This window comes from Anser brachyrhynchus (assembly GCF_964034855.1).
Source record: "Anser brachyrhynchus genome assembly, chromosome: 10".
Lineage (NCBI taxonomy): Eukaryota > Metazoa > Chordata > Aves > Anseriformes > Anatidae > Anser > Anser brachyrhynchus.
In genome coordinates this window covers 20619600-21089466 of record NC_137705.1, presented here as the reverse complement: position 1 = coordinate 21089466, position 469867 = coordinate 20619600, and the positions used below count along the sequence as shown (strand labels likewise).

General features: G+C 40.8%; 7 protein-coding genes and 3 long non-coding RNA genes across 34 annotated transcripts; 3 read left to right on the top strand and 7 right to left on the bottom strand.

The window, feature by feature from the left end:
• Positions 1 to 18673: 18673 nt before the first annotated feature.
• On the bottom strand, positions 18674 to 190042 carry LOC308200247 (uncharacterized protein). 7 transcript variants are annotated; one of them, XR_013955373.1, is made up of 9 exons: positions 136619 to 137840; positions 91441 to 91562; positions 77019 to 77056; positions 74862 to 75059; positions 72898 to 72994; positions 72424 to 72501; positions 63489 to 63552; positions 58692 to 58743; positions 50805 to 57939 (listed from the first exon to the last, which is right to left on the bottom strand). XR_013955373.1 is itself a non-coding variant. In XM_080605622.1 (8 exons), exons 4-8 carry the CDS (start codon positions 183697 to 183699, stop codon positions 155246 to 155248), a joined length of 507 nt encoding a protein of 168 aa, XP_080461748.1. In that variant the 5' UTR covers positions 183700 to 183748; positions 183834 to 183957; positions 184812 to 186078; positions 186698 to 190042; the 3' UTR covers positions 153960 to 155245. The 7 variants fall into 7 exon arrangements, 2 of the variants coding, with proteins under 2 accessions (XP_080461749.1, XP_080461748.1); XR_013955374.1 differs by lacking the exon at positions 136619 to 137840 and adding an exon at positions 115285 to 115374; XR_013955375.1 differs by lacking the exon at positions 136619 to 137840 and adding an exon at positions 99285 to 99904.
• A 134-nt stretch (positions 190043 to 190176) lies between these two features.
• Positions 190177 to 211914, bottom strand: BARX1 (BARX homeobox 1). Of its 2 annotated transcripts, XM_080605613.1 has the most exons (5): positions 211828 to 211914; positions 210178 to 210363; positions 191342 to 191630; positions 191141 to 191225; positions 190177 to 190814 (listed from the first exon to the last, which is right to left on the bottom strand). In XM_080605613.1, the coding sequence occupies exons 2-5, from the start codon at positions 210296 to 210298 to the stop codon at positions 190650 to 190652; spliced, it is 660 nt and encodes a 219-aa protein (XP_080461739.1). In that variant the 5' UTR covers positions 210299 to 210363; positions 211828 to 211914; the 3' UTR covers positions 190177 to 190649. The 2 variants fall into 2 exon arrangements, with proteins under 2 accessions (XP_080461739.1, XP_080461738.1); XM_080605612.1 differs by lacking the exons at positions 210178 to 210363; positions 211828 to 211914 and adding an exon at positions 193273 to 193712.
• PTPDC1 (protein tyrosine phosphatase domain containing 1) lies at positions 208504 to 232866 on the top strand. Of its 5 annotated transcripts, XM_080605605.1 has the most exons (12): positions 208566 to 208580; positions 221904 to 221996; positions 222194 to 222274; positions 223703 to 224122; positions 224664 to 224835; positions 225687 to 225767; positions 225992 to 226110; positions 226881 to 227018; positions 227627 to 228834; positions 229572 to 229757; positions 231166 to 231276; positions 231948 to 232866. In XM_080605605.1, the coding sequence occupies exons 4-12, from the start codon at positions 223909 to 223911 to the stop codon at positions 232062 to 232064; spliced, it is 2346 nt and encodes a 781-aa protein (XP_080461731.1). In that variant the 5' UTR covers positions 208566 to 208580; positions 221904 to 221996; positions 222194 to 222274; positions 223703 to 223908; the 3' UTR covers positions 232065 to 232866. The 5 variants fall into 5 exon arrangements, with proteins under 5 accessions (XP_080461732.1, XP_080461731.1, XP_080461733.1 ...); XM_080605606.1 differs by lacking the exons at positions 222194 to 222274; positions 223703 to 224122 and having other exon boundaries at positions 208504 to 208580; XM_080605607.1 differs by lacking the exons at positions 208566 to 208580; positions 222194 to 222274; positions 223703 to 224122 and adding an exon at positions 212141 to 212324.
• On the bottom strand, positions 212332 to 251668 carry LOC308200249. 13 transcript variants are annotated; one of them, XR_013955380.1, is made up of 11 exons: positions 249502 to 251668; positions 248511 to 248590; positions 237080 to 237169; positions 235026 to 235173; positions 234179 to 234382; positions 226083 to 226196; positions 223922 to 224110; positions 222681 to 222740; positions 222270 to 222380; positions 221414 to 221556; positions 213336 to 219137 (listed from the first exon to the last, which is right to left on the bottom strand). It is a non-coding gene; the product is annotated as an uncharacterized lncRNA (long non-coding RNA). The 13 variants fall into 13 exon arrangements; XR_013955384.1 differs by lacking the exon at positions 237080 to 237169 and having other exon boundaries at positions 249502 to 249553; positions 250451 to 251668; XR_013955386.1 differs by lacking the exon at positions 237080 to 237169 and having other exon boundaries at positions 249502 to 249553; positions 250455 to 251668.
• Positions 237178 to 248501, top strand: LOC308200244 (tripartite motif containing 13-like). Its single transcript, XM_080605611.1, has 3 exons — positions 237178 to 242464; positions 242936 to 243094; positions 246061 to 248501. The coding sequence occupies exons 1-3, from the start codon at positions 242291 to 242293 to the stop codon at positions 246649 to 246651; spliced, it is 924 nt and encodes a 307-aa protein (XP_080461737.1). The 5' UTR covers positions 237178 to 242290; the 3' UTR covers positions 246652 to 248501.
• Positions 251669 to 259774: 8106 nt separating the features above from the next.
• LOC308200490 (uncharacterized protein) lies at positions 259775 to 268328 on the bottom strand (the record flags this gene model as incomplete). Its single annotated transcript, XM_080606354.1, has 4 exons — positions 259775 to 263335; positions 264787 to 264930; positions 267727 to 267789; positions 268320 to 268328. 4 exons carry the CDS (start codon positions 268326 to 268328, stop codon positions 263081 to 263083), a joined length of 471 nt encoding a protein of 156 aa, XP_080462480.1. The 3' UTR covers positions 259775 to 263080.
• Positions 259775 to 311941, bottom strand: LOC308200248 (uncharacterized protein). The gene is made up of 8 exons (XM_080605624.1): positions 311293 to 311941; positions 287538 to 287615; positions 283501 to 283631; positions 280783 to 280927; positions 269120 to 269232; positions 268164 to 268378; positions 264687 to 267836; positions 259775 to 263189 (listed from the first exon to the last, which is right to left on the bottom strand). Exons 1-5 carry the CDS (start codon positions 311297 to 311299, stop codon positions 269144 to 269146), a joined length of 450 nt encoding a protein of 149 aa, XP_080461750.1. The 5' UTR covers positions 311300 to 311941; the 3' UTR covers positions 259775 to 263189; positions 264687 to 267836; positions 268164 to 268378; positions 269120 to 269143.
• LOC308200250 lies at positions 278116 to 280740 on the bottom strand. Its single transcript, XR_013955391.1, has 3 exons — positions 279721 to 280740; positions 278977 to 279198; positions 278116 to 278747 (listed from the first exon to the last, which is right to left on the bottom strand). It is a non-coding gene; the product is annotated as an uncharacterized lncRNA (long non-coding RNA).
• WNT7A (Wnt family member 7A) lies at positions 284031 to 325708 on the top strand. 2 transcript variants are annotated; one of them, XR_013955372.1, is made up of 5 exons: positions 284031 to 285797; positions 286666 to 286892; positions 297524 to 297795; positions 317769 to 319693; positions 321711 to 325708. XR_013955372.1 is itself a non-coding variant. In XM_080605610.1 (4 exons), exons 1-4 carry the CDS (start codon positions 285727 to 285729, stop codon positions 318246 to 318248), a joined length of 1050 nt encoding a protein of 349 aa, XP_080461736.1. In that variant the 5' UTR covers positions 284031 to 285726; the 3' UTR covers positions 318249 to 325708. The 2 variants fall into 2 exon arrangements, 1 of the variants encoding a protein (XP_080461736.1); XM_080605610.1 differs by having other exon boundaries at positions 317769 to 325708.
• Positions 325709 to 393802: 68094 nt separating this feature from the next.
• Positions 393803 to 416602, bottom strand: LOC308200314. Its single transcript, XR_013955469.1, has 3 exons — positions 416454 to 416602; positions 394026 to 394122; positions 393803 to 393948 (listed from the first exon to the last, which is right to left on the bottom strand). It is a non-coding gene; the product is annotated as an uncharacterized lncRNA (long non-coding RNA).
• Positions 416603 to 469867: the final 53265 nt, after the last annotated feature.

Genomic DNA, 469867 nt, shown 5'->3' with positions numbered 1-469867 from the left:
GTTTCTACTGTGTCTGTCTTTAAAATGACAAGGATCACTCAAAAATTGACATCTGGCACAGCCCCACATCAGTCTTGCAGACCCTTCATTTGTCTTTCATCTCGGATCATGGCAGGCTCTAACCACACCACAGCGAGCATGTTTGTTACTTAAAACAGTGGCACGTTGCCATCTTGCAAGACAAATGCTGTTCTTTCCATTAACATCTGACATGGATTTGTAGTACCCACCCAGCAGAATTCACAGCATTTGTGTAAACAGTTTTGAAGTTGTTCTCTGTATATCATGAGAGAAAGTCTGCTTCTCCTCTTCTCTTAGAAGTGTAATAATTATAATTAATTAGATTTCCTTCTGTTTTCAGTCTACTGTGAAGACGTACTTTGAGGCCCATTTTTAGGTCACTGTTCTGTCAAACTTTACATACTTCTTTCCCCCAGCTAACTGTATTTACTAAACATTTAGCTCCATGGCGCACTTCTCTGAGAAAGGCACGTAGCGAACCTATGGCTGCCAGCCACTGCTCGCCTCGTTTCCTTAGTTCGCCCCTTCGTGCACTGGCAGGAGTTTGCAGGCCATGTGCAAAGGGGATCTGCTCCTAAAAAGAAGGCCCTGTGGTCTTTCTCTCACCTTCAACTCCATCAAATTAATAATTAGCCCTCACTTAAGTGACAAGTAGATATATCTTAAAAGGCCTTGTGTTTACACTACTCCTTCATTTACTGTTTAAAAAGCCTTTGTTGGCAGCTGGAGGAAAACATGATGCACCCTTTCTTCCTGAGGTCACTAGGGCATCTCGGTTGAGCTCTGTAGGCCTGCCCACACCACGAGCCTCGCAGGCCTTACCCGGCCGTGCTCATCACTCATGTCTCGCCTTTAGCTGTGAGAGGGCAGCCGGCACTGCAGGCAGACCTCTGCCGGGACCACAGCTCTGCTGCAGGCATTGCCTCATGCTCACACAGAGCCTGCCACCCCTTCATGAAGATCGTGCTTGTGCCTCAGAGCTCTGTGAGGGCCACGCGGGTGCTTACGCCCAGTTGTATCATGAGCCCTTCTTCTCACAACGATATCCCCTGCACCACCGCAGGTCTTCAGGTCGCATGTGTCTCACTCTTGCCTGGCTGTGGTGGCATGTCCTCCCTCAGAGGGATGGTTCAGCAGGAAGGCAGCACAAGGGCTATTTATTTGTTGGTTTTTCTTCACAGTGGTCACACAGATTGTATCACTTTGAATAGGCATGCATCTCCTCCATGTGCTGAGAAGAACAGGCATTTCTTCTACATAACAGGAAGACTTTTAGCATTGGCCATTTGTCTGTTCCCTCCCACACCTTCATTCTTGATCTGCTTTACATTCTTGATCTGCTTTACACTACAGGGACAACTATCTCAGAAATTATTTATTTTTCCCTGAATTTGTGGTATGGAACAAATGGCCTTTTCCAAGAGCTGGAGCAATTTTTAATGTGCTGCTGCTTGCAGGCCTGCTGAGAAATCCCTGACCCCCCAAATTCATTTCCTTCCTTCCCTCTTTGCCCTTTCTCTCTTTCAGTTTTTGTATTACCATGACGTACCTCCAGGCCTAGGCAGACTGATACCACCCCTGTTGCTGTCAAGCTGGACAAGATGCTGCTGTGTAGCAACATTTTGCTGAAAGCAGCAGATACAGCACTGCACTGCACCTAATGGTGAGATACTTCATGTGAGTGGGGTGCACTGCTGCTGCAGGCTGGGCAAATAATGCCTCACACAAGGGAGTCTTTACATGCTCTACCTTTGCTTTGGTGAATAGACGATGATAATTTAATTGCTTTCCTCTAGGATACCACAACATCCTTTCTAACCTAGGTGTGCCACTGGCCATAACATGCTGGGATAATGTCGTCCAGTGATGCATGAGCAGAATGCTCAAGAGGTCCTTAACACAACAATGAGAGATGGTATATCAATGTCACGGGAGCCATTAGATAGATTAAGTGCCTCTCTCTCCCTCTGTGCACATCCAGGGAGGGCTTTCGTCAAATGGTGTCTGATAAGCCCATAGGTAAACCACTCAACACATAGTGGCATCATTTTTCTTACTGTACCTCCAGCTTGCAGCTCTGAGATCTGTAATTACTTTGCTCAGGATACAAACTGTATCCTGAGGAATTACAGCTGGATTAAGAGACTGCTGCCTAACAACAGCACATGGCGAAGGGAACGAGAAACCACTGGATGGAGTAGCTCAGCTTTTACTCAGCGCTGTAGCCTGTGAAGGCTTCAGCCACCCTAGGCTTGCTCGTAACTTCTGGTGTGATTCTGTTATGGTAGGGCCCAATCTGCCCCATCTGTAAGGGTGTACAGCACTACACCTGTGGCTCATACAACTCCTCACCACGGGGCTGAAGGCGCCATCAGCTGGCCCTATCTGGGCTCCCTGCACTTGCTGGTAGCAGCAGCTCTCCTCCAGTGGCCATTTTTTCACCTTCCTTGCTGAACTCAGCAGTTCCAACCACATAGCCACTTTATTTTATTGCTGTCATAAAATATATTTGGTGGGTTGGTTTGGAAAACAAATACCTCCGCAGAATATGAAATATCAGATGCCCCAGTCCAGAGGAGGTAGAAAGGGAAGAAGGGGTGAATGTTTCCTAGCAGCATTTACATATAAATTTATTGGCGCAGACTGTAAAATAGGACATAGAACAAGTTATACAATAAAAAGTGCACTAATACCGTATGTTTTACATGTCCCTCACCCAAAGTTAAAGACTGTAACAGCTCCTTTCAACATACTTTCTTAATTCAAGCTCACCAGCCTCGCTACTTTTCCTCAAAATGTGCAAACCTTTAACTTCTCTCAAGGGATAACTCAAAACTCGCTCAGAGAGTGAAATATTAATTAGAGCAAAGAATCTCACCATACGCTCGTCACTGTGTGGCCTCTAGGAAGCGAGAGGAACCCAGACACGCTCAGACCTAAAGTGCCTCCTTTGTGTGGGGCTTTTGTTTCCCACATTCCACCCGCTCTGCGCTGTCACAGTTGATAAGAGCTCCCAAGTCCACTGAAAGAAAACTGTCATGGCTAAGTATACCTTGGCTGCTTATGGCGAATATAAGCTATTAACGAGCTTGTTATCTTGAGCAGGTCTTACGCAAATTGTTCCCTGTCCGGCATTTGGCATAAGCAGCGATGACAACTTTTCAACAGATGCTAGTGAGAAGAGAATAAAGATGCTGTGGCTTCAAACCATCTGCAGGGATTAAACCTTCATCACATGAGGTGACTTTTCTGCTCTTGAGACAAAGGAAACTTTTCTTTTTCTCTACCTAAATACCTCAGTTTCTCCAAGACACCATTTTATTGCCAGACACTTTCATCATAGCTTGTCTATCACAGCTATTTGAAAACCAGCGTAAATTGATTTTTTCCCCCTCTAACATCCAGACAAATCTGGATGCTCATTAATTCTTTTCCTAATCCATGACTGCAACTTTCTGCTGGATCCTGGGCTGTTTCAGGAAGGTTCTGGTTGCTCCCTAGCCCACCAGTTTCCAGCACTGGCAAAATGAGTTAGCCACAAATTTGCCGAGAAAGTGACCCTGCTCACTGATTTGTTATGTGTGACTTTATGAGTCACAGCTTTTCTTAAGCTTCTGAGCTATGTCCAATGGAAAGAAAAAAATGTAAATCACCAAGAACATTGTGATTCTCCATTACCTGCCTGCACAATGTCACAAATATGATGCGAAGAACAGAAAGGAACATTTGCTATCAAGAAAAAAAGAAGAAGGAAAAGATGATTAATGCTAGAGTTTATTTGCCCAGTGCTTAAAATTGATCAGGAAATAAAATTCATCCAGGCAAAGCAATTAACTTCAATTAAGAAACTCTGCTGTTTGTTTTCAGTCTGCTTTAGCTGGGTACAGTAGCATATGAAGTGGAAACAACATCAGATGGGGCCTGTTTATACGGTGGTTTGTCTCATGAAAATGACTTAGTCCTTGTGTCTGATGCGTCTCAAAACACCATGGCTTACTCCCCCTCATTGCAACCTTATTTCCATTGAATTCCTGATTATCAGCTTGCTTTTTTATCCCTTCCAGAGCCCTACTCAGTATTTTTCAGGCGTTTAGCTGGCTTCCTACAGATTTCAACTGTTTACATAGCAAAGACATGAGGAAGTAGGATCATGTGCTGCTACTGGCCAAAGCAGATGTCCTATTTGTGCCATGGTGGACCAACGCTTACATTCACACTAGTGGATGTTCCCCAAAGTACTCTCCAAACTCTGGTCAAACACTGCATTGCCAGAGTCACAGTTCTGAGGAGGCAGATGAAAGTTTTCTGAGGGGAATTTCGTAAACGTGCCTTATGTCCTACAGAGCTTCCTTTCCCCCCCAGCACTAAAACCCAACTGCTTGCTTTGCCTGTGGAAATTACTGGGGATGCTGGCACACTACAAGGTCTGGTAAAGAGTTTGGTGCCTTCATCAGCTCTTCTGGCAGGCCAGAGCTGTTAAGTGATGAGCTGAGAGACCAAATGGACTGTGGGAAGGATGACATTTGTCCAAATAATCCTTGCATAGCTGAAAATATGGTGCACTCCTCTGAACACACTCTTTGTTATAAAGAATATCAAACCACCTATAACAAAAGCAAATGAGGAAGGAAATCAAAAGCCCTTCTTAATATGGTGCCCACAGTTAAAGGGAGCAGACTCTTTGTTTCTGCAGATTTTGCATTTGCTGTCAAAAGACGTTTACTGTTTGCAGTGTTATTGACACTGGAGGTCTGTACAGTGCTTGCTGCTAAACCTTCCTCCAGACTCTCAGCAATACATTCAGGAGCATTAATAACCAGACTGTTGACAAAGACAACAGCTAATTCCGCCCCCCCCCCCCCCCCCCCCCCCCCCCGCTTTGGCAGGGCTAGATAACCTGTAACTCACCGAACTACGTGGCAAAATGGCTGTACCTTCCCTAAGCCACTCCTGCCCTCCCTCCTCTACCATTTTCATTCAAGAGCAACACCAACTCAATCATTACTCAACAAGAGCCTCATGAAATATTTTTCCTGAGTTTTAACAATCTTGGTTTGCTAAATGAGGAGCAGGGGGAGAAATAAATCTCTAAAACTTGTGCAGCAAGTGGTTTTTTGATTCATGCTTGCCTTGCAGTAGACAAAAAGTCTTGTGAACTGCTAGCAAGGGCAATGTTAGCATGACTCGTTCTGCTCTTGCAAGTGGATATCTTTGGGCTTTGGAGGACTGACTATAAGCCAAAGAGCATCTGGTTTTGTCTCTAAAGATTAGGCATGTTGGGTGTACCTCAATAGCATGTGCTCCTTTGCAGCAGCGCTGGCTGGAAAGAGAGGGGAAAAGGGGGTTCAAGGAAGAAGAACCCCTCATCAGAATCATTTCTTGTTGATTGCTGATTACCCCTGTTTGGCCTGTGAAAAGTGGAGGCCATATTTTCCTACCTTGAACTGTCATGCACCCACTGGCACAAGGCCAGCACAAGGTTTCCACCTGACTTCACATGGAGCCCTTCTGGATGCCTGAGGGTCCTGTGCGTGCAAGGAGGAGCACGACAGACATGGCACTGCATGCACAGGTAAGGGACTGCAGGAGAAGCAGAGCTCCAGCCTGACCCCCCAGGGCCTCGCTCCACATGATCGACATGATGCTTTCAAGAGAATTCACAATGCCATCTGTATCAAATACTGCAAATAAAAAGTGTCCAACCACAACCTCACAGACCTCTGGGAATGGTTCTGTCTTGCAGTGCCACCAGGTCAACAAATTGATCCTGAATCTTGAATTTCTTTTTTTTCTTTTTAATATTTTTTATTTGCCAGCAGTGAGTGCTATGCTCTGTAATACATTGTTCTACATAACCTGATCTCCTTTTAAAATGGAATAACAGAGTTTGAAAGAAAACATGACTTCGAAGATTAAGAGGTAGGATCAGAAGTAAGCCACCTGTCAGACAGCATAAGAACCCAGGATTTTTTTCTTTTGGATTTAAGCAGTCATTTAAAATGTAATAGTCATATGTTTTAATGTTCTCTATATGGTCTAATTTTAGAGTATTTGTACAAAATAAATGTGTGCCTCCCATTTAAAGCCATATTTTCAGCTATTATCTTCCTCATAGTTCTAGCCAATAATGACAAGGAACCAGGCTCTATTATACTCATTTCTTGTCAGCACCAATTTATTTATATGTGGAAGACAAGGGAAATTTCTTTCTCAGAACTGTCTCTGTGCTGGCCCTAAATGCTCAGCAATCACTTGGCCAGGTGAGGCCCTTCCTAGGCACACACCTGCCTCTGGGAAGTCATGCTAATTGTGCTGCATGTGTACTTTATGGCTCTGAGTCCTCAAGTGCTTGTGTTGCTCCCCATTTACAACCCATGCCAAGCAAGACAAACCTTGATCCAGGTCCCTTTTCCAAAGCAGACACAGGGCAGCTGGCTCTACAGCTGCTGCTTATGGGCATCCTGGGCTGGAATCAGAGGCAGGAGATGGACTCCCAACCTCTTTCCTTCTTATTTACCAGCCAGGAGGGAAAGGCAATGTGCTATACCCTGTTACTCCCAAGGAACAAGAGATGAGCAGATGGGTGTATTTCTTTTATATATATATACACGTATGTATTTATAGATATGAAAAACAAACTAACCTTAGACATAACAATAGCTAAAAGCCATACTTCACATTGTTATTCGTTGTTATTGCTATTAAACGGCTGTTATTCATAACACAGCCCTGCAGTACTTTGGATCTTAATCTCCTTTTGTGGTATAAAATGGTCCAAACAGCTGCTAAATGGAACAAAAGTATAATCCATCAGTATTGATTTGAATAAACATAAACATCCCATTTCCTTGCAGACAAACATGGTATAGCTTGAGCAGCTTGCTCTGGCCATCACTCCCTGAGCCTTAACAGCAAGGAAAAGCTGGGTACCACCTGCACCGGGCGTGTGGCACAGCTGATGGGCTTTTTGGGGAGCCTGGGGGATGTGACAGGCTGGAAGGGGGTTGGGTGTCCCATTGCTTCATGTACACACATCCCTGTCTGTGTCTGCACTTTTTAGGGCCAGAGCTTGGGAAAGCCCAGTGTGTGAGAGGCAGGGGGCTGAGCCCAGCAGGCAGAAGGCTGGCAGAGCCGTGGGCTGCAGATGCTGCTGCAGGTAGCTCTCTTTCCCGGCAATAGTGCTGGCTCCCCACTCAGAAGTGCACTTACCAGCTCCCAGATATACAAAACCATGTCTCAGCTGCAATTAGAGCACAAGCCCAGCAGAAATGAGTACTCCTTGCATTCGCTATAGGAGAAATCCCATGAGGCATGGGGTGCCTGGCCTGGCCCCAGCTGATCCCAGGCACCAGGCGCTGCTCAGCCAGGCTCTGGGAGCGGGGAGATACGGCACTGGGGTGTCCCTCCTGCGCACCAGCAGGAAGGATGCCCTTTTAGGTAACAAAAACTAAAATTGGAAGTTATGGGCATGAGGCTGCCCTTCAGACTGCTGAGCATGTCCCAGGCCCTGGCCTCCCTTGCGGCAGCACTCGGTGTTCTCAGATGGCTTGGAAATGCCCATGGCTGGAGGAAGAGGATGATCAGGAAAGCCTGGCTTTAAGAACCACAAATGCTTTCTCTGATTGAATTTGAAACTTATAAACTGGAAACTAATCAGAAAAATGTTTCTCCCTTTGAAATGCAGGGCTGTTTTGAATACATACATACACATTTCTGTTTGTCTTGGTTTCAATGGAAAGCAGGCACTCATCACTCAAGCGCTGCCTGGCCAACAGGTTGGGCTGGGCTGGATGGGGTGACGCCTGTCAGCGCCGCACCTCCTCGATGTGCTGCAGCTCTACACCGAGCCACCGACAGTGATGCTGCAGAAGGCTGAAGAAAAGGAGCATCAAACACTTAGTGTGTAATTTATACTGACAAAACATACATGTGCTGGCAAAAGCAGCGTGCAACACATTCACAGAAGGGACAGAGCCCCAGGTTTGTGGCTAGAGAGGAAAGTCCCAACCAGTTGTCACAGCCTGGATGGCAAGCCAAGGTCTGCTAGAGAAAAGGAAGGCAGGAGTGGAGGAAATAAAAAGCAATACAGCTGGAAAAGAACATGTTGTCCTCGCCCACGGATAACTACTACCGCCATCAGCTGCTTAAAAACACTGCTTAAAACACTGCTTTGCCATCTTCTGCAAGTGCTTAGGTGTGGATGGACATGACTGGCATGTACTATACATGTACTTTCACCAGAGCTCGTGGTTGCTGAAGTGACCACGCAAATGAGAGCAATGCTCCATCCTAGCAAAGGCCTGGCACACCGAGACTTCGCTGGTTACTTGCACTTTGCCCTGAGTTTCAGCTGAGGCAGGAGATGGCTTTGTGTCTGATCTGTCTCCTCTGGAAAGCGCACGTCGGGTCTCAGCGTGCAGTCAGCTGTGTCGCAAGCAAGTGCTGGAGGCATTAGCATCCGTTAATGTAGAGGCAGACCTCTGTGCCATCCAGAAGAAATCACCCGATATACATCAAAGGAAATATTATGGTTTTGAGCCTGGGACTACATGGAAGTCCCTCTTTATCTAAACAAGCGTGCCTCTAAATCTTCCCCTGCAAAAGTAAATTATCAACAACATGGCTTTGCTAATAACTAAAAGATTTTAGCATATCGCAAGTGCGTGCAGAAAGGCCATGTGCTTTTAGCTGCCACCAGTCCAGACTCAGCAGCCCATTTGAATGTGATCTGCTGTATGAAAGTAATTGGAAAAATATGGCTAAATATGTGTGTGTATACATGCGCACAAGAAGACCAGCTTTCATTAAACAGTATTAAACAGGGAAACATATGCCGGGAGATTTAAATCACAAAAATTTCCTCTGATTTGCAATGATGACCGAGCCCTAGGTGTGCAGAGTGCTACCTCGCAGGGCCTGGCCTAATGCAGCACAGGCACCTCCAAGCAAGGAGGCGAAGTTAAAGAGGTTGGTGGCTTGGGGAGTGACAACTGAGCCTCATGGACCTTCGCTGACGGAGTAGGAATCAGGAGCGTCTTGTCTCCAGCAGCACCAGACCCAGAGGCCCAGTGGCTCAGCTCCCAGTTCCCAGGGAAGAGCCGGGGGGGGTAAGTAATGCCGCAGGCCGGGCTAAGGGGAGCACAGCACCTGAACGTGTCCCTCTTTCCTTTCTATCCTGTTCCTTTCCTAGCAGGCATTCATCGAGGACAGGGTTGGGTTCATATTCTCATGGCATTCCCTTTGCCAGTGCATCAGAACATGGGACTCCCCTTCTCTGCCTCCCAAACGCGACGTGGGAACAGCAGCTGTGAGAGCAGAACACACCACAGCAGCAGCTGGACATCGCCAACGGATGGACAGACAGACAGACGGATGGATGGATGGACAGCCTTCCTGAGGTCAGCAGTGATGTGCAAACACTGCAGGGAGCACAGGCAAGTCAGATGCTGTGCAGGCAGCTGTTTCCAAACCCCAGCTCGTGCATGCACCGCTACGATTCTGGCAATCAACTTAACCCCACGTAAGTGATTAAACTGTGTCTAATCCCATCTGTTTGCTTTCAGTGTGCGTACATGCCTTCCCCCCGCCCCAAAGACTGGCCTGCCGAGCTCGATGTACGCTGGAGCAGAGGTGCCATGCCGCTGCTCAGCGCAGCGCATCCTGTTTACAGAACGAGAGAATTAGCCAATCTGCGTGTTTATGCATGATGTTAGCTGGCCTACTGCTGTAATGGGAGTGCAAAGATCATGGTTTTAGTTTGTAATGTGTTTAACGTGTTTGTTTTGAGGCTAAATTACCAGACCTTTCTGTTAGGGAAAAAGAGAATTGTTTTTAAGGGGCCTCTGTAACATGAACCCAAAAGTTAGACATGGCCTTTAAACAGATCAGTGACTGGCCAAGGTACATGCGTGGCACTTGAAAGAGAACTGGTAGTGGCCACCAAAAAGAGAGTTAGCATGACAAAGGAACTTTTAATTCAAAGCTGTTCGCTCATTACATTGCTCGCAAGCATGAGCTCGGCATGCCACGCACCCTGCACATGTACAGCAGGACCCAGCCACACGCTCAGCCCTTAGCGCGGGTGTGCGCGCAGGCTTGGGTTGCATGCTGGCCAGATGACACAGCCCAGGGATACAATCAGGGCAGGCTGCAGCAGTGCCGCACGACCGTGGGCATGCTGAAGCTCGTGTTTCCCCATGAAAGAAGCATATAACGGGAAAAAAAATAATAAAAAAAATTCCTCTGAATGACTTTGGCATCAGCCTCTGTTCTGCAATCACCCATTCCCAAAGCAGACCTCTCCTGCATATCTGAAGGTTTACAGCCTTCATTCCTTTTATTTCCTTTTGTTTTTTTCCACCACCTGTATACTGTACAGTTGTTCCTGCCAGTGGGACCATTGCACTCAGGCAACACCCTCTGCAGCAGGCAGTACAAGAGGTGAGAGTAAAGGTTCCCAGCAATTGCTCTTTGGGCTCGGCAGGAGCAGCACTAGCTCAGCCGTACGTCCTGTGCCTGGGGAACATGCTTCAGAGCCAGTCAGTCCCTTTCAGAGCAGTCTTGGGGACACGCACCCACAGCAACGCTGCAGATGCCCGTGGGAGCCCAGCGGCTTGAGCAGCCTGGTAACTGCTGGGGAAAAGGAGGGAAACATACGGTCCATGGAGGAAGAAAATATGCGTTTCATATAATGGCCCTACAATGCATAATGTTTAGAAACTTGAAACCAAGAGAGCCAGTTTCCTTTTTTTTTTTTTTTTTTTTTAATTGAGAGTGTAGAGTTTTATTATTTAAAAGGTTTTATAAAAGAGTTTTAAATAGACCATGGAATTGCTATGGCAATTTTTTTTCTGTTGGAAATTGCTCAGCCATTTGGTTTCTATTTTTGAAAAAAGCACAGGCTTTTCGAACAATCATTTGATATGCTTGTTGATGCATCACAAAAAGGAGATATGCTTTGAATTCTCCTTAAAAACCCCATGTAAACACAAGGCTTATGTATAATTGCAACAAAATACCATCTCCTTATTGAGCGCTTTCACATGTAATTTCCTCTCTGACTACTGCATGTAAACATACTTATTGTATTTGGGAACCTCCCAAATCTCAGGCACAATCAGGATCGATAGCTCAACAAAGGCAAATTATAGTTTAGGATGTCCATGTTTTGCAATAAGATGCCTAGACGGTAACAGAGGAAGACTGCAAGAAACGTTTTAAAATAGACGGGTGGTTGGATGGCCCCATCCCCTGCTTGCTTGTGTCAGGTTTGCACCGCGCACATCAGCAGCATCCTTCCCATCCTGGCTCCGCTGGCCCATGGGCAGATGGACAAATGTCCAGGCACAGGAGTGGAACTTCAGTCAGATGAGGGCATTTGCCTCTCTGTCCCCCCCATTTTCTATTTTTTTTTTTTTTTTTTCAGGAAAAGACTATCATCATGCCACCCATCGGGCTGTGTTCATTGTTCTCATTTTTCGCTTTTACTAAAGCAGCAGGAGGCTGGAAGTGGCTTGGCCCTCAGTGGTTGCTGCTGCCCAGGGTCTGTGGCTGTGCCGGGCCAGATCCTGCCCCACGGCACTGCCAGCAAAGCCCAGGATATGCTCAGGGAATGGGATCACCAGCAGCCTTGAGACTGGGAACAACATCAAGAAACAAGCAATAACAGCACCAAGACATTTTTCCCTCTCAGCATAATGCTTACATAGATGAGAAGAAATAACAAGTAAAATTCACCATGACACAAGACTGTAAGAGAATGGTTAATTACCACTGAGATGAGTGTCTTGGTTTGCAATTGGGCATTTCCATGCATGTCATCCATCACTGCATACCTTCTTTTTGCTTCCCCACAGAAGCCATCCCAAGTGCCCCATGTGTTCCCCATCTCTAAGCCAGTGTCCCCACGGAGACCCTCAGCTTGTCCCCTGCGCAGCCCTACACGCGTCCCCTCCTCCGAGCCTCCTGCACCACCTGCAGGAAGACTAAATCCAATTGTCTTGCTTACAAAAAAAAAAACCACAAAATCCTCTTAGGAAAGTCTAAGGCACTGTGTGCACCTCCAAGGCCCAACCACATTGGTTTACGCTGGAGGGAAGTTCGATGCCATTTTGCCTCTGATTTTGGTTAAGGAAAAGCCTACAGGTCACACACAGTGGCTCCCTCAGCATCATCCTTGCTGTACAGTGACAGTCAATAAAATCCCATTGCCCGAAAACTGTGTTTACTTGCTTCAAAGTTGTGTTTACTTGCATTTATCTCCACAGCAGCACAGAGACCCCGAAAGCAGCCCATGCCTGCCAGCAGCATGCCGGGGGCTGGCACCACTCCTCCCTGCTGGGAGCACAAACGTGAGCAGAGCCCATGCACCCAGGGCTGCTGTCACTGGGGGCTCTTGCTTAGCTTGGAAAAGATGCCATGCTTAGCTTGGAAAAGACGCCTAATCCTGGCAAATAACCTGTAATTTTTCTCTGTGAAAGTATGTATTAAATTTTTAACCAGGTAACAGCGTTGTTTGTACCTGAAGGCAGCACAGAGCTGGTCTCTGCTTCTTCACAGCCCCGCGCTGCGCTGCATAGCTCAGGGCTGAGCATGACACGGGATTAAGGCAGCTTTGGCTCTGCCAGCACAGCCGTGTGGCCGAGCGGTCACGTCCCTGGCTCCGTCCATGCACAGGCAGTTCCACTGCTGGGCTGCACGATGCTGTCGTCAAGCAAAAGAGCTGCGTAACATGAGTATTCTGTAAAAATGGCATGATTGCAAAGCTGAAATGGTTTTCCTCTCGACTCTATGTATATTTTTTGTTTTCAAATTTGTTTCTGCTATGCCCTGATTTATCAAAGCACTAAAACACATGCTTGACTTTAAATGCCTCACTGCAGCTAAAACTAATTGCATACTTAGTCTTTGATGGCTCAAGGTCATAAAGAAATCACTAGCTTTTCAAAACAAATACTTCAATATGTTAACTGCTAGCAAACCAAATACCACAGCCTCTTCAGCTATGGGTGTAGGTTTGCATGCCTGACTAGAGGGTTAACATGTTTCTGCCTGGGATTTTCCAGCACAAATGCAAGCAGCCAGCAATTACTCGGGGCACAGAAATTCCAAAAGGCTCAGCCTACGTGCCTGCTTATAATCCGGTCAAGCCGTGAGTGCGCCGCACATTTACCTGGGAACCCCTGACCAAACGGATGGAGCAGGACAGCTGCAGGGCACAAAGACACAGCAAAAGCTGTGCTTCCTATGGCCTGCATTTCATGTGCAACAGAGCAATGGGCAAAAAATGCAGCAGTCCTGACCCCCCTGCCAGGCGTCTGGGGCAGTGATGTCTAAGCTGTTGGGGTCACCTGAGCACATCTGTGAAGCCTTCAGCAGCTTGTCAGGAAACGTGTCCCACCCGGCTGACCGTGGGCATGCTATAGCCCTGTCTTGACAGCATAGCTCATGCGATCTGTGCTTTGCCCAAAATTATAAGGGTGTGGAGGCATCACAAAGCCTAAGACTCGTGGAGAGACGATGCTGTATCAGTGCAGGCAGACAGGAGCACGCTGCTCCTTGTGGACACATTGCTCCGTCCCCGAGGGGGCTGCAGTCTGGGCATTGGCACTGTCTGTGCCATCATTTCGGCTCCTTGGCATGTTCTCCTCCTGCTCAAGTGAGGCCGACAAAGACTGACTGTCTCCTCTGAAAATGTGAGTCGGTATTTACTAGTGAAAGCAGGTGGTGAAACAAAGCATATTAAACATCTCATCCCCAAACATTTATACATGTACTGTGTACACACACATATATATATACACATACGTATATGCACGTGTATATAAAAAAGTAGAAGCAGTGCTGCATGAGCAGCATTCCCACGGACAGCAGTGCACACGATGTTTGCTCTGACAGCCTGGGGATATTTCTTCCTTCCCTCCCTCCCTCCTTCTATACTGGCTGCTCTCCCCCTCCAAAACTTTTAGTAGAACAATAATATTTTAACAGTTGCAGCTCTAAAAAGCCTGATTATGACCAATCGTTTCTCCCAGGCAATTGTATATTTAGCAGAAGGGAAAAATTAAACTTCCCAGGAATGAGGTTATTTAGGGCATAAAATTCAAGGAAATAGGTATTTAGGTCATTGTGGGCATGGTTTTTATTTTCCCTAATTTTCAGATTACTTTCGATTAGGTCTGTTCAGAGTAGAAACTTCTTGATGTGAAATAGATACTATCTAAATCATTAGAGCTCATTCATTGCCATGTGCCACCTTTTAGAGCAATTAAACCTGACCCCGGGGTTACCTAGCTGAACACTCACCGACCCAGGGCACTTCCTCTGAATATGAAAAGCTTGTAGTACAAATACAGTCGGAGAGCAGCAGCATCGCTCCTGGCACAGATAATGCCTTTGTTAACTGGAGCTGAGGTTCACGGGCTGTTAGACTATGGAGGCCATTGATTCAGAGCACTCTGTTGGGATCAGTTCCGATTTTTTTCCCTTCTTTTTCCCCCCTCGACATCTGGAGTCTATCCCTTCGCCAACCTCTCAACCCCCCACTCAAAAAGAGAAAGTGAGAGGAACAGACAGATTCACGGACAGAGAGCCCACAGAAAGTTTTGACAAAGCTTAACATGAAAACTCCTAAATTTTTAAGCCTAGAGTCTTTTAGACAATAATTTTGCCAAGCATTTACCAGCTGGACAGCCTCAAAACTACAACCCTGGCTTTCTGAATCGGCTTCTTTGCACTTTGAGGCTTTAGGTAGGTCTTTGTGCAGTCGCACCATGCAGCACCTGCATGCCACATTTTTAGCCCTTTGATTACAGTACATTCACAGGGCAACTGACTTCCAGTATGCACATGAGTGACTGAGCTCCCTGGAAATAGCTGGGAAGCCAAGCTACCCTTCAGACTTATTTCAATGCCTTCTTGCTTTGGCAGAACAAATGTGGAAGCTGCCTCTACTTATATTAAATAGAGAAGGAGATACCAGTAAACAGTTAAGTGGGGTCTTGTTTAGAGAACAAATCTTTTTAATATGCTGCCAAACTATGCTAAACAATAACTGTCAGAATCTGTTAAAATAGCAGAAAAGCAATATTGCTCGGTACAAAACTGATTTTGCTAGCATTTGTTCGCAAACCGCATCACACATTTAGTCCCGTTTCCCCCTGAACTCTCAGCAATCCAAGACAGCTCCAAATGATGTTTCTTTTAGTTTTCATAATGTGTTAAGTAGGGAAGAAAAGCCATATGGCATTCCTTCGCCTGGCAGGGCAGGCAGCTCCTCATTAGGCTGCTGACCTGAAACGTAATCTCCACCATGACCTGCGGAGAAATGCCTGGGACCCACCTGCAAAGTAAAAGCCCTTTTTTGAGAAATAATGCCAGATTCCTGGCTGATGGTGAGCTCGATTCACCTTTAGGAAACTTGGTCGACTTGTGTTTCTTTGCTGTGGTGTCTGAAGGCAATGACAACTAAAGAGCTGATCCTATTTTTGTTCTCCATTTGTCTATCATCTGCTGTATGTAACATGCTGAATTATACATAAGTGACGAGTTTTCTCTTCTACCTGTAGCCCCAGCTTGTGGCCTGACCACCACACCATCTGCATGTACAGTACCTTTCCTGCAAGAATTTGGAGGGCTCGTGTAGATAGACCAAAATTTCACTGAAAACCACTGCTAACCAGTATTTTCCAAGTGTCCTTAACCACTGGTATTACAGTATCCACAGCAGAAATAACCAAGCACTTGTTACAAAGTGTGCTCTGAACCATCCCTGACCTCTCTGATTAGGGACATTTTTTTCTAAACTGCAAAATTCAACACATTAATCGACAGTCAAATGCTTTACCACAAACTAGATACAGTGTGAGATTTCCTTCTCCTGCAGTTATGAAATGCATGTGTCCGCCACACACAACTACAGAAATAAAGATGTATTTTTATAGAGCTGAAGTAGCAGATTTTGTATTAAACATGACTTCATAATCTTAAATCGTCTATAAATAAATAAGCATTATAAAATTTTATATGAAAATAATCATGCCATTAATCCTATTAAATTACTCTGTGCTGGCTCCTACCCAGCTGTTGCATGGATTCAGTGATTGTTGCCTCTCAAAATCCAGCCTACATTGAAATCATCTGCTTGGTCAGGGCAGTGGCATTTTCAATGAGGAGGCAAAATGAAAAACACTTTGAGAGCCAGAGCTAAGGAAATAGCTGGTCTTTTTCTCTTCTAAAGTAAGGGAAAAATTATCACTGGTGCTATTATAATGAAGACAAAATAATCACTATTCCAGATGGAAAGCTCATCACATAATCCAACTGAAATGTTTTTTATTTTATTTATTTATTTATTTTTACAGGTGGGGTGGCTGCTAATTCCTGGGGAATAGCACAGTAATTTGGGAATTCCGCATGCACTGCATTTATGAATGCACAGAGTCAAAATAGGAATTCACCCTTATCTAGAAATTGGAAATTGTTTCAGTACACACTGGGGAATGTCCTGTAGTCCTGGTTTTCAATGAAGCTCTTGCATTTTGCCCGTGGCTTTGATACCAGAACCACCTGTAAATCCTGCGGGATGAGCAGTTGCTGTGGACAACAGAGTCCTCCCCAGATCTACCCTGCCTGAACTGGATCTGCCCCTGCACCATAAGTCATGGCCGTGGTTTTGGGGAGGACCAAAGGTGCAGACTTCCCACCTCGGGTGCCACCCCACTTGCCCAGCACAGATTTGTGTGAGCTGTTTTCTCTGAGTTTCTGTTCTGGCGTGCTCCCTCCGTGGTAAAACAAGGTGTACATCCTAAACAAAGCTCCCCAAGTGCACTTACCTCCAACTGGCAGGCAGCAGGGCCAGGTACCAAGGACTGGGATGGTAACGATGCCAGCTGAGATTTTCTGCTTGAAGCATGCCAATTTTCCAGTACTACCGGAGCAGGATGCTGCTTCCTAGCTCCTCACAAAGCAGTACTGGCAGAAGTAAGGTTCTGTGGTGGCTGGGCAGTTTCAGGGGAAAGCTGTGCTCTGTAACAGGCCAAAGCAGTGCTCCAGGAACATTTTCAGCCTCGTATGTAAATGCAGGATCACACCAGCCACTGCTGCATGCTTGCAAGTGGAGCACTTGAGTTCAAGAGACCAGCACTCCTCCTCCTCTTGAAAGTTTTTCTCACCAAACACTGACAGCCCCTAGGGATCAACTTATTTTCTGTGTAAGCATTTTATTTCAAAATCGTAACATTACTGTGCAATGAGCATAACGAAATGTCACCTGTGTTGGGAAATACAGGCAGGAGACTCACACTACTGTCATCCTTCACAAAGAGCCAGCACAAGTGTTGGGATGTAGGATACAAATGAACATGTAGTTGCTCAGTTAAAGTACTGCAGTTTTATTTGATCAGCTGTTTAACTGATTACAAAATTATACTTCTGTCAGCAAAATAATAATAATTTGAGACACAGATTTGGCAAGCTGGAAAGAAACCCCACCTTGTATGCCAAGCGGCAGGTGAGAATAACAGCAGGAGCAGCAGCAGCAGCAGCAGCAGGAGCAGGAGCAGCAGCAGGAGCAGCAGCAGCGCTGCAAGCACCCCGAGGCCCTGGTGCTGTGCTTGGTCCCACAGTCCTGCATGGGGAGGGCAGGTGGGCTCCCGTGGTGGTTGATGTCCATTTCCCAGAGAGAGCAGGATAAATGTAGTCCTGCTCATCAAGTAGTTAGAAGAAATACAGGCTGCACAGTGTGGGCTCCACGCGCACATGCGGCAGCAGCCAAGGCAGCACTACCACCTTCGCTGTGGCCATTAGTGAGAGCAATTTGTGCACAAACAATCTGGGAAGAGTTTTCTCAGATTACAGTAAAGTTAATGGAGTTGGAAATTCCTCCTCTTTTGGATTAGCTAGCCTTCTTTATGTAACCTTTAGGTATATTGTGGAGCACGAGGGAGGTTTTGATAGCAGCAAAAGCAATTTGGAAGCGCACAACTGATTTGTAATGGGAGGTCTCTGACGAGGGCCTGGTCCAGGAGCTGCTAACTGCTTTCAGTTGTTACGGGTGCGAAAGCACAAGACCTCCCTGTACCAGCGCCTTTGTGAACGGAGAGGAAAATTAAAACACTTGTAGGCTGACTGTGATTTAACTGACTCTTCAAGGGCGGAGGAGAACTGACAAAAACAACAGAACTTTCCCCAGTTACAGCATCACCGCTTCAGTATCAGATTTTCCTGACAGCCAGAGCATTGCAGAACCTCAGAAGCGCACAGAAAGCTATTGAGAGGAGGGAAGAATCGCATAGATGTGCCAATAGAAAACGTGTATTTGAGGTTCATTAAAATGAACTGTCAGTCTGAGCCAAAATCAACTGTGTGACACCAATTAATCAAAACATCATAAATCAGCTCTGTTATCCTGCTCATTGGGAATTTCATCCATATATCTCTGATCACATCACGGATTCTTCATGCCTTTTTTTGCAGTTGCACATTTCCACCTCTTCAGATTTAAGAGCTGTTATTATAGTGTCAAGGTAACTGATAAAAAAAAAGTCATTCATTTATGTCAGGAGGGAATTGAGCAAAAGCTGTGTTTATTCTTCATCCATCTCTAGTACATATGAGATTTGACAAAATAAATTAAACTGGGAGAACTCTGTGAAACCTCTTCCAATCTAGAGAGCAGCAGGATGTATCCACGCACCATAGGTGCTTCTATCAGCACATATCTGTGTTTTTACCCCCAGAGAAGAGCTAGCAGGGAAGCAGTGAACACCTGCTGCAGTCACCTCTACATGCAGAAGAAAGGAAAAAAAGGCCACTGTGTTTTAGTAAAATACTGGAGTAGCTCTTACACTGCATGATCCTGATCCAAACCCCACCGCAGTCACTGCTGCTAACTTGAGTGAGTACAAAAGGCTGTGTTTTCTTCTCCTCCTCATTGCAGCAATCGAGGCAGGGCAGCCTTGCCACAGAACTCATTTTCTTTGAAGCCAAGTGCTGTTGAGCACAGAGGCACCCACAGACATGGGGCAACCATCTTGGGCACAGCCTAGTCATCCAGGGGCTGGGGAGAGCCCATCCACCTTCTTTTAGCTCCTCTTCTCATCTCTTTTTTTTTCTTTTTAAGTGCCATTACACTACTGAAAAATACTTATACTTAATCAGCACTACTTAATCCTGTTCACTTCCATCTGTGCCTTGTTGTAGCCTGACACCTCTCCTGTCCCGGGGCCATGGAAAGCGGAGGGTATTTAGTGCAGGCCCTGCTGCTGGAGGCCTCTGGGGAGCAGCTGTCCCCAATCATCCCGTCCACAGCCCTTTCATTCCCAGATTACATCTTGTACCAACAGTTTGTGTGTGGGAAAAATCAAAGCTGTCAGGGGCTCCTCCCAGGACGTGCACTTTGCGTAAGGTGCCCCATCACGGGGGCTTGGGCGTTTGACCTCTGCGCTCGCAGCGGGTAATGAATTGGGGCCAGGCCGCAGCCGGCAGCGCCGCCACGACGTGCCCCAGCAATGAAAGCTGCCTGTTGTTAACCGCCTGCCTGCCTGGTCCCTGGCCCCGAGACTTCCTGGGGCAGCCTCCTGCTTGCGAGGAGGTTAAAAAAAAAATCTCAACGGGATAAAAGGTGCTTCATCATAGCCTTCCTGCTGCTGGCCAGGACAGTTGACTGAAAAATCCAAGAATTAAATTTCAGGAACCATAGATAATAATGGAAGTTGAATGCCTGAATAAATCCTAATGGAGTAGAAAGATTTGATAATGAAAATAATTTCTTTTGTATCAGTTCTTCATCCATGCTCCTTGCGATGGACCCACTGAATTACTGGCACTTGCTGCCCCAGGAGGGGACATCAGGCTTTAGTTCCAGCCGATCAGAGCAGTTCCTATGGCTTGACATGAAACCATGCTTATAAAGCTGCACTCCTTTGTGGGTGCAGCTCTGACCCGTAATACACAGCAGAGAAGGACCTGTATTTTGGGTGTTGCCCCAACTAGAGCACAGCTGGGGACCTGAGCCCTGCTGCCTGACCGAGCCCTGCAGGGCAGCACGGCTGTGCTGGGACCCAATGCTGCAGGTCCCACAGGACATGAGGAGCCTGCTCCAGTACGGCACTGCCAGCATCCTGCTTCTCCTGGTTGTTTTCAGCTTCAGACGTGGTCCTTTATACCACACCTTCCTAAAATCGTGCCTGGCTCCGACCTTCCCTCCCAGGTACTAGCAGCTCAGTCAGTGTGCAGAAGTGGTTAAATTCCAGGGTGGACAGCACAAGAGTATCCCGCTGAACTGCTATTAATGCTTTAAATAATTACACATCCACCCTCGTATAAAATGCTCCTTTCTGACTGCAGAAACACCATTGCTGAGGATCTCAACGGTACTGCTAGATAAACTTGTCAAACCCGGGTAATATTTTATGAGTGATTTAAGCACTTTTTCCAGCTGTTAAACAAAGGCTTCTCTTACAGCTTGGCTGGTGCAGTGCTACTTAGTACCTGGGTCACGTAAAAAAAAGGCGCTGTTATTTTACGAGCAGAGAGAGATGACGCTATCGTGCTTTCTTCCCCACTCTGACAGCTTCCTGTTGGCGACTTGTTGGCAGGTATTTTACCCTGATGTTATCGGGCCGTGGGGCAGAGTTCGGCATGTCCGGACGGCTCTGAGCGACTGATGGGCCCTGTCCCCTCTCCAGCACCGGGAGAAATAATCTCCATTTTTCATGCCGCAAGCTAGGAGACGTTGTCAGGCCTGCACAAACAACGAAAACAGATATTTTGACAGGGAAATTTAACTTTTCCCTCCATTATTTTGTCTAATATTTCTCATGTTTTGTCTATTGTGTTGTAGATTGGTTAAAATAGAAGCGCACGCGACATTGTGTGGTGCGAGCTGGGCGGGAGCCCCTCTGCACAGCCACCTCCACGTGGATTAGGGATTTTTAGGGTTTGGGGTGCGGGTGAGGAAAATGCCCCTTCTGCATCTCATGAGGGCACCAGGCACCCCGAGCTGCCCCTCGGTTACATGACAGCACTTGGTGTGCCTTGAAAAATGAGGAAATCTGGGGGATGAAATCTCAAGTCTCCACAACCGAGAGGTAAAACCTGCTGTGGTTTCACTGGAGCTTGGCTGTCGCACTGGCTCTTCTGGGCCAGGGCAGATGGGGAACCCCCCTGCCCGGGGCCATGCAAGAAGGCCTCACCAGGCAGGCCTGGGTTAGGGCCTTCAGCAGCAGTACTTCCAGCAGCAGGCCAGCAGCTTGGGCACTGCGAGTCATGAACTTGTTAATTGTCCACAGGTTTTAATGATCATGGAGTGTTAGTGAATACACTGTAGTATAAATGTCTTATTAAACCTAAATTAGATGCAGATTGGGAATGTAAATGTGTTATAGAAATTTATGAGGGATCTCAGCAGAGAACTTTCTTAGACTTTGCTGTGAGAGGTACAGAATATCAGTTTCTGAATCAGCATAAAATACTGTGTGCCAGCTGCCAATTACGAGAAAATGTGTTTGTGGATGTATGTCCCAGAACCTCCATGGATCCCCAAAATTTAATTTGTCAATGGGAATTTCCAGGTCTGTAAAGAGCAAATGAATAATTTCCATGTCAGTACAGAACCGTGCCACCTGAAACAGCTGGGTGCAGGTCCCATCGTCTCCATGTTCACCACGCTCAGGATTTGCAGAAATGGAGCAGGTCTGGTTTTCAGACCTCAGTGAGAACATGTGGACGTGCAATGGGCATCCTAAGGGGTTTCCAGAGAAGAGAAGAGCCACTCTATATTAACTACATGCTTTCTGCAGAGCCAGTCAGTGTTGATGGCTTCCTATCACTTATGAGACCAACACATCTACGATTTCTGTCTCCAGCCCTGCACTTGATTAAAGGACACTCCACATCCAGAGCAGTGTTGTTATATAGAATGCCTGTGTTATCAAATAATAAACCAACTGTCACAATATTGGCTCAAAGTTTAGGAATTTTCTTGCACAGGAAGATTAAGACGATTACAGTTCAAATAAGTACCATTTTTGACTAATTGTTTGCAGATATGGCATAAAAGCGATGGCTTGCTTTGGGAAAGTAGTATGATTTTATGTCACAGATATCTAGCTGAAACATAGCTAGAAAGTAAACGCTCAGAGCCCAAACTTGCTTGAATTTGTACTTTGGCATTGACATGAATGGAAGCTGCACTTACAGAGCTGAAGAGCCGTCCCAGCATGCTTATCTCCCCCTTAAATCTGAAAATAAAAAGGCAATTACTAACTTGATTAAGTTGTCTGGACTTTTTCTTACAACCACATGGGCAGCCTTTCAGCTCCGGCCCAGGCCAGTGGGCAGCACCAAGCCTTCCCTCTCCTGCACCATGCCCTCCCTCTCCTGTACCATGCCCACTGGGACACACATACCGACATTTGCTCTGTAACACCCCTTGAGGCACCCAATGCTTTTTATACCCACTAATATATGGCTTTTTTTTTGCATAGGAACATCACAAACCCACCACACTTACACTGTTCACTTCAGGGCTCCTGCGCTGCCCATCTGCCAGCAGCCACCAGCATTTTTGCACTTCTCATAGAACAAGGGGAAGTGAACATTGTGCCCACATCCCACCTTGGGCTGGCAAGGATCTGTGTTAGGCAGAAGATCTCACAGCAGAGCAGTCATTGCTGCTTCCTGCTCTAAAAGGTACCTTGGGCTGGTGTGCTTTCCTGCTGTTGTGCGACTCGCTGCTGCTGGTGACCTGTCCCAGCCTGGACAGCACATGGAGCAGAAGGCATGCAGGCAGCAAGAGCACGGTTCAAGCCTCTCGCTGAGTCAGGGCTCAGTATGTGACCTTCTGTCACTTGGTCTTCCAACGTCAAAACCAAAACCGAGTTTAAAAATGAGGAATGCACTGGGAACCAGATGCTCTACCGGAGCCAAAACTTTCTGGGTAAATATATTGCAAAGAGCACAAATCATATCATTTCAAACGTTGGGAATCTGTATATATTTAAATATATACAAAATTTGGCTGTTTCTCGACAATAGGTTCATACTCCAGAACAAAAGAAATCCAGCAGACTGAAATTAATAATGCATTAGAACAAACACAAGTGCATTGTTTCCCATTTAAGGAACTGACTGGATATAAATAAACTCTTACTCATATTCTGTGATTTAAATAACAGTCATTCTTAGCCTGAGTAACAATTGCACCTTTCAGAAATATAATAGATAAAAATTATTTTCCAGGAGGAAGCTTAGAGGAGTCTTAAACTTGGACTCACCAATGCTTTTGCTGCTGGTTTACTAAAAATGCAGAACTAGAATTGACTCGATTCAAAACGCTGACCCTGAACATCCCCAAAACCTTAGGAGAGTGCTGAGCTGGATGAGTGAAATGCAAGCTAAGGCCATTTCTACTTGTGATGCTCTGCTGAAAGGTCCCATTTCCTCCACGTGGCCAAATCCCCTTGTCCAGGTTGGCGCTGGCATTACCTCTCACTAACGCCTGATTTTCCTCTTGCCAAGCACAAGCAGCACGCAGGGAATGGAAGCACAGATACAAACATTTCCCCAAGACAACTTAGCTAAAATCAGGAAAAATGAACATGTATTACTGAAACATTTTTCTTCGCTTTCCTTACAGAGCGTGTCTGGTGGCAGCAGGGCACAGCAGTGCTAACATGGGGAGGGCAATAGTGGGAATGTTTCTTTCCTCTTGCATTAAAGCCCATAAGCAGAGCAGCTCGTGACATCCAAGCTCACTGGGCAACACACATGAGCTAATGCACATTTAGACATCTCTGACAATGCCTCAGCAAAACACCCGAGAGAACTCAGGTAAATGTTTAAAAAGAGTCATTTTAAAACCTGAAATGCAAGGAAAGAGTTCAATTTAATAACCAGTTGTACAGCTCCAAAAGTCTCAGTGCTTTACATTCAAACACAGTAAGATCTTTTTTTCTGATAATTTCACTGTGGACAAGTGTGGTTGCAAGGTAGATTACTAGCCACTTCATTTTTATTCTGTTTATGAAATGTATAAGCCAAGACTATTTTACTGTAAAAGCACTGCAGCATACACAGTGTTTGGAATGAACAAGAAAAAAAAAAAGCACATCATAAAGTATTCGTCTTTGCCTATGCTATCAGTTTGTGCAAACAGCTGTCTCATGAGCAAACCTTTTTAAACAAACATATTTTATTAGTGCGCAGTACAGCAAACTGTGGTTATTTCTCACATAACTTTGTTACATGTCAAGCACTGATTTCCTTTTTATGTAAATGAAAGCCTATAAAACGATGCAATTACCCTCCCCACATACATTAGTGTAAATGCTGAGGCGCTACACAAGTCATTTATCTTTTGTACTTTCTGTTAGGCTGCAAGTCAGCGCTGAGCTTTAAATTTTGTTTAAAAGTTCTTGGCTAATTGATCACTTTAGAGATGCTTTAAACACAGGTAAAACACCGACAAAGACTTTTAAAGTAAGCTTTCTTAATGGATGAATTGCAACTATCCATCATCCTGCTTGCTACTTCCCTACCGCCATCCCATTAAACCTAATAAGTTCTATTAAAGCTGTTAACATGTGGCATCTGTTAATGGAAAGTGTATAATGCACAAGGTATGAAGGGGACCCGAGGGCTCGTAGAAGTAAAGTTTGGAGCAGAAAGACAAATCCTAACCATTCACGAAGTGAGTGTAGCTGCGGGTCAGTGTTTCAGGCCTCTCTCGGAGACCATTCCCATTTAAAGCCTTGCCAGCATAAGGCAGCCAGGTTAGGCTCACCGGCGGAGCCGGCCCATGCACATGTTATATTTCAAATCCTTCAGCAGATGAAACGTAGAAGTTGAAGGAAAAAAACATATATATATATTTATTTTTGGCTTGAGAAAACAGTGTGACACATGACAAGCCTGGATCTCTTTTGGAGAGCCTGTGCTCTGTATTACTGAGATTAAGTTTGATCATTCCTGAAGGAACACAGAAATCCCCCAACCTGGATGGCAAGGGCTGTAATAGTTGCTCTTAATGTCTGCTGTTAGCTGATTACTGACATCTTGAAAGCATTGCTCAAGCAGACCTTCTTGCAAGCTTCTGTCATGTGGATGCTCTCTCAGACGGAGAGCATGCATAACAGCAAGTGGTCGACTGGAAGCTTCAAGGACCTGCGTGTAATCAAAAGCTTTGAACTGCTCATAGCTTGGGAGGCTGCTTTACTTGTTACTAGGGGGACTATCAGAACGTATTACAATGACCAAAGCCAGCCCATGTAGTAACAGCTGTGAGTGTAATCCAAAAATTAGCTCATTAATTCACAGGAAAGTATTTTCTCCTCAGCTTTCATTGCAAAAAATGTGTCTGCTTGTTAGTGAAATCTAGAGCTTTTACTGGAACCTTTAAAACATTAGCAATGCACATGTGCCTCTCTGTGCCTTAGTGGGAGATTTATTAAGTTTATTCTCTAATCTCTGTTTACAAGCAGAAATATGATGAACATAAATCACTTGAAATAAGATTTCAAGCTACAAACCCATTTTGCTCCTTTCCAATGCTGTTATGTTATTTCAAACCTGCAATTAATTCTTTTCTTTGTTGGCCTGTTTGTTTTTAAAAACAATTTCACTCCACTTGACCTTTGCATTTCTTGGAAAAAAGTTCAAAGTTGGAAAAAACTCTAGATGTTATCTGTTAGTGCTTATTTACCACAGAGAGCGTGCTAAACTTGAGCTGAAGTTTAGGAGCCCCAGAGAGAGACAAGATGCTGCAGTACTGAGGGGCAAGGCTGGAAGCAGCCCCACGGTTGTGCTGGGGTCGTCACCCAGCCCAGTGTACACTGCAGGCGTGTTTCGTGCTCCAGCTGTAAACACGAGCTTCCACACAGCTTGGTGTGGTAAAACAGCCTGAGCACACGTTCACAAGTGTTTTAATATCTGGCTGCACTTTAAAATCTAGCCTGGTGCAGAGCCTGCCAGGATGCCTATCCTGAAAGAAGCATCTCCCTCAGTTTGGGCATCTGGAAGAAACAGAACCAGGGCACAAGGAGCAGTACCTGGCATCTACCGGCTTAAATAAGAGCCTCCAATGAAGGAAACTACATTTAAAATACTGAGTGGCAGGACTAATCCTCAGTTGCAATTGTGTTTAAAACTCCCGCATCTGGGTCTGCTGAGAGTTAAACACGAAGACATACATCCAGCTGACTTTCAAAAAAATACTACATATTTATTTCCAGATATTTCTTACCTAGTGTTCTTAAAATTGGATAGACACATAGCATAAGCATAGAAAAAAAATTAAAATAAAATTTGCAGTGACAACTATTAAAACAAAACCAAACCAGAAAAGTTAGGGATCACTTGTTTCAACTAATATACAACTAATAGTTTCTCTGCTTTATTACTGTTATTACAAGTAAAAGGTAAACAAGGTATAGCTGGCAAAGGCTGGGGGTAAGAAGTGCTTTTGGATGACGCATTACCAGCTCCTACAGAAAACTCACTACGTTGTTGCTGAAATGCAATGTTTCATATCACAGGAACAAACAGTGCAAGTGAGCAATGACACTGCAAATTAAATGTTTATACAGTAGATGCAAAAACTCCAACCCACTGCAAAAAAATTTCCTTGCAGAACATTCAGGTATCTAGTTTATGCTCTATACAATTAGTACCTTTTCATAACATGCTCCTAGATCTTCTTCATTGTAATGAAGAAAGTCATGAACACAAACAAACAGAAATATAAACAATAAAGTGTTTTTGCACTTTAAACAGGAACCAGACAGTCTTGCCAGCCTGCTCTGGCATTGTTTGCAGGGGAATGAATAATTGCAGACATGAAAAATCCCATGGATGCAGCCCTTGTGCTATGGTCACTTTCTCTCATGTTTACTTACCCCTGTTTTTCACAGTGCAGCAATTGCTTATGTTTCAGACAGCCTATAAAGTTTGCTCTTTGTTGCCCATTTGCTGCAGAGCTCGAACCACAGCGAGCGCCGTGCTGCCCACCCTCTGGCGTGCAGCTCGGCTGGTGGCACAGGGCATGCCTCGCGTGGTCCCACCAGCACCCACCAGGGCAGCCCACGGTGGAGGGGGAGGGAAACCCAGCCCTCCCTGGCCCCAGCCAGCACCCGCTCTGCTGTATGGCAAACACACCAACACCCAAAAGCTGAGGGAGCTTAATTAGCTGCAGGGGGCTTTTAATTGGTCAATAAACTCAAGACGTGCCAAGCCTCTAGCACAGCCTGCTCAGGCCCACACGCTCGTTAGGCAGGACCAACTTTAATTAATATAGCAGCCTGACAAAAACCCAGATGCCTGTGGCAGAGGCTAAAATGCTGCGTGCTGTTCGGATGAGCTACAGGAGCAAGGGAGGTTATGTTACAGCTTCACAGGCCAAAACAACCCAAACCCAACACAATAGTAAACTTTAAACTAGACAATTCAAAAAATGTATATCTTTCTAATCCTATTAGCACTGCACCAGACTGGAAAGCAGGCTGTGGCTCCTTTGGCAGGGCCTGGGCTGGGAGCTCTGCTCAGACCCTTCACTGTGCGATATGTTCTGCTCAGAGACCACGAGACCCCAGGCATCTCCTGAGCCTGGAGGAGGAAGAGGGGCTGAAGGCTTTGGAGCACATCTGCATGTTCCTCTCCCCAGTGCCCGTGGAAAAGGCCGGGACAGTTTGTGGAGTCCTGCAAAGATTCAAGTCCTGGGAATGGGGGTTTGCTCAGGGTCTCCTGAAGGAAGGGCAGACCTTCCCCGAGACATTTCTGCTCTGCAAACGCTTGACACAAGCATTTCTGAAGCTCCAAGCGCACAATCTTGTGTCCACAACACCAACTCAGTACATTGCACATCTGTAACGCAGGACTCCAGACCAGAGGCCAAAGATACTTTCTTTAGTTTACATCTTCCTGAGAAGCAGCTGACTGTCTGCCCTGAAGTAGGAAGACCAAAGGCAGCATGCAGCGACATGAACAAATGTTGTACGCAGGCAGGGACTGATCCGGTAAGGCCAAGGCAGCAAGGTGCTGAAATGCCAGCAAGGAGACCCCACTTACTGCAACAGGTCAAGCTGTCCCAGCTGTTAAACAGAACCAAGAAAAAATCCCAGCTGCCAGAGCATTTTCAGTGAGCTTTTAATTCTTCTTTATAAAAGGGAGAGTAGTATAAGCTGCTGAACAACTAGTTCTGTGGTGGGGTAATTGTGGAAACTCCCTCTTCTCTCCACGTACATCATGAAAAGTGCAGGGCAGGGGCAGAAGGTCCCAGCATAGATGGGGCTGGCGCTGCAGTAAAACACCATCACATCGCATGGTGCTGCTGCTTCCAGCCTGTGATGTTACACACAGGACTGAGTTTTGATTTTTCAGCGATTGGCAGAAAAGCAGCTATTGCAAATCACTGAAGTCTAACTGCATTCTGCTCCCGCCATGGACCCACGTGAATTAATGTGTTTGCAGCACTTTGGAAGGGCTTAAAAACTTTTCCCTCTTAACCCACCCGCCCACCCTCCTGCTCCAAAAGAAGTGCTTTTAAAGCAGTGCTTTTTGACTCTGTTTACACAAACCCAACACCTATGGGCTTTTACCACAACTCAGGGATGAGCAGGGCACCAGCAGGAGCTTGGCATGGCTGTGCTGGTGGAGCTGCAGAAGTGCTGGGCTGTACAGCACCATTAATTAGAGACTTCTTTTTTTTTTTTTTTCAGTTGCAATGCTTGGGGAAAGAGCAAGCACTTTAACATCTCTTTAGAGCTGAGTCCTTCAAGGTGCTGAGCACGTTGGCCGTGACCCAGGAAAGCGATTGAACAGAGTGTAACCCTATGCGCCCACGGCTGCAGGCCCTGACCACGCAAACACTTACTGCTGGAGTGAGTGTGGCTTGGGCACAGGTACGGAGCTGGGCCCAAAGCCCCCAGCTGGAAACAAATGTCATTATGGTACATTGAACAGGAAAAAATGTGCCGCTCACTAACTGCATTACGGCAACTTGATCCCTGCCTCAGGAAGAACTGTACTCTGCAAATGTGGTACTCATGACATAAGAGCAACTTTAGTACTTTCTGCAAGATTCACTTTTAACTTCTTAAGGACGTTTGGTCTGTTTTCAGTGGAAAATATATGACTTAAATTGTCTGTGCTGGTTTTGAGACCTCTGCTGTCAGCTAAATGATCTGCTGGATCATGCTTGCAGAAGTAGCGACCATCTATATTGGATCAGGAACAGGGCAATAGCAGTGCTTTAGAAGCATTAGCTAAACTGTTTTACCTCCACTGTATATAGTCCAGATACACAATCTCTGCTTTTTTGTGCTAGAGAGAGAAAAAAAGTTCAACTCTGGCAACACAAAATAATTCAAAGAAAAAATGTAATACAGAAAGCTGACAATATTTACATTTAACAGATTGTAGCATTTTGGTTTTCAAAAGGCCGAGTCCAAGGTAATTAAAACTTTGGTGGCCTTTCAGTTTTTAAATTGCAAATAAAGGATAACAAAACCAAGAGAGTGAGGTCTTTCTCCAGCACATGTAGCATGAGAAGTCCATGCTGTCACAGTTTGACAGGTGTGTGCTTGTGTGCTGCTAGGACTGCTGTTGCGCTGAGTTACTCATGAAACCTGAGAGTGTTTGTAAACAGTCTGTACTTTCTCAAAAGTGCCCTGGAGATTTGTTACAGGAAGTCAAATTGCTCAAATCTACCTAATTTGGCACGATACGTTGAAAGCATGCTTGAGTGATCATAATTGCACTGGGACTGACTTCATTTAGCAATCTCTAGGCATACCTTTCCAATAACAACTGCAGGCGATATAAATTCAATCTCTTGTTTGTCTCTGAAAGTGATTAGCCTAAAAAATTTGGAATTTAAACACTCATAATTGCAAAGTGTTATTTATATTCAATTTTGATTTATTAAATAAAAAACTCCCCCTTTTCTCCCCAGGAACGACTTGAGTTATTTTGGAAAGTGAAAGGGACAGCTAATAGAAAGGAAAAAGATAATTCTCATAGGTGGTGAGCGCTGTTCTTACAAGGATGCTTTTTCCCACTACAATTTATAATATTGCAAAAAGAGCATAAAAGATTCTGAGGTTTATTTCAAGTGTGACCTCTTTGCTATGAAACATTTATTGTTCACTAGGATGAATATAACTTTTTTTTCAAATCTGTGCAGAAATACCTGCAAAGACAAACCAAATCAATGGTGCTGTAAAACTGAAATGGAAAGGGGACCTGAAAAAGTCCCAGTTTCATTGTGAGTACGATAATTGGTGTTATTCAATATGATGAACAAGGCTGGATGAACGATATTAATTTGGTGTGTCCATTCAATTTTTTAAAACCGATTCATCAAATACATATTTCTGTCCTTATACTGACATTCTCCAGAAACTGTTGGGGTATACCCCATGATGGGCAAGAACTCTTCTAAAAGTGAATGATGGGAAAATATTTTCAGAAAGGAAATACTGAATTCATAAATATAGGCAAATACTCATGAGGCCTTTTCAGCAGGATGCTAACTTAAACAAGCCATATAAAAATAGTACATGACTTCTGTATAAACCCCAAATGTATGAATTCCAATTAAAGAAAAATACAGGGAATGCTTTCTAAACCATGCTGACAAATTATGAGCTGAAAAAAAGTTAAAGGGGAGAGATTTCAAACAGCGAATATGTTGGAAAGACTGATTTCAAAAAGTCATAGAACAGAAGACAAAAACCATTAGAAAACAGTGTCTGCTGAAAACATCTTTCTTAACCCTAATCACAAGCAGACCCACGTATAGCTTCCTAGCTGCAGTTAGAGAAGAAATGAGAGACCGAGCAAGGTAGTAAAAACCTCCACAAAGGCAGAGGTGCCCCAGCCTTACACTGTCAGGAAGGATAGCATTCTCCTTGCAAAAAAACAGGCACTGAATAAGTCTATTTTCCACACCACCTTTTTCATATGTTCTTTTATAAGCATTCTCCTCCTCTGCCACCATGCCTACCCTGAATTGTCATTGAGTTCAGCAATATCCGCGCCCATGGACAGGCAAAACTTTGCGCTGGGCATCAGAAATATTACACCTTGAATCAACAGCCCTGATATATGCAGCACACAGATAAGCCAGAAACACCAGCACTTCCCCAGCAAAGCTGCCATCGCATGGTACATGCCTCAGTCGGAGGCACACATCTCACCTGGCGGTGCTGCCCTGCCCGCAGCTGCCCTCACGGGTGTCGGTACCTGCAGCACACGCTTTGAGCCCTGCTGCCAAGGGCAGTGGCAGCATGGATGGAAGGGCAGTGGCACGTACTGAAAATCAAGTTAAAGTTAAACTGAAAATCAGTTGTGGGATGCCACGTAGCGGGATGGAGCCTGGCTGCGTGGTGCCAGCAGGTGTACACTGCGGGGAACGGGTTGCTTATGTGGCACTGGAAGAGAGAGGAAATTTCTCAGACCGACCGAGCTTTAACTAAAGTTTAGTCTGTTGCTAAAGTAAAAAATTAACCAAAGTGTCCCTAAAATAAAGCCAATCTTCAGGGTGAGTCTGATTTATAAAAGGTCTTTTCCAAACTGGGTGGGACCTTCGCCTACGTAAGCAAATAATTTAGTGCTATAATTTAGCCCATTTCCCCTTCAGCAATACTACTGCTTACCCAAAACATCTCCATTTATTTTTAAACCAAACATATTAGTAATTTGATGGGAGGGAAGAGAACAGAAAAAGCGGCACAAACCTGAACATCCATCATGGTTGTTTGTGCTCCTTGAAGGACACTCTTGAATTATTGCTATAAACATCCCACATTTGGTTAAACGTTGTTGATATAAACAAGAATTTTTCCTCATTAAGGTAATTTGGTGCAGTCTGAGAAGCTGATTTATCAAGAGAATTAATTAAAGGCAGATATGATTTGTAGCTCTTTGTACTTGTAGATGTTTCAGCGTAAACATTCCCATTAAAATTAAATTACTGCTAATCTGATCCTACTAACAATAGTTTTTAAGTACCCTTCACATATGCAGACACGATGCCTGCATTCCTGTTTGGAGCGGTGCAGCAGAGTCCCAGGCTCGCAGCAGTCACAGTGCACAGGTGGAAGAAGGGCTTTGCAGATGCGTGGTGTGCAGTACGGTACCTTCACACGGAGGTTTGAAGATCTGGGGAGAGAGCAGATGAAAAATTTGTTTTCTCCTCCAGTTATTCCTGATCAACATGAGGTATAGATTTAAAAGGACTTTCTTGAGCTGGGGGGAGGTTGTAACTAGACAATTAAAATCAAAGGTCTCTCCCTCTCAGACTGGGACTTTGTGTAGTCCACGGAAGCAGTTCACCAGCCTCAGATCAAGTATTGGTCAAAACACCTTCCTCCAAAGCAAGCAGGATTTGCCTGTAATATCTTAGTTCAAGAGACAGTTCTTCTATACAAGATGTCCTATCTTTCTTCTTTTCAAAAGGCTATAGAAATAGGAGAAAGAAAAGACGGTGTTGGGTGATGCCCTACTCATTGGGCTTGGGTGTTCTGCAGCTGCCGTCCCTTTGGGACAGCTGTTGGTCACCCATGGGTGCAGCTCTTCTTCTCCTCTAGCCCTGACGCAGCCACAGAGCTGCCGTGGGGACACCCAGGCCAGGGGCCCTGTGCCCTACACACTGGGAAAAGCATGACAAGGACTAACCAGAGCTACTGAAGTGTATCCTCCTCCTAGAAAATAAAACTAGCAAATAAACACAGTGCCTGCCCCTGCTTCAAATGCACCCGCATTTGCCCCACAGTTGTTGCAAGTTGAGGGCACCGACCTTGCCTGGATTTAGCATGCACTGCTTCCCAGGTGCTCACACACTGGCTCAAATTCCAGGGTAATCTAAAGGGATCAAATCACAGCAACCTTCTTACCTGCCTGCAATACAGAATATAGCCTGAGAAAGAAAGCAGAGACTTCTGACCTTGACAGAGAAAGAAATCAGGCATGAAAAGGAAGAAGGAAAAAGCAGCAATCCAGCTTAGGTCATGGAGTAAGCATACCTCGTGTCTCTCAGAGATGAAAGAACATGCTGCTCCAAATACAGATGAAAATGCCTGAATTTGCCCACTGCTAAAGGAAACAGACATTCTGTGATTTAGGAGAAGCCACCTTTCTGTTCCCAACCTCATTGATCAATCCTGTAAGATGCTAAGCGCCTCCAAGTCACCCTTAATTGAGTCTGCTAATTACAGCATTCAGGAACTCACAACCCACGTACATCACAGAGCCAGATAGAGTACATATTTACAGAGAGGGCCTTTGGGAAGTCCAGATTAGTCTCAGGACAACTTGAAATGAAAGATAAGGAAGCTTAAGGGGACCCTTCCTCTCCTGCAGCAGACGAATGAATTAGCAGTGAAGGCTCCAGCTCTGGTCAAAGGGAAGGGATAATGTGGTGATGAAGTAGGTCTTAAATCATTCTGATGTATTTAAGTGTCACTGTAAAGAAGATCTAGAGATGTACAGAGAAAACAAAGTATCAGTCAACGTAATCAGGCAAATTTGAGGATGTGTAATTTTTCAGCACAAAAGTTTAATTGCTTTTAAAGGGTCTTTTTTATATTGTTCATTTAAGTGACATAGCTTCTTTAAAAATCAAATTATTTATCTAATTTTATTATTTCATCTCTCTTATAGAAGACCCTCATAAACAGCATTTTGCTTGCCACAGACAGAGCAGGGGGCAGGCGGGACAGGGTCCTGCACTGATCATCCAGGGAGCTGCAGACAGCTGGGGGCACTCAGGGGATCCTGCCACGGGAAGCAACATCTTTCGCCAGTCCCTGCCACAGGCCAGCACTTTACGTGGGCACTCAGCACCAGAACATGCTCCAGTTACGGCAGTAACACTGCACTCAGCGCTGTGGTGGCACCCAAAGTCCCAGCTGAGGCATGGTGGGCCAGCCTCCATCTCTGATTATTGAAATCAAGACAACAAAGAGAATGTATCAATCACATCAATCTCATCTATTTGAGGTTTGGCTTTCACATCCTTGGACATAAATCACAGAGATACAAGACTCAGGAGAGCACAGGGGAAGAAAAATTCCCGTTTGCACATACTTCTTCAGAAGTGAGTACTCCTCAGGTTACATGCACATAGTTGAGGCACAACTGTACAGAAAAACCATTTTGGTTAGAGCTCATTAGCTAGGAATTCATTAGCTTTTTGCCACCATGCAAATATTTATTTCAGGGAAGGGTATTTGCATATACATCAAGTCTGGGAGGGAAGAGGGAGAATGGAGGATTTATCTCATAGGACTGGAGAAGATACAGAAGTTATGTTGTCTCCACACTTCTCATAATAGTTGGCTGTCAACAGCTGCGTTAAGTGGGCTGCACCCATTGCAAGGATGGAAGCTGTCATCAAAATGAATTAGAGGCTTATTTGGACATAGCTGCATTTTATGTTCCTCTGGCAATTCACTGTCTGCTTGGCACCCTAATGAAATGTAGGCTGGGAAAACAAGGCACAAGTGCATAAGAACACAAAGAATGTAGATTATTTTCCCTTTTCATAATGGAATACTGTGGGATTTTGCAGTCATTTAAAGATACTTTTTTCTTTCCTTTTCTTTCTTTCCTTTCCTTTTTTTTTTTTTTTTTTTTAAATAACTTCCACTACTAAAGAGCAGTTGTCATCCTACATCTTAACTAAAGATTATTTGGAAAGCACAAGTAACGACTATGAGATAATTCCATATCCCCAAACTTAGGTAATTAATGAGTAATAAATGATGTAATTGTGAGTGCAAACAAATGTGTCTCCACTTTAAACTTTAATTAAAAACAAAGACATAAACCATAATTCACCTAGAATGCCAATGCATGGCAATAATAAAGTGCAAATGTGAACTGACCTGATTCTTCTCACTCCAGGTCTGGGCAAAGAAAAGACAAGAAATAAATCAGCTGTCCATTTGCCCCCAACCCCTCCATTACCATAGCTGTGAGCTGGCTTACAGTGAGGTCTGGAGAAACACCCATACTCCACGGTTCCTTGGTAAAACACTGTCAAGGGACCTCCTACAGTGCCCACAAGCACAGGAAAACATTGCTGCTCTTCCAGGCCACCAGCAAGGGTGGCACACAACAGCGCCTGCACGTGCTGCTCACTCAGGGACCACCAAGAAGTCATTTTACACAGGTGTATCCAGTTTTCTGGAGTCCAAAAACAGCCTGCACATGTATTTTACTGGGGAAAAAAAAAAAAAAAAAGAGCAATAGTGGTAAGTGGGAGAAGTGAATACATATCTTTTTCCACTTTGGTCCCCAAATGCTAAGCCTCATTGACTCCGTCAGCATGAAACACCACAGCACCCAGCAGTGGCAGAGAGCAGCCCGCGTGCAGCCTGCAGGCTCGGGGGACGAGTATTCACCTTCACAGCCCATTGGCAACTTGCTGCAGGACGGGGATTTCCCAAGGGCAACGTTTTTCCTTCCTGTGAAGGTGCAAAGCCTTTCGTCTTTCATGAGAGCACAAAACACCCGCATACTTCTCTGAATACAACAAGCTGTGTGCTGAAAATGCAAACTCCCTCTCTGGGAAGCAGGGCAGTTCATCCCAATCATTCTGACTGCCCATGCCAAGGTTTAGAGACAGAGCTGCAATGGGGCTTGAACAGAGTATCTCAAATGCTATCACAAAAATAGGCCAACACTGCCCTCCTATTTTTTCTTAGTAACCTGGTCCATCCCTTAGCACAGTGTAGTTGTTTGTTAGTAACTTGTGGCTGGGCTCACTGACACCACCGTATGGAAACAATACCCAGGAGGACAGATATTTTTTCTCTATCAGTCACAGCGCGACAGCCCGTGCCCATCTATTACCCCTAATTCTGTGCGCATAATGAAACGACAAGATCTCTGTGCTTTGCCAGTGCCACCTCATCTTTCATGGAGCTCGGGACAGGTCAGCAGCACACTCTGAATGCTGGAGCGTCGCAGAGAATTGCTGAGGCCTTGCAGCAGTGCTGTGCCGTCTTCAGACCCGTCTGTGGTTCCTGAATGCAATTGCTTTTATGAAATGCAATTTGCAGTTCTGGCCACAAAGCAAATGCAGTCCAGTAGGCCTAACAAATTACCCTATCTAGGAAAACAACACGACATGAAAAACAGAAATTCAACAAAAGTCTATATGTAATAATTATATTTTTATCACGCTAATTGGTGCGGCACACAACCAATAACAACCTGTATACAGAATGCTAAAACATCTCAGCACCTCTAGGCTCCTTCCCATGCAATCCATCCACCCTTCAGAAGCAAGAGCTGCAACAGATGAAGTGGACAACTCCAGGTGAGTCAATAAATCACAAAATCATCCTACTCTGCATTTGTGAATCAACACCCCTGACTCTCCTTCCTTCCGAATTAGGCTCATCAACCCTACAATGAAACAAACCATTTTGCCTTTGAGTTGCTAGGTCCAGAAGCAGCATCCTTTTAGATCGGGTCATTTGTACTTCAGCTAAACCAGTCCAATTGCAAACATGAGCACGAGCTACCCGATTTGGACTCAGAACCACTCTTCCCAAACCCAAGAGCCTCTAGAGGAAAAAAAGGGAGGTGTTGGATTAGCAGGTCACCTCAATGCAGATGAGTTTATTGAAATCACAGTGAAAAGCTACTGTTGTGCAGTAGGTAATTTTCAAGTGTTAATAAAGCAGCCAGCTTTGCCAAGCAGCACCCCTGCTCCCAAGATCGCAGTAAATACTTGAGCATCTTGCCAAACTGCAGTGTAAACAATGAAGCATTTTCTGTTATCAGAGCACAAAAAGCACTCTAACTAGTGAAACTTGCCCCTTAACTTCGTTCAAGGCACTCCCAAAACCATTTTCCCCTGAAAGGGAGGGCTCATTTCAGCAGGCAGCAGCCAGCCCTGGCTGGGAGAGCTGCAGGCCTGACGTTAATAAGGTGCTCTATGCCTGGAAGACCATAAAGGGAAAACGTTAACTAGGTGTTATAACGAGGGGATATGAAGTTGCACAAAGTGCGTAAATGTCACAAGCTCTCTATGAGGCCTCTGTGTTAAAGTCTTCCTCGTCTTAGCCTCTCTGGGTAAAATCTTTTCCTTCTGCTGTTGCTACTTGTAAGCTATTTTGGTAACAAGAGTGAAAATAATCATTTCAGCAACGTGTATGGTGGCAGGTTTGTGGGCACGGTAGCATAGATCACAGCACTGGGGAGAAACGGGGAATACACATACAGCCTGATAACAAAAAGCAAACATGCATTTCTATAAAAAACTGTTTACAGAGTGCCACAAATGTTACAGATACCACATAAACTCTGCTTCCTGCCATGAGCACTTGCAGCCTTGTGCTTATGCACATGCTGAATGCCCAGCACTCGGTCAATCCATGGGACAGACCCTATGGGTTGTGCTGCAGCACTGGGGCCCCAAGTGCCATCAAGCACGTCCTGAACCATCGGCCGAACGGAGCCATTCACCACACCGAGCACTGCAAGAGGCAGGTAGCAACGGATAGAGCCCCGCTACAGAGACATACCGGATTATATTGCGTCACAGAAGGAGTATTTCTGGAAAGAAAAGGGCAGTCTTAAATTGTTGGAGAGAGAATTTGTTAAAGATGATATGATGAGATTGTAGGCACGTACCCAAAAGCTGCAGTCAAAACACACTTAAAATAAAGCCCTAAAACATTGACCCTAGCACTTGCAATGCATGTGCAAAGAATAAAAAAAATAACCATTACTTTGCTAGGGCCAAATATTTTATAGCAGTTCTTATAGACTACTTCAGTTACTAATTCCGAGTACAACCAGAAACTGCAGTTTAAAATCTCTAGACCTCACAGCCCGGGCTGTGGAGGCTGTCCCTGAGCAGGCCCCGGGGAGCAGAAGCCACCACCCGGGTAGCAAGAGCAGTCCCACGGGTGGCAGCAGGAGGCCGGCAGCCAGCTCACACACATTTCAGTCCCAGGCAAGTGCCGCTGAAATATTCCTCTGTTTTACACGCAGTCTTATCTCTGCCGCGGACAGCAATATGAATTGCTTCACATAATGTTTTTTTGTTAATGAAAGGAGAGCTAAAGTGCTGTGCAGAGTACCTCCCCCCAGCTCTGACATTGTCATTGCTGCCTGTGATGAATTAGGGCTGTGCTTGAACCTAAAGACTAGCAAATTAACAGTTAATTAGGAGTTGATAAATAGCAGAGTCGCACAGACCCTCTGATTTAGCTTGTTTTTAGCTGCTGCCCTTCTCCCATATCTTGAAACAGCAAGTGTTTATGTGCTTGTAACAAGTGCCTGAGTGGCCTGCTATGTCTGCAGTTCGTCACTGGCCTGGGCCATGGTCCTGCACCTCCTCCCACTTCACTTCACTTACATGACTCTGCTTGACAGAGCGGCCTTATCAATATTTAGCCCCGGGATAAAGAGATATGACACTGCTTTAAGGAAGAAATTACATCATGTGGCTCGAAGGAGGGAAGTATTTCCTCTACAGTCCCTCAGTAAAGGTTTGCCATGGAGGCTCTCTTGGTCATAGAGTTTCTTCTTAATGTGACTGATACCTCATCTTAATACATCAGACACACTCTTGGCTCTGAAGAAAGATATCTAACTAACCTGAGGGGACTGGAATTCATCCATCCTGTACACAAAGGCAGTTTTGGCCAATTCCTGCAGAAGTCACTGGAAGAACTCTAGTGGGAGCAGCTTCACTCCATGAACCTCAGGTGGAGCACAAGCACTTTAATGAGGTCCTCATGTTTACCTCAAACAGGGTCACTGGGAATATTCAAACGTGTGCTTCAGTTCTCCACATTCACAAATGCTTTGGCATGTAGGATTTTCAGAGCTGAGCTATAACTATTAATCAAGACATCATTGTTATGTTGGGGAATAAATCTCATTTTCCATTTTTCTCCTTTTCCCTGTACACTTCAGGTAGAGCATGATAGCCTCCTACGTGTCTTGATAATGCTGGTGGATTTTTCCCCCTTTTAAATCAGCAGCTGAAGTGTACACATTTTTGTCTGGGAGAAGTAAATATCATTGTCTATGTTTGGATAAAAACATTGTCTATGTCCTTCAAAAATATGTCCACAGTGAAAACTCTATCCAGTCAAACACAACATTACCTGTATTTATAGCTCTGTAACACCGCAAGAAAGGAGAGAAAAGTACTTCTTAGGGAAAGCGGTGCTTCAGGAGGGAAGGAAAGCAGGGTGCACAGGCTAAATTGGTAGGGGCTAATGAGAATAAACCACTCATCCTTAAAGGGTCTGCTCCAGCCAAGTGAAAACACATCACCTCGTCTTTTCACTAGGTCCCATTTTTATCTACCTGGTGGTTTCCTTGCTCTGCAGGGCATGGGGCCCTCAGCAGTTTACATATGCTGCACTGCCAATTACAGGAATTACTAGAATTGGCCAAAAGAGAGAATAGACACAAAACATTACTCTTAATTTGAAGTGGCCATACATTCATGAAGCAGGATCTAAAAGAACCCCTGTTACTAAATACATAAATCAACAAAATCCCTTAAGTGCCTTAAAGGTGATTAAACATACACTCAGATTAAATTAAATTCACCGTAGCTTTTACACATTTCTTTAAGTGATTTGAATAGGTTTGTTTTCCTTTGGAGAAAAGAAAAAAAAAACACAGCAAAAACTGTCACATTCATATGAGAGCATTGCTTCTCTCAATAAAGGCACATTCAATCAAATCCAGAAACCAACATTTAAATAACATTACAGCTGGTCTTAAACCAACAAGCAGAAAAGGTTGCAGCGAGGGAGTGATACGACCTTCCTCCCTAGTCCTGCTTTATGAAGAGAAGGGCACCACTGTTAAATAGAAACAATTTACCAGCTTTCCTTTGGGAGTCTCTGTGGCTTTGCACTGCTAACACTTGGCTCTTAGTGCCATGCGATTGTTTCTTGTATTAGACTCAGATACTTAAAGAAGCGAAAGAGGATGAACAATTACTTCAGAAATTATTAAACAGTTATTGGTCCCTGAAGTAAATTGTCATCTGCAATTATTAATATTCATCTTAATTAATAGTAGCCAGTGGTAAATGGAATATCAGTTATCCTGTTCTCATCACTCATCCTCACTCACAGCGCAACATGTCAGGGGAACTGGCCCATGTCAAATTAATGCCTTTCTAGTGATAGGTTTCATTTACCATCAACACTCAGAAACATAAGAATTAAGGAGCGGAAATAAAATCCAGGTTACTGAAAGAGTCAGCAGGAAATCCTTCTACAGGCTGGGAATGGATTTTGGACCAGGTCCTGTATGAACTGATCAGGGAATTCACAGGCAGCTTTTGTCTCTTATTCCTGTTCATCAATGTCCTGTAATGCTTTTCCTCAGTTTTGCTTGTTCCCCAGTGATCATATTCATGAATCTTTTCCATTTTTCTCCATTTTTTCAAGTAAGAAACTAAGTTCCTCATGTCAACAGCTAGAAAAAAGGTTTTGATCTCACTGCATACAACTGCTCGACCAATTTCTTGAGCATACACATAAATTTAAGCAGAAGTTTTAAACTTATTTGTTCTTAAGATTCTAGGAGATCCCTTTGACTGATGTCTGTGACTTTCCTCAAATTAGATGCCCTCAAGAAAATGCAATCTTTTAAGGCTTACGCTCACAGTAGCAAACTCAATCTTCAGTTATCATATTCTGTATTCTCATAGGATTAACACCATTCTGCAACACAGACCCTAAGTGTGTGGGGGAACAACCGGTGGTTATATTTAACCATGTAATTTGGATTCCCTGTTTAAGTAAAGGAAACAATAATGGTGGCCTTAATTGCAGAAATTACCAGTTACTTTGAGCTTGACATGTGCTTAATGACTAGGCGGATGGAAACACTAAACCTAATGCCACTTGGCAGACAATTGGAACTGATAATCATCTCTATAAAAGCTATTGATGGTAATCTGTTATGAACAGATTTGGCTAATTCCAAGCAGAAGTGGTTTTATTACTTAGCTTTAAGACATAGCCTCCAGTAGATAGACAGTAATGGAGCGAGTATTCGCATACCATATAAAACAGAAACATAGATCCTGTAAAGAAAACCAAGTACTAAGAAGCAATGTTGTTTCTATCACTATTGTTTTTATGGAGGCTGCTTACTTTCAAGTAATAATGCACTACGCATTATTATCTGCCTTATATTGATTACCACGTGTAATGTATTCCATGTGCGATTTGTGCTCCAGTAACACAGACCAGTAATACAATGGTCTAACACTCTTCAAGACATTGTGATGAAGTGTGCTGATAAGATGTGCTGTGCAGTACAAAAACCGGATCTGTCCCCTCAAGCAGGAAAGAACCCACAGCAAAGCTAAGTTACCATTTGGTGAAGTTGCCTTTTGTGGAAGAAAAGCACTAGAAGGGATAATTGTAGGACTGATATTGAACAGATCAGTATCAGTGGATATCCCAGGTGAATTTTCTTATGTGAAAGCATGCAGAAGGGCTTACCCAAGTCTGTCTTGTTTCTTTGATTTCTGTCTCCCCAACAGCTTGGCCAGCATTGTTATTTTTTATTCTTAAAAATTAATTCAGCACAATTCACAATACATAATTTGTATAGACAGCCTTGCTCCTTCCCAATCAAAATATTAATAGGATCCCTTGAACATTTTTCCTAAGCAGAGCCATAGGAGAATGTAATGTTTGGAGGAAATGTGTAATCATTGGTATCATTTTTCCTGATCTGTTCTGTAAAGGAGTTCCTATTCACTTAGGCAAAGTAGCCTATGCAGTACTCTAAGGTTCCAGTTTTACCTTGGGATTAGTTAGAAACCCTTCCTAGGTAAAAACAGAGGTGAACAGAGGTGAAAACAGAGGCGAACAGAGGTGAAAAACTATTACTACACTTATGCAAGGTTCTCTACCCAGATTAACCAGGTGAAGACCAACAAACTCACTGGATTGCATTATTGTCTTGCAGAAATGAGAGTACGTATGAAAGTCTTGGTGTAAAAGATAAAACACTTGCCCTTGAAGGGCAACAGGGTTCTTTAATGTTAAAAATAATTTCCAACTGTTGTGCAAAATACTATTGACAAATCCCATACAGTTTTATGCTGATATTCTGAGCGCTTCTATAAGTTTAGCTATGAAATTACAGCACAGAGACAATATATCAATCCAAAAAGCAAAAAATTTCTTGTGTTTCTTACCCCTTATCTGCTTGAAGTTATTATATTCCTTGCTTGAAGAATTATATTCCTAGATGACTGAAATTTGTTTCAGCTTTGATTCCTTGCTATTTTATCACTTGGAGGACAATAAAGATTTGGAGGTTTCATGCAAAAGACTGGTCTTGTTCCCATGCCTTCATAGTGCAACAATACCCAGGTTTTCCACATAACTTGTTCCAGGCAGATGCAAAGCCCCTCTAAAAGGTCAGTATAATTTACCACTGTAACGGAAAAATAAAGGTAGAGAAAGTGACTTGCTCAAAGGCATTCTGCAGGCCATTGTAAGCTAGCAACTGAACTTTTATTTATTTTAATAGGGTTTCTCACCTATGATTGATTTTAATAGGGTTTCTCACATAGAAATGGGTCACCTGTGAATAGCAGGGGCATATTCTTCCTGGCTGCAACTTGTTATTAATCAGCAATTTCAACAAATTTAGTGGAAGCAGAAGCAGTAGGACAGGCAGCTAAATTGAGGCTCTGACATAACTTCCCCATGTAAAACTTCCAGAAACAGCTATATGACCTAGGTGATTTTGGCATCTAGTCCAGGAAACTCAGTTATACAAGACACAGAACCAACCTTCTTCTGTTTGCTATATCTGAAAGACGTTAACCTGGTAAGTGAAAAAAGCCACATGATAAACCCCAAATTGTTTTGCTAACCAAGCAAAAGGTTGAGGTAACGCTTTGAGGTAAACTAGAGTGCTTTAGACATCCATCATCATTTAAACACCGTATATTAAAGCCAGCAAAAACTTGCGTAAGCCTTTAACAGCTTCTCTGTAGTCAATGGGAAGTCAGGCAGCACACACCAATAAATGATGCACTGTAAATATGTGAAACAAGGCTCTGATGAAATAAACTTGCCATGTTAGCCAAATACTCATGTTAGTGCAGAGAATCATACCTTGCTTGCATCTTATTTCAGTGTCCTTTTCTCTGTGTGTTGCAGCGACACACTGCATGTTATTCATTGGTTTGAATAAGCCAAAGCCAGGATCAGTGGATCTGGACCATCCAATGAAGGGTGCAACATCAGAAAAAAAGCATTAGGTGGTTAAGTGAAACCCCAAAAGGCTACGAATATACATATCTAAGTACCTCTTGGGGCTTTGCTCTGCTACGCAGATGCCATGCACTGAAATCCTCCTCTTGAGTCCATGTTGCATGTTGGAAATAGCATTGTACAAGGTGGTCCTGGCGTAACTTTCTAAAAGCTGGACTTTTACCTCAAAGGGTATGACACTGCAAGGCTGATTGCCAGAGCTGTTGAAATCAATGAGATAACTGCAAACACATCTGGAAGCCCAAACATGAGCAGCTGTGACTAACTCACTGGCCTGAAATGGAAATACATTATATTTGGTATTTAATTCCAGCTTGGAGATGGGAGGACTGTCAACTTCAACGTGCTGAAAAGCAAAGGCCAGAACAAAAGTGGTATTATTCTACAAAGCAGCACTCCAGATAGGAACATTGCTTGTGACATCTACGTGGGGATATATGAGGGATGAAAGAAGAAATCACTTTGTTAAGTAATACCAGATTTAGTTCAGGAAGACAGTGTCGCCAAAATGCTTTCTGTTAAAGTATGCTGCTGAAATAAACACTGGAAAAGGCAAGCAGAAAATGCATTGAGCAGAAAGACAAAAAAAGAAATGTTGTTATTTATTTATTTATTGTTCTGGTAACTCATTACAAACCTTTTGGCCAACTTTTCTGCACTGGTGTAGCTTTAGAAATATAAAGGTTGATTAATAAGAAAGATTTAGAGTCATATTTCTGTCTAGCCCAATATTCTTCACTTGGTACAGCTAACTTTCACTAACATGTAAAGAAAAATGAAAGCTAAAAGAATGACCAGAAGGGGGCCAGAGGAAAATACATATTTTCAGTCACAAACTCAGGATAGAAATAAATGGTGGAATACAAATATGAATATGAATGGAATAAAATAAAAATAAAAAGATTAAATAAAAATAAACAATAAAATTTGCTACTTTGGAGATTTTAATAGGCAGCATATCTACCTAATCATGAAAGGAGAATATTAAAATAATTTTTAAAGGCCATTAAGTAAAGGCATGAATTATATAAACCATTTAATAGAGAAATAGCTTTTGGGAAAAGTAAAATGCTATGATAAAGAAGATAATGCTATGATAAAAAAAAAAAAAGCCTTCACACCTGGGGGCTGCTGTAACAAGCAGCCTGACTCCTTCTTCAGCCTCTCCCACATTCTGCATTGAGAGCAAATACGAAAGTTTTCATCCCAAAGGAGTTACATGTTTGAAGAAAGATGAAGCATGAGAAAAGGGAAGATAATAGTGGAAATCCAAATATAACCTTCCCCAGACATCAGTCATTTGGCAAACTACAAATCTTGACATAACAAAAAAAGCTAGTAATAGAAGCTGAACACCAGGTTCTCGATTTTAAAGGACAAATTTTATAGTTAAAAATCCTATCCATGCAGAGAACAAAAATTTTCACTTTTCTACTTGGAGAACCAAGCCTTGTCACCTGTAGCCCTGCGTTTGTTGCAAACAGGTAAGGCTAGAATCCTCTCCCCTCTGCCCAGCAGCCCACCTGGCTCCCTCAGAAGAAATGCTGCACAGAGCCCTCTGAAGGCACTCCTGAAGCCTTGGCAAGACTGGAAAGGTTCCACCTTTCTCTTGCAGCTCTGCCCTGCCCTGCTGTGGACCTGATCTGGGTGGAGCTCAGCTAGGGAACTAACATTAGTCATATCACCTTTCCAGCCACGAGACCTCTAAAAACAGAGGCAACAACTGTTTCTTTCTTTCATCCTCTCCTGCCTGAAAATCAGTTTCCCCTTATTGCATTATCCCTTTCTGTCCTGCAAAGCTGTCACACGTCCAAGAGCAGAGGCCTTCACTGACATGTGGCAGCCAGCCATGCCATGCTCGGACTGGCATTGCAGCGGGGACTCTCATGCCCACCAGGTACGTCCAGTGGCAGCAATACTACTGCAAAGTGTTTTTCAGGGTTACTTCTTGGCAAGTTCAGCTACGTAAAAGAGGTCAAGCTTGGGCTATTTTTGGCTTTCAGCTGTTAGCAGGTCCCTCTTTGCAGATTCTCAGTAATGCCAAGATAGGCAACTAACTCTCTTCCATTTCAATGCACGTAAACCACGTTAGTCAAAATTAGCTTCGACGACAGTTTGAATTGTTTTACACTAGAGAGAAAAGTCTGCCACAGAAGAAAGGAGAAAGCCAGCAGCCAACAGAGTGGGCTCTTCAGCTGCCTCTCAGCTCTGTATGTGTGTCAGCAAAACAAAACCCCTTACCAGAAAGCCAGCACTTGCACTTACTCATTGGATGGCAGGATGGGTACGAAACTTTAGGCTGGGTCTTAAACAGCCGCACAAATTCATCTACGAAAAATTTCACTTCCAAATATGCTTGAAGTATAACTATCCACTGGGTATTGCTTGGTGCTTTTAAGAGTGAGAACTGCTTTATAAATGCATCCCTGACAGTGCCATAAGTAATGCAGGGGGGAAGTTTGCTGTGAAGGAGGAGTTGAGAATTTGTTGTGAAAGGTAGGAGACAGCCCAGTCACCAAGGAATTAGAAATAATTCCCATACCTCATTCCAGGCAGGAGCCAAACTCTTCATTTTGCCTAAGCTGTAGGCAGTGAGATCCATGGGCAGGGGCAGTCAGCCAGTGTGCTAGAAACCTGTCTGTGACACAACAGCCCCATTGAGAGAGGAACTGGATAAATACACAAGCAAATTCTTTGTTTCCCTTCAAAGCACCCAATTCCAAAATAATCTACCAAGGAAAAATCTAAAAAGTAAGCCAGCAGCAATAGATAATATCAGCAGATATCATCATGAAATTCAACACAGCCCAGCTCCAGCTTTGATCTTACCGATTTTTAGGAATTTGAAAGATTATTATTTTTTTTTTTACACATACATGCTTTCTCAACAGACTAAAAAAAACACCCACGCTACTCTTTAGCTTTTCTAACACGTAGATTTGTTTCTAAATGCAAGTAATTGCTGCTCTAAAATGGGAGCTAAAATTCTATCTACTCCTTTTGTTAAATAATATTAATTTGGGATAGGATACTTTACTGTGTGATGTTGAGGCTATGCCTCAATTATATCCCGCTTCAACATGGTCGGACAGTTCTGCCTCTGTGCTTGCTTCTTACATTACCTGATGCCCAGGTGACAATCCAAGCCCATCTCAGACAGCCTAAATCAGAATTACAGTTTGTAGATATCAGTTAATAATAAATACTGAATATGGCTTTATGATTTAAAGAAAAAAAGTCAATTTTTGGACACATCATTAATGTCTAAATCAGGAAATGTATATGGCCATTAATCAATACTAATAATTTGAGACTGGATGATACCTATGGAGATCACCCCGACCAAACCCTCTGTTTGAACCAGGCTCAAGTACAGCAAGTTTCTTAGGGATGTGTCAAGTCATGTTCTGATTGCCTCCAAGGATCAGACCCCAACACCTCTCTGGGCAGCATGTTCCAGTGACTGGAACTGTAAAAGTATTTTTCTTATGTTTAAGTAGAACGCCCTGCACTTCAGCTTATGCCCATTGCCTCTCATCCTATCACTGGACACCACTGAGAAGAGCCTGACTCCACCTTTGTCATCATCTCCCATCAGGTCTTTACACACACTAAGAATCCCCTGAGCCTTACCTTTGCAAAATTTAGAAGCTGGAGAATGAATTCCCCTGCTTATTTAATAACCATGACTTCATAAATGCATACAGATGGATCTGAGATCTTACCCATGGCAACCTCACCAGCTCCCTAAAAGCTTTCATCAGCTCTAGAGTGTGAAACAGTCTCAAACACGATGCTTTCACTAGAGTCTGCCATTCACTGCAGAAACGTGATAACTTGTGATCGGTACTTCCAGCGTGAAACCATACCCTAGATCACAGGTATTACTGTTTAGAGGAGAACAGTCTAATGTAAACTCCAAGACTATTCCGAAGGTATCTGGACCTTCTCAATACAATCCTTTTTCTCTCACCAGAAAACAAGTTACAAAATACACTGGCAAACAGTATAAAAGCCATGCACTTATAACTGACTTCAAAGGCAAGCGCGTGCTGCATGCGTGCTGTTTGTCTTTGGTTCCCCGAAGATTTACAATGACACCAATTAATTAAGCTCAACACCCGTGCTTAAAAATGCCCAAGTGAAATACTAAAATAATGAAATAAAACATTGTTTGATGGAACTATTTTCCTTGCCTTCTGATTTATGATTCCTAGTATTTACAATATCTAGGCAATTCTTGCGTGCATTGGGCCTAGAGCTTGTTTTGAGGAGATGATTCACGGAATTATTTGCCTGCAGAGTCTTGGTTATTAGACAAATGTGAAATATTAGGAAAAGCATCATAAATCACAAGTGTTAGCTACACTGCCACTCTAAATATCAGGGCAAGGTTTTGTTTTATTCCTGTACATGAGATTCAGGGCTAAACACCACCACAGGTCAGAGATTCTTTGTCCAGAACTATGGGACTATGAACAAAAAAAATTTGGGGATCTAAATAGTCTAAAATTTTGGGTAGACCTGTGCGGTGCCAGGAGTTGGACTTGATGATCCTTATGGGTACCTTCTAACTTGGAATATTATATGAGTCTATGAAAACCACAGATACACGATACTGAAAAAAGCACCATATTTAAATAGTAACTGTGTATTTTTCAGCTGCTGATTTCAAGGCTGTTAATCAAATCAAAATGGGCAGCATTGGTAACAAAAGCCCAGATAAATTCTGCTCTGTGATATCTTTAAAATACCTCCCCATTTGACCAAACATATCCAGAACTGTGCAACTTTTATGTGCATATATAATGTAATATAAAAACAAAAAATCACATCCATATGAACATTATTACTGGAAATAGCCCAGGATAATGCTGGTGGGAGATGAGAGCATAAAAAAAAATCATGGATTACATTCTTCACCTTTTTATTATACACAGAATTCTAGTATCTATAATGTTTTAAAGTACTTATATACACTATAGTCTAATATGATTTATTTGGTTATTGCAATAACATTTTAGTGCCATTTTATCTGAGAGTTCATGGAATGTTTTAAAATCCAAGCCTAATGGAAGCCAATCAATCATCACATTTTCAAAGAACAAATTATTTAAGTTTTTGTACTACACGGAGCTAATCACTGCACAGAGATATCCTATTGTTTTGACTGATGTCATTCATTTTTCTTTAGGCTGACCTGATTGATAGTCTAAGTGCTGAAGTTAACCAGACAAATGGATATGTACTTCTGGGGTATTTCCAGTCCAGCTGCCTTTTTAGCACTAAAAACTGCATATGCCTGATAGCAACGTGCAGCTGCTCCTGCTCATACAATTGAAATTAAAGTCTGGAACTGAAAGTGACAGCCTACACTTTTTCCTCTTACATTAAGGATTTTGTCCATGATGCCTCTAAGCAATCACCAGTTATAAATGAGCTGTATTAAATCCATGTCTATATTTGACTATGTGGTGGCCTGGTTTCCAAGTTCCCACTTTCACATCTTAAAACACTTATTAATAGCACTGCCGAGACACCCAAGTGTCCATTTCTTCCTGTCCTTTGTGAACTGGAATCCAATGCTGTGTCATATTAAGGCTGCTGCTTTCGATAACCAGAAAAATCCTCAACATGCCAAAAACTAGCTAGACTTCATCAGCGGAACTGACTAACTGAAGTCAGTTGGATGATTACATGATTAAGACGAGCAAAATTTGGCTTATTGCATGCAAAATCTTCAGTAATAGGAATGCAAACTTCCCTAAAGCCTGTGAAACCTAACACAAGACATTTCCAGCCCGAAGTACTGATGAGATTCTTTTACTCTAATGTATTATGTTACTTCTTTATTGGCTGACATATACTATAAAAAGTTTTAGGAAAGGTTCACATGAAGAATTAAAGGAAAAGCTTGCATATCCATGATTTTTCGTTTATGCAGTCATTGGACCAAATATATCTCTGGTTCCAAGCATTCACAGTCAAAGCCATTAAAGCACAGATATGTTTGGCCTTTATGCTGTGACAGACAACGTAAGCAAGTTATACAAATTTCTGATTGTTTAATCTAAATTTACATTTTGAAGTCTGTCCCAGCATTTGCTGTGAAGGAAGTATCAGTACTGTTCTTTTTTGCTGCTAATGGGAAAAGTTTTCAGCCTCTGGTACTGCATGAGCAAATCTGCCAGTTTTTTGACAAGAGCTTTTATAATATTGCAAATACAAGCTGCACTTAACTGCTCTGAGGACAAAATGGCAGAGCTGGGAAGAAGAGAGGGGTTTATTACCTGACAGAACGCAAGCATCTCTTTGTGCAGCTGCATTTTTAAACAAACACATGAAACTCCAGAAATACAACTGTTTCGCGCAGACTGATTCTTTGAGCAAGTAAACTAAAACAAACACGTTTATATATATTTATGCACGTACACGACAATGAATAAAACAAAAAACAGCACTTTTCATATCTCCTAGAATAATTTCCACTCATTCATCATCAGTGAGGAAAGAACAGACACTCGCAGAGCAATTCCTAACCAAAACCCCATTCTCTACTGTTTTCGTGAAATGGACAAACTAGATTTAGAAGGAACTCTGTCCCGTGCCCATGGAGCACCTCTCATGTGATGCTTTTAAAGGCTGGCTTCCGCTTTATGAGCATACATTTTTGCTATAAAACCTGGAAGCTGAAAACCAAAATATTCTTTTTATATACAGGCATCTCTTTCTAAGTATCACTGGCAAAGCTACTGCTTTGACTTAATTTGCAATTACATCAAGTACGAACAAGCAATATACTCCAAGTCCCATTGCCTGCAAGAAGCGTGTTTACAGTATAGGGACTGCCAATACTGCATAATAGGGCTTTTGCAAATGGAATTTTAACTGTGCACCACCTGACAGAAGCACTCATATATGGTTTGAACAGTAATTATGTTATTCTTGTAAAAAAATCTGCCCTGTAAGCTGTGACCTAAAGGTCACTGCTGCTGTACAAGAAAAATAACAGTAAAACAAAAGGCAAGTACAAAGAACTACAAAAAACAATTGCAAATATTAGTCCCAGTAAAAATAACACAGCTATAATAAACACTGACACATCATTTAATTTTACCATTACTAACATTTTTTTTTAAATACTATAAATCATTCTGATGCTGCCTGTCATGAGTTTAATGAAATTTTACTGGAAGCTACCTTCATTGGAAGAAAGCACTTCCAATTTCTGCAATGGTTTTTCAGAGACCAAGCCAAATGGCTCACCAACCACAGAAATGTCATGAATACTATAAAGGAAAGCAATGTGAAGAAGGTATTTTCAAACTATGCCTGTTAAAGTAGCAAGTATATCTGTAAGGATAAAATCCTGCTCCCCTTAAAATCAATTAGACAGCTACTGCTTAGCCTAAGATTCTGATGTCACAGGACCTATTTATTTTTGCAGTCATTCTCGTAACCAAGAAATGGCACACTGTACTTCTGTTAAATCACATTTTGCTAAGGCCAAATTACCACAACACAAATATTTTCAAGTGACAAAAATCTATCAATGGAAAAAATGAATTCAGCCCCAACCTGAGGCTGAGTCCACAAATGTTCAGTTGATACCTGACATATGCCTACTGCAGACACTGCCGCAACATTCATTTGGCAAACGGGAAAATACTGGACTAAGCTTCACATTTACTCCAAAATTTCATATCAAAGCACCTGTTCTCATTTAAGGAAAAAAATAAAATAAAAACCACTGGAATCTCTCACAATTTTGTATATAGTTAATAAAACAGCCATATTTAATAAGTACATTATGAAAAGAAAAACTTTTTGCAAGTACATAGCACCTAGGCCTACGAGGTTTCTATGAACGTGAAAGTTTCTATGAAAATTTCTATGAAGCTGAGTGAACATTTAATGCTTTTCCTGCTGTTTTCCCTTCTATCTTTTATCCTTCTATTTATATATATATATATATATTCTGGTTTTGAGATATCTCTAGACTTCACAAAGGTGACAAAATCCCTACAAAATTATTTAAGGTCTTCCTGAAAAACAGTGACTGAAAATTGGATGTATTTCCTCCCCATATGAATGCTTCATAGGGAAGCTTTCTATCATTCCTTTCTGTACAAGTGAGATTACACCGCTCCTCACCTTTGCACAAATCCCGTTATTCCACCCTGGCCTGAGAACCTCGATGAAGCCAGTAGAGTTGAAATACCAACAGAAGGCAGACCATGCAGTGTATTTCTTGTATTTTTCTTGAAGATCCTAAACTGAGACAGCATTACATAGAGCAGAGCTATATACATTAACATATTAGTATTGCTGGCTGTAGCATTTGCCAAGGAGTTGGACAGATTAGACAGAAATCTTGATTAAGGTGGATCAAAATGATTAGGTTTGAAGTGTCCAGCGAGCATTTACTTGATATAGTGCAGTAAGTAGTTATATAGTGGAATTTCAGAGCAAAAATATCACATCAAAAGTCAACCGTCGACTGGAATTTTAAACAGCCGCTGCTTAAAACGTGACAGGCTTTTGCTTAGACTTTTGCTTAGCATGGAGAACAAGAATTTTAAAAACTGTAAAAGCAAGGCCCTGCAAAGCACAGAATACAGATACTCTCAATTCACCAAATAAGTAAAGGACTCGTTTCATAGCTGAGATACATTTAAGGTCAGGATAAGTTATTCCACATGGAATTGGACTTTGGACAAGACACGCCCCGTCTTTGGCTGGCAGCTACTTTATGTCCACAAGGTCTCCTGCCTTCATCACAGCTTTGTCCTGGGGTCTGGTTGTCTTGTCATTCTTGTTCTGCCAACTCATTTATTTAGTTGTGACAAAAGACATTCTGCCACAGGATATGAAACTGCTTTTGATGAGTTCTATCATACTTCTGGCCATGAGTCTCTATTTTACAAACAGCTTATGGTGCACAGATAGCTGTGTGAGAACGTCTTGTTGTACAAGCACCCCTTTATTTTTTTTTTCCAATTTACTAAGGAAAATGCTCATCATAGCATTAATGAAGACAAACTAAAAGGGCACACTTCAGTTCATACAGTGCAGTGGAGGTTCTGATACCCATAAAAACCTGTGTTTTTTCCCTGGTGACTAAGAGTTGAGCTTTCACAGACATTTTGTATTTTGCATTCAAAGAAAAAACGTTCAGATTTTTTTCAAGACTTGGAAATGGATCTGAGAAAGAAAAAAAAGATAATCTTTCATAAAGAAGATCTTTCATAAATGAATTACTCTGAACCTTTCACCCTCTAATTTTTAAATTCAGTCCTATATTATGTCTCCTTTGGTTCCACTGAGAGAGGTTCAGAAGACCTGCTTCTACTAGCTTTATACTTCATTTCTTTCTTTCTTTTCCGCTCTGTAAAACATACAACATCCAGAAATTTGCACTGGGACTTTTGTAAATGTATATATTTCTATATAATTAAGTTCCACTTCTTTGAATGTATACACCGATAAAAGTATTGATTTTAGAGTCCAAGAAGCAGCAAGAAAAAAAAACTTCTACAGAGCCACAAACATTGAAACAAGAAAGGACTTTTACAATGATCTCTCTTGACTTCCTGTAAAACTTATTTCTCATAAAGGACTTCAACACCTGCACAGCCTGAAGCAAATTTATAATTTGTTAAACACCTTTAAGAAAAACAGTTTTTGTGCAAGAATTTCAAATGAAGCTATCACTACATATACACAGGCAATGAGTATTTCCAGTAGTCACTTAGCACAAAACCAAATCTTTGAAAAAAAGGGAAAGAATTGAGCCCCTCACTAAACAAAATGCACAATTTTCCCTTCCCTAGCACAACTTCCTGAGCAGCTTTTTCTCAGCCTACTCTGTTTTCTCATTCGTAATTGTGTTTTATTTGTCATGATGTCTAGGTTAATCTGGTTCCTGTTACAACTTCTCTGAATAAAAAATATCAAGTCACAGTTTATAAATAGATATGGCAAAATGGAAAGCTTTCCTGGGAAGTATGGAATATGAGTACGGAATGATGGCAACTTCTGTTAAGAGTAACTTTTTTCTTTTTATGTCAGTTAAAATTTTAGTTGCTTTTTTTTTTTTCCACCTACAAAACTAACCAAAAAATGCCCCCTGCACCACAACCTGTGATTTTTATCTAGTATCACTAGAAATCACCAGTGTTTGTGTGTTCAGCAGGGCAATGTGAATTTAACGTCTCTTTCTCAAATGCATACCAGATAAGTTTAATGTTGCAATAATCCAAAGCGGCTTCACATGTAAAGCAGAGCATCCATGCTGGGTTTGCAGAGATGGAAAGACGTCCATCCTCATTCCATCCTCTTGTCGCATTCCCACGCAGAAACCTCCCTGCACATTCCCGTGCAGGCAGCGCCTCAGCTGCTCGTGTCAGCTCAGAGGAGCCCAGGCTCACATCCATGTCCACACATGGATGGCACCGCAGAGCTGCGCAGCAATTCCTGGTGATACCCCCAGCAGGGGAATTAGTCCTCGATCTTGCTCTCTGGAGAATGAAATCTCTAAAACATAACTTTCTTATGCACTTGCTCATCAGTAAACATTTTGCTTGAATTATTGCTCAGATTAGCTTGGGATCACGTATCTCAGGGACAGACAAGGAGATAAGCTTTGTCAGATCAGCTAAGTGTTGTTTACACAGTAGCACTGAAAAAGTCTTCGGAAAATTTTGTAGAAATTGTGCTGTTTGGCACAACGAAGGGCATCAAAGCCTGGAGCTCAAAATGTAAACATAGGTGTGATTTAACACCTCCAAGATTTCAGCTAAATAGTTTCAAAGACTTCTGTCAAACGGACATAGCCAGATCCTGCTTTTATAGCATCTGTAGTTTAAACTTGGTTGGGGTGACAGTGAAGGGGAAGCTCATACCTATGAAATGTAGGAAACATAGCACTGTAATTGATACGCTGTCTAACAGGGAACTAATGTAAATCTTTCAGCAAAGGGGAAATATGCTTTGAATGTTTACTTTGAGTGATAAGGCCCCCTGATACATTTTGAACCTGCTCAGCTCTGTAAAGAGTCTTGCCTGGAAAGCCTGTGAGCATTAGTGTAATGAGTGGTCAAAAAAATCTGGACTGCCAGCCCTGTTTGCAAATATAAAATACATAGCTGGGCAATGTGCTAAATGGAGTCTTTAACGTTGAGACTAATATTTCCTAATGTTTATTTAAGAGCCCATAGTGATGGGAATTGCTATGTATAGGTATCATGTTATTCCTATTAATGGGAATGAAGAATAACACAAAAGAAGTTAAGCAATTGTTGAGTTTACTCCAACAGAATCCTATCCAATTTCCATTTTAGCAAGAAGAAATAGAGTTTTGTAATACTCAAACAGATACATTGTTTTTAAAATATAAATGCAGCTTTCTGTATAATTTAAATTTAAAGAAAAATGTAAAATGGAAAGATTTAATTTTCTTTCTTTTTTTTTTTTTCTTTTTTTCTTTCCTTAAAAGATTAAATTAAATATGGATGTTTGAAATATTTTTGTTTGGAGTTGTTTTTTTTTTCTTTCATGAAAAGCACGTAACTTTGCTCAGTTATGGTTGAGAGGAATATTGTTTAAATAAAATGCCTGAAACAAAATCTCTTGAGTCAATGGAAAGACTTTCTCTGGCTCCCTGGGCATTTGATCAAACTTTCATTCAGAAAACATTTTTCTCCACCAACATACTTAAGCTGTTAAAATTAAAATGCAGTTTAAGCAATTACATAAATAAGAGTAACAAATGTTTCTTTTCCTAAGTGCAAGCAGGTGTAGAGCACCATCGAGGTTGTTCTGCAAGAGCCACAATCTCCACTTACATGAGCAGTACCGACAGAGACCAAGACAAAAGTAACAAAACATTGCAAACCTTAAACAAGATTAGCCCAGTTTACATCCTGTTGTGCAAACAGATCTACATCGTCATCTATTTGAACTATGCCAATTGTTATTACAAGCCAATGTTAACACACATATTCATGTTACTTCATGAGCACAACACAGAGAAATACGTAATGTATATACATTTAAATGACGTGGCTGTGATGCTTTGGTTTGCATGATTGATAAGTTAAGCAATTAATTATACTTACAAGAAATCAGAGCTCATCTACCAATTGATTTGCTTTTAAGTACAAATTTCACCATGTACTACTACTATAAAGTATTACTTTCACTGGAATTACACTGAGATTTTTGAAAAAAATCTGATTCAAATATACAAGGAAGTTGCAGAATTTCTTTTAAAGCATTTTACATGACAGATGCTTTCCACTCTTATATTTCCAAAACCTAGCTCAGCCCTTAATGCTCAGATTTCTGCTTTTGCCGATAACACACAGCCCAAATCTAAGCAGAACAATATCCCAATTCTTTATAACATTTCTGGAAATGAAAATTTAAAAAGAGACCCTCAGCAACAGCAGTTCAGCAGCTTAGGTATAATACTTATACTTGAAATGTACTTAACATACAGAAGTTAGAGAATCTATTACCTATTAATGACAACCTCTCTCCATTACTCCAACTGTTGTATTTTTCTTCTGTTAGTCCCCAAATGCTCAGTCAATATTTACTCATGCTGTCAATACAAAAGCTGCAGTGTATTCATTATAAAGGTTTTCTTTAGTTAACCAGAAAGGAAAATCCCCAGCTAGTGCAAAATAGATGCTGAACTACAGTTAAGCATCAGATTATAGAGTTTTGTATAATGTCAATAAAGTATTTTTGTGGTTTCTAATGGTTTCTCTTTGAACCAACTTTTGTATTTTCACTTCCAGTATGTTATTCTGTATGGACATATAAACTTTATTAATAAATGCTTTAAATCTCTTTTTGTACGTATTTTTCCCCTTAATTTTCTCCTGCTTATTGATGAAATAAAACTGAATATAAGATCAAAAGGCCACCAAAAATTAGTGTTCAGTAATATAACTGAAAACTAAATTTGTATTTGCCTCTCTTTATATTTGTTTCTGCCATCAATGTTATTACTACTTTTAAACTTTTTTTTTTTTTTTTTTTTTAAGTCTTATGATGATCTTCCATGAGATTCTTCTATATACACACATTGTGCTATCAGGAATCACTAAAACATGCAGCTGTACAATTTGCTAGTTTATACTGGTTAGGCTGCACATCCTCCCATCTTTGTCTCACATCAATAATCTACAGCAAAATCCTTCTGGAGACAGAAAACAGTATTGACAGGAACAGAGTTAGTGTTTCTTTCTCAAGAACCAGCTGACAAGGTGTGATGCATGCAATATAATGACAGAAAGACATGATGTGAGACAAAGAGGATTTCAACACTTAGTATAAGACAACAAACATTGAAGCATTTGCTTGGCTACTTTAGAACGGCTTGGGAACAGTAGAAAGACAATTGTGCAAAGCTGATTTTCTAAACAAGCCTGCTTTGGAAATATTTTGAATAACCACTGTAGGAATGATTTTTACTGAGCTTAAGAAAATTTGCAATTCAGTGGCTTTTTCTTTCCCACGTATATGTATGCAATAGTTACATATACCCATTAGACTAAATACAGTTTTGTGGGAAATAATTTGGTATAATGACTTTATAAATGACTGAAGGATTTCATTACTGACCTGTATTGAAGGGAATGCTGGAGAGGTTTGAAAAAAAAAAACTTTCCAGATTCCCACGTAATTGGCAGGCAGTATTGCACTTGCCTGATCTCTGATGAATGCCACCCCCTCAGAGCATGCCTATGACTGCTGTTGATTTAACTTCACTTACTGGAGGATATGAAAATTTGGGTACAAAGCAGGTATGGTTGAAATTAAACCGACAGTTCATGGCAATACCAATATAAATACAGGGGAATTTCACTGAGGTTGGTGTGGGTGCTTTGCACTACTATCAGAGGTAGGAAGCAGGATTTGGTCCATGGTCATACAAATATCTGCCAGAAACAGGGGCTATCGCTGTTCCCTTTCTAAGGATCGTTCAGTCAGCACTAATACTGCCTAAATCGGGAGCCATCTGAAAGAACTTTGGCCAAGCGTTATCATCCAGTTCTTGACAATCTTTTATTTGGAAGGCCATCAATCCAACACCCAAAGCCGGCATCCATTATACCTCGCCCTCCACCGCTGAGCTGGGCGGGTCACGTAGGGCAGGCGCGGGGAGCTGGCTCCCCTCACACCCACCCCTGCCTGTCCCCAGCCTCCTTCCCCACGGCACCAGGGCACGGGGCGCGGTGGGGAAGCCTCCCAGGGCAGCCACGGCAGCGAGCAGACCCTTGGGGCTCCCCGGGCGGAAAGTACCGAGGCGCCTGGCCTGCGGTGCCCCGCCAGGTGGCGGTGCGGGGCGGCTCGCAGCGCCGGGCCGGGCCGGGCCGGGCCGCGCCGCCGCGGGCTGGAGGCGGGCGGCGGCTGAGGGGCCGCGTCCTGCGGCGGACCGGGGGGTTACTCACGGGGAGGCAGCCGGGGAGAAGGAGCCGTGAAGTGCCGGCGGCAGAAACTGCTGGCTCGTCGGTACTTTGTGGCCTCTCGAAACGGTTTTTTAAGCAAAACTCGTGCTTTGGTTTCTGTGCGGTTCTGCTGTTATTACGGGAAGCTCTGCTGTCATCTGCAAACAACGGCACTGAAGTCACAGCATCTGTTTCAGAGTTATCAGCTTTCAGAAGCTTTCCGATTTTATCACTGCAGTCTCAGCTGTGAACAACCAATTAATCTACATAGAACGTTTTACAACGAGAGCTGTAAAGGAGAGACTAACAAATTGGTTGCACCGCGTTACACAATTAGCTTTTACAAGTGTTCTGCTTTACAGTTAGAATTGGTAATCAGGTTATTTCTATTTTTGTTTTTATTACTGCTGAAAATTAGCTTGGGATTACAGCTACACATGCAAACATGAAAAATTACATTTTTAGTGGTACTAAACCTACATTTCTAAAGCAATTCAGGGGAACAAAAAGAAGCATGTCACATTTACTCGCTCTTCCCTAAAGGTGATTTTTTTTAAATATACATTTCTATTTGAAGTAACTTTTATTATCTGTCATTTTATACAGATAGTGCCAAGAATCTCTTCCTCAAGGAGTTCTTTAACCGTGCAAGATACTCCGTCAGGGCATGTATCTCACTTCAGTCTTCTGAGCAGTTTTGGTGCTACAATACCAGCAACGGCATTTCAAACCTTCTGAAAGTCCCTTCTTAGGGACTGTAGCTGTGGGACTCTGGCAGCACTTTATGAGGAACATGCACAGCCATGGAGAGGTTTAAGAAGTGGATCTAGAGCACGGGAAGCTAAATGGAAAGACGTATCAATTTCAACAGCCTTCATGATATGTGTGAATTATTATTAAACCCACATACCCAGAAACTGTAATCAGCTGCTGTTTATTTGATTTCCCTTGTTTTCAGCTGTCTGAAAAGAAAAAAAAAAAGATACTTATCTTATACGTATCTTATCATATATATATCATATCATATATATATATATATGGATGTTTTCTGAGAATTAACACTTTTCTACACAACTAGCAAAAATCAGTGATTTTGTACCAGGTAGTACTGTGCTAGTTACAAAGAATTCTGCACATTTAGAAAATAATGGGTAGATATTCCAAGTGCTGACTAGGAATTTGCAGGGCACTCATCCTAAGATTAATGAAAAGCACATATGAAAACTCTGCAAATCACCTGGAAAACATAACCTCAGAAGCAAGCAAATACCTGCTAAGGGATTTACTCTCCTTGCTTTTGCATAGGGAAACACATTGGTATTAAGGGCACGGTTAATCCTAAGGAAGGATAATAAAATCCACCTCTTCTTGTCTCAAATGTGAGAATTTTGAGGACTGTCAAAGCAATTTTTCATTCCCTGAATTTGTTTCTAACATATTATTAGAAGTCTGCAGAAACATTCAGTGCTGGATAAGTCTTCCCAGTGTATTCAAAGTAATATTGGATGCAATATAAAAAGTGGTTTGGCCTTTTAAGAAAACCATCAGTTCAAAGTATTTTCAGCATAATCCAGGACACTAAATCACTAGTTAAATAGAAACATTTACTGACAGCCTGAGTACAAATGTTTTATTGTGAAGAGCAATGAATATAATGACCAGAACTGTAGTCTCTTGGTCTGGCTAAACAAGGTGGTGGCGTTGGTGGGTATATAGGATTAAAATGTCATTGCCAGGGCTAAGCTGGCAAGCTAGAAGGAAAACAGGAGGAGTGCCCAACAGGCCTATTAAAGCATTAGAAGGACTTTAATAATTTCTGTCAGTAAATAGGTCTAACTGAGATAGCCTTATGCACTCCAAAGAAGGCAAAAAGTTCCTTTAAAGTCATTAAAGCTGTTTATAAAGTTTAATAAAATGGAAGACAAGCTGCTCCCAAACTGATAAGCCATCTCAGTGCTGGCTGAACAAACCAGCCCTAAAAGCAAAGGTTTCCATGGGGTAGGTCCACACTGAAATAAATTGTGCAAATCCAAGCTTGCTTTAATCAAGTACCAAATCAGCTTTAATTTTACTCATTCTAGTCAGTGCAGCAGCACACACAACCTAGACATCCACAAACCTGCCTGTGTTTGCAAAGTCCACACTAAACCTTTTGCTCCTGCAGCGACACAACTACCTAGGTTGGGACAGATGAGCTACCAAGCTACACGGTATAAAACTGCATCCTCAGAGCAGATCCACATTGGAGTTATTTCCCTGTTATGCAAATTGCAAATATTTTCATTAGTTACTGCTTCAATCTAAAAAAAGAAAACTACTTCTGGTTTGAGTGCTTCTATTTCTCCTCTTCCATATTCTTTCCATGCTGCAAGCTTATGTTTTCATGTTCCTGTTCTTTTACAATAATGTTTTATTTAATACAAGGTCTCTTTTCAGTATTTCTTACTGAACATCAAAGCTGAACTGGCAAAAAAATCCCATCACTTCCCAAGCCCTGCAGAATTGTTTCACTATTAATTACATGCAATGTAACAATTGGCTTACTGAATATTTGAAGATCGCTGTATCCCAGCATCATGGACAACAGGCTTCAGAAATGTGATGAAACCTTTTTGCAGCCAAAATTCTGGGGGTTACTATGCATGAAAATGCTGTTCAGTGATTTTGTCAGCCAGTTTCCACCTGCCCAATGCTTAAAAAGAACTGTACTATACTACATAGATACCTCAGGAAAAAAAAAACAAAAACAAAAACAAACAACAAAACCCACAAATGAACAAACAAAAAACAACAACAAAAAGAGACAAAAGAAAAACAAACCACAGTTTATGTGTTCAGAGGCTGGGTTCCCAGATTGCAAAATCTTTTGTGAGAATTGTTTAAGAAATGCATTAGTCTTCTGAAGCAGTTAAATGCCTCTTGGTTCTGTGATGCTCTGTATCTGATGCTAGCAGGCTCCTTCTCTGCAAAAAATGCTCAGAACAGGCTCACAGTAACTTGCTCATTCTTTACTCGACAGATAAGACACCAAGTGATATGCTAGCATTGTAATTATAGTCAAAGACTCACAGCAGAAACAAGATACTGTTCCAGTTCAGCTGAATTATGTAGTACTGTGTTCCAAATTCAATAACATAAAAGGTAAAATGCAGTGTTTTTTTTTTCTGCAAACAATCTACTTTTATTACATTTTTATTATTTCAGACATTAACTTTCTCTTTAGCTTTCAAAATGATCAGAGCAATACTATTCACATAATTAAAAGGAAGAATGAGTGGCTACCAGTGCACATAAAAGCCCACTGTTTTTCTTTCACCAGCCCTTAATACTATCAGGGCTAGCATGAAATAGATAGCAAATGCTGTACTTGTAATAGTCAGAAAAGAATGGCAAGGAGAGATTTTGCAGAGAGGAAAGTAAACAAACTCAGGTGGACGAAAAAAAAGATTTGTGTATGCACATATCCTTTTGCAGTTATTCATAAGTACCTTCTATGTATGCCACTATTACGTCTTCAATATAATATGTTCTTACATAAAACACACCTTACTACAGGATATTTGCATGACCTCTTCAATATTGCTAAACTAGGTTTCATTTTAGTGCCATTAATTGACGATGATGAGATATGCATTGCTATTAGATACTTCATTACTCAATTTTTCATGAACCAAAGTTGAGAAGTGGTGCAGAGGGCAAGGCACATTTTATTTTATTCACAGGATTATTCATGCATGCTCTGTGATGAGGGAGTTGCCATGATCGGTTCACCGTTTTGTTGAAAAGAGTAAATTGGTAAGCAAGAAAGTATGCACTGGCTTGTCAGCTTTCACATTAAGGCTGCCTCGGGGTAGCCTTCACTTGCATGCTTTCCTCTATGTCAGAATTTCTTTTTAATCCACATAGTTTGAGCACTGAAGCATAACCCATTTCTTCTTTAACTGATTCTAAGGTTAGAAGTATATTGTTAAAAGAAACTTTAATAGTCCTTTAAGTCTAGGGTTAAATTATATTTCAGTAAATGTTACTTAGGCAAATATGTTAAGCTAGGTACATCGTGCTTCCAGGCTTTATTAAACAAGAGATCATAAACCAGGTCACCCCCACTGAAAATGGGTGATGTTGAAAAGAGTGCAGGAAAAGCCATCACAAATGCTATTTTCTCTCCCAGCTCAAAACTTGCTTTCCAACCTTTTATCAAACACAAAATGTTGCCAGATATTCATTTCTCTGTCTGAATAAAAGGGCGTTAATAGTTAAAAAAGAAACATACTGCAGAATGAAATATTCTGAATTTTTCAGTGTTTTTTACAAATTATATAAATTCTAGAGTAGCAAAGAATATTATTTCAATTTCCAGATGGCAATCATCTTTGCTTAATGCAAGATATGTGCAACTTCTAAGTAGGAATTAAAATTAAGAGTCAACCCTTCAGGTTACCATTGAAACAATATGCACCAACCCTCTATATTAGATTATTTTAATTGAAAGGGAGGTTTTAGAATTTTGACTCAGTTTGAATAGGTCTGATGTCTGCCTACACATACTTCCCAAGAGATATGGAAAACCACCTAGTAAATATTAGAAGTATTTAGGTCAAATCCATTAATAATAAGATCCATTCTGAACCACAAGCATGCTCGTGCTTAGGGTTTGCAAGGATACATCTCTGAGCACTGACAGGCTATGTTTCAGTTCTGCAGACTGAATCTTAAGATCTGAAAGACAAGCATTTCATGAAGATTCTATAAAGAAACCAAAACGTGGAAGAAAACAAACACACTGAATGTGAAGGACTTGTTTCCACAACTTTTGACTGCAAAGATGCATGTCTGACACAGCATTCATTTGCAAAGCCAAAAGCTAGTCAAGGAACAGATGATGTATCTCTACTAACTCAAGTTTACAACCACATTTATTGCCTAAAATTAGTTGCTCTAACAAAAACATTGGTATGATCGTTCCATGGACAAAGTGCTCGCACAATCACAGCTGACTTCCAGTTACTGTCTGAGGCAACTCTCTTCACCTGACCCTTCTGCTACCTGCCCTCCATGGACTCCTTCCCACTCCTTGCTTCCCTGCCCTGAGTACCTCCCCCTGCTCCCGCTATGTTACTCACATTCTCAATCAGCTACAGGTGGCCAGGGTAACTTTTACTTAGTCCTCTTTCAGCACTTTTCTTTGGACCTTTTTTTCCAAGCTGGAAACTCGCACATGCTTTAGTCTAGACATGAATACACTGTCTGTTTTTGCTCCTCAGACAGCATCTTTTCACAGTAACTTCACACATTATAGCTGAAAGTGGAACCTCGATATTTACCATTGGGGGAACAGAGGAAAAAGCAGCACCATTTTGGTATGCCAGCTCTTGGCTTCCCTAGGTACCCAAATTCTGATCGCGAGTAGGGGCCACAGAGACAGCAGAATACACCAGGGAGGAATACCACCATAGGGAAGATGACATCTTACTGCTGTAGAGCAGAGAAATTTCCTTAGCAGCCCCTAGTGAGGAACTGTTATAAATCCCTGATCGGCACCAGAAAATGAGGAGGCTAGAATGCTTTTTCTGAGTTACAGCTCTGTTGATAGCTGCTGTAACATGGTGAAAATCAGAAGCAAGCCTGGAGATGGAAGGGTGCCTCAATGCCACCTTTACACCCTACCCACAGACACTGGTGAAAGACAACTTCAGTTTATACCTACCCTTGTCCTATGTCCTGTGCTTCCCACTGAAATGCAACAGCTGAAAACCAAGGTCTTAGCACACCTGAAAGAAATGAAAAACAATTAGCAAAGATGCTCAGATTTTTTTTTCCACCAGCCTGATTTCTAGGATTTCTCGGTAAGTATATTCTATCACAAACGTACCGTCTCTTAAAGGTTGTGAAATTCCTTCCTCAAGCCCCACTCTGTTCATCTCTCAGTACCCAGCTTGTGCCTCAAGCCCAGGCCACATTACTACTCACGGTTCATGAGCGCTAATACAGATTTTGGTTGAAAAGCCACACGTTAGCAAACCACAGTTATTTGCAAGCCTGGCCCAGGGCTAGTGTCAGACATCAACACATAAGCAACACAGATATTTTATTTAATTAAGTCATGCCATCTGGGCCAACAATGAAGCCACTCATGTACTTTGCCTTTGCTTTCAGCCTGTGTAGTGCTCTCATCCCCTCAAAATTATTCTAAAAGCCAAATCTCCATGGAGTTTAAGGAACAGTTTCAGCTGCTACTTGCATTAGGCTGAATTTCTGCTGCAACATAATAAGGATTTTTCCTATCCTAATAAAGTAAGTGACCAGAGTGCCACAGATTTATGTTCCTTAGTATAGTCTGAATGCTGCATCCACCATGCAGGAAATTACTAATGAGCAACTAAAAGGACTGAGCTATATATAGGACGTGTGCATACTACCACGTAGCCACCAACTTTATTCTGCCAAAGATTATTTGCTATGAAAAACAAAGGTAGGATCAAACAGACAGGTATAAGACGGGGAGAGTTGCTATTCATGCTCTATAGGCTTTCTGCAGCATTACTGCTGCTGCTGCCCACAGACCCTCCCAACAGAGATTTGCTTTCCTACTGAACCAGGGGTTTTCTAACATGGAAACGCACGCACAACCAACAAGAACCAAACCAAGTAATCTGTGACAAATACAAGTTTAGGTCTTTGGAGATGAGAAATGCTTAAATGCTTTAAGTCTTCTGACTCCAAAAGCTGTCTTAGGAAAGACGTGTGTCCAGCTGGCTGGATTCCCACCCCCTGGCAGCCCTGTCCTTGCTGGGGTGTGACTGTGCTGTGGGGACCTGTTAGCACATGGATTCAGGGCTCAGAGAAACACAGCTAAAAAATCCCATGTAAACCCAGCTCCAGCTTTGTGCCACAGCCCTAACCTGGTATCAAAACAAAACGCGCAGCCATGCACCCTTACCATGTGGTTAAATGACTCGACAGCAGAGCCCCATAAGCAGACCAAGCAGTTTAGTAAGATTCTAAAAAGCTGCAGATACCTACAGGGCTCGAGAAACCTGTAGGTGCAGGTACACACCCATAGTGCATGGGCAGAAACTTACAGACTGTCCAAGTTATTCTTAATTGTTCTTAAGCTGGACTGCAGCATGTCTGCCTTGCTTATGGACAACTTAGCAGCTGTTCTCAGTGATGGGTGGTGTGGGTAATGCCAGACCCACCACACATATCCAGTGCTATGGCATGCAGTCACTGTGTGACTGACAAATGTTTGATAACTGTATTAAACAGCATAAGATAGTACTTAGGATATCTATAATATTCAGCTTTTAAATGTTTAGAGAGACTTCACCATGTTTTTGTGAGGTAGGAATGTAGGGAACACAAGCCAAGATCAAAGTACAATTATGCCACCCTAATTGCTGAATTTCCTGTACATAACCCACATCTTTGCACTTCCTAGTTACAACTTACATCTGACTAAATTAAACAATGAATTCTAACACATACATTTTAGCACAAAAAAAATCCCATCACCACACTATTAAAAACAACAACAACAACAAACATATATCCTGGGAAATAGCATCACAGAGCATTTTCAAGGGAAAGGATATTTTTAAATTCCTGTTTTCTAAGTTTCTGTATTTAGCAATGCTGGGCAGAAAGTCAAACATTTTCTTTTACTGCAGCAGATGCGAACTGCTGAAACTTCTCACGCTCTTGCTACCATCTTACATTAAGAGAGTAAAAGCAAGTACTCCTAAGCATTGCTAAAATACCTACACTATAGACATGAACAACAAATGTACACTTCAGTCAAGGACTATTTAGTACCATCACAATAAACAGTCAAGGTTCAAGGACAGCTGCAAATGAATTTCTTCAGTATCAAGCATCTTCTGGGCTACCACAGGCTCCCTATTATTCTATGATTATGGCACTTACTATGCACAGACAGTTTTAATGGATCCGAAAGAATTATAACAGAGGTCATTATGAAGTATTTCACTAATGTACTTGATGCTCTTTTCCTTGCTTCCAAAAATACAATCACACTGTTTTAACATAGCTGGTTTATGTAGTAATGAACTTAGGAATATCCAGCAGTAATGACGATACAGTGCAGAAGAGAAAAACATTCTGCGCAAATTAAAGTACTGGAATGTTCTTTAGCATGTCACTTGATAAACCAAACAGAAAGATCAACACTGTTATTAGTAATTGGTTAAAAAAAAAAAAAAAAGAATAGAAATACTTGTGGCAAAGCATTCAAAAAATGTTCAAAATTAATACATTTCACGAACTGCTAATACTGCTCTAAATATTTCAGAAAATATTTAATATGAATGTTATTACAGACTGTAAAATTCATTTAGGTTTATTAAGAACTCAGAAACCAGCTACCAAATTTATCTACTCAAATTTAACCTGAAAGGATTAGACGAGTGAGTTCGATGTATAAATTAAGCAGCAGTTTTAGTAAATGAAAAATCACACTGCTAAGTAAGCACAAGCTTGGTGAAAAAATGAAGTCAGGAGTATTAGGAAATAGCATATTTGGGTAAAGAGGAACTCTCCATATTTACACATGGCAGGACTGGGAATGAAACCAAAGCAGTCTGTCTCTTGCATATATCACAAAGAATTCATATATATAATACATAACACTCTTATTACAGAAGGCAGTTAGTAGATGTGCAAGGTGATTCACAGTTCTAGCCCCCAGTTTGGAAAAACTATTTTAAAAAACTGAATACAAAGAACAAGTCTCACGATAATGAGACAGGAGACAGAGTTCTATTTTCCCAATTGTAAAATAAATTTTGAAGACCTTAAATGTAGTCAGTACCCTCAAGGCACTGACCGTCTGTGTTGCCTCCCAAATAGCTTACTGATGCAGGAAGGAGCCCTTTTTTCTTCTGCTTGAGTCATGGCCTCAGAAGCTGCTCAGCTGGAAGATTCTCAGTTATAGACACAGAAGATAAAGCAGACAAAGAGCAATGGCCAGAAACCAGAAGGAAATCTTCAGCAACAGCCTAGGAAAACATCTTGAGAAAGGACAACTGGATAGAGAACAGATAGGGAACGAGCCATTATGCTAGCAACACAGGAGTCAGACAGTGAAGTGTCATTATTGACACTGAGAGACATTAGTGAAAAAATCCTGCTAAGATATAAGACTGAAGACTGAGCCATCATACGTCTTTGGTAGAGCTTATAAAATCATGCTTTATAAAGTACAGCTACGTTATAAGGTATACAATCATTAATTTTTGAGGCATAGGGTGCAAAGATAGAATTTTATTCAACTTATAAATGAATTAACAAGGACTAGGAACTACTGACATCAGAATGACAATGTATTCAAAGCATTCAAACTCTGATGAGCTACGTTAGCCATCCAAAATAGACTATGCATAAGCATGTAGGAATTGAAGACAAAGATCAGAGTACAAAGTTATTGCATGCTGAGCTGAAAAACAGACTGGAAGTGGGCATAAAGATGAGGTCACCTCACAAGAATATCATAATTGTTCCTTTGTCCCAGTGCAGTAAAAGGGTATAAGCATATTCTGAAGCCCACACCATTTGAATTAAAAGTATGTTCTTAAGTTTAGTGTGATTTCAAGATGTACGTTAAGTGTTTTACTGATTGGGATTAATCCATTTTACAGTGTAAAAGCAATAGCTTTAACAATGACAAAGGATCTGTCTTTCTGTCAGTCTTCGACTTCTTTGGCACCTGTAACTGCTTGCTTTGGACTACATTATGATACTTACACACATTTTGAGCTTTCTTAGGTTTTATCCATTTCAGTGGGAAGGCACACAAAGGCTAAAGCTTTACAATTCAATCCAGGTCACAATTAACAAGATGCCAACCAAAGATGAAAAATAATTTTTTCACTGCTTAGATCTTGGTAAGGAGTCCTCAATTCTGTGGCCCTTGTCGAAACGGTGCCAAAATGTGGAGTTCCTAGAGCTACTGTTGTATGGGCAATTTCTAGCCACTACCTTTCTGAAACAGACAAAGAATGAAAAGGGAGGGAACTCTGCAAAGGAGTTCAAAAAACTCTGCATTTTTTGTTTATGTCTTTTATGAAAAAAATATATATATATATACACACATATATTTATATACACAAAATTGTAACATTAAAGTTAAGCTGAAAGCTCAACATCAGTTCTTCACCCTCTAGATCCAATATTGAAATGTTACTTGAAAAAATTTCAAGAACACGATAACTGACTCATAGCAATTGCAGATCAACTTATTTTTTCTTTTTGGCCTATAAATTCTCCACTGCTTAAAATATGCTGAGAGTTTCTCTCTTAGCCAAGCTTTTAGGAAGAAGATAAAATGACTCTGTAAACCTAAACTTGTCCATGTTTTTGTTAATTGTGATCTAGTATCAGCTGTTGGTCAAATTTTTAATTTAATTGCTCTTAAATTTCAGAAAGTTATCTGACGTCACTGAGGATATGCTCCTGCATTTGCTTGCTCACATACAGAGCCATACAAATATACATACTTGATTGTATATTTAGATGCTATATCCAAACTATGTACATCTGTATGCATGCATACGCATAGATATTTTAGATATTTACAAACACTGTGCCTCCTCACTCCCTTGAGAGCACGCTAAAACCCTTACTAACATAAACTGATCAAGATTTCAGCCCAATGATTTTTAGACTGGGGCTTCCAAACAGGTGTTAGGATTTGTAGATAAGTCCTATACTGTCATATGGTTCAAACTCAGAATACAGGGTCAAAATATGCCAAAGGTTAAGAATCATTGTTTAATGCTATTTATTTCCAGCAAAATTATGTCAGACTGTCTTTAAAATAGGCTTTTCCTAAATTTTCCTCCTGCTGTTTCACCTGATTGGATTAATCTATTTTCCACTCAATGGTATGAAATAGCTGTGTGACAAAGTGAAAAAGAAATCCCAAACAGAATATAAAATTAAATATAAATTATTTGAAAGTATGTTACAGCAAAGGATAAAAACACATAATTCTATCATCGAAAAGAGTTGACTGTCAAAAATCCAACACACAAAGTACATATGAAATATACAATCTGTTTTTTTTCATGTTTGAAAAATTACATTAATCCTTTTAGTGAATTTTTTTAACGTGTGGAGTACATTAGTCTGGATTAACGGATGGTGTTTATCATACTTTGTATTGTGGTTTCAGGAAATAGTCTGGCAATGCTAGGTTTCTACAAATGGATTTAAAATTAATCAACATCTATTTATGAGAAAGTTTAAACCATTATTAATACACTGTAAATACAGATCTCCTTAGAGCTGACCCCAAGTGTCTACCATCTGCTGAACTGTTGTAATCACATTTTTAAAGAGCATGGTCATACATAATGATTCTTCTCAGGAAAGAGCATCCTTAAGTACATCAGCAACATTTTAAATTCCACTTGTGTAATGCAATAATTTCCTACTGCCCTTTGCTAAGGAAAAAAGCATATGGCGGTGACTAAAAGCCAATCAAGCAATCCTTGATTTCTTTTCAGTGCTGCATGAGTGATGAAGGGTTTTTTATTTATTTTTAGAAAAAGCAACTAAAAAACTATAGCTCTCAGATTATTTTTTTTTCATGAAAAGTAAGTACTAACGCTGGCTTAGCTAAAGCATTTTTGATGTTAATATAGGTATACATAACATTAAGTCCAAATACTAATGGTGTGGTAAATTCAGCTGTATTATACACATGAATTAAATCACAGTTTTAGCAAAGCCAGCTGAATCAAATATAAGCGCACCAAACAACTTAATTTGAAGTACTCCATAAAACCCTTTCTAATCCTGACAACATTGTTCCAAGTTAATGAACAAGGTACGAAGCATCAGTTTACAACTCATCTATTGGAAACAGGGACAACTCATCCTGTACTCACATTATTTACACATCAAGGACAAGCAATGCTATTCATTTAAGACATTTAACATCTTTTTATGGGACAAGTGGGAGAGAGAGGGGAGGGGAATGCACCCACAGATCAGCCTTCTGTTTCCATGACACTTGTCAGCACACAAGCCAGCTACAGGGCACACTGCAATATGTTTTTAAACAATACTGCCACATAGCACCTACTGGCCACACCAACCTTCCTGTCTCCAAAGGAGAAGCTATTTGGGAGCTTCTGCAGGAAAGCAAGTGAAAGAGGCGCTGTTATACTTAAAACCATCTTAGTTCGGTGCTCTTGCAAATCCTTCCCAGCATCAAATCCCTCTAAGCAGTTGAAGCAAGGAAACCCTACTTGTATGTAGACAAATGAAAGACACGTCATTCAGATTTCTAAAACTTAATACATATTTTTCCACTTACTATGCATTCTTTCAGCTAACTGATAGTCAAGATCAGGCTTTATTCCTGAACAACGTAAATCACTGACAACTATACCTACTCACTATTTAACAAGAGCCAACAGCAAGGAAGTTTTCTTTTAATTTCCTATTTTGGTAGTGTTTTCTATAATAGGCTTATGGCGCATAGCCAAGACTCTCACGCACTACGTTAACACAATTAAATAATTTTAATCAGCAGTTTTCCTGTGAAATGAGCAGCAAACGCAACCAGAATATATACTGTCATGTTATTGAAAGGGTTCATCTCCTGTTTCTCAGTGCAACTGCATAATTCATTCATAGATATTTGTTTTTGTGGAACAGATTGTCAGCAAATGTGAACTTCATTGGCTAAATGATATTTCAGTGATTCATCCCAGATGATATGTTGTTTGTCTGGCAGGGAGTGGGGGGGAGAACTGTAACTAACTCTGAAGGAGAATGTTAAAAAATCTGTAGTACTGGGCCGTCATTTTGGAAGTATATTTACAAGACACAAACAGCAGTGCAACTACCCTCTCCTACTTCTGTCTCAAATCCTGTCTATACTTATGTATCTAATTTCTGCCCTCTACAACTGGAAACAACATTTCACGATTTTAGAGGTGGAATTAGGTCACAGAATCTAACACAGAATCACGCGAGCTCTTCCTGGGCTCCAGTTATGATTTTCAGCTGCCTGCAGTGCTCAGACAGCAGGCTGCCAGGCTCCAGAGAACTTCACTGCAATATACTGCTCATTCTGGACTAAGAAAATAAGAATGAACTGTGCACCTCTCCACCCATCCTATGCCATTGTCAATATAATTCCAGCATATAGTCTGCAGTCGCTAGCTCTCCTCTGGAGATTTCTGGAGACTTTTTTTTTCTTTTTTAAATCCAAGATATTGTTGAATTGTCGAGTTGAGCAATTATCATTCCAGCTAAAGTTTGTAACTTCAAAAAATAATTTCATTTTTATATCTCATTTTAGAAATATTTTTTATTGTGAATTAGGCACAAGATTTATTCAATACTGTGACCCACATATAGTAGCCATGTTTCACATGGTATTTTCATTGATATTCACCAATCTTATGGATAAACAGAATGACTACCACTAAATCAATTGAGCAATTACTCCTGATTTTTTTTTTAAACTTTCTTCAAATGCTACTAGAACTAAACACGTCTGTAATTCTTCCAATTAAAACAACAACAGCAAGCAAGCAAACAAAAAACCACCAAAAGCAATCTAGGGGTTTCAATGACTCAAACAATTCATAGTACTGTTCATACACTGTTCATACTGTTCATACTGTTTTTCAGCTTTCAGTCACAAGGTCAAATCTATCAGCAACCACTAGTAACAGAAAAGCATTTTCATAGGATGCTTTTGCAAGTCCAATATGAAATAATTTTATCATCATTACTGCTCTGCAAAGTTTGATGAGCTTGCTTCAAATTGACTTGACAAATCATTTTCTTGAATATGGCAGGCTTGATTTCACTTGTCCAAATGGACTCCTCCATTCCCCCAGAATAGTCCATAATTTCCCAGAGAAGAAATTTCATAGACCATGAAATGGCCTGGTGAGGCTGTCACTACATGGACAACTTCAGAATATACACCTGCAATTACGCAAATCACCAAAGAAACCTAAAAGCTAAATAATTGCTGTAAAATGAACTGGACACGTTGAATGAATGGGATGACATTTACCAATGCACGTTCATTCCACTTACTCAGGTCCTTTATTAGTTTATCATATATTATTTTATGAAGAAAGTGTTAGACAAGCCTGTTCATATAAAATCAACACTATCTACAGTGGCAGGGCTTGTCTTCTGTTTTGTAACTTAGCAATATTTGTTGGAATTCAGCTGGCAGGTTAAAAAAAGATTGGGGTGGACATAACTTGAGTAAAGCCTTCTGAAACACTACCAGCAGGCTACTATTATGCTATTACTGCAACTGATTACTTCACTAAATGGCCAGAGCAGCCTTCACTTCCCAGGTTACTTCCAGAACAGTAATCAAGGCCTCATTTTCAGTCATGAAGGAAATCCAAATGAATTACTCTTTTACAATGGGCATACATTTATGTCTGTGGAATCTGATGAATTTCCAAATGAGAGAATTATTAGTTACAGATATTCTCCTGTCTATTATCATCAGACCAACAGGTAAAGAAAATGTTTCAACAAGACTCAGAAAGCTTCTCTGCAAGTTGTTGTCCTACAAAGAAAGCTGTGGCAATAATTTGCTTAGCCATTTTTTCACAAACTTAACAGAAACTTGCCTGGCACACAGATCCAGATGTCTCCCAGAACTTCTGCAAGGCAAGACTACAGAAACACCGCTTTGGTCACCCAGAAATCTGCCAGACCAGTACAGCAAAACTCACATGAAAGAGCATGCAAGACAGTGACAAAAATAAGACAATGTATGTTGATGCAGCATGTGTGACTGTTGCACAACATTATATTGCATTTCTTTTTTTGTATTTATTAAAATCAAAGCACTAATCTTGACCCACACCTCTATGCAAAAGAAATAGTCTTTCTGTATAGGTATTTCAGAGGAGAAAACACAATATATTTTTCATTTGTCCACTCAAAGGCTAGGTTTGTGGTTCGCAGGTGAATTTGGTAATGTCAGTTATTTACTTACTATGTGTTTTTGCAGTGAAATGAAAACATCTCATGTATGTCTCCATATCAATACAGTCCTATGCTAATTAACAAAATTTGCAAAGGCATAAAATCTCACTTGCCTTCATCTCCATTGTTGTTTTTAGCACTGTACTGAAGCTCTCTGAGGATTTTCAGTCACAGAAGTGCCAGTTTTGCACAAAAATAGCCAAACACGCTCTGCAGAGGGCAACAAATTCTGTTCAAATAAGGGCTCTGACATCTACTACCAACATACAGACAAATTTTCATTCAATGAATACATTCATTTAAAATTCAAGGCTATTGTAATCATTAAACTTATTCATTAATGTAACTAATTACATTGATATATTAATAATTACCAAAATGCATTCATATATTAATAATTAAAGTAACTAATGCACTACTCCATTTAGCATTAAAAAAAATGGAATAGGAACATGCTTTTAAAGACACCCTTATTTATGCTTTCCACTTTTCTTGCAGGATTTTTCCTTTGTTATCTATGGGTATTCTTAAGTGCAAGTTATAAATCACTTTGAAATGTTCAACGTCTTTTCAGGCTTCTGGGATAAACACAGCAGAATGCTAGAATGCTTATTTTGAATAAAACTTACATGAAATACAGGACTGTTAATCAAGACTTAAAATTTAAATCTATTGAAATTTGCAGAAATACCTGCCTTCCTCAACTATTTCTAGGAATACATCACCAGCCCTTACTTAAAACTACATATTACGTGTTTTGGAATAGTCAGATACTTCTTTATTGGTGACTAATGCAAAAGGAATGTACATAATTTGCCTTTTATAAGAAAAATGACCCTTATGAAAGAAATAAGCCTAAAAAAATCTATTTAGGACTTTTACACCTGTGTTTGCTCTTGAATTCCTATTCGTTAGCAGACCTGTGACAAATGCATTCATCCTGTGATAGGTGTTACTGTCTGTCCAAAAGCAATTAACATAACCTCTGTCAGACCAACAAAGCAAAGCAAAGCTCAATGCTTTTGCCGCATTGTCTCTGTCAAAATCACTCTGCTAGCAAGAAAACATTGGAGCCATCTTTCAACGTAGTATTGTCATTTCTTCCTTTGCCTCAATACCCCTGCATGCTTTTACCTTCACAAGGATTTTTCTCATAAGCTCTGTTTTATTCTTCAGCCTTGCAGGATAGCAGGCAGCATTCTACAGCATAATGCACAGTGAGACTGTCAAATGAAAATACTGGGAACGAACTTCAGTGTCCGATTTCTTTAATTTGTTTTATTAGATTAGTTGTTAAACCCACAGTTAAGTTTCCCATGTGCAAGTGTAAAACCTGCTGTTCAAATTTTCAGATTCCCTGGTTCTATTAGTTTTACTTGTCATAATTAAATATACCAATGATATCTGTACTTACTTGATTTTCAAATTATCAGGCAATTTTCAAATTATTCCCCATATATGTATGGAATATTTAGCTATGCTTGTTAAATTTCTCAGAAAATTGAATGCTACAAACATCTGTAATTAAAGGATATTTTATCTGTGGCCAATATACAGACAAAAACCCATATACACATACAGGTCTATCTGCATAACTCTATAACTGCATAAGTTATATGATGTGCAGTAAAGTAGCATTAACAACAAACAATACAACAGCCACTAATTATCAATATTGCTTTATACTCTACAAATCTATTTTAATTATTATCCTTAGTATCATTTAAAATATATGTGCTTTGTTTACAAACTTGATTGGCAGTGACAAGCTGCAAGCCAACCTGACTGGCAATATCTGTGTGTGCTTGATTAATAAGGGACTAGTAGGTGCCAATTGACAGGACAGACAGGCTTGTATTTGTACTTGCTCTGAAAATGAGTGAGGTAAGAGCTATGGCTACATTACTGCATTGCACAGCACCTTTAGCCGGGTACTTTATATTTTAAACGAGAACATTGCGTGCCAATACTGCTTTTTGTCGTCCTTCTGGAAAGGGTTTTATTTAGTGGGACAATGGCTGGCACAGCCTACAGAGCTGCTTACTCTTGACAGTGAAAGGAGTCTTCTCATACTCACATTAAACAACCGGGGAGCAGGACAAGCTGGGAGAAAAGCATGAGGAAGGCTCATAGAAGCCAGGACAACGCAATTCAAACACCAACTAGTCCAAAGCAGCCTTTTTAGCACCAGTGCAGTATGCTGATTTGGTCACAAAGAATGCCAAGTTGGTTTCACGTATGATCTGAAGAAGAAGGGTTTCACGTTCTTTGTATACTGAAAAAAAATAATAAAAAAGAGGGTGAGAGAAGTTAATTTCCTTACCTTTGTAAAAAATATATATTATAGACGGTGGCAGATTTCTTGATTGCACAAAGCCTATCCAAAGACCTCTCAGCTTTCTTTTTGATTAGCAAATTTAAGAAATTAAACCAGCCTTTCCTGCATTGTTACTTGCTGTTGTTCAGAAAAACAGACCTAAAAACTGTTCTTGAAAACTTCAGTATTAATACACCCTTCCACTACACATTTCTCTTTGCTAATACTCACTGAACTGCCCTCAGGAACTTCTCTGATGTTTCACCCTCAGGAGCTTAGGTAGCGAAGCCATTTTGCTCTGGAAAATTCTGGGCTGTGTGTACTCACTGTCAGTACATGACTGAATACTGCAGACCCCAGTAGTGAGCCTTTTTTGAACTGATAGCAAATCTTTTAAATTTCAGCTTATAAATATATATATATATTATATATATATATTTATATTTAGCTTTCTTTGTGTAGTTATGCTCAGGCAATTTTCATCAAAACTGCTTTGCAGTTTGACACAGCATCACGCCAGGGATTCAAAATGTAGTGCTATAACAAGCTTATCAGTGATACCATGATACATTTTTTAGAATCAATGTAATGGAAGATCTGAAAAGAATTACTCATCACTCCTGAAAACTGGAGAGATGGATGGCAAATGTGCTCAGCAGCAGACAGCACTGCCTGGCAGGGTGGAAGTGCCAAGTGCCGTTCTTGCCTCGATGATGCCTACACAGAAGACCTATGGGGAATCAGAAATATATACAAGGCTGAATGGTTAATTGAAAGGGCAGAGAGCAAACACAAGCTTGACTGATAGGTGAAAGAACTTGAGAGCATAATTGATGGGGGTTGAAAGGAGGTGAGAATCTTTTCTGTCGGGAGCTGTTACTTTCTGTCAGATTTGATTTGATAGTAAAGGAGGGCTCTTAGGCAGCATGCTGACACAGGCGCGTTCATGCACAGCTGCTTCAGGATTAAATATTCCCAACTCCACTCTCACTACCAGACAACTACCACCTTCACTTATGTGCTTAATCCCAGCAATGCACAAATTCAGTGCACAGAACAGCTTTGGTGTGAGGACGGGCTGTTGTCCATCCCACCAGCCTGGCAATGCAACTGCTACCCCATCTCATAATGCAATTGTTGCTGCTCTGCTCGCAAAGTCACTTAACCATCACAGGTGTGATACAGATCAAACAGGCACACAGTCACACCAGTTTTCCTAGGTTTCAAACTAATTCATTCCCTTGGACAGCTTTCTGCATGTGATCTTTTCACAGAATATCCATCACGAGCACGGCCAACACCCCCTGCACAGACAATAAATACCCTGGGAGGATGGAGAAAGGCATCGGTACATTTCTCTCCTCCACTTGCTTCATGTCTACTGCTGCAGCTGGCAGTTTCATGAAGCTGCCAGGTGAGGCACAGCACTTGCACAGCTTCTCTGCTGCACCTTGCTACCACAGAGACTTGGAGGAGCACAGCCCTGGCAGGGCGAGTTGCCCCAGGTGCTCCTAGCGAACCAAGGGTACCGCTTGCTAGTTTTATGCCAAAAAGGGTAACAGTGAAGGAAATATTTTCAACACCTCTCTCCTTGCCAGATTAGGCATAATGAGGCATCAGCAAATAAAAATAACAATAATAAAAAATACCACAGTATCTCTAGTGTGCTTAATCCAAAAATTCCCTTTAGGATTTGGCTCCATTTATAACCCAAAACACCCAAAACAGAAGTTTCAGACCAGCTTTTTCTTCCCTCAGCTAAGCTGTGTATACAGATGCACCTTTCACACAACTTCAAGTCTTCATACGCAGCAGACCACTCCTATACCTGTTAGATTTGTCAGCATCCCCTTACAGGATTCTACAATTAACTAACAGCAGCTGAACTGTCCTGCTAATCCCTCTGGAAGAAGGTACCTGCAGTGGTGTCAGATGTGCAGTTACATGGATATAACCTAAAGGGAAAAAAATAACACTGTCAAATTGAAAGCATTGAATAATAACATCTGCCAGCATATTTATTTTTTGTCACATCCAGGAAGGTGTAGATCCCAGTTCAACTTTGAGCCAGCAAGCTCATCACGTAAAGACAGCAGTAACGTCCTCTGTGACGCACAGTTTCAAGCAATGGGCTCATCCCAATGGACAGAAAGGTAATTCCTGCATGCAATGAACACTGAATCACATAAACTACAAGTTAAGATGCATGAACCCATGCAATAGCAAGCATTTTAGATAAATCTAGAATGCCTCTATAGTTCTATTACTTCAAGCAGCAGAGCTGCTTAGAAACAACCATATGACAAAAATAATTGAAATTAAAATACAGGTGCCAACGTTTTGACTGATTCACAGACAAAATTCTAGGATCATGGGAGTGAAAGTGTAAAATTAGGTCCTCAAGAAAGCTTTCCTTTACTTCAACTTTGTTTACCTGGAATTGCATTTAACAGTCATGGAAGACTGAAAATCAATGATGCAGAAAGCACTTGGTAATTTATTTTGTAAAAATCTTTTTAACAGTTTTCAGAAGCCACAGCTGGATATCCAGCAGAAATTAAATGAAATTTTCTTTAAAGGTACCTTTAAAAATTTCTCTGTCACATATTGATTCAGACTTATTTTTCTAAAATACTTTTAAGTGTCATATTCAATACTTCATTATGAAATGCACTCATTCTTAAAATAATTTACTTATTTATCCACAATTTCTTTATTTATATGTATGATTTCTTTATTTATATGTATGATTTATCACGCATTGCAAAGATGAAAGAATTCCACACTCCTTGCCTGTATCAGATATACTTTGTTCCAATAATTACTATTTTGGGATATTTTTCTACATTCATCTTGCTCTAGAATAAATGAATATGAAGAGAATGGTGGAAAATGGAAATCCTGCCTGCTGGAGCAAATATTTATTTATCAAATACATTGTAGAAGGTGCTAACAAATGACAGCAGTTAGTGCATATCACAAGTATGAATTTAGCCTTTTGAAAACAAAATGTACCTGCAGTTTTCATGAGAAATGAAACAATTCCAGAAGCAAAACAAGTGTTAAACTGACATTTCACTACTTTAGTATTTATTACAGCAAAGCGATTTTAAGTACGTATTCAACATAAAAACGTTATCTGGAATACATTATTGCTCGTGGCAGACATGATATTTGCATGTTTATGGCTATTGACACTAAATATTATAGGGACTGAGGGGGTTAATATATTCATTCCTTCTGGAGGCCTGGGTTCAAATTTAGTTCAAGTCACAAGTGAAAATGTGTTTGGTGGTCTCAAAGCAAAACACATTTGTCCATACACTACAAAACCACCACATAATTTGGCACACATCTGCTCAATTGAATGCTTTTGCCCAGAAGACCAGAGCTGAAATAGCTGGAATGTCGCAGGTTAGCACTGAGGTGTGCCGATAGCAGTATGTGGAAAAACATTACTGCTTGCCTGCTCTACGAATAGATCTTGGAGGGGCATTAAACTCATGCACAACATCCGTTTCACCATGAATCTCTGTGCTATTAATTAGCAAGATCATAAATTATCCCTTTATTGGTGAAATGCAGAAGCAGCTTTGCTTTTTGTAAGATTCTGCCTGCTTTCAGATTTTGGAAATGTTTTAGAACCTGAAATGTTCAACTTTTTCAGAATTTAAAAAGATAAATTAAAAAAATAATAAATAATCAAAAGACGAAGCTCTGACTCCACTGTTTTCACTTGGAGGCTTTTCATTTATTTCAATAAGCTTGGGCTTTCACTGGAGTAAATTTCTTTTTTTTTGCCACATTTTCCATGCAGTCTTTATAACTCCTAATTGATACAAGATATAACAATGAAAGAGGGAACAGTCATTTTTCATTAAGAAGTATTTCAAGAAACAGTCATAGAGTATGTATTAAAATATTATTTTTCATAAAAATACTAGATTATATACCTATTGGAAATATATTTTTATATGTATTATATAATATATACTATACATATGTTATATATGTATTACATAAATCTCAGTGCCTAACTTAAATACTGGATAACTGGACAAAATTTTATTTATTTATGTTTTTCCTTATCAGACACTAAATACATTTGAATTATCAGATGGATTTTTCAGAAAGTAATTCCTCCTCTCCTAACTCAGGTACTTAATTAAAATATTAAAAGAAACGATGTAAAAGTGAAGCAAAAGTATGACAACGAACTCTTTTAAAATATTTCATTTTTGAAAATTCTGCTCTTAAACAAGGAGCATGAAGGGACCAACGAGACATCCGTCTTTCCTGCAGAATGAATGCACACAAATTCTCCTGCAGCCTTCTGCTAAGAGACTTCAGGATCTCTACTGGTACATTTACAATAACAAAAAGGCAAATGACCAAAAAGGCAAAATTCCTAAGGCTTTCTCCACCCTTCCCCATTCATCATTCTTTCTCTACAATATCATTTAGAGTGGTTCAAAACCTGGAAAAATAAGTCAAATTATTAAAAGCTCTCCTGTGATTTTTGTCAGTTATTAACACAAACGATGGTAGGATTGCTTATCTTCGGGTAACCAAGAACTGGATAAATATAGCAGGATGCTATCCACTTCAGTTAGATGTTGCCGGCTACCCTCACCTGCCTCCTTTCCCCCTAAATATTTGTTTCTGCAAATATTTGGGTGTTGGAATTTAATTACAAAAAAATAAAAATAAAAAACTTGCAAAAAAGTGAAGCTTTTGGCTGAAATATGTTTGAGCAACTCAATCAGAAACTACCTGCTTGTTTACAGGGACAGAAACTTGACACATATTTTGTTAATATAAAACCGTAACCGGTATGTTCTACATAAGCATTAATGAAATGGTAAATTGTTGTGTCCATGGCTTCAGAATGGGAAGAGAAGCAGTCTTTCACCATTTATTGAGGGGAATTTTGCTCGTTTCAGTAACTGAGTTTTCTTAAGTTGTTTACTGGATCTGGCTCTGAACGAGTGCACTGGACATCATATAATTACCCGTTTGACAGTGCACATGCCACTTGCTAGCTCAATTTAGAACTCAACAAACATTTATTGAGCAGGAGTTGCGTCACATAATGCTGAAAAGCTTATTATAAAATTTTAGATTGTCTACACAGATTAGAAAATAACAGGGGAATTAATATATTAATTAATCTTGGAGCAATTCAAACCTTAATTTAGCTACGTATTTAAAATAAGAATCAGTAAAGTAGTATTTGGCAAATATGAAATAAGTTGTTGCCATGTTGTCTAGTCTACAAAGATCTCAACTACGTTTGCCTGCTTTATCACAGAACAAAATGTTGCCAACCCGTGTGCAGTTTGTGCGCACTGACTTTAGGAGAGCGTGAAAGAGCAGCATCTTTGAGCTCACACGTCAAAAGCCAGTTATGGAATTCTCTGTGGCAGCTGAGATTGCATCTTAGGGTTTCTGAGCATTTAGCATGGAAGCTTATATTTAAATATGCCAGTTTTTAAATAATGAGTTTACTGCAAACAATGTAAAGAAAATACAATAATTAAAAAAAATCACTAAGAAAGAAGTAAAATATTTATCCTTTATTCCAATTCTAATATTTACATTAGCTACTTTGAATCTATCTGAAAGTGTGTTTTCATTAAGGAGTATCTAAAGCAAACAGACAAAAATACTAAACAGTTGTTACTAGCTGAAATGCTTAGGACTTGGAAAACAAGTTTATATCAGATATTAACTGATGTGCACATAAGGTAGCCAGCAAACTCTGATGAGACTTAAAAATAATCTGCAATATATAAAGCAATAAGAAAATCTCTGTGATTTCCTAGTGAGAGACTTGGATGCTGTCTAGTTCTACATGCTATAATTTTTGGGAAAATATTTTTTTGCAAATGATGGGAAGTCAGTAGTTACAGTTACTGCTTACTGTTGACATTAGGTGACTGTTCCTATGCCCAGAATACCACCTACCTCAGCTAAATGGTATCTTTATGAAATTAACAGAATGCGGTTACAACATGGCTATAAGAAAAAATATTAACGTCGAATTTTGGATTATAATTGGAAAACTGACCTTTGGAAAATATGTTACCACTGCAGTCCTGAACTGTACTGTAAAATGACAACTTTAAGATCTAGAAGAATGACTGTATTATGCAGTTTAGAAAATGCAGCAAAATAAAAATAATTATACTCTTTATGCTTCACTAGAACTCTAAATTAGAAAAAACTTGAACCTTCTATAGCCTTCCTCATGTGAAGTAATTCATGTTATTTTCTGTCTTCAAACTGTCAAACACTTTAAAATGCATTCAGTAAACTTGTGGTTTGTGTGTGTGTGTGTGTGATTATATGGGTGATCTTCACTGGCAATTGTGACAGGCATTGTAAATAAAGTTCTTCCTAGAAACACCTCATAGCAATATCATTTAACAGCATACTTTTTTTTCCCACTCTAAATTGCTATACTTGATAGAGAACACTGAAATACAAAAATCCCCAAATGCATATTAACAGAAAATTTTGAGGAGCTTCTACAAGAATCACTTGGATATTATATGGTTTCTCTTACTATGTTACTTTTAAGACTTCTGCCACTCCTAAGTTTTAATTGGTGCTACATGCATTTTTAGTTGTTCTCAGTACATTGCTTTCCTGTCTAGTTGAGTACGTATTAAAGTATGTATTACTATATGCACATATAGCTTTATTAACACTAACTATTAGTCTAGTCTTGTACCATTAAATTGAATAGAATTTTTCCAGTAAGGCCTCAAATCTGAATAGAAAAAAAGTCAGCCTTTCACAATTTTTTTCTTTACGGCCTTACAAGTAAGAGTTGTTTTTCTGAGACAAGAGTGATCAGTTATGGTACTGTTTCTCACTACATACATTAAAATAACACTTCCATACAAAATTCTGGTAAATAAATTAATAAACTTCTACATAGGTAAGTAGTTAGTTCTTGCAATAAACCTAAACACAGAAATGAAAGGGGAACAACATTGCTTTGTACAGACTTAAAGCAATGTGGTCTTAAATGCTCCAGAGATCAAGTTAGTCAAATCAGGAGTCAAAATACCTTTTTAAGGAGAGTTTCTGGATGCAAAGCTGAATGCAGCTCTTTTCTTTCCTTTTCCACCACATTAAAACAACTACTGGAGGAGCATCCTGTTTCCTCCATGTCCAGAGTAGCTTTGAACTTGCCTGGTAAGGACCGAAAGGAGGATATAAAGGCTTGTTTGTCCAGAACTGATAGAGCTGACATATCAGCCAGATTCTTCTGCTAAACATTCACTTGCCTCAACAACTTTGGTAATGTCCTGAATGCACCAAAGGACATCGCACTGCACCACACCTCTGAGACAACCTGCAGTGCTCTCCAAAACAACCTGCTTGGAAGGAAAACGTTAAAAAGCCAGACTGGATAAGGAGAAGGACCACAGCTCTTGCTCCTTGTTGGGTATTTCACTTCTTCACCAGGCACACAGACATAGCTCAGTTTCTTAGGAGGAGGAACCAGGCAACCATCCCAGGGGTAACATACAAAACGCTCAGTCAAAGCATCTGGCTGAGAGCAGGACTGCAGCTGGAGCCAGTGGGAAGACGCCCTGCCTCATCACTACTAATGTCTTGCCATGAACAAGCATCCTGTGAAGTTGCTTGCCTAAAGTCCTATTTATGCAGACTACTGCAAAACCCAGCAACAAGAATACAGCTGTCATAACACCTTGAATGAAACTATCTGAATGAACGTGCTATCTGCAGAAACCAGTTGCGGCAAGAGGAGTTAAGCTTGAGAGCACACATGCATGCCTCTTCCAACTAAGTAGCCTTTTGTACATGTATTTTGCTTACCCAAGTGATGGTTAATTTTAAGCTAAATCTTTCTCAGAAAATAATATTTGATTTAAAACACTGTACAATATACAACTATATTACAATTGTATTTAATCTAGCTGTTTGAAATACTGCTAACGTACGAGCTAATGGAGAATGTAGAACGAGAGGCACTAAGCCTAATATTTATTTCTAAGACGACGTTAAGTTTATTCACAGCATAGAAAAATAGAGACTTATAAATAGCCAATCTATCCCAGTTTATCAGTGACTGATGATTAAAAATTAAATCCAAGGGAATTCTTGCAGGACTGAGAGAATCAAATGAAACAATAGCATTGGTGAAACGCAATTTAAAAAATACCAACACCATTATGGAACACCTTAATGAGGGAATAGCCCCCTGCTTGTGTCAATGGAGTTGGCAGAGACTCCTCTTCCAAAACTTGAACCAGACACAAGAATTGTACAAGGACTAAGCTTGTTTGATCTAAAATTAAAAATAAAAATGTAAACTTAATCTGATTAAACATGTTATTTTTTGTACTAAGCATTCTGGTTTGGTTTAAGTTTTTGTTGCTGGTGCTGGTTTGGTCTGCGTCATTTTTGTTTGTTTTGTTTTTCAATTCAGTGAAAAAACAATTTCATTTTATAGTGACTCAGAATGATTCAATTCAGCCCCACGTTTTGGGGTCTTGTGAGAGAAATTAAAAGAGTAAGGTATTCACACATCTGTATTTTAGATAGAGATGCTGTAAGCTAAAAGATCTGAGTTAAGGCTCACTTGAAGGACGATGATCTTCTGGACAATTCCGTAGCACTTTTTCACCATCTTTTTGAAAACCATGTCATAAAGCATGGAAATTGGTACTTTTTGATTCATGGCATCCATTCATGGCCAAAACCTCTAGGGTTTGCTGTACATAATAAAGGTAATCCACTGAAAAACATTTCTGGGGTCCTCTGAGGGAAAGGTACAAAGACAAAACACTTTTTTTTTTTTTTTTTTTAGTCACAATATTGTGTTAATCATTGTACATTTCAGAATACATCCATTTGCTATCATCCATCCCATCCCCTCAGAGTTCTATATTCCATTCCTCTACAAAACGAACTGCACTCTAGTTACCTGCAGAACAATCTCTCTTCACTTCCCATTTTATTAGAGCAGCTATTTATTTCTATTTCTTCTAATTAAAATCTTCATGTCAGTAGCATATATTAAATCAAGTTCCATTACAAGCCCAACTTTCAAAAGCACATGTTTTTAAGCAGCTCATATTTTGTCAAGACTAATTGCCTTAGTTCTACGCAATATTAGTTGCAGAACAGCCAGTAATAACCTTTAGTCCTGGCAAATTTTCTCTCTACAAGAACTCAATCACATAACATAAACAGTTATAAATGGAGGCTTTTTTAAAGCTTTATTCATAATATGTAGCACATGCATGTGGCAATGTATATCAGATCACAACACTGAATGAAATATGAGATTTATCCATGATGTAAGTTATGCCAACATAATAGTAAGTCAAGAGCATTAATTTGAATTTCGTTATATTAGAAAGGAGAGGGAAAAAAACAACATGCTTCTTCACTAGTGCAGGCTTTCCCAAGTTAACATTAAAAATTGTTTTTTGATTCCCAAGTGTACTTGGCTGTGTACAATGGTTGATGGTGCAACTAAGCACAGAAAAGAAATAACAAGCTGTTAGCAGTAGAGAATCAGGGTCCTCCATATGAAGAAATGCACACTCAGGATTAATGATAAGGGAGAAAAGATTTTACCTTTGCTATGGTAAGGCAGTAAAAAGAAAGCTGTAAGGACTTAAAATCAGAAAAATGAGAATTTAGAATGGCTTCTTGGCCTCACTAGGTTCACACCAAGAAGTAGCTGAGGCACACGTGGCTTGTACCACGCGTTCCTGCATGCTGAGTGCAGGGCTCCTCTCAACCAGCAGTCAGACAATGACAGTGGCCCCATAGCAGGCCCCAAACAGGTTTCAGCAGGACCAGCAACACTGGCTCTGTCAGCCCATACTGCTCCAATTCTCCCCACAACCTATGGTTTTCCATAGGCAGCAGCCCCCGGACCAATGCAGCACAAATGACCACAGGTTGACAGAGCCCCGGCCTCAGACACATACCTGAGAGCATTCTTCAGACCCACAGGCAATGGAAAAGCCACATGTTGGCCATCCCTGACTTACTTTGTAGCCTGGATGTGTATCCCACAGTGCAGTTTGGATTATTCTCAAAAGCCCATATGTAATTTATGGGGTGTATTTACAAAATGTCTTTAGCTTAAGCCACTAAATTTGTTAATCCCCAGAGACGAGGATACAGTCTTCAGTATGGCAAATATACAGCAAGGATTTAGTACCAACTTATTTAACACTTAATCTAGTATATTTTAAGCCAATCTATTAGAGGAATATGCCTCACAGACAGTTTCCAGACCAGTGCAGAACACAGAGTGCCTAACTGGTGGCCAGTAAGAAAGAGAGCCTTCTCAAATCTTCCACTACCATACTATACTCTCCTAAAAGATGGCACAGTAACAGAGGGCATTTTTATCCCATTCTGCCATTTTGCTGCTTTTCATTTTATTCACATGAAAAGTTACAAAAAGGAGGGACCCAGAGCAGAATAATCTGAAATGCCACTGTACACAAGGATATATTTTTGAAAGCCGTAAGGTAAACATGAAGCAAGTCACCTAGTCTGTAAAAGAGAGAAAAGCCTGATAATGACTTACTCTGTGTAGTTCCATAAAATACAACACACCTAATAGTAGCATATTCTAAAGAATCTGAAATGTACGGATAAGAACATTCTTTATGATTTATAAACTTCTCCAAATTAAAAATATATCAGTAATTTCACAAGTGCTAGCTGCAGAGACCTACAGAAAGTGAAAACCTACATCACAAGTTTGAATATGAAAAGGCCAAGATTCTTAAGAAACATAATCTTCCATAGGACCATTACTTATTTCATCAATAAGTTTGCATAGTTCAAGCCAATTTTTTTCTAAAAAGTAATACAATCCTTTTTCAAAGGTTCCAATGTCAAGGGCAATTATTTGTGAGCATTTGAGAAGTTCATAGAAACATTATGCATACAAATTCAATTTGGGAAATTTTAGGAAGTCCAAATTCATTAGGAAAGGTTGATCACAACTGAAAAGCAATTTGTGACTATGTCCAGCCCATTTATGAATGTTTTGCAATCCTTGCAATGAAATGTTTTCTTTAGTAGTCACAAAAACTGATTGGTATTGGGTATCTTATTTTTTCTATAAATACTGTACAATTACTAACATATAAGAAAAATATCATTACACAACTAAAAAAGTTAAGTAATACAGGTTACTTTTGCAATGAAATACAGGTTTGACCTTATATTAAGGTTATTTTTTCTACTTGAAAAAAGTTCAGAGCACTTGATATTTTATGTATGTGTGAAGAAAGCCATAATCAACGAACTTAAGTTTCAGCATGTTAACAATCTTAAAAGCAAGCATCTGCATAAATCTGTGCTGGATAACAGAATTAATTTTACTAAAAATGGATACTATCAATGTTTTATTACAATAATTTTTGTTCTAAACTACAGCAAATCCACAAAGCCTTCCAAGCTAACCTTGAGCTATTTCAATAGATTTTTTAGGTCCTGAACCTAAATATGAAGAGAGGCAGGCACAAGTATCTCCTTGTGGCATAACCACATTCAGTTTAGTAATTTCAAGATTTCTGGCATATGCAAATACAAAAGAGCTACCAAGAAAGCTAATATAACTATCAAACAATTACAGGGCATTTTGTGAAGCACAAGGTACATAAATAACATTTCCAAACAGCATGCCAGGTTTTCATGAATTTACCATATCGAAAAAGTATTTTCAGGCAGAGTCCTGAGTTAACAATAGCTAGGTGAATAGATTCTCCAGTGCAGAGCCCCACTGCTGTCACAGGAGATCTGTGTAGGTGCAGCAGCTCATCCCTGCCAGCTATACTGTATATTCGATAGTTCTCTAAGGATTGTGTGTTATGTAGAATAACCCAGTAATTGCAATAGGTTATTCATAAGAATAGTATTGAAGGAGAATATAAAGACACAAAACAGATATAGAAGAGCTCTTTAAAAATATTTTTTCTTCAAATAAACCTTTCTAAAATACAGATGGTATTCATACTGAACAGTGACATAAAGCACAATGTTTAAAAAAATAAGTAACAAAAGATTTTATTTCTGAAAACCTTCCTAAAGGAGTTTCCACAGAGAATCACAGAACATCCGGGGTTGGAAGGGACCCACTCATCAAGGGTCCAACTCATTCATCGAGTCCAACTCAAGAGGGAGTTCATTAAATTTAATATATCTATCATGAACTTCGTTTGTTTTTCAGCTGTTAGTTTTATTTGTAGTTATTTGCTGTTTCAATTACTGTAAAGAAATTACATATAAAATGTCATTCAAAGATGTATATACAACTGAATATTAATACCATGCTGTTAAAAAAACAACCTTCACTTAAAATAAAATTTTATATTACCTAACTATATTCATTTCCTGAAGAAGAAGTTTAATAGATTTAGGATTACTTTATGTACCAGATAACAGGACCCAACGGAGTTCAAACCTATAAAAAAGAGGTAGCTTTATTTCTGTTATTTACATTCTATACTGCCTTAACCTGTAATTATAGAAAAGTTTTCTTTAGCAGAGATCACAGCAACCAGAAACTGAGTTTTGCCAAGAAAACTGATGCCTTTTCCATTTAATTATTGAATGTGTTTCTCTGACAGAATTTTATCTTTGAGACCAATTTTCACATTAGCAACTTGGCCTTTTTCTAATTCATTGCCTGCATTACCATCCTAATACATGCTCTAAGTACATAAGAGACTAGGACATGCACAAGGGAGGTGAAACAGGAAGTTTTATGATTTCTGACATTCTTAAACCAGCATTACTAACTCCCCTAGGTCCTTCCTCACAAGACCCTAATAAAGGCAACTGGGTGTGATAGACTGGAGACTGAGCAGGGTATTTGCAGAGCTACTGCAGGTTTGGAGTATGATGCTGGCATTAAGCTAGCCACGACTGCTAGAACTTTACAAGTATATTTCTCATTTTTCCATGAATGCTGAGGGTAATATCCACAGTGGTTCAAAAAAGAAGTTTGTAAAATCTCATCGCATTAATTTTCACCTACACACTCACACAATCCTCTTTAAAATTGATGGAAAAAAAATGAGACTGGACCAGCTAACAAAACCCAGGCTTACAAACTGGTCTGGCTCTTCACGGTTCTCAAGGACTGAGAACTCACCTGGACCAAGCACTTTATTACTAAATCCAACATCAACTACATCCACAGCTATCTGTTTTCATGACTCACATATGGCATTTTTGCTGTATTCTAACATAATAAAGGATGTAAAATGTCACAATACACACTTAAAAGTCCAACAAATTATTTCCTCTCCATTCTTTCTCCTCACTAGAGTTTCCACTTCTCAGATTTTTACATTTTTTTCCTCATACTTTCTTTTTTAATTTGATACATTCTTTATTGCACTACTCCATCTGAAAACCAGAAACATTTTGTTTTATCTGTTGTGTGGCTAGAAAGAAAATAAGAGGGGACTGGATCTTGAGAGCCTCCTTCCCTAATTTTCACAATCAAGAGTTTATTGCTGTTAAAATTCCTGAATCTTATAGCAGGAACGTTAAAGATGTCACATTTAGAAGTATTAGAATTTTCTACGTATCATACATAGTAACTCAAAAAACAATTGGCATTACTAATTTGGCTTTCTACAGAAATGACTACAAAGACAAAACTTTTAAACAGAATTTTTTAAAATCCTGTCTCACACTAGAAAACATGTACACTTGTAACATTACAGAAACCAACTGTTTAATCATTTCCTGTAACTATCACTCTAATCCCCCCAACCTTGTCTGTCACCTATTAACAAGGCCCATATGGACCAAGTCCTCTACTTACTAAAAGGGCAAAAATAACTAAGCCAATCCTATCAAGAAAATTACTAAGTAGAATGGTTTTTCTAAAAGACAATACTAGAGAGCATTAAAAATCTCGTTAGTCATCATTACCATACCTGGAAAACAAGAAATTATTACAGCCTGTATGCCACGTGTAGTTCCCCAATTCTTTTCACCAGAAACTGGTAGGAAAAGTTTTAAGTAGCAGTGCAGATTTTCTTGAAAGAATAATCTTATGGGCTGTCTCAGTGCTAAACAGATCAAAGCAAGCTGAAGAGATATGTATTAGTACTGAATATAATAACAGTCACTTTCAAACTAGAAGGGCCCCAATTATGTAAAGAATGAACCAAACCTACCTCAGCTCACAATGTCATTGTTATTTTTGCTATAAAAAATATATATATGCAGATTAAGAATTAATAGAATTAGCAAACAAAATAATTTATCAGTAGATGATTAATAACACCAGGAACTCCTAATCTTACAGAGCTTAGCATATTTTTGTTCACTCCCATCACAAGGCTTTCTGTTAAACCATTTACTCCAGTTGCTCTGGCTTCGTTTATTAAGTGCACCGTAAAACCTGTACTGGTTGCCTCAGCAAGCAGAGGCAGCATTACACAGAACTGAGCAATGAGCCCTAGGGATTGCAAGATCTCATATTATCTGTACCAAACTGTACCAAGTTTTTCAGGAAAAGACATTCAGCTAAGTTACTGTTTATCTCTTTGGAAAACGTCCATGTTCAGCTAGACATGCCTACCAGTTCTAGTCTCTGCTGCCCTATTTCCAGAGCTGTACATGCTCTGCACTTCTGAATGTTAGGCTACTCAATACATGGCCAAGTGCCTAATTTAGACCTCTTAATTTAAAACACTTTTTTCAAGATGCCAGAATAGCAAAGAACAGTTGGAACACACTGATGCTTAAATGACATTTCTAGAACCTGAAGCTGTGATAACAAAGAAGCATACTAAGGAAGAAAAACAAAGTCCAAAGCAATAATAGGTCAAAAAGAAGAAAACTAAGAAACTTCAAATAGCTACATATACACCTGGAAAGCAATAAAAATGTGTTAATGGACACTGAAGAAGCTCCACCAGAGTAAAACTGAATTTCAGATCCAGGTTTGGATGTTATACAGAAGTATATAGAAGTGCATGGATCTTGACACTTATTGCAATACTATTCTTTTCATGATCTATCAGAAAAGGATCATTTATTTTGTATAACCACATGCAATACTATGGGTACACTACAGTAATGTGTAAGAGCATATATAAATCTTATTAACAGCATATAGAATTTAAGCCAATACCAAAGTTCATTGATGCGTTATGGGTGAGATTAGGCATGATTACCAGAACCAAATCCTTTGTTATACTGTTTCTAAAAGTGAGATATAATTTTGAATTAGTTTGCTAAAATCAACAAACTATTTGTATGGACTAAAGTACCAGCCTGCTTCCAAGATCCAAATCTCAACCTGTAAACTCTTAGGCACATGAGCCAGACTCTAAATGCACCTGGACACTACTATGGAAATACAGAAATAAATAGCAGAAGCAGTGGGAAAACCTATCCTGATGGAAGAAAAATGTTACATCCAAAAGGGAATGCAGCTCGCAGATACAATTGCAATAACTACAAGTGAAATGGTTTTGTAAGTAGGTATCACATGGAAAACAAATTAGAGGAACTTGAAAACATCTGGAATAGATATCAACATAAAGCTCAACAATGCATTTGAAAAGCAAACAAAGATATGAGAAGAAATATCATAGAAATAAAAGCAATACTGGAAGCAATAGTTAATACTGAATCATGGAGGCCTCAATTTAGTTAATAACAAAGATGTTATTTTCTTTCATGGTTATTATTACTATGTTACATATATCCTGTCTAGTAAAATAAAGTAATGCATGAAATCAGTTAACACATTAGTACTGAAATATCTATTTAAACATGAAAGACTAAGAAAAAGAAAGATCCTAAATGAGTTTACTTTTACTACATTTTGTCAATATTTTACCTACTATCTAAGTCTATACATGTAATTTTACCATTTGTATAAAAAGGAAAAACAAAACAAAAAAACACAACCATCCCCTTTCCAGAATGAACTGAATTACTGGAAAGATATTAAACCGAAATGTGAAAAACAGTCCACATTTTAAGATACACAAATTGCAGAGTATGGCATTGTTCTATACCAGATGTTTTAAATATGCAAGAAAATAGCCAGTTCAGGGTTAATTCAAGTGTTTTTTGTATATTGATTCATATTTTACATAATGCTATATATTTTCTTAGTATATAAACATCCATGTATTTCTCCAGTTGTGACATTAGGATTTCAGTACCAATTGCATTACGGGGGCTTTGCTCATAGCAGTCTTTTAAATCTATTAACTATTTCAAAAAGCCAGAAAACCCCCTTATATCACTGTAGTTTCCCAGACACATTTCTCAGTAACTTTACCTTTTCCTCCCTTGATTGCTTCAGTTGCTGAAATGTCCATTCCTTCTTCAGTTCCCCACCTCATGGGGACTCTTTCCTTCCGAGTTTGAATGCTGTCAGTGTGTCCTTCTTCACTCAAAATCCTACAAAACGTATCACATATATGCATGCATACCTTGCTCCTCATTTCCCTCTCACTTTACTATTCTTTGTTTAGAAAGCAGTATTCATTTCATAGGAATGTTTAAAACCACAGAAATATTTCTTCTTACTGCCTCTACCATTTCACTATATGAAATTATACAATTTTTCTCCCTCTGATCAAGTAACTTTTATGTGGCTATAAAGAACATGCTTATCTTTAGTGAGCAAGTCCACTTACCTCAAAGAAAACAATGTTGAGTATGAACTGCAAGTTTTGCAGAACTGGGAGCTTGTAGTGATGCTATAAAGATTCTCCTCTGATTCTCACTGTGCAGAGCAGTGAGAGACCATGAAAACAAAACTGTCCACTGCAATCACTCTTATCTATAGGGATTTTCCACCCATATGCATCTATCAGTAATGCCCCCTATTCCACTATCCTACTGCTTCTGAACTTTAGGAAAATTAAACGTACAATGCAACAAAGTAGGTTCTGTTTCATTTACTACAAATGGTAGACTTTTAAAAGTAGACTTTTAAAGTAGACTTTTATATTGGGAAATGCTAACATAAAAGAGGTGCCCTCTAATGAAACAGTTTTGCCACAATTATAAAATTTTGTATTACTCATTGACAGCAACTGACAGAATACTCCATTTCAGCCACCAAAGTATTAACCAAACCTGGAGATAAAAGTCTAATTATTAGTAATTAAAAAAGATACCAGACTGACTTCAAAGTTTTTGAGTCTGCAGACACAGCAATAAGAAGAAAAATGACAAAAGCAATATTGTAGGTGGTCTGCCAACAATTTATGAGGAAAAAAATAAAAGTTATGCTTATCCACCTGTAGCATGCTGTAAATTATAAGCCCATTGATGGATGGTATTACAGAAAGTTAACAAGTATTATAATTATTACCTTGTACTCTGCAAAGATTGATTTGTAGATACCTTAGAAAAAGACTAATCATAAACCTTTATAAATGAGTAATAAATGATAACTTAATGTATAGGTAGGTTATTTATTTATTGGTAAAACAAAGATTTTTGACTAGAAATAAATGACAATGGCCACAGCTTTCCACATTGGCATTGTTACAGTAAAACACCATTCAAGCTATGAAGTAGTTGCTGTTCATGAAACACAGGTGATGAAAAACAACTATTGAAGAATGAAAAAGAGAGTCCAAAACAACTTTAAATTTACTTTACTTTCTTGCCTCATAGATGCTTAGATGATCAACACACCATTCAAATACCTGGATTGCATTTTGAGTTTTTTGGTAATTTCTGCTCTTCTGATGTTTGTGCTACATTAAGTGAGTTTCTATCCTGCAGCATTGAAGCTGCATGATAGTAGTTTGAATCCAAACTCCAGAATTTTTGCAGTAATTTGCTACAGCTACAGAACTTCTTCCAGTATTTTAATTTCTCATTTCTTAGTAATTTCAATTGTTTTCTGCATCACTACTGAATTAGCCCCACAATCTGAAATTACTTGTTCTTCAAAGTATGTCACTCTTTCAATTAACATAAAGTTAATCAGAGGCCTAATATACTTTGCAGCTCTGTGAGACAGCAAAGTGTTTGTAATAGAGCACACAACAAATTACCGGTTTCACAGATGCAGCAAACAAACTGCCATAGCAGAGAACTACTTTCAAGTAGAAGAGATCTTTGTCCAAGCAGGAACCAAGGCCACTCACTATCTCCTATATTTTCCTAACATGAATTAAACTCAGAAAACTAAGGTTATACCACCATGCTTGGTATCAATATATTTTTCAGTAGCTCCAAGCTAATGATCTGTTAACAAATGATATTAAGAAATTGGCTCCAAATAGTCATCACTCCTCATTCAAACTACTGTTTACTTACCAGATTTTTTCATAAGGCACAATTGCGTCTGGCACATAAAGCATTCAGCTAATGTTCTTCAGCTAGAGAAGGCATATGCACTACCGTGTGCTCTAACTGCAAGAGGCTTAGTTTTCATTAAAGTTGTGTTTACTCTAGTTGAGCAACTTCTGCGGAGTGCAGAGATGCATAACAGAGGATGCTACAGACAAGCAGCTAATGGAAGCAATGCCTGCATACAATCTTTGAATTATTCATTGCAAAAAATAGTGTGTCAAATTCTCTGTGCAGCATGTTCCTTACTAAGGAATAGATATTTTAGGGTAAAGAATTATGGCTGAATTCGGATCAGTAAAAATCAACATGCTAATTGCACTTGGCCTCCTTAAGATGTAGGTGCAAGAGAACGGAGTCCAGTTTCTCCACAGAAAATCTTTTACTTCTGTTCCTGCTTTATTTTGGTTTCAAATGACAGACACTACTAATTTAGTGAAGGAGTGACCCTAGACCCTGTTTCTTCTCCCCAGGGGAGCTCCAATCAGTCAGATTTTTCTCTGCCTTCTTTGCTACCAATGTATTTCAACTGGTTTCCCTAAATTTTTCTGCTAATTCCCATTTCCTTCATAATCACAGGCTTTTATGTGACTTGCTGGCCAAGCGATTTTCAGGGGAGCTGTAATTGCCATAGGTCTTAAACATTAACCCTGCCAGGTGTCAGTGCCTGGGCTGCTTGTGCATTTGATTAATGATACCAGAGGAAAAAAAATGTTTTTTAATTGGCTGTCGTGTTTTTCTTCTTGTCCAAGTGCTCCTGAAACAGTCAGATGATCTGGAACAAAGGTTTCTTGGGAAAAAACACCTGAGATGGCATGCTGAAATACAAAAAGTACAAGCTAGCTTAACGGAAAGTAGGTCTCATAAGCCCTAGATGTATTGAGTATTTTAAATGTACATAAATTTCAGCAAGCCTGAACTGTTTGCAGCTTTGTCACCTTAGATGGATGTTCTACCACTGAAAGATTAGATGTATTAGATGTAACTAACAATGTTAAAATATTATCTTTCATAAATAAATATACAAAAATAAAGGTAACCTTGATATTATTAAGGAAGACTATGCTTTTATTCGTTTGGGAAATTTCAAAATTAAGCCTTTGTGGTAATTTGTGCATATTAAGATCAGCATTTTGCTCTAACAATTAGCCAGGCAAACAGAAAGAGTCTGTGCTCTAACAGAAGTTTAATAAACTATCCAAGTGGGTAATGAGAACACAGGCCGCAGCTAGATTGCTCTCTACAACTGCCTGAAAGGAAGGTATGGGGAGCTGGGTGGCGGCCTCTTCTCGCAGGTAACTAGTGATAGGACCAGAGGGAATGGCCTCAAGTTGCACCAGGGGAGGTTCAGGTTGGAAATTCGGAGACATTTCTTCTCAGAAAGGGCAGTCAGGCACTGGGATGGGTTGCCCAGGGACGTGGTGGAGTCACCGTCCCTGGGGGTGTTTAAGGAGAGGTTGGACGTGGTGCTTAGGGACACGGTTTAGTGGGTGACATTGGTAGTAGGGTGATGGTTGGACCAGATAATCTTGAAGGTCTTTTACAACCTTAATGATTCTGTCATTCTAGATCCTGGGGCAGCAAGGTGTACCTGGGTGTACCACAGTACTGCCTAGAGGAGTCACATGAGAGCACCATGCTGAGTCAGTGCTGTACAAACAGCATGGAAGACAATCTCTACCCTCATTAGCTAGTAATCTAATTAGAAAAGTATATTTTTCTAATCCCAAACTGCTGTCCACTTCAGAATATCATCAGTGAAGATGACTATGGAGAAGTAATAGGTATCAAGGTCTGAGTAAGAAATGCAGAAGAATAATTGCAGAAGAATATGCAGCAGATAATTGCACCAGATGACAAGGCCAGAAGTTTAGGGAAAAGCCACACAGCAAGGCTCACTGTTATAGAACGAAAAGGAACTCTTATTTCCCAGTTTGAAATAAGGTCAATTTACATGCTTAGAGTTCAGCACACACATGGTGGTATCTCAAGTTACAGATGTTTTTTAGGAGCCAATAGACAGCAAGATCCATATACCTGTTGTTATTTTTACCACTTTAAGGACCAGAAAATTCATTGTTTCAATTAGCTGTTCTGTATTTCTTTTTCCACTCCTTCCACTGTGGAAGCAGCTGAGGATCCACCAACTATTGGACCACAGCCTTAATAAGTCTTCCTCAAGCCATCAATTGTAGAGAAAATGTAATGTTTAAACACACATCTCTACAAGCTACTGCATGAATTGTATTACTTAACAAAAGTTGTTAGAGATTAATTTAAGTGAATGTGCCAAGCCAATCTCCAGGAAAGGCCAGAAGAAGCCATCATTCAAAAGACAGAATTGTTTAAAATCTATTAAAATATGCTTACAACTTTTTTTTTTTTAATTTTTGTAATTAAATATTTGGAATATTTCCACTGAATTCCACTGCCCTAAGTGAAACAGGAGTGGAGGAAAATATGCATTGACAATTGTACTGTGGCCTTGGAGCACGTGCTTTTTGGTGGCTAACCTCTGTTACGAGCTGAAGCATGCCCCAAACTGAGGTGCTTTCACTAGACACAATACATGTAAGTCAACACAAGTAAGGCTCAGGTTAGATTAAGTGCTTAACAGTATAAAGTGATTTAAATCAGTCGAGGTGATACTCTCTTGAAGTCTCCTATTTGAGTGCAGTAGCCTTCAGATTTTAAGTGTTTTAATGACGTTTTATAAGCCCAATGACTTCAGGAGGCACTGGTCCAGCTCCTGTCTTCATTACTGATACTGCCATCAATTTTTCTCATGGGTTGTTACTGGTATATGTGTGTATATATGTGTTTGTTACTGATATGTGCATTTGTGTATATGTATACACGCATACACACAGAGCTCCAACTGGCTCAGTTTTGCCACTAGGCTATAAACATAGCATAATTCTACACATATTTAAGGTTCTCATTTAGTTGTGCTCACAAAAGTACTTAATCCATGCTTGACTTCCAGCTTTTCAAGAAGTAATTTCTACAAAATACGTTGTATTGCAAAATCGCCCTCCAGGTGAGACAAATCCCATGGGGAGGAGGGAGGAAGCAATTGAAAAAAAAAAAAGTGGGGCTAAAATGGAAGCCAGCACTCTATTTCTTAACAACAGCAAACACTTCAAGTGATCATTCTAATAAGTGTTTGTTTGAGATACAGTTATTATATACTGCCTAAATATTTAAGTTAGCCAAACCTCTGATCAACTGAAACAAAACCTACACAGGCCAAGAAGCTAGAGCTAAACTGTTAGGGGGAATGTGAAGCTGGCATTAGCACTGAAGAAGGAACAGAGGTAGTGTGAGGCACAGAAAACCACAAGAAGTGATCTCATGTCTTTAAACTGTCCAAAGAATCATAATAATAAAGTTCTAGATGAGTGTTGAGGGGACACATGCCATTTCAATGAAAAAAGTAATAATTTTAAATGACATTTTGAAACATTCCATGGAAATGTATTTGAAATGTAATATGGGGACTCCAATAAAGAATATGCTTTTAATACATTACAGATTATATGTGATCATCAGTTTAAGACTTCCCCTCAACAAGCAAGATAATTCAAGTAGACATCTAGTCTGTCTATACAGTTAGTATTGCCATCCTTTCAAATGCAAACTCTGATGTTTCTTCATGGCTGGAGAAATGCAGAGAAGGTATGGTTTTAATTTTTCAAACTCCTTTGCAAATAAGCTTAAACATTTTACAGTTAAAAGGACAAAATTTACATTTGCTGTGTCTGGTCAGTTTTAAAATTGTATCTGTTATGAATCATGTTCACTTTTAAAGTTCATTTAACTTGGCTTATGTTTTACTTTTAAAAAAAGTTATGCGCCATTTGGAGCTGCACTTCTAACCACTATTAGTAATAATAATGGCGTGCAGGTTCCATCTGATGGCCCTTCTATAAACTTGGATTTCCATAGGAGAAAACAAACAGGATCCACACAGTCAGTAATAAATCCCACAGGCTCATGCCATTATCGATGCCAGGAGTTTTAATCAAGGTACAGCTATTACAGATCTTTTTGTTGCCTTAATGTGATGTCTGTGTGGATTTAACTAGGAAAAACAAAACAAAGCCAACAAAAGCTACAACAAAAAAACTGTTAACCAGAAATGGAGATAGGTTTTTCTTTTTTAATGCTAACGAGTAAACATTCCTGCCTGTATGATGAGATGAAGTCATGGAATTACTTCAGTGGGACTTGAGGACTCCCAGTACCTTCAGGTATTGAGTTATTTTAGACCATTCTCAATTTCGCAGCTACTGTGCTATTCACTCAGGTTACCTAAAATGGTCAGGTAAGAGAAGCATGTCCAGCAAGAGAAGAAATGTAATACTGCAATTAATTCAATACAAGCTACACCACGACACAAAACAGGGGTGATTACACATTCAATTCTCACAGATATGCATATGATAAACACATGATAGTCTTTGTTTTGTGAAAGCCTGTGAAAATTACCTTGCTCAGTAACCGTGGATAAGACAAAGTACCTAGGCTGTTTTGCTTGTAAAATGTGATCATATTCAGGTGCTAAAATATTAACTTTTTTTTTCTGAAGTTTTGTAATGGAAAAAGAAGGCAAGTGTTTAGCAAATAAATGCACGTAGACTCCATGAAACAAAAATACTATTCCCCCCCCATAGATAATTTATTTTCAAGGTGGATTAAGCTCCTTCAATTAGAGACAGCTTCACATGGTTGTGTCACCACAACACATTTATTGCTCTTTCACTGAAGGCTTCTCATTGTTATCTAAAACTTAAATGTTTCTCATCAGGTTAAATCACCTATTTACTTATGAGCCCTCTACTTGACTCTACTCAGAACATGCAGAGTTTGTTTGTTTGTTTTGCTTTGTTTTTGTTTGGATTTGCTGACTATGACTAAGGAGCTCAAGAAACCATAACATCAGAGCCTCCAGTACTTCAGTAAACACAAAATGAGCCTCTGCAGAAGCCAGATGTAGAAGGTGAGAGACATGAGGATCCAGAACGCAGACTGAACATGCACCATCAATTTATAGCTCTTTTTTTTTTTTCCCCCTTTACCATTAGGTATTGTAAAGGAAGAAGGAAAAAAAAAGGGTTGTACATGAACACCTTTCATTCAGGGATATTCACTGACATTTTTGACACAAGAAAACTAATTTTTTTAATTACATCCATCGCATAAATACAGTAAGATTTCATTTCAAAAAGCCACCACATGAAATCTAAACATATATGAAATTAGTAACAAAATTCACTCTGAAAGTCACTCTTTAACACCGTAGCTTATAGCCTCAAAGAACAAGCTACTACCTATTAGATTGTCCCACACTCTTCAGCCTCTTCACTAGAAAATTTTCCACTTTAGAGCTCTAGACATGCACATATCCCTGTTACTGAGCAGCTATTCATAACTCTATCCTCCAAATCCAAGAGTCCTTTAAAAAGTTCAGTTAGAAAAGATCACATAAAAATTTCAATGGGAATCACATTACTAACACACTGAGCAGCCATACAACCTCAAGGTCTAGCTCCTAAAGCAGATGAACTTTGAAGTCTTTTAAGACTTCAGGCTCTTCCAAGCCAATATGATTGAACCTGCAATGATCAACCAAGTCTTGGAGCAAAATGAGAAGACACACGTCTATGTTTCCAAGAAGAACACCGGTACTATTTAAGAATCGCAAAAAAGTACCCTGCTCTGGATCTCTATGGTTTGTGACGTAATTGTTAAGCTTTATAGAGATGTAGCACTGAACATTTATGTGACGAAAACCTGAATACTAACCTGCCAGTACCATACTGTTGGGCTTCTGATAGCTGCTGAGAACCAAGACAACTGCTTGCTAAAATGCTGCTATTGGAATTGCAGGCTGAGTTGCCTACACTAATTTGCTAATTGCACTAGTGGTAGTCTTGCAAGACAAAAATAGTCATAATGAAGCTGTTCCAAGAAAAGTTCATCCACAGGTGTTACCTGATTTCATCATCTTCTCCCTCATTTTGTCTTACTAGCTGCCAGGGCAGCAGTATTCTCTCGACATTGACTGCAGCTGTTGCATAATGATGTTGGCTTGTATGAACCATACCAGCTTGAGTCCAACCCCTACCTCCATAACTTCCTAAACACTCTGCCTTTCAGCAGCTGCATTAACAAAAAGCACAGGATATACAAAGCCCAGCTCCACTATATATATCAGCCCAGATAATGCATATTTATTTGGAGAAAAAAAAAAGTATCAAAACAACAAAAAAAACCCACAACCATCAGGGTTGTGCATATGGAGGAGAGTAGATTAAACCCAAACATGCAGCTGTACATATTTCAAGAGTTACCACTCAGCAAGTCTGTGTTCTAAAGCATGATCAACTAAAAAAAAATAATTATAATAATAGATGAAACCTCAAGTCCACAGATGGCCAGTGCTAAAGTGTGAAGTATTTCCCTGGTGCCACAATTGTGTTTAACAGCAGCACAAATGTTTACCTCAATATTGCCCTTAAAACCAAAGGTATTTGCACTCTGCAAAACAAACCAGAGAACAGACAATGCAATTAGCTTCATTTACCATATACAGCAAGGCAGCTTGCCAGGTCTTCCTAAGAAATCCAGAGCTTAAATTGGAATGACCAGCAATTGCCTAATAGAAGTAGGGTAGGTGAGTAATGGCTAATGAATAATCTATTCCATGCATTTAGGACTCCTTTCCATTTCAAAACTGCATATGAACACATCAAATAATTTCTGGAACAGTTGCTTGAAAGCTTTCTCATTTAGATTATGTTAGTCATATGTGCATATTTCTTGGCATCAGGATTCTTGTGCCACGCTAAAAAAAAAACTCAAAATTTTCACAGAAACAAAAAGCTGAAATTTTTTTTTTTAAGTTTTCTGTTTTGCTGAACGTTTTTGCAATAACCCTCATTGGCTGAAATATTCTCAGAAAGCAAGTTGATCAGGAAGGGGTTCCCATAACAAAATCTGTCCTTCTGAATCAACTCTGCTTTGCAGTTTGCCCCACCTAAAAAGAGATTAAACCTGCAGCCATGCTGGATAGGATGCTAAACAAAGCCCTTCTGCCTCTCTTCCTGTGAGGGTGAGAAGAAAACAATGCTTCTGGAGGAGCTCTCACAGCAGCAGGGCTACACTGAGAATAACCAGTCAGTGGTGTATCTGCATCCACCGCCTACTTGGAGCTCAAGTACATGCCTCTTTGGTAAGCCAAAAGGAACGTCACTCTGAGAAGCCTCATCTCTTCAAAAAGAGTGTTTACTTTGGAACAAAGGATGGTGAGCTCACTCAGAAACATAGCAATTCTGTCAGCAATCATGGTGACTACTTTCCCATCCCTTATTCAGAAGGAACGGGTCAGAGATTGAGTACTAGCTCATATGGGCATCAGGTTGGTACTGATTCTGAAGACTCCAGCAGCTCACTCTTAAAGTGCACCTTGGAGAAATATAGAGCAGTAGTCAGATAAAAATAAGAACCTTCTTGATAACGGTCTGCAAAACATCGTTTCAACTGGACAAATAACAACCCCAACACATTTGTAGAGTCTGCTGTATGCTGAAAGTATAGCTGAGTTGAAATGTACAGTACATATTTAACATATCAAATATCAGAAGTAAAGAGGTAAACATTACCTGTGTGCACCTTACATACCATATATGCTTTGGAGATTAAAATGGAGACTTAATGCTCCAACTCCTTATGCATTTTAAACACCCACATTCTAAATTGCAGTTCTTAGCATTTCCAATTCCCTGTTTATGTCAATATAGAAAAGTACATTCAAATCAAAATAAACATTGCAAACTTGAGAGAGCAGAGATATACACACAGAGACAAGCTATTGACATGTAGAGTGCACCACAGATGGACTTCTGGATCTTGCAATCCATTGCCTAAATTGTGACCAAATGCCACAGAACTGGGGCAATCGGCATAGGTGTCATGCCACAGACTTGACAAGCTTTTCCTACTCATTACCCTGTAACACCAATCCACTTCATGGAGAAGATAACTCTGACCATGATCTAAATAAGCAGTTGCCTTCGTGATGAAGCAGTTAAGTTGTTTCATCCCGTAAGTGTTCTTTGTTGTCGACAGAAGAGCTGCCAGTGGCTTTCTAAATGTTTTCATGAATTTAATGAACACAATTTTGCACATGCAAGAGTCTCTACACTTTAAATGCAAGGCAGCTTCACCAGTCTCTCTTTTGGGGTAAAGAACGCATTTGGGTTCCTCACTCTGAAGCACTTGGACAGGTCATTTATATGCACTTGGCCTCAGTCTCCCTTCTTATAAAACAGCATTACTGTTTCCATATCACTCATGTTTATTAGGGCCTTCACAACCCGCAGTGACGGGCATTACGGAATGCCTACAATAACATATAGATTACACAGTTGACTGCCTTGCTGCAGACATAGATTAGATGTTTAATTCCACCTGAGATGCATTCACCTCACTGAACTGGAATCTGAGTAAGGGAAAACTTTCCCATGTCAGTTTAAACCGCATCGTTACCTACATATATATTAAGTAACAAAGATGTGAAATTCCTAATGAGTTATTACTAAAATATTCAAGAAACAGAGCAAATGGCTGAAGAGGAAGATTTTAACTAAGTGATACACATTTGATAGCTAGTCAGTTTTCCAAAATAAAGGTTAAAGAGACTGAGTACACTTAAGGGATATCTACACATTTTCTATTTATTGAAAAATTTCAGGCCTGACTTCAGTTAAACTTACTCTCTTTCTTGGAAATTCTGCATGTATCAGGACGGAAGACTAAACTCATTATTAGTGAGATAAAAGCACTGAATAAATTCACTAATAATGCTTATATTTTGCTATAGTAAAAGACTCATCTGCATTAAAGATTTATAAAGGAAACAAGCAGTTGTTTCACAAACATTGGAAGTAATATCTGTAGATCAGCTCTTTCTTGTCTGGGTTCTCTGTGGCTAACCAGACAGTAAACACATTACAGTCCTTCTTTTAATTGGATTGCTTAATATTATTTCTCTCTTGTATTCTAGCACTTACTGAAGGGGAAAGGAACATATGCATATGAAGATTAAAGTTTTGCTTTATGTGAAACTAGGTAATAGCAGCACTGTAACCATGCATGCTGTATACATGATGTCTGCTGCATGATATTGTTCAGTCGTAATTTTCTCATAATGAATTGTACCAAATGGAACCCTGTCAAAGACAATGAAGTTGCATGAGCAAGTTTTAATATGTCTTTAAAAGATCTCCAAATGTTACATTAGTTTAAAAAAACAAAAAATCATATAGCAAAATATTGCATACTCTATCATCAGTCTTAAGAATAGGATCACCTCTCCTGCATAATTCCTGGAAGATGCCTGTCTAGCTTGCTGTCAAATACCTCCAATGGCAGAGAACCCCAAGCCATTGAAACAATCCTTAGTTCAACAGGAACACTATTTACATAACGCAAACCTTCTTCTCTGTGGCAATATAAGACTGATATAGTTCATTGTATCCATTAAAGACATGGTCAAAAAATGCCTCTTCAGTAGAGACAAAACAAGCAACCAAAACGCGTATCCTATTTGTCAAGATCATTTGCAATTATAAATATGTCCTCCAATATACTTGCATATAATGGCTTGTGAAAATAGTATGTGAAATAATCTCAAAAGCCTTAATAAAGTCAGGATTCATGACATCTGCCATAAGTCCAAAAACTTTCAGTTAAAATTTTCATCTTTGCAGTAAAGACACCAGCTAGGCAAAGACTGAAAACTACTCAACTGAGCTGGTTGTGAAGCTAAATGCAGAAACTGTATTTGGCTTGAGGTTTGCTCTGTCTAGCTCGGATATGAAGTTCCGAGCTTGTGTTCCCCAAAGCTAGTGTATTCTTTTCTCCCCAAAATATAATTTCATTTACTAAAAGATACCACCGCAGCTCCTCTCTATTTGGCACCAGCCTCAGCTCCAGTACAAGGTCCAGAACTCTTGAATCATTCCCATTTTATTTGGCTTGCATTTTTCCTTCTGACCAAGAGAGACTGTGGGACTTTTATGACTCTGTAGCCTATCCCTAGGATCCCACATTGGAGGATAACAGCATTACAACATTCCAAGCCATATTAAATCTAACTCGCACCACTGAGATCATGTTAGTGCATTCTGTTTTGTTCTCAGGTCCCAAAGTCATGCAAAAACAATCATGCGACTCTCCCTTTCCAGACAACGCTTACCTTTGGTAAGAAACTAACACTGCTCTATGCCTTTCCACACTGTTTACTAAACTTACTAATCAAACTGTTGCATAAAACAGAGACCAATTTAGCAGTTCTCTGAATAACATTTCTGCTGAAGTGTGTATAAGGTAAAGTATGTTAGCATTGCAACGAGGAGAGAATTTTTAAAGGAAATCCAAGAGAGGAAAGTTCCATTTTCTTAAAAGGAAGCAGTTAGAAAAGTGGATTATGAGCAATTCAAAGATGAGCCAAAAAAGTACACCACTAGCAATCAAATAGGAAATATAGAAGAAAACCCATATTTTCAGGTTTTCCTTCCAACAGAAGAAAGTGGTTTTATTTTTTTAGTTTATTCACTTTTCTGCTCAACATGCTAGCTAAGATTTAAATATTTTAGTAAAAGTCTCCACTAGAGGACATAAAAAGTTTAAGTCTGTGGATTAAATCCTCAACTTGCAGAAGCTGCTAAATGCAGACTTCTTATGTGTACATATAGGTAAAAATTTAAGGCTTATTTTCTTAAAATAACATTTTATTTTAGAACTTGCCAAAATTGCATATCTCTTTGGAGAAAAATCCCTCAAAACTGGACTATGCATCCACTTTTAGAAAAAGGAGAAACATTTTGCTATGGTACAAACATAATAGGGCTAAAGAGAAATATATTGCTTCCTTATGTATTTGTTGAAATATATTACTTTAGAGTTCATTAGTAAAAGGATGCTATATTTTGTGGTTGGCAAATCACATATTTTGTCATCCAGCTCTTGGCGTTCAGTGATAACCATGAAAGTAAACTCACTGAGAAAAGTTGTTGGTCCCTCAGATTCAAAGTTAAACATTTTCAGAAATCTCAAGCCTCAATTAGCCTCCTTGGTTCCCATCAAAAGTCACGCATCTTCATTTAGGCACTGTAAGAAATCTCTCTATAAAGATACAGAGCCAAATAACCTGTGGAATGTCTCCTCGTCTATCACAGGGTATTACAGTATCAAAAAGACAACATCTACCAAATAATGTTCTGATTTGGCAGCATGATAGTATCAGCCTTCTATAGCACATAGGCAAAAAGGAAAGCTCTCAGAATGCTATTAGAAAGCTGGTTTGCCTTCCACTCCTGTTTTACAGCAGTGCCTCTTCAATGTCCCCAATAAATTTACTCTTGTATTAAAACATACATAGGCGTTTTCAATAATATTTTCTTGGAAATTTTATCCAATAAAAGAAGCATAAAAACTTAAGTCTTTGTTCCTTTTACAGTCCTCCATGGGATATGAATGAATTGTAGTGAAATGCAAATCCCCAAAACACTGAATAATTTGTGTGTTTTGCATACAATGGAAAAGTGTATACAGGCAAGGAAATTTTCGAAAACTTGAAAACAGACCAACTTCTGTATTTATTCAGAGTCTAGTGAAGGATGACAGAAAAGAAATCTAACCACTTGCCTTGCATTTATGCACAGGTCAATGTTCTACTACCATTGGAAAAAATGCAAACAATGAAAAAACAGATACCCTGATGTAAAAAAGAGATGAGAAGTGCTCAAGCTCTTCTGCTAGATCCTAGAAAATATACAAGACCTCAGAGACGTAGCCTTGTTTATTAACCTAAATAAAGAATTGGGAGCAAACTAATCAAAAAGGGTCTAGAAAAGGATAGGGTGAATAAACAGGAAGGCCTTTGGGGTGGTAGTGGCTAAGACTCAGTCCAGAAGTGCTTCTAGAGGTCTCCTAAGAAATTCTCAATGTTTTCTCAGGATGAAAGAAAAGAACTAAAGAGGCTTGTAGCACACGTGGAGGACCTAGTATGGAGGACAGCCTCTGTAGTTTGGATTGCTGCTCATTCAACATTCAGTGTTAGGTCTTGCAACTCTAAATGCAGTGGGATTCAGTCCATTCTATGAGACACCTCACAATGCCAAAAGACTGTGACAACTACTCTTGAAAATGAATTTCTGTTCTTTTCTGGCATGGTTGGCCATGAAGACATCCTTATGTTTTAGTCACCCTTTTCTGTATCAGGGGTAATAATCCACCATTATCTTTGACCACAGAGCAGGACATGACTGCATTCCCCAATACCTAGTAAGCAAAATGAGGTGACACCCTAATACTGTGCATTTGACACTGCAATTGGTACCTCTTCTCATAGGAGCTGGGAAGCTACTTTCAGGTTCAGTTAATCCAGTTTACAACATAAAATTAGTATTTCAATATAAGGAAAGCTCTACTCAGTTACGTAGTGTGGTAGCCAAAATTAAGCAAACTGCCCATGATTCGAACAGTTCCACAGCTCCAGATTTCACAAATGCAGCAGTTAAAAAGAGTAAAATTCCCTGAGCTTCAACTACCATTAAGACACTGTAACAAGACGACTCTTCACAGATAACCAGGTAGACAGGCTCTAAAGAAATTTCTGTGACCCTTTCTACAGCTTTTTCCTCTCCTGCTGTTCTTGTATTACAAACCACTGTAAACCATGGTGAGCTGCAAAGTTCATTTTCATTAGTCAGCTGACGACACTACCATGTCAGGTGTCTATGTGCATACCATGGAACAATTACATTTCTGCTTGCAGAATTCTATGTGAATGGAAAGGAGGACCCTGACTCTCTTCTATTCCCACCAAACACTCTGCTATGTCATTTTGATCCACTGAAATGTGAGCCTATTGTAACCGTAATGCTGAGGTTGCAGCCCAGAAAGGCTGTGATCTTATCTCTGGGTGCACTAACAATTAACAGTGCAAATACTGTACTATTAAACAAAACTGATTTCCACTCTACTGGCAAGGTCCCAAGGGCCCTGGAAAGTAATTTCAGGGTTAGATAACACAATTCAGTCAAAACTAATGTAGTTTTTCATTTATTTATTTCTTCTTATACTATGAATTTGTTCTCTGTGCAAAAACTCTCAGTCCAAGGTAGAGGAAAGAGCTGTAAAGCACAGTTGCTAACAAAGTGATGTGGCTGAAACGTAGTTAATGTGTATTAAAAATGTACATTGATGTTATTTCAGCTTCCATGACTAAAAGATGCCACAGAACTAAATCTTTAAAGTAAAGTCACTATCATAGAAATAATTTGATTTAGTATGGGGTATCTTTGTAACAGGAACTTAAGTGTAGCTGAGCTCTAAACCATCAGTCCCACATACTGTTCTAAAACCAGCTGTGTTACCTGCATAGTAAGGAGAGAGCAGCATAAATACCTCGCTGAACTGGGACGTAAGTTGTTTGTCCAAACATTTCCTCAGCTTTAAAACTTGTTCTACAGAGGAAGCTAAGGTATATTTGCTCTTATATTTGTTTTGGTATACACTTAGAAAATGGAAAGCAGACCCCCAAATGCAGACTGAGAAGTGTCATATGAAACATGTTCTGGATGAAATCTAAATGATGTTTACCCCAGTTGTTTCATTCAATAATGGAGCCATTATATAATGTGAATTCCTACAACAAGCACCAAATGAAAAAAATTCCTTGTTTCGGTTGTCACTGAGATCTGCTGTTAATAAGACATGGTTATATATAAAATCCTTGGAATTATACAGGAATCAAATGGCTTGTTCATATTGGAAATTTTGAAATTTGTGGCATTAAATCTGCACGAAGCAGCTTAACTCAAAATGATGAAAACCCCTTAAAATAAGATTTAAATAAATATACATCTTGGGTTACATAAAGAATTATGAGATTTTGCAATTTGTAATGTGAAAAAATATCATGAAATGCTAAAAACAAAGTACTTGCCCATGCATTTAATCTGTCCAATAACATATAAGCAAATGCATTTCCATTTACTTTAAATTTGCTATTATTTTAAAATAGTGTTGCCCCGTCTCAAGTTGAGAATCAGATACTTTGCTAGCACAGACATTTCCATTGCACTCTGAAAACATGATCATTGCAGAACACCTGTCAACATTAGAGACAATCAAAAACATCGAATGCTATATAAACACAAATATTTCATTATATAGTTGTCCTTATAGTTTGATTGAAATTCTCTGAACTCAAAGTAAGCTTTTCCTTTCATTAAAACAAAGCTTTTGGACAAGATTTCAAACACACTTACCATGCTGCTGTGTTCAGACCACAAATCATTTATAGACTCTTGCTGCAGCATGGCTCCACAGCCCTTTTTTACACAGATTAAAAGGAAATATCATCAAGAACTAAACATGCTCAAGTTTTAATGCTACACGAGGAAATATTTTTTATAATTTGTGTAAGTCATTATATTTCCAGGAAGAAAACCTTACTCCTTGAACTTCACAGACATGAAAAATATAAGATTCTTCAGCATTAACACAAAAATACTATATGCAAAAATAAACAATCTATAATCATTAGCCTGTGCTAGGACAATTTATTCATAGCTTGGCAGAACTTCCTTCCCATCATTCATAAAAATGCATTTCAGCAGTCTCTTCAAATGACTGCCATGTGCTTCTACTGTATTTCCTTTTCTGTCTGCTGGTTCCACCCTATAATTAACCTTCTTAATTCAATATTAGTATTCCAGCAACTTCAACAGAAAATCTGTTGTGCACAGGTGAGATTTCAATGAACAGCTAAGATTCTATGGACTGTTGTATGAGATATAGCAAAATGAGTAGTTGGGTAGGAGTAGCAAATCTATGAGAATGCGCTGGTTTAGACCCAAAATTCTGAACTAGCAGTGACGGGAAGCAAATTCAGATAAAGAACAAAGCACTAAAATTGGGTTTACTAAAATACAACGTTTCTAAGAATTGCCTGAGTATGGCAGCTACTTTTCTAAATTTACAAAAGTGTCACGGATAATTTGTTTGTGGATTTCATATTATTATTTTTTTTTGTCAATCCACAATACAAGCTGTCGAGCTTTAGTCCATCTGCATCTCATATTTTTTAAATATGTGAGCTTACTGCAGTTGCAAGCAAAATATAAATAATTACAAAAAAACCATCAAGCTAAAAATAAGAGAACAGAAAAAAAAATGAAGCTGTGATCATCAGCATCGCTTACTCATAGTTCCCCTCTACTTCACCTGATAATAACTGAAGGATGTTGCACACATCCTTCACACATACACATTCTCCCAGGCATGCAGAGGCTCTCCATCCTTCTTCTGTGATTCGAGAGAATGCACAGTCACACTGGAGGGTGCAACTCTGCTGCACTGGCAATCTGGACAGCACGCTCAGCTAATACTACTAACAAACAGGGCTGTGTTTCATGTGAAGCCACCACATGGGGAGCAGTTTTCCAAAGAAGACAGCACACTCAGACAGCTAAGGATCGGTATCTTTTGCAACAAAGATTGGAGAAACACTGATCGGCTTCAAAAACGTATATATGGAAATTCTGATTTAAGAATGCAAACTGAAGTTCTGCTTTAAAAAGGCTGACTTTACATCAAATATAAGAACAATTTACCCACAGCTATATTCTCTGCTTTTAGAAAAAGGACTGAAAGAGAACCATACTCCTAAGCAATATAATTTATTTTAGAATCTCCTGTTCGGTAGTCACCATGTTCCAAAAGGTCAGGCTCATACTACACAGGATGTTTAAGGTAAACAACAACAACTCTTTTCTGGAACTTGACTATAGTCGAGGTTCAGGAGAGGGAAGTTCTGCCACAGAGAGCTTCTCATGAACAGTGGCATTTGGGTCTTCAGCTGAGAGTCTTCCAATAGCCTACCCACAGGTAATTTCACCAGGCAAAATTTAGATGGAAATTGAGCCCACTGAGTGCTACTGCAAACTGAGCTAGAGTCTGTTCTGCTCCTGGAAAAGTTATTACATACGGCTTGTGCTTACACTTTACACAGAGGTATTCAGATTTACAAACCAGTGAAGCAAGTTAAAAAAAAAAAAAAAGAAAGAAAGAAAGAAGCTGTCAGATTCCCCCTCAAACAAAAAAGGAAAAGGAAAAGGAAAAGGAAAAGGAAAAGGAAAAGGAAAAGGAAAAGGAAAAGGAAAAGGAAAAGGAAAAGGAAAAGGAAAAGGAAAAGGAAAAGGAAAAGGAAAAGGAAAAGGAAAAGGAAAAAGGAAAAGGAAAAGGAAAAGGAAAAGGAAAAGGAAAAGGAAAAGGAAAAGGAAAAGGAAAAGGAAAAGGAAAAGGAAAAAGGAAAAAGGAAAAAGGAAAAAGGAAAAAGGAAAAAGGAAAAAGGAAAAAGGAAAAAAGGAAAAAGGAAAAAGGAAAAAGGAAAAAGGAAAAAGGAAAAAGGAAAAAGGAAAAAGGAAAAAGGAAAAAGGAAAAAAGGAAAAAGGAAAAAGGAAAAAGGAAAAAGGAAAAAGGAAAAAGGAAAAAGGAAAAAGGAAAAAGGAAAAAGGAAAAAGGAAAAAGGAAAAGGAAAAGGAAAAGGAAAAGGAAAAGGAAAAGGAAAAGGAAAAGGAAAAGGAAAAGGAAAAGGAAAAGGAAAAGGAAAAGGAAAAGGAAAAGGAAAAGGAAAAGGAAAAGGAAAAGGAAAAGGAAAAGGAAAAGGAGATTACATTGAAACTACAACAAATAAGAGTTTGTGATGAGAGGATAAAATTACACAATAAATCCATTGTTTCTGAAAAAAAGATAGCTTTCAGAGTCAAGAAGAGTATCTTCGCTAAGTATAATACAAATAAAGCAATCATAGATGTTTTCCTTAAAAACTTGACAAACACACTTAATTCTGTGCTTACAAAAATATCAGCAGGAAACAGCACATGAAAATACCTCTTAAGTTGGATTCTCTTCATTAATACATATTGCGCCATTTTAAAAAGAAAGACATTTTTACCTCTGTTTAAAAGAAATATTCAGTAGTTTTCAACAACAATATCAAAGACTCAAATTAAAAAAAAAATGCTGAAAAACCTGTAAAGAATTCAAAACCAAGATCACGCAGACTAAAGTAAGCAAATGTATGTAGATGGAGAGAGCCAAAAGGTTTGAATTTCTTAATTTCACATCCAAAATCAAGATTACATGGAGTTCAAATCAGTGCAATCTTTATCCCATGCACATTTCAATTCTCATCATTAAAGCAAAGAATGCAATGCTGAGAAGTATTGAAGGGTGAAGAAAGATTCATTTCTATACTAAAAATGCATCAGATTCCCAATTTCTGTCTTCCTTTCCCTTTAGTATTTGCCTTATTTTAAACATGTTGCTCAGTAACCACATATTGATGGATGTCATCTACTGTAGTTTTGTTCAAAACTGTAAGCCAGACTTTTTCTAAGCCATCAATTTACTACTGACTTCAGGAAGATAGGTGAATTTTGCATCAACAAAAAGTAAGGGTTCCTATATGCACTGTGATCTTTATGTGAGCATATATAAATACACAGGCACATAAAAGCTGTCCAAACAATGGTTCCTTAATGACAGGCTCCTAACATAACATTTAGGCAGCTAATTAAGACACCTTATTTACCGAAGCACTCAGAAGCCAGCAGTGTCCAAGGCAGTTGTAAAAGTTGTTTCTGAAGCTCAACTCCACAATCCTATTTTTCATATGAGTTCAGCCACACAATCTGATCGCACTGAGAGGTACAAAATTATTTTTAATGAGAGGGATGGAAGCCTACTGTAATCACAAGCCTTGTGCTAGAGACAAGGATCTACTGTGAAATCCCCAGCAGCAGCCAGGAGACAGAACGATGGCAAGGGAATGGCAGAAGTCCTGAGCTTGTGGAACCTAAACTCCAGTGCCCAGGCATGGCAACACCGCTGCAAGGTGCAGTCTACAGAGGAGCCAGTTCTCCAGCCAAACCCCCACTTCTATTTCACTTCCATGAAAATTCATGTTTGCCCAAGCCCCTGTGCTGAAGTGGAACACATGCAAAGATGTGAACAGTTGCCACAATATCGATATGCCATTTCGGTCCAACACAAAGCACTAACAAAAAGTACCAAGTGCAGACAGAAACTCTCCCCTTGGCACAAATCGAGCTGCAAGGATTTATGGACAGGAATATGTTTTATTTTTTAAATGAATGAAATAAAAAGTCCATATCAGTATGTAGGTAAGTACAAAAAACAACACAACCCAAGGAAATATGTATCTGAAAGCCATCTTGCAACCTGTTAGAATTTATTTCAGGTCTCCTTTGTAACTGGGCCACGAATCCATTTTCTTTTAAACAGTTTTGTTTTTTTGTTTGTTTTTTTTTTACTAATAGCATACAAATTTTCTCTTAAAAGATAAAAACAACAGTAAAACCAAACAAAACCCCCACAATGTACTATTTAGCATCATGTGACAAGAGTCATCTTAAGACCACAGGACCTATTTCCTCCCTGTCAGGAATCTGCGGGCACTGTCTGTCCTGCTCAATGTTACCGAGCATTACACAATCCCAAACATTGTTTTTTTGGATCACTTAATGGATTAAAACCTGTCAGCCCTTAGCCAAAAAGGGAAAGAAAAGAAAAAGAAATGAAAAAAGTGCCAAATGACACATTAGAAGCACTATATTGTTGCTAAGTACTTACAGCAGGTTCACCTTGACAATCTGTCACAATATAATGGGATGTTCTGTCACAGATGAATCACCTAACACCACTCATACAAAGGGCAAGGGCAGAATTTGAAGTAACATGACAAGCCATGATTTGCCTCAATCCTCTAAAACATGCTAAGGTGGAATGCAGAAGAGAAAGCCAAGAAGGAAGAGATGAAAGTTTAAGGCAACAACATAGTGTTTCAAGACAGCACGTGTTTTTCTCTGCTCAAGTTGATGGACATGGCATGACTAAATAGCTAAATATGATGTTAATTAAAAACAAACAGTTCATTTTAAAAATGTGTATTATTGACCAAAAATATTATTTTCTCAGGAGCTTGTTACATGAGCATTATTGACTTGATGGAGCATTATTAGCATGTCAATCACTTCCAGGCTATTTTTATAACCTTGTTCATGTTGTTTTATTGCAACATATACAGATAGAAAAGTAGATATACACAGTAAAAAGTAATGGAATTCATAATCTCCACCAACAATATCTGTTTTTTAGTATCTGGGGCCATGAGAAGGCTATAGGAGGGACTTTGACATTGGAACAAACATGGGAATTCAGTAATCATCTTTCTTAGTGTTGGTTTGTTCCTTTGACTTTCTAAAGCCACGACTATTCAGTCCCCAAGACCAAAGATGGTCTCAGAACATGCTCATTGCCACAGTGGGATGGCCCAATATAAAATTTAGACAAAGGATATAAAACAAAGTGATTGCACGTTATGTATAAGATGTAAAAGGGGTGAAAGGGTTTGCTTAGTTAACTCTGTGAGCACACAAGGATTGGTGTTTACAGTCAGTGCAGGAGCCAAAATTATGTTAAGTTTAGGATTCAGTTTAGCCTTTTGAAGAGTCAGTGAGAGTCCTGATGCCTAGTCTATCCCCACTGAAGAACTCCTGCAGTCTTTAGCTATCCTGTTAGTCACCAGGAGATAAAGAGGTTGATTACTGCCAAGAACAAGACTGAAACCATGTGGTATAAATAAATTTCACTAGGGACCACAGTTATTCCCATTACTACCCACATCAAATACAATGAGTATACTTTCCCCAAAATCACCTGTTTTCTGTGTTCAGTACAAATTAATGTAGATAATGGTGGTGCTGTAAAAAACATACATTTTATTTATTTACTATCCGGAAGGCAAGCAGGTGGCAAATGTCTGCATCTCTCCAGCTGCTTGTGTCCATTCCAACCATCTCCCTGGCCAAACTCCTGCTCAGTTTCCAGGACTGCCTGAATTTTTTCATGTGCAAGCACAATTACAAGAGGTTGTTTTGTCTTATTTTTACCAAAGGAAGTGAACTGTATTTTGTGTTCTTTACTTGGGGCAATCAGAGAAACAGTTTGCAAAATGAGCGGTTCTGTGCTGCTTTTTTCAGGCAAGGCAAGAGAATTACTTCTTACAATTCTCCAGACTAACCCGAGTAAGATGAAGGCATGGAATTATTTATACAAGGCAATGGAGAAAAAAATCAGTTCCAACAGTGGCTTCTAAAGGCCATGCGTTATTTTGCTGACATAGGATAACAGCAGGGTAAGTCTAAGTGGCACAGACACCAACAGGCACCCTTTAGACACAGTGCCTAGGCCAGCATCTCATTCACAATGTGTACATACAGAGACACATGCACGTACACAAAAATATTCTGCGTGGTCTTCCCCCCCCCAAAGCCAGCATTTTCAAGATCAGGTTTTGCCTGAGTACAAGATGGATTCAAAGTCCTGTGAAACACTAAAACACTCAAACGTATAAGGCAACTGAAGACTTTTTTTGTAAAGTGACACTCATCTGTTGTAATGCCCATTGGGCATTCACCGGCTCCAGCAAAAAAAAAAAAAAACAGAGATGCATGTGACATGACTGTTTTCAATTTCAACGTTTCTTTTCTTCCATCTGTCTTGAAAAGAAATAAACTACAGCAAGCTGACAGTTCATTGAAACACAGCGTCATGTGGGATGGTAACTAAAGAAAGAAGGTGAATTATTTCCTTTTATGAAAACGTCTAACCAAGAGGCTTCGTCAAGCTACCACCATGTTTGTGAGGATTTCATTTCCTTTTGGCCCTGGATGAAGTGCAACTGTGCGGTGCAACTCTAGTACTTACTTATGTTGTGAAGCAAAATTTAAGCATTCATTTTATTTAATTCTTTTTCAGAGCTTACTACAAACAAGGTTAGATCTGTATTTCAAAACAAATCTGAAGGAAAAATGGCAAGAGGCTGCTGAGAAGTATACTAAAAAGTGGCATTCTACAAGAAAAAGAAAATAGAAATTGTTACTTGAAACCTTTACTTCAACACATTTAGATCAATAAGCCACCATCGAAACTCTCAGCTAAACTGTCTGGATCAGTCAAAATAAACCTGTAATCCAATTAACTTTCCTATCTGAATTTTTTTCAAAACTTAAGAAACTTTCTACAGATGGCTTCTGGACCAGTGGTCTGCTGGAGGCTACTTCCATCATAAAACTCAGCAAGTCTCACACTATAAACATGTCTGATCTACAGGGTTTGGTGACCATTCTTAAACTTAAAAAAGGAAAAAGCCTGAGGTATTTAAAATACTGGGAGAAAAGGGAGGCCAAATGCAAGTTGTACATCAAATGGAATTTTTACTGAAATAAAATTTAAAAACTTCTTTCTTGTGTTATTCTGCAGCTTGTAACATCACTACATATGAGATCACTACATTCTGTCAGCTCAACAGTTATTACAGGGATGATCAGAAGACAGACAAAAAAAAAGAAAAAAACCCTCCACAATGGTACTCCTAAGATAACAGGCATTAGCAAGCTCAGATCTAGCTTTAGATGTATGCGGATTAATGGAAAGATGTAGGTCTCCTCTTCCTACACACTATATGGCTTTACCTAGTGGCTCATAACCATTTTAAAGATTTTAAAAGTGAAAACTGCTACTTCCTTTTGTCAGTTAGGGGCAACAAAGCCTCTTCAGTGCAAGTCTCTCTTTCACACTCCAGCCTGTAAACAAACAAAAGGAGTAGGAAAAACCAGTACAACAAGTAAAAGAAAGCCTTTACCTTTCCTCAATCCTTGAACGAACCAAGATGAAAACTCTCCTCCATGTGGAACATAGTCAGCAACTACCTTTCAGGAGAGGGAACTTAGGGAACTTATAGTCCTTCTTGCTCTGTCAATGCTAGAAATCAATTATGCCTTCATCAATTAGTAACAGCTGTCTATTGTTTTGCTAAAAAATGGAGCAAGCTTTGATCCCTGGAAACAGACCAATGCCCTACAAATGCTCTGTGATGGTGCTGCATGGGACAGTCGCTCTGCATCTTAAACGTTTTGCACAGGTTCTAATTGATCTTGACCACTGCTGTGCTATCCAGTCTTGTTAAGTTTCATTTGCACAAACAGACATGTTCTACAAGACCAGATGGCTTCCCAGTGAAGTGACAAAAAAAAGTGCAACTTTAGAAAAGAGAAAAACTCTATTTTCAGAAAGCAGTGATAAACTTAATACAGGGCAGCAGCCTTGAACCACAACTTTAAATCCCAAACCCTAGGGGTTACTGCTTGGAGCATGTAAAATTCAGTGTACTATTATTCTGAAAAAGTATAGCGCAGTTCTGTACCTACTGTTATATGCAGAGGCTCTAGAATGGATGGGACTAATCTTTGATCAGGAGAAGAAAACAGTTATTGTTCATACAGCCTATTCATACGTGATACGAATACAAACGTTAACATATGACTAGAGTAACCTGATGCAAGACAAAGCACTGGACAGTCATGTCTATGGACATGCCAAAGGAAATAAGATGAAAAAGAAAAAAAAATCTCTCATTACTTTCACTCAAAATGACATACACTGTGTTACCATAAGGACTCTGCTGGCCATTTTCATGATTTTATATGACAGAGACAATATTTACAGCTTTATTCTTTGCAGCTCTGATTCTAACCTAAGATCATAAAATACTGTACACTGATAAAAACTGCCATGCTTTGAAAGGCTGTCCTGTCATCACAAACATTTGCTGGTTATGGAGACCACCAAGACCACAACTCACTGTGGCTCGAGACATTTTGGTGTCACCAGAATCACAATGAAGTTGTACTACCATTATCCCTTTGAGGCCTAGTGCCAGTTCTCTTTATGCTTTTCTCCCCAGCTATGAGTTTCTGTGCCTTTGTTTGAGAGAACTGTTGTTCACATAGCCATGCTAGGAGCCACATCAGAGAACCAGCATTAGGATCCATACAAGGGAAAAAGTAGAAACTTGTAGCTAGAGAGGAGAAAAGAATAAGAAAGGCCCTTTCACTTTTTTCAGACTGCAATTCCACAATTACTTTTTACAACAAAACCACAGAGCTAAGGCAGACCATATTTTGGGGAGGTGGAATCACAGGAGGACCTCTTTAAAACAGCAGATTCTTACACAAGAAGAAATGTATCCCCTCTTTACAAGAGGTCAGAAAAGCTTTGGCAAGTTTTTCCACGTATTTTTACAGAACTAAACTGACTTTATACGCTCATGATTGAATTTAAGAAATGATATACGGGATCTTTTCTTTCAACCCAAGCCTTTTAGGGGGTTTTCAAAAAGCTAGTCTAATTCCATACCTCCCTGTACAGTTCTTGGAAATACATTCATCCTCACAACAGGGCATGAAGTTACTTACTTGTGCTTCCAGATACCTGAACAATTCACTATAAAAGCACTGGGCTAGAACTGGCTTCCCAACGTGGAGTTTCTCACAAATGTCTTATGCAGACATAAGAAAGTTCTCTGCACTATTTCTTTGCTTACATTTCTCATCCAGAAACAGGAATAAGAACAGCAACACCTCTATACTTCCCAGGCTTGTTGTCAGAGAGATGCACTGAAGAATGTGAAGTACCTGGATATTACCTAACTGTGAATCACAAAAATACCAATGATTGCTAGGCGGAAAGGAATGAAACAGAAAAAGAAGTCAAGGGCCTTCTTTTGACTGACAAACAGACTTCAAAATTTAAACAGTTTCCAGAATACAAGAAGCAGCTGCTCCCATTGCGCTTCAGAAGAAAATCTTTAGACCTCAACAATTCAGTGTTTCTTTACATTGCTGTAAGAGCCATCAATCCAGACACCATGGAGAGCAGATGGCAGACAGCACATCAGCTAGCATCACTTTTTTCCTTATCTCAAAGAAATCCAAAGCAGTTCTGGCAATATTTGACTTGTGACACATTGCTCAGATGCAATGCTTTTTATCTTTATGGTAAATTACGCTTTAACTGTTTTATACTGATTTTTGTTAGAGGTTTTGTCAACAAATGGAATTCAGGTGTTCTTAATGCAATGGCACATAGTTCCTTAAAGGTGAAGCAGAGAGCTCCTAACAAATGCAAACAACTTTCTTCAAACAAATAAATGACAGAACATTGACAAATTTTAAAAGTTTAAGACTGATAATTTCACTGGATTTCATCATCAAAGAACAAGTAAAGAAGAGGGGAAAATCTCATTCTATTTAAGGGAAAATGCCTTTGAAATAGCATTCATAAAGCCCATCTATGTAACTACATATGCAAAACGTCTGTAAATACTATTCAGAGGAAATCTATTTATTTATGCATATATTTTCCTGCTGGGTTTATACAACTGCTGTAACTGAGTGAACAAAATTAATCTGAGGATCAAAACTCTGCCATATTTTAAAATAATAGTAATAATAATAATAAACTGCAGCTCACGGTTGTGCAACCATTTCGAAGGTATCATTTTTTCATCATAAGCTTTTCAACAGCTGTGACTCATATGGTTTCATAAACACTTAGTACTAAGAAATTATAAATGACAGATGATTTATGATGTGTTTGTATCTCTCTCTATAAAAATGTTCTTTCTTTACATATAGGTTCAATATGCTATACACAGAAAATACGCTTCATATATGAAAGGAAATCAGTGATGCAACTGAGACACCTGACTATGAACTTCAGTTGACACTGGCAGGTTCTCTTTAGCATACTAACTGATTTTTTAAATACTGAATTTGAATGATACTGAACTGCTCAAATTTTCTCATGGACAAAGGCTTTGATTTCAGCAGTATACACTTACTTTCTACCATGAGCTGCAACATTTCTAGTTTGTGGCATGTGTCTGATCACATTATATTTAAGAATTGTTTTCTTACTGGAATCTTTTTAAGCTAAAGCATATATTCTCTGTCAACAGTATTCCACATTTCCCCAAAAAACAAAGCAAACCATTTTTAATAGCTTACATCAACATTTCCTGGATCACTTCAGATATTGTTTCCCATCATCACTGTATGATATGCCTATATCCACAGTTTTACAGGCTAGAGAGTGATTGCCTGGTTAAACAACAAACCAACCAACCAACCAACAAAAACACTTAATGACACCTCAACACCTCATGTAGAAGGTGTAGAAATATTGTAGAGAATTGCAATGCACATAATCCTATAGATATAGGTTAGGTAACCCTAAGCAGTATAAGTAATATCCTCTCCAGAAGCATAAAATCTATACAACACTTATAGTAGAACTATATGTGTCTATATGACACAAAGTACATCTTAAGGTAACCAAAATAACAATAACATAAAAGAACCAGACACACCGTCCCATTTATCATATCTAGGAGATTAAATATCACGTACTTTCTGGTTTGGTTCAGCTCTGGCTTTTGTTGTTTTTCCCTTGTTGTGACTTGTTTTCCTCCACACTTCACAACTAATCTGCAAAGCCTGTGAAGGAGTTAAACTTTTTTTTCCTTCAGTGGTACAAGGCTGTTAATTTGGGCCATCTACAGGGATCACTTCACTATAATATAAACAAACACTAAACGTAGTGTGTGTTTCACAGGCAAATGACCATGTGGGAGTAAAAAAATAAAAAAGGCTTTTATATATTGAATAATTTGGTGTAGTTGAAGCACGCACAAGGAAATGATGCATCATATAACGTCATACAAAATTTAAAATTGGATTCTTTTGGGTACTTAAAAGTTGGCCTAAAACACCTGCCATACAAGTGCTTTTGAAAGCCCCCAAATTCCAAGAGGCTACAATTTATCTGCAATAGAAAAATCTCAGATTTGTTGCACACAGTTCAGCATATGCTGCAATATTTTTCTAAAATAGAAGGAACTCAATAAATAAATAAATCTGTTCCTGATAGTTCTTGATTTTTTTTTCCGAGTGTTAAAATAAAATATTCTTTTTTTTTTTTTCTTCCCCAATTTCAAAGGAAAATCCAGCCAAAAATGGGGGGAAATGACTAACTATACTGAGGAAATACAGACTTGGCTGTACATTAAAGTCGAGGGCAAATTAGATAAACTGAAACTTCCACTCCAATCTACATGCTTATTTAATATAAGAATTTTCATTTATAATATCTACGTGTACCAACTGAAGCAGATATGGTTTTTTATACTTTGACAACTACTTAGCAGAAATTCTTCACCAACACTACCTGTCAAACAATGTGAGAATAAATCCTGAAGGAGCAAGTTCTTGACTGCATCCTTCTGATTTACAAACCAAAAAGCTGGATGATTTCATTACCAATTTTTAAAAGGAAAATTGTCACTACAGTATAGAACAACACTTTGAAGAAGCACAGAAGTCCCCACACTGAGGGGGAAAATGACATTTATACTATGTAAAAAAAAAGCATTCACCTACTCTTCTAAATGGCTTTTCAGTTTCAAAAAATATATATATTGGAAATAAGTGCTAGTTTCAATTTGTGACACAGTCCAGTTGATGAAATGGTGGAACCTGAAATCCTGATGAACGTAATGAAAATGGACAATATTTGGACAACATAAAACAGTTGAAGACTTCTCTGTCCCGAATACAGAGAAAGCTTGGAACTTCTTAATGCTCAGATGTGCTTGACTAGTAGGAACTTGCACAGCATGGATAAGTAAAAACTATAGAGAAAATACCTACATTAGGGAGATAAAGGGTCACTGCAAAAGGCTCTTACAAGTAAGCAAAGAAGGTAAAATGTAGTCGCCAGATGAGCGACCAGCAAAGAATACTTTGACTTAAGAGATCAAGAATCACAGGAAGGCAATAAGAATTGCCAAAAGTGAAGTGTGAATGTGCAAGTGATATTAAGAAAAAAGATTTAAATTTCTATCACAAGCGACAGTTACATTGAAAGATAAAACAAAGCCACTTTGTAGTGGACAGAGGACAAGTACTGCAAGCAATCTAAGGAAAACACAGTAAGTACAGGAAACCTTTCTCTCTCCTATCAGTCAGGATAATGATGCTGAACATGAAGCAGGATGCCTAATTGGTATAAGGCTATGAAAAAACAGAACTCCATCAAAGGGATGCAAAGCCCAGAAGCCTAACATATTCAAGCTGGGGGAAACCAAACCATTCCCACCCCAGACTAAAGGAACACCATTCAACATTAGTCTTCTTATTATTTTATTTTCATATTGACAGTGATAACAGATATGCAGCAGATGGCAATGCATTACTGGCTTCAACACTATTCATGATTCCAGAACTAGTTATAGAAGTAAATGGAAAGCAGAACAAAATGCAACATAAACAAAAATTGATCTTGATAAAGGTTTTTTGTTTGTTTGTTTTTTAAGACAAAAAAAATGAGTTACCCATCATCCCTAAGAACACTGCAAGACACAATGATGGCATAGAAACTTAGGAAATCAGAACAGCAAAGTACTATTCCTTAACTCCTGTAGTGGGAAAAAATGCAAGGTATCTATGAAATTAATAAGAAGCAGGTTCAAAACAAACAGAAGGAGGCAGGTCTTTATGTAATTTGCATTAAGTTGCAGAAGAGCTGACCCAGTAAAGATGAATGCTGAAAGCTTGCCTGCATTCAAAATGTCTGTTCAAATTCTTGGAGCAAAAATCCATCAGGGGCTATTAAGCAACAAGAAACCACCTCTGGCTTATAAAATCCCTAGACTGCAAACTGCTGCAGCCTGTGAGTATAATTTCAGGCCTGACAAGTTCCTGTGCTTCTCTTAAACATCTGCTATTGACCACTGTAGAAAAGAAAAAAAAAAGAAAGAAAAAAAGGGGAGGGGGCTAAATATATCAGCCTAGTAGACAAAGTTTGTTCTACCTGCACACAAGGAGAGCTTCTTAAGCAACTTCCTAAGTGAGACTGGAGGACTTACAGAATCTATCAGTTCTCCTGCCTAGGTAAATTTCTAGTTATAGTCCCTCCCAATCACTTCCAGACAATTTACATCCAAAGCAAATGCCAAGGAAGAAAAGTGTAAAGAATAGTATAAAAATGCAGAAGAATAAATGGATAAAAACTGATGATTAATACAGTTAGTTTAAAATTTCAAAAAAATATTTCTAATACCTTCAGTGACTGGAATAAGCTTTCAGCAGAAACAGTGAAACAAATGACTATTTTTAAGATTGAGGTTGATCATAAAAGAAATTACATGCCATAATTTCCCACAAAAGCAGCAGATTGGACACAGCAAGGCAAAAGATTCTTTGAAGTCTTATACTGCTAATGGAGCCCGTGATTTCAACTAGGGCCTTGACAAATTAAGCTCCAGAAGAAGGAATCCAGTCTCTTTGCTTTGTTTCATTCTGCCCAAGGAAGCTGGAGGATCTGAGACACCTATTAGCAAATACAGAACTAAAAACCAGCAGTTCAACAAAATAACAGCTGACAGAATAAGCAGGGGAAATTAAGGCATCAGCTCCTACAATTCAAAATATTAAAGGCAATGTTAAAAAAAATAATAATGGGGGGAATGGGACACAAAGAGACAGATGAGACAGAGGTGAGACAAAAGCAAACAAGGTCCTAGAAACATTCTTCTGTTATAGTATGAATTTGTCTTATTTGTCCAGAGCTAACCTTTCATCTCTTTGATTTGTTGAGAGTAAAAATATTACCTTATGGTCCATGGATGTCTAGACCAAGGGCCAAAGAGGAGAAATTGCTGTGGCACAGAAATTAAAGCAGAGGCAGTGTAATTTTTCTATTTTGAACAAACTTGTTGTAAAATGTTTAGAAAAGGTACAATCATTGCATTTGTTTTCTGTACTTACATCTCTCTTCCATTTGAATATATCTACAACTGCAAAAGTATCATTCTAGCTTGCAGACAGCCAATTTTATAGATCAGAACATTAGCTATAAATAAGTATATCTTTCTTTGGTCTTAAAACCTGAATTCTTTCCAGGAGAAGACTGTAATTAGTATGACATGGGGGCTTTTAGCAGATGTGAAACCGGATAGATTGAGCTCTCGTATGAATAGCCTGAAACAAGGTCTGTCTTGCATGGTTTGTAGTAATGGAGAGGAAATTGAGCATTAAATACAAATCAACAATCATTCATTTCACTGCAGCAGTGGAGCAGCAGAGCTAGTGAAGTCACTCTTTTCAGCACCTTGCATCCTGCTGGACTTTATTTACAGCACTGAAGCTCCCATCTTTGGAAACGGCCACCTACAGGGTAACTCAAACAAAGAGTGATTAAGAGAGAAAGCAATTTAAGGTCCAATTTTTATACACAAACATCAGAGAAGTGACATTTTCTCTGCTTGCAATTTATGGTGGGTCTTTAGATATATTCATTAGGCTATCATTCTACCAATTCAAAGAGAGGTCAGCGTGGCATAGTACTGCAAACCGGAGTAACAGCAGATATTAGCTGGATACTTGTACAATAAGTGAAGTTGGAAGATTTATTAGTTTTCTAAACCAAAGACTGACCTGACTCTCCATTTAAAAGTTGAATAGGAAGTTGAAAATCCCCTCTAATGTTTTTGAGAGGTGTGAGGAGATGAGGAAAGCACCTGCAATGCATCACTCTGTTTAGATTGCAGCACGAAACACTGGATTTGTTGGCTGCAGTGGTCTCTCAGTAGAGGGAACAGACAACAGTAATCAAGGAGCTCACCGCTCATTATGTGTGAAGAGAAAAATGGAATGTTATCCACTGAAACACTGGAATGCTCTCTAGGTCAACAGCTCTAAAAAGTTGCCATCAAAAAAATCTGTCTTAAGCTCTGGATAGCTCAAGTTCATGCTGATGTTTAGATACAATTCTCTGTACAATTTAAAATAAGTTAATATTTGGCTATTTACCTGGCATCTGTGATGTCCAACAAGCAACTACAAGATCCAGTAGAAACAAACAAACAAAAAACCCACTAATGTCTTAACAGTACTTACTTTAATTACTCTTCACAATGTTCTGCAGAGAGAGAAGAATGCCAAAATAAGGCTAGTTTCTTAAAAAATTTCATCCTATTTTTCAAAAGTTGCATTGTTACCAATGACAATATCAATATTCACTGCACTATCAATTGGACTTGGATGCTCTCAGATGCATTTATTAGAACCACAGTCTCCTCTGAAATAACACAAGATGCTAGCTCCCTCTTACATTCGGAGACCCACTGTCCATCCTGACACAGAGGCCTGTCGTGTTGCTTTTGTCTACCTGTGAAGTACTCCAGTGCTGGTATTTCTATAAGTTTTATTATTCAAAGAAACAAAACAGAAGGAATTTCAAACAAAACAATGGTGTACAATTCATCCTGGGAAGATGATTATTCAACTCATTTCCTACTTAGCTAAATAATTTGGGAAAAGAATTTCATTGTTTTCTCAACTTGATCACAAGCGAATTCAGAGCTAACACATCCACAGGCTAATGCTATAAAACCTAAACCATGCAAGCTGATTATCATCACTGTACACAGTGTTTTAGGAAACTGGAGTAAGTGAATTTAAGAGAAACTTCTTTAAACACAACTACCTTAGAAAACAAATACATCAGCATGAGGGCAAATGGAGATATTTCAAATGAAAATTGAATTAAGAATTTGATAACTCTAACTAAGAAGATTTATAACTTGAAAGCACTATGTAAATCCAAGTAATATGATTAGGGTTAGTAATATTTTCTGAGTTAAAATAGTATCCACACTTATTGTACAACTTGTTGATTTGATTTATGAAACACAGGAAAGGAAATTCAATCCATATTTTTGTGTTGTATCCATAAAATATTTAAAACATAGTAACAAAAAAAGTTTATTTTATGATCTCACAATCATTTGCCTTAGAGTTTTAAGCAACTCAGCTGAATTCATAAATATTCTATATGTGATTATAAAGCAAGAGTCAAAGAGATGGCTTAAAGAAATCTGTCTACTGACAATGCAATACAGTTTCAGAATTCTAACATTGTGAGCATTTTCTGTGGATTTTCATCAGATTCAGTGCATTGCAACTGAATTAATCAAGCCTCTTTTTACGCTAAACTGGATCGCTGAGAAAAATCTGGAACTATCAGCAGCTCAATAATTAGATGCATAATTATATGTTTACTTACAGTCCTTGTTGTATATGAATTCTTTTAAATAAAAGTTTAACCACAGAAGCACAATCATAACCTACACATTCAATTTAAAAATATGTATGTCTTTGACAACAGGCCTTTCTTTCAAGAGGAAACAAGAGACAATGGGAAATGGAAGATACCTCATTGTAAGATTTTGGCCAAGATTAGACAAAATTCTGAAGTCCAAGCTTGCCTTTCATTCATTTAAATAGAGCTTGATCATATGTAGGACTGCCTAAGAAATAGCACTTTAATTCACATACTCACTGTGGTTAATAATAGTAACTATTATTAGTCTGCCAATCATTTAGAGAAGTACATTTTTGTGAATCACAGGAGTGTAAGAAAAAATTCTCTCAGCTCTCTTCCCCTGATGAAAACCTGGTGAGCAAAGCAAATCAGTCCCCAGATGAATTGTTTTAATAAAAGGAAATACTTCTTTATTTTTCTTCCCCAGGTAACTGGGTCTGTTCATTCCTTGCTCAGGGAGAGTTCTCAAAAGGAGAAAAGAGTATGATATCCCCTTCCCATTCTGCCCTTCCTGTGCCTCAGTCAATTTACAACACACATGCATACATCCTGTCACGTAATTGTGACTGCGCAGGACCCCACAGAAACCACAGTTAAATCCACACCTGACGATGTATCCTCTATTACCCTAGATAACTCACAGCAAAACCCAGTGTAGCACCTGGACTTACGGCTAAAAAGAACCTAGTACAAAACAAATCTCATTATGATCTCCTCTACTTAGAAAGGGCTCATTTGTAACACTTTTTTTTTTTTTTTTCCTCAGCCAATAATATAACACGCAATTACTTTTGGAGGACACGAAGATTTTTTTTTCCAAACAGTGCACACCCACAAAATATATGCCCAGGATGCCCAAAAGAAAACTCTGACGCTGTTCATGGTTCACAGTGAATTGTGAATCAGTTCATCAGCAAGCTGATAGACAAATTTAGCAAGACAGCCAAAAATATGACATTTTCTTGAGGGAAAAAAAATAAAGCAAAATGCTTGGGCTTCAGCCCCAACACAATAATGCTAGGTTAGCTGGACAGAAGAATTTTAGAGAATATTTACTGGGAAAAAAAAATCACGACCAATCCTAAAGACCCGAATTGCTCGTTTCATTATTAGTACCTTCTCATTATAAACTTCCTCATAATTATGAGGTTCTCTGGTTGTTGAAACCAATGTCATACTCCATAGACCAAAACAAAATGTCTAATGGGAATACAAAATCACAGCAATTAAAAACACTAAAATGAACAAGTTGACAAGCACAGTAAAGTACTCAGCAACTAGAAATAAGCAGGAAAGTAGAAGTTTAAACAGAATCCCAACAGAATGCCAACTTATACATCACTGTTGCTCTGTATGCCTCAAAACAGCATGATTATTCACTAATTCTTACAACACAAGACACATGGGTATTCACATTCTTTGGCCAAAAAAAAAAAGAGATACTTTTTCATACTTTAATTACATGTGTATTCATTGCTGTGGAATGGACTTCACCTTTCTGTAACAGTTAACTAAGATTATGACTGGTGTTCAGGATACAAAGGTTGTTCCCAACCTATCATTTTACACGTTACACAGACATGTGAAAGTCTGCATGAGTTCCAAAAGAGATGAGAGAAGATGGAAGAAAAGCACACCCAGCTCTATCCCTCAGTCATAGACGGCAAAACGTGGCATATCAGGGAAGTTTTGTTGTGTAAGCAACCAATATTAAAATAGATATCTGGGACAGAAAATGGAACACTATGGATACCTGAAACTCAGGCCTATCCCACAGTTTTAAACGACACAAAGAGCCGTACTTTACCAAACTGACTTATTACTGAATACATAAATCATCAAGAAAAATGAGTAATAAACTTAGAAATTCACTAAGCCTTTGCAAGTGCAGCATGTCTACAAAGAAGTTCCCCCACTATCAAACACAGGGTCAATAATCCTGTCCTACATAAATACTGTTTGGAAGCCTTTTGCACTTCTCTATACTTTGGGCTGGCAAGTTCTGATGATACCTGGCTTAATGACGGACAAAGGCAAATGGGCATTACTGACATACAGAGAAGGCTTTGGCCATACATCCTTTTCAGCACGGCCCATTGCATTGGCTGGAGTGTGCTTGAGGAACAAGGCTGAGAGAGGAAGCAGGAAAATTGGTGATGGAAAGGTTGTCAGGAGGATCTGCACGAGCTGCGTGCCAGCTAAAGATCATACCACGAGTTAAAGCCAAATGTTTCTGTCTTAGTGCAGTTTTAACATTGCTGAGAAGAACCAACTAAAATGAAGATTTGTCCCAAAACAGCTGCAAATTACAACCACGGATTGGATACTTCATCAACAAGCTTGCATGTTCCTGATGCTGATGACCATTTGGATACACTGCAAATACTGACCACATCAAAGGAAAACTTACATGAGCACTGATAGAAGATTGCCAAAACATTCAGCTTCCCTACTTTCTTGTACAGAATGACAGCCTGTTTGATTTTGGTAACTGTATCTTAGCAAAATAGCGCAAGGAGGAGCTCTCATACTTTCAGACTTGATCACAGCAGCAAATATTATATAAGCTAAGACAAAATCATAAACTGATGAACCCTGTTAGGTGTTCAGGATGGTACCAGTAAACAGGATTGTTAATCTAAAAGGCATCACACTTAAATAAATAGTTAAAATAATACAATAAATAAAATATAATCAGATTTTTTTTTCCAAGAAAAAAATTGAGGTCCTTTCTTCTAATTTCTTCCTGCAAATTACTTGCATTTTCCACCTCACAAAGCTGTTGTGTTTCTGTTAATGCAGCACTGATGAATCCCAGTCCTAGATCACGCAACTCACAGGCACAGAAGTACAGGTCTCTCTATTAGCATTTATTTAAAAGACAACCCAAAGCCCGAAGGCCTATTTTAGGAAGAAAAAATGAAGGAAGACCAAATGTTTCTAACTTCCACAAGATAATCAGGACTACACAGTTTCTTGTAATCAGCAGCAGAAATTAAAGGGCTGAATCCTCAACTAGCTCTGTACACCACTCTTCAGCACGGTATGATCTCACCTAATAAAATGAAAATCAGAAACACGTAATGGAAGCAACCAGGTTTTCAGACACATGAAAGTCAACAGGAACTGTGTCTGCTTATGCTTAGACTGTCTTTAGTCCATTATGTGAGTTCCACTACTACCAAATAAGAATCCTAGTTATCCAGCATGCGCTCTTGTAAGAAACATAAACATTGCACCATCATGGGATGAAGTCTGACTCTAGACAGTAATACACAGGTATCTGCTGCGCGTTGCGTGGTAGAGCTCAGCTGTTACAAACAACTCATAGAAAAGCAAACCTGATTGCTTTTCTGTGCAATTTTTATGTATAGCACTCATTAGCACAAAACACTACAAGGTAAAAAGATTTCTGGTTCTTCTTTTTCCTAGCCTGATTAGGGAGGTAGAGGGGAAGTAGTGCTCATTTTGGAATGTTAGCAGTAAAGATCATTACACTTAGTACTGACACCCTGTATAATTTGAAAAATGATGTGACTTTTGGGTAAACATGAACATGCCATAAAGAAGGTGTTCTTACATTAATTAAAAAAATCAAGTCTTCTGGCTAGGTAATGAGCCAGAAAAAGGCCTGATTTTTAAAACATGCATTACAAGGCATGAATTATGTCCTTAGCTATTTGAAAGTATTTATTGCCTATATTTTTTTAAACCTATAGAATCAAAGTCTGTCTTCAGAAAGCAAGAAAACACAGAATACATATACTTGACTATATATTTTTAAATGCCATTCATAAATTAGTAAATCAATTTATGCAACAACATAGTATTTAAATTGCCACATTTACACAGTGATTGAAAACTGTTTAGCATACAGAAGTCTTAGCAACGATGGGACCTTTTCTACAGGTTTCAATGAGCCTGACCGATTGATGGGAGTTTTGCTGAGTAAGAATCAAGAAAAAACCTCAGGGCTTGTTTGTCTGATACAGGTGCACTGTACCACTCAGAAATTGCTTTCAGCTGAGCCCTCAATGAAGACCTCGGGAGTTGGCCAAATAAGCGGAAATATCACTTTAAAAAAGTCACTAGAAATACCATGAAATTGGATACCACGCATTACCTTACTCAGAAAGTTGAGAGCCTTTTTGTTTAATTTGGATGAATTTTCAAATAACTGAGAACTAAAGTAATCTATGGTGGGCACAACAGCAGGCAGGAAATACTGAAGCTGTCAGATACCCAGTACTGAAGCTGAAGGTGTCATATACCCTTCTCTGTAGCTGTCAAGGCAGAACTCATAAATGCATCTGAGGGACCTGTGCTAGATGTGCCAAAACACATTTCTTCAGTGAATGTTTTTCAAAGTTTGTGCAAACCCAATAATAAAGTGACAATTTAAAAATTAATTTAGGTTTAAAAATAAATGTATTTTTACTGTACGGGGAGAAGACAAAAATAGAAAGGATATCAAAAAGTGCAATTGGTATTTATTATTAGTCTAAAAATCCAGGCAAGTTTGAGCTCAAGTATAAGACAGATGGATTACAATGCTAAAAATTCTAGTTTTATTTTCCAAATAGAAACTGAAGTCAAGATGTTGGTCATGTTAACAATTCCAGATTATTTATACTTTTCATAATCATCATCTTCTAGCAAAATTCTTAGCCCATCATACATCAAAGTGCTCCTCAGTACCCTCAGATTTCATCAACATGTTCCGCCCCGCCAGTATGAACAGAGCTAAAAAAATTTATATCATGTGAGAATCTGACTCAAGGCTAAGGTAATTCTGAATTATCATACTTCCTTGACTACTGAAAATATACAAATTGTATGTTATAAATATGTTTGAAAGTTCTTTCTCTCTAAGTTACCACAAGGAAGCATATCATCCTGTGGCAATATGAGGTACAGAAACTCCCACACAGAACACAGGGATCAGCTGCCAATTCAGATCACAGCACACCAGGGTCGCTTCCCCGGACATCTTCAGAAACCCAACAGAGCGTTATTACTTTCCAAACATCAGTAGCTCTTCAACAGGCCACTAGGCTATTTGACACATTTTTAGTTTTACTATGGAAGAACATGTCCATAGAGGCATATATGGATAAAAGTAAGCTTAAAAAAATAATAAAAAAATCCATTAAACACTCAACATTGGCACGTGTAGGCTATTTGACAATCATGCTCAATGCACAAATCACCTCCCCCATGTTTGTGGTCACTAGCATTCCTCTACTAATTAAAAACAAACAAACAAACAAAATAAAAACCACAAACAAACAAATAAACAAAACCTTACAAACAAACAAAAATCTCACAAACAAACAAAACACCAGAAACAGGAATGCCACAGTCTTGACTTACACTTTGTTTATTTGTTTCTTCTTTTCTGTAGGATAGATCACCTTACTGCTTTTTGCACTTTATTTAGTTTCCCTTTATGATCTCTGTTCACTTGCCCTCCACTGCAAAACAGAAATTATGGCTGCTGCACGTTATTAGGTAGCTCTCTTCTACTTAGTCAAGGAGCTTTGTCTAAGTGCAATTCTAGAGACACACCAATCTAAAAAAAAAATGTTAGAATTATATTCTTAATAAATAAATAACAACACCAAATGGATACCTAGTTAGCACTGAGCTGCACAAACATGTTTTTGCTGCAAAATGGATCTCATACTTTGATGTGGACCTAGCAGGCAGCCTCCATACCATGTATCAGCCTACAGTATTGCTGTAGGTGAGCAGTAGCATCTGAAAACACAGCTCTCCTAGTTTACAAATCTCCTACATGTTATTATCACGTACAGCATGCCACTTCAGAGATACAGATACAGCCAACAATAGCGTGCTGTTGTCACCTGGCAGTGCACAAACGTAGGCCCAAAGTTAGCGCATACACACTCAAACCAGAAACGCAGCACTTTACTCTGATTTCCTGAAGCACTTGTCTGGATGGAAAGCAACCCCATGACAACGCTAAGCAGTAGGTGCCTGTATGCCCTTTCTACCTTGTGCATGTTTCAGCGGGACCAGGCCTACAGCAGGTACACCAGAACGGACGGTGCCCGCCACAGCTACGGCCTGGAAGCTGAGGTTTGCACTTGCTTTCCTTCACTTGCAAAGGACCTGTCCGTCCCCATTCTGAAGCAGCCTAACTTCTGCCTGAATCATCTCAACTAATCATTGTTTTGAGTATAAACAGAAAAAAAAAAAAAGCAACAAATCATAACAATAAAAGGCAGCCATCTTAAAGAACTAGCTTGTCCTGTTCTTTGAGCGAGAGGCTCAGTTAAACATATGATCTGCAAATTTTCCATTTCATCAAATCCTGCTAATAGAATTCTACAATCTGGTAGTTTAAGCTGCAAGTTAGAAAAAGCCAGGGAAACATTTGCTTTGGCACTGGCAGGTTCTCAGATTTTTCCAGTTGGAACAATGATAAATGACTTAACCCCGATCATTTTTCTGAAACCTGATTTTTTTTGTTTGACATTTATTTACAGTTTCTATAAACACTAACACCTATAAAACATGGTTTACTGTTTGATTGCTTGGCGGACAAGCAAGCCTTAAATACATAAATTATGAGCACCTAGTTAATGAGTGACATGACGGACATGAAGTTTTATTTACCATTGGCATGAGCCTTCATATAAAATTAGTGGCATAAGAAAGCCAGGTTTTGTGAATGCACATAGTCATACCTATTCATTGCCTGACTTTTTTTTCCTTTTTTTTTTTTTTTTTTTTTTTAAAGACTTGACATAAGACTGTGGCCTATGTGTAATTTCATTGCCTGGAGCAAGGTTAGGGGAAAGCCGCTCCATCTGGCAATTTCCCTTTGACTGGCACATAGTTAAACAATGATGCAGTTTGACAAATTTCAAACCCTGCTTATGAAAAAATAACATAAACACAATAGTCACTCTGAGTAGATTGTCCACCTGTGCAAGCGGGCATGAAGTGTTAAGTAAAGGCTGCTGGTAATGAATAAAGATGCAGTGCATAGTTGGATTAGGTCGTTCCAAATGTAAATCACTGTCAGATAAAGCACTTGTGTTTACATGTAGCATTAATATTTTGATCAGTATGTTTAAGAGAATTAGCTTCTTAATGCAGATGTTCTCATTTGGACCTTCACACCCGTAGCTTCAGCCAACTCCTTTACCATCAGTTATGTCAACATGTCATAAATCTTAGCTGCTTTAACTTCTATTTTAAACAAAGCTTTGTTGTAAAATTTGGAGGCGTGTTTCCTTCGGGTTTTATTTTTGGCAAATTTCTTGTTTTTTTGTTGAAAACCTGACACATTAATGTCCAATTAACCATCTTTGAGTATTTTACTGACAAGGATCCCAGCAGCAATCAAATGCCTTTTTATTGTAAGAGCCCCCTGCCTCCCCATTCACCCAGCTGTATCCATTATGTGAACAAGAAGTCTTTATAATCTTGATGCACAAACAATAAAGGCATTACATTTAGCGGAAACAAGACATATGTCTCAACAGCTACACACTCTATGCCCTTTCACATTACATACTGTAAGGGTAAATACACACATGCTCAAAAAATGGGATATACTGAGATTCCAATACAAAATTCACAGGCAGATTTTTTTCATTATTACTATTTTCTTTTTTAAGAAGAAATAACTGTTAACCTATTCAAGTTATTTTAACATTGGTGCCCCTACTAGGGGAGCTGCTAGGGGACAGGACACCTTTGAGAAAACACAGCCCATACCCGTACACAAAATGCTGCGAAATCTCTCTTAGGTCACTGTGACTGTGGCAATGATGGCACTTAAAGAACTTCACAGGTTTGTCTATTATGAAGTGAACGTTACCCATTTCTAATTAGTAATTTTATATTTTCTCAAATTTCACTTTAATTTCTTCTAAGCACTTTTAAATGTTGAGAGAGAAATTGAAATTTTGTATGAAAGCATACAACAATATAGATTATAACAAATTATTTTTTCCTGAAAGACTTATGCGGCAAACAAGATACTCCACTTTTTTTTTTCTTCTGAAATTTTGAAGAAAAAGCAGGAAAGAGAAATATTTTTGTATCTTAGATGCTTTGTGTTTCATGAAAAAATATTTTTCATAGTCCATAACAATTGAGTTCTAAATTTCAATGAAATGTTAGTATTCAATATAGTTTTCTAACAGCAATTTGTAAATGCTAGACAGGCTCCTATCAATATTCTCACACACCACAAACATTGTCAAGAACTAATACAGACTTCTACAGGCATGGTGCTATCTGCAAAGACCATCTTAACCTTTCCAGAGCTTCTTTGTCATGGCAATCAAAGTATTAATGTAAGTTCTTAAGTAATTTCTATCTTTTTAATTAATTACTGTAACAGTTTTTCTGTTTTGCAGTATGAACACAAGCGAAAGAGCTGACACCCAAAGTATCAAAATTTGGCAACAGGGATCTTTAGGTCATACATCAGTCATCACGATAATCATCTGAGAGTTGTGGAATACAGATTAGATTCATTGCAAGAAAACAAATCTCTTTTGAACCTCATTTCAGTGGCTGGAAGACAATCAAATTGTGCGGGCTATTGACAGCCTTTTGGATAAAAGGAGGGTGAACGAAAACAAGTATCACATTAAAGATACTATAAAGGAAATTGGTATGATGGGACAAAAGGGACATCCTCCCTTTACCCCCAAAATGAAAGGAACTTGATTTTGAAAGAAAGACACAGAAAATGATTTGGTGTCTCAGGGTTGTAAATGTCCTTTTAAGTATATAAGAAATAATAAAAAATGTACCTAAAGCTGTGTAAGAAAAGTTGCCATGGAAGGCAACTTTCTTTCCCAGGGAAGAAAGGCTCACACATTGTATAGATCATTTCCTTTGTCTGTAATAGAAGGTGAAACCAAGAAATAATAAAGAGTGGAAATCTGAAAAAAATTGTCATAAGACTAGAGTCTTACTCTGGTTGCAAGCTAGCAAAACATTATGCAGCTACTGAACTGAATTCCTGATTAATTCCACCACCACTTCTGTACCAGCAATACTGCTACTACCTAGGAGATGCTGCTTCAAAGAGATTAAGGAATACGACCTTAGTAGTAGCGTCAATGATTACATCAGAACTTTTCCTCTCACTTTACACTTTGAATATTTCTTTGCCAAACAATATTATTCATCTACGTCTTTGTGTCCACAGATAACCTGGAGCTGTCTCAGGGAGAATGACCTTTTCTGAGTTTAGCAGCTGTTTTCAATGTATTCATTTTTAACAGACCTGAAGTTGGTGAGAGCATGTTCTTCTAAATATCTAAAGCTGTGGGAGAGACACCCTTCTTGGCTAGCTGAACAAAACTCATTTACCCAGTGATAAAACTGGAAGATGAGAACCACCTTCTGCTGGCACCAACTTCCAAATGTACAGTCCTTACACAACTGCTATATTGTAGTCTATCACCTGCAGTGTATCTGTGGAATTAAGTTTCTTGTAGGAAAATAGTTCAATATGTGGATTTAAATTTGGGTCATCACGTCACATAATGATGCCACTGACTGTTCGCAAAGTGTAGATCTCAAATGCACTAAATTCTTCATGGCTGCAATGGAAGACATCCATAGTCAAGAGAGTGGCCACAGGGACGGCTGCAGAAACTGAAAACTTTAAAGAAAGTTGCTGAAAAATTCAAAGGAAGACAAAATAAATGTATGTTTTGATGACTGGCATGTCTCCTCACGTTTAACTTCAGAGTGTCATTTAAAAAAAAAAAAAAAAAAAAACACAATGAAGAACTGACTGATATATTCAGAGACCCTAAAAATTAGGAAAGAAAATCAAATTACTACAAATATGGCAAACAGTAGTCCTCACTCTCTTACTTGAATGCTGGAGGTTTATTATTCAAAAAACATTGGAAACATTAAAATCAGTCTGTTGCTTTGCAATTACAAGCACTGTACACTGCAAGAATTTCATTAATTGTCCACACTTCAGTGAGAAATCAAACTCAGATGTGCTGAAGTCCTAAGTATCAGTATTTTATTTTCCAAAATTATCTTAGCGAACTACAAGACAAAGCTGAATAATGCCTCACTACTCCTTCTGACCCTCCATATGCATACTTCAGATCCTTCCTCAGAGCCATGCTCTTTGATTTTTTCCCTCTCTCTCAACTTTAGCACATCCCCAAACAAATAAACAAGCAAACAAACAAAAACACCAAAGGCTGCTCCCCTGCTCCATCTGCACTACTAGAAAGCTCTAGAATGCTCTCTAGTGTGGTGAGAAAAATCCTAACACTAAAAAGTCTGCATTGTCACTCTTGCAAGAGAAAGAGTGCTCCCTCTAACATGCAGATACTGATTCAAGAGACAGGAAAGGGAATGAAAGCCTTTGAAGCAAATGTCTACATGGAGAGAAATGATTATGGGCTTGTAAAAACAAAACTAAAAAGCCAGGGAAGCTGGTGTCACAGAAAGCATATGTGGGACCCATATATATGGCAACTATACAAACACTGTTCACCCCTATCTTGTAAACCCTAAAGTACAACCTTATCATATCTTGCTCAGTGTGACCTGAAGCTGCACAAGTTGTTCCACATTTGAATCTGTTGTTGATGTGAAACTATCTTTCAGATATAAACAGACACATGACTACTTCTGCTCATAAAAAATCTCTGATATTCCACCATGCTCAATTAGTTCTTACTTCTACCATTTGGCTTTTAGCTCAAGCAAACATAAAATCAAATAGCACCAATTTCAAGTCCAAGGAGACATTTTATTCTCTTCATCTTCTTCACTTCATATATTTGATATTCATGCTTTCATTTTCTGACCTTCCAGTTGCTCTGTGGTCTCTCTCTCATCTTTGAAATGACACCACAACAAACCTTTTTAATTTTATACAACTGCTTTATCACGCTTAACTACTCTGAAATCTATGTTGAGATGTCAATTTGATATACAAAAGATTTGATCCATTTTTACTCCTTGACTGATCTCAGTGCTCCATAAGATAACTGTTGCTCTTCCATTTCTCTGTTTTTTTCAATTAATAAGCCAATGAAAAATGTGATTATTTAAAAAACAAAACAACAACAGAAAAAAGGATGATATACTCTCTTAAAGGTAGCATATCAAAACATCTGAAAGAAAGTATGCCCCATGGACTCATACTCCAAAGGTTTCAAAATTCAGTATCAAATTGATATAAACACAATAGATACATATCTAGACAGTATTGTTTAAAAATATATTTGGGAGAAACAAACTCTTCCACCATATGATGCTCAAAATGCAGATTCCTAAGTCTTCCTACTGCCTGGAATGAAATCAAGTCACTTAACACTTGTTGTTGGTTATGCTAATCCTTTAATATTACTATTTATTCCAGCTAAGAAAAACGGGCTAAGCCAGCTGTTCAAAATATCAGCATTTTAATGTTCCCTATATTGGTGTAATATTTTATCACCTGTTCTTTATGTTCTGTGCCTTGAGTCATACATAAAATTTATACGTCAAAGTTAGTTGTGGGGATAGTTATCAGTTTATACTGATTTAAGACTGCAATAAAAATTGTGTAACAGTCTGAAAATATATAAAATGTTAGTTAAAAGTTTTCTAGTATCCTTCCATTTAACATTATAAGAAAGCCTCCTTAGGAAGCTGTCTGAGGTTGACATAATACATTTTGATTAAGATACAACACAACAAACCATTTTAGGAGAAGATTTTTTCCAAAGACTTTAATAGAAGTAGGTTTACAATCTGATTTTTGTTCAACGCTGGTGTAAGCGAGCAGCTATAGTGGAGTTACCACACAAAATATTCAAAATCAAAATCCAGGTATTTAAATATTTGCACACGTGCATTACAGCCTCAATGATGGTTCACATGAATACAGCAAGTTTCTTCAAAAATCTCAACTTAAATCACAAGAACAAAGTTTTAAAACTCCAAAAGCTGACCTGAGTGCAACCTGGGCCCACAAGGATCAGTTGCTTCACCTGTTCACTCCCCTACCACATTCACCATTTCACTAGCCCTCTGCAACTGGTTTATTTTGTAGCCAAGGTGCAGCTGAGGGGAATGAAGTCTTCTCCCCACCCGTTTCCACAAAACAGCATAAGGTATTCACCCCTGGAAGCAGAACCATGCTGAGAGTAGGGGAGAAAGGAAGAGAACACCAGCAAGCACATGCACTCTCTTAGTCCTCCATATGGCCTTATGAAATGCTGCAGAATCCAATCCACGTAAATTTCCTGGAGCTACCCTAATAGCCTGTAGCATTGTATGAAACATTGTGTTTTAAATATCACTTGCCCATCTTAAAATCCTAAAATATATTCTTGTTATCATAGGGAAATAATTTTACAGCTGAAAACAGTATGGGTGACTCTTCAGAGAAAGGGGGAGATTAGCATTACTGAAAATAAACAACATTTTTGTGGTATTAACTTATTTGGAAGAAAAAAAAAAGAAAACCTCTATTAAGCTTTCAATTTCTTGTTTAATCACACAATAAAGGTAGAGCATAGCTGAATGCGTTGCTTTTCTAGCAGTTCTCTTTGCTCAAGCGTCATGTCAACCCATAAATGAAAAATAATGGATGCACACAGGAAAAAGAATGCAAGATATTACTTAGCCCTCCAAAGAAAATGGAGGAACTGAGTTTGTGAGGAAATAAATGATCCTGATAAGCTCCTACCCAGCCTACTTATTCTTATACAACATAGAATGCATCAAAGTTAACTAATCACTCTGTAGTAGCAAGCCAGTAAGAATATGGGATTTGTGGACTCTGTCTTCACTAGCAGAATTTGCTATGTTTTTAAATAAATTCTTTAATAAATACTTCAATAAAAAGTGATGTGTTGCATTCCATTCACCTATCTAAACACAAGAAACTATCTCTAGTAAGTTATCAAAATCTCCAACTATTATACAAATATTGTGGTTCCAATGAAAAGTCCGCAGAGTACTGCAAGCTATTTGCCTCCATCCCCTGCTAATGACAAAGAATTACTATCAATGCTATTATTTACTTACAGTAACAGACAAAAGATACTGATCAGGACCAGAGCCTGTAGTAAGTGCTCTACAAATATACAAGACAAAAAAACCCACAACTGCTACTTGTTTTATTCCTTCGTGTAAGCACTGATTCATAGGGAAGTCACGTGAGAATGAGAGAGGACTAGCCTTTTAGTACTTCAACAGGTAGAAACCTGTATAGATTGGAAAGCTTGTGTGTTCTGTAAAAATGAAGTTTGCACTTCAGCCAATGGATTTCTAAAATTCCTCTTTTGATCACTTCCAGTAACTTCCTGGGGAAATGCCTAAAGACTTCTACAAATGCTGATGTGAAAGCAGTACTACTGCTATGGATCAACTAAATTTCTTCTCAGGTACCACTTTAACATAGATTTGCACCTCATTGTTGGGTACAGAATCTTGCAAAGTTCCTAACCATGCTTGCTATACTACTTTCTTCTCAATTTTGTACCCATTTGTAAATGTGTTTGCACAAATATTTGGTTGTTATGTTGCACACAAATGAAGACAAATACATTAAGCTACCACCTGAAAAATCAGCTCTTGTCACAACATTTATAGAGTTCTTGAATTAATTTCATAATATCTTGATATAATAACTAATACCTTGTTAAAATTTTCCAATAATAATCAATATTAACAGGAGTTCCAGAATATGTTTCCTGCAAAATCTTTCTACAACAGTAAGACTATTAATAACATAAACAAGATTTACTAGTTACATAGTGTATGACCCTTGCAATTTATTTAACGGTAACAAGAACAATAAGGATATTTTGCTAAAACAGAGGCATTTATGAGCACTTTGATTCCACCTTCAATAAAGATATCACATCTCTCTCAAAATATATAATGCTTTATTTTTCTGACTAAAATCATCCATCATAAATTTTGTGCAATTAGAAAGTGCTAATTTATTTATTTTAATCAAACCTCTTGTTCTATGACCCACGTATGTGAAAAAGAATAGTAGCATTCTACCTCATTGCAGCTCTGTACAGGCTAATAGTTGGTCAGTGATACAGACAGGACAACATTATCCACACATTAGTGAATTGAAAAGCAGATGAAATCTTAGAGGAGCTCAGCGATATACATCAGCATTTAAGCACAGCTAATTACAATCCAATGGTATAGAAGGCAATTTTTTGTGTACAAAATGCAATGTTTCTTCAGATTAACAGTCCCCAAATAACTCTCCATTCAAAGCTTTTCTGGAATCCCATTAGAAACTCGGTCTCCTTAAATGCTCATAATTAAATAAAAATGAATATGAAAAGCTATCTCTTGGTAGGAAATTTAATTCAACATAGAACTTACTTGATCAGGTAATCCTTGCCTAGGCAAAGTTCTGACTGAAGTCGAGAAGTTTTGTCAAAGGACACCAGTGACTCAAAACTGTGCTTAAGCAGGAGGGAGTAGACTTCAGAAAGTCCAAATAAACCAAACACTTCCCAAGGCATGTGAACTCCTCCAAACACAACTCTTGTAGAGTTTTCTATTATTTCATATATTTTGTTACATAACTGCCTGTGAAGGTTTTGGCAGTGATGGGAGTCAAAACCTTCTGCATGAACAGCCAATTTCCATTATTTCAATAGAATTAACAAATATGAATATTGGAAATCTGCAATGTTGTCAACTCAGTGCTGAGAACAGTGCAACAATAAAACACAATCAACTTAAATATACTGTCAATTTGAAACATATTTGCTAACCTTCAGAGGATGAAGTGAAGATTCTTGAAGATTTTTCCAAATGGTACACTGCTTCTTTTGAAAATTCTAGCATTTTTGAACAATCTTATGAGTCCTTCATGGCTAGACAGAAAGCACAGATCAGCTGGGAAAGGAAAAGTATAACTTAATAGTATGATGAAGCAATCCAATAAAGTTGGTTTTTTTTCTTATTTGAAAAACAGACTGTTAAATATACCACACAAAAAAAAAAAGTACACTTAGCATTTTCCTTAACTATGGATTTCACTAAATACTGCTCAGTAGTGACAAATCACATTTGTTCTGTACCTGAAATAATTTCCACTAATTTTATGTTTGATCTTCCCCTCTGAATTTTTTGTAAAGGCCAACATGACTACAGATGCCTCATTACTCTGAAGAAAGACACACAGTATTTCATCACCTGTTATAGTCAACCTTTCCCACATTTACTCTATCAACAGTAACTAGGATTTACCATGTGTCAGTATAGAACTTTACTCTCTTTTGTCATATTCTCTACTCTGACAAAATATTCGTCAACTGACGATTCTTTCTCAGTCCAAATTTATTTTCACTGGTGTAACGAGAGATCAAGATCTATGAGGAGTGGCTGAGGGAGCTGGGATTGTTCAGCCTGGAGAAGAGGAAGCTCAGGGGCAACCTTATCGCACTCTACATGGACATTAAAGGAGGCTGTAGCGAGGTGGGGGTTGATTTATTCTCCCACGTGCCTGGTGACAGGATGAGGGGGAATGGACTAAAGTTGCGCCAGGGGAGGTTTAGGTTGGATATTAGAAAGAACTTCGTTACTGAAAGGTTTATTAGGCATTGGAATGGGCTGCCCAGGGAAGTGGTTCAAGTCACCATCCCTGGAGGTCTTTAAAAGATGTTTAGATGTAGAGCTTAGTGATACGGTTTAGTGGAGGACTTGTTAGTGTTAGGTCAGAGGTTGGACTAGATGATCTTGGAAGTCTCTTCCAACCTAGATGATTCTGTGATTCATACCCATTTCAGTAAGTTCTCAACAAATCCAAAATATGGGATACATCTAGCCTGGCCTTACACATTTCATATCACACCCTTAACCTTAACCATAGTTGCTTGTTGTACACACCATACGAAAACAGTGGTTAGGCAATTTTACACTGACACCTCTTAATTAGAGGCCTATGAACTCAACTGAAAATTTGGTATATTCTTGCAGAATTAAGATATAGAGCAATTACACACAAGAAACTTCAAACAACAGTTTAATGGTACCTATTTATAAGTTTCAGTGTCATGATATGCAAAACCTATCGGGAGAAGCAAGGTTTGTCTTACAGGATATATAAAATCTTGTTTTGTGGGGATGAGGGAGTTGCGACTACCAACAAAGCCTTCCAATTTCCTATAAGGCAGGTAGCTACTTTGCTGGGGAAACAAGAAAAGAACCCAAGACACTCAAGAGGCATCATAAATGCTAGGCATTTTTTCCTGGGGTCTTCTTGTATGAACTGAGCACGTCAATGTCACTCTGCATAAAGAAATGTTTTCATTCACACAGTTGTATTGGTAAGGATATTAGTTTTGCTGATTATCGTTCTAAACAACTAACCATTCATACTCTACTAGCATTCAGTAGTGTGGCAAGGCAGTATAAATGCCTTGTTATCTTAGATAATTTTAACTTTCACAGATTTCTCAGATGAGTATTAAATACAATATTAAATGATCATTAGGAAACACACACCACAGTTATAAGCATGGGCAATTGTTTCCAAATGTTTTGTAATTTATTACCACTTTGGTTTCAAATGTAAAACACATTTAATTATTTACACTTTAAAAAAATTACATTGAGGCACCAAAATGAATGGAAGTAACTTCTCCAAAGGTAGCACATTCCAATATTTATGGTACAGAATATTAAGAGATGGTTTAGAGACTCTTTCACTAGCATATTATTTTATTTTATTTTTGGAGAATCATACTGCTGTCTGATCTTGGTAGTTAGATTATGAATTTCTTGGGGCATGGATTGTCTTTTATTCTATGTCTGTACAATGTCTAGGGCTGTAGGGCCTCATCTCAGCTGGGACCTTAAGGCACTAATGCTATAAAAGTATTACTAACAACAGTAAAGCAGTTCTTTGATCGCACTGAATTTTGAGAACTTAGTGGAGCAATGGTTCAAAAATAAGTAGTGACCTGCCAGAACCTTATTTATCATAGTTCAGCCACAATCTGCCAAAGCAATGCAAAGCATTAAATTCCTCCCTGATGAAACACTACCTGTTTAAATGGGTTACTGGAAGAGTGAATACAGCACCCTGTATAGAAAGATACTCAAGATTAATTTGTAAGTATATAAAGAAACAAAAAAAAAAAAAAAAAAAGATTCTCATCTAGTTATAAACAAACGGTTAGTTCTTTGAACATTCAACAATAAACTGATTGTACATGTAGAATATAGACTGGCTTTTTTCCAGTTCTACAGAGTCCTAATTAGTGGTGTTGAAACTGTGTATTTTTGTAAGTGATTAGATTGTTACAGGGATCCATACACAGTTAAGAAAAAGTGCAGATGATTACTGATTACAGAAATGTTTACTGGATCTAAATGAAGTGACCCACATAGCTCCTTGGTATCCTTTTACCTCAGAGTATTGCAAAACATATCCACACAGCAGCTAATGTCACCATTTGTCTGCCCAAAGGAACTGTTTCTATTTCAGTCAGGTTCCTAAAGCATTTTTAAAGTTTTTTGCGGTTTCTTAGGATTTGTTGCAATAGCAAATTTCCTTACAATCACGGCTGCTTCTATAAACATGTTGTCTTCTTCCTTATGTATTTTGCCTTGCACTTAGAATTCAGATGAGGTTGGGGCAGAGGGTTTGGAGCAGACCACACCACACAACAGCACTGGCCAAAGGTGGTTGGGCACAGAAATGCTGTGGACTCTCCAGTCCAGTCTCTATCTCTCGTTATTACATCAGAAGTGTTGATCCTGTCCCCTTCTAATCCAGCACTCTGCTTACCTTTACAGAAACCTACAGTGTATCTTGAAGAATCTTGTATCTTGAAGATACACTGTGGGACAAGCCTTACTTTTGAACAGTCTGGATTAAAGCTTCCCAGTACATGAACAGGACTGCTCAGGATCTTTGCAATATACTCCTTGGCAGGAAACTATTTAGCTGCTCAAGTTTCTTTAACAATCAGACCTACACATCATTTGCTGTTTTTAAAGAAAGCATACTATGATATTTGCTACTGACTTATGACACTTTTTTGCTATAGCCTGCAGAGTTTCCTAAAAGTCTAAAATCCAGTAAGACTCAATCTAGCTTGGAAGACCTTGTTAACAGGTCTTGAGCAGTGACTGTGTCTAAATATAAAAAACTAGACTGAAGAGGAATTTGGAATCTGACTCAAACTATAAAAAAAACCATCTAAATGTAGTCTTCACCAAAATTTTGAACCACAGGGGTTTACAATTCCTGACTTTTGGTTCTGACCTAGCAGAACCATAAGTCTGACTACAATTTTCAGTGTGGCCAGGAACCTAGGTATTATCCCATCTATCAGCTAATGCACCCCCCAAATGAACAGTAAGAAAAAGTAAATTAAAGTAAAATAGCATCACATGGTACATCTCTGAATAACCTGATCTTTCTCAAGAGTATGTTCATAACATCCCCAAAATACATGTTCCTCAAAATAAAATAATATCGCTCAGACACATTTATAAATGCAAAAATGAACTCTCTGTTTTTTTCCTGTCCACTTTGGAAGGAAAGCATGCTTATTTTGCTACAACTAATTTATCCAAAACCAGAGTTAATTAAAATTATACCAACATATCTAAGTTTAGCAAGAAAAAGGACTGCAGACTTGTGTGCTACAGTATATAGAAACTTTGGAAGAGAGCCAATGTCCCAGAACCACGGCAAATCAGCTGACAATCTGGGAATTATTACCTGAACCACTTTCATTCTCTGCTGCCTTGTGACAAGCTTCCATTGTAAAATCACATTATTAGAAATTGTCTGTTTTACAGAGTGGTTAAAAAGAGAGCGAGAGCGAGAGGGAGAGAGAACACAAGCGTAATTTTTTAGGGCTCACTTAAGCAAACTCAGAATGTAGAGGGCTTTCCCTCTGCCCCCCCTCCAGTAATTGCTATTTAAAGATCATTTGAATGACCTTCTAGTACATCTTAGCCATCTTTTTATTTACTTGTCTGGTAAAACCCAATCCTTCATCAGGCCAAATAGTCAAAGAGATGGAAAATTTAAACCTTTCCAGCTCCTGAAGGAAAGTTTCTCCCAACAGCTGTCTTGCTTTATGAAAGCATGAAGTCAGTACATCCAATCTCATGCTATCAATCACACAGGCTGACATTTCCTGCAAACTGTGTCCACAAGACAAACGGGGAAAGAGAACCTAAAAGGAACAACAAATTGCCAAAAAGCAGATGGAATTATGTGCTCTTGTTTATATTTGGCTGTTCAAATGAGCCTGGTCTAAATGCCTTCCCCTTCAGAATTATAGCACTAAGCAGTCATTTGCATCACTGCTGAAAACACCTGACACTCGTATTAAGAAATATTGGGTTTAATTGCAGTCCATTAAAATGTGGAAATGTCTTCAATGTAGGATTAATGATTTAAGTGAACTGTCGGCTTTTAGAGTATTTTTAGGCCCTCCTCCTGCAGATGCAAACATCCTCTTGCTTCCCCCACCCCTCCCTGAACTTTTGCAAAAAAGGTCTGCCACATGTTTCTCATCTCCTGGCTTTAGGTAAGTAGCATTTAAAATGACTCTGAACATCAAGCATCTATGATTTGTGACTTTCAGAAGAGTGTTTGTGTACACAAAGGGATGTTAAATTGTTGTTTTGACTTTAATCTAAATAATTTTCATTTCCCCTTACAGTGAATATTTTCTACACATACCAAAACAGGATTTTGTTTTTGTCAGTTCTTATACGTGCACAAGTATGAAGTTACACACTGGTTGGAATGCACTGACCGCTAGTACTCGGTTTATGACTTTACTTTCTACACAGTTAGGTTTTGCTCCAGACACAAAACTAGCAGTTGGATTTCAGTTACACTGGCATTTAAGTCCACATGCGTGCACACAGAGCAAAATGAGGGTAACAGCTGTTGTTGTTGACAATTGTAAAATCACAGAAAAAAATACACAATGCACTGAATACTGTAAACACTGTAAATATAGATGCTTTAATTTTTTGCTAAATAAATAAATAAACCTGCTATTTGAGCTGGCGCTCAAGTAAAGTGCATGCAGAAAGGTAGGTTGCAACTGAATTGAAACTTGGCTTAGAGCATGGCTGTCCTTTTGGAAAATATGACCATTCAACATCTTTTAGTATCGTTAAGCCTTTTTCTTCAAGTAAGTGGCAGTGTCACAATTCTACCTCAGTACCCTTAAATAGGGAGCAAAAGAATTTCTGAACATATCTGACCACATTTCTCCTTCACACATTTTGCCATGCTGATTACTGCTGCAAATATCATGCAGCGTTAATGCTAACACCCTTGATCCTGAGCATCCTGACAGCACTGTCTTAGTGCTGTCTGGACTTAGTCCCAACATAACCGACACCAACTTCAGGTTCCTAAATAAAAAGAAATAACGGAAGCTAGAGTGCGCTCCCCAGGTACCCAACAGGACTTGATCCTGTGTGTTGGATGCCTTCAGGGCCATCTTCTTCACCTCTCTGATAGAGGATTATCTCTAATTTCCATCAGTGAGAACATTCTATTTATTTTTTTTAAAGCAGCATGTTCTGTGATAAAATGACTGGAGATAAGGCCAAATTTTAAAATAAATAAATAAATACATGATTTTCCCAAAAGTCATACATTTAGGAGGGGCAAAATTAAGACACAAAACAGTAATAATGTTTTGTTTTAAACAGGAATCCTACCCAAACTCAGTCCCAGCTCCAAGAATCTCTAATAAGAATGAATATCTAGAGAACATTGAAGACTTAGCAAAGTAAGAGAAGTGAAATTTAAGCAGGCAGGGAGGCCATACTTCTTGGAAAGAGAGCCAATAAATCACCATCTCAATGGACTATATTACTGATCAGAGAAAACTTTTACAACAAGAAAAGAAGCAACACAATCCTTTTTAGTTCCCACTGCCCAGTCAACAGGCACTTCACGGACAGAAAGAGGAGAGCACCTCCACAAGACATCTGTGAAGCAACCACCACCATCCTAGCCTTCATCTTTGCAAACAATATGTATAAACACTCAAGCCCTGCAGACAGCCTTTGGCAGAGATGTCTTGCAGACAGCAACCAGTCCTATAGAAAACTACTTTAGCTGCTTTAAGAAAGCTCAGACATCTGGGGTGGTAAAAATCCTATCCTAAAGGAAGACATTTCCTATACATTTCCTATATTTTTACTTCTAAAAGATCCATGCCATCCCAGGGTAATAAAATGCTATATTTTATTAAAATTCTTTACAAAAATACTAAAATGTTCAGGTTGTTTGGCTCTTGTTAGCAGAGAGCAATGCCCACCTACCTTTTCCACGTTTCTGTTTTCAAATATTTCAGCCAAGATCTAGGAGGGGATTAGGGGCTTCCAGATATCCATAGATTTGGAACCAAACCTCAAAGATACTTGAACATGGAAATTTCACTGAAGTCCACTGGCAACCAATTATTACATGTTAACCACTAACTATGCCTGCAAAACCAGGTCTCACGATCTGGGTCTCCATCTGCTGGTGAAGAGAACTACAATCTAAGATCTAGAGCTATTGTATCTCCACAGTTAACAGGCAGTACTCATTTGCATTTATATTTACTAAACATAACAGAGCACTTAACTCTATCCACGAAGATAGGGTAGATGTGATTCCTATTGAATAAAGTTACTTTACAATCCAGGATGTAGTCTGGGCAATGGGTGAAGCCTTACTACCATGAACAGCAACACAAAACTTCAAGTTGCAGGAAGAACAGACTTTTTTTTTTTTTTTTTAAATGAAAGCATCCTACCTCCAGCAGAAGGCATATATTCACAATTCCAATCAGGAAATAATATTTTGACAAAAGATGCTTGATTACCATGCTGCTACCTGACCCATGCACAGGAGTAGCTGGACAGGCTCACCGCACCTCACCCGTGACTTTCACACCGACTCTACCCAGTGTTTTTGTTCTGACCTGCCGTGCTATATGTGCACCTCTCCAGATAAGTCCTGTCCTTAAAGGATATCCAACTGGACAGAAAAGATACAAACTAGGGAAGTCAGATAGGCCCACATACAGAGGGAAGACAAACCCTACAGTTTTGTTTTGTTTGTTTTTAGGATTGTTGATTAAATCTTTACTTTCTAACAATATATTTAAAGAAAAAAAAAAAAGAGTCAATTAAAAAAAAAGAGACTGTTAAACATGCCTGAACACCTAAATTCCCAGATCAGGTCTTGTAAGCTGATATAAAAAATAACAGATCTGTTTTTGCACCGTATTTGTTATTGCTATGTAATGCCAACAAACACTGACATATAAACCTAATTGCTCTCTGGTGATAACTTCTTTTTTTATCATACACGCACACTCCAGAAGTGTATCTTTAATCCAACAGTCCTTGTTCCTGCAGAAGCAACTGAAGCACGTGGAATTAGAAAACAAGAGGATCTGAAGTAAGAAATAGAATTGCATGAGGAGACAGGTAAGGTGAACAAAATAAAAACAGTAACATAATGTAATATAATAATATGGGAAAGAACACATGACAAAGGCAGAAGCAACCTTCAAACAGTATTTAAAAAAAGTAGTAGATGGGGGGAAAGAAGAAACCACAGAAAAAGATGAAAATTTGAAGTGTATGGCACTGCCAGATGAACAGCCGGTTCAGGTAATGAGAAAGAACAATGAAAGGAAAGAGCAAAGAGCAACGAGGTCTTCAGTTCTGCACACACTCCTTTGGTTTTAATTCGTCTGACTTCTGTGGCCGAAAGCAGTCTGCTCAGCTGGAAACATGCAGATCACAGCCAGCTTTCAAGCAGCTCCTTTTCTGGATTTGTTTTTCACCCGGAGTGTGCTACTGGGGAGGGAGTTTGTCAGCAATACCATACAGGTTGGACTATCACTGATGAACTGGCATACAGATGATATAAAACCAATGAATTCATAGTGATATCATTGCAGTATCACAGTCATCATTCAAATCCACCAGCCACAAAAAACAAGAGTTACATTTTCTGCTAACTACAGAAATCAGGAGTACAAGATGCTTAGAAAGGGAGTGTTTCTGACAGGAATATTGGGGCTAATTAATGACATACTGTAATTAAACACCTTTTTACAGTCTGTGGCCTTAATTCAGCAAAACTGAGCTTCTCTGACCAAAACTATTTGTATAAAGCTGATTTAAATTTTGTTAGTCTCTGAAGCCCAAGGCTGCACACAGACTGCACTCAGTGCATGTGCTGAGCAAAAGGGAGTAATTTCATGAAGAAATAAAGGAGTTCACAGCTCCTGATGCACACTTTTACAGATTAATAGGAAATGTACGCTTAATTCAAAAGAACAAACCCTACTAGAAAAAAAATATGGATATTCTGAAACTTTCTTTTCAGGAAGTCCATTCTTATCTGAATAGTCTGGGTTTCAATAATAGGTGAATAACTTTTTTTTTTTTAATTACTTAGGTAAGAATCTACAAACTAGCTTATACCATGAAAAACACAAGTTGTTTATGTAGTAAAAAATGTAACGTGATGCATGTAGACAGTATTAATTATAAAACTACACCTTACAGAAAATAGGAAGCAATTTTCAAGACAGAAATCATTTCACAATCCTATTTGAAACCTTCTAGTCACAGGAAAGTATTATTATCCCCACATTGCCTGTGTGTCATAACAGTTCATTCTCAATTCCAGTGCTCTTAGCAAGTTGTTTAGCAGACTGACATTTCAATGCTACACACGGAAACAAACCCACTTTCCTCTATGTCCGTATCTTTAATTCTTTGGGTTTTAAGGATTTTAAGGAAGAAGTTAAAAGGAGATGCCAATATAACTTGCAAAAACACTATAGCCTATGAGAGTCTGTAGAAATTGCACTAGAATCTTTAACTTCACCAGGATGACTGGAAAAACACATGCAACACTCTGCACATATGCAACTGGTTCAACAGATCGGTATTTAAATGACCTGCTAAAGGTATATTGATTTTATCCACACTAAAAGCTCTTCAGATTTACTCTGATTAACTACTTCTTGTAAGTTTATGACCACTTTTTTTTTTTTTTTAACTGAAAGGTACAATGTACTATAATCCACTTTGTGTCACTGACTTGTGAACACGTTTCATGTTAACCGTACGAGAATGTGCTCCAGATTCTAGCCTTAGTATCTGAACTACACAATATTTAGAGTCCCTGTGCTCTTTCTGGATTAACAAACTATGAGAATTATTAAAAAGCATTAAAGGATAATTTGCTTCATTTTGTTGAGTACAATTATTCAAACAATTATGCAAGCATAGGAAGCAATTGCTCATAACTTATTTTTTCAGAAATAAGACCCCAAATTTTCATAAATACCTTCCAATGTAATTGCTGTGAAATCTGAAGAGTAAGAACAGCCACTCTGTAAATACACAGACTTTACAATTTAAATAAATGGTTATTTTTTCCCTACAAAATAGTGTTACCTGATGCCTGAAAGTTTCAGATGGCATCATAATTAGGCTTCAATTGCACAAAGAAAGTAACTACTTTGTACTGGTAATGGCTAAACACTATAATGATTTGTAAATTAAACTGTGCTGTAATTGCTGTAGAGTTATACAGTAAGTGAGAGTATGGTGATATCAGGCTTATAAAACAGGGTGCCATATTCGGTACGAGGCTACTTTAGAAGTTGCAGCTGCCACAGAATGCAGCGTGCATAGCACCTCTAACCATCACCGCAGTTCTCCACAAACAGCACACATCTCACTGTGCCCCACAGCACTTCATCACCAGCACAATTACCTCTAATCTGCACCAGCACAAAGAAATTCAGAAACCAATAGCCAGAGTGCTGGCAATGAACTTGAGCTCCACAGTGAGAATCCCAGCTACCCTCACTGTTCTGTTCTGCATCCCCATTCCCCAAATAATAGGTGAGGTTCAAGCAGACAGGGAAGTTCCTCGGTTGCCAAGTCTGCAGACTAGGACATGGTTAAAACACACAAAGAAAGGACCTGAATAAACCCTTCTCTTGGCCCACTGCTTCTCCAACTTCCTCTGTCTTTTGTTAACCTTAAGGTTAGCAGTGATACATCCTGCTAGCTGACAATATCTCCTTTCTGTTCCTGCACAACCCAGTTCCAACCCCTTCCCACCGAAAGCCACACAGCCATGCATGTGGTCAAGTCAAAGCTCTCTTCCTCATGTTCCAGATTACACATTTTGCTCAGCATCTTTCTGTTCCTCAGTTTTCTCCCTTTCTTCCGTAGAAAACCGTACTTTACAATTTTCTGATCCACTTTAGGTCCCACTTTGTGTCTCCCTTGTAGCAATATACCAACACCACTTCATTCCACATTTCCGTTACACTCATATGCCAGCATTTTTTAAACTTTCATCCAACAATCTCTCCATCATCGCTATTGTTCTCAAAAGAAAACATGCCCTCTCTCACATCTTACTCTTCTTCTACTTCAGTTCACCACCAGCAAGGGGATGACTGAACTGGTAATTTTTCACACTCTTATCTTCTTACTGCTCCCCAGGACAGGTTACATTTTCAGCTCCTTTTCTACGTTTCTTTATTCAGCCTGTCATGACAGTCAGCTCTTCTTCAGAACATCCAAAACCCATCCATTTTTTTTCTGTCATCATTATCAAATTCCTATTGTCATGCTGCCCCCACAGCACTGCAGTTTCCTCATTTCCCTTTGCTCAGAGTCTTACCTCCTCAGCCTAAGATCCCTTACCTTTAAATACTTCCTACTATAACTACAGGCTGCTGGTTCCTGTCTTTGCTTTTCCAATCTTTCAGTTCTTCCGTTTTGCCTTTGAAATTTCTTCTGGTCCAGTTCCTTACGCATGCTTGTCCAACTTCTCCATTCATATTCCCTGCACAAGTCATGTACCTGGATCTTTTGTCTTCTGTCCATTTTCACAATTCTGTGCCCTGTACAATCGTCCTCCATGCCTGGATCACCTTTCCTCCTCTTTCTAAAGACTCCCTTGTTCTGATTCTGACATCATCAACACTGCAAAACCGTGCATGTTCTCAGGAGTTTGCTCTCTTGGCTATGGCTCTCAGTCCGCATTCCCCCCAACTTAATTTGCTAACTGTTTCTTTCTTGACTGTGCTAGCTTTATGATATTGAGTACAGACTGAACCTTTGTTTTGCTTCATTTCAAAACAAAAACAAGCAAACCTTGGTATTATGAACTCGGTAATGCTAACTATACTTATTTTTATTCTGAGCATGCTGAATAATTGGAAGCAAAGAATAAAGAAGGGATATTAAAAATTAAATTACATAAGGAATCAAGTATATTAAGAAAAAAATGGCTAGCCAGAAAATGATTTAGCTGGAGATGACCTAGAAAACACTGCCACTATTTTGCAAAATTACAGAGGCAGAAGTTCTAATTTACTTAATGGAATACTTGTATTTATCTTTATTAGAATAAGAATCTCTTAGTTGCCTGGTTTTATTCACGAAGTTATTCCACCAAAGCTTATGCATTGTTTAGATTGTCTGGCCTAATCAATGATAATGTCTATAATTAAATCAGAATGCTATCATTCAAACATACTTAATTTGGAATATATTATAGATTTAAAAGTGTAAACAATGACAAGGAAATAGTGAGCTTAATACAGCAATTAGAGAAAGGGTTTCATTAAGGGTCACCCCAGCATATGGATTCCATTTCACAGAAAATATCTGCCAAAGCCACGCAGAAGCCACAGGGGTTATTCTGTTACCACGGAATGTGAGTGCATCTGATCTTACAGTACTACAGGAGAAGGAGAATGTGTAAATACTTGCTCTCTGATGTCAACGGAAAGCTGTCCGCTGAAGCCACCACACATCAGAATAAGAAAGGAGTCATATCACGATGTAAAATTCTTTCAGAAGCGGCAACAGATTCCTCCTGGTTATTGAAAATAGTGCAGTGCATCGGCTGCCTGGCTGTACACCAGTAGTGTCAGGATTACGGGTCAGTACTACTTTTACACTTCCCCAGTTCATATACCCTTTTCCTTCATCTACAGTGCTGGGAAAGCACACATGCTGTTCTCAAGCCACGTACTGTGTGCAATGACAGGGCTGGTTTCTCTGTCATTAGAAGGGACTTCATGACAGTATCTTTCTGTAATTCCACAAATTTTAGATTTCTTTAAATCTAAAAATCCACCAATAAAATGAAGATCGGAGCCAGCTGACACACTATAGGAATGGGCCCTTGGACCTCAGAAATAAAGGAACCTATGAAATTTTTGAAATTCTCTTTTGGGGAGGGATAGTCCACATGTCTGCTAGCAAAACGTTTAGCTTTTTCATTGTTATTGAAACAAACAAACAGGAATAGGGGAGCTATAAAATGACGTAACGTGAGCCTTCTTTATATAGCAACCGATAGCTTTAATGTCAAGACCACTGACCCCAAATCAGCTTTTCTACAATCTCTTCGAGACCGGATTTCAGAATTTGCCTTGTTACAGTGCAAACACCTCCTGCTTAACAGGGAAGAACCCGTTACACGGCGTAGCGATGCCCCGGGCTTTGGGACGAAGCCCTGGCAAACCTCGCTCCCGGCCGCCGCTCTCCAGCGCCCCGCGGTGGGCACGGCGCAGGGCGCGCTCCCGAGCCACCGCCTTGCGGGAGCGCGCCCTGGCCCCCGGGGGTCTGCGGGGACCAGCGAGGCCGAGCCCAGCCCGGACAGTGGCAAGTGGGCGGCCGGAATTAACAGGGGAGGGTGGGATGCATTAAGCAAAACTTGATTTGGTGTTTTAAGTGGAATTGGGATTTGGCCAGTGCTACAATGCTAATGTTTCTTTTCCTTGAAAAAAGACCCTTCTCTCAAGATTGCTAGACCAAAGCTTTGCATTTTATTTGAAAAAGACCCGAGGGTGACTTCACGCTAAGTAATGACATCAGTTCTGTATTCGGCCCCACTCCTGAGAAAAGCCCCGTGCAGGCACAGATTCACCAGCGTCCTGCACCACGGGTACACGCAGCAACACAGGGCTACGGACCCTGTTCCGCCGTGCAGCTCTCACAACTCCCCATGCACAGATTCCCTTGGGTCTGGAACCCCTCATTTCCCACACACGAGGAGCCTAACTGCTGAATTCTCTCTAAGTAGTACTAATATTGGTTTGGAAGAGCACTTAAAATGCGATGATACTAGTTCATTAGAGTTTGTGTTTCCAGGATGTTTTGGGATTAGTGGTTAAAAAAAAAAAAAAGTCTCAGAAACAAGCTAGAGCAACTGCTGTGCATTAAAACAGGATGGAAAAAGTTATTCTATTGATGCCAGCTATGTTAGTCCACTAGCTAAATGATTAATGTTGATAATTCCTCTCCAGCAGACTCATTAAACCTGGACTTATTTTTCTTACAGGCCTTTGACATTTCCTACTTTCTTAATATCAGAGGTAATGACAGTGGCGTGATTATATACTTATTCCTTTCCACCTTCAAGCAGTTTTCTTTGGCAAGAGTTACTTTTCAAGCAGAAAACCTGCACACGAGTATTCATTCTTTCCCAAAAACTGTTACAGCTCCATTAGCAACACTAAATGGCAGTGCCTTAGAGGAATGCACAACAACCCCTCTAAAAATTAAATAGTCAAGGTATTCAGAGCAGTACCATGAGAAAGATATTTTCTACAGAACTGCAATTCATAATGGTAAAGGGGTTTTCCCCCCTCCCCCCACGTTTCTTTCAGATCCTGTTGTCAAAAATGTCCAAGTTAAACAAAGAAGAAATTACAGAATGAATCTGGAGCTTAGCCTTGAAGAATTAGGTTTCACTCTAATTGAGATCATACGCTGCATGTGCAGTTTTGGCACATAAGCCATATTAATCAGAAACTCTTTAATCGTGGATAATTTCTCCTGTGTGTGCCAGATCGGGCATTCTGCTGCTGGCCCAGCTTCTAAGTCTGTTTAAGAGTCCACCTTTGACTTCATAAACACCCGCTTACAAAATTGGGGTCAACTTCCTCCTATAAAGGTATGTTACGCTGGCGCTAAAAAAATTCCCTTAATGATTAAATTGCATCTCATATGGAAATAAAAATGTGCAGATTCCAAAGGAGTGACTATTTCTAGTGACTACAATTTGTGTTGGAAGTAGCCCTCACTCAAACCCGTCTATGAAGTACACAACAGATGAAAACCAGGGAAGATGATCCAATAGCCACAATATGAAATTTGATGACTGCATCGAGCATCATTTAATCGACTGTTATTATACTACTGCAGAGATCCAAGTCCAAAAAGAGTAAACAGAATGCAAAAATGCTTCTTGCATTCAATTTAAGATTTAATGGGCAGAGTGAATAACATGCCAGTATCTACCGGATTTTCATACCTTTGCTATAGGAATGAAGACAGAACTAGCAAAGCAGACAATGAAGTGCCCCACACGCATGGATGAAACCCTATTTCTGCCAGATTAAACTAAATTATGAATTTTGATTCATGCCAGCTTCAATGGAGCCCACAACCTTGGTCCAAACGGTTGGCTGTTTGCAAGAAATCAAAATTAACTGCATTCCTCCTACTGAAAAATACTATCGCACACATCACTCATGCCTTTTATTAGGCTGTCAGTATACTTAAAACTTTAATAGTCACAACGCATACATAGAACCATAAAACCTAGCTTAGATTTGTCCTAATGCATAAGCAACCTTTTATAATAAATAGATCTTTCCATACGTTTCTGCACCTGTAGGTTCAAAATGAGCTTTTGTCCCCAGTGTTACATTTTATATTTAAGCTACTCAACAGTATGACACCCATGAAAGATAAAACTACTATTCCAGAATTGCCCTTATATGAATTTTAAAGTAATAAAGCAAAACCAACTGCAGCACAACATATAAACTTTTAAAAAGAAAAGAAAAAAAATTAGGGGAACCCTCTCTCTACCCAAGCATACCACTTCCATGAAACATCACACACACTGCACTAATGTCCATAATTTATTCTAGTGGTGACTGCTAGACTTTCCATTATAAAATTTCCAGCTTCAGACACCCCTCCTTGTTTCTACAACTTTGTATTAACTAGCTCCAGCCTGCCTCATGCACCTCGTGTCTCTCTACTCCCACACTTCTCTATAGCAAATTTTTGTGTTCCCTTTCCTTCTTCACACATTATTATCCACCTTCCTCTCTGTATTTCATATAAGAAGGCTGTTCCAAATGTTCTCTTTTCACCTAACTCAAGGATTTTTCTAATCCGCCAAAGTTTATCCTTTCCTTCTTTGCCATATAAATTAGAATTTGCTTCCTTTCCCCTCTCAAATTTGTTTTATTACAGGTATATTCTGTTTCTCAAGGAGAAATTGAAGTTCTCCATGTTCTTGGCTGAGAAATCAAGAGCTGCAAGCTACCTGCACAAGAGCAGAAGAACAGATAAAACCAAGAGCTTTAGCTCCCACAGTCTCTCCGGATGCTTTAGTCGTGCCTTTTCTTATTGATGTTTTTCAGAAAGAGATAGTTCTCTGTCTCTTCTGGGTTTGGGATTTTTGTTTCTTTGTTTTTATTTCAACCTTTTCATTGCACAACATTTTCAGCAAGGAGGAAAAATCAATCATAGGAGTACACTGGGAATTCAAAAGTTACCTCTAGACAGAGGAGCTGCCTTCTTTGGAGCCAAGAGACCTGTATCACAGAAAAAGACAAAGAGGGAACAAGAGAAACATAAGGAATTTCTCTAATACTATCCACTTATTTTTGCTAGCTGTTTTCTTGTCTTTATTTAGCTCTAATTTTCAGGTGATTTCCACAGGCATTTAGCACATGCATAGTACTGCTCCTTGTCAGGTTTATTATGCGTTTCAACAAGAGACACAGACCAATGGCACATGCTTATAAAAAATAAGCAAACTTTTGGTATAATGACAGTTGTGGTTTAACCTAGCAGGCAGCTAAAGACCACACAGCCATTCAACTCATTTCCACCTCCCACCCCCACCCCCGAAGGACAGAATTGAAAAGTGCAAGAGCTTGTTGGTTGAGATAAGGACAGTTTAATAAGAAAGAAAAAAGGGAAAGAGAAAAGAAAAAAATAGCAACAACAACAAAAAAGAATAAAAAAAGCAAGTGGTGCACAACTCAATTGCTCACCAGCAGCCGATGGATGCCCATCCCATCCCTAAGCAATGGCAGATCCCCCCCCCTTGCCGACTCCCCACAGTTTTACTGCTCAGCACGATGCCACATGGCATGGAATAGCCCTTTGGCCAGTCTGGGCCAACTGCCCTGGTGCCGTCCCCTTCCAGCTCCTTGTGCACCCCCCAGCCTCCTCACTTGCAGGTGGTATGAGAAGCCAAAAGCCCTCAAATTAGTGTAAGCATTGCTCAGCAACAACCAAAAATCAGTGTGTTATCAACATTTTTCTCATCCTGAATCCCCCAAATAGCACCATACGAGCTACTACGAAGAAAATTAACTCTATTCCAGCCAAAACCAGGACAATGATTTATGAAAACTCCAAATACATATTACATTCTAAAAGGATTTCCAATGATCACATCTTTCTTCCAATTTATATCGCGTTACCTTAAAAGAAATGCAGCAAAATTAAACTCTCACAAGCACCATGAGATGGATAAAACCCACCTCAGGTATTTCAGTCATTCTCCCACACCGTCTCCTGAGAAAGCAAAACATAACAACACAAATAGGAAAATGCTTCTTTTTATAAACGTGGAATACTGTAAACTTTTGAGAAAAAATCCAGTGGTATGGAAAAATGGGAATTAAAGCTTCAATTTTACCATGAGACTTCCTATTAAAACTAAGTCTCTGTCAGACTTTTTCTGGAGACCACTCTCTCAGGAAGCTGATTTTCCTCCAAGATAACAAAAACAAAAACAAAGAGACTACTAGGGCTGCTACCAGCGAGTTTCAGTCAGTCACGAGTGATAAAGCAGTAACAATTCTTGCATTTTATGAACACAGCTACATTTTCTTAAATCTACTCTTTTTTTTAAAACTAATTGCATTTCTGTCTGAAGCAAAATTCTTATGATGGCTACATGGAGAAACAAGGAGAATTAGAACTCCTACATACTAAGGAGATTACCACAAAAAATAAAAATAAAAATAAGAAAAAATCTCTAAACATCTGAAAGTTTCAACATCTTCCAGTGGAAGACAGGCTGTGAAGCAACTACCAGAGGCTTTTGTGGTCCTTGCTTGGAATGCAAGAAATTCTGAGTAAAGAGTGCAGGGTTTTCATGCTCTCTTAATGCATTTCTTGATGGCAGCAGCCTCCAACTGGAAATAAGTAAGTCTGCTGTTCCAGACAGTTCAAATGTTTCCACAAGGAAATGTGAAAGGAATGAAAATGAAAAAAAAAAAAAAAACCAACAACAACAAAAAAACCTTAAGGATGGCAGAGGTTAGAGGGAGAACCGCCACAGAATCTGCTCAGCCAGGTAACCTGAAAAGAGTGCCTTCACGTTCTGCATGGTCCAATTGCCAACAACTGAGAACGCTCTCACAGGTAATCGCTGAGTAGTAATACCATGGCATATAGAGCTGGAGCAGAAAATATATTCGGTTACTCTTAAAAGCAAAGTCAGGACTCAAAATTAAAACTAAATTACCTCATCTTCGTAAGTTCCTGCCCGTCAGCCAACTCATGGAATCTGTCTATACACACACGCACTCTCGGCCTGCAGGAAAGGTAAGGCAACTGAACACAAAATCTGAATTAGAGAGTTAGTTCTCTGAATAGCATCAGGTTTTGCTATGGGCCAAGAACATGAAGACTGATGAATACCATAGATCATCTGAAACTTAATTTGTTAAGTCACAGTAATTTTATTACAAGTTGCAAACATGAAACTTCTGTGCCTTTGTGCAGCCTGGTTGGTTTGGTTGCTGTTGGTTTGAGGTTTTTTGTTTTGTTTTCTAGAGCCAAGAAAAGAGATTCTACGTACCTTTGACAGATGCATAATTTAGTTTTTAAGTCAGGCCAAGAATCAGGTAGGACTTTAACCACTATCTTTAATAAAATAAACTGCATTCAGACCAGCTTAATGCTGTAGTGAAGTTCAGGCTTCATTAAAAAGCTTGGGAATGGGTTAGGGAGATATCTGACTATGAACAGAGAAGTTTCATAACTGTTGGGAACTGCTGTAGAGTACAAGCTTACGTTATGACTATTGAAGTCTATTTTGCATATTCACAAACTCAGTTTCTGCTTTTTTTCTTCACTTTCAAGCTTTATATCTCATTTATTCCAGAATAGTTTCACCATGACACTGCCCCTTGTTAAAGTCTATTGTAAACATGATGCTTTTTTTGAATTTGTAGAAATTCAGTGTGTAAATAACAACAAAATTCAGTCCATAAACTATCTTATCTAGGGAAAAATGTCTTCTTGCATTGGATCAGCTAATGAGAAAGGGTAACACAAACTGCTTTTTTGTTTTTGAATGGGAAGCAGAGAATTGGAAACTATGGGCCACCTCACCAGATACAACCCATGGAAAATTTGCTCTTTAGATCTGCCTTTCAAACTATCATGGCTTTTTCTTATCTGTATATCTAAGTGTAATAGGAAAAGCGTGTAACATCACTGATTTATGGTAAAATTGACTGTGTGTCAGTACTAGTTATCTTACTATCTCTTTTAGTAACACTTAGCAAAAATGATAATGTAAACCTCCAAAGCATAACAGCACGCCAACTATTGGCCATCAAACTTTAGAGTCGTATTTCAAAGCTCATCATTTGGAGTCAAAGAGAAACTAGTTGCAGACAGCTGTGCTCATTAGTGATTTCTGAATATTTAATACAAGTAAAAGATAAAGGCTGAAATCTTTGACTTATTGAAGTCCGGGGAAGTTCTACCACTAATTTCAGCAGGGCCGAGGTATCACTGAAGGCATTAGGGAAGTCTCTATCAATAGATGTAAACCAGTGAAAATGTGTCCTCTGAAAGAATGTTAGCTTCCAAGTCTCCTGTCAGATAATGGCACCATTCACCAGCAAGAATGACATGTTTAATCTGATGGATTGAACATCCTTTAATCCTTCCAGCTATCCATTAAATTGTTTATTCTCAGTGTAAATTGTTCCAGCCATAAATTTACACCAGCTAAAGTGCCTATCATTCTGGTTTATGCTCAGCCACAACCACAACCACAATTTTTGTATTTTCTAACACACATCTACAGATTTTCAAAGTAAGCTCGTACTGTCTAAACTTTAAATCCTAAGGCAAGCCAAATTAAAGCTGCATTTTCCAATGAGAGTATTCCAACGTTTAGGAAATACAATCTGTTTTTAAAAGGCACACTTCTTATATTGCACCCCAAATGCTTGTGTCCTGGAGTCTCCAGATTGGAGGAGCAGCCAAAAATCTCTTTATAAATGCTTGTATTTTTATTGCTCTGGGCTCATGCTAGCGTTCACTAAAGTTAGCATTGATTCTTGACCAAATTATTTGGGGAGGATTTACAATGCAGCCACCTTAATAGTGTCTGTTATAAGGTGAGAGAAAGGAAAACATATTTCCATAGCACAAACTACTGGAGAGTTTTGTGGAGCAGTTGAAGGACTGGGCATGTTCTTCTTAACTTCCTCCATCCAATCACAGTTAACCTTTTTCTTTTGAGAGTATGGAATTTTTGTATGCCCCATAAAACACAAATTTTACTGGGGAGTGAGGGGCAGGGGGTTACATACCCCTACTAAAGTCAGGGCATTAGCTCTCCCTACTGGCATCAAGATTTCAGCTCTGTTATTCTGAGTGGTACACAATAACAATTTTATATCAAATTTCTACATATCTATTACTCCATGTACTTCTCAGAAATTTCAGTGTGTTTGTGTTGCTGACTAGAAGTAAAGCAAACTGGAGCGTTAATAGCAAACCACATCACCTTCCTTTTCTCTGAGATAAAACACGCATAAGAAACAGCAGTGACAAGCACCCTAAATTCACCACACATTTTGAGGCCAGTCTCTGATGCCTCAAGTCCTCTGTCACAGTTTGCCAAAGGACATGACGTTTCTTCAGTGGCAGACTCAAAAGCACAGTAAGCTTGCTGATCAGTTCACATACGCAATCCACCACTTGGTGCATTATATCCTTGCATGATAACTATACCACAGACAGCATGAGCCAACTACAGTTACCAACTCGGACAGCAACTCTATCCCAACTATAGACTAAACTTTTATGGCACAAATCCCAGATTCAGCTCCTGGCAGCTGATAATGGCAGAAGATCTGTGCAAAACCTGGGCAGCAGAAAGCCCAAGTGTCCTTTAAGTTCTGCTCCTTATTTGCTTTTCTTCTTGTGCCTCACTCACCCAGCACCTTGTTTCCCGGTTTCCCGTCACCAAACAGCCTGTAAGATTTACAGTGTCTACCAGGCAGAGCACTACTGTGTCTAAAGTTTTTTTTGTTAAAGGCAGCAATGCTTTGCAATCTTGACTGTCTGGAAGGTACTGGGGTTACAGCAGCCGTAAGAGGAAACAGAACTTTGTGGGTTAATGATGATTATCACTAAAATATTCAGCACAGTAGCTGCAAAATGCTCATCCCAGTGCCAGCTCTTTGTATTAAAGCATACTTTTGTCAGTAAATTTGTTTTGCAAGTGTGCCGGCACTTCTCAGCTCAAAACTACACTAATGAAAGGTAGAGGTGTATTTTGTTATAACTCAAAATGTGAGTTAGATTTTAAATTTATGTGGAAATGAAGCTATTACTTCATATGGAGGCTTACTTCATGGATTTTCTTTTTTTTTCATACAGAGTTCTGATTTTTAGTCCTTTTATTTCCAATATTGACACAAAGTGAGGATTAGGAATTAAATTAGGAAAAGAATTGTGTTACATCACTTTATACCATTCCAGGATTAGCTGCATTTCAGATTTTTTTTTCCTTTTTATGAAATGGTTCTTTCTTTGGGAACATGTTTTGACAGAGCAACAGGAATCACACCTTCCTTACTATTTATAATTTCTACTAATGTGCAGCCTAGCAATCCAGTTAAGGCCAATTTATTTTCCTACCACACTTCCATTATTTGATAGAGAAGTAATTTTTTTTGTTTAATAAAGACTTGATTATTTTCTGGTTTTGGGATATGTCTTTTTAAAATATACTGACACATTATGCAAGGCTTTGGAAAGAAAACATTACTCTGAGACACAGTTTTAGCAAACCCTGTAATTTTCTATATCCCTTTTCCCTCAATTCTCTTTAAAAAAGCAGTGAAGATGTTTACATTTAAATTTGATCTTCCTTTAGGATTTTTCCAACTCCACCTTTATTAACTCCTTCCTAAAAGTAGGATACCTCTATCTGTAAGATATCACACAGCTCTTTTTTTGCAAGAGAACCACAGAGCTAGGAAAGTAAATTTGACTTTAAAATTTTCAGTTTTCAAACAAACACCAAGAGGAGCAAAATAAAAGTGGCACCTTAAAGTTGAAACTAGTCTAAAACATCATCTGCTGTTTAAAATTCTGATTCTGCAAATGGACATGCATGTGCTTAACAATGAGACCGTTACCATTTTCGGAGACAACAAAAATTCTCAAACTCCTACTGACTTAAAAAAAAAAAAAAAAAGCCTAATCCAAATAATTTAAATGCTCAAAGTGGTGACACTAATGGCACAATAGTACTGCCTTATTTCAATTTATGCATTTGAAACAAATGAAAACATTAGTCCTTACAGATCAAGGTTCAGTACATGCCAGAGCATTTGGTGTAATTCAAATATAGCTATTAACACCTCTGTAGAACAAGTATTCATATTCAAAAATAATCGCCTACTAGACTCATTTCCCACTGTATTAAATAACCACAACTACACTGTGTCTTTAACACATAAAAAAAAAAAAACCTTAATCCCTAATTTTTATTATCTCATCATTGTGGCCTTCTGGCATGTTATCAAATGACAGAGATATCCTGGTTAATGCAGTGGATTGCTTCTAACCAGATGTAGCTTTCATGTCACATGCACACAACAAAAAGCTTCCAAAAATATTTGATTTAAATAAATTTGCAAAATTGACATAAATTATACAACTTTTTTTTTTTAAACATCTCTTTTGAGTAGTAAAAGCAGTTCAAATGAATTTGGGGAGTGAACACATATTTTAAAGCACAGTGTTCCAAGTTTCTGTTTTATCACTGGCTATGCAAGAGTTCACCTGGAACACATACAGCCATTTTGACATACAACACTAATCTTTTGGGCTATAGAGCAAGCAAAAGTAGACAGTAAATTAGGAAGTGTCTTTCCCATCCTATTTTTTCTTTCAGATATTGCATATTTTTGCTGTCAAAGTTATCAAATTGCTTTTCTGATACTGACATGATTATAAATAGCAATGTACAGTGTAGATATATATAAGAATAACATATATAATATACATTAAGTATACATATTAACATATATAATACACATTAAGTATACATATAGTAATTCTATAGTAGAATTACCAATGTACTCATGTGACAAGCTGCATATTTTATCTGAAGAACTTTTAAAGACAAACTGGGAGAAACATTAGGCATTAGGATTAGCAATAAAGATGGCAACAGCTGCTAAAATCCCCAACAAGGACTATCTGCATAAGAAAACAGGATGCTAGAAGAAAAGCCTATTACTGGATCTACTCACTTCAATGTTTTCTGGTGGTTTTTGTTTGCTTGTTCAACTCATTTTATACATAATGTTCATTCTTTTTATTAGCCCAGCCAATGATGCACAGAAATGATGTCTAGAAATGTTTCAGAATGTCTCATTCAGGTTGGCACCCGTGGAAGTCCTGGCCTTGAGGAAACTCAAAAATGCAAAATGAATTGTAGTCAGACCTGCTAATTTGTCCAGTCAGGGGACAGAAACATGACAAACCAGGAACCATCAGATCTTTTTCCCTCCACAATCTGAAATCCAAAAATTAATTAGTGCTCCAGCAAATCTGGAGCCTGAATTGACGAAGAGTTTGGACATTTCATTGGACTCACACTAGGTTTCCAGTGCATGTTCACATCAGTTGTTGCACATAGCCATACTGAGAAAGAAATGTCACTGTAGTGAAACCAGATCTTTTTACAGTAGTATGATCTTACAGTTCTGGGCAGACTTCCAAGGCTTCGGAGTACTGATTTGGTTGGGAAATGTTTCCAAAAATCAGAAGCTTATCCAAAACTCACCCAGGTCACTGTATGACTGGGACAGACATGTTTGCCATTACAACCACAGCTCTTGGGCCTCTGGTACCTGGTGCCATGGTGCAATAACAGCAGTGCTCCACCTGACCGTGTATTTGCAGTTCCAGACATTCAAAACAACATTAACACGAGGAAGTTTACCACAAAGTTGATAGCATCTGTGAATTATCCTTTCTGCAAAGTCTTTTCCACAAGGCTAGATCATGAATTACAAGCACATAGTGCTAGACCACTGTATGTCACAAAAGGGGCTGGATGGGGAGCTCACATTTCTGAGTAACTTCATATAGTGGACAGTTTTAAGATTCACATGGTGCTTACTTGTGCAGATGTCTGTGATTCTATACAGAGAGAGACGCACAATACTAACAGATTATACCTCACTGCTGACCCCTCTAAGGGTAAATACAAATATCAGCCAAGAGCAAGGACCTCCAGAACTCTAGCCACCCTCTGTGGTTTTTTGGTTTCAGATCTCTGCTTTCTATTTAGAATCATAGAATATCCCGAGTTGGAAGGGACCCATAAAGATCATCAAGTCCAACTCCTGGCACCGCACAGGTCTACCGAAAATTTTAGACCATGTGACTCAGTGCACAGTCCAAATGCTTCTTAAATTCAGACAGGCTTGGTGCAGTGACTACTTCACTGGGGAGCCTGTTCCAGTGTGCGACCACCCTCTCAGTGAAGAACCTCTTCCTGATGTCCAGCCTAAACCTCCCCTGCCTCAGCCTGACATCATTGCCACGGGTCCTATCACTGGTGATTATTTCTCCCCAGGTCACAGTCCCCCCTGCATAGTACAGGTCAGCTGAACTACTACCCTACCTCTGAAAACACAGAAGAAACAAAGCTGCTAATCATCAGTTAAAATACAGCACAAAAGTCACAGGTTAAACAACAAAGCGTATCCCAAGTGGACGGTAGTACACAATGAAAAGGATAGTGGCACACATGTATCCTCACTGGATATGTTTCAGCTAGTAGAGAAATAAAACCTGAGCCTAAGACTTGTAAGTTCAGACATGCTTGCTAGCAGGGCTTTGCATGTTTTCGAGACTACTTCAAGAGTCTGCTTACGGACGAAAACAAAATATTTATTACTGCGCAGTGAAGCTCACATCCAGAAGATGAACAAATATTTCATCCAAAGCGTTTATTAGTTTAGTAGATAGTTCTGCAAACACACCAAGAAGTCCTGCATGCAGATCCCCCCCCTTTTTTTTTTTAAGACTTTTTTTCACTCTTTCCTGTGTATAACACCTCAGATAAATCCACATACCAAGCTAAATTGGAGATGGACCTAGAATAAATCTACATAACTGTTGGAAACAATCAACTCCTGACTATAACTGCCAAAGCATTCAAGAGCTCTACTAAGTAGTTCTGGGTGTTACTGAACTTTTGTAGAAAACATTTTGATGCATCCAGATTGCTTAGCTCACTCTAGATAAATTCAGAGCTGCACAATTTTGCCAGTGCACTGCTTTTACTTCAGTGGGACACACTGGCATACCCACTAACTAATTCAAATTCTAAAGTGACATTGGCTCCTTTGAACAAAGCAAAAGGATTATTTGTATTTCAGATGCTTTCCATATTTCAATGAAGCAATACCCCACAGCAAAAAATATATCTCAGCATGAGCATGAGAAGTGAGGAGAGAGCATTGTTGTACACTAAGCTACGCTGAGCACTGCTTTATGGTTGTTAGCTAAGCACGCGTCAACTGATTTTTAAAACACTGATATTTTACAAAAAATATATATATTTGTAAAGAAATACTATCTGCCTACCTATTACAAACTTCTGTGTAGGATATCATACAGTTATTTCAGGAACCCTTATTGCAGTGACTGCTGTTTATCTATACCACCTCTTTGGGGCAGATTCAGCAGCTGGCCCAATTGAGAGGATGGACCGCTGTGGCCCCTTGGCTGCTGGAGCAGGGTGTCTATCCATTTCTTCTCTATTTTCCATTTATCTATTTGTTCTATTTATCTTCATACTTCATTAAGCTATAATTGCATTTTAGCTTATATGTATGTTTATAGCAGGTGTTGGGTTCATTGTGGCTGGCATGTGAAAAGGACAGAGCTCAATTTTAGCATTGGAAGAAAGATTTTAGCACTGGAAGAAAAGAAATGAAAGCGTATGATTCAGATACAATTGAGTTTTATTTTTTTCTTAAAGCAGTCCATGGTTCAGCTGAGGTTATAAGCAGTATAGCCTCATACTGTGTAAGAATTAAGCCTAAATGCAACTGTATATTTATTCTTTGCATCTCATCTCAGATTTTGTTTTAAAGTCCATGTAAATTCCCTTTCCCTCCTCCAGTTGCTGAGACCCTCCACTAACTGCCATAGGGCTTCTCACTTCCTCCAAGTCTAATAATTACAACACATACATGCCTAGGTTTGTTTGCTCTGCTAATTAATTTAATTTTACCTGATCACTGCCAAATCAAATGCCATTTTTGCTCACACAAAGTTAAAAAGATGGCACAAAGGAAAGAGTAATGAAACTGTTCTACTCATATTGGTTTTGCATCTTACATAAGGTTTATATTCTTGCAGAGTTTTGCACGTTTAGAAGTGATCTTACTTTGAAATTATGTCAAAACAAGGCTCTTTCAACACAGTTTGAAATAGAAGTGAAAAATCATTGAAGCAATTTGTTCTTTGATTGAAGGGAAACATTTCTGAAATCGTATTGTTAACAAGAAATGACTCAGAGAACATTCCTAAACATTTGGGAAGGAGGACTGGGGAATTTATTTCACGTTTACCGGACACTTCAATGATTATTCAGCACAGGCAGTATTTAAAGAGCAGAAAAACAAAAGCAGTAAATCATCTCCACTGTGACTGGCACTGTTCAGCAGACTAGATCAATTCTTGGAAAGACAGTAAGGCTTACAAACTCAGTTGTACAGCCTTGGAGCTAAGAATGATTTATGAAGAGAGCCTGCAAGCCACCTACTTCTGGTGCTTTCAGTATGAACACTAGAGAATAAAGAATTAATTCCAAAACCACAGCATCATGTTTACACACAGAATACTGCTCATGTCACGTTCAGGAGACTAGCTTCAAATTGCTTCATCACCATCACATATACAATTTGGGGGTTTAATTTAACTTGCAGTATGCATATGCACTCTCCTGTACATCTCAGAAAAAAAAAAACCAGCTGCTGTGCTAACATGGAAGCAAAGCATACTTGTCCCAAATGTATGAAATATAATTCATTATTACAAACAAATGTTCTCCTCTTCCCTTTTCTTGGCAGAATGCATCCAAGCACCTGGAGAGCTGGTGCTCCTGCTTTCTACCTAACTGTTGTGGTGGAGCACGGGCACTGGAGAATCACACACTGCCTCTGCCTTTTTGTTATGTTCCAGTAGTAACCCAGGTTTTCATGGATTTCTGTAGTAGTTCAATGAACTTGCCCTCCAGACAAAATGATGCCCAATCTGGCCTTGTAATTTTCATCATTTCAGGAATTGTATCACTGTAAAAGGTCAGTTCTCACACACTAATCTTTTAAACAGTTCCCTGAGGCATTAATATTTCTTGTGGGCTGTTAAATACTTGGAACACAACCCAACATATGGTCATTAGTAACAGGTGATGACCAGATATGCCTGGGGACATAAAAGTTCCCATACTATCCTCCAGAAAATACTGTACTGTGAATTAAGTAGTCAGTACTATTAGCAGTGCTTTCTCTCAGGATTTTTTTGTCCTTTGCATATTTCCCTCTAAGCTCCAAAGAGTGATTACCGGGGATAAATTGAATTCAAATCCATATTTTGTTCAGAAAGCTTACTATGTTTGATGACTATGAGAATAATAGTACTGTTCTCAGTATTAGTGTACCTACTCTTAAAATATAATTAATATATTTAAACATAAATATAAAAAATATACACAAATATAAAATTATGCAAATATACAAATATATAAAACCAAAGTCTTGTCAAAATACAACTGAAAACTGGAAAACCAAAACAACGCTATTTTAACATTTGTGTCTTCATATAGTAATTAAAAGTATAGTAAGAATATGTAAGACATTTTAAAGCACAAGGAAAATAATTCCACATTCATTTAAAGCAAGCAGTTCACAGTAATGACTGTCATATTTACTTATTCTAAAGTGAAGCAAGATAGATTTTTGTCTTGCATGGATAAAAATAAAGCCCTATATATTTCATCTTGCATTCACACAAAGTGACATCTTTTTAAAACTGAGGTGATATTTTCCTATTATATTACTGATAATGTCTGCAAAATAAACTTGTTAAATAAAAACCGCTTGTTTCTGTAAGTTAATAATAAACATGAGATGATTTAGAAATCTTCTTTTATTCCAGTATGGAAACTTGGCTTTTTTATTATTATTATTATTATTATTTATTAATTTATTAACTGAAAAGCACCTTAATATTGGTAAAGTGGTAATCAGCTTTTACAAGGGTCCAGATACTGGTTCTATACTGAAAGAGGATTCTTTAAGTGAGATAAAATAGGAGGAATATCAAATAAGTAGTTATAGGCACTATCAAGTTAATTTACTTGATAAGAGCATCTTCAATTACCTCAAAACTGCCACTGGGGCAATTAAGATTGCCGCTGAGGATTAAAAGCTGCCTAGATGAATGTGTATCTTCCTGCAGATTGACAAGATTTGTCGGCATCTTGTGGAAAAACAAGATATACAAGGAGGAAGCTGGAGACATGGCACCGTGATGATCCAGAAATTCAGATCCCACCTGAAAGAGGTAAGGGACATGTTATTACTTCTTCTGGTAGTCAATAACAGCAGACAAATTAATAGATTCCTTGGTTCCATGCAGAAGGACAAGAAATGATCCAATTTTCTGACAAAGTCCTTCCACTAAGGCAAAGGAGCCTCATCTGGTGCAATTTTTACACAGATTTCTCTCCCCCCCTTTTTTTTTTTTCCACTGCTCAGACCTACATCTCTAAACAAGGTGCAAAGTATTACAACTAAGCCTAAGGGTGCATGGGGACTCTTAGTTCTCGGTGTCTGAGGGTAATGCTCCAATAACACAAACTTAATAAATTGTAAGGCAATCTTTCCTAAATTCAGGTGCTCTTGATGACACAGGTCCATATGGCAGCCCATGCACCATCCCTCGCTTGAGGCAGCTTAAGAATCCAAACAATGATCTCATTGACCACAGAAGGGAAGAAGTCTGACTCTCTCATTCACACCAATTAAGAAGAGGTCTCATGAGAACCTGGGTCTGATTTCACAAGTCTTCTGCACTCAGAACTTCAGCTGAAATCAAGGGTAGCTAAGGTAACTCAGCGTTTTTATGTATAGTTTTCCTGTAAAAATTTATAGCAACTATTGCCTTGCATCTCTCCTCATGTTTCCCAATATGTTTTTACACTCCCAGAACAACAACAGACAAAAACCAAACAAACAAAAAGTCAAACACTTTTTTTTTCTTCTTTTTTTTCCCCTTTTTGGGAATCTTCTTCATGGTATCTCAAGTGACAAGAACATTGCAAAAGAAATACTTTTTATTTATATGAAAGCTACTTAAATGCATCTACAATTTTGAACAATGGGATAAACTGGAAAAGAATGATTCTGAAAATGAAAAAAGAATGTTGCATGTATTTCATTGACTGTTAATCCTAGCAGTTTGGTGTGAAATACCATCCTGATACAAAACTTAGCTCCTCCTGTTTATATCTTGTTGTTTTTGTTTGGTTGGTTTGGGTGTTTTTGATTGTTTTGGTGGTGGTGGTCAGTTGGTCATTTTTAAAGAGCTACCTACAGGTATCTCAGAAGTAGAATTTAGGTGAATTCTGCTTTCTTTGGTAAAACTTACTCTGAATTTTTCTTGTCTTTATTATTTCTGAGGTTTCTGTCATTCCCACTGTCATCATGCTCTGTTCTCCCTGAGCACTGACTGCAGAACTGCAGCTGTTCTGCAGGTAGGACACAGTCTCTGCAATCTTTACTTCTAACAAAAAACAAATTTCAATACTTCACCTGATATGGTGTGTGATTAGGATAGTCCTATTCTTACAACGAGCCTGAATAACACCCATAATTGCCCGTGAAATTACTCCCTTATCACAAGAAACAAGTTCCTCAGGGTCTTTAAACATCGTTCCTTAAACTGTTAAAAGTTTCATTAATATTATTAATATTAGACCATCAGATCATGTACAGACTCAGATAACTTACAGAGCAGCAACTGAAGACTAACGCTAGATAACCCTCTGTACAGAAACATCCATATGTATGCTAGGGAACCAGAAGAGAGAAGCCCCGAGCTGCCAGCGCAAACCCCCAGATGCACTTCTGCCCTGTGAGAAGGTCACAATTCACAGCCACTCGGCTGTAACACAAATAGCTTTGCCTCAGCGTAGCAACTGAAGTGAATGAAAGAGTCTGTGTATGTGTGGGGAACATAAATGTGATATTAATTATTAATTTTGACAAGTCTGAATACCTTAATAATGTATTATTTTAAGCTGCAGGCTTTTTAAAAAGCCATTGAGGCTAAAACAAGCTGACTTTGCGGCTTGGACTCTCATTCCTCAGCGTATACCAAAACTCACTGTGACAACAAAATGGGTTGTGACAGACTTTGGCGAGAGCGATCTTGTTTTGTATATTTAATAAAGGGTTGATAAATACAATGTTTAAAGTGCAAGGTTTGGAATATATCAGCCAGAAAACATTACAAGTTAACCAACCTGTCAAGACACACAGGGCGCTTTAAATTAATACTTGCACAAACTGACTCATTTGTTGACTCCCTCCTACTTCAGTACTTTTTAGTAGCATGATACAGGTGCAGGTCACGGTATTTCTTTAATAAAAAATGTAGTATTTGTGCAGCAAAATGTACCAGGTACTAATGCTACCTGATTCTACAAACCTCAACAGGTGGGAACTATGTTAGATTTCTACCAAGTATTTAAGTGGAACTTACTGGGCAATTTACGATACAAATTTCAGAAGCAATCAGGGAACCATCACTTTTGACACCACCTGCAAGTAACACTTTAAAGCACTTCCTGCCTAAAAATCCCAGAGCATTTTACATGTTAATCAGAGAAAAAAACATAACCTTCCCACAAGTTATGTATTACTATCTTGAGAAGCAGATTTGAGAAATAGAGGATTCAGCACAAAAAAGTTCTCCAATACTCCCTCTCACAGTGCAATTCATTGTAATCGCCCTGCAAGATCAGCTTTTTAGGTAAAACCATAGGCTTTACCTGAAACTGGCAGGGACCTGAAAGTCAAGAGCTACATATGGCACTGAAGTAATAATGGACATATTTTAAAACTGAAATCAAGTTGTTTTCTTCCTTTCATCCTATACAACCATAGAAAGTTTGGCAAATTTGATTAATCACACTTATTCATGTTATAATTTTTAATATCATCATGTCACCACAGATGAACTAAGAAGCTCTCATCTCCAAGAACTGAGACAATATTGCCTGTTATCTTTAAGTGCCATAGTAATTAGTTGTGGGTTTTGTGTTTTTTTGTTTGGTTGGTTGGTTTTGGTTTTAGTTTAAGTTATTTATACAGTGAACCTGCGACTGAAGTTTCTAACCTTCAGAACTGCAGAGTGAACAGTAAGAGTACAAGAGACGCTTTAAAAACACAGCCCAAATAAAAATCACAAGCAGAGCAATTATCATTTCATTAAACTCTGATTCTTTTCAAGCAGTTTCACAATTCTTGGAGGCTTGGCTCCTGATTTGGAAACAAGATTGATGGTTTTATAAGCGAAAGGAAATCTAATCTGGTAACATGTACCAAGCCACACAGTTCAGAAATTCAATCACAGATACATAAAGATGTTGCCATGAACTTAGTATCTGACTGGAAATGGAGAGAGATATCTGGGTTTGAAAGAAACAGAAGGGAAAACAAATTTTCTTCTTAATTCTTCCATTGCCACACACACACAAAATAATAATTAAAAAAAAAAAAAAAAACAACAAACAACTCAACCACCTCAAGTTAGGTTAGTTTAGGCTTCAATAATGAAGCCTGGTTTCCTGTGGGTTTATGTTCTATATTCTTCTGCAACTCTAATTTGCCCCAGTTTCAACAGAGCCAGTGGCTCCCAGCAAGTCCCCCAAATCCTCACACAGCAGCCTAAACTCCCTCCCACCTTCTAACTGCGAGGAGGTAAGAGGCAGCATGTAACTCAGTCGGTTCTGAGTAAGGCACACGTTGACCAACCAACCAATAAATACATGGCCACTGCCTAATCAGAAAGCCAACAAAACAGACAGTCCTCAAGCACACATCAATGCCCTTACCAGGAAAGAAGTCTCCATCCACTATTGTCTCTTCCGTCCACTACCCATCCTCATGCAACTTAAAAGAACCCAGTATTTCTGAGACCTCCAGCCACTATCAAATTTTGCTGATGGTGGCTAATAGCCTCTCAAAAGGTACTGGAACTGGCAGGCAGTAGAAAGATTGATAAACATTGTGTTCTGTAGGTCTTGTTTCCATAGAAAACAGGTTGAAAATCAGAAATCAGCAAATTTTCTTTGCTGCCAACAGGGATTTTGGAAGGAACTCAAGCTTTTGTCAAATTGCTTGTTGCCAAGGCCAAAAACCAGGGCTGTCTACAAACTAAATAATACCCTCAAAGACAAGTGCCCCATACTTTCCCTTTGCTTCCTTAATTCTGTTTTCTCAGCGGTTGCTCTTAAAATCTTAACAGCAGTGTAAAATTTTATTAAGATGACAAAGACCCTTTTCTTCTGCATAAGCAGAGAGCTTGAAACTAAGAATATGAACAAATCCTACATCCTTTTCGTTACTGCTAGAAAACAATAAAGATCTTGCTATAAGCAGGCCCCTGACATAGCTGTATATACTACATAAAGAGTCAGCAGCTCACCTGATGGGAAATCAAAGAGCTGGCTCTCTGAGCCACCTTCTTATTTTCTCCCCCACCTACTCTTCAAAACAAATTTCCATTCTCACAAGAAATTAGTAACACAAATGAAAAAGAGAAGAAATTCAACTTATGTCCCACTGTTGGTCTTTATTTGAAAGTTTAATTTGGATTATTCTGAAAAGATTATTTAGAAGATGTAAAAGCCGTTGCCAATGCCTGTAACAGGATGGAAGGATAACAGAGTTGAAATGAACATTATCTTCCTTTATGGGTGGTAGCCAGAGGGTGTCGCAGGCCAGTATGAAATTCTGACATGGGACACACAGGCATACAAGCACACACACCTACTGTAAAGCCTGTAATACAAGGGGATTAGAGTTGTCATTGCCAAGAGAAGAAGAAAAATAGATGATACAAAAGTAACCTGGACATTTCTGAGAGGCTCTCTTCCCTCTCCTCAGTCTGATAGGTCCTCAGGAGTAGCTAAGGCAGACTAAATAGTATCCCAAGAAGTACATGAAACAAACCTTTCTCTTCTCCCATTACTACCAGAAATCAAGGGCAGGGAGGAGGAGGGTAGATAAAGTACCATGCTATGTTTCTGTGATTTAAAAGGTAAAAATAATGTTAAAACGGTGACAGCTTTAGTTCCGCTTTTAAGATGCCCAGAGTCTTGACTGCATAGCCCTCCTAATTCAACCCACTCTCAGTCTGTGACCTATCATTCCTTCTCAGTCCATGCAGCTGCATAGCTTTCATCTTCAGCTCCACTGTTCCCTTGCTTCGTTTCAGAAAATATCATCTTGAAAATGAAAACAGTTCAGAATTAGGCCGTTTCTTCAGTAAATCTCTAAAAAACCCCAAAGTTCCATTTGCACAATCATCTCTAACAAGCTTATTAACTCATCTATATGTAAAGCAGGGAGATTCCTTGGCTATACACAACCTACCCACAGAAGCAAAGTTCTGCACCATTTATTATTTACTCCTTTACTTCTGAAATCAGCCCACTCTAGTAGCTAGACAAGACCTTGTTTAAAACTTCCTCCCACAATTCCACATTACACTTCAGTCTACACTGCTGATTAACCTTAAATCTAATGGCAACTCAACTATGTTTAGAGATAATCAGCTAATCACACCTCCGTAATAGATGCAGACACTGTTCTTCCCCTGCTGCATAATAACTAAGGACCCTATTGTGCAAAAACCAACATGAATATCACCACTTGCAGGGAGCTGCAGTCAATAGGTAACAACTTATGCATTATGAAAGACGGAAGAAAAGCAAAAAAATAAATAAATAAATTACCTGGCAGTATCAGAAGATTGACACAATATTTATGCCCCTTAAATCCTATTTAAGCTCTCTGGATTTTGGTAGCAGACAGACCCATCATTTTTAAATGATGCAAATTATTCACCATTCTCTCTAGCTTTGCAAATAGCATGTTTCATGGGAAAAATATGTGAAGTTCTGTCAGTCTAATTCCCAGAAGCTGAATTCAGAAGTCTAGGTAATAATAATATACCAGCTAACCTGTGTGCGCATGTATATCTCATTTTCTGTACCTATTTCCTAGTCCTGCTGAATAATAAGAGTATGAAATGAAAAGAACAGTTGAAACTCAAGCTGTTAAGACATGAAAATAACACTTCTTAAAGAAAATAAAAGTATTTTTCCAAGTACCCACAATAAGCATTAACTCTCAAATTATCTGAAACAATAAGAACATTCAATTAGGTACAATTATTAGAATCTCCTATACAGTAATTTTCATTAAGCCTAATATTAATTGGTTTATATCTAGTATTACCCATTAAGCCTAATATTACACGACAAATGTTACCCAACCCTTCATTATTAAAGCAGAGCTAGTTCTAAATCTCATCCTAAATCCTGTAAAGGCAAGAATCTTGACCATCTTCTACAAAACACTGATAGTTTCAAGTCTGTAAAACACATACTTAAAATTTATTCGGCCAAACCCTGAAGCACGTGCATAATTCTTAGTCCTGCTGAAGTCCCAGAACTTCAGAGCATGCTTTTAAAACAGGATTTTTGCCAAAGTAAAGGCTGAGATTTAACAGGAACAAAGCAACCTAAAATTTAAGCAAATGCCTAAAAATAGCTGTTTCTTTTGTGAGGGAACAGTATTGTCGGCTTCTTCCTGTGTGCTCAATTAATCAAAAAAATCCTTTTAAGCAAAGATTAAATTGCAGTTACTACCAAGAAACCCTAGCAACATAGGCTATTTAAATGGATTTCTGGACTGAATAAACTTTTGCCTCTGTTTTTATACCCAATTTTGAACACAAGAATGTATTTCCCAGTCACATCTGAAAGACACATTATAAATGAAATAAACGTACATTCATCTTTCCCTGTATGATACAGCATTCTTCTGATGTTTTTAATCATGCTTCAAACACTGGGGGAACCTTCTCACGCCGTTAAGTAAGTGTGCTACTAAAAAAGTGGGAGATGTTTATCCTTTAAACATACTACTAAAAGATCTAAATCACAAGAGCCAATGGTAGACATTTAATGCCTCGTGTATGAGATTATGTCCCACACACGAAGCAGAGGTAATCTAACTCACAGCTTTCAAAACTAAGTATTTGCTCAGACAGTAGACAAATGTGTTATCCAGTGTTAGACCGTGCACACGTGCATACACGGACATAAAATGGAGCCAGAGTCGAAACAGGCACAAGCCCTGTGCCTAGTCTGCTGAACACTTGAAATGTCATCTATCTGATTTCTAATTCCTGGCATTCAAACATATAGTCTTCACCCCTTAGGAGAAAAGACTAAAGTATATTAAAAAAAAAAAAAAAAAATTTAAACTGTGAACTCTGAAATGCAATGCAGAATAGACAGAGATGGATAATCTAGGGAAGTTTCATATCCTTGTGTGGAGGAGTAATCAATACACCAAATGCCACTCAAGTCTGTCAGAACATGAGAGACCATAGAGGAAACGTATTTACACCATAATGTTATCATACACATTATCTTGGATGGAACCTATGGAAAGCACAGTTCTGAGCATACATGCCTTCACAGCTAAGAAAATACCTTTACCTTCTTTAAACTGCATAGATGAAGATTTCATTAAATATTCCCTTTTGCATGACTTTCCTGAAAAGGTGCTAGGAGTTACGACGACTAAAGTCCTCTAACTATTCGTGAAATTCAGGCAGCATCAGTGCAAATTTCTTGACACCTTTCAGCCAATGTGGTTTAACTAAAGCTTTAATTCCCAGCCACAGCCAATAGCGTAGCTTTCACCTGTTTTTATTTTATTTTATTTTATCTTATCTTATCTCATTTTATCTTTTCTGGAGGAAGTTGATAACAAGTTTCCAGCTAGGCTCACACCCCACACTGTGTTTCATTCGATGTGTGAATCAGGACATCTATGCAGGGAACATTCATTTTGCTTTGCTAAGCAACAACAGCATTCAGCAATAATTTTCAGCCAGTCACTAAGAACCCTTGCAAGAACTATGCTGGCCCTCCGGAAGCAGCTCTGTAACAAATTCTTACACCACCTCCTCCAGTTTTCTACAATGTTTTAAAATTTAAAGAACACTGCTATTGACATGGCACAAAGGCCAAACTTCACCGTGAAATGACTAACTTGTCCTTGAAAATCCTGTTCTTTTTCCTTATTTTTCCTACTTCTTATACTAAAAGATGGCCCCAAAAATAGGGGATGAATGTGCTAAGAATCTTTAAGATAACAAAACACTTGAAGCATTACCACAAATTGAATCACAGTAATAAATTTCTTGTGTCCAGACAAATTGAGGATATATCAAACTACTTAATAAACATTTATTTATTCACATATTCTAAAATATTTTATTAAATTATTTAAAAAGAGAACTTACTTTTAAAATTTATCTTATGGGAGCTGCCATAGATAAAAAGAAAATCATTTGCAAACACAAATCTAAGGAGTTAAATTAATAAATAAAAGAGGTTTGGCAAATACCTTCTTCCTAAGCTCAAAAGGACACCCAGTTATTACCAACCAAGAAGGTACTTGCTTAACAGAGATGCCTGAAAGAACAGGTAGAAAATTCCATTAACAGACAAGAAAACACTAAGGCATGGAAACTAATTTCTGTCAACAGAAATCCTTTAAGAAATTAAACAGAAGATTGACATGCTACAGACATTTACAAATGTGTAGTCCTTCAAATATTGAAACACTTTTCAATAAATATTCAATAAGAGCATGATTCCATTGAATATTAGACATAAATAACACAAATCAAAGTGAGCACCTTTACTAACAAATAGGCGATTATCATTCAGCTTAGTCAGGTAGCAATTATCACTTTAAGATGGCAAGTGCTAAGTAATAGCGATACAACAAATGAAAGCTTTCTCTCAGACTTGACATTAGGAAATGTGAATGGTAATCCTTGAGGATGTAGACTGCAGTGAAAGTCCTTGTAAAGAACTTTCAATTTTCAATTCTTCAACTGCATTTATGAAACAACTTTCTATTTCCAGTGGACAGAAGCAACTTTCTGAAACCATCCTTAATAGTGTCATCTCCACTGGATAGTCAGAGAAGAGACTATCAATAAAATAGACAGTTAAACAACATAGTTATAGGTCAGAGGTGAAGCACATTGGCAGGGGCCCATGAGGAAGTTCAAGCTAGCATGGCCATGATGTTCTTGTTCTGCAGCCAAGTAGACAGCCTCCGAGGCTGCAGATCCAGTATTTTTCATAAGCACTGGATTCAATTAAAAAAATGTGATTTAACTGTGAAAAGACAGGTTTCAGTTAAATGCTAACTAGTTGCATCACTAGTACTAAAAGCTTGATGTGACTTCCATTGCCAGAACTCCTAAATAAACTAAGCAAACTTACTTATGTAGCAGGGAAAAAAAGAAAAAAAAAAAGTTATTTCCAAATGCTGAGACTCAGCCAAATGCATCCCAGAGTCCTGTGTTGCCATGAACTAGCCAACAGTTATTTCAACTGAGACTGGAGCTGGTTTCCACATTGCTTTGTTTATATTGACTGCATTTATGATGCCTCAGAAGTTGCCAGTAAAATATTTATTTAGCAGTTAAAACGTTCTGCAAATGATTTTGCTGTCCCAAAAGATAAATATTTCTCAGCATGCTGAAATGATACATTGATGTTTTTGCTAAGGAAATTGCATGTTGATAAAATTTTCTCAGATTACAATCTGTCGTTCCTTTGTATTTGAAGTGGCCACATTAATTTTTTTGTGATATTTATTGTAATTGCAAATTGCACTGAGGTTAGAAACATTAAACTTACCATAAAATGAAACACATTTCAACTATTTCCGAGTCATCTATCTAAGAGGCTTGAGGACACTTTTGATCCTTCAGGTGGATCTGAGTACTCCAAGCTTACAGGACAAGGATCCAACACAAACCAGTATCTCACTCTAAACTGGTCAGGAGCTATTATCTTCTCCATCTTATTTATTTATTTATTTTTAATATGTTAATATCCAGCATCACTCTGGGGTGTCCTTGCCCTGCAAAATTTCAATCTGAATGTGAGGTTTACAGCAGATTAGAAATTTAAGCAGACCATGGAAAAAAAAAAAAAAAAGACACCACACTGCTGTCTTCTCTCCTTCCTTCCACTTCTTTTACCCTCCAAACAGTCACGTCCATGGTTCTGGTTAGGCTTAACAGCTTTAAGGCAGCAGTATTATTTCTCTAGACAAGGCCAGAAAATGCTAACAAATGAAGGTTGTCAGTACTCAATACCATAAAAGTTCCCTTTAACACTGAGGTCTGCAGGCTATTAGAAGAACCTCCCTTGCCCCTATACTGCTGGGGGGGACGAGGAAGATGAATTTCTTCCACAGTCACTACAGATGTACTGGGCAACCTACAAGCCTGAACCAAGCCTGGCGTGACAAAATGGCGCCCAAGTGGAGCTTTCGCCATTGCTCCACTGCAGCTTACATCGTGGTGGCTGATTGGCCACAAGATTCAAAAGGAAAACAGGTGCACTGAAGATATGTAGTAATTTATTTTTACTCTAAATTATTTTGATATAACAGTTTTGCCACTGTGTGCACATTTGATACCAGCACTGATATTAGATGCCCCCAAAATGAAGTTACTTTTTCAGAAGTAATATGCCTGGTGGAGTGGTAGGTGTCCCTGCCCATGGCAGGGGGACTTGAATTAGATGATCTTTAAGGTCCCTTCCAACCCAAACTGTTCTGTGTCACAAACCCAGGTTTTGCTGTACAAACTCTGTACAGCTCAAAGCCAGTCTGTGATCTGAGATCATTGATACACGGGAGCAAGCTCTCTTCAGGTAAGGTTTTCACATACAGATTGCAGATGAACTGCAGAACAAGCCCACACTTCTACCACCTTCTATATTAGGATTACTTGGCCCTGTCATACATTTCAACCTCCAGGTTAGTTTGTACTGTCAAAAATTCTCCCTGCAATTTTAGTATATATCGTGTCCACATTCGCCCACACCATACGCCACTGAGTAGTTCTATTGTACATGATTAAAAAGTAGCTGCACTTCCACCCATAAGTGACCCCAAATCAAAATCTTCAGATGCAAAACAGGAACTATTTTTGGTTTAGCATCTGCATTAATCCAGTAAACTTCAATTTTTGGCCACTCATGTATTAGGCATTAATAAAAACAAAGAAACATCTGAAAAGCAATAGAAAACCAGATGTCTTTCCTCATTCTAATATGAAGGAAGCTAGCCTTTGACTTTTCCAAATATCTGCTGAGGTAGTGTGGCTTACCAAGGACAGGAGGTATGCTTGTTTGAACAGGCTCGATGCCTCATCTATTACAGAAATAGTCTCCAAACAGCTTCATATCTGGCAAGTAAAGTTTTACCAAGAGAATAAGACATCTTGGGTAACGTATAAATATGCAGAGATCCATAGATATGATTCTGAAAAATTCTCACACCACACATAAACATGCTGAAACATGTTCATACCAAGTAAAAATAAATACGCACATGTCGCTAAATAAAACATTCTTAGTTTACCTCTTAGATTGCTGGGAGAATTACACTGCTTCTACCTTGATTTTAACTTCTAATAAATACTGCTTAAAAGAATTTAAGAATTAAAATAGTTTTCAGGGTCCCCGGTTGCTGTTGTTATGCAGCTGTTTTAAAAACATTTTATGTGTGTGCATGAGTATACATGGAAAGTCTGGGTAAACTAATAGGAAAAGCATATATAATACACAAGCAAGAAAAAGTAAAACTGCCCATATATGTTATTTCTTCACTTCTCGTTCCAAAGTATTTTGTTTGTCCTCCTACTTTGAAAAGAAACAACATTTATTTTGGAAAAGGGCTATGATTTTTGCGTTAGGGTCTGGCAGGTAAACTTTTAGCATCATTAAACCCATGACAAAACTGAAATGAACTTCAAGGGTGATAATAAACTACCTGATTAAAAAAAAAAAGAATGTCCTTATGGGTTGTCTCATAAATACATGTGGCAAGAGACCATATCATCTTCATTTTGTAAGCTTAAAATTTTGGTTAAGATTTTGCTAATATTTTTTCAGGATTTTCTTTTTTTATATATATATAAGTGGATTTTAACTTTTTTACTTTTATTTATTTAGTTATTTTACTATTTTCAAATATTCAGCTGTACTACCTGCATATACATTCCTGGTAAGAGCCATCAAGTAATATCTCTAACCAAGTCATAATATTATGTAAAGTATCGGTGTCAACTGGAACACAACTCTTGCTTTTGCACTTAGAGTCTAATCCACAGTACATCCCAGAAAAAGTACAGGAAATACTTTCAGCTGTGCCATCTTAAACTCATTTCTATCAATAGCAATAGTTTACACCTATGTGCTTGTTTTTCCAACCACAGATCTCAAACACTTTATAAAAGAAAGGAAATGAGCATCAATCATGTTCATACTTTATTTAGGTGCAAAGATTTGAAAGAACTTGTATGCAAGTCGCTGCAACATGCTGACTAGCGTTCCAGTTTACCCCTCAAGAGCAGAAACCTATTCCCAGCTTTGCCACAGTCTTCCTTCTTAAACTTTGATCCTCAGTTACATCCTCTGAAAAAATCCACCCAGTTACATCCACTGAGAAAATCCACCCAAACGCATTACCTGGTTGCAGTCAGAATATATGCAAAGAGCACAGGATACCGCTTGATCCCAGAAGTCCGTTTCCACTCAGAGCAGTTCCAGATTAATCAGTCAACAAGAAAAATAGTCTTCTCTGCCAAAATTTCCCATCTTTCCTCCTCACCAGCCTTTTAATTCATCTATTAGCTAGGTTTAAAATAAAACCATTTTCCAGCAGTTAAAGGGAGAGTTTTTATATTTGCCTATGCAATAAACTTTCTTTTTGCCTTCTTCCCCCCTTTGGCTTTTTTGTGCCATCTGACTTTACCAAACATCTCTGTGAATTCATTGGGAATCTACTGGGACAGAAACATTAGACACATAGGAAAAATTTTCTCATTCTAGTTGTTTTCAGTCCAATTCCTTAAAAAGTCAACACAAACTTTTCAATAACTGACCTTGACATCAATGAATTCCAGCTCTTAAAATGTACATTCATTAAGTGAAAACAGAAACAGCCTTGTAAATGAACACGGTCGCAACAACAACCTACGAAGAGGCTTCCACCCTTTCCTCTGTAAAGTGTAGATACACCACGCAGCTGGCACACGAACCAGAGCCTTGCAGGGTAAAACATTTAGGCCTCTTCCACAGGAATTTAAGAAGTCCTCTGGTAATTAGCAAGCCTGAGAACATTCTGAATCAAAGCTAACCAACAGAGGGCAACATGATTACATGAGCAGGGATTACTCTGACAAGGACTGGGTTTCACTCCAAAGACACTGATATAGGGGATTTAAGATACCACAGGCTGACATGAATTTACAGCCAGAACTCTGAAAAAACTCTTGATAATACATGTGGAGACACACAATCCTGAATGTTCCATGCTAGCAATTTTTGTTACTTTAAGAAGCACTGTACATTCCTGCGTAATCACTGATACTCTTTAGCTAGAAATTAAGACCACCACATCATAGACCGAGGATGGTGACAAGACTCAGTACAAACTCACTGGTATGACTGAGATGCAGGGAAGGCAGAAGGAGGCTGGGGAAAATGATGACAGAGTTCCACAGAACTAAGACTTGCACGGAGAAAAAGAAATGAGGTTGTTAACTTTGTCAGAACATGAACAAAATGTATCAAATAAAATTATCAAGTGGCAAGTTAAAAAAGCAAGCAACAGGAAGTAGTTCTTTGAATATTGCACGTATAAAAGAATAAATAAAAACGTGTTGCCAGACAATCTGCCCTATACCAAGGCCTATTCAGGTGAAAATGACAAATAAATATAACAAATGTCTACTGTAGGCTAATATGAGTATCCACTTTCACCTCAGAAAAACCTTGAGCAACAAATGCCTGTAGAGTCACTATTTACTTACCTCTTTTTATGCCTTTCTCTAGGCATACGACTGACTGCTATCAGACGTAGGACACAAAACTGAACCAACACATCAGTCTTCAGGTCCTTACGAAATTCAGATCATTGTCACCCTTCTCTGTGGGTAGATATTGTCTTTACAGAGAAATCATGAGTGTGAGGGCACCAAAATTTGGTTGCTTCACACACACAAATATAATTAAAGACAAAAGTGAATGAGAGAGTAGCATAAACTGCAGTATAAATAAATGAATGAAATAACTGAAGTTACCTCATTATTCATCTTCTAATTTTTAAAGTTATTGAATGTCAGCTCTTACAGGTGCAGTCTAACAGGAACTAGAGGGATCTGAATATAACAACTAAGATTCAGTCATGCAGATGAAGAATTTGGGCAGTGCAGGAACAAACAAGACGGAACCCACATTCATGCCATTCTAGAGCAATCATTATTTCTGACCCTCTATCCACTACCTAAGTTTCTTCGTAAAAGCAGTGCATATATGGATCTTGCATCTCCCAGGTACAGCAGCCCCATTTATAAAATTTTCAGCATTGGAAATTACACTTTGCCTTGAAACTTTCATCTGCATTGAATGTAGTAACAGAATGTATATTGGACAGATTTTGTGGGACACTCAAGGACACATTTACCACGAATACACTAATAAAAATATCATCAGGGAAAACGCACCTGGAAAATGTGAGATATGTAAACGTAAGGTCAAAGAAGAGAATTCTTACAGACTGTATATATCCAAGCCTAAGAAAACAGATTTTTTTATTTTTTTTTTTGGACAGAAAACACAAATATGTGCCAAAGCCTTTGGCCCAATTTTGGGTACCACCAATTATGGGCTCTCTGACTATAAAGGTAGTATTTTCTTAACCAGTCCAAACATAACTATTCAAAATTTATATAGGGATACCATCATCTCTGGAGTTTGTCCCCTTTAATAGGAGATACTTTGAGGGACTGTACAGAATACAAAACATAAATTGCAAAGAAATACCTTATCTTCCTAACTTTTTTTTTCCCCAGAGCCAACAAAGAGATCACATCCCAATATAGTGACTTTAGAGAAACCATCGTATTTTAGAACTTTCTTAGTTCTGTCAGGATGTCAGTTGCTTTTATAAATCCCTTTATAAAAAATAAGGATTGCAACACAAAAACAGAGAACAGAACAGGATGGCAGTACCCTCCTGACCCTGCAACACCCAAAAGAGTGGGTGCTGGTCTGTGTCTGGAACTCCTAAGTACTGCCATGGTATGAACGTACCCTAAATGACACTGGGGCTGCTTTAATAATGAGAGGTCAGACAATACTTCTGCTTACAGAGGCTTCCCCCCCAGCTCCTCGCAGATGTTTCTGAGCAGCATTTCCATGTGTAGCACTTTCTCTGCATATCTGTTAAACAAGATCCAATAGGTTACAAGAGGCTCACAGCAAACCACAAAGATCTCATCATTACCTTCATGACAATCTGCTTTTTATTCTGAAAAAAAAGTCATCCACTGAAATAATAATTAATTTCTCTTTCAAAACCAAAAAAAAAAAAATAATAAATACACCATACAACATAACCAAAAGGGATCTGCTGAAGGAATAAAGATCAACGGGTAAAAGGAAAGCACAGTGAGTTAAAAACTGCATGTATATATATACACATACAAAACACCACTTGCAGAATCATGTGATGCAAGGAAACAAGCAAATGCCTTTTATGTGTTTAGAGGCCTGGAAAACAGAAAACATGACCCCTTTTGAGAAGAGGAATTTGTGAGTCTGGGGAGGAGACAGTTGGTATGACTTTCTGACCGCGTGAATGCCACAAACATACTTGCCAATGCTACTGCTCTTGGCAGCAAACCATCACTCTTACACTTCATCTACAGCTTTTCTGGCCATATGTCCAGAATTTCTGGACACCCAAAAGCTCAGTGGAAACATACAAGGCTGCTTGTACAATGCATGCTCAGCAGGTCCATCAGCTTCTGGATTCCTTGGGCTACTTTTGCACTGTAAAAAACAGCAAGAACAGAAAGTGAAAACAAAAAGTAGTTCTGGCAATCCAGAGCAGCAATATAAGAGCAACTCTTTTTGTTTGGATTTTAAGCATTAAGAAAACAGATGTAAAGACCCTTATGGAAACACGTACAACTTTTGTTATGCAGACATTTCCTGTTCCATCAGGGTTAAGGCTACAGCAAAACAAAACAGAAATTATCTGTATCAAGGATGCTGAAAGGTGGCTGACCAATGCCACACACTGTCTCTGGAGTGCATCATCCAGCAGTCCCAAGAGCTTGTCTTTTGAAACCAAATACTCCTTCCTGAGTTCTGCTCCTCATATCTCTCAGTACGACCAACTTTCATCCACAGCTTCTGAGCACAGGTCTCTGTCCACTCTGAACACTTCTCATTCCTTTCGCAAAGAGAGAAAACAGGCAGGTTGGTTACTTTTCTCCTTGAAATTTGTCACTGTCACCATGACACAATGGTGTACCCACCCCTAGTCCAGCAGCACTACAAACCCAGCACGATCTGATCACTTCTGCAAGGAGGTCCCACACTGCCTGTTAAGCTTGCTATGCTCCTCCTTTCCCATCCAGGTCAAGATTCTCCCAGGCAGCGCTGGAAATACAAAATATGGCTATGACAAAGTTTAATGAAAACTGTTACAAATTCCCTAACTTGCATGCAGAGAATCAGTTCTCTGCAACCAAAGGGAACAATCTGGACTTACAGAGCTCCTCCCTGGACTGGGGATCCTGGGCAGCACATTCCTCATTCAGTATTTGGGTTGTGCTTACTGGATATGAAAGAGTTAACTCCACACTACTTAGTTTTTACCCACAAGCCAGTGAAGGCTACAGACCACTAATTTATGTGTTTATCTAAAGTTTCTGATGTTCTATGTATTTTTTAAGGGTTTTGTTTTTTTGCTGTTTTTTTTTTTTTCAAACTGGTCTGTATTTTTCCATTTAAACTAAGGATATAAAAGTTAAATCCAGTGGGGTTAGCTGCAGTTTGCACACTGGTAAGTGTAAAGCACTGGAATTTACAAGCTTTCTGTCCTATACACACATACATTGCAGCCTAACCAAAAAAAAATGGCAAATATTCATTAAAATTCAGATGCAAATTCAGACATATTTACAGCTGCTTCACATTTGCTTTCTGCAAATATTTGAGCACTTGTACTTTAATAGTTCAAATACTAGTGAATAATTAATTTTAATTTCAAATAACCACGGAGTTTAGCATGGTATGTTCAGTTCTAAAATACATGGTCCGTACATTTATCCAGTGAGAAATTCATCCAATCAAGAAACAAGCAGAGCTCTGTGACTTCGACGTCTAATAGCACAAAATATGAAATACTTCCACACCCATCAACAGGGAAAATTCACAGCACACCATAGAAGTAAACAAACAAACAAACACCGTACAGTGCCCTTTAAACCTCAGCTCTGGCAGTAACTTGCCTCAAAGAGCTAGAGCCAGAGGGGGCTGAACAGCAGCAGGAGCATCTGAACACCTTCAAGGACTGGTAGAAAATCCAGCACTTCGCATGGGCTGAACAGCCCCTGGAGAACACCTGCTTGAGAAATGGGACTGTTCAGCAATCCAACCCTCACATTCACAGAAAGGATAAGAGTACAAGATATGCAAATTTTTTAGACATCTATTAAAAATATTTTAATTTGGACGAGGTGCTATTCACCTCCGTATTTCAACAGAATACACAAATGCAGCATTCAAAATTACGTGGGGTTTATGTTAAATTCTTAAATTCTTATGGTTAATCTTCAGTAAATACCTCACAAAATATGCCTATCAGCATCTGATCAGGTGGAATCGCTCCAAGACCTAGCAGTCCGTCGAGCAGGAGAGAAGGAAAAGCCTGTTAGTTCCAACTGAACAGCCAGCTTCGCACAGAACTTACTGCGGTGAAAAAAATGTATTTTGGGAGTAATTTCCTTGTCAGCCAGTTAGAACTGCATTTTGGTTAGATAAACTTCCATACGTAAATTTATGCACGTATAAATGATACAACATTCATACTACACAAAGAGCAACTTTAGGAGTTGGAGAGCAGCTCTGTAATTCACGTAGGAAAGCCTGGAGAAGGGTTTGGGTGACTCTCCTAATTATTGCGATATTATGTTTTCAGAAAAGCATCAGAGTTCTTGTGACACACACAGTTCTCAGCGTATGAATAACCACCGCACATCTGCCTGTTCTCTTCACAGCTCTGTTCCCTCTTGATTTTCTTCATCCTTGTGACTGTCTCTGAGGTTGAGGGACTCTGCACAAGAAGGTTATCAGGCTATCAGTTATGAAACAGGCAGGGAACACTTGTCATAAATTAATGTCTTTTGCACATTTTTTTTCACTGCAAGTCATGCTTGAGTAATTTTTGGGTATGAATGAAGAGGACGTAATGCTTTGAGGCTATCTGTACTTGAACTCAGCAGGCGCTCTTTACAACACTAACTCGGGGTTTCCTCCTTGAGCAGTACCCTCTACTTAAATATAACCTACCAACTTCAGTACATGCTCAGAGAATGAATTTACACCACCTAACACACTTTGAATTAATTATCTGGAAAGAAAAAAAAAAGTGTTGAAAAAAATTAAATGTTTTAATTCTAGCTAATACTCAAGCTTTAGACACAAATCAGTCTTCTTATATTGATTGAACTTACATGCCATTTCAATCCAGAGAAGTTTCCACATCACATTCCCAGCCTTAAAAAAAAAAAAAAAAAAAAAGAGAGAGAGAGAGAGAGAAAGAAAGAAAAAGAAATCTGTTTTAGAGATGCTACAAGCTTATTTTGTGGTTTGTTAATATAGGTGCAGCATAAACAATGGATACGAGGATCTTGCATGGAGAGAACCCATTTTGTACATAATCATGTTTTAATGGACTGTGTTTGTAAACTGACAAAACCATGCAGGGCTGTGACTTGGTCTTTTTTCCATCAACACGGGGTTGCGTGGCTGAGGGCTTACTCGCACGGATTTGTTCGTTACGCCGCGAACCCCCTGCCTGCTGACACAACGGCCATCGCTAACTCCACCGAAGGATCCGCCCCGAACACAGCCGGAGCCTGAGCGCTGCACGTTCCCGATGGATGTGAGGGGAAGGCCTGGCCAAGCGGAGCCGGCAGCCCCAGGGCCCTGGCAGGATGCTCGCCGCGACCCGGCGCTGCCTCCCTCCATCCACACGCTGCTGCTATGGGCCTCGCTGCTCGCCTTCACCCATCACCATCACCATCTTCATCATCATCACGGCAGCAAGCACCGCCACGACCTCGGGCCGACCACTTGGACCGAGTCAGACCTCTAACAGCCACACTTCGCCTACCGGTTAACGATTTGCAGCTTGACCTAGCTCGAGCTGGTGTCTTCATTACATTTTTCTCCCAAACGCTGCCCTCACACCCGCCTCGACGACGCCCGGGGCGCAGCATCTTCTTGGCCCCGGGGGCTCCCCCGGGCTAAAAGCGGTACCCGGGGTAAAACCGGAGTAACGTCAGTAAACTTTTGCCTTGGTGTAAAACCGGAGTAACGTCAGGAGTCTCAAATCGTCCCGGCTCCGCGGGGCTGTTTTCGGGCGAGCGTTGCTGGAAGAGCAGGACCTGCCTCGAGTTTCCCCGAGATGCTTCGTGAAAAGCGAGTTTAGGATGTTTGAGTTGGAAACGCACCCAAACGGCCTTTTGTTAAGGAAACCTTCACACCGTTAGCCGATTGACTGGGGCGAGATGAGCATTGAAACACGGGAAGAGCCCACTTTCGATGGGACTTTCCCAGCCTTCAACCCACCCCCTTCTGCTCTGCTTACATAGAAAACAGCCCCGCGTTACCTCTGCTGCTGTAATTCGAACGGCAGAGCTCCCAAGCGCGGATACGTTTATGCCAGAATAAATGTGCTATAAAAATAGTTTATACACGGGGAGGAGAAGGAACATCAGGGGGCGAGCCCCGCCTGCCCTTTGCTGGCCACGGGCACACGGCGCAGGGCAGGGGCAGCGCTGCGAGGTGCCTCGAGGGGGGAGATCGTCCCCCCCCGGCTCCAGCTGGCCCCAGCTCCGGACAAATTCGTCCCCAATTTCTCCAGGGCTGCCGTCGGACAGCGCTGCAGGTCCCCGCACACACGGCTCTGCTGCTGAAGCGCCGCGAAAGCGGGTACCAGCCGCCACGGCATCCGTGCTGCAGGAGGCAATCAAAAAAAGGAAAGAAATGAAAAACGATTACACCGAGCTGCAAATCGATACGTTAGAACCAAAGCCGCGTGCTGCCGAGGCTCGCTGTGCTCTCCTCCCGGCCGCTCACCCGCCGGCCGGCGTTACCGGGGCGAGCCCCGGAGCCCCGATGGCCATCGCGCCCCGGTGCCCCCGGGGCTCTGCGCGAGGGGAGGCGGCACCCGCCGGGCCGGGCCTCGACCGAAACAACGGGGGAACTCATTAAGAGAGCAAGAACCCACGCCGAGATAAATAAGTATTTTACAAGAAAAAAAAATCAAGCACATTTTCGTTTTCTTCTGACTTCTCGTGTGATTAAGAGGAATTTAGTTTTTTTGTGGGTTTTTTTTTTTTTTCGCATCAGTGCAGATGCCCTGGGGGCAGTCAGTCAGCGCACACGTATCCCGTGGTGTGAGCAGCTCCTTCCAAAAGGAAAGTTTGTCATTAAAGTCGTTACTATTAAAAAAAAAAAACGTTTCTCGGCAAGCGGCTCCAAACATGGAGCCCGTTAATGTCGAGGTCACAGCACGGCGCTGGAGATCCAGGGTTTTCATTCACACCATGTTTACGTATCCAAAATCCCCCTCGCCCTTTGCTTACAAACACGGCGAGCACATCCCGGGGCCGCCCGGCCTGGCCGAGCCCTGCCCGGGGGGCTGAGGCTGGGGGCTCCGGGCGCCTCCGTTCCCGGCAGGAGGCGGCTCCCGGGCATCCGCTACCGGCTCCGCCGAGGCTTTTCGTGTCGTGGTCCACCGGAAAGGGAGAGAGAGGCGTCCTCCGGGTTCCGCGGAGGAGCCGCTGCGAGACCCCCGGGGGGCGACCCCCGCACTCCCTCCGGAGCCGGCGGGCACCAGAGGGCACCGGAGCCGGGCGGCGGCGGCCGAGGCGAGCCCAGCCCCGGGAGCCCCGGGAAGGGCCGCGGCCCCGCCAGGGAGCCGCTCCTGCCTTCCCTCCGCCTCGTCTGCAAGGGAAGAGTAAAATACGTTTTCCCATTTACGGTCTGTGAAAAATAATCACTTGTGCGCCACTTACTCAGATGGGGAAAGAAAATCTCGCTGTCCGTGGGTTTGCTTGGGGACTACGGTATGGAGGTTATTGGTACGGAGGTTACATCGCGGTTGTAACAGCAATAAACTGACCCCAGCCGCTTCCAAAGCTCTGCTTAACGCCGCTGACGGACTCCGCTCGTCATCCCGGTAATTTAGGTAAAGGCACCCATGAATCTACCTCCTAATTAAGAGCGGCTGCTCTCTCCAAGCGCTGTGGGGCGGCCAGAGCCAACCGCCGGGAGCCGAAAGCCGCGAGGGACAAAGCCCAAGCTCCGCGCCGGCCGGCCCCTCGGCGGGCAGCCCTCCTCGAAACCGCCGTGCTCGCCCTGCCCAGCCCTAATCCCCATCCCCAGGTTAAATAAAACAGCTCGAACTATTTGTTTGTTTAAATCCAGAAGTCATTTTAGCATAAGAATATGAGCTGGCTTCCTGTTTGCTCAGCACTGGCCATGTCCCGTGCTTACAAACACTCCATCGCTCATCCCGGATTTATTTAACCCAGGGCACGGCTCCGCGAGCAGGAGCCGCCCGCAGCTCGCACCGGGCCGGGCCGCAGCGGAGAACCGGCCGAGAGGGGCCCAGACCTGTAGCTTTTTTTAGGGCCGTTTAGGGCCCGTCTATGCCCTCAGCACCGCTCCTGCCCAGCCGCCGTGCCGTTTAACGAGAAACGGCGGCGTTACCGAAAATCAGAGCTCGGTGCGGGCTCGTTTACCCGGCACAGACCCGCTGGGACCGGCACGGCACCGGGGACCCTGGCACCGCCGTGGCAAGCGGCCCTCCCCGCGCCCCCGGGGCACAGCCAGGGAAGGGCTCAGCCCGGTCCCCGACGGGACGAGAGGCACCGACCGTGCCCTGCACCCGCTGCAGGATCTCCCTTCAGCAGCCTTGCATTAATCACCGCCTTTAATTAATTGCGAGGCCCGGCCAATTAGCACCCCGCCGCTGGGGCTCAGCCCCACAGCTGGGCTCCGCTGCCCCCGTCCTGCTCCCCCTTCCCTCCCCGCCGCCTCTCGCCGCTTCCTGCGGCGCTTCTGGGTTTTGGTGGGTCTTTTTTTTTTTTTTTTTTGCACGATGATGATAATTGCACGTCTCTGTAGATGCTCTATAATTTGATACCTCAATGGAAAACGTACAGCGAAGACTGAAAAGGAAAAAAAAAAAAAGAAAAAGAAAAGCCACCGTTTCTTGCTACGTCGCCGCAATTAGCAAAGAGCCCCGGGAAAGTGGCCGTGACCCGAGGCAGAGGTGGGCGGGGAGCCGGGGCTGGGGAGCCGAGCGGGGCCCGTACCCACCGTGCCGAGCCCCAAAGCCGTTCCAACCAGCAGCACTTCGTTCCCTGTTTGTATAGTGCGAAAGCATCGCCTCGCTCCTGCCCCACTGCGCCCCAGCAAACCCGGGGGTGCTGCCCCGGACCGGGACAGGCGGCCCCGGGCCTCGCGTCTGAATCTCGGACAGATTAACCTTCTGCCGAGGGAAAGAAAAAAAAAAGATAACAATATAAAAAATAGAAAAAAATAGGAAAACAGTAGGAAAAGCATGACGCTACTCAGAGCAATAGTTCATAAAATACTTTATTGAAATAAAGTAAATATCTTCGCATTAATAAAACTGATCGTAAAATGCAGTTTTCGAGTAACTAGGGGCACCACAGGGTTTCAGACAGCGAGCGGACGTGAAGGTGGGATCCAGTGTCCTCCTCCTGGCCCCTCGGGGCCGTCGCACAGCGGGGGCCGGGGCGCAGCGCCCCGCGGGCGCGGAGAGGAGCGGCGGGGCTGGGGCCGGGGACGCGGCCGGGCCAAACGCTGGATTCGTCGGAAACCGAAGGCGACAGCAGTCCACGAACCGCTTGGTTCCCCCTTTCCAGCCCTCTTCCCCCTGGGTCGCTGCCGGCGGAGCGGGGAGGTGCGGGGCCGGTGGCTCCTCCCGGGGACCCCGGCCCGGGGCGGCGGCGGCGGCGCTCGGTGGCCGCGCTCCCGGCCGGGCGGAGCGGCTCGGGGCCGGCGGCGGTGGGGCCGGGCCGTGCCGGTCACTCCTCCTGGCTGACCTCAGCCGGCGAGCCCAGGCTCTCGGGCGGCTTCTCGGCGTCCCGGGCTCGTTCCTGCTCCGAGAGCTGCTCACTGCTGGGGATGGAGTTCTTCTTGGGGCGGCCCTTGGGTTTGGTGGGGGACTCCAGGCCGCCCCCCTGCAGCACCTGCGAGGCGGGGAGGGAGCACAGGGGGGGACAGCCGAGTAAAAGCGGGTCTCGGGCGGCCCCGCTCGGGAGAAGCCTTCCGCGGCCCCGCGCCGAGCCGCGCCGAGCAGCCCGATGGGGGCGGCAGCAAAGCCGGGAGGGCCCGGACCGGGTGATGCTGGCCTCACAGACCGCGGGCACACAAATATATCAGTATAAATATTAGCATAAAACTTATTTTCCCCCCGCCGCATGCATTTTTGCCCTGGGCATGCAGAAGGCCGAGGCGGCGGAGCTGCCCCCGTACCGCGGCGGGGCGCACAGAAGGGTCAGAGGCGGGCACTTACTATTTTCTTCCATTTCATGCGCCTGTTCTGGTACCAGGTTTTCACCTGGAGCTGGCTGAGCCCCAGCGATTCGGCCAGGTCTATTCTGCGGGAGAGAGACAGGCGGTGAGACCCAGCCCGGCCGGCCCGCGACTCCTCTCCCTCCCCAGCAAAAACTCCCCCCGCGCCCTGCCCCGCTCCGGAGGGCCCGGCCTGCCCTACCTGTCGGGCGTGGAGAGGTATTTCTGCTTCTCGAAGCGCTTCTCCAGCCCCATGAGCTGCAGCTCGGTGAAGACGGTGCGGCTGCGGCGCCCCTTCTTGGCCTTGCCGCCCGGCTCGGGGGGGCCCGGCTCCAGCTTACCGCGGAGGTGCAGCTCCAGCGGGAGATGGGGCGAGGCGGAGCCGCCCTGCAGCCCCGAGCCGGCGGCCAGCAGCGCCGAGCTCAGCCCCGAGCAGCCCAAGGGAGCCAGAGGGAACTTGAACACGGCCGCCGGCTCCGCCTTCAGCACGGCTGCGGGAGAGAGGGGCCGTGAGAGCCGGGCAGACCCCTTCGGGACCCCGCACGGAGCCCTCCCGGGCCCGCCCGTCCCCCCGAGGACGCGAGGTCACGCTTTGCCCTCCGGCCGGCAGCCGGTGATTCCCGGCGTACAGGTGGAAACGCTTTAAAACGATTCCCAAACGATTCCCAAGCGCTCCCCGCCGATGCCCCCGAACAGCTGCCGAAGTCGCGGCCGCCGGCTCGGCTTCCACCCCCGACGTGCGGCCGGGGCCGGGCCGGGAGCCCCCCGCGGGTTTCCCTGCCCGGAGCCCCTCAGCGTGATTTCAGTTCCCGAACAACCGAATCGCATCTTCCTCCGGCCCCCGCAGCGCGATTTTAACCCGCAAACAATCGCATCTTCCTCCGGGACCCGCAGCCCCCGGCTTGGCTGCGAAAACGCGCTCGGGAGCAGGGCCGGGAGCTCCCTTGATGGCACCGAGCTGCGAGCCCACCCCAGGGCCGGCACAGAGCGGCTCAGGCCCCTCTCGGCCCCGGCCGAGCCCTGCAGGGCCCGGGGGGCCCGGCCCGGTCCCGCAGCCCTCAGCGGGTCCCGGACGTGCCGGGAGCGGAGCTGCCCCCCGCGGACCCCGGGCCGGGGCCGCCGCGGCTCTCCCCGGCCCTAAAAACCCGGCAGCAATCCCCACCGGGGGGCTGTAAAGAACTTCACTGCGGGTTCCTCCTCCTCGGCCGCAGCAGAAACCCCACTGCTGCACAAAGTCCCGTCACGCCGCCCGGCAGGCTGCAAACTGCGTTTTAGCCGGGCCGGTGCTTGAAACCGGTACTTAAAGTAACGCAGATTTCCGCGTGTCCTAATCTACGTTGCTGTGGGGCTCGGCGCTTTCCCGTTTCTCTTATAAAAGGAAAAAAAAAAAAAAAGAAATTGGGATGGTCCCGTTCCGTTCGTTTGTACGGGTAAAAGAGCGGCCTTTCTGCGCTGGGACGCCTTTGGAAACGAAAGCTTCTGGCGGCGCACCGAAAAACTCGCGTTTACAAAGAAAACAACCAACGACCAAAAAAGAAAAAGAAAAAAAAAGGAAAAAAGGGAAAAAAAAAAGAGACATATGTCATTAATGTTCTGCATTTGTCCTAGATACTGTAATCAGAGGGGACAGACCGCGCTTTCCATCCATCGCCCTGTCTGTCTGTCCGTCCATCCGTCGGGCTTCCAGCTGACGCCGTGTCCGCGGGGCTCCCCGCAGCCCCCCGGCTGTGCCCGCCGCGCAGGGCCCCGGCACTTGCGCCTCGCCCGAACCCCCAAAATCCCCAAATCCTCGGGGCAGCCGCCCCCTGCCCGGGCCCGTCAGTGGCAGCCGTGCAAAGCTCCGCTTTAGGCCCCAAGCGCTGCACCGCGGCGCCGGCCCCGAGCCTGCCCGGCGTGCAGGGAGCCCGGCGGCTGCTCGCTGCCCAAATTAACGGCGTTTGCTTCAGAGGAGCGGCTCGGAGCCGCGCTCTGCCCGCCGGCCCCGGGAGCCCAGCGGCGCACCGATGCAGCACGGTCCCGCCGAGCCGCAGCCCGGAGCCTGCTCCCTCCCCGGCCCCGGGACCCCTCGGGCAGCGGTGCCCAGAGCTCGGAGCCCGGATCCCGGAGGCGACCCGGCCCCGCGGCAGCACGTACCTAGGTGGTTGTGGTAGGGCCGGGCCGAGAGCAGCGCCTGCACCCCGAATTTGAGGAGTTCCCCGGCCGGCGCCGCGCCCTTGGCGTCCGGGGGGTCGGTGAGGATCTCCTCGATCATGAAGCTGCGGTAGCGGTGCGAGCGGTGGTCGGGGAAGGCTTCGGCCGGGAAGTAGTGCGCGGCCCCCAGCTCCAGCGGGTGCTGCATCCTCGCCGCCCCCGGGGAGGGGGGGCCGAGCCCCGGCCGCGGGGCCGAGGCTCCGCCGGGCCGCCCTAGCGCAGCCCCCCGGCCGGCGCCGCTGGGAGCCGGGCAGGGGGGGCTCTGCCCATCGCCCCGCCGCCGCCGCCGCCCCCCGCCCTGTCCCTGCCCCTACCCCCGGGCAGGGCTCGGCTCGGCCCCCCCAGCGCGAGAGGCTCGGCACCGGGCCGCGAGCGCTGCCTGCACCGGGGCGCGGCACCGGGCAGCGTTTCTCCGCCCCGGGCCGCGGGGCAGCCGCCTATATAGCGCCCGGCCCGGCGGGGCTGGCGGCGCGGCGGGGGAGGGCGCGGGAGGGGCCGCGGAGGAAGGAAGGGGCCGGGGCGGGCGAGTACCTGGAAGCGAGAGGTTAGGGCAGAGCATTTGATCCCCTGCCATAGAAAGCAAATTACCCTCGTTTCTGCCTGCCCGCCACGGGACAGCAGACACCCAAACAAGCGCCGGGCCCTTCCAGCGCGGCCCCGACCCCCCGACCCTCGGCCCCCGGCCCCGGGGCAGCCCCCGGGCGCCGCCCCGCCACCTGCCCGCCCCCCCGGGCCGGCTCCCCCCGGGGCTGAGCGGAGGAGGAGGAGGAGCCGCCGCCGCCGCCCCCCCGAGCCGCGGAGCCCGACGCGACCCGGGGCCGGCCCCGACGCCCGCAGCGTGCTCGGGGGGCTCGGGGCTGCCGGGACCCCCGGGCTGGCCCCGCGGGGTCGCTCGCCGAGCAAGGGGAGAGGTTGGGAGGGTTGCCCCGCGGTCCTGGGGCCGCGGCCGAAATCCCACCGCCCCGTCCTTCCTCCGCGTTTCATTGCACGCGCCCAAAGCTAGGTGCTTCTTGAATTCATTTCTGCTCGGTGCTTTCAGGGCTTCCCGAGGTAACCTGTTCCATATGCTCGCTGCCACTTGTACCAGGCGGTTCCGCCTGGATTTTCTGCTCGCCCCGCGTCCCTTCAGCTTACAGCCGTGCCCCTCGCTCTTTGCAAACGCCTGAAGCCGCTGTCCTGCCCTCCTTAGGGCCCCGGCTGCCGCTGCCGTGTCCCCTGCGGGCAGGGACGGGACGGGACCGACGGGCACCGACCCTCCCGGCCGCCCTCCGAGCTCGGCGGAGCCCAGCGCACCGGGACGGGACCCGCCCGGTTCCCTACGCGGCCGTTCGTCCGTCTGTCTTTATTTTGTCCGTCTTCATTTAGAGCAGGAGCTACTTTCACGCCAAGGTACCGATTTCTAACGGCCAAGGCAAAAGAGGCCGCTGGTGCTACGGCGATGAATAACGAGAAGAATAACTTATGCGTAAAGTGGGGAGAACGCGGGGCCCGTTCAAGCGAGCGGACACATCCACGCCGGCCTGAACAGCCTCCGCTCCGAGAGCAGCACGCACAGCACGCCGCCGGCACCTCTCCCCGTGCCGAACACACGCACCTCGCTGCCCTTCGCTGCAGTAACCCCAGGCCCTGCGGGCTGGAAGGACTGCGCCCCGCAGCTCGGCTCCAGCCCCGCACCGCCCTGCTTTGCCCAGGGCGCAGCCTGCGGGACGTCGCTACCGAGCGGCATAAATCCGCTGCGAAGCAAATCCTGCTGCTACGAGGACATCGGGCGGTATTTTATTTTATTTTATTTTATTTTTTATCGGTGACTCTGGAAAGGACCGAAATCGCCTAACTCCTTGTGCTCTTACACACGGGGTTTTGCACCCTGTGCCCGGCCCCGCCGCTCACACGGCCCCGCGCTGCCCCAGCAGCATCACCTCGGAGCTCGGCGGGGTTTGGGGACGAAAGGGACGTTTCTGCAGGCCCCAAACTGTGTGCACTTTGTTTCCATCTGCTAGAAGGGAATCACCTTTTTTTTCCTTAAAAGGAAAAAAAAAAAAGTGTTTATTTTGCTCGCACCAAGCAGAGAGTCTACATAACTGTTAGAAATACAAATTATTCCGACAGTTACCCACTTTTTAGCATTTTTTTACGCATGTACGTCATTAGTTTCAGAACCTATCAATACCTCTGCCCTGGTCAGGGGCTCTCCTGCTCTTTATTTTCAATAAACGCGGAGCGTTTGGAGCCTCCCTTTGCTTACTTCTGCACTTGGGGCATCCCGGCAGCTGTCTGCGCGTCGCCCGGGGCTCGGGGCAGCGAAAGCCGCGCCCTGGAGGAGGAGAGGAGCCCGCTCAGCGCCCCCAAACCCTTCCCCCGGCCGGGGGGCTTTCCCCTCGCCGACCGCTGCCCGTTTGGACGGGGAACGATTTTTTTCCGCCGCCTTTTCCACGCGACTTCTCGGGGCGTCCCCCTCCCCCGAGCCCTAGTAAGTAGCACAAGGACCAAACGCGCGCTCCCTGCCCCTTGCAGCCCGCAGCCAGCTCCCGGCGCGCCCCCGGCACGGCGCCGTCACCCCGACGGCGATGCCCCGACGGGTGCCCGGGGCTGCGGGCTGAAGGACCGAGCACTGCCACACGCATCCCTCCCCGGGCGGTTTGCTGCAGCCACCCGGCCCGAGCAGGCAGCCCGGCTGCTCCAGAGCCTCAAATCCCGCTCGGACGCAGCCGGAGGTCGGTGCCGGGGCTCCTCTGCGTGCACACGGCGAAGAGGGCACGAGCGGTGAGTAAGGGAGCACCGGGAGGGATGCTGAGCCTTCCTCCCTCTTTTCTCAAATAAATGGGACTTGTAAAGGTGGTTTTGGTTTGGTTTGGTTTTGGTTTTGGTCGCTGTTGGTTTTTCTTTCAGCTTTCATTTTGCCTAGTCCCCACGCAAGGGAAGCAATGCTTGGAAATGCAAACCAGGAGCTAAACGCAAACGGTGACAGATTTCAGGCCGGACATATTTCCTGTAACGGTGTCTCCTCTACAAACTGTCCTCTAGTGAAGGCTTACAAAGATCTGTAGGATCAGGGGCTCGCTCACCAGCCCCCCAAAATGCTGTCCCAGCTAACAGACAACTGCAATTCGCTTTCCCTTGTTGACAGTGTATTTATAACCCTCCTTCCGTCTGGAGCTGCTGTCAAAACCAAACAACAACAAAACCCAACCAAAACCAAAAAACCCAACCACCCAAGAAAACCGACAGTGGAGTAACCCATTGGTGGCATGGGGGAGTCTCCTGCAATACCCTTCTGGGGCTGTGGCCTTCCTTCGGAGCGAGAGCACCTCTGTGGCTTTTATGGACGTGGTGTCGATGGTGACGTGACGCCGCATGCAGCCCTTCCCTGCCACACACAAACCTGTGAACCCCTACACGTACAAAACGGGGTTTTGATGCACAGGTTCAACATGGGAAGTGACAGCCCAGTCCTTCAGTGACGGATGGCAGTGAGCACAGGCCCCCAGGCTGCCATGGACATAAACCCCGCAGTCCAGGGCTTCGGAAAGGCCAAGCTGGGCTTTGAATCACACCAAAGCTGATCACACAGCACTGCTGTGACCAGTTGTGGATGTGGAGCTGAGCACACGAAGCTGCTGTTATCCGTGTTGGGACTACACTGCAAGCAACAAGTGTGGTTTGCAAATGGCAGGATATACATAAAAGGGTAAGTCAAAAGTAGGTACGGTAGTTCAGTAAATACCTCCAACCTGAAACAGCAGCTACGGCTGTACTACCCATTTCTGAGTGCTAAACCACCCATTTCTGGGCACTAAACTACCTTCAGACAGAAAACAATGACTTGTCCTCATCACCCATGTTTTAGTTTAAATTCAAGCAATCCCTGCATCTGTTGCAAAATGAGAGATGCCCTTAATGATATCACATTAGCCCCTGTGCTGTAAACACTTAAATGTGTGCTTAGGTTATTCACTGCGTACACAGTTGACTGACTGGACTAGGACTGTTTATAGTTCATAAAATTAAGTTAATGACTACATCTGTGTGGAGCTGGGGCCTTCAGTTTTTAAAAGCAAAGTGAAGAAACAGAATAAAATCCCTACATTCTTCAGGTTTACAGCTAGCCTGCAGTCAGTTTGGGTTTCTAGTTCTCACGTGCTACGTCAGATCTGGATGGCTTGAGTTTATAGATCAGCAGGGAGATGTTTAAGTCATTTAACACAATAATGGCTAATTGAAACATTTTATTTTTAAAATAACAAGATGTTTTATACATATTAAAATCATATTAAAGCTGACTTCCCGGTCTCTCACGAGCACCACCACAGCTAGTTAAAAACCCTGTTAAGAGAGCCAATTACATAATATAGCTTTCTTTAAGAGCCAAACAATATAAAACAATTAAGCGACGAAGGGTTCCTTTCTGCTAGCTTATTTCTTAGACAAGCTTTTTATTTGTACGTGGATCTCATTTCAAAGTCCAGGCACAGAGGCACCGAAGCGTCCCCGTGACGGACGAGGGCCAGGATCTCCCCTCGCTCCCACAGAAGTGCAAGCCCCTGGCACAGAAGGCGCCGCAGAGTGGGCTCAGCGAGCCTTACCAAAAATTACCCCGACCAAAAACACTTCAGGAAAACGATCCTAAAGCGAGCAGCCAGGTGCCTGACACCTCCCAAACGGCTTCTATTTTCAGACGCTGCGCGGTGCAGCACAGACCGCTGCGCATACACCACCTGCCAGGGCACCGGCACCGGCACCAAGCCTCCCTCAGGCTCCTCCGACAGGACGAGGCCCGGAGCTCCGCTGGCAGAAGGCCGCACGTGGGGTCCCGGGCTTGGCATGCTCAGGAAGCGAGGACGATTTACCACCTCCGGCTAGAATAAGTTTTTTTTTTGAATAAAATTGTGCCGCGTGGATTAGGATTTCTCTATGCTGTTTACATTCCTAAGAGCCTTTATCCGTTTTAATCTCTATAGCTTGGCTGAGACTCAACGGGTTCTTAAAAACGTAGCTTTGGCTGCAGAAGGCTTGGTCACGAGTCAGCAGCTGTGGGAGAACGGCCGGGGGTCAGCTCTGCGGGGTACCTGAGCGGGGGAACCTGGACAGCTGCTCAGGGGAGCCTTGTCCGTGGGGAGCCGTGGGTGCCTCATGCTGGCGGGCTGAATTTAAACACACCAAGAGCCCCGGAACATTGGCCATCATGCCTCTGGTTCAACCACAGCAGGACCTGGTTTAAGGGAACGTGATTTTCACAAGAGGCGGCAGGCAGCTGATGGCACCAGGTTGCCACAGACAGGTGGGTATGGGCTCACAGGGGGGTCACACGTTCCCTGCTGCAGGGAGGCCCCACGCTTCCAGCAGCACGAGTGTCCTGCCAAAACCACCCCGTGATGCTCTAAGGCCAGCCTGAGTAAAGGTCCTGTGCTTCCTCTGTGCACCTGCAGGAGAGATCTGCCAAAAACCTTCTTTGAGGGCTTTGCTTTGTGCATCCCACTCTAAAGCTGACACGGGTCACGGAGGACTGCAAGTAAAATCAAGCCCAACTTTATCTGGTAGCTTCAGTGGGGGCTCAGGCAGCTCTGCCCCCAGCTGAGACCCTGTCCCCTGCAGCGACCCTCCCCGGCTCACACAGCTGCCTTGGGACACAGAAACCACTGCTTGGGGGCCAATTAAAGGCGATATTTACACCTGCGGGAAGCCTGTCCCATGGGTTCACTTCGGTGGGGATAAGAGAGGGAAAGTGCAAATGTTTCTGCAGGGCTACCTTCCTCCTGCTGCATCCCACCGCTAGTGGAATAACCATGTTTTTCTTGCTACTATTAATGGATCCATCTAATTTAGAATGAAATAGGGGACTAGGAAGGTCAGACTTCAACAAAATACTTTAAAAGGAGAAATGTTAATAAAGGTCAATCGGTATACAGAAAATTCCCTTTTCCCTTGAAGGTGTGAGATTTTGGGAGATGAATTGCTTTGTCGTTCACACAAAGACAACTATCTGTATGAAAAAAAGTTAATTACTCTATCCGCAACAAGCCTCAGCGTAAACCCGGGGTCCGTACACAGGCTTTACAACCAACTAGAAGGTTATAGCGATCCTTCACATTCTTCTGTGCCAAAACAGATTTCCTCTGCCTTCTGAGAGATGACTAACAGGAGTTGTAGGGCTTTCTAAAACTACCTTTGCGAACGAATGACGTTCCTACGCTGCCGGAGGAAGCGTGACAGCTCCCGACGCCCCCAGCCCGACCCGACAGGCCCTGCTCAGCCTACCCCCGCACCGGGCTCTCAGACCCGTTGCGCTGGGGCTCCCGGGCGGGCTGCAGGCCCCTGTGAGGGTGAACCTTGCCCACAGCGGGGTCACCCGAGGGAGAGGCGCCACCCGCTTCAGGCGAGACGAGGCCTGACTTTCGGTTTGCCCACCCGGCGTTTTTACGTTCGATGCGGCACATTTCTCTTTGCTGCGTCCAGAACAAAACTGTAACCCCCCACACTGACACGGCCGTTAAGTTCCAGCAATCTTGCTGTCCCCAGGTTTATTGCGGCACTCCCGAAGCGTTGCACTCCAGCGGGAAATTCCCCGAGCTGGCTGCCGGCGCCGCGAGCAGCAGCCCGGGTAACGCGGCCCCGCCTCGGCCGCCGGCTCCTGCCCCCAGCCCCTGCCCGCCCCGCGGGGCTCGGAGCCGCGGCGCCTGCTCGGGCCGCGGGTGCCCTCTGCCGGGCCGCGGCCGGGCCTCGGCTCGCCACAAGGCCGGGGCGGGCAGGAGAGGGGCGGCAGGGGCTGGGCCGCGCCCCGGTGGGCCCTGGCGCAGCTGCACCCCCTCCGAACAGGCGGGGGGACAAGGAAAGAGGGGGGGATGACAACTTTTTTCTTTGGTTTTCTTTCTCTTTGGAAATCCGGACATAAAACTTAAATACAAATTGAGAACGACTATTCAGATTTCAGTTAAAATATCCCCCGAAGGAAACTGCGGGATAGAATATTAGTAGAGAGGAAAAGAGGAATTAGAAACAGCCTAGCCCCCAACTATTACATTTTCACCTCTCGGGGAGCTTCACAGAAGAGAAGACTGAAAGCAACACCCCGTTGCTGGTAGGCAGCAGAAATGCTCAGCAGGGCCCCAAAAGCAGCCTGCAGGTCTGTGGCAGGTGGGGACGGAGCATTTTGTCTCCTCACGGCTGTTCTTACAGCTGGGTGATCTCTTATCTAGAGCCGGATCAACCTAAAGACTCCCAGGCACGTGTACTAAGCCTTCAACACTGAGGACAAAGTGAGGCTCTCACCTGGAAAGGGGCTTTTCGCTCTGAAATAAAATATTAGTGTTAGGCTATGAGCATGTTACTCAAAAAAGAGGCTCCAACCTCAAGTTTAGAGGATCTCACTGCCTTCTCGTCCTCCTCAGGTCTCATGGGGCCAGGCAGACCAGCACAGAGCCTGCTGCTGCGGGACCGAAGGGCAGCAGCGTCCCTGCCTGAGCCTGTCAGTGCTTCTGGAGGGAACACTGGACGCAGAGGCATCCCTCTCCAGGTGCACCAGAGAAAGGACGAAGCTCTGAGGAGAAGCAAGGCAGCATCTCCTTGGTACTGTATTTATACAACACTGAACACCAAAGTAAACAGGAAAAAAGTGTAAGCACTCCAACATTGAAAACAGATTCGGCGGTACAACACTGGTAACAGAAATCTTTCCACTAGTTTTCATAAGATAATTAGGGCCTTAGCTTACTCGAAAAAAAAGAGCTGTAGAATGCAGCTTATTCCCTTCAAATCCCAAATGAAGTTTCAGCAAAATGCTTTCTAAGTTGTTAATATCACAAGGTTTTGCTGCAAAAAAAAGGGAAAGTTCCACTTTTGCTTTTCGTATTTCAGTGAATGGCAACAAGAAAAACTGAGATTTTCATCATGACTAATTAACGAGAATCATTGTTTTGGAGAAGTTGCTGTACGCCAGCAGCAGTAGCAATGCCTCCTCAAACAGCTGAGACCTCAGCACCAGCAGACCAGCAGCAGCCTCGGCAAAACAGCCGATGGGTGCCGAGCAGCCTCCCCCAGCGCTGACAGTCCTGTTTGACTTCCCAGACCTTGGTGCATCCTGACGCTGAGAGCTGATATTTCAGCTGTGTCAGAAACAGGGTGCCAGAAGTACACAGGGGAATCTCTGCAAACCCATGTTTCTGCTCCCTCTCCCTTACACAAAACTGCCCCTCCACTCACCAGCTAGTTCTCGCTGAAGTTCCAAACACTATTACCGCAGCATTCCCTCTCCGATTTCTCTGTCTCTCTCACCCCACCTCCCAACCACAGAAGTAATTTTGGTCCTCCTAACCCCTACTTCTGCCTCCGAAAGCTCTTTGAGATCTCTGTACAAGAGGCAATCCCAGGGAGATCACATTTTTAACTGATATAGTGGTTTCCTAAGTCTTTTGTTCTTATGCAGCTCCTGCATAATCCTTCTTTTTCCCAAACCCGCGCCATACACTCCAGCTATGCTCTTTGCTGATGCTTTATTTGATCACAAGGGAGGAAACTGATCAGTCACCGCTGGGACTGGGATTGGACCCAGCGGCTTTGGAAGCTCTCCCATCCTGCCCTCTGGTTGAGCATTGTCTTCCAGCACAGACTTTGACCTGCAGGCAAGTGGCACAGAGGTGTGACAATCCTTGGTCTTTTATTCATTCCTCTTTGTCGCCCTGCCAGCCTGTCTCTGGAAGAGCAACAGCTCAGCTGCAATGGAGAATTTCACCTATCAGCACCTTGCAGCATCAGGCAGTTGCACAAATGCCAACTGCGTGTACTCGGAGCCATTTACCTGCTGGTTTCATACTGAGCTTCTAAGCAAAAAACAAACAATAGAGTGACCAAACACTACGTCCTGCAGAACTGAACCATCCCATAGCCATTTTCTGATCTTTCTAACCAAGACCAAATTTCTCTGGCCTCCTTTCAGCATGCTTACTGCTGATGCTCTTCTGAGGGATCAGACCAGTAACTATGAGTGGAAACTCAGGATTAGCTTTCCTCTCTGGAGGACTTTTTGAATGACTGGGTTTTGAGTCTTAAATGATAGCAATCCTCTAACAAGTTATGGAAGAGCCTTTGAGTTTGACGTTTTTATAAACACCAACCTTTTTATCCTCAATGTTTGTTGTTTAAGGAAATCCCTTCTAGCTCTTACGCATGTATAACATATAAAACAATTGAATTAATACCATATGAGGGTAGAGGGGTGAAAAATCACATCTATAGCCAAAATAGTTCAGAAAAACTGTACAGCTGAGGTTTAAGATTGCCTATAGTGACTTTGTATTTTGTTTAGACATCGGTGTTAATTCTTCATGTGGATTATGTGCAGATTACAACAGCATGTGCTGTGTGCTGTATAATTTATGAACTGTAAACTCCTTATGTTTTGGGGTTGTGAGTTAGAACTGAACAGAATCTAAACTACCACCAAATGGAGGATTTTTTTCTTTTTCTGGATTAACGTAAAACTGTTTTGTGGGTTGGGGGTTGAGTGGAAAACTCAAGGCCAAATACTTGCATACTCATCCTCAGCAAGCTGGTAGCTCAAGCTTTATAAATTTAAATATCTTTTATACTCTTCACGTGTATTATCTGTACTGGTGGAACTCAGGATCACCTGACTGGGCTTGTGCTGTACATGAGAGGAAGAAAACAGGAATGGAGGACGGCAGCAGGGAAACACTTCTGCTTGCTCTGAACTACTGGGATGCCAGAGGAAGGGCTCGTGGCTGTGTGACAGAGTGACGTGGGTGCCTGAGTTCATAAAGGCCGCAAGTAGCCCAGCAGCACTGACTACAGGTCTGTGTGAGCCTCAAAAACAGAGCTGAAGCATCTTAACAGGTTTTTAAAAAAATAAAAATCTCAATTAGACACCAGAAAACTTGTAACAGCCCAGAGCTCAGAGCAGGCCTAGCTTTAATGCTCACCCTGCTTCTTTTTATGAAGTCAAAAGGTCTTATGGCTGTCTCATCACAGTTCTCACATGCCAAGAGGCTACCCGATGCTAGACTGCCCCAGACAAAATTTCTCAGGGAAACACCCTGAACCATTTCAGTCCATGGCTGGTATAACCACAACCTTTCTGTCCGTCCCCGCTCTGCAGCAAGCCCCAGGAGCACCTGAGTAAGGGCTCCCACCGTGGGTGTTCAAACGACTGAGGAAAGCCGTACTACTTTGCTTGAGCTCTCGAGAATGAGTGATATTTCTCACTCCCGTGCCTGGAGTTTACGCAGCAGAACTTAAACAAACAGCTTTGTGGGGGAGGAAGAAGGAACCCAAATAAAGAGTAAACCTGGAAATCCTGAAGGGGAACAGAAGGTGAGACTCCTGCCCTCTGGGCATGTTGGCAAAGGCTGTGAAGGCAGTCCTCCTCCAGCTGTAAGCAGCTGCTGAGGTAGCCAGCCACTGCTTGCTCCCTTGCCTGTATCTCACCCATCTATCGTCAGGGCTCAGAAAAAATCCAAGTCTTGGCCAGATCAGTCCTTTACTCCTCATGGATATTCAGCATCTGGGGCTCTATCCAGCAGCTGAATCACCATAGGGACATTTACAAATTACACTTTTCAATAGATTATATTTTACTTTGACACATTTTATTGTTTACAAGGTTTACTCGGGAGATGAAACAAAAGTTAATTACATCGACTGATACATCAGGAAAATGGATTGATTTGATATCCCCTCCAGATGGGCTCCCTTTGCGTGGCAGTACGCATACCACATCTTAAGGAAAGGAGACAGAATACGTTAGGAAGGCACATTTGAGCCATCAGACTGACACTTCTTTATTACAGTGTATTTATTTTTTATCATGTGCTTTGACAGAAGTCTCATAAAGTGTTATGCTCCTTCTGTAGGGTCAAAGTCTTGTGACCTTCCATGATTTTAGAGAGAAGGAACATAATTTTAGAGGGCATGTTTATTATTTCTGTAAACAGTCTGTTTTCTATGCCAAGAGAACAGTTTTTCTGTATGTGCTTAGATGACAGCTCAACTTCACTGGCTTACTTTCCTAAGTCTCGCCTGCCAAATGTTTTTGATCATAGTCTGGCAAACAAAACAATATTAATAGTAGAGCTGAGCAAATAATTTCCAGAAAACGGCTGATTTTTTTAAGCCTCTTTTTATTGCCCGCATAATATTCCTGAATCAAATGTGGTTTCCTCAAGTTTAACTACAATGCTAAAGCACTCTATTTTTATTAAAAACAAAGTAACTCAAATCCACGGAATTAGAAAAGCCGCTTGTGAAATGGTTAGCTGTGACAAAGCAGGTACATCTCACTGTGTTGTTTACATCCCCTAAGAAGTGTCTGTGTCCTTCCAGCATGAACGCCCGCACTTGTCGATTTAAACTCTGGACACATGGCTTCCAAAGCTGTTTTTACTGGCACAAACATTCATGGAAGGGGTGACAAGAACACAGCCAAAGCAAACGTGTTTTAAAATCTCACTGAGTAGTCCACTTTTGCCATATATACTGTTTTCTGATAACTGCACTGAAATAACTTATTTTCCCAGCAAGTGGTGAAGGCGTATTTCAAATTCACCGTTCTGAATGCCCTGCACTCAGGCATGCCTGGTTACGTGGTCATCATACACCACGTGCTCTAAACCCTGGCTCTACTATGGTCCGTAACAACACTCGCAGCACACTGCAGATGCTGTGAGCTTGAAGCAATCTGATTCCTCAGGTGGTTTGGTTTGGTTGATTTTTTTGAGTGGCACAGAGCTGGTAAAACACCTGTGTTGTCCCACTATCATGTCAAGAAAGGTAGAATTATGGACCGTACTTTTGACTGTTATCTATAGAACAGCCTTCTGGATAACACTGCAGCTGAACATAAGACAAACTTTAAGACACGATGATGGCACTGATGGCACTTACTACTTTATGTCATGTTTTCACTCCTGTTCCCATAGAGAGAACAGCATAAGAGAGATGAAGAATCTGACTCACTGCTGCCTCCAGAAGCATTCGATTCCCTTTTACAGGGATGGGTTTATTCAGGGACTTGGATTGGAGTTACTGAAAGTGCTAGCTAAACGTATCACACAAATTCCCAGGCAGATGCACCTGGAACAACCCTTCGTCCAAGACAACCTACAATACAGCTCTCAAGCAATACTTCCATATCTACCTGAGAGCTGTCCCCTCCCCTCTGGATACACAGCTCCAGGAGTGCTAACGAGCTATATTCCTACAAATATCTGCAATCCTTTTTGTCAAAGTCTAATCCTGAGGTCTCTGGATTTTGTTTAATGCCTTAAAGATCATATAACACAAGGTTTCACCTCTGCAGCTCAGTCTTCCTGATCTACATTTTTTGTCTTCCCGCACAAATCTTGTGACAGGTTGCTCTGTTTTGGCAACTAAAAGACGCACACTGACTCACTGCTTGACTCTGCTCCTTGGTCATTCCAGATGGTTTATGAAAATGTAGTTCCTACTCCCTAGCCCTTCTTTCTTTTCCCAACTTTCTTTCCCAGGCTAACACAACCGTAAAGGTCAAAGTGCATTTTTAAGGTCTTGAAGCTAACAAATGTGAAGTATATACAAAAAATCTGGAAAGATAAATAGATGGAAACTCAATACAACATCCCATACAAACACTCAATTAAAAGAAAAAACAAACAAACCAAAAAACAAAACAGAATAATAAACCAACCCCTACAGAATAGGAAGACTGGTAACATGACAGAGAAACAGTTGCATCTTTTTAAAAGGAAGAGGAACCAAATCCAGATGAAACCAAGTGAAAGGACAAGAAATGGGTGAGATGGGAAGAAATGTGTCTGCTGCACTTGTCCTGCTCTGAAACAAAACCCACCCCAGCACAAGGAGTCCCACCCTCACGGTGGTGCACGTCAGAGGATGGGAGGGATGAGTGGGAGGTGTCACCAACACTGCCCAGGCAAAACATCTTGGAAAACCTGTGGCAATAGGCATCATTGTCTGTTCCAGGAAAAAGTGGGAAGCCAAAAAGGTGAATGAGTTCCAGCAAAACATTCGCACGGTATCTAGGAGATACACTGGCTGCAATGGATCTGCAAACTTGCTCCTACTTAAGATCCACTCTTGAAACTAAAAACAGCATTACCACATTCCACTGCGGACTGCTCTAACCTCAAAAGCGGCCTTTCCAGCTATTTTTTCTTGCTACTGGCATTGTTTCATTACATCTGCTGATCATCTCTGGCAGTCTTTTGTTCTCTTCCCATAACACTGATGTTCACTGCAAACAAGACAGACATTGTATAATCTGTGATACGCCTGCATAAACACTGCAAATGAGAGGCCTGTAGCGAAAACCTAAATCCTCTTTGTAAAGGCTGTGTTTACGCTGGAAAAGAACAGTGATATACCCAGTGAGCAAGCGGGACCTAAGAAAACAAAATGAGGACTAACGTGTTTAAGTCCAGTGCTTGTGCCAGAGAGGTAAGGAGCAGGAACGATTTGGATGCAGAAATCACAGTAAAAGTTTAAAGGTAGGCGTTCCGTATTCTTTGCAATGCTTTACTGTCCAGATTAAGTAACTACAGCTAGCTGCTATGGCTCTGAATTGGAAAGTGCTCAGAAGGCCCTGCTGAAAAGCATGTTATATTGGCAGAACACGTGATCAAAGTGCAAAATATCACCAAATTGGGTTTCCAACGTATGCAGGAACTACTGAGATGAAGCAGAAGAACTTCTGTGATGAAACCCAGCTTGGCACCACAGCAATGTGAGCCTCAAAATACAAGGAATATAAAAAGAAGCAGTACCTTAATAAAGAAAGAAAGTGTTGCAGTTGAGTGGAGGGGAAAAAAAAAAAACGAAAAAAAAACAAAACAGATGCACGATATTAATTTGCCACAAGGTGGCATGTGCTGATCTAAAATAAGTTCCAGCCAGGTAAGGTTTGTAAAATCTGAACAGCAGAACGCAGATCTGGGGTAGGAACGTTCGACTTCACGAGAGTTACTCCATTTGTGTCAGTTTGTGTCAGAACTCGGCCCTAGACTATTAGAGAATCATTATGTACCTAGAAATATCACCGAACCTGAATACCTGGGAAAACAAAATTTCCCCTTTTCCTTTTTTCACTCCTTATATTCCATGGAATTGCTCTAACTAACCAAAATAACTTTTTCCTGTCTGTGTCTGGGAGCTTCCCTCTCGTTCTTGGTGAGCTCTCTGTTCTCTTAGGCTCATTCTCTGCTGAAACACCCCTAGCTTTTGAAACCAGACGGTTCTGAGTACTCCTTCAGCACGGATTCCTCTGTGCTGAGAGGGGCCCTTCCCTGTGCAGCCTGCTGGGAAGCACAGAGATGGAGGCAGACTCGTCCTGTCCACGCCGTTGTGCTGGCACAAGTGTTTGTGCAGCTGCATGATGAGTGGAATCAAGGGCGTGATGTGGAGAAAAACTGATCTTTTTTCCTCATTTCAGACAGAGAAGAGCAAAGCCAGTGGTTATTTTCAAAAAGCGTGGTATGCCTCTGTGGTTGTATCTTTACAACAAAACAAAGAAAACTTGATGCTTGCTTTTAAGAATTGTACGAACTTTATAAATTCTTTCTGAAGCATGCAGGAGGTTTGTTTATTCACATAATTATGTAATGATAAACATAAATTTGGGGAACAGCTATCACATGGCATGCTTGCAGCCGCGCTCGGCATTCCAGCCCCAAGCCAGAGAAACTCTGAGCACAAGAGAATTACAATTCACAGCTAAGGCACACATCGCACACGCTAAATAATAGCAGATAATTTAAAAAATGAAGCCTGTAAACGCCAGCAGCGGTTGCTGCTGCTGATGCAGCAGGGGAAGCGCACTCAGGTCTTTTAAGGAAGACAGACATAAGAGCTACAGAGCGGTTTTATTGCTTGTTTAGCGCGTACAGGTACCGTAGGAAATGAGGAACGTGAATGCTGTCAAGACCAAGCCACTTCAGATTTATACAAGCGCTGCCTTCGGAGAAGCGAGCCCTGCTCTCCGAGGGCCGTTTACCACACACAAGGCCACCGTGGTGCCGCGGGGACCCTGCCGGCCCTGCAGCGCGGCCCAGAGCCGGGCCCTGTCAGCCCCGTCACGCCGTGCCGGCGCGGGCCGGGCCGGGCCGCTCCGCGGCTCCCGTTCCCCCCCTCACGCCCCGCGCCCTCCCCGCGGCCCAGCCCGCATGCGCGGGGCCCAGCGCCGCCTCCCCCGGGCCGGGCGGCGGCGGAGCGGCGGCGGAGGGACGCGGCGGGAGCCCGGCGGGTCCCAGGTGGGTCCCGCGCCCCCCTCCCGGCCCAGCTCCGGGTACCCGCGGGCTGCTCGGGCGCCGCCGCGGCGGCCTGCGGCTCCCCGGGGAGCAACCGGATAGCCCCGGTGCGGGTCCCGGAGGGGTCCCCTCGGCCACGGGCTCCGGCCCCCTTTTCAGGTTCAGCGGCGGCGACGCCCCGGTCTCAGAAAGCTCGGCCCCCTTTGGAGCTTCGGAGACCCGCTCCCGTGCATCGGGGTTGTGGTGTTTAGTAGCTGTCGGTGCTTTTGCCCAGAGGCTGAAGCTATACTCTTCGAAGATCAACAAAAAGAAGAGATTACCGCATGTGTTAGTGATCTAGGCTTAAACATTTCCCTTTGTGTACCTTCCTTGGTTCGCTGTTCTTAGAAAGAGCCGTGTTTTGGGGAGGCCTGCACCTCAATTAGTGAAACGAAACACCACATCTGTGAAGTAATTAATCCCAGAAGAATACGCGCAAAACAAACATAAGTATTTGCAGTTACGTATTGCTTGAAAGCATTCTTCTGTCTCTTGTTCTCATCAGTAGTTTATGTAAAGCATGCACAGAGCCACACGTGTAAGGCAAAGACAAACCGAGTTCGGGAGACGGTCTTCAGGGCGATACGGCAAGAATACCACCAGGGAGATATAATTAGCAGGGTAATCCTCTCGTTAGGTGACCGCTTGAGTGGCAGTATAACTGGTCTGAAGAGCGCTTCTGCCACATGCTTGAGTAAACATTTTACTTAAGCATCATAAATCCAATGATACCATTGCAAGTATATGTATATTTTTATAATAGTAGTAAAGTTATAAATGAGAGGAGCCATGGGTAGAAATTTGAGTTGGGTGAAATTTCAGTTGCTGGGAAGGGCGGCTCAACAAATACCATGAAAAAATTAAATGGACTGCAAGTGCTCAGATAAAGTACAAGGTGGTTTTACAGGTGGCAAAACCCTCCCAGTTTCTGAATGCAGACTACAGTTTGCTGGCTTACTTTGATTTTGCTTCATGCTAGTATATCACTCAATCACAGACAGACTTGTTTAAAGACGCTTGGTCCAACAAGGCAAGGCACGTTTCCCCTTGCTTTGCAAGGCAACCCAGAAGAGCCCCAGGTGAGTGTTTTGTGCCACGCTGCGGGGCTGTGCAGAGCTGGAGGGCTTGTGCTGACTGCCAGCCTCAAAGCACTCAGTGGCTGCACAATGTAGTTAATTCCTGTAACTCCTTAAAACCAGTGCATCGCAACATGAATTCAGTCCTCACTGGTCACCACCACATGCTGTTGGTGAGCCGGTGCGTGACAGGTTATGGAAAGACCCTTCCCTCCCTCCGGGGCTGGGTGCTGCCTGAGCCACCGTAATTCCCCGCTCTTCCTCTGATACAACTACCCAGGCATAGGTTTCACTAGGTTCACTGCTTTGTGAAACAAGCTTCAGACTGCAGAATTGCTTAAGCACATAAACAATACCCAAATAACTTCTAGCCTTGTATTCTGTGGTTAGTTTTCAAGAAAGCATAAGAATTTCTAAACATTTTTGCTCCTGATTTTGGGTAGTCTATTAGTGTTGTAAATTAGAAACATACATTAAAAACATACCAGTTTTCTCTGCACTGAAGTGTTTCCTGGCCTTAATCCTATCACAGGAGCAAGAAGGAGGTAACACATCACTTGCAGGTGGCTGTATCTCCCACCTGCAACTCTTGATCTCTGGCCACATTATTAACTTCCTTTGGTTCTTCACTCAAACAGTCCCCTGTGTTACAGAGCTTGACCATTCTGTTCCTTAGGAAAAAGCACATGATAAAGTGCCGAAAAGGACTGGCTACCTGAGCTCTACTTCATTTTCTTAACATTTCCTCTTTACCAAATCTGCCATTTTTGAACACCTGAGCTTTATTGTGCATATCCTCCACAACTGCTCTGCATACTCACAGTAGGACCAGTGTTTCTTAGAAACCACACATACATTAAGCAGTGCTTTTGCAAGGGTCTTCACAAATTGGTAGCTCCTCAAAAGTTACAAAATATATGAAAGAAGGAATTATTTTCCTAATTTCTCTGTTTTCCAACAACCTGACATTTGCTGGCTGTTTCAAAGACAGAGCTACTAACCCAAAGTTATTGGATGTGGGCTTTGCAGCCACCTGGGTGCCACTGTGTCATACAGCCAGAAAACAAGCCATCTCACAAAGGAGAGCTAAACTGGGTTGCTGTAGCCCTATGACACCTCCCCTTTCCTTTTTAAATCTCTAATTTAAGCTGCAATTTTTCTTTCATTTCAAAGCCTGTGGCTAAAAAGAGGTTCTAGGTTATTTCCCTAGGCTTGTTGTCACCTATTACATTGCCAGTCCACTGAATGACCTTTAAATAATGCTTGATGCAATTCTTCAGTTTTAGAACTGTCTTTTGAATTGAAATCTTCATATTATTGTGTTGCTCCTTCCTAACACTTCACACATTTCCATTTTATCTTATTATTGACAATTTTAACTAACAGTGGAACAGAACAGGAAAAGAATGAATGTAGGAAGTACAGATGATGAAAGAAGGTGGGGATCATAGGTGGGCTGTTGCTCTGGGATCTCATTAAGGATCTAAACATGTATTTGTCTCACAACTCTTAACACTGCCAGTGTACTTGAGGTCTACAAATGATAGGCTTTGACCCTGCTTTTGTGATTGATTTGCTGTGTGTTATTGCATTGTGCTTAAGGGACAGAAAAAAAGTCTAAAAGCAAAGCTTCTAAAAAATCCTTAATAAAATTTCATACAGTTTTAAAGTTACACAAAACTAAAGCAGTCCCTGCACAAAACTAAGGCATTCCCTACAGTGTTTTAATGCAAGTCGAAAATAATGCATCATTAATTGATTTTTATTACCCAAACTACAAGAAGAGAAAAAAGCAGAAGATGAAACAGAGAATGTACCAAGCCAGCTAGGAATCTAAATACGTAATTTGTGCTAAAGTAAAATTAAAAACAATTAAGTTTTATTAAAGTTTTAGGATAATTTAATGTTCTTATTCTATGTAGCAATGAAAACACCGCAGTCTAAACGATGATCAAACATCCCAGTTGCATTCAGATCACTGTGAGACACTTTTCTACCTGCCTAATCTGATAAATTCGTACCTAGGGTCATAGGACAGGTGGATTCACTAAGTCCACTACAGAGTAGCCATGTGACAGCCCATACAATGCCAGAGAAATAAACTGCCAGAAGCCTGGCAACCCCATTCTACTTACCTAAAAAGCTCATTAATATCTTTAAAGAGCAATCATAGTTCAACAGAATTTTCCAGAGGATTTGGGATTCTTCATTTTGTGTAAGTATGCCAAGCCTAGAGAGAGAGAGAAAGATTATTAGTTTAGTCACTAGCTTCCCACCTACTCTTTGTATTCTTTCTGTGGAAATGGCAAATTATTTCAGCCTAATGGTTAACTCCCCCAAAAAGTCATCCTCAGTTAGCACAAAGCCTTGTCTTGACAAAAATACGATGACAAGTCTGAACAAACATGTTTGGCACCGATTCCTGGAACTAGCTAAACTTTGCAGATCACTGGAAAAAAAATCAGTTCTTCAGCTGAATAAACTGCCGCTAGTACCGAAGAGTACAAATGCAGGAACAAATAGAAGGGACAACCAAGCGAATCTCCAAGACCTACAGATGGACACAGCAAAGTGGCAGGCTGTTGCACCAAGAACTGAAAGTATCCAAGACTGAACCCTTCTCCAGAATCACGTAGGTAAACAGTGCGGTGGTATTAGCCATATGAAAATAATCACCAAGTTATGTCAGAGACAGCCTCTCAAATGTGAGCATTTAGGAACTTTCCAAAAAAAAGACTACACTTTTATTAAAAATTTCAGTTAATCAGTGCTTCTTAATTACTCCGAACTGCTCTTTGTTCTTTAGTCAACTAAAAAATCTGCTAACTTCCTCCGTTTACTCCTACAAAATGTTTTACCAGATGCTCCACTTGTTTAACACATTTTTGTGTGCTAACACTTGAAAAATGTGTCCTTTTACTCCCAATTCTTAGACCATGATTTCTAGAGCCACTTTTGTAATGAGGACAGACAATGGGTGATGAAACCAAGAAGCGACGCTGCTGTTGGAGTGTTACTTGGGCAGGGCTCTTCAGAGAGGGAAACTGTCATTTCTTGGTCTGATCTGGAAGTCAGCCCTGCCTTGAGCAGGCTGGATGACCTTCAATTCTTTTTGACCTAAATTTTCCATGATTGTAATGCAGGTTCCTACCAAAGCTCTCTATATCCCAGGAACTTGCCAGGCCTCTAAAGCAGTGACGTGCTTTGGTTTCTGCCTGGGTCCACAAGATACCAAAGTAAATGTGCAATTCCACGTGCTTACAGCCAGTCATTTAACTGCTGGAGGCAGTGGGGCTGCTGGAGGCAGTGGGGCTGCTGGAGGCAGTGGGGCTGCTGGCTGGTTCTTGTCTATAAGGACAGCGTTCGGAGGCTTGGAGCTCTCCTGTTCCACCTGCACGCCAGGGAGGCTGCGGGTGCTGCACCTGCAGGCCTGAAACCGCTACCAGCCATTAAAGACAGACGTGTGACACAGGATTTTAGGCTGCACGCTCTGTTTAGGCTGTTAAATGAAAGAGTAAAATCATAGAATTTTGAAAACTTACTTTGTAGTGGAAGAAAACGTTCTTTGTATTGGTTGTTGTTGAAGTGGCGAAACTCAGTTTTGCAGTATTTCAAGTACAGCTCCCAGGTTTCTAACCTTAAAGTTCAAATTAGTGAACTTCAGTCAAGTTTTTAACAATATGCACTCACATTATAGGTTACAGAAGCAGGAATGTATGGCTACATAATACACCTTAGTTAAAATAGTTACAGGCTGTTATTAAATAATTTTAAAATAGTTAAATAGTTATAGGTTTGTTTTTTAAAAAAGCATTTCCATTGCATGCATGTGTTATGTATTTTCAGCTACAAAAAGGAATATAAACACTTGGAAGAACTAAAAGAATATCATGCAGTTGGCACTGAGTTCATCTTGGGTTCAATTAGCATTCATTTTGGGAGGTGAATCTGTTGAAAAATAAAACACAGACTGAACATAGCACTACCTGGTTTCGTCGTGAGGTAAAATTCCTCAGGGAAGAAAACAGCATATTTAGTTTCTGTCTTTGTAATTAAAACATAAAACTGCAAGTAGAATTTCTTAATGACATACTTGAGCCTTGAAAAAAGCCTGTTTTCCCCAGGAAGATGCTTTTATGTGGCTTTTGTCTCATTTTACAGTCACATTTATATTCAAATGTATGTAAATATTTCTAGTGTTTACAAAACATTAGTTTTGTAAAATAAATATATTTGTAGTGACATGTAGCAAACAGTAAATGTAAACTCAAAAAATCTAACTGAAGATAAGTGATCAGAGAATAATAGTCAACCATATTTTCTAAAGTACCCCAGTGGTTTCCAAAATTGCATACAAATCTTCTGAAGCCCCATTTTTAGTTAAGATTTTTTTTTCCACAAACGTCCTTATATGTGTACATAAATGATGTTTTCTGTTTAATAAAATTATAGGCTACAGTTTATTTAATGCCCATGATTTTCTTTCATCCCTGCAACAGTAGTAAGAAACTAGATGTGAAATCTTAAGGACTTTTAAATTCATTTCTCTCTGTTCTCAGTACATTAATTTTTCTATGGAAAAGTAGTTGGATTCTTTTTCATACTGATTTTTGCTGCAATTATTATAGCAAAAATGGTGAAATTTCGCTACAAAATTATTTTGGAAAATTAATGAAACAATATAGTCCTGTCATATGCCCCATCTCTATTGGCCAAAGTAAGGCAGGTGTTCAGTTCAGAGCACAAGTACGTTGGCATTAGTCTCGAGTTGTCTCCTGTAGCTTGCTGTCCTTGCTTGTTTAAATAATACACACATCCCATTCACAGAAGCTTGCACTAGTACTTTCTTTTTCTCTAAGTAATTGAGAGATATTTTTAATGACAAATAGTGAGTAAGCACTTAATTAAAACTAGCTTTTCTGAAAAAAAACAAACGCGTAGGTAAGCCGTAGAAATAGACAAAAGCCTTTCTTCTTGTCAGATAATATTTAGTAGTTGAAATTGGTTTAGTAAAATAGAATATCATATCCTATTTTATTTATCTTGTTTTCTTACTTTATTTTAGCTCACCTTAGTTAAAGTCCTTGTGTGTTTTTTTTTCGGTAGATCACATCCTCTACATTCAGAACTTATTTTTCTTCTGCTTTTGAGGTGTTCAATTTAATACAGTTAATTTACCCTCAATTTACATACTTTAATGATAGTATTTGAAAAATAGTAAGTTTTGTTCAGGGTACAACCACAGATATGAACAAGAGACTTAGTTTCTTTCTATGTTGTTATAAAATTACTGTATCAGTTTAACTGCAATTAAGGTACATTCCCCAAATGATTTTTGTAACTGTATGCTTAGTGGTCTGGCACATATAGACACACATTTACTTGTGGTTGATAACAGGAAAATGAGGTGAACTTAATGGATGAAGCAGAACGATAGGGAGGATTCAGTTATTGAAACAGGTTGGTGTGGCCTGCTTGCCTCAATCCCTTTAAAATCTAGGCAGACACAGAAAGCAGTTTATGGGACGATTATCTGCATCGTCTGTAAGGCATTCCTCATACAGTCTTAAGTTAAGAAAAGATAGTTACTGGCTCCTCCCAGATTACCATCACGAATCCAATTAACTACAGGAAATACTGTGTAAACACCATTCAGCATCTCTTTTGTAAATGCGAAGTCCCTACAATATATTTTTTGAAGTTGATACTGCAGCAATGAAGGGATCAACACTCACTCACTCTTTTTGCAGGGTAACAGGTAAGATGTTAAACTAAAATTACTGAAATTCTATATTAAAATTCACGTAAATTTGTTGGTTTTGACTATCTGCAGTATAAAAATAATTTCTTTTAAGTCTTAGAGTTCAGTTTTAAAACTTTTCCACTTATGAATGCTTTCAGTAGCATTCAGAAGTGCTGACAATATTTCATTCTTCTGGATGTAGTCTTACAAATCTACTAGTCTTAGTAAACATGATATTCATGATCCATAATATCTGAGTCACCCATTTTTCTTTGTAGAACAGTTAATTTATTCATTTTAACACCATATCCTTTATAATTCTCAATAGTAATTACTGGTTGCCAACCTGTTCAAGGTAGTTTAAAATAAATTCTCTTAACTACTGCGTTAACACTATCACAGAAAGCTGACGTGACTTAATGAGATGAATCAAGTCAATTGGTAGACCTGTCCATCATCTTAGGTTGCAGTTTCTTGCTATTTATGTCAAAAAAACTATTAATAGCAAATACTGAATCACCAGAGCAACACCTACATAATTTTCTAATGAATTATATTCTTTTGTCTCTTTTGTACATGAAAGGAGCTATAGTCCTTTGTAAATATCATGCTTAATGATTAAATGATGTTCACCTTTAATTAAAACAAGTGATGAATTTTTTTTCTCCTAAAGGAAAAAAAAAAAAGCAACAGCCCAACTCATAGACATAAAAAAATTAGTTTTTGTTGCGTTCCCAGTGAAATCACCACAGTTTGACAACAGCTGTAGTATTGTTCTGCTGTATAAATTCCATATAGCTGAACATGTGTTCAAGTTATTACCTTATCTTCCCTTTGTCATATATCTCTGCGTTTATTTTCCTTTTCTGATTTTCTCGCGTTTGCTCATAGGTAGTAAACATTTCAAATTTCAAGCAAGCCTAGGGAAGGGAGGTGTGTGCCTACTGAAATATGTGTGTTCAAGGCTAACTGCCTTCAAGCCTTTTACTTGTAGCTTAAGTATTTGTGATATGTCTTACCAGTGATTTTTTTTTACTGCAATATGCATTAGAACAAGAAACTTAATCATAATGATCAAGTTTAAGGAGAAAAGTTATCTACTATTTTTCTAAAACTTTAGAAATAAATGTTTTGTTATTTCTGGCAATGTTCAAATTAGATAGTGTGTTGTACTTTTAAATATGATTTCATTTACCAGTGCTTCCTGTAGAAGTCATTAACTACCCCTCAGTGTACTTAGATTTTTCTATCAAAAATGTTAATGATCTGCCTATATTATCAGATGTAAAACCTGAATTTAATGACCAAGTTATAATTTATTAGCTCTTAACCACTTTATTAACTATAAAACAGTCCTCAGTACATGATCATATTTTTGCTTAATTACCTGAGTTATCTTCAGCTACGTGAATTAATTAGTGCAGTTTTCAGAACTTTGCATTTTGGCAATGAAACTTTATCCCATGTAATCTTCCATTTATACAAATACCCTGTTGACTTCTATGGGACTGCTCACAAAAGCAAAGCTACTGAAGAAGATAAGTAGTTAGAGAATCAGGCCACGGCGTGAATTTTAATGACGTTTAATTTTAATGGTGGGCATAGGTGCTAAGCTAATATGGCCCCTACCTGCATCTGCAGTTGACTTTAAAAAATTTAAAGCTGTTGCTTTAAAAATTGGCCACTGGTTAGTCACTTATATGTGAATGCAACAGGGGAGAGAACAATTCATTTTAAAAGGCAAGAAAATAGTAGAAAACAATCCCCGCATTTTATATGACAAGCATAAGCATCAGCATTTACCTCTATTACATGAATATATTTGAGGTTTAAAATAGCTTTTCTTATACACCAACATTAAAAACTTGAAAGCTTATCCAAGGTTTCTCATGTTAACATAAAAACTAATCTTTTGGAATATGTGGTCTGCTGTCATATTCTAGTTACCAAATCCATACAAATCTGAAGAAATGGGACTCCACTATTAGTATACAGCTCCACAGAAGTGTGGAGAGGATTCCTGTTTGTGCTGGCGGCTGAACTGGCACAACTGTAATCATTCCAGTCTTGACTGCAAGCTCTTCTGTTTTGAAAACACGTTCTAAAGATAGTAATTGCATTTATTAAATAACCATATTAATTGCTAAGGTAAACTGGGACCAGCCCTTGTCTTTGCACTTTTGGGCTTGTTTTCTGGCTGCTAAAACATCAGACATTGTTCCTTTCTTTCATTTCATTTTGGAGCAAAAATTCAGCCCAGTGACTGGAAACCACTGATTTCCAGGTCCTAAAATTCTACAAAAGAATCTTCCTTTTTGCATGCTCTTGTGAACCAGGAAGGCATGCCTCCTGTATGCTCCTCCTGGCCAAGTCTGCCCACCAGTTGCAGATCCCTGATCTCTCCCTTTTCCTACTTGCTGCATGGCATTTTGCTACTTAACCTGTATCTTCACAAAGAGAAGCTCTTTCATTCCAGAGGAAATGGACATAGACCAGAGGCTGCATCACTCCTTAAAAAGAAAGTGGGAGCACAGACTGACCTCACCAAAGGCAGCACAGTGTGCCTATACTATTTCCTCTGCAAGAAATTCACCTCTGCGTAGATGATGCATATTTGACAGCTGTCATCTGTTACTAAGTGCAACAGGTGAATCAGCAGTGCTACCAACAGGCAACAAAAGCTGATACATCCCTTCTGTTAGGGACTGGTCTGCTCAAAAACAAAGAAAAAAGAAATGAGATAATTAGACACCAAAACAAGTACAAAATCCACACCTCAGAGGGACCTGCTGAAATATCCCCTTAGGGCTTGATATCTGATTTCAATGTACACTTGTTTTCCTGGGCAATGGGGTTCTGCTGTTTACTTCAGTCAGCCATCATCAATGTTATTTTTACTACATTTTGGTTGCATTACCTGTGGTGTTTATGCAAGCTTAATGACATTGCTTCCCATGATAAAATATAAAGAGATGGAACATCACCTAAGACACCGTTCCATTTCTTAAATTGTGATAGCAGGATTAAAAGGCCAGCCTCTTTGCTGTCATGGCAATAGAAATGCATGTCACCCAGATAACAGAGGGGATCTGATTAAGGTGGTGTCATGATTGCCACAAGGCACGTGACTCCGTTCCCTCGGGGAGATAATAAGGAACATGACCTGGAATAACATTTGAGACTTGTTTTTTCTCTAGCGTCTATCAAGTGTTAACGTGATGAACAAAATGCTGAAGAGGACCTTTTTAAAACTAAAAAATACATTATATAGAGAAAAAACAGGAGAGTTGTTTCTTTTACCCAGCCACTATTTTAGCTTTTAACACTCTTTTTATCTGCAGGACGGTAATACCCCTCCCTGTAGTAACAACACTGAAATAGTACTTCCTGTCCCAAAATAAAACTTTTTACCTTTGTTCAAGGGAGTGCATCATTCCTCTGTAAACTCTTACCACAATCTTACTTAACTTTTTGTTTGTTTGTTTCAGAAAAATATACAACAAAGCAGATGATTGGAATTGCCTGGTCGTATAGAACAGGAAATACAGATTTGGTCTATCTTCTAAAAAATTTGAGGGAGGACTAATTTGTTAAAAAAATAACACATTGTTTCCCTCTGCCATTTTGAGCAATCTTGCTAGTATTTTATATATTGTAGGTATGTCGTCTGCATCTCTTCCCTCTTCTGTAAAGGCCTGAAGTCTGGTTTAAAAAAAAGAAAAGAGGAAAGTAATTTTGATTGATAGAAATATCTCTACTATTTCATCTCATTTCTTCTGTCTAACACTGGGTACCAGCAAATAGGAAAACTAAACAGGCATACATAAATGTCTGTGAAATACAGTAACTAACAGAAGATGTTTGGTTTCATTTATCGTTCCAGGCAGCCTTATTTTACCAGTAAGTTGCAGGTAGCAAGTTGCTGTAGTGTGTAAGTCTTCAGTTTTGAATGGAGACTTTCTATAATACAGTATTCATTCTGACATGTCCTGCGATGTATGTCTGGAAAACTCGGTCTCTATTTAAATAACATTCATATTCTTTATTCCATATTTCAAGAAAATTATTTGCATGTATTGTTAAGCATATTGTTCAGACAGGTGCAGCACAAATATTATATGAATCTGTAGTCTGTGTTGAGCAACCTATTAGTTTGTGATTAAATAACTGTAGTAAATTCACTTATATTTTCAAACAAATCACAGTGCGCTGTTTCACTTCTTGCAACACAGATACAGACTATGGAAAAATATTAAAAAAGCAATGATTTCATGGAACTATAGATTCAGAAAGAGTTGCCTGAACTCAGTCCTAGCATACATAAAAAAACACTGCCTCCAGTAAAAGCTCAAGAAATCAAATTCTATTTCCAACAATTTCATGAAGTGCTTTATATTGCATATCCAAAACTGTTAAAAAAATCTGGTACTTTGTAAATTCAACTACAAATGTTAGAAATGCCAGATTTCCAACTTAGCTTGAAGCTTTAATTCTGGAACATTTTAGAGAAAGATGATGGCCTTTTCAGGATATAGGTGTTTCACCCACATTCCTCCCCATGGGGGAATCATACAGAGAAGCTTGAGCTGTGTCCTGGTTTAGTGGGACACAGCCTGACTGGACTTGGTTTTCTCTGGCAGTTACCATTCATTGTCAGAACAGCATGACTGGTGGCGATTCTGCCATCCGTATGATTACATCTGACTCTTTCAAATGCTTGTATGTTATCTGGAAAAGCTATTAAGATTTTTGAGAGAAATTTCTGAGAAATAGAAATATTTCTTTAGCTGCTGAGCTTCCTGTGATCGTGAAAGCCATACATTACTGATTTCAAAGGCCACTGGGGAAGGAAAAAAAAGAAAAAGGTAATTAAGGTAATTAGAGCTCAAAATAGAATGCAAGTTGTGCCTGTATTCCTGCCTATTTATTAAAGGCACTGACTTGTAAAAGTGCAGTCAGATGGTCAAGTAGCTGACCAGAAAATGTTCAGGATACCCTTTAGTCTACAGTAAGATTCATCTGAATGATCTGAATGAATATTCTTAATAATATACAGATTTACATTAGAAATGCATTCCTTAACATCACTTAAGTTTTGAAAGGCCTCTTGGCTTTCACAAACACAAATCTCATCTTTTTGAGGCCACTGATGCAGCAGTATTAAAAGGTTATTAATGGGCATGTATATTCAGTTCCCACCTTCAAGCATCTTGAAAAGGACAGAGTTGTACTAGGTGACTTTGATATGGAATAAAATCCATAAGCATGGTTGGAAGAATAATTTCAATTTATTCAACTATGTGGCAGATAGTGTAATACCAATTAATGAAATTTTATGTGCCTCTATTCAGATACTTACTTAAAATAATTATGCAGAATTATAGATAAAGAGTGGACAGTAAGCAGCAAGCAGTTAATACCTCATTTCAACACAGCACTGGACTGTTTACCACATAATCCCGCATTATTTTTTATTTTCATTTTTTTCAATATTTTTAGTAAATCTTTTAAAACACTATTTATGCTGCTAAATTCTGATACTGTTTTTGCAAAACGTGGGACAGAAGGTTTGTCTATTTAGAAAAGTTTCAATAGTTACAGCGGAGACACTTAACTTGGTATAATATTTTTTTTATTTTTAATATTACATTTGCAACTATTTTACTATTGAGATCAGAGGAAGAGATCTTTTAATGTGTAAACATTTTCAGTCAGGATCCATGTAGTTGGTTTACTTACACATCACAGTGACTGATGTGTTCGTGTTTACAGCCTTCCTTTAGTTCTCTTTGTCAGATACAGTCTCTTCAGAAAATGACTTGTTTTGTATTAGAAATTGTATTAAAATATGTTTTCTGCTTAGACGAAGTCTTGGGTTCACTTTTGTTTTTAAAAGAGAATCTTCATATATGTGATTTCAAACTTGCCATCATACTAAAAACAAAGAATGGAGGGAGGAGAGCAGAGAAAGCACGTACCTTGTGGATAGTCTGTTGGGCAAGTATCAACTAAAAGTATGAATGGTATGATTTAGAAATAGTGCTGCCATTCTGGTATCATTAGATTTGCTGGAATTGCCCCTTGGAAGGTTCCAGTTAAAGGTTTACAGTTGTATGGTTACCTGTACAAATTTGAGAAAATCAAGATGGCATTACATTAACGGCATCTAGTTGAGTGCCTCCTGTCCATATAAAGCACACAGTCCATATAAAGTACACAGTCAGCCAGACTCTGGAGCTAGAAATACACAATTAACTAAACTTCAAATTGCTAGGGCAGACAGTGAAGCAGTTGAATTTTAAGATGACTGCACATCAAAAACAAAGTACAGTCCATGTCTGACTGCTCCAATCTTAAGCCTGGGGCAACTTTACAACCATGTGTCAAGTACTCAACTTCGACTCAGCTTTATTTTGCTTTTTTTGAGTGTATTGTAGACTTAGAATGAACACACTACTGTTTCAACAGGTACTGCAATGGCTGCAGGAGTTTTGCTGCAAAATGAACTACCATATTCTTCATTGCTAGAGAGCAGCGTACATCTTGCAAATATGAGTTCAGGTAATAACTTTCTCTGATATGCCATTCATAAAAAGTGCTTAGGGAAAAGATGTATTATTATCAAATTATAATCTTAAAGTGTCTCTAACAAAAACAAACTGCATAAATTTATCACCGTGATGTGTTTTTAAGCTTTTATGTTACTTCCATATTGTCAAGTCTCTTAATTAAAGAAACTATGTCATTTCCATGTTCAGAAACCGCCTTGCTCTCTGAAAGTACAAACAACTCTTCAACAAAAAGAACTCTATGATAAAATATTTCAAGTCTTACTTTGGGTGAGTACTTGCAAATCATGGTAGATTCAATGGAAAAATATGGTGTGCAGCATTTTATCTTGCTCATTTCTGACTCCATCATTTAATATATCCTGAAAAAAAGATTCTGGGAAGAGAAAGAATAAGAATTAAATATAAGAAAGCCATATAATTAACTGGAAAGCATTTTTTTTGCGTTTGCTGGATATAGGTAGCACTTGAAGTAGCCTCTTTCATCTCCTTCCTTCTTCTTCAAGCTAACACCCAATATAAAAACACATTCGAATATTTTCTCATCTCCTAATATCAGCTTTATTAGGATAGTCAGATCTTTGAGACGACAGCTAACAGTCAGCTTTAACGTTTTCCTTTTCTCATATCACGTCACTACTGATGATTAATGCCTGGTATCTACAGAAAACCTTACCACGTCTTAAGAGCTGGGGAGCAGTATTCAAAATTCAGTCACTCTGTTCCTGTTCAGTACCTAGAAGAAAACAGTACATGTTTACCTGAGGAATGTTTATCAAGAGAGCTTTCTCATATGCAATTCCTCTTTAAGAATTCCTGTTTTCATAATCAAAAGAAAAAATCAAACACAGACTGACGATAGTATTATATCCTTAGGAAAATGCAACAGGATTTATTTGTCAGTTGACCAAAGCTGTGGTGTTTTCTTCATTATTTCCCCAGGCTTTCCACTTTAACATTCAGTCTAATGTACAAACAATGGGATGACTTTTTTTTTTTTTGAATTATTTTTTAAATATTTCTATAGTTTGTTCTCCACATAGTTGCATAAGAATTTTGTGCTTTTGAAAACAGCAGTCCTGTTTTTGAGCAGTCCTTCCGGCCAGCTCTTTCTTACCATGCTAGAAGCAAAGAGGGAGCCAATTTGTCACCTAATATCTACCTTCATAAGCCTAAAGCACTCAACCAATGCATCTTCTCCTCCCCATAATCTGCTTTATCTCAGTCTCTAGGGCTAACAGCTTTGGTTAATAAAAGAGCTGTGCCCTGAAAAAAAATAAGCCTTTTGTTTTGAATAACAAATTGTGTTTTGTTGAAGATATGAATGGTCCCGAGCGAACAGTCTACAATTCATCATGTACTGAGCCATTTCAGTAGGAACACACTAATCCCAATCATTACAGAGCTAATGATGCATTTTGGAGCAACTAAGTGGAGGGAGAGAGGTGGTTGTGGAATGTTAACCCAAGAGGTGGAGGAGTATAATGTACTTACTGATTTCTCAGGAAGCAGAGCCCCCAACTGCATTCTGATTGTTCTTTTGAATATACTATTTTGTGTCTTAGCGGGTTCTGAATGTATGTTATTTACGACCAACTAAAATACTCACATTGTTTACGGAAAATGTTTTGGTTGTTCCCGGTCCATTTCCAAAATTATCTACTTGAAATGCAACTATTTTCATCGGCGGCGGAACAGCTTGTCCCAACCAGGACCAGCCCCTACAGCATCTCACTGCCTCGGGGCTGGCTGCGAGTTACTATGGTGACAGCTCAGCCCCTGCCTCCTGGCTGCCGGAGCGGGGAGGATGCTGCACATCCCTGCAACTTCGGCACGGAACAACTGGGGTGTTCGATCAGCGCATCCTCAGCACCCTGCTACACTGTCACTGGGGCTGGTCAGTCATGCAGGGCTCACCCCGGAGGCGTTCAGCTGCGAGTATTTTTAGCAACTTTTTCCAGGGCCGGAGGCATTCTTCCTCCGATCCCCTTCTCCGCATAATCCAGAGGCGCCGGAGCTCGGTGGTAGAGGTACTCTCATCATCAACTCAGCGCGTTATGGTGGCGATATCATCTCTGAGCCCCGAGGAGCTGGATGCAACTTTTCCTGAAAAAAAGAGTAAAGTAGTTTTCATTCAAACTGTTGGCAGTTCTGGTTTTGTTGCTCTTGTTGTTCAATTCGTATGCTTTTGCTCTGTTGATTGTATTACATATATATGCATAAAATACTGTTTAAAATCGTTTTTTTCTGTATTTTGTATTTCATTCATAGATTCGTATTCGAGTATTAATACATGCTTTTCACTAACAGCTCAGTTACAGAGAACAGATAAAACGGAAGCACACCTTCATACATATACCAAGAGCACAACTAACTATTTTTGATTTTAGGTGGAAGATGACAGTGACATTTGTTCTGCTGCACATGTTATCACACACCTATAACTTCATCAGAAAGATCAAATTTGCTGTGAGAAAAAGCAACTTCAATTTTTTTTCCTCAGAATCCTTAAAGTCCATGTTGAAAAATGAGTTGTAAATTTATATATTTCATATCTGTATGCTCTTTATAACTTTGTCGATTTAAGGCTGAACAGATGCTTTTAAGGTGGAAATGAATTTGTAAGCCTCCTTACTAAGTACTTTTGCTTGTGTTATAGGAAGTTCAAGGCGTCCAACAGCAAAATACACTAAAGTAGGGGAGCGCCTTCGCCATGTCATTCCTGGTCACATGCAGTGCTCCATGGCGTGCGGTGGACGTGCTTGCAAGTACGAGAACCCAGCTCGATGGAGTGACCAGGAGCAAGCCATTAAAGGGCTCTACTCTTCTTGGTAGTATGCAGCATTTACTGTCACTAAATGTAACTGGATCCAGTATATTTATTAAATGAGAGAATCATACTTAAGATTTTTTTTTCAAATCAACCACTTCCAAGTTAAGTATAAAACATAATGATAGCGTGATTCAAAATTACAAATTAACAGTAAACCATAATAGCCATTGTACATAGCCCAGTAAAAATGATGAAAGACTTCTGTGTACTTCCAATAGGTTTGGTTCAGATCCCAAAGAATAAATACCTCTCTGTCATGAATTTTATATATATATATATATATATATATATATACACACACACACACACATATATATTCTGGGTTACAGACAGTTCTTGCTAAGATTTAAAATGCAAATGAATTAAAACATCGTCCTAATAGAATTTCAAAGTAAAAACAGTTACTGGAGATGAAATAATGTATATGTTCAAAAAAGCATATTCATATACAGTATTATTCATGTGAAACATATCTTTTAAATTCTTAACAGTAACAGTGAATGCTATTGAAAAGCATACAAGCCTTAAAGGGACAAACAGGGATCAGTCCAGATTTTTATTCAAAGCAATTTTTTAATATGTTAATTGGACTGACATTTAAATAGTTCAAGTAATGGTCTTTTGATATGTAATACCTGTATTAGTTTAATAGGATTTACCACTAATGCTGTATGATAGTAGAATTTTTTGAAAAATCATTTCTAGTTAATCAACAACATGTTTGTCTTTCTTAAAAATCACACAGTAATCTTATCGTAGCAAATTCATACCGGGGAAATTATTAATAATATCATTATAATCTTTATTAGTGTACCAGTAATAAAAACTACTACTTTTTTAATTTCTTAGGATAACAGATAACATACTGGCTATGGCTCGACCCTCAACAGAATTAATTGAAAAGTACAACATTATTGAGCAGTTTGAAAGGTAACAACATTTACTCATTATTTATTGTAGGTATTACTAATGTAATTCCCAATCCATTTTCTCTTTCAGCACAGATTTGGGTTGTTGCTAAAGATCCTTCCATTTTACTGATGCAACAGTATAAAGATTTTTCTCCCCTAAGAATAAATGTGTGTTTCTGAAAATAAGGGATAATAAGATTTTGGTTGCATATAATGCTTAAACTCATCTATTCCTTCCTTAAGATGTGGCATAAAAACCATAATTAACCTTCAGCGTCCTGGGGAGCATGCGAGCTGTGGGAATCCATTGGAACAAGAAAGTGGTTTCACTTACCTTCCTGAAGCTTTCATGGAGGCTGGAAGTAAGTTCACTCCTGCTGCCATTCCTCATTAATTATTCACTTCAGCACCAGGTATTTTTACTTGAATTCTCATGTATTAAAAGCAGCTATATAAGAAATGTTGTACAAAAGAGGTTGTAAACATAAAACTTGGCAAATATAATTGAGAGTGAATAACACATTATCCAATACTGTATATATGTAGAGTGATATTAGAGGGTTTACATTCAGGTATTTAGAATAAAGAAAGGACAACAGCTGGTTATTTTTTTTTTCTTCTGAGTTCCCAAACATATAAAACATTAATGTTGTTTCAAATTCTGGTATAATTCAGGTTTTCTTACCTAGACTATAGAACATTTTTTGATTAAAGGACATTTGTAATGACAGAATTTTTATATTTTCAAATGCTGAGATGAGGAAAAGTGCTTCTGTATAAGAAAGAGCTTTGGACTGAAGCGGTGCTTTTATTTCTAAAAAGAAAAGATTATGCTCTACCTATGTATAGCTCAGTAATTTTTGTATGAATCACTCCGCTTTGTTATATATTTCACATTCCAGCTGAATTTGAGTTTGACAAATCTTTGCTAGCGTCATGTATTTATCAAAGTGAAACAGCAAAAGTACTCTGAAATAGGAAAATAATCTCTTGCAAACAATATGTAGTCATATTCTCCTAAGATTCTTTGTGCGTTTTTAATAATATCATTTATTAGTCATCTCTCCCCTGCATATAGTACTGAAAATTTCACATTCAGTAAAGCGAATAACTCTCTCTCTTTTTATTTTAGTTTATTTTTATAATTTTGGATGGAAGGATTATGGAGTGGCATCTCTCACTACTATACTTGATATGGTAAAAGTCATGGCTTTTGCGTTGCAGGAAGGAAGGGTAGCTGTTCACTGTCATGCAGGACTGGGTCGGACAGGTAAGTGCTCTTCTGCAAGATCAACAGAATTGTTTTTCTGAAGATGCAAACCCCCTATTGTCATAACTTATTAATGATTTAAATTCTATATCATTGCAAGATGTACATCTATAAAGTGGTTAAAAATGCTAAACAAATTTGTGAAAATGATCTGTCAGTGGTGGAAGAGATCAGTTTTAATATATAAAAACAGAAACCTGTAAGGTTTGAAAATTTTTGAATCTGTATAATAATGCCCTGTTACATTGAAATGGGACAGCTTTCTTTTGATGGGAAAAATTCACCTAAAATTTCAATTACTCCTGGCTCTTTCAAGACTCGTTTGCCTGAGTTGTTCCTGTAGAAGCCACCATCGCTCCTGTGTTCACTTATGATGCAACTCCTAGAAATGCTGTGGTGAGAAACTAGCTCTCACTTCAAGTGTAGTGAGAGTGGGTTTACTGTATCTTGTGGTCCAAGGAAAGCAACTATACTTGCCTAGCAGCATCAGGTAATAAAGGGCACAAAACCTCTATCCGTACCTACATTCATTTTTACTCCATGGTTCTTCTGAATGTTTGTTGCAGTTTGATATTTCTTCAGCTAATTTTTGTGTTTATATTTCCCAGGTGTTCTAGTAGCTTGCTACTTAGTTTTTGCGACAAGAATGACAGCTGATCAAGCAATTCTTTTTGTCAGAGCAAAAAGGCCTAATTCTATTCAGACTAGAGGGCAGTTACTATGCATCAGAGAATTCACTCAGTTTTTGATTCCTCTGAGAAATGTGTTTGCATGCTGCGAGCCCAAGGCACACACGGTGACACTGTCCCAGTACCTGACCCGCCAAAGACATCTGCTCCATGGTTATGAGAGCAGGCATCTCAAACACGTGCCAAAACTCATTCATCTAGTTTGCAAACTGTTGCTAGACTTGGCAGAAAATAGACAAGTGATAGAAGCAGAACTGTTAGATATACCGGATCTCTCAGCTGAAATTGAAAAGACTGTTTCTCAGCTGGTGTCTGCACAGCTAGATAGAGAACTGGCAAGGCAAGACAGTGACACGTCGGACTCCTCCCACGCCCACTCGGCCACCTTTGAGACCCAGGATTGTCTTTTCTCCCTGGCACACGAATGTGATCCTCTTTGGAAAAGAAGGAACGTCGACTGCCTTCAGCCTCTCACTCATGTGAAAAGGCGTCTTAGCTATAGCGAGTCAGATTTAAGGAGAACCGAGTTTCTCTTAGAACAAGCAGAAACTGCGTGGACTGTACCTGCTCAGATATTACGGTGCAACAAACTTAAGCAGAACAGTGGGGAGGCGTGTTCTGTCACAGACGACCAAAAGCCACAGCTGGATTTAAACAAAGAAGCATTAGTGCGTAATACATGTACAATTTGGAGTCAGACTAAATTTAATTTGGATGGGCGAAAAGATGGATCTTCAGTTCATCATAGAAGGAACTCTACTAAAGAAGTACAACGCAGCAGAACTTTTTCTTCAGGCCTATCATCTATCCACACTTCCAGGGAAACTAGAACACCAAGGCAAAATTTTGCCAATGAGATCGGTCACAGAAAAGAACGCATGACTAATATGTACAGCAGAAAAGTCTATGTCTCCGAGGACTCTGATTCTTCTTCTTCTTCTAAAGTGAACTTTTCCATTGGATGCGAAAGCCAAGGTAGCAAAGATCTGTCAGAGGCAATTCCACACATTGTTCTGCAGTCAGAATTAAGTTTGGAAGGCCGAAGAGTTTTGGCAGCAAAAGCACTTGCAAATATAAATGAATTTCTGGAAGAGGATGAAGTGAAGCAGAAGGTAGAAATGTGGCAGGTAATTTTTAATTTGACTCAGTGTTGTATATTCTGCAATATTTCACCTAGGTTAATTCCTAGAATGGCAAAAATGGTACCACATGCTTTGAAAGAGCTGAGACACAGATTTATGCTCTGGTTAAGAAAATAATTGTATTTGTCAGTTATCACCAGCTCTTTCAATAGTAAACGAAGTGAACCTACAAATTTTGGTATCTAACTGGAGGTTAGAACATTGTTTCTGGTTGCATTCATTCATTTTACAGACTAATGAAAACTGATGCTATTATCTGTAGCTTAACTTCATTGCTGATAGCATAAAAGTACTACAGATATTAAGTTAGAGCAATGTTGTTTTTAACCAGTGCTTTCTCAGAACTAATCGGAGGATTCTGTGTGTAAAAGTATTTAGTAGAAACTTAATTGCTTATTCTCAAAACCAAATCCTCCTACCAACATTTGTTTTAAAGTAGTAATCCAAAGCTATTTTACATATTCTAGGAGATAACTGGGAGATTTGGAGCTGTACTACTTATGTCATCCTTCTGTTTTAAAGGATCACTTGTATTACTGCTGATTAATGTTGATGCTTTAGAAAAAGAAAAAAAGAAATAATTTTTTTGGAACTGTTAAGTCTTCTTTTCATGTTGGAATGTAAGCAGCCAAGTACTGCTACAATCAAAGAGAATGTTAGTAAAAGTAAATAGATGATTCATTTTCACCCTCTTCCCCCCCCCCCTTTTTTTTTTCCTAAAGAAAGAACTGAATTCTCGAGATGGAGCTTGGGATAAAATCTGTACTGAGAGAGATCCTTTCATCCTCTGTAGCTTGATGTGGTCCTGGATTGAGCAACTGAAAGAACCTATTATATCCAAAGATGATATTGACATGTTGGCAAAAAATTCCATAGAATCACAAGATGCACTTAACTTACTGAGAAAGGTAGATATTATATATGTCAATCCATTATTTCACTGTTAAGTATACTTCGTTAATACATGTTGAACTATTCATTTATTGCCTTTAGACATGGAAATTGTACTTTCTAAAGGCAACTTCAATTTCTTTAAAAATCAAAATGAGGATTGTTTTTATATTCAATAGTACAAGCTGTAATCAGTACTACTATGATGAATATTATAAGAAGAGTCTGAGTTATCTTTGAAACTTACTTGGTAGAAGCCCAACTTCATTTGTATGCCTGCAAATTCTCCAGTTGGAGATCCAGGGGCAAAGACAAGAAACTTTTGCCTTTTGTATGGCTTTTGTTAATGTCAAATCTGTCAGCTGCGCTTAACAGTTGTCATATTTGCTGTGCAAACAACATACTCCCATCAGTTTCGGAAGAACTGGATAAGGAATAGGAAGAATTTGCCAATTGAAGGAAACAGAAGGCAGGCCAAAATCCTTTACTTAATTCAGAACTGTGGCCATTTGTATTCTGAAATGAGAAACAGGTACTTCTGATCCACAATCACTTAATCGTGCTTACCCCAAAGAGCTAGATGCAGGGTAAATAAAACAACACAAAAAAAAAATCTCTATTCTTGACCTCTTAATTACACAAACTCATTTCATAATTCTTTGGGAATTGCTTCCAAAGTATTTGTGAAAAAGATAGGACCCCTTTTAATAGCCTCTAGATATCCAAGAATACAGCTTCTAATCGGTAGGTGGGCAGACTTTGTGCACAGCGACCACTTTCATGACATGACATTCAGAATTCTTCATCTCAAAATGTCATGTTTCTTCCACCCTGTCAAGTTTTAAATTTCTGTTTGTATCAAAATAAAGAACACTTTTAATCTATAAAAATAGAAACCTCTAATCCCCCTTGGAAAAGGGATGGGAATTAGCAGCGCCAAGGATACTTTTGCTCCATTTATATACATCCTTGTCTCTCTGCAAGCTTCTTTTCATGGTGAAGGATACTTGGTAGGGCAGAAGGAGATGTAGATCATGCTACATTAGCTGGGGAAAGAGCTAACATGCATAGCATTTGAGACTGAAAAGATCTAATCTCACTTTTTCTGTGCCACCTCATGTGAGTGTTGTGCTTTTTGTGTTGGGAACCTTGAAATGCCAGGTCTCCAGAAGAATGCCTGACCTTGTTGAAATTTCCAGAATAGTCTGAGATACACAAGAGAAGAGTTTCTCCCATCATGACTGAAACAATTACATAGAAGCTCTTAAGGCTTGTAAAAATTCTCTCCCCAACTCCTACACCTGAAGGTTTCAATACAGAAAGGCACAGTCTGATATTTGAACAGCAATTAACAAAAATGGAAAGTTAAATGTTTTTCTTTAAAAGATTTCTTCTAACGAGCTGCTGTTCCTTTTTACCCACCAGGAACAGTGTCAGACTATCCTTTGTATTTTACACTGTGTGGTGAACTTGCAAATGCTACCAGCTGATGTGGAGGAGGCCTTACTTGCTCGTGCTATTAAAGCTTTCACTAAGGCAAGTAACCATTTGTCCAAGACATCATATTTATTTGTTGTAAATCATGTAGGGTAAATCAACAGAGCAGTCCTCTGTGTTAAAAATTACAGTAATTCCTTCACACTTAGTGTACTCATGCTATCTATTTCAGAGTTTATATTTTATAATAACCAGCCTACATAAAGGATGGGAAATACTCTCAACAAAATTACATTCTGTCACTACAGCCTTAGTCCTTTAATCTCATTTTTCTATTTCTGGATCAATTCCAATTCACAGACTTCTTCACATTAGGGAAAAGATAATTTCTAAGTGGTGAGACAAATTAGGCATTGGGAGTAGCCTTGACTACTTGGACTATTTTCATCAGATTAAATAATTTTCTAAAATTACATTGCAGTTTAGCAGGTGAAATTATTTGAAAAGAAAGTTCATTGCTTCCTAATCTCTTGTAAATCTACAGACATGCCACCTGTTAAAACAATCATGACATTTCTCCTCCGGTTAGTTTGTTTTAATGTTTAGTCAGCAAAAAATTGTAAATACTCAGTATTAAGTACTCCATAACACAACACATATTTTCTTTGATAAATCTGAAAACTGATTTAAAAAAATGTTGGTCATCTACTTTGCATTTTGCTATATGACATCTATTTAACAACTGAACTCAATTTTCTCCCTTTTATTAGACAAGCTTCGATTCTGAAAATGGACCCTATGTTTACAATACCTTGAAAAAAGTATTTAAACAAACACTGGAAGAAAAAAGAAAAAGGCTTAAGGAAGGAACAGAAAATCCTTCCTGATTTCTGCATGGCAATGCTGAAGAATTAGATGGGTCTACCAAATTATTTTGCATTTTCCAGCTACTGTATTTTGTGCTACTTGGTATGATTTACTTAACTTCAGGTGACAGTAGTTGTTAACAAAACACTTTATTTTTTTAGAGGGAGTTTTAGTGACAATTGTTCTATCTACATGGTTCTAAGGAACAGCTCCTGTATGACCGTACTGTAGCATTTTGGTTTCAAGTACTATGCTTTTATTTTGTGAACTTTTCTCTTGTCTTCAGATGTACTTACTGATTTTGACTCCTCTGTCACTGGCAAGCTATGCTATTTTCAAGTTACAAGGTTGCCATAAATTCAGTGCCATGGTACATGAAGGTTTAATGGATTAAGTTAATGTTTATGTATTAACATTAAATATGTTTACATTAATGTTACTTTATTTTACTTTGCAGAAAAATAAATACTGACTGAACTTACTAAACTTTTCCTTTTAGAAAATTTAAAATAGGACAAATAGTGAACAGAGCTTAGGGTCTACTGTTAACAGCAGATCTTTTTTTCTTGTAGATACCTTAAATAATTGTCACCAATTTACTTCTAAAAGGTGTTGCAGAAGAGAAATACATTAAACGTATTGAGTATGAAGTTATAAAGGTCTGAAGTTAGATTTTTTTTTAACGGAAGATAGGCTGTGTCATCTTAAATGCTTTGAATAAGAGCAAAGTTTTACTTTACTAGTTAAACTTTTATACACCTTATTTTAAGTGGAAAAAATATGTAATTATCAGACATTAAAAAGGATATAATTCTCTCTGTACTTATATTCAGCAAAAACTTATACAGAAATGTAACAATAACACTCAAAAATAATCAATGAAAATCTTATCTACAGTACACTTTGTAGCAGTATTTTCATCTAATAGGACAGAACAACATGATTCCGAGTTTTTGATGACAGCCTTAGGATTCAGATTGGAATGTCATTTTGGAGATTAACAGTTTATCCAGTTTGATATATTTAAGTGGTTAAATAAGAATTTGTCCGTTTCCAAAATATTTTTATTTGGCACTGAAAATGAATAATATTTAGAGTTAAAAATAGACCGGTTTTATATATATAAATCATGCCTACTTGATATGTTAGATAATGATACATCAAATTCAGAGCCAAACAAGTACTTCAGTAGAATCACCTTGAAGTAAGCACACTTGAAATTAAAATATCGCATACGAATCACATACACAAAAGCAGCTTTGTAAAGAGTCTGTGCAACACAGTATGCAGTTTAGCTTTAGAGAGCATATCTTAGCAGTTAGACTTGGGAAAACTAAGATGCATTTGCAGGTGTCATAAATTCCCAAGGAATTATTTCAGCATTTCAACTGTAGCAAACCTACAGTTGAACAGTTCCAAATAGCTAGCATGCTTAGAGCATAGAGACCAGCTCAGAATTGTTTAAACGGAGATAATTAACAAGGACTGCATATCATTAAAACTAGCTAGAATAATCTTTCTGAAGTTAATGTCAAGTGTTTATATTTGAAAAATTACCTACCGGCTGCCCATGCAGATGGATATTGCAGAACTGGGTGCTTTTTCACTTAGTACGTTTTTTGGTTCACTGACAAATGTGGTTGTAATTACCACCAAACTAACCACCCCATCTGACTGAAGCCACCATGGGAAAAAAACAAGAACAGCCCATCTAAATGAAATAGCAAACTCACAAATAGCAGCATCCTATTAATTAATTTCTCACCTGGGTGATGTAAATGCTTAAATTGCAAACAGGCTTTTTCCACATCATTTCCTGATGCAGTAAACCTGACTCACAGATTTGTGTGACAGCCTCACAGCTGTGGGTTATGCGTGGGCAGATTTCTCTTTGTGCTTGTCACTGCCTGGTCATGCTGACACTCCATGACCTCATCCCACTGCAGCAAAATGGCCAGGAGCTAGTGGCAGCATGGGACAGGAGGACCCCAACTAGCATTTCCAGACTCCTCTGTTCCTCTAGAAAAATCCTCTCCCACCAGGTCACCTCAGCATCAGTGGCAGCTATGAAGTACCCCTCCACAACAGCCCCTGCAATAAACCCCCCAAAGCACCATCTTTAATTGAGCCTTACCACAAGGTCTTGTCAGAAGTGTAGAATCCATAAACCCCAGCCATGCCATACCCGAGAAACCCCTCTGCTGGTACAGCGTTGCCCATCTCCATAACAGTAGGACTCTTGGTCTTTAGTCTTCTTCTCTTGCTTCAAGTCCACCAGTCAGCTCACTCCTAACTTGCAGCAAGTTACAGTGACCATTAAAATGTCACTAGAAGAATCCTGAATAGAAAAACATGCAAATTATGCCTTTTGTGATCTTTTCACTCCCCTGTCCATCAGTGAACTGGCATGAGGGCAGCCTGGACTGCAGCAATAGCAGCTTCCTCTGACCCCAAGCAGTGCCAAAGGCCTCCTTCCACGACGTCTGCTTGCTCTCTGCCACCTCATACAGCAGTGCACCAGGCAGAGCTGCAGGCACCTAAGTCTGGCATGTCTTATTTTACTGAAGCTACAAGGGATTCATACACTGCAACAGCTGCCCAAGGAGCAAACACACCCTCAGCAGCCTCAGTTAGAAAAGCTTGGGTGGGATTTTGTCCCCACACCAGGCCTAGGTTGGTTCTAAGGCGAGTTCCCATGTAATCAAAGGGTGACAAAAATTTTCATTTTGGGGGTGGGGTGGATGGAGGAGATGCAGGGAGGAGTTTTTTGTATACAAGTCAGCTCTAGTCTACAACTATGAGACTGTCTCCTCAAGCATCACGTTATAATTGGTCAAATGCCCCTGAAAGCACACTGCAGAGGAAGATGTAATTGGTCCAAGTGGCTTACAGTAGCCTGGAGTAGAAGTTGCATTAACTTTAGTGCCTGAGAGCGTCTGACCCCTCCGCTACCAAAAATTCAATCAAAATGAAGGACTTGCCTGGTTCTGCACAAGTCGTCCTGCTCTGGCAGCAAGCTGGCTGACTGTCGGCACTACCTTCTCCACTGGCTTTGGGCGAGTCCTGGTCTGCTGGTGAGGTTTTTTTTAGCTCTTTTCTCCAGCCATATAAAGCGAAAATGGAAATACTCTGAAAAACACCATGCCAGCTGTCAACGAGGGCTGGAGTGCTCCTCCCAAAGCAATTAATCCCTGCAAGCCATCACATGGTCCTCATTAATATGGTTTAATTTTTGGTTAGCCCTGCAGTGGTCAGGTAGGTGGACTAGATGATCTCTGAAGGTCCCTTCCAGCTGAACTACTCTATTGGTATTCTTTCAGCTACAGGTTGGTTCTAAGTGTTACATGCTAAGGCAATGTGGAACACACACACACACACACACACACACACACACACACAGACACACACACAGACACAGACACACACACACACACACCATTTTTACCGCTGAATTTTCCATACAGAGACAGCACTCATTTACTTTGGATAAGATGTCAATTTCTCTCAGTTTTTAATAGTAAATGTTTATTCTGCATCTTGGTGAAAACAATTGACAGTTTCCTCCTGTGAAAAATACAATGGGATCTTTTGTTCATTTTGACCCCTGGATGAAGACAAATTTTTAACTACCAGATAAATTCCTCTTGCCACTTCTTTTACTTGGCTCCACGTGTCTCTTGAGAACAGAGTGCTGCTCTGAGGCAAATGCTTGATTTTTTCTCTCTCCACCCACACAGAATAGTGCAGGAACAAAGAGCTGAGATTTTCCTGTGGCTCTTGGATCAAAATCTATTTATTCCAGGCCTGGGTCTGTCAGCATGTCAACTGTGCATAGCTGACTGCTGACAAAGATTTCTTCTGTATTACCCTATGTAGTTTCGGGTGTAGATAGTTCACACATATCTAGCTACTTTATAAACCATTTTGAGAAGGGAAAGGGATCTTAAGTCTGATGGCCAGTGGCTTCAGGATGCAATATTTGCTTCATTCTTGTGCTTTCGGGTTGCTGGACAATCAGTAAAAGCCCATCTAGAAATAATAAATTGAGATTTATTGCTTTTCTTCCTTTTCCCTCTCCTGCCATACTGCAGAGAGCTGAAGAAAAGCAATGGGTAATGACAGCAGCTCCCACACGAGCACAATGTGTGGCACAGTCTCACTAAAATTAGTAGTACAGGTTAAAATGAATTCCCTTTGTTTCAGTGACATGGCATAAGAGGTTTCAGTGGCACTACCTGGTCTGCTTTGCACATCTATTTTCTACAGATGACCGTGCAGTCAATTTACTTTTGATTTATGACATATGATAGGGTAGCAGCTTAATAAAAATAATAATAATAATTAAAAAAAGATAGGACATGTTTTCAACAAATTAACTTAGCAAGAGATGTTTGCCATGTTTGCCAAATGAAAAGTTGCTCTCCATACAGGAGGCTGGAGATCCGATGGAGATCAGAAGTCCTACAGGACCAATTCTGAGAGGTTTGTTTCCAGCCTGACCAATATTCCCTTTTAAACAATTGCAGAATTTTAGAAAGCAAAGCAAGCTCCCTGCTCCAAGCTTCATACTCTTTAGAGTGAGTACCTGTAAAGGGCCATTCCTCATTAATGGCACGGAAATGTGTCCGGGAGGTTCAGGCCGGGTGTTAGGAAAAGCTTCTTCACTGGTGGCTGGGCACTGGCACAGGCTCCCCAGACAAGTCATGGCCCCGAGCCTGCCAGAGTTCAAGAAATGCTTGGACAATGCTCTCAGACACATGGTCTGATTTTGGGGTGGTCCTGTGTGGAACCAGGAGTTGGACTCCATGATTCTTGTGTGTCCCTTCCAACTGAGGATATTCTGTGATTCTGTCAGCCAACACGAGATATTAAAATATGAAAGAATCTAAAAAAAGAACCTGACATTCAGAAGGAGACACGTGAGACACTAGCTGGATATTTGAAGCTGAAAACTTAGGTAGAAGTCAAGATCCAAAAGTAGCACACAGGCTGGGCATGAATTCCATGGTTACTGCTTTACCTTTTACTGCTTTACCTGTGAACCAGCAAAACAAAAATCAGACCGAGTTTTTCTTAGCCTCTACATCTACCAGTGAGGAAATTCACCATGCCAGCAGTTTTGCATCTAAGAAGAGAGAAGAGAGATACAATATTGCAGAGGTCTTTTTCTGTGCAGCCCTGACTTAGAAGCATGATAAAACGTATCACCACAACCCTTTGTGACAGCTGTCCGCACTGCCCAACAGAACAGCCTGTGCTGGAAATGCCACACCACAGACACAGCAGCAAGCGCCGTCCTGCTAAGCCCTGCAGCGAACCTGGGACAGGTGGGAAAGTGCTGAATGCTGCCAAGTGTCAACGCTTCATGCTAGCACAACACAACACCGGGGAGCCGCTAGCATCCTGAGCCTGGCTGAGTACAGGGGAGTGTCAGTGCCAACAGGGATGTGAGGCCACCCCGCTGTTGCAGTTTGTGGAATTTCTGTACTGCTGCCTTGGACAAGTTTTGATTCCCACTTTGTTCTTCCTAGACCTTTATTACAAGATCTCAGAATATCCTCTAAACTGTCACAGCAGAATTAGTGAGAGCTTTAGATTAAACAGTTAATCTTCATGACTGCTGAGAGGTCCTGAGTCAGCTGCTGAATCCTCCACACCACCTGGTCGTGGCCAGCAGCATCACTCCTCCAGGGTCAGAGAGCAAAGCTATGCACCTGCACACAAACATTTCATGTGCCCTACCGCCAAGGACAGTGAGGAAACAGACCACTCCTGGGTTTAACTTGTGTCTAGAGGCCTTTGTTCAAAGAAGTTTGTCCCACCACCAGCATTTCCTCACCAGCCTCACCTTTGGTGACAGCAAGGAAGGAAAATAGGATCCCATAAGGGAGAAACCTCTTCCTATTACCTCATCTTCTGCTGTCCAAGGTCTCACCTACCACGGTCCTGACAAGGCTTCAATCTCATCACTACCTTCAGTGAAGCTTTTGCTTCAGCTGATAGAGGTGACACTGTCAGGGCAGCTACAGCTGCGGGGCAGCAGACAGTCTGGAGGTGCTCCATCTCCCACAACCCCCGGGCTGGCAACCTGCGAGACAGCAGGAAAAGACCAACTTTCTTCCAGTGGCTTCTGGAGGGGAGTGGATAGGGACCAATGTATTACAAACAGTGGAATAGACAGACTTGTTCATGGGACACAATAAAACAACCTATTTTTTTCTCCCCTACTTTAATTAAACTCACAGCTTCTATACTCCCTCTGCTGGTTATGGACATGTGCCAGCTGCAGTACACTGCTAAATTATAAACTCCAGTTTCCAATACAGCCTAAGGCTTGGGACTAATCTTTAGAACACCTTAGAATCCTTAAAAATAGGTTCCTACACCTATTCAGCTATTTTACAGTTACACTTTTAGTAGTAAATGTTGAGTCAAATTATCTGTATACAAACACACAAAAAAGAGAAATCTAATGCCCATACCCATTTTGCAAGGGATCTATTCAGTTCCAGATAGGCTCAAGAAAATGTGTAGATATGGTTCGTTCACCCTTTAAACTGACTCAAAATGGCACCCAATCTAAAAACAATCAACACAAAACAAAACAAAACAAAACAAAACAAAAACAGGCAAACCCAAATCCCCAAACAAACACACACACAAAAAGAGAAAAGAATATGAACATCACTGACACAATCCCATCCTGTGCATCCTGACTGATCTACCCTGGTGTGCACTAATATGGCCATATTTCTCAGCAAAATTACCACTAGTCCATTTTCCTCCCCTGCTTCAATAACATCAGTACTGTCTTTTAAGACAACATTGGACCATTTACGAGGAGATCAGAGATCTCACATGTCTCTACACCCTCATACTAACCAACTGGTAGAAGACTTGACGTAAAAAGCCACACCAACCTACTTTGTGTGCCAGCCAGAACTTGGAAAACTCCTTTGAGATACCCTACATACCATAAAGCCAATACACAGAGTACTGCCCTGAGGTCTCAGAGCATCTTTGCTGAACTTGTGCTTGTGTACTGGAAGACATACTGTGATTATACCCACCCCAATGGTCAGGCAGAGGAGGATACACACATATTAGCACAATACGGCTTTAGACAGTGCTGATACTGTTTATTGTGGCATTTATTGCATGCCATAATATTACATTAGAGAATCAATATTTTTTCTAAGAGAACGACACAACTGTACTAATTAGATTTTAATGTAAGGCAAGCTGCCCTTCTGCAGCCAACAAAAACTTCCAAATATATTTAGGATGCCTCACTGATAGTAACTTTATCAGTGGTACAAGTGACCATGGAATTATGGTTGAGTTCTGAGAAAGAGTTACCTAAGCTTAAGAAGATTCTTTTAGCTTTTCAGATAGATCTATTCTCTATTCTATTCTTAAATACTTTTAAAGATTAAACGCACACTGAGTTACTCAAAAAAAAAAAGTATTCTGTGTTGCAGGAGAAGTGCGTGGTTACGGGAAGGGCTTCTGTGTAGGCCAGCAGGTAAAGGCCTCTTTTTCAAAACCTACCCCAACCGTGGGCAGCATAAGGGATGGGTCTAAATAGCCTGACTTCAAAGTCTCAAAAGGAAAAATCCACCCAGATAGCAAATAATTGGTGTTAAAAAATTCCATTGCCAAGAAGGGTTTCATGTCTCAGAAATCAGTAGGTGGCAAGCTATTAAAAATGAGTGGATGTTAAAATACTACTCAACTCTGACAGACATACCTATGTATGTATGTCTTGAAAATCATAGTTTCCATTTAAGTATTCCAATGAACATTTTGTCATAGCATGTAATTTTTTTTCCCAAAGTTTTACTTAGTTTACCAAAAAATTACCTTTTATACATCCATTAAGGAGGATATGACCACAATAGCTATCTTTTTTAATTACAGCTGATTTCTATTCTATTGGACAAGTGAAAAATGACCTGGTTCCATGGAAATGTTAGTCAAGTCCAACACTCAGCTCGTATTTGTGATTCCCTCTATGTACCAGAGAAGGCAACATCATCCAGCTCTTCCCCCTGCCACGCCGACACCAGGCGTGTTTCAGCACCACATTTTGGCCTGTACTGACATAGTGAAGGACACGATACAAATGCTGCGGCTATCAGGTTAGCTCCATAAACCAGCAGCACCGTGGGACTGTTACCTGCCCCTGCCTGATCTATCCAAGCGATCTGACCTCTGTGCTATTACAAGGGTTAGCCAATGTCAGCTAAGAATTAGTATGTTGTATCCTGGACTTATCGTAAGTTCAAAGGACAATTGGTGAGTTTCCTTACATTGCAATGAATTCTACCAGTTTCAATGATAATTGGCATGCAGGCAGTGAATGGCTTCCAAAGACTGAAATGGTAAAGACAATGAATGAAAAAATTACCGTAGTTTGAAACAGAAAAATAGCTCTGATTCAGCTCTAACATATCAAACACCAAACAGTGAATATATCACTCCTTGAATCCTGGTTGCATTGCAGCCCCACTACACACTAAGAAAAGGGCTCTACTGAGAGAAAAACTTATTCCACACTAATTTAGTGTACAGAAAATTCAAAGTGAATGTCCTACATAATAACATGAAGCCAAAAACTGTTCAGTGTTGGCAGTAACACTGGCTGACTGCAGTAGATGTTGCAAATAACACTGTACTTCCCACACAAGGTTTCCACGCACTCCTATTGATACTTCCCCTCACGTGCCTATTTTTACACCTGCACATCCCATCTCAGTTACAGAGCACACCTTAGAGCATCCTCTGCTAGTCTGCACCACGCAATACAAGGACACAAAGATTATGGAAAAGGAGAAGGACTAGAGATGAGAGTAGCAACAGGCTGCTGCTGGAAAACAGGGATTACAAATTATTTGCAAAATGTACCAGTGACTAGAAAGCTCTGATGAGGTTACAACCAGACTGAACGTTCAAGCAGGCATTTTGTCTTCAATTCCTAGCATGGTGCCTCACCTTTTATTCCTCTTGGTTTCTCTGGGAAAGGTTTGAATGAGAAAGATGGGGGAAAATAACTCTCCTTAACTACTGCACTGAGGTCTGCTGGCTGCACTCCTAATTTCTATGTAGTTTACATGGGTTTGCTACATATAAAATTTATGTATGTCAGAGACTTCAATGCCAAATCTTCACTCCTGTGTAGGAGGAATGTCCAAAGTAAGCAAAACACAGTAATACCAGCCAGCTCTGCCCCAGAGTTTCAATCACACCCACAGATAACTGTGGGTTGGGCTAGAGATGACAAAAGATCAAACATAATTCCTGTAACAATCAGGTATTAACATCCCAAAGAAGCTAAGTCTGATCAGTGTGCGTGCACACAGGCACTCTACCCACCTGTTTATGGCTATACCTCTTCATTTACCTTGATTTCTTTCAGTCATTAATCTATTAATCCTAATTTCCTAGTTACTGTGCAACATATGACATACTTAACAGTAGATTATGTGATTTCTACATTCGTCTGAAAGCAGTGAGACTAGTGTCTTGATAAATATGCTGGTCTTACTGATGGCAGGGGTTATGCCTGTTGAACACTTAACACCGGACACAGAAGCCATTAATGCATTTCAGTATCTGCCAGTAAATCCCCAGAAACTAGTTACTGGAATGTTCCTCACCCAGATGCCATGTTAGCTTTCAATGTCACGAGTGATTCCATTATCTAAAACAAGTTTTAAAGAGGTTAGCGATAACAAAAGAAATACTGCTAACAAGGTGTAGGCTGACTTTCTGAAGAAGCTTTCAGCACAAGGTAATGAAAATGTGAATTGAAATGACTGAACAAAAGACACAATTCTAAATGAAAAAATACAGGCAATAAAATAACTGACCACCCCAAGGAACTTGTCTTGCACTGAGATTCAAAACTCTTAATCAGAGCAACAGATGCCAGCCTGTTTGCCGGCAGAGATGCCATCTCTGCGTGTTGAACACCCGAGAGAGTGCTTAAATCAAGACCAAGGTGTTCCAACAGAAAGGAGAACATTCTGGTGAAACAGAGTGACTTCGCACACGGGCTCGGTGAGATCGGAGATGCAGAAGATCCAATTAAACTGCTAGCATGTCAAAGAAGGGAGCTGCTGCTGCCATGGAGATGTTACTACAGAGACTGGGGCCGGTTCTAGAACGCCAGTACCAGGCTGCCAGCAAAGAGGGGCTGTGGCAGCAGCCAGGAAAGGTCTTCATCATGTGGTGAAACACCATCATGGAAGCCTTAAGAGAGGTGCTCTTGTGCCCCGTGTGTCTGGAGCTGTTCACCCCTCCAGTCCTGGTCCTGTCCTGCACACACAACTTCTGCAAGCAATGTCTGGAAAAGATCCTAATTCACCAGAACTGCCACCACGTTAACGGCCATTTCCACTGCCCCCTGTGCCGCAAAGTAAGTAGGGGTGACCTGTGTCCCCTGGGGGAGCTGGGCAGGTGGGACTTCTTGTAGTTAGGAGACTTTTGTTGTGATTTGAAGTGGGAGGTACGCCCCAACTCTTCACCGGAGGGCCACAGTTCTTGCAAGGAATACCATGCCACACCACAGGTAAAGGAAAGGAGCAGGTCACTCCCCTGTTCCTTAATAGTGTGGCACCCGTGTCACTTCAATAGCATCACCTATACTCAGAGGCAAAGTACGGGCAGGTGACGCTTAGGAGCCTCAAAGTTAAAATATACATGTTTGAATGAAATGGGCACATAGGTATTTCTGTACTATTTCACTGTGGTTCAAAACCACGGTGAAATAGTACAGAATGTAATAAATAAATAAATATAATGCATCTTTCTATGGTATACCAGATTATCAAAGAAACAAGCCATTCCTGTGTCCCTCAATCTATTTTACTATTTTTCTCATTTGAAGGTAATTTATCTGAGAGGCAGAGGAATTGTCGGCCTGCTAAGAAATAGCCTAGTTGAAAGTATCCTGGAGAAATTTAAAGATGAACTTGAAAAAACCTGTGTGCAGGAGCAAAAACAGTTGTCCCAAATGTGTGAAGAACATGGGGAAAACGTGAACTTGGTATGAATTCTTATCTACTCTTTTTACTTTCAGTAATTTGCACTCTGTCCGTCCTGGATGTTTCAAGTACATACTAAATAAAAAATATATGTTTACTGGAAGTTTTAGTGGACAACCAATACTTAATGAAGGCCTTAAACATAACAAAGTCCTTAAAATACCAAAATATATAATATTAATCTATCTCAATTTATTCCAATGTATAAAAATCAGTGAATACCGACTATTGTTAAGATTTCCTTACCCAGAATAATTTTATCCACCCTACTAATTGTAAGCTTTCCGCAGCCACTCGCAAGCAGCTTCGTAAACTCCAAAAGAGCTGTAACCTTTCTTAAAAATCAATCTCAGCCTTCTAGACTGAGTAACTGCAGGACTAAATCTATTCCTATTGAGGATGACCAAGTTGTGTGTCATCTTTGCCTTTTCTAAGCAACATGCCAAAATGATTAAAAAGGGCCAGAATTCCCTTCCATAATTCACACCCAACACTCTATTTCCCTGTTATCTACTAATGAAGTTAGCTGCAAAAGCCATAGTTGCATGGCTAGAGGTTAGCACAGGAGCAGTCCCACTGAAATCAAATCTCTGAGAGGCCAAGCTCTCATTCCTCAAGTCAAATAGTTCAGTCATTCTACTGCCACTACAGCATTGTCACTCAAGCTTCTCATTCACATACTACAAATAATTTAAAGTATGTCTGCCTTCTTGCTTGCTCCTCATTCTTACATTGCCATGCCAGTATCCCCTGCTGCTCCACCAGTGAAGCCATTGCTCATCGCTTTTCACACAGGTCTCTGCCTTTATCATTCATGATAAGGCATGAAAAACACTTCCTGAACTAACCCACAGTTGTCTTTTCCCTATAAAACATGTAGTCTTGCGTGTGCTGGTAGCACAATTCACGACACAGAGGAAGGCAGTTCATTTTTTTTTGGACAGCAACCAAGCGGCATGTAGTTTGGCAAAATTTGTATCATCTATGCCCTACTGCAAAGATCAATGGAACAGACGCAGTGTAACAGCAGTCTTTGTTTGGAAGACAAACACTGCAGCACCACCAGCAATACCCAGTTCTGGCAGTTCTAACAGTAGCTAATAGCAGGCAAACCACCAAGCTACTTGACTTGTATTGCTTTTGTAGAGCTACTAACTCTCCTCGTGTACTTTTTTCCTCTCAGATGTGTCTGACTGACGACGAGCCTATATGTGCCATCTGTAAACTCTTTGGAAAACACAAAAACCACAACGTTGCTAAAGTATCAGAAGCTTACCAGGGAAGAAAAAATGAATTTATAAAAAAATTACACTTAGTTCACAAGAAATATGAGGACGCTAGGAAGGTACAAGTGACATTAGCGATAACACTAGCAAAATCACACGCTCCTCGGATAGATTAGAGAGCTACGTTTGGATTCTGATGGCAGACAGTCAATTTGTGGATTTTATAATAGAATTGAGTAGTTCAGTTGGAAGGACCTTACAAAGGTCATTGAGTCCCCTGCCTGAGCGCTGCAGAGCTAACCCGAAGTTAAAGCGTATTACTGAGGGCACTGTCCTGTGCCCCTTGGGCACCCGCGCCCTCCCAGAGGCCTGTCCCGGTGCCTGCCCACCCTGGTGGTGAAGAAACATTTCTCCATGCCCGGCCTGAGCCCCCCTGGTGCCTCCTGCTCCCTTCCCCTCCTCAGGGCGCTGCAGGGCGCAGCCCGGCCGCCTCTCAGCCTGCTCTGCCCCGGCCTCCTCAGCCTCCCTTCGTGGCATGCACCTCAGCCCTCCCTTCCTCCAGCTCTTGCTCTGGCTGCTTTTGGGCTCCTTCACGGCCTTTCCAGGCAGTGGAGCCCACGGCCGCACACAGGTTTGGGGTGAGGCTGAAGCAATGCTAACTATAGCGAGAGAATCACCTCTTCTGATCGGCTGGCCGTGCTGTTTATGCTGGCTGATGTACCCCAAAAGAGGGTGCACACAAATTTTCCAAGGAGGTTTAGGCCATACAAGATAAAATTGCATAGCAGGAAGAGAGAACATATTTTAATCTAACGGTAGATTTTGGCCCTGGCCAGACAACGCGCTCTTTGTCTCTCCTTCACCTAGATATAGTGTGAGATACGATTACCAAAGCTATTCCCACATCTTCAAAATTTGGTTGGGTTCATTAAATGGATGGAGAAACATACTAGGATGTATTACTGAATGTGGGGTTGCAAATTTAAACTGCTGTTCTCTGCAAGGGACATGCAGTACGTGCAATGTACCATCCCAAACGCCTGTAGTAACACCTGTACGGAGCTCGGGGTATTCCTGTGGAATACCTTGCCACCGATGTCCTTCCTAGGGAAGTAGGCTTACAAGGAGGCACTTCAGAGCTGGGCTGGTGGAAAAAACTGCCACCTCATTACCCTTTGAACTTCATCCAAAGGTATCTTGAGCTTGAATAGTGCCTAAGTCTCAAAGTAAGTAGCTTATTCTTTGAGTGAAAAATACAGAATCGTTGAGTGAAAAATACAGACTCATCCCAAGTTGGAAGCGACCCACAAGGATCATTGGGTCCAACTCCTGGCGCTGCACAGGACCTCCCAAAAATCAGACCACGTGTCTGAGAGCGCTGTCCAAACACTTCTTGAACTCTGGCAGGCTCAGGGCCATGACCACTGCCCTGGGGAGCCTGTGGCAGTGCCCGACCACCTCTCCGTGAAGAACCTTTTCCTAACACCCGGCCTGACTCTCCCCTGTCACAGCTCCATGCTGTTGCCATGGATCCTAATGTTTCAAAAGGCATTTACAATTATTTATATTTTCATTTGGCTTTGAGCACTAATGGGTGCCGTAATTGTTAAGCTTTTAGAGCAGAGAACCTACAAGGGGTATTGTATTTTGAAAGTTAAAAATGCACTTGACTATTCTAAACTTGACTGCTCAGAGACATGATTATGATGCAACAGAACTTTTCATCAATTTATTTCACTCAGGAAAGTGAAAAGCTGATTAATGAATTAACAGCTGATGCTACTGACACCAGGGTAATGATCGACACGGTTGGAACTGGTTTGCTGAAGGGCATATTGTACAGAATGGCTGAACTGCACTCCAAGTTACGCAATGACTATTCTACAAAACTGGAGACACTGCAAGTAATCTCAAAAGAAGCTGAAGCTTCTGGACAGCTTTATAATCAAATGGAAACCCTCCTGGAACAGCATGTAAATTCTGTACAATTTCTGCAGGAGCACAAAAAGCTCAAGGAAAAAATTGAAAAAATGCTAGAAGCAAAAGCTTCATATCAGGATCCACCAATGTACAAAATATCAGTGAAACAGTATTTTGAAGAGCTCATCAAAGGAATTAACATCAAGGATTATCTCTCCAGTGCATGCCAGGAGATGTTAACAAGTACCACTGACATAGCCGAGACATGCAGATCGGAATACCCTGCCTTTGTTTTTTCAGGTCAGAGTCCTGATCAATCCTTCTGCAAGCAAGTACTGCAACTATTTGAGAAGTCAAATGATGTCCACCAAGATAATTTTGAAAATGTAGCTCCATCCACACTGCAGCACTGAAGTGAACACCAGCACTGAAAACTTAGCCTTTATAGATTTGCTGAAAGGATGAATTAAAACAATATCTCCTAACATTTAGCTTTCATTTCCCAGTCATATGTGCTGCCTATGTATTCCACCAAACAACTGAAAATCACCTTGAAATGTGAACAGAATGAGAGGTATCTAATGTCTGCACTCTGCTGCATTCTCTCTTGTACCACCACAAATTAGTAACTGGTTGGAAGGTGGCAGTAAAAGAGTAGCCTAAGACAGTAACACAGGCTGCCTAAGAACATGGATTTAGAGACGGCAGGCAGGATACTGTGCCCAACACGTTCTGTGAATTAAGCCTCCTTCCTGTGACTCTGACAGCTGCAAATGCTTCGAGTTTATTCTCTATTAAAAATGTAATTCACATCCCAAGCCCTAAATTTGAGCTTTAAACCACAAACAAACACGGTTACTTCCTTTTAAACCTACCTACTAAGGTAAGCTATAACTTCCATAAGGGAATTACAAAGTAATTTAAAGTTGTTTACTTCTATAAGGGAATTACAAAGGAATTTGAAGTTGTTTTAAAATGATAAACGCTAGGCTACTACACTTCATGTATTTGGTTATCTGCCTGATAATTTTTTCCCAGTGGTGAAGCAAAGAACAGTTAACAATACATTCATATGAATTCACGTTTTAAACTGCAGGTATGGGGCCTACCTACCACTTTTTTTCTTTACATCGGTTCTCTACATTCCTTTGCTAATTAATACAAAAGCATTTCTGCTTCTCAGGGTAACTTCTGCTCAATTTCTACACATTTTAACTTTGGAAAAATGAAAAGTTATCAGACTGACTTTCCCTTGACTCTTCCGGTAGTATCAGAACTATTTGGAAATCTAACAAACACAGGGCATGTCAAATGCTATTTCTACTATCAGAAAAGAAGTCCATAGGGCTCTGGAGATCATTATGTTGTACACATGGAAGGATTTCCTTCTAAAATGTCCTTTCAAATCAGGCCCGGGGCTGGTACCGGTCACAGCCCTGACCCTGAAGGCTTACAGCTCAGCCCTGCGTGCCCACACCCAGTACCAAACCTCCTTGTGTGCACACAGATGTTGCTAGTGAGGGTGAATGATGAGACTGAGTCAAACTGTGAGAAACGCTTCAGTTGTTACTTGTATATTACTAGATAATGGAAAATCCAGAAACAAACAGAAAACAGGTTTCACTAGATCCAGTGCTGTGTGACCATTCACTTCTACATTAGGCTCAGACACTTCCCCAGCCTCAACATGGCCAGGTGTTCTGACACCTTTTTCACTTTCACTACTCTGACTGTCTTCTTATTTTATGTAATTTGCAAAGGCATGTGAACCAGCATTTTTTCTTACATGTCACTGCTTCACAGAATGAATAGAACTGGGACCAACCACAAATTTTATCAAGCTTTCATCTCTTGCTTCTCACTTAGACCCTGACAAGGTGCTTCCCCAAGGTGCTCCTCAGGTGCTGCTTAATTGTAATGTATACTGTGTTTGAAAGGTAAACTGAGCTTCACAAGACTAAGGTTACAACTTGTAATCACGTGCTGCTGCCGTCAAGCAATGCTTTACAAGTCAAACGTTCAGAATAATGTCACCATCATTTCTGATCTTTTACATTTAGCTTAACAAAAGCTCACTTACTGTATGAGGAAATCCTCAGCGGCCAGTGGCACGGTACCAGCTGCTTACTGCCTCTACCAGCCAGGGCCAGAACTTAGGCTTTCTACATCACCTCATTTCCAAAGAACTTTATTTAACAAGTTTGTCATAACAAGTGGTTTATACATCTGAATTCCTTTCTTTTGTACTCATACCAACTGTGTTTGTCCATACCGTTTGCTGTCAATATTTTGTATGCTGTGGTCCACTTTTAGCTGGGGAAAAGACTTCAAACTCTCAAATTACTATCTGTCCTAAAGAAATAGAGAGTAAGGTGAGCAGAACTATTTGGCACTACTTTGCAAAATCAAAAATTCTCCCTAGGATATTACACTGCAAGACACATAGTTTCAATGTCCCTTAATCAGCTTCAAAATAACTACTACAATTGAAAGTCACCCACTAGTCCAAAACTATGTGCATTCCAGTAAAACAGATAGACTGGCATTTCTTGTTAAAATACAAGACATCAGTTTATCAAAAAGTGATAAAATGATTCACTTTCTGAAGAAAAAATGCCACTTCGACAACTGCCGAGTGTTTGACTGGATACGCTGTGGAATTGTTCTGGTTTCTAAGCCAAAAACAATGTCACTTTCCAATTACGGGTATAATGAACAACAGCCACCCATGAATCAGCTTGCATCTGGCAAAGCGGCAGGCCTGAAAGAACATCAGGCACTAAGTATTTCCTGCTCTGAAAATAAATGTGTCATCTATAGAATGTTTCATTTTTGAAAAATGCTTCTGTATCCCTTCTTGTTTATCTAACAGCTGGAATTGACTTCCTTATTGTAGCACTTTGCTCTGCTAGCAAATCCTGTTCTGTCCAGCAATCCTCACTACAGACAGTATAATCTGTAAATTACTAGAAATGTGTATTTGAGTTTACATAATGCCTCTTAGAACCTTTCTGAACATAACTCCTGAAAAATAAAACTTCATAATGCCTACTTCTTGTAATTTTTTTGTCTCTGCAAGAACAGGAATTATTACAGTGCCTGGGCATAACACAATGGTAAAATAGCATCTCACTGTGGAATGTTTTAATCGGACAGTCATCTTTTCTGGGTATTCATACCCCATCTTGTGACCTATCGTGGAAGTGCAGGAGCTACAAAAGAGACCCTCGTGCCCGGTTAGAGACCTGAGAGAAGGTTCTCACCTTAACAGGGGCTGCAGCTTCTGTATTCATCAGAAAATGAGTCAAATTTCTCCTAAAAGTAAAAATTAAAAAGTAATTTAGTAGCTGGCAGAATCTGTGTGTAAAAGTTTTACCCGAATAAGGATGAAAACTGCATTTGGGTTCGCCTTTTAGCTGTTGAAGCACCAGTACTTTTTCTGGAAAAAAACATCAATTTTTTCCAGACTCAAAACAGCGGCGTTATCCAGAAAGCTGTGAGGTCAGACTGTTTAATCTGTTTGTTGCTCTGATCACTGAAAACAAGGCCCCATCTTCCCTTCTCATATTTGTGACAAGAATCATTATTTGTGAAGTAAGATGGGACAACACACATGTAAGAACTTTGCCATATGAATTCTAAACTTCCACAGAATTGTCAAGCACTCACAAAAGCTTCATTATTTACAAAATTTCTCAGAAAAGAAAAGTGTATTTACAAAGGCTGAAAAGACTTCTCTGTGCACATGCACATGCACACTTTTTAATGTATCTCTATCTTACTGATCTTGTCAGAACTAAGACACAGAAAAGAGATCTGTGTTTAAAGGCTATTTTTAAACACAGCATTTTCCTCCTTGAACTTTTACTAGTCCGGAAAACTGGCACTGAGGCTGAAGGACCACCTCTCCTCCTCTGAAAGACTTCTACGTGCCCTACAGGCCCTGCATATCCCCACAACATTAAGAAACTCATCAAGAATATACCTCAAAAATATACTTTGATTAAGTAACAACACACTGACATAACACTTCCAAGTCAGATTGCTTCCTTACGATAAAAACAAGAAACAGGAGTAGAGAGAAAAACACAGAAACTTGAAAAAAAAACAAACCACACACACAAAAAAAAAACCCAAACAATAGTGTTGAAAGCAAGCTACAGGTTTATCCTATCCAACTGTAGAGACAAGTAACATGAAAACAGGAATCACCTACAAGGGTGGCAGGTGCAAAAGACAGCTTCACCCCTGTCTCGGCAAGGTGCAGCACAAACTCGTTACTTGGGGAGCTCACTGCAGTGGCAGGGAAGGCTGAAGGGGTAGGAGGGTGAGGAACAGTGACTAAATGCACCATGCTTGACTGGGTGCGTCCTGGTTACAGGGTATCATTTATCAGAGAATGTTATCAGCAAAGCAAGTAAAACATCAGTTTTGTTGCTCATTCAACCATCTACTCAAAGAGACTACAAAAACACGATGAAAACAAAGCCTGTCGGTGCTGTGAAGGAGAGAAGCCACTATTTGATTCCAGGAGGCTACCAGGAGTGCCTCAGAGAAAACTGCGTGTACATTTTCTGGGTTAATCCTGAACTACCATTTCTCAAACCCACAGGACAGCTTGCCAAAGACACTGTAAGTGATTAAGTCAGGCAGCCTACTCTGTGATGGTTGGTGCTTTTGTTATGGCTGTTTTTATTTACCCAGTGCATTACTACTGGGCCACGTGCGCAGGGCTGCTGCCACACTTTACAGAGGTTTCGGCATTATCTCTAGGCTCCCACCGCCACCGCTGGCCTTTGGACGCGCAAGCGTCAGCCTCAGCCTCCAGCTCGCGAAGAGCCAACACCGGAGCGAAGCGCCGACCTACACCAAAATGGCCACGGGGCAGGCCGGGAGATAAGCTCACAGCCTACGGGGCAGCAACGAGAAGGGCCGGGCCCGAGCACCGCAAGGACACCGGGCACCGCGAGGACACCGGGCACCGCGGCGGGGGCCGGGCTCGGTGAAGGGGGCGGCCCGGCCCGGCCCAGCATCGCCAGGGCCCAGCAGCGGCCGGGACGTCCCCGGGCTGCGAGGCCCTCAGGGCCCGGCCCCGCGCTGTGCCGCCGAGGGCGCCATCTTAGGGCTGCCCCCGACCCCCTTCAAATAAATGGCGGAGGGAGGCGGGCCTCTCCTTCCTCCCGCCCAATGACAGGCCAGCCCTCCAGGCGGAGGCGGTGCCGCGCGGCGCGCTGCCCAATGAGCGCGCAGAGAGGCGGATGATGGACGCGTCGCCCGGCGGCGCCCGGGGGCGGGGCTCGCGGCCCGGCAGCCAATGGTGCGGGCGGAGCGGGGCGCGTCGCGCCTTCCCGTGGTGCCCCGCGGCGAGCGGCGGCAGGAGCGGCCGCGACTCCATCCGGGTCCCGGCGCGGCTCCGGGTCACCCTGCCGCAGGTACCGGGCGGCGCCGCGGGGCAGCCGTCGCACCGCAGGGCCGGGCGGGGGGGGAGGAGGAGCGGGGGGGGCCGGGCGCGGGCCCCGCCGGGCGCTGCGGGCGGCGGAGGGCCCGGCCCAGCCGTACGGGCCGGCGGGGGGCGGGGCGCGGCGCCTCCCGGGGCCTCCCGGCGGGGGGCGTCTGTCGGAGCGCCCGCCCCTGCCGGCGCTCACCGGGCCCGGGCCGCCCCCGCCCCGCGCCCCCCCGTCCCACCCCAGCCCCCAGCGGCAGGCCCGGAAGTGCCGCCCCCCGCCGCTCCTGACTGGCGGGTCGGGCTGGCCGCCCGCCGCCGATAGGCCGCGGATGCCGTCAGCGCAGGGGTACGTCATTTCCGCTCGCAAGGGCGTGCGGGCGGGGGGCGGCGGCGGGGGGAGGCCCCGGGGGAGCGGGCACCGAGCGCCCCGGGGGGGGGAGGGGGGGCACGGCCGGGACGGGGCCGCGGCGCCAGCCGGTGCTGCGCGGGGCGGCCCCGGGGCCACTCGACGGCAGCCTCGGCCCGCCCAGCGCGCCTCGGGGCCGAGCGGGGCGCTCACAGCGGAACTCGCGTGCGGGGGGAGCGCAGCCCGCGGGGAGCCGGGCCGCCGCTTCGCGTTGTGGCGCCCTGCAGCAGTGCCGGCAGGCTTCTGCTCGTAACGCAGGTCTTACGCGGGGCGGAGAAATTGGCTCGGAGATGCGCGTGGCGTCGCGCTTCGAGAGTTAAAATCGTAGAACAGCCCCCGGTGGAAGGGACCCCCAAGGATCGCCGAGGCCAACTCCCTCCGTGGTGGAGGCGGCATCATCTTGCGGGGTTACTCTGTGATAAGCTGGGCTCGAAGTTAATGGCGGAGGAGAATACAAAAACGTGAAGTTGTCCTTTTAAAAACAATAATGTTTCCTTAATTTCCTTAAGGAATATTTAATAAATAGAGCATCGTTTTTCTACTTCAAGTACATTCTCATCCCCAGCTGCCAGGGGGACTTCACTGAAGCAGTTGTATAGTTGTGAGTCTCCCTTTGTCAGAGTTGACCTGTGCTGTTCACATGTGAATAGCCTAAACTTACCCTAGGGCTTACCTGTGGTGACTCCTCAAACTTTCTAGTCCAGGCAGCTTTACAAAATAATTCAGTAATTCTTTTTTTTTTTGCCCTACAGTAGCCATCTTCATTAAGATGAACTTATTAAATGTCAGCTGTATGGCAATTTATATTTTTCTAAATTGTTGGTTGCAATTTCTCCGCTGCACTTCTCACCAAATGTCCTGAAATGCGACATCAATTTCTATGGGTCACACTAAGAAGTTATTTTGTGTAATCAGATTAGAGACTTGGCGAAAGGAAATGTAGACAAATCAAATTACTTGCTTTGTTTCCCTACTACTGCTACTACCACCACCAAGGAGAATCCTTGTTCTTACCTTCCTTTTGATAAATGGATTCTGTGTCTTCCTCTGTTGCTTAGTAGTGGAAACACTGCATTCCTAAATAAAAGGCTCCCACGATTTATAATAGGCAGTAGCTAATTATATTAGCAATTAATATAACACCATTCCTGAAAATATTCTTATGTGTATTAGCACGATTATTTGCTGAATTTGTGTATTTATATTAACGTGCAAACTTTAAGCCAAACAAGTTGTCTGTAACATGCTCTCCCAGTAGGTAAAAGGTATTTTTTCCTTAATTGCTCTTCTTTGGAAGAAAACTTATACTAACTGTTTTGGTAAATTGAAGCAGTGTCAGTTAGATAGCAGCAAGCTTTTGTGCTTAAAAAAAATTCTCTTTCTTCCACTTTTTTCCCTCAGTTGTCTACATTTTGATAAATTAACCTGCCTCGTAGGAACAAAAGCATAGCTCACTTACTAGTAGTAAATCATAAGAGACAAATACAGTGAATAAATACACGTCTGTATACTGATAAACGTACATTCCTGTTTGAAGCAGGAAGAATTGAAGTGATGACTTCCATTGAGAAATGCCTTGAGACCTACATGGCATTAGCAGCTGTAGCTAAACCGAGGCATGCTCACATACATATTTCTATTGCCAAAGTACTGGCTGACAAACATACATTCAAAAGGATTTATGAAAATAAGACATTTTAGGGTAATCGTTTTCTTACTGTGAAGTATTACCTAACGTTACTGAGGCTTTAGCCAACGTTCCCCACTACTGTGTAGGGAATACTGTACGCTGAACGTGGAACATGACAATGATTCTTCTGTCATGTAACATACTCTCAATCAACAGGATCCAGAATTAACGTGTCTGCAAAAGATGAGGTCAGTTTACATACTGTAAAGACATTCACTGGCTTATTTTTCAATAATCTCTACTTCCAACATCTTCATATAGATAAATGTGCATGTATACATACTTAAAGTATTCATAAAAGCTTAAAAGCCTCCAGAGGCTTTTCTTTAGTCTGGTTTGTCAACTGAAATAATGCAGGTGCTCTGCTCTGCCATGGTGGTGCCATAGTAAGTAGTCAACCTTTTTTCTGCGCTGGAGCACTGATTACGCACTGATTTGGACACACTACATCTGCTTTTTTATTTGTCTTTATTAAACAGTAAACTATTTCTCCATTGTGATTACTAATATTATTTTTTGAAAAGTGTTGCTGTATATGGATACAGAAAGAGGCAATTTGTATAACTGAAATATGTTAACAGTACTTATTTTTGACTAGCATAGAAAGAATTAAATTAGGAATATGAACCATTTATTTATATAGTCTAATTCCAGAACTAAAGAATTATGATCACTTATATAGAGATGGCTTATTACTGATGTAAAAATTTGAGTACATACAGAAGATGCTACAATTTGCATTATGTTCATTCTTTGTTCACATTCAAGAGTTATTAATTATGATCACATACTTTACTTTTCTGCAGGTATGCTTCATTCCGTGCATGAGCGGTTAGCAGTGACTTCAGATTTCTTTCAAGCTGTGGTTTCTGGATACTTACACTCTTTCTGTAACTGTATAATCAGAAAAAATAAATGAAAATTAAACATAATTGAAAATGGAACAATCCAGTAATATTTCACGTTATAATTATTTAAAACCAGGACACTTTATATTAAAGCAATTAAACATAAGTGGGGAATATAGATTTTGTGAAAATCTTATCTGGTGTCTCAATCAGAAATGTCAAAGACATTGATGACAGAGGCATTAATCTTATGCTGCTGTATGAAAAATACAAAGAGATACTGTAGTGGATACATCTCCCTTTCCAGCTGCATTGACTTTGATGCTGCTCATGCTTAGAGTTTAAGCACATCTATATCTTAGTATAGCGGGCACTGAAACTGCTTGTGTTCTTTCTCCCCTCTGTAGAATTTGGCAGTTCAAACAAGTATTCTGGTATTATTTATTTACGCTTAATCCATTGTATTGCTGCTTAATTGACTACCATGTCCAAATAAAGGTACTAAATTGTAAGTTTTGGAGAACTCCTGAAAAGGCCTCTGGCCTTCGCTTGGCAAGGCTTACGTTCTGATTAAACAGTATTTACTTTCTTGGTCAGTGCCTGGTTTCACTGTAGGTGAATTTACTTGGCACAAAGAAAAAAACAACGCCCTTCACCTGTTCGGTTTCAATCTTCATACAGTTTTATTTTATTTTAAACTTACAGCTTTGACTTTTCTGCTACATTTAATTTTATCTTCTGAGTTTTAAAGTTGAAATTAAGCATTAGAATAAAAGTCTATTGTAACAAGCTGTTTACGCATTTACAGTTGCAAAATGGTCTTTTCATATAAGGATGTACTATAGCATTCATTATATGCCTCAAAGCATCTGTTAATCTCTATATCACGTATAGATGTCAGTAAAACAAAGTTACGGTAAGAAGTATTGGTTTTACAAACACGCTTTCTGCTTTAGGTTATTTCTCCTGTGCTGTGAAATGGACAAAATCAAGTTGGAAGATAAAGCATTTGTCAAAAGTTTATTTCCTATACAGTTTAGGACCGTTTCAGAGGTTTCAAACATGTACAGGTAGTTCAAAAAAAAACACCAAAAACTTGAAAAGTGTACTTCAGAAAGCTAGAGCCCATTTCGATTCTCCTACTGTCACTTGTCTTGGATGCAAATTAGGAGCAAGGCTCTGGCAAGATGAGCACTGTATTAATAAAAAGGAAGGTACAATCCAAATGTGAATACAGAAGAGGAGATTTTAGTTCACACTATCTAAAACTATAATTTCAGTAACTATGTAATCTTAAACTCTTTTGGAGAGAGCGATGATGTATGGACATAGTATGTGATGGCAGCATAGGGTCACTTGAAGGGAAGCAATTTGAAGCCTAGTTAAGTTTGTGTTACACTGTTGTATCCCCAGCCCCCAAACCAGCAAAACTGACCCAGGAAAAGTGAGTTGTAAGTCTTGGTGCAGCCACCGGGGAAGCTGGATGGGCAGGGCCTTCGGGGGGGCTGGAGAATGAGGCAGAAAGGCACTCACCGAGAGCTGGTGAGAGCTGAAGTGTAGCTCCAGTGCAGATGATGAAGTTAAGGGGCAAGGAACTGGTGTTAATGCTTGTAACATAGACGCTAGAGCTCCATCGTGTGGTTAGAGCAGAGTACAGGCTCGGGCCTCTGCCCTTGGCTGGGGCCAGCAGCATCAGTGCACTCGTTTGGCAGCAAACTCAGTCGTCCCTGTCGGTGCTGTGGGAAAGTTGCACAAGTAGAGCCATTTTCTTCACTTTCACTGCTTCGGGGATGTTTAAGTACAAGCACACGGTGACTGGAAAAATATCCTTTGGACACAGCTGCTGCAAGGGAAAAGGAGTTAATTATGTATTTTTAAAAGCTAAAAAAATTGTCTGTTTGTTGCTGAAGTACAGAATGTGCGGGTAGCCAGCCCTGAAACTCCTGCCTGTACGCTCAGGCATGATGTCACCAGCACGGTGACTTCAGCAGCGGGGCTGTGTGCAATAACAGATTCACCTCAAGCTAAGATGATACCAAGTCAGTAGAGGCTGTGCCAGGAGTATAATTTATCCAGCATGCTGTACATCAAGCTTCTCTGCTTGTGTGCCTGCCAGGAAAGCATGATGTATCGTGTCAGGGAAGAGGCATACAGCGAACCTGCAGGGAAACCTGGCAGCTCTCATTCCTTGAAAGGACAATGCAACTTAGGTGATAGGGTTTTTAGAAACTCTTAGAAATAACCTGTGCGTTTACTTCTTACAAACCCCAAAACTTCAGGACTAACATGAAGCAAACCACTGATGAGCTAGACTTTGCGTGAATACACTTTCAACAGACAATTTTGACTAGAACTTGGGTTCTTTTAATTCTATACCCTTCTAGCATTTAACCAAATTAAAAATAGTAGGTACCCTATCTGAGTGACGTCATGTCAATAAAAGTGCTTTTCTTGGATAGTTAAAAGACAGGATATGTGATGATCCTTCATAAGGCATATTTGTTACAGAATGAGGTTTCTCTAGTGCCCTGTGTGCACTTTATAATCAATCTCAAGCCAGACTGCTGTATATAACAACAGGTTAACAATTGGATGTCATTCAAAATATTTTTTCAAGGACATTTATGACCTTAAGGAACACATAGCCCTTCCAGACCTCGAGTAGATGAATGGCTCTTGTTTCAGGAAGCTGAAAGCAGACAAATGCTTATGGATTGAGGAGCTGCAAATAACAAGAAAATATCATGGTGGCAGTAGAAAATGGTTTAAAATGTCTTAGAACTTGATTGGGAAGTCGTACTGTCAGTGGAAATAAACAACTACAAAAAAAAATTGATGCATCTTCTCAAGTTGGTTAGGTTTTTAGCTAATCTAGCTAAATCTAGAAGTGGTGAAATAAGAAAGTCATCTTAATGTCCTTCAGGCTTCATTTAAAAAAAAGGTAACTAACAAGTGCCCTGCATATTTAATACATTTTATATTTTTGGCATACCTTCTGGGTTTTGGCATACCTTGCTGGGTGTAGGAAATCAGCAGCTTTGTCTTAAAGTTCCACCTGAAATTAAAGATCTTGGACTTCATGGAAGCACTGAGTGACGAACAGCGAGTTGATGCTCCCTGTAGCTAGGCTCACCGCACTGAGGCCTCAAGCAGGCTGTGTCTTCCATTTAGGAACTGGTTCTTTACATGAATTTTGCTTGTCGGTTGAAGGTTTAGGTGTAGGAACAAGGAACTATGAAAGGACTGCCAGCAACTCCATTGAATATTTGCTTGACAGCAGGACCTCTGCCTGAGCTCACAAAAAGGATGTGATATGTGCCAGTGCTTCATAGCCATTTGACTTTGTCCCACTGCTACTGTTCTAATTTATTTGTTTTGGACATGGAGACCAACTGCTTGTGTCCATCTGTACATGGTAAAGTACGCGTTCCAATAGGCATGTAAGTTAACAAAAGCAAATAATGGGATTTCTAACCAGTTACAAGAAAGATATTAAGAGTGATTCACCAAATTTTGTCATCAATATTTGTATAAAGGTTTCTGGAGTAAAGCACTGAGGGGGTTGGAAAGTACTTTTTTTTTCTTCTCCGTTCAAGGAATAACGTCATCCCTTTGTATATTAATGCATTGGATCACGCGTTGTGTTTTTTGGCAAGGACATTAACATGCATTAGGAGCTCTTGTTCTATCAAGGCTTTGTTTGATGACTGGTCTGAAAACCTCAGCTTAGAATTGGGATGAAGTACTAGTACGACATGTATTTAATGTTTGAAAAACTGTGCATTTCTGTAAACACTTTCAGCAATCTTATAAATTACACTGACAAAACGATCAGTTTTCCTCTTCAGCTCTGTTCTCAAGATGTCCTTGCTAAGAAGGGGATTGTAAGTCACACATCAGTCTGGCAAGTATTTTTATTTCAATATTTTAAGATTTTTACTTCAAGGTCATGTTGAGCTATGGTAATGTAGATACTGGCTTTAAGGTTCTGTCGGGGCAGTGAGAGAAACGCATTTGTTTCTGATGTTAAAAAAAAAAGTATATTTAAGTGGCCTTTTGGTAAGGCAGTTTAACAATTAAGTGTCAGAGTATGGGCCTTAATAAGTTTTGTTTATAATAGAATGCCTGTGCACAGAACTCTACGCCATTTCAGACTAACAGAAAAACGACAAAATACTATTTTAGAAAGTATGTGATTTTCTTTGAGCTATTAACGGTCCTAGATTTTACTACTTTAAAGTTCTAAAGAAGAAGAAATTTAGGTCTGTGTGTGATGCTTCTGATAGGCATTGTTTTCTAATTTCAGATGAGAGATTACATCTGTGGAACACTAACAGTACTTTTCCTGTAACAAAGGTTTGATGACTGTAGTTGCTGTAACTACTACAGCTTGCTAAGCGTCTAGAGTTTAAATATATTAAGACCAAATGGTTGGTAAAATTTTGAAATAAAAGAATTTACATTTAAAATAACTTCATTGCATGACTGGGGAGAAAGAGGAATGTTTTTTCTGTCATCGGTATTCTCCATTGTAATGCTGTCTGCAGCTGGCTTAACTTGTCTCTATTAAAACAGCCATCTTTCGACGTCACCTCTGAAGATGCCTGCACTGTGGGATGAGGTAGTAGGTTGTATAGTTTTAGGGTCATACCCACAACTGGGAGATAACTATACAATCTACTGTCTTTCCTAAAGTGGCAGAAGGTCAACAGTGGAAACACTTCACTTTTAAAGTTCAATGTCAGATGCTACTGAACTTCTATACTTGGAATGTGTTTTATAGGAGAGAAATGTTTCTGCAGCACCTACAGGTAATTGCATTTAGATTTCTGTAATTCTTAGAAAAATCTAGGTTGTCATTCTATATTATTTTTTCTCCTCTAAAGAATAAAAATAAAAATAGATTGATTCCTTTAAGGTTGGGTAATCAACTACAAATGATTGATGTTCTGATAAGCTGTGTTCTTTAACATTGCTAAATGAAGCATCAAATATTAATACTCTTCAGAATGAGGCTATGGTTAGCTACTTCAGCAAAGATCTTAAGTACACACTTCTCTGTCAGAGTGAGGTAGTAGATTGTATAGTTGTAGGGTAGTTATTTTACCCTGTTCAGGAGATAACTATACAATCTATTGCCTTCCCTGAGGAGTAAAACAAACTGCGGTCCTTTGCAGTCATTCGTTTCCACATCAAGTGAGCAAAAATAGTTTTGTCAAATAAGTTTAGGGGTGTAAAGTATGAAATTAATCCTGTAAATTCTGTCACTGATTAACAGTCAGTGTGGATGGTGCAAACCCTAAATGGTATTCGACTGCTGTGACATTTCTTCCAAGGTGAGTGGCACAGTGCTGACTGGATATCGAAAATGCATCTGTTACTAGCTATGGAGTGGAATACCCCATAGACCGGAAATTATTCTAAAAGTTTGGTGTTTAATCTAAAAGTTCTGGTGGCTAACGCACGTACACTGTGACTCAAACTTGAGACCCCAATTCCTGTAATGCATTAAAATTCCACTACTTCAGTTGTTTAGTAGATGTTGGAAGGAAAACTTACAGTTATACTTTATTAATATGTCTGCTTATTTTTCTCTAGCTCTTCTAGCAAGTGAGACTTAAACAATGTAATACAAAGATTAAAGTGTTGAATGGCCAAAACTCACCCCTGAACTGTTTGGGAGTGTAAAGGTATGAAGTTTGGGCACCCAAGATCCAGAATTGTAATTTTTCTCTGAAGTGGTTATGTTTTTAACAAAGAGATTTAAAGCTTACTGTGTTCTTTCTCCCCCCTTAAGTCTTAGGTGTACTCAAGTCTAGCTGCTTTTGCAGTAGAGTGAGCAGCTAGTATCTTGCTCTAGCAACAACAAAAGAAAAAAAGCATGAAAATGCTTTTTGGGACTGAAAATCTAGCATATTAAGAGAGAAAATGGAGCCATTCAAGAGTATTTAAGCCAGGACCGGTGAACTGGTTAACCACTTACTGAACAGTGCAAACTTACAGGACATGCCCTGGCCTAAAAATGCAGGAAGCCAAAAGCAGCTGGTAAGCTAAGGTAACTTCGCAAAGAGCTGCTAAGTAAGAAGAACTGCAAAAAGGAAGCATTGGGCTCCTAGGAAGAGGTAGTAGGTTGCATAGTTTTAGGGCAGGGATTTTGCTCACAAGGAGATAACTATACAACCTGCTGCCTTTCTTAGGGCTTTATTATAACACCAGGACCATTTTGGCTCCATCCTAACCTCTGCACCTTTGGCATGTGAAGAGAAGTGACCTCTAAGCATACTGAGGTTTAATGAAACTGGTGTATCAGCATAGTTGGTACTGAACTCAAGCATAGGACTATTAGCTGGAATTCTGTATGAAGAAATGCTGCATTTCAGGATACCATTTTAGCAACATTAGTGTTGTGATAGCCTGCAAAGAAAAGGCCGTGTTTGGAAGAAAACTCCAAGAGTGAGATCTAATTCCCTTACAATTAGGATGGAGGTGTTACACACTTATTAACATAGAGTTGAAGTACTAGTACTGTGTACTTACAGACAGGCAACTTTCCTTTGACTTTGTGGATTTTAAGTTGAAAAACTGAAGTTTCCAAGGATCAGCTCACTACTCCCTTGAAAGCTGGTGGTTTCTCAGCAGGTACAGGCACTCCCAATAAAACGTGCTCTCGGTCATGGATTACTTGCAGTCCTACAAGAGGGAAGTTTTCAGTGAGTGAATGATTGCATGGCCGTTATGGGATTGTATGTTAAGAAGTAGTTGATAGGTTTTTTTAATGTAATTACACTGCAGTACTGCGATGGTTCTGGTAGGGCTTCATCTAGACACCCTATACTGTGGGATATGGAGACTATTTTAAGTGTTAAACATCTTACAGCATTGATATATTAGGCCCACATCAGGCAGTATTTAAACTTCTGACAGTAAGACAGAATCCTAGATATTATAAAGACGTTAAGTATGCATGTATTGAACATTCTGTATGAATTTACTTGTACACATTTGATTTACTTAATAAAATAAAGCATTTTAAGCAACTCTTGTAGTGAGTGGACTTTACTTTCTCCAAAATAAAGAACTGAATTTTACAGGAAAATAGCACCCATATTATTGAAATCAAGTCAAGACCACATTTAAACAAAAGTTTTAACTGGGATTAGAGTTAACTAAAAAAACATCATTAACTGTGATTTTTGATAAAGAGGTTTGGTGTATACAGACAGGACTTCACTGCTGGCAAAGGCGGGCATCCTTATTTACAACAATACTGGTGAACATGCAGGAACTTGCTTGCTCCGGAGCTGGTTTCTGAGCTTAAGTTTTAATTGCTGCTCCTAAGTCTGGACTTTCGGGAGGGTGGTCTCTACTGTTAACCACCTCAATTCTTGTCTAACTACAGTTGGTAAGGTGTCAACAGATACGATTTGGGGAAAGAGATACCCTGAAAAGTTACTTTTAGCATTACAAAATGCCTTAAGAGCTTTAGCACATGTAATATTTTATAGGTAAGTATAAGGTGTATTTTTGTAAGACTTAACTAATCAGTGCTAGCAACTGCAGTGGTGATATACCCATTGTACCTGTCACATCTCTAAGACCTGTGTTGTGAGAGAACTACAACTTGGGTCCTAGATGAAAAGCAGTAGCTATAAAAAATTGTTAATGTTCAGTTCAGTGTAGTACGCATGTTTGAGGCTTGATGTCCAGATTTCTGTCCTTCTGGTACCATAACGTGATATTACTAGCTGTCAGTTCTGCTGTGTCTCTTTAACAGTATACTTCGGAAAACAGAAAGTAGATGTAGCTTTGAATTTATTAGTTTGACTGAAATTAAATCTCAACTTTCAAAATAAAAATATGGCTTTGATCATAAAGTGTTAAAAGCAGAACCTCTGTTCGCAGAGTCCCAAGTGCTATTTAAGCAAAAGTACTTGAATTTTGGGATTAATGTCTGTGTGCTTTCACGATATATTGTGATAAGCAGATGCTGGAGAGAGATACTGCAGCATCTGTTCTGCCATATCCGTATAGTCCCTCTTACACAACACTAAGCAGCCTTGATCATGTCTCCATGGAGGAAGGCAGTAATGCTCAGTTCATTTAAAAAATATCAATACTGGTTAATTAGTTTTTTATCTAAGGGTGCTAACCCAATTCCATCTTTCCACTAGTGACTGCCTTACCCATGACAGGTACAGGCATTTACTTCCTTGTAATTGGAAGCAGCTTGATTAAGTGACAAGGCTCAAAGCAGAAAGTAATTATGCTGTGGTTTAGCACTCCTATAACGATCAGATTATTTCTTACCTTGACTATCTGCAGGCTCCACCTTGTAAATGGTATCTGTTCAGCAAAGCACATTGTTTGTTTGCTTTTTTCCATGCATATATTCAGAGAGAGGTCCAAGGATGAGGTGGCAGCAGAGAGAATCCTTCCACTAAAACAGCAGTGGTTAAAGAATGCACAGCAAACAGTGCAGAAAAGTTTGCAGTAGAGACATGTTTACCACCCATACTGAAGTAGTTGTGTCATGGTGGTCTTGGAAACATTCCAGTAGAGCTCTGAAAATAGAATACTGCTTCAGTGCTGATCCACATCCCAGGAGAATTATTTCTGTTCTGTGCCCTTCCATGCAGGAAGGTGTGCTTTCAAATCTTCCTGATAGTATGAAACCTGAGACCTGCTGAGATTGTAAGAGAAAACAGGACTAGCAAATATTCATGTTTCTAAATGCGACTCTGAGCACTTGGTGCCATGCTCACAACCTATTAGCTTTATGCATTAAAAATTCTCTCCACTGTGCTGCCTTACTCAGATCTAGGATTGTGGCAGACACCTGATTAAAATAATGTCACAAGAATTGCTGTTTGTCTTTTCTATGCTTTACGCTATGCAGAAGATAATAGAGCTCCACCATAGGTACATACAATAGTTTTACCATAGCTCAAGAGGTGTTCTCTGCTGGAGTTGCTCTGGTTGGCAAAGGGTTTTGCATTCTTAACCATTAGTTTCCCTTTGTGCTTTTGTGTCCAGCGTCCTTCCAACCAGAGGGAACAGATGCAAAGAAAAACCTCTTGCTGTCAAATGTATATAGAGAGATGTTAGGAACACACAGAATTTCCAAGTAATTTATATTTAGACTGCTGGATTGCCAAGTCCAATATGGTGGTCATTTGAAATGCCACGCCATCCCTCTTCCAAAAGGCTGCTCTTGCTGTCTCTTTTGGTAACCAGCAGGCTGGACTCCTCAACAGGTACAGACAGGTAGTGCAACATCTCTTGGATTTACAAAGCAGTCTATATAAAATACCTGATATGTGCAAGAAAAAGAGAGGGAAGAGGAAGAAAGTCTCAAATGTACCAATTAAAACAGACAAGTGTGTCAGGTTCAACTGAATTTTAGTGGGAACATTCAGCTGAGACTCCTAAACAAAGTTCTTCAACTCCAGAAGCATCAGTGCCTGGCTTGGCTTTCAGACCCCTGCTAAGCTTTAAGGAGTCCAGCAGATGAGATAGCTGGATTTAGTCAAGAAAGCAGATTTCATCTAACATGCTGTTGTATATTTTATGAAATCATTCTGGGAAGATGAGCTGTGATAGGAATTACTGGAAGCATCAGATAGCAATGCATGTTTTGTTGCAACACAAGAAATCAGATTTGTTCTTATTGCATGTATGGTGTTACTGGAATTTGATTTTTTTTCCTACTAGTTTGTTTCAAACACTTAAAACCACTATGTGAAGGTTTATATGCATTGGAAAACTAAAAACTATTCTATTTCAGGCTGTTGTATTAAAGCATCCTTAAAGCTACTGCAAGTCATAGTGCTGCTAAGGACTGTATTTTTGGTGACTGAAATAGGAGAATGTTACTGGAAAAAAACCTCATTGGACATTAGAACTTCTGTATAAATGTTGTGAAGCTGATTATTATAAAATTATATATTATATAGCTGATTATAAACCAGAGCAGAGAGAAGGATCAAGTCTGCAATTCCAAGTTCCTCCAGTTCTGTGAGGGAGTTCAATACTCCGTGCATACAGTGCCTTATGCTTACCTTCATACATTGCCTTATACGTCCTGCTCCCTTCAATAAGGTGTCCTTGGAGAGGTATCTGTCATCGCAGTAGTCCCAACAGCTACAAACTAGCACAAACTGCTAGGTGAAACAGTGGTAAATCGATCCTGGCATCCTGAAATGCTGTCACACACGAAGCCTGATTCACATCTGGAATCTTCAGTGCATAAGTGGTTTGGTTCCTCCTGCAGAAGCTGCCTAAAGTGAGGTGGGTGGGGGCGTGCTGCAGAGAAGAAGAGGGATAAGAAAGCAAGGTAGAGTCTGAACTTCCCAACTCCTACAAAATTTGTACAAATGTCAAAGAGCTGGTACTTTTGACTAACAGTCTACCCATTTAAGCTGTGATTGATGCTGTTAGTTAGGACCCAGTGTATAAAACTAAAATGTATCTTTAAACCCAACTGAGCACAGTTTTTCCCTGACACTTGACTTTTTTGACCTAAAAAAAAAAAGTGAAGCTGTTTTTTAGAGGTTGATGTAATATCATCCTGATTAATACTTCATCAGCTGGCATATACTGCCTAAATTGCTGTAAAATATATGCGGTAATGAAACAGGTGATGCATAGCTGCTGAAACAAATGCACAGAGCAGTTTTTCCTCTGTTCTTCACGTTTTGAACAAATGCAATAAATATATTTCCATTAGTGTTTCAAGTTAAATGCAGCTGCTGTGGATAGCATAGGAAAGCTAGCAGTTAACTCTACCACTGCAGAGCAAATAAGGAAATTGAACACGTCTGACTAATCTCTATTCTGGTGGTGGCAGTGATCAAAACAGTGTTTCTACTGTTCTCTGCTCCAGGCCATCTCCACTTCTGTACTTTTAGGACAGTAACACTGGAGATGCTGTGCTGATAAAATAGTCTCAAGCTAATTCATATAGAGAAGTGAAAGAGGTAGGTCAAAACTAATCAGAACAACGGGGGAAAAAAGGTAATTTAAACAGCTGGAGCACTAGGCATGAGAATAAGTAATGAATAAATAAATAGCGTGTGAAATTAACTAGAGTATATAAGTACCTGAAGAATGCAAACGCATTGATTGAAGAATTGCATTAGGATGTGATTAAAAAGTTTCAGCTAACTGTCACAACAAAAATTTGCAATCAAGTGTGTAAAGCTCTGTTGCGGACATACTTTACGTGAATGAATTGCCAGCAACAGGCTCTGGAAAGCTATCCTTTGACAGGAACAGGCATGTTTGATTCAGCTCAAGTGCATGGAAATCCTTCCCTTAATCTCTGCACAGGATTTCACGTTGAGCCCAAGTACATTTTTACAAGTGACTGAAAAGAGGTGAACAGCTAACTCGTTACTATGCAAATCAAGTTATTTAGATAATAAGAGATTAATAAACATTAGTAATTTTTTTTTTTTAATTACTCACAGATAGGAAAGGCTCTTTGTTTACTGAGTGAGTAGCAGAGCAGCGTGAAAATGGTGATGTGGAAAAGAAGCAAGCTGTTGCCCAGATTGCCCCTGCCAGGCTCTGCGTGCTCCGCAGGCAGCCGTCGTGAGCCTGTGCTGGGGCTGCAATGGCTTTCGGATGTGGTACTGCCTGCGAGGAGCCTGACCGCCTTTGCTCACCCTGGTCACGAACAGTAAGGTGCCTGTTAGTTAATTATTACAGTATTGTTTGTTCACATCAAAGTGAATTAGGCTATGTGAAATTCTCAGAAACACTTCAAAAATTACTCCTCAGGTGTGCAATGAAGATTTTACTCAAAACAAACAAACACTACTTGTTTTCTAATTTGCATTTTCTCTGGTTGGACCTACATCCCCCCTGGATTACCGTGACTCAGCGCGCTCCATTGTGTTTCTGCATTTCTGAAACACAGCCAAGTAGTTCCTTCCAAAGATTACCTTGTTAAAGTAAAAATATCCGTTGTATTGCTTGCACTTCAGATCTCATTCAGGGACTGCAGATTGTTGTACTTCAGGTCAGGTCAATGCAGTTTTCCAGTCAACTTCTCTTAAAACACAGAAACCAAAATTCCTTCACCAATCTTCCTCACGTTCCTTTTTCCTTCGTGTTTTGGAGTAGCACCATGGTCCCATGAAATCCATAACCCATTTCTGGATCTACATATTGCACAGCTGTACACGAAGTTTTCTACCTTTCTCTGCCAATTCGTTTCAACACCAACTCACAGAAGGATATCGCAGGCATTTTAAGACTGCATTTATATGCAACTGTGACAGTAGTCAAAAATAAGCTGCACTTGAATAATATTTAGAAGTTTTAGGGCAACTAGCCTAGACGACAGTGTTCAGGAACTAACTTCCAAAAATAAAAATAAAAATGTCTAAAGTGCTAATCAGCAAATCTGATGATGAACAGCAGTATGTGGTTGATCATTGCGTAGTCCCTCTACAATCCAAAGTTCCCTCCATCAAAATCAGCAACAGAAAATAATCAAATGCTACTCTTAGATTCAGTACAAATTGGATGGAGTGGATAGATGACTACTAGACCTCTGAGTTGCAAAGAGACTTCAATAGCAGAAGTGAATTGTCTTAGAATTACCACATTTCTTTGTTCCTTTCGTTATCTTCAGACAGATCAAGAAGCAATAAAATACTTGTAGATCCTTGATGTGCCTTTTTTTTTTCTGCAGTGGTTTAAACTAGGCTTTTATAAAAGTGATCAGCAACCCAAATAGCTGGAGATTTCTGCACAAGATAATTTTTAATTATATGAAAACACAGAAAACCTGAATGACTGGTACCTTTGCATACTTCCATACAACAATTCTGCCATCTGTGTTTCAAGCAGAGTTTACTATGTCTGAGTTGGAAAGGGTTCAGCATGTGAAATACTGAGCAGGCTAGCTTTCAGCAGATAGGGCACAACAGTTGTTTACAAAGTGGAGTAGGAGTTTGTAAAACTAATGAACAACAACAACAACAAAAACAACACAAGAACTAGAGGGCATAAATACGATAGGGCAGATTTGGGCCTTAAGTTCACATATTTTTATTTTCCCTCAAAAATGAAGTTTATGGATTTTCTCACCTCTTGCACATTCCAGGCTGTAACTGTGCCATCAGTACAAGCAACAGACCTCAACTTTCCACCCTAAACACATTCATTGCCTGATAGATAAGCCATGACAGATGTTTTTCCTACAGTAAAAAAAAAAAGTTAAAAACAAAATGTCATTACATAGGACTGAAAAGTTTGATTCTCCACAAGCTCAAGAGTGTTTAATGTGTACACATGGAAAAATAACATGCCCTTTAGATGGCACACTACTAAGTAGCATTTAATGACTGCATGTATAAGAGAGTTTCCCTCTTAAGGATGATTAGTGATTTAGATCTTGCTATAGGTTCAATAAGCACATTTGCAGTATTTATAGGTAGCTAACATTTTCCTCAAATCTGGTACATGGTCAGGGAAGATGGGTTAAAGACTAAAAATAACGCTATTTCTCCACCTCCACTGCTGACCTGATGAGATATGCCAACGAGATATGGTTTTGCGTCATCATCTTGTATGTAAATTTTTTTTTAGGGCTGGTAAGGAAGTGCTACAGTTTGCTACTTCATGACGAAAGGATAATCCAGGCACAGCTCTATTTTTAGCCTTCTGAGAACACAACACACCGATGCCATTTTTCCAGAGGTGATTTGTTTAGTTTCCACATTTCTGCTGATGGCCAAAGCTTTAAAAAAAAGAAGTATGGTTTTGTGTTCTGAACTCCTGCAACAGTTGCACACAAAATCTTTCAAAGTGCTGCATTTCATCCCTAAATAAAACTTATTTGTAGGTTCTGGTAATATTAGCCTTTGTGAGTGTCAAAGATCAGTTAATTCCAACTAAGCATTTTGAAAACTGCTGCCATGAGGTGAGTACCCAAGCAAAATGCTATTTTCTCTGCTGCCATGTGCCTTGCTAGCACGTGTGTATAATCAGCTGGTGGCCAGCCTGACACCATCTGATATTTAAGTTGGGTACGCCGAAGATGATTCTTCTTCCCTGGCTGAAAATCATGAAATCACATTCAAGATGCTGCAGGGATCCAGTGAAGTGGGCATTCTTGTGTGAAATGAGCATGACAATGGCCTTGCATGCAAGAGTTAATAGAATTAATAGCACAATAAGTTTGAAAATCACTAGCTGTGTAAATTTATTGCATATTCAAATCAAAATATTCAATATATTTGGTTGAGACCACAGACAAAAGCAGAAACTTATGCTCCCAATGCAGCTCAATGAGGCTCAGCAACACCCCTGTCCCACCTGCCACAGAGCTGCCTGCTGCCTCGGGTGGGGTGGGGACCCCCCAGCCCCCTCCCCAGCAGTTCTACGTTCTTCACTGGCCATAACACTTACTGGCTATTTGCCTTGTGTAGTCGTAAATAATATTTTTTTAAAAGGCTAAACAAATCAATACAAGATGTACCTGTACAGGGTGAATGGTTTCATTTTAATGCTGTACAGCCCAGCTTTGATAGTTTGGGCATTGAAAGAAGCACTGCTGCCCCAGGAACTGCTCTCTGAAGTGCTGCTCCAGGACTGTTTGTGCCAAAAAAAAAATAAAAAAGGAGTTTAGATACACTGAAACCTGATTCAAAGAGTTTAACAGCTTTTGCTGTCAAGTAAGGAGTACCAGATTGGTAAGGAGTACCAGATTGAGCCTGTTCTGCCACTAAAGCCTCAGTTCTTTGAACCATTGCTCTGAAACATTCAGAGAAACTGTAAATGTAAGCATAGGCTTGTGGGGGAATTTTCAAAACAAATCATTTTGGTCACTGTTTATGTTAACTTTTTTTTTAAAGGAAATGTGAGGATAAAAATCACTAGTATTTCATTTTTTCCACCCCCTCTGGAAAAAAAGATTAAGAGGTTACAACATTTGTAACGATATACCATAGGGTAGTAAGACTACCATCACGTACAAAAGAATTTGGGATTGAAAATAGTAACAGCCACAAGGAACCACCTCTATCGCATTTATTCTGCATGATCCCACAAACTCAGCAGTAGGTACCCACTGAACTAGACACAGCACCTCACACAACACCGGGGGGGGAGGGAGTGTCACACCTCCCATGGTTTATGGGCTGGCAGTTGTGGTAGGGCAGCTAGTTGGACTCACTGGGAGTGCGTTACCAATCGGTTTTGGCTGCTACTTGCACAGGTTTTCACTTTGTAGGCATCACTGTGCATGCTGCTTTTCACTTCTTGATACCAAAAGCTGTACACCCATGTTTGGAGACAGCTGTTGTGCTCCACCTGTACAGGAAGGGTGCACGGTAAAAGCATTTTACTGTTAGAGCATATGGATACAGGGATGTTAAAACACACTGCCTAATTAAAAAAAAGCAAAAGAGTTTTGAGTTTTAATGCGGAGGAAAAAAAGAAAGAAGGAAAGTTACAAGGACAGTATTAAATGGAGCCTTAAAACAACAAGGCCATGTGTGGCAGGAAATCCCCTCAGGATTCACGGGATGAGGTTGGTTAAAAGCAGACGGGCAGAGGCACAACTCAGAGCAGCCAGGAGGGCGATGGCTGTGCAGACTCAGTCCCTCCCTGCCACAGCGTGGCCCTGCTGGCACCATCCCCTTGGGCACTGCTTCTGTGCCCTGCAAAGGAAGCCGAGATCAGACAGCTCCTGTTAGTGATGCCTGCCTGCTACCCAGCGAAGTCTGCGCCCAAGCGGGATGGAAAACAGAGCTCAGCCAGCAAATCAGCAGGAGCAGCCAAGCCCAGGCCTTGCGAGTGGTAATCCTGCCCGTTGGGCATATTCCCTTCCTCGCAGCCTCTGGGCCACGCAGAACTCATGTCAAAGCCTGCACAGGTTTATGTTGTTCATGTTCAGTAAGAACTGACTCAATTTGTGCCAAAACCTTTCAGGATTCTCCCTCCCCTGTCCCCTCCATGAGTTATGTTTCCTTGAGAAACCACAACCCTCTTCAAGTACCTCAGAAATGCACCATAAGCATTAAGCCAATGCTAGACGATAACAAATGAGGCAAATTACATGCCAGGATGTGCTGGTGATAATGTTTTCCACCAAAGACAGGAGCAGTGAGGTTTTCCAGCACAGCAGCAGCCACGTCCCCCTGTCCCGCCAGGCCCAGGGCGGCCCTGCCCTGCTGCCTGTGCGCGTTCCCCGGCCTGGCGGTGTCCTGGGGGTGACACACGGCGTGCCGAGGCTGGCCGGCCCAGCAGAGGCTGACCTTTAAATCCATCGTTTCTTGTCTACATGCCCAAGAGGAAGTCACATGTGTGGCACGAGCCTGACCCAGAAATATTGCAGGGAGCAGGATATTTTGTGCGAATAAGGAAGGGCAGGGTCTGCAAGATGAATCACTGAAACAATAATTATCCTGAGGAAAAACCTTGGAGGGTGGATTAGCTGTGATAACTGCCCTTTCAAGGTAACAACAATGCAAGCCATCAACTCTTCTCAGCTGTGAGGAACAGAAAATGCTTTAGCACAGACCATAAAAATAAGAATTATGGAAGTTCGTAAGAAGAGATTGGCCAAAGATGCATCCTTCACTTCCCAACCACTCCAACTTCAGCCTGCGATTGTTATACAATCTGCAACAATAATTGCTCCCAAAATTATTTTTAGCATACCAGTAGCTTTCAGTGCAAATAAATAAAGGGACAGACAGTTGCTATAAAGGCAGGAAATAAACTTTAGAAAGTACTTAGCTTTTGGCGAAGCAGGGCAACTGGATTACACAGTTCCTGAGTGTGCATGATAGTCTCAGATAAGAGGAGCTCCAAACGATAGTTTTCTTTTCTTGCCCCAGCTCAGCCCAGCTGTAGGGTAGCTGTCAGAGCTTTGCCATTTCCCTGCACCCAGGGCAAGCACCAGAGCCCCCCACCACAGGGCCGCAGCGCTCACCTGCGTATCGGGTGCGTTTCCCATGGCTGTACCAGTGTTACAGCGACATGCGGGCACAGGGTTTGTGGCTAGCAGCTCCCACCAACAGCACGTGCAGTGCTTTGAGGAGCTCAGAAGCATCCCAAAGAGAGGCAGCAGCACAGAGGGAGGCAGGACACGACCCCACCAGACACACAGTCACTGCAAGGCTGTGGTGTGGGAGCAGGGCCAGGCAGGAACGCTGCCCAGGTGTCCAGTCCCAATACTGGTCCGCTGCTGGTCAAGCACTCGCCGCACTGCAGGAGGACAACATAAAGGCCTTGTTCTTTCTCCCACTAGAAAGAATAGTTAAATTTGTGTTAACAGGCCAGCCTTGGGCTTACTCCCACCTTGGCACTCTGACACCTTTGCTAAATACTGCTGGCTACCTTGGTGTTGGTCAGAGCCCTAGGGGAGACAAAGCTTTGCTGCCGTTTGCTTTTTCTACCAGTATCTCCCTGCTGTCTGCTTCAGTACCAGGAGCTGCCTGAGCCTTGCCTTGGCTGTGCTGTGCCCCTGCTCCCCTCCTGGACACTTTGGTAAATAAAGCAAAATTTGGAAGACAAAAAAGCAGGGAATCCGTGAAGGGCGCCCGGCTGCTCTCTCTCTGTGCATGGTCCTCACTGGGCTCAGGAGAGGCTTCTCGCAGGCAGCCCGTGCTGATGAGGAACACACGACCAGCTTGCAGTGGGGTGAGCCGAAGCACTGCTCTTCCTGCTCTCCTCCCAGCCCAGCTGACTGCCTGCCAGCAGCAAGCTTGAGACAGCCCTGGAAAGCAAAAGTGCTCTGCCGAGGGGGACACAGAGCCTGGAAAGGGTGCTTCCCGGCACTGCTCCCTCTCTCTCAGATGTTGAGGGCTCGAACTTGCAGTTACCACAAAGTTCTTGTGTCCTTTGCAACAGAAAGCCAATTTGTGGAGTAATTGCAATAATGCTAAAATAAATAAAGGCATTTCCTTGTCCCAGCTTTACATGGATGCCTTTCCATCTCACTGCTCCTGGATTATGAGGAAGAGCAAACACGATGCTTGCAATTCACCACCGCTAAAACTATTAGCAGCTTTATATACTTCTGCCGCAACTTCCTTCTCAACTAGGCAGCCAGCGTCCCTTCATTTCTCCCCACAAGCCTTCCCCAAAGGTCTTGGATGCCTGTTGTTTGGAGATAGGTCCATCAGCACTTGAAGGGTGGTCTGGGGAGAAGGTGAGGTCAAATTACTTAAACATCCTACTGGTTTATTTGCTTGTTTAGCTGTACGTGGAGTTCCCTCCTGACCACTGGAACATCCCTCCCCTCTGTTTTTAATTTAAGGTTTAACAGAAAGGTTTTCATATTTTTATATCCCCCAAAGCCTAAAAAAACCTCTTTAGCCACAGCCCTTCAGCTTGGACTTGGTTATGCCTCTCAGCGACAGAATCAGAGTAAAACATGTTATCAATTTGACCAGATCGGTTTCCTTTATGGTGGAGTTGTTTTCAGTGCTCTGTGATGTGTATTACAGAAGCCAAAGATATAAATGATCAACTGGAAGCTTGAATTAATTTTTCCTCATGTCTAAATTAGGAGAGTGAGTAATTGCTGCAGTAATCACAAGCAGAGCCTGTTTATCAATGCCAGTGAATAATTGGCTATTAAACAATAGTGCACTTTGCCTTTGAAAATTCACAACACTCTAACAGGAAGCACGCTGCCAGTTTTATATTAGCCTGATGATTGATGAGAGGAGTGGCAGGATTACAAACGCAGTTTGGGGACAAGCTCTCTGACATGTCTCCCCCAAAATCATCCCTATACTTGAATCATTATCCACACCAAGGATAAGCACATCGTGGGCTTAGATTACAGCATCTGAAGTCAGAGGGCCAAAATAGCACACGTCTAACTGTAATCAATCACTTTTGACTGCAGGCAGCCAAACACCGTACCTAGAAGCTGCAGGCAGGAGTTGCCTCTTGTTTTCTGTTTTTGTACATGTGTCTGTCTGCCACTCGGCCATTGCTCTGACCTCACCCTTTGTTCATAGCAGCATCTGGCCTCGTTATCTTCCTTATGCTCTTCCATTTTCCGTGCCAAGCCTATCCTCTTCCCACCATGCCCCTCATCCCTTCCTTTGACAACCCTGGATCGAGTCCCTGTCCTCCTGGTGTCCCGTCCTTCCCACCCAGCTATATCCACCCCTTGCCTCCACCAAATTTCTTTCCCCTCCTGGCCGTTTCTGGGCTCACCCCAGCCACCCACAGCTCTCAGGACCTCACCTGTGCTCCCTTCCTCTCCTGAAGATCTTCCTTTTTCTGAGCTCCCTGGATCAGGAACAAGTTTCTGGGGGTCCCTCCTCTCCCCACTGCTTCCAAGCCCTTTCTCTCTCCTTATTTGCCTCTTCTACTGTGCCCAGCCTCTCCTCATCCTCCATGCTCAAGCCAAAGCTTTCTTCTTGTCCCCGATGCCCACATCCACTCTTGGTGGTGTCAGGTTCTGACTCGATGACCCAACCAGTTTCCTATACTGCCAATTCTGCCTGCTTGGGCCTCCACCTGACCTGCAGACCTCATTTGACTCTTTCAGTCACTCTGAAATGGTTAATCTGCTGTTTTTCACCTAGCACTGCTCTTCCTCACCTCTCCACTCTGCAGATTCCCCCTCTGATCACTGCTCATCCAGACAATTCAATTAGTTTTTCTTTCCTCGTCTGTTTGCAGACCTCTCCTCCCTGTCCTTTCCTCCATTTGGAAGTTGCTGATTTTCTTTCAAGCTTCATTCCAGTCCAGTCTAGACTATCTACCCAGAGTCTGGCCTACTAACTACTCATTTCAATTTTTATTTTCCTCCTTTTTCCCCCCCCAAAGCTATTAATACAACAAATTCATTCTTTCTGCCTCTCCTTATTGTCCCCTTCCCAACTAAGCAGCTGGGAGATCCAGCTGAGTCTGAAGAAGTATATCTGCAGCTCTCACTGATGCAAATTCTGACTTGTCAACCACTTGCTTTTCCTGGCTCCCCTGTTCTTCCAAGAACTATGAGTGACGGATTTTCCTTGTCTCTGTGGTAGAGCACTGGTCTGTCCTCCCTTCCAACAGGGCACTCTCACTTTCCTTCACCCTATTTTAAATGAAAATGGTTAAGGTTAATTAAAGATATTCTTTAATTTCCTCCTCACTAATATCCTTTAGCACATCCTTTCCTTAAAATGCACCCCAAAAATCCTTGATTTTCTTCTTGCCCTTCTGGACACAACTCCATCTCATAGCTCACTGCTGTTTATAGTATCCTGATGTTCCTTCAGAAGTTCCTGCCCCTCACATCTTACCTAAACTTCTCTGGCTAATATCTGTCACATCTTCTTACTCACATACTTCACCTTTATCCCTCTTCATTTACTGAAGATCAAACTCTTGAGATCTTGTTCTGCATTCTTCTGGATTCTGGACACTTGCTAATGGGTCTTTCTCACCAGGCTTGAACAGATCCTGGTCTCTTTCACCTTACTATCCCATTTCCAGGGGAGAAAAAAAAAAACAAAACACCAAAAAACTCATCTCCATGCACAAAGTCAATGACTGCCTCCACAGAGGCAACTTCTGGTTCACTGCTCAGCTTCAGACTTGTCCTCTCTATTAAATAATTATTAGATGATTACAATAAGAAGTATCCTTCTCAGAGGTCATCTCTTATTTAGATCTACATGTAACTCTGGTTCTTCCTGGCTGAAACGAGGCTCCTAGCCATGCCTCCATCCACCCCCACCTTTTCGCACTGCTGACAACATGACACCCCACAACAAATTACAGCCTCCAACCTCTCTAATGCCCTCTTTATTAAACCTCCACACAAGGTTTAATTCTCTTGAAGACTTTCTGCATAGGATCCTGAGAAGTGGCAATTATCCACTTGGCTGAACTGTCACCACATAATGCCTTTGTTAGACTGCCAGCTTCACTCTTGCTTTGCTCACACCAGTCTCGTATTCTGCAGCAGATTTGGTCTCCTCACACTGTCATTTTGACATAGCCTCATCCTTTTTGCACTCATGTCATGTGATCAATCAACTTCACATCAAGCATAAGTCACTTGACTTTACTTTTCAAATAAAAAGCTGTTGTAAGGATGGTTTGCTACATTGGTCTTTATGCCTCACCGTCTTATTTCCGAGGAAGCGTCCTTCTTTCTGGGTGCTGAATTTCTGCTTAGGACTCCCTATGAATACTTGCAGATGCACTTTGTTCTTCTCCTACACTTCTTAATACTGTAGTGTCCTACTTGCCAGCAGCTGCCTACCATACTGGCCAACATGGTTCCTTTTTTACTCCTTTATCTTCCACACTCATCTTCTACTCGATAATGTTTTTTTGGGATGAAATCCATGTTCCGCATTTGTAGATGACACTGCAGAATGCCATCCTATTGAATAGATAGGTATAAACCTATCAGGAAGTCCTGACTTGTGAAGTGTTGCAATCTCATCCTATCACATATCCTTTATCAAACACGTAAACCCTCCTAAGGTCATTTCAGTCTGCAACCCCTGCTTAGTGCAAGCACAATGCTGACACCTTGCAAAGGGCCCTTACTCTCTGGTCCATGTGAAAGTCATTTCACAAGAGCATATACTGCTGAGCTGCCTGTGGAGTTTATATGCACTTACACGCCCTGGCCATGTTTCCCAGAATGCTTCCCAGAAACATGTCAGTGAAAGTTGGTGCCCTTTCCAGGCCTTCACTTGACGAGCAGCACAGCAAACACCCTCACTGACAAGAGCACACACTTGAACCAGACCAACGAGAACACAGGTGGAAAGCTATTTTAACCTTAACTCGTGGATCAGGTTATGTCTGGAAGTCATTTCCAGCTCAGAGAGCAGACACCAAGTAGTTGGTTATTCTCTGTGACTATATGGAGGCATCAGATCAGCACATGAAGCTTATCAGAAAAGCTAACAATTTTGGTAGATTGACACTAGAACTACTAATTCAAGCTGATGAGTGTCCTCACCTGGCTGTTAGAGAGACAACCCCACCTCTGGCTCTGGTCTCAGACAGCAACATCTCTGTGGCAGCACAGGAGTACAAGGCAGCACTGCTATGCAACCCTCTAAGTGCACAAAGAAGCATTAGCTTCCTGTGCCATGGCTGTTCATCTGGCTTAAGGCAGCAAGCTTGGCTGAAACCAGTGAAGGCAGAACTACTAAAACCCAGCCAGAGAGTTCCAATGAGTCCCTAAGTCTCATGGCCTAAGAACTGATTCATCTCTGTGTTACATCTTCTCAACTGTATCAAACACAAAGACTCAATCAGTTGTCTTTGCTATCATTAGACACTCAGTTTACAACTACATATTTTATACCTTTAATTTTTTTACTCCACAGTTACTGCTTGGGAACAACTGCAAGACTGAGTGGACCATTGTGAAAGCATTAGCAGGCCTCTGCTCCACAGATGTGCTTGAAGTGTCTGTGCAAGCAACATTTCCAGAGCATGACCTAGCCTATTCAAGCATCTTCCATGAACATGCTTTTAGACAGATCAGTTAATCTTGTTTACATAATTTAGAGTAAATGTTGAATGCAAACCTATTTTGCCTTGCAGTTTGACATAAACTTCTGTGCATAGGTAGATAGAAAGAAGTTCCTGACTTTGCAGGAAGACAGGAAATTATTAGTAAAAGCCCCAATAGCCACAATACAATTCCCTTTCTTAGGATCCATAGAATCCCCCTGAAGTTCTCCTATTAACAAAGACTGTTTGAACAAGTTGGCTGAAAATAAATAAGTAAATCTAGTTCAGTACTCTTCCTTTTTTTTTTTTTTAAAAAAAAACCTGCAGTGTTATTTTAAGAACAGTTTTATGGTTACAGTCTAGGCAATGGCTAAAACGGAAGGGAGAAAAGTTACAATATATTTCATAAAGTTTATGTGCCTTGCCCATAACTGTCTCTCACACCATGATATCACCATGCCCTCCCACATTTCTAGTGACATCTTGACATCAGCCTTGTAAAAAACCTTTTCAAACCTTTGAATGGAGGGGGAAAGGGAACTTCCTTTTGGAGGAGACAGGTTTTCAGTTCCATTATTTTAATTACAGCTATAATTTTAGTAATATTAGACTCATTGCTAGCAGTGATAGCTTCAAGATTTCTTCTTCTGATTGTCAAATTTACAGATGCATCCAAGGTCAGCCTTCATCAGAACAAAAAGTAGACCTGTGTCTTTCTGTGCCTTCCTCCCCATCATTCCATTTTCTCCACCCTTTCTCTCCTTCCTGCCATGAACATGAGTTTGCTTCCCCTGATCTCCACATGATTTCCTCATGCTATTTGTTACCCCTTCCCATACACAATTTTTGTGACTCCGCCCTGTGCACATTCAGGGAATAGACAACACCCTTGTTGTCCACGCTGCTGCTCTCCACCCAGCCACACGTGCTATCTGCTTTGCACATCACTGTGCACACAGGCACTCTGTCCAACAAAAAGCCTGCCTTACTTTTGCAGTGACTGGCATCAGGTACAGCTCCATCTCACCCATCTCCTCAGCTCGTTGCCCCAGCACTATGAACAGTTGTCAGAGCTCAGCATATTCTGTTGCAAATCACTGGCATCCAGCAGGTTTTGGTACCTGAAGATATACTAGCAGGACTCACATATTCAGCACTGGCTGGCCATGGCTAACCAAGATACGTGTTTGACATCCAGTTTTAAAACACATCTCTTATCCCTCCATGTGTGCTATTGCTACTCCACCTCTCTGTAGACTTGGTATTTCCAAAGCTGTCGAGTTCTCCTCTTCCTTAGCATCATCTGTAGCTCTCTGGAGGACTGTCACATTTGCTGGATCAGATCCATGGTGCTTAAAACCTTCCTTTGGCAACAGATAATCTGCTCTGCCAGTTCATCATTTCACCTCAGTGTCCATTAATAAATATGGAAAGGAAATGTAATTTTTTCCTTAAAAAAAGACAAAAGTAGTATCTGCTTAAGTGCACATTCTGACAAACAGGGAGTATTATTTTTTTCAAATACAACATATGCCCCACTACGTTTGATATGAGGGTAGAATCAGGAAAATCTCCTAGAGAAACTATGCAGGAAAGAAAAAAGTAACAACAAAGACGCCTGGATGAGTAGCATCCCTCTGAACAAGTAGCCATGTTTATACCTGTCAGGGGACAAGAGATCAAAAGAGAAAAAATGAGCTGTTGTAGAACTGGAGGTGCCCACATGGTGGTGGTGCAACTGGCACCCAGTGGCACTTCCACATCACTTGACCACAGGACATACAGACCAGGGGGATTCATGCACTTAGCTCAAAGCAACTGGCAGGATATGTCTGCTTCTAACAATCCTGCTAATGCCATTAAGGATTACTGTTTGAGAGAACAGATTACTTCATGTGCATTAATCATTAGCTCCTTCTCTGGTATGTGCAACAACTGCAGGGTCCAAACTCCAAACTGTCAAGATGGTCCCAGGAAGCTGCAGCCCGTGGCCACGTGCAGCCTGAAGACAGATCTGTTGTGGGACGCAGCCCCCATCAGGACTGAGGTGTGCACATGCACCTGGAGGGGCAGAGGAAACCCCTCAAGGTGCAGCAACAGAGTTACCCAGTCCTTGAGAAAGCACAGTGAGAAAGCAAACAAACAAAAGAACAACTTTGAGAAAGTTTCAAAACAGGGGATAAACAGCCCCTGAATTCTACTTTTTATTTATTTATTTTTTATTAAACACTCAACAAGGTGAGGATCACATCTTTACCTAGGGAAATGTCCTTGACTGAGACCCAAAACCTGAAGACAACTTTCTCCCCAAACATAGCCGGGTGCAAGTCAGCAGTTCAAGCTTAGAGCAGCTTCATCAAGGTATTAGTTTGCCTTTAATGTATTCTTTTCTGCATACTTGTATTCAAGAGTTCAAGCAAACCTAAGCTCTGAGAAAACCTGGGCTTACAGACCTTAGTTTTAGAGCTCCTTCAGCCACATCCAGCTCTAAAAACCAGCAGACACCACAGAGACTACAGCAATAAGTGCTTGCACACAGACACAGCTCTACACTGTCACCATAAAAAAAGTGCATCTTCCAAGCTGGCAGACACTTAAAACACAGAAACATAAACACTGCAATGTTTTCCTCACCCCTCAAAACTTCCAGCAGTTTTTAACAAACTAGCTCCTGCCAGCTCCAGCTCTTATAAAGCTCTGAGCCTGTCAGTTACTATCTGTGGAAGCTGCAGGTAATTAGCTCCCAGGTACACCTGCCCACCCGAACCACTTCTGCCTGCTGGCTCGCGTTAACCCCTGAGGCCACCACCAGCCTGGTTCCACCTGGAGCCCCCCGCCCATGGGTCTGGGGATTAGGGTTTCCCTCTCACAGGTTGCAAACCCCCTCCAGATTCCCCAGCGCCCGGTCCTGAGCTCGCCAGACCCAGCTTTGCATCACCAAGCCCATCACGGGGTGACCGATCGCAGGGCACGTGTCGCCCCTGTGTTGCCACGAGCGCTCGCAGCCAGCCGAGACCCATCCTGGAAACCCGGCCCGGCAGCGAGGGCGGCTCTCGCCCTTCCTGCGCCCTGACCTGCCGCAGCTCCTACGTCACTGGCTGCTCTTGGAGCAAAACTCTGCAGCAGGCTGTTTAGTGCTCGTCTGGCAGGCCTGCGGATGCATCTGTAAACCGAGAAGTTACCGTGGTTGCCAGTGATATGATATATTGGGGAGCAGGCGAGGAAGGACCCAGGAAATAAACTGGCTTTGTGAATGTTATTTATATTTATTGTGTATTTTTAAGCACCCTTTTAGGACTTAGGAGATTCGTAATACCGGGAGTGTTGGTATATTAAGCTCACATTTCTGCTACTGAAAGGACTCTCTGGTCTGACTTTTACAGGAGATGTTTTGACAACAAAACTGTGCAGCTATGATTAGCCTGATAAAAGGGAGCTAGAGTTGGAGTATTGATGGTATGTGCATCTAGGATCTAGTTACAAAATGGGCTTTTAACCACATTCTCCCTTGTGAATTCATGTTATCAGAGGCCATCTTAAAGAAAAAAAAAAAGACAACCTTTCTTTTTTGTTTTACGTGGATATTTTTCTTGTGTTTCTTTATGTTTATGAAAAATGAGACATTAATAACCTTGACCAGAGCCACACACTGAGCAGACAGGCACTGTGCAAACTTCCCCCCGTAGCTTCACTCACCTCGCTCGGTGCAGAGAGCAGGAGCAGCCGTGAATCCATTCAGCTGGAGGAAACCACAGGGTCCAGTTCTGGCCTCGTGAGCGGAGTCCAAAAGTCCAGAAGGATTGCATCGAGACCTACAGGCTTTTGGAGCTTCTTGTTCTTTCTAGAATATAATTTATTTTGAGAATATATTTTCAGAGCTGATTAGCTAGCCTCTAAATCATTGCACTGCCTAACCCCAAAAAGCAACCCTGACAAACAATTAACAATAGAAACACCATTGTGGCAACAAGTGATGGATGGTTCAAGGGTGTAGCTTGGGCCTGGCCTTTGTTCAGAAGAAAGTTGCTGCTGCTAAATAAAGAATCGGGTAGTAAAAGGTGAGAGCGAACAGATCATATCTAGAATAAAACTATTTGCTCTCCTTCAGGGTATGTTTCCTCATAGCAGCGAGCATCTCATGAGAGGCAGGCAGGCCGCATCGCTCAGGGCAGGCTGGGAGACAGAAACTGCTGCACACCAGCCCTACTTCCGCACAGCCTGGGACAAAATGCTCTCCCAGTTTCCCCTCTTCTGGGTGGGTGCAGTGCGGCATCTGCTTGGCTGGGCAGTAAGCCGGGCTGGCCGGTCTCTGCCCTGCGTGCATTCAGGACGTGGTGATTTCAGGCCTGCAGAGCCGCCCGCCTGGTTCTCACCTCCCTGAGTCTCTGCGAGAGCCGCCCCTAGCCCCCCAGGCTGCCCCTGGCTCCCCAGGCTGCCCCGTGCCCGCTGGGCTGCCCCGTACCTGCTCCAGAGGCTGCTGCGCCGGGAGGATCCCCGGGGGTGGTGGGTCTGAGTCTCCCAGATGCATTCAGCTCCCTCCCTTGTAGAGTCAAATGCATTTGGAACGGGTCTGCCACCGTCTGATGGTGTTGGCAGCTACGTTGGCTTTGTGGACTTGCAACAACTGTCTAGGTTTTGAGACCGCAGAGTCCTTTTAAGTGCTGGATAAAAGGACTGCATTATCAAAAGGAGAACATCTGGCACTGTAAGAAAGATCGTTTCTAAATCCCTACAAGAGCACCACACAGCCCTGGTTACGTTGGCTTAAAAAAACAGGGAAAACCCTCTGACTTCTACCCATTTGTCAGTGCACCAAATGACAAAACCCAGGGGATCCTCACAGCTAACAGAAATGCTGGTTATTGCTTCCTTACGTTACGAAAGGAGCAGGCTGGTTCTGACTGTCCAAGTTCAGTCCCAGACACAGTGCTGGTCGGTTACTGCTAAGAGCTGGATTTTCACCTGCAGACAGCTTCTTGTAAGTCAGGAGTGCTGGGATTTCTTTTTAACCCCTTGAAGACCATGGTTCCAAGTTCATTTTAATTTCCAAAGGCAATTTCCCGATTCCTACTTTTCTGTCATGAATTTCTAATTGTTGTGTTAATTTACCAAACGTCCTGTAACTCATTGCTATGCTGTTAAGAGAAATAGAATAATCTATTTTAATGCCTCACTCTGATTTTGTTGTGCAGAAATTAAAAGGTAGTAAATAGAAGGTCAAAAAAGAAATCTGGGTACGTATGGACTGTAAAACAGGTGATAGGTAAATATTAGTTACCATGGACCACCATGAAGACCACATGGTTGCAAGGACCATTTAAGGTCTACAAACACTTTAAATGGTAATCAAAATGTTTTAGAAACTTTGCCAAACAAGACAAACTACCTACCTGTAATCTGCACTGGAATGTTATTTTATGTATGCTGCACATGCGCATGTGCACACGCACACACACGCTCACACATATCTAGGTCACAATTTTTTTTAGGAACAGAGTAAGAGAAAGTCATTGATTAGTTCAGTAAATTATTTATCTTCATTTTTTGAGGAGGCTTTGCCATTTTCTGCTCTTACTGAACCTTAAGACAACAATCTACTTAGCCTTGACCTACCCTATGCTGTGTTAAACAGCCAACCTGTTGAAGTTGGGTCAGACAAAACAACCATAGCTACAGCACCAGAAATACAGAAAAAGCAAAACTGCAGCCTAGAGAGCTCACAAGCAATGCTTGGTGTGACAGATCACCATAGCAGGGAATGTGGGCTGAAATTCTGAGGCACATTTAAGATGATATCCCAGTATTTTTGGCGTTCAGAGGTTTACTTTGGGAGTGGATTTGTTCTTTGGAGAGCAGGTTTTGTTTCAGAATGGGACTCCTGAGCCTGTTTGTGCCCATTTCTGCTCAAGGGCTATTGAACCAATGTGACCAATTGCACTAAAAGCAAGAGAAAATGCAGCTCCCATGCCTATCGCCCCCCCATCTGCCACTGATGCCTCTTCAGTAGCAGCTCCATGGCCCACTTGCAGCATTTTGCTTTGCTTTGCCCTAACACTTAGGAGCCTGAGTGGTGGATGAGGGCGTCATTGTACCGAGCAAAAAATGCAGACCTTCATTCACACATCTGCACGGGCAAAATACGTGCTTTTGTGACCGATGGGAGTGATAAGGCCACCTGGAAAACATCAGCTTGATGTGCAAGGTGGACAGTGCACGGAGCACGTCAATGTTCCCTCACAGAACTGAGAACAAATGTGTGTTATATTGCTGCCTCATGCTGGACGATCCCTCTGTGCCCGAACTGCTGGCCTAGATACCTCAAAGAGCTTGACGAACATCTCAGTGGGTATTTGCTGCCGGAGCACGCTGTGTGCACAGCACACCATTCCCTGACAATCTCTGGTTATGACCCACCTGTTCTACTGCTTCCCCACACGCACAGCTGCCGCGATGCCTGTGCCGGTGCACAGCGCCGGGTGCCTGTCCCAGCACGATCTCAGGGCTGGGCTCACTTTTGGTCTCAACACAGCGTGTTCCTCGCTGATCTAAGAAGATGACAGATAGATAGATGCAACTTGGAATAACGCCTTTCTGCCTCCCTCTTACCTCCTTTTCGGGGGGGTTCCCTCCCACGCCACGAGGCTGTGCCCTACGCCTGGGATTTATTTCCCATTCAGACATCCCCGCGGCTGCCTGAAACCCTCAGCAACCTGTGCGCCCGGGGCCGCCCCTCGCTCCCCGGAGGCTGCGGGGCCGGGGAGGCCGCGGAGCCCCGGAGGCCGCCCGCAGGTGCCGGGGCCGCGGCTGCCGCTCCGCGCCGTGCCCGCCAGGTGTCGCCGCGACAAAGTCTGTGCGGGTGTCGCCGGGCTGCCCGCCCCACCTGCCCGCGGCCGGGCGCCCTCCGCCGCCCCCGGGGGGGCTCTGCCTCCAGCCCCCCCCCGCCCCACCGCGTTCCGCTTTCCGCAGGCGGCCCCGGGCCGGCCGCCCCCTCCCCAGGGAGGGCTGCGGGGCGTAAAGGTGATGGGAAGCCAGCCGGTGTGCCGGGGGGCACGGGGAGACGGGGGGAGAGGGGCACGGGGGGACGAGGAGGAGGAGGTAGTGGAGACCCCCCTCCCTGCCCCTATTGTCACCAGCGACAGGGTCGCCAGGACCCCCCTGCCCCTCTGCGCATCCCGGCGGCCGCCCCCGCTTTGTCCCCCCGGTTTGGGGCGCACCGGGGCCGCCGCTCGGCCCGGGGGGCTTCAGAGCAGCTCTCCGGCGCGGATCCCGGGCACGTTTTATTGTTTTCTTTTTGTTTTGTTTTCAGCAAAACACTATCAGCAGAACAATTCCAGCACCACACCCCTGTTATCATTTAGGTAACCTCCCTGTTTGAAATATTTCAAGTGGATAATAAAATAGTCATCGTATCCGCGCAAATTCCCGCAACGCGGAGCGGGGATACTCCTCTCGGCCGCCCCCGGTGCCCCCCCCGCCTGCGCATCCCGTGGGGCCGGAGCCGGCCGCGTCCCGCAGCCACCTGGTCCCGGCCCGTTCCCCGCTCCGCCCCTCGGGGCTCCACAGCCCCATCCCTGCCCGCGGCGGAACCGATGGCAAAATAAGTGGGAAAGGCGCTCCAGGGGCGCGCAGGCAACGCGGGTGATTTTCCGTGCCCCCGACGCCGCCGGGGATGCTGCGGGTGCCGGGGGCTCGCCCCGCACCGCCGGCTGCTCTCGGCTGGGCAAAGCCCGGGAGAGAAGCGGCACGTTGCATGCGGGGAGGCAGAGCCGGGGGAGGAGCGTCGGGGCCGGAGCGAACGCATAAAACCGGCCCCAGGTGCTGCGCGGCCCCGGGAGCAGGCGACAACCGCGCCGTTCAACTTCGGTCCCCTCCCGGTGCCGGCCGGCGCGCAGCAGCGGTGCTGGTCCCGGCCCCGGTGCTGGTCCCGGTGCCGGTCCCGGTCCCAGCACGGCGGCCCCATGCCGCCCGGCACCCCGGGGCCAGCCGGGCGCCCCGTCGGTGCAGCCCCGGGGGCGCCCCCCGCCGCCACCCCGCGGGGTCCCCGCCGCCTGCCCCCGGGCCGTGCCCGCAGGAGGAGCCGAGCTCTCCGCCCGGGGGGGATCGCTGTGAGCCTCCTCGCCGGCAGGTGATCCGTTTGCCATTTCTTGTTACCCTGCTTCCCACCTCCCCCGCCTTTCTTCCCCCCCGGCTGGACAACTCCCTCCTTTGGAGAACACGCCCAAGTAGCTGAAGAAGAGAGAAAGGGAGGAAAAAAAAAAAAAAAAAAGAGAGCGCGAGCGAGGGAGATAGTTAACATTGAACCTGGGGGGAGCGCCCGGAGCCGCCGGCGCTCGGGAGGATCCCGCGGCCCCATACATCGCCGGCAATAAAGCGCTACGTGTGACAGGCATACAAATCCGGGCTAGAGGGAAAAAGAGCAGGCGAGAGGGGCAGAGCCGGCGGACGGGCGGTGCGGAGAGACCCGGCCGAGGGCCATGGTGAGCGCCCCCGGGGGGTCCCCAGCGCGCAGCGGCGGCGGCGGGCGGCGGGGGCTGCGGCGGGGGCTGCCCCGCTCGGCCGCGCTGCCTTGACCCGGCGGCACCCGGAGCGCACCCCGGGCATCATTTCGCATGTTGGGCTGAGCCACGGCAAGCTGGGAATATGAACAGGAAAACAAGGCGCTGGATTTTCCACATCTTCCTGAGCCTGGGGATTGTGTATATCAAGATCGGGTAAGTAACTTTTTTTTTTTTTTTTTTTTTCTCCTTTTATAACAATTGCGCTCTCTCTAGCCCTCAGCCCAACCTGCCCAGACGTGTTACTATTTAACTCGGGAAGTCTCAAAAAAAAAAAAAACCACCCGATGCTGGTGATCACGATTATTTTTTAAGAGGCAGGTAGAGCCCCCGCGCCTTACCGACCCTTGGGGGCGCAGCCTCCGCGGGGCAAGGCGGCGGCCCCGGCGATGCGCGGCCCCGGCGGGGGGGACACCTGGGGGCAGGGGGACACCCGGAATTTGGGGGGACACCCGGTAACTGGGTGGGACACCCGGGGCTGTCCGCAGCCCCTTCTCCGTGCCCGGCTCGGGGTACCGCGGCCGCCCCCGTCCCGGCCGGCTCCCGCAGCCACCTGTCGCTGGCGACCTCCGCGCTCCCCCACCCCCCCCCCCCCGATGCCCCTGGGCCACCGAGGGGACACAGCGGGTCCCCTCCGGTCCCGCAGCATCTCCGGGCCGGGCCAGGTGCGCTCGGCTCCGGGGAAGCGGCGCGGCCGGGGGCAAGGGGCTCGGGCTCTCGTCCTCGCTCCGTCTGCTGGACGGGAGGCGAAGCCCCCCCTGCCCGCTGCCTGTGCCCGGGCACGCACCGCTGTTGCCTGCGCTTTCATTGACGAATGAGGAAGTTGGGTCCCGTTTTGGCAGGAGCCCACGTGCTCCTTATCTCTGCTCGGGCTGCGGAGGGAGAGACAGGGAGAGGGAAGAGGCAGGGGGAAAAGGCGGCTGCTTGCCGGGGGCACCTGCCGGAGCCGGCCCCACGGGGTGTTGCCGCATCTGCCTCCGTGCCGAGCCTCCCCCCGGCCACCTTTGGTCTCTTGTCGTTGCAGGGGATTTTCCTCGGTGGTGGCCCTGGGAGCCAGCATCATCTGTAACAAGATCCCGGGGCTTGCCCCCCGGCAGCGGGCGATCTGCCAGAGCAGGCCCGACGCGATTATCGTCATCGGGGAAGGGTCCCAGATGGGCATCAACGAGTGCCAGTTCCAGTTTCGCAACGGGCGCTGGAACTGCTCAGCCCTGGGAGAGAGGACCGTCTTCGGGAAGGAGCTGAAAGTGGGTACGTTGCCTTTCCGCTAGCTACTGCCGGCTCCCACCCGCATGACACTGAAAAGGGGCACACGGGGGGCCACGGGGCGCTGGGAAGGGGCATTTTGTGCACACCGCTTGTGTCTGTGTACTTAAGGATGTGAACAAGGTTAAAGGCAGTACTCAGAGACTGAATGCTGAGTGGCGTTTGAATTACATGTCTGGGTGTAGAAACATCAACAGTGATACTGCCCGATCTTTGTACCTGTTAGGATGGAGGTCCAGCAGTCACACACTGCATAGAACAATTCCTCTGTAGTAACTACTGTAGTGACCCCTCTCCCACCAGGAAGAAGGGGTGTGCTGCAAATTGAGATGTCAGGGCATTTACAAACGGATTGTTCCAACTAACAGTCAGAAGATCCCATTTCCAGCTTCCATTTTTTGCAGTACAAAGTATATTGAAATTCTTAACTAAACTGGCATCAATAATGATGAACACATTTGAGGAAACGGAGCTGAGGTTGAAACTCTCATGCCCTTGGACTGCGGAACACACAGTAGCAGAGCTTACTCAATGTTTGTTGATTCCACGGCACTTAAAGAGAAAGGGAAAGAGTTTTCCAAAGAACGCTATAGCAATTTTTAGAGCTGTAGTTGAAAGCTGATCACTCACAGTATGCTGTTCCATGTCCAGAAGGTGAAGCTGGGACCTGTGGTTTCCAGCCTTCAGGTCTCTCTGCCTCCTCCCCATCTGGAAGGTAGATAGGAAAACCACAAAAACAGTCAAACAACCCTCAGTGTAATAGAAAACATGGGTGTTTCATGAGAACCCCAAACAACAGCTATGCCTGGCTTCCAGCTTATGGGGAAACCCTCTGAACTGGACTGGCTTCCAGGCACCATTTAGTTGTGTGTGGACAAATGGCAGGACCTGGCCCTAGTACCCCATTCCTCGCATTCTCATGGAGGCAGTGTTGCCACTCTGCTTGGGAAAGCCCAAGAATGCTTGGCATTAACTGAACGTCATTTTATCACGTGTGCATGTTGATATGCGTATTTTCCAATAACTTGAGGCATTTAAGGAGCAGAAAGAGAACAAACCAATTAAATTTTAAAGTCCAGTGTGAGCAACAGGTCTTTCAACACCTTTGATAATCAAACACAGTGAGTCAAGTAGGGTATGTGAAAACCACACTGCGCGACATTGTGAAACATCTGAAAATGGACCATTTGCTCAGATTAGCTCATTGTTTCTATTCCTTGAGCTGGGCTGTTCCTGTCAGCAATCCATGCAAGTGTTTGCCACTTATGTCAGTGAAGAGTCCATTTGGATGGCTGACAGGTTTGGGCTAATTTAGCCTAAGAGTAACATTTCCTTAAGCACAAAATGTGAGAAGGATTTCTTCTCCAACAAATCATGAAAGTGCAGAGTTATTGTGGTCTGTTGTATAAACATGCACTCAGTTCCTCTACCCCTCCCAAAATTGAATTATTTAGCTAGCGGGTTATATTTAGGTCCTTTTAAAGAAAGTCAATATTAAAGGAAGTAGACTTTGATCTGTCTTTGAGGTGATAACTCTTAATACGTTCTATCTACCCATTACGATGCTAAGATGGATAGCGCAAATTCATCGCTGGTTTCAGAGCAGAGTCGAGTGTTGAATATCATCCAAATTATAAAAGTTGTTCGAAGAATAAGAAAAACTTCAAATTTAAACAGCTTCGGCATTTACATTTTAAAATAACCTTCAAAAAAATCATACAGGTTCTGAGATCAGCAATAGTATATCCTACATGCATGTAAGATATGCAATGGTGTCTCAAGGATAAAAATACTCGGGCCCTCAACTGTCATAAAATACTACAGTGTAACTGCTCGGTTCAGGTTGTCTCCTTGTTCCTCTCTTCTTGTCTATCGGCATGTACAGACACCTAGAATATCTGACACAGCTCGTCTTTCTGTGGCTGTTAGGAAAAAGCAGCTTTCCTTGATTTCCCTCTCCTCCCCTAAGATCTCTATGTCGGGGTGTGCTCTGGGTTACCATTCACAGAACAGGGACTAGTACTTGATTCTGGTTAAAAAGGTAACACCTGCATGCCACAAAGCTAGAATTCAAATGTGGTGTCCAGAAACAGGAGATCAGGCCAATATCCCTTACCCCAAACAGGAGAGAGTGTGACAGAAAGAGCTGTATACCCTATCGGATGTATTTGATGCTTAGTGTGCAGAAGAACAAACCAGGTCACCATTAGGGTAAAGATACTGTACCCTTGCCATTTTTTTAAATTAATAGCAACAGCTTTAGCTTCTCAGTCCTCTGACACAGCGTGTATTGCAATATACTATTCAAACAGCAGCGCATTGGTACTTTTATAGCCTTCAGAGGCTGGTTATATTTCCTGCTCAGTCGCATCCTTACAGTGATCCCCTGGAAGCTTGCAGGGCACCTTTGTCTGGCCACAGGCGATGGAGTCGGGGGCTACATGACCTCATTCCTCTTTCCCTGTTAGGCAGCGGCGCTCGGACTCAAGCGGCACTGCTGCGCTTGCTCTATGATTAAGGGATGACTTCAGAATGACAGTAATGCGGCTTGCCTTGCCGCTGCGCTGCTGAGCGCGTGCAACCGGCAAATTCTAATATCAATTTGGGAGGATGTGCTTAAGTAACTCTTATGCTAATAGGATTTGCGTGTGTTAGCCCATACAAATAAGTTACCCTGGATACCACATATTCTTGGGAACTATTTCCCAGCCCATGATTTTGATGGCACACCAAGCTAAGTCTCTTTGAAAACAGGTTTCATTGCCTTTTTTACTGGGTGATCTAGTTTACGAATGTTGTGCAAATGCACCCAAATTATTTAAATTCTCTCATTGACACTGCGGGGTGATTCAGGAGGCCTAATTTCTCCCAGTGGCTCTGCTGATGTGGGGTTGAAGGACCCTGTCACTCTCCTTTCCTCCTCTCTTTTTCTCTTTTCCCTTTCTTCAAAATGGCAACAGGGCTACTAGCCTTGGGGAAACACTTTGAAGTCTGTAGAAGGAAAGCATCAAACAAAATTTTCCTTTTCTTCTCTGTAGCATGTGTGGGTATGTATTTTAACAAATTTACATTTAACCTGTCTCCCAGTGATAATGTAGTTGTAGAGCTTGCAATCATTTAAACTCATCCATGCTTTGTACAGCCGATTTGTGATCACCGACTGAGTGTCCCAACTCATTATAGCCTGCTTCCAACCAGTGCACAGCATATACACTCTGTTTCTTGTGTCATTTTATCTGGTTTGTCCTTCAAAAGAGAGATTCTTCCCTACTGATACGCTGTGGATATCTTATCGTGACAGCTGGTGACAGTAGTGCCGACAACATGAAGAGAAATAGCAGTAAAAATGACACCAGTTTGCTCTAGGTTTGGTCCAGTTACAGCAGGAAATTATAAAACTGCAAACAAGATTAACACAAGGATTTTTTTTTTCTAGACAATTCTGTAGAAACCTTATTAATAATGTAAAGTCACAAAGAGATTTTTTAAAATAACCATGGAGATGATGCAACATGGCAATTATGGACACTTTTAAAACCAAACACATTTGTTACGGTGGTCAGCACTTCTGTTCCCAAAGCCAGCTGCAATCAAAACCCCAGGTTTTGAAGCAAGATAGGCCAAAGAACCCCCACCCACCCCTTGTGCTTCAAGCCTGTACATCCGAGCAACCAGAGGAGCCTTTGACAGGATCAGACCATCAGATCTGGGCTCTGGTGGACCACAGAAAGAGCAGGTGCTATGGCAAAGCGCATCCTGCAGCGTGCAGCCAGGTGGTCAGCAGGAACTTCACAAGTTGTGGCAGTGTTAAGCCAAGGTACAAGCAGGGCGTAACTATCTCAAATAATTACTTCAGGATACCCATACGTTTCATGGCATCTAGAGGGCAAAAATACAAAATTGTCCTTTTGTCACAATGGAGCTTCACTGTCACTATTCAATGAGACTCACAGGAAAAATTTCCAAGTAGAAATAATACAAACTATTTGACTGCATCTCTACAAAGCGATACAGTGAAGTGGAAGCTCATTTCAGTGCAGATCTCTGAGAAGAAAGGCAGTGCAGCCTTGCAGAAGCTGTCATGGACCCAGCATGGGAGAGGATGAAGGGGATCATCTGAGGGCTACAAAGATATGTAGTGGTCCCTGAAGAACATTACAGCAAAACTGGTTTCAGCCAAGTATTCAACCAGGTCTTACTAAAATCCATCACTTTTTGGTTTCTTTTACATTGACAGCTTTTCAGTATAACCCCCTTGATACCTCCACCCATCTGACATTACTCATGCCAGTAAAGCTGAAAGCAAAAGAAGAATCTACGTGAACAAACTGCCCTTAAAAATTCCGAGTGCAGCAGGCAGCCCAGCACTGTGCACTTGCCTGGACTCAGGGATCACTGCAGATGTAACCAGACGTACACCTTAGAACTGAAGAGGCTGTTAACTTTCCCTTATACACTCCAAATTTAGCTCTGCACTGCTCACTGGTCCAAATTCAGCAGTGATTTACTTTCCCTATATTAAAACAAGCTTTCCTGCTGTGCCTTCAACAGCGTGAAGGAAGAGGGGACATTTCCACTCTCACTGAAACAAATGACAACCATCCCACAAGCCAGTCTCTAACAGGCTTGCTCAGTAGCTACCAGTTGGGAAGCATCTCCTTTGCTCATGTGCAAAGAGAACGAGTTCTAGCTCGTTCTCCTATGTAGCCTGGTCTGGTCTAGCTAAAAGATACATAACACTGTAAAATCTAATTTTGTTATTGTTATAAAGACAAAAAACTTTTGAAAAGATCCTAGTACAGGTGTGTTCAAAACGGGTTTCCATGTTCAATCATTGTCTAGAGCTTTTTTGATTTTAAGTACTGGTGTAGTCTGTTGTGTCAGGTTTTAAACAGTCTGATTCTCTCTGAATTACAAAATAGCAGACCAGGGAAATAACCACAGGCAAAACAACATGAAAATGCTTGTCGTTTTCATATTGCACATGCTCTAAGTGGTGCTGCACTGTGCTGCGTGGCCAATATCTAGAAGAGAGAGTGATAAATTCTGATCAGCGGTGTTAAGAAAACCCTGAGATATACAGAAAAGAAATACTGCTGTAATTAACAGGAGTCTTGTTATCTACTCAAGTAGGGCCAGGATTTGCATTTCCGTGGTAAGCTTCCAACCCTTACAACCACTTTTCAATGTAAATATCTTGCACAAGAACAGTTATTTGCAGGCAAAATAGAGGCTAGGCTGAAATATGGCCTGAACATCCAAACCCAGCATGCTGCTCTATGCCAAAAAGTCAATCTTTCTAAGCAGGGACTGTCACAGTAAGATAAAACATTGCCCCAAGGTCACTGTAGTTGGAATTCCCATCAGAAGGTTTTCATACCTGCCTTCAGATGTGTCTTGTGAGTACATGTTTCAGAGAAAGAAAAAGATTACATTTCACTAGAAAGATAGAAGAGCTCTCTCCTACTGCAGGGTCAGTATGTGGGCTTTTCCGAAGCAACGCACTGGCGTGGAGGGATCAAAGCCATCTGAAAAGGGGAAACCATCATTTGAGCTCCAGAATACTTGCTGTGATTTTTTGCAGTGTATGTACATTGAGTAGTAACTTTACAAGCTTAAAGAGGGTATTAAAAAAAAAAAAAAGTCACTATATCTGGGCTGCTTTCTGTCTAAGAATTTCCTGTGGTGATGAAACAGTGACTAACCCCCCAAAGTCTCAAATGTTTTTTAGAGCAACTCTACTAATTTAATGTATGGGTGCTAATCTTTTCAGAGAAGGTACTGCCAATTTTTATAGGGAAGTCATTTTGTTTCAAGACGGTACAAACCCCTCAAAACTCTGAGCCAGTACAGGAGGGAGGAGAAAAATGGAAGGGGGATATTTCAATGATTTTTTAAGCGACTATTTTTATTAATCACACATGCTAGGTTAAAGAAAAATTACAAAACAAAACAAACGAAAAAAAACAACAACCAACCAACCAAAAAAAACAACCCCCAAATTAAAAACAACTCCAAGACCATACATAGTCTACCAAAAAAGGAGACGGCACACCCCAAAGCAGGCAGAGGAAGAGTTCTGTTCTTCGTTCTAACTAGGTATGAGTTATGACCTCTATAGAGGGATGTGAAGTAATGCTAGCTATGGCACATAATTGGCAAGGTACGTTGTATTTTCCATCTTTATATTTTCACAATCATATTTCAGCTCATGTCACTGCAGATAACTCCCTCTTTGACCCTTTGGCTTTAAATAGCAGAAAATATAACCCAGGTTTTCAGGTGAGATAAATAGAAATTTGTCTTTTTCATTTCACAGCTCAGTCAATTTATGAGAGGGGCCAAGCTGTTTAGCAACACGCTTAGATCCTGAGAGGTACCAAATGGCTGAGCACTTGCTGCCTTCCTGAAATCAAATCTGCTCTGTATCTTGCAGGCTTATGCCCTATTTCTGATGCTCCACCAAGTTATTTTGCTTCTTTTTAAATCCAAGTTCTCATTTGTAATCAACATGAACAAAGTTTTTAATAAATTGTTGACATTTTCAGATTAAACGTAAAAAATTTAAGCTGGCTGAATTAATACCAGGATGCAGAGCCCTCCTTGCAGCCAGTACACAGGCGCTTGCTGACCAGCCAAAGCCCAATCCTGCCAACACTTAAACACAAGAGCAAAGATGTTCATGTGAACGCTTGCAGGATTAATGCTCCAAGCTATGTATGAGTTCCATATAGTTATGTTCAGTGACAGGGGAGCCACCTGTGCTGGTAATATTTACATTTTCACTTGTGATAATCTTCACCCCTGCCTTCTGACACCCGGTGGTCGTGTCTGACAGTGCAGATCTCAGTGAGAGCGCTTGGGATTGTCTTGTGCCACCCAGTGCAGGGGCTAAAGACAGGACTCAGTGCTGTGAAGGACAATTTGCATGGGAAGAGTGGAGTTGCAGAGCTGCAGGAAGTCGGGGATGCCAAGCTACCCGCCATCAAAGCAAACAGAGCTGCAACACACTGCTCCGTGGGGGACTGGGAATTTTTTTTTGCCATGGACACAATGCATACATTATGTAAGTCCAGAAAAAATAGAAAGAGCAGGGAGATATTTGTGTCCAACCCGCCAAGAAAAGCCTCTGTGTTCGTCCAGCACTGAAGCACTTGTTTGGACTGGTCTGGATGGAGGAGCAGAGCCAGGCAGCCGTCAGCGCCCACACCCCACGGCCCAGCCAAGTGCTGAGGGGTGGCACTGGTGGCTTGGGAGCAGGGGTGCCACTGCCCTGCCAGCCCCAGCGCATCTGCACTGAGCTTGAACATCACTTCTGCTAACACAGTGCTTATACCTGGGCATGCTGCCGTGGTTGGAAAGCCCTGTCGGATCCCCAGCCTTGTAAATGACGGGAGCAGGCTCTGAGAGCCTGCCAGCCCCCGTTCCCATGTCCCTAACGCTTGGAGTTCAGCTCAGGGCTGTGCTCAGCCTCTGCTCAGTCCAGACTACGGAAAAGCTGTGTCGTCTGGGAGCTGAAGGGACAGCTCTCACAGACGGGTTTGGGGATTCCCTTCTTCCCCTTTGCTTTCTCTGTCTTTTCATCAGCTGCTGCAAGGCTGACACTAGAGGTGTGATACTCCCCAGCACTTTGGGAGTATCAGCAGGGTTCGCCCTGCAGACAGTAGTGCAATGGGAGGGGCACCTGTAAATGAGTTGCACCTCCATCAAATACCAGGGGAAGTACACATCACAGTTCTCACACAGGTGTAGCCACCTCTCACCTTCCTCCACAGCTCCTTTACATCCCAGGCAGCCATCCTGCTTCATTTTGACAGCTTACCCATCACAAGTGGTTTTAGGTGCACCCTTGCATGGCGCTGGCTGGAAAAGCCTTCACAAAGCACTTACATTGAATCAGCATCTAGGATCATGGTTTGTACTGATCATCCACAAAGATAAACAGATCTGTTGTTATATGCATTTTGAAATTATTATTTACTTTTTAAAATTAGTTTTTTAAATAATTCTTAATCCTTCAGGCACTTCAGCTGCCTGCTGAAATCAGAAGAACAGCAGTCGTATTTGTAATCTAAAAGTGGCAGGAAAACACACGTTCTCATGTTTTCCACATTTTGTTACAAAAATCTTATACTGTTTTGGTATGTAAAACGGCGCCACAAAAGATGTTCAGAATGAACTATGCCTACCCCTACCCTACGTGCTGACACTTGTGTGAGCTACAGAAGCTTAAAAAGGTGAATCATTTATGGAAAGCAGATAGCTTAATGCAGACGTGACAAGCCTGTGCCACTTTATCAATACCGCACAAGTGCCAAGGTGCTTCCCACCTGGCTCGACTCCTCCAGACTCTTGCTTTGTTTACCTTGTAATCTACTAACTTCTAGTTTGGAAAAGCTGCCGCACTTTTTCCTCAAGCAAGACCGATTTATGAAGTAACTTGTGAAAATGTTTTAAGATAAAGCTTGATAATGGATTCTGTTCCTGACTGTGCTGGTTTTATATCCTCTATATTGTATTTTGCTTCCCTCTAAGAAACAAAACAGCAGCTTCGACTTTACAATGTAGACTTAAAATAATCTCCCGGTGTTTTTTTTATTCTCTATCTTGAAAACAACGTGTACTAGATTAGAAATACTCCATCTGAAGGAAAAACAGAACCAAATGCAAATTTCTACTCAAAATATATTTATTTTTGGTGCTGTCCCACTCTTGCTACTCCGTGAAACAGAAACCTGGCATAAAACATTGCCTCTTCAGGGAGGAACCCTCTGAGTGGAGAAACTGGGACTATTTATTGTACCCTCTTCTGTTTATCAGGGCATTTTTCATAGTGCTGTACTTAAAATAGTGAGGATGTAGTTGAGGATAAGCTGGAGAAGAACGACTAAGATGCCCTAGCTGGTCCCTGTGGATTCACTCTGGGCTGCCTCTGGTCTCCCCATGCAGCTGGCACAGGGGCACGCAGAGTACTACTTGAATACACTTAAAGCCAGGGATTTCTATCCCACATTCAGATTTTCATATAACCCCCTAGTTCTAGAAAGCCTCATATGCAAAGTCCACAGTCACAACAATTCAACATTTTATGACTGATTTTTAATAAGGGAAAACAAGAAATCCTTTGAGAGCATCTAGTTCTGGACTACAAGTTCCATTATAAACACAGCGCATAGCAGTGTAAATGGGAATATTACCTCTGCCAATAAAAGGGCACGAAGTTGCCTCTTAACAGATCTTGAGTGTCATTTGTTTTCCATTTTACTTCCTTGCCATAAGGAAGTGAATATTTTTCATTAAAAGAACCTTAATGACAAGTACAGAAATTCAGAATTTCATATATATGAAAGGTATGTGGCCGATAATGAAGTGGTTGTAAGATTTCTTTTCTGAGTGATTATTTTTGGTGAATTCCAATAAACAGCAGAAATGTGCTTGTGCATGGATAGCACACTACTGCCAGCAGTTGAAGTCTGCCAGAACTCAACTGGCAGGTGTTTGGAGAAGGGAAATTGATCTTCCCTCTGCCCTATCGTAATAAGAGCCTGATCCTGACTGTATTGATAGCCATCGGAGAAATAAGAGTAGGGGTAGATGTCTGCGACATCTGGCAATTTTCAATGGGCTGTGAGATATCCATTAGCAACCTCTGGAAACCTTGGTGTGTTTTGGAGGGACCCTCTCTGAGCAGAACAGCTTCCAAAGGCCTCACAGATCCCATAGGCTCCACACATGGGAAGTCCACACACCAGAATGCATTGAAGCTTCAAGAAAATCAATTAAATTATAGATTTAAAGTGAGAATCCCTCCTCCCCCAAACAAATGCACACCTGCCTTTATAGCCATATTGCACAGAATAATACTGGCTTAATCACTTCCTCATGGCCCTCTGGTGAGGCTGTTACTTCACCTGGCTTTTGGCATGATACCTACAAAAGGTCAGGACTATTATTTTCCCATCCTTGGAAAAATTCTGAGATAAAAAAAAAGCTATTTCCTTGAGTCTGTGCAAATGTCAGTGTTGAAAACAGTGTCACCTATGACTTGAAAAACATGCTTCAGTTGAGCTAAAGTATTTTCAGAAAAATATTTCTAAAAGTATTTTCCTGTAAAAACAATTTTAGTGTAAAATTAAATTTCTAAACAAAGTCATATTTCTGAGCTGATTTTGAAAAAGGCTGAAACTGGTTGTTTTAGCAATTTCACCCCTCAGCTCCACCTATTTTCTTCTTCGTTTTTTCTTTTTCTTTCTTTTTTCTTTCTTTCTATTTTGTTTGTTTGTTTGTTTGTTTGTTCTCCTTGAGCTAGAGCATTTGCCACCTCTCCTTTGTTATGGATAGTTTAGTTTGACTACTTCTAATACCATTTGGAAATATATACATGAAGTTGTCTAAATAATACTTTATCTCCTGCTGCCTCACAGAGAGCTATCATTCCAGACAGTGAACATCCACAAAAATCAATACTTAGGAGAGTAGAGACCTGCTTATGCTTGCAGATTTACAGCACTTCTAATAATAGCCTTCTGATGTTTGCACTGCAGGAACTTGCCTGTCTTTTTCTGACTCATGTCACCATGTTGCACCATGCATTTACAGCACTGTTTTAATTTCAGGTAGCAGAGAAGCGGCGTTCACGTATGCCATCATTGCTGCTGGAGTAGCCCATGCGATCACGGCTGCCTGCACGCAGGGAAACCTGAGCGACTGTGGTTGTGACAAAGAAAAACAAGGACAGTACCACAAGGAGGAAGGATGGAAATGGGGAGGCTGCTCTGCTGACATCAGATATGGGATAGGGTTCGCCAAAGTCTTTGTGGATGCCCGGGAAATTAAGCAAAATGCGCGGACGCTCATGAACCTGCACAACAACGAGGCCGGGAGGAAGGTAAGTGCCCCGCTCCCCGCCGCGGCCACCTGCGGCCTGGCACCGGGTCGGACCCTTTGCCAGCACTGCTGTCCGCCGCGATGCCGGCGGCACGGTACCGTAGACAAGTAGGCACCTTTGGAAGTTATACAAGCTTGTTGGGCCATCTGTCCGTCAAATATTTGTCTAAATGTTACTCTTTGCAGTTGTAAAAAGAAAAAGCAAACAAACATTTTATCTGGAAAGTCAAATGGTTCTGACGATAAAACGCTCGCCTGCTACCTTGTGGGTGAGTGGGATTCCCGTCAGGTTCAGACATGAACTTCTCACTCATTTGAAAAGGGATCATTTTCAAACCAACTGTTTAAACCTTGCTCTTTGTGTGAGGACTACCTCTACAAGGAGAAAAATACTTTAGCAAGCCGACTGCAGACTGACTCAGTGTTAGGCACGGGGCTGATTGCTTTGCACGGAAGCACTCCCACCCCTTCCCCACGCCTGGGAGCGGGTAGCTGTGAGCAGCTACTGCTGGGGAAGACGGGTTCAGCAGCCTGGTTCAGCACACACATTTCCTGGTGACTCTGGGAACCGACTGCACCAGCTCTCTGGTCAGCAGGCTTGCTGATGGTCGGTGGCAGCCGCAAGAGCCAGCCTGACCTGTGCTGCTCTGAGGTGTGCAGGCCGGGCTGTGCCACACACCTCGCAGCAGTGCTAGGGCCGGGGGCTCTGCCTTAGCCCAGCCAGAGCAGCCAGGCGATGGCTGTGTCCCCGTCCAGCACGGCCTCGAGCAGCGAGCATGGGAGTTACCCTTTGCTGATCTCATCTCCCCAGTGAGCGTGCTTCCTCCCGCTCTCCTAGCTCTCCGTTTTGCCTTCGCCACTGTTCGCAGCCCTGTGCATTAATCCTCATTGCAGCATTATGTTAGTGTGACTTAGAAGCAAATGGGAGAAGGAAGTTAGGAAGAGCCTTTAATTTGTGGATACTATTTTTGTTGTGGTAATTACCTGTAGGCTCTGAGACATCTCGACTTAGGTACATGTTCTGCAGCCAAGCAGATGGTATTAAGAAAAGCCATTTCCAACCCAAACAAAAGCCTAACCTTTTCTTTTTTGTTTTGTGTCGCTGTAGGAGTTTTATAGGTCAGATTATGGGTTTTACACTGCCCAATATCCCAACTGCCCGGGTCTTGCTCTCTGGTGCAAACACGGTACTTCAAAACTCTAGCAGAATTAGCACAGAACTCTGAGCATAACTCAAGGACTGACCTTTAATATTTGTGAATCAAATTATCTCAGACTCACTGACTTTATTACTTGGCTTCTGGTAGCACAAAGGCGCATACTGAAGAGACTGGTAGGACATCAAGGCCCACAGTCTGCTCTGCTAGACAAGCACAAATCCACAGGAATGAATAACAGCACAGGAGTTTCACCTTTGTGGGAGAGCTACTTTCCTGAAAGGTCTGCTTTTATTTGGTAGGTGACGTCAGTAAAACATTCCCAAGAAATGACACACCAGCCTACGAGGACTGCAAATACAGATGGAAGTAGCTTCTGTCTTGGAAAATTATTTCAAATGTGATGCTCAAAGATATAGACAAAAAAATAAAGTTCCTTTTAGTATTTCATTGTATCTTTGGCTCCATTATCATCCAGATATGGAGTAGGGTGGAGGAGGCCCTGGAGGTGGCTGGTGGGAAGGCAGAGCATTCAGCAGCCTCCTCGGAGGACGTGAGCTCCTTGTGTTTCTCACCTAGATGTGCACAATTTGCTGTCCTAAAAGAATATGCCTGGAAGATTCAGCTCTGCGCATTATCTGGGAGAACAGTGGCTGTGCTATCTCTGGCGATCTGCCATTTCTCCAGCAGGCTCAGGAACTGTTCTGATATAGAGATATTTCTACGCTTCTTCTTGCATCCCTTACAGAGCAAAATTACTGATCTTTGTTTGAACAAATCTCTGTTGGAAATCTTCAGGGAAAAAAGAGTAACATGACTGAGAAGAGGCATGTTACTCCACCAACCTGCAGAGAATGAATAAATGTTGTTTTTGCTAGAGAGGTTCCTTTCAGGCTTTGCTCTCATGTGAAAGATCATACTATTTACAGACAATTGGCAGAGGGAGGCCATTACAGATATTTGGCAAGCTGGGTCTCACAACCTAACCCTTTCACAACAAAGACTGTCTTGTTTTGAGGTGGTACTCTCCCTTTTGGAGCAATATGGATCTTATCAGCCTCTGCACAATCTATTCTTGGTGGCTTTCCTCTGGGCTATAAATTCTTGTCTAGTTTTACTTGCCCATGGCTAGGTTTTTGATGATATTTATGCACCTAGGAGACAGACTGGCACCTACTGGGCTTCCAAAAATAAACTGGATGTTCAGTTCTCATTGATTTGTTATCTTCACCTGTAGGCACCGCTACTTTGTTCAGAAGTCAGCCCCTTCTGCTTCTTTGGTCTTGGAATGTGAAACAGCACTGTGTGCTGTGCTCCACTCCCCCAGGTGCTCACAGCTGACCTGTGAAAAGGTACTTTTTTAGGATGACACCAGATGCAGGTAATTCAGGATGCACCCTAGTGAATCAAACACATATTGGTATCTAGTTGTCACCAGTCAATTCATCTGTCCCATCTTGGTGAGCAAGAGATGACAGACTTTGCTCTGCAGGAGGCAGAGCAGCTGGGCTTGCCAGGGAAACTGGGCATGGGAAGGACTTCATGGTGTAAACCAACAAAGAGACACCAGGAAAAGTGATCCAGACTTTTTGGAGGTCTCAATTCAAGACTTTCCACTTTAATAGTCTTGTTTTACCTCTGCTGCCCGTGGTGTTAACAACAGTCTCTCCCAACCTACTGAATACCTGACCCTGCCAGAGCAATAGCACGAGCATCTGCCAGCTCCTAGAAGTTAAATGAAAATTGGCCATGTCAGGTGTGGAGGATTTTAGTGGCCATAGACAGAAAAAACAAACAAACAAAAACAAACAAACAAACAAAAACAAACACACACACACAAAAACGTGCTGCTTTTCCCTTTCCTGAACAGCCTTCTAGTGCAATGCTGAAAACGTGCTGGTGCACACACTCAGGAGGCAGCGAGCTGGGCACCCACCTGGCTCAGCGTGAGCAGTGTCAGCACCCCCAGGAGCCAGACTAGGGCCAGAGGTGCCAAAGGCTCCTGCAGAATGAGCACCCGTGGTGCCTCTGCTGCTGGGGTGAGGCAGGTAACAGTTTTCCTTACTGTTATAAAGCAGACGGGGCTCTAGCTCTCCATTTCTCCCCGTCTAGGGCCAGCAGCTATCCCCAAGCTGCCCGGGCTCTGCTTTGTAGTACATACGCGTGACTTCAAACTTCCCCGGCCACTCGGAGGGGAAGGGGCAGAGTTCAAAGCAGGGGTTGCATACACCCTACAGAACTGGCCCCAAGCAGCCCAAGAAGCCTCACATCATTTGTCAAACCTATTGGAGAGCTGCTATTTCTGACCTCCAGAAATGGAGTCTAGGGTGTCTTTCCTCTTTAAATTAGTATTTCCTGAAATGCTGATTCACTGCAGGAAGAAGCAAGCAGTACAGGGAGAACAGGAGGAGAATTCGTAACAGCTGGGTCAGAAAAGAGAGATAAAGCTTGAATTAATTTAAAGGCATAATCCTGATTTGCCCTGCAAACTTCCATGTGAGGGGTTATAATTGCAAGACTGAGTTGTCTGTTAGCAAATTTGTCTTCTCAAGTACAAAGTTAATTAAATTACTGTAAGTAACACAATAACGTATGTCTGAGAGATATTTATGCTCCAGGAAATAAAAATGTTATTCTTCCAGTTATTCTGTTAAAATAGCAAAGCAGGTACTGAAAGGCTCTACCTATTTTGGCTGGATACTTTTCATTTTGACAGCACGGCAAGGTACATGACCAGATTGCTCTCTCCTCTCTTTTTCTCTGTGACATTGAAATTCCACGAATGGCATCTTGCATCAGCGTTACATCATATTAAGTATAATGCAATATTATGAGTCATTGTTATAAATCATGGGCACAGGCTGCATTAGAAGGCTTTTGCAATTCAAGAGCACATCAAGGTGGATTTTTATTCAGCATCTCTCTTTGGAGGCATACATAGGTGCACTAACTTTGCAATGCATCTTCACCCTCTGAATCTGTAGCATTTCAGCTTTCCCGTTCAGCTCGAGGGCTTGTAGGAGTTCCAAACATGCCTAACAGGGTTGCTGCAAATACCAAGCAAAACTACCAGAAACCAGGAGGTGTTTCTAAAGTGGAGCAAGCAATGATCATAACAAACCGAAGTGTTTACCATTTTATCCTTTAGGGAAGGCTGCAATAACGTTGAGGTGAAACACAGGCACTTGGAAAACACGGAGTTCAGGAGTTTTACCAAGCCATTCTGTAAAGCCTACTTTTCTGATACTCCTCCCTTTTCTTGCTAGCATCCCTGACCTCAGAAGGAGATTGCTGCCACAGAACTTCCCTGCTTGCATAGTGTGAGATCACCACGCCACTGCAAGAATTTAACTGTCCTCTAGACGAGACAGCTATTTCTGCTTCAGGATATGTTTTCCTTTAACTAACCTATTAGCCTGACGACAAGAAGCAGAGCAGAACACAAGCTCTTGCAGATGAAACTTTTGAAAGTCTGTAAGCACTAGCACACTAGAAAACAGGCTAATAAAAGAGGCTACACCAAGCATTTTAGCATTTTCCTGAATATAGGAGTGAAATTCTGGAGGTTTAATAGTTCTGCCTGAGTTAAGCCTCCATGTGCACAAAAACATGGCCCCGCTCCTGCTGGTGCCCAGGACTGGGTCCAGCAGCGAGGGAGGGCAGCCTGGGGCTCTGGGCTGTGCCCAGCGCTGGCTCCAGCCTCTTGGGGGCACCTTGGCAGCCCAGCGGCTCCAGGTGGGATTTCTGTTCCCAGAAGATGACCAGGGATGCTTAGTGCCTGGCTAGTGCAGTGCTAGCAGAGCACGGTTGGTTTGCCAGGAGGACATGGGTCCCACAGCAGGGCCAAACGTTTCCTACCCACATCCATACACCAGCCGAATTTGGCCCCAAGTGATTTCTGCACGCAGCACAACTGGCTGATAGTAACCAAAACCATGCACTTCTGTATTCAGCTGCCTCACAACTCCATCAGAAAGAATGTCTCTAATGGCACATACACACCAGAATAAAGCTCGCCTGTGTCTGGAGCTGCTGAAAATTACCATAGACTCCAGAGAGTCTAGGAGACCAGCTTTGAGCAGAACAGAACTGGGTGAGGCTGCCCTGATACTCCTGGCACCAGCAATCAAGTGATATTATAGCATCAGCAGCACAGCCACATGTTTCTTGACGCCCAGAACCTAACAGTGCCCTTGCAATCATGCTTATTATTTTCCAACTGTTTTTCGCTTTTTGTTTTGGCACAGCCACAGAAACGTTCCTGATTTTTGTATTCAGAAGCTTCTAGTTTTTAATGCGAGAGATGCTCTTTAAATGCAAAACTGATGAACGATTTTCCTCTTTATATTTGGATACTAACCTCTACTGAAATAATTGCAGCTGTGGTACATTCCTGATTTAGAGTGGCTAGAAGTTGGAAAGCATTTTTCAGGAATAACTTTCCCTGTCTAGTTACAAGTTCGGATCCTGGAGAGTGAAAGACACCCAGGGCTGGCTGTCATGCCCACGTAAGATCTTGTTCATTTACATCCAGCTCCCCTTACTGCTCTCTCAGTGGATCTCCAGCATCAACAGGTGTGTTGAGCACATAGCAGCAACAAACACAACGCTTAGCACGGTGCTGCACCTGCAACATGCAACTGCTTGAGCACTTTTCAAGGTTTCTTGCCTGAAGAAACGTCCAGAATTAGGCTCCCTTAGGCAAAGGGGGAGCTCAGACTGTCAGTGGGTAGATGCCCCGTTGTTACTGGCAGTAGCATGTCTGACAGACTTCAGCTACAGCTGCATTTAGACCTTTGATAGATGAGGCTGCTAGACACCTTAACACGGAGCTTGATGGAGGAGAATGGGGCACAGCAATGGCACAAGTGAAGAGAGCAGTCAGTAACAGAGATAATGCCAAAATCACCAGCAAAAATAATCTTCAGCCAACGCAACACACAGCACTACTACTCACAAAGCAATAGCAGTCTTAACACAGCAACCACAAAATGCTGCTCCACTGCTAAAATGTTACACGACATCTAGAAAATCTGATGTTAGGTACACCAAAAGTGTCTGTTTAGAAGGTCCTAGTAGCTAGCTTGCTTAATTAAGCAATACAACATTTTGCCCAGATTAGACCAGAAGGAGAAGGCTTAGGAGAAGGTTTGCACATGTGGCCTGTACATGTGGCCGTGAATGGAAGCAGTAAGTAAAAAAGCCTTCAAAACATCGCAAACTAACATGGCTGTAAGGTACAGGCAAAGGGAAGGGCCGTCCACTTACAGAGCACGTTACCCAAGGTTGCCCAGTCCTGTCCGACCCTATGGCTCCTGTGTGTCACTGCCCTCTTGCTCAAAGGACCTTCCTACTCTGTGAGCACCCCAGCCCCAAGGCCTGGCACCGCAGCAGGGGTTTGGTGCAATTCGAAAAGGCGAGTAAGCTGCAGCAAAATCTTTCCTGGCAGCTTCTTCACCATGCCTTTGTTGGGGGGAGTGGGATTTCCAGAAAGGCCAAACACTGAATTTGGAGGAAGTCCAGCTCCCTGAATGGGAAAACTCCCATTGAGGTTGGTGGGAGCACAGGACAGAGTTGAATGATTACAAAAATTGAATCCCTACTGGGTGTTTGCAGGGCGCGACAAGATGCTGCTGGGCAATTTTGCTAGGTGTGAAAAAAAATACACATCTTTGCACTCTTACAGTATTTTGTTTGTATTTGAAAGGATCAAAGTTCTATTTTATGGCTTTCCTGTGTTTTTTAGATAATAGTCTTAAAACAAGACCAAACTTGAGAGACAAGCTCTGCATCTTCTCAACAACCCAGAGTAAAGATAAAGGGAACATTAATGTTAGTCTAAATTATGAGAGGGAATTGGACTGCACAAGAACTGTAATCCGCAAGAAGGAATTTTCATTCCACTTGTCCTCCACTTTGAGCTAATCAGAAATTGTGATACATGGTCCTACTTGTATTTTGGCTTTTAACTCCCTCTTATATCTTATGTGGTTGAAAACTGAATTCCTGATTTACGCTGAAGATTAGGGAATGATAAATGCTATCACTTACTCGCAGTTGCAATTTTAGAGGATTCTGGCATTATAAGCAAAACACGCATTTCATGTATATGATTACCAGAGCTGACAATCTTTCATGCTGCTGACAAAGATAGCTGGGACTGAGGGCCAGGGTCTATTAATAAATAACAAAGATCTCAAATTCCAAATTCAGTGTCATCCACCTTTTATAACTGAAATAATTAGATGTTTGCTCTAATGATTAATTTGCTCAGCAAAGCCACTGAATGGGGCCCACATTTTTGGACATTTTCTAAGGTAATTCAGTCTTTCACTTTGGACAGTTAGCAACATTTCCTACTGTGCATACACCTGTCATGCAGAACTCAGGAAGAAACATCATCTAGACAAAACAGTTGCTGTATAGGTTATTTGGGTCTCCCTGAAAGACTCGCACTGTTTGCAGCACCTTTCGTTGAGACCTTTGGTAGAGCCTTCAGTCTCTCACGTTGCAGAACAAAGCCCTCATTTCTTAACAAACATACTAATTTGAAACAAAAACAGTTGTCAAAGCGTAATAACTTTAAAGCAAATACTTGCTGTGTTTGAGTATTGTAAACTTTACGTTGATCATGTAATAAAAGTCATGACAAAGAGAAAACACAGCATCTATTGACCTGAAGTCTGACCTGTGAACATGGCTTTTTTTCCTTGTATTATTTAACTTGTATTTTTCAATGTTTTACTGAGAAATTAAATCAGAATCCATTTTTTTTTAAATTCATGACTAGATATAGGATTAAGTTGTTGACAAATTTTCAGAAATAGCTGATGAGCACAGTTCTGCCGCTCCTGTATTCAGCAGATGACATCTGTCACACTTCAAATTTAATTTTCCAAACCTAAGACTGATTTACTTGCATAAAGCTAGACACTTCTGTCTGCATATTTTAGGCATTTAAAACTACAGAAAACAGTCACTGGCCAAGTTAGCGAGACACTAACGGCCCAGCAAGGCTATTCACTAAGAACAATCTTCATACACAAGCAAGCAATGTTTCTGCTACACAAAGTTTACACTGAATTATGTTGGAGAACTTGCACAATGCAGTCTCATTCATTACATCTCTGACAAAGCATACCCATTCACACTACACAGCTCTAGGTTTATGTGGTTGAATTTCTGTGACAGTGCTGTGTCAATGGGGACAGAAGCTGGAATCTTCTGTACTTAACAACCCAAATGACCCAAACCTCTAGAGTGTGCGCTGAAAGTATCTGCAGAAACATTTCCAAGAGCCTTGCAATGATGAGTCAGTAACATGAACTCACACAGGTAGGCTAAGTAGAGACACTTGGAGCAATGCATAGGACAGGTTTTGGTAAAGATGGAAGTTAAACCAAGGTTTGGTCCAAATGCTATATTAGACACTTGGTTACAGAATACTCTGAAGTTACAAAGCCCTGAAACACTCACCGAAAGCAATAATTGCTAGCGTTTGCTGTACAAATGGAACAGACTTTTGCTTTAATGGAAAGAACTTCCAGGTATTTTGAAGTAAACAATTAAATAATCGATTAAATAAAGAACAACCTTTTAGTCCAAGGACACAAACAAGGCCTGTTTTGGTACTGGAAGAGTGTAGCATGGATCTATTAAAGGATGAGGGTTTCAGGTAATTGCAGAGAGGATGTTTGGCTCTGCATGGTCAATTAGTGCCAAAAGGCACTAGTATTCATTTGCATTAGAACCGGTTATTGAAATGACCCCGATCCTTCTGGTACTTAAAAGTGAGCTGCACCTAATGGACTGCATTTGCTCCCCTGGGACAGACAGAAGGAAAGCGTCAGTATTTGCAAACTCAAAGTAACATCTAAGCCAACATTTATTGCTAGTGCTCCAGTTGTAGGTTCTCTTTGTAGTGTCAGCTGGTGGCCTACTAGGGAAACTAGCCTTGCCTTAAGCATACTAGATCTTATACTAAATATAAGACCACACACAGTTATGAGTACAACTATGTATGCTCTTACAAGACTACTCAAACGTGAGTTTTTAATTGAGTCATAACATACTGTTACCTTTGGGTATATAGGTCCTGCAGCCATAAAACTATTATCTATTGAGATGGTACAATAGTTAATGTATAAATAAAGAAGTTCAATAAGGAGTCAAAAATGTGTCCAAAAGGCTTTTATCAAGACCTCAGTTAAAAAAGGAAATGATTAAACAAACAAACAAAAAACATAAACAATGCAACAGTGGAGATGCCCTCCTGCAAAAGCATGTGTTATTGCTGATGGCAAACTCTTTGTGAATTGCCTGAGGTCTAACAACATGAGCATTCACACTGCCACGTGGAGCATTTATAGGATCTGTCTCCTCCCTGTGATCTTTTATTTTCACAGAAGTTACTTCACAGTCTCTACCCTTTGTCATATTTGGTTGAAATTACTAAAAAGGTTCAGCTGTTACCAATGGGACATGAGAAGCAGGTGGGAGACAGACACCAACTGAGCACTTAAGCTTCATTTTCTCTGGAAATTGGTCTGAGAAGTTTGCCTTGCTGTAGTTGCAGCAAATTTAGGCTAGAAGGTGTAATCTTAAAATGTTTTCCAGAACATTACAGATCCAAATAACTCTACTAAAGAATAGCATAGCATTAAGATTTCTTGAATTCTCTTTAATGGAGTTATACTTTATATTAAGGTTCCCCTTAAAGAGAGCGATAAAATTAATATCTGATTAACACACACATGCATGGTTTGTTATTGATGGGTTTACGAACAAGTGAAGCTGGTGTTTACAAGCTGTTATTACAGGCATCCTATGACCTTCTGAACTAAAGACCTACAGCAACAGATTAACCTTTTGTAAAAACATCAGTCTTGATATTCAGGCTCAATGAATATAACATAAGTGGCTTATTAAGAGGAACTATTAATGTAATTGTTGGATATTTCTCCTTAACTCATCTATAAATAGTAAACAGACAGATTTCTTAACAAAGAGCAACAGCTATGCCTGGTCTGGAGAGTGAGCTGGCTGAGGGGAATTACTTCCATCAATATGACACACCTTAAAAGTGAATTTCTTTTAATATGTGATTGCTCACTTGTAAAATGAAAGCTTTGGCTATTGCTAAAATACCTGTTAGAATGAAAAGAAGAAAATCTAATATGCCAGGTAAGCAAGACACAAAGCCAAAGAGGTTTGCTTAGACTGCACTGGGCGTTGTATGTAAAATTAGGAAATTTCACGTTCTTCTGTATTGGAGGAAATGTTCATTGACAACAGGCCAGAAGCTCTGTGTTAAAATTCTTGGCCTGTTCTTGGGGCATGTTAATCTTGGCAGCTGCTAGGCTACAGAGATAGGCTCTGCTGGTAGGATCTTATCTCTGATAAGTGGAAGCTATTTGAAAACATGGAACCGCGGATCTATTGTCCCAACTGCAACTGGAGGGGGAAAACTCTTATGTATATAACTTAATTTGAAAGCCGTCTTTATGGAAAAATGACTTCCACAAGAATATCCTAATTCTTGTTATAATCAAAAGCATGTTATTTTATTATCCTGTGAATATTTTGACACAGAGATGTCTTCCTGTGAATCAAACATGAAGGTAACTGGTGCTTCTTTTTGAGGGAGTCTGAAGGAGTTCCTGAAGAAGTTAAGCTAGGAAATACTTTTTTATAAAGACGGTACTGAGACATTACTGTAGAAGTACTTTGAAATCACCTGAAAAGCTTGAGGGAGAGTAAAAACATCTACTGTTTACTAAAAATGCTGGCTTAGAGAACTGAAATTTATGTTTTGAAGCATGAGAAATATGCCTTGCATAGTATTATTTGCTGAGTACCTAAGGGTTAACTCTCATGGTGTGGTATGTAACTAAATGAACCTATAATTAACTGTGTGTGGCTATTGGTTAAAATGTTTGGAAGCGATATGAAGTGATATTATTTTGCAACTAGTGTTCTTGCCAGCACCTGGCTTTATTAGTTTAGGACAAGAGGTGTTTTCTGATGAGTTGTCTGGAACAAGTAAGGCTGTTCTTTTGGTTTCTATCACACTCTGGAAACTTTTCTCTAGACAGCTCAAGCATTTGTCAAAATGCTCTACCTGGTTGCTCCCAATTCTTTACTATACAATGCCAGCACCACTTCATTTGAGCGTTTCACTACCAGTGGGGAGAGTTACACAGAAGATGAAGTTTAGTGGGAATGACTCAACTCTGTACCATCCTTCACTGTGTACATTAACTATGACAAGGATGGATTTAAGTTGTGTCATTTCCTGTTTTCCCTACATTTTTTACCACAGCAGTGAAGTATGACTCAGGCTCCATGAGACAGCCCAAAGCAAAAGACAGCATTGACATCCCTGCCTAGCAGAGCAAGGCTGTAACAGAACTTGAATAACCCCCAAGACTTTAACCCATTGTGTCCTCAAACTGAGGAGTGCAAATAAGTTTTAGTTCACCTTACCTGGGAGTACCTCCAAATTACTTCAGAACTAGCATGCTAAAATATAAACTCTATGTGCAATGTATTTTTTTTAAAAGCAGCTCATCCTACATTTTAACGACAGCTTGATTCATTGAAGCACAGAATATGGATGAAGATCACCATCCCAAGATCAAAACTAAAAACAGATTCATAGGATATAGGATGCTAGGAGAACTATAATTACTTTGAAGAGGTCCAGGCCTGCAGGTATCGCTGTCAAGCTTTCATTCACTTCATTAGTCTCTGATCCATACACTGAGATCCTAGACTGAAGTAGAATTAGGCAAAATGGTATTTTTAACAATGGACATTCATCATCTTTATAATACATGATACAATACTGCACAGATCACTGCTTTAGAGAAGCCTGTTTCAGAAGCAACAGTATTTTTTGGAGTGATTTTTAGTTTGTGACCAGAATGTAAGGAAGGTAGATATGATATAAGAATAAATTTTATGTTGATAACATGCCCAAATCCAGAAAAATTGCTGTCTCATTTTCTTTGTAAATCATCTTGGTGTCAGTGAACATCATGCTGTTGCTTCATTTTCAAAACGCCTTGATCATCCTTTTTATTCACTTTTGGCATGAACATACTGCCCAATATCTTTTTGGAGAGGAAGATACGTACTATAGACAACTCATGTAGTGATAAGAAGGTGAATTAGATAACACAACCAACAACTCTATCTGTAATTCTGTAACACCATCATCCCCTTTTCCAGTCTATTTTAGCTTCGTTGTACAAAGTACCCAGGTAGACTAGACATGACTATTCAGTATTTCACAAGCTATAATCCATCGTATCCACAGTGTCAGTTTTGCTTGGACAGCAGCAAATACTGATCCTAGATAAGTTTTCCCTTAATCTCACAATCCTATTTCAGTCTGGAACTAGGAAGTCATGCTTTCACTTATACAAATAGGAAACATAAATTAACTTGTAGAATGACCCTAAGACAATTCAACTATATTCCAATAATTGTAGGTGAAAGCATATTAAAAAAATATATATTTTTTTCAGAACTGTTTTTTATGACTGATTTTTAAACTTCGTACATGATGACACCTACTTGGCCCTACACCGATCCAGTCTAATCTAGGTGATAATGGGTCTTCCAAGAGTTATTTTTTAAAAAAGCAAGTATTTTATCAAACACTTTGACAGTTATGTTTTCAAATTATTTCCATTTTTTTTCTGTTAAAATATTTGCCTTGCTTTTAAATAGAAAAATCTACAGAAACAAAACGCAAGTCAGACCAGTCTTGCAGACAGACGTACCAAGAAGGCACCAGAGCAGTAACCACCCAGTAAACTCTCAAGCCAGCTTTCAAGTACAGAGTGTTTGTCATTAGCAACTCAGAAAACAAAAAATCCCACGCTATGAACCCCCAATCTCACAACTTATTTTCCAATAGTGCAGGAGGAACATAATATTTTAAGTCCACTTCCTCGTATAAAATCTTATCAAAGCATTAGTTTGGTAATTCATAGTTGAGAAAAACTTTTATAACAGTATTTCCTGCTAACAGAAGGAAAGGTGGGGAAGACGGTTTTGTGTTTGGTAGTACACAGAAAACTTTGTCACAAACCATATCCCTTAAGAGCATGTGAAACTCAACCTGAAGCTCACGGTTCCAGCTCATGAATTAATGGTTTCGTCTTACATTTTGGTGACCATAGAGAGAGACAAGGGTGCAGGTACTTTCTCTCTGGGGAAAACAGGAATCTGTTCGTGAGAGACGTAAAAAGGCAAGGAATCCCACAGACTACAAGCTTGTAGCTGTTATCAGATACGACGCGAAAGGGAGGGGGTGAGAGAGAAGAGAATACCTGGCATGAGACCTGCTCCGAGGAGGGACTGTCTGACGTGGCAGTGTAGATTTCTTTGTGTATCATTCTTTTCAAGTCCATATCAGATTTTGCTGAGCTATTAACATCAGGTGTTGCCACATGGTGCCTGCTACCTCTGCAAGGTATTATTGATGAAGATAAATAAAAACTGAAGAACCTTATTTGACTTTCAGGTGGCCATGATTAGATTTGCAGAAGTGTCTGAGAAAAATACTGAGGAATGAGCAAGCAAGATACTCTGAGCTGCATACATGGAATCCCCTTTCCTAGTTACATTTGCAAAGATGAGATGGTTTTGGCAGAAGTTTATCCTGGGAGCAGCTACAATAGGGTATAAGGTTTTCTCCTAGAACCCCTCAGTGGCAGAAAGCTGAAGGACTATGACACCTTGTTTTATTACACATAGAAGTTCCTACAATTTGAAAAAAGGCAAGAGCCATGCCTTGTGGTTTAACTTGAGCATTATTATATAGTATGAGAATCTGTCTCATTAAATCTTTTTGTTAAAAAACTGTGGTCCCCTTCCTATCCTGTGTCCAAATGTTCTTCAGACTAACAATTCTGAAAGCATCCTGTAAGATTTGTTCTTCTACTGCTGCTTGTTTTTTGGTCCCTGAAGGGTATTCAGTCTTCTGCCCTCTAAATTGAGTAATATGACTTACCAAGGGAAAGAGAAGAAAATCAGTTTACATGTGCTGAGAATAGTACATGAACAGTGTGACTATACTGAACAACTAACTATTTTTTCTTTACTCATTTCACAATATATCAAAATAGAAGCTGCACTTGGAGAATAGTTGCTGCATATGGTCAGGTTCTTTATAAAGCTGAAGTAAAGGACAACTAATATTCCAAGGTAGAAATACTATTACTAATAATTATGAAACTTATAAAGAATGGTAAGGAACCTCCTGCTTTGTGGCAGCATAAAGAAAAGTCAGAAATACTGCACAAAAGTTAAACTAATGAGAGAGCAAAGTTCATGAACTCTTCATTTTTTAGGGAATTACAATCAGAATTCCAATTAGTTAAAATTTGGATATCTATTATTGAAGGTAGATATTTGTACTCTGTACAACCTGGGATGTTTCTAGCATTCTGTCATTTATCAGCATTCTCTTGTCTATCTTCGTAATTAGTCCTCAGACCAATATCTTGCATGATCTTCTTTAGACATCTGTTTGTAGGAAAACACAGTTGTGATTTAATTGGTATAGGTCATATGCTATGGTGATTTCCCAGCCATTTTTTATTTGGAACAGAAAAATTTTTGTAATGGGAAAAATGGTTTAACCTGCCAGTAGTAGTAGTATTTTTGAGATAGTCAGGACTCGCACTGCTCAGCATAACAAATTTGTTTGATGTTGACTTCAACTTCAGACATTGCTTTTTGCACAGTTTAACTAATGAAAAAATGCGAGGAAGAAACATCATTTAACTGTGCTTAATAAGGCCTTCATAATACATTCAACTGAAATATGAAAGATTAGCTGGAGTGAGTCACGCTTAATATGGGACACAAGCAGTTCCAGACTCATCCACAATTAGTTTGCCATAGGATATCAATGCAAAATATGTCATATTTATGCAAAACACTTTTTACAACAGCTCTATTAATATCGCTAGTGGACATCCACTGATGGGAAATAAACTTTTCTGTTTAGATATGTCTTTCCTAACTTCAGATTTGCATTTTGGTACTTTTTCAATATGCTGTTTCTTACATTACAAGGTTTCACAGGGTTTGTCATTAAATGGCATCATTTCCTCTTTTATGCTCTCTCATGTTAATTTTTGTTTTCAAGTCAAAAGGCACCAAGTATTATTGCTATTTTCCTATTTAGTTTCAGAGTTTTGGTGTTAAGACAGTCCCACAAATTATTTAAAAGGTAGAATCATTTTGAGATTACTGTCACACTTGAATAAAACAAGTGGCAGTGTAATTTTCTATTTATTTTAATTAGATAGAAGTAGTCTTTATTACGTTAGCTTAAAACAGTATTTTTACTAAGTGAATCCTTTTGCAAAAGAAAACCAAGCAGCCCTCTAACATTTTTCCTGAAGTTTGAGGAGCTTTGTTTTATAGTTACAATTGCCTTCTTGAAAATGATATAAATCATAAATCCTCGTCTGCCGCAAGTTGAATGGGGCAGGCTTGCCTCTCCTCAATGGCCTCTGCAGCCCACAGAAATGTTGTGACCACTCTCCAAGTCCTGCCTTGTTCTCTGTAATGAAAAATTCACAGCTTTTAGCCAATGGTTGTGTTTTCCCTGACCAATAGTAGAGGACTTTGTGACCATGCGAACAACCTCTGCATTTGGCACCTGAGCCTGTGCAGCTCGCAGGCTGCTCAAAGGGCTCTTCAGGGCTGCAGCTTGCCACCCTCACGTGATGCACCCTTTACATTTTCTGCAAAACTAAAGGCAAAGAAAAAACATGTTATGTTCCTTATGGCACTGCCCAAAGGTACTATATCTGAAGATAACATCAACAGAGAGAGCCAGAGCAAGTTCTCTTCACACAAACTATTTCCCAGAGGCTAATGGCAAAGGAGACACAGAGAAACAAGTACTGACAGTTTACTATAGGAACTCAAAGAAAAAGTGGACAAAGTTAAACGAACTCCAGTTCTTTGTTAGCATCTAATCCAGTTCAGAGCATTCAATGGTGCATATAGATTTACCCTCTATGGCTAATGGAGCAGGATATGGTCTTTTGGTAAGAAACAGAGGTTCTAGATTTTACATTTTGTGCTCTTCAAGCTCTTACATTTTAGGAAGATCAGTCTATAACATATATAAAGCTTTAATCTAATGTAAAAAGTATGAGCTGCTTGCTAAAACCTTTGAAGAAACAAATACTCAAAAGGTTCGGGGTGTTTCCTGTTTTTAACACAGACCACGTGTTGAAGTGAAGGGGTAGAGCACTTCTTTTGGCTCATGGAAACCAAGGGGAAGGCCCAGGCCTCCAGTCCTTACCCAGAGAATACTCTGCAAGCACCTGATATCACCGTGCAATAAAACTATCAAATCAGCATTGCAGCCTTTTGCTGAGGATAGATGGTTCAGATTACATGCAGTCTATTTTCTAAAGGCCACAGGATTCAATTCATCTCTGGCTAAATTTGTAAAACACTACATGGAAAGAGAGCAACTGCAAAGAGGACGTATGTACAAGAACAGAGGCAACAAAAGGGTTTGTGAGCTAACAGTAGGGAGGCTGGGCTGGAAAAGGCAGAAATGGAAGGGAAAGTCTGATAGCAGAGTGCAGTGGGCCCAAACTAGGCAGATGTGTTGGAGTGATTTCAGCACAGTGCAATAGAAATGCAACCCCAGTAGGGCAAGAGAAAACAGAAAGTTAGTCAGAACATCTTAGAAAGTGCTAGAGAGAGAGAGAGAGAGAGAGAGAGAAAGAGAACAATAAATGTGGCACAGCATTTAAAGAAAAATCTTTCTCATCCATCTGTCCATCCTCTGCTCACACTTTCAAATGTTTCTGGTCATCTAAAAAGTACCCCTAATACTTGGACTCAACTAATATTGGTCAAATGTCTCATCTTCAGGCAAAGCCAGATGTTTTTACCCTAACTACTCATGCCTGGCCATAGCTGAGGGAGGCCAGAAATCCAGATGCTTGTCCGGGTTGGCATCACGTCACCCAGAGCAAGAGGCAAGTACGTGACATGTGGCTGCCCCATTGCTGAACTGCTCCAGCCGCTTGCTCAGCTCTTTCTGGGGGAAAATATTCCTTCTCTTAGAGATCGCTGTCTGTAAATGGGATGTTAATGAAATAAACCAAAAGGCAATTTAGGCTATTTACACTTCAGAGAAAAGCCCTACCTGGATAGATGACACTAAGTCATGATGTATTTTGTATTAATGTTTCAAGTCAATCTGGCAGATCCTGATGTTAGAAATATTTTGTTGCAAGTTTGAACATCGTACCAGATATAAGGCCAGCCACTTGAATGAGAGCAGTGATTGAATTAGGGCTGAGAAATGTATCCCCAGCTAGTTTCAAATTAAAAAAAGAGGGCTTTAAAAAAAGTACAAATGAGGCTAAAAGAATTTATGTTATTTTTCCGGTTTCTGTGCTATAACTCCTTTTCTGTCTCCTCATTTATCTTCTAAGAGTACTACCTTATGAATGAGTGAGCAATAAAAGAAGTATGCAGTGGCTGAGAGAGAAACTCAAGATAACAAGATAATGCAAAATGTAAGCCAAAATTTGAGCAGAACTGCAAGTTAAGATGTAGATCTGAATATCAAAGTTTCTCACATCTCGGTTTTTGGAAAGTCACTGGATGGATAGTTTGCTTGAAAATTTAATTTTAAAACAGTAGCACAAACTGTGACATAATATAGGCTAAGTTCACACCTGTCAAAACCTTGGACCTATACTTTCTAGGGGTTTTAATCTCGTCTTCAGACCACATGTACTGACACATCAGCAATGGACTAAAATAAAACCAAAGCCATTTAATTGCCTTTGAAATCCAGTTTTTCATTTAAAAATGGCAGAGAAGGAACAGTGAATAAAAAAAACAGGTGTGAACTACCCTAAAGTTAAGCAATACTGATTACTGTGCCTAGATGACATGGGAACAGGCTCATGACCAAAAGGTGTGAGAGTAATAAGCTACTACATGCAGCCTCTACATTGCCTATTTTAAGGCTTCCACAAGTAGGATGGAGTTGCATTCACCAGTGTTAGTGTGCTGCATACGATCTGCTGGCCGCACAACCTCAGAGGTACTCTTACTCCTAGCCACTCAGTCTCTTATGCTGAGATTTTAGACCTGAAGTCCCAGCGCATGTCTAGCCTTTTGAGCTGGACCTGGCTCCTTCAGGGCAGACTGTCCTGTTCAGCAGCAGCTGGTGTCTGCACGGTAAGCTTTCCTAATGTCCAAAAAACAAAAGTGGGGGGTTACAGAAAAGGGTTAATCCAAATTTCCACATTGCTGACCTCCCTCCAGCCTTCCAGGCTGCCCAGGTTTGGGGTTGCACAGATCAGCTGAGGATTCTCAGGGGAAAAATGATGTGGGCACTCCCTGAACCCAGATAATCCCCCGGCTGGGCTTCCCACTGCTGCTATCTGCCAGGCTAGGCAGATTGTAATCAGAAGAATTATTATTATCTTTTCAAGCCAACACCAGTGAGAAATTAATTGCTGGAATTATTCTATCAATTAGTATTTTTTCTAGCATTAACACTGTAGCTGCTAAGTGAGGTCAGCTCTAGTGCTCGGGTCAGACAGCAGGGACTAAGCTGGTCTCCAGGGTTAGCTGGCAAGGACTGGGGCTGGTAAAGAAACAGCAGGAGAGAGAAGATACAGGGCTGAAGTTTCAAGGGATGTGAAGGCTGAAGGGAATATGAAGCTTGTTATCATCAAAAGGAAAGCAGTGACAACTCAGCCTTAAACATGAGAAGACCCTACAAAGAAGAGAACGTGATACAGGGTGGAGCCAAGATGATGTGATTGAGAAGCTTTTATGGTACTAAGGAGGTGGAAAATTCTTAACCAGAATTGATGACAAAACATGAAAACAATTCCTCCTCTTTACTCTTACACCTTATGCTTTAAGACAAAGCCAGTTTTTTGGCAGAGTAGCCCAGGTATTTTGTATGCTCCATTACCCATGTGAGAGAGGAGAGCAAAATGCTTTAGGAAAAAATGGAAAGACTGGGGTATACTGTATACATATGGCAAAGAATGTAAGGCTGTGGTATACTGAAATAATACTTATATTTCAAACTGCAGCATTAACTTGCAACATTTAGAACAGACGATGATTGCATAACTAAATAATAGTCTGCTCTATGCTGTTGATTAACGTGACACCAACAGGAGGATGAGCATTGATAGAGTTTATCTGCTTGTTCATATCTTACACCAGCTTATGCAATTTTCAGGCCAAAGAACAGAAATGCAGTTTAATTTGGCATCTCTATTTACAAAAATGAAGTTCTAGTATCTATTATTGAACTTTCAAAGCATTCTGCATGTGGCATTTTGTGTAAGGCTGCCATAGTAAAGGTGTGATTTTCTGCAAGGTCCTCATTTAACTGCCAAATGCAAAAATTGGAAGACAGAAGAATCTGAAGCACTGTACAAGGCAAGGTGAAGAAAAGCTGTAATGAGGATCCCAATTTACACTTGGTCTACAGTCTGTGAAATTAGGCACTCACGTTCCCTGTTTAACTCAAAGTGCAAACTTTGGAGGCAGAACTTAGCTGATACCCGTAAGCATTTGCTACCTGGGACAACTGCATCACCAGGCAAGCAAAGCCCATAGCTCTGGTGGGAACCTGGCCCGTGCCTGGTGACAGCTAATACTGGAGAGCAAACCCCTCTGTGACTGTTATTCAATATGCATCAGATAAACCTCTTTTTTTTTTTTTTTTTGAAGTGTTTAGTTTTTATTAATGCATCATTCTTTGTTCTTCCAAATCCAGATTCTGGAAGAAAACATGAAGTTAGAGTGCAAGTGCCATGGGGTCTCGGGATCCTGTACCACTAAGACATGCTGGACAACCCTGCCTAAGTTCCGGGAGCTGGGCTACATCCTTAAGGACAAATACAACGAAGCAGTTCAGGTCGAACCAGTGAGGGCAAGTCGCAACAAGCGTCCGACCTTCCTCAAAATAAAGAAGCCACTTTCTTATCGCAAACCCATGGATACAGATTTAGTGTACATAGAAAAATCTCCCAATTATTGTGAAGAAGACCCCGTCACTGGCAGCGTGGGAACACAGGGGAGGATGTGCAACAAGACAGCCCAGCAGTCCAACGGCTGCGACCTGATGTGTTGTGGGCGAGGTTACAACACGCACCAGTACTCGAGAGTGTGGCAGTGCAACTGCAAATTTCATTGGTGCTGCTATGTTAAATGCAACACATGCAGTGAAAGAACAGAAGTATATACCTGTAAATGAGTACGTGGCTGGGCAGGCTGGCTGTGTCCCTGGCCGCGAGTACATTTGCACATGCGCTCAACACGAGACTGTAGCAAAGATCTGCTCTCCCAGAAGAAACTCTGATGAATGGATCCCTGTCTTTTCTTCTCATGTTTCATTGCTTATGTGGATACACATTTCAGACTCTTCAGAAAGTCAGCCAAGAAACAAAAAACAAACACCCCCCCCCCAACCCCCTGACACACAAATCAGAGAGATGAGATCATTCAGTTAATCTGTACCTCTGGAGCAAGAAGCATTGACTGCCTTGGGAAGAGACACCAGAGAAAAATCTCTGAGCATGGCAATGAACTTGGTTTGGAAAAAAAAAAAAGAAAAAAAAAAAAGATGGTCAAAAACTTGTGTGTATAAGGAGCAGGATGGGGTAGGGGAAAAATCCTCAGCCATGGGCTTTGCACAGGATGGGATGGACAGTGCCCTATCGTGAAGTGCCCGTGTGAGTGTGCGGATGACACACATTTAGGCTTCTACACTTGTGAAAAGCTTCTGCCGGTCTTGCCCATCTTTTCACTTCATACCACTTGCTACAGCGAGTAGAACTGTTGACATGTTCTGTAGACACTGCTTTATCTGCATTTTGTGTGTGTGTGTGCTGCAGATTTAGCACAGGGATTTGGGACACTTGGGCATAATAATAGCAATATTTAACAATTTATTCAGATAAAACTAATATTAATTTATTTAATTAAAAAGAACTCTACCAACATTTTTGGAACTATTCTGCAATTAAAGTAGATAGCTTGCTTTCTTTGTGGAATAATTTTGTAGAAACAGCAAGGAAAAACTGGAGCTGTATATATTATTCTTAACTAGGATATTTCTACTAGTTGGACTTGCAGGATGTGTTCTACAGTACTAGATGTTTAAGTGCAAAAGCTGGCATCTTTATATATATGTACATACACAAACACACTGGTTTTTTTCTTGTTTTTATTTTTTATTTTTTCCTGTTTGCTGCTAGTTGTCTGGAACAAAAGTCAAGTGGTAGGGGATGCAAATCTTTACCATTTTTTTTCTTCAATTAAAGAAAGAAGCATTAATAAAATCCTGTTTGAAATATGTCTAAAAATAAGAAACTCCAGACAAACTTCCATCTTTTGGAAAATCAACCATAGGATAAGAGAGTATATTTTGTAAGAGACTATTTTTATATAAATATTTTATTTATACTTCGTCTGCTTGTTCAACCTGTACTTTTTCTCAAAACAGGCATACAATTTGTAATTCTTAGGCTATTTAACAGAGAAAGGGTAATTAGTTTGTGGACATAGCAGCAAGCTGGATACATTCAGCTGCAGTTGGTGGATGTGTCAGAAAGCAGATTGAACTTTGTCTCCGGATGTGTGTACAAACTGGCTCTTTTCCTGCAGTTCATTTTGCAGAATATGCAAAACAAGAACAGGGTATGTAGCATCAATCTTGTCACATGGCTTGAATTCATGATTGGCATTAACTGGATGCTCATTTATCCCATTCAGGAAAAAAAATCCAAATTAGCTTCCCACATGCATCAGTCATTAAACTCTGGCATTATGACTAGCAAATGTGCTGTGTGTGCTGTCAGTTAAGCCTCTATATTGTGTTACTGTCAAATTTGATTTTAATCAGTGAAGACTGTAGACTATGACTGTAACAGCTAGCATGATACACGTCGTCTGATTCTCATAGATAGGATACAACGCTTACTTTTTGTCCAGCTCTTTTTGGCATTTACATTATTCCCAAAAGGCCAGAGCTCAAAAAAACCAAACCAACCAACCAACCAAACAAAAAACCAACAACAACCCACAATCAAAAAACAAAAACAAAAAAAATAGACAAATTTAAAGACTGCTCATTTGTTTTTCAGAGCTCAGTTAAACCTTCTTGTGTTCCCTTTACAGTATTTCCTTTTTCATCACTGCTAATTTCTCTGGATATTTGAGGGGCAAATGTTTTTCTGTTTTTGGATTCATTCTGTTCTTCCTGCTGGATTCTTTTGTGGCTGATAAAAAAATAATCCAAGTTTAATGTTGTTTTTCATTGGGTAAGAAAGATGGCGCAGAGCTACAGATGATACTGTATGCTCTAACAGGGACAGACCAGATTCTTCCCTGTTTCCCCATGACAGGACCTCATGCCTTTACAGAGGCATCAGTAAAGGAAGCAAACCAGTAGCCAGCACGCAGTGCATTCACTGACTCCTCTAGATAAGAGCAAGCATTACAAGAAATAGGCGATACAGATATATCTTGGGTCCAATCATCTTGCTGAGGCAAAACTCCCACTTAGGACTGCGAAAGTGGAGAAAACTGTTAGCAAACTTTCTGAGAAAAAGACAACCAGAAGTACTACAGAGATGCTGCAAAGTTTCAGCCTAATAGCCTGACCTTTTGGAAGCTGCCTGAATGTGACGGCATTTTTTCAGACTCACTTCTTGCATATGTTCATGTAAGAACACAAGCCCAAGCAGTACCTGATCCTGCATAATTGGGATTAAATATAGAGTTTCTTTGCAGACCTGCCACTTAACACATCATATAATTTTTATGTAATTCAGACACCAGCATGAGATATCCAAAAAAATTATTAACATAACTTACATTCGAACATATGACTTGTCAATATAAAGGAATATAAAAGCATTTTTTTCTTGGAATTGAGTCACTGCTTTTAGTTCTTCTAAATACCATGCATCGAGAAATGACAGGAAATAAAATGCAATGAAGTACATACAGTATGGATGTTAATTACAACACTATGTTGTGGTTAAATAGCTCAGTTCTAACGTTTGACTTTGGAATCCCTCCCCCTCAGTTTGTAATTTTTAAAAAAAAATAGTGGATATAATACCATCATCAAAAGTGTGTTTTCTTCACTGATTATAGCTATTTTACAAATTATTACTTTCACAGCATGTTTTACTATAGGAAAACCATCTGTACAATTTCTGCTTCCCATGTATTTCAATACGCAATGATGTGCAATGGCCAGTGATCAGATTAATTCTTGAAGGACAAATATCTTTAAACAGTTTTACTCATGTAATAAAGAACTGGATGTGTGGTAAAATTAATTTGGTACACACTTGCCCAATATTTTACAATACTGCTGGTGATCTGTGCATTACTTAGAGAAAATTTCAATTTTATTGATAATTGAGATATCAGTTTATGATAACTATAAATTATCTATTATTTACCTATAAATTAAAGAGCAAGGAAAAACAAATGCTGCATTCAACTAGAAAGTATTTGGAAATTTGGTTGCATCCTCTTAGATAAGAGGAATCTGGCCCATAAGAACCTGCCATGAGTCTGGAGTTAATTGGCCATTCCCTAAAAGTGCTTGGATAGCATGAAGAATAAACAGGAGAGGGAGAAAGATTTATGATTTTGTAGATATTCCGCCCCCCAACAACAGTTTGTTCTTTGTCCTCAGGGATAGAAGAGCTCTGTTTTGACTCGGTGAAGAACCACACAATGGGACTGAAATGCACACAACTGCAGAACAATACAGCTCTCAAAAGAAAATATATCTTTTCATCTCCGCTAACCAAGGGAAGTGCTGGATTGCTGGCCACATTAATAACCTAGCAGAGGCTTTTAAATGAAACATGCATTCAAGAAGCAGGAAGAGTGAGAGGAGTAGGAAGAGTAAGAGAACAAACACAATTACAAGTTGGGAAACTATCATTTACGAAATCTCACTTCCTTATTCAGACTCTGATTCATGGAAATGATACAGCTCCACATTGGGATTTCTAAGTAAGTTTTAAGGATTTTACCTTTTGGCCTTTTTTTAAAGGAGAACCAACTTGAATACAATTAGCTTGAATACTTGAAGTATCTACCCAAAACATGAATCAGTCAATGATTAAGTTTTCTTTGCCATGTATGCACAAACTCAGTGGAGATATGTCTTTCAAAAGTGATAATTAAATGAAAATCATCCTTAAAATGTATTCTTAAGTGACTCATTTGGTAAAGTTATTGTAAGGGTACATAGTTACTCAGAAAAGGAAAATAATGGACACTCATCATGTTATGCAAAGCTGTTAATGAATTACCTTGTGGATTACACAACTGACCACACTTTAACAGCAATTTGTTGAATACAGAACCATCAGAGATGTCAATCAGGGTGAACATATTCACATGAAGATTCTACATAAGTATTTTTTTACACCATTTTTACATTTATCATTATTATAGATATCAGGAAGAATGCACTGTGAATATCCACAATAAGAATATTTACTAATACAGTCCCTTGCCCCCAGCTTGTAACCCCAAGAAGCCCAGCTGGACAACAAGCCCTCCAGCTCTTGTTGGTGGGACTAAACTGCGGACTCAGTGGTTTACCTGCAGAGTCAGGGGTAGCTAAAAGTGATGTACTGCTGCTGTCAACCAGCTGGGGTACCACCTGGGTCAGTGCTTTAATGTCCCAGATGGAACCAGGTACAGTAATTTTATCACACAGCATGGCAGACAATGAAGCTCATCTTACTCCAAAATGGTTATTCATGGTTATTAACCAATTCATGGTTACCTTGAATAGCTCTCACCATGAAAACTGACCTAGCTGGCTAACCTAATTTATGTTCTTTTAGTCAAAATTGTACCAAGAATTCCTCAAAGGCAGGCATTTTACTCTTGAACAAAAATTAAGAGAATCATTTGTCTGGAAACAAACAATAATATGATTAAGTTAAAATGTGTACTTGGATCTCAAAGACTCCAGGAGTATGAAGAGGGATACCAGAACTTTGTGATTCTCTTACCTTGTTCTGAGATGATGCTGTAAAACCTTAAAGGCTTCTTTTGGTGCTTTGGAGTTTTAGGGAAGAACTGATTTTTCCCTTTTGTTTTTACATATTCATAGATTCATCAATAGCATATACTGTCATTTGCAACCGGGGGGCCAGAAACAACTTCCAGAGAAATCACACTTTTAAGCGCAGCCAATATATTTACTACTGGTTCTCTCAGGTTCACATAATTCCTGACCTTGATCTTGTATTTTTGTCAAAGAAATCGCTGTATCAAACTCTTGTTAGGGAATATTCCTGCCTTGTAATTGGATTTCAGATCTCTGGGACAAGATGAGATTATATTTACTTTAGGGAAATGTTTCCAGGATTGCATGCACAAAAAAACAAAAATGAGATGAAGAGAATGGTATCAAAATTGTACCAGTTACCTGTGATTATTAGCACATAGCCAAATTCTCTTAGCTCTAGTAACCTTAGTTTTTGTATTTCCAGTGCTAGCTTGTATCCTTTCCCTGTACCAAAAAATAAGTTGTATATATCATACCAGATCTACAGTTAGTTTTGTGGCTGTTGATACAAACAATTCACTAGCAGTATGTCACTAGCCCCAAGCTAGCAGCGTATAAAACCTTGCCCACCTCTAGTTTTCAAGAATGCACAGCAGTTTTTCCTCAGGAACACTGCATTACACACAACTTTGGTACTGCGGTGCTTCACTTTTTGCTTTTCACTAGCATGTCTGACTGCAGCACTTACATGCCTGTTATTTTATTCTCTCCCAGTACTTGGACTTTTAGCTCTCTGTAGTGTTTATAATCTCTCTGATCCACCCCCAGTCACTGGTGGCTTGTGTATCATGATTTTCTGTCCATACATGAGCTACAATACCATAGAGAAGCAGTATGCTCAGCACCAAAATCATTCATCCTCTCACAACACATCTCTAATTTTTCAGACTGATAAAAGAAATCTGGAATTATTCCACATCCAATACACCACACCTCCCTAATACACCGTGTAAGAATTATTGATAAACCTACACCGGTAGTTATTTAAAACAAAGAGTGGACCAGAACAAGTGTTCTGTAATTGGCTAAAGTTTTATAACGAATTGTAGCAAAACGTGTGAAGGGAGTGCTAAGTTTTGTTCTCTGTCAGGCAAACCCATCAATTTAAAAGTGACTGCACAGGAATTGCACCAGAGATGATGCTTAATCTGGGCCCTGTAGTACCTACAGAATAAATGAAATCAACTTGAATGATAAAGAAACCAATGGCCTGTTACAGATAGGGTGCAGCCCAGAAAAACTTTGGAAAACAGAAGCACATAGGAAGGAAAATCCCAGAAAATGTCAGTGCATGGAAGGCTTCTTACTGAGTCTACCAGGGAAGGCCGGCTTAGCTGAATGGACAGATTTTAGCACAAGCTTGGGCTGCCTAGTTGTCACACAGCTCATCGTGCAATTGCATTTGGCTCAGGCAAAAACCAAACACCTATTCCATTGAGTCAGCAAAGGGAACTTTTTGTGAGTTGCTTCTTGTGCTCAATTTATTTCCCAGAAACTTTTCTTTTATAAGTGGGTTCGCAGAAATATATACTATGGGCTACACAACTGTCCATATATAGCTGCATTTGGAAATTGTTTCAATTTGATCAGAACTGTTTTAAACTACAGAGGCTATTAACTAGAAGTCAACAGACAGGGATGGAGAAGATGCAGTACAGGCAGTAGAGTTTGACCATAATGCCATCACACACAACTGAAAGTGTATAATTTATCACCACAAAAGTTGGTTTTGCATATCTTCAAAAAAAAAAAAATAAAATCAGGATAATTCCTTTTGGCCTTCAATAATGCTGTGGTGTGAGGTTGTGCAAATGTTCTGCACTGAGCCTGGCCTTAGTCAGCTGCTATTATCCTCATAAACAGACAGGAAGTCAGGACACAAAGCACAAGAGGGTGGACTGGTGGGCACAAAGGAAGTCTGTGAAAGAATTAGGACTACGGCCCAGATTTCTCAGCTTTTGCCATGCTGTTTTGGGGAACTCAAGCAGTGTCTGATTTGCCTCCATTTATAAAATATGTATCCAGATTTTAGTGTTTTAGAAAAGTATTCACTGCATGTAGTAGGCTCACTGCACGTTGTATATAGCTGAAGTGAGGAGACTCCTTCCTCTTAGACTCATTAAATGTTAAGCACACAGTAATTAATATAGCCTCCACAATAAGTATGAGTCATACACCAGGGAAATCATAGAAACCTGGTCTTATGTTTTGTCTCCTTAAGTCAAATGATTAACAAAGATGTGTGGCAAAGCAGGTAGCGGAGAGCAGGCTTTTTAAGTCAGAAGATGCGGAGAGCAGTGCCACGGCTGGTACAAATAACTTCTGGCAAGCTGAAACTCACTGCAACAGCTGCGGGTCTCCATAAAGCAGGGACAAGTTTCTGTGATGCTTCATCACTGAAAACAAAAAAAGTGAACAAATATTCCAATGGAAAACATTTAACAGGGAAGTGCTACTGCATGGTGTTTTCCATCACCAAAGAAGGGGGACGTGAGGTGACTCACTCGGGTCAATGAGTTGTGCTTGCTAAGTACAAATTGTGAGACTGAGTATAGAAGCTAAAAAATAAATAAATGGATTAAAGCCTTTCTGAGAAGTTAGAACAGCAATTTATCTGTTTCTGTCTCTCCTTTTGTACTCAGCTTGGGTACCGGTCAGAATATTTTGACGCTTGCCCATCTTTAGTTGCAAGCCACATGAACTGAATTCAGATTAAGCAGTAAAGAGAAAAACTTCCCAGAATATATATTGTGTTTATTTAGGCCAGACCAGCTTGGACGAAAATGCAAAATCAATCAAAGCCTAAAAGGAAGCTGGCAAACCATCAGTGCCTCAGAACATCCTCGCTGAGCCTTCTTCATGGGAAAGGCAACGGTGAGGGGCTGAGAAATTCCCAACATTTATAACATAACGATGGTTTATATTGCAAGAAGATGAGTTAAGGTGATACGCAGACGTGAACTGATGACTACACATCAGAGTTGTCATTTTGATGACTTGTTTGGGCAGGAGTGGTAGTGGTTGGGTGATAGATTATTCTGTCTTTATCCTGCCACAATGACATCTGCTTTATTCACAGATCAGCCACCAGTTGCTACAACAACGCCAGCGTGCTTTAGAAAATGTTGTTGAGCTGCTGAGAGAATCTTGGCTACCCATTAGCAAAATGTTAACTATGCAAAACCAAATAGCGTTTGGTTTTGTTGTAGGAAAGAAGTCAATGCTCTGCAATAAGTAAGAACGTCAAGAAGAATTTACATTCAAAAAGTAGAGAGGGGTTTAACCCATGATATCACCATGATTCAAAAATCCCCCTGGAATTCATTAGTGAGACATTAAGCCTGAAGAAAAGAGAAAATAAATAATGAGTTTTAAAAAGAAAGAACAAATACACTTTCCTCTGAGCAACTTGTTGTCCACAGCATTTTAACGTGTCCGTTACCCCTTCACTTTTCCTGTTCATTGTCTTTGATTTTTACACAGTAATCCTTTGCTAATAGGGTTTTGTTTATTCTTATTTATTGCTTTTCTTCCCACTGAGCATTTTAGGAGATGCTAGGTGCTGCTAAACCATGCTAGGAAGCCGGCTGGGCTGCCAGTAAAGTCCCTAGCTCCCGATTCGGAAGGAGGTGAGAGCAGCTTACGCTCCAACGTATTCCTTAGAAAGCCAATTACAGGAAAGCATTTGCTGGCATTTCTGGGAGGAATAGCTTTGTCCTCTAGCCAAAGGATGCAGCAGCGTGCTTGAGAGCCAAGCAGTGAAGGCCGTGCCTGAGGAAATGGGAGCAACACCGGGAGCAGGTGAAGGTCCCCGTGAGAAGTTACCGATGGACGCTGTAGTGAAGATGTATCGCCAAAAGCACTGCAATCTCCAGCTGCTAAAGTAGCTGCTTTGTGAAAGATGAATCTGAGCTGCAATATTGAGAGCGAAATTCCTCTGATTTCTAGGAAAGCACCGCTTGTCATCTCCCAAGTGATTCATGTCAGGCTGCCTGCCGCTGACAGTGCTGTTAATATATGTAGTATGGCAGCTAACACAGCGAGAGGCTTCCTCTGGTCCCAGTCCCGGCTTTCTTTAGAAATAGAAGGGGTCTATCTGTCTTGATCATAATTTTTCATCCACCTCAAAGTTAAGTGAATATAATTCTTAATTTGTTTTCCAAATGACTCAATTTTCTTCCCTTTGTCTCCCCAGCAAGATCAGATCGATTTTACAATGTGTTGTACTTCAAATTTAACTTCATTAAATGTTTATAACATTAAGAGACTAATGACATAAGCAATGTCTGTTGTATTTATAGGCTGGATGAAGAGAACGAAGATCTGAAAGGACTGAAATTCAGATTAATTCCATGAGAACTAAATTAAACATCTATTCTCATCTGTAGAGCACCAAATACTACTATTATTTCAGGGATATCAGGTTAATTTAACTGCAAGTTTATCAACCACACTTTCTGTTGGAGTTAGAAATCTAAAACCACCTCATGGTAGATCATAGGGGTATTGTTTTTCTGTCACAGTAAATAGGTCCCGAACATTAATCTAATGATCTAGTTACATAACCGAGCTCAAGAAATTTTAAGCTACTGATTACTGGAAGAATGTATGTGGAAAACCCTCAGTAGACATTTTTGCTATATTCTAAGCAGCTACAGTCCCCCACCCTGTAGTGACTTACTGGGTCTTGTGGGCCCCAGTTTGGTTACGTTTTAAAAGGCATTTTCATATTATGAATGCAAAATCACATTTTTAAAGGAAGAATGCACCTGTATTTTGTTGCTTACCCCCCCTTATCCAACTACCATATATCTGTTTCTCCTCAATTCTGAGCTTTCTGCTTCTTCCAGAGGTATTTGTGCTACAGCTGATAGCCTTCATTGCATGGAAACTAAAGGGAGAACACAAACACTAGCACTGATGCTGAATTAGCACTAGCTGAATTATATTCCAAAGCATTTTTTTAAAAAAAGAATTTTCTTCAAATTTTTTTGAAGAAAATTTTTAAGTTTTTCCGATGCATTTTTTTTTTTTAAGTTTGCAATGCAGTCAGAGCTTCAGAAGCGGCAGCTGAAAACTGCGTTCAGAAACTGGGAGCTGGGGGAAGCCCCACCTGATGCCCGTGTCTGAGCCTGCTTCTCTGAGCTGGGAGGAGGCATGCGCTAGCACTGCTGCTGCAAGTGCCCAGGAAACCAAGTATATGAAAGGGAAGCAGGGGTACAACAGGGGATTAATGGGTAGCTCAAAGATTTTCAGCATGGTCTCACCATACTTTCCCAATACTTTCCCAACTTCGCACAGGAATGCAGGCAGACTTCCTAATGTAGCTGAGCAGCAGGTTAAGTTCAGGTTTCACCTGGTCTCGCATCCATCTGGAAGGAGCATGGGGCTCAGGGCTGATTCTTTTAGGCCTGCTGAAGTTCAACACCAACTTCAGCAGCACATCTACCCAAAGTGACTCATTCAGGGTTTCATCATTTCAAAGGCTAAAGTTCACTCTCAACTTATAGACAGAACACAGCACAAAAGGTAATTTTAAAAGGTCCCTCTGTATCACAGGTACGGCAAGCAAAGAGGAAGGCAATATTCGCCAGCATCGTTGTCATGACTACAAATTGAAATCCCCGTCTTCCACACGTACTGTATGCAATCTGGGAAAAGTCCAAAGAGCATCCTTAAAAAGCCACCAGTGTCTGATGGCAGCCCGGAGCGAGAGGCGGAGGAGGCTGCGCCAGCTCGACCTGGCGCCGCTGTGCTCGGCGGGTGGCACACGCACCCAGCCGCCTCTTCAGCTGTCCCCCATGGCCATGTGCCAGACTGGCAGAGAGGGCAGGTTCCTTCACAGCTACCCAGCTAAACACAGCACGTATCCCTACGACCCCGAGGACTGCCATTTGGAGCTAATTACACCCTAGGAGCTTTATTTCCTGAAAATGCGTATTGCCTTACCAAGAGGTATGGATAACATCTTCATCTGCCAGAAACAGGATTAGTTTTGACAGAGTTATGTTTACAAACATAAAATTTATCACTTTTTTTTTTTTTTTTTTAAATAGCACCTGTGTACACCTGGAATGAGACAGTAGCTAATGATTTATGTAGGACAGTAACAACGGCTGCTTTTGCTGGAACTGTGCCATAAGTTAGTGTCTGCTACTCTGCCCTATTGGGTCAAGACAACACATCAGTCAAGTAAATCACTTAAGTAAATTATTGAGAACTTAAATTGACTTTTTCTACATAATATGTAATTACTTCCTTGAACCAACATTCCCTTACATCACCGATCTAAAAAGCTTTCTATTTATTTTTTAACTGAATATTGATTGAATTTAAATTACAGCCAGCATGTACTATTTGCCTGAAGTTCGGATTCTAGCGAACAAACTTTCCAACAACTTTGTTGGCCATTGCCTGCGCTTCCTCGCCACCCACCTCACCCGGCACAGACTAAGAGCAGAACTTCTGCCCTTCAGGTTCGCAGCACAAAAATGAGCCTGATGCATCTGCTGAAAGCTACGGTGCCAAGACAGTTGAAATTAAACTGCTGGGAGACTTAGAGATGCTGAAGCTACATCAGCAGTACAGGGAAAGATGTAAGACAGTGTTACAACACAGATTTTTCAGCATGATGTTGCAAAGTAATGAGGATTTTTGCTGGAGCGAGCAAGCCAGTTAAATCCCAGAACAGCGAACTGGAAGTGTAAAATCTCCATGGGGACTACAGAGATCGAGACTCCTAAAAGGCTGCATCTGATGCTGACTGTACCTGCACCCTATTACATGTCTAGAAGTAAAACCAAACACACAGACATTTCTCATGTCACTACAGAAAGATGTTCTGGCAGATGACGTTCTGCTCTTCAAGCTCTTGCCCTTACTTGAAATACCATGTCCAAGAACATAACACTGCGATAGTGTCAGGGCTCAGCAGCCCTGAGTCACAGAAACATGGCCAAATCAGTTGCTCTACCCAGGTGTTTGACCCAGGATCTACAATGTAAAAACAATTTGTTTAATAGGATGTGAGTCTGTATCACTGGAATCACTTCAAATATAAGGAGGAAAATCCTAAGTGCAAATACCCTTCCTGTCAGGTAGTTGCTGTGTCCCATCTCAATCATCCCCTCCAAAAACCTATAAAATCACTCAGTAAAGTATTTTTCCTCCTTCAGGAGACGATGAAATGGAAACAAATACCAAACATTTTCAGAAGTGCTTACATGCAAGTCCAGGGGAGGGCAGGAACAGACTCAGGGCTCGAAGAAGGAAGCTTTATAGCTGGGGGAGTCTCACAATAAAACCGAGCCACATACAGGGTCTTGTTCTCTGGGCTGCCTTGGGTGTGACTAGAAAGTCCCTTAAATTTAAGTTTGGAACTGTGGCCAAATGACCTTGGACTGTAAGGTACGTTTGGCTTTAAGATGGGACTGAGGAGGTGGCTGCCAGTCCTAGCAGGAGACCCAACCTGTCAACGTGCAGCATTTCATACTCCTGAGTCAGAATCGTTTCCGGTTAAATTTGGCAGAAGTGGTGAATATAATTCTCTTAGTATTTTATTAGTGAGATGGGAAGTTAATGGGAAAGGGCAGCTAAAAGTACTTCTGCTAAGGCTAGAAAATACATTAAAGTCAGCACTGTCGTGGATCACACCCAAGGTCAGAGGATTCAGTCACAGGAATTGATCAGTGATATTTACAACTCAACAAATTGCTTCAAGCAAGCGTGACATCATGCCCCCCACTATTTACCAGACGAACTACATACAGGGAGGATATAAAACAGCTTATCAGCCCGCGAGTAGGTTAACATGGTTGGTGAGACTTCCAACAGAGTGAATACAGCCCAAATCTCCCAGCCCAGCACGCTGCACAAAGCTGTGGCTGCCCGAACCTACAAAAGCAAGAAGGGTGGTGGTGGTTGAGCGTACACATTCCTGAGCACTCTGCTGGCTGACATTTCTAGCAAACCTTTTTATTGAAACATGAGATTACAGAAAACTGCTTTCTATTTAATGCATTTAATTGTGTTTTAATTAAAAATAATTTTAAGAAGCAAGGTCCTACTTGTATCTGTTGCAACAGCAGAAAGCGAAATCTCTCAGCATGCCAGCTGCTGCCAAGTCAGCTCATACCTGTATCCAGAGCACTTCTCATGCGCAGACACTTGTGGGTACTTGGACAGAGTTTTTGTTTCTCTCTTCACCCCACATACCCCTTCAAATTTTATGACACAGAAGGAGTTTTATGCTAAGTTAGCTGAATGTGTCAGTTCAGACAGACTCCAGGGAATCCCAAACCAGAAGTCATTCCACAGGTTGTCTAAGACACAAAAACATGTAGCTGGAGGACCAAGCTCCCCCTGCTCTGATGGGGCATGCACTGGGAGTTGTCCTACATGCATGGCCCAGGAGAAATCCAGAGACAGAAGCACTCGCCCACCCACAGACAGCAGGGAGACGGAGCTGCCTTTGGCTCAGGGTGCCAGCCTGGCCTGGCGGCTGAGGGCACTGCTCTTGCTGTGCCGTGCTCCTTCTCACACTCCCAATCCAGCCCCAGCACTGTGCAGCTCCTCTGGAGCCGTGGTTGAGCCCCAAGCCCCCACCGAGCTGGGCACAGTTTTTCCCTATAAAGAGGGCGGTTTTTTTCAGTTGCCAAAGGAGGCAAATCCCCTCCCATGGAACTGCATGTGCTTGGAGCTGCCGGGGGACTTTGTGCTAGTTGGTTTGGACAAATGGACTTTTCCTCCTTTCTGTTGGAATCTGTCATTTTGTAATGCATCACATTACACAGTAAATTGAATGAATTGGATTCTTTTTTTTTGCTAACCTTTATGAATCCTCGAGTGATCCGTGAATGGGATCAGCAAACAAATTTTGGCCTAGCTCTCCAAATCCTGACACACGAATTGATTTCAGCAGGACACATTAAGTGAATGATGGATATCTGCCAAAAGGGCATGTAGGATTTTGCAAAGGGGAGGGGAAGAAGAGGGAGACATTGCCTTCTCCCTTTTTGCTCCTTCTTAGCCAGTCTTGTTAAGAAAGGGCAAAAGCACTTTAATTCATTACTCTCAAAGCAAATTGGTTTTCTTTGCTACCCTCTCGGAAGCCCTTCTGCTTCTGGGCTTGCCCCACTGCTGCCCTCCTGCAAGCCCGCACAGCGCAGAGCAGCACTGAGATGCCTGCTGGCTCCCGGAGCCCAGCCCCAGTGCTCCTCCACCCAGGTGTGCACCGTGTGGGGTTTGCTTTCCCACTGCCGGCTCGGCAGTGCCATCTCTGCCGCTGGCTTCCTAAGGCTCGGCTGACAGCTTCTCAGTACATTAAGGCTGGCAACAAGAGCTGGGCTGTTGTAACTACTGACAGTAAGATCACAAGCTCGAGGGAGCTTGTTCCTCTCTGTTCGCAGCTCTCCTGAGAAGTTTTCGGAGGCTGCAGTTATTGCCCTGCTCTGTATGCCAAGCCAGAGCTTCTGATGCTAATTTGTTGGCACCGCAAACTCCCGCTGCAAACGACAGATCCCATGACCTTCTTCAGTTACAGATAACACAAACTACAGTTATATTTAAGTGGCATATTGGTTAACCTCGGTGGCTCGCAATACTTTCCTTTGACTCAGTTTCTGTCATTAATAAGGTTACATTACAAAGGCACCTTGGAGTTTCTCTCAGGGAACTCTAGCCAACAAGCTCGCTCTTGTGAGCAGCTTTCTGCACCGAGCTTGTGTTTTAGCCAGGCTGTGCATTACAAGGGCTCTGAAATACCAGCAGCGATGGAGAGATTAACACTGACAAAATACCCAATGAACAGGTACTTTGGCAAAATGCTTTCACAATTAGATATACCGCTGTACCAATGATTGCTGCTGTCACTTTCAAATTCTCTGAAAGGATTTGTGGGCAGAATCACCAAATAAATTTTGGTCTCATCCAGTGGGACTATTGCATAAAAAAAGGCCACAACCAATAGCATAGGACTGGGGTCACAATTTTTGTCTTCAAGAGCAAAAGACACAGCTCTGTCACAAAGAAAATCCCTGAAACCCAGCTCCTTTTGTATCAGTATAAAGACCTGTATTTTGGGGGCATTAGGCAGTGTTGCACTGTGTAGTGAGAATTCAGCTTTTTCACACATACAAATGCATTTCTAAGTTCATGCCTGACATTGAGAAACCCTTGAAAACTCATTCCTATTGATCATTAGCATGGCCACGCTAGCTGTTCCTTGCTGCAGTAGCGGAGCATGCAGCAGCTCTCTGCAATAACGCCATTAGGAACCTGCCTCAAGGAGCTGTAAACAGTGATGTGTCAGGAGAGCACCACGCATGTGCTACTTCTGTGTTGGCTGGGAAGAATGAATGCCTGGTGGTGGGGAAGCCTCCCTGAGACCTTTCACAGGGTGGTGATGGTTGGCATTTTAGCTGCGCATCAGACGGCCTGAGAATCGAGAAGCAGTGAGAGAGCCAACAAGGAGCAAGAATTCCTAACCTTACTGGAATGACTTGGGGAGGTCCTTTGGTAGCTCTTCCACTCCTAAAGCCAATATACATCCCTCTATTGAGGAATATCATTTTCATTCTTGCTGAATAAGAGAATGATTTATATTCATCTAATCAAATAAAATAAGAAACAAATGAAGATGCAGAGTTTGGGTTGCTGGAAAGAGAGACAGGTCCCACTAGTGGATGCTAACAAGTTGCAGAACTAAATGTGCCCCAAGCACACTTACAGACACACTGTTCTTCTGTTCTACGCCCCAAAGCCTATTTCCTATTATCCCAGCAGACCTACCTTAATCAGCAAAACCTTGTTTCACAAGAAAATCAAATAATAGTTTCTCCATCTCCCCTCCGTCCCAGCAAAAGAGTAGTGACTAATGGAGCAAGGCAGCCACCGCAGGCAACACTCCTCCTGCTTCAGCCCTAGATGTGAATCTGGATAAAGAGGTAAATCCCTGAGAATTCTTGTTGTCGTTGACATTCCAGTCACCTTTTCTATGGATATTTGCTTAAAAATGAAACTCTGATGAGCAAAACCAGTAGTGTCCACAAAGTGTATTTCTGACCACAACATGTTCTTTTCTTGGGCTTTTAGTCACCTGACAGAGAGGATTGATTTCAATCAAAAGCAGAAGTTAAAAGAACCATACAGATTTTTCTGCTCTCCCGAAGACATTCAATACCAGAACAAGATATTCAGTAGCTCTTAAATTTGACTTCATATGGTTATATCATATCTATAGCGAGTATCACCTATAACAATCTAAAATCTACACAGAAATTTCAGTGGACAATAAAATTTTTGTTTTACCACTGGTGGTGGTGTGCACCCATAGTAAATTTAGTCCTGAATGTTGTATGGCTATTAGCTTGTATGCTAAGAGTGGTATCATCTTCATTACAGAAAGGTTATTTGACATCAGAGTCCAATCCATGGCACTAGATCTCAGAAAGTTAGCATTCTTCTGAGATATAGCACAGCAGGACCTGCAGTAAGTAGGGATAAACGCAGCACTTACATCAAATGCATGCACAGTTGTCGGATTACAACAATGTTTCAGGACACCAGCAATTTGTTTAAGCACATACTATAGAATGAGAGAAATCCCGAAATGGAAGAGTATGGAGAAACAACTGGGTCCCAAACTTTATTTATTTATTTATTTATTATTTTTAACAAGGTTGTTCTTTTACTGTTCAGTTAACATAGCATAGAGCTGCTTTTCACTCTGGTGAGCTGCTGCTGAAAGAAAAGAAGGTGCAGGCAGCTTCTCACTCCTCAGATAACCAAGTTCTAGATTGTTTATTTTGTTTATATATACACACACAAAAGAATCTAACAAGCAAATAAGCCACAGAGAATAAATTTCTCCCTTTGAAAAGCTGAGAACAAAATTAACAGGTAGCAGCAATCCATGCAAACAGATTGCATTTACAACTGGGATTCTCATCCATTCCTTTCTCTTCTCCTCTCCATTACTTTTGTATTTCTTATACCACTTCCTCTCCCCTTATTTCTTCATTCTCCCTTGTACCATCTCACCATTCACTGCCTGATCATACTGAACCAGGTAAATTCAATCCAGTAAAGATTCTGGATAAACAGATAACTGATAAAATCTGTTCTTTGTTTCCAATATGCTTACCTATGAGTCAATGACACGCCAATACTGTATTAGACCTTCTAAAAGGTGATATAGTTACTTAAACAAAAAGTCATTATTGACTCAGCTACACATCTGCTTACTCATCTAATTCCTTGCTAGTTTGTTCAAGAACGTTAATTATTAGAAGGTTGTTCTTAACTGTCTTGGTTTTGTTACCAAGATTTGTCTTTGGTTTTCCAGAGACAAGACTGCTGAAATCCTGCTCTGTCGTCTGACTTGCATCTTGTTGAAGGTTATGAGCTGGATTTATGCAGTTTGAAGTGATGAATGGGGATTGGGTCATTTCATAGATTAGCATTTCATATGTGTTCAAATGAGACAATCAACTACTAAGATAATTTCTGCAACATGTGTAATCGTTCCCGGATGTCTCAAGCAAAGAAATACTACAACTTCACTATTTCACAGTAAGGCTGAGCACCCAAATACCTCTTGATCCTTCCACTGAGATTTATGGACATGCAAATGATATGTCTTATTATTACTAAAATAGCCAGCACCTTACCTACATAAAACAATATTTAAACCCACATGGCAACACACCTACATCGCAACATGAGTGATCTTAAACATGTCATTCTCTTGGGAAAGATTTTTTTTCCTTTTTGAGCTTCCTGGAAACATTTATCAACACCAATATAAAGGAAAGCATTCTGCTTTCAAACATGCCAGGCCAGATCATGCTGCCAGTAAACAGGGTACTTGGGTGCAGTAAGACCCAGGAGGGGTTAAGGCTACCTTCAGGCTACGTTACACCAGGGAAGTGCAGAGCTATGACAGTTAGAGGAATGCAGGAACAAATACAGGAACCCTCCCCAGTGGCTGAGTTACCCAGCTCGCTTCCTTTTTTCTTCCAGACGCTAAAGGTGACCGGCAGGACATCAGAAGGTCCTCCGAACTGCTCACTGCCCAGAGTCACTCAAGTTTCAGACCACAACAAAGAGAGGGAGTGCACGCTGCTGGCTGCTCAGTTGTGTGCTGTAGGAAATACCACTGACCTTTGTATTTTAAGCACCTGCAAGCAATATCGCCACCACGTACTGCTCTGAAGCTATCCCTGAGTCACAGGCCCCTTGCCTTGGCATTTATCATTCCTGGCAGACCCCAACAGCTCCTTCTCCCCTGCACGCTGCTTCCCTTCTCCACCTTCCTGAAGGCCCAAACATCCTGAGCTGTTTCTAGGCTAGCCCCATTCCCTTTCCATAGTAGTCTTACTGGCAGGTACCTTCTTGGATTGCCTGAGGTATTAGTAGGATAATACTTTGAGGTAATTAAGTTAAATTGATTCCCTCCTTTTTCAGCTATTGCTTTGGCAATTAAATACATTAACTAAAAAAGTCAAAGACAGGTAGGATTACTGAATGACTGAACGTTAACAAGTGCATTGTACCTTAAATTATTCCTCAGTAATTATTATAATTTACATTAATGTATTACATTGAGGACTTCCTCCTAGTAGATTTGTATGTTATGAGATAATTTTCTTCCTTCAAGAGTAGTATTCATACCAATGTAGGAGAGAAAACACATTTATTCCTTCTGTGGGTTATTTGGAATAACTCTGTAGTCCATTCTTACAATTGCTTATTAAAACATGAGTATTTCAACTCAATTTAGTGGACTGAAGTTTCGGAGGAGTTTGACCAACTGAGGAATGCAATCAAGTGATGTTCTGCCACATTTAATGATGCAAGAACAGTAAATACCTCCTCCCTCCTCCCCAAAAAAAGAAAAAAAAATCCTCACAAAACACACAGTATTAAAAACTAAATTACAACCTCAGTCACTAAGGCATGTATTATACAGGGAAGCTGAATTCACACAGTCAAATGTCATTACATGATAATTATACTACTGAGGTTTGCATTTTTGTGGTGGGCCTATTATTTCATGATTTAGAACATATTGTCTCATGCTCTGAGCTATAAAGCATTACAAATAGGATTTACAAGGTGGGTGTTTCAGTTTATAAATGAAAACATAGCTGTGAAGCAAGTAACATGAAGATCTGTACATCCATGCAGGAAGAGTGGAGACACATACCTTATAACCATGATCAGCTGACTCCCATCAGACTACTTGTTCAGGTTACAGAATTCTTTAGCAGAAAGAATTTTTCACTCCCTGAAAACAAACAAACAATTCCCCCCTACTCAGTGAAATGCACCTGTGTTGGAAAATTGTCAGTATTCTTTATAAAGGGTAAGGTCAAGTCTGAGCAGGGAAGAACCATGACTGCGTCAACAGCAAGTCCAGCAATTTCATTTTGCAATACCCTTGTGTTTACCTAAATATATATCTCAGTACCTGCTGGCAAGAGATTTGTACTAGACTGCTTAATTATGGTCATTCATACAGATGTGCCAGAGTTGCAGTGATCTGGACTGTGCTCTGGTGTGATGTAGACCCATGTATTTGATACAGTTCCACAGCAGAGCCTAAGCACTTTCATTTAACTCCTTCCGTGCTTGCGAGTTTGAGAAAATCATCCAAAATATTAGAACAGCACAAGAAGCTCTTTGAACGCCCCAACCCAATTTTTGTAGACCAAGTTAGCACATAGCCATTTCACAGTTTTCATCTGTCCTGAAACTGAGCCGAGCCAGTTGGGCAAAAATTCTGAAGCTGTCCTTGATATTGTCCTGCATATGAACGCATATGAAGTCCTTGACTAATGCTGTTGTGAACTAAAGATAATTCAGATTCAGGCTGGGTGTTTTGGAATGCAGGATTTGGCTCAGAACAGATTATCTTCCATCATTTAAACATTTTGGTCTTTTCTTGGATTCCATTGTCTTTCCTTTGCTCTGATTTAATCCAGGAACACGGAATGACTGGGTCCTTTCGAACTGACCCTTCCGATGGCTTCTTTGCCAAATCACTCCCTATTCACTCTGTCACTTGTGAAACCATTCAAAACCTCTTTTGATCTCAGTGGCCACATGCATTTCAATAACAGAAACCTCCTCCTGCTTGTTCCCCATCTCGCAGCTTACACCTAGACTCACACTAGCTTACAATTCAGAAGAGTCTTGGTGACAGGAAGAATGGATCCTTTCTGACTTTACACATTATGCTGACAATTTTGAGTTCCATCAGACAAAAACAAACAAAAAAGTTACAGTTTATGACAAAACAGAGTAGTCTTTGTAGAAATTCGTGGGTTTCTACCCTTTAAAAATTCCTTAAATATCTTCACATTTTCCCCACAACACGTCATTATTCGTTTCCATGAAATCTTTAACATCAGCAGTCAGTAACTGTGAAATCACAATAGCATCTGAGATATTTTCAAGGTGCTACCTACAGTCTCCATGGAAGCATTCTTCTGGCTTGTCACTTGAGTCCTGTCATGGTTTAAGACTGCATTACAGTTTGGAGACTAAATGGATTTGGATACCAAAACGCTCTAATCCCAGATGTACACAATTTTATGAATTACACTACTCCCCTTTTCCATGGGAGAGGCAATGAGGTCCACGAAGAGAGTCTGGCAGGTCAGTGCAGTGGCACCAGCCGTGCTGAGTGCAGTCTTGGGTTGTGGGGTTACCTCAGGGTTCTCCCACTTTTCTTTTTGTTGGAAAGATTGTCCCAAATCATGGTGCAGGATGTTGGGGTCCCTCACAGACTCTCAGGTTCTCCTTTCTGGGTTCCCTCTGAACTTTCTCTCCCAGCATTTCTGTCCCCCATATTCTCCCCCCAGATTATGTAGTTTCCCTACTTAGAGGATGGAGCAGCAGTCTTTTTGGTGGCTGAGCTGTTGAAAGCATGCTGCTGTATCCCAGCTTTGTTAGTGGTGGTGGTGTTCACAACTTGCTTGTGCAGAACACTTCTGGACAGGGTTGCACTTCTTCACGATGAAAACGTTGTTTGGATAGTTGACATATTTACTTCCTTGAGTACACAAACACTAATCAAAGTTCATTCTGTTGTTCAAGGGAAGAGGTTGGTCATATTTGGTCTATGTTCATTGAAACAAAGACAATTAAAGCTAGTGGGGTTATGTGGACAGCTATGCTAAACAGGTCTAACTCATACAACTGCTACAGATCCAGAACACCAGCTCATCTTATTGCTCCTGTAAGCTGATATATATATATATATATATATATTTTTTTTTTACAAGTGGATGAATTTTATTCAGTCTTTCACTATGTAACTTTTGGCAGCATCTTTTTATCACAGCTAGCTTGGAGAGTTTACACTCCCTGCTATCTTGGAGCCTGCAAGCTTTTTTTCAGAATTCTTAGATGAAATGTTCCCCTGCCAGCTTGTGAGAATTTCCACAGCGCTGAGCTATCTCTCGTTTGTACATCATCCGTAAAGGGAGGCAGATTTCAGAAATGTTTTAATTGACCAGATTTCGTATTTAGAAACTGCATATGTAATTTTGTGCTCCTCCAGTGGGAAGGAGCTGGGACAAGGAGACAACTACTGCTTATATAACCAAACCAAAAATTAAGACTGAGTTTGTGTGTAAAGCACAGAATAAGGTATCAAAAAGGTATCAAAAAGGTATTTTGACTTCTGTTATTGCTTCAAATTTGTCACTTAAGCAAACTTCCATCGAGTTGTCACTAAAAGCACTTCCCTTCATTTTGCGTTACAGGGATTTGGAAACAAACTTGGAGCAAATGCACATTACAGTGAAGAATCAGAATGTCCCAAGTTATTAACTGGTGTAAGACAGATAAGCTGATTTTGCCAGTAAAGAATGCATATATTTCACCTCCTCTAAAATGAGTGATGTATGAAATGAAGCCTTGGATTTAAATTCTAAATTTCATGAAATGTACAGAAGCATGAATTTGGTGCTCAAAGACTGATTTCTAGAAGAGCAGAAGCCTTCACACCACGTAAAACACAGAAGTCCCACTGAAAACACATGCATTCTGCCTGCAAAGCCCCACGTATCAAGATTTCAGTGAGGGTAATTGCAAGTCATGACTGGAGTCAAAATTAATCTGCTAAACTACTTTTCACATGTATTCACAATCTGTGCACTAGCAATACCAGACAATTTAGAGATTTTCAAGTGAGCAGTTAACTGACTTGGATTTGTAAACACTTAAAAAAAATTCTTGCAACTTAAGGAAATCTTATTATGATTGGGGGAAAATTCCTATCCTTTCTCCTCATACGAGGCAGCCAGAAAACTTGAATGCTTTAAATTCCTTGAATTTAAAGGAGCTTGAGATGTGTTTTGAAATAATAAATGCATTTCCTCTTCCTGTCTCTATTCCCATTTACTTTGAATGACTGAAGTTACTTAAAATGTTTTATACTTCACAGGAAGATCAACAACAAACAGATACACACAGAAAATATCAGAATTCAGATTCTGTTTTTCCTTCCCTCCCTCACTGCTTCCATTCCCTTTAGAAGAAAGGTAGCAGGGCCATCATGTTATCAAGGAAGTCCAAAGCACACCAATATTAGATGTGTATGCATAAAGGAACGAAGACACATATGAAAAGAAATACGGTTTTCATTCCTTTTTGGGGTAAAACCCAGAATTTTTCTCTCCCTATGGGTGAGAGCAGAGGGTCTTGGCGTACCTGGTGGCTCCCCCCGATGAACCTGAGCCTTCATGGCGCTGCGTGCTTGGAGAACAGAGCCACAAACCATCCTTCCATATCCCAGCCTTTTGTCCTGAACACATGGTTTCTGAGACCTTTTGGCACTGGCTAAAATTAGCACATCCTCATTAGAAGTTTTTCTGAATACCTTAAATTCTAGTGAAACAAGATGCAGGCACACTCAAGCTATTCAGAGCACCTGGAACAGCCTCGGATGGCCCAGAGCTCAGCACCCGGTGAGGCAGCGTGCTGGAGCACGGCGTGCTCTGCCCCAGGCACCACCGTGCCCGCCGCCCAGCAGCCGAGCTGTTTGCCGAGGCCGAGAGCGCCGTCCCCAGAGGAGCTCTCATTCCTTGCATTTTTAAGGGAAGCAATTCTGACACTTAACAGAGGCAGAACCCGCAGTTGGTTGTTTCTCCTCTTCTCGTCTACCAACAGGTGACTTTGAGCTGAATTAAAATGGGACTTGGAATGAAAAATAGCCACTTTTGCTCTGCACTCTCTAATTACTCAAAGCCATTAAGAAGCTCTTGTAGAATGGAAAAGCTGCAGCGTTATTTTCATTTCTCTTTTCCCTTGTTGGTAACCTACACACAGCATCTGAGGCTCTCTCTTTGTGCACACTGAGCTGGATCTGTAAAACATAGTCCATACAACACATGCTACCTAACGAAGCTGTTTGAGCCCTCTGACACCCTTTGAGATTTTCTCTCCTCTCACTTCTTCTCTTTTTAATTCCATCTCAGCAAATGCTAGAGCTCTGGCTGAATGCAGGCCCTTCCTCTGCAGAAGCTGATTGTAGCAAGACTTAGATTGCCATCCTTTCGAAGAAAAATGCCTCTTGACAGCTCTTTGGAATGAAGGGGGAGTTACGTGCAGGGGTGACGCTGGCAGAAAGAGTTGGCTCTCACTGTTTCTTGAAACTGCATAATGAATGAAATGTTTAACAGAAGAGAGGATGTAGGGCTGGCAACACGTATTAGTTAAAGGGCTTTTTGAAGCCATCTGTCCACCAGCTTTAGCCACTACTGAATGAAAATTCGTTTTGAAAGCACAAGGGACAGACACCCTAATCTTCCAGCTCTTCATCCTCCACTGCAAGCCAACCAAAGGCACTTGCGAAGCTCAGGGAAGGAATGCAGTCCTCAGCGAAGGGACAACCACTTTGCAATCATTCAAAATTGTGATGCTGACAATACTTACGTCAGCCAACGGTATTTATAAATGCAAAGTAACAGTAACGACTGAAAGGATAAAAATCAGCTGCATAAGAACCAGCCACCCCTTAAGTGCAAATTAGCAGAATTTTAGCTAAATCAGACAACTTCAGTCTCTTCTCCAAAAATAAAACTGTGTCAGTCAGGAGTCCTGACTCTCAGCTCCTCTGTTTAATCACTGAACCAAAACTTCCTTGCTACAGCTGGCTATGCTGATGCTCCTTTCAGTGGTAGCATTCTTAATGATACATGCTCACCTCTACTTCTGCATGGAATGAAGACAGAACAATCCCTGTATTGTGGGGATATTTAGTGGTATTTACTCTTCACGGGGATCAGAAAAAATAAAAAAAAACCTACTAGTTGGTGAGTGTAAAACTGAGATTACCAACAGCAAACACACACTTTATTTAAAAAATTTTTAAAGTACCAAACGAGTACAAATTGCAGATGTAAGAACTCCCTACCATCCCAGTGATGAGCAGGCAGTAGGAAGCAGCGATTGTTTCATACACAACAGAACAAGACAGCTCAGTGACTCTGATGAAACTCTCCATGCTGGAGACCAGCTTCCTACCCAACACTGTACACTGTTGATTAAACATAAGCACAAAAGAGAATGAAACAACTTTAAACCACTAACCATACATTGCCAAATGTGGGAAAATGACGTGTTAATTTATGCAACAGGATCTGAAGAGCAATGTAAAAGGAAAGAAAACCATCCAGGCAAATGTCTTGGGTGCGCCCTGGCCTACTGGATCCGTGCACCTGGCAAATCAGCAAACTAAAGCAAACAAATGTGGGAAGTAAGTTCATGTTTCTGAAGAAAAGAAAATAAGACAATTTCCCTCGCCCCCATTCTAAGTTTGCATTATTATACTTTCCCAGGGCTATTCCATGTTAGTTGTTACCATCATTCACAGCCGTTGTTTAGACAGCTTGAGCAGTGGCAACAGAAGTGAAGTAGATATTTATGCAGTTGAAACTATAGCATACAAGTGCATCTTTGGTCCTAATTTCAGCAGGAAGAGCCTATACAGAGGGAGTTAAAACGGAAGTAATATTGAGGGAAAAAATAAGCCCTTTAAAGTTTTGTCCCCAAATATTTAAAAGTAGCATTCAAGCAATTCATTCTGTTAATGGTACCTCACTAGTAAGGCTGTGTGGTTTGCTATCTGAAACCCAAATAGCTCACACAAAATTATAGCCCAGAGAAAAGGCTGCAGATCCCCAGCCCTGCTAAAAGAATATTTTGACATTGGTTTGCAAAGATGCAATTTGTTAGTTACAAAGTGTTTTCGGCAAGAAAAAATAAAGTGACATTTGGCAATGTTTGCACTGCTCTGTGGGCAAAGCCGTGAGAAGCCATGTGTGAATCAGGTTCCTGCCAGCTCTGTGACCCAGGGGCTGAGCGGCGTTAGAGGGAACCACGAGTGGGGATCGAGGAGGTCCCACGCAGGTGGGATGCAAGTCAGAGGCAATGCCAGCAGGAGCCCCAAGGCAATCAAAACCAAGACAGTGGTGAACAACCAACTTATCTCCCAGCCACGTGGAAAGCTGTGCTAATGGACTCCAGCAAAACTGCGTCCAGGCTTGGCTGGAAGAGCAGAAACAGAGAGAAGGACCTGTGGGACTTTAGAGGCCCGGAGGGCTGATGCTGGGGAGAAAGCTGTGCAGCAAACAGGAACAGCTAACAGGCACAACAACATGTCATTACCATTGCTATATTCATTACCATCAGAAAAAATACTTATCTGCAAAGCACAAAATTATTGAAGAGCTTAGTCCTTTCCTGTGCTTAGAGTACCTAATAATTAGCAGCCCTTTCAAAATGGTAAACTGCAGAGAAATAAAGGAAAAAGAACCTGAAGGGAAATGGTACCCTCTGCCCGTTCTACCAGTGACATTCTAGCCCGAGTAGATGTGCATGCAGCAGACTAAAATTCACCACTGAAGGAAAATGGTCACTGACTGGCAGGCTACTTTCTCCCCTGCATTTAATTTAAGCAGGGCTGAACAGAACAGGTTAAAGCATGATGTAATGAAAGACAGAGAATATGCTTTGTCTGAATGGAAATGGAGTTTGGATAAATAGCCACATAAAACGGAATATATATTTCTATTTATTTGAAACAAGTATCTGCAGACTAAAATGATTGAAAAGTATCTATATAGGTCTATTTAAAACTGGAGAGAGAGGCAATTTGAAAAATAACTATCTTATCTGCTAGCAAGCTGATAAGGGGAGTGATATGACTGAATGCTGCTTTTGTTTAAAAGCAACCGAAATGATAAGAACCAGAATGCTTGCAGAGATGTGTGGCCAGACTACATTACTAGCTGGACACCACTTAAAAAACCCAACCCCTAACTAAAATGGCAAATTACTCACTTGGCAAATACAGAAACATAGCCCCAGCTTGTGCCAACTCCCAGTCCCAGTTCCACTGAGGCACCTGAACAAAGCCCTTTCATAGGCAGTGTAATTTAGGCTACCCGAGGTAGTCAGGATGCTCAGGTGTATAAAGGGGCCTCACGGAGCGCCAGACAGAGACAAATTCACATGGAGTAAGCGAAGCACTTTGCTGGCATGTGGACGTGGGTTCCGGAGGCTATTCCCAATACAGAAGACAATCACTGGCAGGTAATAAAGGAGGCATTTATGCGATATGTCAGCGGTTAGTGCAAAGCTTAAAAGAAATGAGATCATGTGGCAAGATAGCATTCTCTGCCTTTCCCCCAGGGAAAGGAGCATTACTGTTATTACTATAAGCCATTGTTACCGCTACTTCTTTGAAATAAAATGTGACACAGTATTGTCAGCTGATACTTGTGCGATCGCAGCTATCATAAGTTGTGGTTTCCAGAATATTAATCTCCAGTTACGCTACGCAGCTACCACACAAGTGTGCAGCACAGAGACAGACAGATCCCTGGAAAATACATAAATAAATAAACAAACAAGCCAACAAGCCCCAAACATGATCCCCCACCCTCAGGTACTGCTTTACTTTGAGCTTTCAAAAGTTAAAAACAAAAGGGACAAACCAAAGTAACAACAGGTTCATACAACAAGATTCACTTGGCATCATAGGATGGACAGTATTGCTATAGTAATTCAGCCCAAGAAGGACAACAGAAATCCAGATTATCATGCCCCTTTCAGTACGATGCTTATCAGAATATTTTTCCATTTATTTTCTATATTTTATATAGAAAAATAACTCAAAATAATATTTTATCTGAAATGCAGGTCTATTTGCTTATTGTAATGGACACAACAAATACAATATGGCTCCTCTTAAGATATGATATCTTGAGCAAAACAGCTTCATTCCAGTTTCTTAATACTTGAAGACATTTAATGAACATTGATGTCAACATTGAAACATCTGAATTAATTTAAATTTCAAATTAACTTCCATGATATCCATGAAAATTTTGTTTTTCCTTTAGAAAAGTTTAAAGGAAGCATATGTATGGCAACTGTACTTAAAAAAAAATAAGCCAACAGATAATTGAAGAACAGATGAACACCTTCTGAGACCGAACTGTTGTATATCTACTAAAAGGCTCAGTAAACCTCTGAACATGGGACTGTAAAACCAACCCTGTCAGCATGCCGTATCATGGGTCACTTCAGCTACAGTGTAGTTACATCCAACTAACAGTAAGAAGGTTAGCCATACTAAAAAGTACTTAGAAAATTAGTAAAAGGAAAATCATGTGAGCATCTGTATTTATCCCACTGACTTACTTTTTTTTTTTTTTTGGTAACTAAATTACATTATTTATCGAATGGAAAAATTTTTTGCTTATGGATTCTAGGCCATGAATCAATGTACTCGTAAGGAGTACTACACAAAGCTACATTTACAAACTATGGGAAAAGCACACTGCTTGTTTTCAACATAAGCATGCAGAGCAGAAGAGAGTGAGTACATAAGAGCATCAGAGCTGCGTAACAGCATCAGAACAGTGTCCATTAATAGAAAGTTCCCCACAAGAATACCAAGCCAGTTCAGTAAAGAGATGGTGTCTGGTTTCTCAAATGCTTAAGATTTAATTCTGCAAAGACATTTCCAAAACCCTCATAATTACTGTTCAGCAATCTGTCAGGGCTGGTCCCAGGACAGTATTTATCACTAATAATATCCAGGATCACCCTAACTACAACAACTTCATACTTCCATCTGTAAAAGTCAAAATATGGAAAAAAGGTAATATGCACATTCAGTTTCATTTCACCTCAAAATACTCTCTTGCTTCCCTGAATTGTGCAGTTACACAAGAGATGAGCAAAGAGCATCTACAGTCCAACAGCAAAACGAAAACAAAAGTTTATTTCCTTACTCTCCAGAGAGAAAACTATTGCACGAGTAGGGAATGTTTCATTTGCTACAGGATCTTGCAGCTGACAAACAAGCGCAGTGGCACTAAACCAAACTAAAGCTGAAGAGAAAGCAGACCAAAACTTCTATTTCCATCTGCATATATTGTACAATATTACATACAATAAGGCTCCATAGAATTAGGCTTTTATGTATACAACCAACAGCCCCATTTTTCTAAATATGTGGCCATAGATTCCTCTCAGGAAAGCTTAAAATCTGAAAATCAGGTGTAAGCGCATGGAAGGACTGAATTGAAGAGCTGGAGACGTGTTTATGATACATTCGCAATTAATACTGAAAATAGTCTTAGCTAGCTACCTGCCTAACCATCTTCAAATCATCTTTTTAATATAGACGTCTCTGCAGAAGGGACCAGAAAAAGGAGATAAACTTGTACAGAGGTGTGCTGCTTGTGAATGTAACATGTTTCCCCAGCAGACAGGTGCAGAGGGGCTTTCTCAAGAAACAGTCAGGTTGCTGATGGGAAGCAACACGATGCTGGGGTGAAAAGATTATTTTTGTTGATCACTTCAGTTTTTACATTGCTAGCTTGAACCTGAAGCACTGGAGAAAACTGGGATGAAATGGAAGCACTTTAAAGCAAGTGAAGTGAGAGGCAGATTGCTTTACAATGACAGAGAAAAGTATACACTGCTGTGAAAATGAGATGGGAGCAGGGGAGGTTTAAAATATGAACAGTGCAAAAGTGGGTGAGAAGAGACAGAATCCCTGATACCATTTGGAGATCTGGAGAATATGAAACGGGTAAGGAAGTTCAAACAGTGAAGGGTAAGGGTTTAACAAATAGGCCAGCACAGTAAGGCTGTAATGTCGGATCCTGATGGAGCAAAGTTAACGGTAGTAATCAAGCAGATTTTGAGTGCGGAACATGAACTGGATGACTGGGAGGTGGGACTGTTTAGGCTGAAGCTGGGAAAGTTAAGGAAGCCTACCTTGGACAGAGGAAAGGAAGCCACTGGCAAAGCAAACTCGCTCACTCCTAGCAGCATAGAAGCGCAGGAAGGAGATGCTGGGAATAAAGCAGAATTAGGGAAGCAGGCTGTGAGGGGTGAAAAAACCATGGGATGAAACTCAGAGTAGAGCAATGCTGTAAGAGTAAGAGAAGTATAACCATGAGCCAAAAACTGCTAATGTTCTTCATCTGCTAGAAAGCAATAACGTTGAAAATGCAACAACAGGCACAAGTAGTGAGCTCTGCAATCCAAACTAAAACATCTTAGGCATGTGATGGTATGCAGACACAACGGGTATAATGCGATATTGCCAGTTTTTCAGAAAAGTGCATTTTGTCAGAATTTCATACACCAGCTAGCACAAAACAGACACTGCAAATGCCCCATGTCGAGCTTCACAAAAGTTAACCAGCTCTCAGCTGGCCTCAGTCCCAGCAGCAGGACGATGAAAGAATTTTTATGGTAAAACTGCAGATGTGTTTCAAGAACCAGTGCTGCTGTTATCCCCCAGGTCATTTATCTTTCCACATTTGAATTTTTCTTTTTTAAAATGGTAGTGCCCAACACAGTCCTTTCTGACAAGAGCTAATGATATTCTTCTTCGACCTTTGCAAGATGAGTTTCCTGGACACCAGTTTGTAATTGCACAGAGCGCAAGACTGCAAGAGTATTTTGGCCTCTAAACAAAAAATAATTTTCCCTGACCCAAAGCAGCAGAATTGTTTCTGGTACCCCAGTGAGAGTTTCAGACCCTATCACTTATCTTCATGAATGTAATGACCTGATCTATAGACAGGACTAGCAATTTGAAAAATAATGTGTTTATATATATTAGATCACAATTGTGTAGACAGAAGCTATTTTTTTTCCATAACGACAATGCCATGAAATGCATTCTATGAAATCTAAAACATCACCCCTAACAAAACACAAATAAAAAGATCACGATCCCTAATTAAATGGAATTTCCTCGTTGATGCAAAGTGTACAGATGCTCCTCTTATCTGATCCACCCCCGATCTCAAATATCATTGAACGTGACTTTTATTATACTCCTGCTTTTGGCCCAAACCTGCAGGCTTTAATTCCAAGTAATCAAAGAAAGACTTTCTGGAAGAGCAGCTCTGGCACTGCCCAAAGATCTAATCCTTCAAAGCTGATTCCCATAAATTGTTGAGGTTTGCCAGAAATTACCTCTACAACCCTATAATCCCAGGAATAAGTCCCAATTTCTGTAACATGTCAATAATGAATTAGGAGAAGAATTTTATTCTTTCTCTTTCTGGAGTCTATCTCCACCTGTTAAAAACAAAACAACAACAAACCACAACAGAGTAAAAATCAGTATAAAGACCACTCGTTACTTCTTAAGTCAAAAGATTTAAAACTTCCTTTTTAAAGGTATAATCCTACTAAACATTAAAAACTGCAGTTTTGAAGAGAATTGGAAGGCTAATATGGAGAAGATTTTTCCTAGTCTCTTACAAGAGGGTAATTGACCTTGATTTTCATTATGTTTTCAGCTTGGGACATATAACTCACTTTGTGGTTAATTATCTTGCACTGGAGTCCGTGACAGTGGTTTGAGCGTAGAGTAGTGTGAGAGTATGTGGGTATAACCAGATCCATTAGAGTTGCACTGAGCACAGGAGCAGACCTCAGCTTAAGAATTTACTAACTTACCCAGTATAATTACTATCAGCATGAGGCAGGTGGGTATGGAAGGAGAAAGGGAAAGATCATTTTTTTCCTTCCCTGGAAAGTGCCCAATTATAAATGGATAGCAGTGCTAAGGTGAGATCAACCTGAAATTCCTGTATAAGGAAATAGAGGAATATTCCTGTATAAGGAAATTCCTGTATAAGGAAATAGAGGGGGCTTGTAGTGTTATAGGTTTTTTAGTCTTTGTTTTGTTTTTGGATGAGACCTTGCCCAATACTATAGCCTTACCTGCCCCCTTCACATTTTGCCACTTTGTAAATACCCAGGCTAACCTGCAAGTAATTAGTGGATACTTTAAGCTTCTTTCTTGCCTTTTTTTTTTTTTTTTTTTTTTAAGATGTGGAAAGTTAAGGATGTGCTGTTGTGCTATTTCAGAAAGGTGATGAGCAAGTATTGGGGAAAGTGGTAAAAAGATGCAAAGAAAAGAATTGAAAGGTATTTATGGTGCAGCAATTGCAACACTGCGGACAAGTCTTGGCAGAGAAGTCATAACAATTAAAGATAATTATAATTGCATTTCCAGTATAGTGAGGAAGGTTGTGTAGTTTAATGTAGATAGAGGGTAGGGCTGAGGTGCATGCAACTCCCTGGAGAAAAGAGCCAACCTCTGCAGGAGTGCATGTGCCTTTGGTAAAATTCAAAGGACCCAGGCAGAAGCAGCCCGTTTCTTACAGAAAGTTGTGCCCTGATACCGCTGTGTGATAAAACTGGCTAGATATTGATAAAACTAATCCGATTTGCTCCAGCTGGGGTGCTGGCTAGAGCTCGGGTGGCAGTGTGGGGATCTTGGCCCCTCCTGAGGCGCTGCTGGGTAGGACAGGATCTGTCCGCAGGCCCGCTGAGGAGCTGTCCACCGCCGGCCGGGCTGCCCGCGCCTTCTGCAGCTGCTCTTGCTTTAGCGGCCTCTCTGGCAACATCCAGCTGCCTCCTCAGGTCCAGGTGATGAAAGGCACAGGTTTCTGTCAGAAAAACCGCTGTTGGGTTTCACTGTTGTTCCTAATGAGAGCTTCCTCCAAGGCCTTTGGTACCAACTCGCTGTCTTGTGTGTCCCAGAAAGCACATGGCTTCCCAAAATAACCAGGGATTTACTCTGCTCTAAATTGCTGTTATTATTTAGGACTATAAAAGCTCAAAATATATATTCCCGTCAAAAGAAAAAAAGACACAAAAGCCACTTTTCACAATGAAGTATTTTCCAGCCACTGCCCACACTGCAGGTTCAAGAGACGGAATCTAACAGCTACTTGTTCTCAAGCAGGTATGGTCACCAAAAGTGGCTTGGGCAGATGCCATCCTTTCTGTTTGACAGCAGAATTTCCCAGATGACTTTTGATTTTTCGTGCTGCCATTATTCACCATGGTTTGCAGTCTTATCAACCAAGGGGACGAGGGAGCAGGCTGTGCACAAATCTCATCTTTCAGTGCTCTTTGCCACAGCAAGTGCCGAGTTATCGGGGGACAGTGGGTGGCTTGGTCCTTGAATCCGTGTTTAACTGTTTGTGTTTGAATTAAGAGGAAAGCTTTTTTCAACTATGAATATATATTTGTCTGCACTGATCCTGAATTTGTTCCAGCTACAAGAAGTTAGCATTAGGTAAGTACAAGTATATTCCTAATATTTGTGCCAAAGTGCTATTTTCATATCTGTGTAAGATTTCACCCTGAACGGAAGATGTCCATCTCCTGAATGAGTTTCACTTGATATTTTCCAGCAGCCAGGCAGGTGTGCAAGTTCCTGGAGAGGCTTTTTGCTGCCGTAAGATGCAGCAGGCTCTTCCCATTGCACACTGCTTTGCCAATTCAACTCACAGCCATGAGACAGCAGAGTCAGGCAGGCAGGCAGCCCTGCGCTGATCCCACTGAGCTGCAGTTTGCTGTCTCCTAGGAGACTGAATCCCCTATTTCCCACTCTACCTAAGGTTTTACTCTGTAGTCTCAAGGAGGATTCATTCAACTCTGTTCTGCAAATACTCTGAATATACAGTTTGCAGTAGCTTTACCCAAGTCTGAGATAAAGCACTTGCCCTGTTTCCCCTGGAATTTAACTGAAGTATAAAAAAAAAAAAATTGTACAAACATGACCTGTGACTATATAAATATTTGCCCATATTTGGTAAATGTTCATATATATAATTTCTAAAATGCTCCTCTTACTATGCTAATTTCCACATTTTAAAAAGAAATATCTTTCCTGCCCACTTTATTCACACTGTTATGGGAAATTAGTATTTAAGCAAACTTTTTAAAACCAGCTTATCAAAGCACATTTTGCAAGTTCACTTAGTTTTGAGTAAACTCAACAAATTTTGAAAGCAAACATCATTGGAGTTTGACCAATTTTGGAGTGCTGAGGAGAGAGTTATTTTCTATTTGAATTTTAACGATCGACCGAAGTCTTATGTTGGCTGCCTTGTTCTGCAGTCTTTGAATCCTCTTAGGAAAGTCAGGGATACCCACAAACAATGGAATTAAAATCTGTCTTTAGGACTGGCAAACCATTCACAGTTCTGTCTAGCTGCTTAGCATAGACTGTGCTAGGCCTCAAGGAGAGAATAGGCCCCTAAAGAAGCAATAATTTTCAGATTGTTGTGTACAATGCAGTGATAAAGCTCCCTGTCACATTTTTCTTCCCAGTTACTGAAGTTCCCATTCAGATGAATTGTCACAGCTTCTTCAATCCAAACAAGCACCCTTCCGGCCTTGTTTGCATTAAAATGTGATAAAACTAAAGGTGACTTTAGCACAGCTGTGCAGAAAAGTGGATTAGGTCAAAGTGACAGCGTTTGTTAGGGCCTGCCACAAAGGTAGTTCAAGATTTGTCTAGAGCGCTAATGTGGGAGAAGCAGAAGTTTCTTAAACCCAGACATTTGTAATAAGGCTACAAACAAAAAATACTATTTCTTTCATCCAAACCTAGTTTTCCCAATGGCAGTAGGCCAGCCTGTTGACCTGTTGTCACAGAAAAATTTGGAATGGCACCGCAAAACAAAGTGCCTTGTATTTTCTGTCATTCTTGCCAGCCGTCATGCAGAAGTCGAGTGCTGCTGTCAATAGCACAGCACCGAAAGGCAAGGGCCAGCACCACAACAGCATGCCGCGTCTCCAGCTCCTCCAGGCAGAAAGACGCCAGCTCCAGAGCTCTGCGATGCGTTCCTCAAATGGGAACGTGTTTTGTAACACTTCTTCAGAGGGAGAAGTAAGGAGGGTCTGTTCTTCTTATCAATGCTTCAGCAGTAATCAGCAGAGGGCATTTTCACATTACCATCTTTTGAGCTCCCATTTCTATCTTATTTTACTTTTAAGGGAAAACCCCACCAAAGCAAAAAGCCATCAGAAATAGCACCCTTTGCATGCCACCTGCTGGCAATTTTTTGTATTTGGCTAAGATGGGGGCAGAGCATAATTCTCTCCATGACAAGAAACACTTATAATGTCAAAGGCTGGCAGAATAATCAACGACAGTCCCATGTCCAAGCACATGGTGCTATCTGAGTAGAAGCAGGAATAGGCCACCAAAACGCACCTTCTGTCCACAGCTCTACCATTTATTCCTTCAGCTCACTGACAGATCCTAACCCTCAGAGACAGACACAGAGAGATGCTATTAATCTTCCCTGTACTCAAATAAAAACCCTGAAGAAATACACAAGATGTCACTTTATTTCAAGGGGGTTTGCATCTCAGGCCTGATCTAATGCACTTGCACTAGTTAAGGATGATAGAAAGCCTCCATATTTATGGGGTTTATTTTCATGTAGATGTTACAGGCAGTATTCATTATTTCTGTGCCCTGCACCAGAGTCACCTCCAGGAACTGTGGCCCTTCAGCAGGGGCAGCCTGTGCTGCAGCATGCTGCTCAATCACACAGGGCCAGCAACAGCTCCAGGGCAAGGGAGCTCCAAGCAGCAGTGAAACTAAAGGAAAAATAATAGGGAGTGTGCTGAGGACTCTTGGGTAAGTTATGGATGTGAGGAATTTCTGAAAGAGCTCTACACCAGTATGCCAGACCATTTGAAATGGTCTCCTTTAGTGAGAGGTTAGGCATCTTTCAAAGACAGGCATTTAATATGATCTTAGTCTATTGCACCTACTAGAAAATGTTGCTCTATCTACAGAATTAGACACGTGCGGTGACAACAAGCCTAGCTACATTGGTTAGAAGGTCCAAGAAACCACTGTCTTATGGAACTGGCAATCACAGGAGTAGTCTCACAGAAAATGCAGAAGAAACAAAATCCACTCCTGACAGGGCTTAGCAACCCCTTATGGAGCAAGGAGCCTATAAGATAGGTCTGACTGGGGTGGGGTTGACATTTTTGGAAAAGGTTCAGGAATTCCAAAGGATAGAACCTCAAACAGATGGCAAAAATCTGACTTTAAAAATTAATATATCCTGGGAGCAAGCATGTCCAAAGCCGAGCTAGATAAGAAGCCAGCTGACATTTGAAGAGCTCTGTAGCTTGGCAGATGCTCTCCCAGCTAACTACATACACAGCACTGATCTAGAGATGTAAAAAGCAACACTTTCTGGTGTAGCACATGAGGGAATAGAGTGCAGCATATGCTCCTGCTAAGCAAGACAAAGACAGATGAGACACACTTGTATGACAAAAACGTCCAGAGTGCAATATATTTATCTACTGGCCAAGGCAATTAAACCCAAGACTACCAGTGACTAGGGGACTGCACAGCTACTGCTGCATTTTCCTTCAGCTCATTTAAGTCTTTATAAACACTAACCAGGCAATCCACAAGTGCAAGTGTGCATGGATAATCTCAGCTTTAACCCAGAGAAAGTATCTGTAGGCACCCAGTTGGCATCACAGATTCCCCTTTGAAAACATCTTGGCGAGGTCCCTGGAGACCCCCGTGCCCACAGACTGATGCTGTGCAGCAAAGCCCAGGGCCTGGGGCTGCACCGGGCCAACCAGCCTTTGGGCAGCTTCTCCACGGAGGTGCCTCAGTGCCGCGATCGTTCCCACCTCTGCTTCTGCTGAGGCACTCAGGGGAGCGTGCCGAGGAAGGGGCTGGCAGGCTGGCCTCTCACCTGACTCACGGTTAGTTCATGGCCAGCAGTGCTAATGAGGTTATGCTAATAAGGACAGCCAGCTGGGACCAAAACACAGCACAACATCTTACAAGTGCTCTCAGTAATGAAGTGTATGAAGATATTTTCAGTGGAAATTCACTAAGGCAATATTGCTACAGCACCCTATACAATAGTTTAAAAGAGTTTCAGGCCTCAAATGGTTGCTTGTTTGGGAAATTTTAAGACTGGATTAGAAAGGATCAATATTATTGTTCTCATTTGTTGCATCTTGTGATTTTTTCTGCTGAGCCATCCTTCCTTCACTATTCAGGCTGCCACTCTTACAGCTCTGCTGTTGGTTTTCCATACACAAAGTACAAACTGTGAGGGTATTTATTTTACAATAAAACCCATTGGACTATCATCTTTATTGGCTTTGCACAAATGTACTTGGAGGCTGGCATATTCCAATTTGTTGAAAGGTAGGGATGTATATCACTGCCTTAATTTCTTAAGAACTTTTTAGTCTCTATTATTCTTCTGGTAAGAAGGCCAGCTCCTGAGTTTCTAAACAACAGATCAAAAAGATGATATGTTTTCTTATTTGAAAAGTTGGTGATACGAGATCCTTAAATTGTGTTTAAGAGGTTTTAGAATTTATCAAATGTATGTTCTCATTTACAGAGTCATCTGAAGTAAAAAGGCTGGGTTAAAACACTGAGCATAAAGACATACATATGTTGAAGGCATTATGTGGATCTGTCAGTATACTTATACACGGAACATGCAGTCATTCCTTAGTTGCAACAAAGATAATTGCATTCTTTCTGAATAGCACTTCTCAATCCTAAAACATACTCTAAAAGCATTTGGTATAATGACTTAAGGAGTTCATATCACACCACGCCCTCAAAAGAGCCTGAAGAGATTAAATGCTGTTTGGCCAGGGACGAGCCTCGCGGTTCCTGGTTGGAGGCAGCTTGCCGGAGACAAGCTGGGAGACGCGGGGCTCCCTTCAAGTAACCGATGGGCGAGAGCGCTGCCAAGAGAGGCAGCCTGGGGCCTTGCAGACGTGAGGCCTGTTAATTGCCAAATTTGCGAAAGCGGGAGCAGCCTGCTTTACAGAGAGAAAAGGTCCCGCTGAACCCGCCGACACCTCCCGCCGGGCCCTGTGCTGGCTGCTGAGGGAAGACAGCACTGCTATGGGTTACGTGAGCTCTGCACTGGCTTTTGAGTGGGCATCGGGAGCACGCAGGAGCCTCAACTCCACTGGAGCACCAGGCTCTTCCTCCACCCCCCTGAACCCTCAAATTTTCCCTGTTACGTGGCTGCTAGCAAAACCCTTTCGAAACTTCCCTGAGGAAACAAATGTGTATCACTGCATCATTCCTGATGGAGAACTACAGGCATCTTATGCACACGAAAAGGAAATCAGCCAACCTATGCCTACCTATGACACAGGAACAGGAGTGCAAGTTTCTGTAGGAAGGGCAGTATTTCTATGAGACCTAGCTAGTCGTTGTAGCTAGTACAGTCAACGTTTGAGGTCAACAAATTGCCTTCACCCCACCAGCAGAGAGCAGATGCCTTCTCATCCCCCTCCAGCTGGTCTGATGCCTGCTAAAAACTACTGAGAAGTGTGGGAAGGAGGGAAAGGGAAAAGATCAGGAAAGTACATCCAGGTTGTACAAAGATGTGTTTTCAGTATGATAACGGAATCAGGAAAATAATGATTCAGGTCTACCGTGAAGATAGCACAATGTTGTTACTTTGCTAGTTAGCCTGGCCAGGTAGACAGCCAAGGTGTAACCACCACACAACCACAAAACGAAAGGATGGTCCTTCTTTGGAAAACTGATGAAGTTTGCACTGACAGGCATGCCCTGTACTTTAAGAATAGGCACAAGGATCTAGGTTTTGCAGTTTAAAAAGCCAGGTTCTCCAGACTTATCCTAGTTACTCAAAGTCCAAACTCTGCCTATAAGCACCATACCATTTCCTTAAAAAAAGCCTCACTCCTTGGACTGACCTTTAATTCTGTGTTTATTCAAAATAATTTATTTTTATGTCAATGCACACACCCCATACTCTAAATACTATAAGTACTTCAATGGCACTCCCATTTTTTTTTTTTAATCCTTTGGTTCTTAATAATTATGACTTTTACTATGCACATATGTACTCTTGTTGGAGGGATTTTCACCTTGTTATAACTACATTCTCCAAAGCAAGAGAATGAATTTATTGTCTTTGCTGACTCTTGCCTGTTGATGCATGCCCCTAGGTCAGTAGTACACATGAGCTCTAATCACACCGAGATGACGTTAGTTTAAGTTTTTCCCAACCTGAAGGCAAATGCCTTCTTCATCATCGAAGTGTGCTTTCATTTCAAGGCATCCGAAGTTAAACCTTCAGGCTTTGGATTCAAAGTAAGTGCATTAAGCACATAAGAAACAATTTGGTGCAACAGTTGGAGGATACACGCTATTTAACCTGTAATCAAGCATTTTCCTTCTATTTTCTCCTAAGAAAAAAGAGACAGAGAAAGAGAGAGAGAGCAATGCAATACACTGTCACAGATGCAATAAATGAAACCAGTTCAGTTTAGCTTTCTGTTTCAAGGAGTGCATTTTTACGGAGTCAAGTGAGGCAACACTTCACTCTAGAATAAACACAGGGATGTTTTACATGCAATTTACTTACACCTTTCCTTAAGCTGGAAACTAAAAATGTCTTTAATGTTAATGACTTGAGAATCTAATAAATTCTATTTACTGTCTATAACTGTTTGTGGCTCTCAGTGTACTCACTTGCCTCAAACAGAATGCAAATGAAAAACCAAAGCGCAGATAGTGGTATTCCATAGCTTCTTTGTATTTGGATGCTTGTCTTAGGGGGCAGAGTATTGGCCACAAAACAAGTCTCCGCTACTTGGTAGATCCCCAGCAGGTTTCTGAAAAAAGGTCATACTGTTTTCTAGGAAGCCTGAAAAGACAACTCTGTTCAGTGTGGTACACAGGTGAACTACGAGGTAAGGTCACCCCATCTCCCCTCTGTACAACTTGTTAGCTCTTCGTAGAGCTCTTCACTGCCTCGCTGCTGCCTCACATACTTGCCAAATCAGTATAAACACACTCCAGAGGTGCCCAAGCACATCACTCTGAAGGGCTGGTATTTCAAGAGGAGCCCTGATGCCTTCTGTCACGTTGCAGAAAGTGGAGCAAGAACAAACTGTTGTGTTTTATATACCTGAGGTATGCAAATTGACCACAAACAGCTGGCTGAATAGAAAGGCATCACATGGACGCACACGCATGCACACACCTAAATACAGAGTTCTGCTTTTGATTTGGCAGGTGACTTCTCTTCCTTAGTGTTTCTGTTCAGCAAGTATTCTCCAAGAACAGTTCTAATAGATCCTCCTATGCCTTCATTTCCTTCTATAAAATTATTTGTATATCAAAGTCAATGAAATCTAAGTGCTGAGAAACTTCCCCCAACTGTGATCTTTAATATTTGTGTCAAAAGTACTGCAGCAATTGGAAGCACACTGATACATCCGGCTTTGAATAGCAAACTTCCTAAATGGCAGTCCCAGTGTCTCTATCTGCTGATTTCAACTGAAGACACCATAGCTCATCAGCAACAGGAATACCATTTCCATTAAAAGTTTTAAAGGGACAACTTAGCATTTCAAATAAACTTCAAGGCATCTGAAACCTCGCAGAGTACTTGAAGATCCTACCACTATCAACCCAACTCTAAAACTGATAACTAAGTCTAAATGGCTGCTGAAATCTTGCAAGACACAACTCTAATTTTTTTCATAATATTATTTCAATTTGAGTATGCCTGCTAATTAATAGGAAAAATAATTGAGCAATAAAACAGGCACATACTAGCCCAAACCAAAGAAAATTACTTACTTGTCTGGAGCCCTGGCAACTAATTTAGACATTATTTAAATAGAACTTCTTTCAAGAACTGCATAAAAGCAGAAACAATGTAGTCACAGTTTTAAATGGTCTTTCTGTATAATTTACTTTGTTCTAATAACCTACAAAAAAAATCCCAAGTTAATAAAAATACAAATACCACCTTCAATGGCTAAATGGAACTACATGATCACTTATAAAGGATCTCATAATTCAGCTGTGCAGTGTGACCACTTTACAGACCAGCAATTAGATCATTTTCAAAATTTGCTTTAAATTTTAAACTTTCACTTTATAAAGAAAAAAGAGAGTTTTCTGTGTCTTTTTTTTCTTCTTCCCCCTCCACTCTCCCACCTTTTAATTTCCTTCAAGAGGGTGGAGCACACATGGTTCTAGCTGCAAGTCATCACGAGAAGCGTCTGAACAACAGGAATCTTGAATCAAGGCTACAATTCTGTATTCAAACTTTCAGCTGAAGAGAACCCCTTAGTTATTTGTTACCACCCAGTCATCAAAACTGACTATTGACATGCCATAATTAACAGAACAAGCACTACTGCCTCAAATGTTCCAGTTTCTTCTGGCATTTTAAAACTAGGTTTACCATGTCATCCATTCAAGCAAGCCAAGTCATTGTGAACTGAAGGGGTAGAGGACTGGGCACTGGTATGGTGGGGTTGGCATAGCCTTACGCTGCAATGCAAAATTGCCAGAACCCCTTGTCAGAGCCCTATATAGTGTACTTAAAACAGCAGTCAAGCAAACACTTGGAGAAAATGTACATTGAAAGCGACTAACCTGAGGAAGTGGCAAATGAGAGGAATTCAGGGAATTCCAGTTCTATTCTTAACTCCCTTCGCTGGCTCCCTCAAGTACTGTTCAAAGATGTTTCAGAGGTCAGGCAGACATCCTTCAAACTTAAATCACAAATTTTCCATGCTGCAGTGCCTCTAAAGTTTATTGAAAATGTTAAGTGATAGCAGGGAAACAAAATCCTGACAATGAACCCATGCTAGAAATCCGGTAACAAAGAAATATGGTTGAACCAGATGATCTTTGAAGGTCTTTTCCAACCATAGTGATTCTATGATTTTGTGAAATAAAATCCTAAAGAGATATAGAAAAATGTGAAGTAATATCTTAACTAATGCTGTGAAGAACTCTGGTATAGAGCATATTCAGCAGTGTTCTTCAGTTTAATCTCCATTTCAAATTAAAAAGGCTTTTCTCTGCTCTTAGTTTATATGGAATACAGCATAATCTTTCCACCACTGATGAGAGACTTGCATAAGCTATGTTAGTAAGATTTAGGCTGACATTACACACTTAATTTTAAAGTCTGTAACTGATCAGAGAGATAGTTCAGCAGGCTGGAAAAGCCAGAGTACAAAACAGACCACATGCATGCAGTTCTGAGAATGACCACAGGCCAATACACTACCTTAACTTGGGAACAACCTGTGGACTGTTGCACAACTCATGTTTTAAACCACTATCTTCCATACTTGTGTATTTCCTTGTCAGAGAACTTAAGGATGGCACTTGCAGAAGAAAACACACTTCAGGCTCCATGAAGCTTGAGATCAATGCCTTCTCTTCAAATTACCCTGATGATTTCCTAAGATGACATAGAATACCCACAACTATTAAAAAAAAAAAAAAAAGAAAGAAAGAAAGAAAAAAAAAGGTTAAAACCTCAAGAGGATGACAGCCAAGGGATCTAACCCTTGAAGTTGTCCAGAGTTCAGGAGAAGCACACAGTAGATTCCTTAATCTACAGTCTTCCCTTCCTCTAAGGGATGTAGAGAGGATCATTGTGAGGCAACTAACAGGCTGATTATTGGTTGTTCAGTCTGCTCTGGCAATTTTTACTTTATTATCATGTAACTTATTTATTGTTGGTTTTATTTATTTATTTATTTGTAAGGGGTACATTTTTTTTTTCTCCCCTGTTTCTGATTTTTTTGTTGAATTTTTGTGCTTCATCACATAATACATTGACTACGTACTTAAGAGAGCAAGCAAAACAACATTTTTGGGAGATACAATGGTATTCAGTAGACCAGCTGAAAAAGTCAGTTTTAAAACACCAAAACCCTTCTCCAAGTCTGAAGACATAGAAGCATCAACTTCTGTATCTCAATACAAGTTGAAAGCAATTGTTCTAAAGGAAAGCAGCTAAAACCTGCACAGAACTGAGCTGATGAACATAAACTTGACGAATATTTCAGCACATGTCCAGCACAGGGCACCAGCAGGCCCTCAAGAAGAAATGACATCGTGTAGTGCTGAAATTGCCATAAGTGCCATACGGCTATCCAGAAAAAAAGAAAAGATGACTTTAATATTTCTCCAGACTTCTCAGAATAGCCCATATAAAAGAAAACACTATGCAATAATTACTGAAAGACTTAGATAAACGGATTATTATTTAAGATCTCTTGATTTAATAATCAAGGTAAAATACGCTAAGATTTGTAAATCAGCTTTCCTGTGCAAATGTATGATTAGAGTTTTAACAGTAGAAAACCATACTTAAATAAACAAAACCCAAAACAAAGCACTAGAATCTCTTTTTTTCACTCCACAACATAGCTCATCCTTCTCATCTTCCCAGACAAGACTCAGACACTTTGATGGAAATATTCTAGGAAGAAATAATAATAAAATTATTATCGGCAGGGCTCATTGAGAGGGCTTTAAACTAGGTAAGAAGGGGGACGGGGCTGAAATAAGGCTTGTTGGAGCTGTGCCAGGGGGAACAATGGCAAGGCTGGGGGAGAAGGCAATGGCCCGACTGAAGTGCATCTATACTAATGCACGCAGCACGGTTAACAAACAAGAGGAGCTGGAAGCCATCGTGCAGCAGGCAGGCTATGGCTTGGTTGCCATCACGGAAATGTGGTGGGACCACTCTCATGACTGGAGTGCTGCAATGTCTGGCTATAGGCTCTTCAGAAGGGACAGGCAGCACAGAAGGGGTGGTGGTGTGGCTCTCTATATTAGAGAGTGTTTTGATGTTGTGCAACTTGAGGCTGGGAATGATAAAGTTGAGTCTCTGTGGGTTAGGATCAGAGGGAAGGCCAAGAAGGCAAGCATCCTGGTGGGGGTCTGTTATAGACCGCCAAACTAAGATGAGGAGACAGATGAGGAGTTCTACAGGCAGCTGGCAGAAGTTGCGAAATCGTCAGCGCTTGTTCTCGTGGGGGACTTCAACTTCCCAGACATATCCTGGAAGCACAACACAGCCCAGAGAAAGCAGTCTAGGAGGTTTCTGGAGAGCGTGGAAGATAGCTTCCTGACGCAGCTGGTTAGAGAGCCTACCAAGGGAGGTGCCCCGCTAGACCTTCTGTTCACAAACAGTGACGGACTGGTGGGAGACGTGGTGGTCGAGAGCTGTCTTGGGCAGAGTGATCACGAAATGGTAGAATTCTCTATTCTTGGTGAAGCCAGGAAGGGGACCAGTAAAACGGCTGTCTTGGACTTCCGGAGGGCTGACTTTGAGCTGTTCAGGATGCTGGTTGGCAGAGTCCCTTGGGAGGTGGTTCTGAAGGGCAGATGAGCCCAGGAAGGCTGGGCACTCTTCAAGAAGGAAATCTTAATGGCTCAGAAGCGGTCTGTACCCACGTGCCCAAAGACGAGCCGGCGCGGAAGAAGACCGGCCTGGCTGAACAGAGAGTTGTGGTTCGAGCTTAGGAGAAAAAAGAGTGTTTATAATCTTTGGAAAAGAGGGCGGGCCACTCACGAGGACTATAAGGCTGTTGCAAGGCTGTGCAGGGACAAAAATCGAAGGGCCAAAGCTCATCTGGAGCTCAATTTGGCTACTGCGGTTAAAGATAACAAAAAATGTTTTTACAAATACATCAGCACCAAAAGGAGGACTAAGGAGAATCTCCATCCTTTACTGGATGCGGGGGGAAACTTAGTTACAAGGGATGAGGAAAAAGCTGAGGTGCTTAATGCCTTCTTTGCCTCAGTCTTTAGCGGCAAAACCATTTATTCTCTGGATACCCAGTACCCTGAGCTGGTGGAAGGGGATGGGGAGCAGGATGTGGCCCTCACTATCCACGAGAAAATGGTTGGCGACCTGCACTTGGATGTACGCAAGTTGATGAGGCCGGATGGGATCCACCCGAGGGTACTGAGAGAACTGGCGGAGGAGCTGGCCAAGCCGCTTTCCATCATTTATCAGCAGTCCTGGCTATCAGGGGAGGTCCCAGTCGACTGGCGGCTAGCAGATGTGACGCCCATCTACAAGAAGGGCCGGAGGGTAGACCCGGGGAACTATAGGCCTATTAGTTTGACCTCAGTGCCAGGGAAGCTCGTGGAGCAGATTATCTTGAGGGTCATCACGTGGCACTTACAGGGCAACCAGGCGATCAGGCCCAGTCAGCATGGGTTTATGAAGGGCAGGTCCTGCTTGACAAACCTGATCTCCTTCTATGACAAAGTGACACGCTTAGTGGATGAGGGAAAGGCTGTGGGTGTGGTCTACCTTGACTTCAGTAAGGCTTTTGACACCGTTTCCCACAACATTCTCCTCAAAAAAACTGGCTGCTCGTGGCTTGGACTGGCGTACGCTTCATTGGGTTAAAAACTGGCTTGATAGCCGGGCCCAAAAGAGTTGTGGTGAATGGAGTCAAATCCAGTTGGAGGCCGGTCGCTAGTGGAGTCCCCCAGGGCTCAGTACTGGGGCCGGTCCTCTTCAATATCTTTATCGATGATCTGGATGAGGGGATTGAGTGCACCCTCAGTAAGTTTGCAGATGACACCAAGGTAGGTGCGTGTGTCGATCTGCTCTTGGGTAGGAAGGCTCTGCAGGAGGATCTGGATAGGCTGGAGCGATGGGCTGAGGCCAACTGTATGAAGTTCAACAAGGCCAAGTGCCGGGTCCTGCACCTGGGGAGTAACAACCCCAAGCAGCGCTACAGGCTGGGAGATGAGTGGCTGGAAAGCTGCCTGGCCGAGAAGGACCTGGGAGTACTGGTTGATAGTTGGCTGAATATGAGCCAGCAGTGTGCCCAGGTGGCCAAGGCCAACAGCATCCTGGCTTGTATAAGAAGCAGCGCGGCCAGCAGGGCTAGGGAAGTGATTGTCCCCCTGTACTCGGCTCTGGTGAGGCCGCACCTCGAGTACTGTGTTCAGTTTTGGGCCCCTTGCTACAAGAAGGACGTCAAGGTGCTCGAGAGGGTCCAGAGAAGGGCGATGAGGCTGGTGAGGGGTCTGGAGAACAAGTCTTACGAGGAGCGGCTGAGGGAGCTTGGATTGTTCAGCCTGGAGAAGAGGAGGCTCAGGGGTGACCTTATTGCTCTCTACAGGTACCTTAAAGGAGGCTGTAGCGAGGTAGGGATTGGTCTATTCTCCCACGTGCCTGGTGACAGGACGAGGGGGAATGGGCTAAAGTTGTGCCAGGGGAGGTTTAGGTTGGATAATAGGAAGAACTTCTTTACTGAAAGGGTTGTTAGGCATTGGAATGGGCTGCCCAGGGAAGTGGTTGAGTCACCATCCTTGGAGGTCTTTAAGAGACATTTAGATGTTGAGCTTAGTGACATGGTTTAGTAGAGGACTTGTTAGTATTAGGTAAGAGGTTGGACTAGATGATCTTGGAGGTCTCTTCCAACCTAGACGATTCTGTGATTCTGTGAAAATAAATTGCTAAATGGCACAAAAACTGCTTAGTTTTTTTCACCTTTGAAAATGTGTAAGTTTGGTCAAAGTTCTACAACAGAAAACACAATGGTAAGATAAAGGCTGTGCTAGCCACCTAGGAGCAGCCTCCTTACCTCCAGAAAGGACATTTAATTGTGAGAACTCACAGTATTTGTTACACAGCTAATTTAACTTTGCCTGGAATGGCAAAGTTTGAAAATTAGTAAATAGGCTATATGTAATAGTAAATAGACTAGAGAAATCTAAAATTTTTCTTTTAGGAGTATGCTAGTCTCCAGGTGAGGCATTTTGTCACTTTTGTGGCATAATATAAAATGGAATCTACCTATACTGCCAATTTTGCAGTTTACTTTCTTACCATTAATGTGGTTATTAAGCACTTATAGATTTTACTACAAAGTGATTATTCAGAGCAGAAAATAGATAGTTATTTGCAATAAGGTTAGAAGAATTAGCTTTCAAAACAGTGCTGAAACAAAGCTGATCAAAAAAAAAAGTTCACTGAAATGTAATAATTTATTTCTATCCTATATAGTTCTACAAATATGGTCCATCATTATATGCTTCTTAAATTGGGGGTTAGGCTTTCAAAGCACTAGGTAGGGGATTTAGCCACACAGTTTCCATTAACATCAATGCCTCACTCAGCACCACTTTGAAAGGTTACCCGGGGCGGTGATCCTTCTCTTATTGCACGGGGGTTTTATACTCCCAGCTCCTCTTAGTGTTACGAAGAATTAAGTTTGTCTCTTTTCTGTTCCCTGATCAGAGAATAGTTTTTTGTAACTTCTGTCTGATAATTTTCTAAGTCCCAAAATTAAATGGCTGTTTTGCTTTAGGGAAAGGAGGATCAACAGGCTCAAGGTTTTCCACCCTTAATATCCCTCTTCTTAATGCTAAAGTGTGCAGAACATAGATTTTCAATATTGCTGTTGCTAAAAGTTTAATTTAATTAACTCTATTCACATACACACAAACCAATTCTGTTTCACAATCCTTAGCCAAAGCTGCATGTCAATCTAAAAATTAAATAATGGAAAACAGACATTTAGCTTAGTTTATATAACCTGACAGTGCTCCTATCCTTCCTCTGTTTCACCTAGTGTCATCTTTCAGTGTTCCTCTCTAATTTTATTTGGAACAAAATAAAAAGATTAAGATAAAATAATTCCCAAAAGATAATTGCAAAATGATTTATGTGCAGGTGTTAAATTATTTCTGGCATTGATGTTCCATAGAGTGCAACATTACAACATTATGGTATTCAACAGAGCATCTACATTTGATAATCCTGCTAATCATCAAAAGACACTGGATCTGAATCCCGAAGGCAATGTTACGTTTTGATTAAATTTTATCATCAGTGATTCTGTTTATGGTTCACTAAGGTATGAATTTTCTTTCACATTCCATCGGGTTTACCGCTTATTGTGTTTGACTTGGAACGCAGTCAGTTCAAGCTTTCTATAAGCCACTAGTTTTTCAGCTACTGCTTTGCACTCTTCAGACATACCTAGTAATCCTGAACAGAAACAACTGAACAGTTTTTCAGTGTCTCTTGTTAGCGAGCTCTATTATCATAAAGATTAAAAGCCGTAGTCACAGACAAGATGCCATCACAGGTGGCTCAGCCAGCCCTCTGAGCCACATGAAGTTCTCCTCAGCTGGCTCCTTACAAGAGAGCTCAGTCAGTAAAAAAGGTTTCTAAAATGTTATTGCCAAATGGTAGAACAACTTGTATAGCAGCCTGTTAGCATATATTAATATTGTGCGTATCACTACAAGTTGTGTAGTAATGCTTGAGAGAGCTTGTTGTAATTAAACTCTGCTCCTGTGGAATCTCAGTCCTGAGGCTTTCTGATTTGTAATTCCGCCTTCACGGCTGCACAACCAATTTTCTATTCTTCAGCCACTGCATCACAGCCCTAGGCTGCAGCGTCTCTCTGCGCCAGCCTTGCGGCAAGGAGAGCACATGGCAAGCTTCACTTTAACACCACATGCCCAGCTGGAAGAGCCACCGCTCCTAAAAAGCGGCTTGGTGCCTGTGGTTACTGCTCACACTCATTTCAAATCAAATCACTGCAGTTTCACAAGGTTTCAGTCCCATCCCCCCCCCGCTCCTTGTCCTTCGTGTTCCACTCAGCTTGATATTACGCCTCCTCCTACCGCTGATTTTACTTGCATCCGTGCTATTTCTACACAGTTCAGAACATACTTGGCAACTATATATACACCAAGCAGACTAGAATGTACTTCTCCTCCATCCAGTTTGGAGTGGATTTAGGAGATTAAAAGGAAAGGAAGTGTCTTGTCGATAAGCTAGGATGCACAACTAGACACATGCACACACTCAGAGAGTAAGTGACTATTAACAATTAGCCACTTAACAGCAGCAATTCTTGTAAGCAAAATCACATTAAAACAAACAACAACAACAAAATTTGAAAAAAAAAAACCAAACCAAACCACCACCAACAAAAAATACCCTCTTTGCCCTGGGGCGCTCTCCCATTTTTTGAGCTAATAAAAGAATAACACAAACTCTACAGACTGTTGAGCTAGCTGCCAGCTGCAAAACAAAACTGCTATCGTGTATGTAGACTAAAGGTATGTTACTGTCCCATCACTTCTCTGCGTTGGACTCCTGCAACTGCGAACACACACACCCCAATCTGCATTTATGCCGTGACAAGTAACAGGAACAGGCTGTGCTCTGACAATTTAGACCTTTGCGTACAAGCTTACTTTTGATGTGTCACAAGGCAGCAACAAAACCTCTGGCTAGGGGCAGGTGAGGGAAAATGGGAAGATAGCTGGTTTTATTCTTACATTTACACATTTCTTACTTCTTGAGAAATAAGATCTATTTTATTTTTTTGATACAAGAAGAGTTTTGGTATCAAACAAAAAGAATGAAAAGGAAGGAAAATGCTTAGAGAATGAAGAAAAATGCCTTCTAGCACTACAGGTTAAAAAATGAAAATATGACTATGAACGTTAACTTTATTTTCAGCATTCCTCACATTTTTTTTGGTGATAAATGACTTCACATGTAGTTGCCTTCAGGGTTATTTCCACAGCATTGTTTCAAGTTATTCTAAATAAAATTTAAGGTGGACACTAGAACATGCTTTGCTAAAACCTAATCTTCTAACTGGTACTTGCATACAATCTACAGTTGATTCACACATGGAAGAAAAACAGAGTGAAAAGTAATTAAGGAAAAACTTTTGTTGTAAACAAACCTGGTGTTTCCCCCTTGTCTGCAAGGGCATTATTTACACATTTAGCCTTTCCTCTATGGTTAAGAAAACTTCAATAATATATAGTGAAAAGGTGAATGGTGAAAGGAATTCAGCTACTATGGGAGGACTAGAATTTGTGGAGTAACCTCGATTCTTTCCTACTCACAAATAAATAATGATTTCTTGTAATGATTGAGTAGCTTTGCTTACAAGAATAAGGCAGAACTGAACAGAGGGTATGGTAAGAGATTCTCATATTTCATCGCAGCTAATGAAAAATACCAACTTAACACCTGTAACATTCTAAGAGTCAATCAATGGGGGCACACAGCCAAGCAGCGTGGGGGACTTGTCATTAGTCTTTGTTTTATGAACTTGTTCAGCTCTACTTAATTGTTTCAGAGGCTCAGTTTAAAATTCACACAAATATTTCTTTATTAAAAAAAAAAAAGAAAGAAAATAAATAAACAAAAATTTGGCATTGGCACTGGCAGAACTTTGGAGTTGGCACCCAACAACCTCCAGTACACCAGCAGCTAATTATTTTACTTGCAGTTATTTTGGTTATAGTTGCACACAGCTGGGGGGAGAGAGCCTAAGATTCCGTTCACTTCACAGTAAATGCTTTCACCTTCAAGAAATATTGGGGTGGCAAGCGCAAGAGCAGTTGTCTTACTTTTTCCCTCTTTGGAAGGGGTGGAGATTTCTATTATTGAAAACAGTCGTAACTCACTCTAACAACCATCTTCTGACTCCAATGAGAAAGTTGGTGCCTACCAAATGCTTAGATTTTACTTCCTGACCCTAGTCTGGGTTACAAATAGGTAATGCCCACTGCACAGCAAAGGTTATGACCTACAAACTTCAGTGGCCTGGAGTGCCTCGAAGGCAGTGGTACTGCATACTCCTTCCCCCAAAGCAGACAGATCACAGGCCACTATTTCTCATGAAGGTCTCACAGTATCTCAAGTCCCATAAAGTACTCAGGCATGACAGTACTCAGGGTTTTCCAGCTTAAGTGAAGTGGTGCTCTGCACTTCAGGGAGGTAACCCAGTCGGCAGGCAGGCAAGTGAACCCTACCAGACCAAGACCAAAGCTGTCTCATGTTTCTCCATTTTCTACAATTCACCACCTGAAATAGCAGCATTGACCTTTCCAGAAAGCTCACAGAAAACAATAACAAAAAGCCAACACCCAGTTAATTATAAATCCCAATAAATAAATAAATAATAATAATAAAAAACCTGAAACAAACAAAAACCAAAACCATGCATCACTTGTTCCTCAATGTTGTGCATAGGAACTTACTAGAAAAATACTGGAAGACTAACAGAGATGTGCCAACTGAACTTAAGGGCATGTTAACACTACAAAAATGTCTGAACTGTGATATTTGCAGTCTGGTAACCCTTCTTTCATCTCAGTAGCTTTCTCTACAGCTCACCCCATTGCAAGCTGTTCCATCTATCTGTTTCTATATATTGGTGACACACACACACACACACAGAGATGAGTTCTAACCACAAAAGGATCAGGGTCCTTGTAGAAATTGTCTTGGGATGTTGACAGTAAAGGAAAAAAAAATGGAAAAAAAAGGGAAAAAAGATTGGAAGTGGAAGACCGTACATAGAGCAATAGCAGAAAACCCTAAACAGTAAACAGTCAGCAAGGTTACAGGCTTTGATAGATGCTCCCTGGAGGCTTTTAGCATTGCTTTGTATGAGTTCTCACTCTGTAAAGTCAGCATTTTTCTATTTCTCTATTTCTCCCTAGAAACTTTCAATGAACAAGAATACCTTACAGCACACACTAAACTCAGCTGGGCTACATGTAGCAACATCCACTTCAGGTGGAAGATGCTGTTCCTTGTCATGCCAGGGCAAGATTTGATGCATGTGCTCCACTTGAAAGAACAACATTTATATTAACTCAGTTTCTTCACATGTAAAAACAGACAACAAATATTCCTTCAACTGGGTGTTAAAAAGCGTTTCCCCAGTTCTCCAAGATTATATGTTGTCCTGCAGATTTTCTCATGATTTCCATATTGTGTTACAGTCAACAGAACATTACGATGGTATGTCAGAGAGAACTTCACCACAGCATGGCTTATTTGGAGTAGTGTACTTGTAAAGCTTAAGTAGAAGCTGAAGGAAATGATGACATCAACTGTTGATCAGCTTCTTATCAATGCGCCTTCTCTATAAATACCCCTGCATTATTTTCTGCATGTAGTGCAAATTTTATATCAAAAACAAAGAAAGCAGAATAGGAAAAGAAGAGAGAACATACAATAAACAGCAACCAGAAGCTGACAGACCAATCTGAACTTGAAGGAGTTGCAACCGCTTTATTCTTTCTTTGAACTCTACTGGATCTTTCCACTCCCTTTCATGCTGTATGCATTGCCAAATGTTACTCCCAGAATTTCAGTGTCAAGCCGAATATCTGCTAGGAGATGCAATCAATGCAAGACCCTCCCATCAAGAAGAACCACTGGAACTAACCTACCAACTGGAATCCCAAAGTCAGAGGACAGAACAGAACAGTTTTTATAGAACTTAAACATGTGAATATGCATAGCAAAGGAAAGATCGAGATGTCATTAGGTGGAACTGAGGCTGCAGGCTATTACAAGACTACTAGTTTGGTTGTTTTTCTTAGGTCACAAATAATTTACAAGGAAAAAAAAATCAATAGCGAAGTGAACACACTTGAAAATGCAACGTCTGCACAGAACACACTTGAAAAAGCAGCTTCTTCAAGTAAGCCATTGCCTGTTTGGAGAAACAAGGTATGAATTGTGGAGCAAGATGGCAAAATTTTATCTCTGCAGGCTGCAATGCTTCAGAGGTGAGCTTTACTGCTGACAGTAGGAGAGCAAGTATAGATTGTTATCTTTGTAGTAATGGAAGGAATTACATTCATAGCAAGAAGTTTGGGAATTCATAAGAATATTATTCTTGGCTTACTTCTTTTTGGTGACAAAAGAAAAAAAGGAAGAAATAGCCCTAGGAACAAAGATCCTGGTTTTCTCTGAAAAGATTTGAGTCAGTTATGGTTGTTTTTAGTCAGTTATCTATGAGCACCGGAGGGACAAAGATTATGGGATGAAAGGTACACTATTATGCTGTTTATATGATCTGTCTTCTAATTATCTATATTGAATTCTGTAGGTAATTTTCTGAAAGATGATGCTTGCTTATTTGAACAAATTTAGGAAGTCCTAAACTGCTTTCAGGCAGCTAAAATCACCGTGCTGCTGGATATTAGTGAATTCAGTTGCATCTCCATTGCTATGTATATCTGAAATCACATTTTGAAGATGCCCAACACAACCGGGTACTTCTCTGGGAATGCAGCCCCTGCCAGGGGAAATCCTAGCTCCTGGGTCATATAACAGGAGGTCTAATGCCCCTCTTGAAAACAGCCGGCAGCTACTGGCTTCAAACTTACAACAGTCTGACTGCTAATGTAGAGGTAAGCTAAGAGTCAAAATGCAAATTAATATGTGAATAGAAACCCCTATGCTTCATTTTTATCTGCCACTTCGTATAACTTGAATACAATTTGTTAACTTTACATAATTTATTTTGGAAGCCACTGTAAAGTTGTTTAATTTGTAATCAATCTTTTCAGGAAAGACTTAGGTCATAGCTGGAAGTCTATCTTGTTCTTTAAATTTTTGAAGAGTTGATTTTTGTCTTAATGCCAGTGTAATTTTGCACCTTGTTTAACAAGCTTTCCTATACTAGCATTAGAAAAAAACCTCACTTATTAGATTGTTATGTAAGCACAAACAAACAAACAAACCCTTGAGATGTTGACAGATGACACTTGTAGTTAAAAGAACATATTGGGATAAACCCGAGTCAATGGCAGATTAGAAAAGTGAAAATATCTATTTGCTTTCAGTATATACTATTACCATATTACCAGAATGTGTTAAAAAAAAAAAGGGGGGGAGGGGGGGGGCAAAGCAAGTCATAACTGGCCAATAATCTCCTTTAGATATATCAACCTGCAACTCTCATGACTGTTTTCTACGTGCAGAAATGTAATGTCAATTGCTATTCTTTAGTAAAAAGATTGCAAAACAGATACAAAATGAACGAGACAGTGAATACATACAATGGGGATTGCTGAATCCCCAGCATGTGTTGCAATCAGTGCTAGAGCTGGACTTTTATGGAAGTATTAGTAACGTGTGATGCAGCTATGGCACCCAGCAGGCAAACCTACCAACCAGCAGCCTGGCAGAGCTTGTACGTGCTACAACAAACAGCTGGCTTCAGCTCCTAATCACGGTAGGACTTACTTGAAACTCCTTGCTTGTTTTGTTCGTAATCTCACAGTCAGACTGAAAAGCGCTGAAGATTAATTGTATTCTGAAAGAAGAGAGTGGCATACAGGGCCTCCTGAGGTCCCTTGCATTACCAGTTGCCTGTGGATCTGCAGAGGTGAAAATTGACTTTTGCTCGAAATCTGACATTGTTTGAGGTTTTTACTTATTTATAGTTGGCCTCGTGTCTTCCTCAAAGTAAAAATGAGATGTTATTTCTGGAATAGGAAGAAACTCACTGGCAAGAGCAATACAAATGCAGGGTCTTCTTTCCCTTCAAGTCGGATTTCTAGCTTGTAATGTAACAAGCACAGATTTTAGTTTCACTAACCTGGCCTTGCTTAGGAAAACTGCAGATGCAGGCTAAGGTTTTAGATATAGGCAGACAAGTTGCCCTCTCACTAAAGTGCTCAAATATCTATTAATATTCAAAAAACAGCACCAGTAGATGGTGCTGAAGAATATGCGGCACAACTCAGGTGATTTGTAGCACCGATACACGTGTACTACCAATGGCTTCCTCTGACACCTTTTTCCATGAATACCAAGAGAAGTCAACAGACTTTGCTTCCCCAGTACCGGAGTGGACAAGGTTGGGGCAGTAGACCACCACCACCATTAACATGATACAGAGTAGCACGTTCACATCTGGGAGCACCTCCTACCTTCCAGGTCATGGAATACCATACAACCTGGGCTGTATGTGAGTCTCAGCTATGAAGCAGAAAGTGAATGAAGTCCGGATATTGCAATAGTTGTTTTATTTTTTTCAAACTACTAAAACAAACTGCCACCAAAAGTTGTTTTTGTTGTTGTGGTGTTGTTTGTGTGCACGTTTTGAGGGGGGGTTGCATATAACGTGCGTACAGAAGCATCACTAAAAAGCATGCTGAAGTTACCACACTTCATCTGTTGCACACTATCAGCATGGGATGAATTCAGGTATGAAGCTGGTGCGTTTCAGGCCTGTCTCCCATGGACAGCATAAGAAGAGGTGCCAAGAACTCCAACATAAGCAAGCGGTAAACCTGCCTACGTATAACTCGTGTCTATCAAGTACAACTTGCAGCAGGAGCAATTTCCTCCAAAAGAATAGTAGTTATTACCAGGCTCTGTAACTTCTTTTTGGATGGTATATTTACAGTTAGAAGATAGTTTTCTTAAATTTTTCAGTAGAGCATCCTGCTGACCTCAAGGAGCTCAAGGTGCCATGCAGCTCATCCCTGTCACCAGGGCACAGCAAAATGGTTATTATTCCTGGGAAAAGCAGTTAAGTTCTTTACCCATGAATTGGCATCATCCTCTTCCTGTTTTTACTCTGGTGCTTTAATTTTAAAATCGTATTGCAGACAAAGTCCTAGGTATAACACACAACTTCACTGAAGTTGACAGCTAGAGAAACCTGCATCACTTTTATTCAAACATTTATGAACTCAGGCATTCAGTTGCTAAAGTTGTCAACTCTTATGACATCTAGACTCTAAAAAAAATCATGTAGAGAGTTCTTCCTGTGCACATATATTTACAGAAGGCTTCAAGACACTTCTTGTATGTTCAATGTCATCTGCCATTCAGGATTTTTTCTAAGCAATGAAATATCTGCCATCATGTCATCAGTTTACATGCAAATTATGTAGTCTTTGGCTATGCATCAACTGGGACCAGAGTCCTTCTGCTTGAAAAGCTTTTTATATTTTTGCAGAAGGAATATTTCATTGGCAGTATTACATCTTTATTTAACCAAAGCATTTGCTAAGATAGCAAAAGATCAGAGAAGATGTTTTCTTTATATCAGCAAGATAACTTAATCTCAAACCTTGTACTATTTCCCGGTGACATTCAGCACACAGTGACATACAGCACAAGGCAAACAGCTAGGATGAAGTATTTCTTCCATCAGGCCACACTGTTTCTATTTCCTACAGTACCACCTAGGTCCCAAAAAGTAATTCTTGTATCCCTCCATGCCCCCCCCCTCCCCCCCCCCCCAAAAAAAGACACCAAACACACCAAACAGGACTTTAAATTTTTTTTTTTTTTGAGCTTCCACTCACTCGCATCTTACGAGGTAGGAACTTTTTTTCTGAATTATATGGCTAACTCTTTCTCTGTTTTGGGGGGTTAATTCACTGAGTGCCATCTATAAATGCATGCAATGACTCAGACTAAAATATGGTGAACCAAAAGCCAAACTTGTTTAAAGAATCTGGTGAGGGAGAAAAGAGGTTGGAAAGAAGTGAGACACAGAGAAACCTGCAATTATCAATAGGATGGATTTTCTTCCCTTTTTGACAGGGATAGAGTTACCAAACCTATTATTACGTAGTCCTAATTACATATCTCTGCAATAGATCACTCAGTTAAGGAGAAATATCTATTGACTGGGAAACATCACTAATTGTTCCTTTTTTGTTGGCATACTATCTGATTGGGGTAATTATAGAGCTGCTTCCCCATTCTCTTTTGCTCTGAAGACATATTTCTTCACAGATTGCATAGAATTTAGAATCCTGAACCTCTTGATTTTTTGAGCTTTTATGTTCGTCTTTCCTACCTTTCCCTTGGACAGCATATTTTCTATATTGCTATCAAAATGACCTGTACTACTGTAAGTTGCACATGCATGTGAGGCAGCCCGCTGCAGCAGTTTCAGCACACAGTCATGCTATGCACTGTAAATGCTACACAAAGTCTTTGCTTTCAATCGTTATGAAGTTCTTCCACTGATTATATGGAAGCTTTTGACTTCCAGAATTATCACCCCTATCAAAAAGGCGTAAAAAAAAAAAAACTTTAGACCTATTAAGTAGCTTATCTCTTTAATATAAGTAGTTGGCTAATTTGCTTTGATACACTGAAATCAAGTTTTAACTGTCTGGGAGATATCTATCTATGGTATGTCAGCAAATTATTCAGCAAGAATCTGCAAACATAGCTATTGCTGCCACAGCACACACTCTTAGCTAGGTCACACAGCACATAAAAGCTAGAGCACAAAATCCAAATACAAGCATAGAGTAATGTAATAAAACCCTTTAATATCAGGATTTAGGTTTTCACTAACAGATTCTTGCACTGAGCCCAATATTTTGCATTTCCCTTTCACATAAAACTTACAGAATCGTGACTGAGAGATCCAGCAGTGCTGGAGAGCGCAGTCCCTCTTGGTAAGTCATTGCTGCCTAGCCTGACAGTTCTGTGTCCACCATTTATTGACAGATGGAATTAAGATAAATTCAATCTCCTGACATATAAACTATTCCAACTGCACTGCTTCTCACCCTAACTTGCACAGACTTTTATTCAAACTGCAGATGCTGATCTTTATTAATACTCCTCAAGCCAAATGTTCTGCTCTCCTGTCATGTTTTAGCTCTACTTCCCCCTTCTAAAACAACCTGAACAGTAAGAGTTTTTTTTTTTTTTTTTTTTTTTAATTTTCTGTGTTTTGCTGTAGAAATGATACAATTAAAAATCTCCAAGGTGTATCTCTGGAAGCCACTATTTCTCTGTACAATCAGAGTAGATACCATGATTTTCACAGGCTTCAAAGGCAAGTAACCAGAGATCACTTTTACTGGTATGGGAGGTCTTTTATTCCAAGAAAATACACCATGAGAAATGAAAGTTCAGAAGTCACTCTCTCTTTCCCCTCATCCTGTACCATGGTCTTCACAATGATTTCAAAGAAAAATCTTTGTCTCTACTATTCTGCCTATATGATGCAGAGTTGTATCTTGCCCAGGTGCTTCTGTCCAGATACATATGAATGAAAGCAGCAAAAAAAATAAAGAGTTTGGTTTTTTTAAGCAGACCTTAAAATCAGATCCAAATCCAGTCTAGTCAGTGGGAAGACTTTTTAGTACCTCCCACAGGGGTTCTGACCAAGTCTTAAGCCTGGGTTGCTCTTGTTCATTTACAGGGCCTATTATCTGCCTAAGAAATGCTGTAAATTCTCCAAGCATCTACGTAACCTGATGAAATGAAGTTCCTTTATGAAGATTTGTATCTTTGGAGTAATGAGCATATCACGTGATAGAACCATTGCCCTGGTTACTACAGGAATTATTAAATAACAGAGCAAATTGGTATGTAAACAGTAACACTTATCTAACATATTGGCACAAAAATAACTGCTGACGAGTGCATTCCACACACTCCAAAGACCCCGTCCAGCTCACATGTACTTCCTTTTCAGAGTCCTCCTTTATTCACCTCCTATTCCATAGTCCAGTGAAGTACTTCTCAGCATCCCCAAAGACTCTGATAATACCAGCATCAATACTATTCAGGGCCCAAGACATCTTTTTCCTTGGACCAGAGCTGAATGCCATTTAGATGTCAAACACATGGAAATAATGTCAAAGTACAGCATCCTCTATCAATCTGATGTCAACAGCAGGCAATTCCTTATCAGATTAAATGTTAAAATGAGAAGACGATTGCTCAGAAGGTCAGATAACTGAAGCTCATTGCCCCTCTTGGCTAGCATTTTTAATAAAGGATTCCTGGTGTTGAAAACAATGGTCAACAGGAACACAAATTCCTTCCCTCCCCCAGATAAGAGTGGAAGGGTTTTTACATTAGAGATTGGACCGTGAGTTCACTGAAATTAGTATGATCCCACTATTGTCAGTGGGGCAATAGTCACTGTAGGAAATAAGTACAGTTGTGAATGCTCAAAACTCACTTTCACGCAATAAGTTACATACAGAAGCAACTACCTACTTTAAGACATCTTTTTCCATAATTCTCTGTGTAAATGCTAGTGTGTGCTTCTAGTGCTTTATGCAGTGGGTTGCTGAGCTGCCATTTTTATGTGATACTGAAAAAAGTGCACTTTGTTATTCCTTATTTACCTTTTTTTTTTAAAAAAAAATGTGTGAAAAACTACTACCTCTGTAACTATCTCGTACATTACAATGTGCTTTTTAGTTTTGAGATTACCTGTGCTTTCAGTAGAATTTATTAGCTTTCTTTTTAAGATGTTCTCTCTAAAAACATTTCAATTTTCTTTTTGTGTGTGCAAAGCTTCAGCGAAAGGCTGTATAGCTTCGTAAAGAAGCGTGTCTCAACTGGTAGAACAATGATATTCTACAGGATAAAATACTCAAGTTCTTTATTAATGGATTCTGAGAGAGAAATATTTCCTAAAAACAGGACTTATCTGAACATTGAATTACTCTCCAACTTAGTCCCTTCTGGAGACACTTCCTTTCTAAACTTCCTTCTAGCAAGAAGGAAATTTGTCTGAGTATGAACTAGTACTATATAAACAGCCAAAGAAGCAAACATACTGATGTCCCGTTACATTCTGTGATGACTGTACACGACTTCACAACCAGACACAGCCCCAGCTGCCTGGGATGGGAAGGTCTATTCTCGTGAACAGGACATGACATGATGTACCGTGCCCAGGACATGACATGATGTACCGTGCCAGCCAGTGCTAAAGCCCATTTCAGCTCCACTGAAAAGCCTGCACTTGATTTACAAAACATAAAGGTACCTAAAAAAAAAGAACAAACCAAACCAAAACACAGGACAACAGCAACAAAAAATGAGACCAAAAAAAGCCAACAAACAAAATCCAAACCCACAACTAAAACAAACAAACAAACAAAACAAAAAAACAAAAAAGAAAAACCCACCACTCAGCAGGAGATTTATTATAATACATCAAAGATATTGTGAAAGTTTTCAGTGCAAGCTCCACAGGAAACAACAAAAAACACCCTATGGAAATCTGCTACAGCTATGTGTATATTCATGGTAGGAATTTCCATAAGTGAGTGACTTGTAACAGCCATTTCTGGGCACTAACAACTCCACCTACAAGCTAGTTGTGCATGCAGTTAGAACGTTATTTCTGTGTGTTTCAGTGCACAAGATAAAATTATTATGAAAGTGTGGGCCTTCACTGTGCTTTAACCACTGGTATGCCTATTTGGCATTTGTTCTTGTTTTAAACTGTGGCATCAAGAAAGATGCTATCTTTTTAACCTGTTAAAGGAGGGTTTGAGAAACTATACTGTAGCATGTAAAAGTTTAACAACTATTATCTTGTGTATGCAAAAGTAGCACAGAAAATTTAAAGGTGAAGCCCAAGTTCAGACTAACTAAGATGTTTATTTCAACTGGATAAATTTAGACTGATGGGGTAATGAAAGGGGCATTGACAACCACTTGTGAGCTCCTTTAACATATCTATTTTCAGGAAATGTAACATCTGGTGTATACCACATCCATTATCCTATCTGTCCAACTTAAGTGCACACAAATAATATATGTGCATGACTGATTTCCCTGCTGATGTCTTTATTATTACTTTGAGCAGATGAAATCTAGACCAGTCTTTTACTGTTACATTTTGTTTTCTGCATTCCAATGTCAAATTGCTTAATTATGTGATATTTGGTCACACTCTCCAAACATTTCTTGCTGTCATTGTAGTGTCCAGTAGTTAGAATAACAAGTGGAAAACCAAGACAAAGTGCAGAAACCAAAATTATTTCAATTCAAAACTTATCAGCCCGTAAGCGTATTACTTAGAAAAGCTATAAGCAAAATTATTACTGATTTGTCAGGACACAGTAGCTAAAACTAGAAGCTGCTAGAAACAAAAGGGCCCATTCTGATCATGTATCCTGTCCTCTTACACCCCCCGGGCCCTGAACTCCACCCGCTCGTCTGTGCCTTCTGCCTGTGGCCCACGACTTCTGGTTGTGTTATAAAACTCAGGTCAAAGCCATCCAAATGTAACTGAGTAACTTCACTTGCCACAGAAGCTGCTACAGCCCAGTGTGATGTGACTTCTCCAGTGATGTACTATCAGCTGTGTGGTGAGCATAAACTTTCACATCAAACTTGATGTGTTAAAAAGTAGATGTTCCTGTATCTAGTAGAGAACATAAATGATCCTATATTTGTCCTCATCGGTAATTTTCTGGACGGAGAGAGACAGCCTTATACATAAGAACCCTGGTATTATTAAAGCTGAAAAAACACTTTTGCTCTATGGAACTTTATGTTCAGAGCATATCAAGTTCTACAGGACAGTGTTTCATACACTGTTAAGACCCTTAACATGAAGAAACCCCCCCCCCCCCCCCCCCGCTCATCTTGCCTTCCCTAGTAGTTCCATGTTTACCTTTTGACAGGAAAACAGCTTCTAGAAGAAACAACTGCTTTTGATTTATGTGATGAAAACTGCATTTTGTCAGATTTCAAAGCCTGAGACAAACTCGCTTTTCATTTAAAGGGCCTCTACCACAACCCAGTCTGATAACTGTTTTACTGTTTAAACTGACGACAAAAGGAGCACTTGAGTTTTAGATTTGGCACAAACAACTAACCAAAAAGAGCAGCATGCTGCCACCAGGATGCTCAAGCGCTGTTGCCCAGTCAGGGCACCTGGGGTCCTACGTGGGCATCTCCAGGCTGAGAGCAGCATTTCTGAGCAGCAGGAGGGTGCTACAACCCCAGCCTTGCCACTGATGGCTTGCAGAGGACACCAAGCTGCACCCTGCATCTTGCTGTCTGCTATAGCACTCCATGGGCCTCATTTGGCAGTTCCACTCCACAAAAAGTAAATAAATAAATAAATAAAAATCCGATTTACAGATTAGGACTACTACTTTAAAAGTGCTTTAGAGGCCACACACAAACCTAGAGGCAGTACAACGAGAAGTAAGTGACAGGGAGATGAAAGATTTCAATAAGCATTGAGAGCAGTGTAATTTTGAATCAGTCACACCAGTCATTTCTTGGCCATGGAACTGAGTGCCAGAAAAAAAGAAACAGGAGCTTGAATCCTGAGTGTCTGTCAGACCCCAACATTTGCAAACAAATCTTAGGAAGCAGAGCAAGGGGAGATGGGCTGGTAAGAGCAGTAGTAAAAGAGCATGGGTGCGAGGTGCCAAAGGGCTGCTGCTGTCTGTTCAGTGAACTTCACTCCCTGGGGCTGTGCACTGCCATAATTCTAATGTTGCTTCTACAGGACTGAGGGAAGGAAAAGAGCATATGGGGAAGAAGGAAAAAAAAAAAAAGCTGAGAAAAGGTGGATACAGAAGCTCTGTGCCTTCACTTTTATCTGAGATTTACTGCATTCCTGCTCATGGGGACATCCCTTGCAGTCCTTGCATCCTCTGCCCAACACTCAGCTTGCTCGCTAATTCAGGCCCTTTTGTTTGTGGGAAAAGAGAACTTATTCTTAAACAAGCAGAGAGAGATGGATATCAAAAGGATGCAAGCAGCATGAGAATGCTGTATTTGGAGCCTCTTCTTCAGTAGTTATACGCACTGCCAAGGAACAAGAGGAAGCAGAAGGAGAGTACTGGGCCATGTGTACACTGATGCTTTAATTTGATACAAAGCCAAAAGTCAATACCCAACAGAATGTTCCAGTGGGCTGACTAAAAATACTGTCTTCTGAGCACTTGAGCTGTGGGAGCTTCGAGTCACATCCATGACAGCGTAATAATAAGGACCGCTGACACCCAGCCAGACCTAAGTCACTGTAGACTTACTTTACTGCTTCAGAGGAATCCTAAAACATTCCCTTCACTTATCAGCTGGTGAAGCCGTGAGTTACATTACTCTATTTTGTTTTTTTCCTGAGACAGGCTATGAAATTCTGTCCTGAAACAGGATACACTTGATCTTTCAGGGTAGACACGCACCTCACACCACATCTTTCTTTAAAGGATTGAGAGAGTGAAGAAACAAGGCACAAAAGAAAAAGAAAGACAAGCAAACAAAATAAAGCAACTCCTGTGGTGCCAGAAGTTCACTCTACCCACACACCTAGATGCTTTGGGACAGGACTCAGAAGCTCTGAAGGACAGGGCTGTCACTCCTCTAGCTATAGCATCAATGACAAGCCAACTTAACAAGAGCTATCTACACACTGTCCACTTCTGCAGATTGGTCCATTACCCACCTACAAGGCTGAGACATAGCCTTCACTTAACATCCACGGCATCATAACTGACCCAATTTAATTTGGTACTGAGAAAAGGTATATCTCAGAACAAAAAGGGAAAAGCCCCTCTCAGAGTGGGAGAGAAAAAGCTCCTTCGCTCCCACCAACAAATCACTCCATGACGCAATCTGGTGTCACTAAGAAAACCTCAGACAGCAGGTACACATGCAGACAAGGTACTGAAATTCAAGATTTCAGAATGCCAAACAATGTCTTCATCTCAGTCCTTCCCCACAAGTAGTTATTTTGACAGTACCCACAGTGAACTAGTCCAACTGACTATGCCCTCAGGACTGGAAAGACTCATGTTGCAAACTGGCCATGTATCTTAAATCTTTTTCTAGTTTTTCCAAAACATTGGGTCTGTGTTTTCTTAACTCTTGAAATCAGGAGTTTGGAATCTTCAGTGAAGATATATCGTTGTCCTGGAATGCCATAAGTTCTCATTATGAACTCATACTGCATAATCTTCACTTTATGAATTGTTTTCATTGTCCATTTAAACAATTAAGATGGTTGTTGTATGTTTTATATACTAAAGAATAAAATTAAAGACTGATTTTTGAAAAATGGATCACAAGTGTCCAGGTTGCCTGATATTCTTCAAATTATTATTTTTAACTTGAAAATAGCCTGAAAAGTGCTTTTGGAACAGTATTATCTCTGCACAGGTGAAATGCTACTATAAAAAATGAAAAATCAACATGCACTGTATGCTGCAAGAAATCATGAGGAGAGAAGGTTTCAAGAGAACAAACACTGGCCAAACACAGAAATAAATGTACATGTATGTCACTAAAAAGGGATCTAGTATGGATGTACAGCAAGCAAAAATTCAGCTAAGTCTCCTCACTTTAATTAGCAACACACAGAGAATTTCATTTTGTCTGCCTCAATGAGATGAAGGGCAGCACGCGCACAGAGAAGATGCAATTCTTTCAATCTAGACTCTTTGGACTCTGTGCGTCTGAACTCGAAATGGAAAAATGAGCAGCTTTAAAGTGCAAGTACGTACACAACAGTTGGGCTTGTATGCTGCTGCAGCATCCCCCATAAAAAAAACAGAGCATGAATGTTAATATTTCAAACACACACAAAACCGCACCAGATGAGTATGTTGAACGCTGCTCTCAAGGAACTGTTCTACCCTGTCCCACCCCCAATCACTCTTTCTGTATGAAGTTGCCATGGTAATGATAATTATTCCTGATCAGCAGGATACAGTAATTATTGCAATAAAAGTCACGTAAAGCTTGTCACTACATGTGCGAGACAGGGATTGTCTCTTCAATTATGCATCCATTTTTGCCCTCCCCCACCTTTTAAGGTAGGTTGTAGGTTTTTTTTTTGGGGGGGCTTTTTTGTTGTTGCAATTATGTGGCAAAAGATACGAAATTCAATTATTTGTTGCTAATATGAACTCTGCGAGAGATGACTGGCAGTTGCTAGCAGCTGCTAGCAGCTTTTTGGATGATTCTAAGGAAGAAGTCCCTGATTATTTCCACAATAAATGAGGTAAAACAGAATTTGATTTGAGAGAGTAAATTACAAAAATTAAATGGCTTAATATTTCAAGACACCTTCTGGAGTGCTTACAATAGTTGCCTAAAGGTTTTACAAGCAGTAGAAGTCTCTCATGTTTACTGCTTGATGCTTAGTTCATGGGTGCAATATTTTAAATAAAAGAGAAGGGTCCGTATACTTCCAGGTCTCGTGTTGGCTGCGGTTTCACGCTGGATGAGTTTGCAGTCAGAACCAATGCAGCAGAAACTCTGGTTCTAGAGCAGCACAGTGGATCTCAGACTTAATGGTGGTTGCTCTCACTGATCAGCAATATAGCAACTTCCCTTAAGATCTGTTTACCGCCCTGTTTGTCATTTTAATTGGTAGATCTTCATTTTCAAAGTAGTTGCAAAAACAATATGATTGATGGAGAGAGTAACATGATAGCAATATTCTGAAGACATCCATCGTGAGCTCTAATCTTAGATATAACTATACATTGAACCTTTCTAGAAAACAATCTTTTCCTTCGTGTGCCTACGTGCACATACAGTGTTAGCATACACATTAATACAAAATCACTTTGCTTTAGGATATCTGTTGTGTTTTGACCTGGAATAACCGTCAGTAGGCTGAGTCATTCTTGACTAGCTTTTGGGTATTTGATGCTCTGGATATAGCTTACAAACTGTGTCATGCATACTGCCCAAACTTTTCTATTTCTCTTGAGACCATAAACAGCATCCCTTTCATTACCTCCGGATCAGGGAGAATCTATCTAAATTGCATTTTACAATATCTTGTTTCATCTCTACATTTTGTAACTACTTCAAAAGAAGTAGAGGGAAAACAATATCACACTATTTTCAGAAGGTCTTATGTTGGACAATAGCATAGCAGAAATCAATCAGCATTTCAGTAATGCAAACGTTTTAAAGAGCAGAAAAAAGTGTTTATGCTAGTGCAAGATCTGCTGAACCAACAGGTTTTTAAACACTGCCTTAGGAAGTTAACCATGTTTTTTTTTTTTTTTTTTAAGAACCTATATGACACAATCTTTTGTTATACATCTATATGACATAATGTTCTGTAGTCATTAATATGGGACTAATCTTACAGGCATCTCATCTGCTCTCAATGGAATGGGAGTGGGGCCAGATTCTTAAGTATGCAAAAATCCAAGAAAAAGATTTATCTGTCTATCAGCATGTATTCATTATGCTAAAATTATTATTTGCTCACTATCAGCATAACCAGCACCTCAAAACGTATGGAAGTTAGACAGCCTCTATCATATAGGCATGGCAGGTTTAGGGAAAAACAAAACACAACTGAGAACTCTGTTTGCCTCCATCCTTTGGCAAGAACGAACAAAAGTCAAGACTGAGAAGCTTGCAGCTTAGGGTTTATACAGGGAATGGAAACACATTTTTTTCCCATGTTATAGGAGACTATGGAAATGGGTGTTGGCAAATTGCCTGCCAAACGCCTTTGACAGGTCTGCTTGGTTCATGCATTTGACCAGCTGCAATTTTAAGTATGATAATTACATGGCTTTCTCAAAGCAGCATAAACTGGCATTTTAGATGCGAATCCTGGAATCAGGATTCATGGGCTACTGTCAACTTATCGTGAGCTTTCTCTATGACCTTGACCACACTACTCAGGCTTAAATTCTAAGTCCAATAATTTGAAGGTTTTCAATTTTGGGAGGCTTTGACAAGACCCTATATCCTAGTGCTGACTCAACTGTCAAGTGGAACAATGACTATGTCCTTCTTGTCCTGTCAAGCATCTTAAACAAACAAAAAAACCAAGTGTTCATAAAATACTTTGGAATCGCTTAATACACAAGCTATCACAGCACAAATTCAGCATAATCTGAACTAATAGGTATTTGTCTTCTGGACAGGCAGGCCATGAGGAGCTTCTGCTGTAAATGCAAACAATTTTTTTCAGTTAATTTCCTAAAAAACAAACTCACAGAGACAGCACATTTTTAAAATGAAGAAAATTACCACCTCAAACTGAAGCCCTTCCATCATTTTGCCGTTGGTAGTTGTCTCAAACTGCACTGAGTGTCCTGTTCTCTGGCAGTTTAGTTCAAGAAAAACAATGTTTTCCTTTGTGAAACTAATAAATAAATATATTGCACACACACAAATACCTCTCTTACACCCCCAGAACCAGCCCCCAGGACTGGCTGGGCAATTAATTAACAGCAGTGTGACTATCTTGCCCGCCCCACCCCACCCCATCTTAATTTCTAAATTTTCCTTCCAGTGCAGCCTATAGAAGGTGGTCAGTGTTTTCCGTTCTATGTGAAGTATGCAGACCTCTCTGCCCCAACAAAACAATGTTTCACTTGTTCACCGTCTGAAAGGGATGGCTGGAAGATGCACCAGCCTTCCGCAAGGAGATCAAAGAGCCGCTAAGACATGCTGGTCAAGTATTTCCCTTTCATCTGAATATATTGTTTGTGACCGTATACCATTCCTAAAGGGTGAAGAAGGTTTCTAATCATTGTAGGAAGAGCACTCAGAGATGACAGCACAAGAAAAGGAAAGATTAAGAATTGCTTAAAAGCAGACTACTATACAGGAACAGCAGGTTAGGTAATTTGGAATAAACTGGATATAGTCTTGGGCAGCAACAAAAAATAGAAATTCATGGAACATAAAGGAAATAATCACTAAGCATTGATACTTTATGGTGTTACAGAGGTTGCTTTATTCCCAGTATAAGTATTATATTGTTAGATGTGCTATTTGTTGTTCGTTTCCAAGAATGAACACTGCACTACTAAAAAAGGACTTAAATTATTTGCAATGCATATAATAATTCTGCAGAATCACCAAATTCATAAAGCAAAGCAGTGCAAGAAAATTCACCTCTCTTCTGATAGGCCATAAATTACAAATGAAGCAGAACATTGTGCAACAAAACAACAACAACAACAAAAACAAACAAACAAACAAACAAAAAAAAAACAGAATTTAAAGTCTATTCCAGTACAGCTTTTCTTTTAGGTCTGCAATTCAATTTCAAACCACTGAACTGAATTTTATCGAGATTTCACTTTGTTAAATCACCCTTCATGACAAAGCGGAACAAGCTCCATCTGCAACTCATTTGTTAAGGATGTCCTTTATCCTTAGAAGACATCCAGCAAGATTTCTGTAGTCACAACAGAAAGGGATAAAGGACTTATTTCCTATTTTCTAGAGCACTGCAGGACTGAAGGAATGACCAACAAGGGCCAGCCCCCTATTCAGGGTTGGGTAAGGCTACATGCGTTCGATCACAATACCTTCCCACTGCAATACTGCTGGAGCAAACAGCAAGGCCCAGGTGCAAACCCTGGTGTTGTCCTAGCAGCACGAGGTGCCCAAACAACAAGCCAAAGTGGCAAGCCTGCCAATTCAGCCCCCATTTTGGATGACCTGGCAGGTGATGTTTGCAGAGTTCTGTGACATCACAAAGTATGGCACTGCAATATATTTGACCTCTAAGAATTCCATCTCATTCAAACCCAACGAGTGGTTCATGTGCAGCAAACATACTGAACAAGGGTTTAGAGGAAGGGCTGCTGCATGCCTGACTGCCCCAGAAAGGGAGGAGGTAAAACACTTGCTGTTTCCTAGGTCCCCTGAGGCCAGCCCTGTTCCACAGTAAGGCTGCCAGTAGCCTACAGCTACAGGCTCCTCTAGGTTAGGGAAGCTCTGCAGTGACTAATCAGTGAAACATGTTAATCTCCAGAAGCAGATGGACCTGCTACATGTAGATGAGCTGCATCGTATTTCTGTCCTATTCTGTTTTAATATTAATATTTTCACTAAAACAAAATGAAAATAAGCAGTATTAAGTGCAAGTATCTCCTGTACAAATATTTATCTAAGGAAGAAAAAAAGTGTCCTTGTGTGCAACCACAGGTGCACAGACAAATACTCAACACCAAATTCAGTAAAATAGCCTTTGGACAAAAAACTGAGCAGTGTTTGGACAGATGGCTATTTTTTTTTTCTATAAATGCTTCATTTTACTTCTATTGTTTTTTCAGGGCAGGGTGCTGTAGTAGGAAAAAAAAAATCTACAGCACCCTTTTCTTTTAGTACTTCCCATGAATTATACAAATAAGAGTTAACCACAGTCTGCAAATAAAATGCAAGGTCACCGAAACACTCAAGGCACATGCTTTTTTGCAGAATATGTATTGCAATAGACAAAAGCTGTGGGAGTCCTGCTTGCAAGCTAAGAAAATGGAAAGCCTCAGGAGTCCAAAACAGACTAAAAAAGTCCCATAAAAACTGTAAGATGTATGTTTGGGGGAAAAAAAAAAAAAAAAGACTTCAGTGAAAAGCGTCAGTGAAGTCTAAAAATAAATAAATAATTTCTTTCAACTACTGTAACTAGCTGAGGCAAGTTCCTTGGTATGTTTTAACCGGGAAGATTCTTCCCTTTGGCTATATACTAACTCGTGCCTACAAGGAGAACACCGATAACCAGGGTTAGGTGAGCTGGTTTAGATAAAGAACTGTCTTGAACCTCTGCCCAAAGTTTGAACCCAAGGCTTGTTTTTTAAGCCAATATTGGGAGGTAATTTTTTCTCCTTTTAATTTACCCTTGCTTTCCCTCTCCAAAACTTGCTCTTCTCCATTCCTGGCAAAAATCAGAAGATGGGCTAGGATCTCACATCCCAAGAAAATCTTTTCTGTGATTTGACATGACAGTCCTGTAAATCCTGTAGCTTCTTTGAGAGATCTCACTGAGAACAGAGCCCAGCCACGTTACTTGAAATTGCCGATCCCAAATCACGATGTCACCTCTGTCTCATTTTCTGCTTCTGCAGTAACCAGCTAACAATAACTTTATCACCAGGGAATCTTTGGATAAGACTACCACATAACATAAAAGGTAGGAAGAAAAGGAGGGTTTTCAAAACACATTAAATAGGAGATCCAGGTGATATCACATAAGAAGTCATTTTGACACCAGCTGCTTCGTACAAAGACACAGACAAGTGCAGCCAGCGCTCTTGCTCTCTAAGCAGCGCACTGTGACAGCAAGCCAGCTAAGGGATGAGTTTTTCCTGTTGCCACACACTTTCCATTGCCAGCTAGAGTTTCTTCTCCCTTTCTTCCAGTATTCTGTACAAGCTGGCAAACACCCATCTTTAAGAAACAAGATGTTTATACATGTGAAAACTCCAACTACCACAAATTTTGTGATGTTAAAGCATGTGCACTTGGCAAAGTGATAAAGAGAGTTTTTTTCTTGTGCTTATACCCCATAAATGTTCTCAGAATAACATTTGTTGGATTTTTTTTTTCCCCAGTGACTTAGGAAAGCATCATATTTCTGCTACAAATCTATTTTCTCAGTTAACTCAGTGCCATCAGTAGTCAAAGCAGAGACGTGTCCATTAGCACAATATTCCACCTACAAAAGTTGCCAGAAGCAAATGTTAAGTAATTCAGGGAGGGGACGTACCGGGAACAAAATAATTATCTTAGGATTATTATCTAGTAGATCCTCATCTACGGCAACTCACATTTTGGAGATGACCCATGTCAAAAGTCTTATCTACATTGTCCTGTTTAAACCACCCAAAGCAGACCCACCATCCATGAGTTTATCTACCAGCTCTTTAATCTCTTCTCCCAGTCTTCCCAAGACAGCACCTGGCTGTTAGAAAAATACTATTATATCTTTATTATCTCAGATTTTCTGTGTTACAAGCAACTCCACTGTACAAAACTATGTTTTACTACACAGGTGACAAATGATGCAGCCCTCCCACGTGTTCAACAAGCGGGATGCTAGGTCTGATGAAGAGCGCAGACAGTGCCTGTTGCCATGTGGTACGGTACATCACATCTTACGATGGACACAAATACAGCCTTGGGACAAGAGTGAGACTGCAGCATAAGGCTGACAGTAGGAATTGCCTTTTATCTGGGTTTCTTTCAGTAAAGGGTCTTCCTCCCCAGCCCTCTGCTCCTTATCTAGGAGCACTTATCCTAGCACTGGCCTGGTGCAAGCGGACCCAAGCAGCACTACCATGCAGGGCTGTGGGCTGAGAAATACATCAGCTATTCAGGCTACCTGCATGAGCCGATAAGGCTGGCAGGAGCAGCAAAGAGTCATCGGTGGGGATGTCACCATGAATGATGAACATTCTTCCAAAGGAAAAGAAAGAATAAAAGCCTATTCAATGCGAAAATGGCAATAGCATGTGCTTATTTTCAAAGGTTTATATCTCTATTCTCCATCTTGGCTCAGAGTCATTATGGTAAAATTATGTTTTATGGTTTCTTGAAAGGTATTTGGTGAATTACTTCAAGCATTGGCAAAGAAACAATTCACGAAGCCAAATTCATTCCCAAGAATACTTTGAGTAATATTTGCAGGAAAACAACAGAACACCACCTCCCACCCCAGCCACCCTAAAATTGCTCTGTTTGTGGGGGGAAATAAACCCCAGCACCTTGCATGCAAAAAGGAAATAACTGCATTTGAAGAAATTTCTAATCTACCTAATTCTCTTTGGCTCTTTTATAATGAATGCTATTAGCAAGATAGCTGCTTTTTCAAATGTTCTGGGAGGACAACTAGTTCAGCACTAATGCAAGAAGAGTGATTCCTCAAAAACATCTCTAACTAATTTTAAAGTATGAAGATTAAAGATGAGTGAATGATAAATAAGTTTAGGTGGGAAAAGGATACAAATGGAAGCTCTCTGCATTGTAAAGCATGCCTCTGGGAAACCTTCTTTTCAGTGATGTCAGAAAGATTAAGCAATGGAATGGGAGCGGAACATGGTGTTGACAGGACTTTGTTTGGCCATCTAAAGTCTTCACAAGAAGTTTAGTTACTTTGCCGATTCACAAAATAGCTCAGTAATTATATGGGAGTATGAAAGCTGGTCCCATGTTACAGGCACGCTGATCTTCACGTCAGTATGAAAAGTTTTCTGCAGCTAACATGTTGCACTGTTCCTCTCTGTATGCTCTAAATCCTAAAACCACTGAAGAGGCTCTGGTATTCAAAGATCCTTAAATCATGGGGTCATGATATTTGCTTCATCCAAAAATTTTAAGTAATTTGACATTTTTAGTGGCTTCTGTAGCCACAACATTCTCTGAACTGTATGTAGACTACATATCAAAGTAATGCATGGAGCTATTGCACTTTTGAAAGCTTTCTTGAAAGCATTTAATCATACAGTTAGTCCAAGCACTGCTGATGGACTCCAGAATCACATGCTGAGTGCAGATCTTAACACTCCTCTAAAGCTGCACTGTGCGTATTTTGAGAAGACAAAAACTTATTTAGTATGTGAACATACACTTACAAAAATCTATAAAGATGCCACTCAGGCATCAAATATCTATTTACAGGTGGGCTTTTTCTAAAGCCAAGCAGATATATCAATAAAAAAGGAAAAAATATCCTTAAATGAAGTAGTCAGCCATTCCTGCTCAATTATTCTTTAAATATTTAGCCAATATGAGGGTAAAAGAAAGATCAAAATACAGGATAATCCATCTAAGTTAACACTAGGCCTAAATTTTACCTGCATTTTCCTGTTTCTCTACCAAAATATGAGAAGATGAAATATGGTTTAAAAAATAAACACACTTACTATATTCTCAAATGAACAATGAACAGCTGAAACAAGCCCTTCAGCCCATTCTTTTAAAATGCAACTAATGTGTAATCCTTGTAACGCTTAAGTCATTTGAATATGAAAAGACTTCAGGCTAGAGGTGCTAATAAGAACACCCCACACTTCAAATTTAAACAGACATGGCAATTTGTATTTCAATAAGACAAAAAAAAATCACTGCTAAATCTTGAGGAAAGAAATACCTTAACTCCTACACTGTGTCCATTTACAGTACTTACATGCATACATTTGAGCATCACTAATGCAAGCCATGCTTCAGGAAGACAATTTAAATTGCCCTTCAAAAGGCAGAAAAAGGAACATATCATTAGCATGACACCTCTACTCCTTTTTAATGCATGAAAGGTTGGTTGTGCTACATGAAGTTACAGGTAGGTGTAAATGAAAAAAATACATTCTTTACTCAGTGATAAGGAAAATGTGGAAACAGAAATGTCAGTGTGACAGACTGTCTTCTGCTTTTTCTCACTTCTGAGATCTGACAGCGTCACATTGAAGCTACATTATAATAAGGTTGGAATCCTTTGCCTTTTGGGAATGCAATACACATATCTGCTGATGCTTTAATAAGGAAAAAAACTCATCACCATCACTGCATCTTGTTCTTTCATTTCTTGTAAGCCTCAATGTTTTCTGTTATGCCAAAGTGAGTTTTAACTGTGTGTGACGAAAATTTTTGTGGTATTACCTCTTCTTGAGCCAGGCCTAATTTCACTTCCTGTATTGAGAAGGTATTTTAAGAAACCTGGGGTAAGTTTTGAAAAAATAAATCCTCAAGAAAATTCAGTTTTGATTGTCTTGATCTTTTAATTTGATTAATTGATTACCCAAGTTTACCTAGAAGTCAGTTGGAAACCCAAGTCAAGCACTCAGTCACTGCTTCTTTCATTTATTAACCCATCAAATCCAGCTTAATTTAGAAATAGCTACTTTTAATAGCATCCGAGGAAATTTGTCTCAGCAAAATCAAGTATCTGCAGTATATATGAACGTTTGCTTTAAGCATTAGAAATTCTCACTACAGGATACTGGAAATTTGGAAAAAGAGTTAAGAGCATAAATTGCAAAGAACATATCACCACTACTCATTTTTTCTCATGATGTAACCCAACTGATCTAACTTAATTGTTTTAGATTTGATCATTACAGGTTCAGGGCCCATTTTTGCTGCTGCTGTTTGTGGAAGTCACACATCCCATTGCTGTTCTTGGGAAAAGAGAATAAGACTGTTGCTGTATGAAAACTAGTGCAGGCTGTTAAGGGAACACCTTAAGCAATTTCATGGAAAACCTCATGAGCTGCCAAGTCAAGTTTTAGGCTACAAAGGTGAATGATAAAGGTTAGTAGATTTCAAAATATGCTGCAGAAATAAAAACAGCACAATAAACCCTATACTTCTTCTTGTGAGGTAAAACATGGAAAAATTGAAACTTGTAAATTGATCCTACTATCAGCTTTGTTACAAGTTCCTAAATTTATTCCTCTCTTTTTATGCATGTATACTGATTTGATTATCTGCATAGACCTGGGTCAGAGATGTGAGAAATTTCTGCTGTTTTTTGTTGTTTGTTTGTTTTTCCCAAAAGAGAGCTTTTTTTTTTTTCCTGCAACTTCTATGCTTTTGCCACTGTTCAAAAATATCTTCTAAAATCTGATGTAATAAAGACAGAATTACATCCCTAAGCTCTCAGAAAGATCAATAAGTAAGTTAATTTCCTGAGTGGCCATAGAGCTCCTAGTTTCTAAGAAAGGAAAATGACTAAAGGACACAGAAATATGGGCCTAGGGAGAGAGAGTTCCAACAGCTAATCTGATCCCTTGCAAATGTAGTCACCTGTGATGTTAATGCTAGGTAGTGTCCCTTCTCCCTTCATACTAAGGCATACTTGCATCTTAGAAATAAGAAGCGAGAGTCCCATGCCTGGAATAACACCTTCTGGGACCAAATGTGGGGGGAGAAGTGGAAGAAGAAAGGACAGCAGGTGAGGAAGAGCCAGCTAGGTGGGTTTTGCCTCCCACCTCCTATGGCTTGGTCCAGTGCAATACAACCTCACCTGCACCATACAGCAGCCAGATCCCTCCTGTTCAGACTGACCGCTTCTGCCCTCTTGGACACTTATTTTCACTCCTAAGAATAACAGGCTATGCCAAAAACAAAAGTAATCACAGAGAAAGGGAAAGATCACTCAGGTAAGCGGTCACTCTGGACCACAAAAAAGTACACGCAGGGAAGTGCAATAGACAACGAGAGGACTGTTATATCCTTTTTACGAAGATATTCCTGGGCTTTTGCAGCCCAACAAAGACAGCTCTTCTTCTTCATCCTCAGCTAAGAGCCTGGTTAGGCAACCCTTAAATGGCAAACTCTGGCTGTGTCTGTCTCGCCTGAGAGCTGGACTCAGACCAACTGCAGAGAGCAGCCAACACATCGTGCTGGTGAGCTCAGCCCTGTTCTCAAACAGAAGCAAACACCACCTCTCCTGTGACTAACCAAGACCTCCTGCCTATCTGTTCAGTGACCCTCTTGACTCATGGGAAGGCAGCCCCAGATACTACATGTGCTACAGATTGCAGTGGCCATTCAGAAAGCTTTCACAGCTGAAGTGCTGTTACTGTCAGTCTTCAACACGTCTGCGCTATCGCTGTTGTCTGGCTAACCAAACACAATACTTGTACACACAGCTATCACCAGATAGAAGACATCAGTTGCGTAACTGCAACCACAACAGACAGAGCTCTCGCTATTCTATTCGCCAGTAAGTTTCCCATACAAATTTCAACTTCATGTACAGTAAAATATGTCACCATAGCCATATTTTCTTTAAAATTTTCTATTATGGGGAATTTAATGCAACTGCCAACAAACTGTAAGCTACTTTCACAGTTAGAGACTGTCTCCAGTCAGTTCAGCTGGCTCTCAGCAATGGGCTGTCCTCCGCATCAAACGTTTCTCAGTCTTTCTTTTCTTTCTAAAGTAACGATAAAAGTGAAGTAGCATAGGTCAAGCCTAGTAAGGTCTCCTTAGAAACACCCTTCTCAATGATTATTTCCTAGCTTACAGGCAGAGGTCAAATGTAAGCAGATGCATCTCAAATGCACAAATTCCTCCCAGTTCCCTTATAATCATGGAACACCCTACCCACAACGAACAGGTATTTCCTACTCTATACCTGATTAACAAAGCTTGTCATGTCATACAGAACTTATACCTAGGTGTTATTTTCCTTGAAGCCACATTTGTTGGCTGACACAAACATTCATTTATTCAAATGCATAAATCACATATTTCTTTATGTGATGTGCTCCATCTAGCAGGTCTATGGTTTCTTTTATACTAAGTACATGCAAACTGAATGACAAAATCTTGGTGCAACTCCAGAACTTCCCAGTTGTCCCAAAGCTGGGGAAGGGGTAAGAAACAGAATACTACATCACTTTCCTCAGTAGGAATAGCCCACAGAGTTTGTTGCTTGACTCTTTGGAAGCACCTGGACGTCTAGCATCTAGAGACGCTGCTATACTGTCTTTTTAGCACTGCTGGTATTTCTTGTTCGAGGAGCAAGTACTCCACCATCCCAATATATCAACACATCATCAGTTTTTCCTGCTCAGAAGTAAGAGCAATCAGTAGGATGTTCAATGACTCGACAGCAATACTGTAATATTAGACTAAAGTACAGTCAGAATTAATTTTGTTCCCAGTGCTCTCAGGAAGAAGAGAAAGTTGACTCGTTGCACTCGGCCAGATATTGCTCCTTGCCTCCTTTTGCTTCCTGCAGCTATCATCCAAAGAGTATTCACTGATACCAGCCTCTTCACAGCCACCTTTCATTTCGCTTTCAGCTTAGAAGTTCATTTCAACTTAGAGCAAAAAACAGCTGATAATAGTATTTCCTCCCAAAATAACATAGTGGCTTTGTAAACACCTGCTAAACTATTGTTAAACAAATACCTACCATTGCTTGCATTTTTCTGTCAAATGTTTTCTTATTCCCAATGATTTGGTTTAGTTATCAGTTTTCACTTTTGGAATCACCCCATTAAGGTTTTTGATACAGGAGGTAAAATAAAGTCCAAAACTGTAGGTAAGTGAGAATAACACTGGGACTCGCAATGCAAGCACCTAACACAGAAGACCTTGAAACTCCTTTAGTCTTGTTTGCAATGAGAAGGTACTTTGATGGTGTCTCTCTAGTCTGGTACCCTACAGCATTGCAGCAAGCAAGGAGGTGTGAAGGGAGAGTCAGTAAAGGAAAGTTACTCACTGCTGGATATGGAGGAAGTCTTTTTTTTTTCCTTGCACTGCAATCATTAGAACACGATAGTCCGATAAAGACACCAGGCTTCACATAGCTTGCGCAACACCCAGTACCCATGAGTCAGATACTGGAATGGAAAAGTGGAAGAGTTTGTTTCTGTTGATAATTATTTCACATCTAGTTTTACTAAAATCCAATTCTAACCTGGGAGTTTTCTGGAGCACCCAAAATTTGTCCCCTGTTTGTCCTTAGCAGGGAAAGTTCTAGAAACTGCTATCTGCATGTGTGTCAAGGAGAGAACCTAGAGAGTGCCAAAAAAAAAAATCAAGTTAAATTTAAGGTAACAGGGCTCTGCACAGTTGTCTTGATTTTCAGATTTTAAGACTCAAATGTAGTAAATCAAAAGTTCTGAAAGCAATCAAATACACTTCAATAGGCCTTTAGTATAAAAGGTAACATGTACAAGCTTTCCTAAGCAGCCTAAAAAAAGTCTGCATTAAAAGATGGAACAGATACACAACTGTGCTCACATATTTTTATTTGTGTAACATATGAAATAAAACAAGTTACAGCAAAGCATGAAATCTGATGAGGATTCTACCTTAAGGAAGAAAAAAATGTCTTTTGTAATAACAAATAGTTGGAACCAGCGCACTGCTTTAGCGACATTGTTCCCTGCAAGACAAGTCTAAACTGTTCAACATTATGAAAACGCTGCCTATTGCTTTGTACCAGAAAATTTATTACCCCCAAATCATTTACAACAGACAGCATGCATTCCAAAACTGATTTGTTACTTTAGGCCACAACAACTCACTTTCAAAGCTTAAAGAATCCATTATACTGTGCAAAGGAAAGGAGCAGGAACAAGACACATATTAGAGACAAGTTTAAGAGGAATTCCATTAAAAAGTTCAGGCTGAGGAAGCCTACAAACATGGCCATACAATTCATTCCAAGTGTTCTTGGCGCAAGGGACTGGGGAAAAAAGATGGAATATAATTTTTATTTCATTAAGTGTGGAACCATTTGTCACAATTTCATCAACCTGCTTTTTGGTTGGGAGAAACAAGTGAGTTAGAGAAGTCAGACATGATTAACACAGGAACACTTCTGTCTGGGAGATGTTATTACCTGCTTACACTGTAAGCATCATTTATTTTACTTTGCTGCAGTACAGAACATAATACATATGTTCAGCACTACTCTGCTTCTATTTTGTTATAAGCAACAATAGGCACTTGGGGCAGGAGGAGCTATTTGATTAAAATGCCTTAGTCTTTTTCAGGCTATGCAGGCCACTGGAGTGTAAGAACAGCCTCCCTGGCCTAAGATCAGAGTGTGTTACACCTGATGAGATAAACCCAGCTCAAGTGGAGTAAGAAGCCATGGAAATCACAAAAAACCCCAACCCTGTAAGCTCAGATCATGCTCAAGCCCGCTGTCGGGTCACAATGGGGCAGCCCTCGTGCTTCTCTTCGCAGCTGCAGGAGGCTGGTGCTGCTTGGGGCAGAGGGCACGGGGCACTGGGCAGACCTGCAGCCGGTGACATGGACTCAGGGGTCGGCCGGTGCTGGACTCGACCGTGGCATTGGGCTGAACATCTGCATGTGAAGATCAAAGAACTAATGCAGAAAGCTGAGATGCAGAAAGTTACCTCCATACCTTGATTTATAGCCTCTTTAATTAAGAGACAATTCTTGGGACTTCTTTTTGTTTTGTTTTAATCACTGAAAATTCACATCAGGGAGTCTCTTTTTCTGTTAAGCTATCACAAAAAAGTGAAAGGTAGCATAGAAATATACAGAAGTGACACATCAGTATTTTTAAATTTTTTAAAGTCCTGTATTTCTTTGAGCTGTAGCATATCCAAATAGGTCAACCTAGGCTTTAAATCACCTGTAATTCCATATGACCAAAATCCAGGGAGCTGCTTTGAAAAGAAAACAAAGCCATACAGCACAAGTGTGAGTAACCGACGGTGCAGGTAACTGGGGTGTCTGTAGGTGACAGTGCTCTTCCCTGCTCAAAACGTGGGCATTCGCAATTTACTTGTGTGGTCACAGCCTCGGGACTGAAAGGGGACCCAGCACCACACACACTGGCTTGCTGCTCTTGCAGAAAGACTTCCTACAACCCTGCTCGGGCCTGATCAAACTAAAAGCCATCTGGCTTCCTTTATCTACTGTCACTCTGCCTGGAGTCATGTTCTAGTGGTTCATTCCATAATTGCTACTGCAGGATTTTTTTTTTAAGCCATTAAAAAAAACTGTATTTTCTTCAGCTTAAGTAGTTTTGTCTTTTGCTCTATCCCAAAACACACCTATTTTGTTTTTCAGTTTTCGCTTGAAAGATTCACTTGCAGAATGAATAATTAGGCAAAAAAAAAATAATAAAAAAAAAATCATCATTATCAAACATTTAAACTATTTCCTAAAAGCCACCATGAAGAGCTGGGTCTTCAATGGTCTTCATCCAAGGGAAATTACCAGTGGCCTTCATGAATTCATTTAGGCACACAGATTACACCATTAAGTTAACTGGGGACTTTAGGACACAGAATTAACTCTGTTACAGGTGAACATTTACATTCAGTAAGAGTCAGAGCGGTTATCAAATGAGCTTGTATCCAGCTGCTCAGTAACTATAAGCAGTATCCCGCCCCGTACAAGCTGTTTTTTGCTTCCTTATAGTAATGCTACTTCTCAGGAAAGATAATATATTCTCAAAGACAATGCCTTGTTTGTTCAAAATAACCTATTTGGACTTTTGCTTCTGGGTGAACAGCGCATGTGTACGTTCTAAAGACTATTTCTAAACAAGGGCAAGTTATGAACTGTAAATCGACGCAAACACAACAAAGGAGACAGTCTAAGCCCAGAACACTGACTCCCTGAGCTCTGCGAATACAAACATCGTGATTCAAGAACATACATCAACACAAAATGCTACTAGAGAGTACGCAATTCCAAGGTAAGTGTATGCCCCCGACTCCTGATTTCCAGCCAATCACAGCATAAAAACCTCTGCAAGCTCAGATGAGGAAAATGCAGTAACACTTCCAATAGAAATAGAGCTTTCAGTTCTTTCTTGCAATTTGTAGTGTCAAGTGCTCCACGTACCCCCCTTTAGCTCCGTGACTAATGCTGAGCTGCAGTTCGTAAACTGAGAGTCGAAAGAACATGTTTCTAGTTTCAAAAACAAACAAGTTTGTAAAGCTTTTTTGCTTTTATATAAGCAGTAGCTTGCTGACGGGTAGGCGGGGATCAGCACCACACAGTGCGACAGCAGAAGGATCAGTCATCAGCCTTTGTTGCACCAAAGCCTTACTAAAGCTAGGTGTTGAAAGTGCAGGTTAAAAGGACAACTCTTAAAGTCCTGAAGGGCTTTCTTTCCCCCCCCCCGATTATTCTTATTTTCTTATTTCTGGTCACTTAGTACTGTAGTAGAATGAGGAAAGCAAGAAGATTTAATTACTACCTTAGAGAAATTATTTAACAAGACCAGTGAGAAACATTCGTTCACCAGTCAGCTCTGACTATCAAAAGCTTTGTGATACTGTCTGTCTTGGCCCCCTCTGATAGCTTACGGCCACATCCTTGTTAAGTACGTATGCACAATGCAAAATTTTTAACTGCATGTACATATGAGCATTGTGATGGTAGAAGGGACAATTTAGAGGATGCTGAAATATAATTACATCATACATCCATTACGAGGATGGTCTCTGCGCCTCCCAGAGAATCTGGCAGAGCATTAAAAGCCCGTCAAGGTTGACCACACAGTAACTAAGGGGAAGGAGGAAAAAAAAAAAAAGGGAATAAAATAACAAAACAGTGAAAAAGGATTTCTAGGAGTGTTTTCACATCTTCTCTTTGATCTAAAATAGATCAAACGATAAACTTTCAGAATACTAATAAGACAAAACAGTCAGGAAGTAACCAGTATAGGCTCCCCCTCTACCCCCAATTCTTTCCCCACAAAACCCATAGAAGTTCTTGGCAGAATACTTTCCTCTCTGAGGACATCCCTACTGCTGCACATGTTTGACTAGAATGTAGGAGACAAGGGTTCAAGCTGAAAGCATAAGAGCAGAAAAGCTCTGCAGAATTGGTCCTGAGAACTTCTTCAATAAAAGCCCCAACTGAGCATCCACCTGTCTTCAGTTTAAATCTGTATCTTGGTTGAAACTCCCATTCAGAGATTCTTTCAGGGGACAGGAAGTGTGATATTTTGACCATCTTTAGCTGCAATATAATAAATATGGATTTTGATTAAGTCATTTCCAAGTTGAGAGACTTTACAAGTTTAAAAAAACAACAACAAAAACACCCTTCCTCTCCTCTTCCAGCTCCTACTTCTATGTCACGTTCAGCACAGCCTTAGAAACTGGAGCTCAGATGTAGAAACCAAGTTGGATTTCTCCTTTGAGGATGCAGTTCCAAACTATTAAGAGAAGCTCCTCACTTCTTCAGCTCTGTCTTTACTAACAGATTTACCTTGGTTCATGCAGTCCATTTACAATGGTCTCCATTTATAGGAGAGGCTTGTTTTTGACACTGCTGTTCTGGAAAGTAAGTTAATTCATATGGTCATCAAATTCTCTCTCTCTTTGATAATACCTCCCAGTTTCTGCTTGGAGAGCTTGCTTTCTGTTTTTTTTTTTTTCTAAATACTATTCCTCCTTTTCTCCTTGTACAAACAATTTATGTTGCAGGAATGGACAGAGTAAAAAGATCAAATCTAGAGTTACCTGAGAGTTAGAAGTTCAAGAGAGATTTTTGGTTTATTTTCCTGCACGGAGATGAAATTTTGGTTGATTTGGGGGTTATAGGTTAATAAATTGAACACTGCTCTCTCATACTAGAGAGCCAAGACTTTCTGCTCAGGTGTTAGCTGGTGTTAGTCTGCATTCTTCAGCTAACTCAGAACCAAACAGGTTCATGCCAGCATGGGCTCTGGCTTGTACTCTGCTTTTCCTAAGGTTTGCTCTGAGCCTTCATCACCAGGTTTGACTCATAGCACACTGACACTTTTTCAACCCTTATGGCTCTACACTGAACTTGAATAGATTTGATTTTCTAATCCCCTCTATTGATTTCTAGGCGTGTTTTAGAAACATTAAATGGTTTAGATCCTTCATTTGGAACAAAGGACCTGGCACAGGGCCTTCTCACAGTACAACCAAGTTGTTGCAAACACCAAGTGCACTGGAAGAAAGTTGCAATGGTTATGTCAAACCCATGATGTCTCAATAGCAGTATCTGCCAGCCAGACCAAGGGGTAGTCAACCAAGCATGTTTGTGGCTGAGGCTTGCAGCTACTTAACAGCAATTACCGAGGCTTCTAAGCTAATTTCTGTGAAGGTGTCCAGGAATTGGGAAGTTAGAATAAGGCTTCTTCTAGGGAAGATTTATTCTTCTTCACCTTTTTGCCTGAAAAGAACTTATGAAATCTAGTACTGCCATCAGTCACTGGGACTTTTGTATGTGCAGGCAGCTACACTTAGAAGAACAGAAGTACTTAAAGAATTCAAAACTAGCTTTGAAATGTTAATGAATGTTTTGTTACAAGCATCAGAGGGAGAAGGAACAGACCTTAAATGTGTGATTGCTGTAGATGACAGCACCTTTTTGCCCACCTTGGTTTTACATTTTAATTCTTTGTAATATTTACTCAGTGCTAACTTCAGCCACATCCAGTACTTATTGAATTTGCCTTGTTCTACAAAGAGTTCGTCTTCAATAAGCAAACTCTTCTGAGCATGCTGTGCTCAAAAATTTTATTTTAAAATACACTTTTGAACAGGGCTTATTTTATGATGAATTACTGTCACTGTCTTATTTAAAGTGTTCCTTGCCAAATAAGCTTGTCCAAAGACTCTCCTCAAACGTATATGGTCATCTCAATGTTGTCATAAGTCTCTGAACACAGAAAACATATAGCATATACGAAATAATAACTAAAAAAAATCCCTGAAGTCTATCCATTCCTGTTACAGGATGAAAGCCCAGCCTAGAGCTACATCTTTATTCTGTCCATAGTTGCTCTCTTTCTGCAAGAGTGGAAGAAAAGAGTAACAGTCACTGCCTGCCCCTCTCTTTCTCATGTTGTAGACAGGACCAGGGAAATTGGATCTGAAATATTAAGTCTTCTAGTTGAAAACGTTTAAATGAATTTTGCATATTTGCCTTGAGCAGAGGCTCATCCTAAGAATTACCACACCTTTGTTACAAAACAGGCTTTCTTAAATATGAACAAACTAAGCAGAAGAAACATACAACAACAGCTATACAACATTCTCGGTTTTATCTCGTACCTCTGATTTTTTTTTTTGGTGACAATACAACATAGAAATGAGGAAATTCCACTCTCTTTCTTTCTTTCCTTTTTTTTTTTTTTTTTTTTTTTTAAAGCCCAACTTCCAAACAGTTCTTCTCAGCCCCAGCATCTTCCAGCCTGGGAAATTAATTTCTACCTGTGTGAAGGACTAAAAGTCAAATCCAAAGCATTCAAGCTTTCTTACTCAAAGGTGATCAGGATACTAATCCACATACTGATACATGTTCCTGATTCCCACTCAAGTCTGTATTGAAAACATATGTACTTGTGGTATTTTAGTATGTTTGAGAGAGTACATTTACATATTGGAAAGCTTGAGACAAAAATATCTCCCCACAGAATCCCCCCCCCCCCGAAACCTATGTATCCTCACTTCACAGAGACAAGTGATATTTAAAGAAATAATATAATGAGCGTGTTGAAAATTAAAATACAAGTTAACAAATGCACAACCAAGATGTCTCTATTTTATTTCAAATTTTGCTTTAGAACTGAAGTCGGTTGGTATTGCACTGAACAGATGGGAAAAAAAACCGACAACAAAAAAAAGTGCATATTTGAAACCAGCCTTTTTAAATCAAACATTAAGGGGCAGCAACGTATTAGCAGGCACACTGAAAATTCACCAGCTCCACTAGATGGCAACACGCAGTGTGAGCATTCCCTTGCCTCAGTTCTAAGGCTGCTCTGCATTGCTGACTTTTCTCCTCCTCACTGTTTAACCAATACCAATCCTTAACACGAAACAGGAAAGACTTATTTATCTGTGTGATTTTCACTACTAAAACCATTGCCTGAAGCGTTGTGGTATTCTGCATTCTGATCTCACCATGCTCTAAATCTGCAGTTCTGCAGAATCTCCTCGACTCGGAGATCCGCTCAGCTCATGCAGATGGTCAAAAGAGTGAGAAGGACTAATAATGTAAAGCAGGTAATTGTGCAAGAGTGGGTGTAGGTACAGAGCAAGAAAATATGACAGGAAAAGGCTGTCATATTCACCCTCATCATGCATTCCTCCAGGGATAGTTATTTTGCATACCCTGAGAACGCAAAATCAGTGCTCTTACCCCTTAGATCAGTAATTTTGTCTCCCTGCACTCAAAACGCGTCAGCTTCCCTTAATGTGCCAGCTGCAGTGTGAGTCAGCTGTGAAGACTATCACCAGCAATCCCACTCATAACCAAATTCTGATTTTTTACCCATCAAGAATCTCAGAAATATATTGGACCTTGCTGTAGAAAAAGTCTCCATCAATAATTTCAAAACCAACCCTTCTTGTTAGAAATGCAATCCATTTCCCTCCCCTTGTCACTTTAGAAAATCCAGAAGTGAGGTTTGGTTATACTGCTAATATACTGACAACAATTTAATGTAATTCAATACTGCTCTCTTCTTTTCCTGCAAACCAATCTGTTCTACATGCAGGCAAAATGGCTTTATAGATTATACTGCTTTTGATGTCATCTTTGATCAGATTTACTCTTTAACTTCAATCGAGCTATTTCAGAGCAGCACCTGCCCAGATGACATCAGAATCAAGACCAACACATTAACATTTTTTAAATTTGTGCATTGACGGAGAATATTTGTCCCTGATTGCTACAACTGTAAATGAGCAAGTGTTTTCCTAAAAATAGGCAAAGTGCAGCATTAGCTATAGTATACATCCTTCCCACAAACTGCTCTTCTACTTATTAAAAATTCATCAAGTACATAAACTCAGACAGCATTGCACAAGACAACCCAAGGCCCAGTCTCTGTCCCAAAGAGCTAACTTATAGGCTCTTTTGCAAGCGATAGCTATGAGAGTTTGTGCGCTCCATTTCCCTGACACAGGAAGTCAGCTTAAGAGAAGGCAGAGGAGAATTAACTGACATGCAGAGACATTAAAGTTCTCTTTAGAGCATATGATTGACAGAACAAGGAAGAGATCCAACAATTTTGGTCACCATGCTGCAGTATTAGCCTTCTGACGTCCCAGAGGATGCAATATAGACAGTGTCACCCTCACAGGAAGTGCCAGTCTTGGTCTGAACTGTTAGGTATAGATAGGTGTCTTTCTTTCACTATCTTCAAAAAGAACATCTTGATCATGGACCCAGGAATGTATGACATCACGAAAGAAATGCTCCCAGTACAAAACCAACTTAGATGCATCCATTCAAACTATTTAAACTGTGTTTTCAACCAGCTAGTCTAGCTATGTACCAACAACATGCCATGGAACCCTTAATATAAAATTCTGCTTTTTTTTTTTAAATTATTTTTTCTTCCTTATTCTGAGAAGGCTTACAATGTCCAAAAGATGAAACAATGTATGTGAATGCAAGAGACCTAGGAGCAGAAACTAAAATGAATCTGGCAAAGATCCTAATGCCATCAGCTCCAGGATTTCTTGCAAGCTTTTAGTCTGGGGGTGCATTGACATAAGCAGTGTAATGTTTCCTTTGCCACCACCACTCAATCCTGCAGAGTGCAAGTTTATTAAGGGCTGCATTTTGACTAATGGCACATCATGTAACGTTAAAAACATTTTCTGGTTTTGCAATATTTTTAAGAGAAGCAAGATAATGCATTACAATTCAGGCCCCACTGGTCATTAAACTTTTGATCTCTTCACAGTTCTAGCAGAGTAGAAAATTAATACAGCTGATAAAACCCTGGAGTTAACTACCACTGGTAGAGGAATCTTCATTTATATTTTTAAACCAGATCCCCTTGTGCCAATAAAATTTTTGCTGGTTATATCTGTCTATTTTTTGGACCAATTCCATAATAGTTGTCTTAAGCAGACCTGGGTGTATGGTCAGAATTCAGCAGTAAGAAAATAAAAAAAAAAAAAAGAGGGGGAGCTGTTGTACAGTACAGACAGGTATTTTTGAGGGCAGAAGAGGAGATGAGCTATGTAATAGGTGAGACTAAAAAGCCAAACAAAGATGCAGCCCTTTTAGTATCTGCAATACTAGATTCTGAGGGCAAGAAACTTTTCCAAAGCTGGTAAGCAATAGCATGCTGACATACATTGGTAAAGCCTGCAGAAGAGGCATGGAAGAAAACTCCTCACCTTTTCAAAATGAAGAGAGGTAACAGAAAAACAACTTTTACATAACATTTTCTGAAGTATCCTCCAAAATGAGGTGTAGGGGAAGGGACAAGGTTTTCATTTGGGTGACAGCACTCTTTTAGTTTAATCCCCTTGTACAAGTAAAGCAAACAACTTTTCCCCCACAACAATTCACTTGTCCTGTCCTATTTTTTCAAACCAGTTTTGCTCCTATTACATCTAAAGGCGCACCTGCCACTTCTGTACACTGTGCCCTAAAAAGCCCTCAGACAGACTTGTTTTAACATCCTCTGGAGATAGGCAGGAAAAATGTGAAGAAAAAAAAATTAAAGGTTCTAGGATTTCTAGATAAGGAGAAGGAGAATTTAATTTGTTTGCAGAAAGACTCTGCGGACATGTAATAGGCTCAGGCATGGCCAGGAAGTACTGAGCCAGGACTTTGACTTGGGGCAGAACCTCTATTGGAGAGCTTCCTGATAAAAGACAGTCTGGAAAAGATGAGAGGAAAAAAAATCCAGGAAAACTTGATTTATTATTAAAAAAAAAGACATACTTTTCCCATTGTTTTAAATCGGTGATAATACAGAAACGACCAAGAGCTACTACTGGTTAAGTAAACCACCAGAAAGTCCAGAAAGAGAAGCTGGAAGGAAATGCTCTGCAGCCATCTCCTCTGGAGGTAGCAGAATAGCTGTGCTGGGTATGTACCCAACAGCACCCACAGACACCGCATACAGTCAACAAACAGTTGCAGTAATCTTAGAATGACTTTGAAGCGAGACATCTATCCCTGCTGTACAAATTGGTTTCCTGAATGTGCCCATCTAAACCCACAGTTTTTAGAACAGTAAACTTCCCAAAGATAAGTGACCTGGATGCACAGCCCTTGGTGTGCCTCTGCCTATGCACATACGCTTTTGGAGTGAGGAGCAGGAATGCCACAGCAGAGCACGCAATGCAGCTGGCACACGGTTATTTCAATGCGTGTACAGTAAGGTGATAAATCATTTAGAGCTTCAGGGATTAGGGACTGTTGCCAAACCCTCAAAAATGCTTGAAACTTGATAAGAAAGAAACAAAGAAAAAGTCAATACTATGTAAGGTCTATTTCTCTAACCTGGGCAATATAAATCCTGTAAAATTTTATGTAACGTATCCCATGCTTCATTACTGCACTCAGCCTGGAGAAAAAAACAGACAAACAAACACAAAAACAAAACAAAAACAAACAAAAAAACACTGAATAAAACTGATATTAAATCCCAAGTTTTTGCATCCAATAATTTCACTGGAATCAGTTCATATGTGGAAGTCTCCCTTTATATTTTTCCCACTGGCATGACAAGAGAAAAGGGGTGCTTGTCACATACTGTGGTGGAGATCTTAATGCCGTTATGGTCATTCTCAAAAACTGTTTTCAAATTTGAAATAAAACAAAAAAACAGCCAAACAAAAAACACCACAACCCGTGAAGATGACAAAGCAGCAACAACTTGCTCTGCTAGGAAAGCTTTGGAGTTTTTTTTCTATCAAAGCTGAAGAATTAGGGGATGTTCTATAATAGCTTATAAGAATCTAAAGTTGTCTCCCTCTTTGCCTCTTGTTAACACCTGGTGTCCAGGCCTATAGACAAGTCCTGCTTAGCTATTTGCTTGACTGATCTACAACATGTAGGTATGTGCTATTTAGGGACATGGTTTAATGGGTGATATTGGTGGTAGGGGGACAGTTGGACCAGATGATCTTGGAGGTCTTTTCCCACCTTAATGATTCGACGTAAGTAATATTGCAGTGCTTGTTACTCAGAGTTTCAGTCTCTGGCAGGCAAAAGCCACAGAAATTCAGACTTGAGGTACAGAGCCACCAGTAGAAGGCATGAAATGCCCGATGGGTCTGACTGATGTTAGGTTTCACTTGATATTATCCATACGTTACTTGGACAAAATATGCAAGCCCAGCCACTTCGTGCAGGCCATTCCCCTTGCACATCCCTGACATCCACAACTTTTGTATAAGACTTTTGTATTAAGGCTGTTAAGGAGACATCCCTGCCTTGTCCCCAGTGGCTTGTCCATGAATTTCTCTTTGCCTTTTTAAAAAGAGTCAGTGCTCCTTGTCTACACTGTTGCTTTGGGCAGAAGATCACTACTTGCTGCATAGGGAAATATTGCCATTTTCATTTGTTTTAAATTGGTCTTCTAGCATTTTTTTCATGCATTTCCTATATTAGTGTTGCAAGCTTTGGTGAACAGCTCCACACTCGGGTCATGTGCCACGATTCAGGATGTCCTGAGGTGATAAACCTTTCCCAGAAGAATCCACAGAAAGAGCAGCAGAATAGACAAGTGACAGGAGCCCCTATTATTCTAGCCCAAGTCATACACAATATTAACTCCACAAGACATTCCAGCATGGGAAATAAACATATTTTAGTTATCCTGTCTCTGGTAACATGCAGTGGAGGCTGTAATCACAGTCTACTGACATTTGACCAAGAGGACAATTCCTGAAAGTCACTGTAGTTGGGGAGAATTTACTGAACACACGGAAAAATAATTTCCAATAGAAGCACCCAACAAGTGCATACATATTGAGGAGAGGGAGAGGAAAAATCTAGCATTGCAAGATCAGCCTTCAACAGAGACTGAACTCTGTAATGCAGTATAAAGGAGTACCTCTCACATGTAAAATATACATACCTTCCATGAACACTAAATTACAAAGTCAAGTACTGGGACTCTGGAAGAGTACTAGAATTCTCAGCTGCGTAATGTAGCCATCTGGTGTGGTACTTTCCAAATCATCAAGCAACCTGGTGGAGGGACTTGTCACATTGCCGAGTGCCTTACCCTCCTTGTCTGTGAAGAAACTGTCGTGTATTTTAAAAGTAATGATTTGCTCCATTCCATGAAAGCAAAGAAAATGAAGATGAAAAACTATTTAAAAGGTGGAAATTAAAACTGTAGTACAGCAATTTCCTTTTGAAAACTTGACAGTTGCTCAAGGCATAGGAACAAAGTGGCAAATCCCATTCACCAAAGTATTGGGATCACTAGCAAAACCAAAATAATGTTGCATCTCTGCATCTGTGAAACAGCTGCCTGGCAAGTAAAGGCAAATCCCATTGCATTAGGAACAATCATTGTTCAGGTGCTTGTCAGCCTCATTTTCCTCTTCAACAGCTTGAAACTGCACAATCCTCTCTAACACCGTCACTATAATCCACTGGTCTTTAGAGTAAAACCGCATTTTAGGTAACAACAAGGCCTTAGGTCCTGACATAAAATATATCTATAACTATCTTGACTTCTAATCCCAAAACAAACCTTGGAGGTCAGAGCCCTGACTCACAGTGATAGCTTGTTCTGCCACCAAGAGGTGTTTATTATTATTATTATTATTTTTCTCCTGGTCTTTCCACACCCACTCGTATACTCTGAGGCTGACTCAACTGAGATCAGTAACCAAGCACATATCTGTACTCTGCAATGGACACACACAGCTGAGTGACCAACATGTCTTTATTCTCGTTTAAACTAATAAAAGAACAAATCACCTAGATTTCCTTCAACATCCTCTTCCTTAGAAAAGCACACTTCAGCAGCCAAGACACTAAAGTAAAGGTCTGTTTAGCCTCAGGAAAGTGCAGACAATACCTGACTGCCTCCAAACTTGCTCAAGCTTGTGCTGTTTTCCTCTGTGGTCATGAAATAAAATTAAAGATCAATTTAACCGCCTGGAAGAAACAAACCTATAAATAAGTGGTCATAAAAGCTAGAAGACGAGACAGGAAGAAACAAAATCTAACAAGCAAGAATGGCGGCTGAAAATTTAATTCCAGAACTAACTAAAGAAAAACCAAACTTTCTATTGAATAGGTCTGGGAGCGCAAGTTGTTTAAACTTTTTCCTGGAAGCATTTATCAGGCAGTCATACATATGCCCGGAAAAAAGCAGATTCGTATGTCTTAGACCATGGTTTATTCGGTTCCATGAAATCTAGGAGTCCCTATCCGGAAGTGTTTACAGACTATGGGTGTGTTCATACTGCTGTCATAGGTTTGACACTTTCTGCTATAGACTTCCAGACAAACAATATTTCATTAGTCAATGTCCACATCAACAACTAACCATTGTCCAAAAACTCCCAAGTGAGGATAACACAGCCCAATAAATTACATGAAGTTCATGTGTATATTTGCAAAAACGTGAGTGACTGCTGGACAACGTTCTTATTCAACCTGCTCTAATTCAGATCGTAAAGTCAACATAGAAAAGGCACAAAGTAGCTGACATGGAACTCAAATATTGCTGGGGAAAGAGCTGAAGGGAGTATGCTTGAATCACTTTTTCCGTTGCATATTAGAAGAAAACATGCATTGCAAAGCTAAAAGCCTGGCTTCATTAACCCAGTGACAGAGTTCCTATCAACTTCACTAGAACCAGGTTTCATTGTAATGAAAGTAACATAGAAGTCTTGCCCAAAATTCTGGTTATTAATAAACACTGAGGACTAATAAAGACAGAAAGGCAACTCACTGCTGTCAGAAAGAAAATAGATAGTAGAACCCAAAGGCACCCACATACATATCCTTCTTCAGGACAGAAATTACAGTCTCATGATAGATCAAGCAATATGTTCAAAGGGTGAGGAAGAGGGAAATCATAATACTACTCAAATCTTTTGCATAGCAATTTCTTTTCTCTAGTTCTCAATGTTTATTTTAGAGATTTAATAACAGATTTACTGAACTCCAGTTCTGATGCTTCTGTAGCTTCATGGATAACTTATTAACCTGCTAGAAGGAAAAAAAAAAGTTAACCTCAAAAAAAAAATTCTTAATTGGCTGAATGCCTGCACTCCAAGTCAAGTTAAACTTGTACACATAGACCTTGAAGTGTCTGCACATTTTGGGTGGGGAGTTCTCTCCAGAGTACATATCCCAAAGGGTAAACATTTGTTGCTGTTTTTACTACTTGCTGAGTGAGTTTTCTTCATTGCTTATTTTCAAAATGACAAAAACCAAAGGATAACTCACAATAAGTACCGTCAAGGACAAAAACAACTTCTTTCTCTTTCCTTAGGGTAAAGACTTGGACTGTTCAATGAACACTGTGAGTGCAAATTATCAAGATTTTGTATGTTACATGCTTTGCTAATTCAAGAAAATGTTTTAGTGTCTCTTCAAGTCATTGAAAACTTTGAGGTAAACATCTAATAAATGGACGTTTATTTTTACCCAGCAAGAAAAAAAATAAGCACAAATAGATCAGAATTTTCTCGTAAGTATATTTGTATTGAAAAAAAAAGTCAGGAAGTTTACTTCATCCTGAAGGGAATCCATACCCATAGACAAATGGTACTGTGAGGTGGAAATAAGAAGATGCTTGATATCTACATTTCGATAACCCCAACTGAAAATTCCTTCCATGCCAGACTCCTAAACCAGCACAGATACCACCTTATCCAAGGGTTTGTAACCATTAGAAGAGATAGAAATGTCACAGGTGTATCACCAAACTCATCTTTGCTGCAGATGAGAGAAAGGTCCTCAGAGTAAGTTATTCTTGGTCAATGAAAAAAGGAAAAAAACATGAATAACAAAAAGAAACCAGATCTATGCATCTAACACGCAAAACAGCAAAACCAGCTATTTGGTTGGGGTACACTGGGATGAACTTTCCACTTCTGGTTGCTGTCTCTGAGCAACTTGGTCAACGTCTGAAATTGTTTCATTAAAGAAATATTTTGTTAAACAAATAAAGAAATAATTACATAAGGATTCATCCACAGATAATGCCACCTTAAGGTAGTTCTCAAATCATCATGTCGATTCTTCTATTTGAAGGATAATAGGATCCTGTTTTCATTCTGCCTAGGAAACCCCCATTGCCCCCAGGTCAAGCTTGTGAAGAACAGGAGTCAGGAGAGACTTTTCTTCACCTGCAGCCCTGGTGGGCTTTTGCAGAATGGCTGCACTTAAGACAGCCAGAAATGGCTTTGTTTCTGCTGAAAAATGTGTTTTTTCCTCTGCCTGTTTCTTGACCCATTTGAGACATGTTTCTCTCTTCATCATCTCCCTTGCCCCAGAAATATGAAGATACTTCTATTACCTTTTTTTCCCCCTCTCCTTCACACCCGAACCCCAACTAGTGCTGCTGTATCCACTCCTTGACCAACTCTCCTGGGGTGCACACAGTTGATCCCCAGGAGCACACAGTCTCTACAAGGCTAGAGAAGAATAGGTCTATCCCTCAAATTCTGACTCTTCCATCTATGCAAAACTGCAATTTTACAGAGTCATCTTAGAATAAAACTTAAGTTACTTAAGATGAAAGAGTCTTAGGTAATAAACATTTTCCTCAGAATATTTGTTCAATTATCTATCTATAAATATGAAAGCAAAGGTGAAATGGAGGAGGGGTGGGAGAACTTCAAAGACCCAAGCCACAGGTCTCTCAGGTTTTTGCAAAAAACACCTGAGGAAATATGTCAAGTGGTGGGTGTTATGCAGTGATTTTTCATTAATTTTAATTGCTGTCATTCAATAGGATAGTGAGCATCCTCAGTCCTTCACCTCCAAATTGCACTGGGATTTATGCCAAATTTCTTCTCCCTCATTGGTTCCCTCAAGCAGAATTTAATAATGGAAGCGCTTTAACATGTTTAAATAAGAAGTGTAAATGCCAAACACTTCTGAATGAGAAGGAACCTGCATTTTAAACGGCATATGAATCCTTTATTCCTAATTCTATAAACTGAAAACCTGGGCTATTTGGGATCAAATAAAAGGCTTGATCAGGCTTGAGAAGGGAGTAGACTGAGCATCCTCCTTTAAGGAAATGCAAAACCAAAACCAAACACAAAGCAACTCCAAATTTTCGTAACTATTAATACGGCATACAGAGGTTGGAGGGGGAGGAAAAGGTCAAAAAAAAAAAACAAACAAAAAAACAAAACAAAACAAAACAAACTACCAACCCTAAAATCAATTCCCTAAATAGTATCTTTTTGTTTTACTTCAAACAATTACTTTCTGCACCAAATTTGCAATACAGGTGACCTAAAAATAACAACCTTGTGGTTTCCTGGACCCACTATAACATGAGATTCCCCTCTCCTCTCACATCCCCCAGCAACCAGTTGGGAGCTCAAGCACCATTGTTGAGGATGCATTTTCAGGTGTGTTGGTCTGATGGTGCAGAAGTCACGGGCCTGTGAAGAAGGACTTGTACTTGGAGCTAGCTGGGCATGAGCTACGGCTAACCCAGAAGTCGCACAGCCACACTATCATATTTCCTCCTGAGAGGCAAAAAAAAAAAGTGAAAAAGAAACCAACAAACTAGAATCATCATCTTACAATCACCTTATGAATTATCCTTAATGGATTGTCAACAGTTTTTCATTGTTGTTGCTTATATTCTTCAACAACCACAAGCGGAAGCTCAAGAGGAGCTCACCCACAAGCTCAGTAATTTTTCACATTAACAAATATCAGTAGTAAAAGGAATGCCTTCCACCCTCCACACACACACACAAAGAAAAAGAAAAAAAAAGAAAAGCCAGCTTGTGACTTTTCTGAGTAAATACAGTTAACCATTTTTTCTGAATGCACCCACATCATCTTCTCAAAGCTATTCCAGTTGAGAGAAGTCCTTCATGTACACCTCTGAACTGGAACAGGGCTCCTTGTCTTACTTGCCCAGCCCCAGGCTCACCTTGCCCCATACCTTCCCCAGTTCTCCTGTCCACTTCTGGTAAAAGCTAGCCCTGTGCCAGACTCCCAGCCTTGACAACTCCTCTTGTTCACTGTCTATTACAGAAGGCCTCCTGAAGAGTGCCCTCTTCTGTCTACCAATGTATTTGGTTGTCTTGAAACCATGTTCAGGTATTCTAAATTCAATTTAAATTCAGAAACCAGCACAGTATATTGGAAGGACTCAGTAAGTGCACAGCACCATCTTCATGCATACATTGTTCATAGGACGCCCCCATTTTACCGCCCATTTTACCAATAGCTTTATTTTCATTTTTCTGGTTGAAAAATTGTGTGGTAAATGAGTTGAAGTGCACTTGAGATAAAAGATCTCTATTTGGGTGGCTTAAATATTTCATTAAAAAAAAAGTTACTTCAGAACAAGAGTTACAACACTTCTTTGCTGAAATATTTACCAATTTTGGTGTAAAATCATAAATTGCTTTCAGAAACTCAAAACTATTAAAATCTAGCTGTGGTCTTTGTGTTGAAGAGTCCTTTAGGGATTCAGTTGGTGCTGTTCACAGCAGAACTTCAGTTTTGTTACTTCCTACGTCTGATTACAGTCTGCAAAACTGAACCGTTTTCAACACCAAAGAGGAGGAAGATAATAGTATAATCAGGAAGTGGATATGCTTACAGACATAGCCACAGAGCAAAAAAGATCCATAAAGATCTAGATTGGCATAAGATAGCAACTTGTCTGAGATGCTAGATGTAAAACAATGAAGTCTGCACTACAGAGAACAATCAGGATGTCTCAGGAGATAGAGGGAGAACAACAGAAGGTAGCTTCTCTGCTCTTTTTGGGTCACATACAGTAACTCAGAGGTTAATCTTCTGTAGGGAGGGGATACTTCATTACACAAGAATTTCATACGAGCACACTGTAAGGTAATATTCAAATTGCACAAGCTGGACCTGAATTGGTTCTGCATTCTGTATTTATTAAAAAAGTGATGTAGAAGCAGCATAGAGAATATCATTACCTTCCCCCATTCCCATGCTGTAATCTCTCTAACAGTTTCTATGCAGATCCACAGATAAAACACAAATGAGAATTCTTCATATTCGTCCTATCAACAGTCTAAATCCTTGCACTAATGATGAGCATGGAGCATTTTTATAGCAAGCTATGGTGTTTATTTACCTTTGCACAACACATTAGAGCACAGTCTCCAAGAAATATAACAAGGTCACTCCTTTGCTGGTATTCTCTGTAGTTGTTTGGCACTGAGATTTGGACATGTGAAGAGATGCATCTTTCAGCATCAGCAGATTTAGAGAATACATACTCCACTTTGAAATATGGGAAAATTGATCCTGCAGGGCTGTTTACTTCATCAACACACCTTTAAGTGCTATCAGGGCACCTGCATGTTGCGTAATTGCTATTTCTCTCCCAACCAAATGTTAGTGAAATTTGTAGTAGGCAAAGCTATAATCATAGGGAGTGCTACAGCCAATTTTCACAGTTCATATTTGAAGAGAAAACCACTAGTTATGAAGATCTACTTTGGAGTCTATCTGCTCTCTTCCTTTATTACACGCTCTCTGCAAGAAAAGTAGCTCATTTGAGTACATGTGTTCAGCTGGTACATACATAAAGTTTCCTTTGTGTTAAACTTTCATACAAACTCTCAGATTAAAATAAATAAATATATATATATATACACACACACACACAAATATACACACACACACACAGAAATACTCAATGTTTCCTGGTATTTTGTGGAAGTTCTTTTTTGGAAGAGTGCCATTTGTCCCGCTGAAGGTAGCTTAGAGATGAGTTTGTGCAGTTAAGACAGTGACCAGGCAATTAAGTCATGACCAGTCATCAATGGCATCAAGTAAAGGTTAAAGAACAGGTCAGCCCTCATTAGCTCAGTGTCAGAAGATTGCAGATTACCTGAATTGAATCAAAGCAGCAGTAGGTCAACACACAATACGACCAGAGAGAAAGCACTTCCAAGAAGTTGCACATTTAATAAAGACAAAAAAAAAAGAAAAACGTAACAGTTTGGAGACGGCTCTACATCCACGATCACAGATTTTAAAAGAGTTTTAAAAGAGAATTAAGCATCACTACCCCATTTACTGGTAAGCAAATCTATAGAGCACAGACACATGGAAAGATTTATCTGTAGTTACCTTACTAGCTCATGATAGATTTTGAAACAGCACTGGGTCTTCAACCTCACAGTGTAACATTCAACAACACAGTGACACTGTGTCACTCGATACAGCCACTGAACATAGGTATTCAATAGGTGTTAATGCAGTTTTAATCTTCCTGAGCTCTTAAAATGATTTTTTCTTACATGATTCGTTAGCATTATTTAAATTCTACATCCACACCTCCAAAGTAAAAATGTAATTAATAGGACAGTCTACTTCTTGACCTTAACGAAGATAATCCTCTGCTTCCTGTGATCTACAAAGAGATCCTTCTCATTGCCACAAGTTACAGCCTTCTTTCCTCAAAGCAGGAAAGCTAATTTGGCAGCAGTCACTCTACTAGGATTGCTTCCTTTGCATGAAACGGTGCATTTTCACAGCAGGATTAGGCTTTGAGATTAACAGACAAAATCTGAACTCTTTCCTCTTTCAGCCTGCCCATCATCTCTCAGATTTTTTTTTGTCTTTATGTAATGTTTTGTACTATCTATACATAATGAAAATAGTAGAGCTAATCTAAGATAAATGTAAAGAGATTTCATCAAGAACTTCTCATATGTTCCACAAAGAACTATGCGAGCTTTAAAATTCTTTTAGGAGACTTCTTCCCTTTCTTGCCTTTTGACTTATATTAATACAACTTCCTTGCCCACACCTTGCCCACACCTTGCCTAACTGTTCTTTTTAAGCCCACTTCTATAGACTATAGCATGCAGCTGTCGTCTCCAAAAAAGGCACTGATCTTCACCTGTGGATAAGCTTATGCTGCACTTTCCATGCCCATAAGGTGGAGGCTTTAGAAACAAACAAAAAAAGTCAGAGTATAACTTTAGGCCAAAAATAAAAGTCCATTTTTGGGTCTAATAATTTTTTCCTTTCACCATTTTCTCCTATTCCTTATGAAATTATTTGAAAACAGAACAAGAAAATCCCATCAAATTTTGAAGATGACAAACCAACACAACTCCTCCAGTTGCCACATACCAGGTCGAATGTTATGACCTAGCTGATCCGTCTCAGAGGTTGTCTTTGGGTGCATCTTCAATTGAACATTGATAAGATGCTGCCTAACAAAATAATGAGCCATGGCTTAACTCCTTCCATAATACAGTGGTGAAAGCATACAACTGTCAGAAAGAATATATGGATGAATAATGATGCTTAAGGGTATGCAACAGTAAACAGATATTTCTCACGTGACTGATCAGAGTGAAAACTATATTTCCAGGTTATTACATAGCCTGCAGCCATGAAATTGAATAGTAATTGTTTGAACTAGATTCAGCAATACCTACCACAATTCAGTAATGAAAAAAGACCTGTAGTGTCTTGCATTTTTGGATTAAGATCGTTGAATACATTATATTTTTAGAACAGCAATAAGGACCTTCTACATTGCTCATGAAATATGTGCCAGAAGTTTAACCAGGTAGAACAACTAGTCTGACTAGTAAAGAATTGCAACATGAGAAAAGCTAGAGCAAATTATACTTCTCTGTGGTACTAGATAGAAATCTGCAGTCAAATTAAAGGCTATCCTGAGTCAATAGAGGATTTGTGTTGGTTTCACTGGATTGCACTCAAATCTATTTTCAGGCCTGTTAGGAATGCTTCAAAATTAACCTCTCTTCACAGAGATGACTTTTTGATCTGGTGTTGTTTTCCACTGAAAGTAACTTTAAATAAGTCTTTCATATGTTCATGTATTGTATACAAGAACCAGATTAAAAAAAAAAAAGTATAGATACCTACTTGGGAAGTTTTAGGAATGACTATAGGAAGTCTGTACGACCTTAAACATCTACTAAAGTGGTATGCAAAGGCTGATAAACTTCTTCAGGAGTAACTGATGCAGAACAGCACCTGATGCAGTCACTGGCTTCACAATCTGCTATTAACACCAAAGCACAAGAACGTAAGCATGAGTGCCAATACACATCAGCTCTGTTATTTCGAGAAAATAGAACATACGTTTATCATGGGCAGCACTGACACATCAAAGCACAGATTATATGCCATGGTAGGGCTACCCAAACTTAATTGCTTTGTGGTTGTTTAACATCAATATTTTAAAAAAGTTGCATGCAGACCCCTGTTGGTTCAAAGAAGAGGACAAAGCTTATTACATCAAAGAAGAGGCTGTTGGATCAGAGAAAAGACAGCAAGCAGGCAAAAAAAAAAAAATATATATATATATTATTTTTTTAAAAAAACAAGGCACAGCTATTTCATTTGCTGCCTTGCCTGTTCTCAATAGTAAATAATATCTTAAAGAAAGGTTGGAGCCAAGCAAAGGCACAGTACAGGGAAGGAATCTCAAACTGTCCTGAAGAAGAAAAAGCACAGGAGCAGGATAAAAAGATCTGAGATACCCTCTAATGCTGTGAGGTTGCTTAATCTTAACAGTCACCAGTCAGAGCATGGGCAAAGAGCTACACTTCACAGAAGAGAAAAACAAAGAAACAAACAAAGAAACAAAACCAACTCACAACTAAATAAAAATCCCAGAATACACACAGGACATACATGGATTTATAACTCCCAGACACTAAGAACAGTACATACGCAGAAACCAGGAAAAAGAGGCATCATTATCCAAGAAGAGACCTTCAAAACAACAGATAAAATCTCAAAAAAGCCAGATTACATTGAAAATTAACTCTTTTCTGACTATGTCACTTCAGAAACTATGCAGATCTCCATAACTGTAAAGCTGAGAAGCAAAGAACAGCACTTCAGTCTTCACATGAGCTGTTTCCAAGCATCATTACATGGCAAAAGACCAGAAACATAAGAAAAGGCTCAGCACAGAGACCTCTCTCCCTTCACACACAGAGTGAAATGACTTAACCACTGCCGTTAGCTGACCATGACTCTCACAATTGTTGTTTTTCCTCTTAAAGGATGAGAGTTGTATGTTGCATAATCTAAGCGTTCAAAGTAACCAGAGCAGAGAGCTTCTCAAAACTACAGATACCTAACCTAACAAAACTGGAAAAAAAAAAAAAAAACAAAAAAAAAACCCTATAATACTGAATAACCCAATACCTCTGCTTTATTTTCACTCTCAACAGGCTGAGGTAGAAGAGTTCAGATTTAGTTAACAGTTGACTTTAACTACAGCTATGGGTAAATAAGGATGGACTAGACTGCAGAATTTGGCAATCATTTCTAACTCAAAAGAGTATCTGACAATCAAACCCTTTCTCTGAAAGGCAGAGCTCAGGCAGAAAACCACCTGTAGGACACGTTTGCTCTACCACCACCAAAATGAAGGCTGGTTACTCACCACAGGAAGACATCAGCTGCTGGGTTGAGCCTGCCCCGAGCACTGGAGATACTTGCCCAGCCCTGGAAACCCCCATTTTGAAACACAGTTGAGGCAGCGAAGAAGGTTTCCACCTGCACCCAGCAGCACCTGTGCCAAAAACCCACCAAATCCCCATGGCCTCAGGCCTCTTCAAATGCTTTATTTACATCCTCTTGGCTTTCATTTAAGGAGGCAGACAGAAATGTTTTCTCATAATTGCAAAAAATAAGTAAAACAATTAAAAGGAGAATAAAAAAATGTGATGCACAGAGAAATACTTTTCTTTGCCTATATCATTTCCAGTGGCTTCATTACAGTCAACCTTCACCTTAAGTGAGAGCTTTGAGTTTCTCACGATAAATATTAAAAAATATTTTGTTTTAAAACTGATGTTTAGCTCAAGACTACTCACTATTGGCCTCAAAGCCCTAAAAGGTTGCTTGCATACTATATTTTTGTGATAAAAGAAAAGACCGTGTGTTACATGAGCATATTGAAAATTGTTTTTCATTATTGTGTTTTTCTAGATCAGTCTAGAATCTGAATTTAGATTCATCTGAATTTAGACTGATAAAATTGTGGCATCTGTAAATGTACCAGATCTGACATTAGCAGTGAATGCTTTGCATTTGAGTGAGACTATTATTTTTGGAAGACGCAGGAATTAATATGCATGGTGTTTTCAAAAGAAAAAAAGATGCTTTCAAATCTATAATTTTACTGTGACTTGCATAGAACCCGTAGCAGGGCATAAACCACAGAATAAAATACAACAAGGGATAAAGGTGAGCTGATGATAACAGAATACAGAATGTAACTGGACACTCTCCTTCCTTACACGATACTGCACCTGAGCAGTATTGTATCATGTAGTATTCTTACACAATACAATGCAGAACTGCACCTGAGACAGAACACCACGTAATGTTTTAGCTCTTTGCTGTGGCTCCCAAGATATACTGGTAACTTATATTACCATCTGTAGTATGTTTGAAATGCTTTAAGAAAGTCTCATTACTTTAAGCATGTAACCTATATAAAATAGATAAATGACATACCTCAGTTTCTAAAAGTCACTTCAATCATGAGATTAATTAGACAAGCTCAATTATGCAAAGCCTTAGTATCCAAGACTATAAATGTTTTTACTGAAATACAAGACTGACACCAATGAAATCCTGGATAGGATTACCACAGCTGCAGACATAGAGTTTGGCTGTGAAAGTTTTCAAGTTCAATTCTAACAAAATACGGTTAGGATGTCTGATAATTAATCACGGCACTTGAAATATATTTTTGGCTCTTGATTACATGTTACTTAGTGATTCAGTAATGTGTTTTTGGAAAAATCCATTAATAACTGTATTTTTTATTTATTTATTTTCAATGGCCAAGGGACATTTTACAAACTAGTTAACCTCTCCAAATTTGCTTATAAACACCTTGTAAGTGCCCTAGAATGATCTTTTTTATTCTACTGAAGAGCTGCCTTACTCTTTTCACTTGCTGATGGCTCATTTCCCAGCAAGTTTCTTCTTATTGACAACTCCTGCACTGGGGTACAGCAGAAAAATGGCAAAGGTCTTAAGCTATTTAGTCAAAGGTACAAATCCAGCTTTGCAGGAAACTTGTGCTGAAAGTCATACTCAGGCAACACAACTGTACATGAGCACAGAACTATTTGGTCATGTATGCCAGGTTGCCAGATATACCCTTGGTTGCATTAGTCCCTTGTATTAAAAGATAAATATTCTGGTGGACAGCCTAGGTATATGACCCTAATAAACATCGTCTCTCTGACTTTAACAATGCATGGTTAACATTTCAACTACTAAAACTCTAGTAAATTTTGTAGCACAAACAGAAGTCTTTGGAATCTTCAAAGTGAAAATGCTTAAGTGTTTGTTTTTGTTTGCATGTTTTTGGAAACAGAGGAAAATAAGTATATAAAGCATTGAATATAATGCAAAATACATACTTTGGGCAATTTTCTTACAAAAAGAAAAAAAGAAAAAAAAGTGCCACCCAGAACACATACAGGACAGATGGATATCTTCTTAAGCTTGGGAGATGGACAAGAATTCTGCAGCATATATCTTTTTCCCCTACATTAATGGTGATTAGTACTTTTGTGGTAGTATTTTCCCAATGTTTTCCAACTTCTTTAGCACATAAAGAGATTGGGGAATAGAGAGCAAGAAAACCTCAACAAATAGTAGCTTGAAATTGGCCTCATCAATCTGTATTTGCCAGCAACAATGCCAGGCGAAGCAGGGCTTGTAGAGCACCAGGGAGAACAACTGAAGCCAGAATGTCACCACAGTCCTTTGTATGCAATTAGCTAGAGAAACTGGTGTCTAAAGCCAACCTCCTACAAAAATCCTAGGATTTGACATTTGACTATGTGAATTATAAGAGCAGGAAGAGTAAAAGAACACTTGTATTTTCTATTTGCAGGAGCTGGATTTAATCAGCTCTATTTACAGAAAAATTGATGGAAAACACTAAGTTGAAATGTCATTTCTGAACTCAATGCTCTACTGTGAGAATCTCATTGAGGGTAACCATGTTTTTTTTCTTCCTTTTTTTCCAATTTCATTAGCTATCTCTTAATTGCAAACACTGAGCCAAATTTATGAGGCTGAACAAAGCTGTGCTGTTTGCATCAGTGCTTAAGAGTAAGTACTCACCTCAGAGCTCACATAATAGTAATAACATTTGCTAAGAGATCTCAAAGGGAAAACACCCTCTTGATTGCAACGGGGGCTGCGGGGAAGCTGATGGGCAGATGAAGAAGGCTGAGAAGGAAACACATTGAAGATGATATGGCTGTGAAAAAAAAAAGTTCCCATTCCTTTAGCACATTCGGATTTGCAATCATATCTCACTCTATTTGTAGGAAGCTAAAGAGCTACACACCCTGTTATAAACATGGACATGAAGCTCCCAGCGACATTGTACCAGAAGACATTTCTCAATAGAAACAAGAGTGTTTCCTAAAGTGGAGGGAAGCTGGAATTTAGTACTAAAGGACAGCTGCAGAAACAGGGCTAGAGAGTATGGAGAGGTGGGCTATCATGCAACTCCATTGAACTCTCCTTAGGAAAGTAATTCCTAGCATTCTGATTCCCTAATCTGCTAAACCAGTTCTGTTATCAAGGAAGAAAAATATATATCAACTTCTTTTTTCTTATGTTTGTTCTGGCTCTTGCACTTCCATGCCAGTGCCTGTCTCTGTGTTAAACACGCTGCTCCTCCCTGCCCAGCAATGCTCTTTGTTACCACCTTTTCAGTTGCTGCCGACACTTGTGCTAATAATACTTGTGCTCATGTAATCACACTCTAAACAAAGCAAAGGCAATGCTCCTACCTAGTTTTTAAACAGACAACCTCCTACCCTGGGTCTGGGAACCTGCAGGTTGCCAACAGCATTGTCCCAGTGGCAGCGGAAGGGAAGCACCCTGGAGGTGCCCTGGTGTCCCAGGGCAGGGGGCGAAGCCAGCCGTGGCTGTGCCCCGCCGCAGACAGGTCTGGGTAACCACAGGGCCCTGCGGCCTTACACACAGAACTGCCTCCCACAGTCCTGATGGGGACATTTTCTATCCTAAAGTAGGAAGTATGTAAATGGAATAAAACATGGGGTGGGATCCAGCTGGCTTGCATTCACTCGCAGCTCTGTTACTGACTGGGCACACGCCTTAGAGAAAAGTTTGCTGCCACACAGCTTCTCCTCCATCCGAAACCTGAGTAGAGTGATATTTCCCTGTTTGTAGCTGAGCTGAGGGGCGTAGTTTCATAAATTGCACTGGAATTTTCACATTAGAAGGCCTATGAGTTTATCAGCTGTAATATTCCGTTCATATCTGGTTGTAAAAGGAGATAGGGAAAAGTCAAAAAAAAAGGTGTTAATCAACTGCTAATCTTACTGCTAATTATATTAACTGCCTACATTTGGGATTTCTGTATATGTTTCTTTCACTTTCCTCCCCTAAATGGGAGTAAAATGTACGAAAGGGCAGGTATTTCCTTCTTTCTGGTCCTACTCCACCTATTTATTGGGCCATACTACATGCCTGAGAGTTTCATAATGGGAATTGGAAATGGAATTAAAGAAAAGGAAATTGCTACAAATGAAGCAATTTCCTGGGTGTAAACAGTGCTTGTAATTTTGAAGAACATATTTAACATGAAAACATATTTTGTTCTGTCAAGCGAGTGGGATGATTTGTTGTTAGATACTATTTAGCTGAGAACACTAACAAATAACCTCATTATGACTGCTGATGACAGAAAAGACCAAGGGCTGGACACTGAAGTCCTAATTTGGGCAAAACTCCAGAACTTCAATGATACTTTTGTCTAAGTAATCACATTAGGATCTGGTCTTGGCAGGTTCCAACCTTAATGGATAACAATGTGCCCTGGACTATGTTTTAAAAAAATCCAGTAAAATGGTTTAAAAAAATAAAGGCCACAGAAACCAAACAACCAACCAAAACCAAAACCAACAAAATAAACTACCAACCCACAAGTTGAGATTCTGAGAGCCAAATCCCACTGACTTCCAACAAGCATAAAACCGAGTGCTGTGGGTTTACACAACTATTAAGACACCACAGTATCTGTGCTAGGTATTTCCTAGGATCTCAGATGACTTCAACAGGCACTGTGCACCTGCCTCATCCACCATCTGTGAAGGTTGCACTCTGACTGAATCATCTTTTAAGTGGCAGCACCTTGCTGCATCCATGCCCTTCAAGAGCTCCTATTTCCATGGGAGCTTCAGAAAGCACTAAGGAATGCTGCCTGCTGGTGAGCAGGCCACATGTCCCATTCACGGTCTCTAGTTACCCAAACCTCTTTGAAAATCCATTCCCAAATTCTTCTGGAAATAGCAATTTTGGCTTCTACTCAGTTAAACTTCTTTAATAATTCTCCCCACATTTATTTCAGAATTTAGGGATGAACATTGAGAATTGGTCTTCATTTCAAGAGGTTGGCTTCAAACACAAAAGATTCAGCTAATTTGTCAAATCTAAAAGAGGTTGCTTGAATTTTCTGGATGAACCAATACTTCCTGGTCATCTTAGTTTGAGAAACTAAGCGTGAGAGTTTTCTCACATTAGTTGGTAACCCTACTGACCAGCTAACAGACAGATGCATTGGTAGCTACATTAGCTTTAACGTTTAGGACTAATTTCAGTCTTCTGAAAAGTCCACTGAAGTTAGCTGGCTGCCATGAAGAATGAATTTGGTGTTGTTTGCTTTTTGCATGTTCTACTATCAAAAAGGAGCGTTACTTCTCCAACCATTGTCTCCTGGCAATACATGTACATTCTTTTTTTTTTGGAAACCTCTTAGAAGACTTTGGATCAGATTTAAAGGTATTAAATTCCATTTTGGCTTTTCCTCTTCCAAACCATGTGATCTGATGAATATGTACACCATGCAGGAATAAAACATCAATGTCAAAAAACATCAGAGAACATATCTGCTGCAATGTGCGAAATGAGTTTCACCACCACAGACTGATGTATCACTGAGGCATAACATTTGCTTAGTTGTCTATCATAGCAGCAAAACTAAGTTATACTTCAGCAATCCTGGATGTACTAGAGCTAAGAAAATCATTCATCCAAGAATAATCAACTTCTGGAAATCATTCACTGCTGCTATAACTAAGCACAATGCACCAGCACTTACTTTTGCATCGTTGCTTTCAAATTTCACAGTGCTGATGGCAGTGGGGGGTGGCGACCATTTGTTAAACTGGGTTTTATATGAAATAAGAGATCACCTGGAGGAGGAATATTACTGGAATTTATGTTTCAGGTCATATCTGGGAATTTACATTTCAGTTGTAGAATGTCTCCACTTGTCTTTCACAACTAATGATGTCATAGATCAAAGATACTGGGTATCTTAGAAAGCCCTGCAGGAGACATACAATGAATAATTCAACATTTGCAGACCAGTTCCTATTCTCATTTGTACATGGATTAATAAAATGTGATTTTATTGAATTCAAAAGGAGATTTTATTCTGGTGCGAGGGCTATCAATAAGAGAGAGAGACGGCACCCATGGTTTTACTGGGTGGGTATCAGGCCCATATTCAGCCCACCTGACTTAAATGAAATACCTAAAAGCCATCTTCTATGGTCCATGAAGGGAGAGGCAATTTGAGAAGGAAGAGGATGGCGATTTACACAGAAGACTAAGTAAAGCAGCTAAGCTCCTAGCTCAAGAATCACAGTGAAATATTTAATGATAGATCAGATGAATTCATTGGGTACACAGGAAAAGCAATGAAAACATAGATCTGAACAGTAATGAAGTGCCTGTATTTGGATGAAGTACAGATGAGAGCACTATTATTTTTTTTTCCTTTTTCATGAACATTTTGCAATCGCAAGAGGAAACAAGCCTGGTAGTATTTTGTAATAGGCTGCTATATACTTCTTGAAAACAAACAAACTAAAATAAATAAATAAATCTGTGAAGAAGTAGATATTAAAGGCTCAGCTGCAGTGTCATAAAATCTGCAGTTGGATTGTACCAATTGTGGCCATTTGGCACTCTCCAAAGAGTGTACACAAACTGCATGCCTGGGTGCACTTGTCAGTCTTTACTGCCAAATCCATGAACCACTGCATTCCACTACATTTGGCTTCAGTCCCATAGGGAAGTTTCCAGTGATGCCCTTTGCATGCTTTCCCAGTCAGATTTGCCTTATGAATTTACTGAAAAGAAACAAAACAGCCAGCAGAACCATTCGATGAAAACCCTCTCTAGCAGGGCATCTTGTTTACTGATAGGTCTAAGTGGAAGGTTATCTTCAAATATCAGAAGTCTAGTCACACATTTTGTATAAATCTAAAACAACTTTTGATTGCATTGGAAAAAAAAGAGAGAGAGAGAGACTCATATGTGACTCCTCTTGTTGGCATGGACATAATCATGTGCAAACACTATATAATTTCATCAGTCCAGCCATGGTTTGTGTACATTTTGCACTGAAAATTTTGCACCACTGAAACCTGTATAAACAACCAAAAGACAATGCTACATTTTGGACAACAGAAGAAAGCAAACTGTGGCATGATAGGCCCAAATACCTTAACTACTTATTTTCTATTGTAAAATTGGAAGGTTCTTGTAATTAAGTTTACAGAAGTTATATAAAGGCAGACTTTACAGGTTTTTAACACAACCCGAATGCAATGTATTTACAATTTCTATAATTATTATTTTTTACTAAATAAAAATGTGGAAGCAAATGAGTAAAAATGTCACATAGCAATATTAGGTATTCAAACTTTGGTGTACATCTTCAATATTTGGATTTCTGGCTCCAGTGAAATCAATAAAATCAAATGAAACATAAACTTAAAATAACTGAGCTGTTCATAAAAATAAACAAACATGATATAAAACCACCTTCTACTCAGCAGGCTGAGAAAAAGTACATGGTTACTCTCCCAACCTCAGAAGATTTGTGGCTCAAGGTTTTACAAGCCCAGATTCAAATTCAGGTCAACTGCTTGAGAAGCAGCTTTGCTCACAGCTCATTCTGTCTCCTGAGCTGACTCATCCTGTCCTGACTCACCTTACCCTGGAAGGCTGATCTACAAAAGGCACTTGTCAGGCCTATTTCTGGAAAAGAATATGTTTTCTCTCCAGTTTCTTACAGTTCTCATATTGCATCAATGAAATAGTGGATTCAAGGGAATTGCCAGCTTTAACTTAGAATTTCAGGACATCTTTGGCCAGTTCTTGCACAAGATGTTGTGAAAGAAGTTAAAAATCATTCCTGTTTCTATGACCATATGACTCTTCCCTGTGAATGCTCTCCCAGATTTCTTTTGGTCTTTGTATGAAATGCATTTTTCAAATCTTTGATGGTATAACTCATCAGTTCCTCTGCCAATTTACATCTGCCCAAATACTAACCCCTCCACCACCGCATTCAGGGCTCTCCTCTCTGCCTTCCTTTCTGCTCATCTTCCCTCTAATCTAACATTTCCTCTAATGTTATCTTCTCCCTGTAGCTTTCCTTTTCCTGTCTCCTCCTCCTTGTCTTCACTTTTTCTATCCTTCTACTTATCCTAGAGACAACCTCCCCAGTTTCAAACCATTCACATCCTTCCTTCAAACACCTTTCTTCCCTGAAGTTATCTGAGACCACTTTACTGCAACTCCTGCAACCTCATCCAAGTGATTCTGGCACTCTGTCTGCTGTTCTGTATGTTGCTTTACAAGTGGCCTGTCCCTTTCCCATAGGAAATTCCTCAGCAGTCTCGGTATCCCTTTATATTGCTGTGCAGGAGCTATTCCATTGACACTGCACAAGTGAATAATACATCTGGTAAGTTAATAGAAAAACCTCGAATTACTGCAGACCATTCAGTAAAAGCAATAAATAAAGAACTATAAATACTATTATCATTTACAGTTAGAATATATATGCTATCCTTGAGTCCAACAGTTCAAAAGAGAGCTAAAAACTACATCAGTAGGTTGTTTTGATTTGAATAATTAGTTTTATACAAGAACATTGATCAAAGGCATTGGTAGCAAGTTTAGTGAAGTGTTTATCATGTACAAAGACCTTGGAAAATTGCTCAGACCTGAACTCAGCTCAGCCAGAATCAGGTAAACCACAAATAATCAGGGTTAAAGATGAACTGTCAGATCTGAACAAAGGAATTCCACAGACAGGAAAGCATGACTACAGTCTCAGCAGCACTGGAGATTTTTTTTTTTTTTTAGCTAGGACCCTTGCAGGACTTCAGAACTTCAGCATGCAAAACAGTGGCACAGATGTGTATCGTATGGGTTCTGAACAACCACTTACCTCTTGGGCTGACGCTTCTAAAAGATGTGCTGCAGAAAACGAAGTGGGTAGGGCTCCTCACTTCATATAGCAATACAAGTTTTTTGTTTAGGGAGGGAGAGCAGGTCACTCGTGTGAAAGCTGTCCAATGCCACAAGGAACCTACAATGACAGAAAAGCAGATTTTCTTAATATCACCAAGTTGTTTTTTATTTTTTTATTTTTTAAAAGATAATGAAATATCATAGTCGTGGGGAAAAGCTCATAATATTTTGTTGTGAACAGAGAATTCAGGCTTTCTGCTCTTGCTGCTGAAGCATGCGACAAGGTCGCATCTAGTGCTTAGGGCTGCTCAACCACCTTACTGCAGATACTGAAGTTTAGTAAATAATTGTCTTCTGTATTTTTTTTATATTTACACTGGATAATAAAAGGTTAACCTAAAGTAAGTGAATACATTAGTATTTCTCCTACGAAATCTCCTATATTTGTGAAAAATCTATCACAATATGCCTCTCTGTTCTGAATTACTAGCAAAAGATTCATTGATATGGCTTCTGATACTGGTTCATGCTATGCAAATGCGTTTGGTAAGGAAGTAGATGGAAAGCACTAATTCATTTAGGTGAGCAAGGGTCAGAGGTCAGTCATTTCTGACCCTCACTGATCAGACTGAGTGTAAAGAGACTGCAACCCCCTGCCAAACTTTTAAGTCACTCTGCATCATACTGCACAGTTTTAACCCTGTAGAATAGTTTACTTAAATGTAACAGCTTATAGTCCATATTTCTTGTACTCCTAATTAAATCATGATAACTATGTTTTCAAGTCCGTAAGACACAATTTTCCAATCTAAACTAAATCAAAATTTCAAGTAATTCAACATACACCTGCTGAACTCATCATAAATATATTAATTCCTCAATTCTTTTTCTGGGGATCAGGGAGGGAGACACACATGATAACATTAAAAATGTTCTGTACAAAATGTTTGTTCTAGTGATTAGCATCAAGAAAAGCAAATTAAAGGAAGACAAACTAGATGCTACTTGAATTAGTTGCTAGTCCCTAGGAACAGTTAAAAGTAACTGCTACCATCTTTCCCTTTCCAGGAATGGAGCAAATACCAGCATTAGTCCTCTTGCTCTTTTCATGCCACCATCAACATATTAGCTAGCATTTGTCACTATGAAAAAGTTACGCATTTTTTCATTCCTTGTTGAAGTTCAAATTCAAGACAAAACTCAAAGGAACTGAATTTGACCTTGAACCGATTCCAAAAATTTGGCTTGTGCACTCCCAGTTGAAAGAAAAATCAGGGATCCTGGCTCAGGGGTGAAATGGAAGCCTTGTTTGAACTATAAAATTAGTGCAGTTTGAGAAAAATGATTGTGTAGTATGGGAACATAAATTAAACATGAAAACAATGAAGTTTTTTTTTTTTTTAAATAAAATCACTTTCCGTTAAAAGTCAATTATTTTGCTAGAAGGTCAAACATATTTTCAGTAATAACACTGTTCACCAGTAGACCATGAAGACCTGTGCATGTCTAAAATATGTAGATCTTTTAATACGTGCAACAGAAGCTGAATGTTGGAACTGTGTCAAACAGTCTCTGCAAAATTACAATGCAAGTTGGACCACATGAAGTAATCAAAGTCTCAGTTTATTAAAATGTGTTATTTATGACTTACAGAAAATACTTCTTGTCTGTGAAAGAGAAATGAGTTAAGAATTAACCCTTTTTAATATTAAAAATGTTTCTTTTTTTCATTAAACTTACAAATACTGAATTTTATTCATGAAGCAGACAAAACAAAGATGCCAAGTCTCCCACATTATCATCAGCTGGATTCATTCTCTAGCTAATAAATCTTCTGGTTCACATAATCTTTTTACAGAATCATAATGTCTTACCCTGCTGGATAGGGTTGCTGACATCCTCTCTGTAAAGATTACCTTGGCTGCTGGCACTGTGTGACACTGTACTATAACTACAACTAAGCAAACAGTGATTTGAAGGGTTGCTTTAAAATGGTTAATGGTTGTCCTAGACCAATACTTGTCAAGATCTGTTGTCAAAAAGCAAGATAAAATATGTGGGGTCCTCCTGGATCAATATAGTCTGCATGAACATCTCTTTCCTCATTAAAAAAAATAAATCTTGGATAACTTTATTTTTAATCATTATTTTTACGGTCTGTTCTTTCTGTTCACAATTATATCTTAGCCAAAAAAAATAAGGACCAGTATAACACCCCTCAGCCTTGATGTCCCTTATATCTGTACAGATACAAAAACATAGTAATTTTTAAATCGTATCTGACATGAAAAACTCACGTCCAAAGTTTGTCCTCACAAACACATGGCAGTAAGCTGCTATGTCAAGTTATTCTTCCAGCCTGAAGGCAGAACTGGGCTTTCTAGATATACACCTTAGACATCTATGGCTGTGTGATTAATACAGACAGGAGAAATTGAGCAAAAAGTCAGTCATTGCTTGATATGCCTCCGGTGTTATGGACTCCAATCCTACAGGGAGCCTCAGGATACATCATTACTGCATGGCATTGATGCCTGACTCAGGGAAGTCCTGCTCTGCTCATACCCGAACACGCTCTTACCATCATTATTTCAGTTCTGCTGTATAACAATTTTCAAGAATGACTTAGATGTTGATGTAAAATGTTGATACTTTATATGCATGTAGAACTTTTTGTGCTTTTTGGGCAATTTTATGCTTTGTCTCTTGTCAACCTCAGCTTTTCAACAAAAGTTGTAAGAAATATATTTTTACATAAAAAGAAACTTAGAAGAGTCAATTTTGACTTGAACATAATTTACAGTGCAAGTCATTCCAGTCAATGATTTCCTTGCAGTTTCCTAGTAAGGACTGCTTTGTTCAATATCTCATGACGAGGTCAGGTGACAACCAGGTGACAATTGCATTAATATGACAAGCAAGTCCCAAGTCTGTCCAGAAAAAAATGCAAAAGAAATGAGATATCCACTCAAGTATCTAATATGCTGCATCCACGGGAATAATCCTGAATATGTAACAAGTGTAGAAGTACTAACTTGGTATGTTCCAATAAAGTGACGGTTTTAAACATTTCTTCTGTTCTTGCCCATGTTAACTATTAAGTATTAGAAAAGGGAAAGGCTAGTTTCAAGCAAGGGGAAAAAAAGACACACTGATAACCTTTACTAGTCCTAGCACAGCAGTGTTGATCTGTCAGCGCCAATGGTATGAATGAACAAGAGTCTTAGCCCCTGGCCACAGTTGTATATAATTTTAAAAAGTGTCTCAGGTCAGATGTCTTATTCACTAGTGTGGTTATGTTAAAGGGTGACATAAAATATACAGTTAGTCGAAGAAATAGCCTTGTTATATGTTGTGATGTATTTATTTATTTTTGTTAGAATACAGGAAGATACTTTTAACAGTTATTTGTATTGAATATATATTCTTTTGAGTTTTAGGTGTATTTTTTTTTTCCTTCGCAAAGTCACAATATTGAAATGATAGTGTGTTTAACACTTTCCAAATGCTTTTAAGTCTAAATATTTCAGACCTGAAGTAAGTCTTCCCTTAGGGATTTAATGTATTTAATTATCTCTGAAGTTTTATCCGTCATAATAGTTAAGTGAAATCATTGCTCTTGTATAGAACAAAGAGAAGCCAAACATATAAATCAATATTTGATTTTTTAAAGTTATTTACTGGAGCAACACATGACAGGCACTGAAACAGTAAAAGAGTTCCTAATAATTATTGTTACAAAAAATGAACAAAAGAATATTTTAAAACAATAACATTCAAGGCTAATTCCTCCAGAGAGACAGAAATATACTCAGCAGTGTGGTGGGAGAGAGAAAGGTGAACAATGGTGATTTTTAATGACTCTTGCATTAACTCCAACCACGGGGTCAGGTAGGACTTGAAAGACTGTAGTTATACACAAGTGATTTCGATGTTGCCCAAGCCACAAAAGACTTTCATAAGAACTCAGAGCAGCTGGAGCATTCTGTGATTATCGTTCCACTAGAAATTTCATTCCCATCATTTTCTCAGCACTCACATTCTAACACAATCTCTGAAGTTTTGAAAAGTCATGGGCAGATCAATCATTTTCCATTTCTACTCCTTCTTCAACCAGTCTTCTGTCACCAAAATGAACAAAACTATAGATCCTGATGTAATCAGTCTGAAACTACATTTAGAATCAATTGCCATCTTTTAGCAAAGGTGTGATTTTCTTATGATTTTCCCCTACAAATATGGGGTAAACAGCTGTAGGGAAAGAACTAATTTTCAGTCGTTTTCCAGAACTTAAATGGGGCATAGAATCAGGCCCTTGTGAGCCCCAGTCTTATGCTCTCTGACTCTTGCTCCAATACTCTGATCTCTCCCAAAGTCAAGATCCCAGCCCAAGTTCTTTTTTCTTTACTTTTTTTTTTTTACAAGTCATACTTGTCACCATCCTGCAAAATGTACATATATCCACAGTCTCATCCTGCATAGACTCAACTGCTTGAATATCAGGAGTCTTGCAGCCTTTACCTGAGATCTGTGTAGATAATTGCCTCTACTTCAAAAGGCAAATACCCCAGCTGCACCCTGCTTCCCCTCTCCCCTGATAAATGACCTATGTATCCCAATCTTTCTCTCCACCTTATGAGACTTCTTGTGACCCCCTGACCTCTATATGGCCTGATGTAGCCTGTCACCTCCTGACACATCAGATAAGATCAAATGAGAGAGGGCTGGGGAGTGCTAAGCTGGAATTTCCTATCTGTAATTTGGCCACCTCTGCCTCACATACATTAAGTGTATAAGGATAGCTTGATTCAGCCAGTTGGATTCCAATTTAACAAAAACATCGTATCACAATCTTGTTAAGCAGTAAACTACTACAATCACATTTCTATAACATTTGAATCTGAATTGTGAGCTGGGGTATTTAGGGTATTACATTGAGGTTGTAGAACATGTCAATTTACCTATTACTTATACTCCTAAACTTTGTTTTACATCACATATATTTCCTATCATATTACTAAATATGCCATCTACTAGGAATATAATTTGAATCATTTCCCAAGCAGGCATAAGAAACTGGGTTAATTCTCAAGTACATTAATCAATGCTTTGCCTCTTGGCTTTAATTCCTCGTTCCCCCCCACTGAGTGGTGGTGCTTGGAGCGAGCTGTCACTGGCTGCCAGCTGTATTGCCATTGAAGCTGAGAGCTGGAGGAGCAGCTGGAAAAGGAACTATTATATCAGCATTACAGTGCTGACACGCCATTATTGGGGTCAATCGCGGCATAAAAGTGGAGTAACAAATTAGAGATTGAGGATCTGAATTCTGCCTAAATTTCATATCCCTCCTGCAGTACCTGTAACTGATGCATTTTCCCTCCAGGATCTGAGATGCTCAAAGATTAAGAGGGCCACACCCTGCTCAGAGAGAGAAAAGCAATGCCACTCCTCTGATAAGCAAATTCAAAGCACTTCCTTGGATTTATCAACACTCAAAGTTTCCTGGCACATGCAGTTTTTGCCCATGTAGGGTATGACCTGGACCTCATCTCCTGTTCCACTGCAAAAGATAAAAGGGCAAATCTGTTACCCCACAAATACAGTATGGAGAAATTTAATAGATATTAGCAGTCATTATTTCATTCTGCTGGATATTATTATTGCCAACAACCATGGAACAGAAGCTTTTTAAAAGGATATCCATAAGGAATTTCAATTTACAAAAAAAGAAATAAATAAATAAAAAAATGAGAGAGGCATATAGAGGAGAAAGACTTGACAAAGACTTCCCACAGGGAACTAGGACTCCTTGGGGAATAGGATCCAGGAGTCCGTGTCACAAGCCACTGTTAGATGTCATGTATTTTGTGAATAACATGTTCAATAACAAAGGGTAAACAACTTGCTTTGGGTATGCGATGGGAAACATCCTGATAACCCTTCTTGTTATTTACTATGAAGAAGATACAGTGAAGGACCATGAAACCATGCCACACATTGCAGGATCAATTCCAGATAAAAGCTGGAAGAAGTAGAAACATAAGCACAAACTGACCAAGAAAGAGGATGTGACGTACATTTACCACCAACACCCGGAGATACATACAACTCAGGTAAAATAAATTATCCTAACCAGATTGTTAGAAAGCGAGTTAGTGGGCTGTTTCATTTTTTTGTTTAAAGGTAACCCTGCAGCAATTAGATACCAATCACATCACCACCACGAATTTATAAACAGGAAAGGAGCTACAGTCCAACATATGCACCCAGGTTTCTTTAATCCTTTTTCCTTTCAGGCAAATTCCAGACTATTCCCACCTGCCTGCTGTACCCTTGCTGATCAATTATCTTGTTGAACTGAAAGTGAACCTGCTGCAAAGGGTTAAGGTGGCTGCACTGTCACAGAGTCAGCTGCATGGAAAACAAGCTGGATGAGATCTACCAGAAAAGATAAAGCAGTAATAATAATACAAATGCCCAGTTTAGAAGAGTTCTAACATGGACTGCTTCTTTCTTATTAACGAAAAGGATCATAATATATTGAAGTGTAAAAACTACCATAATTTTAAAAAGGATCGAGGCCTTACTTTTGTGAGACTACTACTTTAACAAGTCCCAAATGTATCCAGAAGGGTGCCATGAGCACAACATCCTTCTGATGTGCCAGCTTATTTATATAGCACGTAGGGGAAGACAATGGCCAACTTGCAAAAAACACACCTATTCGTTGGACAGCGTAGTAAGAGGCCTGAAGTCTGAAACTCCTTCAGCTTATACACTCAGAAGGGATACTGAAGGCAACAGGAGAAGAGAAGTTTCCCAAGGTACATTTTGGCTGTCCCCAAGCACTGTGTGGCACAGGCCAGCGGTCACGCCTTAGAAAGCATTCTCTACTTGGCTGCATTGTTCACAGTGTCACTGAAGGGGCCATTTATAGGTAATAGCAAGGGCTATGCTAGGACATCTGCAATCTGCAAACAGTATCTGGAACGGCCTGCCTTACAGAAGTCACTAAACATCCTTTAAAATGTAATTTTTTCTGTTATTACCAACCTGGACTAATTTTGTACAGAGTGGCTATTTTTATATATGACTCATTCTTCTGTAAAAGCCTGGAATAAACAGGTTAGGACAGTGCATAATTGATATTGTTCAAAGTTTCGCATGCTGTATTCAGACTCCCTCCTCTGATTTAAATTTAGCAGTCTGTTTACAGTCTGCCCCCCCCCCTCCCCTTTTTTTTTTGGTAAGGCTTTCCAGAAAAAGGGTTAGATTATATGCAGCACTTGGTTTTCAAGAATTTTGTCACTGGAATTTGTGAGGATTATCTTGATCTGGAAAAGATTCCCCCTTCCTTCATTCATACCTTGGGCACGTACTAACAAGCTACGGTATTTAATGAATGTCAGAGAACAAATCTCAGCAGCATGCTGATAGAGTACTGACATACAGTGGTGACACGTGTTATCTTCTGGGACAGACTGATGTGCCATATGATTATGCATGCCATCCCGTACCAGCTCAACTTAAACTGAAGACAATGGCAACAGAAAATGTTAACACTCATGATCTCATGAGAAATGAACCTGCCATTTCACAACAAAGCAAAGCACTAACAAGTATTTGCACTGTTCTAGCTATAAACCTAAAAACTCTTTTCAACAGATATGATTAATTTGCTGCTTTTGCAGTATTGCCAACCCCTCACTCTTTCAAAAGTCATGAGTCAAGCCCCAAAAGCTCAGAGAGGCTTGGATGGGGTCTCTCTCTCTCTCTCTCTCTCTCTGTATGTAAGTACGTCTATCTATACAAACAGATTACTGTTTGCCTTCGGGATATCAAATCAAGGATTCATTTTAAAATTTTCAAACTTTTTGCTTGAAACTAAGGGAATATAGGTACCTATTTTTAAAAAGCAGATGAAATTATGATATGAAAGATTACGTTCAAGTAATGGACCAACGGAGATCATTGTGAATTATGTAAAACATGTAAGTTTCTTTAATTTTCTTCACTGATGTCAAAGGTTAGGATAACCGGTTTGCTCTGATGAACAGTTTGCTTACTGGGGAGTCTAAATACTGTTCTAATAACAGGGCACCCAATTATCTTTATTATTAAATTAGTAAGTAAATTAAAAGACTGCGGAAGCTCAGAAAATGAGTTTGGATTTTTCTTCATAACTTGCTCAAGAACACCTTCCCCTCAACGAAGCAGTAATTAGACTGGAAACTTTCCAAAGAAAGACCCTCCAGAGATGAAGAATACTTCCTCATTTTAGCTAAGACAAAATACAGTACTGGAATTGTTTTCTAAAGAAACACTTTCAATTTTAAAAGTGCTCTGGAAACCAACATATCAATGACCAAAACAGCTCATGTAATCCTAAATCCTAACCCAAATACTCCTGAATTTGAGGTAAGGTCTTTCCTGATTTCTTATCAAGTCCCAGGTGATCTTGGGTAGACAGCATTTGGGATGGCCACGCACCAGTTTCTGAAGTGTTTGCACAAATAGGCCTATCATTGTGCTCCTGAATTGGCTTTTTTTTTTTTTTCCCCAAAAAAAGTACATTACCATTATTCAGTGGGCTATTGCATCATCAATTAGAGATACTTAAAATATTTGCAGGTAATAGTGGCTACAATCTCCAGTCTAACTGTGTCAAGCATTCAAACTACTGTTCTGTCTGTGCTGAAAGGGAGACAGAGAAGTCAAGTGATTGTCCAGGAGACTTGAGTCATCCTCTAAGCTCTACAAAAGGCAAAGGTAGAACTAGAAGTTGGCACCTCCATTTTACAAGGCTTTAGTGCTCTTCCCAGTGAAACCGAGCTCCTAGAGAAAACACAGGGATGTTGTATTACTTAACTATTAGTATTGAATATACTTATTACACTTGCTCAGGTGCAACAAATGCCTTATCAATTCTCTGTTTCAGGAGTAAATGGTGTTAATTCTGTATAGGTGCTAATTCTGCTCATGGAGTTTACACTTTGAGCATGGCTTAACTCTGTTTCCCATTTTGAGCTAGCCAACAGATAACTGCAGCTTTAAGGTTCTGAGTGCTCTTATGTTTCCCTAATTTGATACAGCCTTCCTTTTCAATGGGAGCTGAGGGTACACAACAGCTTCCTAATTCATTTGGTGTCTCACAAAATCAAGAAGATACCATGCAGATCCATGAAGTTCTGCACAGCAGCAAACAGCCATGACTGTTCCTTAATAGGCGCTGTTCAGCTATACATATTGATGCTGACACTCTTTGAAAAGTAATTCAGATACTGTTTTGCCTTCTCTTTTTCTTCCATGTGTGTCTTTAATGTGTTTCATTTTTCTTATGGCCAAAGAACTTTCATTTACAGTTCCATATTTGCACAGGAGACACAGGGATTTCCTACACCCATTGTACATAATAGAGATTCCAGCATTAGGGCATGCAACTCCCACACTACTACTATATTTGTCTAAAACAAGCACAGGCAGATCAGAGAGAAAACAAACTGTGATAATAGAACATTATGAATGTGCAATACAGCTTCCAAGTATTTGGAAACGCTCTCCTACAGCAATTCAACTACCAAGCCAGGATGTTGCTTTTTGGACTTGTGGGACTGTTTGTCCACGTCAAACTCTGCATTGTCATATACATCCAAATAAAGGTAAACAAAGAAAATCAAACAGGTGACCCAGTTAGAAAAATTCCAAACAGGAACACTGTGTGTCCCTATGTTGCACAGACAAATCAGAGAAGATCTTTCCATAAAAAGACAAGAAATAGGGGAAACAAATGCTCATAGATTTACTAGATAATAGTTTGGTATAAGAAGTATTCCCCTAGTACACTAATTCTACATACAAATTTCCCTTTTTCATTAAACCATCACAAGGTTGCCATCAGTCTATGATAACCCTCATTCACTACAGTATAGGATACAGGATGCACTATTGATAGAGAAGATAGCCTATAAATAATGTACTCTGTGCCCTGTAGAGAGTCAGTTATTCTCTTAATTTTGCCTTGATGGCAATGGACTGATGAATTTGCTTACATTATTGTGTTTGCTTATAAAAATCACTATATTTATACATGAAGGAGACACACAGATTTCCCCTGAAAGTAGAAAATAGATTCATAACTCAACAGTGCAAGCTAGCTTTCCAAATACTGATCCATATATGAAGAAGGAAAAGTCAAACTGAAATTGTCATTCTATGAAATTCATTCCATTGCCTGGGTGCAGCCAAGATGTGATTTATGATATTTTGATATGATTTATCAGAATAGGTGAAATACGGAAGTAAATCCATGAGCAGCAGACCTAATGCAGTTTGAATAGCCCCTGATTTCTACTTTACAGTTGGACTTTCTCTGATCTCAAAATACAAAATTATTTTCCTGTACCTAGGGCATTCACAACATTTTTCACCTGTTTCTCCAAAAAGTGTTCAGCTTCTGCTGCTGCCTTTTCCTGTACTGGTAAAGTCTCTCTTACATTTAGCCATCTGATTTCGCGGAACCTAAAGGAACTTGGAAAATATTGCCAATTGCCAAATGTAGCTGGAAATAAGTTTAGTATTGGAGACTGGAGGGAGAATCCCACTAGATCCTCAGAAAATGAGCAAAAAAGATAAACATTGAGGAAATTACAAAAATGACAAGAAGTCTTTTTTCAGCTATTTAACCTAACAGTCTATATAGAATTTATTAGCTTACTCTGTTTTCAAAACTGAGCATACGCTGTTGTAATCATCAAGTAAAAACAGGGCTTAGGTATGCAAGATAAGTTTGTGGATAATGTGAAAGAAAAAAACATTCAGGCATACTATACCTTGAGTATTTACATTCCTGTTTTTATAATTATCTTAATTAAAGAGTAATTATTTCACTTACAGATAGGCTTATCTCTAACATGAAACTACCTGTCTACCATCAAAAAAATTTGAAAAGCATCAAAATTGCATTTTTTTACTGTCTTTAATGGCTGTTCTGTACTTTAAATGCTGTCTTCACCGCAAGGAAAATATATTGTTATACTCAATGGGTATTCATAGGTCATAAAAAGCAGTCAGTTTTCTAATAATGGAAGCAGGATATCCAGAAGCATAGAATTATGTAGCTAACAAAAATATGCTTTCAATTATATATGCAAATATATGTTTTATATAAAAATATATTTTTATGTGAAATATTAGACAAAAATATTAACTGCTAACAGAGGGCTAGCCATGAAAATTTTGGCCTAGCTAACAGTAAAATGAGGAATCACAGTCTAAAATACATGACCTTCCTTCTTCTGAATGTTTTTCTCCATTGCTGCACTCTGCCTGGGGAGAGCACTGAGCTAGTCCAGGCCTGAGGCCTCCACCTGGTAGACATAGGAACATGGAGCCAGGTGCAAGCAGGATTGCTGCTTCTGCAGCTGATTTGGGTTATCAAGCAAGCATATTATCAACTTATCTTTTTGGCTGGCATCTGTGCTCTAAATTCACTTTACAGCATGGAATCAGATCACTTAAGACCCTTTAGAAAAGCTGTTCTGCTACAAAGGAGTGCTTCTATTTGTATGGAAACAAAACCAGGCAACTAAAATATAGGATATGTGTAGGATATGTATTTTCACTGGGAATGGCCTGTCTTCCAGCCACTTGACACCTGAACTGCACTAAGCCCTTGATCAAAGTAGGAGTGGGAAAGCAAAATAGTGAAACAACTTCATGGAAGCTTCTGGGTTACTATTCAGGATGGAGAATTGGCTGAACACCGGGTGGGATTTTAAAATAGGTCAGTTCACAAAACTTAACTCACATATTTTAAATACCATTTAGTACATAAATTAGGCAAGGTCTTAAAAAACTGTGAGAAGAAACAGTGAGACTTAAACACTACTTACTGGGACCAATAGAAGTACTCACCAACAGGAACATCTTTGTCTCTAGTATATGTGCTGTTTAAATATATTAGTTAACTCATTAGCTGTCACCTTCTAAATCCACTTATTTTCCCAGTCTAGACAAGTCTTTTCCACCCCCCCCCCTTTTTTTTTTTTTTAAGTAGGTAAATATTGCACTCATTTTTATCCAAATGCTTTACTTCCTAGCTGAGCCTGAGCTTGTTTCTATTTCAATCAAAATTATATGGGAGCAAGAACAGGAGCTGACTTTTGAGTAAAACAGCACTGTGCTCTCTGGCACCAGCTGTTTTATTGCTGCTGAGAGGGTAAGGAGGCACTGTGTATTAATATCAACAGATTTCTGCTCACTGTTTTATGACGTATGTCCACTGGCATCTACTGTTTTATGCGTCGTTATGGGAGGCACTACATTTGCGGCATTAAAACCAAACAAGAAAAAGCAGCTATCAGCTATCAGCATCACAAGGAAAGTGGAAGTCCCTGTGATGGGTGCAAAGCAACATGCAGGGGACTGGCCATTCCTGCCTGAGGGATGACACAAGCAGAACCCATACTGAATTAGTGGCCTTACACCAGTCTAAATCATGTTCTCTGAATGCTATCCCACTCCACCTCTGCTGCTCCTGCCTGTTACGCCACAAGAACTTTTATGTTTAGTACATATACTTCAAATGTTATTGCTTCTATTAGTCATGGGTGGCGGTGGGGGAATCAATAGCATACATTAGGCATATTCATTTATACTAGCAACTACCTCATTGCAGTGATACAAACATTCACTAATTTGTGTCAAGTTATGTTCCTAGACTACTGCGAGAGTGATAGTGGGGTTTTGCTAATGTTAATCATGTCACTGCTACTGAGCAGAATATAGCTCCCTTAAAAAAAATGGAACCAAACAAAAACCAAACAAGCCACAAAGACTACTTCACCACAGTACCTAAGTCTTGATACATTTAAACAGCTGGAGCAATGAGAGAGAAAAGCTACCAAATACACTGAGACAATAGAGTTCCTAAAGCTGCACTGCAACAATGGTATTAAAGATACAGAAAGGTCACTATATACAAAAACATTTTATTTATGCAAGTAAAGAAATTCATGGAATTTGTTCAGTATGTGTTTTCCCAAAATAAATTGAATTTCAAAAAAGAGATGCCTGTTTTTGACAACCAAAATTTGTGCCTGATGATACCATTCTGCTGAAGTCTATGCATATACCACTGTCAAGATTGTTTCTTCTGCAGCATGTTTTTGCAATATAACCTGAGAGCTCAAGGAGTTTTATTCTATTAGACTAATCAAAATAATTTATTAAATATTGGCAAAATTTTGAACTGTCAAAACAACTGGAGTTTTCCCCTAATTATTTGTGCCAAGATTTCACTGTATACAGCCTTAATCACAATGACTAGAAACAGAGTTGCAGAATATTGAAAATAATTTATATGCATGCATAAATCTCTGCAACACACAGAAAGTCCTGTTTTGAAAACAGGTTTCCTTTGTCTCTATTCTGCCCTCCAGTGGTTTAAAATTGGGACAGGCCAAGACAGATCAAAACAAGCACCAACCAAAACATACCAGCCTATTTCTGTCTGGCTAACGTAATTACAGATGCAAGAAACAGGAGTGGTCAAACACTGAAGGTGTAGTATTTTTAAAAGGAAAAAAAAAATCAAGTCCTCTGTGATATAAGGCAATAAAGTTAATAGAACAAAATTCCTAAAATAACTCCTTTAAGAGAATGGGAAAAGTGTTTTTGTTTTGTTTTGTTTTTGTTTTTGTTTTTTAACTCTCAACGCTGCTTATGTTCATTCAGAAGCAAAATCAGTTTTCAAATATAATTTTCAAAGTCTCATGGAGAAGACAGATTTTAATCAAATCTTTCTGAATTATGTCAGAGATGTACATACCTACCAATATACTAAGTTAACTACTGATGCCAAAGGCATCACAGTCTTTGCTCTTAGTTTATTCCTGTGAAACACAACCTCTCTTCTTGGAAGAAACTTCTGTTCTGGTCTAAACCCTTTCAAAGTGATTGTAATAGTGCATTTTCCCAAAGTGGCTTTATCTTGTACTCTGTATTTGGGAATGGGCTCAGTGTTATTTGCTATGGCATCACTATCCACAGAGAACAGAGTTATGATGATGGTAGTGTATTCTATGTATGCACGAGGTGGGTTTCATTCAGGATTTCTTTGTCCCTCCCAGATACTGTTTTTCAAGCTGTAGTTTGACCTTCTGAAGTACTTTTCCCCTGTGGCAATGTACTTTCTAAGTTCACCTTGTTATAACCTTCCTTGTTCTCTCTGTCACTCTGCCCTTCCTCTCCCTTCCTAAACATGTGGAAGGCTAGATCTCATACTAGGCATCTCCTCTTACTGTTGGTTAGTGGATGAAGAATTGTTTCTATGTGAAAGTGCTGGAAACATAGCACCAATAGGATCCTTCATAGACTGGTGTACTGAACTGGATTTGCAGTCACAGCTAAAACTTGAGGAAAATCGTAAACAGTGCAGCAGCTTCTGAGGCATTATAATATCACAAGTCAACAGCAAATTACAGAGTGGTAGAAAACCCTTTTCACAAGCCCGGGGTGAGGAAGAGAGCTGCAGTCCCTTGCTCCCCTCGTTCAAGCAATAGTTAATGATCAGAGAGATTTTAAAATAACAATTCTTGGACTCTTGGTCCCCTTGAGTCCAGAAACCTACCAGGATATGGAGACTCTGCTCCTCCCCACAGGACCACCTTAAAAATTAATGAGCCAAACCTACTTTTCCTGTCCCCAGTATTAACCTGGCTCATAATTATATGAACTGGCTCCCAAATAATAAGGAAAGGTGAGTTGAAATACTTTTTTTTTTATTTCCCCAACTTCTAAGTCATGTTTTCAAGCCTTTATAATACTATGAGAGCTTGAATTCTTAAATACACAGTTACTTAGGATTTTTTAAAAATGCACATGCAAAGACTGCGGTCCATGTTTGTTCCTTGTCATTACGGCTACTTCACCTGCTGAGAAGGAGCTTAATAAAGAAAAAACACGTCTTTCCCTCAGCCCCAGCAAGCAGATGAATGGTAATCATTTCTACACCAGTGGACCTTTGTTCCACTTTGACAAGTCCTCAGAGAATACTAATTTGGTTCTGCATAATAACGGGTGTGGAAGAGTCTCTTTCACTTGAAGCTTATGGACGAAGTTCTGTACTGCTCATACCACCTAGCACAGTGAACAATAAAATGCTACAGTAGTGTTCAGCCCACATAACTACTTATGCAGGATGGGGACAAAAAATGTTATTCTGCTGATCAGGGGGTGTTAGTCACTCCCAACATCCATACATTTTTACTTAATGCACAAAACAAACTGTCTTTGTGTGCAGACTCCATGCCCTGTTTTTGGAAGCTGGCCTTCCAACTTCAGCCACTCAATTGCCATTCATAGACCTTTCATTCAAAGATCTTTGTGGATTTCCAGTTTCTAAGACTAAAAAAGTGAATCATTCCCTTCCCTGCATATCAGCTGCCTCAATTCCATAGCTACTGTGTTTTTTTTTATGTTAAAAAACAAACAAACAAAACCCTAGATGTTCATATTTCTGCTTCAGCATATAACCAGAATCAGCCCTGCATTGAGACCTGGACTTAAACAGGTTCTAAAGCTCAGCCCATATCCTGCAAGAGACCTGTGATAGTAGGTATTATTAAGGAATGCATAACACAGAAATGAGGCCGAACTTACAAAATAAGTACCAATTTCTGTTAAGTTCTGATAAGCAGTAGCGGATATTATTTTTATATTAACCTGAACTTGAGAAGTGGGAGATATAAATTCAATCATCTCCCAGAGGGGTACAAGGTGCTATCCCTCACCTTCCCACAGAACTGGCTGTTTGGCTATTGTCCTGTCTGTGGAAAATACACTAAGCAGTACATAATTCATGATTCAGTAGAAGACAAACTCTTTTTAGCATGTTCACTTTGGAGAGGTTAGGGCCACTGACGAAGTGTGGTTAACCTAAGTTCTGTTCCCAGCTCCCAGGTTTGTTATATGTTTCAAATTTTAAAAGTGAGTTGATAAAGACTGAAATGATTACAAAAACCAAGGCTGAGACAGAGGCTTGACGCTCAGGTGCTACTAGAGGAGACTGGGGATGAAATTACGACTAAGACTCTGAGAAAACACATAAAAATTTTGTGCTCAGAGCTTGTTCTAATGTAACAGGCAATCACTTCTTCTTGTTGTATGGAAGACAATTGTATCTAAACTATTCTTTCAACAGACAATCCAGATCATCTCAAATATATGTCTAGTTCGTAACAGAGCTATTCTATTCAAAATGGAATGGCCAAGCCTTAGACACCCCTGCTTACCCTCAGGATGCCATGACTTTACGATACATGTTCATAGCTGCACAGGTGAAAGGAGGATTTTTGCACAGAGAACAGGCAGATACCTGGGGCGAGACTGACTTCACCACAATAACAACTATAATTGATCTGATATGAAAAAGGAAGCACAAAGCAAGCACGAAGCCTGATAGAGGCCTGGTGACATGTATTTTAAAAGAAGTTAGATTCCTATATACCTATACAGTCCGGAGCATAACTTTCGATATTACGTGGAGGGCTTGCCAATGTTACTGTGATGTACAGTACTAAAAATCTTATGAGGTCAAAATCTATTCTTGTTTCACTTTCTGCTCTATCAGAATACTTCACTTTCAATCAACTGCATTACATTATTCAACATTTCCCCCACGAGAGCACACCAAACCAGTCCAGCTGAAATCTTGGTCAGGCCCCCAGCACAAAGATGTGAAATCCATGAGCTAAGTTTTCCTCTTCGTGTCACCAAAGTAACTGAAATAGTAAAGGGAGTTTCTCTGATCTCACACAACTAACTATGAAGGGAGGGTAGCATTTGGCTCTAGCTGAAAATGTTAAAACATTTTGATTGATCCTTGTGAGCAGTTAGGAAATGCCATCAGTACCTGTGTACCGACACAATTGTTGTTTTGGGTAAACTTCTGTTGTGTCCGGAACCAAGATTATACAAAATACAATAAAAAACGGAGAACAGGGAACCAGTTCCCATTCCTGTCCCACCACATGACACATATTTTTCCAAAGGGAATGTTTAAACATTCTCTATTTAATGCTTAATCACAGATGTGCAGAAAAGGGGAAGGAAAAAAGAGAATTTATGATTACATTACTAAAATTAGTTATAAACTCCTGCAAAATTTTTCCCTTCATTCATCATACCGAAAGTAGACACGGAGAAAAAGAAGGGAATATTTTTTTACTAGTTTTACATAATTTTTAAATAATAAAGTTTATAATAATTATTACAACAAACTCCCAAAAAGCAGTCAGTGCTGATGTCAATATTGGTTCCTCCAGAAAATCAGCACTGATTTTTTAAATATAATGGTAAAATCCTATAGTCTGTGAAATTTGCAATATTGGTTCCTCCAGAAAATCAACACTGATTTTTTAAATATAAGGGTACATTTTTTAATATAATGGTAAAATCCTGTAGTCTGTGAAATTTTCACAAACCATAAGTATTCTGCAAATGCCAGCTACTCTACTGATTATTCTAGTTCGTTGGGGAATCTTCTCAACCATTCAATCAGAATGTCTCTGGTTCATTTCCCATCACTTGGTATTACGAAAAACAGCCTGGCATTTAGTCAAACTAGGACAGTTTTACTGATAAAGCCAGCTGGGGAAGCAAATAATTTGTCAAATCTTGCTACTCCTAAACATAAAGAGCACTGCAAATCAATACACGGAAGTGTTCTCAGTTTGCTTCTGACTGCAGAGAGGAAAGGGCAGCACCGTGTTCACCGTCTCCACACTAATTGAGTGAGAGTGCTTTCTCCATCATATCTACTTCTTACCAGAAAGGAAATGTGCAAGATACTGTGTAAAACTCAAGGGGCAGAAAGGAGAATTGGGAAAAATTTGCTTGAACTGCACCTTCCTTAGGTGAACACCCCCAACCCTTCTCTGTGCAGACACAGCTGACTACATGCCATCTGATGGATTAAGAATACAGGAGTTTCTCATCAACAACCCTTGGTGAACTTAAACTTCAAAAAGTATTTATAAATATGCTACTAAAATACAAATCCATTGTGATATCCTTAGATGCACTTGCCTGTTTTCCATGTTATCATCAGACACAGCTACTATTTTATAACACTTTGTAAGAAACAAAAACTCAAAGCGTACATGCAGTCCATTTCTTGAAATAACATTCAAATCTCCAAATTTTTGCTGATGTCATTCACCAAAAAGTTTATTTCATGTTTGTAAATTAATATTTTTATCTATAACTACAGTGTCTAGCATATCTGAACATTTTACCAACTCCTGTACTAACACTACAACGTGGGATGTTTACCAACCTCTCCATTTAGAGGTAATCTATTAAAACATGCCCAAAGACCATGCTGAGAGCCCTCCCATTTCTGAAAGGACAGTGAAGGAAGTAAATTTTATGTCAGTCAATCAGAAGTGGATTGTCATAACTTGTTTAGGTTTGTTGGCAAGTTTGTTGTTATCCTAAAGAGGTCAATTTTGTGTCTCCCATGAATACTAACTCCGAGAACACGATTGCAGTGTTGACAGTTATATCTATATCAACTAAAACTATGCAGTGAAGGAATCTGACTTTCCTGCACTTTTGTTTCCTCTTGATGTCTCAAGGCTGTTACTTACTATCAAAAAGGAATGCAAGTACATTAATTCTCTTTCTTGTAATGATGGCCCACTGAAAAAAAAGCTAAACCAATTTCCATCTGTTATGCTGGTTTCACACTTTTCAGGCATGCACAAATCATAGAATCACAGAATCATTAAGGTTGGAAAAGACCTCCAAGATCATCTGGTCCAATCATCGCCCTACCACCAATGTCACCCACTAAACCGTGTCCCTAAGCACCACGTCCAACCTCTCCTTAAACACCCCCAGGGACGGTGACTCCACCACCTCCCTGGGCAACCCATCCCAATGCCTGACTGCTCTTTCTGACAAGAAATGTCTCCTCATTTCCAACCTAAGCCTTCCCTGGCGCAACTTGAGGCCATTCCCTCTGGTCCTATCACTAGTTAGTTATCTGTGAGAAGAGGCCAACCCCCAGCTCCCCACCACTTCCTTTCAGGTTGTTGCAGAGAGCAGTAAGGTCTCCCCTCAGCCTCCTCTTCTCCAGACTAAACAACCCCAGTTCCCTCAGCCGCTCCTCACAGGACTTGTGTCCCAGGCCCTTCACCAGCTTTGTAGCCCTTCTGTGGACATGCTCCAGGGCCTCGATGTCCTTCTTGTAGTGAGGGGCCCAAAGCTGAACACAGCACTCGAGGTGCGGCCTCACCAGAGCAGAATACGAGGGGACAATCACCTCTCTGGTCCTGCTGGGACCATCCACACACAGAGCCTCTACCTGGATAAAGATTTAATGTGCTCATGCCTCCTCTCTGTGATCAGTTAACCTTTCTACTAAAGGCTTATTTCTCAACTGCTCTGGATAGTTTGCCTCCCTCCCCTTAGGCTACTCGGTGCTACCCTAGTGCTTCTTTTCATCTTGGGCGGGCTCCTACACCATAGGAAAGCAACCAGCAGACTCTTTCTGCTGGCCTGCCTTAGCTGAGGGCAGCATGCTCCATCGCCAGGATGCCCCCAGTAGAGTACAGGGGCTTCTATCACCAGATACACTTTGGAAGATAGAAGCAGGATCAGGCGGACTCGTATTCCTTTTGCATTAGTTCACCACCGACAGCTGGTTCTGTGGACGTGGTTATGTAAGCAGAGACGGGCAGCCTGCCTGAACAAGACAGTGCTTATCCAGAAAGCGCAGGATCTACACAATCTTTCAACAGTGAGAAGAAGCCAAATTAACATAAGCCCTTTAACTTGTATGCATGTGGATTCTTCTGTTACCCTAAAGCTTCAGCAGGAACAGCCTTACATTTGTATTTTTTTGTACATGTTGAAAACATTCAAACAAGCCAAAAACCAGCATGCATGTGTAAAAAACATTTCACTAGATCAAATGTTAAAACTACCACACAAACCACCATTCTTTCACCCAAAATCCTTTGTTGTAGCAGTGTGCAATATATCAGAGCTTATCGCCTTTGACACGACAAAGAATCTCCTAGTGCCAGCATTCTCAGTTCACAACCAGCCAATTAATCCTCATTCCTCCACCAGGGCAAGCACTCCAGAGTTAATAACACACTAAGTAACACCTTCTTAAGGAAATTTTCCCTTTCTGTGATGTTTACATTTGTACTCTGACAGGGAAAAAAACCCTGAACACCTTCTTCTTTAAGAGAGAGGGCATGGAATAATTATGAAAAGATTCAGAGACATATGGTTTTGTTCTAAAAGTGACTGTTAGGAATGCAAATTACAGAGATTCTTCAAGGACTCTGATGCTCTGCGCTGACTGAATGTGCTTCAGCCTAGGAGATGTGTAAGTATTCTAACACGGCATGGTGACTGAGCTGGTTAAGTCCTTTATCTACACAGCTTTACACCCAAGATAGCTGACCTTCAGTCTGTCTGAAAAACAGCTGGAAGCAGCTGTCTGCAGGGTCCTAGGTATACCACAAAAATTAAATGCCTACTCAGGTTTTCCGTTGCTTATTACTAGCCATAACTGAGAACAAGAGATTACAGCTGAGTCTCTCTGAGGCTAGGAACAACTTAACTGGGTGTAGAACAGTACCCATGCTTTATTTCATGGTAAACACACAGCCCAACAGCAGCACTGGATCCAACTAGATGCAAAAAGGACACACCTGTCTACAAAGTTAGATCTGTTTAGGCTGTGGATGTAGTTTACCTTGACCTCAGTAAGGCTTTTGACACCGTTCCCCACAACATTCTCCTCAAGAAACTGGCTGCTCGGGGCTTGGACTGGCGTACGCTTCGCTGGGTTAGAAACTGGCTGGATAGCCGGGCCCAGAGAGTTGTGGTGAATGGAGTCAAATCTGGTTGGAGGCTGGTCACTAGTGGTGTCCCCCAGGGCTCGGTACTGGGGCCGGTCCTCTTTAATATCTTTATCGATGATCTGGATGAGGGCGTCCAGTGCACCCTCAGTAAGTTTGCAGATGACACCAAGCTAAGTGCGTGTGTCGATCTGCTCGAGGGCAGGAAGGCTCTGCAGGAGGATCTGGATAGGCTGGAGCGATGGGCTGAGGTCAACTGTATGAAGTTCAACAAGGCCAAGTGCCGGGTCCTGCACCTGGGGCGTAACAACCCCAAGCAGAGCTACAGGCTGGGAGATGAGTGGCTGGAAAGCTGCCTGGCCGAGAAGGACCTGGGAGTATTGGTTGATAGTCAGCTGAATATGAGCCAGCAGTGTGCTCAGGTGGCCAAGAAGGCCAACAGCATCCTGGCCTGTATAAGAAGCAGTGTGGCCAGCAGGTCTAGGGAAGTGATTGTGCCCCTGTACTCGGCTCTGGTGAGGCCGCACCTCGAGTACTGTGTTCAGTTTTGGGCCCCTCGCTACAGGAAGGACATGGACGTGCTCGAGCGAGTCCAGAGAAGGGCGACCAAGCTGGTGAGGGGTCTGGAGAACAAGTCTTACGAGGAGCGGCTGAGGGAGCTGGGATTGTTCAGCCTGGAGAAGAGGAGGCTCAGGGGCGACCTTATCGCTCTCTACAGTTACCTTAAAGGAGGCTGTAGAGAGGTGGGGGTTGGTCTGTTCTCCCATGTGCCTGGTGACAGGATGAGGGGGAATGGGCGAAAGTTGCGACAGGGGAGTTTTAGGTTGGATGTTAGGAAGTACTTCTTTACCGAACGGGTTATTAAGCATTGGAACGGGCTGCCCAGGGAGGTGGTGGAGTCACCATCCCTGGAGGTCTTTAAAAGACGTTTAGATGTAGAGCTTAGCGATATGGTTTAGTGGAGTACTTAGTGTTAGGTCGGAGGTTGGACTCGATGATCTTGAGGTCTCTTCCAACCTAGAAATCTGTGATACTGTGATACTGTGATCTACAGAATGAAATTGAAAATTCTGGGCTGGGTACATAGATTCTGTATGTGGTGCAAGAGCTTAAAAATTCAGTGCCCAAACTTAGCTAGCAATTGAACAGGAAGCTACCCAAAGTTGTGCTTGGTTTATAGTTCCCAGTTCTCCCACGATGTGTAAATCAGTTTTGCACCAAAGTGACGATGTCTACTTAGGATGCTTCATTGAAAGTGAAGGTAGAAATGCAGGTAGTTAGACCATTCACCCCAGCAGCAGTTATGTTGCTCCTGTTCTCCCTCACAGCATCATGCCGTAAGCACCACATGGCAGCTTATTTCGAGTGGTCACATTCACCTCCCTTCTGCTGGAGCCATGGCATAATTCAGAAAAGGTTTTACTGAGACAGCAAGGGAAGATGAGTCCACAGTGCTGAGATTAGAGCACTTAACCTGCAAGGGAAAAGTCCTGTGATCTGAACTGCTTCTAAGACTGATGGTTTATTTGATACATAACTTAGTGATGTGAGAGGTACAGAGCTAGTCCTGGGAGCAGGAAATTGAAATCTCTCCTCCTAAATGACTTCCCTAAGAGTCATGCTCACTCCTTCCTCTCTATCTGGCCTAATAAAAATTATTTTCTACAGAGTTCAGCAGAAGCTGGGGGGTCCTGCCTGTGCCTAGGCTAGTCTTGCAGTTTAAGCTTTCTCTTTCAAGGTGGGAACTGAGGATGTTAATGCAACCAGAGACAGGAATTCTGTATCTCTTACTTCCTAATTAATCCCTTAGAGCATTGAATATCAGATTGCAGAGCAACATTTTTTTTTCTAAAGTATCTGTGACTCTTGCATTTCTGCTGGAAGCCTGATCCTTTCTGTGCCACGTAAGACAAATTGTCCATTTGAGATGATATTTTCTTGATCATCATAATCACATCACTTAGTATAAATGCTGTTTCCTAGGACAGAAATGGATCACAAAAATCATTGAAATCATATCTGAAGATGCTTTTTTAGAACACAAAATCACTCAGTTTCAGCTACACAAGATTAACGTTCAAGACTGAATGTGACTTGCCTTCAACCCTGAGCCAAAATAACTTTTTTGTTGCAGCATAGTATGCTGGTGAAAGGAGGAAAATTTGTCTGACTGATTGAACTAAGAAATCTAATGTCTGTTTGGAGTTGCATGAAGACATTGAACATTGAAACTTACATTATAAGCTCAGAGAAAGAAAGGTGATTTAGCATGCACAGTGTAGATGAAGCTGCTGAAGAGCCATACTTGAAAGCCCTTCATTAAATGTTTTTCTATCATCCTCTGTTCTATATTACTCATATACAAACATTTTACCATACAGGTAAATCTTTCCCCCTAAGTTCAAGTCCTCTCAAGACATGAATACAGTAAGGTTTACAGTGAAATAGGAATGAGTGATATGGATCTAGATGGCAGCAGATGTATGTACACAGAAATCTTTTTTTAAAACAAAATAGATGAACTGATAAAAAAAAAAAAGTACTGCATTGCAGTATTGATTTGACCAATGTATAACAGCATAGTGCAATATGACCCCAAGACATACCTTAGAAAAATGTGTCCTTTCTAAAGCCATATATAATACAGCACTCCAAACAGACTCTGTAAAGAAAAATGATGCCCATTTACCTTGTGCCAGTAAAATTATTCCCATGTTATATTTAGTTAACAGACAAAAAGTTATAGGGCGTGAACAGTCTTTCACAGGAACATCTTTTGGCAGCTGATTCACTGAGAGACATTGACTGTGGCCTTGGGAGTAGAAGGCGGTGAGATTAGCTTTTTCCTTCTGGCAGGAGGAAGGCCTATTGCCTTGCTGATTGCAACAGAGGCAGAATAAATGACATTAAAAGAGGTTAGTAGAGGGGCATTAATATATGCCAGGAGGCATCATATTCATACACACCAGAAGAGGATTGGGTAAGAGTAATGGGTGGCTCATCATATCTCTTCAGAACTATAAATCAACTCCTTCCTGCATTTTCAGCCTCTTCTCCTGTACTTTGTATTTGGGAAGTACTAGCACACTTGATACATCCACATGCAGCGTGTGAAGGGTATGCAGAAAACAGCTCCTACAGCTTTGCTCTGGCAGCGCAAGCTAGGACACAGTCCTTGTTGTGATTGTTAACATTACCTGCACTACACATATCCACCTGGGGTGGAATATATTGAGCAGAAAAAGGGAGTGTAGGAAAGATGATATGTGAGATGTAAACAAATGTCAATGGATTCAACTCTCCTAATTATCTAATTGAAAGATACAATATTTTTCTATGCAATTACAATTAAAGGGAAACTATTCCTGGGGGAGAAAATATAGTTCAGTTTTTTTCGTTGGTGGTGGTTTGTTTTGTTTGTTTAAATAGGGAATTTAAAGGTCTCTCTCTGTCATGCTTTCAGATATTAGATCATTTCTGGCTGAGTTTATACTCACATCCAATTGCATTCCTGATAAAGTGAGATAATGTATCCACAACTCTAGTCAATATTTCTTTTCCTGGAGCATTGTAATGCAGCCCTTTGTCTTAATCGATATATTGCAAAGAGAAATCGCAGTTCCAAAGATACTGAAGAGTAACAGGTGATGTTTTTCATCTCCAGTTTATGTATTCAAGAGAGGACTACATGACGCACACAACAGGCCAGATGACTAGCTGCTGTTGCATATCATGTGCACAGACTGATGATAAAATTCTGACTCATGAGCTCCTGCAGCACAGCCTTAAAGAATACCTGCTAAGGTGGCAAAGCAGGCAAATATTTAAATGAAAAGTAATCACTCATTTGAGCAGCATTTCACATATGCACATGTTTGTGACTGGACATATACAGAAACCCTGAATTAGAGAAATGTAATTGTTGCTAAAAATAAAGAAAATTATCCTTGCTTCTGCAAAGCTGTGTTACAGCAGTAAAGTTCCACATGTGCAAGAAAACTCCCTTCCTGTCCTTTTGCAATCAACTGACAGGGTTGGTTTGTTGCTCTTTCAGCTAGGGACAGCCATGCACAGGAGCACACAGAGGTCTTAGTCCTGTTCAAAAGCAAAGTTTTTGTTGTTGTTGTTGTTGTTTGGTCTGTTTGTTTTTATTATTTTTTTTTTAAACAACAAAAAGTGTGTACATTAGTCTTTAGCAAAAAGGGCAAAAGTGCTCTCACCTGAGATCTTGGATCTTATGACACATGTGGGTGCTATCTTTGCTCTCAGGTTTAATGCTGTAACGCAGAGCACTGCTAGGGAACCAGTTATTCATGCCCACGTGTAGGTCTCTGAAGCCCTAAAAATGGCTGAGAGTTAAGTAAAAGAATTGGGCAACATCCCAGTAACAATATACCCAGCTTCCCTAGGAGCATTTGGTTCCCATTGTTTCCTACTGATATTTTCCATTTGCTTTCTAAGTGTTTACATCTTTTTTTGTACCCAGTAGACTCTTCAGGATACCCTAGAATACAGAATACAGGAAGTCTCAGAGCATGGAGAATTAAAGACTACAATGGCTTTGAGATGCAACTAGGCTAAAATATGCAGCTATCAAAGCTTATAATTTGTCTGCAGTTAAGATACTAAGCATGTCCACTTTGGAGGGCTTAAGTCATAACTGCCCAAGAAGCATCAACAAGACAGGAAACCTTAAAAACAGCTTCTGGACAAAACTGCTGCAGGGGAACATGCACAGCACAGATGATCAGCTGGAAAAGGTCTCCTTTATCTCACATTCAGTTATCCTGGATTAACATAGACATAGATGCTTTCTCACCTGGTAGAAATTTATACCTCAAGATAGAGCTGAACCCAGTGGTTTAATTTTTTCCCTCCTTACAGTGCAACCAGGACATTTCTCAGAACACTAACTTTTCTCAGAAAAGTCTATAGCTTTAATAGGTAGATAATTTATAGCATTTCTCACATAAATGCACTTGATGTATGCCTTCCTGCCCACACTTAGCTGGAGTGGTAACATTTGGGAAACTCTCTGAGGTCTGAGTTCATGGTCAAGAAAAGGCAGGATGAAGACTACTACTAAGACATTTTAAGAAGAGATTCTGAAAAGCATAAATGGCACCACTTGGTCCAGCCCTCCATCTGCCTTTTGTACTTCTGCAAGTACAAAAGTAATTTTGTACTTTTCAGGCTGCCCCTGAAAAACTGATGAGAATTCACAGCAGGAGTGTTTGACAGCAGCTTCCACTGCCAAGTGAACATGCGTCCAAGGGTGACGACCAACCTGAGCAGAGGAAGGAAGGAAGCACTCACAACATAGCAGGTCTCCAAGGGTTTAGCAAACCAAAGAATCGCAGAATGGTTTTGGTTGGGAATGGACCCTAATGGACCCATTTAGTTCCAACCCCCTGCCATGGGCAGGGACACTTTCCACTAGAACAGGTTGCTAAAAGTCCCATCCAATGTGGCCTTAAACACCTCAAGCAATGGGGCATCCACAGTATCTCTGGGCAACTTGTTCCAGTGCCTCACCGCCCTCTGAGTAAAGAATTTCCTCCTCATATCTAATCTAAATCTCCCTTCTTTTAGTTTGAAGCCATTACCCCTTGTTTTATCACCATATTCTCTGATGAAGCATCCCTCTCCAGCTTTCCTCTAGGTCCCCTTAGGTACTGGAGGGCCGCTATAAGGTCTCCCCAGCACCTTCTCTAAAGTGAACAACCCAACTCTCTAAGACTCTCTTCAAAGGAGAGGTGCTCCAGCCCTCTGATGGTTCTTGTGGACCTCCTCTTGGCTCACTCCAACAGCTTCACATCCTTCGTATGTTGGGGGCCCCAGAGCTGGATGCAGTGCACTGTGTGGGGTCTGATGAGGACAGGGTAGATGGGGAGAATCACCTCACTCGTCCTACTGGCCACGCTTCTTTTGATGCAGCCCAGGATACAGTTGGCTTTCTGGGCTGCAAACACACATTGCCAGCTCACATTGAGTTTTTCCATTAATCAGCACCCCCAGGTCCTTCTCCTCAGGGCTGCTCTCAATCCATTCTCCACCCAGACTGTATTTGTGCTTGGGATTGCCCCAGACCAGGTGCAGGACCTTGCACTTGTCCTTGTTTATCTCCATGGTCAGCAAAAGACAGGTAGCCAGGGAAATCAAATATGACCTGCCTTTTGCTGTCCCTTGTAGTGCCCCAAATTTGGAATTTACCTCAGCAGGGGTATAAATATGGAAACGCATGCTGATTTGATTACACTACCTAACTGCCTATCAGCTTATGTTAAAAACATCATGTGCTGAATGAGCTGTAGAACAGAAAATCTTCATGAAAGAACACCTGAAAATAGCACAGACTAGAGTGAACGAAACATTATTTTTCCACTGGGACAACATTACAATGGGCAAGCCCCACCTGTAAAGCAGGCTTTGGCAATAAACAGATAATAGTGTTTACAAGACGATGGTCTGCAGACTGTTATTTCTATTGAGAGAAAACAGAAGGGGATCTTAGGAGGTGGTAGAGTAAAAACAATATATTACGAAGAGAGAGTAAAGAAATATAATGGAAATGCATGGCAATTAGAAATTAAATTACACTGTAATAAAGGAAATTGAATTAATTGTTTACAACTAGTTATAATTTATTTTTAATGGTCCAAAAGACAATGATCTTGAATGAAACATACATTCCCATACATATCAACATCCAAGTCCTTTTCACACCCTTTCCTATATTTATAATTAAGGAGGAAGTCTTCTGACGACGTGCCTCAGGAAGAATGAGAAATTACTTAGGTAAGTTAAATAGCAGTTACAAGTCCTCCTGCAAAATGGATTATGATCAGAGGTCACATTCATCAGTAGATCTGAACAGCATGAGAGAAATTCTTTGGACATATGATCTATTTGTAAATTAGCCATGTTTACATTTACCCAGTATACCCAACATATGGCACAAATAGTAAATGACTTCATATGGTGGGCTTCCTATTAACTGTTTTCTATGTGGGTACTGAGAATTTGCTTTCAAAGATGAGTGTTCTTTTGGTTTCCTGATGAGCAGAAATCCTACAATACGAGTGCAGCAGTACAGAATGGTGGCTTTGAGTATGTTAATAAAATAGGAGAGTCTTTAGGCACTGAATAGCATTTTCAAGTATAAATAAAAATTAGTATTGGCCTGCGTGAGGTCAGCAGAGTAACTGGCTGAATGCTGTATGCATGCAAAGCTCCACCTGCTCTAAACACAACAGCACTTACCTAGGAGCATCCTCCGACAGCTCCTCATTAACAGGATCTGAATGTAAAGCATGCATATAATCATCATGGCTGTGTACACACTTTAATACTGCCATAGTTGCACCTAACCTTCACTGTTATTTCTGCTGTGAATGACCAAGTCATTAAAAGCAATTATAGCTGTTTCCACATCTAAACATCATAGAAATGCATTGCAATGCAAGCTCTTATAACCCATTATCATTTTACTTCTTGTATGCTGGTTCTTTTACCTGTATGAAGAGTTTTCTTTGCTCCTCTTAATGTGTGCTGAATTTTGTAAACTTGTTTGTAAGTTCTGTAAACTTTGAGAACTTCTCTTTCCTGAAGGAGAGCACAGTCTCTGTGGAAAGGTATTTTCTACCCATAATAAGTAGCTTTAATTCTCTAAATTAGTCTCCTCTTGGAAAACCTGACAAAAACCGATTGATCTTGATAGTGTATATTCCTCACCTTTCATTTATCATACATGACTGAACATCGTTCACTTTGCTTTCTAGCCTCCAAGAGCTGCCTTCTTACTGCAACCACAATTATGGTACTATATACTATGTTACATGGTACCTATACTATAAAGTATTCTAGTATCCTTGGTTTTACATATCATATAAATATTCAGTTCTATATTTGTCTAGAATTTTGTTCCTCTTTTACTTAGCTTGCATATATCCATATGAGATAACCATTTGCCTTTAAGTCCTACAACTTTTGCTCTGGTAAAAGACAATAATAACTGGTAAAGTCAATAATGCTTTTTGACAAACCCAGATGATGCAACAGAGAGCAAACATGAACCAGAACTTCCCCCTTTTTTTATTTTTTATTTTTTTTTTGACTGCATTGTAATGTACTGATCTTGATTAGTCCAACCTGAAATGGGGTTGGACCGACCCACCTGAGTTACTGGTTTTCATCTTGTGGCTTCTTGCCACAGTTGCTGAACCCTCTGACTACTTAAAAAAAAAAAAAAAAAAAAAAGAGAGAGAGAGAGAGAGAGAGGGAGAGAAAGCAAGGAATGGGTGTTCTTTGGGCGGACTCCAGGATGCTGGAAGCAGCGCTTTATCTTGGCTTGCACAACTGAATTTGTTGCCCTGCTGGGCAAACTGAGAATAGAAAGGTCCAGAGAAAAAAAAATAAAAATAATAAGAACCCAAGGAGTCTTTGAGCGGTCATCATTCACCCACTCCAGCCCAGCCCAGGCTCAACGATAGCATTTTGTAAGATAAGCACTAAGAGGATAGGTTCATGCAGTAGGATAGTGACATTTGGGAGCAAAGAGAGCCCAGCACCTCTCCCAGGTCAATATGCTACAGGGAAGACTCAGGTAGAGGGCATTAACAAACAGAACAGTACCAAGGGGATTCTATTTGAGATATTATTCCTGAAATGGACACTCCAGATATGAAACCTGGAATAGCTTTGAACATGTGTCATTTTGAACACAAATATCTGAATAAGCAAAGATTGCATAAACACTGAGGGAATCAGGTCTGTGCAACCAGCTGGGTGTCACTGAGTCTGTGCAGCATGTCTGGGTTTGCCCGTCTCAGAGCAATTCCTGAAACTTCTGATGTGACTAGATATAATCTGGCTTGTTCTGGTGACGCATGCTCACAGGTCACATCTTGTGCGTAACACAAGGTGACAGATGTAAGGAAGCAGGACACATCAGTTATCTTGAATCAGAGGATTTCATCTTTTAAAGTTTATAGTGAACGTTTCCTTCAGAAATACCTCCATTTCCCCCTCACTATTTTCATTTATTAAGGAAAAAAAAATGATGTGCTTAGGGTCAGCAATGTACTTGACACATGTCCTTCCAAGGAAAAGGATGACGCAATTATACGTACAGCCTCACAGCACGGAAAGCAGCAGACCACAGCCTTCCTCTGAAAATAGCAGCCAGCTCTGACTAGACCTGTGCAGCCCTATTCTTCCAAGTTTGAGGAGGCCAGAGTCCTTTACACTAAATTTACACCACCTTCACTCCTCACAACAGTGTTATAAGCACGGCTAAGGTTTGAAGTGCTCCAGAAGCACCAGACTCGTCAGGGCACGGCAGCTGCTGCTCAAGCCACAGGGAGGAGCTCCCTCAGGTTTTGGCGGGATTTTGCGACACCTGGTGGTGGGGCAGAGTGTGGCTCCCACCGCAGGGATACCCACTTCTGTTGGGGCAGGACAGTGCACACTGGCATAGTTTCTCTCAAATCTTTTAGTCTAAGATCCCTTTTTAACCTTTCAGAAGACAGATTTATAGCACCTTTTCCCTAAGCACTCGATCAGGCTCCCCAGCCAAGCCCTCCCATTGCAGAGACCTGGGCCCCACTTTCCTCTCTCCAGCCCACCAATGTTTGGCCGATTACCCCCTGCGCACCCGGACGAAGCCTCTCACATCACGTCCCGACTTCTTGTGATGCTCTCCACTGGCTCCATGCTGGCTCCTGCCCTGGGGACAGCTCACTCCTTGCCCTAGTCCCATACTGGACAAGGATTCTGTGGTGAGTAGCCTGGGGAAGGCCTGTCCTGCACTGAGGGGGACAAATATGGCCGGCTCCCCTCACACTTGTGCCATTTCTCAGTTCAGGGTCTATAGCTTCTCAGCTCCAGTCCTGACCACTTTGGCATTACTTTCTCACAAAAAAAAAGGTTCAAAATACCCAGAAAGTGTCAAAAAACAACAACAAATACATACACGCAAAAACCACAAAAAAAGAAAAACCCACACAAAATAATCGCTGCCCAAAAACCTAAAAAAATAAATAAATAATTTAAAAAACAGACACCAAACCCTTATTACAGGAACACATATTTTGAGGTTTTTAAAATCACTGACTTAGAATAAATGTGATGCTTTCTGTTCCTTCCTCTTAAAAAGAACAGAGATAGAAAATTGCTGGGAAAGCCCTGGAAGAACCTAATGACTATTGCAGAAGATACAGGAAAAAAAAAAAAAAATATATATATATATATATAGTAATGCCAGGCACTGCAAAGAGCATAAAAACCACTAGATGTCATTGTTGATGCACAAAAAGTAAAAAAAGTAGTTAAAATTTGGACTGAAAATGCCTTATGATTTTAAGGAAAATTACTGACTATTCATAACAATATTGTTAGAGACAAGTAGCTTACCAAAGACATTTCTGTATCCTAGTGTCCTAGCATCTGTGGGATGATGAAATGCAACCTTCACTGCAACCCTGCCCAGATCGGGGAGTGAGGACAAAATATTTTTAAGGATTTCTGGATTGGTTCAGCTGAATGTGCTCTGGCAAGACTACAGTTGTCACTCAGACTTCAGATGACCATTGGGTAAAAAAGAAACCTGCCTTCTCGGGAGCTGGAATCCCAAGCCTTTTCAGGCTGTCCATGAAAGCAGCTGCTGTAGCAGGGCCCTCTGCCCCTTTTGACGTGCTTCTCTGCAACACTACCTGACCCATGCTCACCATCCCCACCATACTATTTTCATTTGTTTAAAGTGGGGTTAAGCCCAGCACCCCTCAGGTAGTGTGCATCCCTGGGGAAGATGAAGAAATTATTACTTTTTTTTTGTTTCTTTTTGTTTTCCTGGAGTACAGCTGAAGCAGGGGACACCTGCAGAAACAGGTTTTCAAAGAGAGGCTAAAACTAAATGGTCTATGTAGGTGAAGAGTTATGTACGCCTTAAGGAGCAGAGAGGAAAAAAGAAAGCAACAAAAAAAAAAAAGTGTCTGGGGATGAAATGCAGAAATGAATACTGCTGAGCAGAAGATGCAGGTAGAGGAGTGAAAGCAGACAGAGTATTATGTGCTGGCAGCTCCACTGACGTCTTGACATTGGAAACAAGGATAAGGCGGCACTTGATGTACCTCATGAACGTGAAATGACCTAAGTAGTAAAGGCTAAGATTGGCATTAAAAGGCTCAGTAAGGTAAGAATCTACCATATGGGAGAGACATGGATCTGGAGACTTAAATGTCTATTTTAAAACATATTTATATATACACACACACTATTTTTAATATACTAAAGTTAGTGCTAGAAAGGGAACCAAGATCTTTTGTCTATTCATTTACACCAGTAATTCACATCACTGGAGTTAGACTGATATAAAACTTATAAAGAAAGAACTGGCCTTGCCTTTTTTTTTTTTTTAAAAAAAAAAAGTTATTTTTTTTATAACTTAGCTAATTGTTCTGCTTCCTATTCCTATTCTTCCCTGAAGAATCTGGACTGGCTGCACATTAATTTGCTGAAAGCCGGAAATCTAGTAAAAATGTAAATTTTCCCCTGCTAACAGCTGGAGAACCAACGTTAGTTTCAGCAGCTTGCTGAGTAATGGAATTAGAGGGGCTCACAATTGACAGATATCTCACATAGCTGAGTTGAAGGGCAGCACCATCACTTTTACTTAACCCACGATGCAAACACCCTTCAGACACATCACAGAAGGCAACACTAGATATATCTTCTTAATCTTAAAGGATCTTCTTCTGAAAGTAGGGGAGGCTGGTATTTAAACCTGCAATTTCCATGTTGAAAAAAAAATGCAAGGTGAGGTTCTTATAACATGGGGCCTAGAAAGTCAAATATATTTGGATTCATTATTATATTGCTTATTTGGTGCATCCCCTTCCACCCAAAGGATCCTAAAGCCTTCACAAGTAAGAACTGAACAAAAACCTCAGATGAAGATGTGAAGATACATAACGAGCCTGGTGAGACCTCCAGGAGAGAGCATTGTGAAGGGAATATAGAAGCACCTCCAACTCACAGAGGAATAAACCTTCTTTGTACTTCTCTATTATGATCTATTATTTGTAAAGGCAGGAGAACACAAATGATTTGACCCTGACGAAGTCCAGAAACCACATGCTCTTCTCTCTGATGTGTGGGTTTCTCACCAGCCTAGGTGCTGCCACTGGCTCACAGGTATCTAGGATCCATTTGAAGCATCAGCCACGAGCACATTAGAAGTAGGAGCAGCAAGACATGTCAGTCTGAGGAACTAATGAAGTCTGGCCTTGGTAGGACCCTGAAGCTGGTAGGACAGCTTCATGTTTTTCAGAAGCTTGAAGCAGGTTTATATTTTTGAGAAACCATAGGTTCTGGGTGCTTCAGGCCTTTGTACCTGAGGCATCCTGACTAGGCCTTACTTAGAAGGGTGCAGTGCTCAACGTTATGAGAAATTCTCTGCCTTTAAAAGCATCACAAGTACAACTCACTGGAAAAATCATGCTGAAAATAATTGGTGACTTGAACTTTTATGCTTTGAAAATTAACTGAGCTTTAAGAAGCACTGACAAATTTAATATCATAAAGAGACTACACAAAACAGCTGTTGTAAGGCTCCGGCCTAAGATACAAGCATTTACCCTTTCCCTTCATGATATCCTTCTCCATAATAAGAAATGAAAGGACATCCAAAGATCATTGTTTCTTCAACAAAAAAAAGCCTTTAGAGGCCGCTGTTGGCACAGTTGTGCCTCCTTCATGCTTCTCTTCCAAACACCAGAGCAACTCAGTTCAACACTGATCACAAAACACGCTTTGCTACTCTGCTGCTGGTAACATCAGGATTGCCTGTGTAGGGTTGTTTGTTTTTTGGTGTGTTTTTGTTTTTTCCTTCCCTAGAACACAATTTACCACATACTTGGTAATATTGTGTTTATTTATTTATTTATTTTTAAACAGATGCACTGTGTTGTACTTTTAAAACTGACCAAGTAAAATGTCGTATTCTGGTTGGCAGCCTCTTGAGAAATAAGTAGGAGGGAACTGATGTTTGTAAAAAAATGGAGTGATTTAAATGCAGAATTTACTTTTATTATTCTCCTGGTTGTATAGAAGGAAAAGTTCACGGACTGGCTTAGAAATTAAAAAATGAAAAGTGACTGATGAGTATATTTTTAAGCAATTTTTTTAACTTTGCGCTAGACTGCTTTATATTGCAGGCAATTTAGTTACCATCAACACACAAGAACTTCCTTTTGCATTACCAATTAGTGAGGTTGATTAAATGTGTACTGGGGAGACATGTTCCTAGCAGGATAAGTATGTTTATGGATTGGGAGAAACACGCCACTTTGCCAATGGACATCTTCTGAACTGATGGGCGAAGTGTGGCAGCAGTAGCAATTTTATTTCCAGACATTCGATTCATATGGGCATTGAACTTCTCATTAAAATCCATAATGTTTATTTGCAATATGCCACTGGCAGAGATCCCCTGAGATCCCATTCTGCCAGCAGGTATAGCTTTCTGCTAAGTGAGAACTGCCTGTTACCAGCAGACTAAAACCAGTCATTTTTCCATGCAACTGGAAGGCAGGTAAGCAGTGCCTTTATAAGAAAACAAACAAATAAACAAAATGCTAGAAGTTGATTACCTTTCTCCTACCTCTTTCCCTCACTATTGAGCTAAAAGGGGTTGGCTAGAAACAAACCCCTGACTTAGTATGCAGACTTCAATATAATGCAAACTGGGAAGTTTTCAGAGCATGGCATCTGCTGCGTAAGTATCCAAAAGGCATTTCAAACAGATCATTTCCTTGTTACTTGCTGACCACCCCAGTTCTCTTTTGCTTTTACTCCTCATAGAAATATGGGAAATAAAGGCAAAGGCAAAACCCGGAGAGATGGGAATCACCTTACTGACATGTCTGTGCTTGAATTTCATCCAGGTCCCAACTTAGCTATGTTACCTTCTCCCCAACACCTTCCCTAATTATTGCATGAAGTACAGGTTTTCCTCATCTGCACAAGAAATAGATTCCTAAATCCTCTGTGCTCATTTCTGATACTAGTGCACACCAGAGCAGCACAAGCTGAATGCTGCTCAAGAGTACTGTGCTCCTCAGTGACTCATTTTCCCCATAAAAAATAACTTTAGAATCAAAATACCTGAGGTCCTGTAGCCAAACAGGCACTGAGAGACTACTCTAGGGTACTAACCATCTCCATGGTGAATGCCACAATGCAGTGACAGGCGGAAGGCAAATAAGCTGATTTCTCTGTATAAAACAGCATGACGTTCTACTCTGTAGCTTCCAGAATCCTTCCAGAACATCACAAATGCAGACACACGTGATTGACCTGCATGGAACTCTATGCTGCTGTGGCTGTGCAAGCTGCCCAGTTCAAGGCTGGCTCAGGATTAGGTGCACATGAGGCATTTACACTTCTGAGTGCCATTTAAACCTAATTGAACAGTCCATGCAGTGGCTGTGATGTAAGAGGCCCGGTGTTTGAATTTAAAATAGAATAAAAAATAAGTAAAAATAAGTAAAAATAAATAAGATTTTTAAAAATACACATAAAAAACTACCAACAAGAATTTGGTTTCATGGAAAGAAGAAAGAGGATGAACAGTTATAAATTTATTCCTAAAGCTGCTCCATATTTCAGCCTCATTGCTTTATTCAGCCCAGTTCCTGCCTGGCTCCTTACTCCATTTACACTCCTTCCCATACTTGTGGAAGGAAGACACTGCGTCAGCCTCTTGTGGAAAGGCCTCTCGCTCTTCCTGGAGCCTGTCCTACTGTGGAGAATAGATTCAGGACTAATCAAAAATCTACCTGGCCAGTGCACCTGGACTGACTCTCAAGTGGGGATAAAGAGTATTTCAAATGGAAAAATCAGGTGTTAACCTAAGGTAGAAGAGTGTAGAAAAGCACTTTCAACCTCTACTAAAAACACAGAACTTGGTACAAAGCAAAATCCTACTTGAAAAACTCTGTCTTCAAAAAGAGCATGGCCATGCTACTTTGAAGCTGTTACAAAGCACCCAGAGGAGTATCAGAGAAAGCTTGCCATGACAATAGCAGTGACTGTCTCAGCCTCTGGGGTAATTAAAAATGACAACAACAACCAACCCGCACCAAAGCCCAAACCAGACAAATATTGTAGCAGACAGTAGGACTAATTACACTTGTGAGCCACTTAAGGGGAAAACAAGAACAGAATAGACATGCCAGCAATGAAGTCACAAGGACCATGTAAGCGTTAGTGACTTTTAAAGGGGCTAATGATGCACTCAGATACTGCCTTCACAGACACACCACCATGCTATTTACTTTTATGAAATTTTCATCTTTTTGTAGGCAAGAACACCCTGCAAAATTTGGAACATCTTCCTGGTTTACTCCAACCCACCTCAGTATTTATATTTCAAAGGTGTTTTGCACATATATTTACTTTTTAACATTTAAAAAAAATGATAATCATGTAGACAGAAGCTTGACATGTAGGCTGTCAGCCCAGAAGCTCTTCAAAAATGCTTAAAAACAAGAATCCCTTGTCTCTGTAAGTTGCAAGAATGTACACTGATCTGCCAAAGCAGAAAGACAGTTTTGCATGTTGCACTGCTCTCCCTTTCCATTCCCAAGCCTACAGATATATTCCCAGCTAAGCATGCTAGGATTTAGCAGGATGACAGCTACTCCCTGGAACAATTTTAAGAGCTGGAGTAGGAGGCCTTTGAGGAGGTATAAGCAGAGGAGCAGTGAACCTGGAGCTCTTCATGCACATCTCAAGGCCTATGAAGGGGCAAGGCAAGGAGGCAAAGCTGCTCTGCAGTTACTGAATGGAACAACTGGCCTTTCTCAGGCAAATAAAGTATTTATAAAGCTGTCCTTCCTTAAGGCCCAAATGAGTCTACAACCTGCCCAACCATGCAGATTCTCTTGGAGGATATCTTTACAGCAAAGTGGCTTGTAGGGAGATACTGAGTAGCTTCTGGCATATAGCAAATTCTTGTAGTTTTGAATTATAATGGAGGTGGACCTGCAGACCTTGTAAACTATGGATTTATGGGGCATGTATGTTATAAATGGGCACTGTTTTAGTAAACATGGGCATTATATTCATTGTGATTTAAGCATATTTTAATATGCATACTTGAAAAGTTTCCAAGAGGAAGTTGGATTTACTTCACTCTCTTTATGGTCTTCTGTGCATCACTCACTCTAGCAGCCAATGCTTGCCAAACTTTAATCTGCCTGGGATTTTTAGAAAAATGTTACATAAATAAGTAACTCAATAATCAGAGCGGTTGGCTAGCATCCCAAGGCATGATTAACCTGCCTAAACCATGAAGTAGAGCTGAGAGTGCTGAGCTGCATTCTGCACCGGCCTCATCTCTTCCTAAACCAAAGGAAATCAAACTCCCCTCAGTAAAATATTTCAGCAATGAGATTATTTAGGTGGCTCTTGTTTAAGGAGTTACTATAAATCTCTTGTCATCTAAGCATGAAAGTAAATATAACTTGCACCTCTTTGTATCTCAGGGGAGCATATATCTCGGCTCATCCTTGCTCTTTAAAATACACCTTCAGTATAACGTTTCATTGGAAACAAATGACCAGGACTGCACTTCTGCAGTTACACTTCACCCAGTTCATGCACCTGTTAAGTAATTTACCTTGAAACATATTAAGATTGATAGATTTCAGACTCATAAACCAGGCTTCCATATCTTGTTTTGCTACTCATTTACTATGACCCTGTTCAAATTACTTCTTATCTGTGGCAGTTTCCCCATCAGACTCATCTAAATAGATCTGTGTTTAGGATCCAGACAGTCTTCAAACATCTTTTACAGTACCTTGCCTAATTATTAACAGATTTTTGTTGGGAATGAATTTGTATTCCTAATAAAAAGAAATGCATTAGAAGAAAATAACCTTCCACTTGCTTTTAAGGAGAAAAAAAAAAAAATCTTTCCAAACAACTGTTCTAAGTATCTTAATATTTTCACTGTAGTCTGATTTCAGAAGCCTTTCATATTGATTTGTCACAGCATTGCAGCAGTTGAAGTCAATTCTGTTTTAGCAATGCTCTACAATATATCATAGCTCCCCTCGCATCCCTTTCTCATTTTTCAACACTAATGATACTTGTAGGATTACTACACAGATACTCCTTGCTAACCAGCCTCTGGTGTTAATGCATCACTTGAAGGCAAAAGCTGACCTCCGTGCCTGATTCTACTTACTGGAAGCTGTGGAAAGGACTACAAACATCTGAGCTGGAGATACAAGCGGATCCTCGTGTTTATTGCTAAATGCAGCCACCCTGGCATTGACCCCTTGTCTCTATGCAAAATGCTCAGTGTTTTCTTGCACAATGCTCGGGGATAGCCCTATATAGGTCAAATGTTTGTCCAAGTCTCCTCTGGACTACTCATAGTGATCTTGTGGTCATTGGACATCTGCTCTCATGCAGTGTGCACATGGGGAACGGTTCCTGCAGTGCGGGCACCTAGCCTGCACAGAGGCCATATCTCAGAGAGATAAGTGGTTCACAACACGAGCGGCACTTAGGAATGAAGACATGCATGAATGGACAAGGACCTCAGAGCAATCCAGAGGATGAAGTTATTGCCTGTACTGACATTCTCCTGTTTCCACATTGACAGGCACAGAAACACAGCACAAACATGCAAGGTGGTGCACTATTCACTCCTGGTATTCATAATCTCTGCTGCCGTAACATTCACTGGTTTTCTGTCATCTATTTGAACAAATGAAGGATGCCAAAAAAACTCCATACACATTTGTGGGCAAAAATAGTTGTGATGGACGTATTATTTACAGCACATTTTTACGGAGATAGATATGGATCTACTGATACCTCATGAAAACCCCAATACATACTTGCCCTTGCTATTCTTAGATCTCCTAACAGAGCTGCCGTAAGCAGGACTACTGCTGCATGAAAGACTAAGTTTTTTTTTCCTTTACAATTCATTATTATCCAACATAGAAAATCAAAGCAATTCTGCTGTATGCACTGAGAATTTTGAGAAGCTCCACAGCAAACAGAGAGTGCCGGAGCCACGCTGTGCAAGCCCCGCACCACCCTGAGCAGCCGAGGCCACCAGGCAGTGGGCGTGAGCCGCTGCAGGATGGTGGGTCTGTGTGCTGCCTGCTGAGCAGAGATGAACCACAGCACAGGGGGGAAAAATTGCTGAGCAGGTAAAGTAATGACATTTAGCTGGTATGCACAGAGATATTTATTTCAGAATACATTTTACGGATGGTGAATCTATCTTCCCCGTGGGCCAGTGCAGGTACACACTTATGGGCACCCACCTGCCTCTTGGCAGCAATGGGTGCTGTCCTCAGGCTTCTGTCAGAGCATCACTCTGGCACTGATAGTGTGGGATGAGGGGAAGATGCCAGGGCTTTCTTTACCATTTCAGGGCTATAATCTACTAAACGTGATGAAAGAAATGCTGGTACAGAGTCTGCATCTGAAAAAGGACTATGCAAGGTCGAAACTCTCAATTTTCTACAGCAACCATATATAAATTGCATGTCAATGTTTTCCTAGCAGCCCTGTATTAATGGGGAATAGACTCAGGTATTTATTGTATCCCTCAGCCTTTCATTCAGAGTAGCAAACAATGCTTTTTTTGCTGGGTAGAAAAAATACTTTACATCATTAGCTTCCCCCCCACTTTATCCCTCCCCCCCTCCTCTGGAACTATGTTCTTTTAAGACCACCATATAAAACTTCAATTCTTCAAAGAAAAATAAGTCTAGACTATACTTGGCAGAAAGCCCTTAAAAAAAATGAATTCTACCATCTTCCTATTTCTAGAAAATGTGTTTTAAAAAGATACTTTCCTTAACTCCCTCTGGGCAATCAGTCCAAACAGAAAAAATGAAGGTACAGGTGGGAGAAATGCAGTGAGACTGCCTTTTTTTTTTTTTCCAATTAAATTTATGCTTCGATCCGTTTGGTTTGATTTAAATTTCAGTTTTCACATTAGAGACAATGATAAACTGAAGGTCAAGAGCAGATATGCATTGTTGACAGGCAAACCATAGCCTGTCTGTTACACACCATCAGGGTTAGAACAGCAAGGTGATGGAGCAGCTGCTCCATCCCTCCCTGCATCACCCTGCTTTGGTAACCGCAGTAACAGGCTGAAATTACACCAGAAAGGGAGTTTCTACCACTATCCTGAATCACCCACACCAGTGTATTTCAGCCTATTCTTCTGTGTTTTTTACCCCCTTCACGTAGTTGGTGCATTGCCTTTCAACCTTATTGATTGCACCCCCCTCTCAGAGGTATTCACTTTCTAGCCATCTGCCTGCTGAAACCAGCTGAGAAGAGAGCAGACATCTGGATGCCTCAAAGCCCAGCAAGTATTTTCAGCAAAACAGTCTTTCACACACTCCTAGCCTATCTTCTGATGAAAGAAATTCTGAAGCGGAGCCCGTTTAACAGCAGGAGTAGTAATGGGAGTAATAGGGTAATGCAGAGCTAACTGTGGCGCTTAGCGACTGTGACTCTGTCTGACATTGATTGATTAAGAGGCTGAAACTCTGACTGTGGCACTAGGCTGTTAAGAATAAAACGAACTTTCACTTCTCATTCGCACGCATCCATCACCAGCAGACAAGTGTTAGCTTTCATAGTAACGACTGCAGTTTCTTTTGAGAGATACATAAGTGATGCTAATGCTTTCTCTTTTGTGATTTCAAAAGCATCTTGATTCATCAACATTTTTTGAAAGGATCTTTAAAGAAGAAATACAAAACTTGTTGGTAACACAGCTGTTGGTTTCAGCATGTTCAGCATCTTGGCTGTCAAAGACTCCTCATCTGGCTGAGAACCTGGCTAAAGATGTGGAAGTGAGTGGCTGTCTGTTGTTCCCTCCAGGACACAGCAGTCAGTCCCCACTGCAGAACAGCCATCAGCACCCACCGATGCACAGGGTCTTGTCTATGTCTTCAAAGTTAGGGAGGCTTCTGAAGCTCTGCCTTGAACAGACAACATATATGGATGCCATAAAGGGCACACGTAGGTCTGTGCATTACAGGATGCTGTCGTGTTGTGCCACTGCCTAGTACATACACTTCCACTTATTTTAGCTTCAGGATTCACAGTGATTGCAACTGTATGATTTAGGGCTTGGCTAGTAAATGTATTAGCAAGGAAGGCCTATGTTTAGACACTACAAGTTTATAAAAATGAAAAAGACAGGAAGTTCCCACTTACTTTGGCCTCTGCCTTTGGCCCTATGGAACCTAATGGACGTAGTTCACCCAGTGACATTACTGTAACCACAGGCTGTTGTTGAAAGAGGGCTTAAAAATTCATCAAGATAGCAAGCCACAAAACTGAATCAATTGGATCAAGCCAAGCTTCTACAGGGGAAGGATTATCTTTAGGAATAACTGTAAAGTCATGAGTTTCTAAAGAGGTAATGGTCCTCAGCAGAGACTCAAGAAGTCAACATTAAAAGGCATTTAATGCTGCAATTTGAAAGTGTAGATGCTGGGAATGTGAAAACAAGACCACCAACTTAGCCAAGTACTTCAACAAGCAAATAGTTCTCAGTTGAACCATATGCTAGCCTAGACTGGCTCATGTGAGAGTGATTTGCTGAACCAGAGCTCTCAGGACATTGGAATTGCTATCCAAGTACTATATCATTATTCCCAGCACTGATCAGATGAGAACATAACTTGTTCCGGTTGTAAAAATCATTTTTTTTTGAGAAATAGTTTGACATTTCCCTCAGCTGTGTTTTGATCCAGTCTACTTTGGTCTTTTCACCCTTCTCCATGTATCCTAACCTTGTCCTGTCTTTGAAAAAAGATGAATTCACATTATGATCAAATTAAAGCACATTCAAAACCTTGCCATTTTGAGTTACGGCTTATTTGCCTTTCTGTAAATAGCAAAGAACTTCTACAAAAATCTCAGGAAAACTTAATAAACCTTGGACATTTCCATTGCTTGAAACATGACTCTCTTCCAAAGTCCCTGTCACCCTTCTCACAGTGCTACTGCAGCATCACTGAAAGGTGATGGCTACTGGAAAAGCTACTTGAGGCTAAGGACAACAGCAGCATCACTTGCCTAGTTCACTGCTTCAGCATCCCCAGTTCCTCATGCAATCTGTCTCAAATGCTTATTTTATCTTGTCTTAACCTGTGCTCTAGCTGCTTCACAAATGGACGGCCTTTCTGTCACGTAATTGCACATCTTCCAATGTTATGGTGCTCCAAAATGCTGCAGCTGTACCTAAGAGCATATTCTCCACTGCAAATGAGAAATGGAAGCTCCCAAAGGTTAAATACTGTTTGTTCATGCCTTTATTAACTTCAAATCAAATACTATATAGATGTAGACATCAGCTAACAGCATTAAAATAAACAAATTATTTGCCAAGTTCAACTACTGTACTAACGAGCAAATAGGTAACAGCAGCCTCAGTTGTTGCCAGGACTTGCACGTTGCTGCATTTGCCTAACAAGATAAGCATAACTTGTAATATTCTTGATTAAAACAGACATCAAGAGTAAAACTAAGAGTCATCATTTGCTGGTGTCCATGTTTCCAAGTTAAAATTAGCTTGCAGCAAGAATACCCATTGTGCAAGGAAAAAAAAAAAAAAGGGAAGAAAAAGAAAAAGTCTATATATTCATGCAAGGGAAAAATACAAAGAGGAAGTGAGCACAGCTAAAGCTAATCCATTCACAAAGTTGAACAGCTATCTGCAGAATGCTTTTTTGGAGTACTCAATCAGTTCAGACAGCTAGGATGCTTTCCTCTTCAAAGAATGCCAGCCTTTCATGTAGGCTGGCTTTGTGCATAAGTAAAGTATTTTTAGCAATGCATTGACTGATTTGACATTGAGAGAACTGAGGGACTTTGTCAAACTGGGAAAACTCAGATTGCTGGTACTTGTCCTGTATTGAAGACTTTTTAGGCCTGGAGACCCGCTTTCTCCTCTGACAGCAGTCTGAAAGCATTCAGACACTGTAATTATTTCTGGATCATACATTTGAAACAAACAAACAAAAAACCACAAAGGACAGGCTTTCATATCCTTGGCCAGTTCTCCCAGAGAATGCTAAAACATTCCTGTGCAGACATCCTTCCTCCTATTTCAAATTCAGGACTTAGGTACAAACAAGGTCAAAGATGTTGGAATGGGAAAGTTGCCTGGTGCTTTTGCAGGTATAAATACAAATAGAACAAAATCTGTCAGCAGATATAACCCAGTTCTCCAGGGAACTAGCACAGTACCTTCATCCTAGTAGCTAGCTCTTGCTACAGGAAGAATTGCTTCCACAGGAAATTCTCTATTCCTCGGTTATCCCTATTGCAGGATATAGACCTTTGGAGCCATTAGCATCCAGGCAACTTCATCTAGTCTAGACAATAAATTGCCTCATCCCAGCATTGTTTCCCTGTACCAGAGATGCTTTAGAGTGCCTTGAACCAGATACTGCAAGGATTCTTCTGTGTACTGGTATTATTACACTCCAGAAGAAATTCCAGGGTTGATATCTGTATTGATATCTGTTTTTAGCTATAACGTTAGTATTCTGCTATTGCAAATCCTGAATTCTGTACTTAGCTAATTAGGAGTTGCATATTACACCATATAAAACAGATCTGTGCCACTATTTTCTATTAAAGACTGTAGGTTTTCGTCATGCAAAGTACTATTCAAAGCACAACATTCTTAATGTCTAACTGAGAAATAAGAGAGAGCTAATCAATATAACAGCTTTTCATGAACCAGAAGTCTTAAATTATGACTGGTATTAATTGTATATAATTGGAATGATAAACTCTCTAAGATAAATGACATCTCACTTGTAAATCTTACAAATATTTTTTCCTAGCATTTATAAATAATTTCTCATTCATAAGCATCTAGATTAATGCAGAGCTATGGCTGTAACTTCTTTGCAAATGAAACTGTGTCAATGTCATTGTTATTTATAAATCTCTAGACTGCACTTTTTAAAATCAATGATAGCAGGTTATGAATCAAGGCACTTTTTATTGTTTGTTGTATAGGCTATAAGAATCAGAAGCAGGCTCTGTAATCTCTAATTTCCCCAAAGATTATGTAACAAAAGACTTAGCTTTCAAAAACATTGCTGCAGTATTTATTTTATTTTATTTTCCTACAGAAGAAACTAATTTGAATTTAGATTAAGACACTGTTATAACTTTCTTACAAACTGTTGGATTAAGTTTCCTGATTCCTCTATATGCACATTTGCCTGAGTGAAACAAACTGTGGAAATTAAAAATGTAGGAAGAGAAGACTTTATGCGTTCCATTGACCTTTACATTAGTTAAGCATTTGAATTTTAATATATGTATGATGCATACTTTAATTAAAGTGTAAATCAGAACTCTGAATTTTTTCAGATTTATGAGCCATGTATCACTGAAGCTTCATTCCAAAACCTTTCAGTCATCGGGCTCCTTTATAATAGAAGCTGGTAGAAGCACAACTGCCATATTACACTGTCTACATGCTGAAAGAAGATAGCATAAGTTAAAGGTGAGAACTTGTGTCCAATTTTTCTATTAAATATATATA

Bases quoted from the DNA above. Each gene is read 5' to 3' on its own strand.
- WNT7A (XM_080605610.1), top strand. From the start codon at position 285,727: ATGAACAGGAAAACAAGGCGCTGGATTTTCCACATCTTCCTGAGCCTG. The intron at 285,798-286,665 runs GTAAGTAACTTT...TTGTCGTTGCAG, and splicing joins ATTGTGTATATCAAGATCGG to GGGATTTTCCTCGGTGGTGG. The intron at 286,893-297,523 runs GTACGTTGCCTT...TTTTAATTTCAG, and splicing joins CGGGAAGGAGCTGAAAGTGG to GTAGCAGAGAAGCGGCGTTC.
- LOC308200247 (XM_080605622.1), bottom strand. From the start codon at position 183,699: ATGAAAGTTGGTCGTACTGAGAGATATGAGGAGCAGAACTCAGGAAGG. The intron at 183,343-183,580 runs GTCAGCCACCTT...TGTTTTTTACAG, and splicing joins AGAGACAGTGTGTGGCATTG to TGCAAAAGTAGCCCAAGGAA. The intron at 167,652-182,658 runs GTAAGCAGAAGT...TACCTCTTTCAG, and splicing joins GAGCTGGGGGGGAAGCCTCT to GTGGGATCTGAATTTCTGGA.
- BARX1 (XM_080605612.1), bottom strand. From the start codon at position 193,477: ATGCAGCACCCGCTGGAGCTGGGGGCCGCGCACTACTTCCCGGCCGAA. The intron at 191,631-193,272 runs GTACGTGCTGCC...TCTCTCCCGCAG, and splicing joins GCCCTACCACAACCACCTAG to CCGTGCTGAAGGCGGAGCCG. The intron at 191,226-191,341 runs GTAGGGCAGGCC...TCTCTCCCGCAG, and splicing joins TACCTCTCCACGCCCGACAG to AATAGACCTGGCCGAATCGC.
- LOC308200244 (XM_080605611.1), top strand. From the start codon at position 242,291: ATGGAAGCCTTAAGAGAGGTGCTCTTGTGCCCCGTGTGTCTGGAGCTG. The intron at 242,465-242,935 runs GTAAGTAGGGGT...TCTCATTTGAAG, and splicing joins ACTGCCCCCTGTGCCGCAAA to GTAATTTATCTGAGAGGCAG. The intron at 243,095-246,060 runs GTATGAATTCTT...TATTTCACTCAG, and splicing joins ATGGGGAAAACGTGAACTTG to GAAAGTGAAAAGCTGATTAA.
- PTPDC1 (XM_080605605.1), top strand. From the start codon at position 223,909: ATGCAGGGCTCACCCCGGAGGCGTTCAGCTGCGAGTATTTTTAGCAAC. The intron at 225,768-225,991 runs GTAACAACATTT...TCCTTCCTTAAG, and splicing joins ATTATTGAGCAGTTTGAAAG to ATGTGGCATAAAAACCATAA. The intron at 227,019-227,626 runs GTAAGTGCTCTT...TATATTTCCCAG, and splicing joins TGCAGGACTGGGTCGGACAG to GTGTTCTAGTAGCTTGCTAC.
- LOC308200248 (XM_080605624.1), bottom strand. The intron at 280,928-283,500 runs GTGGGTCATAAC...ATTATATTCTAG, and splicing joins GTGGGGAAGCAGTAGAACAG to AAAGAACAAGAAGCTCCAAA. The intron at 269,233-280,782 runs GTGAGTGAAGCT...TGGCACAAACAG, and splicing joins TGCTCTCTGCACCGAGCGAG to TCCTGGAGCAGCACTTCAGA.